A 473295-nucleotide genomic window follows, 5' to 3' on the forward strand; every position below is an offset into this window, starting at 1 on the left:
CCAGAAGCTGGGACTGGGCCATAGGGGATGGATCACCTGATAACTGCCCTGTTCTGTCCATTCCTGCAGAAGCATCTGGCCCCAGCCACTATAGGAAGACAAGATACTGGACTAGGTGGCCACCACTGGTCTGACCCAGGTTGGCCATTCTTATGCCCTTATGTACAGCTCCCAAGTGATAGTTTAATTGGGCCAAATTCACAGCTACTGTAATCAGAGCAACTTCATTGATTTGAATAACATTGCTCCTGCTTATGACAGATCTGAATTAGGCTCATTGTATTCTTCTCTTTAATGATAATAGGATGATGAACTACGGGCCACTAAAGGGCCTAACCCTTTTTCATATACTTAGGTATCTCAGGAGCTAAATCAATAATTTATGCTTAGAAACTTGACATCCATCATGAGTAGTGGAACACAGGCAGGGAGACAGGATCTGAGCTTCCTCCTTCTCCAAACTACTCCTGGCACTTTACCTCCAGCAGTGCCAGCATGATTGAGGGTCACTCAACACACCACCCACAGAGGTCTAACATATGGCCTAAGCAGTAACCACGCTCTTCCCAGCAAAGAAGCATGGCCTGCAGACACTACAGATCCCAGCACCCCACGCAACACTTCACATTGCCCACAGCAGACTGCCACACTGCATGCTGGGATTTGCGGTCCTCTCGGTGGGCCACAGGCACTTCACTTTCAGAGAGCAAGTTGCTGCTCCGCTTGATGCGAGTTATGCACACCCTTAGCGATCCCAGCAAGATGGCAGCGTGTCCATCAACAGGACAAAGGGTGGGCACCCCTTTGCGTGTGCCACAGCACATCCTTCAGGGGATCACAGTGACGCTCTGAAAGAAGGAATGGGGCACCAGCCCTTTAATTATTGGGCTACCTGTAAAAGGAAGGAGGGAGCCTTTTGACAGCTCATCCAAACAGGGCACAAATGGGGTGTTCAATCCCCTCCCCAAGTTTACAGCGAACCACACAGTTCTGGATGTGCGTGCACAGCGACGTACACAGACACACTGGGCCAGGCATTCACCATTCACTGGGACCTGACCACACCCAGCCAGAGCTCCCGACCTGTCAACACGTGCACACCCATATACTGTGCGCCCCCACCCTAGTACTGCAGAGACACCCCTCCTCCTCTCCCCGCTACCCTTCCTACGTCCTACCCCCTCTCCTCCGACCCCCCCATCCCCCTCCCGGCGCTTTCCCGCGTTTTTGTTGCCTTCTGTTCGCAGGCAGTAGCTACAGTGCCAACGTTCTCCCCCGAATCGATCCCGGCGCCTTCCTATTGGCCGTTGCAGGCTCCTCCTGTGCTGTGATTGGCTACCTGCCACGTGCTGGCGGTGTTGCCGGGCCGTGGCGGCACGCGGCAGCAGTGCAGCATTGCGAGCTGGCTGGAGGCGCCGCGGGCGCACCGCACCAGGAGTCGGGCGGCGGGTACGAGCAGTGGCCGTGGTTGGGAATGCGCAGACTATAGAGCCGCTCGGGCCGGCGGGATGCTCCGCAGAGACGCCTGAGGCCTCCACCCAATTCCCTCCCGGGACAGTCTGTAATTGAAGAGAGCTGGAGAGAAAAGGGGAGCAGAGCCGAGAAGGGGGACGGAGCTTAGGGAAGGGGGGGGAGGGCAGCAGCCATAGGAAAAAGAGCGAGCCATAGGAAGAGGTGCAGAGCCCAGGAAAAATGGGGTCAGAGCTAATAGAAACGAGGGAAAGGACAGGGCCTGTGCATACAATGGGGCAGTATCCCAGAAAGGCAGGACGGAGGCCCCAGGAGGGGAACCAGAGAGAGAGCTACGAAGTGGTTGTTGAACGGTTCCTAGCGAGTCTTTCGCTAGCCATTTATATGACGGAAAGTAATCTTAGGAGCAGACTTCAAAAAATCCCTCCTGGATTCTTTAAAATGTCTCTTTCTGTGGGGATCTGAAGGACGAATTCGGGCTTTTTATAGCAATGGCAGTTCTGTTTGATCTGATTTTTTTCTCTCAGTTGTGGAACTTCTGGAACCATTCGTGTTCATGAATAATTAATAATCTTTCCCCTTGCCTGGTCCATAATAACAAAGGTGTCAGCAAGATTCTAATCAGGGTTTTTACCCCAAGATTTCAGGGAAGGGTGAGGGCAAGCCTGCTTCCCCTAAGTGAGTGGAAATTTTAAAATGACAATATATATAATTTGTTTTTGTTATTATTTTAAATTAAGGTAAAAGATGGAAGGAGGTTTTCAGGAACAGAACATGGAGGGGTATGAAAATGTGGTGTAGTTGGTACCTTAAAAGCCTGCTCAGAAAGGATGCTAATTATGGCTCCATTCTGGCAGTACATAGGGAGGGAAAACTTCCAATGACTTCCAATAGTGTAGTAGTTTTACCCCTGTAAAGATTGTGGGATTGAGCCATATTGAATTACCTAGTTTATGTTTCCAGGGTAATTGCAGCAAGCCTTTTCAGACTTGTTTCTGGAGGATATAAGTTATGTCTTCAGTATGCTTATTTCTGTGCCTAAATACATGTGTAAAAGTCATTGATAGTATCTAGAAAAGAAAAGAAAAACTGAGTATTTGATATTCATTACATATCAATTTTTATTTATCTGGCTTTTGCTATGATTGACATATTCAGTACACCAGAAATAATAAATGGCTACATTAAAGCATGGGTACCACTCCATAGTATAATACAAAACCAATATATGATATATTTATTTAATAAATAAACCAATAATTACCTTAAATATAATTTCCTAGTTGTCAGTACTCTTTGCGACCACCTTAATGCAATGTTCTATGTTTCCAGCATAGTGTCTGATCCAACTCTCACTGGAATCAATGAGTGTCTTTCCAATGATTTCAATGTCAATTGGATTGGGCCTTTAAAAAGCAGATGACACCATAAAGAAAAGTAATTTCTGCTTCTGTTTAATATCATTTCTGTATGTCTTTTCCTTCTTTCTTCACTACTAGCATTTAACTGGAAAGGATATTTAGGTGACTTAAAAGGTCTGCTTCTGTTGCTTATTCCCCACCCTCATCTAACATCATAATTTACTGTGATTGACTGAGAAAATGATTATGATGTCACAAAGAACTATGTCTTCTAGTGATTTCAGTGGGAATTGAGAGCACTCAGCATATTGCAAAATGGAGCCATCATTGCAGGGCAAGAAATTACTCTGCCTGCCTGCCTTAGTTTAGTATTTAGTTTCAAGCTACACTGGTACAACTGGCCCACCATTAGTGGTAGATCAAGTTTTACTACATATTGATAGTTTGCTTTCATAGGGAGAAGAGAAAACGATTTAACATTCCCTTCATGACCTCCTGCTGGAAATGAGCTGGATAGTTCTGCTTCAGCACTCTCAACTTTACTTGTTCATCTGCCCAGCGCACAAACTGTAGAATTGCTCTATTTTTAAATGCTATTTATTTATTTATTAGTAAAACTTAATGTTCCATTGCAGCTTTTGATGGAGACATCTGGAGACTGTAGCAGCCCATATGTCAGAGTGACTTCTGGGTTCCTGACACATCTGCAAGATTTGGAGCCCCACGTGGTAAGAAGACGCTTATCTCAGGCACGGCACCGGGCTACACTGGCAGGACTCTTCAACAACCTGCGGGAAACTGTTTATTCGCAGTCAGACAATTCAGCATCAAAGGTATGAAGGAGAAACTCTATTTGTTTATGTATATATATTTGCAAAGGCAAAGTTTAGTTAATCAGGTTCATAGTTCTGATCACAGTATCTTTTGGGGTTCATGTATGTGTGTAATTTTATCAAGTGCAACTTTCCCTAAGTCTCTTCTATTTGTACAAATAGTGTCTTCAGAACAAGAAAACCAAGTGCCTTCTATTGTAACTGCCATGGGTTTATCATGTAACTTGTCTCCACTTTGTAGATTTTGAGCTTTTTCATAATAGCAGTGTTTTGGAAGCTAGTCAAGAAATACCATGTTAAATTGCATCCTTGACATGCAGCTGTGAAATCAGAACTAGTGGGTTGTGCTTAGAAAGAGTTATAGGGGCAAAGGTTCATTCAACCTCATGAGTTAACTTATATGGGGCGGGGGGGGGGGGAGAGAACTGGGAAAATAGGTAAAAATAAAAAATCAAACAGTACAATTTCCTGTGTTTTACTAGTTTTAGAAAATGTTTAGGCAAAATATACTATATAATAAAAGGTAAAATGGCACTGATTTGGCATCAAAATGCTGCCAAAGAGGAAAGATGTTTTTGTGCTCAAGGCACAGGAAAGGGTATCAGGAGTCTTGGGTTCTGTTCCTAGTTCTGCCACTGAATCACTTTGATAAATCATTTTGGATTTGTGTGCTTCAGTGTCCTTGCCTGTAAAATGGGGAAAGTAATACATGTTTCAGAGGGGTATGTCTTTGTAAAGAACTTTGAAATCCTTGGATGGAACATGCTTGAGAGATGCAAAGTATTGTTATTTAGGGGCTTCATCTGTTCGGACTCTTTAACTGTAACATAGTGTGAGGCAGGAGCTCTGCATATTAAATTCTCGTGGAGATGCATCTGAAGCTAAAAATCTTCCTGGTCTCAGAAGCTAAATCCCAAACATGATTCTTTGTTTTGTCTAACAAGACTTTACCTTTCATTTACTGTTGCTTGGAATGGAGGATTTCTGGATCTCTTTTAGAACTTTGATGAGTCCTGTTGTTTTTTCCCAGCTTTACACTGCTACCTTTGAAAGTATCACAGCCCAGCCGTGATCCTTTTGGGTCAAGGAAGACTGGATTTCTTCAAGAGCCTGTGCACTGAGGAAGTTCTTTCCTAATCTTTGTCAGTTAGTGATTGGTTTATGCCCTGAAGCATTGGATTTTTATTGCGCACAAACAAAAATCTCTCTGAACTAATTATGGACGTTCTGATTAACCATAAAAAAGGATTAAACATTCTTGTATCCTCTGTGTGTTTAGTCACAGGTGGGCAAATTCTGCTCTTATTTGTACTGGTGTAAGCCTGGAATAATTTAATTGAAAGCATTTAAGTTACTCCAGTTTTACATCAGTGTAACGGAGCAGAATCTGGCTAAAATGGTCTCTTCACATTGTTTCCACTGAAATGATCAGGAAAAATTTATGCCTACAGTCAGAAAACATCCAAGAAAATGCCATGAGGCCTAAAATAGAATATGTTTTTATTATATTATTATTAAATATAGCACCATTAATGTATATGATGTTTTACAGACATGCCTCAAAGAGCACACAGTCCAAAAAGGAAGGAAGTCCAAAAAGGAATTGCTGACTATAGCAAATGGTCAGGGTAAACCCTAAACCTGTGTGTGAATAGATACAACGTGTAAATTAAAATATTCATTTGTATTTGCCCTGATTCTTAGTTTCTTCCCTTTTTTCACATGCATCAGTGCAGTGGACCACTTTTATTGTTTTTAGAGGGACATTGAGCTAGCTGGTCAGCCAAAAGGAAAAGTGTAAAAGACACTGAAAGCATGTTAAAATGTCATCCAATCAGAACACAGAGAGATTGATTTTGTTTTTGTATTTAGTGTCAGGTTTTGCGTAAGGCTAAGAATTATATCCAAGAGCTGGAGCAAACCTTGGATACCTTGCTGAAGATGAAAGGTACTGTATGGAAATATTTGCCTGAAACAGTTTCCCTGGACCTGCCTTTCATTTACTTGTTAATTAGGGACAGCTAGCCAGGTGGCTGAGCCAGTATTAAAGGCAAGATTATGCCTTTAGACATAGCACTAAGCAAGAGATAGTGCATAAACTGTATCATTCCAAGAATAGACCCAGAAAGCACTATGCTTAAAAAATGTCCCTCTGACTCTCAGTTTCTTCCCTCCTTCCCCCTTGATCCAATGAGTGGGGTTGGGGCTGGCAGGAATAGTACTTGTTGCTCGCCTACATCAGCAGCAAATTAAGGCTGCTCCCCCCCTTTCGTCTCTCCATTCTTTGCTGGCTCATCTGCACTGGTCAGGGGATTGGGGAGCTGTGCCTACTTCTCACCCACATATTCCAGGGGCCAGTAGCAGCATAGAGTGCCTTCTTACTTCTGTGCACCCAAAATCCAGCTAATTAACAAAAGAGTTAAAGGGAGGTTCTTCCTCCCTTACCTTCCCTGCATAGGTGCGTAGTTCAACTCACAATCTGGCCCTCAGTGTACAGTTTCTTGATTCACAAGCAAAGTTGTGATCCAAGTTTGGACTGGAGGGCACTGGGAGAATCTATTATGGGGTAAAGGTAGAGCAGGAGGGGGACAGAAATCCTATTCAGGGTTTCCTCACAAAAATGTAGGAAGTGAGAAGTTTTAGCTAAGAAGTTACTCCAAGGGAAATGAATAGAACAGGTAATGGTGGGTTTTTGGTATTTTGCTTCTTGGGTCCTCCACATATACTTTTTCATGAAACTATCCCAGCGCTCTGAAACAAACACTTTTTTTTCTTCTGGGTGAAGATAGCTCCCTTCAGTCTCTGTCGCACCCTTTAATGAGCTGGAGCAGTTGCTGTTGAGTGGTGTGAGGTACTCCCTCTGCTGGGGCAGAATATGCTGATTCTACAGTGTTTTCAGCCCCATTTCCTTATCTCCTCACCTGACTGAGGATCTGGGAACCAGCACTAATGTGCAGTCACTGTGTTCAGTGGTAGAAATTTGAATTCTGTGCTGATGATTTAAAGCCATTAACATATTTTTAATGTTTTAAGTGGTGTCAGAAAGAATCCCCAAAGCCTGAAATATCAATACTTAAAAGAAAGAAAATAACCACAAAATACTGTATTGATGAGCAGTCACATGGACTTTTGTTCACTGGCTGCTATTACTGAAAACCAAAGTTATCAGCTCACTGACAAGGCCAACATTATGAAGATAGCTTTGATTCTACATCCTGCACAACCAGTGCTCATAAACTGCTGATACAGCTGGTCATGTTATAGGAAGGGCAGAGTGTCCCATCCAGTATTATTTTTGTCTAATCAAAAACTCTGTGTGACACTTAAGTCAAATTGTCACAATTTTTTTATTTGGTTTTGATTTGGACTGATGGTGAGTGAAACGCCAAATGCTCCAGTCTGTAACAGTTATCTTTTTGCTGACAACAGAGTCCTTTAATCTAGAGGATGGGAACCCGTCCAGCTTGGAGGAAGTCAAGGAGGAATATGTCAAGATGTACTTCAGCAATCACAGGTAAGGACTCACACAGATGAAGAAATGATAATACTTTGCATTTGCATCCATTGAAGCATCTCAAAGAACTTTGCAAATACTACAAAGCAGTGGCTCTCTGTCCCTGTGAGGGAAGGAAGTACACAGATTGAAAGATGAAGAGGTTTTACCTGGCAGGCTGAAAAAAAAAAAATTAAAATTGGACCCATGTAAGCTCTGAGCACGTTGTTGATCTCATTCCCAGTCAGTGTGTGTATTTGCCTTTCTCTCCTGGTGCAGATCATCTCCACTGAGAGGCTTTCATTAGCACTGCAAAGCAAAAGAAAAAAGTGACCTGCTCCGAAAGAAACGCTGAGGCTGAGTGGTCCTCGCAGGGACCATTTTAAGTTGGGAAGTCATGCATTTGTCTTGTGTTTTCTTTCCAGTACTGCATCCCCTTCAGATGCCATGAGTGAGAGTGACTCCACAGTCTGGTATTTGATTCAAGAATATGAAAAAAACTCAATGGAAGAGGACGGGAAGCCAAGACTTATCCAGTCCCCGGCTACTTCATCTCCTGATCTGATGGAGTTTGAACGGTAGGAGTATAAGTGTGTAGTATTTTAGTAGTCTTCATGTGAGACAACCCATTCAGTCACTGCCTATCATATAGCTTTCCTGGGGTCTGATTTTGGGTCCCAGGATCTCCAGGCCAGCAGAGGCATCAATCTCAATCCCTGTTGGCAGGGAAACTGAGCCTCTTCCGTTACCCTCACATATTTCCCTCACTCCTGGTTGGCACTATGAGCCTGAATACTGGCAGGCTCCATTCAAGTTATGTCTAGCTCTCCTCAGCCACTGGGCAGCTCCCCACTTCACAGGCCTTTGAGGCCTCTGAGGGTTCCCCATTCTCAGGAAAAAGGTGTGCTGTTCTTTCAAGCCCATCAAGTGTTCTAGAGTATCTGATATGCAGCCACTGACATATGTTTGAATGCTACAATAAGGTACAGTATGCATCATGATAGTAATAGCTTTAAAAGGGTTAGTTAGGGTTAGGACTGTATGTATTCACCCAGTATATTCATCCAGATATAAATTCCTGAGTGGATTCTTGCCTCTGCCCACATGTTGCTCCCATTAATACCATTGCTGAGTTATACATACCCACCAAAAGGGGAATATATCTGAGGAACATAGGAATTGTCAGAATGGATCAGACCCAAGGTCCATCTAATCCAATATCTTGTCCCTGATATTGGCCAATATGAAGCCAGATGCTTCAGAGGAAAGCATAAGAACCTCGCAGAAGGCAGGTGGGATAATCTGCCCCCAGATTGGGCTCATTTTGGTCTTTAATAGTTACAAATTGGCCTATGCCCTGAAGTATAAAGGTTAATATCCCTTCCAAAATGTTAGAATTAATTATGATAATTCTGGGTATTCTTGTTATCCATATAAGTGTTTGTTCTTTTTTGAATCTTTAACCTTCTGCAATCCAGTCTCACTGTCGTGTTGTATTGGGCTTTTTCTAAGATTTTGTAAGATTTCCTGTTGTTGCTGATAATTGTTTCATAAAAATGGGAATGCAGTTGTGCCAGCAGATGGCACAAGTCTGTTGCTTTCATGCTATTATCCTTTATTCCTTCTGTAAGAATCAGAAAAAACGGTGTTTGTAGGCAGGTGGTGTGTACAGTACCTTGAAATATGCTGTGTAAAGATTTTTGGGGAGAGTAAAGCACAGCCCATTCCCAACCCTTCACAACAATTCATTAGCTCCACATGGGTTCCCCTCTCCTCTCCCTCACTGACACATGCAGAGCAAGACTTTTGCAGCAGTATGTGGAATCTGTGGCATTTACCTTGAAGTTTCGTGGCAGATTATAATTGCTGTGTATTGAACCCTTCTTGTGGGATCTCTCCTATGTGACACACATAGCAGTGATCTGTCCAGTAGGAACAACCTCACCCCTTTAGTAACATGATACTGTAGCCACATTTTCCATCCAACACTAAGAATCACAGCCTTTTTGAAGGACTGTGTGTCCATCATCTAAACTGGTCATTCAGGGCTGGTAGCAGCACAAAGTACTGTTCCCTCCAAAATGCTATCAATTCTTGCCAGCCTCTAAAGATATTGGAGGCCCATGATTCAAACTTAGGTTTTTAACACAGCTGCCTGATCCTAGTTCATCCACTCTTCAGGATTTACACCAGCCTGTTGTTGTTAGTGTAGGCTGTGTGCGTGTGTCCCTCGTGTAGGTACTGTCTTAGCTCTGCAGGTAGCCGAGATAGCGTTCACGATTGAATGAATCGACACGACCACGGATTAGCTGAGCAACGGAGGCACCCAGGCTAGGTTTACTGCAGTTGAAGCACAATGAGAAGCGACCTATAGCGTATCTACCAGTACACTTGAAATACAAGTGCTCCGTTACAATGGACTCGACACAACTTAACAGCGGGACTTTCTGTTATCCCCTAGGCCAGATGACATCCTTCCCTCTGACACCCTCTTTCACTGTTACAGACAATTTTGTTCTGCCCCCTTCGACGTAGTTAGTTGCCACCCTCTTGATGTAGTCTAATACCACCCCTCACCTTGTACTGGATGGTTCGGGCAAAACAACTCTATTTGTCATCTTATCAGACATTTCTATCCATCAAAGTGTCATTTCAGGAGGTCAGATGGCCCTTGCTATCTCTTTGGTGTTAGGCTGTCTTGGTACTTTCTGCACCTGCTGTATATTTTTAGTAATGTTTTGATATTAGTAATATTTTGGAAATATGTGTGTTTGTAGTATCAGCTTTTTCTCTGTGCCAGTTTCAGTGGGGTCTGTTCATGGCTTTTTCCACTTCGGCTTTATGTCTTAGCCTGTTCTGCTAGGTTGCAGGCCTCAAGCTCTCACTTCTTACTGCACAGCCATTCATTACCAGTCAAGATCAGGACCCCATTGTGTTAGTCACTGGACAAAGACATAGTGAGGGACAGTTCCTCCCACTTAAATCACACAATAATAGCAAAGGGTGGATGGGAAATGGAGGCACAGAAAGGTAATTGAGCTGTGTGATATACAGCTAGCTTCTGTGCCCTTTGAACCCCAGCAGCAGCTACTTGTAAGTGCTTCGGCTCAACTATCCTTGTATAAATTGTGAAAATAATATAAAAAACCTGCTTGAAACCAGGGTGGATTGATTTAAATCAAGGCGATTTAAATCACCAAGAGAAAATAATTGATTTAAATCAAGTTTCCCACTGATACTTCTTCACATATTTCTTAAACAATGATGGAAATCCGATCACTAACACATGTTAATTTCCAACTCAGTACAGCATTTTACAACATCCAGGAGGGTATACTTTGTGTAATTTTTAAGATAACTTGATTTTTATTAATTTGGGAAATAGTACATAATACTCATTACCTGTGTCAAGCTGCAGATGCAGCAGTACATTATGAATGGTAAGAATTAAATCATACACACTAACACAATAGCACTTATATTTTATTAAACTAAATCTTAAATGTTACATAAACGTTTCACATTTGCAATTGTAGCAGTCTCCTGAGTTGATGCCTGTCCTTAAACTTTTTTTTTTTTATTTTTCAAATTTTATTAACTCTAACAGACAAGTCATCACAACACTAAACATACAATGTCCTTAAAACTTCTACAAGTAGCTCTCATCTTCCCCACTCCCACTGTCACATTTATTCATAGACTGAAACAGAAATATGAGTTTTCCTGCTTTTTCAGCTCCCAGTCGATTTCTTAGCTTTGAGTGAAGAATACCAAACGATGAAAATATTCTCTCTGTGCCTGAATTAAAACAGGGAATAGATTTATGGCATCGCCATTATGGTCTGTGGCCATGATGCTCCAAAATAAGGGGTGTGTATTATGTAATATAAAATAAGAAAATGACACCCAGTGGCAACTGGCAACTCTAGATTTCTCTTACTGCAGCTTCTGTACCATATACTTCGGTGATTGATTCTAAACCTAGTTGACTAATTAAACAAACCATAAGGATTAGCTAAACTAAACTTTTTTTTCTAGCAACATCCAACATAGCAAACAGCTTGGGAATTTACTTGTTAAATCACACTTATACTAAAAGGCATAGAGATAGTCTTGAAGAATGATGCATTACAAAGTGAATTATTTAAGTTACTAACCTGTTGATCCACATTGTTCTTCAGACATATCCACATATTCATCCACATCATTTTCTCCCAAAAAGCAGTTTTCATTATGATGTTTCATTCTTGCAACAAGGCCCTGCATCTCCTTCTTGCACTGCTTACACTTGACACATTTTCCTTCTTAACCCAGGGAATGAATTTCTTCAAAATATTTCCAGATGGGGTCTCTCTTACACCCAGAAGCCATGACAGTTTTTCTGTGGCAAAAGTATGGGGGAACATAAGAAGCTGTATGTGTACTGAATAATGTCTTCCCTTTTTCTTTCCAGTCCACTTCGCTGTTCCTTTCTATTCTGCCTCCATCCTTTGTCTCTCTGTCTTTAAGACAGTGTCTTAACTAACTCCTCTGCCTTGCTTGTCCTAGCTCCACCACCACATAAGCACAGAACAACAACAATCCTATCCAGCCTATGTCTTTCTTTGCACGTGACTTTAGTCTGCAGAGAAACTGAAACAGAAACTGAAAGCCCAGAACTTTCAAGAAGCAAGAGCTGGTAGTTAAAATGGACAGATTAGAGCCATTAATTCATTTTTATAAGACTGTAAGTGTAAGTTTAGTATGTTTGTGATTTAATTGTAACTGTTATTTTTTAAATGAGAGAGAAATTTAGTATTTTATTGATGACTTTTTTTAAAAAATAAAAAAAAATTCGATTTAAAGTTAAAAAAATCTGATTTTTTTTTAAATCATTGATTTTTATCCACTCTGCTTGAAACATATTACAATATTGTAAGAGAGTCTGGATGGTTCCATGTCCAGGGTTGTTTGAGCAGAGACATTGTGATTTAGTGGCTAGGGCCCTGCAGTGAGAATCAGAAGACCTGGATTATATTCCTAGCTCTGCCACTGGTCTGCCGTGTGACCTTGGGCAAGTCACTTCACCTCTTTGTGCCAGTGTCTCCCCGCCCACCATTCACATACCTCATCGATTTAGACAAATGATTTTGGTGCAAAGACTGTCCCCTGTGGGGTGTGGATGCATCCATACATACGTTAACAGTGCCTAGCACAATTAAGCCTTGATGTTGGTTGGGACTTCTGGTCACTACTGTCAGGAACCGGGGTGTGGGCGGTCAGGCCTCGTGATTGGAGCAGGAGTCAGGAGCCAGGAAACAGAACCAAGGGTCAGAGCCAGAGTCAGAAGCTGGATGCCTGAGCCAAGGGTTGAGCCAGAGCCAGAAATTGGAGCAGAGCATCAGAACCAGGGTACCCGGAGTCAGGGAAGGCAGGAGCAGAGCTGGGTCCGAGGCAGGAGCAAGGCAGGGCAAAGAAACAGGGACCAGGAACAAGGTGAGGATGCAGGAACAAGGCAGTGTCTGCCTCAGCAGCAGGTCAGGGATCTACCTTGTTGCACAGACAGCTTTCTGGAACTCTCTTTATGCTTTAATAGTGTGCCTCAACCAATCAGAGGTCATGGGGTGCTGCCAACTGAGTTTCCATAGGCAGCACTACCTATGGTGCCTAGTCTCCCAAGGTTTGCAATGTGTTGATAGTGGCTCTGCCATGGCTGCGGGGTAGCAGCATGAAAGCACTGGTCATCGGGTGCCCTTCAGACCTGTATTCTAGCTCGCTGGATCCTTATATTGTTGTGTAATTTGTGTCTTGCCTAATGGGATCGACCTGTGCAGCACTGGCAAAAAAAATAAGTCAATGTAAGAAAAAACCTTTTTGCTGTTTGGGTGCTGGCTGTTTATACTGATGGTTCAAACTGAAACTAAACCGGGCTCTGCTTTGTTCTGACCGAAGTGAAGCACACAGACTGGGAACAGGGAAGAAACAAAAGCAGTGCTAGTGAATGGAAATCACCAGCAATTGTGTGTGAATGACCCCAACACACGTAAAGACACTAAAAGACAAGAGAAAGAAAGGGGGGAAAAAAGAGGGGCAGCAATGGCTACACTTACAGGGCCCCTGGGACCTTTTGATGAGACTCTAGAGCAGTGGTTCTTAACCTTTCCAAACTACTGTACCCCTGAAGCCTGAGTCCCACCCCCACGGGGCTGAGGCATGTAACTTAGTTTCATGGCGCCCCTGTGGCTCCAGGCAATTGCCTTTCTTGCCACCCCCAATACCAGCTCTGCACTTGCGACCCCTCTAAAACCCCAGGTTAAGAAACACTGCTCTAGAGGAATGGAACTGATATACTGAGCGTTTTCAGCTTTTTGTTATTGCAAATGAAATTACAGATGCAAAGAAGGTGCCCATTTTCTTAAGTGTTGTAGGAGCTAAAACCTATACTTTATTTCGCAGCTTTGTGCACCCTGATAAGCCAGAGACAAAATCTTACAGGGACATTATGAAAATCCTGGAGGCACATTTTTCTCCAAAACCATTAGTAATTGCAGAGAGATTTAGGTTCCACAAAAGGAATCAAGAAGAAGGTGAAACAATTGTGCAATTTGTAGCGTCTCTGAAGAAGCTTACTGAGCGCTGTGTATTTAATGGTGTGTTAAATGACACTCTACCTGATAGGTTAGTGTGTGGCCTGCATAATGAAGCAATATAGAAACGCCTGTTGATAGAGGCCAAACTCACCTGGCAGAAGGCCATTGAAATCGCAATCTCTATGGAGCTGGCTGCAAAGGAAGCTCAACAGCTCAGTGCATCGACCAGAGTGCATAAGGTGTCACAAGAACCTACCCACAAGACAGTGGGGAACCAGGAATGTTACTGCTGTGGAAAGCTGGGTCACCATGCATCAGAATGCTGGTGTAAAGACCAAGTGTGTCGACAGTGTGGCAAAAAGGGACACATTGAGCAGCCTGCAAACAAAAGAAAGAAGAGTCAAACAGAACAGGCAAACCGGAGAAAAAGAAGCCTGCTCTCTGGCAGACCAAAAAAGAAAATCTGCACACGGTAGAGCAGACTCAGGATGATTAAAGTGACACCCAATCAGAAGAAGTGCCATTCCATCTCTTGTCCATGACAGTTGGCTCACATGAATACTGAGTAACCCTGCTGTTGGAAGGTAAACCTGTACACATGGAATTGGATACCAGTGCAGTAGTTTCGCTGGTCTCAGACACTGTGTATAAGGAGAAGCTAAAGCATCTCCGGCTTAAGTGACAGAAATTATTCTGAAGACGTACACTGGAGAAGCTGTGCATGTTGGGCACTACAGATGTTAAGGTGGAATTCAATGGACAGACTGGTAAATTGCCACTGTTTGTGTTGGAAAGCAATTACTCAGCCTTAATGGGAAGGTCATGGCTTAGGAAGATCCAGCTGAACTGGGCAGAAGTGCACAGGATGGCTAAAGAAGAAACAGGTCTGACAGCTGTACTAAAACATGCTGCTGTTTTTGGAGAGGACCTGGGAAGTATGAAGGGAATCACTGTGAAATTGAACATTAAGCCTGACGGCCAACCAACATGTCTGAAAGCCAGAACTGTCAGACCAAAAGTTGAAGTGGACCTGGAGCACCTGGTCAAAAATGGAATTCTGGTACCAGTTACCCACAGCCAATGGGCAACCCCTATCGTTCCAATACTGAAGAAAGATGTCTCCATTCGGAAGTTTGGGGATTTTAAGGTCACTGTTAACCTTGTTTTGTGTGCAGAGCAATACCTTCTTCCCCGCATCGATGACCTCTTCTCTGGCTTGGCTGGTGGACAAATGTTCAGCAAGATTGATCTGAGTCAGGCATATTTATACTTCATGTCAATGAGAAGTCCCAAGAACTGTTAACTATTGTGACACATAAAGGGCTGCACCGATACTGTCACTTGCCCTTTGGAATATGGACCAGATCTTGAGTGGATTGCCAGGAATCCAGTGCTATCTTGATGACATCCTGGTCACTGACCAGAATGAGGAGGATCGCCTTAAGAACTTGGAGGCTGTCCTACAAAGACTGGAAGAGTATGGCCTACAAGTACGCAAAGACAAATGTGAATTCTTCCAACCCTCTGTTGACTATTTGGGACATATTGTAGATGCTACAGGCCTTTGTAAGGCTCCTGCAAAAGTCAAGGCTATTGTGGAAGCTCCACCTCCTCAAAACGTAAGCTAACTTCACTCTTTTTTAGGGCTATTGAACTATTATGGAAAGTTTATTCCACAGTTAGCAACACTGCTAAAACTATTACATGAACTCCTTGGCCAGAACCAGGTCTGGAAGTGGATTGAAGCCTGTGATGTTTCATCTAACAAGGGTAAATGGGCATTGCTAAATTTAGAGGTTCTGATCCGTCCTTACCTCTACAGTTGGCCAGCGATGCCTCCCCTTATGGAGTGGGAGCAGTCGTGTCACATATTATGCCTTCGGGAGAGGAGAGACCTATTGCTTTTGCCTCACACACCTTAAGCAAAGCAGAAACTCACTATGCCAAAATCAAACGTGAAGCACTGGGAATCGTTTTTGGAATTCAGAAATTTCACCAGTACCTGTTTGAACGGAAGTTCACACTTCTCACCAGCCATAGACTTCTAACATCAATTTTTGGACCACACACAGTCAATTCCACCATTGACTGCTAGTCGTATGGAACAATGGGCATTGTTGCTTTCCGCACACACATATGAGATCAAATATGAGAAATCACTCTGCACTGCAGCACAGATGGTCTCTCAAGGCTGCCTTTACCAGTTAAACATCAAGACATTGGCCAGAAAAAATCTTCTGTTTTGAACAGGTAGAGAACATACCCATCACTGCTACTCAAGTAAAGAAGGCAACTCGTGTTGACCCAGTACTGCCCCAAGTTATGGACCTAGTGATGAATGGAACATCTCTACGGGACTCTCAGGTCTCACCTAACCTTCTTCCCTACGTGTCCAGGCGGATGGAGTCATCAATCCATTCTGGTTGCTTGTTGTGGGGGATATATGTCATTATTCCACCACTACTGATCACAGATGTTAGAACAGCTACATTCCGGTCAGTGTGGAATAGTGCGCATGAAAGAAATTGCACGAAGCTACTTTTGGTGGCCTGGCCTGGACAGTGCCATTGAAGAGAAGGCAAGAGCTTGTATTTCAAGTCAGAGTGTAAGGAATGCACCTCAGCTGGCACCCGTACACCCATGGGACTGGCCTGAAAACCCGTGGCAGCTTATTCACATTGATTTTACTGGCTCATTTGAAGGAAGAGTGTTCCTGGTTGTTGTAGACGCCCACTCTAAATGGCCAGAAGTATCTGTAATGCCATCCACTACTGCTGAAAGTACTATCCAGAAACTGCGTGAAATCTTTAGTCATTTCGGTCTGCCAGAACAACTTGTGAGCAACAATGGACTGCAGTTAGTCTCTCAGGAGTTTGAAAATTTTATGAAAGCAAATGGGATACATCACATCACTGTAGCACTGTATCATCCATCCACCAGTGGATTAGCTGAAAGGTTTGTGCATACCATGAAACAAGCTTTAAGATCTGCAAGGGGACATTTGTCCATTCAAAAGTGTCTGGACACCTTTTTACTATCCTACAGAAACACACCTCATGCTACGACCAAAGCGTCCCCAGCCTTTCTAATGATGGGACGACAGCTGCGCACTTGCTTTGATCTGCGGAAAGCTGCCAAATCACAACAAGTTGTGCAACTCAACAGCAAAACCAAGTAATCAGACATGCACACAGAGCAAAAAACCCAACCTTTAGTCCTGGACAGCCTGTCCTAGGTCGGAACTATGCTTCTGAAGCTAAATGGGTCCCTGCTACAGTCATCTGCCAAACAGGACCTGTTTCCTACACTGCCTAGACTGCAAATGATCTCACCTGGAGGCAGGATCTAGATCAGTTGTTGCCAGGTCATACATGTCCCAAGGACACATCTCCAGTTGAGCTGCCTGCCCTCACCATTACAGGTGAGATATCATCGAGTCAAGAGTCACCCGTTCCTGACTCCTCTTCTGCAGCAGATACAGCCCCCCTCCCCTGTTCAAGCAGATACAACATCCTCACTTGTTCAAGCTACGAGTCCTGAGCCCATTGTTAGACCCGCAGCAATAACACCTTCCTGTGCAAGAACACCAGAAGTCCATCATAATCACCTAGAGAGAGAAGACCTCCTCAATGGCTGGATCTTTAGCTAGGGCAAACCCACGTTACGGGGTTTAGCCAGGAAATGAGGCAGTCTACCCCCATTCCCTAGTTTAGTGATTGTTCTGTTAAATAGGCATTTTCATTAAGGGCGGAGGAATATGTTGTGTATTTTATGTCTTGCCTAATTGCCTAGGTTGCTGTAGCAACAGAGTTTAGCTTGTTGCCATAGCAATAGTTAGACTATTAGGGGATAGCTCAGCTAGTCCTGACTGGTTTTAGTGTTAGTTCAATAAAGACACTTCCTGTGTTGCATCTCTCTGTGATCCTGTGCTGGTTTCTCTCTCGGAATACAAGCAATTAAAAGGATTAAACATACCCCAGTAGCACCCCTAAAGGGTGGGGGGAGTGATATAAGTTATCATTGGGCCAGGCTTGTCTGGGTGGTTCCTGTGAAAGCTCTGTCCCAGTTCAGGTGTATGAACATCACTAGCAGATTCTCAGGACCACTCTTTGGGGCCACAGCCTCCCCAGTCTTTGAGGTACTACAGTCTGCCCTGTTTCAGTTTGGAATCCACTATGGCATGGACTTCACATTCTTTGTGGTCTTGAACTGGAACCAGCGGGGGTGGTGGCTGCACCCAGTTGAGGAACGAGTTTCCTGTGTATGGCTTTAGGAGGGAAACATGAAAGATAGGATGCATCTTGAGAGACCTGGGGTAAGCTGAGCTTGAAAGTAACAGGATTGATTTTCTGACAGTTTAGGCAAGGACCGAAGAATTTATAGTCTAGTTTGTGAGATGGCCTGTGGAGGTGGAGCTTTTTGGTGGCTAACTAAACCTTTTTGATCACTGAAAAGGTCGGTCCTGCCTGTCTTCAGCAGTCTGCATACTGTTTGTAGGCTTCTTAGCATTCTCTAGGTGGCCCCTTACCTCTTCCTGAATATGGTGAATCTGCCAAACCAAGTCAGCCACTCCTGAGTTCGGGGAGCAATCAGTAGCTCAGGGTGGAATTGGGGGGGAAACCTGCAATTAGCAAAAAGGGGTTCTGCCCAGTGGAGGTGTATTCAGCATTATTATACATAAATTCAGCGCAAAGCAGGGGGGTGGACCAGTCATCTTGGTGATAGTTAGTGAAACGTAGATACTGCTCTAATATTCTAATACTACTTTAACTGCTCTGTCTGGCCATCCATCTGGGAGTGATTCGCTGAGGAAGCGTAGGCATGGATATCTAGTAACTGGAGATCTTGCACCAGGCACCCTCAATCTGATATGATGTGGTCAGGAAGCCTGTGGAGGCAGATGACATGCACTGCTAGGAGCTGAGTGGTCATCTTGGCTGAAGGCAAATGGTCACAGGAGATGAAATGTGCCATCTTGGTCAATTGTTCCACACCTGTCAATACCGCCATTTAGCCATTGGATTCAGGGAGTTCTTTAATGAAATCAATGGTGACAGTGACCCAAAGGCCCCCAAAGGGGGCACAAGTGTGCCAAGTGGCTTAGTGCATGCTACCTTGTTAAGGGCACACAGGTGGCAGGAGTCGACATAAGCTTGAGCTTCAGCCCGCATTCGGGGACACCAGTAGAAGTTGGAGGCTTGACTGTGGGTTTTGAGGCACCCAAAATGGCCCGCTAGGAAGCTATCATGACACAGTTGCAGGACCTCCAACCAGGGACGTCCCAGCAGAATGTACATGCGACCATCAACAAATATTATTCCGTCCCATGTTAAATATCACCTCTTGGTCCTGGTTCCCAACTGTTCTAGGGGGTCCATCACCTCTTTGGCTAGTGGGTCATTCCATGAGGCTGATTGAATTGCAATACTTAGCTCTTGATGTTCTGTCGTGTTAAGAAAATCGCAAGATTTGAGGAGATATGGTTGTTCCAGACTATTTCTCTCTTCTCCTTGGTAATATTCTCCCTTGCGCAACCATTCTCGGTTCCTGGATGTAGGTAATCATAAAATCAAAATGGGAGAAGAATAAAGCCCACCTCAGTGGTCATTGCTTCAATGTCCTGGCCTTGCATAAGTACTTGAAGTATTTGTGATCTGAGTATATTTGCACCAGGTGTTGGGCCCCCTCAAGGTAATGGTGCCACTCCTCAAATGCGATCTGGTTCATGAGCAATTCTTTATCGAGAGATTGGGTCAGAGGTGCATTTCTTTAATTAGCACATGGGCCGTGCTGTCGCAACCTCTCCAGTACATACCTCATTTGTGTTGCTCATGATTTTCTGAAAAGACAAGTATGGCACTGAGGTAGATGACTACATACTGATCCAGAATGTCCCTAACTACATCATTAGCAAAGGTTGAAAGGTTGCGAATGGTGTTAGTTAGTCAAATGACATCTTCAAATATTCAGGTCCGGAAGGGAGTCTTGCACTTGTCCACCACTCAGATGCTCACTAGGTTGTAGGCTCCATCCCCGCAGGTCCATTCTGGTGAACATCTGTGTGGATCACATGCGATCCAATAGTTCTGAGATCAGGGGAAGGGGATACTAGATCCGTATCGTTATCTGGTTCAACACCCACTAGTCCATACAGAGGCATGAGGTCCCGTCCCTTTTCCTTCATGAAAAGGACCAGGGCCCTAGGGGGATATCAAGTGATGAATAAAGGCCTTAACTAGTTTTCTTGTATGTACACAGAGGGCTGCCAGTTCCATTTCAGTTATTGCATAAATCCGGCCATAGGGTTCCTTCATCTTGGGCTGCTGGTCAATGGGGCAGTCATAATCCCAGGGTGGAGATAGTGTGTCTGCAGTTCTTTTTTTCAAAAATGTCAGCATGACCTTGATATTCGTCAGGAATGGGAGTGAGGACGAGGGGGTTGAACCAGAGAGTGGTCCCCACTCACCAGTTTCTGCAATCTGGGGTTTACTTGAGGGTGGGATTGACACTGTTTGGGAGCAGTCTCCTAGATCTGTTGACTCTTTGCTGATGACATGTAGGCGGGGGAAGCTTTCCATTCCCACCATAAAACGTGGGGGTCATGCTGTGCTAGCCAGGTGCCCCCAAGAATCGGGAAAATGCGAGGAACGAATCACACTGAACTGCATCACCTCTCAGTGGCCCTGGATTATGGCTTCAGGGGCATGTTCTCCTGAATCCCCCAGAATAAGAGGGTCCCATCCATAGTTTCTGTCTGACCTGTAAGAGTTAGCAGGTTTTGGCTCAGGTTGAGGGCAAGATGACAACATAACTTCTCTCATTTCCTCTCTCCGTTCACATAGCCAATTGTCAGTACAGATGGATAGCTTGATTAAAGCATCCATGCTTGCAGGAGTTTCCATTTAGGCTAGCTCATCCTTGACCTCCTCACTTAGTCCTAATAGAAATTGGTGCTGTTGGCCTGCCTCGTTCCACACAGTGTCTGCTGTAAGCCATTAAAAGTGGGCAGCGTATGAGGCAGCTGGCCCCTGTCCCTGGTGGAGTTTCCAGGAGTGTAGTCCTGATTATTTAAGTGCAGGTACTCTGCCCTCCTCCTTCCCCCTGCTGTTGTGACTCCTCCTAACCCATTTCTGTATAAAATGGCTGTGACCTGTCCGTGCCTAGGGTAGCCACCTGAAAATGCTAAGGTCAGGGCAGGCTGCAAAAGAAGAGCTGATTCTCCCAGCACTGGTGGGTGACACTGAAGTCAGACTTCCCAACCAGCCACAAACAATGCTTCTGATTCCCCACACTGGTTATCAAGAAGCTAAAATAAAAATATACACAGCCCCCTTTACTGCATTTCAGTCTCTGGCTCCCAATCAGCCACTAGGTCCAATAAAGAGATGTTATTCAAAGCTCTATGCTCTTTACCAAAAAGGTTCTCCTGACCCAAAGGGTCATCCACATTACCAGATCAATATAAGTCTTACCCAAAATACCACGCTGCCAGACAATCCTTTAGTAACTGAAACTGTTTATTACAAAAGAAAAGAAACAAACTATAGGAAAAGTGTTAAATAATTAAAGCAGTCACATACATACAAATGATTGGAAAGTCCATATACATCAGGTTTCCAATAGAAATGTGGCGTTTGCTTATATAGCCCCAATACCTGGATGGGTCTCAGTCCTTTGATTCACTGCTTCAGTTATAGATGAATTGATCCAGAGGAAGGAAGACTAAATAGTCTATATGCAGAGTTTGTTCAAATTCTCCCATGAGAATTAGCAGAGTGATTCTAGGCTGGTGCTGGGATCTCAGTCTTGTGATCCAAACTTTCCCTGACAAACTTGGACAGATTTGAGATTAAAGGATCAGTCCACTAGAGTCTTTTATAGATCCATGCAGGCTGACCGGTACTTTCTTGACAGCAGGTATCTCCTTGAACAATCAGTTACTTGAGACTCTGAAGTACCATCTCCTATGTCCTGAGCACACCGGTAACCAATAAAATTAGCACAGGGTAATTGGCCATTTACAACCATTCACAGGTATTCACTACTTAAACTTCAAAGAGAAATATAAACAATAGTATTATTACATTCAAAATTCCATCTAAATGTTCATATGTTCTTTTTGAATTCCTAATCAATAGAATAGTGACAGACAGGAAAGCAGTTTATCTACATTGCTAACCTCTAACAAGAGATACGTAACTAACATCAAATAACTACCAACAGTACACTTGCACACCAAAGCTCTAGTCTACTTATAAGGAATGACCCTCACTATCTTTGTATTTTTCTATAATATGTCTTAAAGGTCAGAGTTAGGCCCTGCAACTTGCAAAGTTGCTTTGACTGTTTCGGGCCTAGCATCACAATGGCATCCTGCATGCGGCGTGACTTTGCACATACAGTGCGTGTGAGGTCAAAAGTGCAGAAACACCGATCCTGCTCATTCCCACCACACTGACTTACTGGCAGCTTCAGCTGACCACGTGCGACCAGAAAATTGCAGAAAAAAGCCCGAAGAAAGAAGTTCCAGCCCGTCAGTGTTGGGCTAATTTGCTCAACCACAGCAGAGGCCTCAGTGCTTCACCAGTCAATGAACTGATTAGGTCCAAGTCTGGAGCACAAGAAGTAGATGGCAGTGGTTAGGAAATCCCTTGAATTTTTGACAGTTTCCGTCCAAGCATTCAGGTAGGGGCACCACAGAGCCCTGTTCGGGTGGCGGGACCACCATTTGCACCCAGAGTGCAGCATTCTCCTCTTGCAAGTGGGCCACTTGTTTGCAAATGGCTTGGTTTTCTGTCTAAAGTTGTATCATCCAAGCCCACAGAGCATGGACCTTGGTCTGGAGATGGATGACCCACTCCTGCAGACCTAGGGTGTTCTAGGCATCTGGAAGCCTACCCCCTCCATGCTACTAGTGGAGTGTCATCCACAGAGCTGTGAGAGGTATTTTGTGCAATCTGTTAGGAACCAGGATGTGGGCAGTAAAGCCTAGTGGTTGGAGCAGGAGTCGGGAAATGAAACTGAGGGTTAGAACCAGAATCAGAGCCAGGAATCAGAGCCAAGAGTCAGAATTGGGGTACCTGGAGTCAGGGAAGGCAGGAGCAGAGCTGGGTCCAAGGCAGGAACAAGTCTGGTACAGGGCAAGGAAACAGGGACCAGGAACAAGGCAAAGATACAAGAACAAGGCAGAGGCTGTCTCAGCAGAAAGTCAAGTCTGCCTTTTACACAAATGACTTCCTGGAACTTCCTTCGTGCTTAAATATTGTGCCTGGACCAATCAGAAGTCTCAAGGGGTACTGCCAATTGGGTCTTCCCTGGGTGGCACTTCCTGTGGTGCCTAGTCTCCCAAGGTTTACAGTGCCTTGACTATGATTCTGCCATGGCTGCCTGGTGGCAGCCTGGAAGTGTTGGTCACCTAAAGACGTAGGTTCTAGTCCACCGGATTCTTACAATTATTGCAATACAAACACATAATGATATATAGCCTTTTCTTTCTATAACACTCATTCAAATCCAGCTCAGGTGAACAGTCGCTGAAAGTTGCAACCAACAGGTGGCTGTTCAGTGCTTATGTTTCTCTAATTTATCAAGACATCTACACCGAGTTCATCACCATGGCATCTGTCTCATCAATGTGCCTACATGAAATGAGTTTGGTGATGTTATTTCCAAACAACCACCCTGTTAGTTAGCCATTATATTGGCAGTCTAAGCAAAAACATCAAGGATTGAAAGGACATGGAAACTGAACTCCATTTGAGCCCAATAAAACTTAATAGCAATGACTGCTGCATAAACTATCCTTTGTATTACTTTGAACATAAGCCTTTCATCTGAGAGCTCTAAGCATTCTATAAACCTTAAGTTAGAGCTTGGTCTATATTTGAAAGTTAATGTGTAGCATGTCAATTTGAAGCACAATAGCTTTTCTTGATTAACTGCATGTGTGGACACACTTACTCTGGAACAAGAATGCCTTGTCCCTGTTTATGGTAACCCACTTTGAAAGTGGGTAATGCTAAACAGTAACAAGGCACTTTTGTTTCAGAATAGGAGTGTCCAAACATAGAGTTAATCAGGAATGGTTGATCAGAAATAATTCTAGTGTAGAAAACTGTTCCTAAGCTTTGCAGCTCCCTTTTGAGGTAGGTATTATTATCCCCATTTTACACTGACCAAATGGAGGTCCCAAAGAGGAAGAAGGATTGTGTAGGAGAAAAGATTATGGTTCAGACACTGGACTAAAACTCAGGAGCATTGGATTCAACTTTCAGCTTCATCACAACTTTCAGCTTCCTGTGTGACCTTGCACAAGTCACAGTATGACTGCTGCATTATGATACAGTCTTTATTTGCATGATACTTATTACTCTTTCCACAGGACACCTACCTCATTCAGTACACAGGATGGACGGTGCTCAGCTAATGAGCAGCTGTTCAGTATTTTGCTTTCTCCTTGTTCAATGTGTGAATTCTATTTACTGCACACTATTCAAACCCTGCTTTGCAGACAGAATTATAAATTTCTTTGTGGGTTTTTCTATGGAACTCATCACTATAGCGTCCAAGTGCTTCACAAACATTAATACATTTATTTTCAGAATTCCTTCTGAGATGAGGAGTATTATCTCCATTTTATAGAGCTAAGTATCTGAGGCAAAGAGAGATTAATGTCAAAAGTAGCCACCAATTTTGGGTGCCCAATTTGAGATACATAGATCAATTATTTTTCAGACTGTTCATGTTCAGCATTATATGGGACTTTTAGCACAGCTCCCATTGACTTCAGTCGCATCTGTGAGTGCTCAACACTTCTGAAAATCAAACCCCAGGGCAACAGATTTGGCACCCATAAAATGAAGAACACCCAATTAGTGCCTACCTGTGAAAAGTTCAGATTAGATGACTTGCCCGGCATCACATAGGAACTCTCTGGCAAAGGCAAAGATAGAATCTAATTCACCGGAGCAAAATTCAACTGTTTTAAACGTGAAACTGTTCTTTCTCTTCCTGTAGTCTTACGCCTCATTCACTACATGCCTTCCAATATCTGCAGCAAAGGATTCAGGGGTCCTACAAACAACAGTTTTCTTCACTATTCCACCCTGACTCATCCCCAGAACAGGTCCATCCTGTGCATTGAACAAGGCGGGGTCCTGTGGAAAAAATAGTATGTGATCATGTAATTAAAAAATGTTTCATAATGCAAACGCACAGGAGGGGTGAGGTAAGAATGCACAGACAACCTTAATTTTGGCATTTCCAGCTTTTCAGTGTTTGACTTTACAACCTTAATAATTTTTTTAAAAACATCTTTATATGTAATTTTCTAGATTTTTAAAAAAGCATACTGAAAAAACTGAAATTCCATCACATGGCATCATATTGACTCCCACATGGGTCATCAGCAGGGTTGGAACTTTTGCATCCACTGCATTAGCCTTAAAAGAATAACTGATAGCAGTAGTAGGTTGTCATCCTGTTGTGAACCACCACCAGGAGGATGAGAGAGACATGCTTTGTCAGTGGGTTTCACCGATACTTGCTGTCAGCAGAGGAATGGTGGAAACTCAGGAATCTTGACTTCCATTCCAAGCTCCAGAGGTGAGCATGTCCTAGTGAGCACAGATTCTTCTGCCCATTCACCCCAAGTGTAACCTCATCCCTCAAATCTGTTTTTATCCCTGTCCTATCACTTCCAGACCTCTGGCTTATCACACCAGCCCCATTCTTACCTAGCCAGTCTCCGCTATTCAGGCTTCCCATTGCTGTTTTAGTCTCCTTGCCCAGCAAGTCCTAGGATCACTTCTCCATGCTCCCCATCCCAGTTTCCCTGCACTCTCAGTCCCATTCTTATTTCTTCCCCGCTCCCAGTTCAGCCCTTCTGGTTCCTCATCCAATCTGTCTCTCACCCCCACTCTGGCCTCCAGTCACTCCTACCATCAGCCATATTCCCTATCTGTACCTGACCTCCCAGATTCAGTGTAATCTTCCCTGCCCTGATTTCTTGTCCCAGTCTCTTTGACCAACCAGTGCCAGTCCTCCCACCACTGTCTGGCTCCTGGTCCAATCTGTCTCCCCTCTCCTTCCTACACTCCACTGGTCTTCAGTTCCAGTCTCCTATCCCAGCCAGTCCTAGTCTCCCTCTTGCTCCTCTGATATCAGTCCCCTCCATCACCTACTGGCTCCCATTCTCCTCCCCCATATTCTTCCCCAGTTCCCAGTCTCCTTGTCTAGCCAGCTGCAATCTCCTTTCCCAGCAAATCCTAGTTTCCCCCCATCCCACCAACCTTCAGTCCCAGTTCCCTCTCCCTTGCTCTTTCTCCCAGTGTTCTCCTCCTGCTCCTCTCGCAGGGCCAGCTCTTGTCCCTTCTGCATGGGAATAAAGTTGTTTCCTCCTCCACACTGCTTAAGCCACCAGGGATGTCATCAGTGAGCACACAAGAAAGACAGGCTTCCTGCTGTCAGTTCTAGTGCTCAGACTTGGGCACAGCAGAGCCTACAGCAGCCGTGGACTGCAACTGCAGGGAAAATCCTGCTCAACCCCAAGTGGGAGTATGCCCAGTCTGGATGGCATCTTCAGGGAATTGAACTGCTAACATCTAAGGACTTGTACACACTAGTACTCACTTCGGTATAACTTAAGTTGCTCAGGGGTGTGAAAAAGCCATCCCCTGAGCCAAGTAAATTACACCTGCCCTAACCACCAGTGTGGACAGCACTATGTTGGTGGAAGAAGCTCTCCCACCAACACAGCTACCACTGCTCGGGGAGGTGGAGTAATTATGCTGGTGGAAGAACTGTCTCCTGTCAGCGTAGAGCGTGTGCACTAGCAGCGCTACAGCAGTGCAGCTAGATGAGAACAGCTGCGCCATTGTAACAATTCTAGTGTAGATTAGCCTTAAGTCTCTACTGAGACTGAGGGTATGTCTATACTGATGGTGGCAAAGTCGCCGCCGTCAGATCGACCTTTCTGGATCGATAGAGTGGTCATGAAGACTTGCTCCATTCATCCAGAAGGCGAACTACCTCAAGTGGCACAGCGCTGCGTCAACAGGAACACAGTTTCCATCAGCGCAGTGCAGTGAAGACACTGCGCAGAAAGGAAGCACAGCAGTCGACGGGAGTTACGAAAACTACTCTGCGTAGTTTGCGTAACTCCCGTCGACTGCCACCGAATTGCCAGATAAGTGTAGACCAGGGCTCATAATTTAGCCAAATTTGGGCATATTTTTGTAGAGATGGCAAAGGCCATACCTTGCCAAATTTCACGTCCCTGCTCCAAAGGAAAGGGCACTAGAGTGTTTTAAAGAAAAAGGTTGCCAGAATTTTTTAACATGGCCAAAACAAAGTATTTTTTCCCTAGCCTTGTTCTTGGAAACAGCTGAGTTGTTTTGGCTGAAATTTTCTGAAACAATTCAGCCTGAGGCAAACACACAGCATGAAAAATTTCAGCCCAGACAGTTTGGCAAAGAAAGCAGCAACTGAAAACAGAGTCTTATAATAGTAAATGTTGGGCAACCTTAATAACAAGTGGTGCTTCTAGCCCCACCTGTATTAGCAACAATAATTATGCCAAGTCCCACAGTGAGTCAGCAGCATTGGTTGGAATAGAATCTAAGACTTATTTTTATTTCCCAGTCCCTTGCTGGTCTAGCCACTAGACTGCTCCACCATAAGCTGTTTTTAAGAGATGCTCCCTTCCTCTTATTACAGGTACCTGTATTTTTATAAACAGACAGTGGACCTGCTGGTTGAGAATGGGATTGTGTGCATTGAAGAGGTCACTCTTCCTGTGGTCTCCACAGCTGTTTCCCACTTATGGCAGGATCTGCCAGAGGAAAGGAGAGATAGCGTCTTGCAGTACTGTAGTCAGAGACAGAATTTACTCCCAGATCCCAAGACAGCCTGCCCCGAAACTGCGTGCACTGAAGGCAGTGTGAGGAACAGCAGAGCTAATAGTCAGGAAGCCAGTGGATCACTGGTATCTACGCCAGAGGAGGTAGGTGATAATTACAACTCGGCTTCCTGCCTCAGAAGTTCCAAACATCAGAAAAGTCACTAGCTACACTGAGCGTGCATCTCTTAAAGGGGAACACACCTTAATTAAACCTTTCCATAAGCAGCAGAATACACAAGTAAATATCATTAGTGGCACGGCAGTAAATGTTTACATTGAATTCTCTCTTGTTCCTTAGCCAGATCTGTAACATTGCTGTACTGTGGCTGCTAGTTTCTCAAGTTTGCTAAGATATCCCCAAGTGCCCTGGGCTTATAATGGCAGTAGCACTGCTGATCTGCACTGAAGTGAGGAATCTGTCTGGAGGGAATGGTTAAGTTTGCTCTAATTTATGAGAGAGGGAAAGGGGCATTACAGTACAGGGCAACTGCACCTCTGTGGTCTAACAAGGACACGTACTGTAGTCTCCCAGCTCCTCAGCTGTCACGTCTCTTGGTTAGAGACTCACATCTCTCTCCCTTCTGACCAGGGTTTTTCCACACTGCACAGTTCTCTGCCTACACTGTGTTATTCCCACCAAGCCAGACTGCCTACAAACAGGCCAGCATTGGTGCTTTGCTTTCTCTTCAGAGACCATAAACAGTATAATGTCCCGCTGTTATAAGTTACCACACATTTCTCTGCAAAAACGTTGACTCTTAAGGCGAAAGAGTTAAAGAGAAAACATTAAAAAAAAAAAAAACAGTTCCTATATTCATGCTACAAGCTTACTAGTCTTACTCAGTAGGCCAACGTCCTTCCAGCCATTCCCAGGAAGGTTTGGGGACGCCCTTGGACAGAAGGTCCTGTCCCATTGTTGGATCAGAAACCAGGCACTGAGTCAGCAGCCAAAAGTCCTTTCTTTATTGGCCTCTGGAGAATCCAGTTTGAACCAATGCATGCAGGCCTCTCCAGGTGGTGGTACCTGTCAGTAGGTGTTACAACTTGAGTGAATTTGCCTAATCACCCTGCTGTTTTAGTTCCTGAAGGGCTGTGCTCACCCTCCCCTATGGAATTACATACAATCCCTGGTCCAATATGATACATAAAATTAATCCCAGAGATATTGCAGGAAATGGCCATATCCGTCACAGGAGGCGTGAGGACACAGGTGGTGTACAGCTACCTTACCCCCATGAATCCCATTTGGAGCACAGCTATGCTGGACACAAGGATCAGCTCCCAGATCTTCAAGGTTTTCTTTATAATAGCATTTTATAACAGTGGGAAACAAAAGTGGACTTAACTTTCATAAGTCAGACCCCTCCCCGCCTCCAGTGAGAGTCAATTTTGCAACTGAAACTGCCAGTCCAGTGCATGGAGGGGTGTTTTCAGCAGAGCTGGAAAGTCAGTGACCAAGTGGTATCTAGAATTTCTTAAAGACAGTAAGCAGAAGGTAATTGATGGTAAACATTTGTTGAAATGGTGTTTCTGTGAGTGCTCAGCTACTCAAAGAAAGGTTGGGTACGTTTTAGTACTGTTTACCTTTGATACACATGTGCATTGCGGCAATAAGTCCGCTCAGTCAGAAGGAAATTAGGCCATTCATATAATTGGCCTACTTACAAATTGGTATTGGAGGGTTACATATGCATTAGTTTCTGGCACCAGGAGTAACAATGGGTGGGTGAATGAGCTCATGGAATTCTACAATGCAGTACTGGAATTTGTAGCAACTCAGCCTTCATTGCAAGCTGGAGCACACAGCTGACTGAGATTCTGTGGGCACTGACTGATACAGCTGGGTACATCCGTGACAGCTAGCAAAACAGACTGGGAAGCACTTGTATAATCCCCGCTTTTCATTGAGCGATTTGTACACCATTGGCCTAAATCCAATTCCAGGAAACTGACAGTCCTGATAGAACTGATGGACCTTCTGCCCCATTGTATAGTAATGAAAGTAATTTATTTCTGCCTTTACAGTACATTATTGGTCCACTCTAGCAATAAGCACACCTGTCTAAGGGGAAAGAAAGACTTCCTAGATTTTAAAGACTTAATTATCGAAAACTGTCATAGACTGGGTAACATTGTGAAGTGGCTGACTGTTTTGACATCTAAAATGTTTTCTTTGATAGATACTGTTTGAAGATGCATTTGATGTTGCTGCTGGTTTCCTTGACAGAAATGAGACTCAAGCAATGTCAAGTCCGGGGTAATTATAAACACACCCAGTCTGCTAGCCAGCACCCTCGTCCTTTGATGCACATTAATAAAGCAGCTTCCATATTTATGTCCTCATCCCTTAGGTCTGTTAAAGACAACAGTGTGCAGGTAACATGCTCATGCCATTTGTTAAGGTGTAAGAATGGGTAAGCTTGCAATCAATAGACATTTTACACTGGAATGGAAAGCACCCTCCATGTTATCTCCAGAATGCCCAATTAGTACTAGACATGGGATCGTCTTGATTTTCTTCACCAGCATTGGTGGCCTTCCCGCTGTCATAATATAGGATTCCTAAAGCTGTCTGTTGTTCCCCTCACAAGATCTGGACAGGCCAGGAGGTGTTCTCTGGATAAGTTAGCTAATTTTGAACTGTGTTCTCCTTCAGTGAAACAAAAAAAGTCTTTTTTGACATAGTCATCTTCATCCTTTTTTAGTATTCCAATGCAATAACAAATAGCTTACAGAGCAGAAATGTAGTTTGACCTGAATAGTGACATCAGAGAAAGGAAAGATCTATTACATCATCAAGTCCTTCCCTGTGCAAGGGCTGTGTGTAGTCCGTCAAGAGGGGACGTGTCAGACAGTAAAAGTGGCACCACTCTTTATCTCAGCCAATAGCCCTAGTGAGGGCAAGGATTGTTTTTCTTAATAAAAAATCCATGTGATGACTCATCACTGAAGTGTTTTCACTGCAGGTGGTGTCTTGTGTGGGATTTTCTCTCCTTGCAAGTTGTAATTTTAGTAAAGTAATTGTCCAGAAGTTCAGAAGGTTCTTTAACATGTGAGGCATGATTCACACTTAAATTAAGACTACACTTCACACTGCCTGTGTAGTGTAAATGAGAATAAATTTCTTTAGATTGTTAACCAAAACAAACTCAAATGTATAATAAAATTGAATTAAACATGTACCAGCTAAACAAGTAATTTTTGTAATTAAGTAATGCTTGTTTTTTTAAAAAAATAGAGGAAGCATTCAGGCACAGTGAGTTAGTGCCTTCTTTACACATGTCCCCTAGCCAGTTCATACTTGAGGGCAGTTGGGTCTTTTTTTATCAGCCTGTGGTTTCAAGCAACGCAGGCCTGGAATAAAAAAGGAGTACTGTGTGCATTGGCAGAGCTCTGTGGTAGCCCAGGAGAACATGGCGGCCTGAAAGTCAGGTTCAAGATTGGCAGAGCTTGCCAGGGAAGTTGCCCAGCACATACCCACAGTGTAGCTGTTGTTAGTTGACATTCTCAGTCAACTTTAATGACCACATAAAGCTGTCTGATTCACGCAAAAATGTAGCAAGAAATAAAAGGCCTTAATTTGAATAAGGTGATACTATAAAAACATGCAAGCTGCCATATAAATATGACCATCGCTTTGTATTATAATTAGTGTACATTTTTCTCCTGGAACAATATGATCACATCTGCCGCATCTCTTTGAATTTCTTTGCTTTTGTTAATTGTTTCTTGTATCACATTTCTATATTTGTATAATTTATTCTTCTTCAAGTGCTTGCTCATGTCAATTCCATGTTAGGTGTGTGTGCGCCCACGTGCACGGCTAGTGGAGATTTTTTGCCTTAGTAGTATCCGTAGGGCCAGCTATGGCACCCTTTGGAGCCCCGTGCTCATGCGCTAGTATATGAGGCACTGCTGGCCCTGCATCCTCTCAATTCCTTCTTCCCACCCTTGACAGTTACTGGAACTCCCTCTCTTGCATTTGCAAGTGCTTCATAGTTGCCTTATAACTGTAAATTAGTTTTTTGTAGATAGTTAATAGTTAGAACATTAGGTATTAGTGGTCCCTCTAGGGACATTTGTCTTGGGATGGTGCATGCCCCGTTCTCCAGGTTTCAAGCCTTGTTCTGTCTGCCACAAGCCCTCTCTGCTCAATGATTAATAGTTTGTTTAAAGTGTTTAGGGGAGATGCACAGAAGGGATAAATGCAAGCTCTGTAAGGGCCTCAGACCATGGACTAAGAAAGATAAGGGCATTTGCCTGAAAGCCCTATTGATGGAGGTGGCACTTAGACTGGCCTCAGAACCATCCCACTCTAACTCAGTGCTAAGTACGTCGGCATTGGTGCAGAGCACACCACCGGTACCAGGTCCTTCTCAGCACCGTTCGACTTCTCCTATTCCAAAGAAACAGCAGAAGAACAGTGCGCAGACAGCGGTCCTTTCCCCGCACCCAAAAAGTACAAGAAGGCAGGGTTGGACAAAGGACCTTGTTGGGCCAATTGTCTGAATTGGAGCGGCAGGAACCGACTTCTCCACCTAGGGTTTCAAGCCTGTTGAGGGAATCACCTCCGACTTGTGGGAGTGGAAGGAGGCCCTTCCAGCTAGTGGTGCCATCAATGCCGGAGGCCTTTGAGGTGGCCAGGGACCTTATGGTCCTACCGGTGCCTCCCACTTCACGGGATCTTCCCTCAACACTGGCGTCAATGAGAGCTCCTGCCTCTGGGGGAAAACCCCCGATGGGGCCACCACAGTGGATGCTCAATAGGCGCCACTCTCCTGAAGCCCAGTACTGATTTCCTCCCGGGTGACACTGTTCCCCAGTACCACACTGTAGCCAGGTGGAAGCACTGTCTGCTCCACGTTGATCCCCAAGGGGAGATCCAGCCTCCTCAGACTCGGAAGGGGAACCTAGCCCCCAACCCTGAGAGCACCGACCATCAGGGGCTCACGTTTTTGGTACGGGTCCCATGGTGGCAGGCTGGCCCCAGGGTCAATGACCGATCCAGTGGCCATACTGGAATCTGTGGGGGATCCCCGTGGCACCAGGACCTTACTCGTACCAGTAATCTGGGAAGCAATCTGCAGCTCCGACTGCCCCAGTGCAGGGAGAAGATTCAGCTTCCAACCCTGGCACCGAACCACAGGACCTGGTGAGAGTGACAGCCCCCCTACAAGAGGAGGAAATGCCACCCCATCCCTTGGCACTACCATTATCCTCATGTCCTCAGAAGAGGTGGTTGCCGGCCCAGCCCCCGCAATCCTGCCAGATGACTTTCAGGCCCACCAGGAGCTCCTTAAAAGGGTTGCCTCCAATTTGGGCCTTCGATGTGCTGGCTGCCGAGGTGCCAGCCAGGGTCATGTTATCAGTGCACGAAGGAGTGCTTAAGGTAGTCAAGGCCCTATGGCAGACCTCATCCTCCCTGCCACCAACATCAAAGAGGGCTGAAAAGAAATATTACATCCCAGCCAAGGGATTCGAATATCTCTTTTCCCACCTGTCCCCGAGGTCCCTGGTGGTGGTGGAACAAGCGAGATAGGCAGGGCCAGGCTCAACCCCTAAGGATAAAGACTCAAAGAAGCTGGATCTGTTTGGAAGAAAGATTTATTCTACAGCCAGTTTTCAATTCAGAGTCTCCAATCAGCAAGCATTGCTGGGGAGATATAATATCTGGGACTCCTTGGCAAAGTTTAAGGATTTGTTGCCACAAGAGTCCAGACAGGAGTTCACCTCTATCTTAGAGGAGGGCAAGGCTGTAGCCAGAGCCTCCCTGCAAATGGCGTTAGATATAGCAGATTCAGCAGCAAGGTTGATGGCCTCTGCAGTGTCCATGCAAAGATATTCCTGGCTGCTGTCCTCAGGGTTGTCCCAGGAGGTGCAGTAATCGATACAGGATCTTCCATTTGAGGGCAACACCCTTTTTTCAGAACAGACTGATGCTAGGCTCCACGGCCTTAAAGACTCTAGGGCCATTTTATGCTCACTAGGCCTATACACCCTGTAGGCCTCTAGGAAACAATTCTATCCTCTGCCACAAAAGCCTAGTTTCCCGAGCCCTCCACAGTATGGCTCCTATAGGAGGGAAGAGAACAACAGAGGTTTCCCGACCTCCTCCACAGCTCAGCCAGGCCTCTCACGCCAGCCAAGTGGGCAACATCAGCCATTTTGAGTGTGTGCCTGAGGACGGTGCCCCAGTCTCACCTCAGAATCCATTCCCCCTTTTATTTCTGAACCTCCTGTCGCCCTTCCTCTCTGAATGGGCCCAGATTACATTGGACCATTGGGTCCTCAACACCATATCAAATGACTACACCCTGCAGTTTTCCTCAATCCCCCCACTCTAGCCCCCTTCCCTGTCCCTCTTCAGGGACCCTTCTCATGAGCAACTTCTCATTCTGGAGGTGGAAACTCTCCTGCAGGTGGGGGCCATTCAGGAAGTCCCTCAAGACATGAAGGGAAAAGGGTTTACTCCCGTTACTTTCTTATCCCGAAAGCAGAAGGGGGCCTCAGACCTATCCTGGACTTTCACCGCCTCAACAAGTATCTCAAGAGGTTGAAGTTCCGCATGGTCTCCCTAGCCTCCATCATCCCTTCTTTGGATCCAAGGGACTGGTACGTCACCCTCAACTTAAGAGATGCATATTTCCACATCTAATTTTTCCCGGCCATAGGAGATTCCTTCCGTTCAGGGTGAACCAAGGTCAGTATCAATTTACAGCACTACCCTTTGGCCTTTCACCCACCCCAAGGGTCTTCACAAAGTGCATGGCAGTAGTGGCCACTTACCTGAGACGTCAGAGAATACAGATCTATCTTATCTGGACATACGGCTGATCAAGGGCAGGTCGCAGGCTCAAGTCCACCACAGCCTTGATCTGGTAAGGACCACCTGCCAGCGTCTGGCCCTGCTCATAAACAAGCAGAAATCAACTCTATCTTCAATCCAGTGAATAGAGTTTATCGGTGCAGTCCTCAACTCCCCCCAAGCCAGGGCCTTCTTCCCGGAGCCTCGGTTCCGAGCCATGACAAGACTCATCATGCACATTCGAGTCTACTCTCTCAAAACCACCCGGATATGTCTCAAGCTGCTTGGACACATGGCAGCCTGTATTTACATGGTACCACACATCTATGCCTCAGACCTCTACAGCCTCTAACCTCAGTATGCACCCAAAGCAAACATACTTTGGACCATGTGGCCACAACCCTGCTGCACGGCCTGTCATCCTGAATTGGTGGACAAACCTGCATTCAGTGATGGAGTGAATGCCCTTTGAAGGGTTATCCCCCTCGGTGACACTTATCTCTGATGCCTTGGATGTAGGGTGGGGAGCCCATCTCAACAACCTCAGCACACAAGGGATCTGGTCACCGGAGGATCGCTGCCTCCATTTAAATGTCAGAGAGCTCAAGGCAATACATCTGGTTTGCCAGGCATTCCTTTCCTGTGTGAGAGGCAGTGTAGTCCAAATTCTAATGGACAATACCACCACGATATTCTACATCAACAAGAACTATGTCAACCCTGTGTCAAGAAACTCTCTGTTTGTGGGTCTTCTGTGTGCAGAATGACGTTCATATTGTGGCTTCACGTCTCTCGGACATCAGAAACATGCTAGAAGACCTTCTCAACAGGTCGTTTTCATCTCACCACAAGTGGTCACTCCACTCAGAAGTTGACAGTATGATCTTCTAGAAGTGGGGGACTACCCAATTGGACCTTTTCACATCCAGGCAGAACTGGAAGTGCCACCAGTTCTGCTCAATTCGCAGGCTCAACAAGGGATTCCTGTCTGATGCCTTCCTTCTACCATGGGCAGGAGCGCTCATGTACACCTTCCCACCTATACTACTGATCCACAGGGTCCTGATAAAGATCAAGTGCTACAAGGCGAACATGATCCTAGTAGCTCCCGCGTGGCCACAACAACACTGGTTCGGCACATTACTGGAGCTATCAATAGCTCCCCTGCTGGAATTACCAGCCAGACCTCCTTTCCTGAACTATGGCCAGATCTCCTTTCCCAGAACAATGGCCATCTTCTACACCTGGGCCTACCGTCTCTGCACCTGACAGTATGGCAGCTGCATAGCTAAATGTAGATGAACGGGCTTGCTCAACTCAGGTTCAGCAGGTGCTGATGGACAGCAGAAAGCCCTCCACCACAACGACATATCTGGCCTAATGAAAGAGATTCTCCTGTTGGGCTTTGAACCAGAATCTCTCTCCTTACCAAGTTTCGATCCAGTTCATATTGGACTGCTTGTTGTATCTGAAACATCAAGGTCTAGCTCTCTCGGCATTGAAGGTTCACCTGGCGGTCATTTCGGCTTTCCACCCTCCAATCCAAGATAAATCAGTTTTTTTCCATTACATAACAATCAGGTTCCTTAAAGGCCTGGATATCCTTTACCCTCAAGTCAGGGATCCTATATATCCTGGGGACCTAAACTTAATTCAATCAAGACTCATGAGTCCCCCCCTTCGAACCTTTGGCTACCTGTTCTCTGTTGCTCCTCTCCTGGAAGGTCTCCTTCCTCGTGGTGATGACCTCAGCAAGAAGGGTTTCCGAGATTAGAGCGCTCACTTCAGAACCACCGTACACAGTGTTTTATAAAGACAAAGTCCAGCTGCGATCCCACCCAGCCTTCTCACCAAAGGTAGTGTCACAGTTTCACAACAACCAGGACATATTCCTCCCGGAATTCTTTCCAAAACCACACAGATCTAGTGAGAAATATAGGCTGCACATACTGGATGTTAGATAAGCCTTGGCCTTCTACATCGAACGGACTAAACATTCTGCAAGTCAATGTAGCTCTTTGTTGCGGTGGCAGAAAGGTTGAAAGGCCTGCCAGTCTCCTCCCAGAAGATTTCCTCATGGTTAACCTCTAGCATCAAGTTCTGTTATGAGCAGGCAAAGATGCCTCCACCAGCAATTGTTACAGCCCACTCTATCAAGACTCGGGGATAATTGGCAGCCTTCCTGGCTCAGATGCCAATCCAAAATATCTACAGAGCCACAACCTGGTCATCCATCCATACTTTTGCATCCCATTACGCCATCATCCAGCAGGCCTGGGACAAGGCCAGCTTTGGCAGAGCTGTGCTGCAGACAGCACATCCATGAACTCCAAGCCCATCTCCCGAGATACTACTTGTGAGTTACCTAATATGGAATCGACATGAGGAAGCACTCAAAGAAGAAAAAACGGTTACTAACCTTTCGTAACTCTTGTTCTTTGAGATGTGTTGCTCATGTCTATTCCATGATCTGTCCTCCATTTTCACTGTTGGAGTGACGGCAAGAAGAAACTGAGAGGACGCAGGGCCGGCAGCACCTTATGTACCAGAACATGAGAGCAGGGCTCCAGAGGGTGGCAGAGCCAGCTCTATGGATACTACTGAGGCAAAAAATCTCTGGTAGCCATGCATGCGGGCGCGCACACACCTGGACATGAGCAACACATCTTGAAGAACAACAGTTACAAGAAGTTAGTAACCATATTTTGTGTAATATCTCCCCACTTCCCATTGTTCAGCTGTTTGATTTTCTTTTATTAATCCTGAAAATAATTATTAGGGTTTGTAAATAAATAAAAATGAAAAGAAGCAAGGAGGAGGAGACAGGAAGTTAAATATAATTTCTGTTTTCATTTTCAGCTCAGTGTTTGCAGGCTGCACTTCAGAAAATCCAGAGGATAACCACCGACTATACTTGCAGATCACTGGTTTCTTAAAAGGCCTTTTCTTTGCTAACACACCGTTTCACCAGGTAGGCCTGGCCAAAGTGCTTGCTATAGATGAGGCAGCATATTCCTCTGAATAGTAGATTGGGATTTCCATTTGATGTGTCTTTGCTCATATTTCCCAGAGTCGTCCAAACTGGAATTTATAGCTTCATTGTTTATTTAATTCCTTCCATTCCAAAGATGAATGGACTCACCATTTAGGGGGCAAGGTTCAGCTGTTTTATTTGAGATGCTACAAAATACATGGGGGCCAAATTCAACTCTGGAATAATTTCACTGATATCATTGGAGCTGGCTGGGTGATGGACAGAAAGCCATGCATTTAGTGTGCTGTTTCCTCCCCTCTCTCGTTCCAATATTAGACAGGGACATTGGGTCAGACACTGCGCTGCCAAACTGGCATGGGATGTAGGGGCCCCACAAGGGAGTCCTCAGCGAGTCCTGTTTGCTTGTGGTCAACGTCAGCCATGCCTCTCCGATAGTTGCTGCTACTTCTTCCTAGTTTCTGTCACTTGATCATCCATGACATAAAAGGTGACGAAGGAGGGGAAAGACGAAATAGCTGCAACCAAAATACATATTTTTTTATTGCACATAGCTCGTGGGAGGGTAAAGCAGCATAGCATTTATGTCTGTCTACATCAGGTGGTCACAGTGTGCTCTCCCTTTCCTTGCCTCAACACAGTGCTATTAGAGTGTGAGCAATTTTTGTCATGAGTCCATCTCACTGCACCCAGACTATGGCATGGGGTGGGGGGGCGCGTGGGCGTGGTGAGACATTCAGATCATGGAGAAACAAGCGGTGGGAATTAGAAATGGAGCTAGAGTAAGAAAGACAAAAAGATGTGTAGCATCAGAGGAAGCTATGGATTAACCTGCAGGTAGTTGTCTGAAGCCATTCATAATCCAGCTGACATACCCCTGAAGATAAAACCAAAGTGCCATGCACTTTCATTCCTCATGAATACCAGGTTGTCAGCTAACAGATAATTAGAAGGGAAGTCAAGGAGTAATCACATAATATTGGCTATAAATAGGCAAATTACCAATGGTATCTGATTTAATGTAGATAAGTGCAGCACAGTACACCTACAGAATAATATTACAAGGCAAAATACAGCCTGCAAGATTCTGAGAGCAGCGATGCAGCTCCACACCCCAGCAGCCACAGATTTTCCATGCTGTCCCCTGCATAGCAGCTCCTGCAGGCTCTCCATTAGCTCAAGAAATTGGAAAATGCTGATGGCATAAAACACCCAGGATGGATGATTTAGTGTCCTTATGGTTCATGCATACAACAAAGGTGGGGTAGCAGATACAACTATAATCAGGATGCACGATGTGTAGCTGACTGAATAATAAAATACAACCTATGGTCACCTTTCCCTCTAACTGGGGGACAAGAACAGTACTGGTCAGCTGATGGGTTTTATTGCTGGCCAGTACAAACTAATTAGTGCTGCTTCCAGTCCCCTCTCAAGGAATGTACAAATTAAATAATTTATTACTGTGAATATTCATAAACCCATCATATGCAACTGCTCTTGACAAGTTTCTGGTCTGGTTCCCAGTGCTGCTAAGGTTGGCACCCCACTTGAAAAATTATTTATAAGAGAACCAGGAAGAAGAATGCAAAGAACTATGTACACAGTGCAAAAGAGGAATTTACAAAGAGTAATGGACTAAAACTGAGAATGGGAACATTTAGATTACATGAAAGGAAAATATTTCTAACAGGGAGATCAGTTATGTAATTACATATCTTGTCCAGGGCTACTGATTTGAGGCCATGTTGTAAGAGTTGCTCAACTGCAGATGAGATAAAACATTATTTTAGATCTAGGGTAGAATTTTCAAAATTGTGTTAAGTGAAAGTCAGTGGGTGTTAGGTTCCTAACCTGCTTTGGTGCTTTTGGTAAATTTACTAGAAATCTATGTAGGTGCCTAAATATCTTTCAACATCTAGACCTTAGGAGCCTAAGTCACACTGAAAGTAAGTGGGACTTAGGAACATGAGTGCTTAAGTCACTTTTGACAATAGATCTTAGGCTCCTTTAATAGATCACTTAGGTGCCTTTAAAAATGTTACCCACCAGCCTCAAGAATCTTGCACTGCTGCGGTGGGAAGGACCAGCTGAACTATGAGTGTGTCTACTCTGCAGTGTAAGCTCAGCCTCAAGCCAAACCACCCTTCCATCTGCACATAAGTTTGTCTGACGGGCCAGTAAGTCCTCAGGATCCATGCCCTAAGACCCGTCAAGAGGGATGGGTCCAAGTCCCATCCAAACTTCATCATTTTGCAGCGTGGATGCAGTTTGGACCTGGATCTGCTCTCCCACAAACCCCATGTTCCTAGCCTTTCTATCCCAAGACTAGCCAGTTGTCTCCCAGGAAACAGAAACAGCCCCCTGATTCAAGTTCAGCTGCTCAGCATTTAACCCTTCCATTTTATTCTGATTGCTGAAATACCTCTGCTGCTGAACCGTCTCCTGCATAAGCTATGGCCACTGAACAGAAATCCTTTGTCAAACGCGCAGCTATCTGGTCATGGCACCGCAGTCAGCTTCTGGTAAATCTGTGGTGTGAGGCAAGCGAGATGGTCCACTTCAGTAAGAATACCAGAAATGACTGTGTGTACCAAGAAATAAGTGGACAGCGTTGGGATCCAGCAGACCGATGACCAGTGCAGGGAGCAGATCAGATGGTTGAAGAGTGACTACCAGAAAGCCAGGATGAGAATATGCACCTCTGGGAATGCCCCATCATCCTGTGTCTTTAACAAGAACTTTGATGGGATTCTGCACCCAGCACTGAGCCCCCAGCAGCTCATGATAGCCTGGTCAGGTGGGATGGTAGCTTTCTGACCCCCACATCTAATATAGCACTGGAGGGGAGCCAGCAGGTACCAGATCAAGCTAGTGAAGTGACTGGTGCTCACAGCAGTCCCCGAGGAGGTTTTGCCTCCAGAGCAGATGCTCAGATGTCCTGGGTTCATACTCAGAGGAGCTGTTTGATGACCTCCCAGAGGAGCACCCTGCCGGGGAACTGGCAGCAGAAGCAGAAGAGGCAGAAGTAGCCCTGGAGCCTGGTAAGCACTTGACTCCATGTTTATTGTTGTTAAAATATGAATGGGTGGGATTTCTGGGTTATGATCCAATACAATTTTTATTACGAGTCTCAGGTAGCAGTGTGTATCCATTCAAAATAGAGACTGGGAAGCGCAAACAACAGTTAAACAAGCATTTAAAATTAAATTTTTACTAGGTACTCGCATATTCTTACAGAGATGTGCAGGTATATTAAAAATAAGAACCTTGTATTGCTTTCCCTTTTCGTACATCACACTGTACAAATCGGCCACAACATAGCCTAGCGAGCCACCTGTTAAAACAGTAAAGTGTAGTGCATGGGTGCTGAAATCAGTGTCCAAAAGCGACAGGGAGTGTATGTAGTGGAGAAATTGCTGGGAAAGCCGGGGGGGCTGTCTGTGTAGTTCTTTGAGAGTCCAGGTTCCATGTAGTCTATAGGTAGATGTAGTTAGAGCAGGTTGTGTCATAAGCCCTAAGGTGGCAGTAATCCATGTGGGTGCTAACTCCACACCCTGTTGATTCGCCCCATGAATTTTGACCCAATCTCTGATGCTGATAGCTGCAGACTTTACCCCAGTAGGAACTCCAGATAGATGGTCACATTTCAGGGAAGGGCATATTTTCAGGGTCCTCCTTTATAGGACACTAGCTCAAACCACTCATAAATGTGTTGCTCAGTCACCATAAGCTTGAAAACCTGACTCCCCACCAGCGGAATGGATTAGACTGTCTCCCTGCCATTCAGGACCCTGAATGTGGAATTCCTGAAAGGACTGACAAACCTTAGATAGTAAACTACAGTTTAACTCCGTCCCCCTCCCCCAGGCTATAATAAGCTGCATTTTTTAAACAGAGAGCATTTTTTAATTATACCTTATCATTTTGTGTGCACTCTTTTCCCTCTGCTTAACTGAGTCGTGTCCATGGCGTTTCTGGGAAGCAAAGCATTCCTCTGAAAATACATTGGAGCTGAGTTTTAAAAGGGGATTTATTTTGGCCTTGATATGCTACAGACACTTTTTCTGAGGATGTATAGAACCTTTTTTGAAGTACTGAGACAATAATGTGCTGTTTGATATCTGCTTTCAGGCCCTTCCACCTCTGCAGCCCTGCCACAGTCCAGCAGGCGCCTGGGATTTCGAACCGTCACGAGTGGTGAAAGAGGAAGCATTTCCATGATTAACTTATGGTGGACATCCTGGACAGGGCCCACAAGCAGGCAGAATACCAAAGGGAAAAGGATTCACAGCAAATGGAAAGGCACCAACAGGCTGCAGAGACCAAGGAGAGAATTGCAGCACAGTTTGTGGGACAAGAACGGTGCTTTAGGGAGGAAGATAGAGTACAACTGAAAGACCTGTTCGAGAGGCTGCTTGCTCTACTGGCCGCAAGACTTCAGGCTCCTACCCCACCCACACCACGTCCTGGGTGCCCTCCATGATATCATGTCCTGAAGACCAAGAATGCATTGGATAATACCATGGTTGGGTGGCCCATGCCACCAGGACCGAGTGCTAGTTGGGCAGGACAAGTGTACCCTCAGCAGTCCTCCACATACCTTCAGTCCTCCAGCCCTGTGCAGTGGCACCAAGTGCATGCTAAACATGCTAATAAAAGGGAAAGGAGAGCGGGCAGCCAGGGGACATGCAGAAATTGGGAATTTATTTGTTTGCACTGGTTTCACATTTTTACTGCTTTGCACTGTTCAATGTTTGTGTTATGCACCTTATTTTAATGTCGGGTTTGGTGTTAGTTTATTATTGGTGTTTTAATGGCAGGTGACCTACCTGACAATATTGTTTTTTGGTAATACTGCCCTGTTCACAAATAAACAATTTTATTTTATTTTAAGAAGATGTATTTCCATCACTGTATCACATCATACAATATGTATTTGAAAGAATAAAGACATGATAATGCACAACTGGGAAGCTGTGTTCAAGCACAATTTCTCAGTACATCTGTTCAGATCAATCCACAGTTCATACCTCACAAAGCACCATCTCCTGCCCATACTGAATAAACAGTCATCTCAGCCACAATTAACAATTCATGATAATAACACACACACTCATAGTGGACAGCAACAGCACTTCATTTATGTACATGCTGCTGTACAAATACATCCATAAAGGCACTATTCTCCCTCTTCCATTGGTCCATGCAAGTCCATAATGTGGACTTATAAGGCATCCTTGATTTCTGTTGCCCGAGTGAATCCTGCTGCAGCTGTGGTAGGCGCTCCTGGCTGAGTGTACTAGTACAGCAATCCATTCCTGTCAGAGGTCCACTCAGTGGCAAGTGGCTCACCTTTGGATTCACAAAGATTGTGATGAGCACAGCAAGCCACCACAATGGAGACAGCATTGATGCCACTGTAAATGGTGCCAGACAGAGTTCAAGCTGCCAAACGCACATTCAACGATCATTCTGCAGCTACTGAGAGTGTAATTAAACCTTCTTTTGCCAAGGCCTTTGCGATCAGGATATGGTTTCATTAGCCAAAGCAAAAAGTGGTACGCAGAGTCCCCCTAGAATAACAGTGGGGACAGTTACTTCATTTATGACAATGTCGGTTGGTGGGAATAGTAGCCTGGCTTATCCATGAAGACAGACTCCCAGGCGGTAGAAGACTCCATGCAACATGAACTTTTCCAGTAGCTTACATTGGCGGCTATAAATCAGCCTCTGTGGGCCATAAGGGTGTGCATAACAATGGAATAGTACCCTTTGCATTTATGTACTCCTGTGCTCCTTCAGAAGGGCAACCATGGCCCATCAATGGCTGCAACAGTTTAGAAACACCATTCTCTTAAAACCAGCAGTTACTTGAAGGCCAGAGTTTATGCCCATGACCTGCCTGATCAGAAACCACTGCCACCACTTTACTCATGGTTGATTCTTCTGACACCAAACTGGTTAGCAATGGACCTATAGCAGTCAGGGGTAGCCAGTTTCCAGACGGTTATAATAACCCACTTCTGACACAGCTTGGCCACCACGAAAAAAGGGCTAGAGAGGCGACAACTGGGGCGGGTGCTAGGAAACGTGGGATCGGCTGGTTTGACTTGGGGGTGGGGGGGCTGCATATAGCACTGTGGACATGTCCACACAGGTGTGAGACCCAAGTCAACAGTTGTAAGCCTGGAACCGAGCATCCATACCAAATACCAAGCCTGCAGGCTCATGTCCCTCAGACCCTGGGCTTACATTGCAGAGTAGACATACTCCAAGATTCACTAAGCTCCCAAGAGGCACTCACACCACGAGACTGGCCAGATGAGGGACTCGTCCCTCTCTTACTTTAGGGCTGATCGTGAACTGTTGAAGTCAGTGAGACTTGAAGATACTCAGGGTGGGGATCCACAAAGCTACTTAGTTGCCTTAAGCCCACGTCTAGGCACCACTGCGATCCACAGAACCCTCGATCAGCTGCTGCCTAGCCCTGTAGGCACCTACATGTTTCCCTGAGATATGTACACTACAGCCTCATGCTAGGCACGTGTCTCCTGCTGCCTCACCATGTTGTTTGGACAGTTAGGCTTCAGAGGAATTCACATACTGGGGCCTAAATCACATGCAAGAAGGAACACAGCCTCTTTGGACATCTACCAGATTGCAGCCACAGGAGAGTCACACAAAAGTTTCAGTGAGAGAAGGGGGAAGACGAGGAGGGCATCAACCTCTCTCATAATTGTGTGGATGGGGTACTTACCCTGGCTCTCCGAGTTAGCTCCCACACACACGTACAGTGCAAGTCCCCTTGTCTCCTGAGGGAAGAAGGAAGTTGGTAGCTCCCTGCCTTTCATGCTGGCTTTGTGACTCGCATTCTTAGGTACCTGTCTCTGCCCATTCAATGTATAGAGGCCGAGGCACCTAAGGTGGCTTTGTGGATCACACTGTTGTTCCTGTGAGTAAAAAGCTAGGCAGTGTGATGCTGAGCCTTGCAACACCTAAATACCTTTGTGAATTCCACCCACAGTATCTTGTGGGATGTACTCTGTCCCTCATAGATTAAGGACCTAAGAGGTGACCATGCCCCATTGCACTCACTGACAAAGCTCTAAATGACGTCCGCTGGACCAGAACTGAAGCCTACTTTGTTAGAAATTGGTTGAAACGGGAAGACTTTCTTCAGACAACCAACACACTGAGTGTGGCTGGCACATATCAGTGGCTCACTGTCCCTTTGCTGACGTATGCAGGATTTGCAGATCATCAGGTTTCTAATAACCACAATCAGCTTCTGTCTCCCCCATTACCCTGCTTGTATTTTCTAGGAAGAGGCTCTTCAGTTTGATTATGAGACTGTGATGCTGCGATGCACGGAGACCTTTGATGACGAAGATCTGTAAATACAGGTGCCTCCGTTAACTAAAGCATTACAGTGCATTGCTTGACGCGCCTGGCACATGACGAGATGCTGCCCCCGTTTCAGTGAGATGCTTTAGGGCATGGATGGAGAAACTGTGTTGAAGTGATTTGTTACTGTTTACTGTGCATTCCCTCATCATTGTTTTTGTGCATCAGTTACATAATTTATACTTTAAAAATGTTTTTAGGTTGCAGATATTTATAAAGTTTCAAAGAAAAGAGATTGTGTCTTGCATCTGTTTTTGTTTGGTTGGTTTTTTTTGTTTTGTTAAGTGGACTTTGCATTTAATCAGCAATGTGGTTTTGTCAGAGCTCCTATTTTTACAACCCAAGGAAGGACCAGTTCCAAAAGCAAAAAGTATTATATATATGCAGAAAAATAGTCATATGGTGTATGGGGGGGGGGTGTTTAATTTGCACTGAACTAATATGTCAACTTGACCACTAGTCATGTCTCTAATATGAATGGCATTTAAGGCCAGAAGGGACCATTAGATTATCTAGTCTGACCTCCTCTGTATCACAGGCCATTAAATTGCACCGAGTTACCCTTGTACTGAGCCCAGGTATTGCATTTGACTAAAGTATAATTTGTGTTTGGTTACCAGACATAACTTCCAGAAAGCCATCCCATCTTAATTAGACAACATCAAGAAATGGAGAATCCACCACTTCCTTTGGTAGTTTGTTCAATTGTTACTGCTAAAAAATTGTGCCTCATTTCTAACTTGAATTTTTCTGACATCAGCTTACAGCCCACAGTTCATGTTATGCCATTCTTTGCAAGATAAAAGAACACTTTAGTACCTTGTACTTTCTCCCTATGCTTATACACTATAATCAAGTCACCTTTCAAGCTTCTTTTTGATAAATTAAACAGACTGAGCTCTAAGTATCTCAGGGCAAGGCATTTTTCTCCAGCCTTCTTAATAATTTTTGTGGATGTCTTCTGCGTTCACGCTAATTTTTCAACGGCCTTTTAAAAATATGGACACATCTTTGTTTGGAGGAGTGGGGATGAAGCAGTAAAAAACTCTGCAGCCAGTGATGGTTGAGATAGTAAGCAATCTGATTTAATGATGAGGTGAAAAAACAAAACACAACAAATGAGGACTAGCCAAATGTGCTCAAGCAATCTCCTCTGCTCAATGCATCATTGACACGTTGCTGAAGGCGGAAGATGAGTCTAACCCTTACCTTTGCTGAAGAGGCCTTCTTCAAAAATACTGAAGAAATAATTCTCTGCTGCACTTGTAAAGCACCTTCCAGTCAGAGCTTTCAAAGTGCTTTTCCAACATCTGAATTAATTACCCTCCATTTCATACGTAAACTAAGGCCCAGAACAGTTAGGTGACCTTGCCCACAGTAAGTCTATGGCAGAACTGGAAATAAAGCACAGCAGTGCCAACACCTAGGCCCCTATTCTAAAATTGGTAGTTCGCAAACTGGCCCCCCAGAGAGCACAAGGCACATCATCACATAGAACTGATGTGGTGCCAGAAGAGAGGCCAACAGGTTCACCGGCCAGGGCACCCAGCCATGGAGCGGGAAGGGGTAGAGGCTGCCTTTCTCACAGCACCATGCCCGCAGGGCCAGGTGAGGAGGCACGAGATATGGAGGGGACAGACAGAGTGAAGTACGCAGAGCTGCTGCGGGTGGTCACACAGATGGGTTCAGAAGGGCTAGTGGAGTGGAGACAGCCTGGGGTAGAGGTACAGGAGCTAGTGGGGTGACAACATTGAGCCAGGGACTGGATGGTAGTGGGGGGGTACAGGGACACGGGATGGGGGCAGATGTGCCTGACTGAATGGGAGAGGCCAGGGTCTGCATGGGGGAAGCTCCCCAACTCCCTAATAATACCTCCCCCAAAAAAAAGTTTCTATACTTCTTCCACCCACACTCAGCAACTCTCCAGGTCACTCCCTGGCTCCTTCCCAGCAATTACTTCCCTCTCCCTCAGTTCTTCTCTTACTCCCACCTCCCCCAGGCCTTTGCACTGATTCTAAGGGGTGCGGGAAATACGTTTCTGCATTGTAGTTTAAATGAATTATGACAAAGTTCTGCATTTACATGCCTAGTAAGGAATCCATTTGTCAAAAAACCTTTCCTGAATCTTTTTGTTGTCTGTATTGTTACAGGCATATCTGCTGACTGGATTTTGTAATAAATTACCAAAATAATTGAAACTGGCATGATTATATTATTATTTTAACAAAATATGCAGAATTTTGAAATATTGTGCACAGAATTTTTAATTTTTTTTGGCGTAGAATTCCCCCAGGAGTAAAAGTTGCTTGACAACAGCACCAGGGACCCTAGGCATTGACCTATAGGCCTAGATTCACAAAGGTGCTTCGCCCTAACACTGAGCATTGCACCGCAGAACTTTAGGCGCCTGCAAATGCTCAGGAACACACCGAGTCACAAAGCCCGAGTTAGGTAGCTAGGCTCCCAATAGAATGAATGGGGAGATACAAGTGCCTTAGGCTGCAATTCACAAAAGCCAGCACTGTAGGCAGGGAGCTGCCTAAGCTAGCCAGTGGAAGAGGCCAACCAGAGGGATGTGTCCTAAGCCCCATGGCCGCCCAGAGATAGGTACTTAAGTCTGGGCTGCAGGGTTTAAATCTATTTCTGCTAGCAGTTCATGAACAGGAACCCCTCTCCTGGAGTCAGCTGGATTAGGTGCCTGAATTTCTTGAGGGAATAAGTTAGACACCTACCTTATATCACACTAAATGGCCAGAGGAGGGGGGTAGAAGTGCCCATCCCAACTTTCAGCCCAGTGGCTAGCGCACTCACCTAGCATGTGGGACTCCTGCGTTCAAATCCTCCCTCTCTTCCTCAGGCAGAGAGAGGAGGAGATTGAACCTGGTACTGCCACATTCCAGGCAAATGCTCTAGCTGCTGGGCTGAAAGTTATAAAGGTGGGCACCTCCACCACCATTCTTTGATTTGAATAGGATCTGCTCCAGTAGGTGGCCTCTGAGCACACTTACCAGATCAGGTCCTGTGAATTAGGCAGACAAATGTCTATCTTGCTCCTGTTCATGGATCACACTAGGTTTTAGGCATGAGATGGACATCTGGCTGCCTAAAGGGAAGCAGCAGTGCTCATGCCCAGTGGCACAAACTTAGGCACCTAGGGAATTTTTACCATGGGTGGGTGGGCAGGGGGAGGAGGAAAAAAAAATTTGGTGCTGAGAGAGTTTAGGCACCTGAAGGACTCAGCAGTTTTGTGGACCACAGCAGAGCCAAAGCTGGGACTTAGGCGGCTAAACCCAGACTCAAGCACCTCCGTACCTTTATGAATCCAGGCCATAGTGCCTCTGTGTGTGTGTGTGACACCCCAGACACAAAATATAATGCATGCCGCTGAATACTAAATAAAGCTGAATGGACAAGAACAGCTAGTGCTGTAGTAGTGGACAAGTACTATACCAGGCCATTTATTTTATTTATTTATTTAAGCAAAGCATCTGACATACTATACTGTGTGTGGTACTATATATCATTTGTAAGGTAACACAGCTTTTAAGGTGAAATTTAAACCAAGGAAGGACCTGGGTAAGGCTGTCAACTTTGTGGGAGGAGGCTAGAAACAGTAATGGACACCAGAGAAAAATGAAGAGAAGGTTATTTTGTTTCTCTAACTGAGTGATTATCTACTGAGCATGTGGTGTGTATCTGACAAGCAGGAAGGACAGTCTGTGTCACAAAGAGCCTACAGTCTAAACGGACAGTGCACAGTGCTAACATACAACAATGCACCAGGTAACAAAGTCACTATCACAAACCAGGGAAAGATTTTTAGTTTTTGTCCTTGACATTTTTAAACGTTTTTACAGTGTGTCTCGGTTTGGCTGACTTCACAAGAAATTAGGGGACCAGCTAGCAAGTGTGATAAATCAGGACAAGGAAGGGTGGGTAATAGGAGCATATATAAGACAAAGCCCCAAATATCAGGACTGTCCCTATAAAATCGGGACACTGGTCACCCTACAAGAGATGCAAGGATGAAACTGGGTGGTAGCTTTGCGCTCTTGGTGAAGAAGGGAATTTGGGGCATATGGACAGCAGGGAAGAAGGCAGGAAGAAAAGAGTAGGAAATGCAAACAAAATTGGGAATGAAGGTTACACAGCTGCAAGAGGTTATAACTGGGGCATACGATGGCCATTAGAAATTAAAAACAAGGCAAGAATAATGCATTACAGCTTTGCTACAGATTTACAGTGTGGAGATCTCTCTGTAGATGTGAGAATTAGCGAACAATAAAACACACAGTCTAAAGCACAGTACAGGGCAGCCAGATACATGCAAACACATATCATGGCCTGTGTTATACAGGAGGTCAGACTAGGAACACAATGTTCATTTTTGGCCTTGGAATCTATTTCTACAAGGCCAGTAACAGCCTCTGCCTATAATTCACAGTCATTTACTAAATGCCTGTACAGTGCCTAATAAAATACCCCTTGATAGGCCCCTCAATACCACAATATAAACAATAAACAAGATGGGGGGCAATATGTTTGACAGTGAAGCTGTTGTTTCACAAGCAAGCTAAAACTCTGGTCTAGACCTTAAGAGTTCTGTTTTACTCTGAGGATGCAGATTTCAACTTACAGTAAGTATCAGATACATATATTGAGATTTTGCTGTGAATTGAAATCAATGTTTATGAACCTCGTGTAATATGAATCAATAGGGAGTTTCTTTTGACAGTCTACAACTGGCAGAATTTGAATTTTTTAAAATAATTTTAATAGGTAACATCAATGTTTATTTTTACAACATTTTTTATTTTTATCAATCAGTTTTCACAGTTGCAGGAAATGATGGGGTGTGGCAGACAATTATTTAATGACTGTAGAGTTGAGATTCAAAAAGTTAAAGCTTTATAAACCATTAAAACACAAGTTCTCAACATCACATCAAAATAAACAAAGTAAATATCCTAAAAATCAAACTAATAAATTCTCAAGCTGCGTTTTTCTAACTTTGCCTATCTCTATATTTCAGTTAGCATCAATAGAAATATTTTGTTGTTGGTTTTTTGCGTGTATGGTGAAATTGACATTTACCAACATTTACCAATAAAAGACAAATCCTTCCATCTACAACAATGATTTAGCTGAGGTTAGTCCTGCTTTGAGCAGGGGGTTGGACTAGATGACTTCCTGAGGTCCCTTCCAACCCTAATCTTCTATGATTCTATGAACAAATATGACATCAGAGACTGAAAATGAAAAATTGTCTGATTAAAAATAAAGAAGTCTCCTGAGGTTTTCCTCTTAAGCAAGAGAAGAGATTTTTCAGACAGCACCACATTAAATGCTAATAGGACCAGAAGAAATTCTGCAGCCCTCCAGCATTCAGCACCACAGTTTTCTGCCTCTTCTTGGTTTCTTTTAAATAAGTTATAGGTTATATTTTCATTTGTAGTGCAGTCGTCCCTTAAGGCTCAGTCAGGGATTTGGACCCCTTGTGCTAGATGTCGTACAAACAGAACGACAGGTGGATACACCAGACAGAATGGGGAAGAACAAGTTAACAGTGAGACACTTATGACAGGTGATAAGCAGTGATCACAGCACAGTGTTCACTTGGAACAAAAATCCAACAAAGACTGACTCTTTCATGAACCTCCCGTATCATATTTTCTTTCTATCAGATCTAAATCAAATCTGTAGCAGATTTTTCTTTCACTTCTTATACACTATGCTTTATAGAAGCCGCTCATTTAAATTAATGTTGCCCACTTTATTCCCTACCCTGCACACCTGCTTTCGTAAATGCACATTTTGAAGTCTGGCATTTTCTAGATTTTCAGCTCAATGAATTGTTAAGAAAACAAACAAACACTCAAATCGGCACTCTCCAAAGTTACAGGGAGCCTATATAAACGCTGAATCCTTACAGTACATTTTCCATGTTCTACTTCCACTATACAGTGATCCCAATTTAAACAATGGCAGCACTGTAGGAAAATATCTCACATTAAAGCTTCCAAAGTAACAGTAGATAGACTATCTCATACATCAGTCTGAGACCTGGTCTACACTGGTGGCTTAATTCGAATTAAAGTCCCTTAATTCGAATTAATTACTCCCACGTCTACACATGCACATTGTTAATTCGAATTAAGAAGCTTTTAAAATCAAATTAATAAAACCACCTCTGCAAGTGGATTAGTGCCTGAAGCGCATCAGTTAATTCGCATTAGTGTGAGTGTGGACACAATGGAACTTAATTTGAATTAATGCCCCATTTCAGTACCCTCCCCCAAAGCAGCCCCGGGAAGATTTGAATCTTCATTTCCTGTAGTTGCCAGCGTGGAGAGAATTTTCCCATTGTTCTCAGCATGGCTACTGCAAAGCCCAAACATGCTCCATGGAGCATGGAGCAGACCAGAAGTCTTAGACCTTATCGGGCTGTGGGGTGAGGAGTCAGTTCTGTCTCAGCTACGAGCCAGCAAAAGGAATCTGGACATTTATGGGAAGATATTCCAGGGCATGCTGGAGAAAGGACACCAAAGGGATGCTTATCAATGCAGAGTCAATATCAAGGAACTTAGGCAGTCTTATCAGAAAGCCAGGGAGGCTAACAGCCGCTCTGGGTCCTCTCCCAAAACATGCAGGTTCTATGATGAGGTGCATGCTATTCTTGGGGGCGATCCCACCACTATGCCTCCACACTGCATTGATATCTCTGCTGCGTCTCAGTCCATGAACAATGAGGATGAATCCCTGGAAGAAGAGGAGAGTCTAGAAAGCAGGGAGCATGAGAACGGGGTGTCTGTTCTCCCAGAAACACAGGAGTTATTCTTGACGCCCCAGCAGTCCAGCAGCACACAGGACAGCACAAATGATCCCGTGGAAGGCACATCTGGTGAGTTTTCTTTCTTATTAGCATTGGTGTCCTTGTACATTGAGTGTGGGGGGAGGAGGGGAGAACACGAGAGGGATCTCAGGCGTTTTGTTGCCTGTACTGGGTGATAACCCAGGTCTCAGTTACTGTATGTGTTGATAAACGCTAGGTGTAACATCACTTGTTATAACTTGGGAAATGTTATGTATGTAATCTGTGATCCCTCCCTTGATTTTTCTCTGCAATCAGGGAAGGCAGACTCTCGGCTTCCTGTGTTTTAAGCCTTGTCCTCCCAGACCACCATGCAGGGTTTTAAATCCAAGCCTTGCTTCCCCCCTCCCTGGCACAGCGCAAGCCATGAGTGCCTGTCAAACTTTTTTAAATCCAAGCCTCGCTTTCCCAAAAACCCACATCAAACCACCCGCAGATGATCTCTGTAGGGGCATGTAATACAGGCAGAGAGGGGACATCATCTCCTAGATACATTGTTTCATGGACCACTTTGTTTCATTGGCTACATATTTAAATTGCATCTAGCAAATGATTTAATGTAATATTGGGCGCACTTTATTCTGAATTCTACTTGTTGCAACACTGTTTAATTGAGTCCTTTTTCAAATAGTTACATTTCTATAACTGTTTTCACTAATCTAACTATGTGTCCCCTGTTATTTTTCTTACATTCTGTAGACACCTCTGCTCTAGACCAACCCTTAAGAAATGCAGCGGACAGACTGTCTCAGGTTAGAAAAAGGAAAAAAAAAACCAGAGATGATATGTTTTCAAAGCTCATAACTGCCTCAGCATCAGCAGAGACAGAGCAAAGAGCATGGAGACAGACCTTGACCCAGAGCATGGACAGGGTCATGGAGACTCATAGACAAATGCAGGAGAGTGAGCGCAGCACCACGGCAGAGGTTCTCAAAGTCCTGTGGTACCAGTCAGACATGCTCGGGCGTCTTGGGGCTCTTCATGAGCGGAGGCAGAACACAGTCCCACTGCAGTCCTTCCACAATGCTCCTGAACTGAGAGCTATGCCGCCCTCCACCTCCCCCACCACCACGAGGTCTTGTGGTAGATTGTCCAGGATGTAGCCACTGCTCTCCTCCACCCCAGCAAGCTGCCACCTTACCCCTAGAGACAGTGAATGAACCATCACCCCCCCCCCCAATTCTCCCATGACTTGAATGTAAAGAAATAAAGTTTTGCAGAGTTCAAAAACGTTTTTTAATGAAATGTTATATTGTTCAGGAGGGATTTGTCAGGCACAGATATCAAAGGGGGAGTGGGAGGGGAGGGATCATCAAAGGCAAACAACATACTTGAACAGAAATCAGTCCTGCATCTCATTGCAGAACCTGGTCTTCAAAGCTTCCCTAATGCAAAGTGCTCCATGGTTAGCTCTCCGCGTAGTGCTGGCATCTGGCTGCTCATAATTGGCGGCCAGTCTTTCTGCCTCCACACCCCAACCCTGGGGGAACCTTTCCCCTTTAGCTTCACAGACATTATGAAGAACACAGCAAGCAGATATCACAGAAGGGAGGGACTTCTCACGGGTGTCCAGCCTAGTGAGGAGACACCTCCATCTACCCTTTAAACACCCAAAGACACATTCTACAACCATTCTGCAACTGCTTAACCTCTTATTAAAACACTCCTTGTCACTGTCAAGGTGGCCAGTGTAGGGCTTCATTAGCCAAGGGAGAAAGGGGTAAGCAGGATCCCCCAGGATCACTTATGGGCATTTCCACATCCCCAATATCCACTTTTTGGTCAGGGAAGAAAGTGCCTGCCTGCATCTTACAGAACAGCCCCGAGTTACGAAATACACGAGCATCATACACCTTCCCAGACCACCCCACATTGATGTCTGTGAAATGACCCCCGTGACCCACAAGCCTCTGCAGGACCATGGAAAAGTACCCCTTACAGTTTATGTACTCGGTTGCCAGGTGTGCAGGTGCCAAGATGGGGATGTGAGTCCCATCAATGGCCCTTCCCCCTGCAGTTTGGGAAACCCATCACGGCAAACCCCTCTACTGTGTCCTGCACACTTCCCAAAGTCACTAGTCTTCTTAGCAGAAGGCTATTGATGGCACTACATACTTGAATCATGGCAGCTCCCACTGTAGATTTACCGACTCCAAATTGATTCCCAACAGAGCGGTAACAGTCAGGGGTTGCCAGCTTCCACAGAGCGATAGCGACTCTCTTCTCCACTGTCATGGCTTGTCTCAATTAAATGCCCAGCAAGCCCTTTGCAGTTTGTCCCTTTAAGGGTTTGAAAGATTTCACCACCCACCCCCCTCCCCGCGTGGTGAATGCGTTTTAAATGCCAGCAGTGAGAGGAAATTTTTTGCTACATTGTTTCAGTGGCCAATCATGGAAATTGATACTTTCCTAAGAGTTTATTCACAGTGCTACATGTGGATACATTATATCATGCTTTCCATTAGTGAAATGGAAACATTTGTATGACTGTATTAAATATACTAACTGACTCCGTTGTTATTTTTCTTTCATTCTACAGACACCTCGGTGGATGGAAAAATTATAGGCAAGCAATATACAGGGGGTTTTGGGATGATCATTAAAGGCAAACTGCATACAGGTGGGGGGGTTGGTTTGGTGGAGGGAAAAATCAAAGGCAAGCAATATACAGGGGTTGGTGGGGGGAGCATAAAAGGCAAACAGCTACAGTTCTAAAGTAATCCAGGATAAGCTGTGATGTATTTTTCACGGCATAGTTCAGGTGGCTCCATGTGCCTGCAGCAATAGCGATCGGGGGAGTAAAAAAACAGCATGAAAATCCTTTTCCTGTTTGTTTGGGGGTGTGGGAAGAGGGTGGGGGAAGCAGCGCTGCATCCTGGGACAATGACACTCGTCTCAACAGCCTCTATGGTTAGTTGCACTGTGGGATAGCTTCCCACATTGCACTGCTTTCTAATTCCAATTAAGGCTGGCCAGCGTGGATGCAAGAAACCAGCACAAACACTGTAGTGTGGACAGTCTGCAGCGCTTTCTATAAATCACTTTCTGAAATATAGCTGTTTATGTCCCTCCTTCGTAATCTGTAGTAGTCCCTTCTGTTCCTGTCTTGGGTTCCCCAAACAGTTTTGCCAGTGCACCTCAGTTTTGACCTGCAGCACCCTTGTTATTCCATCCTGATCAAAGGCTTTGAGATGCTCATAGATTTTAAAGCCAGAGAGGATCACTATGATTGTTTAGTATGCCCTAACACAGGCCGTAGGATTTCACTGCATTAATTGATGCTTCAAATTCAATAACTTTTTTTTTTTTTTTTTTAAGTCCAATCTTGATTTTAAAGTTTCCAGTGATGGAGAATCTTCCACAACCCTTGTTCCAAAGATCAGTTACCCTCACTGAATTTGTCTAGCTTCAACTTCTAGCCATTGGTTCATATTATACCTTAGTCTGCTAGACTGAAGAGTCCACTGTTATCAGATTTGTTCCCCATGTAGGCAACTATAGACTGATCAAGACATCCCTTAACCTTCTCCTTCATAAGCTAAATAAATTGAATTCCTTAGGGTTTGCAATATAAAAACATGTTTTCTAATCCTTCAGTTGTTCTTGACAAGTTCCAGAGGGGTAGCCATGTTAGTCTGTTTTCAGCAAAACAATGAGAGTTTCTGTGCCACCTGAAAGACTAACAAATTTATTTGGGCATAAGCTTTTATGGGCAGAAACCCACTTCATCAGATGCATGAAGTGGAAACTACAGTTACGTAGTTATATATACACATACAAGGATGGGTGAGTTACATCACAGTGAGGAGGGCAAGTGTTAACGAGGTAATTCAATCAGGGTGGATGAGTCCCATTCACAACAGTTAATGAGACGGTGTGAATTCCAAAAGAGGGAACATTATTTTTTGTAGTGGGCTAGCTACTCCCAGTCTCTATTCAGACCTAGTCTGATAGTGTCAAATTTGCATACGAGTTCCAGCTCTGCAGTTTCACACTGGAGTTTGTTTTTTAAATTTTTTTTTGTTGAAGTAGGCAACTTTCAAGTCTGTTACTGAGTTTCCAGGGAGATTGAAGTGCTCTCCTACTGGTTTTTTAATGTTACCATAACTCATTCACCTGCACATCTACTAATGTGACATATGCCATCATGTGCCAGCAATGCCTCTCTGCCATGTACATTGGCCAAACTGGACTGTCTCTATGAAAAAGAATAAATGGACACAAATCAAACATCAAGAATGGTAACATCTTGGTACATCTGGATAAATGGAGGCAGAAAGAGGTTAAGTGACTTGCTCAAGGTCACACAAGGAGTCAGTGGTAGAGCTGGGAATAGAAAACAAAAGTTTTGTCACCTATTTTCCTGCTCCAACTTCTAACAATCAGGATGTCTGTAAACACAGATTTCATGGCATGAGCTTCACAAATGAGTTCACCTCCTAATCATGGGCTTATATCCTTGTATCAATATCTATCTCAGGTTCTCTTTCTGAGCTTATTGTGAAATTATTTTCCTGTTTGTGGCTTTTTGGTTTTTCCTTTCTCTTGGATCTAGATAGCCTTTTTGGGCAAAAAGGGAGGGACTGAACCCAAGAGGCAGTGCAGCACTTGGTGCCTATGCCAAATGGAAGACTGTAGACTTCCAAACTACGCATCTCATCAGACTCCTCCTGCTGGGTCTCTTTCCATGCTAAGAGTCCTCGCTCTTCGTGGCTTCCTACCAAAAGAAAATGAGAGGAGAGTTACTGAGGAACGATTAACACAGGCTTAAGCATGTACATAGTGCAGTCCCTAATTACACACAGTTCTGCTTTTGTAACCACTCCGAGCATTATCTCACAGTGCGATACGATATATTGATACTTTACACTTCTTTAGCTCTTCTTAGGTTCAAAGCATTGAACAAACATTAACTAAGGCCTGGTCTACACTAGAGAGTTTTGTTGACAAAAGTCAGCTTTTGTCAACAAAACAGTCCTGGTGTACCAGCGGCATACTGACGGGGTTCTTGGAGGGGCCAAGCCACCACCCCTTCATGATATGCAGGAGGCAGGGGACACAGGAGGCTTTTAGGGGTGCCCCTCAGCACCTTTCTTCCCACGCATCATGAAGGGCCAGCCCAGCGCCTCTCCCCCAGACCAGGGGGTGAGGCTGCCCCATCCAAGTCGGTGCCGGGCTGGAGCGGTGGTTAAGTGCGGGGGGCCGGGCCAGCCCTTCATGATGCATGCGGGTTGGGGGACACAGGAGGCTCTGAGGGGTACCCCTCAGTGCCTCCATCCCTGCCCACACATTGTGAAGGGCCAGGCCAGCCTTCCTCCCCAGGCCAGGGGGTGTGGCTGCTGCGTCCAAGCCGGCATTGGGCTGTGGGGCTGCAGCAGGAGAGGCAGGTGCCGCACGGTGGGTAAGTGTGGGAAGGAGGGGGCAGCGGAGTCAAGCCTGCATTTTCACCCCCTTCCCACCCAAGCCTCACATTTTGTTGGTTGGGGGAGTCATTGTAGTGTGTACACCACATTGGCATACCAAGGGTCTCTGGCACCTGGCGACCAAACCTACATTTACGCCCTCCTCAGGCCTCACACCCCCCCCCCCCACCTCATGCCCTGCATGGGAGTGCAAATGTAGGTTTCACCCCACAGGCATCAGAGACCCTCAGTACGCCACTGTGGTATACACACTACAATGACCGCCCCCACCTGACAAAACTGCCCTGTTTTTTTCAACAAAATAAAAACACCTTGATGAGAGGCATAGAGTTTTTTTCACACAACTTCTATCGAAAAAGCATCAGTGTAGACACTGCTGTATGGTTATGTCACGGTAAATGGCCTCCAGAAATGTCCCACAATGCCAGTCCTGACCACTCTGGACATCTGTTTGCACTCCGCTGCTCTGCAGCCATCCGCCCCTCCCCCTTTACAGTGACGGGAAGTTTTGAAACTTTTATTCCACTTCCTGCTTGGTGATTGTGGAGAATTTGCATCGCATCTTCCCAGCTGACCAAGGCGGCCCCATACAGCAAACACTCTTCTGCTTGGAGCATGCCAGAACTGCTGGACCTGATCAGCATTTGGGGAGAGTCAGCCGTGCAGGCCCAGCTCCCCTAAGCTGAAGGAACTTTGAGAAACCTCCAGTCAGGTTTCTCGTGCCATGGTGGAGCAGGACATGCTGCAGTTCTGAGCAAAAATCAAGAAGCTGCAGCAGAGCTACCGGAAGGCCAGGGAGGCAAACAGTCATTCTGGTGTGGAGCCAATGAGCTGCCTCTTCTACAAAGAGCTGGAAGCCATCCTCAGCGGTGACCCTACATCCACTCCCAAGATGCCCGTAGACACCTCCGTGGCCCTGGGGCCACCAGACTCAACCCAGACAAAGATGTCATCGATGAGGAAGTGGAGCTGGAGGATGACCCAGAGCCGAGGACCAGTTCACTTGGTGAGGTTGGGCGTCAGGAGCTGTTCTCGACCCCAAAAGGCTACAGCCATCCCCAGCCCTTCATCTCAGGCACTCAGGATGCAGGAGAGGGGACTCTGGTAAGTGTTTGGTAGCTGATGCTGCTTGTGTATGGGAGGCATGGGGGTCCTTAGCGTGGCTAAAACATAGAGGTAGTTGAAGGATTAGAAATGCAGAGGAGTAGCTGTGTTTCCATGTGCTTTTCCATTCCTTTGCACACCTAGGCAGAGTGACTGAGAAGCACATTAATGCACGCCGAGATTTCATGGGTATCTTCTGGCGTGACCTCTAGGAAATTTTCTTGGAGGTACTCTCTGATTCTTTGTCTCAGATTCCTCGGCAGAGCAGCTCTGTTTCTTCCCCTGTTGTAGGACACTTTCCTGTACCAAGTAGCAATCACTTGAATGAAGACCAAAGCTGCGCACAGGTATGCGCATAGGGACCTGGTTTGAAGCTACTCACATGGAGGAGATGTATCCTAGCATCCTTGCTGACTCTCAGGAGTGAGATATCAGCTTCTATGGCCCTGCCTGTAGAGAATGGTGGTACAATTTGACATTTTTTCCCTATGTACCTGCATTTATGCCCCAAGTGAGCACCTATCCATCCAGAATCCAGAACCTCGACTTATTTGGATGATCTTGCCCCACCTCCCAAACTCGCCATTCCCAGGCTGATCAAGAAGCTGTACTCTGTGCAGGGGGACAGTGAGAAGGAGGTGTTTCTCACAGTAATGCATCTATAATGTTAGGGCACCCACAATAATGCTTCTGTTCATTGTTTCTTGTTCTTACACAGATGAGATATTCACAGCCAAAGCCTCTACGCCAGCGGACTGCCTCCGGCCGATAAGGAAGCAACCCCAGCTAAGCAAGGAGGTGATGTTCCAGGAATGTCTCGCCATCGCTGCCCCCCCATCCCCCACAGCCACAACAGAACTTAATTCCCTGCACTCTGCCAACTCCCCCAACACATTCCTACCAAATTCCCCGACTGTCCTGCTACCCCTTACATACCACCCCTTCAGGCAGCTATGAGAATGACAGCTGGACTTACCCGCAGCTGTCATAGTTGACACTGTCCCCCACTACTTTCTCCTCTCCAGGATTTTTTTGTGTTGTGAACTGTTTTGTGTTTGATAATAAAAGCAAATTCTGAGAACAAGAAGCACTCTATTTCTGTGTTGCACATGGTATTTTCACCTGCCACTGACACACAGCTGAATCTGGATAGCAGTCATAGAATGGCACAGTGCTGTTTAAAAAAACACCTTATGGACTCTCATTGTCAAAATGGGCCCTCAATGCTTCCCTTTTCCGTATAGCTCTCTGTTGTGCCCCTCTAATACCCCTGGCATCTGGCCGCTCATATGCAGATGCAAGGCAATCTGCCTCTGCGGTCCACCCAGGGGCAAACTTTTCACTCTTAGCTTCACATAAATTATGGAGCACACAGTAGGCGGCTATAACCACAGGAATATTGTCCTCATTTAAGTCCAGCGTGCCATAAAGGCATCTCCAGCGTGCCTTTAACCTGCCAAATGCACGTTCAGTAGTCATTCGGCACTTGCCCAGCCTGCTATTGAAGAGCTCTTTGCTGCTATTCAGGTTGCCTATGTAAGGCTTCATGAGCCACGGCATTAGGGGTAGGCTGGGTCTACTGGGATCACAATAAGTATCTCAACATCCGCCATTTGAATCTTTTGGTCCAGAAAAAAAGTCCCTGCTTGGAGCTTCTGGTACAGGCCAGCGTTCCTGAAGATACGAGCATCATGCACCTTTCCTGACCAACCCACACTGATATCAGTGAAATGCCCACGGTGATCCACAAGCGCCTGCAGTATCATAGCGAAGTACCCCTTTCTATTGATGTACTCTGCCATGAGATGGTCTGGGGCCAAAATTGGGATATGCATGCCATCTATTGCCCCACCAGTTAGGGAATCCCATTGCTGCGAATCCATCCACTATTTCACACTCCTTGCCCAGAGTCACAGTCCTTAGCAGCATGCGATTAATGGCCCTGCACACTTGCGTTAACACAGCTCCAACGGTGGACTTGCCAACTCCAAACTGATTAGCGACTGACCGGTAGCAGTCCGGAATTGCTAGCTTCCACACAGTGATCACCACGCGCTTCTCCACTGAGAGGGCAGCTCTCATTCTGTTGTCCTTGCACTGCTGGGCAGGGGCGAGCTCTGCACACAGTTCCATGAAGGTGGCTTTGTGCATTCAAAAGTTCTGCAGCCAATGCTCATCATCCCAGATCTGCATAATGATGCGATCCCACCACTCAGTTCTTATCTTGCGCACCCAGAAGTGGCCAGACACCATGTGCAGATGCTTCATGAATTCAAACAGTAATGCGGTGCTATTTGTCTGCATGTAACTCAGCAGGTCAGGCTCCTCGGATTCCTGCTCCACTTCGGAGCTCATGATGTCCTGCACGACCAGTCGCGATGTGTTCAGAACGCTGAAAGCAACAGTGGAGAGTAGCGCAGGATCCATCTTCTCAGATAAAGATGGCAGGCGTGCAGTAAACAGCAGGGAGCTGTTGAAAAAATGGCGCAAATTGCTGCCAGCAACGCAATGGATAACAGGGCTGAAACACAATGCATCATGGGACATTGAGCCAGCACCCATGCTGCTCCGCACTCCTCTTCCACTTCCCACAATTCCTAGCGGCAGAAGGTGGTGAGTTGTACAGTGGGATAGCTGCCCACAGTGCACTTCTCTCACTGTCAATACTACAGCACCAAGTGTGGACACATTTTGATGACAAAATAAGTGATGCGTGGACAGGCACGAGCGCTGTATTTAGAGCACTGTTTGATCACTGATGTAACTACCGTCGACAAACCTTTCTAGTGTAGACAAGGCCTAACATACTATTAGAAGATATATCCTGAAGAAAATAGCAGCATTGTAAGCAGGATTCTCAATTGATTATAATTTGGATCTATCACACTCGATGCATGTTGACTACAGTTAAAACAATCTCTTTTAAAATTAGTCTGTGTACACACTTGCTTCCCCCTCCCCCATGCCCTCAATTCCCCCTTTAAGCTTGCTCTAAACAGAAGCCTTTCTGCAATCAGTAAACATTACAGCTTATCTTTCCAGAGCTTTGCCAGGGCTTTGTGTACAGTAGGTATTTTTCCTAACGTCTCCCACCATTTCCAGTGTAAACCCCCTAGTCAGTGTGTGTTACAGATCCCCATCTGTGCTGATGCACAGAGAGTATGAGTGGTTACAGCCTCTTAGCTGTAGAGGTTTGACTCTTTAGCTCAAGCTGTAGCAGCTCATGCTTTTCACTCTGGAGATCCCCGGTGTGTCAGGCAAGATAGCAGCCATCACACCATCCCCAGCTCAGCCTCGGTGATGGTGCACATAAAATTCCAAGTGGCTGTTGGCATTTTAACCACCATCTGAAGAGTTTTAGAGGATATGGCACTTAAATTCCAGCAGCAACTGGGGCCCGGTCTACACTAGCATTCCCACCATTGCTCCCACCAATGGCGCTTACTTGTTGGGAGATTTTACAAAGCAGAGGGCTAGATTGTTACAGCTAATCATACCTGGAATAGTGTTATCAAGGATAAATCCCAGGAATCCACCCACAAACATGCCCGTTGTGAGGAGCACTCGGATCACTTGGTCTAGCTGGGGAATTCCTAAAAGAAAAACAAGTCTTAGTGCGTGACCCAAAGACACACATTTGACCAACAACAGAATCAATGACAATCTGCCACAAGTCACACAGTCGCCAAGGAGAGACAGACAGACAGCTCAACAGAAGAGAGCACCATGCTCCCACTTCCAAGCCAGGATATGGGATTTTGCTACCTTACAATTTAAAATCGCTTCATCCTGCTGACAGTTCCACGTGTACGTTTTTCTTCCATATTACTAACATATATAATGGCCACAGCAGGCAAGGTGATTTACAAATAGATAAAAAGACACTTGTAAGATCTTTGGGGCAGACACATTAACTACAACAGCCACAATGTGTGGGCCCACAGTTCAAGGACAAGCAAGTGTAGAGATTTCACTAAAGTCACCCTAATGTAATTAGCAGGAGGATCTGGTCCTTTGCGTTTCCAAATGCAGTATTTTACTGCAGATAGATAGCCATAAGGATGCTCCAAAGACTATGATTCCAATCAGAATTCAGCCATGATAATCAGCCAGCTCTTCCTCTTACTAAGTGCTCCTCCCACTAGAAAGTTCAAAAAGGAATGGGAGTCATGGATTCTTTCCACTGCAGATTCTGTTTGTTAACAAGTATTCATTTAGCAGTGAGAGATCGCTACATCTTAAAGATTAATTACAATGAAAGTGCTACAGCAGCATATCCAGAAGGCAGGAGTACCAGCCACTAAGCAGCTTCCATGGATTTTACCCATAACATTTGTAGGCTGCATTTCAAGTTACTTCTCTGTATCAGTATTTACTTCAGTTTCATACTTGGGAGGATGGTCCCAATAAACAAGGATGCTCATTTTTACCTGTTTCTAGCACTTCAGAATTTTTGTTTACCCAGTTGGGAATTGCCAGACCCGCAAATATAGAAAATCCAAAGATAAACAGGTTTCTTGAGGAGTTCATGTCCACATACTGTACAGAGAGATAACATGTGTTAATACATACTGCTCAAAACAATAAAAACCTATAAACTGCTTGGTCCTGCTGATTAATTCTTTTTTACACACACACACACACACACACACACACACACACACACTCTCTCTCTCTCTCTCTCTCTCTCTCATTAGGGGCAGAATTTCATATGCTATTGCAGAAACAGCTGTTTAGAGTAGAAATAAAATTAACAAATTTATACAGAAATACACTGATATACACAGAGCCACATAATCAGCTGGCATTCCTTAGTATAGAATAAGAACTGTGTGGCTGGGAGGGACCTTAGGAAGTCATCAAGTCCAGCCCCCTGTGCTGAGGCAGGATAAAGTAAACCTAGGCCATCCCTGACAGGCTTTTGTCTAGTTTGTTAAAAACCTCCAGTGATGGGGACTCCATAACCTTCCTTGATAACCCATTCCAGTGCTTAACTACCCTTATAGTTAAAAAGTTGTTCCTAATATCTAATCTAAATCTCCCTTGCTGCTGATTAAATACATTACTTCTTGTCCTACCTTCAGTGAACATGGAGAAGAATTTACCATTGTCCTCTTTATAACAGTCATTAATGTATTTGAAAGCTGTTATAAGGTTCCCCCTCAATCCTTGTTCCTCAAAACTAAAGAAGCTCAGTTGTGTCATCCTGTCCTCATAGATCAGGTTTTCTAAACCTTTTATCATTTTTGTTGCCTCCAGTTTGTCCACATTGTTCCTAAAGTGTGGCACCCAGAACTGGACACAGTATTCCAGCTCAGGCCTCACCTGTGCCGAGTAGAGCAGAACAGTTACCTCCCTTGTCTTACTACAACACTCCTGTTAATACAGTCCAGAATGATATTAGACCTTTTAGCAACTACTTCACATTGTTGACTCATTCTATTTGTGATCCATTGTAAACCCCAGATCGTTTTCAGCAGTCCTACCACCTAGCCAGTTATTCCTCATTTTGGAGCTGTCCATTTGATTTTTCCTTCCTAAGTGAAGTACTTTGCATTTGTCTTTCTTTAATTTTATCCTGTTGATTTCAGACCAATTCACCAAGGTTTTTTTTGAATTCTGATCCTATCCTCCAAAGTGCTTGCAACCCCACCGAGCCTGATGTCACCTGCAAGTTTTATAAGCAACACTCTCCATTTCATTATGCAAGTCATTAATGAAAATACTAACTAGTATCAGACCCAGGATTGACACCATGGGACCCCGCTAGATACGTCCACCCAGTTCAACAGCGAGCTGTTGGTAACTACTATCATTAATGATATGGAAGATGGGATGGATTGCTCCCTCAGCAAGTTTGCAGATGAAGCTGGGGGGAGTGATAAATATGCTGGTGGGCAGGGATAGGATACAGAGTGATCTAAAGGAATTGGAGGATTAGGCCAAAAAAAATCTGATGTGATCCAACAAGGACAAATGCAGAGTCCTGCACTTAGGACGGAAGAATCCCACGCACTGCTACAGACTAGGGACCAACTAGGTAGGCATCAGTTCTGCAGAAAAGGATCTGGGGGTTACAGTGGACAAGAAGCTGGATATGAGTCAACAGTGTGCCCTTATTGCCAAGAAGGCGAATGGTATGTTGGACTGCATTAGTAGGAGCATTCCCAGCAGAGCAAGTGAAATGATTATTCCCCTCTATTTGACATTGATGAGGCCACATTTGAAATATAGTATCCAGTTTTGGGCCCCCCACTACAGAATGGATGTGGACAAATTGAAGAAAGTCCAGAGGAGGGCAACAAAATGATTAGGGGTCTGAGGCACATGACTATGAGAAGAGGCTGAGGGAACTGGGCTTATTTAATCTGCGGAAGAGAAGAGTGAGGAGACAATTGATAGCAGCCTTTAACTACCTGAAAGGGGGTTCCAGGGAGGATGGAGCTAGGTTGTTCTCAATGGTAGTAGATGACAAAACTAGGAGCAATGGTCTGAAGTTGCAGTGGAGGAGGTCTAGGTTGGATATTAGGAAAACTTTTTCACAAGGAGGGTGGTGAAGCACTGGAATGGGTTACCTAGGGAGGTAGTGGAATCTCCATCCTTAGAGGTATTTAAGATGTGGCTTGACAAAGCCCTGGCTGGGATGATTTAGTTGGGGTTGATCCTGCTTTGAGCAGGGAGTTGGACTAGATGACCTCCTGAGATCCTTTCCAACCCTAATCTTCTATGATTCTATCTTTGAGGACGGTTTTTCAAGCAGTGGTGCACTCACCTTATAGCAATTTTATCTAGAGCATATTTCCAAAATCCTTACTAACATCAAGATATATAATTCCAGTGGAACTAATGGAGTTACCCAGAAAAAAAATAGTTCATGACAGCAGCAGTCCAGGCTTCCCTCCTGCCTATACCAACATGCTTCAACTCAACCAGGAAAGACTGCCTCTGAGGGTGACAGTAGGGATCACCAGGTAGTGTAATCATCCCAAAGTAACTTTGACAGCATGTGCAGCATGATAAGTTAACCATGGGACTCAGTTTCTAGTGACTCCCACCGTAAATTGAGCCTGTCTCATCCTGTCCTGGCCTTTCTGATAAACTGCCAACGTGACTGCTAATTAGTGCAAATTACACCTGTATTTTTTTGTGATGAGGCACTTGTCTCAATAAACAACTGCACTGAATGGGAACCCGACTGTAGACCAAAGTTCTCTCTCAAGAGGATTTGGTCTAGTAAATTAAATCCTTATTTTTAAAGGAAGCCGTTACCTGCAAATTGGAAACTCCCACAGCCGAGATTATTCCAAACATCACCATGAGCAGTCCTCCAATCAGGGGTGTTGGTATGCTGGCAAACACAGCGCCGATCTTCCCAAACACACCTATCACAAGCAACACACAGCCACCAGCAACGATCACTATTCTACTTCCTACCTGTTTCAAGAGGGACAGGACAGGATCACTGTATAAAGTACACAGAGCTGGAGGATGGAAGGTTGTAGAGATTATGTAGTCTGACGACGGCCACATTTACAAATTAGATTAGATTGTTCAATGTCAAGTTAAATTCCAGGACTCAGATACAGTAGCCTGAGAGTTCTTTACTGACATAGCAACCTCATAGGATCTGGTTGGTTCACAAACTGCACAGTAATTGCAGATTTCTAAATAACCATGTATAATTAACACATAACCTGGACTGAAAACAATCATGGATTTACCTTGTTACATGAGATCCTTTATCCTGGAAATACCGTACCATTGTCAGCCACTTTATCATGTAATAATAGTGAACCGTTACTGTTAGTTCTGGGCTGTACACAAAAAATTAATCAAGAAACTACAATGTTAGTGACTTCTGCTGAGGGCTTTGCTATGACACCAATCTAAAAACTCCTGGGGATAATTAGAAGTTATGTTGGAACTGTTTATTTGATTCTTCTGAGTCTAGTTTCACATGAGCACAGAGCGGTGCTTAAGAATTGCTTCCAAACTTGGTGGCCAGCTCTCCTCCCACTGAAGTTAATGACCAAGTTTCCACTGACTTCTAGAAGGGGATGAAGCCTTTGGAGAGCCATGTATGGAAGCTGGAGAGACAGGCTGTTTTGATATCTCTCTTTTAATGACAGATTGAGCGTTTGTTAAGGAAAATGGGTAGATACTTTGGTTTGTCCAGATACACCATACCCTAGATATATTAAGTGAGGAAGCAAGATTTCTCTCACTTTTCACTGAATAAAGCTAGAGAGCTTCCTTTGTCAGGCAGCGTACCAAACACTATGATCAAGAACTAAGAGCTTCTCCTCTCACACAAATCTGGCAAAGTATCTGAATAAGAAAGAAAAACAAACTGGAACAAACATTAAACAGTTGCAAGAGAAGTTAACTGTAAATTTACATAAAGTTATATAAATTACATAAAGTTACATAAATTAAGGGAAAAAGACTATCAAAACACTTGTTGGACCTTCAATTAAAAGTAACGTGTTGCTGCATGAAAAATTTTAGACAACCACACTAAAATGTGCAATGTTCGTGTTTTATGAAGAGGAATTATATAATCCTTGTTGACACAAACCTATTTTAGTAAGGACCAAATAACTATTTATACTAGAAGTGAATCTGGCAGACCAGCCAACCTGTGTATGACCCATAACAACTTAACAGGAGGCATTACAATTGTAATCAAGACAATCAGCTTATGTATGGGTATCAAAGTAAAGTTTATTAGTGTATCAATCACCAACTCATTCACTTTGTATTGATAAGAATCCAAGGGTAGATGCTAAGTGTATTTGTCTGTGTTTACCTATTACTTGTTAGAAGTTTAACGAAATAACCAGATTAGTCTATAGATGTTAATTCCCTTTTAAGTCTTAATTGCCTTAATTATGTATGCAACTGTTTCCAAGTAACCTTAATCAAAGATGTGAGTTCCTGCAAGAAACTAATAATATTATCTATATTGTCTTCATCTTAACTATCTATGCTATAATGAAGTACCGGCTAATTGCCTTATGTGAATGAATGTAACTAGTTTACCTGTGTATGCACAGGAAATAGAAGATTAGATTCAAAGCAAAGATCTGCATAATCCATTCTTTCTCAGGTCAACGGCCTTTCTGTGGCAATTTTTGTGAGGAGGCTTGTCAGCCTGCTAGAAGAGCTACAAAGGAAAGCTTCGGGCTTGATCCTTTCATCTCTAGTCTGCTTAAACTTTGAATAGGGAAAGTTTAAGTTGTAAGACAGAGATCTTCCAACTAATTATTTGGAATACCCTGGAAAATGCATGGAAGGACTCAAACAGACTCTATACCTGGACTGCCTATTGGACTATACCCCTTTAAATTGATTCCAGAAAGACTTTTACAAATCAGCAGCCTCACCAGCTCTGCTATGAAACTGACCTAAAGACTTTACACAGATTTGTATATATATTGATCTTTTAACCATTTGCAACTCTCTTCTTGCTTTTTCCTTTTATTATTAAACTTTTAGTTTTCAGTTACTAAAGGATTGGCATCAGTGTGATTATTGGGTAAGATCGGAGACTCTCATTGACCTAATGATAAGTGTCCAGTCCTTTGGAATTGGTGAACCTCACATATGGTGAACCAGGTTTTCAGTAACCCCTCGCTGTATTAGACTTAGCTGTCTAGATGGGAACCAAGGGCTGGGATGCCTAAAGGGAATTTTATTTGGCTTCTTGTTAACCAGAACAAGTATTGGTATTGCAAAAGCTGTTTTGTTACTGGCTTGGTAAATCTAAGTATAGAATAAACCATGAGTTTTAGGGATTGTCTGCCCTATTTCAGCACTTAGTGTGGCCCATCCAGGCACCCCACTCACACTAGGATTATGGTGAAACCTAATATTTTTAATATACTTTGGTGACAAATCATACTGTGAATGACGCTGACACCAAGGTCAACAATCTACTTCACTGGTACCATGAGTCTGAGTGTTTGATTCCAAAACCTGTAGTTCACAGCCTGTTTCAATAATATCAGGAAAAGAAAAGGAAGACCAATTATCTTGCTTAAGTTAATATTTTAATGGGATGAAAATGTATCTTGTTTGCAAGGTGATTCTGAGGTCTTCATCAAGACTCTGATATGCCATTTATGCTTTGCTAGAAATTATATCTTGTTTCTATATTTATTACTGAAAGATATATTTCCTGTGAAGTGATAAACACATAAAAAACAAAATTCAAAATATGCTTTAAGGGCTGATCCAACTCCCACTGAGGTCAATAGGAGTTTTTCTATGGACTTCATAAATTTTGTATCAGGCTCGTGTGATGAAGTGAAGGTATGTTGGAGTGTTCTATGAGTGTTGTGCGCGCACCTCAGTTTCCCCCATATGTTACTCATGTATTTCAGTGATGGGTCCTGGGTGTGTAATCACTGCAGAGGCCCTGGAGGGTGGAAGGAGGAGTGGTCACTTTGCCTGGGAAGGAGACAAAGGACTGGGAAGGGGCAATGGGATAGGTCTGTGGGTGGCTGGGTGGAAGTCCCCCGTGAAGGGATCAGGGGGAATAGGGCCAGAGAATGGGGGCTCTCCGGATGGTCGCTGCTATAACTTCTAAGTAAGCTGCTAACAAAGTCTTTCTATGCTGTGATCCTGAGAACTATGAAACCCTTCTGACTTCCACACTGGCTGTGTATCGCTTCTGACTGCAAGGCAGGGTGCATGGCCCCTTTGGGGACATGTAGGGCTCCCCAGAGTCCCAGCCAAGGGGAACTCTTAAGGGCAGCTCGCACAGAGTAGGGGTGCTGAACTCGGCAAGACCAGAGTCAGGAGGTGGTTGCACTAGTGTGTGGAGACCCGAGGGGGCAGACTCTGAAGCAGAGTCCTGACTGGCTGCGTCCCAAGTGGTTCCAGAGTACGGTTTCTGGGGAACTCGAAACTAAACTGGTCCTCAAAATTTGTGGAACTGAGTAAACTGACAAGAGATAGGATCCCAAAGGAAGTTTCTACCCTAACTCAGAAGGGCTGACATTACTGCACCGAAGCTAGATAATGGTCATGATGAGAGGGAAAGTGGGCTACTTGATAATATTTTAAGTACATTTGTATACATTTTCAAAGAGGTTCATATCCCATATGTACAATGTAAGCACAAATCACACATTTAATGAATCCTTAGCCAATGCATAGGAAACATCACTGCAGTGACCATCTATTTACAGCGTACACCGGGTTACAGAACAGACTGCTGTCCATGCACGTGCCCACATACCAGCTGTGCTGAAAACAACCAGCCGCTGGTATCTGTGGAAATGATGATTCTTCATGAGGTTTATAAAATACAGTGAAATAAATTAGTCTGTGACTGGCCAACTTTTGCCTCCACTTCCTCTATGCACCCCTGCTGACAACATTACATACATTTGTTTATGAATGATTTAAGAGAGTTCACTACAACCAGAGCTTTCTGGTTGGCTATCAGATGTACCAATCCCATAATTTTCTGAATAGCTCAGAGCTGACCGTTTATATACACAAAATGAGTTTAATTTCACTTTAAGAATGCAGTTTAGTTGTAGCTGTGTCAGTCCCAGGTTATTAGGGAGACAAGGTGGGTGAGGTATAACTTGTATTGGACCAATTTATTTTGGTGAGAGCGATAAGCTTTGTAGCCACACAGAGCTTTTCTTCAGATCAGGGAAAGGTACTCTTAGCATCACAACTAAATGCAAGGGAACAGTAGTGACACTCGAAGTACTTTTCCCAGACCTGAAGAAGAGCTCTGTGTGGCTTGAAAGCTTGTCTCTCTCTCTAACAGAAGTTGGTCCAATAAAAGATATTACCTCACCCACCTTGTCACTCTTTAAGAATGGCAGTAAAACATTCAGAAAACAGTGTAACTTCATAATGATTAAAAATGCTTAACATATGGCCTCACATTTATAGTTATCAAGAAGTGTGCCCCCTGTCATAACCCCGTCATTGCTTAGCTCTAAGATGACATATTTCTTATTTCCATTTTTTTGCTATAACAATTTGGTTGAATTTGGCACTCAGGGAAGGTCCCAGATTGCCAGCTTCACAAAGCGAAGGCCTCTCTTTATGCCCAGAAGGGGTGCAGAGGGGATAAATGCCAGGTATGCATCTCGTGTACAACACCAGTGACGTGCCTTCCCCAAATTGGAGGAACCCCCATCTCTAGGAGTGGAATGATAGTTCAGGTCACAACGGCCCATTTGATCCTTGAGCTCACTGAGGCAGCCTCTGAATGCCAGTTAGAAATAAATGGGGTAGTGTTTTTTGCGACGAAGACATTTGTACTTTTGAGATGGACTGAGATCACTGCAGAGACCCAGCATAAGGCCTGTTGTAAATGTGTGTAATATATTTATAAAAACCATAAGTGTAGCCAGTCTTGGAAAACTATTGCACTTTTCCATACTGGTCACCAAAGCCAGCACTCCATTGCTGTGGGCTGATGGCACTGTAGTAAATCTTACCCGGGTGATTCCCAGAGCGCCAACGTTCTCACTGTAAGAAGTGGTGCCATTCCCTGTTCCCCACGCTCCAGCCAGAAGACAGCCAATTCCCTCAACTCCAATTCCACGGTTGATAGCGTGTTTCGGAGGGGGTGGGGCACCAGATAGTCGGGCACAGGCATAGTAATCACCTACTGACTCCACCATGGAGGAAATCACTCCAGCTATGATGCCAAATATCCCAGCCAAGCTGATTGTTGGAACTCCCCATTGGCCTGCAAATTAAAAGGAAAAAAAGTTGGATAATTGGGGCTAGTTTTGCTGTAAATCCATTAAAGTGAATCACTAGTGACTTTTCTAAGTGTTGGCCTCTGCTTCTGGGCTGGCCCCACCTGAGCTTGCCATTTGGGTCCCTCAATGTCCTCTCATGTCATTCAAGATCATTAAAAGCAAAATCACACACACAAAGCAAAACTGGGAAAAACAATGAGAAGGAATAGTAAATAATTTGCAACATGCTACAACTATACCTGGGTAAGGGAACCGGAACCAGGGTGCTTGAGACAGAACGTCACCTTTGATGTCAGTCCGAGCTAGATAACCATAAACTGCAGGGTCCGAGGGGAAGACATTGGTAACAGTGAGTGCAAAACATACCAGCCAAGTAATGGCAAGACCAAGAAGAACCTATAGGGTTCACATAAGAAAGTGAATTCTGATTAATGGCCAACCTCATTTCCATGATAAAAGTACTCTGCCTTCTGCAGTACAGACAAACAATGCCCCATTGCATTCTGAAAGCGTATTCTCTCCCACTCCATTTGCTCATTCATTCAATAAGATGAAGGGGACATGATAGTCTCCCCCATGCAGTTTTCTGACTGATTTAGAAGCTTCACTGGAGAATCCAATTTTCCCTATTATCCAGACAGTGTTGTTGGAAGTAGCAGTGAATACTGGCAAGTGATTACTAGCCCTGCTTATCATCATCACCTTGGAACAGACTCCCTGTGACATTCTGTGTCTGAAAGCAATACCCCAGAGCTTTCCTAGTATCACTGTCATACAATTATGATATGTTCTGAGCAAAGCATGCCTTGTGTATTATTTTAAAAGCCTTGATCTGCTGGACATTAATATCTTGTTGGATTGTATGTGCTACCATACTATGTGAAGTTATAAAATATTATGGGATATGCTACTAGAATATGTTGAGAGGTGGGAAACTCCCACACCAACAGCTTTTCAGGCACAACAGTGGAGTGGCCAGACAGCGTTGATGGCTCTCCCTCGCCCATACAAAGAAAGAATCCATTAACAGGGACTATTTACAGTGAAGACTTCACAGAGAGAAGCACATAGGCAATGAACAGTCTTTGATCAATAAGAGTGGCAACCCCAGCTCATGAGCATCAATTGTTCCCGCAAGCTGGAACAGACTATAAAAAAAGGGTAGTGACATCATCACTTGTCTTCATTCCCCCACAACTCAATACCTGAAGAAACATCTGAAACACAAAAGACTTTTGAATGGAGGAGGTGGGGGACCCAGGCTGCAAGGCAGTTGTGAAACAAGGAACTGTAAGCCTGCTTGTACCATCAGACAATCTAAGATGTTGCTAATACAAATCCTGTTCAGGAATATAGAATATAGGCTGCATGCTTATTTTTATTTCTTTGGTAACTTTCTAGTCTCTTTATGCTTGACACTTATAATCACTTAAAATCTATTTTTCTGTAGTTAATAAACCTTTTAATGTTTTACCTTAACAAGTGTGTTTTTGAGTCAAGTGTTTAGGTGCTTTCAGCTCAGGTTAACAGGAGCTGGTGCATATTCTCTCCGCATCAGGGGGAGGAGCTTGTATTGAACAAATCTTTATCCGGTGCAAGATGGTATAATCCTGGGGTACACTCCTGTAGTGAAGAGTTTGGGGACTGTGGGGTAATTGGCCTTGCTCTATGGTGGGTACATGAGTTGCTCAGGCAGAGTATTCATGTAACTCAGTTGGGTGTGTGGCGGCACCTGCTGTCATGTTGGGTGATAACTGAGCCAGAGGGGTTGGCTCTTTATCATCAGCAGAAGCATGGTTGGAGGTCAGCCCAAGCTGCAAGGGTAAGGAGGCTCAGTGGTATCCTAGATTCAAGCTGCATCAGGCAGCACTCCATGACACTCCCAGAATCCTTAGCTACACTGAAGGGCATTATGTCATTACTCTGACTTGGAAAAAATATCAGTCTTGTGAGCAAAGTCGTGGAAATGAACTGCTGCTGACTACTGTTTTAGAAAGAAATAGAAGTTCCCTTGGTTTATGGATACAGCAGTCAGGCTCAATTACTGGCAAGAGCTAGTGTCCACAGTATGGTAACCAGATATCCTGAGTCAAGAAGTAGGAGGCACCTATTTTCACTATGTGGGGTAGCAAAAATGGCATGATCTTTGTGCATTTAAATGGCCAGGATTAAAAACACCTGCACTTCCAGGATTTCTACCACAAAAATAGGTTTCTAGCAGATTAAGCCAAATACAAAACATAGTAGGAGACAAACTGTGAAGCTCTTACTCCCAATGGGGAGCAGTTACTCACCCAAGTAGTCTTACTGACTCCAGTGGAAATAAATAGGATTAGGATTATTTGTGTATGTAAACTGAACGTGAACTAGTCCAGTTCTAGTAAAAGTAGATCTGATCACCCAAGACCAAAAAAGGTAAAACTCACTGGGAAGATCTGGAAGAGGTAGACCTTAGAGAAGTGGCACTTCCTGGATCCCTGGCAAGATGGCAGTGGCAAGGGCACATTTTTCAGGTACTGAGAGAACAGAACTATGAAGAAAACGGCCCTAGAATAAAACCAAAAAAAAAAAAGAAGAAAGAATTTGAGCAAAAGAATAACTGCCTCATTTGCTTTCTCACACTCAGAGGACCTGATTTTGAAAAGTTCTGAGTATCTTCAGCTCCAACTGATTTCAAAGCACCTCTGAAAATAAGGCTCTAAGCATGTCTGCACTGGAGCTCAAAGGTGTAAATTCCAGCTCAAGGAGACATCCAGCCATTTGAGCTAACGCACTAAAAATAGATGTATAGTGCTGCAGTGGCATGAGTAGTGGGAGGGGCTAGCTGCCTAAATACCTGCCTAGGGTCTCAGACAGGATCGTACATGAGATGGCCAACCCCCGCTGCATCACCATGGCTACACTTCTATTTTTAGCATGAGTATATCACCTGGAGATGTAACTTACACCTTCCAGTCCTAGTGTAGACATACCCTTAGTGTCATGGGAAGACACTTACAGCTACCAAAGTTGAGGTTGAAACAAGCCTTCCATTATATTTTAAATATAGTTTTGTTGAGTTTTTATTTAATTCTGATTTTCTTGCCTCAAAAACCAAATATAATTACATACAACGAATCACCGAGTATGATGCATCTGCCAGAAGCTTAAACGTGATATTGAATAGAATAGTGGAAGAACAGAGAGATAGGTTGTGTCCAGGCAGGCTATATAGGAAACTATTCTTGGGCCCCACTATTATTCAATTTCACTAGAAGGAAAGGACATTAGTTTCATGATTCAAAGTTTATTTGATGTCAATTTTTTTTTAAATGGTAGAGTGAACGCATACAGCAAGGAGAAAAGGATCAGTAAAGAGAGAAATCATAGGCTTTCAATTTTCCACCACAGGCAGGTATGGCCCAGTTCTGACATGACACCCAGATGATTCAATAATATCTGTGCAAGTTCTTGTTTTGAAAGAAGCAAAGGAATGAAAACCAAGTGCCTGTCTATTCTACCTTGTTATCATTTTTCTTCAGAGAGTGATTTTAGCTTGATTTCCCATTGTTAGGTCTTTATTTGTGACTATTTAATGGGGTTTCCCCTTTGTAGATGTTTCCTGCAGCGTGACCTGCACTGCTAGATTTATGTAGCTAATTCTCCAGTGGGGCATACAACCTTTCAGGCCATAAATTTCCCAATTAGATGAGAATGAACAAAGATATTTATCAAACAGATGCTGAGCAGATAGGACATGCTGGAAGACAAATGAAGACATTTTATTACTGCATGTTAGTTAAACCTTTGAAGAGCCAGGCAGTTTTTTATACCCAAATTTGATGTATGTAAAATTAAGGGATTATTGCACATAGGAAGCAGTGGGGAGTTGATAAACAGTACCTAGCCCCAGAACTGGCACCTATGGCAGTTTTGAGTTATTAAGGTGCTATTAGGGCCTGCAGCTGGGATGCAGCAGCATAGAACTCTGTCCTAGAAAGGGAATAGCCAAAGGAACAGTCATGCAAGCTGTGGCATGGGCTTGGATGATGTTGGAAGGAGAGTCAGTTGAGACAAGCTGTTGGAGAAAGAGGGAAGAAGAAAAATCTAGCTGCTGAGTTAGCAGATGAACTGGAGCTCGGTAGGAGGTGAGGTGATAAAATAAAAGACCAGGAGAATAAAAGTAGGGGACTGGGAAATGAGAAGGAGGAAAAACTAGGAAAGATTTCAAGTTATTAGAAGCAGAAAAAAAATAGAAGTGTGTAAATGAGCAGACACTATTAGAGAAGGGAAGTGGAGGGAAATAAAATCTACAGTTGTACTGGAGAGAGAGAATCCAGGGAAAGAACTGAAAGGAAATATAACTGGTGGAGGAAGGAATTGATCAGAAGCTGTGTTAGATTAAAAAGATCCTGAAAACAGTACACGAGAAGCCCACCCACAAAGGACCAAAAGTAAATGAACACAGAGAATGACTGTTTGAACATCTATTGAAAGAACACAGGTCAAAGACACCTAACGGACAAGTAAGAGCCACTAGGTGAAGAAACCCCCCTTGTGAAAAAAACTCAATGAGAGGGACAGTCACAGAAACATTGAATCTAAGGAGCACTTCAAGCCAAAGAGACGCAAAGGATAGGACAGCAAGAGTGGAACTGGACTTAGAACCAAAGAGAGGAAAAGTGGATTCTTCTCTGAAATGACACGGTATATTGTTCAGTCATTTCTTTTGTTCTCATTAATAATGATGAATTTGGTATTGACTACACAAAGGAAGGAAGAATAGTGTGTACAAGCTCGCAAAGGTTAATGTGTTGGTACCTTATACTGTAGTTTATTAATATAAATAGTCAGTACTTGGTAATATTCTATATTATTTATGTTTCTGCTGCAATCTTTATGTTTTCCCTTATAAAGTTCTAAGCATTTAAAATGATCTCTTTTGTCTTGACTTGCCTCTCCACACAGTTGCCATAGGCTAGTTTAGCCTGGGTCACTGTAATAAATGTAATAATATTCTAAGCATTATGAAGGGCACAGATGTAATGAGATGAAGAGGTTTTCTAAGAGATAAAACGTAGCTAAAACACTTGAGGTAAGGAAAGATATTTAAAGCACATATGGGAACCACTATATCTGTTATCATATAAAGATATGCCACAATACAATCAAAGCTGATGAATCAAAGCATTTAATAACTGGTTAGGCATGAAAGCTCTCACAGACACTCTCTCCCATCACCCAAGTTTCTAAAGCTACAGAAGCCAGCATAGCTGCCCTTTTGTTCATTGACTTCTTTTGTGCACTTGAACCAATGAAAATTGTTGGCAGGTTTATGAACTGTTTGAGAAATGGTATTTTAGGTGAGGCTGGTAGCACTGCCTATTAAGGTTACCCAATACTTCCTATTATAAGGCTGGCGAAGTTTTATAAGCAACTGAAAACAAACTACAATCATTCAGGCTGAAGTTTTCCATGCCGGTTGTCTGACTCAGGGTGCATATGTTTGGAAAATTTCAGCCAAAGCAGATCAGCCATTTCCAAGCACGAGGCTAAGGAAACTAAGTTGTTTTACCCATATTAAAAAGTTTTAAAGACCTTTTCTTTGAACAACTAGCACCCCCATGTTTTGGAGCAGGGACTTGAAATTTGGCCTTTGTGTCAGGGCAGAATATTAAAACATTAAAATTGCAAATTTAAGCACTTAGAAGTTAGGATATGCCAGCAGTAAGGCTACCTGTGCAACCTTTCTTCAGCTCTGTAGTGCATATGCATTACGATACAGCCTACAGTCACATAATCACTGATTGTTTTTCCCATAGGACCCAGCCTCATTCAGTACACAGAATGAACTTGTTCTGGGGATGAATCAGGGCTGTGCAGTAAAGGAGATGGTTTTCTATAGGACCCCCTGCTACAATGGTTGCAGAAGTTGGAAGGCATGTACTATTTGCAGATCTGGGACTGGTGAGGGGGGATGGGGTCTAGACCTGCCCAAAACTAAAGGCCTTCCCTCTCAACTCAGGGGGAGGAGATGCAAAGCCCAAGTTACAAGTGAGTGAGTGGACAAGAAGCTGGGAGGGGGAGAAACAGGAACAGGAGTGAGGTCATAGGTTGAAAATCAGAGAACCAGATGGGACCATTAAGCAGAGAACTCTGGATATCACCCACTGCTCCTCAAAGGCACCTAAGGAATCAGTGAGCACTGCCCAGAGGAACTCGGCCTGGAGACATGACAAGGGAATGGAAATAGGCCCAGGAAGAGGTTGATGAGGAGGTCCTGCAACTTTGTAGGGTGAGCATAGATCAGGAGATATGGGAGAAAGTGCAGCCAGAACCTCAGTCAGAGGTTCTGAGGGAGCTGGAAGAGGGGTTGTAACCTGACAGACAGAAGGGGGCGGGCAGTGCCTGCTTTCTCCACCACATATAGAAAGGGTGGCCTGCCCCTTCTTGTCAGTGTCAGAGGGAGGCCACACCCCCTCTCGGTCACACCTGTGTGGGTGAGCTGAAAACTGGGAATTAGCTCTCTATATAGTCCGTTGGCTGCACCCTCAGACTGGGTGGGCTTCCTTCAGCGCCTTCCTAAACAGTCTCTAGCCTTCAGTTTGGGCGTACCTGTCCTTTCTGCAGCCAGAAGACCCCCTCCTTCACAGGTTCCTCACCCCACGGCAACAGAGGACACCATGGAATGGGTCCAGATGCTGACGAGCTGGGTCAAGAATCAGTGGAAACAATAGGACACTCGGTTTCAGGAGCAGCAGCAGCTCCTATGGCAATTGGGATTGCAGGGCAGAGCCTGGGTCCTGCGACACAAGCCCCCCACTTTGAAAGCAGCACTCTGGCTGATGCAGGACTTCTGGGCTGCCAGAGGCCCCGGTTGTGGCAACAACCAGGATGGACCCCTACAGTGTCAAGGCCCAACAAAGGCCTGCTCATTCGGCGAAGTCTACACTGGAGAGGGCCGCTCCCGTCAATGACCGACCGCAAAAGTGACAATCCCTGTAGACCTTGAGGGGAGGCAACTGTGAGCCCTAGTGGACTCCAGATGTGGACAAACCATGATACCAAGGGTGGCTGGTCTCAATGGGTAACCAAGTCCTAGGGCAAGTTCATCTCCAGTGTGTGCATGGAGACATGAAGACTTACCCCATGGTCCAGGTCTCCCTAATGATCAATGGTGTGACCTGGATGATGGCTGTAATCATTGCTCCAGACTTGCCATACCTGGTGATCCTCAGACAGGACTGGCCAGAATTCCAATAACTGTTAAGAAAATGTGGGCCTCTAGAACCACTCTGCATGGCTAACCTTGGAAAGAGAGCCCCCCGATGATGCCAAAACAGCAGGAGGAACCAAGCCCAGCTAACCCCTCAGCCCAGAGAGAGGTCCCAAACATCCAGGAGGAGGATGTACTAATCTGGGAAGAGGAGACGAACCCATCCTAGACCGGGCCACTGACTTTGGCCATGACCAGAGGGAGGACCCCATGCTGAGCCGAGCTTATGAACAAATGACCTATGTGGATAGTGTGCCCGAGCACTGGCCCTGGTTCGAACTCAGGCAAGATCGACTGTATTGGGTCGATTGTGATGCCCAAACCCGCAAACCTCGGACCCAATTGGTGGTTCCCCAGTGTCATTGCCAGGACATGCTACGCCTCCGCCCATGATGTTCCCACTGCCAGCCACCTTGGGCATGAGAAGACCGTGGCCCGGGTCCTAACCTGATTTTTTTTTGGCCAGGCATCTACTGGGATGTCCAAGACTATTGTGCTTCCTGCCCCGAATGCCAGCTGGAGGCCCCAGCCAGAGTGACGAAGGCCCCACTGGTCCTCTCCCTGTGGTGGGGACCCCCTTCAAGTGAGTTACCATGGACCTGATAGGGTCCCAGGAAAGGAGCACCATGGGGTTCCGCTATGTTTTGGTAGTTATGAACTACGTCACATGTTTCCCTGAGGCAATCCCCCTGAAGAATACCACTGCTCGTACCATTGTAGCAGAACTTTTAAAGATCTTCACCCAGGTGGGTCTACCCTGAGAACTCCTCACTGACCAAGGGGCCAATTTCACTTCCCTAGGAGCCCCCACACCTCGCGTAAGAGTCGGGATCAAGAAGCTCCAAACCTCAGTATATCACCTCCAGACAGATGGACTGATGGTGCAATTTAATAGGACTTTGAAGGGGATGCTAAGGAAATTTCCCCTAGCAGAATTACATTACTGGGACCTCCTGCCTCTGCTATTCACCATCAGAAGGTCCCACAGGCCTCGACCAAATGTCCATCCTTCAAACTGCTGTAAGGGTGCCGATAGTAGTACCGGTCGGCTATTAGCAGCGTTTTATCCCAGACTTTGACTCCGGCTTGAGGGGGATCTTCCAGTAGCCCTTGGTCAGGTCAAGTATTGTGATCAGGCCTCCCCCATGCAGTCCATCAGCTCATCTACCCACTCACGTACACACAAGGATCATGTAAATTAAATACTATCATAATGCACATGAACAATGGGGCTGAATTAAGGTTGCACAGGCAACCTTAATTCTGGTATTTCCTAACTTCTAACTGCTTGACTTTGCAACCATAATAATGTACTTTTACGTGTGCTATATATCTATATATATTATTAATAACTGTGACAGAGGATTTGTACAGTGAAAATGCAACACAAAAGTGACAATTTGTTTACTGATGTGGAATTTTAAAAATCAAATGCTTTTTTGTTTGCTTGTTGTGTGTATGTGTGGTGTGTGTAAAGGCTAGAATCTCCTTAGGCAGGGTCTGTATTACCATCAGTGTCTTACGCAACACTCAGTTTCCTGTCAGCACTTAACTAACAGTGTGTTTAGAATCCAGAGGTCATTTCCCCACCAGCTTGTAATATTTGATCCAATTTCAGATTTAAAACAATTTATTCCATTATGCTGCCCCCAGCTTTGCCAAGGTGAAGTGTTACTTACATGGCTGATATGCCCCAGTGTGAGCCAGCCTCATCTCCTGCAGAGTTGAAGAGAGGCAGTGCAACCAAACTTATGGTTGGGGCAATAGTCAAAGGACCAATGAATCGCATCAGAAATCCAATCAGGCCAGAAAATCCAACAAAGATTTGGAAACAGGAAGCTACCATGATGGCTCCCTGCAGCTGAAAAACAGAGGGAAAGAGAGCAGAGATTTAAAGGGTTTCCTTTTGAGTTGGTCCATTTGAATTAGGTAGGCTCAAAAACATTCTATGGGCCCGATTCAACCTTCACTGAAGTCAGTAGGAGTCTTTCCACTGATTTCAATGGGAGTTGGCTCAAGCCTTATATGGAGGGCAGCACTCACACAATAACGGAGGCCCATTAACTGTCCATCTTCTGCCTTACCTCCCATGATTCTATCTCCCTAATTGCCAGCTGGCCAAGGGGAGCGTGACTGTGAAAAGCCCAAGAGCTGAAAACAGGGACAGGTCAACCTGGCATCCACCCATCCTTTATTAAATACTTTTGAGTACATGTTAGTGTTCATTAAGAAGGGGAAATAATTAAGTAGTGATTACTACCACTGGCATTGAGCAAGGGTCGGATACTGTACAAGCATCCCTAATCCAGCTCTTCCAGCACCTTAGTCCTGGTCAACCATCTCCACCATTCTAGCGTTGGATTTTCACATGCCTGCCAAAGCACCTCATGGGGATCAAGAACAGGCAATCACCTAACCCGTTTCTAGTCAGGCCTTGATCAGGGCCCTGATCCTGCAAACCCTGATTCACATGAGCCAATGGTGGCAGAGTCAGGCCCAGTGACTACATGACAAGCCAGTGCTCGGACCTCCTGAGGACTGGCCAGGGCAACAAAGGGCATCTTCAGATGGACCCAGAAATTAAATGAAGTTTTCTATTTAAAATTTCAAAATGCTGGACGACCTGGAAGTCCCTTCTGCTTCTCTGTGTAGGTAGAAAATATATTCTCAGGCAGACTGGTACAATAAACTCTTTCATTACCAGAATCAATTGGGCCACACCAAAAACATGGTCAGGTAATCAGGAGACAACAGCCGAGGAGCTACAGCACACTGGTAGTTAGATTAGGAGATCTGACTAGTGGGCATGAGGATGGCCAGGTTTCTGTTTTATCTGCATATTGCTTTCCCTTGTGGGATACATTCATCACCACACAACCTGTGTGCACTTGGTAAACATTGTTTAAATACACAACTGTTATATACTCTACATATGAGCTATTAGTTACATTAGCTAATATCACTAAATAGACAAGTGAACAATGAATTACAAGGTACCTTGGCTTGATTGTCTGAGGTGCTGACAGCCTTCAACTCCCACTGGCTTCAGTGAGAGATGAAGTCTTTAGCACCTTGAGGCTCAAACCCCATAATCAGTGGTTTTCAATCTGTTGTCTGTGACCCTGGGGGTCTGCAGTCTATGTCTACGCCCCCATCTGAAATTTTTTAGGGGTCCACACATGAAAAATGGTTGAAAACAACTGCCCGAAGTGAAAAGGCAAGAAAACACAGTTATCCTGTGACTGCACTGTATTTACTTGGATCAACAGTGACAGTAATACCAACGATCTGCACTATACTACAAGCTTTCATCCAGGATTTCTATTTACAAATGTAAGTGCTGTGAAACAGCACTCTAGTAGGTAGGTAAATAGAGGCACAGAGAGATTAAAGCAACTTGCTCAAACAGTGACTAAGTGACAGATCTGAGATAAGATCACAAGTGCCCTGACCCCTCGTCCCCATGCTTGAGCCACCAGACCATACTCTTTGCCTGCTATTCTTGTTTATGAGAATGTGTGTGCTCCGTGTTCTGTTAACATGACCGGTAGCTACAACAGGCCGGATCACATCTCCCAGATCATTACACAGGCAAGGACCTTCCTGGGTGTACTCCTCCCTCTGTGGAGATCTGCATGGAGGAAAATGCTGGGGACTGGGCAAGGTGTATTACTCCCCAGCTAGCCCAATAGAGATTACATAGAAAGCTTAATTCAACTCTAGGCTGTATATCCTTTTCTATGGATCTCCTCATGCTGAAGAAGCCCTGCTACTGAAGGATGGTGTTCTAGGAAGGATGCTGTTCTAGGAAGCCACAACAAGGGAGGAGCACCCCCATATTGGAACTCCACGGGGGAGGGGAGGGAGGGGTTCCCTAGCACAGATGGCTCTGGGGTGGTAATTTACCACACAAACAGCCCTGACATGAAATATGTTCTCCCAGAAAATAAAATATTACCGTATTATTTCCTCAGTCTTCAGGACAAGTTCATGGGCAAAGTCTATAGATCACAGATGTCTGCAGAGTTGAAAGTTAGAACGTAACCTTGTATTCAGTAGTTAAACAGATGTTTCCTCCCCAATACCTTAAGGCCCATTCAGCAGACATTCCTCATGCTTTTATAACTACCCTTCTGGCAGCATCTCTCAGGGATTACCTCTCGTATCCTTGACTGCCAGACCTCGATGAACTCCGGTGAAGTAACATTCACCTGGCTGGCATTCTGCGTCCACGGAGGGCATCTCCAATTAGGGAGGGAGAGCATGGCAAGAGAAGGAGTCAAGAATGCAAAAGTCCCTCCTTGGAGAATAGGCAACCTGGAAACAAGTCAGAGGGCACAGAGTTGAGTTATTTGAACTCTGGGAGCCCCACCTCTGTCAGACAGGACAGGAGCAAGTATTTGGTTAGTAGTACCGTCTTCCTGCAGTGGGATACACAAAAGACGTTTCAGAGTAATTAACTTGGGTGAACAGGGTGGATCAGTAAGCACCTCAGCATGCAGAATGCCAGTGGAAATCCAGAGCTCTCAGCAAAGAACTGACAAAAAAGAGGTGTCTTTAAGCCATTCTGTTATACTAACGTTTTATTTCAAAAGGAGGATTCAACATCTCCTTGTCTTTGGCAATTTCCTTTGGTAATTTCCTTTTCAATACACTGATGTTTCTGTGGACCCTGTCCCCAGCAATACCCAAGAGCTGGTATCTATTTTTACAAAATAGTAGTAGGCCTGAAAGAAGACTCCAGATCCAAACACCCCCAAGCATTGAGAAATGCTGCTTCTGGATTCAAAGTTTGGGTCCTTCATCCCTATTTATCACACAGTTTTTAAGAAGGGAAAACAGTCACCTTAAAGCATGTGTGTGTGTGTCAAATCAGGTCTTTGTTCTACAAGATGGTAAAAGAACAAGGGAAGAGAGAAGAGGAGGGAAGGAATCAAAGCACAGAAAGAGTAACTGACAGACAGAAACTTGTGGCTAAGTATGAAGACCAACTCTGAGAATTAAATAAGGAGCCTGATTCTCCCCAAATAGAATACAAGTAACTCACAGTGAAGCAGTGATATACTGCAGGGGGCTGCCAAGGGTCCCTGGTTAAAATACTGCCATCAAATTGCAAGAACGTTGGGATGATTGCCCTTGATGGAGTCATCCCCTCTGAACGCTGTTAGTGACATCTCCAAAGTGCAGAACGTCCAGAATTGTCTGAAATGGTTTCCAGTGTTTCAACTTTCATCATTTTATTGCGACTCTTGTGATATCTGGGTTTTTTCTTAAAAGCCCAGTTTCTGGGATAAAGAGACTGCCTGAGAAGATCAGCTTTCATTAGTTTCTGACCCACATAGTTGCAGAAAAAAGCATGGAAATGTGAAGCAAGTGAACTCTACAGGCTCAGAAAGGCAGAAAATAAGCAAATGAACCTCAATTTTTTACTTTTATTGTTTTTAAAAAACCTTAGGATTTTGGCAGGGCTGACCCATGATTTTTGAGTGTGTGGGGTTGGCACTATTGGGTTTCCTAAAGGACGATGCCACTATCTCACCCAAGAACTCACTACAAGGTCTTCACTCCCACCTAGCATATAATTACTTCTGCAGCTCCTCAAACCTTCCTCTCTGCAACACCCACACTTCTGTCCATTTAAGGGGTACTTACATGGCCTGCATTTCTGTAGTAACTGAGATCTTCACAATCTTTACTGTATTCATCCTCACAACACCTCTGTGAGGTAGGGAAGTGCTATTATCCCCATTACACACCTGGGGAACTGAGACACAGAAAACATTAAGTGGCCTATTGAAGAAGGCTGGATCTCCTGAGTCCCAGACTATAACTCTAGCCACTGGACCATCCTTTTTTGCTGTATAGTTCTGGCGCACAAAGCTTAGCAGAAGCTAGAAGGGGAGAAGTGTTGTGGTATCTGCACAGGATTGCACCAAAGGCCAATGGAAATTATTTGTACCCTGAAGTGGGAGAGAAAAACTGCATCCTTCGTCTCCCACCTAGCAATGCTAATTTGGACTTCCAGGTTGTCCTAAATACTCCACTTTTATCTCCTCATTATGGTCTTAAAAAAAATTATTGTCCTTTGCCTTCTATAATGCCTTTCAACTCAGGATCCAACATACTTTACAGAGATTAAACAATCTGCATCCTGACACACTACACAAACAGTTTAATCTTTAGGCCTTTACCACCCACGTTAAATTGCCTCCACAGGGACTTCATTTACATGCTAATGGGATACAGGAGCTCTCATTAAATCAGTACTCCCTGTTCTCTTGCCTCCACCCCGAAGCTTTATTATCTTCTTATCTCATAGAGCAAGGCTGTACCTGCATTGAGCTCTTTCTGAAAATCTCCCACTGATGGCTGCAGCATCAGTCCAGGGCCACCAGAGCTAGCTACGATGGAAGCACTAGCCTACAAAGGGTTCAGGGAGTTTTATCGCCATGTCATTATCTAATGCTGCTTAGAGCTGGTCTTGACTATATGGTGATAAAAATGCTGTGTAGCCCTTCTTCCCCCCAGGCATGGCTTAAACCCTCTATTGTCCCTATGCTTGCTATCACCAATATTTGGAGCAACTGCTCCCCTCTTCTTACTTGGATCAGGTCCTGGGTTCTTTTTCTTAGCACATGATGCCTCAAGTGACTCCTGGCTGTGCCAGATCAATGCCCAGAGGCATTGTCCCTTGAGAAATCAATGACCATGCTGCTAGCTGGCCAGGAGTGCCAAGCCCAGTACACTGGGGACAATAAAGTAAATAAATCAAACGTCAAAGGAATGATACACACCAAACAGAGCCATATAACAGGGGCAAGGGAGGAGAGAGAGGAAAATAGGACCTAAGGAAGGAAGGGATTAAAAACGTTAACTAATAATTAGCCAGTGTTGATAACTAAGTCAACTCCCTACATCCTAACACTCACAAACTTTTCCCTCCCTGGCACCTTCCCAAGGTGAATGATAATCCCAGCACGTTCAGCTGTGGCCTCATTGCTGGGTCACTGGCCTGCTTTTAAATAAAAATCACGTTTTTCTTCACCTCTGGCTGGGGGAGGGTCCCCTCTCGACTCCAGTCAGACTCCTCTGTTCTCGGCTGGCTCTCAGTAGCTAGGCAAATCTTTCCCTGGTGAATTCTGGTCACTGCAGTGCTGGAGATGCCTGGTCCATGCAGCTAAAGACTCTAAGCAGTACGAACTCTCAACAGGGAACTGGGAATTTAGCAGGGACTCTCTCTCAGCTTCTGCACAGAAACCTTTTCTTTAAAATCAGGCTGCCCTTTCCACAGTTAATTTGGTGGGGCTATGCAGCCCTGACTTAACACTGGTCCAACGGACTGCTCATCCAGATCATCCCATGCAGAAGCCTCCTTAACTGGTCCCAGCAGGGGTTTCTAGTTCCTTCTCTCCCCACCTTTGACTCCAAGCACTCTGGGAATGGGGTCAGAGGGCTCTGGCAGCCATCTTAGTTGTATCCCATTCAACAGGGCCCCAACAGGGTAAGTCTATGCAGTGCTGTGAGGTGAGCATCAGGAGCTGCTGCTCTCTAGTTTCCCCTTAAGCAACGCAAATGAGGAAAGTGACCTGGATCCAGGGAGCCCTGACGTTGCTCCTTGCTCCCCACCCCTCACAGCCCCCAGGGGTGCGTGGAGGAACAGCATTCAAGGTGGGAGCAAGCAGCAATACCAGGCACTCCATGCTTGCAAGTCTGCTTCCTCAGGTGGGCGCAGGAGGGGTTTGCAAGGGTTAGGCCTGAAGAGGGTACAGTGCAGGGGTTAGGAGTGAAGGGGGAGTGGGGAGCACATGGGGCCCAAACTTAGAGGCTTTCTATGTGAAAGGACATGAATACAAAAAGTTTGAGAACCACTGAAAAAAATTAAGTTTCCCCTAAAAGTAGAGTTAGTATATTGAGCTTCTCAAGCAGACTTGCTCAGCTGCTATACAGAAATCACATCCAAATTGATGAGGCGGGCATAGGTTGTAGAAATGACTTCTGGAGGGACTCCCAACTGGTCTACCACACTCTCTGGATGTGCAGTCATTTGTTGGTCTGTTTGCTCCAGTGGAGGGCACATGGCTTTTACCCCAGGTGCAAGAATAGTCCCCCATTAATCCAGTAGACGAGGTCATAAGTACAGGGAATCAGCCTTATTCAGACCAGGCTGGTACTGAAGACTTAAGAAAAGGTGGACAATGCAAAGAGCCACTGGTGTTCTGTGGTATCAGACTTATTAATAATTAGCACATAGATCAATGGGTTGTTGTCCAAGTATCAGAAACGTGGCTCCACAGAGGTAGTCAGGAAACTTGTCCACTACCACCTACGTCAGTACCTTGAACTCCAGTTTGTGGATAAGATCATTCTTTTATGCCCCTTCTCAGCTACCCCAAGCTACTCCAGCTAGCCTATGTGCGATGTGTATGGCTTCAGGAGATCAGCATTTGCAAGTCCAGGGACCTGTACTTGATCTATTGGAATGCCTCCTCACATCTGGAGTCCCATTAGGGTCCAAAGTGTTCAGACTTCCTCTAGGTTTCTTCTTTTCTAACCCCTTTGATTTACTAAGGGCATACCCCTGTGTTAGTTCATACAGTTGGTCTCACAATCAATAAATAGTTCTTGACAAGCCTATGGAAGTATCTACAGAATCCTAAGGAGGATTGTCGGCTCTGTATGTTGTATGGTCAAGGCCAGGTAGCCAAAACACTTACTTTATTGTATTCCAGGGATATCCCATGTTCAGTCATGGTGCAGCCCATGTATTTGATGGAAATCTGGAAGAACACACACTTGTCCAGGGACAGTTTCAGGTCATGTGCCTGCAGGCAATCCAGGAGCTTCAGCAGATATGTTTCCTGTTCCTCTAAGTTCTTCCCAAATATATGGTCATCTAGATGACTCTCCAGAAGTTAATGGAGAAGATGGTCACAGACATGAACTTCCCAGAAGTTGCAGATGCTCCTCAAATTCTTTGTGGCATCCTGGTGAACTCTGATAGAACCCACTCCAGAGATACAGAGTAGAGAACCATTTGCTTCCCAACAGGCAGTCAAGGTCTTCCTCTACTCATAGCATAATATATTGATACAGAATCATCATCTTGTTTAAGGTTGGATAGCCAATGCACATGTACACTTGACCACTCTTCTTTTTATAATATCTTCCATATCTTCAGGAGGAGGTCTCCTGGACCTCTCCCAAAAGGGTCTATTTTCATTCAAGTGAATGTGGTGTTTGTCTCCCTTGACACAGCCTACATCTCAGTCACGGAGGGAAAACGTGTCAGATCTCTTGGACATCTTCTGACACAAATGCTGTTTCCATTTTTGCTGTGCAAGTGATTGAAAAGTTAAAGACACTCAGTTCTAGGTGTTTAGCCATAGATCACTAGTAGCTGCATCTGTGGTGTCAGCTATGTATATGTAGACTAGAGTCATATTCACAGGTGCAAGAATCTCACTGGAAACCTCATTCTTGGTTTGGCCTATGACTTGATCTACTACTGCAGAAGATACTGGGAATATCCCAGTCTGCATGAACAGACCGCTTGGTATTCCTTCCTCAGGAGAGTCAACTGGGATGACCTAGTTGTTCACTGCTTTTTCACAATGTGCAATGCCTTCTGCAAGACATTCTGATCCAGCTGGGGTATCACTATGGGCTTCTCCCCAGACTTCAATATCTTCCCTAAGGTCCATCGCTGGATTGGAGAACCTCTCAATCCTTCTAGTAGGCATCCCTGATCATGAGGTATATGTACAGCATACAAAATCTTTTTCACCCTTCTTGGGGAATAACCTGGCAAGTTGTCTAAACATGTTGGTGCTGGTGCCAATGAGAATAGGCATGTGGTCATGCCTCTGTGGATACAAGCAAACGAAAGCAAATGAGTCCACTTCATGTTCCTGTCACATGAGGGGAAAACTCCAGCTGAATGGTGATGCACCTGGAGCAAGGGAAGTCAGAACTGCTTAGTCCCCATACTGCTAGGCCTTGAAGTGAGGGGATGGGTGTTTTAGTAACTTGTCATACAGGGCTCTGACAACAGTCACTTGGGATCCACCATCTAACATGGCACAAGTGTGTCCTTCCATCTTTACTGTAACTTCCAAGGCAGGTTCTATCAGGCCTTTAGGCAGGCACTTTCCTGGGGTACTCATTACTTCAGGCAAATTAATTTTACTGGAGAAGTCCTTCAGTTAGGACCTAGTAAATGCCTTCACTGGATCCCTCAGAGGCCTCCCTAGTTTGCATAACTTCATAGGAGCTTCCAAATTGAGTTTTCTATGTTCCATAGTTCAGAGGCTCCAGATGGAATGTACAACAGGCTACATCTTCACAAGTGCTCAGCACCCAGCTGCACCCATTGGGTCATTTATGACCACAGCACCCAATGTGCTGAGCTCTTTTGTAAATCTGGTCCTTAAGCCACACGCACTATGAGGCTTCCTCCATCTACTGAAATGGACTCAGCTTTGACCACAAACTATTTGTCACCACACACGCCTCGCACTGATGCTACCTAATCAAAATATCCAGGCACTGAATTTAGAGTGGGAGATGGAAATCACAGCCATGCTTTTAGTAAGCTGTTTTTGAAGTAAAACATTCCTCTACCTTTCCCAGGGTCAAACTCCTTTCTAACAAGCTGGAGGGGCTTTGGAATGGCAGATCTCTCTGCACTGACCAACACTCATCCCATCTGTCAGGAAATTTTCACAGATTCAGAAGAATCCTTAAAGCCAAATGGTGGCTTCCATTACACGCATCAGGTAACTCCACTGTAGTCAATGGGCTTCCCCCTAAAACAAAAGGCAGAACTGGCCTTGGGCAGCACTTCACATGCATTAGCTAATGTTCACACCAATCCAGTGAACTCAGTAATATTATTGCTATTCTATAGATGGGGAAGTGAGACAGACGGTAGGGCTGAAATTCTCAAAGCCAAAAAAAAAAAAAAAATGGGGGAAGGGGGGTTTTAGGCACATAGAATTTGTGTGGCTCAATTCCTCTAGTCTTCTTTGAAAATATCAGCCTCTAGGATCTCCCCAAAGTGACACAGCAAGTTATGACAGAGCTAGGGTTAGGACTCAGGAGTCCTGGGCATCACTCTTTAAATTTAGAATCTTTTAGGGAACATTTTTAGAGGAATTACCAACTGGGTCTCCCTGTTAGATAGCACCTCTCACATCACATGTGGAGATCTAGATATAAATTTTGCCTGGGATCAGTGGTGTTATAGCCCTATGCAGTAGCTTAGAAAGCATTTTGAGATTAAACTTGCTATATAAATATACACTACTGTCTCCTTCTCTTATAAATTATGTATTTCTGCTTCCATGGTTACTTGCACTCTCTGGGATTAGTTTTTGTTTTTTCTTTTAACAACACTACCAAAAACTCACCAGCAAGTTTTTGTTTAAAGTAGGTCATCCAAGCAGTTATTTATTGTTACTGCACTGAACCTACTTCAGATGTCAGAGAGGTTTTTCAAGGGAGTGGTTTGGTTTGTTAGGGCTTATTTAAAGAAGGCCCAATAGTATCCCTGTTGAATAAATAATAGATTTGTGGCCCCTTATTAAGTGTGTTTGCGCATGTGTACACACCTGGTTCACAGCTAGCACTTGTTTAGGAGCACTGAGAACAAATTATAATGCTGAGGCTATGCTTGATAATTCACCGAGTTCTTTCCAGTGCAGTTTGCAAAACACACATCTGGAGTGTCATGAAAAGAATTGTTATACTGTGCTTATTATTAATTATACAGCACCCAAGCCTGTGCTAGTGACAAATAGGCAAGGTATCTGCCTCAGAGAACTTCTTTGATATGGTCATTTCCATGAATAATTCATAGATGTTGCACACAGCTGACAGATAATTTACTTGTGGCCTAATTCCAATTTTGCTAGTGGAAGGAGCCAAAAGCAGTGAATCCAGGTGAGGGAAAGAAGGCGAATTCACTCTGTTGCCTGCTCACCCTACCCATTTGACCCAATGTCATGGAAGCCCCTCTGTGGATGTCCTACCTGGCTTATGTCCTGCATCCCAGGGAGACTCCTAGTGTAAGTCGTCTCATGCCACAATAATGGCCAGGCCACGCTCAACCCTCACGATCCTTTGCTCATAGAGGAATTATTGCAGAAGGATAGGTCTGGGAATCCTGTGGCCCAATACCTCTCCTAGCATCTCAAGATCTTGCACCTTTGGCAAGGCCATCTGTTTTGCCATTATCATGCTCCTGGAAGGGACAAGGTTTTGGCAAGGCTGAGCTGTGGGGTCCCCTCTGGAGGCTGGTGATTGTCCAGGTAAGTCAGCATCTGCCCCTTGAGTTACATTCCACCACGGGGCAAAACGTGTGCACCACAATCGCCACAAGCACCCACACAACAGGAAGGGAAAACATCTCCCCATGGCAGTCAGGGAAGCATCCTTTTCCGCTCCCCAAAGTATCTTTAGTTTTCTTCCTGATTCTGTCTTCCTCTGTCCCACAGCTCATCCTTCAGGTCTGGACTGAAGCCATTGCTATAGGGTCGCTCTCTGCCATCTCAGCCTCCACGCAGTCTTGTGTGTGCCACGCAGCCCCTACCAGTGAGGAGGAGGACAGGTGCTGACACACCCAACCCCTGCCACCTCTCTGGTAGGCTGTCTAAAAAACATAGGAGAGCAGCTAATACCGTAAGTTCTCCAAAAGCCAGAAATTCTGGCCGGAGCCACTGACTGATGCCCCATCAGTAAATTGCTGGGTAAAGAAATAGCAGCACCCCCATGGAAGAGGGGTCCCACCTCCCTTCTATCCAGGTAGGATAACAATACACCTGCCTCCATGGCTCAGAAGAACCACTTAACATTCTCCAGCAGGATCGATTCCTGAACGCTCACTAACAGTGTGGGGATATTCCAAACAAACACCATTAGACTTATCTCCATCAAGCCTGGTATTCTGTCTCTGATGACGACCAGTGTTTAATGCAACAGATGAAGCTGCAGAAACTCTGTAGTAGGCAGTAATGACATAACCTGCCCACCCACAAGGGAGGTTTGTCTTCCTAAAAATCGGTCATTTAGAGGTCAGTTTATGCTCTAAAACGTGAGGGATTATACCACTTCTAAATATATAATTCTCACTCATGTGAGCTCTAGATGTTCTTATCTTCCATATAAAAGCCACCAGCCCTTAAAACCTTTTCAGCACCAATTGGGAAGGGGATCTGTTGCTGATCTCCCTCCTGACAAAGGTTGAATCACAGCAGAGGAGAGCTGAGGTTGTTACAAGAAGGAGGGAGAAAAATTGTTCTCGTTAACCTCTGAGGATAAGACAAGAGGCAATGGGCTTAAATTGCAGCAAGGGCAGTTAGGAAGTTTTTCCTAATGTCCAACCTAACCGTCAGGGTAGTTAAGCGCTGGAATAAATTGCCTAGAGAGGTTATAGAATCTCCATCATTGGAGATTTTTAAGAGCAGGTTGGACAGACACCTGTCAAGGACGGTCTAGATCAGCGGTTCTCAACCTTTTTTTTCCCTAGTACCACTCGGGTCAGGTACAGTCAGGTCAAGTACCGCTTCACCTGACTGTACCTGGCCCGAGTAGAACTCGGTACATAGGCGGGATCGCGTGGAGGTATCAATGCCCTCCGCCGAAACCCTGCCGCCATTTGACCGTTTTCGGCGGCAGGATGGATGGGACTTTCGGCGGCAGTGGGCTTTCTCGGCGGCGGCAAGGGGGGAGTGCTTGGCGGCAGCGGGGTTTATCGGCGGCAGTGAGGGGGGGATTCGGCGGCGGCAGGGTTTATCGGCAGCGGTGGGGGGGGGATTCGGCGGCGGAATTGGCGGCGAGGTTTGCCTCGTGTACCACCGAGCCGTCTTCCGCGTACCACTGGTGGTACGCGTACCACTGGTTGAGAACCGCTGGTCTAGATAATGCTTGGTCCTGCCTTGAGGGCAGGGGACTGAACTAGATGACCTCTCGAGGTCCCTTCTTGTCCTACGATCTCCCACCCTCTCCTCTCCCAGCAACTCCTGACATACTTGCCCTTCACAGGCAGCTACTACTAAAATGCTGGGAGTTCACTGAAACTTCCAAGTAAGTGATTATCTTCCAGATTAAATGTACCAGGAGGTAGCCCCTTGGTGCAAGAAGACTGTGATTATCTGATTTCTCTTGGAATCAAAAAGGACCTTGTGCTGCTGAAAAGCAGCTAAAGGACTCAGCCTTAAGTAAATTAGGGAGCCTTGCCCAACTGTGAACAAAGGGGACCTCTGTCCCTTCTGTGGTCTTTCTTTAATGCTCCAACACATGGTAATTTGCACAACGGTTTGTTTCTTTTTCCATATTGTGCTGTGTGACAGGGCAATGCTCTATCCTTGTCCTCTAATGACCCAGAAACTGCTCAGACTCACTGTCTTTTAATGTTCAGGCTGTATTTTATTCCAAACCCTACCAGTGCCAGTACAGTGCAACACCACAGTTTTTAATCCCTATGTCTTTCAGTCCCTCTTGACCAGGCCTCTAGGAGGAAAAGAAATTTCCATCTCCTGGGAGCTCTTTCAGTCTGGACTCAGCTAGCCCTGTCCTCCTCCCTGTAACACTGCCTTCCTTGTTTGCTTGCTTTTACCAGGTTAAGTGGCTGAGCGCTAATTAGTGCCTCACCTCCCCAGTCTCTCCTGATTAGCTAATTGCTCAACCAGCCCTCAACTGGGGAAACAAATGGAGGCTACGGTGATCAGAGGGCTGACCCACCTGTCAGGCTTCAGCACTGTCACATACCTCTCCCCATCCTCCCTCACATCAGGCTTTCACCCTGCACCTTCCCCACCTTATAGGAGGTGCTTGCCTCTTTAGATTCCCATTTGCCCCCAGTGTGTGGGCTTGTAAGGTCCCATTTCTGGGTCCCGCCTCCCTCATCCTCCCATTTTGAAGGTGAGGGGATGTCCCCATAACTCAGTCTTCGTCCACTGAACTTGACAGCAGGGCCGTATTATCCATTAGGCACAACAGGCACAGTGCCTAGGGCCTACGAAACTTTCAGGGCCTACGAAAAAAAATTTATATATAATTTTTTATTTTTATTTAAAAAACTATTTGTTAATAGCTTAAAATCAAATTACTCATTTCGGTCGGGGGGCCTACGAAGGCAAGTGTGCCTAGGGCCTACGAAGGTCATAAAATGGCCCTGCTTCATAGCAGGGGTTTCCTGTAGGCCACTCTTTTTAGCCTCTTCCTCCTGGTGCTGAGGAAGGGCACATTACTTTCGCCCCATTCTCCTCCTTCTTTAAGGCCTCCAGTTCTTCCCTTCACCTTTCTTGTGGCATATCTTCCTCGTGGCTGATTTCACTCAATTTAGGGTGGTCTAGTTCTGTTATGGAAGAAGGGCCCAATCAGTACCCACTACTAGTCCCATCCACTTACACCTAGATTTTCCCTTTACTTCTAGGGGTATCGCTGCAATTTTTCAGAGCTTCTCCCCATGAACACATTTTATCTCTACTATCTCCCCCAGGATCTTCACTAAACACTCCTGGATCAATTAACATCCCAAAGCTTTATCCACTCTTCCCCTTTGAGGCCTCCATCCCACTTTTATAGGGACAGTCAGCATTTTCCTATGAATCATGCCCCCCAAGAGTCCCAGTCCAGCTGCGGAATTCTGCAAACCCACATTCCAGTTCTGAGCAGTCCTGTTTTATATGACCAGGCCTTCCACATTGAAAGCACACGGTTCCCCTTTTCCCTGACAGTTCCTTTAGCCTCCTCCCTGATCTTCTCAGAATTTTTCAATTCACTACCCGCCTCTCCACAACTCTGGGCCCATAGGTGGCCAGATTCTTCTTCTGGGAAAGTTGATTTCCAAGAACTCTTCTGAGAGTTTAATGGCAGCCTACAGGGTAGCAGTCTGTTGCTAGTTTAACCAGAGTTCAGGTAACCTCCAGGAGACTCTGGAGAAATTGTTCCAGTCAAGGCCAGTCTTAGGGGAAATGGTATCCTGGGCAAACTTGTATTTTGGCACCACTTAACCCCCGCAGCCTCCCCATTGCTTCCCCCATCATTCCTGGCCCCTGGTACCTCCCCTCCCGCCATTGCCCTGAGCTCTTGTTTGTGGCCGCACACCGCAGGCCCAGCTTGCTCCTTGCCACTTGGCCACATCACCCCCTGATCACAGCACCCTGGGCAGTTGCCTACCCATAAGGCCGGCCCTGGTTCCAGTATCACTTGGTTCATAATTTCCCCAATAGTTGAACTGTCTGGTCTTAGACTGGGCTACATTCTGGCTGTCAGCTTTTGGGCACGTGCCCTGGGTCATACTTCTTCAGTCCACCTAGCAGCCTGAAATTTCTGCCAGGATTTTTTGGTTGAAAGCCCCATCCACTCTAAAGGCAGCTTCACAGCCTGATAGGGCCGGGCCTGCTCCTCACTCAGGGCCACATAGGCCATCAGACCGTCTCCCATGAAATATGGCACCACCTGGAGGGTCCCACTTTCCCTACCACAGCCAACTGCCATGGCTGCTTTCTCACATATTAATGGAAATTCACCAGAATCATCAGTTGGGCCTATCTTGCACTGGGACACTTCCTGTGTATGACTCCTGCTTTCCCCACTGGGACTTACCACCTTCTGGACCAACTGTTATTGCACCTGGATCTGCTCCTGGGTGAACTGCTGTAGGCTCCGCGACTGCTCAGCCTCCCAAGCTATCAGGGATTGTCTCTCAAGTTGGTGGGACTCCTGGGAGGTCTACAACATCCTTTGCAGCTCCTTCTGCTGTGCCCTCACCCACTGCAGGGTCTGCTCCATGTCCAGGTAGTGAGTCTTTGCACCAGCTTCCCCCAGTAAACTTCCAAATGACCACACGCAGAGGGAATCAGGATCCCACGACAACCCCCAATTGCAACAGTGCAATGCTCTGACCCCATCCTTTGATTCCCCAGAAACTACTCAGACCCACTTCCTTTTCGTGTTCAGTCAGTATTGTAATCTAACCACTTCCACCAATACCAGTACAGTGCAACATCTCAGTTTTTAATCCCTATGGTCTTTCAGTCCCTCTTTACCAGAGCCCTAAGAGGCAATGCTAGCTCCCTGTCTTACAAGGCTCTTTCACTCCGCACTCTTTCCACACCTTGTGACACTTCCTTCCCAGTTTTTGTCAGGTTAGCCAGCTGAGAGCTACTTACTTCCTTGCCTCCCCCAGCCTCTTCATCTGATTAGCTAATTGTCCAGTCAGCCAACTCTGGGGACACTAATTGAGGCTTCAGTGATCAGGGTGCTGACCCATCTGTCAGGCCTCAGCACTCTGTTACACCCTGCGATCCCAAGCAGTACACAAATACCCACAAAGAGTACATCTTCATGACAGAATTAAGCACGGCTCTTACTTAGGTGTTGCTTTCAACCCTAGTTAGCTAGCCTTTCTGGAGCTACAGGCTAAAATACAAATGAGGCTTTCAATTGGACAGATAGCCCCCCCATTTTGCCGTGAGGATGCAGGCTAAATCACTCAAGTGCTGCTAGTCTTCCAGTGCCTTCCCACAATTCCCCGTGTGTGCCCAAAAGAACAGACGAGTTCTGCCACAATTCACTGGGAACTCCCATAGAAGTTAGATGACTAAAGCTCTTTGAGGATCTGGGCCACTGTAGCATGGATATGACTTTGTGGTGCAGCTGCTCAGACCAAGACTAGGCTAATGCATGTGCTCAGACTTGGATGCTGATCTCTTGAGATAATTGCAGTGAAATATACCTAAAACTGCACCAGCCCTTTCCTGTGGGTGAAACTCATGCTACTCCACAAAGTGCCTCTGAAGGGATCTTTTCCAAAATGTGATCCTGGTGTAGTCACAAGTGGTGGCCATTAGTCAGCACATTGACCTTGCCTACTCTAGGAAAATGTACTGGCTGTTAACAATGGGTGCTGCTAAACCAGTACAAAAACAGTTTCAATGTAAATAGATGGGACAAAACTGCATCCAGCACCATTTTAGCAACTAGTTGAGGCAAGTCTACTTAAGGCAATATTGACAATGGTTTTATCCCGCCTACACTAGCACTTAAAGCAATGAAGGTGCATCCACTGCTGAGAACACAGACTGAAAGACAGTTCCTTAGCTGGTGGAAACTGGCATATGTCCTCTGAAGTCAGTGACATTACACTGGTTTACAATCTGACACACAAGATTAATTAGTGTAAAAATTCTCCCCCTACCACTTCCCTATACCTCATTCATCCCCAAGACCAACAAAACCATGTTGAAAAGGTGACACAAGCTTGGCCTGGTTTCCATCTCTCCCTTTCAAAGTCTGCTAGTCATTATCTTAAGAGGAAGCTGTTGAGGCTTTCAAGGAGGTTGAATTTTGCCCCTGCAAGGTGCACATCATATCATCCCTCTGCACTACTCCACATCCCCTGGTTTTCTGAGAAATCTTTTAGCAGGCTCATCCCATAACCATGGTGTGATAAGCTTTCCCGGGCTGCAGCCTGGACTGTGGGACCACTGAGCCATCTGTCCCAGCAACATGGGCTCCTTCTCACACTGTGATGCTGTTGGCAAGCTACAAACCTCAAGCAGGTACCGCACTTTCACAGATATCCACAGGCTGGGACACAGCCTGTTTTCCCCAGCCACTCATGAACCAACAATAGACAGGCTTCAGCAAATTCTCCCCAGCTCCATACCCCAGAACTATATCACCTTGCCCTGGTCAGAAGCCTGACCAGTGTAAGTTCATTACCCAGTCTACCCCTCCCTCGATGTGGAGAGGACACACACTAGTCTTTGTAAACTGAGCTGAGATTTCCCAAGTACTTCAACTAAAACACACTGTTTTAGGTAAAATATAAAAACAGATTTATTAACTACAGAAAGATCGATTTTAGGTGATTATAAGTAGCAGGCATAGTGACCAGAGTTGGTTACTTAAGAAACAAAAATAAATTCACCATCTAAGTTCTACAAACTAAACAGGATTTGAATCAAGCAGTGTCTCACCCTGACAGATGATATATGCAGGTTACAGATCCTCAGTACACAGGCTGGGACTGCCTTCCAGCCTAGGACCAACCTTCCGCAATTGAAAGTCTTTGTCCTCCAGGCATGTTTCCAGGTGTTGAGTTGTGGGGGGGAGTAAAGCCAAGTGATCATGTCACTTCCCCTCTTTTAAAGTTTCTTCCAGCTTGCTGGAAAGATCTATGCTTGTGACGTGGGGGTCAACCTGCGACGTTCCGCCCTGCAATCTGGACTAGTGTGCAGCTGTGTCACCCCAGTTCCTCACTCCTGGGCCCTGACTTACTCTGCTTACTCTGCTCTGCTTTGCCATTCCAGAGTCGACCCACGCCCAGCCTTCTGTGAATAATCAGTCGCTGAACAAGTGAAAGAGTGCTTCGAGCCAGTCACTCATGGGACTGAACCCCAGCAAACACCCCCAGTCCTAGATGCAACCCCAGGAACTGCCATCTTACAGCGTTCAGTGCTGCTCACTGCACCCTGCAAGCTCATTACATTTCTCTGTCAATTTATCAAAGAAATGGATATGCCACAGCTCTGTCATTGCAAGTGAAGTCTCTACACACACTCAATCCACGTGTACTGCTTTAGATTAAAAAAAAAGTTTATCGATTACAAGATTTTAAATGATTATAAGCCAGAAAAATATGAATCAAGGTTTGATCACAATTAATTAAAAAATAAATCGAATTCTAAACTAAACTCAACACTTTAGTAACCTTAAAGCCCCAGATAATACTCACCACAGGCTGACTGACTCTCCCCCCAGGTTCAGTGTCCTTGATGTTGCTTTGTAGATGGATTCCAAGGGAGAGCTCCAGAGGAAAAAATGCCTCTGCCTTTAACTTATTTCCTTGTCACCCCCTGGGGTCAGTTGATTGGCCATGTCTGGCAATGGGCATGACTTCCTCCACTTGAGTCAAATAAGAGTCACCTTATCAGGTGCTCAGGCCAGCCTATTGTTCCTGTATGCATGCTGCTGCAAGGCGTGAACCATCACTCAGCTGTGTGTTTGCTTGGATCTATTCAAGCCATGTGAGACACACATTTGGGCATATTACATAGCAGAGTTTCATAACTATGTATGTATGACATTGCTGGAAACATGCTATCATAACAATAATGATCAGTATGTCATGAGCATTCCAAAAAACACCTTACATGACATACTTTGCATCAGACAACACAGTTACACTATAAGGGTGAACATGAATGATACACAAGTCACACCATAAGGGTGTACATGGGGTACAGCATGTCACATCACCCCCATTGGTCAAGCATTCTCCATTTTCTACATGCTCTCTCTGACAAGTTTTCTGGGATGGCTTTTGGGAAAGTGGATTCCCTTTAATGGGCCATCAGCACATCTAGCTACTCCATCATTGTACCTGAAAGGCTGGTTCCGGGTGTTCCCAATCTCACAATATATTTCAGTAACACACACATAGCAAAACTTTGTAACTTCACATCCAATGATAGCACATACAATCCAACAGGATATTAATGTTCAACAGATCAAGACTTTTAAAATGACATCACAAGGGATAGCTTGTACAAAACATATCATAATGATATGACAGTGGTGAATATGGGAGTTCCAGGGTGCTGCTTTGGTGTATAGAGTGCCATTACAGGGTCAATTCTTATTTCCTTTTTGCTGAGTACAGAGAATGTTTATCACTTAATGGTTTGGTCCTAGTGCAGGTATTGAATGGAAGTAAATTTTCCCTGACATTGTTCCACATCTCAGAGCACATTTCTATAACAAACCACTATAGCGGGGCCTATCTTTCCAGCTGCCACTCAGGACACCATTTTATGTACCATTGCCCCGTTGGTCTGTGGTAAAAGGATGCCCCCCTACACTTCTGTGTGCTCTGGAACATGCCCAAACAGCCACAAATCACAAATCACTCTCATTCGTTAATCTACAGCACAATTAACTAGCTGAAGAGCTAGCTAGCAATTGCTAGCTAGCAATTGCAGCTTCCAAATCACTTTCAGAACCTTTGGATAGGTTATATTTCAAGGATTTTGCCTACCTGACTCCAAAGAGGACTTGAAGAAGAGTACAAATTCCTGAGACAAAGAAGATGGTGCTGATCAGGTGACCCTGGGTCAGGGGATCGTGCTGCAGGCAAAGCTCTTTGGACAGGATCAGAGGGATGGCTACAAGACCACCCAGAGCCGTCAGGTAGTGCTAAAAACCACAGAGAAAAGACTGGCATGAAAAAGGACTCAGTAATTGCCCCGTATAACTATTTTACTGTTGAGAGAAGGCTAAAAGCCACTTGTAGATCAGGACTCAAATGACATCAATAACACCAATTCCTGATAACCTTTATTTTCTCTGACAAGTTTTATTTTCTGGTGGGGGATGTTCTAAAGTATCTGTGAGAGTTTTAACAACCCATCCCAACTGTACCTGTTTTTCATGCCCTACTGCCACTTGGAACTCTGTAGAAACAACACTACCCAATTCCCAAGTGGCTGTCAGATGGGAACTGGCAAATTTCAAGAATCTGAGAATAGCTATTTTGAGGGCTCTTTCCCGGAAAAGAAAGACAAGTTACTGGAAGGCAGTATCAGATTGTATTTATGCCAAATGTGAGTTTCAACCCACTCCCACTCTGCTTTGCTCTGTGGCACCATTAACTCACCCAGCCTACATTCTCCCTCATGACACTTCTCATGCTCCCTTAGGCCAGAAGCTAGTACTAAGGGGAAATCAGAGAAGTGGGCATAAAAGGCTACTAAATTATAACTTTCCACTCACCCTGGTGCGAATGTTTTACACTCAGTTTGCATAACTGTAAATAGCTACACAAGGTACAAAAAAGTGGAAAAATCAGGCCCCACTTTTTTAATAAACCCAATATACAAATGTGCGTAAAGACTTTTAATTAGTCATCAATATTAAAAGAATCTTTCAAATCCAATTTTCTTTTCCCTATTAATGCTGATTGTGCAGTTCACTCGGCTTGGGCAATGAAATTAGACTAGTCAACATAGCTTTTGTTCCTAGTCAACATCATTTTCTGGTTCCCATGCACTAGTATGGTGCTGCAATGTTTGGGAGGCTAACACTGCAGAAAATGTTTAAATCCCCCAAAATAACTGTTGCTTTCATTAGAATATTTTTAATGAAAAAAATGATGGAAATATTTCCAGTGATCTAGGGTTTCATAAATCCTTGTTTTTACAAAGCCCAAATGTTGCATCTAAACTAAACTTACAAGATTACTTAAAGAAATGAACAAACACAAATTATTCATCAATGTCCAAACAAAGTCATCACTATCTTAGATTAATCATTTTTAAGTATCTTGATGTAAGCAAGGTCTGAATGGCTCTTCCCTACTTAGCCAGCTGAAAGGGGTGGGGGCACTTTATTTGCATGGGCTCTGTATTTGCATGAGGACAATTAGGTGCTCAGTATGATTGCACACCTAGGTGCTGAGTATGATGGGAAATGGTCAGTCTGGCTGGTCTTGGGTTACAAATCACTTTTGTGTTAACTGCAGGGGTAATGAAATGTCCTCCAATTGTATGAACAAATGACAGCAGATTGTGTTTAGCCTGTTCTGATGAAAGATTCATTCATCTAAACAGAACTCAACAAAGGTGGCATATGGATGCTAGAGCACTGTAAGAGCAAGCAGGGAAGGGTGGGGGTCACCTTGCTAAGGCCACACTAGCCCTGACAAAGGGTTACTCTCAGGCATGGATTGACTATCTCCTCCCACTGTTAAAAGGTAGAAATAATGATTCATCTTGAAGTCTTTTTGTTTTGTTAAAGAGCAAGGACTCTCCACTCTGCTGACAGCTGGATCTGTCTGTCTGACAAGAGCCCCAGGACTCAGAGCAGGGACAGAGCTCCTGTGTCAGCAGGAGCATTTCCCATGGACTGAGAGCTGAAATCACTGGAAGCTGAAATTCACTAGAACTGAGGTTGCTTGGGAAACCCTGAGAGACTGACAGCAGCGAGGGGGCCCACAGGCAGTGGGAGCTAGCAGTGGTCAGGGCCCACAGGCAGCAGGTGCAGCAGAGGGGACCAGCCAAGCCCGTGTGAAGCAGGAGCCAGCAGCAGAGGGGACTGGCTGAGCCCCACAGCTGAGAGGTGGACAGTGCAGCTACGATGGCAGTAGGGTAGAGAAAGCAAGAAGGGAGAAGGGAAGGACTTGCCTCACGTACTCTGGGGTGGGGCTGGTTTGGTCCATTGTGTTCATGAATTCTGTTTGCACTGTTTTCCCAAACCTTCCTTTCATTAAAAGCTTTTCTTTCTACACTCAGACTCTGTGCTTGCGAGAGGGGAGGTATTGCCTTTTGGGGGTGCCCAGGGGATAGTGTGTGATTTCCCAGGTGACTGGGGGGGGCCCAAGCCAGTTTGGTGTTGTATCATTGACAGGAATCCCTAGATCTAGAACCCGGCCCTTTACTGCTGCCAGCTCTGTCTGGCAGAAGGGTTACATTACCAAATGGATTCTGTACTCTATTGGCTTTGCACTGTATCACCCAAGTGGGATTTATTACTTGCACGCAACCATATAAACTGATAAAAAACTGCACGGTTTCTTTTTTTCATGCTACTTCTGATTAGCTTTTATTGTAGTGCAGTTGCAGAGGCGAGGGAGCCTTTCAATATTTTCTATAACTCTGCAACACAGGCACTTTTCAATGGGCTGTTTATTACTGTTCATCCTTAGAGTACAAGCTCTTGGTCTGGGACTGGGACTTCTTGTTTGTACTGCATAAAGCACAGTGTAAATTCCTAACAAAAGAAAGCAATTTGAGCCCATGCACTTATCAGGGATGACTTGACATCACCAACAGCAAACCAGATAGTTTCAGGCGTGGCCAGTAAATATGAGCTATTTTCTAATTCACATTTCACCCGTTAAGTGGGGATACGAACAACTCAATCAACCTCCATCCACCCCACTCCACCATGTTCTTCTGAGTCTCACCTGGATCCCTAGCAGGATACAGAGGTACCAGGGCGGAACATCAGTGACAGAGTACACTAGTGTACTGCAATTCTTGCCCTGGTCTTTCTTCTTTTCCTTTGGGCCCTCGGCATCGAGTTCAGACAAGGCACTGTATTGGTCTCCATCTTCAACCTGTCGAAGCCAGGACAAAACATTCCTCAATTAGAGCCTCATCCAGAGAGGAATTCATCACCTGCAACTCTCACTGACTTTAGTGGGATCTGTGTATGTCTCAGGTTCATCAGGTTCTTAGGCCTTGTGTACATGGGGGAAGGAAGGGAGGGGTAATTTAATTAACACTAACTCCAACATGGGTGGGGGAGAAGGGGAGCATGAGAGGTGCATTTGAAAAACAATAGCTGAGAAAACTGGGTGCGTGTGTGTATGTGACAGAAAGAGAGGATCCAGTGAAACCCTTGCCAGTTTGGGAAGCGCAGTCCTCTGCGTTATCCCCCATTTCTTTTTTTTATCCTTCCCGTCTTACCAGGTCGCATTGTGCACTGACCTACCTTTGTAGCTGAGAAAAGCCACATGCGCTTCCTATCCCACTCCTGTGCTGAGCTGTGGTGGTGGTTTTGTACCACTGCAAGGCACTTTCTTCCTCCTTCTCCCTCCCCCTCCATGGCCAAGCATGCTGTGTGCACAGACAACCCGGCCCACCCAGCTGAAACTCTGCTCCGCCAATTAAGAAACAAGAGGCCCAGTGACATGCTGGCAAGGAAGCCCTTGTTAAAGCTGCACTGCCTTCCAGAAGGGAGGATTGAGGTGACTTCCCTGCCTCACGTCTAGAGTTAAACCGGCCCTGACAAGAGAGAAAGGCTCACTCATGAAATATCCCTGAATACAAGTGGGCATGTGGAGATCTCACCTCCCCTTCCAGCCAGACCTCAGCATGCACAGACTGTGGGGTGCAGTATCTTGCACTCCATGTGAGCTGCTTTCACAGTGGGAGCTGAGACTGTGGGGAGAGGAGGAACAGCAATGGTAGGGCAAGGCCTGGAGAGGGTCTCTATGATCGCAGGCATGAAGGAGCTGGGCAGATGTGTATGAAACAACCCCCTCCCCAGAGAGGCACAGAATCTCCCACTGAAGGGAGCAAATGATACTGTATTGAAGAAACAGGAGCAGAAAATAAACACAACTTTTCAAGTCAAAATAAAAAAGACAAACTATGCATAGACACCGAAATGTACCTGTGACATAGCATTATTTCCATCAAATATCCAGATTTCTGGACCTTCCTTCTCAATAGATGAGCGAGTCCACAGTAAGTGCAAGGCCTCTTTAAAACCACATGGGTTAAAACATACTGGCTAACACATTTTAAAACAGTCTGTTTTTCTCATGTAGACAGGCTGGGAGTATTAAAAAGACCCAGATCCAGCCAGAAGCAAGCTCACTTTCCATAGCTCTCGTTAGGAATAGAAGCTTGTAGCAAAGTAACCAGTATCCTGTGTGTACCATTGCCGGTTCCACAAGAATGCCTGATCCTGCATGGGAACCTTGCATGGGAAGGAGTGAGCATTAGGCACTGCTGAATGAAATCAACCTCTCATTTTGGGAGAAGGAACAATCAGAAGTCTCTGTAACAGGACAACCCCTTGCTTCCTCTGCAGCAGAGGCATGAGCAGGACAACCCTTTGATTTTGTCTTGTTGCCTGCAGCATAAGATTAATTAACCACCAGTTACAATTATTAGCCTTAATGCTGTGAGATCATACAGCCAGTCGACCCCTGTGACTACCTGGAGCCATCTTCATTATTTTGAACAAAAATCTTCTTGAAAGAATAAAAACTGAACTGCTCAAAAAACAAAGAACCCAGTCCATCAGGATGAGGGAGGATTCAATCTCAAGGAAAGTGAGAAACCAGACCTGGACTGTGGCTGGGACATACTGAAAAGGAGCATTTTAATAATAAAAAGAATAATCCTTTGCATTTCTACAGCACCTTCCACATGAGGATCTCAAAGCACTTTACAAATGTTAACACATTTACCTTCATAACCTCCCTGGAAGGGAGCTAAATTTTGTTTTCCGTGCTTTACAGATGGGGAAACTGAGGCATGGAGCAATATCTGATTTGCTGAAAGTCAAACAAAACAGTCTGTGGCAGAGCAGGAAATAGAATCCCAGGTACCTAATTCTTAACCCTTCCTCAGGATATGAGCAATTCTTCTTGATTTTAATGGAAGTACTTTGAAGTTGAGAACAAGGCCTCACATCTCCTTAGGCTATGTTCACACTGCAGCACTAATTCGAATTAGCTTAATTCGAATTACAGAAAGCAATTTATAGAAAGTACTGCAGACTGTCCACACTACAGTGTTTGTGCTGGTTTCTTGCGTCCACACTGGCCAGACTTAATTCGAATTAGAAAGCAGTGCAATGTGGGAAGCTATCCCACAGTGCAACTAACCATAGAGGCTGTTGTGACGAGTGTTATCATCCCAGAATGCAGCGCTGCTTCCCCCACCCCCAAACAAACAGAAAAAGGATTTTCATGCTGTTTTTTACTCCCCAATCACCATTGCTGCAGGCACATGGAGCCAGCTGAACTATGCTCTCATTTTGACCGTGACAAATACATCGCAGCTTATCCTGGATTACTTTAGAACTGTATGCTGTTTGCCTTTTATGCTCCCCCCACCCTCCCCTGTATATTGCTTGCCTTTGATTTGTCCCTTTACCAAACGAAACCCCCCACCTGTATGCTGTTTGCCTTTTATGCTCCCCCTACCACCCCCTGTATATTGCTTGCCTTTGATTTTTCCCTCCACCAAAGCAACCCCCCCACCTGTATGCAGTTTGCCTTTTATGCTCCCACTACCACCCCCTGTATATTGCTTGCCTTTGATTTGATTCTACAGGTGTCTGTAGAATATAAGATAAATAACAACGGAGTCAGTTAGTATATTAATACAGTGATACAAATGTTTCCATTTCACTGATGGAAAGCATGATATAATGTATCCACATGTAGCACTGTGAATAAACTCTTAAAAAAGTATCAATTTCCATGATTGGCCACTGAAACAATGTAGCAAAGAATTTCCACTCACTGCTGGCATTTAAAACGCATTTACCAGAGGGGGTTGGGTGGTGAAATTTTTCAAAGGGACAAACTTTAAAGGGCTAAACTTTCAAAGGGACAAATCTTAAAGGGACAAACTGCAAAGGGCTTGCTGGGAAGTTAAAACACATTCACCATGCGGGGAGAGGGGGGGTGAAATTTTCAAACCCTTAAAGGGACAAACTGCAAAGGGCTTGTTTTGTGTGTGTGTGTGTGTGTGGGGGGGTGATCGCAGCTTGGATTTTAAACCCATTCACCCCAGGAAATGAAGATTTAAATCTTCCTGGGGCTGCTTTGGGGGAGGATACTGAAATGAGTCATCATGGGATACAGTCTGGAGGCCAATTAATTCAAATTAAGTCCCGTTGCGTCCACACTCACACTAATGTGAATTAACTGATGCGCTTCAGGTACTAATCCACTTGCAGAGGTGGTTTTATTAATTCGATTTTAAAGGCTCCTTAATTCGAATTAACAATGTGCAAGTGTAGACGCAGGAATAATTAATTCGAATTAAGGGACTTTAATTCAAATTAAGCCACCAGTGTAGACCAGGCCTTAGTCTCAGTCCTGTGGTTTATCCACAAGACCATCCCTCTTCCTTCTAATGTGTTCTACAGTATTTCCAGCACAGCACAGTTACACAGCTTCTTATAACACCTCACATAGTTTACTCATAAATGCGCTACTCTGCTGGAAATCTGCAGGGCACTGTGCCCAGTTCACCCCCAAATTCTCTGCATCAACTCGTTGTCAATTTACCTCTTTTGAAATAGACCCATTAAAACAATAAACAAAAACAAATCTTTCCCCAGTTTTACCTGCCCTTGTCATCACATAAAACCTCCAATTCACAGACACAGCAACAAGAGGCAGAAAGTTTAATCCCTTTTGAAGCAGATAAGTAAACTATAGTAGAATCAGATCCAGTTCATCTCCCCATCTCTTTTCTCTCTTATTTATAGAATATGAGAAAGGAACTCAAGAGAAGAAAATCAGCCTTAAAATTGTTATTCGTCAAGCAACAGGATTCAGTGAAGAAGATAGCAGACCATATCAGCCTCATCTTTTCAAAGGATCCAGAAAAGATTGTTCAATCTGTCTCTGCTTCTCTTTCTCCTCTCTCCTTTCATTCACTCTCTCTAAAACAACCTCTCTCTCTCTCTCTGTTGCCGCTGCTTCTTTGTCCTCTTTTCTCCTTTGCTCCTATTATCTTTCCTTCTCAGAACTCTCCCAAGTACTATGCAAGCCATACTTTTCTTAAAGCAATACACTCACCAAAAAGCTGGGGTTTTCAAGCCCACTGACATCTTTGGCTGATGAGTTTGTCATTCCTTCCAATTTTCTTCAGTGGCTCACTTTAAAAAGAAAGAATAGAGGAAGGAAATCTTCAAAAATCACTTCATGCTCCAGTAAATAAAATCCTGCACAAACAACTATTCAGAAGCACAGGAAGCCTGACTTCCAGGAGCCCAAACTCAGTCCCAGCCGTTCATGGAAGAAGTACAGTAAAGGAATTTACTTTTATTTGTCCTGTGTAAATCATTCACTGTCTCCAGTTGATTAGAAAATCAGTGCATGGACCAGGCTTGAGAGGCTGCTCTTCCCTGAACATATTGCATCAGATGACAGAAAATCCTCCCTTGCTAGGTAAGGGATAGTGTAAGGCAAAACATTTCCTTGTTGGCACAATTGATGATTCAACTCAGATTAACATCTTTCACCTGGGTTGGGTCCTCTGAAAAAGCTTCTATTGCTCTTTAATAAGCTCAGTTTGCAGACAGCTTCCTTTACTCTGCATGATGAACAGAGTGGAATGTATTATTGTATTTTTCAGTTCAAGTACAGCCCCGTCATCCTGTATGTGAATCGTCTTGCAACATGAAGAGCATGAAGAACAAAGCCATACTGGATCTTATCTCAAATCACAACTAATACCTGAGGAAGATGGAAAAAAAACCATAATTCACTTAGTCAATGGTGCAACTTTTAACATGGATGTGGGCTCCTGACCACTGACATAATTTATGCCTTGAAGCATGAGATTTATTTACCTTCTCCTTAACAAGTGCAACTGATACATATTATTGTTCATAAATTCATTCAGCCTCTTTAAAAGTTAGTATTTAACTCATTTTCTTCCTAAGCTGTGAACTACACAGATTATCCTGTGTATGAAGCAGCACTTCACCTAAATATACTGACCACTTATTTGGAAATGTCTCTTTGCTTTCATATTATGGAGCAGCATTAAAAAAAGAGGTTTTTTCTGATGCAGTGGTGTAGCTACAGATGGGCCATGGCCCACCCACTTTAGAAGCAGGCCCACCCAATCAGATTTTAAGCAATTCATTCCGCATTTTTATCAGCCTCTGTTTCGCTTGTGACACAAGGCTTGTGCCCACCTATGTCAACCAGAGGCCCTGCCAAAAAATGAGTTCTGGCTACATCTCTGGTCTGATGTTGAATATATCCCCTTCATAATCATAAATGTTCAATCATGTCTCCTCTAACTTGTCTCCTTCCCAGGTTAAATAACCTTAGGACAACATATTCAAAATTAGCCATGGATTTTGGGTGTTATGGTCTCACCCTTGGTCTGAATTCGGAAGCTGCTGAGCATCCACACCATCTATTGACTTCAGATAGAGCTGTGGCTACTCAGGACTGCTGAAAACCCAGGCCTCCAAACCTCGAGACACCTGCAATCAGGGGACGCTTGTGAAAAAGTTGGCTGTAATCTTTGCACTCTTAGCAAACGAGACTCTCCCCATATCTCTAACCATATGTGTTGCCCTTTTCTGAAACTTTGCAGTTACAGCTACACCTAGCTTCAGTAGAGGCCACCAAAACCACTCTTGGTGCACCAAGTTTGAGATCCTCAGAGGTGCTTAACTCGCTTTGAGAATCAGGGCCCAAATGACCACTCTTTAATCATTCAAATCCCTCAAACCACATCCTCCATGAGGCCAACCAATGTTAAACTACCCTGAAAAGAGCAGTAGGAATATGGTGGTGGTGGTGGGAGCATGGAAACGACACTGTTTTTGAGACTGGACCATCGCCTGCCTATCCAGTGCAGTGTGTCTAAACCACGTTACCTGCTTCTTGTTTCACACAAGATCAGGTACAATAACAGTGCTTAGTAAATGCTACCAGTGAGGTTGTACCATTGTTAAGTTATGAGACTATGATTAATATTTTTCTTTTTTTTAAATGCATCCAGACTTCCCTAGGTGCTTTTATACATCGTCACACCCTCAGCAGATGCTTTCATTATACCTCTTCATCGACTCCCTAAAAGTAACCTCTGTCCATTCAAAGAAGCAGCCATTTGCTGTGATTCAATATTTCCCACCGCTTAGCATTTTTTCCCCATCCTTCACAAAATGTTACTCCTTCTGTGATTATTCAATATTTTATGAAGGGCGTCATCAAAAAATCTTTGCTCTTTTTGGCTTCACTCCAGCATTTAGTCAGTGACTATTTCAGGAAACCAAAGGCTTGTCACAACAGTGTGTCCAACTGACAGCTGGACTCTGATTAGTCAAATTTCCTCCCCTCCCCCCTTTGATAACATAACTGTGCACATCCACATGATGCAGATACATAACATCCCCAGCTCCATTGCCAAGTCATCTCACATAACACAACTCCAGACATCCATTTTTAAGGAAATTAGAGAGGTTGGGGGGGAGGGGAAGGACTATTTTTTAAACTTTTCTCATTAATTATAATGTCAGCCTGAGACGATTTAAAACTGAGTTATTCCTAACCACTCCTCCTTATTAAAGACCCCAAGTGGTGTCCTGTCCAAATTCCACTCTGGATAATTCCATGCTGGTGAACTAAATGTCCCCTGCAGTTTAGAATGGGTATAGCAGTCATCTACACTTCATGTCCCAAAACGGTACGTGTAGCAAAAAACAGAGTGTGCTAGGCACCCCCCATGTTGTGTAGGAGTCAAGGCAGAAAATACTTTGTCACCATTTGCTTCAGCAGAGAGCATGGGATGTGTAAACTTTGCGAAGCAATTTGGGATCCTTGATGAAAGTGTAGTTATCCTCAATACAGCCGTTCATGGTTCTCTAAGGGCACATTGTAATGACACAAAGCCAGGGTATATATTTTTAAAAAGAGTCCTCACAACATTTGGCATGAATAGACATATATTCATAATTATTTTATTCAATAAAAAGTTTATACATCACACACTTAAACCTTGCCTCTCGTTGTAGGAAATCAAAAAAAACACAAGAGTATTGTGCTGGTCTCTTGGACTCATTTCATGGGAAATGTTTTGTATTTTCTCAGTAGCTCTGGTTGGTTTAGATGAAGAAAGAACTAAATATGCTTCCCTTAGCTAAGCAATTGACCTGAGCTAATAATTCACAATAAATAATGTACCCAATAAATGTAGCCCTATTCTTTTACTTACAGAACTTCTGCAATCAGGATTCCCTCGAACATACTTGAAGTTAGTAAGTAATTTATTATTTTATTTTTAAACTCTATTGTGTGTTCAAAAGTATTTCCTAGCAAAGCTGCCTTGGTCATTTGTGATAGGTCAGAGAAGCCACATGATATTTCCCCTGACTGGATAAGTGCACAAACACTGCCAGTGTACATAGTTTATGGATATTTTCATTTTTATTTCTTCAACTGCTCAAATGTGAGGCTTGACGTTAATTTTAGCAGCAAAGCTCGACTGCCTGAATGGTCACAGAAAGCAAACACAAAAAGGAAATGAGCATGGCCAAAGCAAATCCATTTGAATATTCAAGATTCAGAGCTTTTGTACTGTTTGTCTATTACTACCATTTTTATGCAATAACACCTAGATGTCCCACGTGAGACTGGTTCCCCAATATGCTAGGGGCTTGTAGAACACGTAGTAAAAGACAGTTCCTGTCCACATTACTAGCCTCGTGCTCAGATAGGGGAACTAAGGAATAGAGAGATTAAGTGACTTGCCCAAGGTCACACAAAAAACTCGGTGGTAAGCAGGGAATGAAACCCAGATCTCCCGAGTCCCAATCTAGCACCTTCATAACAAGGTGTGATTAGCCTTTTATAAGAGACATCTATTACATTCAAGACAGTTAACATACCTAAATAATGCCCTACTCTTACTTTTTCCTGTATGCAATTGCTGTAGTTGCCGTGGGGAGATTGCACAGGCTTAAACAGGAGACTCACATAACTGGCTAGGTCCAGCTGCAATACAACAGGTACTGCGTAGGCATCTTCAGCACAAGCCTATAATTCATCTCACTCTTGATCTGCAGTTCTGTTCCCACAACTCTCCTAATGTATCTCCTCTCTCCTGAGCTGCAGGATTACCCCCGCTACCCCAGATCGGAGACGCACACACACTTGTCAGTGTACATCCATCCTCCTTTGTGTTAGCACCAGCTAGTCTGAGCATGGGTATCTCACACATTATTGCCAGTGATGTTGCTCTTGCCCTTCCATGTCTGATCACTAACACCTCCAGCTAATCTGCTGTTTCTCATGCCCATCCAGTTCTTTTAGTCTCCTCCTCAGGTCTGGCTGCTGTTCAGTCCCTTGCTTGTTCGCGTCACTCTGTGCAGTGCATCAAAATCAAATCCAGGCAGCTGGCAGACAACAGAGCACTGAGTTGCCGTTTATCATTCAGTAACGTATACGTACCTAAGCTCCTCAGTCACGCTTCCCTCAGAAGTTCGTGTTCTCGTGCCGTGGAAGAGCAGTGTTTGCTTTCCTTCAAAGGTTGTGTTTTCCGGCATCACGGACAACTGTCCTGCACTGGAACACAAGAACAAATTATGGCTCTACCTTGTGTTGAAAACTGAATAGTATTAGGTAGGTGTGGGCAGAGCTGTCATAAAAACCTATATCAGATTAAAGAGGCGTCTGATTTATTTGCATATGGGATGGGCATATGAAAATGTCTCTCTGGTTACCCCATCTGTCTCAAAAGGGAAGTAGGTTGCTCTACTTTCCTAGGAAAGGTGTGGCTTTGTCAGTCAGGTATAAATTGGATTTTCAGCTGCAGGAGGAGAAGTGCAGCTACCAGAGAATGGGAGCAACATCTATGGGAAAGCAAGGCCTGGAGGGGGAACACTAGCGTGGAGTGTTAAATAGCCATTATACTCATGGGAGGAGCAGAGACTGCAATCTCACCAGCAGATCTGGATTGTTTGTTGTGGAACTGCAGAGCAGGGAGTGGGGATCATGTAGTTGGAAGACCATAGTGGGGCATTTCTGGGAAGGGGCTATTTGTGAAAGGGGCGTGGCATGGAGGTAAAGAGGAGACCCTCAGTGGAAATACTATTAGTTCTGACAGCTGGCAAACACATCAGGTCTGAGAGCTATTGGAATCAACTGCACTGATGGTGCTGGGGTGGTATGCCTAGACTGGCATTCATTTAATCTAGACTCTAGCCCTACAGATTAGCAGAGTAACTATGACTGATGATTGTGGCTGTCCTGTTAATCAACTGAAACACTGGAGGGGAGGTGGTCACAAGTTGTGTTCCAGTTGACTGAGGGACATTACAAGTGATTGAGCTCTCTACTGTAGACAAGGCATAAGTTAGTGCCAAATGCCCTTAGATCAAACCTCACTTCCTCCCTGTCTGAGGAAGAATGAAGGATCCATTCTTTTGGCTTCCTTATGCTCTCGTACACATTCTGGATGTTGGGACGGGGGTATCAATTTCCCCCACCTCTCAGCTCATGCATCACTTCCCCACCTCAGACCTATGCTCCAGGTGACCCTGTGTTTTCCCATCTCACCCCATGAGGTTATGCTTTACTTCCATATCTTTCCTCTCTTTCTAAACACAGAGCCTGATGCAGGCCCTGCCACACTAATGACCATTGCTGGATCTCGGATTCAAGTGGTAAATGACCCTGTGGTGGTGCAAAAGGCCCTACCTGATTTCCAGCAGGCAGGGAGCTAAGTCCCTGAACAGACTTCACACGGATGGTCAAGGGCAACAACAAAACAGGAACCTGGACTGAAGGCCAAATCACAGGGGATGCAGGAAACTCTTCTCCGAAGAGCAGCTATTGGCAGAGCAGAAAATGATGCTTTGAAGATGGCTGCGGTCCCTCTCCACATGCCACAGCATTGGAGCAATGACCCAGGATGAGGATCTGCTGGGTCTGCTGCAGGTTACGTAAGACCATTTGGTTTTATTTTCCTTCTCATGGTGAACATGAGCATGAATCAAATCCTGCAGTTAAGAAACTTGTGGACAGAGTGGCTGATCTCGGATTGCGGCTAAGCCAGCTGATCCCGTTCCCGGTACAGATCCCTTCCTTTCTGGCTTCTCCCTAATGAAACCAACCACACAAGCAGGGCTCTTTACTCACTCTCCACCCCTTCTCCATCTCAGCTGTGGTTGGGTCCCCTCACTGGGATAATCCACACCCACCTTTTACACAGCATAAGTGCCCAACCATTGGTATTGGATCAGGTGACCACAGCTGGAGGTAAGAGGAGGCCCAGCTTTGATGTCACGTCCTCGCAGGAATGGATGTTAATTCTGTAATAAATGGGCCCTTTCTCTCTGTTGAGTCCAGGAATAGCTTGTAAGGACATTAATGAAAGCAAAAATCCATGTCATTATCCACTCAGCATTTTGAACACAAGCTCAATAGAGGTTATTGTGTCCACAGCCTTTAGCTGGGCTGGCTGGCTCTTAGCCCATGTGACAAGACTTATCCCTGCCTGTGCGACACGGGCCGTATTTGTGAAATGTGGTCACTTATCCAGCTCCTTCGTATCAGCAGGTCTCGGGAAAGCAGAGAGGTTTGAATTCCAGCCTTATGCTGGCCTTGTGCCACCTGAGGAAGTGCTAGACTCTGTCCTTCCACAGTGCCTCCTGTTCACTCCAGATACTCAGTCACTGGGGGCCAAGTGTGCTGCAGCTTTGGTGCTCCCATAGAATGTTCTGACTGGATTTGGCGAGGTGTAGTTACTCATGAAAATCAGGGACTGGTAGCGCTAGCTACAACCAGGCAGAGCACAAGTGTGGGGTGAACAAGTTTCCTCAGGCTGCCCCGCCTTTCAGCTGCTGACCTGGAGTTCTTCACCTTCTGCTATGGCGTTCTTCCTGAGAAGAGAGCACAAGAGATGTTGAATTGTGGCATGCTGTGTGATATGGAGCAGGCCCAGCAGGAGGAGAGCACCAAACTCATCTGCATGTGTGACCTGGGCACACCTAAACCCAGATCTCCAGATGCATGAAAGGCCAGCACGTTGAACTATAGACTATTACTATTGACACTGGAGTCCTCCCTAGCAGCCCCAGTCAGGAATCAAGGCTCCACGGTAGTAGGCACTGTGCCCACAGGTAAGAACAAGAGAGCCCTGCCCCAAAGAGCATACAGTCTGAGCATATAACAAAAGAAAACAGATGGAGAAAACCAGCCAGACTGGGGGACGGAGAAGACGACAAAGTAACAGAGAAACAATCATATTTGCTGCAGCAAGCAGCAGTCGTCGCAAGCCTGCTGCCTGGTCATATGGTAAGTTGCAAGCTTGGAGCAAAGCCAAGTCCCAGGTGGAATGGGAGAGTATCACACTGTAGGGGTGCATGTGCAGGGAGTGCACATGGCGACTGTACGCACAGGAGGTATGACCCAGCAGCAGTGTTTTTACAATGCCCAGCATAAAGGGATGCTGATCATGGGCCCTATATTAACCATGATTATTATTTGCTTGCAGTGGTATGCATGCTGTTCCAGGCACTATCCAACGATCCAAGGAGTGTGAATCCCTGCCTTGAGCAGCTCGCAGACTAAGGACAGCCACATGGACAGAAGAGAAGAATAACAGAAAAGATTCTCTACACAGCTCAGCAAGTTTAATTGTGGCAGAAGTGGGTTTCCAAGGAGGTCTAACCAGTAATGGAGAGAGTCAGGGGGTGCTGCAGATGAGCTCAGGTCAGTCGCCACACATTGGGGGTTACGTGGAAGAAGGCAGAAAGGGGATGGAGAGACTGACGAGAAGGCACACAAGGGTGGTACGTTGTCGGAGCCAAAGGGATGAAGGACAACATGAGGACTAGCAAGCAAGAATAAGTAAGGAGTGGCAGCTTTATACAGAACCCGACTGAGATGCAGCTGCTGCCATACTCATAATGGAGGGAGTAAGCACACATAGTGGAGGTATATAAAGGAGTGAGAGAACAGAGCTCTCGAGCTAACCCCAGGATTGCCACAGACTCACTGCATGGCCTCAGGCAAGTCGATCTCTGGACCATAGTTTCCACATCAGCAAAATGGAGATAATACCAACCCACTTCACCGAGGAGCTGGAAGAATTAGATAGTGAAGTGCTTTGGGGATAGAAGGTGCTCTGCAGTGCTAAGTTCTTCCTGCATGCTGGATTCATAAAATAGTAGGACAGAAAGGGACCTTGAGAGGTCTTCTAGTCCAGTCCCCTGCACTCAAGATAGGACTAAGTATTATCTAGACCATCCCTGACAGGTGTTTGTCTCCAATGACAGAGATTCCACAACCTCCCTAGGTAATTTATTTCAGTGTTTAACTACACTGACAATTAGGAAGCTTTTCTTAATTTACAGCCTAAACTGCCCTTGCTGCAATTTAAACCCATTGCTTCTCATCCTATCCTCAGAGGTTAATGAGAACAATTTTTCTCCTTCCCCCCTTGTAACAACCTTTTATGTACTTGAAAACGGTTATCCTGTCCACCCTCAGTCGTCTCTTTTCCAGACTAAACAAACCCAATTTTTTCAATCATCTCTCACAGGTCATGTTTTCTAGCTCTTTAGTCATTTTTGTTGCTCTTCTCTGGACTTTCTCTAATTTGTCCACATCTTTCCCGAAATGTAGGACCCAGGACTGGAGACAATATTCCAGTTGAGGCCTTATCAGGGCAGGGTAGAGTGGAAGAATTACTTCTTGAGTCTTGTGGGGGCAGGTGGAGGCTGGGGTCAGGGTGGTCGTATATTGGTGGGCAGTTGGAGGGAGCAGTCAGAGGGAGGTTGAGGTTGCTTAGCCTTGGGCTGTAGGAAAAGAAGGCATGGTTTTAAGGAAGAATGAAAATAAACAGAAATAAGACTTTCCTTGGACAACTAAAAGTAGATATCACTTATATTAACGTTTTCATTTAGATGTAAACGGCGCAGGGTTAAATTACTGATGAAGGGTAGGAAATTGGTACAATTTTTGTATACCTACTTTAGCTCATTCATTACAGAAAAGAGATTTACTTCTCTTGAGGAAGGTTTTTTTTGTTAAAACAAAATCCAGTTTTCCAGACATCTTTACGTTAGTGACCATGTTACAGTAAAATACATTGCAGCCTTCCATGGCTCTGTACATAGAATCATAGAAGATTAGGGTTGGAAGGGACCTCAGGAGGTCATTTACTCCAACCCCCTGCTCAAAGCAGAACCAACCCCGACTAAGCCATCCCAGCCTGGGCTTTGTCAAGCTGCACTTTAAAAACTTCTAAGGATGGAGCTTCACCACCTCCCTAGGTAATCCATTCCAGTGCTTCACCACCCTCCTAGTGAAAAACATTTTCCTAATATCCAACCTAGACCTCCCCCACTGCAACTTGAGACCATTGCTCCTAGTTCTGTCATCTGCCACCACTGAGAAAAGCCTAGTTCCATCCTCCCTGGAACCCCCTTTCAGGTAGATAAAGGCTGCTGTCAAATCATCCTTCCTTCTTCTCTTCTGCAGACTAAACAAGCCTAGTTCCCTCAGCCTCTCCTCACAAGTCATATGCTCCAGCCCTCTAATCACTTTTGTTGCCCTCCGCTGAACTCTCGCCAACTTGTCCACATCCTTTCTGTAGTGGGGGGCCCAAAACTGGACACAGAACTCCAAATGTGACCTCACCAATGCCAAATAGAGGGGAATAATCACTTTCTTTGATCTGCTGGCTATGCTCCTACTAATGCAGCCCAATATCCCATTAGCCTTCTTGGCAATAAGGGCACACTGTTGACTCGTATCCAGCTTCTTGTCCACTGTAACCCACAGGTCCTTTTCTGCCACACTGCTGCCTAGCCAGTCGGTCCCAGTCTGTAGCAGTGCATGGGATTCTTTGGTCCTAAGTTCAGGCCTCTGCACTTATCCATGTTGAACTGTATCAGATTTCTTTTGACCTAATCCTCTAATTTGTCTAAGTCACTCTGTATCCTATCTCTGCCCTTCAGGGTATCTACCACTCCTCTCAGCTGAGTGTCATTGGAAAACTTGCTGAGGATGCAATCCACCCCATCCTCCAGATCATTAATGAAGACATTGAACAAAACCGGCTCCAGCACCGATCCCTGGGGCTTTCCGTAAGAACAGTGTTATTAAAAGTGAGTCATTATCATGTGGACAGATAATGAATTGCCATGACATTGCACATATTCAGAATTGGAATGAACTTTTGTTATCTGGACAATAAGACTTGGGTCTTTACCACCACTTTGATCATAGTGGATTCTTTGGACTCTCATCTCTGTCCAAGGCAGGTGGGAGGTGTCTCAAAAGTTATCAGGTTTCAGAAAAAGCTGAATCAGTGCCTTTAGTTCCAAGAATCGCTGTCTTTCCCTGCATCTGTAGTTCCTTTTGCTCTTTGATACTCCTTTGAATCTATTGCCCCAATTCTGCAGTGGAGGAGTAGTAGTGAAATGTATTTACAACGGAATTCATAAGAGCTAGTAGCTGCAGAGAAATCATAAGCAAAGGGCATCAAATCCTTTCCTCTGGCCCCCTCCCTCCTGACATTTCATGTATGGTCTGAGACCGAACAGTACCAAGGTACTCCACCTCATGGTAAAGGACACACAATGACAGCCACACATACACCCAGCTGTGAGAGCCTCGTTGATGAATGTGCTTGTGACTTCCCTGTTCCTTCCCTTTTAAAGATGCTTTCTCCTGCATGTATGAAGTTTACCTCAGCATTACATTGGAATGTTTTCATGGGTATGGAATAAAAAATAGCTACTTATGGAAACAATTTATCTTTATCCTCCTCCATCGCACAGTTGGCTGCTGCTAACAATAGCACCAGGCGCGTGAGCATTGTTATAGTCAGTCATTACAAGCTTCATATCATGGTGCAAACAAACCATGCAAGGCTCAGCACATTACAGCAACACACGTTTTGTGACTCGTTAAAATGCAGAGGCCTCCCTCAGCCAAATATTCCTCCCACTGAGTTCCTCTTCTAGTCTTGTGTTCATAACGCACAGCAGAATACTGAGGAGCGGTGCAGGATCCCTGCCTTTGGACAGAGATGGCTGGGGCACAGCTTACCAGGGCAGTTGAAAAGCAGCAGGAAACCTAGAAGCATGGAATGATGGGATTGAGAAACCTGCATCATCTGATGCTCAATCTGCCCCCATGAGGCATTGCAAGACCTTCCCAAAATACTCTGCGGCCAGTTGCACAGTGGGATAGCTACCCACAGTGCATTGCTCTCTGTGTCAATGAAAGATCTGTTCCTGGGGATGCGCGCCACCCACACAAGTTTGGACATGCAACAGCGGTTTAGTTACAGTGGTGGCTGTCTGTCAACGTAACTTAAATCTACTTAACATTGTGATGTAGATGTAGCCTAAGTCATTTTTAACTCGTTCTTTCCCTATTTTAGCCTCTGATACTACGTCAGTTTCACTAGTGTTCACTATGTTAGATATCTTGTCGGTACTAAGTTATTTAGTGGGGAGTGGAGAGGAGGAATAAAACCCTGCTATGCATACACACGTCAACCATGTTTGTTATAATAGAGTCCAGGAAGAATGTTGCTAAGTGGTTTTTTTAAAAATTGTATTTGTGTTGTAGACAGGGCTTAATGTGCCCTGACGACACCTCCAGAACAGGGGACACAAAAATGTAAACAGAGAGAACAGGAGCCAAAGGAGACCCAGTGAAGTGAGGGGAGGATGATGAAACTCCCTGGGCCCAGCATGCTGATGGCAAGAGCAACGCAGACTGTTGCTGAAATATAAGACTACAATGACCGCTTCATCGAAAGAGAGAGAGAGAGAGAGAGAGAAACTACAAGCTGCATCCTGGCTTTGCATTTCTAGAATAGTGATGTTTTATTCCACTTACTATTTATTTTCACTTTACTTTCACTGATGAATAATCCATTTCATTTACAATACATGGAACTGCCATTCGTATTTGGGAACAAGAGCCACTAAACATTCTGAAGGGAAATAACTCCCAGACTCTGCCCTGTGAGAAGACAGCAGTATTCATTTGAGTGCTAGGTCAAATAGGAAGTGTGAAGTACTTCCTTTTGTTTGTTTTAAACCTACTGCCTATTAATTTCATTGGGTGACCCCTAGTTTTTGTGATATGTGAAGGAATAAATAACATTACCTTATTTACTTTCTCCACACCACTCATGATTTTATAGACCTCTATCAGATCCCCACTTAGCTGTCTCTTTTCCAAGCTGAACAGTCCCACTCCTCTTAATCTCTCCTTATATGAAAGCTGTTCCTTACCCCTAATCATTTGTGTTGCCTTTCTCTATACCTTTTCCAATTCTACTATATCTTTTTTGAGATAGGGCAACCAAAACCGCATACGGTATTCAAAGTGTGGGCATACCATGGACTTATATAGTGGCATTATTATATTTACTGTCTTATTATCTATCCCTTTCCTAATGATTCCTAACATTGTTAGCTTTGACTGCTTCTGCACATTGAGCAGATATTTTTAGAGCACTATCCACAATGAGTCTGAGTTCTCTTTCCTGAGTGGTAACAGTTAATGTAGACCCCCATCATTTTGTATGTATAGTTGGGATTATGTTTTCCAATGTGCATTACTTTGCACTTATCAACATTGAATTTCATCTGTCATTTTGTTGCCCAGTCACCCAATTTTGTGAGATCCCTTTGTAACTCCTCACATGCTGCTTAAATATCCTGAGTGATTTTTTATTGTCTGCAAATATTGCCATTTCCCTTTTTACCCCTTTTTCCAGATCATTTATGAATATGTTGAACAGCAGTGGTTCCAGTACAGATCCCTAGGGGACAGCTCTATTTGCCTCTCTTCATTTTGAAAACTGACCATTTATTCCTACCCTTTGTTTCCTCTCTTTTAACCAGTTACTGAGACACAAGAGGATCTTTCCTCTTCTGCCACGATTGCTTATTTTCCGTAAGAGCCTTTGGTGAGGGACCTTGTCAAATGATTTTTAAAGTCCAAGTTCACTATATCCACTGGATCACTGTAGTGCCCATGCTTGTTGCCACCTTCAGAGAATTCTAATAGACGAGTGAGGCATAATTTCTCTTCACAAAAAATGTGTTGACTCCTCCCCCACCCATTGTGTTCATCTTTGTGTCTGATAATTCTGTTCTTTACTGTGGTTTCAACCAATTTGCTTAATAGTGAAGTTAGGCTTACTGGCCTGTAATTGTCAGGATTGCTGCTGGAGCCATTTTTAAAAATTGGTGTCACATTAGCTATCCTCTAGGATCTGGTACTGAGCTGATGCAAATGATATGTTAACATTCCACATTTAGTAGCTCTGCAATTTCATATCTGAGTTTCTTCAGAACTCTTCAGTGAAAACCATCTGGAGCTGGTGACTTATTACTGGTTTACGTTAGCAATTTTTTCCCAAACGTCCTCTATTGACATCTCAATCTGGCACAGTTCCTCAAACATGTGACCTACAAGAAATGGCTTGGATATTGGAACGTCTTTTACATCTTCTGCTGTGGAGAGAGATGAGAAGAATTTATTTAGCTTCTTTGCAATGACCTTGCATTCCTTAAATGTTCCTTTAGCACTGCAATCATCGAGTGGCCTTTACTCTTCTGATAATGACAGATAACTGCATTGAAGATAGCTTGGAAATTGTATTTGTAATTATATATTTGGGGCAAGATCCAAACAATGTCAAAGGAGTGATGCCAGTTTATACCAGCTATAGATCTGGCCAAAGTTTTGTTCAACGTAGCAGCTCAGTTTTAGTTTCTGCATGGGAATTTTGTAATGATTAATATTTTTTTTCATGGTTGAGTTGCAGCTTTCCTATCAGCAATTATCATTTCATTACTATGATTTATTGTTTCTTTTGCAGTACGACATGAGGAATCCAATTAGGGTCCATTGCACTAGACAACGTACAAACAAATAACTCAAAGGTAGTTTCTGCCCCCAGCAAACTCACAATCTTTGTTATGAGCTGGGTGAAACCTTGTAATGGGTTGATCTTAAACCCCATTGAGCTTGATAAGTGTGAACTCACCCTTCAATTAACATAACTGTGAACATAACCTCCACTTGGTGCATGTGAACCCGGCCAGGAGGTTTTGCTGAGCCATTCGTGCATGTATAGGAAGAGAGATCACACAAACTGAGGTCAGACAAGACTAGAGAGAGAGAGAGAGAGAGAGAGAGAGCGCCTGAAGGAGCAGCTAAAAGCATGTGGCTGACCCTCGAAGAAACCCAGGGAGAGGTGCAGGCTGAAAAGACTGAGGATGGTGCTGTGAGCAAAAGAAGCTGTTTCCAACTATTTGATTCGTTCTGCATTCAGAAATACATTATAAAGAATATACAAAGTCCTGTAACAAAACTGAATCAAAGAAATACTCAACTACAGCAAATTTCTACTCCCAATTGGAACATCCACAAGGCCCCAAACTTTGACTAACTGATCTGCTACGTAAGAGGTGCATATATTAAGAAACAGGTGTGGTAGGAGAGTGGATAAATGAAAAATTGAGACAGAGGTATTAGCATAAATGAATATTCACAAATATGTGCAGTGGTGCTGTGGCCAGGTGGGGCACAGGATATTAGAGACAAAGTGGGGGAGGCAATATAGCTCCCCACTTCTACCGGTGAGAGAGACAAGCTCTGTGTAAGCTTGAAGGCTCGTCTCCCTCACCAACACAAGTTGATCCAATAATAGTTATTACCTCACTCACCTGGTCTCTCTAGTACTCAGAAATCTCAGTACTCATCAGGTGGTCACCAGCTAGCCTATACTATTTATAAAGCATTCAATGTGTGCTAGGCAGATATGCAAAAGACACTTGAAGACATTAAGACATCGGGGGGGAAAGACCCAAGGAGAAAAAGAAATACATTGCTTGAGTGGGTCCCATGTTGGTGATCTTGAATGAAGTGTCATTATAAAATCCCTTGTGATTCTGAAGCTCTGTCTAAACTTGAGAGCTTACAGCAGCGCAGCTGTACCAAGACAGCTGTACCACTGTAAGATCTCATGTAGCTGCTGCATGCCGACAGGAGAATCAGAGATGATTAGGATAGAAAGGGACCTCAGTAGGTTATCTACTCCAACCCCCTGCTCAAAGCTAAATCATCCCCAACTAAATCATCGCAGCCAGGGCTTTGTCAAGCCGCACTGTAAAAATCTCTGAGGATGGACATTCCACCAAGTTCCCAGGTAACCCAGTCCAGTGCTTCACCACCCTCCTTGTGGATTTTTTCCCCCTAATATCCAACCTAGACCTCCCCCACTGCAACTTGAGACCATTGCTCCTAGTTCTGTCATCTACTACCACTGAGAACAGCCTAGCTCCATCCTCCATGGAACCCCCTTTCAGGTAGTTAAAGGCAGCTATCAAAACCCCCCTCATTTGTCTTTTCTGCAGACTAAACAAGCCCAGTGCCCTCAGCCTTTCCTCGTATGTCATGTGCTCCAGCCCTCTGATAATTTTTGTTTCCCTCCGCTGGACTCTCTCCAATTTGTCCATACCCTTTCTGTAGTGGGGGCCCCAAAACAGGACACAGTACACCAAATGTGGCCTCACCAGTGTCAAATAGAGAGGAATAATCACTTCCCTCGATCTGCTGGCAATGCTCTTACTAATGCAGCCCAATACGCCATTAAGCCTTCTTGGCAATAAGGGCACACTGTTGACTTATATTCAGTTTCTTCTTCACTGTAACCCACAGGTCCTTTTCTGCAGAACTGCTGCCTAGCCAGTTGATCCCCAGTCTGTAGCTGTGCATGGGATTCTTCTGTCCTAAGTGCAGGACTCTGCACTTGTCCTTGTTGAACCACATCGTGTTTCTTTTGGGCCAATCCTCCAATTTGTCTAGGTCACTCTGTATCCTATTCAGGCCTTCCACGATATCTATCACTACCCCCCAGCTTAGTGTCATCTGCAAACTTGCTGAGGGTACAATCCACCCCATGCTCCAGATCATTAATGAAGATGTAGAACAAAACTGGCCACAGCACTGACCCCTGGGGCACTCCGCTTGCTACCGGCTGCCAACTAGACATCGAGCAGTTGATCACTACCCCTTGAGCCTGATAATCTAGCCAGGTTTCTATCCATCTTATAGTCCATTCATCCGACCCATACTTCTTTAAACTTGCTGATAAGAATACTGTGGAAGACCGTATCAAAAGCTTTGCTAAAGTCAAGGTATATCACGTCCACCGCTTTCCCCATACCCACAGAGCCAGTCATCTCAACATAGAAGGCAATCAGGTTGGTCAGGCATAACTATATGTTTACTGTTCCTGATCACCTTCTTCCCTTCCAAGTGCCTCAAAATGGATTCCTTGAGGACCTACTCCATAATTTTTTCAGGGACTTAAGTGAGGCTGACCGGTCTGTGGTTCCCCGGATCCTCTTCCTTCCCATTTTTGAAGATGGGCACTATATTTGCCTGTTTCCAATCATCCAAGACCTCCCCCAATCACCACAAGTTTTCCAAAGATAATGGCCAATGGCTCTGCAATCATATAAGCCAACTCCCTCAGCACCTTTGGATACATTGCATCCAGCCCCATGGATTTGTGCATGTCCAGCCTTTCTAAATAGTCCTGAACCTGTTCTTTCAGCACTGAGGCCTGCTCACCTCCGCCCTATTCTGTGCAGAGTGTGGGAGAGAGCTCTTCCATCCACATAATTAAACCACCCCCCAACAAGTAGCAGTAGCTGTGGTGGTGGGAGACGCTGTCCAACCAACATAGCACTGTGCACATTACCACTTATGCCGACATAACTTATGTCACTCAAGGGGGTGGAATATTCAAACCCCTGAGTGACATAAGTTTTGCTGACATAAATGGTAGTGTAGATATAGCCTGAGGTAGCATACTCAGCTTTACTGATATTTACAGTATATTAAACCTGAGCTTTGGGGGATGAGGAGAAGAGAGACTCAGGAGGATTCGAGAGGAAAAAAGGACGCCAGTTGAATCCATTCTGTGCACTGGATCAGGATAATCATTTGATGCAGATCTTTGGGATGGTTTTTCACCTCCGTTTACAGGCACTAATTTCAACCGGCGGTGACATAGGGACATCTGAGCTGCTGCTAGAACACCCAGCAAAGTCACAATGACTAAATGGTGAGAGCCAGTCACTGCAAGAGAAGGCTGAAAATAACATTTCCAATTACTTCTCACTTCCTATACAGCTCCTGGTTTTCCTGCAATGGAGGCAGGATTTGATCGTCACTGAACTAACATTGCAGTGGTAAGGGGGAGGCAAAAAACACTGGTTGTTTGCAAGTCTGGTGGCGCAAGGGGCTGACTGGGAGGAAAGGGCTAGGTGAGTAACACTGACTGTGCAGCATTCGCAGCTCTTAGCAGAGAGGTAAGAGCGGCTCAGCACGAGGCTTGTCAGAGTAAAGCAAAGCAGAGGAAATCCTCTGGAGAACAACTCCTTACTTGCTCCTGGAGGCTTAACAAAGTCTTAAGGACCCAGCTCATTCCTTCCCAGTCTGCCCTGGAGAAAAGGAAAGAGAAAACACAGGCAGTTGGGGATCCGGGATAGCGGCAAGGATGCTGTGTTTCCTGACAGCATGAAGGGACAAAGGTCTGGGAAATGTTTAGCCCTTTGCATGCTGGCTTGGAGTTGTCTCCAGAGTGGCTGGAGTGATGCTGTTAATTCCGTGGCCACCTTCGCTGGAACTGGCTTCCTGAGAGACTTCACCAATAGGACCGACATCCATGGCAATCTTTCAGGTACTGTAGTAATCCAGCGTCCATCTGTCTTTCATTCTGCAGAGCAAATGTTGGCAGGGCAGCAAAGGAGTAGTAGGTGAGGGGCTCACATGCCCATATAACTGTTTGGCACGAAAGGCACGAGTGTAACAAATATGAAAGTGTAGAATATTATTGCTGTTATGCATATTTGCTTGCAGAGCCAATATCTGTAAGTGGAAGGAGTCATTCTGCTCATAGAATTTGTATTTTTCATTTACACTCATAGCTCCAAGCACTATGGCAGTAGCCTGGCAGCAGGAGAGATGTGTAATTGTATAGGCAAAATCTCCAGGTGAAGTGAAAGAACGGAACCCTTTAGTTATAGGGGCAATTCCTCTGTGCTACTCTCACTTCTCCCTCCACCTCATGACAACCCTCCCTCCAGTCAAAGAGGTCTGAATGTAGCATCCTCAAGAGATTGTTAATGCTGCTGTGAGCATCAGCCAGACCCACCCAGTCACACCAGCGCACCACAAGGTGCTCTGAACTTCAAGGAGAGGCGCAAGCTGCCTCCCCCCCACTCCCAGCCTGATGAACTCATCTTCTCTTGTTCTAACCCTCACCCTTGTCATCAAGGGCTGAGGCTGGACCCCCCAGGAAAATGAAGTAATGTGAAAAGGGTAAAGATTCAAAGAAAATTAACACTGATCACCAAAAGCTTTAACATACTTTTCTTATGCTGTGGTCACTGCAGAGATTTACTCCCGGGAACAGTGACTGTGCTGCAGCGGAAGCAACACCAAAGTAGAGCTCACTTCTACAGACTAGAATAGACACTCCTCATAATCATTTCACTGTGACTTTGTGCGCCCCGGTCTCTTTGCAGTATACACCTGTTGCCTGCAGTTGTATATTGAGATAGGAAGGTGTTTGGGGCAGGGATGATGTGGGATGCTCACATACCAAGTTGGAGACTTTCCCAAGCCATATGGTTATGGAGTGATATTTGAAGATTTATATGTCTGTCCTTCAAAGTTACACAGCCAGTCAGACCAGCAATCAGACCTTTCCTGCACACTGGCAGAATGAGCTTCGCTGGTGATGTGCATCTACAGTGAGGTCACCAAGTTAGACACAAGAATAAAAAAAGTCCAGTTCTGTATCTCTGTCCTCATATGTGACCTCTCTGTTCCACTTACCTCAGCTGCCCTGATCTTCCCAATTTAGCTAGATCTAGTTTTTTCCATTAATAAAATGGCAGCTCAGTTCCTTGGGATTTCTTGATACAACTCAGTATCATGGGCAGTGGGTACAAGAGGCTTTGGGAAGCTAATCCTCTCCAAACAGCCTCTGGCCCCATGGCCCCGCCCTCACTCCGCCTCTTCCCACCCCTGCTCCACTTCTCCCCTCCGAGGCCCCCCCGGCCTCACTCCACTTCTTCCCACCCCCCACTGTGCCTCTTTCCCCGAGGTCCCCCCCGCCCGTGCTGCTGCTGTTCTTCCCACCCCCACACTGAACTGCCTGCCACTGGCTCCTCTCACCTCCCCCCTCTCCCCCCGAAGGAACATATGAACACTGAAATTGTTACACAGGATCAGACTAGTAGTCTGTCTAGGCCCATTACCTGCTTCTGCCAGTGGATGGATGGTTCACAAGAAGATGTAAAACTCCCCCCCTGGATAACTGCATTAATTGGAGAGCATTTCTTCCTATACATAGCTTGGTCACTACGTCTACCCACCTACATCACTTTCCACAATACATCTCATGTTCCAACTCCTGCTTCTTCGCCTATTCTGTTGACACTATCTTCTACAACATCTAAATTGAGTCTTAACCGCTCCCATTATTTTGGTAGCACCTATAAATGTATTTAGCTTACATAGTATATGTGACCCGTCCGTGCCCAGGGCAGCCACCTGAAAATGCCAAGGTCAGGGCAGGCTGCAAAAGGAGAGCAGATTCTCCCAGCACTGATGGGTGGCACTGAAGCCAGACTTCCCAACCAGCCACAAACTGCACTTTTGAATCCCCACAGAAGCCAGCACTCAAATGCGCACAGCCCCCTTTACTGCATTTCAGCTCCAGGCTCCCAAATCAGCATCAGGTCCAGTAAAGAGACCAGTTATTTAAACTCTATGCTCTTTACTAATAAGGTTCCCTCTGACCCCAAGGGGTCAGCCACAGTACCAGTTCAATATAAGTTTGTATCTTACCTAAAATACCACACTGCCAGCCGACCCTTTAGTAACTAAAACTAAAGGTTTATTGTAAAAAGAAATAAACAAACCATAAGAAAAATGTTAAAGGGTCAAAGCAAATCAAACACATACAAATGATTGAAAGTCCATATACATCAGGTTTCTAGTAGAACTGTGGAGTTTGCAGGCTTGTATAGTCCCCTCTGGCGTACATCCAGTAGCTGGATGGGCCTCAGTCCTTCATTTCACAGCTTCAGTTGCAGATGACTTGATCCAGAGGTAGGTAGGTGGCTGAAGCTCAGGATAAAAGGCAAAATGGTTTCTGGGGTTTGATCTTATATACCCTCTGTCCCTGGCCATGCGGCCTGTGGAAAGTTACAAGAACAAAAATGGAGTCCAGAGTCAAATGGGCCAATCCTGATGACTCTTCAGGTATGCCTGGGGTCCAGAGTCACATGGGCCAATCCTGGTAACTCTTCAGGTATGCCTTTAGTTTCTTCCTGGGCCCCTTGTATCAGTGAGTGTCTTAATGGGCCATCAAGCAGGCTATTGTTCTGCCACCTCTCTGTCTGGGGTGTGTCCCAGCCAGCCCAAATTGACATACAGAAATATCAAATATATTCATAACTTCCATTTCACATATAATACATGAACATCTTTATCTTACTCAGCACAATATATCCCTTCTAACCGTACCTGACATGATATATCTCACATGACTTATTATGATTTTGACATATTGATGTTAATCAGTATAACAAATGCTCTCCCCCTCCCCCATCTACCAAGCATGACAGCATAGCTTTGTCTAATTCACTAATAAAAATACATGGACGTAGCAGTCCTAGTATTACTATTATAGGGCCCTGTGGACCGCCAGTCCTCATCAGCTTCTTGCTGCTTACAAACCATTCATTCTAACCTCTCATTCCCAACCAGGCTAGATCCATCTTAATTGGATGGATACTGCAGCTGAAGCAACACCAAAGTAGAGCTCACTTCTACAGACTAGAATAGACACTCAATCATTTCACGTTTATTACCTCTCCTGTACTGAGCCATCCCACAATCCATCATGTCGAAATTCCTCAAAAGTAAAGCTGAGTGAAAAATGCAGGAAAAATGTTTGCAAAAATGCCATCAGCAAGATTTTGCATTTTTCATTCACAGTTGTTGTCCCTGCAGCCTCTTCCTTCGACTCCTATCCCCCTTCTGCCCACTACTGTCCCTTTGCCCCAGCTCTCCTATCCTCAATGGCTCCTGTCCCTCTTCCTACTTTGCCTTCTCCCCCACTGCTGCCCTTGTGTTCCCCCTCCCCTAACCTCCCAGCTCCTACTGCCTTCTGTGTTCTATTCGGGTTGCTTCCTCCTTCTCCTCTCTCCATGATGCCAGGCCATCAGCAGGGGGAGCACCAGAGTCTCCCTGCTATCACTCCCTGTGCTCACGCAGGGCCATAGCAGCCAGGACTAGCCATTGCAGAGAAAACCTTGGGGCGGAGCATGCTTAGTGGCTCAGTGGATGTGGGGACTGTGCCATCCCAGCTGCACACAGGAGGTGTGAAGGCCTGGAGCATGCTCAATGTAGACTGCATCTTCACAAAAGACACGGTTTCTGCCAAACTCTAAATAAACCTTGGCTAAGCAAGTGCACACCGAGTTTTTGGGCGGCTTCTCAACTTAGCCAAATCTGGGCCAATGTTCACAGGAACACCAAGCGATATTTCTGACCTCCGGCCAAGCCCCTGCCCAATGTCCTGTCTCTGTTCCAAAGCATGTTCCAGAGCGGGGGACAGTCAATTTTTTGTCAAGGTCCAAATTTCTTGGTCAAGGTATAGTCAAGGTCCAGACTCCAGAGAAAAGAATTAAAAACCAACAACTTCAGTGACTAATTAACATATTGAAGAAAGGGAGTTAAAGATACAACCCCTCTTATTGTTCAGTAAGATGTGAGCACGCACAACATACATCTCTGAAGCCCCCCAAGAGGTCCTCCAGTGAAATACTCATTCTGATTTCTTCTAGGGGAAAAGTAGAAAAAAATGGGGGGGAGAGGGGGGATTGGGATGATTTATTTGTTTAAAAGGCCTAAAACAATCAGACATAACCAAAACCCTTTTATTTTTTTAATAAAAACGTTGGCAGGTCCCCTTTGCCCATGTTTTCCCTTCAGTCTAAATGCTTTATGTATTCTTCATGTAACTCAAACCTCCCTCAGCTTTCCTGCCACATTTCCTCCCCCTCAAGCCCTCAGTCTAAGGAGAAGCCCTTTTTAGTCCTAGTTCTGCTCTAAAGGGGGCAGCCCTTCAGAGAGCGGGGATCTCAAGAGGCGCCGTGTGACAGTGGAAGACCTGTTTTCCCAAAGAAAGTCATGAAAAACGGGCTGCCTTCCTTGAGGCACTCATCTGAGAGCAGCCAGAAGTTTGGACAAGACTTACGGGACCAGCTCAACCAGTCCAAGCCCAGGCCATATCTATGCCCAGTGCCAAACAGCCTGCTGGACACGCATTAGTGACAGTGCTGACCGGCAGCTGCAGTTGGATGGGGATTAGAGCTTCTGTGTAATTATCAGCATTTATTTTCTTTGTTTCTCTCCAAAGTTCAGTGCATGGCACTCCTCCCACCACCTTACGGATCCTATTACATTGAGAAGGGCACCGGCCTCTCCTTGGGCTCAGTCATTGTGTACTGGTGCAGAGAGGGGCATCAACTGGTGGGCAGCAGGAAGCTGGCCTGCCTCCTCCGAGACAGCATCTCTTATTGGAGTCACCCAGCACCTCACTGTGAGGGTAAGACGAGGACAAATGAGTCGGTCACTTTACTTCAGATGGCACTGGCTTATCAGTGTTTAGAACTCCTCTATCTTGAGCAACCTCAGTCCACTTCTCCATGGACAAGCCTCTCTGCCCCTCAGATCACTAGTGTCGGGCTGCAACTGCTACTCATTGGATATTCCATTAGGAGTTTCAATAAAACCCAGCACTAGGGAGTTTGAATGGTCTGATCACCACTGGAGGTGTTTGCTCCCGTTTTTGAGGGACCAATGTGTAAAAAGCACGCCAGACTACCACCCCCGCTACACAAGTTCTGTAGAGACAGAGAGAGGACTTTACTTTGTAAGACTAGCAGGTGGCAGCACTCTGACATGCTAAATTCACTGAAAGAAAAAGAAAAATGTCTTAGGCTATGGGCATACAGTGACTCAGCCGTACCAAGCTCTCCCATCCGCTTAATTAATCCACCCCCAACGAGTGATGGCAGCTATATCGGTGGGAGAAGAAACTCTTCCACCGACATAGCAATGTCCACACTAGCGCTTGGATTGGTGCAATTTATGTCACTCCAGAAGGTGGCTTATTCATACCCCCGAGAAACTCATTATAGAAAGATGAGCCATGTGTACACTGCCACTTAAGGAAACTTCTCGGGTTCCAGGATACTCAGAACTAAGCAAGAAGGGTGTGATTACGCATTTCTTTGTGATTATGCAGGGGGAGGACAAAAGCTAAATGTCATTAATACTATTTCCTTTCTCCCAGCATTTGTCTATCTTGTCTATTTAAACTGAGATCTTTGAGGGTAGGACGGTCTCTTACTATGTGCATATACAGCACTCAGTCAAATGGGGTCCTGGTCTCATTTGGGGTGTAAGAGCCTATTGTAATTCAGATAATAAATGGGAGATAGCTAGAGGCATGAATGGCTGGGTGTATGAATTGCTAGGTAGCTGTACAGCTGAGTGAATGACTGGGTGGATAGATTCATACAAATGAGTTCCCAAGGGGTAGCCATGTTAGCCTGTTTTTAGTAAAACAGCGAGAGTCCTGGGGCACCTTAAAGGCTAACAAACTTATTTGGGCATAAGTTTTCATGGGCAGAAACTCACATCTGGGTTTCTGCCCACGAAAGCTTATGCCCAAATAAGCTTGTTAGTCTTTAAGATGCCCCAGGATTCTCGCTGTTTTATTCATAAAAAATATTTATGTAGGGGTTGTTTTATCTTGGGATTGCAGAGCTCTTTCTGCTCCCATGTGCTAGTGTCCACATGCAATTACAGAGGTGCAGCGACTTATGATGTGGTGTATGGGCATGAGTCACATCTACCCTTCTTCAAAACCTGACATTTTGGTGTCGTTGTTTACCTAGAAAGTAATCATGGAGGAAGGAAGTGATAGATAAGCAGATGCTGAGACCCAGTAAAACTCAGTTCACATAATGGTGGCTCAGACAAGTCTCCCCAAGGGCCCAGAAGTTAGGGGCAAGCTCTTTAACTACAAATCAGCCCTCGCAATAGTGGAGAGTTTGTAGCAGTAAAGAAGATATGTAAAAAAGCTGTGGCGGGCAGGGGAGAGATTGCAAGAGGGAAAGTGTGAGGAAGCAGCCTTCCCACTGTCCAGGGCTGTGGTTCCGTGACTGCAATGGCTTGCCTCAACTGGAAAACCCAACCAGTGCCAGGGTAGCAGGAGAGAGAGTTGCTGCCCCAGGTGCTAGAGCCAGCTGGCATTTGCGTGAGACCATGGAAAGAAAGGACGGACAAGAGCCAGCATCACCCTGACAGCCATTCAGTAGAAAGTGCTCTCGAGGGCTACTTACCTACCAGGGATTATCCTCAATCTGTCTGAACGATTGTTATGCCAGTCTCGAAATCCTAGTTCCACGTTTATCTCCACAGTGATCCCAAAGCCTCTTGACAAAGGGTTCCAGGTAGCAGTCATAGCCTCTCTCATCAGTGGCGTGATCATTCTGACCATGTCCATCTCCTTCGCCGTGTGCTGCTTGCGGGACAGAATGCTGAGGACCAGTGCACAGCAGCTGGAGACCAGGGAGGAGTGAGTACCTTTGGGTTTCGGACAGGATACGGTCACATACTATATTGCCAGCGTTGCTAATACCTAGGTGCAGGAGGTCTGATGTGAAGACATCAGAAGTGATGGGGGCAGTGAGGCAGGTAGATTTCAGACTGAAAAAGATTTGGGGGCCATGGTGGTAACTGAAAGATTGGGGGAAGGGGAGGTATATAATCAGCTGCACATGAGTTTCCAGTGTGACTCTGAGGCCAAAAGAGCTAGTGCAACCCTGGGACACAAACAGAAGAATCTTAAGTAGGAGCAGAGAGGTTATTTTTTTCTGTAATTTAGCACAGGTGTGACCCCTGCTGGAATACTGTGTTCCACAATTCAAGACGGAGGTTGATAAACCAGTCAGACAAAGAGCCACATTTACCTTACCCTCCACAGAAAATTAGCGCTGATCCGTCAATTTCAAAGAGCAAAAAGCCTCATGCAAAGAGCCCTGAGCCGCATTTGTATCAGCAAAGAGCCGCATGCGGCTCGTGAGCCGCGGGTTGGTCACCCCTAGACTAGAGAATTAGAAAACCTGCTTTATTGTGATTGAGTTCCTTGAGTTTATCTATTTAGCTTAACAAAGAGATGGCTAAGGGGTGACTTCATTGCATTCTATAAGTATCTACATGGGGAACAAATATTTAACAATGGGCTCTTCCATCTAGCAGAGAAAGGTATGCATGATCCAATGGCTGACAGCTGAAGATAGATCAATTCAAACTGAAAATAAAGGTATACTTTTTTAAAAGTGACAGTAACACTGGAATAATTTACCAAAGGTCGTGGTGGACAGTCCATCACTGACAACTTTTAAATCAAGACTGATGTTCTAAAACAGAGGCTCTAACAATTACTTTGGGGCAGTTCTCTGCCCTGTGTTATACAGGAGGTCAGAGCAGAAAAATCACAATGGTCCCTTCTGGCCTTGGAAACTATGAATAAAATAGATTATGGGGGCAGCACCAGTCCTACCTTTAATGCACTTTTTATTTGCCCTTCAGGGTCAGGCATAAAATAGTTTTTCTCCAAGTCAAATAAATGCAACATCAGCAATGTCCAGATGGTGCCTATCTACAGACTTCGTTGACTAGAGTTCCCTCTGCTGGCTGACTGAACTCTGCATTTGGAAAAGCAGAAAAAAGAGAATAAGTGTAGACTTAACGTCTAAGATGAGAGTTTTCAGTGAAGTTCAGAATGTACATTAACTTCTTACTTCCCAAAACAGCTTATTATTTCAAAACTGAGCTTTACAACTGTATGGATTGTGTTCATTGATTGCAGGGGGAATTAAGGTACAGCATGAGGAGTGATTTAGCTGTACATATGTGGCAAAAAAAAATAATAATACCTGCTATGTATTTTGACCCTTTTCTGTACATTGTGGAAGTCTCTATTAAACACTGGACTGCTTTACTTCTCCAGAATGATTAATCCAGCATATCAAGTACCCACACTTCTCTACAGCAGTTTCAGTTAGATACAGTATTTAACACTCCTCCCCACCCCCAATTAAACTGCAGTGGGGCCAACCACTGAGTGATAAGGGTTAGGACTTTTCCTAGGAGGTGGGTTATTCCTTAATTGTCTAATGGGATTTTCAGGGGGGGGAGGGGGAGGACACGACACGACATGACCCTGTTTTGAAGCGTCTGGTACTAGTCACTATCAGAGATAGGACATTGGATGGCGTTTCACAGTGATTAATATAGTTTAAGAGTCTAAACAGAATAAATTTGAGTTACTTTATCTCCTTAATGACCTATATATAAATATAAAGCATTAGGGAGCAAAAGGGGCCACAGCAAGAATTAACTCATTCATTTCTTGCCGTCTCACTTTACAGTAGAAGTCTGAGTAGGGTTTGGTGCTACTCCCCCTGGTAGCCAGATTCCTGTGTTTGCAGACTGGCTGAAGGAAGTGAGAGGAGCTGAAGGCAGCCCCCTTCTCCCAGTGACCACCTGGACTGTCTCCGCAGTGCTCCTTACCTTATCAGAGCAGAGAGCAAAGGCCCGAAACATAGAGCTGGTTAACATTTTGCAAATGAAAATGGGGCTTTTGTCAAGAAACGTTCTATCAAAACCAACATAGTGTTCTGGGAACAAACAATGTTACAGTTTGCAAAATGTTTCACGTTGAGCAAAGTCATCCTATATTCTCTTTGACCCAAGTTTTCCAGCACTTTGATTAAATGGCTCTGAAAAAATTCAAAGAACTGCGATTGCAATTTGTTTTCTGCAGTTCTCAACCAGTCATACTGAAAAATCTTCAGAACTTTGATTCTCACTGAAACTTGAGGACAATGCAAATTTTCTGCTTCAATAACTCTAGCACCTCAAAAACATTTCACTGTTTTTCTTTTTCACCTTTTAGGCAACAGCACAGCAGGACGTTCCGGGGTGGAAGGCAAGCGGATCTCACTAACAAGGAAATGGAGATGCAACAGGGAGCTTTTGGGAAATTGAAGCATTATCACAGGCTTGATTACCGCATCTCTGCCCTCCGCAGTTCTGTGTACCCTGGGGCACTAGCAGGTCGCAGTAACCAGGGATTTCAAAGGTACTGATGTTACCATTACCCCATTAGGACTGCTCACCCATGGAGGTTACATCCAACAATGTTGGTTGGAAGACACCTTAAGTCAAAGACTGGCTTCTTCATTGGAAGAAGTGTTAATTCCAGATCACTTCCCCCCTTTTGCAGCACACATGCCCCAAAGTCTCTTCATTCCACATCATGGATGGACATAATATTGAGCTTCCCTCCCTCCCCCTTTTTGGATCACATTGGGGTATGAGATCTGCTATTATGCTGTAATGCTAAGCTGCAACAGTCCATGCTGTTCCAGTGCTGGGTTCTGCTAAAGCACCATGGTCCTCATTTGTAGCAACCCTTGTTGCAAGACTTGGCCCCTTCTGTTTAGGAATTTTCCTGATTTACCAGATGTGGTTATTTTGCAGCGTAACTAGAACACCTGCTAGGGATGAATCCAAATCTCATTTTCCTTTTGTCCTACCTAAGCATTGGAAGGTTTCTTTGCAGTGGGAAACAGTTCATTTGTTTACCCACTTCCTCACTTAATGCCTGCTCAGCAATGCAGCAAATTAAATGCACTTTTGCCTGCCGTCTTTTTATAAGGCCGCAACACGCTGCCATCAGCACAGAAATGATCATTCTCCACTCTCCTTAGGTGTGTCTAATAGAATAGAGCAGGATTGGCTAGGTTGGAGCAGAGGGAGAAGGCCTATTAGCAGCATGCCTTGTTCTCACTCTTTTCTCACTTTTGACTCTAACAGGAGTCAGGAGAATTCAGACAAGCCGTCCATGCAAAGCTTATGCTCTGAAATCCACGTCTTCCCACAAGTGGTCCTGCAGCCGGGTGTGACACCATCTGCCTCGATGTACATTCATTTGCCCCAGAAGCCAGGAGATATCTCCCTGGCTATAATGCCTTGTCATGCCAGCTCCCCCAGAGATATACCCACAGCCTACTACAGAGGATATGAAGAACATAAGCCCTTAAACCAGCATTGAGAGAGACAGCTTGCAATTTGAAGCCATCACTCAATTCCTTATTGACACCAATTCCTTGAAAGTCTCTTAAACTCAGCAAGGAGAGTCAAATGAGAGAATCACTTGGACTGGATTTTCAAGTGGTCTGTTGTCAGTCTTTTCCACCTGTGTGCATTTCATGTTGAAAGGATATTTTACCCCACTCTTGTTTTCTTCTGCATCCAAGCTGTTTACATGCTTCTTTTCAAACGTAAGCTCATGTGGGATAAGGGTCTTGATTGGTCCAGTGACAAAGTGCACAGGTGACGTCTCAACTGTTCCAGATTACAATACAGCCTGAGCGCATGTAGCCATTTCATTTCACAACATTCTGACCATCTATTCTGTGAATAAGTTTAACTCTGAAAGAAATTAACATACCCACCTCTGATGGTTCTCAGGGTACCCAGGGCTGTGAGCCATCTTGTCACTGCCCTGCCTCTAGCAAGAAGGAGCCTTACTGGTGCTCAATTGGGTGTCAGCCCTCTCACATCACCAGCCTGTTAGCCATCCACACACTCTCCTCTGGGCAATGCCAGCCCTTACTGTGCCTTGCAGGTTCACAATAGGCATACCTCTGCCCCTGTAGGCACTCTGAAGCATTCCCCCTGTAGTATCCAGCCTCTTATCCACTGAACAACATCAGGCCTGCTGTCCCCAAGGGAACAGTGTACACACAAGCTCGTATGATTCAATTGCAGATCAGCTCCTTGTATAACACCGCAGATCAGCTCCTTGTATAATACCACAGCACAGATATATTTAGTGTGAAAACAGTAAGATCCAAGAGAATAATCAGGAAGGATAATGGGAACAAAAGGGTTGCATAGAAACCAAAACACGATTTCTAGAGACTAAACCTAATAGGCTAACCTCCTGTCTAAAGTTTCTCTCATTCCAAATGTTGGCAGCAATTCCACCAAGCCTGGTTAAGATGCTATTTTCATTAATATAATTGCACTGCCGGATTACTTCCTAGGTGCAGGATAAAGGATGTCTCTTTGCCTTCTACTTATATCCCCAAAGCTCAGGGTCTGTCTTCAGGGCCAGTAGACCCCATCCATCACTTATTTTCCTGAAGCCTGCTTCTTTCCCTGTTGATTTCACATCCCCCTAATAGTGTTTCTATTATGCTGGTTTACAATGCCTAATATACATGCCAACCAAGAGATAGGTCTGGCAGAAAACCTGTTTGTTAGCTTGATACAGACTTCAGGAGCATATATTTGGCGTACATATACAACTCCTTACATGATGTTTGTACATACATTTCACAATATTAACCACAGTGTTCCTGGCTTTCATTTAAGCCCTCCCCATGACATTCTTCGGTGACATAGAATGCATGTACCATGATCAGGATATTCTTGCAACTCCCTGGCCAGTGGGCATTGAGGGATTCATGGGTCACATCATCAATCTCCAAAAGAAAAGTGTGCAGAGAGGAGGATTTTTGGAGATAGAGGTGTAACTGGAAACACTTTGATTCTAGTTTAGGAGTTTAGTTTGGGGTTTATTTTAATATTTATTCTTTACATTTTATCACTTCTACATAGAGAATCAAGGACTGGCATCATATAGTAACAAATGCTTAAAGGTGACTGCAAAAGGAAAATTGTTTTGTTTTTTCATGAAGGATGAAGTGACCTGAAAGGTTTTGAATTCATTTCTCCCACCATTTTTCTTCTTACACTAGAAATTCATGTCACATCATGTCTGCTGGACACAAGGAGGACTGAAGAACCAACAACATTAACATTTTGACTACAGAACCTTTGTTGATTAGTCATTGAAGTTACATAGGTATTAACCAAAACAAAATTATAACCAGTCTGGCTGACGATCCCTTTCCCTTTTAATAGCTCAACTGGCACTTGGATTGTGTGACAGTAGAATCAACGCCTCATTTCTTCAGTTAAGGTGAGCACTAACAACACACTTCTTCAGACATCTAGCAGCTCCTCCAGCAAAGCCAGAGAAGACTAGAGCTGACATAGCTGCTCTTTCCAAGTTTTAAAAATGCAAGGAAAAGAAAAAAAAAGCTTAAGAATGTCTGCCTTTCAGGCGTTTCTTTCACACCATAAAGGAGCAGAAACAGGGCCAAAGCACAAGTTTGCATGTCACCATTTTGAAAAAAAAAAAAAAAGTTTAGATACTTCTAATGAGATTGTATCAACAGCTGTGTTGTAGGAGAAAATAGAAGTCATCCTTCTGAAAGCGTTACTGTTTGCTGGGGAAATGGGTAGACAAGCTGAACATGCACAGGCTGCTGTCTCAACACAGTGACTGAGACACGATCGTTGGACCTGCTTGTGTGAACAGTAATAAGGCCTTTGCCCAAGAGAAGAACCACACTTTCAGAAAGGCATTCTGCTCTCCAGTAGCATGCCTGAAGCGTGTGAAACCGTTCTGTTCTTGGCAGAGGACGGAGAAGCATTCTCTAATCAGAGCTGCCAATATTGAAATAATTCCTAGGCGTGGAGCTAGTGGCATTTTGAGCCCTCAAAGGTATTAGAGGATGTTTGTACCTGGCATCTAAACCACACAGAGACAATGTTAAATAAAAGCATAACAGAAATGGATTTGATGGGAATCAATAACTTCTGCTGTGAAAACTATGCCATGGAATTCCCCAGTCACTTAGATGAAATTTAAGTCAGTCAAAAACACAAAGGGAGGGATGGATTTTCACATGAATTTAATATTTTTATGGCCTTTTTGGAGTCAAAGTTAAAAATGTCAACATTTTCCCACCAGCTCTAATGAGAATACACTCCCTACCAACACATGCCATACACACAATTAGGTTTTTAAATACAAGAGCATCTCTGGGACACGTTCTGAGGCTGGCAGTGTCTCCAGTTCGAAGAGCTGGTCAGAAAAATGGAATTTCCACATTTGTTTTCAGCCAGAATTGGGACAAGGAGTAAAAAAAAAAATTCTCAAACAAGTGGTAAAAATGTTCAGTTCAGAAACTTCCAAACAAAACACTGGAATTTCCAAAACAAAATACTGACATTCAGAAATGAATACTTGTATTTCTAAGCATCAGTTTAAAACCATGTTTTGTTTTCAAGCTACCTTTTCAAATCAAAACAAAAAAATTGATTTTCCCAGAAAATGAAAGAATTTCATTGGAATTGACATTTTCCTACAGAATTCTGATTCCGCTGAAGCCATATTTCTGACAGAAAAAGGTTTGTTGAAAAATGTTGACCAACTCTAGTTCTAAAAAGAGTGCAGCTCAATGAAGGGGAATGAGTCTGTGAACTGCCGTAAGTCGTAGCAAGTTGTCCACAAAACCTGTAGAGAGAAGAAAAACACCTGCTTCAGGTGAGAGGAGACAAGTATGAGAGAACATTTGCCATTTGGGGGTTATTAGCCATAAAGAAAAAGGGTGGGGATGGAATGGGAAAGGACATTTTGGAGCGCAGGGAACGTGGGATTAATCCTTATTAAATTACAGAAGTAAACTGTACTCCATGCAGCGGACATTCCATCACCATCTAAACACACAGTGGGGTTAAAAACTTATTTGGTTTAAGTTACAAAATTTATAACTTTCCATCCACCTGTGATTTCTGCTGGAAACGTTTTGGTCCTAGTTTGTACCATGATGAGAAGCATCTTTAAGATGGCAGCCCAACATGAGAGAACTCCATTTATGTAACAGACTTTCGAACAATAACAGTTGTTTCTAGACTGCTGTGAAATTGTGATGTGCTTGTCACTAATGTTATGGTTCTTCGGCAAATTATATATGAAGATTAGTCACCTCTCACAACCTTGGAGATGCACAATGATTTAAGAAGATTATATTAAAATGTATCACTATGATTCAAAAATAGCTAAAGAGCAGAGGCAGTTTCATCTTCTCTGTGTCTTTGGCTTGCTCTTACATTATCGACTGGATGTAGCTATTTTCTGAGACAAGGAGGAACTTGGTGTTTCATTTCTTCTCTAAACGCTCATTTGGACTCTTCTAACCACACTCACAAATCAGACTGGAGGAAGTGATGTAGTTTACTCAAGCTCCTTCGTAAGTCCCAGAGTAGCTAAAGTATCTGGTAAAGTCACCAGCAATGAAATAGCAAATTGGCAATTGTTAGGCTTCAGAGTTAACAGCAGAGTGGCACTTCTTAGAACTATTGTCTGTGTCTGCAGCATTGGGAAGACAGCAACACATCAGCTCTCTCGCTCAGGTAGTTTTCTTTGCAGAGGGATAGAACTTTAGTTTTCTGAAATAAAAGCCTTAAATTCTACAGGAACAGATGGGCCAGAAGAGAAGTGCTAGGAAGGCACACTGCCATCATGCGACCTTTGCTCCCCCTCTGCCACTGGACAGTGGTCTCATTTCACCTGTATCCTACTCCACATGCGCACACCCACCAACCCACCCTTTCTTGTGAGCTTCTCTCTCACTGCTGTTCCGCAGACTTATCGCTGGAGCTCTGGCTTCCTCTCTCCCATCCTAAAAGCCACTTGAGTGACTCTCGCTTTCCCTTGACTAGAGCTGGAGACTAATAAGTGGCCCTGGGTATACAGTAGGGAGATGTACACTGAAGCAGGTTTGGATGGAATAGGGAAGCTGTAAAATGTCTCATGCTATAAAGGTGGTTGCATGACCAAAAAAGACCATGTGATGGAGATGACCCCAGTTTCTTCCTGTTACAGAAGATTGCGGTCTCCAGGTAATCAGTGTGACCTTTAATATTGGTCAGATTTCCAAAACCTGGAACCCAGAGTCAGTGGTCTAATTTTCAGATGCACCAAGCATCCAACAACTCACAAAGGGTGGCACATTTGAAGAAATAAGGCCACTTACTCAGGTGTCCAAATATGAAATTAAGAGTCTAATTTTAGGCTCCTAGTTTTGAAAAAGCTCAGCTCCCAATGCTAAATGAGAAAAAACCAAAGCCATTGGTTTGAGCACCAGTTGAGATAGAACTGTCCTAATTTAGCACTATTCTCATTCACTGCCTTCTGGACCACTAGTTGGTGTTCGCCAAGAGAGATCAGTCCCCTCTATATGTGTTTGTTTTTAACTGGACAGTGTTGGGCAGGATAATAGTGTCACTGCTGCAGGGGCACAGGGAGACCTGGTGGTTTCAAGAACTAGAAGATTGGGGATTCATCCCCGGGAACCTGCAATGGAAGTGATTTGCTGCACGTCACCGTGACAATATTTGATACCATCTTCCAGTGCCAGCTTTCTAGAGACCCATCTTAAATTTTGCAGTTATGGCAGTAAGTGCAAAGAGCAGAAATGCTCAAAGTCTCATCCTACCCTCACAAACAGTCTTGGAATTGATATGAACGTGACAGATTTATCCATCTCCGAGCACGGAAAAAATAGAAATGCTGGTTTTCCAGGATCCCATAGGCAATGAGCAACAACTCTGATACAGTGATCAGTTAGCTGTTAATACAGGTTGCACCTGTCTGCAGGGCAAGCATTGCCACTTCCTCTCTCCCGTTTTCTAGGTTCACATCTAGAACAGTTACCATTGTATAAATATAGTCTGCTTCCACAGTAACAGCTGCTCCTTGTTCAGGAAGCTTGACACTCAAGATATCAAGATAAGCAGATTGTACTGGGTCTGCCATTGCACCACCAGTGCTTTCTCCTGGGAAGGGAAGGACTTTTCATGCTATACTCAGCCAATTCAGTACATACCCCAGTGGAAGGACTTGTATTGAATGATGAATTCCCTTAACTGGGCAGCTCAATCAATGCTTCTCACTTTCTGAGAAGCATCCTGCTCTGCCCAATTGTTAGGATAAAGATCTTAATAAACCACTCTGGACACCATGGCTCTGCAGGGTCTCCTAATGTCATTAAGTAGCCACTGCTTCGCTAAATAAAAGTTTATGATAGTATAATCTAGGATTGAAATCAAGGAAGGAAGTGGGGTGTATGAAGGGAAGGCACTGACCTGCTAGGCTTCCTCAGCAAATAAGCCGGAGATCTGTTTCACAAGCAATGTTATCGAGGCAGCTGTAACACTGTATGCCCCACCAATACTGTTTGTATGGTTTGGAGAGGCAGAATTAATAGTGTTCAAGTTTTCCTTCTTAGCACCTACCTTGTGTCCCAGGTCCTTGTTTAAAGCAATAGATTTAAATACAAGGAGACTTACCAGTATGTAGCAGGATGACCAACTGCTGTTCTCAACGAGCACAGGATGGATTTCAAAACTTAGCTATGAATGACCACGAAGAGAGTTCGGTTAGGATTTTGTGGGCATGGGGAGTTGTTGCACACATTGTCTTGCACATTTAGATCTGAATGCCCCCCAGAAGTGATCTGTTCAGAGACAGGGGTACTCAATGTGGGGATGCAGCTCAGTAATGCTGGAATATTAAAAGCAATAAACTGCCTAGCAAATATGCAAGTGATTCTCTCCCCCCCCCCCCCCCCAAAAAAAAAAAAAAAAAATCACACTTCTCACAGCCACATTCCTTATGTTAAGAAAATAATTCAACTGGAGTGTGTGAAGGCGAGCGGAGCTCAGGGAAAGTTTTGATTTGAAAACACTGAGTTTGCTAATGACCTGCCATGCTGACCAGCAATGGCTTCTATTATTCCAGTATTGGACCACTCCCTGCCCTCTCCCCCAGTCCTGCCAATACATCTCAATTCCAAATCCTCATACTATTCCAGTTCTAGGTCTCGCCACAGCTGAGGATCAATCACGCTGCAATGTGTGGTGCTCTCAATCAGTGGACCACCCATGAATACTACAGACTAGGATAAGACTAAGGGCAGGTTTACACTACTGCTTAAGTTGATATAACTTGCGTCACACAGAGGTGTGAAAAAGCTGCGTCACTCTGGGGGCAAGTTAGGGCAACCTAAGCGCTGTCCATACCAGTGCAATGTTGGTGTGAGATACTTCCGCCTCTTGCTGAGGTGGAGTAATTATGCCGACGGAAGCACTCTCTCCCCTTGGCGTAGAGTATCTTCACCTGAAGTGCTATAGCCGCGCAGCTGCATTGAGGCAACTGTGTTGCTGTAGTGCTTCTCGTGCGGACTAGCCCTAAGACTTTACACACCTGAGACTTGTGGACCCTCGTGTCCTGAGGCAAGAACTCCAGTCACACTTCATCTTTTCATACGCACATTTCAAATCTTGTTTTCAGGAAAAAAAAATCTGAAATCTGCCCCTTCCTCAGAAAAATAAAGGTCTGGCATGACCGTGGGGGAGGGAGGGGGTGTTGAAGCCAAAGAAAACTCAACGAAAACATGGTCAAATTCTTAGGGCTTTATTGTAAGTTATGTGATAGTTGGTGTTTGTCTTAAAGCCCCAGCTCCAGGAGCCATTTGATTACATGAGAATCTCAGTTTTCATCAATTCCCCCCATCCGCCCCCAACCAAATATTTCTAGCACTTATGGTGGAGGAGAAAAACTTGAAAACATGAACCCTAAGGCCTCAAACTAAAAGGCAAATAAGCCAATTTAAACAAATCTCAGGGTTTTTAAGCCAGTCATGATTTTTGAATGTCTGGGTTGGCAATAGTGCTATGGAGAATATGATTGAAATTGCACTGCTAGAACTCTGCATTTGTAGTGGCAGATATCAGCATGTTTGTCAAGACAGGCCATGGAGAGCGAAGCACGGCTCTAATCACTATGCCCACCCTTCCACCTGACAGTTTTAAATGTAGAGACTATTCAGTTTTATAGCAGCATTACCTCCCTACAGTACCATGAAAAAGGCTGTTAAATAGCTAACTAAATCTGCTGTATTTAGAACTTTTGACTTCACAGAGATGGTGCTGCTAAAATCAGAGTTCTTTGAAGGGAGACACCTTCCTGCACTGACACACCCATGCTAACAAAAGACACCTGTAGTTCTGCAGGTTTATTTGTTTCAGTCCCTGTCCAAATTTATTTTGGGTAGAGACATGCCTCACTATACCTAATTTGTCTGCTGGTCAAGGGTCACATTAGGCTACTCCTGCTCATGAACTATTCCTGGCCTGATTGCTTGAAAGATCTGCAAACGGTATAAGAAGTTAGTAAATAAATAAATAAACATTACAGTAAATGCACACCTTGGAAAATATCATCACATATGCTCAGATATGGACATATGGCCAGAACACAAGTGAAAATGTAATCTGATCTTCCAATAAAAAGGACTGGTACTGAGTTTGATGCAAAAAGAAAACCATATTGGTAACTAGAGCCTCATGAGAACCTAATAAAGCCTCACATAGCATTTCAGATGCAATACACTTGAACAGCATAAAAACCCTGGACTTATCTCCCAGTGAAGGAATCCACCATGGACAGCAGATAAGACAACTAGACAGCAAACTCATTAAGCCCGTCTGATGTATTATCAGTCAATTTGCGGCCTTATCAAGCTGTTAAATCTAGACTTATTTGAGAAAGGTTACAGGTAAATACCGTAAACTGTCAAGCTGGATTCAGTAATATCTTTGTCTTACAATACCCAAAGTTACCAGCTAGGGAGTTTGCTTTTGGGAGCAGGGAGGTGAAGCCTCAGGAAGGAAAGAACGCAGTTAGCATGAAACTTCTGAATGGTAAGTTTCCTCTCACATGGCTAGCACAACCCATGGTGACAGCAGAGGGCAAACAAGCTATTCGGTGAACAGCGAGAGCCTATGCAACGCTCGGCATGAGCATTTGGTATGCAGGATTTGGTTTTAAATGTTCCAAACTCTGGCACTGAATCCAAATACATGGAAATGGTCCAGCTTCATGAGTTGCTACATTAAATAGTAGCAACTAATTGTATCTGTCTTTTAGGGGGTTATTTATAGGGATTTGTAGTCCTTTAATAGAAGTTTGCAAATTTTGCTACTGATATTTTCCCTTAGAACTAACCCACTCTTCATCATGAGCTCAATAGGGGGATTAAATCCAACCTAATTTGTTTCATTTTCATCTGGAATTCACGTGCATGTTTATGAAGGAACTGCTTGCTGGAGAGCAGCAGGGGGCGCTCACATTGATTTCAGTGCATAATACCAATTTTACTTTTCAGTTTTTGTTAAATGAAGCCTTTAATCCAGAGACCATTAAACAACCTGATAGGTTTCAGGCAAGTTATATTTTGGCATGAACATATTTTGAAAAGCATTCTCCTGCGTATCCTGAGCACAAGACTTATTTTCAATAATGACTGTCTAGATTCACCCAGGAACCTCAGCTTAGTTAACAAATCCTTAGTAAGTAAATGCTTCTAGAAAAAGCAGTCACTCTGAAAACTGCATTAAAGGGCAATGCAGGTTTGAGGAGAGAAAGCAGCTGTTCTACAGTCACCATCACTAGAAAACTCATGATTATCAAGATTGGGCTCCCTGGCTTTCCTGGAAGACTTCTTACGATACATCTCGACAGCCTCTGGCAGAAGCCCAAGTCTGTTGACCTGGGCTCCAATTCAGTGTCGCTCACTGTGTAGATGCACCTGTAGATGTAAAGAGCTCTTGCACACCTGCACCCAAGGGGATGGCTTTTCAGTCTTTACACTAAGATGTCACTTTGAAAAATGTTCACTAGGCTGTTGGGAGGCATAGGGATTGAAAAACAGGTTTTTAGCAATAACTAGAACTCCCTGCCGCCCTCAGTTGCTCAGCTTTCAGTGCCACAATGCGATCATTTCACTACCATGCTATTTATCCAGAGTCCCAGGGCACACAAAATTTGAATTTCTGAAGTAAAAACAAGCAAAACAAAGCAGCAAATGAGGCATGAACCCAACACCTTCTTCTCTATAGATCACCTCTAAAAAGAAATATTTATAGACTTATATCACAATCACTTAGTTTTTCCATAGCCTCACACTTAAACATATACACAGCCCTCCACTCCAATACAAGAGGCTCAATAAAGTGTGTTTTGGGTCTCCACTATACAAGACTTTCATTGTAACGAATAGTTTCAGTTTAACACAGATTAGAAGAACCTACTAGGACAGATGGATTTGCTGTCTCCATCACAAAACCCCATGCAGAGTTAAAAACCAAGAAAAATGAACACACAAAGTCATCATCAAGTTTTCTGTTTTATTTAAGATTTTAGTTTTAATTCTGAAGAAAGAGGTACATTTCCTTGTTTTTAGTTTTAGCGTCAGGTTATAACCATGTTTATTTATCTGTTTCTTTTTTCCTGTCTTTTCAATACTGCACAAACGTCCAGAAACTACAGGGTTAAGTAAAAGCTGCAGGCAGAGGAGGTCAAAGGTTGTGCTCCTGATGGTGATCATGTGGCCCCAATGCAGTGCTATCCCAGAGTGCCCTAATCAGGTGAATTTAAAAAAAAGAAAGAGAGATTGACAGAGGAGACAGAAAGACTGAAGTAAATATCACTCGTTTCAGCTGCTTATAATTATATTATGTTATATGCTAGGTATTAAATCTGTGAATACTTTTAAAACATTAAAGTTTACTTTAAATCTAAAGCCAAAATTTAAAAAAAAACTTTCCCTCTCTTTAAACCACTCTTTAGCAACATGCCAGTTACTTCTACAAGTTTTGTCCTTCGACCCACTTTTTGTCACACCTCTTACTGACCGACACAAATTACCCTGTTCTAAAAAAAACAAAAAAAGACATAGCAATTTCCCTGTGTAGTGACACACTGAATGCAAAATAAATGCAAGGCCACTGCTTTCCCTCACATGGTTCAGTCATTTTTTAAAATTAAACGTTTTCATGTTTCTGCAATCGATTCTACATTTTTGCATTACATTTCTCCCCTACTGTAGACTGATCTTTTCTGCTAGGCAGAAATGCTCATTATGTGCAAAAGACATAAAAGACAGATATATTCTTTTTTTAAGCATTGAGACAGCACTTTGATTTCTCTCTCTCTTTTTTTCTCAGAACGTTTAAGGAAATATTTTTAAACAGTGTATTTCAAACACTGGGTCAGCAGAAACTTTATAACAAAAAATACGGTCATGACCCTGTGATCGCATTGCATTTGGGGGTGGGGAAGAAGATTCAATCAGGAACTGGATTCTTCAGAAAGAAAGATATGCGAAGGGAATGGTGGGTGGATGTGGGGAGGAGTCAGGGTGGGGCAATTCCTGCACTTCTAATGTTTTTTCCTCCTCCTTTTCTAATGACGATCCAGCGCTGAGCTCTGTAGTAGATCTGTGGGGGTTTTACTGGGGGGTCTGAAGGCTGTCTGAAAGCCTGGGGGAGGGGAGTGGAAACTGGTAGGGTTTGAAGGCGGGGAGTAGGGGTTCCAACTGGCTCTGTGCAGAGGGATCTGTGTGCTGAAGGGATTACTGTGGTGGGTCTGTGACGGGGCTGCAGTGGGGCCGTCCATCTCTGTGAGGGCCTGAAGAGATTTTAGCCAATGTGGTGGATTGTCATCTTGAAGGGAGTCTAAACTGTTTCCTGTGGAGGCTGGGATCCCTATGAAGAGAAGAAAAAGTGGGAGGAAAACAGGTGAGTCATGGCAGAAACATGTTCAATGTGAAGGAGGTCAGTTTAACCTAACAGATGGCAGTGGTGAGAAAACAATTAATTTGTACAGAAAACATGTTTATTCTGTTTATATATTTCACCCTTCCCACAAAGATGAACATTTTAATCCAAACAGCAGAGTTCCCTTCAGAGCAATTTTTTTTTGGTCATTCAGTCCATATTCTTATGTCAAGCATTTGCCAGGCCCTCTAATCACAGGGCCCAAGTCCCTGTCTATTACCTACCCAAACCCAGTTCTACCAGTACTGCATGCTTTTCTTCCCGCTCTCCCTTCTTGAACCACGATTCAGCCTCTCTAACAGAGATACATAACCAGACAGCCTTATAAAAGAGAGCTTTATAAACAAGTGGAGTACGTTCATTTTTAAATTAGAAAGTCCAGGCACTGAAGGCATTAATGGAAGACCAGCAGTGCACGTATCGGACACGCCATCTAGCAGAACGGACACAGACATGAGCCTACAGTTATGCACTGAGCATCCTGACCACCTGTGAAAGTCCTGGGCATGCATTGGAAAGGGCTAAGTGAGGGTTTATTATACCTATTTATTCCACAAGGATTCCTGACTCCTTGAGGTTTTGTGGATGGAAGCTGGAAGAGACCACCGCATACAGACTTTTTTTTTTTTTTTTCTTTTCAGATGCTGATTAGTTTGTGCCAAATACCCAGCTGATGGTTGCCAGTGGAGCTGAAGGAGTGAGAAATGGTTACCTGTGATGATTGCGGGGTCCATCCAGCTGCCAGGGCTGTCCCAATTCAGGCTGTCGGTGGTGGCAGTGTTGGACGTTGGTACACTGTGGTTGGCGCTGGAGGGGGAAGAAGGATTGGGCAGCCCACCAAAGTTGATGTTAATGTTCGGTAGAAGTGCCCTTAGCCCGTCCTGCCATTCCTTCATATTTAAACTCTCTACAGAACTGCTGTTGTCTGGGAGATTTACCAACAAAAAAAATGAAAGATAAAAAAATAAAAAGCTGAAGTTAGAAACAGATGTCCTTCTTTGGTGGGGGAAGGGGATCTTCTCTCTCTACTATGCATTTAATACAGTTTCCCTATCAAGAAACTGGGGTAGGGATTTTATATGGACTATGAATTAATCAAGATGAGGGGTTGGCACATTTTATTGTTTTACTCTTTTAGTGTAATGGTGCAGGAGAAAGATTTAACTCCTTCCCCACTCATATCACTATTTATTCCATTTAAAGACCTGAATGGTCACGGGCACAATGGCTCCCCCTCCATTATCAGTGGGAGATGACCCACCAGATCTTTTATCAGAGGCCCTGCATTGCACTTCTAATCTACCCAATTCATCTGTATTATGAATAGACAGCAGATGCTAAAGTCTGCCATTGAGTATGCCTTCCAGTATATTAAAGTGAAGAAAGGCTAGGGCTTTGCTATTGAAGTCTAACATGATTAGTCATTTGGAAAAAACACAGAAGGGGGTTGGTTGGATTACAGCTTGCACATTCACAGCACTTTTGCTATTCAAAAGGAAAAGGTAGCAATGCATTCATTAAGTCAGAAAGAATGTATTTTTTTCTCTTTCAGCCCAAGGGCAAAGGAGGAAATTCCTAAAAGGACTTTCAGAATAATTCCCAGCATAGCAATCTGCTCCAACTGAAATAAGACACCAAACAGACAATGCTGAACTCCTTAGCCCTGATGGTTTCAGGGCATCCATTACCAAAGAAGGGCAATGGGATAACTCAGCTATTGGCACTAGAAGATTCTATTCTCTATATGTTCTTATATTGTGTTTAACACTGCAGTATCTGAGCGCCTGATGATTACATTTACTGATCCATGGAACATTACTACAGAAACAGCAGGGGCTGATACCACCAAAAACAGAACAGATTTTGATTTTATACAATGCTTTTCCTGCTCCAGGTACACCAAAGCACTTCACTTCAAGAAGCATGATACTAATGGTGCAGCGACTGTGCCAGCAAATGCAAAAAGCCCTATTGAACAATAATTTACAGTCAGCCAAGATCCCATTTCCTATTTGAGGAAACGTTTGCCAGCACACTGTAGTTGCCTTATTCTTTTAAAAGGGTCACTGATGTCAACTTCCACCTTGACAGCCAGAGAGAGTAAAAGATGTTTGATGCCATATCTGAAGAGGGGCCTCTGACAGCGCAGAAGAAGTACTTATAGGGTAGTGCTACCCCACCAGCAATGGATGAAACAAAGCCCTGGAAGGAAGTTTGAACTGGACCATGAAGCATCTAATTTGTGATTCTTATCCAACGCAATGAAAAGGGAAAGAAGGGGGTACTCTCCCCAAATGCAACCATTCTTCAGTGACATGTGTAAGTTTGAATGCTCAGAGTGACAGACAGATATCCCTAGCAAGTGCCTAGGCCTAAAGGGAGCATGCAGTGTGAGAGTTCTCAAACGTCTCTGATACAGCAAGACTTCTCCAAGACCAAAGTTCTCTTGAGAATAAAGCTTTATACGTCCATATGGAAGGAATTTTTGCTCACTATATGGACAAGTGATTAAACATCTCAAATCGTAATTTGTGATCTAAGCTGAACTTGAACCCATGGCATCAACAGCAAAACTAATTAACATATTAATCCACTACACCCAACCTATATACCATAAGGATACAGCAGGGTATTCCTGACCTTTCACATGTGAAAAAAGATCTCTCTATATGTATGCACATGAGCAAGCATGCCATCCAACATGGCAGCAAGCAGAACCTAGAATATAATAAGAGCGAAGGTCCTTGTGCACAGTAGTCAGACTGAGATATTTTAGTGTGGAAACTAGGAAGAGGACAAGACGTCAAATCACTTCAAAAATAACACCTGAAGAAGGGGAGCAAACAAAACATTAAGTCTCAACCAGTGAGCAAAGATTAGAGACACAAGAGTCAACAAATCAAACAGCAGGAATTATTAATCCAAAAGCCTGCTCACTGATGTTACATGGTTCATGTTATTCAAGTACCCAGAGTGGTTCAAACCTTAAATGTTACAGCAGAAAGGGAGATCAAAGCAGCTTTTTTCCCTCAAACCAGTAATTTTGAAGACTAATTTACTTCAACCTAGTTCACAGAACGGAATACTGCTATTATCAAACAATCTTACAGCATACTCAAAAATACGTGGCAGGTAAGTGACTAATATACCAGGCCCCGTACGATATGCTTGTAGGAAAGGATGGGTTTTCATGGATTTGTTCTGCACTCATTTTGTGTGGAAACCCTGGTGCACAAACTTGTACTTGCTCTCACTGACTTATAAGCTAATCATTCCTCCTATTTTAAATTAGTCTAGTTTTGTGCTCACTTGAATGAAATGACTGATTTTATTCCCGGTAATTCCTTTAGAAGGTTGGACATGTGTTTACCACTTCTTGTTCAGACACCAGATAAGAAAAGTAGTCTACGGTTTCCCAAAATTCTGGCTGAAATGAAAGTTAACTTGTGGCTTGGAAGAGAGTTTGAAAAAAAAAAAAAAAAAAAAAATCAGCTGCATCACAAGTGTTCCCACTGGATTTCTGCCTGTGGACCTCAAATAACGCTGTAAAATTTAAGTTGCTGATTTCAGCTCTCAATACAAAAAGATTCTAATTGACTAACTCGGAAAAATGATTATGGGAGATTCTGAATGGGCATCCACCACCACCTTCAGAGCCACACGTTATGTCAACAGATGAGGACCAAGACAGCTAAGTCTCTCCAGTCAACACAAGCTGAGTGCAGAAGACAAAGTGTTCTCCAATGACTAATTAGGGGTCAAGCACACAGCCTCTGCAACATCTACCAGCCTGAAATGTGCAGAGTGATCTTATGCTCAGATACCTTTCATTCCCTACTTGGCATTAATGTGGCAGCAACCAAGAATGGCACTATAATTTATATAAATTATTTACTGGCAAGTAGTGACACTCAGAAAAGACATGATGCTATCAATGTAAACAACTCAATTTGCAGCAGAAGTCAAAAAAACAAGCAAGATGTCAGGATCTATAAGGAATGGAACAGAAAATACTGAAGATGTTCTAATACCATACTATATAAACAATGGCATAGCTTAACATGAAATACTAAGTTCAATTCTGGTCACCTTGCATGAAATTTTTAAAAAACACACTGCAGCATAAACAGGAGTCCAAAGACAGTTGACAAAAACAATTTGAGGTAAAAGACTTCCATATAGAGAGAGATCGAAAAGATTGGGACTGTTTGGAGAGAAGATATATAAATTAATAAAAAAGCATAAAGAAGTATAAAACTTGGGCACTACTATTTACCCTCATAATACAAGAGCAAAGGGACATTCAATGAAATTGAAAGGCAAGAAATTTAAAAAACTGATGAAAACATTTTTTTTAAAACTCAATTAATTTGCGGCAAAGAGTTCCACAAGGCATTGAGGTCAAGAGCTTAACAGATTTCAGAAAGGACTTGCCATCTATATGGATAATGAGAACATCCACAGTACATTAAAAAAAAAAAACACCCCATCATGTAAAGACAAATCTAAAATGTTATGCTTCAGGGCATAAGCCAACCAACAACTGAAAAGTTTAGGAAGAAGGCAAACTGGCTTTCCCAGCCAACAGGGGTTTCGGGGATAGGGATAGGTTGGTAGGCTACAGCCAGTGGGCTGACCTATGACATCACGCAGCCAATGGGACAGCTCTGCTCAACTGAGACGCTCTCACGGGCAATTCAGGTGCCTGCACCAGGCTCCTGGTTTGGCTGGCTGGGACACAGAGCAATTAATGAAAGTGCCAGGAAAAACAGAAAAGGGCCTCTTACACCACCAGCCGCCAATGAAAAATGCAGTAGGGATTGGAATACTACAGACTTTGATAAGGCCCGATTTTAAATGGATGGGTTGAGTCCTGGGAATGTGATGCTCTGGATCTGAGCATTGAAAACTGAGAGGGTAGATAACGGGCAAGTTGCCCTTCCCCAATGCTCCCAGGACAGATGGCCTTGAGTAATTATTCTGTTAAGGAATTAAAGTTGCAGTCACTTGGTCGAAATTCCAGATGTCTGTGCCTTCCTCACTGGCCACTGCAATGCACAAAGATCCCTTGTGGGCAGGTTAATCAATAGTTTTCCAGTGGGGGTTCTTGCATCTTCTGGAGCTTCAATTAGTGACTAAAGTCATAGTGGGTCAGATAAGTGACAGACAGGACATGCCTCTATTCTTATGCAATACTTCTACAGCACTGTATGGTATGTTTCAGCCCAAATGATAAAAGCTCGGCAAAGTTATAAGCAACTGAAAACCAGGTCTAATATGGAAAGTATTGGGCTGCCTTAACTATAGTCATCACTACCTGCTCCATCTATAACTAAGTTCCTACATGTTATTTAAGAGTGTGGCTCCTGAAACAGATTAACACTGGTCCCATGGCTACTACTAATTTCTTTATAAAGTCAAGTTTTAATCCAAGCTGCATCATAAAACCGACATAATATATAAAAACAAGAGGATAATAAAAAAAAAAATAAAAAAAAACCCAGATGAACCTGGGTCTGTCAAAGAAATTCCCCTACCACCTTCTACCAGATGGGTTGAGGGAAGGGAAGTAGGTGGTGTAATTCTGAATATTTTTAGGCAATTTTTGTTTCAGTTTGTCACCATTAAACTGGTAATGAGAAGACTAATATACTAATCCTTCCTGTCTCCTCATCCTTACACTTCTTTGTTTCTCCTCAGACTCTTTCAGCAACTTAAGCAGTGTGTAGAGCAGGGTGGGAAAATGTGGGAAACTCGTGCCAAGTTTAAACACACCAAGCACATCATGATCTTTGTGGAAAGATTTTCTATTGTGACTTGAAGATAATCTTAGAAACAGGTTTGATAGATCTTTGTTTTGTTCTTAGGGCAATAGATTAATCTCGTAAAGCTACAATGAGAACGCCAACTCCCATTTAAAAGCAAAACGAAAAACAGGCTCAGGTAAAACCAGGCATTTCAGTCATTAAGGTCTATAGTTCCCTCAGTGTACATTATTTCATAATCACTATTCATTTTAATGGAAACATGTGTCCCCACGGAGTGGTGAACAGAATCCACAGTATGGAACTTCTACTGAAAATGTTCAGTTTCCAGTGTGGTGTGGCAGACAAGCATGAAATTCAACAGTTGTATCTAAAAAGCTTTACACATTAGTACCTGTCCTACTTATAATGGATAAATTACTGAAGGTACGTTTAGTGACAGATAAAAAGCTTTCATCAACATAAGTTCAACACATCCCACACTGGTAATAACCAAAAAAGTGTACCACCACTTGATGTCTGATCATTAGTTTGAGTTTCTAATGGACAGGTTGCCACATCACAAAATATCCTGTCACAGTGACAGCTAAAGTAGGCAGTCTTACTGCAGATACTAAGGAAATTAGAGTAGCCTCAACTTTAGAGGTTATCCCTCCAAATCAGGTGGGCAGATGTGCCTGCATGTGTAGAAGGGATGTCCTAGCTTATGCAAAGCCTAGACACTACACTGGTAACATCAGTTTCACTAGATTCCAAAGTATTTATATAGGGCAGATTGTAAACAGTTAGTGCTTTGAAACTCAATTCATCTTATTTTGACAGTTCAATAGTTCGATGCAGCTTCAATGGTGTGTTTTAAGTAAGATACCTCTCCAAACCTAGGACCCTGTAGCAGTTTTGGTTGGAAATTTGAATTACTTTAAGAATAAAATACTTCTATGCATCTTTCCAGTTTAATAAGCCAACCTATTTAGATAGTGGAAAAGGTAGCTGAGAGGAAATTTTCCAAAATTAGACCTATATCAAGTTGTCACCTGAATTTCAACATGTAGATCTATGACCAAATTTTTGCCACAAAAGAACTAATGTTCGCAGTTAGTCAACAGTGAAAAGATAACATTCCTATTAAATAAATATTTAAGGCAGATGTAATCTTTTGCCTTGCCAAACTGAAGTTAGCTATGTCAAGATATTGCAAAAGAACTGGACTGGATGCTGACCTCCATTCTGCCAAAAGACAGAATAAAGAGACACCACAAGACAATGCAGACAAATATGCTCTGTTTTGAAGCTTTTAGGTAATGAATAACCCAAGATTAATTCTACTCTTGCCTTTATATTAAATATGACAAATGACTTCCCATTAAACTCATCTGTTTTAACTATAGTTTCCTTAAAAGTAATTTGTTTTCTGATTTTTTGAACTAATAGTCAATCCTATCATTTGACTGATTATACAGAAGCAGATATATTGTGCCATTTTACTAACCTTGTATGACTAACTCTGACCTTTATAGCATCCTACATTCTATCCCACATGCATGTGACTTTTCCTGTGGGAGTCTAGAACAGATATACTGAAATAGATTATTGTCTAATTTAGATCAAGTTTCCTATCTTATAAGGATAAGAGCCTCATGTGGATTTTCTCTTACATTGCAATACATACTTCAATAATAGTTCTCAAAGTCATATGATACATTTCTTTATGCCAAAAATTAAATATATTCTAGTTCTCATAAAAGGCAAACACTCCTTTAATTTTAGATAAATTGTACAAATCGTAGAGTCCACTAGAGAGCAACAAATATGATTAGTGAGCTGGAGCATGATTTATGAGGAGAGGCTGAGGGAACTAGGCTTGTTTAGTTTGCAGAAGAGAAGAGTGAGAGGGGATTTGATAGCAGACTTCAACTACCTGAAGGGGGATTCTGGGGAGGATGGAGCTAGGCTGTTCTCAGTGGTGGAAGATGACAGAACAAGAACTTTTTCCACGAGGAGGGTGGTGAAGCACTGGAATGGATTACCTACGGAGATGGTGGAATCTCCATCTTTAGAGGTTTTAAGGCCCAGCTTAACGAAGTCCTGGCTGGGATGATTTAGCTGGGGTTGGTCCTGCTTTGAGCAGGGGGTCAGACTAGATGACCTCCTGAGTTCCCAATCCTAATATTCCATGATTATATATCACAATAGCATATAGCGTAGTGATCTTTTTGGGTTACCAAGAGTCAGATATAACAGCACAACACAGCAAGAGGTTGGGAAGTTCAAGTAACCCACCACAGGTGAAATTCTGTGGAACTGGATAAAAAAAACCTATTATACTAGCAATGCCACCAAACTGATCACATTGTATAGCAATACAATAAGTGAAAAAAATGAGATGATTGTTTAGTACAACATTAAAATGGCTTCAATGTATAAAGGCCCTTGTCCAACCTTAGGTACTGCGTGCAGTACTTACTGATCAGGTTTTAAAAAAGGACATTCAATTGCTGCAAAAATTCCAGAATATCACAAGACTAAAATAGGAGATTGCATCCACTCATCACTATGGAGGTGCAGCTCATACAGAATACAGGCAGCCAGTGGCTATTCAGAACAGGATATCTCCTCTTGATATGAGACCTGTTGCAGGCCACATTTCTATGTTAAAAAGATAGGTAGTTGTGGAGCACATAGGTATAAGCCTGTTGGGTTATACAAACTCCATGAAGTAAAAAAACCAGCAGAACTACAATTTTCCAGATTTCTTTCTGCCACACTGATTCAAAGCCAAAGGTCTTATGGAGTTGAACACATAGAGGAAACCACAAACTAATCTTGCTAGGTGCTCTTGGACCAATGATTTGTTCGTGTACTTTCAACCAGTTTCCATGAATTACAGCAGCTTTTTCTAAAACTCATGCTCTTTCCTATACGTTTATACTTATCACACATCTGTGAATTCATATATATTGGGGTGCAAGTCATACCTACACTAGTGTTCCAAAAACAGCGAAAAATTAAGTTAAAAGCCTAATGACAGACAAGCAGCTCAGCAAGCCAGTACTTTTTCTTTGTAGCTACCATGTTGTCCTTCCTTTGACTTCCTCAGGGAGCTGATGGGCAGGATCCCCTGGGAGGCTAATATGAGGGGGAAAGGAGTCCAAGAAAGCTGCCTATATTTTAAAGAAACCTCATTGAGGGCGCAGGAATAAGCCATCCTGGTGTGCAGAAAGAATAGCAAATATAGCTGGTGAGCAGCTTAGCTTAAGTCTTCGGTGAGCTTAAACACAAAAAGGAAGTTTACAAGACATGGAAGCTTGGTCAGATGACCAGGGAGGAGAATAAAAATACTCGAACATGCAGGAGTGAAAATCAAGAAGGTGAAAGCATGGTTGGCGTTGCAGCTAGCAAGGGATGTGAAGGGTAACAAGAAGGTATGTTACAGGTACAGGTATGTTAGCAACAAGAAGGTGGTCAAGGCAAGTGTGGGCCACTTACTGAATGGGGGAGGCAACCTAGTGACAGATGTGGAAAAAGCTGAAGCACTCAATGCTTTTTTTGATACCCCCCCCCCTTTAAAAAAAACAAACAAACCAACAAAAAAACCAGAAAAGGTCAGCTCCCAGACTACTGCACTGGGCAGCACACAATACAGAGGAGGTAAGCAGCCCTCAGTGCTGAAAGAACAGGTTCAGGACTATTTAGAAAGACAGGACATGCACAAGTCCATGGGGCTGGATGCAATGTATCTGAAGGTGCTGAGGGAGTTGGCTGATGTGATTGCAGAGCCATTATCTTTGAAAACTTGTGGCAGTTGGCGAAGGTCCCGGATGATTGGAAAAAGGCAAATATAGTGCACATCTTCAAAAAAGGGAAGGAGGAGGATACAGGGAACTACAGACTGGTCAGCTTAATCTCAGTCCTTGGAAAAATCATGGAGCAGGTCCTCAAGGAATCCATTTTGAGGCACCTGGAACAGAGGAAGGTGATCAAGAACAGTCAGGATCTTCACTAAGGGCAAGTCATGTCTGACCAAGCAGACTGACTTCTATAAGATGACTGGCTCTGTGGATGTGGAGAGAGTGATGGATGTGATGTACTTTGAATGTAGCAAAGCTTTTGATACGTCTCCCACAGTATTCTTATCAGCGAATTAAAGAAGTCTGGATTGGATGAAGGGACTATAAGACGGATAGAAACCTAGCTAGATCATCAGGCTCAACAGGTAGTAATCAATAACTCGATGTCTAGTTGGCAGCTGGTAACAAGTGGGGTGCCGCAGGGATCGTTGCTGGGGCTGGTTTTGTTCAACATCTTCATTGATCTGGAGGATGGGATGGATTGCACCCTCAGCAAGTTTGCAGATGACACTAAAATGGGAGGGATTGGTAGATACCCTGGAGAATAGGGATGAGATAGATTAACCTAGACAAATTAGAGGATTGGGCCAAAAGAAAACTGATGAGGTTCAACAAGGACAAGTGCAGAGTCCTGCACCTAGGATGGAAGAATCCCACATACTGCGAAAGACTGGAGACTGACTGGCTAGGTAGCAGTTCTGCAGAAAAGGACCTGGGGGTTACAGTGGACAAGAAGCTGGATGCGAGTCAACAGTGTGCCCTTATTACCAAGAAGGCTAACGGCTTATTGGGCTGCATTAGTAGGAGCATTGCCAGCAGATCGAGGGAAGTGATTATTACCCTCTATTTGGCACTGGTGAGGTCACATTTGGAGTACTGTGTCCTATTTTGGACCCCCCACTACAGAATGGATGTGAACAAATTGGAGTGTGTCCAGCAGAGGACAAGAAAAACAATTAGGAGGCTGGAGCAGATGACTTATGAGGAGAGGCTGAGGGAACTAGGCTTGTTTAGTCCTCAGAAGAGAAGAATGAGGAGGGATTTGATAGCAGCCTTTAACTACCTGAAAAGAGGTTCCAGGGAGGATGGAGTGAAGCTGTTCTCATTGTTGGTAGATGACAGAACTAGGAGTAATGTTCTGAAGTTGCAGTGGGGGAGGTCTAGGTTGGATATTAGGAAAACCTTTTTCACGAGGCGGGTGGCAAAGCACTGGAATGGGTTACTTAGGAAGGTGATGGAATCTCCATCCTTAGCAGTTTTTAAGGTGCGGCTTGACAAAGCCCTGGCCGCGAAGATTTAGTTGGGGTTAGTTCTGCTTTGAGCAGGGGGTTGGACTAGATGACCTCCTGAGGTCCCTTCCAACCCTCATCTTCTATTATTCTATGATTCAGAATTTAAGCTTTTATTTTAATATGCGTATAGTCCTTATGGTTGCAATCATAACCTTCAAAAATATGAACAAAATCTAAACTGATGCAGTAATGTCCGCCTGGTCTCCAGGCAGCCTGAAACAATGCCACAGAAATGGGAATTATCCCTGTTTATCTAAATGAAGTGTTACAAAGCTTTAATTTAAATTAACTGCGAACATTGTTGTTTTTGATCACAGCATGCAGAAAAGGAGAGAAGTGATTATATATGAAGATCTGCACAATCTGTTATCAACATCCTTTTGCTAGCACAAGGGCACAAAGCTCCTGGTTGTAGGTGGAGCTCTTGAGCGTACCACCATTTAAAAATGTTTCCAGTCTGATCCTTGGGAGCCAAGCTAGCGGGAAACCCGGGATGGCATTCAAGCCTCACCAAGGGGGAGTGAAGCAGACACGCACAATCGTATTTTGAAGATCAACAAAATCCACTGTGAAAGTTCTTATTCTGAAAGCCAAGAGGGTAAAGCTTAAAAGAGTACCATTACTATTTTCTTTCAGTTTGACTACCACCTACATTGACATCGGCAGGTAAAACCTTTAAAAGTCTAAAAATCCTAATGACCAGGACTCAAAGTCAATATGTCTCTTAAATGAAACTATAAATCCATGTTTTTTCTTATCAATGATATAACATTGGAACTCTTAGCATACATCTGTATTGGCAAAAGTCAGATGTTTAAATTCACCTGGTGCAGCTTCACCTGTGGTGGCAACAGCAGCAATTGCGGTGTAGAAAGGGCTCACGTCTTTACAAATGTATATAACAATTACACCCCACAGAATGTACTGTATTTCAGCTATGAGCAGAAGATGGGTGAATGGAAAGCAGGGACTCCCTTCTAATGCACTTGTAAATAGATCATAGGGCAGATGGGAAAGCAGTGGAATTATTATAACACTGCATTGATGTTCTCGTAGAGTGACAGATCACAAATTGTAGATGAGGAACAAGAATGAACTTCAGAATAGGTTCAGACAGATCCTCCCATTTGTTCTCTCTCATATTTTATTTCCTCTAATTTATTTGATTCATGCAACCTTCACATCAGTTTTTGTTTTTGGGAAACAAATGTTCAAGTCTTTTTGAGGAAGTGCTGGAGCTTAGCTCCTATGAGCATTAACTTTTATCCCATGAGTAAAAAAAGATTCTTTGGCATTATGGTCTTTAACTAAGCCTTCAGTGACTGGACAAGACTTAAAAAGGAGCCATCCACCAAATCTATTTTCAAGAGAAGAGTTCCCAGCTCCTCTCCTCCTGTGAACCACAAGGCATATCTGGAGTAAGATATTCAATGGTAGAGTTGTGCATACAAGGAGAAAACACTGGAATGGAGTTCCACAGTGCAGATTTGAGAAGAGATTTTTGCCTGTAGTTTCAGAAGAGTTTTGTAGTAATCTGCTGACAAATCAGTTATATATAAACTAAGAGCTAAATTTGGTGCAATTACAGCCGCAGGCCACTTAATTTAAGCTGTGAGAAAACAGCCTGCACCAACATATGGATGAATATAGCTTATTTGAAAGAGATATATGCCTTCCTACCACAGAGCACACTTGTATCTGTGCCACTGAATTTTTAAAAGTTTATTAAACAACATTTATATATTGTAGCAGCTAGAAACCTCAGTCTGTTTGGGGCCACACTGTACTAAGCCCTGCTACGTGCAAAATGACATCAGTTCAGTATATTTAAAAAAAACTTGAAAAATTCATCCACCACATTGGCATTATATACAAAGAATGTTTACCGGTTGATAGTAACAGAGCATTTTTCATTTTATTCAGAAAGGAAATAAGAGACTAAACTGGTAATTCTCACCATATGCTAGCCTAATGGCCAATATTAGCAATCATGAGCTGAAGAAAGGGAAGCAATGACAACATTGAAATGAGTGAAAATATTGAACTAAGACATATAACCAAACATATATTGGTTAAAAGCGGAGAGGTACATAACTTCCACACACGGGGTGTTCAAAATTGACCTATTCTGGGTGTGTTTAATGCTAATGACTGAGGCAGTCTGAATACAACCTCAACCTTGATTAGGTTATCATAAATCAGTGAAAAAGACTTTCAGACCCTAAAGAGAAACCCATACAAGATTTGTAAAGGATTACTTTATTTTTAACAGATATTTGGAATTTTCTGTGAAGTTAAGTGTAATGATAGGAAGTGCTATATGGAATGTGCTCTGAATGTTATAAAGTTTTTTGTTTTTTTTCCCCAATAAATATCACGTTAAGAAATGTGTGAAATACAGTGGGTAATTTTAAACTACGATCTTCGAACCTGGGATCTTAAAATTCTATGCTCAGAGCTAGGAATAAATTTAATGAAGTGCATGTGTGTGCACTCAAAACCAGTGGAGCCATTCTTGACTTTTCTGTCTTTATAACAAATATATTAGGATGGTTAAGCATTAATGTACAGTTTCAGGTACCTCTATAAAGTTATTCTGTGATCAGGTCAGATGAGAGAAGTAGAAAAGGAAGCTGAAAGGAAAACAAGGCATCTGAAAAGGGAGTCAGTTTGATTATTGAATGTTATCCTCAGATATAGTTGACCTACTTACATAAGCAAAATTTGGAGGAAGGGGGTTGTTTAAAAAGATACCTATGCCTACAAGTAATTGAACTTTGAATACAACTTAGTATCTTTTTCCCCAACACAAGAATCCAGTATTGAGGAAAGGGATCAAATTTGCTTATACTGAAACAAGTCAGATAGAATATAAAGATCTTTGTGTGAAATCAGGTTTACAAATTAAGTTACCTGATTACGGTACCTCTTTTTTAAAAAAAACCCTGCAGATAGCAAAAAGCCATGTTCTATTCAGAAATACTTTCATGGAAACGTGCAGTTGTGCAGAAAGCTCATCAGAGTTTGGCCATCAGCACTTGTTGCCAGTTAGGTTCTAGCTGAAATTTAGGATATTTGTTTTGACCAGAAAAATTTTATAGTAATTTTGGGCTATCAGTAATGAGAAAACATCTTTCTCAGAGATATTGCTGCAGTCAACCTGTTGAAGCGTGCATACTAATAGTCCTCTGGTTTAAAAGGGAAGCAGTGGCAGTGAGTTTTCCATGAGAAGTCTCAACTTTTGACCTCTTCTTAGTCTATCCAAGGTCAAATCTGTCTAAGCCTTGTAGTGTGTGCCAACTGTTCTACTGTTGATATTTGTTTCTTTTAGATTGATTTACAAGGTAAGTTGTACATTTTGGAATTTTACTTTGTGAGTTTTAAAAATGTGCAAGAGGAGCTCCAAAAAACGGAAGTGTTTTTTACCCAAAAAGGAAGTGCAAACTTTCCCCACCACTAGGGATGGGAATTGAGTACAATCTATTTTAATGAAACACCTGGCTCCTCTGGTGTAACTATCATGAAGGATGACGCACTGATAAAGTGGGAAGTTAGTCATATGAACCAACTATCCATTATAAAGTGAAACAGACAGCTAAAAGCCACAAGATATAACCTTTGGTCAAACTGGTGGATCTGAATGCAAACCAACAGCCTATAGAAGGAAGTCAACTCTTACCCAATCCTCTGAGACAGTGGTTCTCAACCAGGGGTATGCATACCCATGAGAGTATGCAGAGGTCTTCCAAGGGGTATATCAACTCATCTAGATATTGGCCTAGTTTTACAACAGGTGCAGAAAAAGCACTAATGACATCAATATTAATAAAAATTTCATACAATTATTTGTTTGCTGTTCTATACACTGAATAGTATAGTAATAGCACAATATTTATATTCCAATTTATTTATTTTATAATTATATGGTAAAAATGAGAAAATAAGCAATTTTTCAATAGTGTGCTGTGACACTTTTGTGTTTTTGTGTTCGATTTTGTAAGCAAGTAGTTTTTAAGTGAAGTGAAACTTAGGGTATTCAAAACTAATCAGAGTTCTGAAAGGGGTACAGTCGAGAAACACTTCTATGAGAAATTCATTTTCACCAGTAAAATATTTATTTCCATCCTAGGTATGTTATTGAGGTTAGAAGTCCTCTGAAGTTGTTGCAGTTAAGGGAGAAAAGGTTGGCTCCTTAAAAGTTCTTGAAACATTTTAAAAGCTTTTCTAATTTCGTAAGTTAAAAACACTCAAAACATTTTGAAAATATGGAACCTCAATGTTACTATTGGTGCTGCTGTACGAGTTAGTTCATCAGGGTAGGAGAGTTCAGTTTGGAAGTTTCCTAAAACTTGCAAATGCCTAAAGGAAAGTCCTATAGATTAGCACACTGATAGTTATACAGTAAACTTGATTAGGAATAGCATCTTTCACAGAACTGTATCTGAAATACAGTAGAGATAAATACAATTACAAAGTTAACAGCAAAGGGAAGAGCTCAAATGAGATTTTAAAACAGGCAGAGAAACAATGAGATTGTTCCAGATGGCAGAAGCTTTGGAGAAAGTTCTTGAACAAACACATGACTTTCTTTTTCAACATTTTGTTACTTAGTAAATGAGTAGAGGGAGCAGATGGAGAGTAGAGACACAACATTGAAGAGGCAGAATGAAACAAGTCTGTGGAGGATTTTTTTTGTTTTTTTTTTGTTTTTTTTTTTAAACACAAGGCAATGTCAGTCCAGGCTCTGAAATTAATAGGGAGCCTGGATATATGCTTAGAGATCTTTTCAATTTACACGTCTTGGAGCATAAACAGGAACCTGAGAAACTCTAGAAGGAGTTACAGTATTCACAAAGCAAGATAAAGATTTCTGCAGAGGTGGCATCAAGGTGGCAACAAGGGTACACAGAAGCAGTGTTATGAAAGTGACAATAGGCAAATTTGTGGATAAAGGGTATATGGGGAGTTCAAAATCAAGTGAATGCCATGGTTATGGGAACTGAAGGCAGCATGAAGTTTAAAATTTGTCCCACAGAAACACTTGACTGACATTTAAGTGAAAGATTAATCCATACGTGTATATGGTGAGATAAAAGACTTGACAAATAGTGGTCATTTAAAGGATATAATATACAAAAACAATTATGAACTAGTACTGAGCTCAATGGAATTCATGTCTAACACTATGGGACAGATAAGACTAAAAAAATCCCAGACAACTGGTTATAAGTGGATTTACCATCTACTATGCATTGTGCTGAACCAGCTGAAACATTTATCAGGATAGAAGTGACAGAGAAGGAGGGAAATAAAGGGCTTAGAACCAAGATCTATGTTTCATTAGGAAGAATCACCAGAGTGGTTTTATAGGAGGAAGGACCACAATGAAAAGAAACCAGATACCTGAACAGTTACAGAGACTATTTAAGAGGACAAAGTCAATCAGTGTCAAGGGCTACACAGAGGGCGAGACAAACTTTTGCTGATGAACACTGAACACACAGACACTACTAGGTAATGGTCATAGTGAAAACTGAATTACAAATAGTTGAGGCTATTGTGCAAAACAGTTTGAACATTGTGTTGCTTTCAATTATTTTGCTGAGAAAGAAGGGTTAAACTGGCCAAGATTTTCAAAACTGAATAGTGATCTTGGGTGCCAATCTGGCACCTTAATTTCAGACAGTGGGTGCTCACTTTCTGAAAATGAGGCCCTTTTAAGATGTCAAGTTGGACACCCAAAATCACTACTCACTTTTGAAAGTTTTGGCCCATATGGTGCTTAGAGGATGTCATGGTCAGAGAAAGGCTTAAGAAAGGGTGGGAGTTGGGAAGGTATTAGGAGAAAAAATAATTGCTGATAAATGGTAGTGGTGCAAGCAATGCTGCTGACACAAGACCAAATGACAAGAAAGAATGCCAAGTAAACAGGTAGTTTTCCTTGAAGTACTATGTCAGAAGGGTGAAAGAAGTGAATGGAGTGAAATGTCTGACAGTATTACAAGTTTGGCCAGTCACATTAAAGGTGGATGCAGATTCTTTGCACAAGGTGAGGTGAACATAACAGCCATACTGGGTCAGACCCAGGGTCCATCTAGCCCAGTACCCTGTCTCCCAACAGTACCCAAGCTAGGTGCTTCAGAGGGAATGAACAGAACAGATAGTCATCAGTTGATCCATCCAGCAGCCCTTTCCCAGGGTGAAAAGATGAAAATATTAAATTGAGTGAGGCACTAGAGAACATGCAAACAGAGTGGTCAGTTGGAGTGAGAGACTTGAAAAGAGAGCTGCTGCTATTAAGTCATATGGTCATGGAGAAACAGACAGGATAGTACTTACTACATTGCTCTTTTCACCATCAAAGCACTTTACAACACACTTGATACATCCCTGCAAGATAGGCAAGTATCCCCATTTTACAGGTGGGAAACTGAAGCAGAATCATCACGTGATTTGCCCAAGACCACAGAGAGTCTGTGTCAGAAGCTATACTAGAATTTAAGAGTTCTTGGCTCCCAGGACTTCACTCAAAACATACCACCACCAATGCCTTGCTCTGTATAGGCTCTAGGGATGTAGAAGGACTCAATCATGAGATACACAAGTGACAAGGTCAGAGGGGTAAAGGCCAATTAGGTAGAAGGATTCCTAACTAAAAGGAGGGCTAGACTTGAGTGTGAAGGCATTCAGTTAGAAAGTCTGAAAATTGCATATCAATGCAGAAGAGAGTCTCTTCTATGATTGAGTACACCACTTCCTCCCATGATCTGAGTCATGGGAATTCAAGGAAGGAGACAGCAGAGGTCAACATCTTAGTAAAACAGTGATGCTAATAGCTCACTGCCTGAAGTGAGGTAGCAGATAAAGAGATTTCATGTTCAGCATAAATCTGATCGATCTGATGAGATTCCACCTGACACAAATGGTGAAAGAAGGCAGACTGATAAATCTTTCAGATGCGGAGTGTTGCATTAAAAAAGAAACACCAAATAAGAATGTGAGACTGATATAATCATCTGCTTTGCCCTCTCTGTTCTAGATAATTCTACTTTAGAGGCCTGAAGCAAACAGGCAAGGATGCACTTTTGTAAGCCATCATCTTGGTTATGTAGTAATAGCAGTGTAGAGAGTTGTGTGGCGTTCAACGTTATTAAAAACTGAAGTGTGAGTGAACTAAATGGGGGTGGGGTGCTTTTTTAAACAGGCTTTATTTTTCTATTTACAAAGTGCTCCTATCTGTCAGGTTGTGTGTATGTACAAGAGATTTGTTATCAAGCTAAACAGCTCTGATGTCAACAAGTGATTTCAACTATAATAATCTACAATTTATACAATCTATTATACAATGTATACAATATAATCTACAATCTATAATTCAACTAATAAGTGATACAACTATATCCAAGCAAAAGTCTGAGACAATTCTGGCACCAGGCCCTGAAGGTGACTGACTATGACCAACATTCCAGAAGCAAGGGCTCTCAAAAGTCTACCTACACATTCTCCAAATCTAGGGGCTTAGCAAAAACTGACCAAGATGATTCAACTGTCATAATAGTATCCAGAAAAGCAGGTATGTCCGTAAGTTTTCTATAGTCATAAATCATACTGTTCTGCAATATATTAACACAAAATTAAAATATGTACAGTAGAATAATGTCTTCCAACCACTTCCATCCCCAGACGAGAAATGTTAATCAGCCTATCTAAATGTGACCATGAAAACCCTTGCAATCAGAAGAAATAATATCTAGAATAGTTAGTCTAGCCAACTGAAAAATATGGATATTAATTTTAGAATCACAGCAAGAGGACCGAGGGAAATGGTTAAATGGTGTTTTAGAGTACATTTGTACTCAGTGAACATTCCAGTTACAAGTATTTATGTATACTAAGCAAGAGTATGGAACCAATTGCCTAATGAAGTATTTAAACGTTTGTAATTAGAAACACAGTGGCCTTATTACCATTTCATTCATGAATCACATATGAATGAGCATAGAGTCTGCTTTGTGTCACTTCATCAGGGAAACGGTTATCAAATGCACTTTTGATTTTTTTCTTAAGGTGTGTCCTATAAACATTTTGATCGTGCAGAGCTACGAGTGTCCCTCCCTCTATGTTACTGGGCATCACAAACAGGTCTTTTGTGGTTATAGGATTGCGAAGTAAAGCAAGTAATTCTGTTATGGACTAAAAGGAGGTAATTTTGGACACCATATAAATTTTAACACAAATAAAATATTAATGAATACCAATGTAAAATGTTTTTAAAGTATTCTCTCCCTTTGTAACCTTAAAAAGGAACTCTAACGGTTAAAACAGAATATTTGAAATAGCCACACTCTATGGCACTAAGTATCTCTTCATGCACAACTATAGCACCAAAGTATCAGCAATTTAATTAGCTAAACCTCCCCAAATATTTTGCAGTGAAATTAGCCAATCACAGGACTGAAGCAAACAGTATGCTGACTTCAAACCATGAAGTTTTGTGAGGCTCTTCTAATCAAGTTTATTTACATATACATATATTAAAAAAATGTTGAAAATGGCTGGGTCAGTAGACAGGCAAGTTAGCTGGATGATGGTTGGAAGGTTCAGATGCGCTCTCTCTTTCTAAACACTAGTCCAGGATTTTTGCTTGGTAAATTTTACTAATCCTGAAAGCATTTATTTCTAACTACTGATCCATGGAAGTATTCAGCTTACCTATAGCCATAGTGTAGACAAGACTCGAGGAGCGTCTTGTATTTTTAGCACCACGTCAGTAAAATGCTGGATGCTGTTGGAGCCCTTTCTTAAATACTACCACTGATGACACAAGTGAGAACTTTTCCCTAGTCACAGTTTCAATGTTTCTTTTTGCCTGACTAAACAGAACTCTATGTATATTACTCAATTCACTTTTTTTTGCACTGCTAAATGAGTTTACCACACATCTCATGCAAGACCCTGTTAGCGTATCAGTTACAGCCCCCTAGTGTCAACACAGCCTTAAAGACCTAGTCTACACAGATTTTAGTATTGGTGCAATTGTCTGTTAGGGCTGTGATTTTACCGATATAGTTATACTAGTACAATCCCCCAGTATGGATGCAGTTATCCACATAAAGGTGCCTTATGCTGTAATCACTTATTCTCCTTCCCATATGGAATGTAAAACTACAACCACACTAAAGGGGTCATACTATTTTAAATATACCAGTAGTGTGCGCGTAGACAAGCCCAAAGAAAGAAAGTTATCACATGAAAAGGTAACAGTAATTTTGTAGAAAAGCCTGAATATCAAAAACCTATCTGAAATGACAGCTCTATCGGAAAAGATGTGTTCTAAAAGGTCAACATGCCATGGGAAAACACAGGAAGAAATGTTAGTGTACTTCCTATCTTTCAGGAATTATTTTATATTTCATTAGCACCTAGGAGCCCCCAGCCATTGACTAGGACCCCAACTGTGCAAGGTGCCATACAAACAGAACAAATCCATAAAATAAAAATCCATAATCCAACAAAATGACCTACTTGTACTTATGTTAATTTTGGATCAGAGAAAAACAGACTAGCCAATGCATCCATACAGAAGACACTCCCCTCTGAAGGAGTTTATCAAAACCACCCTGGATGTAGGTTGCTGGAGAGCAAACGGACTTGCCAGACAACCTGCAATATTTTCTGTAAGAAGTGTTCAAAGCTAGCATGAAGGAACTTTTCATAGATACATTACAGCAGATATTTTATATTTTCTATACTTTCAAAAATAATTTTAAGATTAATTGATTCTAATGGTTACATACTGAGAGAAAACATTGATGTTTAAGGATATTTCTGTCCTTTTAAAACAGATGGTAAAAAGTGTAAGTGTAAGTGACTATATACTAGTCATGGGCACAAAGATCCTTAGGGCCCTTCCTCCAGCCAAGAAGGATACATAAGTCTTGGGCAGCACAAAAAGGGAAAACAGTATGACCAGAAGGCAATTAAATGATGTGATTTTAAGAATGAGCTTGCAAACCCATCTTGACAGAATCAAAAGCCTTATTGCAAAGCAGAGATCATCATATTTGCAACACCAAAGAATATTTTAACCATAATGACTCAAGATATTTAATCTTAATCCTGCTATTGGTCCCTTGAACTAGCAGCTTTTGGACTGGCCCAGGATAAAATACATCAAGTCAAAGAAATCAGAATAATTTTCAGTGTTTGAAAGCGCAAATACATTTGATCTAATTTAGTGACAAGTGAGATCTATTTGCATTCTTAGGTTGTAAGTGTAAATACCTTAATGAATAAGCAAAAAATTAGGAGCCCTCGTTTACCTTAAAGTTTTTTGTTTTTTTTAAACGTAGAGTTAATTGATGACCATTTGTTCCAGGCTACAAATGTTTGTTTTACCTGGAAAGCCTAGGAAAAAGTATGGAAATGCTAGGGTTCTGGCAAGGATTCTGAGGACAAAGTGGAAAGAAGAAATGGCCAAAAATTAGCTTCTGCACTTGAGTAGCAAAAATTTCTGAGTCCACTTGCCTTTAGATTTTCTTAATCATTGCAACATGTTTCTCCAAAACGCCAAAAGAAAATAATAGTGGCAATGTCTCAAGGAGCAGCTTTCTTCAGCCCGTGACTGTAAACAGCTTAGGAGAGCTTCTCTTCCTTAAGTTGCTAGTCATCTTGAATACAAAATTCCATATAAATATTTTTTTCCTGGAAAACACCTGTTGAGGCCAAATTATTAAAGGAGGCTTGGGAGTACAAGATGAGCGCCAAATCCCAGAAGTGAACCAGACCAACGTTCTGGCTATTTAGCCCTCCAGTTGCAATGTTTGTTGCAATATCCCATCAATCCAGCCATGATCCAGAACTGGCCTGCTTTCTCTTGGGACATCAAAGATTGCACATAAAACAATAAAACCATTTGGAGTGCAGAAATCAATAGCATGGAGTGTTAATTATGAAGCTTGTTTTGGTGGTTGCATATGGAACGGAACAATCCAGCCAAGACAGCTGGCAGGTGGCTTTACCCCATACACTCGCAAAGAATTTTTGCACATCTTTTTAAAACTTGGATCGGCACCTGCATGTTGATACTGGAGTTTGATTGGAAATCCAAGGCCTACTCTTCTTTTACGTTTTCATGGAAAGCCGGAGCCTGGCAAGACTGAAGAACTGAAATACCAATCTTATTTGAAATGAAATAATTGGGCATAAGATACTCCACCTTCCTTATAAAGCTCAATGTTACAAGGCTAAACATCCAATTAAACCTTCTGAAAAAATGAAAGGGCCCATTTAAAACAATGTTCCCCAAAAATAATCCCAGGATGACAGTCACAGTAGCATTTTAGCACTGGTAGCTGGCTATCCCCCTCTTCCCACCCTGGCTCAGAGAAGCTGAAGGCATGAATCAGGTGATACATTCATGGCTGCCTTGATTCACCTACCTGATATAGGGATCCCTCCCAGACCTGTGCTGTGTTGTGGTGGGAGATTCAAGTCCAAGAAATTACTATTTGAGGTGGGATTTGCTGTGTGGGTCAAGTGCATGATGCTATTGCGTGGGAAGGCCATCCAAGGATAGCGAGCTGCTTGGCCTGGAAAACTGAAGGAGTTGTAAACTGCTCGGTGCTGTTGAAACTGCGGGAACCTCTGTGGCAAGACTGGAAAGGTGTTACTGAGAGAGTTGGCATTTGAGGGCGCTGCAGGATGCAGGAATCCAGACCCTGACCCTTTGGCGGTTGTAGTGTGCGGGGAAGGGTTCTGAAGAGATGTGGGCGAGAGGGAAGGCTGGTCTTGGACTGACAGTTCCTTCTCAATCAGGTCTGCTAAGGCTTTGCGGGTGATATCGAAGGGATCAAACCCTAAGTCATCCTCTTGCTGTTTGGAGGAGCCAAACCCAAATGCTGCTTGCCAGTCTGTAGAGGAGGATACTGGGATGGTTTCTGTTGGAGAAGAAGAGGGATGACATTTAACATTTGAATTAATCTCACCTCCTTAGTCTTAAGAGAAAATCTTATTGTTGCATAGTTTTCAGATCCAATACTATTAAACGTCAACATTCAGTCGCCTTTCATATTGACACATTTCTGAGACACTGCCCGAAAGACATTTGGTATTTAACAGCCCATCATATCTCACCCCACTACAAATTAATTAGGAATTTGGGGCAATTTAAGACAGTGCATAGAGGACTGATTTCAATGCATGATCCAGCAGAAACAGTCCAACCTGCAAAAAAGAAAGCCCCTACCAAATAAATTTCTTTAAGAGCAAAGAACAGAAATATAGAATGACTAAACAGGTGCTTGCATAGATTGTACTTTGAGTTTATACTAGTAAAAATTTGACTAATGCATTACTCAGTGAAAAAGTGACAAAGTAAAAATCCCTTAGTCTTCTTAAATAAATGTGCTCTTAAATTCTATATTCTGCTTTCAGTTCTAATGTTGTACTTCAGGGCTACTATGTAACAATTTTGTAGGAAGGAGGAAGATTTGGCCTCTTGTATTTCTCAAAAGTAGTATTGACGACTTCTGAGCCACCCTAGAAAATACCTTGCAGAGTATAAACAAAATCAAATGACCCAAATGAGTAAAATATGCACCTTGATATACAAAGAAATTGAAGAAAAAAGCTGTACTGTACATTTTGATAAGTACTTTGAAGCACTGCTGTGAACATGAGTTATGAAAAAACATCCTTGCATATTCATTTCCTTTGTGTGTATAGAATTCATCCTATTGTTTATGTTTTTAAAACACTAAATTCATAATCTCCGTGAACATTGGGAGCTGTCATTCAGTTTTTGGAGAAAGTATAAGACAAGTTGCTGGAGACAAAGATTCTGAGCCAACAAGTCCCCTTCTATAAGGCAGTATTACAAATGATCATTTGCATTGTCTTCCTCTGTTGGGAGAGAGAAGCTGGAATCAACTGCTTAGAGGAGTACCACGCCACTGTATGAGGAGACTGGAGAAATTATGGAAATTGCTCTGCACATCATTTCTCAGAAGACTAGATTCTAAAACTTCCACTTTTGCCTCTAATATGAGAATTGTGGGATGAAAAAGACAGTATGCATGAGGAAAGTAGATCTTCCATATTTAAACTTAAGCGGCAACACAATCCACAAAGCACATCTGACAGCAGTGGAAACCCTTGGAAACAGGATCTATGTTGCCTGGGAGTTCACCTTCCAATGTTGTTTATTCCTTACATGAAGTCAATCTCCAATACCAATAATTTCCTTAGTATTAATTTTGAGGCAAAAAGGCTTATGACTTCTGGTGGGGAGTAAAAGTAAAAAATATATTAACTCAAGCAAAAAGCATTCTGATCTTGAAAGAATGTACTTGGTAATAGATATCTTTCATTTACCAGAGGATGTAAGAGGCAGAATTCTCTAAAGTATCTTGCAGATTCCTATGGAACATCTATGTGCCATTAACCACTGGACACTTGATACCACCACTGGGTATGTGTAATTTCAGTTGATGTACCTGATACAGCACAATACCCCATTCCTGTGAATAGATATTCACAAAAATCATGCAGTGACTGTAGTTGGCCCTAATATCTTTGACACTTTCAGAATGAGTGATTGTGTATTCAAACACTGGTCAAAAATACTTTAAGACTAGACTAGCTTGGATAACCATAAGCAAAAAACTCTAATAACCCCTTCACTAAATATAACTACAAACCAGTGCATGCTAGATCTTCAGATTATAATGCAAATATGGCTTGGGTGTATACCTATATTACTCATACCTCTATGTTGCTCTGTTATTTTAACCACAAAAAAATTTGAATATGCATTCAACACTAAGAGCTGTAATAAACTGTACTTATAGCAATGAATGCCACTGCACTAGAGGCTGTGGTAATTCCAGCAAGCAGTTGGAATGTTGAGAAGAGTTATTTCTTGGTAAGCATTATGTAAACATGAATTCACTTGACTATCAAATGTAATTAAAATGGTCAGAAAAAATTCAAGGGGTAAGTTCTAGGTTTGCAAATTCCGTATTATTTCAGCCATAAATTGCAAAAATAAATGACCCTCCCCCCTCCACCTTAACCAGGCTTTCATACCTGATGTGAAGAGGCTCTGGGGTTCTGGTGCTGTAGGCCAGTCATTGGAAGTCTGCGGAGAGCTGGGGAAAGTGGGGAGTCCGCTTGGGATGGGGTTGGGGTGCCGGAAGTTGTCTGAGAAGAGCGACTGTGACTCTGTTACAGCCCCTTCAAAGGGAGACCGTGCACTGTGATTGGATGAACTGATGGGTATGACTGTATTGGGTTTTGATAAACCAGGTGGTGGTGAAGGTGTGTCACTGTTTGATATCTGGTTGCAAGGGAAAACAAGACAGAATAAATAAAATATGTATATTTAGACTAAAGTTGTTCTTTAGTAAAGCATTTTAAAATTCAGTTTGAAGACTAGAGAAATTCAGATTAAATTAAGATTAGTTCTGTGAACTCACAGTTTAAATGTCAAACAAATGAGCCAGAAGCAGCCCATTTTTGGATCAAAGACATTTAAAATTAGTTGACAGTTATCAAAAGAAACTAACATGTCACACTGATATTCCACAAAACGTGTGTTTTGCGAAATAAAGGTTGTAACTGAGCTTCAAAACAAATACAATTGACATTTACGTAACATTGGCTTTTTGGCCATACCTGCTGTGAGTTGTCACCATTTCCTATACTGAGAGCATCTGAAGGTTTGTCGATAGGGCTGGAGAAAGGGGAGGAAAAATTTCAAGTAAGATATATGCAACCATCAGAATAACCAAAGTGAACATTAGAAGTTGGTTTATTTTGTGGTATAAACTCCTGGAACAGAAACTGCCCCAAACTGATTTCAAGAGATTTGGAAGGAAAGTCCATTTATTGTTTGAGGACTTTCTTAAATCAAAAGTGTTCCAATTTTTTGATTTGCCAAGTTTTAGTTTTTGGCAATAGAGGTGTATTTCATACACTCTATTCTGCTTGTGCATAGTTCTACTGAGCAACCCACGGGAAAGTTTTAAGGCATACAAGAATCCTGCCCTCTAGGCCATTCATAAAACAGGATTCTTGTACTATTGCAGTACTCTATCCATCTGCAATCCCAAAATTGTTATCTTTCAATTCTGCCTGCTCCATCTGTACAAAACAATTCAGTACCATGGGTTTGTTACTGAGATGCACAAAACTTAGTTTCCCCTGCCACCCCACATGTATTTAGTGCTTATAAAAGGTATTAGATTGACTGCCTTGAAGACTGATATCCTTCATCTATTGAGAGAGACACAGACAAGGCAGTGGCAGTTCAAGCTTCCCAGAATGGCTTGTCACTGGTGCTTCAGCTTTGACCTGGACAACTACTAAGGTGAGAGGGAGTTCAGTCTCCAGACTCAGAAAATTTGACAAGAGGCAAGGTCTAAAAACAGAAGAGAAATGCAGAGAAAAATGAAAAACAAAGATAGAGAAGGACATAAGTGCCACCTCAGAATCCTATTTACTAGAAACAACACAAAGCTCTTTGAAACATCACTGCAGCCATTCTAAGAGAGTCTGACAGGTATTTAGCAGACCGGAATGCTCTGAATTCCATGCTAGCCTAGGGCTTCAGTGTAGGTCCAGATGCAAAAGTTCTGTAAATTTAGGCTATGACACATGTACAGCTGATCTATCCCTGCACAGCAAAGGCCTGTACAAGCATCACACTGTACAGACCTAAATGCTTGCCTCTCCGAGAAAGAATGTCAGGAGTAACAAAGAACTTTAGAATATTACATTTTTATAAGAAACCCACAGTTCAATACAGGTCAAATTACAAAAAAACGTATTTGGAGCAAAAGTAATTCCTATTAACGATGAATTATTTTACTTGGGTGCAGCCTTCTGGATCCTAGCCAGTTATCAAAATATTCTGTGGGTGTCAAGTTTGGGTCCTTATTATTGTACAAGGCCACTTGGCTGACTAAGAAACACCATCATTTAAGAGTTAGTTCTAACTTTTAAAACTTAATCAGAGCATAGGACTTGGGTAAAAGCAATTTCTGTGCATAAGCACATTGGTTAAACCTTACATCAAAGATTAGAACTGGGCCTCAAGTACTTAAAAAAATTTAGGAGGACAAAAGTCAAATAGGAACAGATACACCCCTAGGTTTGTTTGGGTTTGGGTTTTTTTTGCCTTCCTCTGCAGAATGGGGCCCGGGTCATTTGCAGGCTTGAACTAGTGTAAATGGTGGATTCTCTGTAAATTGAATTATTTAAATCACAATTTTAGGACTTCAGTAACTCAGCCAGAGGTTATGGGTCTATTACAAGAGTGAGTGGGTGAGATTCTGTGGCCTACAATGTGCAGGAGGTCAGACTACATGATCATGATGGTACCTTCTGACCTTAAAGTCTGAGTCTATATGGAAGATCACTATTCCAAGGTAGTCCACTTAATTATTTCTTGTTCATCTATGAAGCAAAATCAAATTTTTAACTTATCCTGTTCACATTTTGAACAGAGATTTATGACTAGGGCTAATACATATTTACAGCACAAGAATTCTGTTGCAAACTCTTTACTAATGGCTTGTTTACACAGACACATGCAGGAAAATTCATCCCAATTAAATAAAGGTGTGAATTTGAAGTGGTTTAAATATATTGCATTAAACCCATATGAAAACCTTCATTCAGAAGTAAACTGACCTTATTTCACTTTAACTTCAAAGTGAATTAAGCTACGCTAAACCGAATTAAGGCCACTAATTCTGAACAACAGCATCCACACAGGGATTTAATACAGTTTTAACTAATCTGCTTCAAATTCACACCTTCTGTTAATTTAGATTAACATTCCTGTATGTCCTTGTGTAGGAAAATCCTAAATATTTAGTGCTTTTTGGCAGGAAAAAAAAATGTTTACATGGCATTTAATCCTACAAAGAAGTTGACAATAATAGTATTATTGCATCCTGAAGCAAGTACACTATGACTATGACACAGACACTATGAAGCAAGTACACTATTGAGAGGCAAAAACAGATTATATTGTGGATCTATATGAAGGGACTAAGTGTATGAAAAGGTTTTTTACAAGCTATAGTTACAACCCCATCAATAAACTAGACTCATTATCAATTGGTCCCTGTACTCTAATAATTTCACTTATGTACTGCATTCCATGCAGAAAGATCCCAAAACAGCCAATAATATACTTGCCCACCACTGAAATTGAGTCAGAACCGGAGTGAAACATAGCAACTGTTTAGCAGCACACAGCAATAAGTGACTGGAAGTGAAGAACATCAGAATTAACTGAAACTGGAGGGGAAATTTTAGAAGCAGAATTACTTTGTTGGAATTTGCCCAAGACACCTATATTAACACTCCTACTCTTGGGTGAAGTGTCATAGGATTTCTGATCACAAGCGAGGATAACTCCTCTTACATTTCAACCAAAAGGTGGCACCTTCAATAGTGAAATTCCCTTTATCATCATGCTAAGGTTCTGTTTCAATACTGACCCAAACGGAAGAATAGCTACTGAATCAGCACCACCACTTCTGTGATACTCTGGGTTTTCCTTTGTCTTCTCCCATCTAAGATATGGATTAGCCCAACCCAGTTTAGCCCAAGAGATCTAGTGGAATCACAGCCTGTGGTGGTATGATTGCAAGATCTAGCAAAATCTGCCCAACTATGTTTATGATGAAATCCAATATCAACAGTACTACAGAGAAATGCAGAGGCCCCTGAAAGAGGAAAAGCCAGTTAACAGAATGTAGGGAAATGGTCAAATAAGTGGATGAGACTCCTCGACACAAAGGAATTTCAGCTGATTATGATGCCCTGCCATTCATGCTAGTGTACCAAAAAAACCAAAACAGAAAACCCTGAATATTGTGGCTAAGTTTCTAGAACACATCAAGGTTGAAGAGATGAAAGTAAATATTCAGTATTACAACATTTACCTTTTTGGTTATCGTAAGCCAACTTTTCAAAAGTCATCAACTAAAAGCCTCCTAATGCACTACAAGAATTATACTTTTCTTGAAGAACTTTTGAAGTTGTTCATAGATGTGGGGGACTTATCTCTGGCTAGGACATGCCTAGAGTGGGCAGCTGCTACACAAGCTTCTTATGTACCTTCATCCTTACCTGCACCATCACCTATTATCTTAGCCCTGGTATTTTCTGAAACTGCCAATCATGCCGTGTTTTTTTTGACATGGAATAGAGGCTAGGCTGAGCCCAAACTAGTTTCTATGCAGGACCTGATCCAGTTTTGAATCCAGCTCTCCAACCAGAGAGGCCGGAGAATCATCCCTCCACACCAATAAGTGAGAGAGAAAGCAAGCTAGCTAAAGTATAAAAGGCAGCACAATTACCCGAAATCTGAGTCTGGACCATCTGGAGTCATGTGTTCTGGGTCTGTGCCATTTTCTAATATAGGAGGCGTTTTCCTGTGTTCCATTGTTAAACCGTTGGCTGATTTACTTGAACTCTGTAATGATGGCCAGGCATCTTTGTTATTACTGTTGGGTCTGGAAAAAGGCAAGAGTAAAAAAAGAAGAGTTCAAGTTATGAAGAAAGTGTTTTAAAAAAATTTAAATACTGAGGAAATGAATCCTCATGCCAGACAGTCCATAGGAATGGAATTATCTGGGCATATCTTTCAAATAGATTTTAAATGTTGATGGGTAAAAAGGCTCCTCAAGAGAGAAGATTGGAGGAAACAGAGTTCCACCCATTGATTAGATAACTGGATCGCCTACACTGGAGTCCACACTTGTCCAATTGTAAAATATCCATTTAGGCAGCTTCAAGAACCAAAACCCATGGCCTTGCTTTCAGTTAAAGCTTCTTCACTGAATCTCTGAAGTATTTAGCAGTTTTATAAACAGTGATTACTTTTTCTCCTCCCCCCCCCAGAAGATCTTCTACATCCTACCATATCCCGGAGGATTTTCCCAGGCTGGCCTGAGAGCTGAAATTGAATTTGGCTGCCTGCATGATGGTCCACAGCACCATCACCAGACCATCAGGTTAGCCACACCAGCACGCTTTAAAGCAGTCTGTCCAAGTTACTGCCCAGTTCACGTCTTTTAATCTAAAACCTTCATGATTGCCTCTAAAAAACTGAAGTAGAGTTTGCACCATGAAATGTATCTCATCTGGAAGAATGACTTCAGAGAGGGTAGTCAAAGTGGACGTTAGTTACTGCGGCAGGGAATTACATCCCTAAACAATATTTCAGGCAGTTTCTATGTGTCTATTTGTACGTATTTATATAATATGGATGTCATCAGCTAATATCACAATACAAAACCTATTCATTTCTATCCCCCTTCATTTTTTCCTATTGTTCTTACCCACTTTAGAAAACAGCATCCTATTTAAAGCAAGTGACCACATAGTGTGCAAGTGCTTCATCCTAAAAAGGCATACACTAAAAGCTACTGAGTCTTTTTACACACCCTCTTTCTGATTTCTCTTCATAACAGACTTATTGCATGTCCAAGCATTCATTCCACATCTACAGGTGGATTTAATAAGTTCTTAGTTGGGACCAGAAAGATTCCTAGGACTCTTTAGTGATAATATTGCTTCCCAAATTCCTATTCGGGCACAATATTTTATTATAATCCTGGCTATCCCCAGACCTCAGCTGATATTGTAAGATTTACTATTTTGTCTCCATCTACTGTTTTCTCTTTGTGGGTTAATTCCTACATACATCTAAGTTAGGTCAAATCTTTCATTTGTGCATACAACTCATCTTAGTTCTCTACACCTTTGAGAGAAGAAGTTAAATATGGCACCCTATCAGCTCCCTCTCTCCAAGTTGAGAATCAATTATTTATATTACATCTCATCTGATGTCAGGATTAAAACTTTTCTTTTGCTCTTGTACCATTCTATCCTGATGAAAGACTAATTTTCAACCCAGAAATGTTTTAAAGTGCTCATGAAAGCTAAAGGCTGCCAAAGAGCTGTTCTCCATAAATAATCCCTCATCCCATGTGCTAGTGACAAAGATTTTTAGTGTTATAAGGAAGCATCAATCTTTTTGGTCCATTAAAAACAAGTTTGAGGAAAGAGGCAGGGGAGAAAAAAAAAAAAAAAGAAGAGGACCAGAACTGTCTAATCAGCCCATTGATATCAGCACCCTATTTTTCCCTATATTTTAAGTGAATACAACTGTCATTACTTCTACTACATAACTATAGAACGTTGTGCTGGTAGGTACTTTTTACATACACTCTACAGCATTTGCCTTTCACACAAATGAGGGGAATAATCGTGTGAAGAGGGACTTTCAGACTGGAACAAACTTGGAAAAAGAGAACGTTTATACAAAATTTTCTTGCCCAGTAATTATGTTCTCTATTATTACTGCAGGCTTACATTTGAACATATATTTCTCAGAGCTCCATTTCTGCTTGACCCCTCAATGAAATCCTAACACCCGAGAGTTACGAGAATGATTGTTAAATTGTTGATTCAGATGTAGAATCTAACAGGGGAAAGACAGTAGCATATCAAAGAATCAGACGAAATGAGAAGCTCATTATAAGCAGAAAATTGTGAAGGAGTTAGGCCTTTAAATATTAGTCTATAGTTCAATCAGCTCTCAAACTACATAGTCATGTCTGATGACTATTTGAATGGAGACCTCCAACTTCTTCATTCCTGAAAAGACACTGGCAATTCAGATGATGCTGTCCACCATCCCACATCAGTACTGAACCAGTTCCCCACTGCGGTTATACCATTCAGATGAAATAATAAATTGAAGTTCAGTCCACTTGAAATCGTTGAAGTATCTCATGGTATTTTTCACGAGTGCCAGGATGTTAGCCCTGGGACCTGGCCAGATTCGAATGCTCATAATTGCTTTCCAACTACCTGAATTCCTGCAGTAGTTTCAGATGGAACAATTCTTTACTTCCTGTTCTGTATCATCTTGTGCTGGGATCCCATCAGGTTTCAAGTTAAACAGAACTGGTTCAGACCTTGGATGTTAAACCATTAACACCTGAATATTGCACAAGTGGTTATTTTGGTTTACTGGGTTGCACTCTTCCCTCCAAGTTAGTATTGAACCAAAGCCTCAAGGCATGGCAAAAGGTATCAGTGTTTCAGATGAGAAACCTGGAGATCCTGATCGCTTGCAGTCATTAAAGATTATGACACTTCCTGTAAGAGTAGGGAAAGATAGTCCTAGTCTCCTAGTCAGATTCCAACTCTGGTAGACAAACTATCCAAACTCCCCTGGATGTTTCCTTTTGATACAGTTTTCTTCACTTTCTTGCTTAAGCTGTTATGCAGTGTTGTTGCCACAATTAATTTCAGTAGTGGGTGAACAGGTCCACAAAAAAAAAAAACTGATCCTGAATCAAAAGTCCTATAGGAAATGTAAGGCACATTTTAAAAGTTTACCCCCAGTATGAAAGTCCCTTCTTGAATGGAAAATAGTTAATAGTTCCCATTTGTCCATCTTTAATTTAACATGTTTAGCAAACATACAGGCTAATTGTTTTAGCTTTTGATTAGTTTTTTGTATGGTTGTACATTACTGGATGAAAAAACTGTTAGGAGGTGGCTTTTGGAAAGGAGACCACAGCTGAAAAAATATTTAGTAACAAGCAGTAATGGGAAGACAGACGAAAAGAAAGACAGTTATGATTCAAATATTTAACTAAGACCACCATTGTATATTTCACACCATATGCCCTTTTCCCACTCAAAGATAAAGGCAAAGGTGAAAGTTCAACTGCTTCACTTTGAACTTCCCAGATTTTTAGGGTTTGTCTATACTTAAAATGCTGCAGCAATGCAAGGCCGTGCCACAGTAGCGCGTCAGTAAAGATGCTACCTCAGCTGATGGGAGGGGCTCTCCCATTAGCATGGGTTCTCCACCTTCCAAAGAGGTAGCAGTAACTAGATCAACAGGAGAATTCTCCCATTGACCTAACGCTATCTACACCAGGAGCTAGGTCGGTGTAACTGCGTCACTCAGAGAGATGGATTTTTCATACCCCTGAGATACCTAATTTCCTAGTGTAGACCAGGCCTTAGTCTGTGCTCCAATCTTAACATTAAAGCATGTTAAGTATTAACTAAAATGTTAATTAAGTGTTTGGACACTTCAGACATGGTGACAGCAGAGACTACCCTCTTATCACAAAGCAAATGCCACAATAATTATAATTACAAGCATTTGCTGCTTAACAATATTCCCTGAATTGCATTAATGTTATTGCAATAATTACGAAAACATTAAATAAAACCCTTCTGATATCTGCTTCAAAACGATGACAACTTGTTTGGAGTCATTGTGGTACAAGAAAGGGACTCCTTTCATTTATCAAATAAGACTCAGCATATGTTATGACTAGAATGAAGTACTGTATATTCCTACACGTACACATGAGGGAAAATTTGAGATGGAACATTCCATGTCTTCCATCTTAAACAACAAGCATTGGGTAAGATGGGAGAGAAGACAAGGAATTTTAATAGAAATAGTTTTAAAAGGAAAGCGTTGTCAGCCAGTCTAGCATCAGTACTTACACATCATACCTCTGCAGTGCTGTCACTTTGTTCTTGTTCTTGTCAACTGTACCCGTAGACAGCTGGAGGAAGTTGGGGTTTAGTTTGTACAATTCTTGCAGTAGTTTCTGTTCATATTCCTGGTGTTTGCCCGCCTGGGGAAAGAGTTAAAATTTTCAATGCAACCTGAGTTGATGTGCATATTCTCCCCCTATAAAGCATAATATGTGAAATATCTTGGGGCTCAAAGCTAGAAGGCTTTGCTTGGTTCATTAATATGAAGAATGGGCTCCCAATTTTGCAATCAAAAGGCTATTCCTAGGAGTCAAAGGTTCACACTCCCAGATACACTCAACCAGCTGAATTTGCCAAATTGCTCATTTTTAAATGTGAAATTCACTCTCTCTTTTGGTGCCTTTTAAAGCAGAAAATCAATTTACTGCAACCTTCCTAAGACTTATTCTCCAGTTCAAGCAAAAACTTTATTTGGACTGCAGTCCAAATAAAGTAAGTTTCCAAGAAAAATGTGTCGTCTGTATTTTATATTTCCTTAACGTATAGTAAGCTGTCCAGAGTGAAGAAAGACAGTCTCTTCATTTCAAAGAGTTTCTTTGCTGTTGTAAACAATTCTGCAATTCTAGGACTATTTCAAAAGCATCATACAGCTGTCAATAGGGTAAGCAAATGCACTCTGGTTAGTGACACAGGTTGTTCAATACAGAAATGGATTTCTGTATAGCAAAGTCCTGCAGGAAGATGGACACTGCTTTCAGAAACTGGGGAGAGATTTCTAAGCCTGAATTAGCCATGCTGAGCAGAATGGATTTCTGGGTAGGGAAGGGGATGAGATTCTTTCAATTCAGGTCCATCCTTTTGGTATTCCTAGAACATTAGGATGTTTTATTTAAAGTTCACTCAAAATCTAATGCAGAGTAACTTTTTCTATGTTTTATTTTTTGAGAGAAGGCAATTAAGAATGATAGTTGAAATAGGGTTAGATTGAATATTAAAACATTTTGCCTTTTCTCTCTTCTGATAACCAAAGCCTTCCAAATTTGAAGAAAAAATTTTGTAGTAGGTCTTGAGTTAGATTGGTTACAATGTAATATTATATGCAAGTTAAATATATTTCAATTTACAAGACAATTTTCAAATTAAATCTAAAGTTGTAAAATGCTAACAGTTAATTTAAAACTCCCAGTCACTTGTGTGCAGTGACCCTCAACACTATGATAGGCACTTTAGAAACAGAAGCAACAAGACCTCCCTTAAAATTACAGTTACATCATTACACCAGTATCAAGTGTTCATTACACCTTTAATACTGATTTTGTAAATAATGTTATGAAATGGTATGTCTAAGGGCACACCTACACAGTAATGCATACTATGGGGGTGCGATTTCTAAAGCACTCAAGCACATTGCACACTAATTGGTCCATGTAGACCCAGCTGGTGTGCACTAAACATTCCCTAGTGAACTTTAACATAGTACTGTTTCAAACAGTAGTACATTAAAGTGCACTAGGAAACTAAGTTGCACCAGTGCACTTTAGAAATCTCCCCCTCCCCCCAATACACATTGACATCCCGTGTAGTCAGCCCTCAGTTATACCCATCAGGGTAAAAAAATCAAATACAATTAAACTATTAATGACAGTGCCAAGTCATCCCAGAAATACAGTACAGTACTATATTACAACTCAAAAAATAATCTTTAGCCTTACACTTTTAAAACAGAAGTAGTATTGCTTCTCATTTTAAACCATTCTCAAACCTTCATACAAAACCAAAAAGTACCAGGGGAAAAAGCTGTCTTTTGTTTACTTACCTTACTGAGGCTCATTTAAACCAGTACTGATTATTCATCCCACTTCCACTAAGTATCATATTTAAATCAGAGTTAGAGGCCTTATATACCTCTTCAGTAGCACAAGACATTAGAGAAATCTCCAAAGTAAGCGAAGTTAAAAAAAAATTATACTCAGTTCTTAGGACACTAATACATTATTCTGATCCATACTCAAAAGGCATGGTTGCATCATGGACTTCTCAGAGAAGTGCTTTTATATAGGGGTTGGAACCTAGTATTTGGTTAATGCATCCTAACCTACAGATATATTAGGCGCTAATAAATTACCCTCAGAACATCTTAATAGTCTTCCAAATGCTTAGCACCCATTTCGTGAGAGACAGTAGGAAATATATTCTGCTGTTTAAGGTTATATAAAAAACCTCTATCCCATAATTGTCTTACAAACCTTTATCTACCTACTATTCGGAAGCCTCCTTTTGAGCATGTAAAAGCAGCACATTTATTGTAAATTTAGCTTATTTCACACCACCAGAGCCCAATTTGCTCAGTATCTTTTTGAGTAAAAAAAAGATAAAAGTTTTGCCATGAAAATATTCAAAAGCTGGCTACACTACACTTTTATATAAGTCATACAAAGGGGAAAAAAAAAAGAGACATTTATGCCACAGTTTAGGGTTCTCCTTTCTGTGCATCTACCTGCATCTCCTCTTTTGTGAAACTGGCTGCTTCGTCCCCCAGCTCATGTAGATACATACAGTCAGGTTTTGGACACTGCATGTTCTTTAGGAAATAACTGCAGTATTTTGTTGTGCCTAAAGATGCCTGAAGGAGAAAGGAAAGTGAGACTGAGTAGCTGAGGTAAGCACGAAAAGCTAGAAGCCACATTTAACGTACAAACCTCCCTCCTACCCCCTGGTTTAACTGCAGTCAGACGACAATGTACCTTCATAAAAACGAGAGTACATTAAAACAAGTTTTTGATATCTAAATAGGATATCAGTAACATGAGAGACTCATATCCAGGGTCTAGATAATCAGAATGTACTTCAAAATCAATTTTCATCACATCAGAATAGAAGCAAGCAAAATCAAACATGGGTAGAGACTTACTTTTATGTTTATAAAGGTAGGGCCAGAGAAAAAAAATCTCAATTACAAGATGGTATTTTCTGAGTTAATCCCCTATTCACTTCTGGGCCCTCCCACAAAACACTAGGCACAAGAGCTCAAATTCAAGACACCTGAGTTCTATAACCAGCTCTACTGGTTTACATAAATACCGTGTCTAACTGGATGTTTTTATTGAGTAATATACGAACATATGTGAAAGTAACAGATTTTTAGAATCTGAACTAGATGTTAATGTCCTTGCATGTGCAAATCACAGAATGCAAAACAATACTACCTTAAGTGTTCTGCCATCTACCACCACGTTATTAACGCACTGTATGGCTCTGAGAGCATCTTCTGATCGGATGTAGGTTACATATGCACTTGCACTCGGACCCTAGAAAGAAAGAATTCCACACTGTTTAATTCTTTCTGGTTAAATATTAAATTACCTTTTAAAAAAAGTTACTCCTTTTAAAAAAAAGTTATTACTATGTGGCTAAATTCAAGACTACACATTTAACAAGGTTTAAAATTACATGTGTTTTAAATCAAACAATTCATGCACTTGAAATGTAGTAAATGTAAAGGTCTGGAAAAAACAAAGTTTAAGGCTCTCAAAAGTTTGGTAAAATGTTAAAGCTTATAAAAATATGGTTTATTAAAGTACTTTGTAGCTGGAGACGGAAGAATAAGTACCACACTATTATTCCCGAGTGCTTTTCTGAAAACTCTCGTCTTCCAATTCCTTCTCTCTTTTGCTTTCCTACCCTCAACTCCATTACCTTGTAGACACTGAGGACTGCGTGTGCAAAGTCATTTAAAGGTACAATCAATATTACTCTAAGTATTCAGTTGCTGTAGCATTAACTCTCCAACCTCCAGCCCCACAACCTGTCATGATTAGCCTCCACTCAATCAGGAAAAAGTAGCCCAAATTCTTCTTGAACCTGTAACTCGTTATGAAGACTGCCACCACAATACTAGAGCAACAAAAGCCCAAGAGTCTCTACCATGGCTTACCTGTGAGCCTGCATATGATGTGCTGTTGTTGATGACAACTTTATGTATTTTACCAAACTTCCCAAAATATTCTGGTCGTTTCAAAACCTGCAGGAGGAATGAGTAAGTTAAACAGATCCATTGGGAACTTAATAGCAACTCAAATGAAATTGCTTATTAAAAATTTACTCCTTTACTTAGTTTTGTAATTAAGGCCTTTAACTAGTGAAAACGAGACATTTCTACAAAGAGGACAAGTTCATATAGATAAGTTTGTTCTGAAAACTTCATTTAAAAATATTTACATTACCAAAATTAAGACAAAGGAACATTATTACTGCCCCAAAGGGCCAGGATGATAGGCATTCAGCATCTCTTATACGTGCATCTTTTAGCTCCCGTTGGGCCCCAAGACCACCAAAACCTGCAATGGTCACCTGACCCCTACTACAGATGGTTGCCCCCCAGTGTGCACACCATGCAATTATGTAGTAGCTATCCCAGAACTTGACTGGAGCACAAAAGGCTAACATCAGATAGTTCTAATATTTTTAAGGCACTCCAGACATTACAAAATAAATATAAGGAAACAGTCATATTAGTCCTCGTTTTAAAAGGAGACTTAAAAACCCATCTATGGAGAGACTGATGCATTAATAAGACAAAAGGCTTAATCGTGCCTCATGTGTCCCAACCCTCGGTAAATAATCTAGGAAAGCACTAGCCAGATATATCCTGCTTGCCTGCACTGCCTGAAGTGGGCACATCCCTGACCATCCTGGCCAATAGCCATTGATGGACCTATCCTCCATGAACTTATCCAATTCCTTTGGAACCCAGTTATACTTTAGCCTTCAACATTCCTTGGCAATGGATTCCACAGGCTGATGCACACTTTGTGAAGAAGTACTTCCTTCTGCTTGTTTTAAACCTGCTGCCTATTAACATCATTGGATGAACTCTAGTTCTTGTGTTATATGAAGGGGTAAATAACACTTCCTTATTTGTTTTCTCCCCATTTATGATTGTATAGACCTCTATCATAACCCATCTTAGTCATCTCTTTTCCAAGTTGAACAGTCCCAAGTCTTTAATCTCTCCTCATAGGAAAGTTGTTCTATACCCCTAATCATTTGTTGCCATTCTCTGTACCTTTTCCAATTCTATTATATCTTTTTTGAGATGGGGTGACCAGAACTGCATGCAATATTCAATATGTGGGATTATGATGTTTTCTGTTTTAGCTATCCCTTTCCTAATGGTTACTAACATTGTTAACTTTTTTGACTGCCACTGCACATTGTGGATAGTTCTCAGAAAACATATGCTTAACGACTACAAGATTTCTTTCTTGAGCAGTAATAACTAATTTACACCATATCATTTTATATGGAAAACAATCCCAACTATTCAACATGCATTACTTTGCACTTAACATGAAATTTCATCTGCCATTTTGTTGCCCAGTCATCCAGTTTTGTGAGATTCCTTTGTAACTCTTCACAGTCAGTTTTGGACTTAGCCATCTTCAGTAATTTTGTATTGCCTGCAAATTCTATCACCTCATTGTTCACACTCTTTTCCTAATTTATGAATAAGCTGAACAGCACAGGTCCCAGTACAGGTGCTTGAGGGACAGCACTATTTACCTCTTTCCATTATGAAAAGTGAACATCTATTCCCACCTTTTGTTTTCTATTTTTTAACCAGTCTGACCCATGAGAGGACCTTTCCTTTTATCCTATGACTTCTCACTTGCTTAAGAGCCAATGGTGTGAGATCTTGTCAAAGGCTTTCTGCAAATCTAAGACCACTATATCCGTTGGATAACCCTTGTTCACATGCTTGTTGACCCCCTCAAAGAATTCTAATAGATTGATGAGGCATGATTTCCCTTTACAAAATACATGTTGATTCTTTGCCATCCATATGTCCATATATGTCTGATCATTCTGTTCTTTAATAAAATTTCAACCAATTTGCCTGGTACTGAAAGAGGTCCCAGAAGACTGGAAAAAGGCTAACGTACTGCCCATCTCTAAAAATGGGAAAAAAGGAGGAGCTGGGAAAATATGGACCAGTCAGCCTTACCTCGATACCTGGGAAGCTACTAGAGCAATGTATAAAACATTCATTTTGTAAAAATACCTGGAGGATGAAGGGGAGGTCACTAGCAGCCAGCATGTATTTACTAAGAACAAATAATGCCAAACCAGCTTGATTTCTTTCTTTGACAGGGTAACTGATTTGGTGGACAGGGTGAATGTGGATGTGGTCATAACATACCTGGACTTCAGCAAGGCTTTTGACACAGTCCCATATGACTTTGTCATAAGTAAGCTGGAGAAATGCAGGCTTGGTAGAACTACCATTAAGTGGATACATAACTGGTTATATAGCCTCAAACAAAGAGTAATTACTAAAGGTTAAAATTGTGTCACGGTTATTTTCAGTAAAAGTCACTGACAGGTCGTGGGCAATGAAAAACTTCACAGGAGCCCAGTCCAGCAGTTTGAGCTGCATACTAGGGACAAGATTTCGGTCAATGTAGTTCACTGAACTCAAAAAGCATCTACAGTTTCAGGAAGACAAAACTATAATTAGTCACTTTTGGAAGGTTCCATGCAACTGTGAAGGCTAGAAACTTTTTAAAATTAAAGCATAAATATTACAGAATATTATGAAGGGTAAACACCACTAACCAGAAAGTTTTCTACTCATCTTTGGTAAGTGAAGTGATAGTAAGAGATGATAGCCCTACAATTTAGGCAACTCGGTTCTTTTGCCACCCACTAGACCCAACTCAGATCTCCCTTTCTCTCTAAATGCTCTAGATCTTTTCCTTCCAGATAACGCTGCCATAAGAAACTGCAACGAAAGGGAGGGCATGCTGGGAAGTAATATAGCAGTACTTCTACCAATCTGTAGAACAGTAGAGAGATTGCCTGGCCCTATCAGCTAATATCTTTGTACTGAAATAGTTAAGTAGCTACTACTTGCTTCTAGTTGTATGTATTCAACTGCACACCAGCTACAGCAGGCGGCTGAACCAAATGAGGCTAAAAATAGGGGAAAAGTATTTGCCATCTACAGTGGTGCGCTGTAGCTGTGGGTCTAGCACAGGAAAGCTCACCTCTCTGAATCCTTAAACTCATTTTATGCTGAAGAAACCAAACAAATTGTGTTTCTTCAAAAAAAGAAAGGGTTATTCACCTTTTGCAGTAACTCCTGTTCTTCGAGGTGTGTGTCCATGTGGGTGCTCCACTTTAGATATCGTCTTATCCCGCACCCTTGACCAGAGATCTTCTCAGCAGTATTCGCTTGGGTCTCACGGCACCGTTGACGCGTCTTGTAGCATATGCACAACCCGAGCCCCTCAGTTCCTTCTCTACCATAGAGTCCACTGATAGAACTCCGAAGGAGAGGGGAAGAGGGAGGGTAGTGGAGTACCCATAGGGAGACATCTCAAAGAACAGTAGTTACTGAACAAGGTGAGTGGCTCTTTTTTCTCTCCGAGTGATATCCCTGTGGGTGCTCCACTTTAGGTGACTATAGAGCAGTGTCCTGTATTGAAGGAGGGACTTCGGTGTTAATTATTATGTACAGATGACAGTACAGTTAAGCCTAATGAGGCATCTTGGGCAGATGCCTGGTCGATAGCATAGTGTTTTTTAAAAGTATGAGCTGATACCCATGTTGCGGCTTTGCATGTGTCCGTTATAGGAACTTCATTCAGAAAGGCTACGGAAGTGGCTATTGCTCTCGTAGAATGAATTCTGGTCCCTGAGGGAACTTGTAAACTCTTCTGTTCATAACATAATTGAATACATATTGAAATCCATTTGGAGAGTCTTTGGCTTGAGATGGCTTTGTCATTTGAGCATGCTGCTAGAGTTATGAAAAGTTTATTTGATTTCCTAACAGTTTTCGTTCTCTCCAGGTAGAAGACTATGGCCCTTCTGAAGTCCAGAGTATGAAGTGCTACTTCTTGTGGATTGTTATGAGGTTTCAGATAAAAGGTAGGTAGATGGATAGGTTGGTTGACATGGAAGTCCAAAACTACCTTTGGTAAAAATTGTGTGTGTGGCCCAAGGGTGATTTTATCTTTGTGAAATATCATGTAGGGGGGATAAGCCATCAACGCGCTAGTCTCCCCTACACACTGGGTTGATGTAATAGCAATTAGGAATGAAACCTCCATCGACATGTGGAGGAGTGAACATGTTGCTAAAGGCTCTAATAATGGATCTGAGCACTAGAATTAGGTCCCATGATGATATGGGTGCATGAATGACTGGAAATACTCTGTAAACCAGCTAAGAATCTTTTCACCATCAGATGAGAGAATATGGTCATATTGTTTATTTTGTTGTGGAAGACAGGGATTACTGATAGATGAACTTAAGGAACTAATAGATAAACCTGATTACTTTAGTTCTAATATGTATTCAAGAATTATTGGGATAGAAGATGATGTTGCCTCGATTCATCGCCCTTCACATCACAATTGGAACCTGTGCATTTCTGTAGGTAAGTCTTGTCAATTTTCTGCTGTTTATTAATATCTGTCTAACCTGTTCTGAGCACTCTAACTCCTCGGGACATAAACACGCTGTGAGATGAAGCTTTTGTATTTCTGGGTGATAAATTCGACCCGCCTCCTGGTAGAGGAGATCATGTCTCGGGAGAAGCGTAATCTGTTTGCGTATTGACATATTTAGGAGATCCGAGAACCATATTTGTCTCAGCCAAGCTAGTGGTGTCATTATGGCAGTTGCCTTGCTGGTTCTGATTTTGTATAAGGTCTTGTGTATCATAGGTATGGGTGGAAATGTAGTCCCTTGCCTCTGAGTAGGAAAGCATCACCCATCGATCCTAGTCCTATTCCTGCTCTTGAGCAGAAAAGATGACACTTGCAGTTCTGTTTCATGGCAAAAAGATCTATCACTGGATGCCCCCATAGATGAAAAATTTCCCTGAGGACTTCTCATTGTTCAATTTCCACTTGTGATTGCATGTGAACTGTCTGCTTAGATTGTCTGCAATTGTTTTGTTTGCCAGGCAGGTATGCAGCCGATATGTCGATGTTGCGCTCTATACACAAGTTCCATAGCTTCAGTGATTTGCTGCAGAGGGAACGGGATCTTGCTCCTCCCTTGCAGTTTATGTATAACACACAGACTACGCTGTCCATTATTTTTATTGACTTGTTCTTTATTAGTGGTAGAAAGTGGCGGCAGACATTGCGCACTGCTTAAAGTTCTAATATGTTTATGTGAAGGTAAGTTTCTATTTTTGACCATCTGCCCTGAACTGTATGCTCCTGCATGTGTGCTCCCCATCCTAGGAGTGACGTATCTGTAGTAATCATGACTGAGGGTGGGTCTTGGGAAAATTGAATTCCAGTCGTCATGTTCTTCTCAAGTCCTCCATAGAAGGGAATCTTTTACTTCTTTTGGTATTGCCAATAATCTGCCCAGACTGTGTGTCTGGTTTGTATACTGAAGCAAGCCATCCTCAGAGACATCGCATGTAAAGTCGTGCATGTCGTACCACAAATGTAGCTGCAATGTGACCCAGAAGCTGTAGAACAACACGTGCTGTGACAATATGCACGTTCCTTACTAACGATATCAGGTCCGTAATAGCTCTGAATCTCGGCATTGGTAGTGATGCCCTGGCTATTGTTGAATTCAAGTCTGCTCCTATGAGTTCCAGATGTTGAGTCGGATTCAAAATGGACTTTTCGATGTTTATTCTTAGTCCCAGCTTCTGAAATATTTTCGTGGTTCGATTGGTAGCGTCCTGGCTAGGCTTTGGGTAGATGCCTTTATGAGACAATCGTCCAAATATGGGAAGATGGAAACTCCTGGTCTCCTTAAGTGTGCCACCACAACTTCAAGCACTTTGGAAAACACTCTCAGTGCCGTGGAAAGGCCAAATGGTAGAACTCTGTATTGGTAGTGGTTGCCAGAGACCATAAATCTTAGGAAATGCCTGTGTGCTGGGTGGATAGTAATATGAATGTGTGTGTCTTGGAGGTCGAGGGCTGAGAACCAGTCCCCTCTTTGCAGTATCAGTATTATTGTTGTTAGATTGACCATTTTGAATTTTTGCCGCTTCATGAATTTGTTCAATGCCTTGAGGTCTAATATTAGTCTCCATCCCCCACTCTTTTTCTGTACAACCAAATAGTGGGAATAGAATCCTTTCCCTGTGTTCTGACACAGTATGTATTCTACCTTCCCTCTTTGTAGAAGATGGTCTATTTCCTGTAGCAACACTTGCACGAGATGGGTCCCTGAAAAGGGAAAGAGAAGAGAGGTGGGGGGAGGATAGGAATGGGATGGTATGTCCAGACTATTATTTCCAAAACCCATTTGTCTGTTGTTGTGGATGACCAATTGAGATGGAACCATCTTAGGCAAAATTCAAAGTTTTCCTTTAGTGAGACTGGAACTGCATGGTGTTTGGGGTTTCTCAAACCCTCAACCAAGCCTTCAAAACTGTCGTTTGGACGTCACAGGGTGAGAAGTGGTGGATGATTGTTGTGGCTATCTGCATCGTTGTGATCTCCGTTTTCCCCTTTGGGGTTCATACTGCCTATACTGTGCTTGGAAAAGATATCTGCGAGGGTAAGGCTGTAACCTGTATTGTTTCCTTCTCGTTCTAGATGTATATATGCCTAGTGTCCTGAGGGTTGCCTTGGAGTCATTCATAGAATGCAGGACTTTGTCTTGTCGGCAAAAAGCTGTGGTTTTTTTAAGGGAAGGTCCTCTATTTTCATCTGCAGTTCCCTTGGAAGGCCTGTGCAGTGAAGCCAGGAAGCTCTACACATGACAATGGTCATGGTCATTATCCTAGTCCCAGTATCAGCCACATCTAAGGCCGCCTGCAGGGATATTCAAGCTGTGAGTTGTCCCTCAATCAACTTTCTGTATTGGTCTCTGTTGGCCTCTGGGATGTCATTGATGAATTGTGATAATTTTCATAGAGGTTATGATCATAGTTTGATTGTACTGTTGTGTAATTAAAGACCCTCATTAATAAGATGGAAGACAAATATGCTTTTCTGCTTAATAAATCAAGTTGTTTCCAGTCCTTGTCGTGTGGTGTGGATTTATAATTAGCCTGTTTTCCTCTCTAGTTGGCCGCATCTACAGCTAGTGAATTCGGCAGTGGATGAGTAAATAGGAATTCCATCCCCTTGGCTGGAATATAATATTTTCTATAATTCTTCTTGTTGGTGAGAAGAATGGTTGCTGGTGTCATTGGCCAGTTCCATTAAAGCCTCATCTATCAGGAGGGCAATTTTTTAGGAGGTTGCTGTATGCAATATCTTCAGCAGTTTATGGTATGACTGTCACTTCTTCAAGGAGGGATCTCTAAGTCTTGAAAATTGCTTCGTATCATCTACAACAGTCAGCGCAGGGGGAAATCACAGCTTCATCAGGTGAAGATGACGACTCATTTGTGGGAGGAGAGGTATCCTGATCCCCAGTGGAGAGCTCTGCCTGAGTTTCTTTCCCTGCTTCAGCCACTGTAGCTGAAGCTCTCACCAATCTCACTGTACTCACATGGGAGCTAATAGGTCTTTCGTAAGATCTAGAGTGGGAGAAGCAAGCATCCCAGTTATGCCACTGCATGTGGTATGGCATCGGAGGGGCAAACCATGGTGGACCATAATAAAGATATGACTTGTGCCCTCTATGGTAGGCATAGTCACTGGGTTCTAGTGTAGGTCTGGTGGGGGAGGACTTCTCAGATGAAAATTGAGCTTCCTCTGCCTCACTATCATCAGCACTGAGTGCGTGCACCGACGAGAATGCCTCATCATGTGCAAAGCATACTGGAGATGAGGTGTGGATGGTTGTATGTGGTGTTGTTTGCACCTTCTTTTGCCCAACAGTGCCAAGGTCGGTGCCATGGTCCCAATAAGCTCCATTATGGTAGTCAGTGCTGAGACTGGTGCAGTATCAGAAGACAGTGCTGCAATCAGTGTATTGCTACGAGTTGGTGCCTTTTCAGTCACCAGTGCCACGGCCGGGCATATTGTCTATCGCTGGTACTGTGGTCAGTCTCGGTGCCGGCATAGGTGCCGTAATTTCTCTTGGCACTGTACTCTTCTTCGATGCCACTGGACATGGCAGTGCCGTAGTTGCTGTTGACCACTGGTCAGGTGGTTTCTGCATTGTATTTTTATGCGGTGCCATCCCAGAGAACAGCTTTTTTTAAAATCGCTCAACTCCTGGCCAGGACATTTTAGATTCTTGGGTTGCACTGACTGTGCTGTACCTGAGGATCCTTTTGCTTCTTTGGTACTGCGTTTAGGGGACAGCCTCTTCAGTGAATGCTTTCTCTTTGCCACAGGACTAGAATTAGGAGATGAAGCCCTTTTCCTTGGCAAGTGTTCTGTGTCAGGCTTGTCAGGTCCCAGGTCAGATGAGGGTCTGAGGGATTTTTCCCATTAGGATTAACTTCAACCTCAGGTCTCTGCCCTCCTAGCCCTCACTTTAAAATTTTTGCAACGTGTACACTTTTGAGGGACATGGGTTTCACGCTGGCACCGTACACCAAGTGAGTGTGTCTGACACTGGCATGTGCCTCCTGTAGAGAGACTCATCTCTTAAAACCAGGGAAACCTGGCATATCCTATTCTTACAAGCTCCACTACTCAGAGAAATAAAAAAAAATATATTTTTAAACAGGTAACTGACTAAAATAGACTTAACTATGACTAAACTAAACTCTAAAATATCTAACTATGAACAAAGTTTGACTGCTGGTAACGCTCCGTCTTGGACTGTGGATGGTTGAGAAGGAACTGAGGGGCTTGGGTCATGTGTGCATGCTACAAGACACGCCAACAGCACCGCGAGACTGCAGCCGCATGTGGCCTGAGCAAATACTGCTGAGAAGATCTCCGACCAAGAGCGTAGGATGCGATGACACCGAAAGTGGAGCAACCACAGGGACATCACTAAAAGAAGACTTTAGAGCACCTAGTACTACCAGAAAATAAATGAACAGCTCATGAGGTTATGAAGGAGGGAGAAACTTCATCCATGCCCTTAAAGTGAAGAGGACCTAAGTGTCAAGCAGCTATTTCTAAAGAGTTGTTATTTCTGGCATCAGTAAAAATAGACGTACACTTTGCCATCCAAGTGAAGCACAGAACACTACACTTAGGGCTGGTTCATACTTACCATGTGATTCGGCGGCAGTCGATGGGAGTTACGCAAACTACACAGAATAGTTTGCGTAACTGACGTCGACTGCTCTGCTTCCCTTCTGCACGCTGTTCTCACTGCACTGAGCCGACGGGAACAGCATTCCCATCAGCTCAGCGCTACGTTACTTGAGGGGGTGGACTTACTCAGTCGACTTCCTGATCAATTGAGCAGGTCTCACTTACCGCTCAATCAATCAACGAAGATCAATCTGGCGGCAGCAATTTTGCCGCCGTCAGTCTGAACATAGCCTTAAACGTATCTTTAGATATTCTGATTACTGTAATATTTAGGCACAGGGAGATCTGCACAGGCTTACCTCTGGATCCGCTAGGCGCTGTGACAGCCCTACCACGAAGACAAGGTTTTTCTGTACAACCCGAACACTGGCCAGGTGTTTGCGATTCTCTGATATTTTCTGCTTCCTTTCATTTTGCTTCTGTTTCTTTTCATTTTTTATCCTTTGCAGCTCTTCCTGGGAGAGTGGTTTGTACACTGCTGGATCTTCTGGGTATGGCTGAACATAAAAAAATGCCATTAAATGCAACCCAAGTAAGAGACAAAATATTTGAAAACAATTAATCTCAGTGGTTAGATATACAAGGAAAGATAACGGATGTTAAGTGTTACATAGTTTCTGGCTGGCAGCTTTGTGGAGACAGTGTACTCAGCCCCTTAGGGAGCAGGAGGAATCTCATTACTTTCAAATAATCTCCCTACTTGCACTCACCTAGTACTGAAACTGACAAGGATTACATTGACTCTGCTGCTCATTATGTTGGGGAATTCTACAAGCATCAGCAACAGGACAGACAAACCTCCCAAGGAATTTCCATAAGGCAGCACAGTAAGCATGGAAAAGACAGGGCCCTGTGATCCCACATCAAATTTAATTCCCTGATATGTATGATGAATATTTTCAAGTTGACAACATAGAACAAAAGAACCCATTTGGTCATTGTAACCAACCAAAATCTGCACCTCTGCTCTGGGTTTCCAAGAATCCTCTTAGCAAAATTATCTTATTGGAAAGCTATTATATATCTCAGTTCTTTATATGGTTATCTTCCCTTAGTAAAGAGGCAGGATACTACTATAATTACTACACCGAATGATTTAATAGTATTAACATGTTTGCCTAGCAGTTTCAGACAGACTATCTTCATTACAAAAAAAGGCACATCCTTACTTCAAGATAGGGATCTCAATGGAGAAAGGCACTGTAGGTTTTACCTCAATGAAGCTAGTTGAAGTAAATCCAAAGTGGGGATACAGGATTCACCCCAACTAGCTACACAGAGGTTAAAAATTACAGTGCTTCGTTTTTCCTAGGGCTTCAAACAGAGCCATCTTGAGGTTGAACCACCCCTTTTTGCAGTGAAGACATAACTCGGAAAGTATTTCAAAGCTATTACACATCTATCCTCCACACCCTGCTGCTCATCCAGTCACTCCCAGCCAATTCTCAGTCCTGAAAACAAAACTCAATATTATAAAAAAGTATAACTAGTCTTCCTAACAGTTCGAGGCGCAGAGTAACAAACTTTATATAGCACACGATATATATGATGCATCTTAACACAAAAATATTTAAAATTGATGAGCATGAAGAAGTTACTGAAGTGATGCTAAAGACATGACAGGTGCATATAGTTTAAAATGTGAAACTTACATGGAAGTCAGGGAATTTTCTTCCCACACTCTAACATCCAGCAGACTCAACTGACTAGGTGCCTTATAGAGAAATTAATCTTCCCCTGCAGCACAAGATATTGACCAATGCTAGAGGCAGGATACCAGACTAAACATGGCCCTAGACAAATAGCTAATCTGAAGTATCTAACCGGGTATGCAAAGGATAGCGTTTATGCCAAAAATATAGGATATACACTTTTTCATTGTCATGCACAGGAATTTAAAAACCTAAACATCCCATTAGTGTTAAAGAAAAGGTGCATTCAAGTCCCTGCACAGAAACATCATATTGACCTGAACTATCCTTGAGATTAATAACTTGGATTTTTAAGGAAATGTGGCTCAAAAGCAAGATATTGTAGCACCACAACTGAAGAACAAACCCCACGTTACAGTCAATCCTTCATGCACACTTCACTTGAATAACCATTGGACCATGACTGATGACCCAATTTAGAAAAGTCAAGGAGTTATAAGAACGGCTGTGGCTAAGCCTCATGTAAGTTTTTTCTTCAACACACACTAGTAAACTTTTTATAAAGGACACAGAGCACTAAGTTTATATGGCATTTCACAGATCTGGCTCTTTGGGATAAAGAATTTTTTTTTTTCTTTAACAGGTTTTTTGTCTGATTGCATGGAGATTATTAATGGAGACTAAACAAAATTACCTAAAAGTAGATGGAGTGTCTGAGGAGGAACTTGGAGGAAAGAATATTTGGAAAATAACAGGAAGACTTTCAGTTATCGGGGACAGTGAGAGTTGAGGTAGGAAGGTAAGAATGGAAGGAAACCAAGGCTGCATCCACACTAGGTATTTGTGCCACTTAAAACAAACTGTTTGCCCCAATGTAAATGATATGGGTAGTATGTTCATTCTATGCATCTCCTTTTCAGAATGGAATTCCTGAACATTAAATTACCAAGAATCCCAGGTGACCAAGGAGAGAAAGTGGAACAAATTCTAGCAATACACGCAGTAAGTCAGAGGATGAGACCCACAGTGGAAAAAGGCTCTGTTTCAACTCCCCACCCATAATTAAAGTAACCAGCTCCATGAACTACTTCATGCTGAAGTTCAGTAAACAGTGCCATTTTGGGGTCAGAAGCATGGTTACAAATGGTGTGAGGGTTGTTTGATACCTTGGACAAGCAGTTGTAACTGCAGGACTAAGTGAGGAACAGGAAGTTACTCACTTTGTGCAGTAATGATGGTTCTTCAAGATATTTCTCTCTATGGGTGCTCCACTGGGTGTATCTGCATCCCTGTGCCTCTGATCGGATGGAGTGGGCATTTTCTGTTCAGGTAGCAAACAAGTCTACCATTGGGGCTCCCCAGTGATCAAATATGAGATGGAGCATTTTTGGGTTCATTTCCCATTCGTGATTGTGTGAGAACTTGTAGCTGAAACTGTCTGCTGTTATATTCTGTACTCCTGGTAGGTAGGCTGATATGAGAACATTGTGGCGAATGCACCAACTCCATAACTTCAGTGCTTCCGTGCACTGGAAGGACGATCTGGCTGGCACCTCTTGTTGATTTATGTAAAACATTCATGCTATGTTGTCTATCATGATTTTCACATGAGTGTCTGATTAGTGGAAGAAAATGTGCACAAGCATTTCAGACTGCTCTTCATTCTAGGAGGTTGATATGCAGAGTCTACCATTTAAGCACACTTGGGGACAGAGGGTAGCATGAACAGGATTCCCGCACGCATTAATAGGGTCTTTTCACCATTCCAGGAGTGTTTGACCCTGGAGGGCATCAGCAGAGGTTTATCTAGTCTGTCTGTTTGTTATGTAGACAGACCTGAGCCATGCCTGTAGGCACCACATGTGTAGTCTTGCATGAGATATCACAAATGTGCATGCCACCATGTGCCCAAGAAGATGGAGGCACTGTCTGGCTGGTATTTATGGGCTGGCTCAATGAGAATGGTCAGGGTGAAATCTGTATCTCAGGAAGAGTGCTCTCCCTTGTACTGAGTCGAGATCAGACTCTCAAAACTCCAAGCGCTGTATTAGAGTCAAAGTCGACTTTTGTGTGTTGATTTGCAAATCCAATTGCATGAATACATCCATAGTCCTTTGGGTGGCCCAGAGGTCATTTTCAAACAAGCGGGATCTGAGGAGACAGTCTTCCAAGTACAGCTAAATCATGATCCCCAAGGTTTGTAGATGAGCCGCTACTTCAAAGAGGACCTTAGAGAATACTTTGGGTGCGGATGAGAGGCCAAAGGGAAGTACTCTGGACTGGTAATGGTCCTGACCAAAGGTAAACTTGAGGAATTGTCTATGGGATAGTTAGATTGATATATGGAAGTAGGCATCCTGGAGGCTGAGGACCAAGAACCAATCTCCAGGTTCTAGAGATGGGATAATCACTGCTAGTGTGACCATCTTGAATTTTTGTGCCCTCAAGTATTTGTTCAGTGCTCTTAGATCTAGTATGTGTCTCCAACCTCCTTTTCTATTGGGAATCAGGAAATATAAGGGAAAAAAAGCTTTTATCTCTGAAGTCCACAGAAACAAGTTCTATGGCTCCTAGGCATAGCAGGTGATTTATTTCCTGTCTTAATAGTCTCTTGTAAGAAGGATCACTGAAGAGGATGGAGAAGGATGTGAAGTGGATAAAGTATCAGGTGGAAACAATCTGACAGATGGGTCTTGGAGAAGTTAAGTTTTCCCAATTTCGGAGGAAAAGAGTAAAGCAACATCCTAAGTGAAATGAAAGGTCTGTAGGTTGCAGTTGATGTCGTGGGGAGTGGTCTCTCGGGGCCACAACCAAAGCATCAAAACTGATGTTTCAAAATGGAGGGCTAAAATGTTGAGGATTGAGGGGCTGATAGTTTACACCTCTGAATCCTAGGCCTTTCGCTATGGCAACGGATACTCAGGGGGTCGGGATCTATGGGATGACTGAGGGTTAAATTTCCTTTTCTGTCCTGGCATGTAGAGCCCTAGTGAGCATAGTGTGGACCTACCGTCCTTACAAGTATGGAGTGATGCGTCAGTCTTGTCTGCAAAAAGTTTGGAGCCCTCGAAAGGGAGGTCCTCAACCATCATCTGTACCTCCTTTGGCAATCCTATGGGGTGTAATCACGATGCCCGTCACATCACCACTGCTGTCGATACCAAGTGGGCTGCTGTATCCAGAGCATATAGTGCATTCTGGAGTGCCGTTCTCACTATTAGCTGCCCCTTGTGCATGATGGCTTGAAGCTGTTCTTGTGTTCTGACAGGTGGTCAATAGATGCCTTACGTTTAGCATATTTCATGTGGTCGTACTCCGCCATTAAGGCCTGGTAATTTGCAATCCTGAATTGTAAAGTTGCTGAGGAGTATGCCTTGCTATCAAATAAATCAAGTCTTTCCCAGTCTCTGTCATAAGGGGTGGATTTTGTAGGATGCTGTTGGCCATGGAAATTCAGTGTCCACGACAAGGAAGTTAGGTGGAGGATGCGGAAAAAAAAAAAGACTTCTGCATCCTTGGAGGGCGCACAATACATTTTATCAGCCCTTTTACATGTTGGTGTGATAGATGCTGGTGTTTGCCAAATGACCTTAGCAGGATCCAGAAGCAACTCATTAACTGGGAAGACGACTCTCGAGGATATATCTAGCAATTTGTGGTGGGTATCTTTCCCTTTCGAGGGGAATTTGTAGTGTGCATGCCATCCTTTTTGTGAGATTCTGAAATAGTTTAAAATCATCCACCATGGATGGTGGAAGGGGCATCACTACCTTGTCTGGGGATGAGGAGATATTGGTTGGTGGTGTAACCTCTTCTTCTAGTCTGGTCTCCTGCTCTTCAAAAGTTGCCTCTTGAGGTTCTGGATGCAGAGGCTAAAGGAGACAGCCTTATCCATTCTCGGTAGGAGACGTTAGATGCCCAAGAAGTATGGTGCCTGTAAGGGGCCCACAGTTCCCAATATGGCTGCTGGGACAGGAGGAAGGGCATGGGTGGCAGTTTCTATAGGTGGTCATACCAAGAAAGTTGAGGCTCAGACCGAGGGTGTAACTGGGAGGGCCCTGGTTGATGCAGAGATGGGCCATGATGTGAGGGTAGTGAGAGGATATCATCCTGGTCACTATCTGAGTCTTCACTGGATAGCAGTGGAGTTGACAAGGAGACTGGAGTCAAACACACCAGTGTCAATGGTGATTCTGGGGATTGAGATGAGCTCAATACTGGGGGCTCAGCACCAAGCAGCAGGGACTCTGGAGTCTCAGTAACCATGAGATCTCTGAGGGGAAAACTCCTGTGGTAGCACTGTGATCAGTACCATCAGGGTTTGTCAGTGCTAACTCACCAGTACGGAGGAAATAAGCAGAAATCTTTCACAAGATGGACCTGGGGCAGTTGTGAAGGAACTGGGAGTGGTTCGCCCACGCAGCGATCGTTGGCCTCAAGGCACAGCATGAGGTAGGGAGAGCACATATGCGGGCCCAACGGACACTGCTACCAAAATCTCCGATCAGAGGCACAGGGACACAGATACACCTACAACAAAGCACCAATAGGGACACTACTCAAAGGAGTCTTTTGCACCTCTTTGGGAAGCTCCGGACCACCTGCATGAGAGTTCCAGTCTCTGTAGAAAAAAAAGTAGTGTTTGTCCCAAGGAAGATAGCTACCCTGGGTAGCAACTGGTCAATTAGGCATCAGTGGGACTGGAAACTCTTGAATGGTTACTATATAGCAACAGATCAAGTGTTTCAGGGGCACACAATCAAGCTAGCAAACATTTTCAAGACCACTGATGGATTTGAACAGCTGGGCTTTCTGAACTGCAGGAGCTATAGATGAACCCACGTGCATCTGATCAAACCAGGAACAAAATCTTTACAAGATGATGGTGCACAGTTCCTAGATGATTACTGGAGTAGGAGAGGGCAGAGAGGGTGCATGGTACCAGAATTTTTAAAGACAACTTTTCAGGAATGGACAGAGGAGCACTCTTTCCACTCCACAGATTCTCAGCAGCTGCATAACAACTGCTTCTCTCAGTCATGAAGTCATATCCTGATTACACAAGACCAGACAGTGGTACAGTTACAAAGTGTGCGCAGGAAGGTGGTCAAGTATACCTTTTAAAGACTGGAAGCAAAGTGGAAGTACCTACTGGAATACAGGGATGGTACACGGAGAGTGTCATGATATCTGCTTGTATTCTGTCTGATATCGTGAAAACAAAGGTGGTGTTTGACAATGGACAGACGAAGGCACGAGTCTTGCAGCAAAGAATAGAACTGGACAATAAAGATGTGCCACCAAAAGTGTGATAATTATGAACACTGCCTGCATCAGGCATATGAACCAAATCAGAGTAGCTTTGTGCTCATTCTGCCATTGCAGGAATGCAAGGGGATCAATGCTCAATGCGTGAAGGTGGCATAACGAAATATTAGCAGTTTAAGTTAATATCACTGATTCTATAGTTACTAGTGGGTTTGATACTTCTATTAAAACTAATTTCTTCATGGTATTACTGATATTTAGATGCTTTTGGACAGGGGTGGGGTAGTAAAGCAGTGCTGTCTAAGGTAATTCAATTATGCCTGCTGAACTATTAACAGAGATAAATTATGCAAATCAAATTAATTTTACCATACAACATGGAAGCCACCTTCAAAAAAGTAGCCAAGACAAAAAAAAAAAAACAAAAAAAAACCAGCAAGCCAGATTTTTTTTATGGTGAAATGTGGGCTAACTGTGCAAGTTGCTGTTGACCATGCGTGTACTCCATCAAAAGTTCAAGATAAAGAGTTCCCCTGTGAAGTCTCTTTTTTTAATCATGATAGCTCAGTGACGAGCTTTAATCATAGCTCATCACACATTTTTTGTCCTCTTGCATAAATTTCTCTTGGCATTTAAAGTTGCATTTTCCTTCAAACTTAAAATTGTTCCATTCCATTTTTTTTGAATGTTGAAAAACAGATCTAGTTTTTGTTCTTTGCTAAGCACTCTGCTTCTTTGTATTCCCAGATGCATGGTCACATTCCTGTCATGTGATGGATGGGCCAAGCATTTCCCAGTTGTTGCCGTGTTGCAGCAGTTGTCTCTGAAATGAGAAATATGGAGTGGGTAAATAAGCTTATGACAATGAGCCTCTGCCTGTTGCCTCTCCCGTCAGAGTCTTTCCATGCAGCAGAGAAAGGCTTCAGGAGTTGGACGCTACATCGCTAAAAACAGCAATGTAGACAGGGGAGGCACTGCTTGGGCACAGAGAGCCATGTAGGGTATATGCCCTAAAGTTCTGGCATGTATTCTGTTCACCTAAGCAATGCCTCACCATCTACACAGATGTTTATACCAGTGCTGGGGAGGTGTGCAGCAAATGTATTCCACGTTCCGCTGTACAGAGTAGACTTAACCTTAGAATGATCACATGGCATGGCTCAGCTAGCAGCATACTTCTTCCCTTGAAACAATTGATCTATGTATGTGAATGTGGAAAGGTGGTGACAGGATTAAGAGTGGGATTTCTAAAACTAGCAATGTCCAGAGGATGAGGGAATTAGGGGGCTGATGCACATGATGCACCAGGGGAACCAGAAAAGACAGGTGAGAAGAGAGTACTTCTATGTTCACATGATGCTGCATCATCTTCATCCTGTTTCACACCAAATAAGAATATTCATGTGAACCCAGAAAACTGCTTCCAAACCCCAACCATGCAAAAACCTGAGTAAAGAGATTGTATATACCTTGTGTAGAGGTCCCTTCAGTCTCCAAAGGTGTCATCTTCACAAACCCACGATTGCTTTTGCTGCAGCTACCGTCTCTGGACAGACAGATGCTATGGGGATCCTAGCAGAGCTTCTGGCATTTGTGGGTCTTGGTCTGCCCCACTGGTTTCACACGGGGCCACGGGAGGTGGTTCTCTTCTCTATAGGTTCCTCAACAGCCTGGCGTGGGTGCCACGGTCCTGTCCAAAAGCATCTTGTGCTCCAAAGATAGGAGAGTGCCAAAAACATGGTCTGGTTCATCATAAGGGCCAATTTTCCACCCTGCGTCAGAATGGCTGTTGATATCTCCAGCCTTATTATACTGCACCTCCAGTCCTTCTATTTTCTCTCAGCACTATTTTCCTGAGCAAATGATATCCACCTCAGCAAAGCATTTGGACATCCAGTCAGAGCCAGTGTTCCAAATTACAGAAGTCAGCTGTAACAATCTCCTGAACCCAGACATTCACAAGTGCCTGGAAGTCTGCAGAGGAGTACCTGGCAGCATGCACCTACTGTAGCTTCTGAGACATGCTCCAAAGCCAGCTGCAAGCACACAGTAATTACAAAGGAGCAAATATTGGCAAGTACCTCCGTATAATAAGATCTCACGGGCTTGAAGCAATATTTGTACAGGCAAGAAGATTCCAGAAAGCTTGTCCTCAAGCCAGCAGAGTACAGAAAGTAAATCAGACAGACCCCATAAGCTGTGACCAGTACTGTGGGACTGTAGCAGAAGGAATCATCATACCATTGGCATTATTACACCAGAACTTATTGTCCACAATGGCATTGCACTCATGGAGACAGACATGATGACCCATGGACACTGATTAGTCTTCCTTGTAGAAAGTCCAATCCAAAGAGTGGAGCTAGCTTCTGTACAACACTGATTACACCTGAATGTCAATGTGTGGTGCTTTTCAGGCTTGCTAGAGAGTCCAAACAGTGATTAGCATGTCAAATTTCTCTACTGTAGACAAGGCCCAAAGAGGCAGCATGGTAAGATGACTGAAGGTGCATATGGAAGAGTGAGGCAGCAAGTGCACAGATGCAGGTGGAGCAAGGTTACTTAGGGCCTAGAAAGGGAGCTGGAATTGATGCCATAAGAGACAAGATGCCAATGAAGGGATTCAGTGAGGACAGGAACATGCTTAGAACAGAAGAAAAAAAGGGGGACTTCTGTAGCTAGATTTATAAGGAAAAAGCTGAGAAGCAAGGAGACAGGAAAGGACGCTATAATGAACAAAGATATTACCAAGGGTTTCTGAAGATGTGTGTTGGGTGATGAAGGCAGAAGGAAGCAACATGCTTTAGCTCAGACTACATGAGGAGGAAAGAAAAGAGAAACAAGTAAAAAAATTCCAAGGTTGTGATCCTGGGAGACAAGAAGATCAACAGAGCTGAAGATCAGTTTTAGAGCCTTTAACAGGGTATCAGACAACCAAAACGTCAGGTAGCTGGAGTTGTGACTGGAGAGAATGGGTGAAGTCATAAGTATGGCACTCAGAGTATATCTGAGCATTTGGTGACAAAGGTGCAAGAAATTAGACATACCCATCAAGCACTCTCACCAACAGCTAGTGGTTTTTAAAGTTTAGAGTGGGTGTCAATAAATACAAAGAACTAATACCTCTGGCTCAACAGGTACAGCAAAGAAAAAGGTGCTTTTATGAACTCCCACACAGCTCTAATATATCCTAACCCTCACCTGCAGCATAACCTGCTTTTCCAGTCCCCACCATCTGTCCTCAAACAGCCACTGCATTACTGTCCTGATTCCCAGATTTTTTTAGTTCTCCTTTAACAACTCTACTCACACACCTCAGTTCTGACCTGCAACCTCCACTGCTACTCCACTTCTGGATTTATTCAGCAAAGACTACTAGTTGTATAATGGTTTTGATATGTACAGAAGGAATCCAGACAATGAGACATCCACACCTGATCTACACCGTAATTTGAAGCAAGATTCCCTGACGTAAGAGAGTATACTAACCAGTGCAAGACCCTCATGACACATGCAAGGCAAGCAGTTACTCCAGGATATTTACCTTTCTGCAAGCAGGACAAAGTCCATTCTCATCAGTGCGGATACGGTGCCAACAAAAGCGACAAATTTGGTAGCCACAGGTGCAAGGGAAGAAGTTGATATCATCAATCTCCAGGGGCTCCATGCAAAGGGGGCATTCCACAGGATCTTCCTTCACATCAGGGCTGCGAGACATCTTCACGTGTTTGCAGAGCAGCAAAAAGAGTTTATAATAATTTAAGGGAGCAGAAAGGTCAGCACTGAAAATTAAAATGGAGCAACTTGAAGATCTGCAAGAAAAGACGTGTCATTGAGTTAGTATTCAAGTTTATGTTGCAAAACCCATTTAAATAGAACAGACAATGCAAAGGACAGATTTAGACTTTTGGTTGTATCAGTTCAATTCTCCATAGCCTTTCCTCTCTCTCTATCCCCTTAGTGAATAACTGATCTGAGAAAGACTAAGTCGAACTTGGGACTCTCATTCTACTTGAGTCACATGAGCAGTTTGAAAGATGCTATTATTGGCAAGGTGTTTCCCGGTCTAGCAAGGGAAGCATTGCTCTGAATGTTGCTGACCAAGTGCCTTTGCCTGACAAACCCTAGGTTTAAGATTTTGCAGATGAGCACGAATACCTAAAAACAATACATGAAGTACATGTAAATCCTTCTGGATATATTCAGGGAGTGGGTGAAGTCATCTTCTGCAACAGAAGGAAGAATCCTGAACTCAGGCAATACAGTGAAAAATGAACTTTTTTTATAAAATATTTGCACAGAGATTTGGAATCATTTCTACCTCACTGGTTCAAATCCACTCTCAGTAGGTTAAGAAACCTTCTTTAAGCACAGAACTTTAACAAAAAAGCAGTGAAAACTCTTTTCCTCAACCCTGACCTGAAGCGACTGTAGGAGAAAGGAATTCAATTTCCGTCTATTGTTGAGAACAGAAAAGACTGCCCATTAAGTGGTGTTTGATGTGTACATACACCTGTTCACCAAAAGTGATCAACCCACTTTCTGTAGGCTACCAGCCTACTACTTTTTTTCTAGTGGCATCTCTCTAGAGCTATTCATCAGTGCCAAATTCACATGAACACTGGTAGCTTCTGTCAGCATATTATTGCATTTGTTTGATATTTAATACAACAAAGTTTTGGAAATGGCTTCTACTGTAACACCCATTTTCAGTGCTCAACTTGTTTCAAAAGGATAGTTTTTAGAAAAGATTGTCAATAATTGGTCTTTGCTCAAAAGTAAAATTTATAAGCCTAGAGAAAAATCCGTTCATCTGATTGTGTGCACACTAACAGAGGGGAGGGATTAAGTTTTTCCTGCTAAAAGGTCTGTTTCAGGTCTGTGATTAGGGAACAGTTATTTTTACATTTGAAATTTGGCAGGCAGATGTTCTGAACGTATTGTTTGTAAGGATGGGGGGCAGGGCTCAACACTCCTGAGGCTCACTTCCAGTTTATATCTTAAATTCCTAAATGGGTGTCCTTATCTCAGCCAGCCAATGGCAGAAGTCAGGAAGGGATTCCCCCAATGTATGCTGAGAGGTTTTTCCTCCTCTTCCTTCTGAAGTAACAGGGATGGCCATGTCTAGAGATGGGATATTGGGCAGGGTGGACCAAGGCTTTGCTTGGTACCACCTCCTCTCTTAAGTGCTTGGCTGGCTGGTTCTTGCTCACATGATCAGAGTCTAAATGATCACTATACATGGATCACAAAGAAATTTTCCCCCAGGTCAGATTAGCAGTGATTTGGGGGGACGGGGTTCGCCTTCCTCTGCAGTATGTGGGTGTAGGTAACATTTATCATTTTCCTGCCTTTGCGAGGGCCTTGAGCACTGATGCACCTCAGTCCCTCCTGTTCTCTGCCTGTGGCACTTAATCTACTCTACTGTAAACTGCTCTACTTTGGTCTGATTTCCATTATTGGGTTTAGCATGCAGGTGCTGGGTGGTATTGATGTCTTGTGATATACAGGAGGTCAGATTAGATGATCTAGTGGTCTCTTCTGGCCTGAACTTCCATGCCTCTATTTCTCAGGGAGGATTAAGTTTTTGAAGTCCGGTAGGATAGGTTATGGATATTTAAAACTGCATACTCAATTCCAGCAAAATGTCCTGATTTGCTGAAATTAAAACATTATTCTAGTAGGATTTTTGGGCGGTGGGAGAGAAAGGAACAGGACACTCATTTAGAATTTGAGACTGAAACCAATAGTTGTATTTTATCACAGTGGCTGCAAGAACAAAAACCATCTAAGAAAAGTGTGGTTAGCCATAGTAAGAGAATTAGGAGGACTTACTGCCTGTATTAGAGTAAACTATTTGAGGAAAAATAGGCCAAAAGTAAATTTTATTTTTCAGTTCATCATAATTATGTATAGCCTTTAACTCAGCCCACGTCCTAACTCCTGTCTCTCTTCATACTTATGCAAGAAAGTAGTTCCCACTGTCAACAATTCTGTTCCTTTAATAAAAAGTTAGTAAAACTTCAGTGACTATGAGCAGGATTCTTCTAGGGTCTGAGCATGTAAACTGCTTTTTCCACATATGCACACTAATATGCAATTATAGTTACAACCTAACATTATGCATAACCTGGGGCCTCCTGCCCTGTGGGCAGAGCTCAAGTCCCCATAGAATCATTATATCATTTATTTAGTTAAATTTTCCCCAGGTTTTTGGGTTCTGCATCCCAGAGTATAGAGAAGAGGTACCCAAACTATAGGGCACAGCCCCATATGGAGGTGTGGAGGAACATTTGGAGGGGGCACAGCAGGACCCAGGCCAGCCCCCACGGGATGGAGGCAGGCAGGGAGTGCTCCCCGGCCGCATCCCCCACTTTGCAGCCCAACGGGAGGTCTGGGGGTGGGGAGAGGGGAGGAGGAAGGAGGGCATGCAGACAGGGACATGGGAGGTGCGATGTTAAAAGTCTGGGGATCACTGGTATAGAGGAAGCTTAAGATATATGATTGGGAGCACATCTATAGGCCACTCCCTGGATCACCCATCTGAGGAGCAGGTCTGTCAGGTCCTCTCCTCTCTAAATGGGGAGGGTGTCAATGAAGATTTTGAAATCCCTGGTTAATCTGGAGAAGAAGAGAGCCCTCAAGTACATGAAGTCAGGTGCAGTCCTTGTAAATACACACTACTGCTTTTTCTACATGCCCAATATCTTTAGTGCTCACGTAATAAGGTTAAAAGCAGCAGACAAATCAAGGGCACTCTGTTTCTAGTTGGTATGCACCAGTAATACTTTTGCTCTTCCCAGTTCCCCCACCTTTCCCTCGTACTTAATTCCCTAGGAAAGTAAAAAGCAAAAAAAAAAAAAAAAAAGAAAAGAAATGTAGGACATCTAGTTAAGAATCAAATGTAAGAGTTAGGTTTGTATGGCATAATTATTTTATTATAGCAGTACCCAGAATCCTCAGTCAGGTTCAAGGCCCTTCTGTAGGGAGTTCCATACAAAACACACTGAAAAAAAAATGATAGTCCATACCTTGGAATTTGCCCTTATTTTATGCATCTGTATTATGCAGTTTCTCGTTTAAAAGGACACCTTAATACATTGCTACTTAAATGTTTACTAAGCAGATGCATGCAGAATCATGTTAATACTTCAGTTAAAACCTTACATTTTGAATTTCCTGACTCAACATTAAATTTGCAGAAGGTATTAAAACACGGTTATTGCATTTGTATTTAATTTTATTAGTTTTGCTGGAAGTAGACTACCTAAACTGAATAAGTGGTGGAATTTCTATATAGGACGTGCAGGGAGAATTGTACAGATTTTCTTCAGTTTAGATTTGGGTTAGATTTAGTGAGAGATGCTCAAAAACAGGCCAGTAAGCAAACAATATATTCTGATGAACTGTCCACTCATTCCATTGCACGTTTAGCAAATCTAAGACTACTATGTGGCTGAATCAAGCAATGCCAACACTAGTGAAAGTACAATTTCAAAAGGATGCCACTGTATTTAATAATTTTATTGTGACAAGTGAAGTTGCTAGTTGGACCTTCTGCTAAAAAAAACACGTCACCAAATCATGAGAAACGTGACTTATTTGCCAGTGCCTCTAAGACATGCGGACAGGCTCCCTAGCAAAACTGCAAAGTGATTAACATTTATGAGCTGTTTAAGTTCACACTAAGAGTTTAGCAGCTGCTGGTAATAAAGCCAGTAGATTGCTTCATAGTCTGCCATAGTCTGTTTTATATTCCAGCCAAGGGTAAAGAGCAGCTGTGTGCTGTGGTTTTGAAACAAAGAAAAGCAACATTTTTATTTACTCTGAAAAAGGCCATTTAAAGCATCCGATTTAAAGAGATTCCACTGAAGTCTCTCCCCATTCAGGGCCGTTAATATACCAGGACAGTGTGTCATTTCCACATCAGAACAAAGCTAATTTTTCACAATGGAATAGTAAAAGGAAGGCAGAACAAAGCAGCATTAGTGGTCTACTCATATAGAGCCACTAAAATACATAGGGTCAGCAATAAGGTCATATCAGTTGGAGAGCAATTCAGAATATCTGTATGATTGTTTCCATCATCTTGGCTTTCCTACTGTGTAACATCCACTTTAAATCTTGCATTTAATCAAGGGTATCTAGTTTTCAAGATTACGTTCCAAAAGTAAATAAACTAAAATCTTCTCAGAAGGAAAAAAGCCTCAAAGGTACAAAAGGTAAAAAGTTCTGTCAGACAACACTAGACAACCAAATGGTGCTCTGACAGTTCCACTTCTTGTTTCTAGGACAGCCTTGGTGCCAACCTTCTTTTAACACATTACACAAGGATGCAGCACAGCTGGACACCATCCAGCATTGTCCTCCAGATCCTTGGATGTCTGCATGAGAAAATGCAAGTAGGTGAAATATGAAACTAAACAGAACACTGCTTGACAGGGACATCTTCAACTGAAAGTTATACTTACCTGAAAACTGTGTGCATACAATAGCTAAACACTCAAAATCCAAATAACTGAAAGGTAGTGAAAGTTTCTGTTTTCAATTTGTTTACTTGGCTCATTTGACAGGTGCGTCTAGTCACCTTCACTGTTCCAACATAGTCATGCTTGGACGGATTAGACTTTTATTGGTAAAATGATGGTAAAAGTTGATTTCCCCATAAAGACAAACTGACAAAAATTATTTTCATCTATAATAATAAAAATTTAGAGAGGCAAAGTAAAAAATGCTGCTTGGGAACTTAGAGTTTAAGGGCATATTTGCGTATTTTGACATCAGATGTAGACAATTTGTGTTTTAATTATTATAAAGCTAACTTTTTGAATCTCAACATCTGTCACTAAATAATTGTCTCACTGCCCCTATTTCCTGTAACTATGAAAATTTAAATAGATAAAATAAAAATGCTTAAAAAAAACCATCATCAAATTCCGCCAACTCTATATAGAGTCCATTTCTCTCCTGCTGAAAAATCCCTTTTAAGAGCAGAGCAGAAAAAACCTTAAAAAACACTGGAAGAAGAAGAATTCACAGCATGCTACTAAAAGGGTGTTCTATTGGAATTTGGATTTTTACTTATTTATTTTAAGATAGCTAGTTTTTTAGCATTCAAAAGTTGACAGTGGATCAAACCTTTTGTAACCAAACCCAAGACATAGGCTAGTCTTGCATTCTAGGCCAAAAACTGCCAGAACTTCAGCAAAGTGTTTAGTGACCTTCAGGGATTTCCCTACTTGTCTGGAAGGGGTTTGCCCCATTTTGGATTAAGTTAGGATACAGACCCTGCCATTCCTTTCCTCCCAATTTACTTGGGACTGGGGAAAAGGGGGCAGCAGTGGTGTGGTAACTTCCATATTTAAGGTTTTCAAGGGGCAAACATCTCACCAACTCCCCACAGCTCTTTACAGAGCACCCAGATTGTTACCAATCTAGTTGTTTCCTAAAGGGCACGGGCAAGAGGTAGGCTTGTTTCTGCCAACCCCATCCCTTACATTTTCCAGAAGGGGGTAGCACTCTGATTCTGTGACTGCAAGAGTGAACTGATTCCAAACATTCTCCTTCAGAAAGGGGGCTAAATCCCCAGAATATTAGGGACTTTGGGAGGGAATGGAGGGAGAAGGAGAGATAGTGTGCTTGTCTGTTGCACCCACTGGAGCCTTAGCCAATAACTCCACCAAAATGAGGCTGAGGACAGCTGAAGCAAGGGCCTCTAGAAGGGGAAATCCAGGTGAGTTTTGGCTAATGTTTCATTGAATGCTGTAATATACAAGTAACTTGAAGTGAAATAGGTCACAAAAAGTCTATGAATTGAACCTGCAGAAGAGATCAGCTAAAACGCAGGCAAATGGACTAGGAGATTTTTACAAAGCCCTACTATAATATTTTTAAACTCCACTTATGCAGAGACTCAAATATGAGCAGCAGACATCTTTCTTATTTTCTTAAGTAAACACTACATTTATCCTCATCATAGACTGAAAGGTCCATTCCACTGGAAATCCCCATTTTCACTCCATTGTAACTATGAATTCTCATTTATGTCCATAAACTACTATGGGAGAGGCTGATATAGATTCGATTCTCAAAAATAGGAAGGAACTGGTTGACAATTTGAAGATGGAAGGCTGCTTGGGTGAAACTGATCATGGAATGATGAGTTCATGATTTTAAGGAATTGTAGGGGGATAGCAAAATAAAGATAATGGACTTCAAGAAGGCTGACTAGAAAGCTAGACTAGCACACTCATTGAACTGGTATGTAAGAACCCATGGGAAGCAAGTCTATGGGAAAAAATTCAGGAGAGTTGTCAGTTTTTTAAAGAACAAACTATCCCAATGTGTAAGAAAGATAGGATGCATGGTAAGAGGCCACCTTGGCTTAACCAGGGGATCTTCAACAACCTGCAACTCAAAAAAAGAGTTCTACAAAAAGTGGAAACTAAGTCAAATTACAAAGGATGAACATAAACAAAAACACCACAAGATTAAATTAGTGGGGACATAAAAAGGGTGACAAGAAAACATTTTACAAATACATGAGAAACAAAAGGAAGACCTAGTACTGGTAAGCCCATTACTCAAAAAAGAGGGAAAGACAATACCAGAAAGCACAGCAATGGCTGAAGTGTTAAATGCCTTTATTTCATTTTCACCAAAAAAGTTAGCAGAGATTGGACAACTAACACAGTGAACATCAATGTAAATGAGGGAGGATTTTAGGTAAAATAGGAAAAGAACAAGTTAAGAACTAATTAAATAAGTGAGATGTATTTTGTCAGGCCCTTCCAAATTGAAGACATCCTAGAATACTAAGGAACTAGCTGAAGAGATCCCTGAGCCATTAGGGATTATCTTTGAGAACTTGTGAAGGATGGGAGAGACCCCAGAGAACTGGAAAAAGGCAAACGCAGCACCTATCTATAAAAAGGGGAATAAAGACAATTGAGGGAATTATAAAACCAATGAGCTTAACTTTGGTCCCAGAAAGATAATGGAACAAAACAAATAAACAAGCGGGGAGGAGGGACAACGTAACAGTCATCAAGTAACGTAAAAGGTTGTTATAAAACAGGAGGGTGATGCATTGTTCTCTTTACCACTGAGGACAGCACAAGTAAGGGGCTTAAACTGCAGCTAATATGATTTAGGTTAAATATTAGGGGAAACTTCCTAAAAGTAAGGGCAGTTAAACACGGGAACAAGTTACCTAGGGATCCTGTGAAATCTCAGTCAGATGTTTTTAAGAACAGGTTAGACAAACACCTGTCAGGGATGGCCTAGATCAGCAGTTCTCAAACTCTGGGTGGCAATGCCAAAGTGGGCTGCAACTCTGTTTTGATGGGGTCACCAGGGCAGAAAGCCCTGAGTCAGGCTTAAGGTAGGGGATTATAGTTTTTTCTAGTAGGGGGTCATGGTTTGTTTTTTTCAGTTCAAATGGGGTCATCAGCAAAAAAAGTTTCAGAAACACTGGTTTAGATAATACTTAGTCCTGCCTCAGTGCAGGGGACTGGTCTAGAAAATCTACCAAGGTCCCTTCCACTCCTACATTTCTTTGATTCTATGATTGGCCCTGCCAAAAAGATTTTTTTGATGGTAGCAGGGAAGGAAGAATGGCACATGAAGAAAGGAGGAATCCCAAGCTTTTTTATCAGTTTACGCCATAATATTTAATTTTATACATGTTCAAGAACAAATTATACATACCACAAATATTGCAAAATGAAAGCCAATGTTTAACTTCAAATACTATGCTAATTGCCTTTTTTTTTTTTTAAACAACTATGTTTTCCCTTATTTGGGAATCTGGGAACACTCTGGTAACAGTCTTAAGATGCTGAAACTGTACCCAGACAACTCTGGTTTACCACACAGCATTCACAAGTGAATACTGAACAAATTTTCTCTCAATCAGCAGAAATATATCAACATTTGAAACAAGAAGTTTCCTCACGCATCTACTAACCAAAGGCTGATAAATAAAGGCTACAAACAGAATCTGGCTACTCTTCTTTGGTGAGGATCCCAACATGCCTGTTTCTTTTCCTGGTTTTAGGAAAGTGGTACTGATGTCCTCACCAAGGCATTCTCCTTAGGCCTGTTTGAGATGACATCATTGGTATTAACCCTTGCCTCCCAAATGACACACTGTTGGAACTTGTCCTTCCACAACTTAACCCACTACTAGGGAAATCATTAGAGGATCAAACTTCACTTTTGCCTTTCCTGAATACAAACAGAAGCTCCACACACAGTCCAACCTGTTCAGAAGTGAGGGGAAACATCCAATTCTCTCCCCCTGCTGACCATTCCACCAGTTACCCTTAACTTTTGAAACAAAACAGATACTTAATTCTCGACCTCTACTCACTGGAAAGGAGAGGAGATCACCTCTCCCAATCCCCACACCCCTCCTCATATGAAATCAAGGCATTTTGCTGCTGTGGCTCAGTCATAGCGTTCAAGAAGCAGTGATTTACACAACAATTTGGTCACTGACACTGCTAATCAGAAGGTTCTGGGTAGTCGCAATGAAAGTGATCATATCTTTTCAAATGTTATCAGTCAGCAATAATACAGTAACAAGATTCCCTACTGGTGAGCAGGAAGGGGCCTTTCAAGCATCCAGCTTTATTTTCATTTGTTCTGTGAATGAGGCAAGAGAAGGGGTTTAGTTCCTATTTCTTTTCTGCTACCAATCTAGTTAAAATTCAGAGTAAATCATATTGGTAATTGAAAAGTTCACATGATTCCTACCCTAAAATTAGGCAACTTGCTTTTCCCCAATCTTCATTCTGGAAGAACTGATACCTATATTGTGGTCTGCATTAATAACTTGACCACATTACAACCACTGGACAAGTGTCAGAGTAAAAGGAGTGGAGACAGTCCTGTAAGGTTAGCAAGATTTACTGAGAATCAAGTAGGTGACTCAGTATCACCCAGTTCAAGGCAATGTCCGCTTGCAACTCAAACAGGCAAAAATGAAAGCCACAGGATAATCAGCACAATGTCCCCTAAAAGAGTTTTCTATATAAAGCCGAAGAATTAACAGAATGGCCATAAGGCACCTTGCTAGCCAAAACAGAGGTGTCAGATTGGATAACTGCTAAATCAGAGGGGATATAATCACTCTTTACAGACCTAGTGTTCAACAGCACTGTTTTAAGATAGTTATGTGATAAAGGAAAAATTACATACACAGAATTAATCTTCTCCCCTGTGAAGACAGGGGAGTTTCAAAGCTGAAGTTGTCCACCACATTAAGTTTACATATAAATAAATTTGAGATTAAACTGTTATATACAGCTAGATAACAGCAAACACCATACATAATGCACATAATTTGAAATAAACACCTGTTAAGTAATTATATATTCTAAAGGAATTGATTCACTGTGTGCCATAGACAGTATCAAACCTCCATTAATAATCTTTACAGGCTAGAAAACAAAGATTGAACACTTGTCCACAAGCAGCCAAAACTTCAGGCCTCCTTGTCCAACATGGAAATGTGCTTGCCTGAATAATTGGGCTGTTTTATTCTCTCAGTTAAGTAAAATAGTGTTGTGTGCATGCCCAAAGGAATTTCACTGCATTTTGCTTGGTCTGAAACTATACTGCCAGAGTTTCTCATTTTCATTTTCTTGTGTTTGTGTCCAACTTACTTGCTTTTTACATTTAGTTTCACCATCACTTTAAATAAAGTTAAAATGCCTCTCAGCGCCAACAAGATATTGAGACAGAAGTGAAATTACACAATTTAAAATTCAACTTAAGAAATCCAATATCTAAACATCATTACAATTTCCAGCTGGTTTGAAATCTATATCTGATCACACAGTAACACTAGTTTAATCTTCCTCTAGGGCTGCCTGCTGGTAAATGGTCACTGAGATGGTTCCACTAACACGTTTTGTTTCTGATCCCTTTTTCAAACCAGTAAATAATTGTTTGATGGGATGCATCATTATACTTGGCCACTTGTACTCATCTTTATAAAGCCCGAGCATGTATTTTGTTACATGCACATGTGCAGACTCATTTGGATTGATTTCACTGTGGAAGACCCACATGCTACCACTGCAATGCTCTAGGACAGTGGTTTTCAACCTTTTTTCATTTGAGGACCCCTAAAAAGTTTCAAACTAACATGTGGACCCCTTTGGAAATCTTAGATATAGTCTGTGGATCCCCAGGGTCCATGGGCCACAGGCTGAAAAGCTAGGTCAATTACAACTGTATTTCGACCAAGAACCATTTATTCAGAAGGCAGATGGCCTAGTGGTTAACAGTTTTATTAAATGTGCATGTGCAGTAATTTGTTGTGGAGAATACGGTATTTAATTGTAAAGGCAGTCACTTATGTAGGGCACTCAACATCTGTTTGAAGTAGCCCAGCAGACTGTCAGTGTGTACATTACTGTAATTGGCCAATATTTTTTAGTCACTAAGCCACGATGGCAAAGTGCAGATTCTGTGGAAAAAACGCTTACTAACCTTTCCATAACTGTTGTTCTTCAAGATGCGCTGCTCATGTCCATTCCAATATAGATGTCTGAGCTCTGCATGAACCATCATCAGAAGCTTTTCCCTAGTGGTATCGGCCGGGTTGGCTCTAGTGCCTCCTGGGTGGTGCCCTCATGGTTTGGTAGACTGGCAACTGCCAACCCATCGCCCCCTCAGTTCTTTCTTGCCGGCAATTCCGATAGAGGGGAGGTGGGCAGGTTTTGGAATGGACATGACCACCACATTTCGAAGAACAGTTACAGAAAGGTTAGCAACTTTTTTCTTCGAGTGCTTGTTCATGTCCATTCCAATACAGTTGATTCCTACGCCATAAGTTAGGTGGTGGGATTGGAGTTTTGTTGCAACACTGACTGGAGGACCTCTTGGCTAAAGGCTACATTGTTTCTGTTTGCTGCATGATTGCATAGTGTATAGTAAACATATGGATGAATGACCAGGTCACCGCTTTAGAGATGTCCAGAATCAGGACCTGGGCCACAAAAGGCACTGATGAAGCTTGTGACATTGTGAAGTGCACTATTAAATCGAGGAAGCAGTACCTTTGCGAGCTCATAATATGTCCGTATGCAGGATGTGATCCACAAGGAGATCCTCTGAGTAGAGAGTGGGTCACCTTTCATTCTGTCTGCAATAGCCAAGAAAAGTTAGGCGGTCTTTCAAAAAGGTCTGGACCTGTCTATATAGAAGGGCTGTGCACATACGACAGCTAAAGAATGGAGACTCCGCCCCTCTCTGATAGCATGTGGCTTCGGATGGAACACTGGGAGAAATGGGTCCTGACTATTGTGAAAATGCGGGACCACCTTAGGGAGGAAGGATGAATGAGACTGAAGTTGCACTTTGTCCTTAAAAACCGTGTATAACAGTTCGGAGGTGAGGGCCCAAATCTCTGAGACCTTCCTGGCTGAAGTGAGGGCCACCAAGAAGACTACCTTCCATGACAGGTAGAGCAAGGAGTATGTTGCCAATGGCTCAAATGGGGTCCCATAAAGCTTTGACAACACTAGATAGAGGTCCCATGGCAGCAAAGGCTGGCATACCTGGGGGTACAGGTATTCTAGCCCTTTCAAGAATCGTGAGCAAACTGGATTTGAGAATACTGTGCAGTCATTCACCCATGGCTAGAAGGCTGAGATTGCGGCCAGGTGAACCCATATGGATGAAACTTCAAGGCCTTTTTTCTTCAAGTGGAGTAGGTAGTCCAGAATGACAGGCACTTGGTCTCACTTGGTGAGAATCCTTTCTGTGCTGACCATAATGTGAACCTCTTCTACTTCGCCAGATATGCCATTCTGGTTGATTGTTTCCTGCTACTCATAAAGACAGTCTGTACGCTCACCAAAAAGCTATGCTCCACCTCACTCAGCCATGTAGCTTCCATGCCATCAGATGGAGGGACGAGAGATTTGGATGGAGCAAGCGGCCGTGCTCCTGAGAGATCAGGTCCGGGAGCAATGGGAGGCTGATTGGTTTATCCATTGAGAGGTTCAGCAGCATTGGCACGGCCACACCAGGACTATGTGGATCATCCAGGCTTTGTCGCTCCTGACCTTGAGTAATACCTTGTGAATAAGTGCTGTGGGGGGAAAAGCATTGAAGAGCTTCCCCACTCAGGGCAGGAGGAAGGCATCCGAGAAGGAGCCCTGGCTTTGCCTCAGGTATGAGCAGAACTGGGGACATATCTTGTTGAGCTTGGTCACAAACAAGTCCACCAGTAGAAACCCCCACTTCTGGAAAATGTTCAAGACATCTGGGTGAATGGATCACTCATGACGACTGATAAAGGATCTGCTCAAGTGATCCGCCAGTGTATTTGGAGAGCCTAGTAGGTAGAAAGCTTTCAGGTGAACAGATTGGGCTATGCACTACTCCCATAGGCTCAGCACTTCCTGCCATAAGGGGAGGAATGAACACCCCATTTGTTTATGTAGAACATTGCTGTAGTATCGTCTGCAAGTATGGAAATGCATTTTCCTCACAAGTTGGGTCGAAATGCTTGGCAGGCTAGGTGTATTGCTCGTAACTCCCTGAGGTTGATATGCAGGGACAGTTCCTCCACTGACCACTGGCCTTGAGTTTTGAGGGGCCCCAAATGAGCTCCCTGGCCCATGTCAGAGGCATCAATGACCAGCAACATCGACGGGGTGGGACTCACAAAGGGTACACCCTCGCGCACCGTGACTGAGTCCAGCCACCACTGGAAAGAGCAAATCACCATGGGCAGGATAGTCAGTGTATGACCGCTTGGTATGTACACCAACACCAACTATGACTGAAGAGGTCTCACTCTGAGACTAGCATGTTGCACCATATAGGGTACAAGAGGCCATGTGACCCAGGAGCTTCAGGCAGATTCTTGCTGTGGTGGTAGGAAAGATTCTCTGGCTGTTCACAAGAGCTTCAATGGCTCTGAAATAACTCTGGAAGTGAGGCCCTGGTTTGTGTTGAATCAAGTACTGTTCCTATAAACTCCTCTGAGTGGGTGCAAATGTCAACTTTTGCTCATTTATCAGGAGAACAAGATTCCAGAAAGTGGACCGAGTGAGCTTCACATGCTCTTCCACCAAGTCCTTGGACTGGCCCCTGATAAGCCAATTGTCCAGATATGGATATATTTGTACTCCCACTTTCCTGAGGAAAGCCACCACCACTGCCATGAACTTCACAAAAACCCTTGGAGCCGCCCACAGGCTAAAAGGTAGCACGGTGAATTGATAACAATCAAGGCCTATTATGAATCATAAGTATTTCCTGGTCTCTTTGGAAGATGCCTGTGTGAAAGCATGTGTCCTTCAAGTCGAGTCCCCTGGATCCAAGGAAGAGATAATCTATGATGGAGACCCTGTGGAACTTCAGTTTTTTCATGAACTTGTGAGGTTCTGCAGGTCTAGTATAGGCCTGAGATCCCTTTGGGCTTTGGGATCAGGAAGTAGAGTGAATAAAAGCCGGGGTCTCTTAGATCCCACCATTTGCTGGACTTCATAGGGCAGGCCTAAGGACTGAAGCCAGGAGCTTTCTCTCATTACCACCGCTGTGGCCTTAGCATGAGCTGCCGCATCCGCTGCGTCCAAGGCTGCTTGAAGGGACACCTTGGATAGCCTTCCCTTCATCAGTTAGGGCAGCAAACGCTGATCTAGACTCCAACAGTAAGAATTCTTCAAATTCTGATATGGCCACCCAAGAATTGAAATCATAATGACTAAAAAGGGCCTGGTGATTAGAAATCCTCAATTGGAAACTCCCTATGGAGTATATTTTTTTTCCCTAATAAGTCCAATTTCTTGACATCTTTGGCGTTGGAGGATGGCCCCTGTTGCCCTTGCCTCTCTCATTCATTAGCTGCAGCCACAACCAGGAATCCTGGTAAAAGGTGGATGTATGGGTATTCATACCTTTTCAGGAGTATGAAATATTTTATTTCAACAGGCTTTGCTGTGGGTTGGAGAGATGTGGGTGTTTGCCACAAGGCCTTTATGGGCTGTGAAATCACCTCATTCAGAGTAGGGCCACCTTTGCAGGACCAAAAGGAGGTTAGTATGTCCACCAAAGCCAGGGTTGACTCGTCTATCTCCTCCACTTGTAGGCTGAGGTTCTGAGCCTTTCTATACAAGAGCTCTTGGCAAGCCTTGTAATTGTCCTGCACCAGCTCTGTGGACGTGCCCGCCATTCCCTTGTCTGGAGAAAAGGAGGAGATGGTTTTCCAACCCTCTCAAAGAGCACTGACTGGGGCGGCATCTGTCTTTGGGGAGGTGGCCATAATGGTGAAATGGACCCCTGGGAACAAAGCACGTTTCCGGTCCGCCCAACCACAACTCCTTTGGGACACAGGATTCTGCTTGCGAATTGGAGCCCAAAGACTCTCTGGCGACCAGGAGGGTGCCATATCCCATGTGTTGGTGCCGCAATGGTGACCAGCATTGTGAGGAAGGGCTGTGCTGGGACCAGCCCCGGGACCACAACCATGACTGCTGTCAGTGTTGAGCCCCTGGAAGCCTCATGAGATGAGGGCAGTGCCTCGCCATTATTGTTGGCTTGCCCAGGACCGGGACTTGTGTCCGTGTGGCAGGGTCCTGTGGTGCCTGAACCATCCCCAGCAGGCCACGACATGGGGGAGATGGAGGTGCTGGGAGGGTTAGCAAACTCCTTGCCGCCTTATATGCCTCTAGCATTGATAGGGCTGCCAGGGTTGAGTCTACACCATGGCTCACCCTTGATGGGGAGTCTATGCACACCAGACTCAATGGTTCCTCGTCTTAGGCCAGACTCAATGGTGTTGGCTGGGAAATGACCGGCAGTGAGTGGTCCGAGTGGATCTCACTCGTTCTGCAGTGTCCTTCGTCTGGGAGCGCCTCCTATCAAACATTTTTGTTTCCTGCTTGGGCACGGACAATGGGGAGCGGTGCCCACCAGGGCAGACTTCCTCTGTGCCGGGAGGTAGTCTGTGCCAGGGATCCCAGGCAGCGTTGAGGTTCTCTGATAGAAACCAGCACACTCCTGGCCGAGGAGATATTCGGTGCAAAGTCTAGTTGCCATTCTGAAGCGGGGCAAAGTGCCACTTCCATTAGAAGAATTTTCGGTCTGCTATCCCTCCTCCTCTTCTTGGTCCTTGGTCTTAAGTTTTTGCAGATTCAGCACTTCACAGGAACATGTCCTTCACCACAACACTTCAGGCAACTGTCACTCACCAGTATCTTCTTCGGGCAAATCGCACATTGCTTAAAGCCTTGGAACCAAGGCATGCCCTGGGCCATGTGGGTTAAACCCTCAGAGCAGGGATTATAACTACTCTATCGAACGTCACCTAATCAACTATTAACACTATTCACAATCGATTTATAGAAAACATCCACTAAGGAGAATCACTTGTGGAGCAAGGAAACAACAGTGTTCCAGCAACCGTCACGGACAGAAAGAAGGAACTGAGGGAGGCAGCAGGACGGCAGTTGCCTATATACTGTACCAGGAGGGTACTACTCTAAGGGGCATCAGATTCGACCCAGCCAATACCACTAGGGAAAAGCTTCCAGTGACAGTGTATGTGATGCGCACACACTTGTATTGGAATAGGCAAGCAGTCTAAAAAAAAAATGGTGGTCACTGTGGCCTGGTGAATTTGGCATCCATATGTTCAGCAGCAGCTTCAAACATCTGGTTTTTCTGTACCTTTGACTCTAAAAATTCAAAAATGTATACCTGCTCAAGAGTGCCATCTCTAATAAGCTTTTAGACATAAAGGCCAGTCTTTCTATCTAAGGGATAGTCTTTCATTGCTCTGAGTTCCAACATAGCCCTTTTTTGGCTTGTGCAATGCCTCTAACAAGAGATCCTTTCCTTGAAGAGAGAAAAACTTCAGTCCTAACAGCAGTTAAGGTCATGAAATGATGTGCACACAAGTTTGCTTGCCTTAAGATCATCACTAAGTCAAGCAGCAGCAGCCTCTAAATTCCATTTGTATAGTGTACATGTTTTAAATGGCTCACAGCCAAGTAACTTTTTGCTATTACCACAATGCTCTGGCCAGACCAGCAACCCAACATACACAACAGATATCTACAATATAGTTTACCATTGCCTCAAATACATCAGTAAGATGGACCATCTGAATTCAGGACCAATCAGTTTTGAATTAGATTCTTTTCCCTTGATCATTGAAATTCCTAAAGTTGTTCTTATTCCACACAACACCAAGAGTGCTCCAGATTCCATGTATATTATGGAAGTACAAAGTTTCTCTTCTTACACAAACCTCATGTACAATGATTCTATCAGCTACAGCCCAGTAAGTGGAATCTTCTGTAAGCACAATAAAATGTAGCTATCTGTACACATTTAAGGTATTTCCCTCAGATTATGCAACTGCCTCCATAAAGTCTCACTTTGTGAATACTACCATTTGATCAAAGATTAAGATCATTTTTGACTCAAGTTGGAGTATTTCCAAATATCTCAAATGCAAGTCATGTGCAGCGACTAAATGGTGTAAAGAAAGATGGAAAATATATGGATCTCATGTTACACTTAGTGGAGCAATTAAGCAATAGGAACTTTGAAAGTGATATTTTCTATTTCTATGCATTTCACATGAACAGTCCTCATGTACATGAAAGGTATCAGTTCTAAATGTCTTATACTTGACTATCATTAGGCAGCTGATGACCTGAAACCACTGCCCAACATACTAGCCAAAATTGTGTCTTTATACTCCCCCACCTGCCTGTATCCATCTGTTTCTTCTCTTATAGAGAAGTTCTTTGGGGCATGAAGTGTCTTGTTCTGTGTTTGTATAGCATGTAGCACAATGGAGTCTTGGTCCATGTCTAGGACTCATGTTTACAAAGCCCATAGCAATGAGCCACCCAGCCCAGGTCAACAAACTCAGGCTAGCCAGGCTTGCACTAGTGCTCTAAAAATAGCTGTGTAGACCACACTGAGTTTTCCACTCAGGCTCTGAAGCCCCATCCCCTCAGTCTTCAGAGCTTAAGTTGCAACCTTGAAGCGCTGTCTACACAGCAGTTTTTACAGCATGAATACAAGTTAGCTAGCCTAACTCTATCAATCCAGGCTGGAAGGCTCACTGCCACAGGTTGTGTGGACATACCTTTAGGTGCTACAATACCTATAGGAGAGCTACCCTTATCAGAAAGTTTCTCATGCTTTCTATAATTAATTAAAAAACATTTCATCTTTCTGACATGAGGCTCATGAACATGTTGCTTTCAATGAATTCTGGAAAGTAAATTTTACATCTAAATTTCTCTTACCACACCTGTTTTATGCTTATTTGACCCAGAACCCTCAGTGTTCTTGGTTGATTCAGGTGTTTATTAATTATTATTAATTATTATTATTATTAAAGAACCCCAGCAAGGTGTTCCCCACATTTCAATAAAAACCCAAAACAAGTCTGTGCGCATATCATTGGGTTTTTTGTTTTTTTTTTTTAAATTGTGTTTAAAATCAGTAAGGACTAATTTTCAAATTAAGCTTTGCTGCTGATCACCACCATCCTATTTTGCAATTACCAGACTAAGTGCTAGAGAAAGGCCACCTCCCTCCTAAAAATATTACATCATGTTTTGCTGAAAGAGTCAATAATCAAACTGAAGTTTATTTTACTGCATCGCCAACTGTCTGGTCTGAAAACCTCAACATTTGTTAGCCTGTCGAAGGATGGTCTTTGAACTACTAGTTAAAAGTCCAGAGCAATCTCTCTCCTCCCCAAAGACCACTGATCAAAGTGCTATGCACTTCTCTAGAAAACCTCTAACAAAATTGATCTTGAATCAATTGACAGTGGTGCAAACTCCAATTATAGACAACCATTTATATTCTGCTTAAAATTGGTGTGCTTAATTCAATACTTCAGCAACAAAAGCAAGGTTAAAACTGTTTAAGTGAATCTTCTTTAGGTGTTTGCAAAGATTTAGAGAGGCTTAAAATCTAATTAAATTGGCAGAGTTTTTCTTATATAGATAAGCCCCAGTACATTCCAACTGAATGACTCAAGACATGTTCAGCAGTCCTCTCTCTCCTTTTCCCAAGGGATTACATGTGTGGCTTACACCAACAAGGCTCCTTGCCTCTGACTAGCAGCTCAGATCATTCTCTTCTCCCCAGCCACTCAGTTCAGCTCTTTATTCCTCTCCCACTCCCTCCTCTGACAGGCATCTCAATGCTGCTGAGTCCGATACCACTCAGCACATTCCAGTCTTACTCCAAAGTCCTCATCCAGCAGATAGGAAACCCAACTTGTGTGTGTTCCAGGCTTCCACATATTAGGGTTTTCATTCAGCCTGCTTCCTTCTTTCAGTGAAGGGGAGATGTGTGAACATGCAATTGTAAGAATATCATTCTATACACTAATTTTATCTCTAGATAAATACTTTTAATGTAGCCAATATTTCTACTTTCAATTCTAGACCGCAGTCGGTTCTGAAGAGATCTATATTTTGTAAAGACAGCTAACCAAGAAATTCACAAAGTGAAGTACTTCACCTTATGTAGAGATGTCAGACTGTAAAATTTTAATATAAATTGGCATTTTGGAGCTACCTACCGGCAGCCATCATCTTAACCAATAAACAGTTTGACAGTGGGACTTTCGTTTACTCTCTGAATCTAGTTGCCATAAAACAAATCTTACAGTTGGGATAATTCCAGATACCCAAGCACAAGGAGTCACTTCATCACTGAAATGCACTGTAGCATGGAATATAGCATAACTACGAGTGTTATTAGAAAGTAGTATTTAAACAACCATGTAACAAAAATTACTTAAGTTAAATTCAATTTTTACAGAAGGTAATAGTTTGATAAATTTTAAGTTAAGAATTTTAATTTTCATGACACTGCAATGAGCAGGATTGGCACAGTGGTCTTAGAAGTCACACAAAACTACTCAGTCCTATTGCAGCCCATAAATAGCATAGCAAAGGAAATGCTGTTTTAGAATCCAATCATATGTATTACATAGATTCCCATGTTAGTTCCTGGGGGTCTCTGTTCTACACTGAATGAAACTGGAGAATCTTCAATTCCAGAAAAATTTCCTCAACCTGCTCACCATAGATATTTTTAGCATCAAATTAGATAACTGTCTTCCTCTAAAATATAAGTATCTTGTGTTACATACCACCGAGTCAATCATAGCACACTGTACCTTCTGCATATGGTGCAATTAACAAAAACAATATATTAAATAAAGTGCATTACATAACAGAAGTTTTTCATTTAGTTACATGAAGCTGAAAGTATTCATATCTCAAGTAGCTTAATAGACCTTGATTCTATGTTCTGTTCTTAGGACAATGACAGCTAATGTACTACATAAATCCTTTAGAAGTCATGTAGTGGGTGCTGTCCCTAGCACAAGATTAGAGAGTTGTGTTTGCTGAAGTCCCAGAAACATTCGACTCCCTCTGGAAAGCAACATCCATTGCCCAGAGTCAAGAAGGAGCCTTCCCATAGCAAGTGGGTGGGTGAATGAGCTAAGGCAGAGGTTCCTGAATTGGCCTGTAAAGAATTTGCGGGTAAATCCATTGGAAGCTAGCTGGTCACAGGGTTCTGGCTCCTCCTTCCACTTGCTAACTGCATTAAATCAACTAAACAAAATACTTTAACTGTAGTTTCCATAGGGATGTTACAAAATCATGAAAGGTGAAGGAGAATATTAAAATGTAGTCCACATTAAGAGGGAAATCAGGAAACTCTGGTCTAAGGCATTAATTTTTGCAGAATCTAAGCTTTTAAAGGAAGTTTCTAGTCTTTATGTAGTACTAAACAACCTTCCAAAGGTGAGCCATTGCAGAGACAGCTGCCCTAATGCTTCTGTTGCTGTAAATTTTTCTAAGCAACAAGCAGCTGTGACAAAAAACACCAGGTCACTTTCAATACTGCTTTTCCGAATCCTATGGACATTGGTGAAACGGAGAATTGAATCAGCTTAAACACTAATGCTGAACTTCAAAAGCAGGACAAGGGGATGAAGATAGTAAAAGGGGAAAGTAGACCCAACCAATGGAGCCAGGGATGAGGATGCACATAAATGTATTGGAGAGCCCCGTAGTTCCATTTTGCAGCATCCAGGAGTCAGGAAGGGTAAAATGAGATATATCAAACTCCATCAGTCAAGAGTTTCTGGGGTAAGGAATGCATTGTTTATCAGTCTTGCAAGGCCACTTCTTGATACTCCAAAATGTAAGATGCCCAAGAAAAAAACAGAACTTCCCTGAAAAGTTATATGCTTGTTTGCTTACATTAGAAATTCTGGTCCTGTTTAGGTTTGAAGACTATGGTGACTGGAGCTGGGCAAATAACGGGGGTTTGGGGTTTTTTGTTGTTGTTGTTTGTTTTTGTTTGTTTGTTTGTAGGCAATTTTTTAAAAAATTTTGGTCAAGCTGAATCTGAAACTTCAAAAAAGTCAGCAAATCAAAAGAGTTCATTTGGGGTCAAACAAAGCACATTCTCTGATCCCAAAAAATTTTGTTAAAGAACTAGATTCACAAGATAGCCAAGGAGGAGGTGCCACCCTTGTAACTTTTAGCCTGGTGGTTAGGGCACTCACCCAGGATTGGAAGTCATGGGTTTAGTTCCTCCAAATCTCTGCTCCACAGCAGGCAGAGGAACTTTGAGACTTTTTTGGGGAGGTGGAAGACCAATCTCTCCTCTTGACACTGTTCCCCTTTTTATAAATTAAACATTCAGTGGTGCAAGGATCAGAACTTGGATCTCCCACCTACAGGTAAGTGTCCTAACCAATAAGCTAGAGTCACACACAGTCTCAATAACTATTCAAGTTTTTCATACATCTTCAACAGGCAATAGAACACTGCTCCAGAATTTTTTGGGACGTGGGAGATCGAAGTTCAAATTCCCTGCTCCACATCAGACAAAAGGGGGAACTGAACCTGGGTCTCCCACATCCTAGGTGAGCACCCTAACCACTGGGCTAAAAGGTAGAAGGGGGTACTATCACCACCATCTCCTTGAGCTTCATTTTGTGAATGGCAAGATCCCCTTCTGAATCTAACTCAAGAAGTTTTCTGACAAATTACTAGACAAATTTGCAACTAGTTTCCAAAACTACACTTCAGTAAATAAACTATTCATCCAAAGTCTCACCCAGCTGTAATAGCTAAGTCACTAAAGAAAAGTGTGAAACCTAAGCAATTAAGAGGGGAAGAGAGACTTCAGTGTACAGTTTAAAAATCTTGGGTTTTGTTTAAGATCCATTTAACTTCAAATGACAAAGTCTTCCTTTATTCAAAGCTTTGATTCAACATTATCTCCTCTTCAATTAAGACACCACAATATTTATTGTGAGCACCAAGTCCGCCGAAGGTTTCTCTAGGAAAACCAGGGAAAATCATATTGGAAATATCTGATACTTCCAAGGTAAAATAAGCGAGAAAGAAAAATTAAAACCTTTCAGACCTTTATACACCATATAGCATCCAAAACAAAAGTGCTGTTTAAAAACAGCAACAGATACAAAATGTGTTAACACACGAATTCAGTTTTATTAAGAAACCAAATCCTTTCCCCCATATTCACCTTGTCAACCAGTTAAACTAGTTGGCTGTGCAGGGTATGTGGAAAAATATATAGGCTGTTAAATCAAGGAGGAGCAAGTCTCAAAGAGGAGCAACTTTCATTGAAAAGCCCTTTCACCACCTCATTTCTGTTTAAATGGAGGTATGGTTCCAAGTTGAGTGCTTCTGTTGATCTCAAGCCATCAGACTGCAAAGCACTTAGGTCTTTTAAAAACTAAAACCAATAATTTGACAGTGGGATGTGTTTACACTCTCTGAATACTGCAACTGGAATTCCCATAAAACAAAATCTTACAGTTGGGATTATGCCACAGATTTTAGGCATTCCTCAGCAGCCTTCAGCTCCACCTGGAAACTTATTGGCAGCCAGTACAGACCATTGACACTGGTGTAGAGCATTCTATAGGACATGCTACTTAATAAAGGAGGCAGACATTTGGCACTAGATTCAGCATCCTTATCTCAATGCATAGCCCCTACACATGACATTACTGTAATCCAATCTCAGCTATCTGAAGAATCAGGAACACTGCCTTACTTCAAACTAAGAAAGTTCTCTGCAATCAGGGCAAGAAATATTTTAAATAAAAGCTTAAATTTTACTTTGATTATGGGTAGGCCACACACAAGAAAAAGATTCCTATTCACTCAGATTTTCACTTGGCAGCAGCGATTATGAGCACCAAAAATATATGGTTAATTTAACAAAAGTATCACATTTAATATCTATCATACAGAACAGTGTTTCTCAACCTTTTAAGCAGCAAGTACCCCCTAACTTCTGAAAATTTTAATAAGTACCCCAACACTCAATTTTCCACTCTGAGAAATACATTCTTTTCCCCCTTCACCGCAGGATGACTGTATATCTCGTAAAGCAGGAAAGTTCTGAGTTCTGCAATGCTGTGCGGCTGTGGCAGATCACAAAAACTCCTTCTGTTTCTCCCCGCCTTCCTCCATATAGGAGCAAAGGTCAACGGCAGCCAACCACTAGGGCCTCACGGCGGGGTCACGTGGTGTTCTCCTCACACAGGCAGGAACTTGTGAGATATGAGCAGGCAGTAGCAGCCCACCAGAGTGGATAGCAGCGCTCCCCATGGTCTTCCCTAGGGGGATGCGGGCTTGGAGCAAATCACACTGTGTGGGCCCCTCTTAACATTTTTATACTGGTAAAATCTGGAGCTGTCATAGTTGTCAAATTCACTGCTCAGCTACAGCAGTGAAATTGACAAGTAAGCCTGTGGGAAGAGCCAGCTGGAGGACTGGGCAAGCCGCTGGGCTCTCCGCTTGGCTTTCTGGGCACCAGGTTTTGAGCCGGGGAGGGGAGCTGCCACCTGGGCAAGTTGCAGGCAGCTGCCGCCTGGCTGCCAGCCAGGGAGGTGGGTGACTGCCACTTGCTTCAAACTGGGGCAGAGGAGGCTTCTGTACAGGCTGGGACCCAGGGATGTGGGCAGGTGGCAGGCAGCTGCTGCCCATCTTCAAGCCAGAGCACAGGAGGCTCTCTCTCGGCTCAGAGCTGGGGCATGGGTGGCAGCCACCCGGTTATGAGCCCAACTGCCGCCAGGCTCCCCGGGCAGGACACAGGTGGCTGCCGCCTGGCTTCCCCAGAAGTCGGCAGCTGCTGCCCATCTCCTTTCACTGGGTTTCTCACCGGATACCCTCTTCCTGTGTCTCGCATACCCCCAGGGGTATGCGTACCACGGATTGAGAAACTATGATATATACACACACAAAAACAGTAGCCAGACACACACACACAAGCTTAGTAAGTTTTACAAAAACAGGTTTCTAAAAAGTGTGTTGAAATATTATCAGGGTGGACCCAAAACCAGTGATTTTCAATGAAAAAATTAATCAAAATGAATTGGAAGTCAGATTTTAAATTAAATACTTTTTTAAAAATAAACCCATTTAAAATTAAATTTCAAGTTAGGATAACTTTTAAGGCCTACATCTAACAAAATAATTCTAATTAAATAAAAATAGGATTTAGCCATAGTTTTAAAGAAAGTCAAAGTACTGAACTGGTGGTGAAAGTTATGGGCTAAGCACATGCAACCAGAATGCTGAAGTGCTAACCCAGCTTTTGACAGCAGTAGCCTCTTCTGCAGTGGCAGAGAGAATGTTTTCTTCGTTTCAGTTTAATCAACTACTTTAGTTAAATCCGCTGAAAAAGCAAGAAAACTTGTTTTCTTCTAATCTATGAATAAGAACTAGGTGAGAGGATGAGATCTACTAGTTTTAAAATCTTAATAGGCATGCTGATCAGAAACAATCAATTAGCTAATGTTTCCTTTGTTTATTAAGTCAGTTTTGAATGCAAAATATATTTTGATAAATTTAAGGTAGTTTTGCTTAACTAATACAAAACAGTTAAATATGATTTTTTTGCACTTTTTAATTGAATTCCAGTTTACATCCAAATAGAGCTTGACAAATCCAGAGTAAAAAACCAAAAATCTAATAATGTCATTCGCCATTTTATAAACACAAATTTTTAAAAAGTAAAAATTAATAAGTTAAGCTATATAAAACTCTTTAAATAAATGTGTTGAGTCTTTCAATTAACAAGTAGTACCACATTTAGTGCAAAGGCAATATTTAGCTGCAAACCAACATGTTTTAATGGTTACAAGTCAGTGAGCATCAATTTTTGTTTTGTTAGGAAAACAGTTGAAAAGTTAAAATGCAAAAAACATGATTAAAATCCATTATTTAAAATAAAGGCTTCCTGCTTGCGGACTTAAATCATTGTTAAAATCAGCGATTTAAATCAATTCATCCTGAATATCAGGGCTTCACATTGCTAGTAATTAAGTATACCTTGGTAGGTTAGTCATCTCAAAGATGAAAAATATGAATGAACATTGTTTATTAGCTACGTCACACTAAGAAAAAAAGCTTAATAGCAAAGCAGAAGTGGACAAGCAAAGAAAATTAGAATTTATAGCAGGGGTTCTCAAACTGGGGGGTCATGATCCCTCAGAGGGTCGTGAGATTATTATGAGGGGGTCACAAGCGCTCAGCCCTCCGTGCATGCTGGTAAGGATGGCATGGGGGCATCATCACAGCCTGAAATATTTTCAAAGGGGGTGCCAACAAAAAAAGTTTGAGAACTCCTGATTTTTAAGCTTAAGGACCTTGTGGGATTCTAACATCTTTCACTATTATTAACTGAAATGAGAGCTGACCCAGATAGAAAGATAAGACCGACCATGTCTCTCAAAGTCCCAGTTTCAGAAACTTGGTTTTCCTAGTTTCCATTTTTTTTTTTTTTTTCTCAAACAGATTTTGTCCACACTAGCCTTTTTTCCTTATAACTTCCAGCCATTGCTATAAACAGCACAGCTCCACCAGTAGTAATACTTGTACAGACAAGATACTGGCAGTCATTAGCATCTTTGGCTAAACCTACTTTAAAGCAAGCTAGATGACTGACTATAACGTTAGCCATTGCATTCCCACTCTTGCTAATACCGGTGGTGGGAACAGTGCAAAGCATAAGGAAAAAAGGTTAACACAGACATGGCCACAGAGATCCTTCACATGTTCCCATGAATCAACTGTGATAATGTGATGCTCGACTGAACAACATGCTAATATCAAGCATGCAACACTGAAGCCTTGCATATGCCAAGAAACTTACCTATTGCTAACAGATGTCACATGCAGTTGAATCAGTGCAAGAATGATTTCCTCACAAACATGGACAGGATCAAATCCAAGGTCAAATCACATAGTACGAATATAATGAGAATACTGTCCACACTTGCAGTTAAAGCACTCAGAACCAATCCGGTTGTACTGGTTGCTGATATCCACTGTCAACAAATGTGTACGTTTCCTGATGTACACATGGATTCTGTGACTGTCATTTCATCCATTTTTAGTGCTACTCTTGGACAATTCCTCAACCAAGATGTCAGGGACACTGCTACTCTTTTATACTCTAAATCAAACCAACAACTCATATGGCCCACCATGACATCCCCTTCCATTTTTTCACCTAGTATTGCAAAAGGTATCAAATTAATGTTGCTCTCTTATAAAAGAGACTTTGAGGTATGATGGCAGGATAAGACATTATAAAAAACATTTTGTTAGGAATTAAATTCTTTTAAAAAAGCCACACAGATTTGAAAGAGCTTAATACACAAAAGGCTTTCAAGCCATCTTAAAATGCATATAGATAATATGGAGGAAAAGACCTTTCATTAGCACATTGATCAGAAAGATAATGTCACTATGAAGTTCCAAAAAGTGAATGGTATGTTACAAACAAAATATTTAGAATGAAATCCTGCTGTTCTGGTTTAACTTTTAAAAGCCCAGTAGCATCTATAGAAGCACACACTACAAAATTACTATTAAAAGGTAATTACAGTAGAACTTCAATTATCTGAATGGCACATCAATGCAGTGTAATGTTCTGCTAGTGATTTCAAATAAGTGAAGCCTGGTGAGGTTCTGAAGTGGGAGGGATCTCCCTGGGTCCCTAAAACTCTTCAGTAGAGAGTCACCAGCAGCTTCCTCCTCCAAACACATGCCCCTTCCCTCTCAGCAGTTGCCTCTTCTAGCAGCTCTACTGATCTGGAGATTATTGGAGAAGTCAACCAGCAATCTAATGAAGAGAACTAGCCAGCATGGTCAAGTCTATATCAAGTGTCATATTTAGATAATTGGGGGTTCTACTGTACATCCATTTCCCTGTTTACATTTTTATATATTAGCTTATAATAGCAGTAAAGCCTTTCAGAGTGGACATTTCCTTGTGTTAATTGGCTAGGTCAAGTCCCCCAGCAAGTGTCCTCCCCCCACTTGTTGGCATTTTCATTTCACATCTCAGACTGCTCCTCAGACAACTGAATGACTGTTGCCAGATCATTTATAATTTATACTTCCTATAGTCTAGAAGTGTAAAGTGAAAATGACAGACTACTAGTCTTGTCACTAGAGACAGAGATCAAACTACACAACACACAGTCAAGAAACCCCACAAGAGTATACACACCTCAGAGGAACATTATTTGGCAAACTAGTCTACCTGACCACTTAATATGGGCAATTCTGAGTTAAAGGCTACTTACCCAATAGTGCACCTTTTATTAAGTTGCTAAAATAACATGATGTAATACTTGAAGTAATTATGGGGGATTATATTTATATTATAAATTCAGGCTATAAATACATAAAACCGTACACAGCTAAAAGGATATTGAAATACAAAACATTGTATCCATTCAGTTACATGATCTGAATACACCAAATACACCTACTCATTTGTCAGGTGCTTCATATAATTCTTGGGCATAATCTTGTGGAATAATAGTCCACAAAAATTGGATCAGATGTGTCACATCGTGTATATTGGATTTTTCTAAAATCTATTACCATATTCCCTAGTTTCCTCACAAATCCTCATATTAAGAATCAATTACTATGCCACTACAAATCAGTTATCTATCTAATCTTCCACAGTGCCAGATGTTACAGGAAAAAATATAAACAAGCATAATACATCTAACAATGCACTGCACATTAGGGGATATTTCTTGACCTTGCATATAAACTCATTGCTGCCCTGTAGGATTGGTAGTCCTTGACATTTTAATCATCGCATATCTGCTGAAGCTAAATGTCTAGCCTTTTTAAAAAATATTTTACAAAGCTATCTGACTTTGGACCACTCCTTCAAGAGCCTCATCTAAAGGATACAGACAATGCCTGCTATAATAGGATGGACAAGCCCCTTTAAAACACTTACTGCTTCTGACCGTCCATCATATTGTAAGTCCCCTCCCCGAGCATGAACATCTACCCTGCAATTTTATAGCTCCACAAACTGAGCCCCACAAGCCTGAGTCAGCTGACATGGGCCACCCACAGATGTTTAATTGCTGTGCACAAGTACACTTATTGCCCCCGGGAAGTAAAGCCACTTAGATTGTTACTACTATATGTAAGCAGCTTCACCTGACAATGGGGCCCATGTACTATCTGAAGTGCGTGGAATTTCTCTGAAACTTGTGATGTGTCAGCATGGGGATGTGGTACTGCTCTACCTGTTCAAGACAAATAATCTCAGAATCCTCAGGATGACAATTCAAATATTCAGATGTTTTGTCTTCATGCATTAGCCAGGAGGGACTAAAACCAAACATCTGGGCTTACAGAGAAGAATACTTTTTACCAATTTTAAGTTTGGCTTAAGTGTATTGCCTATTGCCTTATTCTTGTATTACAGAGTAGGATCAACAAATGAGCATGTTGTTTGGCCTTTCTTACAGAGCAGACAGACCATTAGCATAGCTCCTCTTACACTGCTTCTCAGTCTTATCTTCATCTTTCTAGTCTCTCCTACAGCAAGCCCTGCTCCTATACCTCTCTACTGCCCTTCTGTGAGCTTTTAAATTTCTACTACTGTATTAACCACGATAAGACAGACAAAATCTTACTGTATTAAAGACAAAGGCATATCAACTTATATAACATTTTCCATCCCCTTATAGGTTAATTTATTTGCCTTTTAGAATGTTACTGCAAAGTGAATAAACAAAGATCCTTCATAACATGTTGCAACTAATGCAAAACCTTAGGTTATTTTTTTTTATAGAGTGCATCATCTGTGCTTGTCTACATTGAATTTTATCTGCTATGTTCCTCCATACACTTAAAGACTCTTCTGGAATTTTACAATTTTTCCTACTTTTGGTTAAACAAATAATGGCGTCATCAGAAAGCCACCTCTATTCAGCCCTCTTCCAGAAAGCATACAATAGCAATCTTAATCTCCACTATTAACCAATTTTTACATTAAGAACAGGCCATTTATTCTTAATGCTTTCTCCCCCCAAGAATTTTAAATGCATGACTGATCTTTACCTCATCAGTTACTACACTTGTGAAGAACTACTAAAATGTCTGAAATTAAATCCAGTTTTTTCCTTCATACGTTAGAATTCTCATGTTAGAGGCACAATTCTTACAAAAGCTGTACTGACTGATCTTTATATGATTCTTAAACGAAACACTTAGCTAAGGTGTAGCCAAGGCTGTGCACTGCAACCACTGGTACAGACCTTACATTAGCTTTCAATATAAGAATTAAAAGCCAAATGCTCAAAATCCAGGAAGTTCAGAGTTAAGGCCAGATCTGCCTATGAATTTCCATAATTTGAAAAAAGTTACTATCTTTCATAACCTTTGTTCTTCGAGATTTGTTCACGTCCATTCCATGTTAGGTGTATGCGTGCCACACGCACTGTGCCAGAAATTTCTCTCTGCGTTGTGCGCATATACACTAATATAAGGGGCACTGGTACAACCCCCCCTCAGCTCCTTCTTGCCAGAAACAATGGCAGAGGGGTAGATGGGTGAGTCATGGAATGGACATGAGCAACACATCTAAGTACAACTGTTACAGAAGGTTAGTAACCATTTTTTCTCAAAGTGCTTGCTCATCTCCATTCCATGTTAGATGAGTCACAAGCAGTTCCTCTGGGGATGGGCTAGGAGTTCATGCACGTGCTGACTGCAACTGAACTATATTGAAGCTAGCATCGTCACAAGCCTGTTGACTGATGGTGTAATGAGATGCGAAAGTATGGACTGACGACCATGTCACGGCCCTCCAGATGTCCTGGATTGGTATCTGTGCTAGAAACGCTGCTGACGACACCTGCACTCTTGTGGAATGAGCTGTCACAATAGCCGGAGACAGGACCTTTTGCCTGCTCATAGCAAACTCAGATGCAGACAGTGATCGAGGACGAGATTCTCTGGGATGACACCAGGAGTCCTTTCATCCTGTCAGCCACAGCAACGAAAAGCTGTGTAGACTTGTGGAAGTGCTTAGTCCTTTCAATGTAGAAGGCCAGGGCTTGTCTAACATCTGAAGCGTATAGGCGGCTTTCCTCATAAGCAGAAAAATATCTTGATGTGGAACTGCACCACCACCCATGGTAGAAAGGTTGGGTGAAGGTACAACTGGACCTTGTCCTTGTAGAACACTGTGTAAGGGGGTTCTGAAGTCAGAGCCTTGATTTCAGAGACTTTTCTGGCCAAAGCAATCGCCACAAAAAAAGGCAACCTTTCACAAAAGGAGTAGCAGAGCGCAAGATGCTAGAAGCTCAAAGGGCCCTCCCCCCATGAGCCTTGACAGGGCCAGGTTGAGGTCCCATGGAGGAATCAAGTCGCGGACCAGTGATTAGAGCCTTTCTAAACCCTTTGAGGAACCTGATGGTCATCTCATGGGAGAAGACTGATTTGCCCTGGATCGAAGGATGGAAGGCTCTGGTCTGCGTAGAGTTAAGCATTGCCCCAATGAATTCTATTCTTTGCTCCAAGCCCAATGTCGAGTTATCAACAGATGGAGCACCTGAAAGGTAGCTCAAACTATGTCAGTGCTGTGTTGGACCTGTGTTCGAGTGTCCTTTGATCAGCCAATCATTGAGATACAAGTAAAACCTGTATGCCTTGATGTCTGAGGTAGCCCATGACTACCACCATACACTTCATGAAAACGCTTGGAGTCGCTGACAGACCAAAGGGAAGTACAGTAAACTGGTAGTGCCAGTGACTCACCACAAATCTGAGGAATCTCCTGTGTCCATGGAAGATGGAGATATGAAAACATGCGTCCTTTAAATCAAGGGTGCGTACCAGTCTCCTGGATCCAGGGAGGGAATGTAGGGCAAGGAGCCCCTGCAAAACCTCAGCTTCTTGAGATATATTTGTTGAGATGACAGGTCCAGGATGGGCCAGAGGCTCCCTTTGGGATAAGGAAGTACTGAAAGTAGAACCCCTTCCCTCTCAAGTCTTGGGAAACTTCCTTTATGGCCCCGACGTACAGGAGGCTTTGCATCTCCTAATCAAGAAGTTGCTTGTGAAAGGAGTCCCTGAAGAGTGACAGCGATGGGGGTAAAAGGGAGGATAGAAACAAACTGAAGGGTGTTCCTCACCGCTATGGTACTGAGCACCCATTGGTCTGATGATATGAGGGACCATGTAGGGTAGAAGGGCAAAAGACTGTCTAAAAACAAAAGGGGGGGGGGGGAGTGGATGCTAGATAGGAGCTGGTAGGTCGTCCTTGGGCATGCCTTCATATGGTCTGCCTATTACCACCGTGATAGCGGCTCAAGCCCAACCAGGATACTGACCTGGAAGGCTGTGCCTGAAAGCACTTATAACCGTTTCCCTTTTGTTTGTAGGGTTTGTGCCTGGCTGGCCCCGAGAATCTAGGAGTGTGCTGGGGACTAATATGTTTCCTAGGAGCCGGTGGTGTGTACAACACCAAGAAGCACAGGATAGCCCTTGAATCTTTCAGGTCATGCAGTTTGGCGTCAGTTTGTTTGGAAAACAGAGAGGCCACTTCAAAGGAGAGGTCCTGAACTGATTGCTGGACTTCCTGGGAGAGACCCAATGACTGCAGCCACGAGGAATGCCTCATTGTGATGGCTGATGCCATATTTCTGGCCGCTGAGTTGTTTGTGTCCAAGGCTGAAGGGAGGCCCTGGCCAGCAACTTGCCCTCCTCCATGATGGCCACCGATTCCTGCCTCGTCTCTTAAGGCAGGGAGCCTTTCAACTTGGCTGTGGAGTACCAGATAAAGTTGTATCTCCCCAGCAATGATTGCTGGTTAGAGATATGATGTTGAAGGACTGTCAAATAAACCTTCTAGGCAAACAAATCCAGCCTCTTAGCAGCCTTATTTTTAGGGGTGGTGCTCATCTGCCCATGCCTGTCCCCATTCACTTGCGGCCAAAACCACCACAGGGACCCCAGAGGGTGCTGGGAGTACATGCAGTCAAACCCCTTGGATGGAACACAATACTTTTTCTCTGATATTTTTGAAGTGTGGGTCAGAAAAGACAGGGTTTGCCACAGAGCCTTGCCTAATTTTAGTACCCCTTCATGTACCAGCAAGGCCACCTTAGAGGGGGCTGCTGCGGCCAAGATGTTGAACAGAGAGTGAGTTCTTTGAGCTCCTCAGCCTCTGGCCCCAGGTTTGTGGCAACCAGCTTAAGGAGCTCTTGGTGAGCCCTAAAGTCATGCGGTGGCAGTGGATTAGCCAGACCCACACCCATGTCATCCAGGGAGAATGAGGCGGCGGCTAGCACCTGGGGAGGGGCAACTTCTCCCTCTGCAACCAGGTTGGCTGCTGTTGGTGCTACTGCTGGAGTTTTGACCTCTGGATTGGAGGACGAATCAGGGTCCAATGCCAGCTCACCTTTCCAACACCATCAAAAATGAGCGAGAGTGGGGACCAGGTATTAGGGGGAAACCCCTAATGGCTCCAGACTGCCAGGGTATTGGCCACTATTGTGGTGGCCATGTTCCCAACCTGGTAGGATAAATATCCATAGTGTGAAGGAGAGACCATTGGCTCTGTGTCTTTATCTGCTTGTTCGGTGTCTTCCTCCAAATTCCCATTTCTAGCTCTTCAGTTAGCTGGAGTGAGGTAAGAAAGTGAATATACTAGCTACTTTGGTTACTGCTTTCTGGATGGAGAGCAAAATGGTATAAGTTTGTATATAATTTTTATTCCTTACACCTTAAACAGGGGACAGAAAAGTACAGCAATGACTAATTTTTGGACAAAAGCTTCTGCTAAAATGATCAGTGAAATAGTTAATATTGACATTTTAAATTAAGCTTCATTTCAATAGGATATTAACTGAATGGAACTAACTGATACTTCATATTGTGACGCCCTATACATACTGACTGTACTGCATCTAGTCTCCATCTCTCTTTAAATCAAAATTCTGCCGAGTTTAAACGCATCATGGGGGCTTTTCAGAAGTTTTCAGTGCCCTGACAGATACGGAGAAGCAGAAGGGTATACATTTCTCCCTTTATGTAATCTGGCAGTCAAAGGTAACTGTGAGAGAAAAGGTTCTTATGACTTCAGCCCCTGCAAGGCTATTGGCTTTTAACTTTCTATAAGAACCATACTCTAGCCTCTTTGCATATCATACACCATCTCTGGATACTGAAGCACTGCAACTCAGGGTATATCTACACTATAGAGAGTATACTGGCACAGCTACGTCACCGTAGCTAAACTGGCATAACCCTGTAGAGTAGATGCAACCTACATGGAGTGAGGGTTTATCCTCACTGGTGTACGAAGCATTCTTCCATCAACATAGATGCATTACACCAGGGGGTTAGGTCAGTTTAATACCATATCCCTGAGAGCAGTAGCTTCTCACCCCACCCCGAAACACTCTGATATAACATGACACCTGGTAGCTGAACTGTGTGACTTTGTCTGACCCACAACTACTTCCGATTTGGAGCCAATCTATACCTTCAAGTCAGTGGCACAGCTATGGGCACCCACGTGGCCCCACAGTATGCCAACATTTTTATGGCTGACCTAGAACGCTTCCTCAACACTCGTCCCCAAGCACCTCTCCTTTACCTACGCTACACTGATGACATTTTCATCATCTGGACCCACGGGAAAGAGTCCTTCGAAGAATTCCACCGGGATTTCAATAATTTCCACCCCACTATCAACCTCAGCCTGGACCAGTCCACACAAGAAATCCACTTCCTGGACACTACAATAGAAATAAAGGATGGTCACATTATACCCTATACCAAAGACCAACTGACCGCAATATCTTCATGCCTCCAGCTTCCACCCTGGACACATTACACAATCCATTGTCTACAGCCAAGCCTTAAAATACAACCAGATTTGCTCCAATCCCTCAGACAGAGAAACACCTGCAGGTTCTCCATAACACATTCTTAAAATTACAATACCCACCTGGAGAGGTGAAGAAACAAATTGACAGAGCCAGACAGGTACCCAGAAGTCACCTACTACAGGACAGACCCAACAAAGAAAACAGACCACCAATGGCCATCACCTACAGCCCCCAACTAAAAATCTCTCCAACACATCATTAAGGATCTACAACCTATCCTAGCAGATGATCCTTCACTTGCTCTAGCTGTGGGAGGAAGACCTATTCTTGCTTACAGACAGCCCCCCAACCTGAAGCAAATACTCACCAGCAACCATACACCATACAACACTAACCCAGGAACATACCCCTGCAACAAACCCCGTTTCCAGCTCTGCCCACACATCATCGACTCTAGTGACACCATCACAGGCCCTAACCACATCAGCCACACCATAAGAAGCTCATTCACCTGCACATCTACTAATGTAATATATGCCATCATGAGCCAGCAATGCCTCTCTACCATGTACATTGGCCAAACTGGACAATCACTACGCAAAAGAATAAATGGACACAAATCAGACATAAAAAATGATAACATCCAAAAACCCAATCGGAGAGCACTTCAATCTCCCAGGACACTCTGTAACTGACTTGAAAGTTGCTATACTTCTACAAAAACACTTCAAAAACAGACTTCAAAGAGAAACTGCAGAGTTGGAACTCATCTGCAAACTTGACAATCAAACTGGGTCTGAAAAGGGACTTGGAATGGTTCTCATTACAAGAAGTAATTGTCACTGTTCACACATTCTCACCTCCTAATTAATGGTTGTGAATAGGCCTCAACTACTCTAACTAAATGGACTTTGCTTATACATAACTTCCCTATTGCTGTTCCTTAACCTTAGAAATCAGATTGGAGGTATATATGTGCATCTATTCCTTACATCTGACAAAGTGGGTTACAGCCCACGAAAGCTTATGCCTGCAGAAATTAAATTTGTTAGTCTTTAAAGTGCTACAGAACTCTCGTTGTTTTGACATAACTATGTTGATCTAATGTTTAAGGGTCAATCAGACCTCAGGGTCCTCATCCCTCAGGAGAGAACACTGTCCTACCATCTACCTCAGTTAAATGCGAATTCTGGGAGGAAGTCTGGAGAGCTGCAGGCTCTGCTTGATTCACTCATTACCTTGTAAATGGAAATTATGTACATTCCCAACTAAGTATCTAACATCTGGATGTTTGTTGGTTGGCTGGAAGCTGACAATTCACATAAATTCCTGAAATTACAAGTGAATCCCTGATCCTATAAACCACTGGAAAAGGATACAAGGAAACTAAGCTGCTTTACTTTCTCTGAAGTGTTGTAAATACACAATAGGAAAGAGACATTTCAGTTGTAAAGGGAAAGTGTGCAGCATGCTCGTTTTCAACCTCTTCCCTCCAAACTTTGTTCTTAAAGTCTACTCCTGCCTCCCACCTTACTAGAGTAGTTTTTTGTACATTTATATCCTAATATGTATTTATGTTGTCCTGCCACAAAGTATACATCTTCCCTCTTATGTACATTGCTGATCCATAAATTAGCTATTCTCTGTAGTTATTTGAACTTTATGTAAAGGTAATCTGCAAATATTTTAGAGAGAAAACTCAGCAACTTCCATTAAAGCTAAATAGCCAGGTTAAAAGGGTAATAAAACCAAACAAACTTAAGTTTCTAATTAATCCAACACCCCATTCTTTTTATAGGAAAAAGTCTGTTTTATTCATTTTTTCTGAATCAAGTGTCTCTAAATTCAACCCAGCATAGATAAATAAGCTTGGTTGTGCACGTTTGTATTTCACACTTGTACAGAGCTGACTTCTTATTCTAAGAACATACTCTTAAGAGCAGCTTACCAAATCAAGAATGAATCTGCAGATATTGACAAATAACTTGCTCTCAATTTTCAGACTCTAAATACAGAATGTGTACCTCATATAGCACTTTTCACATTACATGAAACAGAGGAAGGAAACCAGTTTTAGTTTCAAACCTAAAACTGGACACAGTGGTCAGTATATCCAGGTTTTTCAAGTGCAGGTCATTGACACATCCAGTATAATTACATTTGTCCATTTGTCCTGTTATTTGTTGATTTCTGGACACCAGGTTTTTTCATGGCCTGGATATTTTGCAAAAGGAAGTTTCAAACCCAGTTCAGTCAATTCTGGCTCAATAACCACGTGACAGAGCTCTAACTTTTTTTCTCCCTATACCAGGCCAGGAAAAGCATTTGAACTAGTTTAAACCACACAATCCTTAGTTCCTTCCTTTTGCAATCCTCATTCCCTCCAAGAAATGACTGAAATGTTCACCCAATATAAAGTTATGCAAATAGGATTGCATTCAGTTTAAGATGACTTTTGAAAACAATCTATTCAAGTTGTCTTGTATATTTTTTAGTTGAATGCAATAAATATCTGTTCAGTGCAAGTGACTCTTGCTGACCAGAATATAGTTAATACAAAATAAAAATACAAAATATATGAAGGGAAAAGAGTGTTTACTTACCTCTTCTCTCTCCCGATTCCTCCCTTCCTCCAAAATTAAGCAATTCATCTTGGTTTTAGTGTGCATACCCAGTATAATTAAATGGCAAAGTACAAGATTCAGGCTTTTGGTGCAAGTGATGCTGTGACAGAATAAATTACAAACTTCGGCAGATCAGATGTAAAATGCCATTGTCACTGTTGCCTTAAATTCCTACCCAATTCTGTTAAGGTGACGCTAAGGTTGGGTGGACGAAAAAAAAAATCAAACTCTAGTTACCTTATTCATTCATTAATTTTTGACAAACTAGAATGAGTTTTATTCATAATGATACAGTAATTGGGCACCAAAAGTCTTTTACAAGTCCTGATCAGCTAATCATAATAAAGGCAATCATTTCCCCACAACACCTCATTAGGGGCCTAATCCTGCAAGACATAGATGGCACTCAGCATGTCACTGGTTTAAATTCTATCAATCCACATGCTAGCCAGTTAACTAGGTATCTTAGGCACAGATACAGCACATCCACATACAAAGTTCTTAGACCCCGCTCGTTGACCTGCGTGGCACTTACATGAGAAGAATGAAGGCTAAAGCATCAAACTTACTGTCAGACATGTATGGGACTATAAAATAACTGTCTCTTATCAATGAGTGGGGAAGGATAGGATCCATTGCCTAAGATCCCTAAAGATGATAACTCTTTGGCAAGTATACTGACGATATAATGATGGGAAAAGAGATTGGAGTGAAGCCTGGGGCAGAGAGCCAAAAGTTGCTTGAGAAAGGGAGACAATCTTTCATAAATTAAGTTTTCTCCAGTGCTGAAGCTGCACATGGAAGAGCACGAAGATAACGAAAGTGATGAGAAATGTGAAAGAAAGGAAAAGATGAAGGTCAAAGAGAGGAGAGAAAAAAAGACAGATAGAATGGTTATGGTCCTAAAGGTGTCCTGTATCATTCTCCTATCTACTAGCTGAGAGATGAATGCAAAAATTAGTTTACATTCTAGCCTTTATCTTTGTGCATAATTCATTACCATCAGTAAAAATTGTGCTGTGCAATTCAACTTCTCACATTAGATTAACATCCCTGTCCTAAATGTCCCAACATTGGTTATAAACAAGGGATAAATATACCTACTGAAGATATCTTTTAAGCATCCGTAAAAAGGTGCATAGTTTAGCAAATCTTCATGAAGTTATCTATGGATTTCTCATTTATTTAAAAAAAAAACAAAAAAAATTTCCTTAAGTTCCTCTGCAGTTGGTTTCAAAGTCACCATAGATATTCTAATGCCTGAAAAATTAAACTTCTTTGATCACCTCTGGCAAACAAACATTTATCACTGGTGAGATGGGATGGGGAAAAAACCAAAATAATTTTTGGAAAAAAGTTATCATTCAACATGAAGTTAAGTTTCTAGATCTAATACCTATGAGGATGACCTTCCAGACATTAACCTATACAGCAGTCTGTCTGCAGACAAAACAAACGCTAATATTTCTGCTGCTGCTCAGCTTTTATAAGCATCAGCAATGAAGGTAGCAAACCCCTAGTCCATTACACTCCCGACATTCATTGTTTCACTCCCAAGATTAATCATCATGCAGGAAGCAATGTAGCTGATTTCTGCATACCTGCCATGAGATTGAAGGAAAAGCAGAATAGCAAAGATTCCTCCACCCCCACTCCAAACAAGATACTCTGTGTAGTTGGAAGAGAAACCTCAGTCTCCCTTCCAGTGGCTCCAAGGGTAGTGAGGGGACTGCTAATTTACACAACTACTAGCCTGAAACAGATATACAAAAGAAAGTTTCCAATCATGGTCCAGAAACAGCACCCTTATAAAAATCCCAGCACCATCACCAGAAGATGGGTATGTGACTGGGCTTCTTACCACAACACTGACCCTGGAATTTAATTGCAGGATCCTCCAGTCATCTTTCAAATCAATCTCTGGCTGCCAGGTGTCTGGTAAATTTTTCAAGCCCTGAATTATTCTAGGTTCAAGGTGAGAACCTACTGTTTAAATTAAAACAAAGCCAAAATGCAGCTAGTTACAGAACTTGGCAGGGTTCTCCATAGATAAGTCCAGTTCAGTGCCAGTGTTGGTCAATGACTGCATGACTGGTAACTTCATAAGCACTTCTGAAGCTGGGTGCCAGCAGTTAACCAGGAAACAGGTATGTAAATCATGCAAGTTTATGGTCTCCCATAGTAATGCATTGGGAAATTCTGATTAAGAGCTGAAAAATATTTCCTGATGTTTGATTTAATATGCAAGTCTCCTCAGTAGTTTGTGATACCATGGTAAAGTTCAAAATGACCTATCAGACATTCAAAAATGTTTATTGAGGATCTTGCATTTGCAGAGGAGCCACATCTCTTGCTCACTGCTTTTGTATTAGCAACTCTGATACTGAGGAATTTCTACAATTTCTGATGAATTGCATGGTAGACTGCTAATTCTCTGTCGCAAGCCCTTAAGAGCTTCCTATGGAAGCCTATGGAAAAACCAAAGCCACTTTAAGGCTCAGACTACAAGCTGTTAGCATATTTCTAGCTAAAATTCAGCTCACTAGAGAAGGTAAATTTTAGTGGCCAGCATCAACTGGATAACATCTTGAATTTAATTAAGCTTAATAGAACCAAACACTATTAAAGCACGTAAAACAGATGCCGCAACTAACATTTTAAGCTGTGGTGTTGAAGTTGCATCACAAAGCACAGTGCAAGCTAGTAATGTGCATCATTAGTTTGACTCCCAAACATGAAGGAGCATTTATATAAGTTGCAAGTGCTGTGATCCCATTAAATGTAAAGATGTCTCATGATGCCTGTAAAACAATTTAACATCCTCACTCTGGTCTTCACAGATCAATCACTTATGATTACACTCTTAACCACCATTTTATTTTCAGTGCAGCATTCCATCCTTTTGTTACTTGCATTCCAGTCAAACCCTTTTGCAATACTAGCTCTTGAAAGCAGTGTTAGCTACTCCAAAACGGTCTTTTGTAAAAATGAGATATAGAAAGTAATTTACAGGAGAATTATTTGCAAAGCTAATTCTAGAAGAGACTATGACTAATGTACTTGCTGATTTTAAACAGCCAAGTGCCCCATGTTAATCAAAGTAATTGAAATATTAGATATGCAAATCAGCCTAAATCAACTCAGCAGCTGCACTCAATAAGAACAATAATCTACTCAAAATCATTGTTTTAATGTTTAGAATTCCCATCCTCTTGGCATGTGGAAGCATACTAATAGGAATCAGGATGGGTTATAGGATATAACATTTGCATTTATTTTTATATTCATGTTTATCACATGCAGTGACTACAAGGCAAAAAGCATTACCTGTTCCATTTCCCTATGAAAAAGACAGTGAACTTGACAACTTCTCATCCTAACTTTATGAAAATATCCATTTTTCAAAATCAGACAAAATTGTAGAGGTCTCATTTGTTCTCCCACTTCGACATACAAAATTTCAAACTAATGGGGTCAAACAAGCCTTACCAGCTTTGTGCAGGATGCGACGCAATTAAGTGACTATGTAGTTAAGGTTTAGGAACCTCACTTGCAAGGTGTTGAACACTAACAGTGTACTTTAAAGGGTAACCAGGAAGCCCTTGTTGTTCTAACGCCAGAATAAAAGGAGATTTGGTGTGGTTTTACTGCCTCTACTAGAGCCATGCCCCTTAGAATACTGCTAAATTATCCTTGCCAGAGATTTAATTCTGGGCCTTTAAAACAAATGTTGCCATCTCAAAAGCAAGCAAATTTGCTCTTTTGAATAGGACACTTAAAATACTTCTGGGTATAACCAGAACCCCCCAGTTGTAAGACTAATTCTTGAGAAACCAAATACATTTTTCTTGCTTTAGAAACACAGGTTCCTGGGGCTTTTGCTAGGGTAAAGGAGGAAGAAGCCCTTTGATCACATTAGTAGCATGTCACTACCGAAGACTATTAACTCTCAGAGAATTGGCACTAACTGAACTAGAACCTCATATTTAAACCCTCACTAGCTTTTAACTGTAAAAATTATTTTGCTCCTATGCCAACAACCAGAGGTCTCACCTGAATTTTGTTGTGATTTTTTAGGTGTTTTTTTTTTTTTTTTTTTTTTGGGGGGGGGGGGGGGGAAGGAAAGAGGGGTAAGTTTGAGGTAAACCAAATGTCTTAAAGGAAAAGAATTAGATCAAGAATGTTTTTACTTTTAAAATTACTCATCTTGAATGTCACCTCAAAACAACTTGGTCTAGGTACTTGAGAATGACTATCTCCTGAAGTATTTTAGGATGGCTGAGCAATTAATTGACATTCTCCAAGACTCTAAAGAGATCATCAAGCAGAGCTTATATGAATGACTTTAGTTGTTAGACTTTAAGATAGCAGTGTTTCCTTAAGTTAAATGTGTTTTTTTTTTTTTTTTACAAAATAAATGTTATTTCCTTGAGAAGGCTACTTTGAAAAGATTGCTATTGTTGAGAGCTGGTCTGATTTCCTAGGGCTGAAAGTCTGTCACTGATTTTGCTTAAAGTTAACAGAATAATTCATATTCCTTCCCATCCCATCTTCAGACCCCAGCATTATCATCTTAAGTTTTTCCTTGTAGCTAATATCTTTACCAACATCCCCTTCCAGGACAGCTAGATACCCCCTTCCATGCACTTGGATTCAACAGCTCCCCAAAACCGTCAAAGAGAAACTCCGCACCAGCAACTGAACTATCACATCCTCCTTCTTATTCCTCAATAGAGAAATGGAATGGATTTTGCTATGGTTTTCACCTAAACCCCTGCAATGAGGAAAAGATTGGGGGGGAGGGGGAGAAGAGAGGTAGTGTAGACTCTACATACACCAAAGGGAAACAGATTCTTCACTCACACTCCCCTTGCAGCATGAGCACTTTTTTTATTTCCCACCTTTCTTTGAGCCTTGTAACTTTGACCATCACTTGGTAAAAAAGGAATCTTGGTAAAAAAGGAATACCTCTCAACCTAACACAGAACAAAGGACACTGGAGATTCAGAACCTGTTATACATGCATATGGCACCTCCAGTCTAGACTACATCAATGCAATGTATCTATATATGAAGCCATCAGCACTCAGAAAACTCCAGTCAGTACCGAAGGTTGTAGCACATCTACGCTACACGGGCTACTGCAAGCACATCAAACTTGTCCTCTGTTATTTACAGTGGCTTCCCATACCACAGAATCAAGTTCAAGGTCTCTGCTCTTATCTTCAAAGAGCTCAGTGGTATGGGTCATCTAAAGCTGTGCAATTAGGTACAGGATTGATAATTCTATTCAAGCACAACAGAACTTTCTACCACAAAGTAAATTCATTTACCTGTGCAATAGAGATCTTTCTAGAGGGTCAGTCCCAGACTGTGGAATGAACTTCCACAACAGTTAAGGACCATCAGAAACCTCATCACCTGTTACTCTAAGTGCATTGGCACACTGCCTCAACCCTGTGTTCTGCAAAAGAAACTTTGTTCACAGGTTTTCAAAAAAAATCCCTACCAAAACAAAACACTACACCACACACATCATACTCCCTGGGGAGGAGATTGGGGGGAGAACCGTACCACATATGATAGATGCTAGCCATGTCATTTAATGTACCACTGGAAGGCAGACATACTACAATAAGGATGGTATTAGAACCTACACAGAACACTCACACATACAATGGAAAGAGTAAAGCAGCAGTCATTATCCAGCACAGACAGATGGGAAAGGTCACAGGCACCATTAGTTCTTCAGAGACATCGAGTCTGGGCAGGGGCAAAGGGAAACAGAACTCAAGATTGTAGAGGAGGATTGCTTTAGAAGACCAAAGAAAGGATATGAGCCTATTTAGAGAAATACTACCTTGGAGGGAGATCACTCATGACCAACCTAACCCTCTTTCCTATTAGTTTCCCAGGTGATACCTGAACTCAAAAGGTTCCCTCCACATGTGTTCCTCCTATTCAATCCAAATGAAATTTTCAGGGCCAGGCTCCATCTCTCCCTCTTCAGGTACAACTGCAAAGTTCACAAATTCTGGCATTCAAACCAAACCAGTGGGGTTCAGGAAGAGGATAAAGTTCATAGTGATGCTTTCATACAAAACTTTTTTTTAAAGAGTTTCAACACAAAAAGCAAAGCTACTGTTAAGATTTTTTTTTTTTTTTTTTTAAACAAACAATGTGGATATATTTGAAGCTCAAGAAATTCAGATTTGAGATTCTGCAGATGACTGCCTGGCACCTCCCCATCCTCCACTCACTATTTCTCTGATGGAGCTACTAATATCAGTATGAACAAGTTTAATCATTTTTCATATAATTGACTATAAATTAAAATTTAACTACTTCCACTCAAGTGCCTTACTGTTTTGATGATTGTTCTACTCTGGCATTGATTGTCAGTTTGTGAAAAGTGAGCAGCGTAAAAGTTCACATAAGACTTGCTCTAGAGGGTGTGATCTTCAATACATATTCCCCATCTGGCTGACAAACTGTGGTCTAGTGAAATAAGTGTAAATATGGTAAAGGGACTCGACATATATGGGAATATGATTTAGAGTGTGTTCAGGGTGAATGAACTGTCATTTTTCTATGAGAAAGTGTGAGGAGATGGCTACTCCCCTGAGGGGAAGGGGAAGTGACACTTGGAGGAGAAGAGGGGGATAACTGAGGGACAGAGGCAGGCACGGGGAAAATTGAGAGAAAGAAAGTCTCTGAATAACCTGAGAGAAACAGGGCAAGGGGGAGAGGGCAGAAGGAGGGGAACTAGGACTGAGAGAAACCAAGAGTAAGCAGAGAGAGAGACTGACCAGGACAGACATACAGAAGAGGTTCCCCCTTTAAGTTAAAGCTGGCTGGTTGAGTCAGTCCATGTTTGATGCGTGTTCCTGAGAATCTGTTCCTGTTTGCTCCTGAGCATCATCTCCAGTCACCTCCTATCACTGATTCACATGGCCCTGGAAATCCAGAATAGGAGTCCCAAAAGTCCTTCAGATCTTGTGGGTCTGGTCTAATGTGCATCCCCGCAAACAAGCACCACTGGAGTTGAGTGCATCTCTTCAGGAAACTCACAAGAGGCACCTGAGTCTCAAAGACTAATTTTGCCTTTAGATAATACCCAGTGAAAGATCTGGGGTAAAGGGAACCTTGAACTAAAATATCCTCAAAAACAACCACCTATAAGGTAAATCGCCTGTACATACAGAGATAGAGATATTTCTTATTTAGGAGGTTTTATTTAGTTAAGTACACTTAGAAGTTATAATTTGTTTTTAATCATTATACTTTATTATATATATATTCTCCATCTATTTAATGTTATTGTAGGTTGGTGGAATCCAGTTCCATTTGCTCTGGTTTAAATAAAATCCCTGTTATGTTGGGGATCTGGTGGGGAGGCGGGGTGTTTTGGACACCAGTTGTATCAATTTGTCTACCATTAAATAACCTTTTAACCTCCCACTTCTGACCTGCTGAGTAAATTATACCACCGCAGCAATGGACCATTACTAAATCTTGGTCTGTGGTTTTGGGACAGGGTGACCCTCGGATGTACGTCAAATTCTAACACAATAACCCTACTCAGAGGTCATTTTACATAAATATAGGATTTGACTTCAGGACTTCTAATGTTAACTGTGCCAATGATTCGCTGTGTCGGTTTTCCCATCTGTAAAATATGGATAAATCCCCCCAAATGATGCTGAGGATTCATTAGCTAGTATTTGTAAAGCACTTTGAAGAGAATAAGCATTAAGTATTACTGTGGACAATAGATGAAGTAGCCCTCTGGCTCAATGGAATACTAGGAAGGCAGGCAGTTTCTGTGCTGTGTAGAAAGATTTCATGGAGTACTGCTTCTTGTGACCAACACGTTAAACTGGAAAAGGGGTTTGTGGCCAATATGAGATTGACGGGGTCTCTATCTGCAATACAGCACCATGAGGTATGAAAAGGTTTGTGGTTACTAATGGAAGCGACAAGAGAATTGGTGACTGTGATTAAGGGGGTCTCAGATGGCTAAATATTGTATGAACATTAATACAGGATCCAAGTTAAAGTTGTCTACAGAACTTTAACATGGCTGCACTTATAGCAACCTTTGTAGTGAGGGAAGACAAGGATGACTAAGTTGCAAATCTTCTTTATTTTAAAGATGCTGTTGCAAATTTTAGATGTGTATGGCTCTCAGCTGCATCCTCCTTCCCAATTTTAGAAGGATGTACCACCCAGATAGATCTCTAGATTACATGATGGGGAGAGGTAACCAACAGCTACTTGGAGGAAAGTTACTCTTGCAGCTGCTACAATTTCCAAAGACCCACAGGTATAAGATTCAACATAGTATGTATTGGGCACAGAAGGAGCCTCCTCTGCCAGTAGGACACAAATTTTGAGGATTTTAGCCGCATAGGTATCGCTCACCATCCCTACTGTCCTTTGGCATTATGGATCTTTGAAACAACAGGTGCCAGAGTCTCCCTGCCTTTTTTCAGGCAATCACCATTACCATAATTGTAAGGAATGAGGCCAATTATGTAGAAGTTTACCTATGCTTCTATCTGTCACTAGGAAGAATATGGCTTGTCAACAGCCCTAAACAAAAAATTCACCAATGTGGTTTATTTTTTAAAAACAAAGGGGTAGAGGGCAAAATGAAAAAACGTTTCAGTGAAATAGTTTGTTTTTTGCAATAATAATGCTTGTTTTAATTTAAGTGACATCTTAACTACAGCATGTTTTTCCTAGAAATACACTGCTATCCATAAGACTTTATGTCGTACGACACTGCACGCAACCAGAACTCATCTCCCATGCAGATTTCTTTGCTTCCCCACACACACACAAAAAGACTGATGGGGAAGCAAAAGGAAGCCACAAGAGCGGCCACACACCCCTCCCCAGCAGCACAGGCGCATCGTTTCAGGAGCCCAGAGCAGCTGGTGGAGAGGTATATCACTGCAGGGGGAGGGAGAGAGAACAGGGCTGGGGACACCCCAGCTGATGCCGGGTCAGACCCCTTCCCCATCCACCTAACCCATGTGCATCTGGACCCTCCTTCCCTCCACACCCAGAACCACCACCAACAAGCCTCCCATCCCGCTGAGCCTCACCCACTGCATCTATAGCCCCTCCACCTAGCCCCATCCCCCCACACCTGGCCCCCCCAAACCCACCCCAGCTACTCCCAGCTGGACTTGGAGTGGGGAAAGAGTGCACTTCCCATGCACAGAGCAGCCAGAACCTGGTCAGACCCTGCCCAAAAATCTCCCCTGGCTCCACCCCTGCCTCCCACCCTTCTTGTCCCCACTGCTCCTCACTGGGGGGAGGGGGATCACTGTACAGGGAGGTGCTCCCATGTTCACCCAAACCCTGTGCATTTGGACCTCCCTTTCCCCACCCCTCCCCCCAACACCTGGACCCCCCACTGAGCTCCTCCCCCCTGCATCCGACAAAATTTGTACAATTTTTAATTTTCTCGGGGAAAATTCCCTCAGGAGTACTGAATGATAGGTGTACAAACTAATTGGTCTAGATTAGACCACAGAACTCTTCACCATACACTTCTAAAGGTCACATTATGGAAGTATGGTCCCAAAGTTAAGTCTGAGTTTCATATATAATGCAGGGATATTCAACCACTTCGTTACACATGAATACAATATAGTGTCCCAAAAATTACAGCACTTACTCTGACTACAGAATGAATTTACTATTGGTAAATAAATTGGTTAAAGAGGTAAAAACCAACTAAAATTAGTCCTTTAAAATTAGCACATGGGGTCAGCTGATTGCTCCCAATGATCTTAATACAACAGACTCCAATTTCCCTTAGAGTTAAGGCTCACTGAAAACTTGTTCATAGGCTATACTAGAGCCTTTTGTAGAATTAATAGTCGTTTTCCCATTACTTTCCCTGGAAACAATGGGAGGCATACACCATTTTGAAAGGGGGTGCAGTAACTGAGGGATGCTATGGCCTCAGTCTCACTAAGAATAATGGGAGAAAGGTAATGGACACAGTGGGTAGTTCTTTGAGTGTGTTTAAGATTTTACGCACCAGCCTCTGCTGACACAAACTTTATTATGAAGTTGTACCAGATTGTACCAAATCTACTTAGAGTGTAGGAGAGAAAAACCGAAGGTGCACTCTCCTGCAGTGATACTGAAGGGGGGACCTGAATGTGTCTTTAAAAATCAATGTACTCTTATCTGGGACTACAAACACTAAAATGCCTTAATGGTTATTGCATGGCATCACTACAGGGTAATTAGGGTTGTTCAGGTGCCCCTAACTATGCATATTTGGATTTTTTAAATTTAACCTTAATACTGAATTTCTTGATCTTAAACATTGTTTTTGGATTATAGCATAAAATACATTAAAGGGATTTTGCAATCTTACTGCCATGTACTCTCAAATTTACCTTAATGTCATTTTGTCTGGAAATATATACAGACTTATGCTAACTGATGCAAAAAGTATTAAGGCTAGTAATTTACTGCCCTCCCTGAAATCTGATGATATGGAGGCTAAAAGGTTATACTGTAATTTAAAGGAAAAAAACTGTCTTTCAAAGCAGGCTCTGTGAAAATCTCACATAACCCCATAGGTTGGCAATTAACTGTGCTGGCTGGCTATAAGGGAGTTATGATGAGGGACCTCTCACTGAGGACAGTAAAGGAACTTTCGGAAAAGCAGGGGAAATTTCTTAGAAGATTAAACTTTACAAGTTCGGGTTTTTTTAAATTAACATTAAATTCTTATTTTTAGAAAGGGAAAGGCTAATAAGATTTCATACTTGCTTTCAACAAAGCCCTTGGATTTGAAAAGATGCTAAGTGCAATTCAACATAATGAAAAAAGCTCTCTTAGTTTAAGCACAAAACCAAGTAGTTTCACATTTTGCAACAAATCAGTCTGATGTTGCAGTTACCAACTTTGAAGTTTTTTACTGAAAAAATATATTTTAAGGCTAAGCAGTGGACAATCTGTCTCACTTGTTATTCATACATACCATACACAGAAGGGACTACTATAGTCGATAGTATAGACCATATGCCAGGCCACTACTATTTCCTGAGGCATTATAAATTAGCACCTATCATGAAGTGTAAATAAAAAGAAATGTAATCTCAACCAGAAACAAAACAATCATTGCCACAATTTGTGATTAGTACACATACCTCCGTTCCAGCCTTGAGGTGCAGAAGTTATATGCTGTTGAGCCAGGACTCAAATACCCTCTCAGACTTGCTCTAGTCACTAAGAGCAGGAAACATATATGCAGTACCATGGACAGGGTATGGCAAAGAAAGACAGTTACCGTCCCACCACTTCTATGCATTTCATTTTGGATTTCAATTGCTGCATTTTTTTAAAACTCCTGGACTGACTGTTCTACAAACTGAACTCTTCTAACCACAGATCAGATGCAACAATGGTAATGCAGATTTCTCCACACCACATTACTGTGTTTAAGCCTTTACTTCAAGAAATACCTCTAAGGAAGAGAAGGCATTTTTAGTCTGTCTCGGTTCAATAAGCAGCTTCTAGGCTAAAGCTACCAATCCATTTCATACTTGCTAGGGCTGGTAATCCATTTCATACAGATCAGACAATAGGCAACAGAACTTCCAAATGTCTACTGAAACAAGAAGATTCATACTAACAAAGTATGATTTCAGTTTGGTGTGGGGTACCCACAATCCCATATCTTCCTCACACAATTCACTAGAAGAACAGTCTTACAGAATGTCACCACCAGATCATACCAGAGCTAATGGTTTTCGCTCGGAGCACTTCCCCAGAGGTAAAGAAAGGAGAAAAGCACTATACTGAAACAGTTCCCAGACTTTTCCAAAATGGCTGGGTTAAGTGGTACAGGTTGGATGTGAAGATCTACAGTGGATTGGTTAAACTTTCAATTCATATCTTTGAGTTGTGGGTCAGTTTTGGTTCTCATAGCAAAGAATAGTTAGACCGTACGCTGGTGATTTTCAACATAAATGAGAATTAATGAGAAAATCAAGTGTGATGCTTTTTAAGAGAAAGCTTCTATATTAAATCTGAAATTCTACTAACCGTTAGGACACTAACTCCACGAGCAAGCAAAAAAAAGATATTAACTTTAGCAAAATAAAGTGAAGAACTAACAAAATGCAAGTAAGAAGTACGATTTAAATTTTATGGTCCATTTAAATAAAAATGATTTAAATAAAAACAAATAAAAACACTGTACAACCTTAGTTACAACATTCAAGTCACAGCATACCTCACTTTTGGTATTTTTGGATTCATGTTTCAGAGGTACAAATCTAGAAGTCTTAACATCCACATTATAATCCTTGACAAAAATCAGTGGCAGCCTTCTAAGATGGATAGCCTGAGGAAAAAGCCTACACTTCCCACATTAGTAATTATGGTATAATATTTGCAAGGGAAGTGAGAGTTAAGGAACTTACGAAGCCTACATAAACAGAGACAAAGACAAAGGCTGATAAAAGCACAAGTTGAAGACTTTAAAGTAGTTTAAGTCCTACCCTGAGGACGTATGCTCATACAAGACCTTAAGGAGAGGTGAAGACGAAGTTAGAATTCTTCAAGTTACAACAAAACAAGACATAGCTGTTTGTGTCTAGACAAGTCAAATTAAAAAAAAAAAAACCAATGGACTAGATATGGGAAAGTGAATTTTACCATGGTCTTATCATTCATGTCTGTCTTTTCACATAAAAAAACCAGAAGAGCAACATTTTTAGGAAGGCTTTTTAAACTTGGATCAAGATTACATCACTATATAGTCACATATTTATAAGTGCTGAATGAGGGAATCTTGCACTTAATACCACTGTGGTAGCAGAAGCAGGTAAATCTTGCAAAGATTGCAGGATGCTTAGCAGCTTCCCTGTGCACCTGCTGGAAACCCAGAAAAGTGTGATCCTCTTATGCAAGATTCACTCAAAACTGTAAAAGATACAGGATGATGGGGATTTCTGTGATCGCACACCAAACATCAGCCTCTGCTTCCTCTATGCCAGGAAATACAAATGTGTTGCTATACAAAGAAGTTGGAAGCATTGTCAAGGAAATACATTTAGCTACTACAAGGGGAAAGGAGTGCATCACTATTTGGCACAAACACTTATAACATCTGAGATGCTGCATTTGCCAGATTCTAGAGACCACCACATTCAAGACATTGTCGTGGATTTAAAGGTTGAGAGAGGGAGGATCACATGAGAACTGATAAAAGGAAAAAAACCTAAAAGTTATCTGAGAACTGTTAGGGGACCAAAATTCCTATGCAAGTGTTTTTCTTTTAAGTCACCTTTTACAAGGATCAGAGATGGCAGCATTCTAGGAAAGTGCTAAAAAGCAAAGCATCAAATCAAATATTTTTTACAATCTAAAAGAGTCACATGTTCACTACCCACCATCACCCCAATTGTCCAGCTACACCTGATTAGGTCTATTTGGGTAGGTGAATCTTTTGAGACCTTTCTTGCACGACAAAAAACTCTTAAGTTATCACCTTGAGCTAGTTATCAGTTAGCCTACGAACTCACAAATGTATACTGCAAGGAAAAAACAAAAAAACTTAGTCTGAAAAGAAAGTTAACTGCAAACATACTGGCTCAGCCAATATTTAAAGCCTGGATCCTTCAATCATTTTCTACTTAGTACAAAACAGTTCTTCCATTTTTACTGCCCTCATTGCAGCTGACTGAAATTCCTTCAGATAGAAAAAAAATATACAAGCCAAAATGCATATGACAGATGTTAAGCATTCTTCTCTTGACCCAACCTTTTGCAACCCCACATAAGTCTAAAATCAAAGGAGTAGATGCTAAGAAAGCCTCAAAATATTTCTACTGGTGCCAAATCAGACTGAAAGGAAAGTCACATCTGAAATACAGAGTACATAACAGAATTAATTGTCTCAATTCACTTGCACTGTTCCCCTCTCCCTCCACCACATATACACTGGCAACCTTGTCTCTAGCAGTATCTGATCCCATTATAAATCTCAATGAGCTGGTGTTGTCAAATGCTAAACCAACTTTCAGTGAAGTTATCTTCCACCATTCTCCCAATCAAGACATTTTAAGTATAGTGGAAGCTATGTTAACTGATCACTCAAGGACTGATAAAAAGTTGGGTCTTTTAATATAGAAGACTAATAAGGAAAGCTGAAAGGAATCCCACAAACTAAATGACACTTGATCCCAAAACTTATTTTGTTGTTTACAAGTCACTCAATATACCAACATTTAATTTTATAAAAATAAAATACAAATACTTCATGAAGAGGGGCTGTTTCTAGCATACAACAGGTTACTTGTTGCAGCCAATGATCTGTCCATTAGTTACCATCAGCACAGGTGAAATAAAAATGTAATTTTTATTACATTTAACTGCTTTCTGGTGGTTCAGTGTAAAAAATGTACAGTTAGGGAAAATGTGAAAAGATTATACACAATGTGCACTTTACAGACAATGAAGTCAAAAGCCGTTGAGCCATTTTCCCCCAAAAAAGGTACTGTTGTATTTGGAATCCATTCTAGGCTGTTTCTGATCATAGAAAGATGTTCTCTTAAAACTAATATCTGATAGTATTATCTAGGAATCTTTGGGTGCTCACCTACAGCAGGGGGTCTCCAGGAAGTTTCACTGTTACATATTTATATAACAGTAGTACCTAGAGGTCCCAATCATACTTAGGATCCCAGTGTGCTAGCCACAGTACAAATAGATAGATAGTAGGACAGATCTGCCCTAGGGCACAGTTAGCTGGCTTCAAGTCACGCAGTTTTTAAGTGACAAATCTTTAAAAATCTTGCTGTCGGTAATCCTCGTTATAGTTATAAGCTGTTCACATACAGTTCTAGTATTAATTCCTACTCAGCTACTACCCATATAGGAAAGTAACTGTAAGCTACTTTTTTGTAAATGAAAACTTCCACAGATTATTGTAAATGTTGACTGATTAAATTTCCCAACTTCTGTCTTTCATATTTTAAAAGAATAAAGTTTAAACTACACAAAAAGATTGAACTAGAATTTATGTGCAACTGTAAACTCTGTAATTCTCTATCATTTAATTTCCAGAGACATAATCTGCTGACCTGAAGCCAGTTTGCTACTAGTGATGAAGCCATACATATAAAAAGTTTCAACTTAATATATGCTTTGCCAGCTGACTGCTGAAAGTTTCTTTACTGCTGCTTTCAAGGACAAAAATGAGCTATCATTTGAAAACACATTTCCTCGGTTATAAATGCCCTGATCCTTATGTCTTATCAAAAGTTGGAAGTAAAGTTTTGTAAAAGGAAGGGGTTCCAACAGAGGGAGGACATCAATAGAAAATTTACAAAAAATTGGTTGCTTTATAGAAAAACAGATGCACAACAGAAGTGAGACTGAGTCACTAGCCAAGTCGGATTTGTTTTATTAGGCTTATTTCTTATTTACGCTAAGAATTTATACAATTCTGGCAGCATAAAGGAGCCTTAGTGTAAATGAGATTCAAGCCCATAATATTAATACAATAGGAAAAACAAATGTAAACAGATCTGAACTACAAGGCAAATTGACCTATAACACTAATTTTGACCTATAGTTTTCTTACTAGTTTAAGAACTGCCAGAAGATTATGTCAGTATGAGTAGGTGCTGAAAACTAATGCCAGGTCAACACTACAGCCCTATAATTGGTAGAACTATGTTGCTCAGAGGTGTGAAAAATCCACACCCTTGAACGACGCAGTTATACTGACCTAACCCCGCCATGTAGACCAATCTAAATCAATGGAAGAGCTTCTCCCATCGGCATAGTAGTGCTGTACATGAAGACAAGCCTTCAGTCTACATTTTATTCCAAGCACCATTGATGATGAAGTAGGATATAAACAAATGAGGGGAGAAGGCAGGTTTCTGATTGGTAACATATTTGAGAGTCTCAGGTAACCTTCTACTCATCACAACGAAGCTTCAGGTCTTATACTGTAGCATGGCCTGTCAGTTCATTCTTTTTCATTTGTTGCACTGAATAGAAAAATAGACCTTTGAATACTCTTTACAGACATTTAGTTGTTACTGTTGAATTCCCTCCTCACCTCATTTTTTTTTTTTGTTATTGTTCTAAATTGTACTGCAAACCACAAAACCTGAGTGACAGCCACAACACACCTCCATTTTTCTACCTCTAGCATTTTATTATACTAAAACCCACCCACATTGAACTTTCTAATGCAAACTTTTTAAGGTACCCCTATTTCAACACATTACGCTTTCACATTCCAGTCCTCAAGTTCTGTTTAATATTTTGTAAAGCAAAGCAGCTCTCCAAAAGCAAGAAGGTAAGCAACTAACACTAATAGGCCAGATTCTAATAATGGGAAAAAAACCAAAACACCTTCATGGGAAGCACAGTATTTTATACCTTCAGTAGTCTTGACCTACTGACCATCTTATCTAAAATTAATATACACCACGCATGCAGAACTCAAGTTTAAATCTATACTGACAAAAGCAAAGTTTAAATCTGCAACTCTTACTAGAAAAACTGCCTTCAACTGCTGCTTACCTGGTCAATTAGATTTTTTTTTTTTTTTGCAGCCAAGTTTCCTCAACAACAGTAAGTGACCACCTTATCACTTCTACAGTGCGCCAAGATGGGCTACTGCTGAAGAACCTTCTCATGCAGCAGTCACTGTTTTCCACTACAGATGATTAAACCACTGCTTTCCTTTTCTGGTTATGAGTTTAATACAGAAGAGCATACAGTATGATAAATTGGTTAGGAGTATTCTTACACTGAGAAGTCTAATTGCCACTTATCTCACTCCCTCTAATGAACATTCGTGAACAAATAATATCTTGGACCACTGAAAAGCTATGCAAAATTAGGTTACAGGCCATCTTACTGTAACATCCTGAAGTGTGCAGAACCAACTATTAGGAAGAAAGCGCTTCTTGGATGCTCACTAAATTACTCATTTCCAATGCTGCCTCAAGATGACCACCACTTTTTGGTCATTACTGTAATGTTGCTCGCATTTTTGTTCAGGATTGGATAAGTTTACTCACCAGTTTTCTACTTGCCACTATCTGGCAAGTGAGGTGCTTAGCCACCAATTTCTTGCAGACTTACTCATCAACATGTAATCTTTAGTTTTAAAAATAATTAGATTTTAACACTTAGTTGCAAAGTAAATCTAAGTGGCAATCAAATGCAAGTAGTGTTGTTTTCCTGCATCTGGACAGTCAACCTCAAACTTTACAAGTGTAAATGTTAAGGCCAGGATGTTTCTAGGCATTTCCCTGGAGTGGGAGAAAGGATATTACTCTTCCTCACACCCACCAAAAAAACCTCACCACAGTACAATTGTGGAGCCTCTTTATAGCCAGTAGTTTAGCTCGCTGGCAGGAGCCGCCTTCCCATTGTTTGTATCCCTGTGTGGAGAGGCATAGCAGCAGTCCTCACCCCAAATCTTTTTTATGCAGCAGTACATGGAAAATCCCCACAAGAGTGCCCCAAATTTTACACTCCCTCTTGCACAGCAGGACCACAGAACCCAATACAATACCCACCACACTGCTGAGGGAACAAGATTTCTCCAAGAAGTGTGACCAATGGGCATGTCTACAGTGCTGCTGTGGCAAGCATCGATGCAGTCGATGGGAGAGTGCTCCTCCGTCAACTGAATTAGTCCACCTCCCAGAAAGTAGCATCAATGGAAGACACTCTCCCATCGATGTAGCAGCGTGATGATGCTGTGCTGCGTAGACATACGTATGTTGACATGAGATACACTAGTTACATAACATAACTAGGGTCTCTCTCGTTAACCCAGTGTGACAGTGTAGACCAGGCCAGAGTCTCCACTCATCTCAGTAGTATTTACTCAAGCTTCTGCATCATCTACATTTTATCTTTGAACTGTAAAAAGCTCTAAAATTGTTTCAGACATTATTGCCCCTTTCTACTATCACCCCAACCCCGGTTCCCCGTTTGATAACTGACAGCAGGTAGATTAAGTCTTCTGCCTAGTGCAGTGGTCCTCAAATTTTTGACATGGCACGCCTCCACCCCTTGCCCCTGTCTGTTCCCCCCCCTTCCCCCCCCCGGAGCTGGGGTGGGCAGCAGGACCACTGCCAAGGGATGAAACTGGGGCAGGAGCCGCAGCCAGGCTGGGACTGCTGCTGGGGGGGAGGGGAGGGGAGGGGAGAGAGGGAGAAGCGAAACCACAGCCAGGGCTGAAGCCAAGGACCCTGGGACAGTGGCTGGGTGCAGAACCATGGCCGGAGCGGGTCTGGGGCCAAGGCTGGGGGCAGAGGCAGGGACCAAGGCTGGGTCTGGGAGTGCTGCAGCAGCAGCTGGGAGTGGAAGGGGGGGGGGGGGGGCAGAGTCAGAGCAGAGCAGCACTGGATGCAGCGCTCCCTCCGTGGGGGCTGGCCCCAGCCCACCGCACCTCCGCAAACTTTCCTCCGCACCCCCCGGGGGACATACCCCACAGTTTGGGGACCTCTGGTCTAGTGATATAATCATTAGTTTGCCAAATGTTTATATACTTAACAGATTATGGAAGTAACTCTAAAAGATGACAACCAAGAAAAAAAAAGCACTATGTTTATATATATCTTATGGATTGTGTGGGAGAGAGATGGGGAGAAGTGTCATTCTCCCAGCTTTTAAATGCCTGTATAAATTTGGATATAGGCTTCCTAACCTTCCAAGTCAACAAACACTATTTTGCAATTCCAGAATATTTCAAGTAATCTAGCCTTTTCCAGTATAAGATGCACGTGTGTTGTTAGCAAGTACTTACAGGCTTGGTTTGGGTGAAGAAATTCTGAGAAAAATTATATAGTGCATTTTAGTTATAATGTTCCCAGGACACCAGAAAGATCTCTAATGGAATTTCATTCTTCTGCTAGGACTACCCATCTCTGTGAACCACTACTGATCCTCTGACCACAGTTTGGGAATCTCTGAGCCCTGACTCTTCTTGCAATTTCCAGCTGAGAGAAAAAGGACAGATAGTGAAGGAGATATATTGAACTGAATAGCAAAGATAGTGTCATTAACTTTCTCAAAAAAGAGCACTGCATACTAAAGACTGCTAAAAATATATTTATACTTTCCTACTACTTTACAAAGAAAGCAACTGCTGAAGTTGTCACAAAGACATTATGCAATTGCAAGTGGGATGAAAGGTGGCCCATATATAGTCTATTAAGATTTTGTTGACCCTTGTAGAAGTTTGAGAACCCCTGATACAGTGGCCTTGCCAAGCAATTCTGTTTGTTTGCACCAAATGGCAAGGTACAGTTTATGCCTCAGCTTACAAATGGATGGATTTGGTTGTCTAAGGCCTAAAATACATTTTATAATCAGACAATTTGAAGTTATTTGTGTTTACACAATGTCATCCATTTGAAATCAATTCCAAATTAAAAAAACTAGAGCACTAAGCCTGACAAGCATCTACAATATTTTCTGTAATAAAAAACTAAGCTAGCCATGAATACATCACCTAAAAACTTGTAATGGGAAATTAAAAGGAAAACATGCAAGCTAGAACAACTGTGCGTTTTAGTCAGTGCCCCTTACCATACAAAAACAATCCTCTCCCAGAATGAACTTTCCTTGCCTGTCAGCCAAGTTTGACTGCCAAATGTTTCTAAACACATACATGTGTTAGTCTTGTTTATGGAATGGAAAGAGTCTATTACAGGATCATAAAAACCCTAAGGTGTAATACACTTGACTCCATCTGACTTCTAGACTGTGCACTCGTTTGGAGGCAGGAGGTATCAGTGATGCTACTGAGAAACTAAAAGTATACTTGAGATGTATATTTGGAGTATTCATAGGCCACGTGAACTCCATCCAACATCTCAAGTACATTGCTTGTTTGCTCCCCCCTTCCTTTTCATAGCCTGGGTTTCCAGATAGAAACGGGGAGGGGGAAAGAATTTGTTTCTTCCACAGATTTGCCTTTCAGTACTACTTGTTTATTTTTTACTCAATGCCTGTGATAATGCTCACGAGTGTAATGTCGAAATATCTGTTCACTGAAGTCCAGACATTTTAAAATGAAAATAGAATGTAATACAGGCAGTACTGTAGATAAGCACAGTAAGCTAGAAATAAGCACAGAGACAGTAAACATGTGATATGCCAACATAACTTTTACAACTTTTTGGTAAAACTAAGCCAACCTTTTTCAGGACTTGCACATGCAGCTTCTGACTTAGAGTGTCAGTTCCACTTACATTAACGTGTAACATACCCCCAACATAGTATTCCTCACCCTCCTAACAACTCCATATTTGATACTGTCCCAAGCACATAGGCCTAAGCCATACAAATCCCCTGAGCTATAGCAGTGAAGCCTTCTAGGATGACTATCCAGTGCACATCCCCTCCTTTTATTGTGTGCACATGAAAGCACGAGCAGCTCACTTTGGAATTAGCAGGTAGAGCATATGGCAATCCATGGAAGCACGATATGAGCCCTTATAGCCTTGTCATTTCCTTCTCCTAACCCACCCTATGAAAAGGTTTCTAGGACTAAGTATGTTTTAGAAGCCCTGGAAAGTTAAATACAGATTTGCAAAGAGACAAATCTCAGAAGGTTAAATGAACTATCCAAAATAATGGGAAAAGAGGCGGCTGCCATTTACCATCTGTCTCCCACAAAAGTGAGATCCAGAACAAATGGAGCCCAGTTTTGGGGAGGGGAAGGAGGAAGAGAGGAAATTTCCACCAAGCCATAAGAGAATCACACTGAAACAGATAACCCAAGCCAGTGCGGCCTCCCCCAGAGACAGGAGGCGTCGCGTGGGGTGGGGGTGAGACGCTCCCGGGCACAGCCCCCTCCTCTCCCACGTCCCACTCCCGCAGCCCCTCCGTGCCGAGCCCGGCCCCAGGCTCACGCAGCGGGCTGTCCCTGCCACCCCCTCGCCCTACCCCGCCAGCAGGCAGAAAACGGGCGCCCCGCGCTATCGGCCGGGCAGGGGCGGCCCCCGCGCCCCAGACAGCGGGGTCCCGCCGCCCGCGGGGGCTGAGCCAGGGGAAGGGGTGGGCTGAGGCCTGCGCGGTCCCAGCGAAGCCTCCGCTCTCTCGTAAGCAGGCAGCCCGGCTCCCCCCGGCCCCTGCTCGCGCACTCACCCGCCTTCCTCGTCCCTCCCAGCCCGTAGTCTCCCCTGCTTCACGGCGGCCGGCCGGCTGACAGCGGGGGCAGCAGCGCTCTCGGGCGGGACCTGTAGTAGCGCCGGGCCTGGCGGGAGGGGGCTGAGCGGCTCCTCCGACGCGACCTTTATGTGAGAGACGGGTAATCTCCGGGCTCCGTGCGCTCCGCCGCCAGGCCGGCCACCATCTTACATTAGGGAGACTGCCCTGGACGCCGCCGCCAACGCGCCTGCGCACCAGCCGTCAGGGGGCGGGGAGGGGAGACGTGTCGCCAAGGAGGCGGCCGCCCGGGGCATGATGGGACTTGTAGTCTGGCTGGGCTAGGGAGGGACGGCTGGAGAGAGGCTGGTGATGAGCAGCTTTGAGCGGGCTGGGTAAACCGCCCCTGCCAGCTGCGGATATGGGGCTAGGGCTGTAAGGCTCTCCCTCTAGCTTCCGTCTGGGGCCTCGGCCTCACCCCTCCTCTCCGGGCCGGCACCCCCCGACTCACCATGCACCGCATCCCCATCTCCTTCCCCAACGTAACCCCTCTACCCTGCATCGCCATGTGCCCTGCCAGTGCCGCCTTCTGCGGCACCATGCTGCCCTGTCGCTGTCTGCTGCCCCCCCATCCAAGCTCCAGCCTTACCTTTAAGCTACCGTGGGTATTGACCCGCTCTAGTTCCCAGCTTTACTTCCCTGGGAACCTGCCATGGGCTTTGACCTGCTCCACTTCCCAGCCTCACCCTCACTTTTCCCTGCCAGGGCGAGGGTTTGCACCAAACCTGAAAACTGTGTGACCTAACCACATTTACTCAGAGGACACAGGAGGAACATTTCTGCAAAATCAGCTGAAAAAGTCAACACACCATTTTCCTGTTACAGCTCATTTAAAAGTTACACTGATTTAAACTGTTGACTAACTTTGCTTTGTCTTCCCCTAATTCAAAACTAGTTGGTTATTACCCCTTTAGACTTTCTGTATACTTAAATCTCTATTAAAAATTCACAGAACCAGGTATAACTAGGATGTTAAGGAAAGCTATGAAAAATTCTTAGTGTGAATAGGGTTGAGCCTGAGCCCATTGATCCTGGGGCCAGTTTTGTTCATCATTAATGATCTGAATGATGGGATCAATTGCACTCTCAGCATGTTCACGGATGACACTAAGCTGAGGGGAGTGATAGACATGCTGGGGGGTAGGGATAGGATACAAAGTGACTTAGACAAATTGAGGATTGGGCCAAAAGAAATCTGATGAAGTTCAACAAGGACAAGTGCAAAGACCTGCACTTGGGATAGAAGAATCCCATGCACTGCTACAGACTGGGGACCGACTAGCTAAGCTGCAATTCTGCAGAAAAGGACCTGGGGGTTACAGTGGACAAGAAGCTGGAAATGAGTCAACAATGTACCCTTATTGCCAAGAAGACTAACAGCATATAGGGTTGCATTAGTAGGAGCATTGATAGCAAATTGAGGAAGTGATTATTCCCCTCTATTTGGCATTGGTGAGGCCACATCCAGAGTACTGTGTCCAGTTTTGGGTCCCCCACTACAGAAAGGATGTGGACAAATTGGAGAGAGTCCCGCAGAGGGCAACGAAAATGATTAGGGGGCTGAGGTACATGACTATGAGGGGAGGCTGAGGGAACCGGGCTTATTTAATCTGCGGAAGAGAAGAGTGAGGGGACAATTGATAGCAGCCTTTAACTACCTGAAAGGGGGTTCCAGGGAGGATGGAGCTAGGTTGTTCTCAATGGTAGTAGATGATGGAACAAGGAGCAATGGTCTGAAGTTGCGGTGGGGGAGATCTAGATTGGATATTAGGAAAATAATTTTCACTCGGAGGGTGGTGAAGCACTGGAATGGGTTACCTAGAAAGGTGATGAAATCTCCATCCTTAGAGGTTTTTAAGGTGTGGCTTGACAAAGCCCAGGCTGGGATGATTTATTTGGGGTTGGTTCTGCTTTGAGCAGGGGGTTGGACTAGATGACCTCCTGAGGTCCCTTCCAACCCTAATCTTCTATGATTCTATGATCTGCCTCTGAATCTGCAAAATTTGATTTCCTGTTCCACCAGTCAATTTGCCAGTCACCCCCACTGTCTTCAGTGGACCTCATCCAGTGTCCTGGCCTTGGACTTTGATACTGCTCCACTTCCTGTCGCTGCCCCAGTTGTCTTGCCTGGCATATTCAGCATCTGTTTAAACCTCCTCCCCTTTTTTGCTGAGCATGCGTGTGTGCGCGGACTTCATTATCATATGGGAATAATCATTTACATATTATTGCTCCTTTTCTGAACAGTAGCATTTTTGTAGGGCCTTCCATATCAGTTTCTCATTTGGAAAAGAAATTGGTGATGTTGAGTGGGGTATTTTCTTGGTGTCATTTATTTAACCACAAAATGTACTTGGGTCCTATTTTCTTGAGCAGGGGTAGCAACAAACTGCACACTATCTTTCATGCAGAAACCTCAGGTAAAATACCTCGGCCCTGTGTCCAGAGACAGCTGATTTGTGCTTTTGTCTCTTGCTAAGGCCACACACAAATATCCCACTTTTTATAAACAGTCTCCTCTTCTTATCACAGTCCCTAAATTTTAAATCTGGGAAAACCATAATCCAAGGCAATTCACTGGGACCACATGACCTGGAAAGGTGGTTTGGATCTCGCTCAGTCTCACAGTGAAAGGCCACCTCCAGTTCACCCAGCTGCAAAATCTACTGGGTTAGGGCAATCAAAGGCGGTTGAACATGATGCTGACCACATTACGCCCTTGTGTACCATTGGCTGTGAAACTGATGTGCCTTAACCACTAGAGCCCAAGGAGCCATTGGCTTGGAGGAACTTAGACCTGACGTGGAAAGGTGAGCCTTCAAACCTACCCTCCTTTTCCATAGCTGCTCTATAACAAAAAGGAACCTCAGCACTTCAACTAACAAAGGAGAGTATTTTAACCAATACCCTTAATGCTATGGCATCCTTGGCTCTTTCTACGGGGAGTTTCATCCCATGTGCTTATACATCAGTGATCCCTACCAGGCAAGCTATTAGCACTTTTGCCATAAAAATATATACAGGAGGATTTTAGGTATGGACCTATACATTTGGGCCTTGGCAGATGAAGAGGTATGTTCATCACAACACATTACCCTTAAGGCTTGGTATACATACAGTTGTTTTACCTGTATAACTATTTTGGTTAGGGATGTGATTCATAGGTGGGAGGTTGACTCTATTCTATTATTTTACTGGAGGGTGGAGTGCATGGTAAGAGCCTGATATTTGGGGGACTGAAAGTGGTCTCCCCCCTGAAATTTGGAGTCTGAAAGCGGGGTCTCAGTATACTGTGTTTTCCACAGGGTGAAGAATATAGCAAGGGTGGGTGCTAGCTGTGAACATAGCAGCATAATGTTCCCCAGAAGAGCTGTTTGTATCTGCTTCATTTCCAGCAGCCTTTCCTTGTACTTTTCTAGGTCCGGATACTCCCTGAGAGCCTCTTGGACTGCTACAGGAATCTTTCCCTCTGTTCTGCTTTCTTGACCCTCTCCTAAGATACACTCAAGTTCAATGAACATGTTTTCCCTCATCTTCTTTCCCTGCTCAGATTTTTAAAAAGCTTGTCAGCTGATAAAGGCCCTGGCCATAAAGGTTGTGGTGTTTCAGGTGCTAGGGGAACAGAGAAACAGCACAAGTGGCTATTGTCCCAATACCAGTTTCTATCAACAACGATAAAAAGTTTATTTTCTCTCAGTTTTGCACTGCCATTGCCATCTGTTTTTCCAAGTATGAGGCAGATTTGGAGATGGTAAGACATTTTCCACCATACTCCTTTCTATAGAATCTCTGTATCAATGCTATGTCAGTGTTGGGGAGGCAGCAGGGTACAGATTAGTAATTGCATGTGTATGTCTGCAGGCCATACTTACAATGGAGGATGTTACCCTGAGCCATGTTCCCAAGAGGCAGGGCAGGGTCTTATTCAAAAAGGCAGTGGGCAAACAAATTCATGCAGCAGTACTATTTACCAGGATGGTGTCCCTCTATCTTGTACAGGAGTGGAAGGGAAAAACCACCTGTCTTAGAACTTAAGTATGGCCATACGAGGGCAGACCAATGGTGCATCTAGCCCAGTATCCTCTCTTCCAACAGTTGCCAGTGCCACCTGCTTCAGAGGGAATGAACAGAACAGACAATTATGGTGTGATCCATCCCCACCTGTCCTCCAGTCCCAGTTTCTGACACTCAAAGGTGTAGGACACCCAAAACATGGGATTGCATCCCTGATCATCTTGGCTTATAACCATTGATGAACCTGTTCTCCATGAACTTATCTAATTCCATTTTTGAACCCCATTATAGTTTTGGCCTTCGCAGCATCCCCTGACAAAGAGTTCCACAGGCTGACCGAGTTGTCTGAAGAAATACTTTCTTTTGTTTGTTTTATACCTACTTCCTGTTAATTTCTTGTGTAATGTGAAGGAGTAAATAACACTTCCTTATTCTCTTTCCACACCATTCATGATTTTTTAGACCTCTGTCATATCCCCTCTTTGTCATCTCTTTTCTAAGATGAACAGTCCCCGTTATTTCAATCTCTCTCATATGGAAGCTGTTCTATACCCCTAATCATTTTTGTTGCTCTTCTCTGTATCTTTCCCAATTCTAACTGAACTACATGCACTATTCAAGGTATGAGCATGGGATGGATTTATATAGTGGCATTATGATATTTACTGGCTTATCTAGCCCTTTCCTAGTAGTTTCTAACATTGTTAGCTTTTTTGATTGCCACTGCACAATAGACAGATGTTTTCAGAGAACTATCCACAATGAGTCCAAGATCTCTTTCTTTTAAGTGGTAACAGTAAATTTAGACTCAATCATTTTATATGTACAGTTGGTAGAAAACTGGCCAAACGTAACATCCAGATAGCAGCCCTGAGTGAAACTCATCTAGCTGAAGAAGGACAACTTACTGAAAAAGGAGCCAGCTATATCTTCTTCTGGAGTGGCCATAGTAAAGAAGAGTGATGTGAAGCTGGTGCTGGGTTTGCCATCTAAACACAGCTAGACAGCAAGCTTATGAATTTGCCAAAGGGTGTAAAAGAGACTCATGCTAATGAGACTCCCACTGTTTGGGCAAAGTTGTACAACCATCATCAGCATCTATGACCAACCCAGATGTGATCAAGGACAAATTTTATAAAGACCTGGGGTCCCTTATTGCAGAAGTGCCAAAGGCAGACAAGCTCATCATCCTTGGTGAGTTCAATGGTAGAGTTGGTGCAGATTACATGGCTAGGTGTGATTGGAAAAAATGGCCTCAGGAAATGCAACAGCAACAGGCTCCTCCTGTTGAGGAAATGTTCTGAACAGGACCTCCTCATCACCAATAGTCTTCTGCCCGTCAATCCCTAACAAGACGTCTTGGATGCATCCATGCTCCAAACACTGGCATCTCATTGACTGTCATCATCAGGAGAAAAGATAGACAGGATATTAGAGTGACAAAGGCCATGAGAAGTGCAGAATGCTGGACTGATCATAAGCTTTTGGTCTCCAATCTGAATATATCTTAGTAGTAGATGACCGCAAGGTAAAAAAGCACCCAAAAAGCTTAATATCTCCAAATTGAAACAGGAGAATGTGAAACAAGCTTTTGTTGAAGAACTGTGCAACCAACTTGTAACAATTGATGCAAACTCTAACAACATCGAGGAAAACTGGGCATCCTTTAGAGACTCTGTGCTCAACTGCATCCAATACCCTGGGTTCCATCAAACATGAACATCAAGATTGGTTTGATGAAAATGATACTGATATAGGGAGACTATTGAATGAGAAACATCGGCTCCATAAGGCCTGCTTAAGAGACAGCACTTCAACATCTAAGAAGGCAGCCTTCAACAACATCAAGACGACTGTACAATGCAATCTTAGAGAGATGCAAAACTCATGGCTGAGCAACAAGGTAGATGCGATTCAGTCCTATGAAGACAGGAATGATCTGAAGAACTTCTATGATGCTCTGAGGACAATCTATGGACCACACTGATCAGGAACATCTCCAATACTGAGTGCAGATGGCACCACAGTGCTCACAGATAAAGAAAAGATACTGCAAAGATGGGCAGAACACTTTAACAACATCCTCAATCAACTATCATCTATTAGCGAGGAGGCAATTGATTGACTGCCTGAGTTTGATATCAACATATCTCTTGCTGATTCCCCAGTGCTGACTGAAACTGTGAAAGTGATTGACCTGCTATCAAATGGTAAAGCACCTGGAGCAGATGCACTACCAACAGAAGTCTATAAGGCTGAAGGCTTGAACATGGCTTTGAAACTGACTGAACTTTCCTGTCAACGTGGACTCAAGAAAATATATCCCAGGAATACAAGGATATATCCATCGTTCACTTTTACAAGTGGAAAGATAACAAACAATCCTGCAACAACTATCGGGACATCTCCTTGTTGTCAATAGTCAGCAAAATTCTCATCAGAATTCTGTTGAATCGTCTTGTGCAACACATTGAACAAGGGTTCCTGTCTGAGAATCAGTGTGGCTTCAGGAAAGATTGTGGGACCATGGACGACATGATGTTTGCCAGCTCATCAACTTCAGCAGAAATGCATAGAACAGAAATCCAACCTGTGTATGACTGTCATTGACCTGACAAAAGCATGATACAGTCAGTCGGGAAGGCCTTTGGAAGATCATGGCAAAATTCAGTTGCCTAGAGAAATTCATCTCAATGGTTCGGCAATTCCATGATGGCATGCTCGCTCGCATTATGGATGATGGTGAGTCATCTGAACTATTCCCAGTCACCAATGGGGTCAAGCAGGGCTGTGTGTTGGGCCACAACCCTCTACAGTATGATGTTCTCTGCCACGCTTACAGATGCCTTTTGTGACTGTGACACAAGGATTGGCATCAGATATTGGACTGATTACAATCTTTTCAAACTGAGCAAACTACAGGCAAAGATGAAGGTACCGGAAGTGACTGTTTGTGATCTTCCGTTTGCTGATGACTGTTCCTTGAATGCCAAATCTGAGTCTGACATGCAGCAGAGTATGGACTATTTTTCTTCACCTTGTGACAGATTTGGTCTCACAATCAATATCAAGACGACAGACGTGATGTACCAACCTGCACCAGGAAAGCCTTATGTAGAGCCTACCATCACAGCGAATGGCAGAGCAAAAGCACCAGCTGTGTAAATCTCATTACAGCAGCCTGTCCACTGTTAATCAAGTAACCCATAGTGGCATCTCTTGTTCAGTGTGCCACAGATATTTCAAAGCTCAAATTGGCCTGATCATCCACTCACGTTCACAGAAACCAAACCAACTAGTGATATCATGGTCATCTGTGAACTCAAAGGACGAACAGCATAGTTGGGATTATGTTTTCCAATGTGCATTACTTTGCATTTATCAGCATTGAATTTAATCTGCCATTTTGTTGCACAGTCACCCCGTTTAGGGAGATGCCTTTTCACAGTCAGCTTTGGACTTACCTATCTTGAGTAATTTTGTATTGTCTGAAAACTTTGCCACCTCACTGTTCAACCCTGTTTCCAGATCATTTATGAATATGTTGAACAGCACAAGTTCTAATACAGATCCTTGGGGAACTCTGCTATTTACCTCTTTCCATTATGAAAACTGACAATTTATTCCTTCCCTTTGCTTCCTATCTTTTAATCAGTTACAAACCCATGAGAGGACCTTCCCCTCTTATCTCCTGATTGCTTTCTTTGCTTAAGAGCCTTTGGTGTAGGAACTTGTCAAAGGGTTTCTGAAAGTCCAAGTATGCTATATCAACTGGATCACCTTTGTCCACAGGCTTGTTGACCCCCTCAAAGAATTCTAATATATGTGAAATTATGCCTTATCATTCACAAAAGCGGTGTTGACTCTTCCCCAACATATGGTATTCATCTATGTGTCTGATAATTCTGTTCTTTACTATAGTTTCAGCCAATTTGCCTGATACTGAATTTAGGCTTACTTGCCAGGCTCACCTCTGGAGCCTTTAAAAATTAGCATTACATTAGCTATCCTCCACTCATCTGGTACAGAGTCAGATTTAATCAATAGGTCACATACCACAGTTAGTCGTTCTGCAATTTCATATTTGAGTTCCATTCAAACTTTTGAGTAAATACCACTGGGTTTTTGTGTCCCCAGGAAGCAGGGCTGGCTCTAGGAGGGTGCACAGGGTGGAACCAACTTCCCAGGGGAACTAAACTGCTGCACTCAGACTTTTTTGTTTTGTGTTTCTTTTTGTTGCTCAGCTGCTCAGGAGGGGTTTTCCGTTCTGGCTGGCAAAATGGCTGAGGCTGTTCCTGCCCCAAGAATGCTGCATTACTTTGTAATGTGCATGCCAAAAATGGAGCACTATCTTTCCCTTAAATGCTCTTTATAATGCCTGCAGATCAGCACAAAGTGCACTACAAAATAAACAGGCTTTTGAAGTAATTTGTTTGAACCCAAGGGGTTAACAAAACTGAGGGTCTGATGAAAAATAGCCATGACTAATCTCTCTGCCTAATCTTGGCAGTTTACTTCAAAGTGTAAAGGTAGCTCAAAGCTCAGGGCACCGATCAAACACTGAGTCAAAGTGCTTTTCCTATGGCTTTTTCCTCTTTCTGTATCTCCTGTTACAATAAACATGCCTGCCATACAATGTGTTTGATTTTTAACCTCTGTGGCACTGTGGTTGACCAGGGAGGGAGGGAGAATTGAGAGACACAGGAAGGAGTTTAGAGGGGCACAACATTTGGCCCATAGATGTGGGATGCCATTTTGAGCATGCTCATGGGGGGAGAACCAAACAGGTGAAAAAAGTCTCATAGCTCACATCCAGCCAAAATGGTGCACCGGCACCCAGAACAAAGTTGCTTAAATCCCCTTATACAGTTGTAATACAGCACATAACAATACTAGTAGTGCTCCCTTCTACAGCATTTTCAGGCTGTCGCTCTGCCTGGGTTTCGGAGAGAATCTCCAGCACCTGGATCTCTGGCTTAGAGTGTGGTGTGCTGAAAGGATGTTGGCTGTCTGGAAGAATCTCCACCTGCTTGAAGTTCAGGGTCACTTGGGTGCCTTCCAAGGCCCTCCTTCCCAAACTATCCAGAACCCCATGCCAGGCATCAGTAATGGCCTCCATTGCAAAAATCCAGTCTAGCTCCTGATAGTACAGGTAGGTAGTGGGACAATTACTGGAGGGCCTGTTCTTGTGCCTTGTATTCCTATAGTACTGCTGGAGCTCCTTTTGATACAGTACTAGTCCATGTCCCAGGAGTACCTTTTCACCTGTATTTGCTCTTCCAGCTTCTTGTACATTTTGGCATCCTGGTGACTACTGTTTGGATGGACCTGGACATGCTTCTTTTTCCAGTGGGCAAGGAAATCCAGGATCTCCTGAGGGGTCCACTCAGAAGCACAGGGTATGGCTGCAATAATGGGTGATTCTGGATGTGTGAAAATGTCATAAGTCAGCATCACAAAGGGGTGCATCTGGGTGCAACCCAGTCCAGATAAGAAGCAATGCAGTGTGGGATAGCAGTGGGAGAACTGCCAAAAAGCGGAATAGTTAATCCAAAATATGACAGCTGCTGCATGCAGCCACTTAAACACATTCCGCAAAAATTCATTACTCAGAGTATTTCACTTCCACAGTGGAATAATTAATATAGTCTAAAAAGCCAGATAATTCGGGGCAGGCGGGAGGAAGGAGGGAATTGTGTTTGGATACAGTGCATTTTATCTGGAAAAAGTTAAAGTTATTCCAAAAATCTTTGCCAGTTAGACAAGGCCTAAGCAGAATATTGGTTATTGATTTTTATGAGTAATCAGCTTTTTAAAAGAGTGTAACATACACTATAAGAAGAAAGCATTGTGTATTATTTTGTTAAGTACATTATTATTATAGTCAAAGAAATTATTTTTTCCCTTCCATTGCCCCTTTCTGGCATTCAACAGCATTTAATACTTCCTCCAGATTGCCAATTTAGTAGCTGTGTTGTAAAAATGCTTCAGATGTAAGGGATCTACTGAGACTAAATAAAAAGTGCATGACTTGGGAAAATGCAATACTTTGCCCAGTGTATTGATTCCTTTGACACTGTGGAAATATAACACTTAGTTAAAGGAGAATTTCCATTAACCCTAAGTATCAAGGCTTATGTCATCCATGGGCCAGGTATGACACAATCATACATGTAAAGAAGGTCTGACATTGCATTCACTAACGGTCAGTGGTGCATGTACACACTAGCAAATACATCATTCCACACAAGCTCCAGCTGTAATTTGCTGTTTTCCAGGCCTAATCTTCCCTTTGTTAGAGAAATGTTAGCTAACTGATTTATGCTTTATAAAACCTGATGTTTGAGTGACAGCCTGACATTAGACAGACTGAATAGGTAAAATAATAAATTAAATAGAAAGCCAACGTGTTTGTTAATCAGGAATATAAGGGTGTTCCTACAGAGTTGGAAGAAACCTATTACAATGACAAATTAGAGAGCCTAGGAATAATAAGATCAGTCTTGCATATAGACAGAGCCTTAATCAAAACTCCACAGCATACAAATTTGATTGTTGTACAAAAGGACCGGGGCTTTATATTCTGATACAGAACATGTCCTCGTTTTTACAGCCTGTGTTTGACATGTTGACAGACTGAAGGTTATGCTATGTGCTGTTTTCCGCTCTGTTCTCTTGCTACATTTTAAGGTCCCTTGAGTGCCATTTGGCATTACAGGGGCAGATTGAGTGCCACTGAAGGTGTTGGTAGGGCATATATTCAGAGGGGAACAGATGCCAGCCTGGTACATAACCACCAGGGATTTAAAAGTGCCTGCTTTGCCTTTTTATTTTAGGGGAGGGTTTCAAAATGTGTTAAACAAGGAATCTAATGGAATATGTGTTTTTTCTCTACAGAAGTTTAAAATATTTGTTATGTTATGTGATAAATAATAGAACAGTGCTACAGGATCAGTTGTAAGTTTGAAACGTTGAATAGATCTAATTAATATAACTCTAATTTGGATAAAAAAATTGACAAAAAACCCTCAGTTCCTAGCCTTAAATAGCCAATTTTAAAGTCAACCAGTGGAGGCTGTGTTTTACTAGAGTTTATAAAATGTTTTTTATTTGCATGCTGCATTTTGATTGTGGCAGTAGATCATATCTTATGAACAAAAATGGAATTACTTGTGGAAAGTTTCTATACAGTTCTAATAAATAAACTAAATAAAAGTTTCAGCTGTAAATAAGACCCATTTTCACAATAGCGCCACTAAAGTTGAAGTTCTCATCAGCTCTTCCATGATACTGTGTCGCACTTTTCTGAGGTGTTTATAACTGGTTTGTGTGATGCTGACAGACCAGGTGCCAGCTCATGTCAAGGTCCCTAGGCCTCAACTGAACACTGACCAATATGTAGCTGGAAACCAGTCTGGTTCACCTGTGTGTTAGTATTGTTAAAATAGATGTTAAGTTTATAAGAATGTGTTTAGGCTTTATAAAATGCTTGTAAGTTGCTGCTTGCATTAATCTCATTTATAATATCTGTATCCCATGTTATAAGGTAATATTTAAATGTTTGCTCTGTAACTGTAAAAGTATTTACTCTAAAACTGTAAACCACCAGTCAGGAGAGAAGCATTACCAAGTGTGAAATATTAATTTGCCAGAGGAGGTGTTATCTCCTGCCCAACAAAACAAGACCCATAAACACCAGACAAATCATTGTGGAACATCAGAGGACAACAGACTTTGTTGACTACTCCCCTCCCCCCCCAACTCTCCTCCTGCACCCACGAAGAAGAGAGGTATATGTGAACTTGTCCCATCAGCTTGAACTCTGGGAAAAGGAAATAAAAAGATGTGACAAGAAAAAACTATCTTTATGCTGCTTGGACTCTGAGGGGCATGGATTACTAAGTATAGACAAAAGATCCCCAGTGCTTGTCCTGTGTTAGCCATAAAGGACATATAGAGCTTGCTTATAAGAAACTTCGACCACCTTTTGGAACCTAGGACTGAAGCTCATTTGTGTGTTTGTAGTTACCTATTTCTTTTTCTTAGTTAATAAATCTTTAAATAATTGATTATGGGATTAGCTACACGTATTGTGTTTGGTGTGAGAGCTAAGGTGGTGTTGCCCTGGGGTGAGTGACTGCTCCTATAGGACTGGGAGCAAGCGGAATATTGTTGTGTTTTTCAGTGTATGGGACCATATATCACAAAGGCAAGTTTGCCTGAGTGGCAAGGTAGACTGGACTACCCAAAGGGACTGTCTGTGACTCCCTGTTAAGGTTGTTATAATGCTTAAGGAGTTCACACAATGCTTGGTTGGTGAAATCTAAGTATGGAACTCACAACTAGTTTGGGATTTGTGCCTTGGTTTGTAGTAGTCTGCCCTGCAGGTGGTACTGTCACTCTTGAGCCACTCTAACCAGCTTGACAGCTTGCACAAACTCACTTTGGGCCACACCTAGGAAATGTAGTGTACAACAGGGTGTTTTTGCAATAAGTTTCTATTCTGAGATTCTTTTCAATTATACAAATGCCCTCATAATTAGTAAATGAATGTAACATATTTGCTATAATATCTATAGGCCAAAATTTTTCAATGTAGATGCCTAATTGATGCATATTAATCCATCTTTTAGGCACCTAATTTTTTTTAAAAAATTTTAAATGTGCTTATCATCTGCAGCTTCTAGTGATATCAGTGAGAACTCAGCACCTCTGAAAGTTATTCCATTTATACAAGTTCCCTACCCCTGCATTTATGTGCTGAACTTTAGACACCCACATCAGAAATTTTTTTCTGTAATGTCTAAGTACTAGGATACAAACAACCTGTAATCTACAAAACTATTCATAGTTCAGCAGGCTTAATTTTGTGTGTTCAGATACATTTTAGAAAGACATCCAGTTAAAAAGATTACATTGAGCAGAATGGTAGGCAATTAAAAAACATGCTGAGATAATTAAGTATTAAGAGTTTACAATACAGCAAGATACACAAGGTGATGTGTGCCAGCAGGTTCTGTTACAGGGTGAGTGAACAGCTCTGGTCTCCTTCAGAGAAAACCAATTCATGTGAGATCCTGGCAGTCAGTTCCTCCCCCATGGAAAGAAGACGATCAATAAAATCATAGGGGAAAGCTGTTAATGAAGCTGTCCCACTCAGGTAACAGATGGATTGCAATGAGAGATCACTGGGACTCTGCTCCTTCTGCAGCAATCAGGACTGTGGAAGAAGATGGACTGCTGGTGGTCTGTTTTTCCACTTGCACGCTCTGGAGTTAGGAGTCTACTGACCAGTCTTTCTTTCTTCATGGGCATACCTTTCCTCACTATGGGTCTGATTCAAAGCCATGAAAATCATTGGAAAGAGCCTCAGGCCCTGTGTTGTTAGGATGAAAGGTGTGTTCTTTACTATGAGTTAGCTAACTCATAGTAACATGAGATAAAATCCTAGTGAAGGAAGCAAGGCTGGTTAGTAGATTCCTGATCTCCAAACAGTGCAAGTGAAGAAGCAGGCCACCAGCAGCTCACCTTCAGTAGCAGGGAGCATGGGTTATGCCTCAATCTGCTAACACGTGAAAACTACAAATTGAGTTGCGTTCCCTAGGATTTATCTTGAGGTCATTACCATGTGGTGAGAAAATGCCTTTTTTTTTTTTTTTTTTTTTTTTTTTAAACTAATGGAGACATTCCCTCATTAGTTTCCTTGGCTTTCCCATTCACCGTTTTATTAGGTTTTCAGATACTATTGCATCAGGAGCAGCATAAAAACCTTATGTAGATTGCTGCATGGACCTTTTTATTTTCACAAAAGGTGGAATACCATCACACAGGACAGTTCTTGATGAGTCATAATATATAAATAGAACCATTGAGGGGTCAGCAATGCTCTGTTGTACTACTGCACAACAGAGAAATAGAAGGTTTAATTCAGGATTTATTGTGCATGGATTTAAAATTGATGTAAGTGAAGACAATAAAAAAGGTTATATTATGGGTAATTTCTCTAGGAAAGCTCATTTGTAATACTGTATCTAGTTTGAGTAGGAACTTTCAATTTGGATGACTGAAGCACAAAGAGAAGATGTAACTGGCCCAAGCAGGGGTACCTTTGGGTTACTGGAGCTTTATTTTCCACTGATATATCTTGAATTGACATTTACCATTCTGATTTGGTAGCATTTACACCCTCTTTTCAAAGGTGTAACTGACTCCACCAGCTGCAACGTAGTGACAAATCCAATGGCGAAAAACTGTGGTGACACAAAGTTAAGGTTGTGTGGTGGTAGGTTGTCCCTTTTGCAGAACACTGAGTTGAGCAAAACTCAAACTTCTGAAAACCAGGAAATGCGGAGTTAAGTTCGTCCATATAAATTTAACACTGCCCTCTTTCAACAATGCCACAGTAATACACAACTTTATACTGCCAACCCCACAGTTGCTGAAATGTATAAACTCCTTTTATAAACCACTCCCTCTCATCCACTTAACACTATTAAAGGACAAAAAAAAAAAAAAAAAAAAAGTTCATGCTGTCATAGTTGAGGTCAACTGCATGTGTATTTCTCAGTGATTCAACAAGGGCACCGCTTTCAGGCTTCCAGCTCCCCAGCCCCTGCCTCTCTTGGGTGAAAACACACACCTCTTTCTGACCATGGCATTCGTGGGCTGGAGAGTTTCCTGCCTTCACTGTGTCATTCCCATCACAGACAGGTTGCCCTAGGACACCTAGTTGCTTTCTCTCCAGACAGATAACAGTGCTACAGATAAAAATTGGCACACAGTTTTCTAAGCAAGCCTACTTTATTGTTAAGGTACAAAGTATTACAGAGAAAACATTAAAAAAATAATAAAAGAACCTACACACATGCTAATAAGCTTACCAGAGTTCATCCCAACTCTCACATGGGCGCTGGCAAGTGCAATCTTTTAATATCTTACCTTAGGGGAATCCTAGTGGTCACAAGCTCAGAGCTTCAGCTCAAAACAAGCACCCTCATAACATGTTCAATTTCCTTTTCATACAGTTCAGGTATCTTTGAACTGGAGTTTCCAGAAGTAGGTAGTTTGTAGACAAAGGGTGTCTTTCCCTAGGGCGTAACTTCAAAAGGCTGCCTTTGGAGAGGGAGAATCTGCATTCCCCTCACCTCAAGGTATTTCCTAAGGAAATCCACTTAACCCATATTGTTCCAAATAGTCCTTTGAACTTCCTCATACCTTCCAGAGATTACACTGATCTTGTCTTCTGCTAAAGAAGTTCTATACAACCTCACAATAGTACATAAACATTTCCATTGGTTAAACAATGAACTCCACAGGTGTTAACCCTAATTCGTAAGGTTTAATGTCAATCGGTAAAGTTTATCTCAACTCCACAAGGTTTATTCAGGCTATTATAGGACATTGTCAATCTGTGACTCACGTCACCCTCCTTCTATTCCCCTGGTGCTGGCAGCAGCCAGTGGGAATGATTTGAATACACCCCAGGTTCAGTCAGCATGTGTTGTGTACTTACACTAGATGGTGAAGGCAGTAGTTGTATCTTTACCCAGCAGGCTCATTTGTGATATGAGAATGTGTGTGGATTACTTTGAGGTGTGACAAAACTGTAATTATGATCTAGAAGGTTTATGTTTTGCCACCAAAACACCCCTTGTGGCAGGGCTTGTGAAGGAGGGCTAAGAAGACAGCTTGAGACTGTCTTGCTCAGTGCTCGCACCAGGGGAATTCTCCCCTAGCTGATCCAGGGCCTTTAGAACCTTTTTATACCACGCCAGCCCTTTTACCTGCCACCACAGGGCTGAAGCTGGTCTGAGGATTTTTCCCACAGCACCTAAAGTGAACTGTTAATGCTCCATAAAGGGTCAAAGGCAGGGTATTTTTAAGCAGGAGATTTTACTAACAGAATTAAAGCTTTAAGACTTAAAACTGAAAAAAAGCTGTCAAGAGAAAGTACTATGTTTCCTGGTCACTGATTGACAGAGACATTAATAGAATTGAGGTTCAAAAGAAGAATGTTGCCCCTGTTAAAAATCACAGGCCAGATCAACAGCAGCTATTGAAATAAAAGCACTAAAAGTGAGCCATGACTATTTTACTGGGAGATAAATAGGAGCTATAGAGGGCTAATGGCTGAAGTGCAGTGGGCTGGAGGTAAAGCTTAATGTGACACATAAGAGCACTGATAAGAGCCTAAACTTTTATCTCCTGGCTCCAGCAACCTGACATGGCTTAAGGTTACAAAAAAGATGAGTACCCCTGTTAAATGACAGAGGTCAGTATCCACTAACTCTAATAGCAACTGTTATAGAAGTTACCACAGATGTATTCTTTAACATGGTGTTTCATGGGGAGGCAGGTGAATGTGAATCAGGAGCGTTACCATTGGAGAAGGTGTGTTATTCTAGAGAACTGGTTCTCAAACTTGTTTGGGGGGGGGGGGGGGGTGTTTTTTTGGTGCTATACAGAATGAAATGTTAGAAAACCAAATAGTGGGGGATTGGGTTTTTGGGAGGATCCTTCTGTTATAAGGTTGTTCATGGAATGAAAACCTTGGAAAAGCTCCAGAATAGAGCTCAGAGCATTGTAAACAAAGCACTGTAACCCAGATAAAGGCATATTGAAGTCTTGTTACAAAGAAGTCTCAGCCCTCTTTGTTCCTCCAGTGTGGCTGCTGGTTTTGAGTGGGGATAATACAAGCCTCATCCTCAGTATCGTACAATGAATGAGTAACTCAAGATTCTCCCAGTTCCTACTCCACCCTGACCTTTAGACTGAACAGCCTTGCTGTACATTAAATAATGCTGAAACTAACAAAAAAGCTATGAAATTATGTAATTAATGAGGTGATGAAGTCATCTAGGGATGAAACACAGTGACATGTACTGAGTGCAAGAAGAGTCACATCAGGGAAGTATTGATTGTGTTCTGTAAAGAGAACAAAAGATTTATCATCTTATATCTATTGAAGTCATATTCACGAGCTGCAGCTACCACAATATTAAAAGACAACTGGCGTGATGTCTCCATGCAGACAGGCCACAATTTAAGTGAGTCACTATTTGATGTGAGTTTTCTTACCTCTGAAACTTGCTTCTCAAGCTAGTGTTTTAGACACAAATTTGTATCTATTGTTTTCTTCAATGAAAGGTAGCAAGATAGCCTCCCAAGTAAGTTTCATCCTCCTTTATGCTTCCCCTCAGTTTTACTCTCAATGATTAATTATTTATTTGGGTTGCAGAAGAGCCTAGAAGTCCCAGTCAGTGAGTGGCAATCCATTGTGCTTGTCACTTTACAGACATACATTTGTGATTAATTTTTTAATTTTATTTGAGAAAAAAAATACAAAGTGGTAAATGACTTGCACTTTGAATATGGTAACAAGTACCAAACATTTCATGGGATAACCAATAAAATTATAGCAATCATGCAACATTACAATTTAACAAAACCAGGCAATGCAAAAATCAGACAATATTACACAGACAGAACATATTAGGATAGGGGTAATAAAAAAAATGAAAAAAAGGCATGCAAATAGCAAAAAAAAAAAAAAAAAAAAAAAAAAAGGGAAGGAGGAACTGGTGGGGGATTGGGAAGAGGTAGGGAAAAAGCAGAGAGGTCAGGTGGAATGGAAGACTGGTATTATTTGAGCCATCACAGCATTCATTAGCTAAATGTGCCAAGAAACAGGGTCCAAATTTCTTCAAATTAATATAATTGCTATCTATGTCAATGAGCTATTCTTTCTTTCACTGCTAATTCAGGCATATAAATTGAACACTGAGAATTTCATCTAGTTTAATGACTGGTGCTCATTTTATTTTAGAGTTCAGTTTAGTCATCAATTGTTTTTCAGCCCAGATTTTGAAGGCAGAGATTTAGCTTCCCTGGACCAGCCTGATTTAGGATAGGAAAGTTCTCTAGTAGTAAGGAAGGTCACAACCATGTATTTTGACCCCCTAAGTAATATTGTTCAGAGGAGATATGAGTTACAAATGCACAGCAGCTCAGAAACCTGAACTTAAGAAAAATGTTTTTCCCTACTCCACTAATAAGCAGTTTAGCAACTGAGTGAGCATGAACCATAAACTTCAGCTTTCATCACCCAAGTACACCATATAGTTGTCTTCTGTCGTAGGAAGCTCAGGGCCCTCCTAAATAATGACTTGAGTGCAAAATTCTTTGAGGCAGTTTATTTCAAGCCGCTCGGAGAAGTGTCAGTCACCCTAAGGCTCCTGAGGACTTCTGCCTTACAGACTCACATCATTAAGTTTTATACAGTATTCAGACAAAGAGAACAAAGAAAAAGATGATGTATTGCAGTACATTTCCATTAGCTCAACCTTTTCTACACTAAGATATACTAAGAAATTCCTCCATATTGCTAATTGGACAGGGCCCCTGATTCCCATAACAACTATCTTTTGAAGCTAGCTAGCAATGGCCTATCATCTACTGACAGCTGCAAAAACCTGCAACATCTGCAAAATGTACCTGTTTCAAGGCTGAGAAAGCTACTAAAAATCCAAGATGGAATCTTTAGCATACAAGATGGAGTCTTAAAAGCTTAATACAAAATAGAATATATAACTAGGTATAAAAGTAGAATACAAAAAAAAGTAAAGTATATAAAACTGTTCCTTCCACACTTCCCAACATCCAAGGTGTCCTCATTAGGAATTATTGAGTCTGTAGTCTCAACAATTGCCCCATTGTAGCTGAGATTGTGTGAAAAGATGAGAAGCAGACACACGTGACAAGGAAAGAAGGAAATGTGACAGATGTGTGGTTTGCAATTCAATGCTTTGTTAACTGGAGTATGTAGTGCTGTTAACTGAAGTCAGACAGTGGAGCAGACTCCGTCAACGAATAGAGTTGTCTCATCAGTGACTGGATTCAGTGCTTGTGTGCCCTTCAAATTACTGCTGCCAAGGCATGAACAAAGACCTTTGTGGCCCATAGACAGCCTCAGGGGAACCAAATGGAGTCTCCCTGTAGCCAAGACAGTTGGTGCTAACCATCTGAGCAGAAAGCTGCTCCTTCCATTTACAGTTTCCAACCCTCATACTGCTTCTGCTGCCTGTTCAAACAAGGCTTTGGTTCAAATTTCCAACTGGAATAAGAATACAGGTAGACCACCAAAGAAACTCACACCTTGCAAAATAATGAATGATGTAGCAATATAATTTGTGAAGTATTTAAAATGTGGCTTTCCCTAAAATGTGATTGAGATGGTATTGTGGGGTTCATATTCATTGAGTCACCTATTCCCATCGCAAATGTGCTTAGTTTTCAAGCATTAGATTGCCAGCTCTGCCAATTTAGCATGGGCTCTGACTATCAAAATGGGTTTTTTCTTCATCTCGTTTCATCACCAGTAATAGAGATCATGTAGATTACCTTGTGACCACAGATGATTTTGCATCCCATTACCCTCTGATTATGCCCTCAATGACACCTGTGTAATCCCATTACCTTTATGTGGGTTCACATGCATTTCACCAAATTCATAATCTGGAGACTCTAGGATTGCATAAGTGTAACTGAGGGCATGATTTAGTCTGCAGGGGCTATTTAATGGATGCAAAATGACATGCAAGATGGAAAGAACCCAATTCAACTGTCCTAACCAAGACTGAGTTTGTGGGGCTGTCAGTTAGCAAAAAACTGCTACAGTCTGCAAATTAGATATGGAAATTACTGAATGCAATGAATACCAATAAAGCAGTTGACGTGCTGACACTGATATTTATTATACTAAACATAGATTCTAAGGCCAGAAGGAACCATTGTCATACTCTAGTCTGACCTCCATAGAGGCCAGAGAACTTCCCAAATAATTCGTGGAGCATCTCTTTTAGAGAAACATACAATCTTGATTTAAAAATGGTCAGCGATGGAGAATCCCAAATGACTGTTGGTAAATAGTTCTAATGGTTAATTACTCTCACCATTAAAAATCTACACCTTATTTCCATCCTGAATTTATCTCTTTAATTTACAACCATTGGATTGTGTTTACCTTTCTCTGCTAGATTGAACAATTCATTATTAAATATTTGTTCCCATGTAGATACTTATAGACTAATAAAATCATCCCTTAACCTTCTCTTTAAGCTAAATAGATTGAGCTCCTTGAGTCTATTATAAAGTATGTTTTCTAATCCTTTAATCATTCTCATGGCTCTTCTCTGAACCCTCTCCAATTTATCAACATCCTTTTTGAATTGTGAGCACCAGAACTGGACACAGTATTCCAGCAGCAGTCGCACCAGTGCCAAATACAGAGATAAAATAACCACTTTACTCCTATTCAAGATTCCCCTGTTTATGCATCCCAGGATCACAGCTCTTTTGGCTGCACCATCACATGGGGATCTTATGTTCAACTGTTTATGCCCCACAACCCCCATATCTTTTTAAGAGCCACTGCTTCCTAGGATAGAGTCCCCCATCCTGTAAGTAGGGCCTACATTATTTCTAGATGTGTACATGTACATTTAGCCACATTAAAATGCAATATTGTTTGCTTATGCCCAGTTTACCAAACCATCCAGATTTCTCTGAATCAGTGACCTATCCTCTTCATTATTTATCATTATTTATTTTTGTGTCATCTGCAAGCTTTCAGTGATGATTTTGTTTTCTTCCAGGTCATTAATGAAAATGCTAAATTGCGTAGAACTGAAACTCGATCCTTGCACACCTAGTCAATGACAAGTCCCCATGTACAATCACAGTTTGACTGTGTCCATTTAATGTGTACCATGTTAGTATTATGTTGTTCTAGTTTTTTAACCAAATTGTCATGTGGTACCAAGGCAAACACCTTGCAGAAATTTAAGTATATTTATGTCAACACTATTACTTGATATCTGTTTTTAATGAGATTAAAAGTTTGGTTGATAAAGGTTAGTTTGCTAGGATATATTTTTCATAAACTCATGTTGATTTGAATTAATTATATTGCCCTCCTTTAGTTCTTTATTCATCAAGTCTCATATCAGCTGCTCCATTATCTTGCCCAGGATCTGGGTCAGGCTAGCAGATCTATAATTATTATAATGTAGATATCCTTCTTAATAAGTATACTTAATAGCTACAGAAAAACAAGGAAATGGGAATGTAAGGATCGGCTCAGTTTGAACTCTTTTCTTTAAAGAGCGTGAATTATTCATCGAGCCTGTAGAAGAAATCAATTAGTTCTCCATTTATAAAAGTTTCTACTCTCTGCTTCCAATTTTAGTTCCAAGAGGATTGTGGCATTATTTGATACAGGGATATTTGTGGTTTAACATTTAACATGTGGTTTAACATTATAAAAATTCTTATAGAGAATTCTTTCCTTCTGCAACACTCAAACCAACTTTAGAATGCAGATCAAGTGGACAAAACAAAAGCACTTCCCACTGCTTGCAATGCACTACTCTTTTCAAATCACTTCACCAGTTTCAAGTCTCTGCACAATTCTCACTTGTCTACATTTACTCTCCTTTTTCTACTTCACCTCACTCCTGTACTCCCTTATCCTCTCCTCCTCCTATTCTTGGTCCTGTAACATCTTCAAAGTTGACCCCGCTGCCTGGTGAATTCCCCCATTTTCCTTGTGCCAAGCTTCCTCCTATTCCCACTTCAAATCCACTTGAACACTACTTTCCTCCTTTAAACTCTTTTCAGATGGGTCCATACATATGCCTACTTATATTTGAGAAAGACAAGGTGGGTGAGGTAAAATCTTTTATTGGACCTATTTTGGTTGGACAGTAAAAGTTTTTGAGCTACACAGAGCTCTTTTTCACATCTGGGGAAGGAAATAAAGAGTGTTAAATATAAGTTGGAACACATTGTAGGAGGAATCACACCATAAGGGGCTCATTCATCTGCATATCCACTAATGTTATATATGCCCCTCTGCCATGTACATTGGCCAAACTGGACTATCACTACACACAAGGATAACTGGACACAAATCAGACATAAAAAATAATAACATCCATAAACCAGTGGGAGAACACTTTAATTCCCCAGTGCATTCTGTCTCTGACCTGAAAGTTGCTGTACTTCTCCAAAAAAACTCCAAAAACAGACTTAAAAGAGAAACTGCTGAATTAGAAATGATCTGCAAACTTGACACATTCAAACTGGGTTTAAACAGAGACTTGGAATGGCTCTCTCACTACGGAAGGTAAATTACTTTGCTCACACATTCTCACCTCCTACTCAATGTTCGTCATTAGGTCTTAAGTACCGGACTCCACCTCCCCATTGTTCTCAATGCACCTGGATACCTATAAGATACCTCTGTGTTACCTATTTTCTATATTACTGCATCTGAAGAGGAGAGCTAAGTCTCTTGAAAGCTTATGTCTACAAATATTAAATTTGTTAGTCTTTAAAGTGCCACAGAACTCTCATTGTCTTAGTTGAGAGATTGTTATGCATAGGGTATTTGAAGTGGGCAATTAAAGATCAGGCATTGGGATGCGTTACAAATAGTTGTAATGAGCCATAAAACTAGTGTCCATGGTTTTTGGTGTATAGCAGAGTTATGAATGTAAGTTTTCAAGCTTGTCTTTTGAAGGTGTTGTGCAGGTTTCTTTTGAGGACGAGTATTGAAAATCAGATAGGGACTGGTCATTCTGTGAAAAGTGTTCACCCATGAAGTGTTTGTCTTTTTATCATTTTTCTGTGTGAGTTTGAGAGCATAGTGATTGTCTGGTTCCAGCCACATAGTTGTTGGGATATTTGATGCACTGGATGAGGTATATCATATGTTGTGACATGCACGTGTAGGACCCGGGACCCATGAATCTTGAAAGGTGTGTTGTGGTGGGTATTGATCATTGTAGCTGGTTGAAGGCCAGAAGAGGAGGTTTCAGGATGTGGTCCCCATCTAGGATGGGTTGTAATTGTTTGATAATATCTCGTATGGGTTTCAATGTGGGTCAGCCAAGAACCAATGCTTGAGGGACCCTACTGGAAGCATACCCTTTTGATGACAATTCCCCATTTATAGCTACAGTTTGAGACCTATCACTTAGCCAGTTTTTAATCCATTTAGTGTGCCATGTTAATATTATATTGTTCTAATTTTAATCAAAATGTTGTGTGGTACAAAAGTCTAAGTATATTATGTCAACACTGTTACCTTTATCAACTAAACTTGTAATCTCATCAAAAAAGATATCAAGCTACTTTTCCATAAACCCATGTTGATTTGCATTTATTACATTAGCCTCCTTTAATTCTTTATTAATAAAGTCCCATATCAGACTCGAAAGGATTGGGGTCTACCTTATAGCACCCTCTTCCAGCTGGGCCCAGGCATGTTCCAGCTGCTCCTGCTCCCTCCCAGAGGAAATTCTGCCTGGGGCCTTCTCACAGACTCCAGGGAGGGTAGTTTCCAGCCAGACTAATTGCTGTGGATTTTATTTCAAGTCTTCTTAAAAAAAAGAAAATAAAACACAGGACTAAAGCTTCAAAGCCTCTCCCTTCAGAGTCTGTAGAGATTAAGTTCCTTATCCAAGTCTATCTCTCACCCCATGAGTTTATCAACCCAAAAGTTCCTGGTTCTCACCTCAGAGTCTTTGTGATACTAGCACTTTCCTTTCTGTCCATCTGTTTCTTGAAGCCATTCCTTCCAGCAGTTGCACCAGCCTCTGACAGGTATTGCAGCTCCCTTTCCATTTTCTCCTCTTCCTTTTATGAGGATCAACCAAATAAGTTTGAAGATTTTTTCTCAGTTGCAGCAGGTGGGCTAATTAGCCAACCAGCCAGATGCAGGCCTTTGATCCAGGGGAATGGTATCCCTTATACCTTCACTCAGATGCTCAATTATCTTGCCTAGGATTAATGTCAGGTTAATAGGCCTATAATTACCTGGGTCATCCCATTTACTTGTACCTTGACCTCCTGCTTCATTCTCCCTTTTGTCTGTTTCACCCACCTATTACCTCTTGTGACATACTAAGATTGGAAACTCCTTGGAGCATGGACTGTCTTCTTATTTACATATATACAGTGCCTAGCACAACGGGACCTGGAGGATCTAGGCACAACTACAATACAAATTACTAATAGTAATATGGAACTCCACATTGCCATTTTTAAAGTAACTTTTTATGGTAAAATCCCAGTTTGGGTGGTAACAATGAGATATTAACTATGTTTTCTTTCATCAGTTACCGGCTGATAAATTGTCACAATCATCAGATTATTATTGCAACCTAGACCCACCCCATTTCCTTTTCAAAGCTAAAATCAGAAGTTATTTCTGAAGGGGGAGCAAAACCTATTCTTAACCCCATTCCAGGGAGCAAAGATTAAAAAGATTGACAGACCAGTAGGCCACCCAGAAGGAATTATTTAACTAAAAATCCATTTCCCACACAAAAATCAAGATGCATCATCTGACCAATAATAGTAATTTCATTTGACCCCTCTAGCATAAATGATGATCAGAGAGATCCAGTCTTTGAGAATAAAAGATTATTGATATTATTTATCAAGCAAATAAATAATTATTTGAAAGATATTATTAGTATAATAATTGCTAATTGTTGTAACCATGGTAAGAGGGTCAACAGATGTCACTGTTCACTCCCACACCGATTCTGAGGCAGGTATTTAGGAAATGCTGAGATCTTTCAGCCCATTTTCTGTCTTGGAGTAGGCAGAGACCATGTCCTTACATAGTTGAAAGAAATCATGCTAGCAACAACCTAGCATGGGTTTCCCTGACTAGGAAATATCTAATATAGGAAGCCAGACAGAGAGAAGTTGGTTTTTGAAAACCTAAATAGCTAAAGGTCTTGTCTAAACTAGGAATCAGAGGTGTGATTAACACCTTCTAAAATCCTAGTAATCACATAGCAATTGTAATTGCTAAACTGATAAATTGAAGTCTAATCTCCTCCCTAGGCTACGGCACAGGTAATGTCATCACTGCAAAAAAGATGTATTTTTTCATCTACACTAGAAAATTAGGTAGGCACAAGCATAACTATGTTGGTTGGAGTGTGAAAAATCCACCCCCTGAATGGTATAATTAAGCTGATCCAACTCCCTGTGTAGACAGCACTAGGTTGATAGAAGAATTCTTCTGTCAGCCTAGCTACTGCCTCTCAAAGAGGTAGATTACATACACCGATGGGAGAATCCTTCCCATTGGCATAGGTTGTGTATACACTGAAGTGCTACAGTGGCACAGCTGCAGTGTTTTAAGTGTAGACAAGCCTTAACTCATATTAAATCCTCCTAGAGATAAGGCAATGTAGTGTTTACCTTATTGTAGCACTATACCTCCCTCTGAGATAGTTACATTGAGATAAAAAGTACCTGTCACTTGCCTCCACTAAGATTTTACATTGAGACAGCTGATGTATAAAACACAGCTTTTTTTCAGTGAAGACATAGCCACAGTCAGCAAACATGGTTTCAGATATGTTAGCCTGCAGCTTAACAAGTGGTAAAAGGGCTTTTCATGTAACCGAGTTAACACAATTGAAAAATATACCCTTTTTTAGGTCTAGACAGGGCCACAAACTCTATCAGCATAACCACCCAATTGTTCAGCAGTCCAGACCTACTGTGAAATATATCAGTTTTTTACAGATGAGTAAACTGAGACTTGGTCTACACCTAAAAGTTATGTCGACACACCCCTGAGTGCCATAGATATGCCAACCTAATCACCAGTGTAGATGCAGCTATGGCGATGGAAGAAATTCATGTCAGCTTAGTTACAGTTGTTCAAAGAGGTGGCATTCCTACAGAGGCAGAAAAACCCCTTCTGTCTTCTACACATCGGGATTATGCTGGCACAGCTACACCAATGTTGCTTTGCTGATATGTAGAGTAGACACATCTGAGACACAGTGTAAGAGCTGGGACAGGACTAAGAAATTCTTCTGTTCTTATCAGTAGTCAACACTGCATCCCTTTCAATATTTCAATATTTGGGATGCACAAGCTCATTTAACAAATTAAAGAATGTACTGTACTTACATAAAGGAACATCTCTTTTACAAGGCATCTTTGCCTATTACAGTGCAGAAATGGAGTGACAATTAAAAGGCAACTCATCAAGCTGCAGGTGAAAACAAGGACACTATAGGTTTAGCTTAGGAAAGAAGTGATGGTAAATCGATAAAGATACTAAAATATCCCCATTGTTATATATGTGTGGGTTAGTGGGCAACCATGATGTCTATGTATATTATTATTTATTTGTATTATAGTAGGTAGCGCCTAGAATGCCAGTCAAAGATCAGGGTCCCCCTTTGCTAATAATTTTCATTATTAGGAATAATTATTTCTATTTACAGTATATAGCACCTTTCATATGATGATCTGATATATCACAACAAAATATGTAATACTCAGTAAAAGCCACAGACTGACTGTTTTCCTTGTTTTGTGTCTAAACTCTATCTGAGAATATCATTAAAACACATTGCGTCAAATCCATCTCTGGTCATACTCCATTGGCTAAACCATTGGGCCCCCCAAGCCAGCAGGATCAATGAGTCTTAGGTTATGTCTACACTATGGGGACTATGTTGGCATAGATAGGCCGGCATAACTTCCTAGTGTAAGTGAAGTCTACACTGACAGAAGGAATTTTGCTATTGGTGTAGGAGCACCACCTTCCCAAATGACTAGCTACATTGATAGGTGTATTCTTCCCTCACCATAGGTGCATCTACACTGGAGTTTTTGTTGGCATAACTATGTCAATCATGGTGTGTATTTTTTTCACAACCATAACATATGTAGCTATGATATAACTTGTAAGTGTAGTCCAAGACATATTCCACCTTTCTTTGATTCTGGATGAACAATGGGATCATAAATTACAAGATAACAAATAAAGTAGGAATAACCAAAGGATCATTGTCTAAGAGCTTGTCTACAACAAAAGTTGTACTAAGTTAACTATATTGGTATAGTTAAAGCAGTACAATCTCCCTAGTGTGGACTATATCAGTTTAGATAAAGCAGTATAATCTCCCTAGTTTGAACACTACAAAGGTGCTTCTACCAATATAACTTTTTCCCATATGTGAAAGGGAATAAACTATACTACTCTTAGGCACCATTGTACCAATATAACTGCATTCACCCTAAGAGGTATACTGATATAACTATTTTGGTAAAAAAATCACACCCACACACAAAGTTGAACTGGTATAAAAACTGTGTAGACTAGGCCAAAATGTATGCTCTTCCCACCAGATTCATTCACCCAAGGACCTCCTCCCCTAAGCATTTTTCATTGTATTTTGTTGTTATTGTTATATAGACTATTGGCAGAGCAAGTCGATGAACTATCTGGAAGTTTTAAATGTTAGATACGTGGGGGTTACACAGGATCTCCTCTTCCAATGGGATTTTTTTTTAAAATGCATGCAATCTGGAAACATCTTAATGCCAAAAGAAATGTTTCCTAATTTTGCTTTCTCCTTTATCTTTTTTCTTTCAGTTTCCATCCCCTCCCTTGCACCATTTTTTCCTTCCTGAGGTCAAACAATTTGAGTCTCCTGTTACCTCTGTCATTTCTTGACCTATGATTGACAAATGGCCGGGATCAGAATAAGGAAGAATTTAGGGAAATACAATTCCTTTCATTACAATAAACAAATTAGTTCAATGTAAGCAATGGTCAAAAGAAAAGATATCCCTTTCTCAAATATTTACCTTTCAAGCTCTGTGAGAGGAATTCTTTCTGGCAGGATGGGTTTTCCCTTTCTTGCTTTCTTTTTCTTTCTTTCCATTTCTCCTCTTTCTGCTTTGACTAATCTTCACTGTAATTCCCTTTCTTCTGGTTTTTCTCTTTTCCTCAGTTGTCTCTCCCTAATTCATCCTGACTCTTTAATGTCTCTGCTTTCTCTGTATTGTCTCTTCTCATCTCTTTCCTCTCCTATCCTGTTGTCTTTCTCCCTTCATCAGTATTCACTGTCTGCTCTTCATGGATATAACTTGTAGGACATGGTTTTGCAACAAGAGAAACATAACTTTAATAAAATTCAAGTGTGAAAATTTTAGACTATAGGCCATTGACATGAATGTGTCTCCTGAAGGCATCTCATGTCTCTATGGGAATATGCTGTAGAAAAGTTAAAATCACTAAAGTGGATGATAGAGCTTTGCAGGAGATATTATTTCAAAGCAGCAGGGCAGTACGCAGTCTGCAGAGATGGGAGATTTGTCAGATATTAGTACACCTTCCTTAGCTCTAGATATGTGTCCAAGTATCTTTTGTGCACTTTCCTCTTCATTTCTTTCCTCAACTTTCTTTTGAGAACCTGATCTTGTCACAGTTTAAATGTTCCTTGCCCCATGTTGAATTCCACTGGGGTGGCTAGGTTTGGAAACCCTAATCCATAATCAAAGACTACAAGACATATGATTCAAATCCAATACACCTGCTTGTAGAATTGGTCAAAAACTTTAGGATTTTTTTATAATTAAAAATTGGTTTTATTTTTTGGTAAATTACTTTTTATTTCAGAACAAAGGCCATTTTTCATCAAAAATGCTTTTTGAAAATATTTGTTTCTTTCAAAATTTTCCATTTTTTAATGGACAATTGCAGAAATTGAAGATATTCAGTTTTTGAAAACTGAAAATGTGTTTATTGGTTTATGGTCTTTGGTTGAAAAATTGGGAAATTTTCTACTGTCTTGATGTGATAATGAAATGAATGCAATCACACACTTTGCTTAGGGCATATATTTCAGATATATTTTCCCACAGTGATGACTCTAAGGAGAGGGACATAATGGAAGGCACTTTCTTCATCAGGACCTGAAAAAGAAAGAGAGGAAAAAAATTGAGAGGGATAAAACTGATACATCTTATTTTCATTATGTAAGATGGGAGTTATGAAACATAAAATCTGATTATAGAGACAAGATGGGTGAATAAATATCTTTTACTTGACCAATTTCACACCTGAAGAAGAGCTCTGTGTAAGCTTGAAAGCTTATCTCTCTCATCAGCAGAAGTTGGTCTAAAAAAATATATATATATATATATATATATATATATATATATATATATATATTACCTCCCCCATATTGTCTCTCTAATATCTTGGGACCAACATGGTTACAACACTGCATGCATAGAATCTGATTGGCTCACATATGCATGCATAGGAATAAAAATGTGGTCGCTTTTGGAGGGGCACTTTCTATACCCCCTGGGGCCTGTGGAGCTGGCTCTTCCCCTCTCCTGCCATGGCCTGGGGGCTGGAGGAACTGTCATCTCCTGCCCTGGCTTGGGGGAAGAGGAGCTCACTTTCCCCACCCTGGCCCTGAAGAATTCTGTGCCCCCGCTGATTGGGGGGTTGGGGGGTGCCCTTGCGTGTCCCCCTTTGAGCATGCTCCTGTTGGCTCATAAAGATTCCAGTTGTGACTGTGATATTGTGAACACTTATACATGTGCCTATTTTTATTATTGTGAGTAATCCATTGAAAATGTTTTAATAAAAGTAGAAAACACATTAATACAAAGAAACCATTAATATGAAATATATAATAAGGAAATAAGCACATTATCACTTCCAAATGGCAAGTACTTCTCCTAGAAAGACTATAATTGCTATAGAACTCACTTCACAGACTATAATATAAACTATAATTGCACACTGTTAATATTTGTTTTTATTACAGGTGTGTCATTTTTGTAAACATGTTTCTGTTGGCTTCCAGTAGCCAAACTGAGAGTCAAGAGACATGAGTTCGGACATTGATTTATTATGTAATGTTGTGTAAATCACTCAACTTTCTTGTTGAGTTGTCTTACTTAGGAAAATGTTTTGAGATAATTGCATGAAAAGTGCAAACTTTTATTCTTACATTTATTAATTATTTATTAATATACTTCTCAGTTAAAAAAAACTTTTCTGAGAAAATTATAAATGGTCAAAAATGATGTAAAGTAGGAAAGGTTGGTCACTGCGATTACTGAAATCGGTTATATTAATATAACTTTTGGAAATTCTAGTTTTTTAAAGGAAATTGCGTATATATTTATGTTTTAAACAGGACAGTAAAATAACACTTTTTTCCCTCATTCTCACTTCAAGAGTGGGTGAGCAGAGTTTGTTCCTGCTGTGGTAATTTTTCACATGAATTTTTCTAGGTTGTGCTAACATAGTAGTGGGGGTCATTAGTAATGTGGTCTTGTAATGACCAAAATAAAGGTTACTTATCTATCTATCTAAGCTATCCTGTTTCACCCTAGGTAAAGAGTGTGGGACAGATGGGATACCTGGAAATTTTAGTTGAGTCGTTTGCATAGCTACACAATCCAGAAATGAACTACAATTCCCAGCATGCATTGCGCTCCTCCCATGAAGACCCCAACTTTCCAAAGGCAGCCATGCCTGTTTCAAAGAGACTCAATACCTGAGAGGAGTGTATAGTTTATAAATATATTAAGGACCTTCCCACTAAGGGTTTGTGGGAGCCGCGTCCCCTGTGGGCAGCGAGGAGAGCGATATTTCTAGGCAGGCAGCACCAAGGGCGCCCCCTAGGTCTTCCTGGGCCTCTCTCTGCGGCGGCCGCGCGCCGGGTGTTAGTTGACTTCCAAGATGGCGGCGCTGTTGGCGGTAAATTCAGGTAAAATGAGCCCGAGCGCGAGGCGGGTTATAGCGGGTCGCGCGGCCTCGTGCGAGAGGAACGCCCGGGAGCCGCGCTGGCCCCTCCCCCAGCCCTCGCGGGGCGAGGAGCCGCCTGAGCCGGGAGTGGAGGAGGCGGCGGCGGCGCGGTCTCCTGTCCCTGTCCCGCGAGGGGCCCTGGGCTCTGGCCCGGGCTCGACAGGGGAGCAGGAGGACCCGGTTATTTCTGCCCCCGCCCGCCTCCCAGAGCCTGGCCGCGTGCCTGGGTCCGGCGGCGGCTGCCGGGCGCCGTGTCTCCCGCTGGTAACGAACGGGCGCCAGCGGCCCTCCCCCGCCCCCGAAGCAGCCAAATGAATGCGCGCCTGGGGCTCCTTGTTCTTTGCCCTTTGGTTGCCGAGCCCCTAGGGGCGGGCGGTCCCCGCCTCCGCCCCCATCCCCGCAGTTCTCTTTGACCACCAGGGCTGGAAACGCACCTCTAGCATGGAAAAGAAAATCCTGAGTCTCACATGATCACAGGAGTCCAGGAGCTGGCGCTCTAAGAAAAACACCAAATGTGTCATGAGTCAACAAAACCTGTGACAACAGTTGGGCTGTGGCTGGGGAGCTGAGAGACCCTGTGGCCTGTCCTGCCGACCCATGGTGCCTTGTTTCCTTCTACTTCCCCAAGTCTGCTGAATGCATCTGACATTTCTTGGCTTGCCCTTGGATTGCAAACTGCTTGGTGCAGGGACTCTTTTTGTTCTTTTGCACAGTGCTTGGTGCAGTTGTGTTCTGGTTCAGGACTTAGGGCTCCGAGGCTCTACAGTAATACAAATAATAAATAATTAAATGATGAGAGTTGGTAGCCCAGATAATATGAGGAAGATAAGGTTTTGGGGGGCAGAACCCCCTGTTCCCTGGTTCCCTTGAGGGTGTTCATGCCTTGCCTAATGAGTGCTAGGAGTTTCCCTCCAGCTCCTGTATTACCAACATCTGACTTCTAATGTTTTAGGCCTGGTCTATACTTACGGGGAAACTTGGCGGCAGTCGGCGGGAGTTATGCAAGCTACGCAGAGTAGTTTGCGTAACTTAGGTCAACTTCCTAAATCGTCTTCTGTGCGCTGTCTCCACTGTGCTAAGCCGACAGGAAATGTGTACCCTTCGATGCAGCGCTACACTTTTTGGGGAGGTGGTTTTATTGAATCAACTTCCGGATCGATTGAGCAGGTCTTAACTTCCGCTCAAGCGATCTGGATCAATCAATCAATCTGATAGTGGCAAAGACATACCCTTAGAAACAGCCCCACTTGTAAATTGGAAATAGCTGAACCAGATTTAGGCCCCAATCATAGAAACACTTGAAGCCAGTGGGAATACTCCCATACTTAAAATGAAGCATATGCATGTTTTGAGGATCGAGGCTGTAGCATGTGGCTTATTCTCCATGAGGAAGAATCTTTGCTGTGGCTTGAAATAAGCCACTAAAATATCCATGAGATTATGGGAGAGGATGGTGGGGGTACAGCAGAATCCAGAGGCAGTCTTTGTAATTGAGTGCTGCATGCACATGAACACATGTGCACACACACACCTCCATTCTCAGTCCAGCTGGTGGGAAGGACAAGCTGTAATTCCCACCAGGGTACTGTTGTTGGACCCTGCTCACAGAATCCATGCTCAGCTAATAATAAATGGTGGAAATGTGCTCTGCCATTTCCTGTGTCTCATCTTCTAAATGCTGTAGAGTGGTTTTTTGTTCCTCTCCTCTTTTTTGAGTTCCCCAGTATCTTTCCCATTTTCACAAATGTCAGTGTCTTCCTCCAGCTATCACAGAGTGAAACTGACATGATTCAGCTCTATTTGCTGCTATTTCCAAGACAGTTTAGAAACAGTGAAATAGATCAGAATTGTCAGTTTCACTCTGCTACAACTTTCAGGGGCTGGCTAGAGTAACTTGCTAGTTGGACTTAAACTAAATTGATATAGGCCTAGTGTAAATTGACTTATGAACATGTATATAGAGATTACGTCGGTTTAACTAAAGCTATGTCTTCACTGCAAAAAAGTGTAACTATCTCAGGCCTTGTCTACATATAATTACACACGGCTCTCCTAGGGTTGGTGTCCTCACCAGAAGCACTTCCACTGTCCTGAGGGGCAGTGTGGGGAGCTGAGAGCCCCAACTCATGTGCTCTCAATGGGCTGCCCTCCACTCCCCGGTCCCAGCCGGGAGCCCGGGACAGCTGCACTGGGACTTTTCTCCTCCATGGTCCCATCCAAGAGTTGGCGGAAGCTGTTCCCTGCTCTCTGCCAGAATGGCAGCCATGTCAATTTCATGGCTCAGCCTGTGGGTGGGGAACAGGTGGAGAAACTCCCTGACTTCTGGCCCCCGCTTCCAGCCAGGACTGGAAACCAGCCGCTCTAGCTTCTTAGCAGTGAGAGCGGGGTGAGAAGTCCAGGCTGCTGCAAGCCAGGGCGGCTGGTTCATGATCCCAGCTGGGAGCAGGGTTAAAAGTCAGGGACCCTCTCCTCTGCTCCTCACCTGGGCAGCCATGTCAATTACATGGCTGAGCCCTGAAATTGACATGGCTGCTAGTGCCAGCTGGGACCGGGAACCAGCTGCTGGGACTTGCAGCAGCCCATGGCTTGCCCCATCCCGGCTTGCAGCCGGGAGCCAGGCTTGCAGCTGCCTGCAGCTTGCCCAGTCCCAGCTCAAAGCCGCCCATGGCTTGCCTGCTGCTAGCCGGGCTTGTAGCTGCCCGTGGCTTGCCCAGTCCTGGCTCACAGCTGGGAGCCGGGCTCCAGCTGCTAGCACTTGCAGCAGCCACCTCAACCCCTTCACAAATGTAAGGGGACGCAGTGTCTACATTGACACTGCATCGCCCTAGCTATGCCGGCAAAAGCCCTACACTTCTTGTCGAGGTGGTTTTATTTTGTCGAAAAAACTGAGCAGTTTTGTTGGTGGGGAGGCGATTGCAGTGTATACACCAGCACTGTTTTGCCAACAAAAGCTGACTTTTGTCGACAAAACTTTCTAGTGTAGACCAGGCCTCAGTGTAAACTCATGGTAGAGACAAGGCATGGCTACTTCATTCCTTGAATAGTTAGTCAAGGCAACCGCAGGTTGCCAATATAGAGTTGACCTCTACTAGTAACACTGAGTTTAAAAACTACCCATGCCTTGCTTCCAGCACAAGTTTACACTTGAGATAGTAATACGTTTTTGCAGTGAAAACAAAGACTAAACCAGTTTTAGTTAAAATACTTCAAATTTTGTGTGTAGACAAGGCCTTAGATTGAAAGCTCTTTGGGGCAGAGATAATCTTTGTGTTATATGTGTTGTGCGGTACCTAGCATAGTAGGCTCCTGATCCTTGATCTGGTGGTCTCTACGCATACTGCAATACAAATAATAATACAGTCGGAACTCTTGGTGTGGTTTGTTTTGGGAAGAATTTGGAAGTTGTTGCAGGAATACCAGTGATATTCAGCAAACAAAACTTTGGCATTTCTGTGCTAGATTGTGGCTGATAATTTGCAAAGTTTTTTGGTCAACCATCAGAATACTAAATTATAGTCTATAGGTAGGAATTATTTACCACATATACCTCCATACTGTTGCCAGTTTTACTGTATAGATTGAAGAATCGTTCTGCATTATAGTATCAGTGTTTGAATATTAAGGTTGCTGTTGATAGATAGTGTCGGATTCTGTTTTTGTGCATGTGCTGATGAAAGAAAGTAAGTAAACTTCTAGTGTAAACTTCCCAAATTCCTCCCTGTGCAAAGAAATTTTGATTCAGAATAATATCATTTCTAATGTGGAAGAGAGATCACTCACCCTCAGTGCTAATTTCAAATTTAGTATTTCCATGCAAAACCTGTGCCAATGGTGACAAGAGAGGGAGGAGAGTTGTATTATAAATTAGGGTCTGAGATTTGGCCTAAATAACAATTGGTAACACCGTAGCTTCCAAAATAAGGGAAAAGCATCTCAGTATACTAAGTTAATGCTGCTTCATTAATCTTTTTGTATTGTAAAACAAATTCATATCTGTATAACTGACATTTTTATTGCTGTAGTATGTATCCTAGTTTTAAGGATCTATGTATAAAATATCAAATAGCCAGAATTTACACTTCTGTCAGATGTTCATCAGTGTAATGTTTTATTCGGTATTCTTTGTTTTTGTTTACTGTATTTCTCATTCTCTTGTCATTATGTATTGTTGCAGCAACAAACGTGGGAAAAACGCTCATTAATTATAGTATGATCCGGTGAATCCAAATCACCTTTTAAACTATATTTCTGTTAAAATCAGAAAAGGATCATTACATTTGAAAGATGTGATTTTAAAAACTTAATAGCTTAACAAAATGTTTTGCATAGACAGATCTAAAGATAAACCAAGTATGACAGAGCATTGTTCATGTATAGTTTCTGATATTGTTGATTTTGTTCCATTTTGCTCGGTTGTATCAACAGCTGAAAGCAGGAAGCTTGCCTCGCCTCACCTGATTCTGGTACAGAGTCCACTCTTCAACCCTTACTTATCCCAGTTGATAGGATGCAGGATCATGCCTATATTTGAAACAAATATGTCTGTGTAAAGCAAAATATGGTTCCAGAATTTATCAGCTGCCACCTTCATCTCTACTCCATCTCCCTGTCCCCTTCCCATCCAATCCAAGGAGATTTTCACCTTCCAAAATAAGAAAAGCATTTTCTCTATTCAGTGGCATATTCTCATTTTGGATGTAAAATATTTGTGTGCATAACTTTCTGTGTTTTCATGTTGAGACTATACAATAAATCTAAATAATTGTCTGTTTCTAGTATGTACTGTGTGGAGAAATAATCTTTCCTCTACTCTTCCCACTTTCAATATGATTTTTTTTCCAAACTTTTCTTTTTAGCTGCCAGTTTGTGGGGCCCATACAAAGACATCTGGCAAACAGTAGTAAATGCTATCTGGAAAAGGCAACCTGAAGCCATCCATCTCTTGGACCAGGTTTTAAAGAAACACAAACCTGACTTTATCTCACTGTACAGAAATCCGGTAATTAACAAACTTTTCCCCTTTTAGATGGGTTGGGGAGAGACCAGTGTGCTTTGTTTGTCTTGACTTTTTTTTTAAGATTATAATCCTTCGAGGTAGGGGGGGCTATCTTATGTTCTGTGGTTATCCAGTGCCTAGCAAAATGGGGTCCCAATTCTGGTTGGGACCTTTAGTGCTAAAAGAATAAAAATAACTTGAAAGTTTCTTATTATGTATCTGGCTTCTTTTGCAATTGAATAATTAAATAATATGATGTTGAGCATAATGTTTCTTCATTGGTCTTCAAGACAGACTGTTTTCAGAGGAATAATTTATGTATCCATCACGATACCCACTGCTTGGTCAATCAAGAGCTGATGGGTTTTTCTAGTTGATCCATGCTTCTGAGATGGAGCACATAATTATTGCTTGTGTTTTCCATGATTATGTTGCAGTTACTTAAGCATGCCAGCAGGCAAAAAAGGTGAGCATCTGAAAACAAAAAGGATACAGGATGCTCCTGCTGAAGATTGTGGGATGAGGTGGAAAAACCTATTTAGCACTTAACTTATGGAGATATCTATTTAGAAATAACATTACAGTAACGAAAAAATACCTTTCCTGCAACTTTTACAGTAGAAGCTTTCACGTTTATTTATAAGACTGGTAGGTTGAAAGCTTTAAAATCACATATAGGATCTTGTTTTTCTACATTTTAGCAGTTGACCCACATCCAAAAAAGGAATAATGTGTTATTTGTAAAGCAACTTATTTTAACAGTTTCTCATCAACATTCATAATGTCTTTCATCAAGGTTAGATCAGTTTCTGATGGGAAAATTCCTGTTGGGAATGTATCAAAATCTACTTTAAGAGCTTAAATAATTCTAAGTAAAGTAAGCTCCTGCACTGATGACATAAGACTGTTTTTGGTATAGCCTCACAAGAAGCCCTGTTCTATGTTACACTGTGAAGTAACTTTGAGGACATCTTTACTATTTGCATGTAGAAGATATAGGCAGTGCTTGTGCTGGAAACCTAACATGTCAGAGTCATATTTGTAAAGAGAATTAATGTGACAAGCTTTGTTTGCTCTTTGATCAGCTCTGACAGAAATGAATAATTGTTCAGCATCTTGCCGTTTTGGGAACTTTAATTACTTATTTCTCTTATAGCCAAAGAATGTTCAACAGCATGAGAAGATTCAGAAAGCAAGTACTGACGGGGTTGCCATCCAGGGTCAGCAGGGTACCAGACTTTTGCCAGAGCAACTCATCAGAGAAGCCTTTATCCTAAGTGACCTCTTTGATATTGGAGAGCTGGCGGCTGTTGAACTCCTTCTAGCTGGTAAGGAGGCACTGAACTGTGGGGACAATAGTTTCATTGAACACTAAATACATCCTGAGAGTTGGGGAAATGCAATTCTTACAGGCTTCTTATTGGAATTATTATTTTACTTGGAGCTAAGCACATGCATAAATGGTCTGTTGGATCAGGGCTTCAACATCTAACTATGATGTTCATAAAGCTGTAAAATTATTACCGATACTGTAATGCAGTAGAAAATAATATTCTGAATCTATTAAATAATTATTTTATTCAGCCATTGTCAAAGGGGAAATAATTTGTAGGGAGCTGACAATCAAGATTTACTTTGAACAAGTAAGATATCACAAAAGTTCACTGAATTCAAGAAATAAATGTAGCTGGTTATGAATTTCTCCATAAAACAATGTGGTGGTGATTAATTTTGTGAAATGTATATTAGTTGTACAATGAACTTGTAGCTGTACTGTGTGCCATGACATAGAAACTGATAATCAGGATATGAATAATATGATTGCAAGTAGTCCACATTACCTGGCAGGCAGAAAAGTGATGATGTTTGTGGATTCTCTGTAACTTGAATTCTTTAAATGGTGATTTGAGGACTTCAGTAACTCAGCCAGAGGCGATGGGTCTATTACAGGAGTGGGTGGGTGAGGTTCTGTGGCCTGCAAAGTGCAGGAGATCATGGTGGTCCCTTCTGACCTTAAGGTCTATGAAACTGTTTTTTTAAAAGAAAAGATATTCCATTAGGACTCATTATCAGCTACTTCGTCACATCTGATATAAGAGTTTTGAATGTCTATTTTTATTAATTGTGGAGATGACCTTGGTGCTAAATGTTGGTCACCTGTGAAAGGCCACCAGGAAGTCCTGAAGCAAGTTAAACAAAATTGGAAATTAAGGTTTTCTGTCTGAATGAGCACTGAAAAACTGACTTTTAAGTAGTTAAATTGTTATTGACTTTAATTGTGCAGTTTGTGAGGGTAAGCTAAAGATTTGTATGCAAATATAATTTGGATTTAGAGTTTTGTTATAGGCTTGTTGTACTTCTCTTTTTTAAAAATAAGATGATATTTCTTCTACTAGTCTAATTTGGGTTTTAACAGTAGAAGCCCAAAACATCTGAGACCTCTTGGTAGGATCTGGAGTACATTGAATGATGAGGCATAAAACACAACTGTGTACTTGGAATTTTGAATATAGTAGTTCATTGGATTTGTAATTTAAATATAGTTACAAATACAAAGATGTGATTGATTATGTGAGGTTTTTTTGGTGGTTCTATATTTTTCATTCTCTAGGAGAGCACCAGCAACCTCATTTTCCTGGCCTTACGAGAGGTTTAGTGGCTGTTCTTTTATACTGGGATGGAAAGAGATGCATTGCCAATTCACTGCGAGCCCTCATCCAGTCACGGCGGGGCAAGACATGGACATTGGAACTCAGGTTTGTCTTGTTTACATTTGGGGAGCTGGATACAAGGCACGCTAAAGAGCTCTCTCTGTTGGCCACTGATGGCTTCTAGGCTGGTTAGTTTTTTGGAATGTAAGAATTTTCAGATTTGTTCACTATAACTTGATGGTGTTGCTTTCATGTCTTTTCAGCACAACATTCGTCCGTATCTTAAATACATTTTAATTGGTTACCTGGGACTCCCCTTTTCTTCTGCTTCTGTATACCTCTTCAACTTCTGTCTCTGTGTTGTTGTCAAGAAATGCTATATGCCACTCCCTGCAGAGCCAGTTAATGCTGCTCCAAGCACTGACAAGCAGTAGTCACTCAAGCATGATATGAAGTACTTGTGTCCACTACAGAGACCGAGTTCTCTGCCTTTGCAAGGCTCCTAGCCATTAAAATCTGGGAAGCAGGGAACTTATTTTTATTTAAATGCAAATTTTACTGTAGGAATTAATATTATGTGCATTTGAGACACTCTTGGTGAAATACAAAACAAACAAACAAAACCAGTATACAGTAGAAGCATACCTTGGCTGAACTCAATGGAAAGAGATTATACAAATATGGTTTGTATTGAGTTGGGTTGTAGTGTGATAACAAATACCCTAGTATAATAGTGATGATCAATTTATGAATAGCTTCCTGGAGCAGTGGGGTTATGGAGATTGCCCAGTAGAATGGATTATTGAGGAAGAGAAGTCCTTGATGCCTGTGAATGTTAGCATTAAATTATTTACAGTGAAGGTAATGAAGGAATTAGAAAGATGCAAACCAAAAATGCATCTTATGGGTGGTTGCATGATGAATATGGTATACAAGGAAGAGAAGCATGTTGTGCTTGGATATATTTCTTCTAGTATGTCTATTCCAGCAGTGGTTCCCTGCTCTGAAGTGGAGGCTCAGAACCTTTTGCCACTGTAGAAAACGTTCCAACTCAGTGTTCATTGCTTTGCTGGGAGTTAATGCCTAACTAAAGAAACACAGAGGATGAGGCCAGAATCCTTCACAAAGTAATAACAATGTAGTTGGAATTTTCTTTAGGTAGCATACATTGTTCAGGGTATCTCTGATCCTGTGTGGTTGGCAGCACAGTATTGCCTAGGGTAGCATCTACTCATCAGTCTTTCTAATTATTTGTTTAATAAACTCTTTTCTAGTGGCTTGATGGGAATCAGTCTGGCCAAAGGGAAAAGGCTGTAAAAGTGTTCTTTTCTGGAATCTCGTCTATCCATTTGTATACTGACAGGAAGGGCAGATTGTTTTATTTAGTTACTTCATTTTTAGACATTCACTGTTTGAGATGATTGCATTAGTACAGATATATGCTTAGGCAGTGATTTATGTTGTAACCCCCCTAGAGTATACCATTTAAATTGTCCCAGCTCACTTGAGTCGGGAAGCCCTTTGAGTTTCCCATGGGACAGAGTCCAGAAGTACTTAGTTTTCATATTCAAATAGAACACCTTTCTGGTCAAACAGTGTTACGCTTCAGCTGAACTCTACTGAGTTGCCTCTTGATTAAAAAATAGTGAATGAGATGGTGAATGAAATCTTCCTGAAGTGTGAGAAATCTGAATTTGATCTGTTCATCACAAGTATGAACAGGAAACTGTCTATAATCTGTATATGAGATGGACAGTAAGAAAGTCATCTCCTTTGATAGTAAATGCCTCATCCCTCTCCTTTTTTGAGTTCTGTTGCAGAATCCAATTCTTTGAGTGCTTGCTCATGTCCATTCCACTATAGGTGTGTGCATGCCTCTGTGCGCAGTTACCGGAACTTTTTTCCCCTTAGCAGATCCTGTATGGCCGGGTCCAGCACCCCCTGGAGCCCCTGCGCACATACTGCGGTATATGAAGCGCCGCCGGCCCTATGCCCCCTCAGTTCCTTCTTTCCTCCTGTGACGGTTGCTGGGAACTGTCTGTGCTTGCATTGCAAGTGCTTAATTCCCCTCGTTTTGAATTTTAAGCATGGTTGTTTGCGTTAATTAGTTAGATAGCTTAAGTAACTGTTATTAGTGGTACTTAGAGACTTAGGATAGTCCCGGCTGGGACTTTGCTGGATGTGGGGTTTGCCCTGGTCACCGAGCTTCAAACCGTGTCCCTCCTGTGGGAAGGCTTTCCCGCTAAGTGACCCCCATGACAGTTGCCTGAAGTGCTTGGGGGAAGCCCATCATAAGGAGAAGTGCAAGATCAGCAAGGCTTTCAATCCTTGGACTCAGAATAGAGAAATCCACCTGAAAGCTTTGCTTATGGAGGCAGCACTTCTGCTGGCTCCGAGCAAACCCGTTCCGCCTCGGTACCTAGTGTGGCATCGGTACAGACTGCACCGTCGGCACCGACCCTGACTCGGCACCGTGCCACATCCCCAGTGCAGGAGAAGAGACGGAAGCAGCACTCGGAGTGCGGACACTCCCCCGCACCATCTAAGCAGGCGGGGTTGAGCTCCGAGGTCGGACCATGGAGACCCGCTCTCAGGAGCCAGCGTCTCAGCCAGGGAGCCACCCCTGACTCTTGGGAGTGCGGGAGTCCCTCGGCACCTACCGGCTTCGTCGACACCGGATGCCTTTCAGGCAGCAAGAGCCTTGCTGGCCTTGCCTCTGCCACCTCTGCCCCTACCTCCACTGAGAGAGAAGGGACTGGTGTTACAGGGGAAGCCCACATGGGGACCCCTGAATGGATCAGGAGATCCCTGGTACAGGGAGGAAGATATCCAGCAGGCTGGTTATCTAGAGTGGAGCAGTGCCGCTCCCCGAGAAGTCATTCCAGGTTGTGGTCGCCGGACCGACCTGTATCGAGGCAGGGAGCGAAGTCACCCTCCCGACACTGGTCTCAATCCCCGGCACCGGGAGAAGTCCTCCCGCTGCACCCCTCTAATCCTCCTCCTTCTCACTGGATGAAGCACTCTCCCAGGGCCACTCTGCACCCTGGTGATTTTAGGGTGCACCAGGAGCTGCTCAAGAGGGTGGCCTCTGACTTGGGGCTGAAGGTGAGAGAGCTAAAGAATCGTCAGACAGCCTTTTTAATGTTGTAGAGGCGGCTGTCCCAGCGCAGGTAGCCCTCCCTGTCTACAAAGGGGTGCCAAGATAGTGAAGGCCTTGTGGCAAACCCCCTCCTCTGTAGCCCCGATATCTAAAGGGGCTGAGAAAAAGCATTATGTCCCAGCCAAGGGGTTTGAATACTTGTTCACCCACCCCTGCCCTGGGTCCCTGGTGGTGGATGCTGCCAACCACAGGGATAGGCAGGGGCAGCCGGGCTGTACATCAAAAGACAAGGACAATTAAAAGCTAGACTTGGTGGGAGAAAAATTTATTCAACGGCAAGCCCGCAGTTAGGATTGCCAACCAGCAGGCTCTCCTGGGCAGGTATAATTTTAACCCTTGGGGTCTCACTGAGGCGCTTCACTGAGGCTCTGCCCCAGGACCAGGTGCTGGATTTTAATACCATTGTGGAAGAGGGTACCCCAGTGGTTAGAGCAGCGCTCCAGGCATCCTCAGATGCTGCTGATTTGGTGGGCAGAGCCATAGCCTCCGCCATCTGCATGCTCAGAGGTTTGTGGCTTCAATCCTCCAGGCTGTCCCAAGAGGTCCAACAGTCCATCCAAGACCTTCCCTTTGATGGGTTGGGCTTGTCTTCGGATCAGATGGATGCGAAGTTGTATGGTCTGAAGGACTCAAGGGCCATGCTCTGTTTCCTGGGCCTTTACACGCCATGCACCTCTAGGCATCAGGCACGTCCCCCAGGGACAGTAGCAGCAGAGGTATCAGCCACGGCCGTTCACGACCTATGGACAACGGGACAGAAATAGGGGGTCTCGGAGACGCCATCCACTCCCGAGTTCCTCCTCAGCAAGGGTCACTTAGGCGGTCGGGCAATCAAAGAGGGTCTTTTGATGGTGTGCCCAAGGATGACGCCCCAGCCTGTATCCTAGATCCCTCCTGCCCTTTTTAAACCACTTAGTTCCCTTCCGGTCTGAGTGGGCCAAAATTACTTCAAACCGCTAGGTCCTTAGCATAGTTTCGGCGGGCTATGCCCTCTAGTTTGTTTCTTCCCTTCCCAACAACCTTCTCCCTCCATGCCTCTTCAGGGACCCCTCTCAAGAGCAGCTCCTCATTCAAGAGGTAGAGACCCTCCTCAGTCTGGGAGCAGTGGAAAAGGTCACTCAGGGCATGGTGGGAAGAGGGTTCTACTCGAAGTACTTCCTCATTCCCAAAGAAAAAAGGGGGTGTAAGGCCCATATTAGATTTGCATCATCTCAACAAATACCTCAAGAGATTCAAGTTTCGCCTGGTCTCCCTAGCTTCCATAATCTCTTCCCTGGATACGGGAGATTGGTATGCTGCCTTCGATCTCAAGGACGCATAATTTCGTATCTCTATTCTCCCCAGCCACAGGTGCTTCCTTCGCTTCATAGTGGCCAGCTTCCACTACCAGTTTACAGCTTTACCCTTTGCCTGTCCTCGGCCCCTAGCGGTGTTTGCCAGATGCATGGTGGTGGTGGCTGCAAACCTGAGGAAAAAGGGGGTACAAATTTTCCCCTACGTGGATGATTGGATAATCCGAGACAGGTCCAGGTCCCAAGTTCAGAGTAGTGTGAGCCTAACATGTGACGCTTGCTGCTGGCTGGGCCTGCTGGTAAACAAATAAAAGTTCATGTTAACTCTGGTGCAGCGTATAGAATTCATCGGCGCAATCCTGGTCGCTTCCCAGGCCAGGCCTTCCTGCCCCAGCCGTGCTTTGAGGCAGTGTTCTCCATTATTGCCCACCTGCATCAATGCCTATAACAACAGCCAGACCTTGCCTACAGCTGTTAGGTCACATGGCGTTCTGCACCTGTGTGATGAGGCTGGCTCACCTGAAGCTCAGGCCTCTTCAATCATGGCTGACCTCGGTGTACCTTGGGGACCGGGTGATCATAGTCCCTTCCCCCAAGCCCTTAGCCTCCTTAGACTGATGGAGGATCCCTCAGGCAGTGTTAAGGGGCATTCCGTTCGAGGAGCTAGTTCCCTTGGTTACCCTGATATCGGACGTCTTGGACATAGGGTGGGATGCCCATATCAGTGCCGACCTCGGCACACAAGGGGTCTGGTCGATGGAGGAAAGGTGCCTGCACATCAATGTGAAAGAACTGCGAGCCATTCACTGGGCATGCAGAGTGTTTCTCTGCTTTATTGCGGGCAAGGCGGTACAGGTGCTGACAGACAATACAGCGGCCATGTACTATATCAACAGGCAGTGGGAGCCCGTTCGTCAGCCTTACGCAGGGAAGCTATCTGTCTGTGGGACTTTGCGGTGAAACACGATTTTCACATGATGGCCTGTCACCTCCCGGGGGTGAGGAGCGACGAGGCGGACTGCCTCAGTGGGTCGTTCTTAGCCTGCCATGATTGGTCGCTACACCCAGAGGTGGCGTCTATGATCTTCCGGAGATGGGGCTCTCCCTGGGTGGACCTGTTCGCATCAGCATGGAACAAGAAGTGTCTGCAGTTCTGCTCTCTCTCTGGTCGAGAGGCTGGGTCGATCGCCAACGCCTTCCTCCTGCAGCGGTCAGGGAGCTTCATGTTCACATTCCTGCCCGTTCCCTTCCTGCACAGAGTCCTGCTAAAGATCAAGAGGGACAAAGCGGACTCCATCTTGATCGCTCCAGCCTGGCCACACCAACATGGATTCAGCATGCTGCTGGACCTTTCGATCGCCCCGCCTCTAGAGCCTCAAAGACGGCACGATCTCAGGTCCCAGGATCATGGTCGCCTGCTGCGTCCGGACCTGGACTCTCTAAACCTCACGGCGTGGAGGCTTTGTGGTTGAGTGACGTTGAGTGAGCTTGTTCAGCTCAAGTCCAACGAGTCCTGCTGTGTAGCAGGAAGCCCTCATCGCAGGTCATGTACCGGGCTAAGTGGAAGCGGTTTTACCTGCTGGGTGGAGTCCCAAGGTATCCTGCCCACTCTCTCGCCAATACAGGCGATCCTGAAGTACTTGCTACAGCTAAAGCTCCAGGGACTGGCTGTGGTCTCTCTGAAGGTCTACCTAGCAGCTGAATCAGCCTTCCAGCAGCCACTGAAGGGCAGATCGCTTTCTCCCACCTGATGATGATTAGGTTCTTGAAAGGGGTGGAGAAGTTCTATCCACAGGTCTGTGACCCGGTACCTCCCTGGGATCGCAACCTAGTCCTCTCATGACTCATGGGGCCCCCCTTTGAACCCATGGCTTCATGCCTCCTGCTCCTGCTTTCCTGGAAGGTGGCCTTCTTGGTGGCCATTACCTCGGCAAGGAGGGTCTCCGAGATTAGGGCACTGACCTCGGAGCCCCACATACTGTGTTCTATAAAGATAAGGTTCAGTTGAGGCTGCACCCAGCCTTCCTGCCCAAGGTGGTTTCCCAATTTCATTGTAACCAAGATATTTTCCTCCCTGTGTTTTTCCCAAACCACACGATTTGGCGGAGGAGAGAAGGTGGCACTCGCTAGATGTATGATGGGCCCTGGCGTTTTACATTGAGCGCACGGGACCGTTCTGGAGATCGATGCAGCTCTTCGTTGCAGTGGCCGACCGGATGAAAGACTCACCTGTCTCCTCCCAGCACATCTCCTCATGGATAACCTCCTGCATCAAGTTTTGCTACGAGCAGGCAAAGGTGCCGTTTCTAGGAACCATCACAGCGCACTCCACCGGAGCTCAAGCCTTGTCTACAGCCTTCCTAGCAAGAATGCCAGTGCAGGACATCTGCAGAGCAGCCACCTGGTCGTCATTACTTACCTTCATGTCCCACTACGCCATTGTCCAACAGGCGCAGGAATACGCGAGCTTTGGCAGAGCACTGTTGCAGGCAGCTTATCGGTAACTCTGGCCCACCTCCAAGATATTGCTTGTTAGTCACCTATAATGGAATGGACATGAGCAAGCACTCAAAGAAGAAAACAATGTTACTCACCAGTAACTGATGTTCTTTGAGACGTGTTGCTCATGTCCATTCCACAACCCACTCCCCGTCCCTACTGCTGGACATGAGCAATACATCTTGAAGAACAGCAGTTACTGGTATGTAACCTTGTTTTCCTCAGATATTACTTCTAAGCTGTAGTTATAATACGCTATAATCAATATTGTCTGAAAAAATTGCAATCGCACCGATATATATGTTAAGATTATTCAGAATGTTAATGTCTTCACCTTTATCCTACTGTTTTCCATACTCTCATTGTGTACTTGTCGCCTACTGTTCTGGTTTTAAACTTGGATTTCAAGCTCTCCTGGAGAAAAAATTTGACTTTTCTGTGAAATGCCTAGTATATCTGTGGTGCTGTACAAATAACAATAATAATTCGACCACCCCATCTCTCTACTTCTCATTGTTATAAATGCTTTTAGACAATGAACCATATTTAGTGCTGTTCAAGTGTTTTCAAAATGCTCCATTGGTGTCACTGTGGTTGTGCTTGCTTATACCAGAGCTGAATTTGAGTTAATTATCTTCCTAATAACCAAAATAAATGTTCAATAAGATTTTGTTTCATCACAAAAGAATTAGATTACAATTTCATATGTATTTTAAACTTTGTAAATTGGAATGTATACAAGTACTTTTGCACTGTGTAGGTTGTGTTGCTTATTAATGCTTTTATCTTTTGGCAAAAATCTTGCTAGAAATTGCATGAGCTCAAAAGTTAATATCCATTCATCCTAACACTTTGCGAGAACTCTGCTTACTCTGCTTACTCTTTAGTCAGTCTCTGTGCATAATTTTTGTTTTTCTCTCAGACATGAAATAATTGTGCTGTGTTTATGTTCATCACATTTCTTCTGTGATCAGGAATAGCATTATTTGTTATTTCAGTTGCTAAAATGTTGTGCCTCTTCATTATAGCACAGAGTTGGTGTCCATGACAACACGTTTTACAGATGAGCTGATGGAACAGGGTTTGACTCAGAAGATCCTAACTCTGGTATCTCATATTGATGTGAACAATGAGTTTGAGAAACTACAGAGGGAGCGAGGTCTAGGCAGTGAGAAACATCGCAAAGAGGTAGGAGAAGCACTCTGCCAAATTACTGCAAAGTTTAAAATGTGGTTATAATCCCCTGCAGAATATTTTGTTTTAAATTTAGGAGTCTTCTCTGGAATAAAATCTCAGTGGTAGTTTATTCATTTCTTTTAAAGTTAAACTCCGTTTTCAGATCATTGTCTCCTCAGTTGCTGCTTCTTCCACTTACTGATTGAGGGCAGGGTTCAGGACCTTCTGGAGATCAGATGTTGTGCAGAAATGGATCAACCAGACTGTGTTCCAGTTGTTAGTTTGGGACACTACATCAAGTAAAAGAGAGGATTGAGTTTGAGGAAGCAGCAGCTTGCTCTTCTCCTAGTGCCTGTAGTTGTGTTTATAGGGGGAAAGGAGCCAACGAAGGCTGTATGCTGCAGCTTTCAGGAGAAAAAACCAAAATGTTGGCGTCTGATAGTAGTTTCATACAGGAACTGCTCAAATAAATCTAAAGCTCTCTCTCCGACAGCTGCCCCACTGCTGGTACTCTTGTCATCTCCTTCCCTTCATTGTGATTCTGGTTTCTTTCTTTCCTTCCTTCTGATCTGCTGGTGGGTTGTAGTGGCCATCTTTCTCCCCTGTCTCCAAAATTACTCATGAGATATTTTTATTTTCCTCCTCTCTGCTTTCTGCATCTTCTGTCGTTGGATGAGGTATTGTGAATAACTTCTCTTCCCCAGTATAGTAGGTGGGTTTCTGCATGTCTTTCCTGCTTGAGTTCCCCTACCCTTTACCAGAGCAACCCCTCTCTGCTGTCAGCAAAGAAGAAGCAAGGACAACAGAGGGGCAAATTAAATACAAAGATATAGTATACAATCTAAAACACAAAATAATTTTGGTTTTACTTTATGCACTACAAATAAAAAAAAATGGAGGAATTAAAAATGGAGAACTAAATTTCAAAAATAAATAAAACAGGACAAAACAGAGTCCAGTCATTTAAATATATTTTGTCTAATCTAGTTGTGTTAAAATAAATACGGCAAGAAACACCTCTAATTAACAGTAAACACTGCAAAGTACTAAAAAATAGAGTGCTCCTTTCTGCACCCTTTAAAGTTAGTGTGTGTGTGTAGCCACTGTCTACAATGGGAAGTGGACCAGACCCAAACTTTAACATTACAATTTTGGTTTCTGTGCCTATTGCTCATAGTGACAGTCTTTCTGAAAAATATAATAATATATGGTCCTGGCAGTTTGGGGGCCTAAAGCAAGGAGCTAGTCTCTCAACTATTTTAGTCCTGCTCCAGGAATCATGTAACGAACAATGATATTTATATTACATTTTTGTATGTGAATGTTAAATCAATATTAGAAAATTTTATTTCACACCCTTGCTTCCTTCCATATGTACCTTTACAGGTGATACTTCAGAATATTCTATGTATTAATTAATATTGATATTATTCTCAACTATAATATGCATATATGCACAAATCCAGTAGAATATTGAAAGATAAGTTAGTTGATTAGATATTCAGTTCATTAATAAAAAATATGTACAAGAAAAATGGGACATTGACAGATGGATAGATTTAACATTTTACCAAAAATAGTGAGCATGTGTCAAGTACAGTTTAGAAACTTTGAAAATTCAGCTAAATGAAATCTGATTTTCACAGGGTCACCCAAAGGCACCACATCAATGGTGTAGGGAGAATAATCTAGCCCAGTATCCTGTCTTCCCACAGTGGCCAGTGCCAGATGCTTCCGAGGGGATGAATAGAACAGGGCAACTATAGAGTGATCCATCCTCTGTTGTCCAGTCCCAGCTTCTGGTAGTCAGAGGTTTAGGGACACCCAAAGCAAAGAGTTGCAGCCCTGACCATCTTGGCTAATAGTCATTGATGGACCTATCCTCCATGAAATTATCTAATTCTTTTTTGAACTCCGTTATAGTTTTGGACTTCACAACATCCCCTGGCAACAGGTTCCACAGGTTGACTCTGCATTGTGTGAAACACTTCCTTATGTTTGTTTTAAACTTGCTTCCTATTAATTTTATTGGCTGACCCCTAATTCTTGTGTTGTGAAAGAGTAAATAACACTTCCTTATTCACTTTGTCCACCCCATTCATGATTTTTTAGACCAATATCATATTCCTCCCTTAGTTGTCTCTTTTCTAAGATGAACAGACCCAGTCTTTTTTATCTCTTTTTATATGGAAGCTGTTTCATATCCCATATCATTATTGTTGCCCTTCTCTGTACTTTTCCAATTCTAATATATCTTTTTTTGATGGGGTGACCAGAACTGGACACAGTCTTCAACGTGTGGGCGTACCACAGATTTATATAATGGCATTATGATATTTTCTGTCTTATTATCTATTCCTTTCCTAATGTTTCTTAATATTCTGTTAGCTCTTTTTGACTGTCATTGCACATTAAGCAGATTTTTTCTGAGAATTACTCATGATGGACTCCAAGATCTCTTTCTTGAGTGGTAACAGCTAATATAGACTCCATCATATTTTGTATGTATTGTTGGGATAATTTTTTCCAATGTGCATTACTTTACATTTATCAGCATTGAATTTTGTCTGCCATTTTGTTGCACAGTCACCCAGTTTAGAGAGATCCCTTTGTAAATTTTCACAGTCAACTCTGGACTTAACCATCTGGAGTAACTTCATATTATCTGTGTATTTTGCCACATCATTGTTTACCCCTTTTTCCAGATCATTTATGACTATATTGATCAGCACTGATTCCAGCAAAGATCCTTGGAGGACCTGCTATTTAATTCTCTGCATTGTGAAAACTCATTTATTCCTACCCATTGTTTTTTATCTTTTAACCAGTTTCTGATCAATGAAAGGACCTTCCTTCTTATCCCCTGACTGCTTACTTTGTTTAAAAGCCTTTGGTGAGGGGCCTTTGTCAAAGGCTTTTTGAAAGATTAAGTTCACTATATCCACTGAATCACCCCCATCTGGATGCTTGTTGACACCCTCAGAGAATTCTAATAGATTAGTGCGACATGATTTTCCTTCACAAAAGCCATGTTTGACTCTTGCCTAGCTAACATATTGTATTCATCTATGTGTCTGAAAATTCTCTCCTTTACTGTAGTTTCAACGAATTTACCTGGTACTGAAGTTAGGCTTACCAGCCTGTAATTGCCAGAATTGCTTCTGGAGCCTTTTTAAAAAAAATTGGCTTTACATTATCTATCTGCCAGTCATCTAGTACAGAGTTGATTTAAGTGATAGATTACATATCACAGTTATTAGTTCTGCAATTTCCTATTTGAGTTCCTTCAGAACTCTTGGGTGTATACCATCTGGTCCTGGTGATGTCTTACTGTTTAGTTTATCAATTTATTCCAAGACCACCTCTTGACACCTCAATCTGAGAAAATTCCTCAGGTTTGTCACCTATAAAGAGTGGCCAATAAAGACCAATGCAAAGACTTCATATAGCTTTTTTCCACAACGGCCTTGTTTTCTTTTAGCACCTCAATTGTCCAGTGGCCACACTGATTTTCTTCTTGCTTTGAAATTACAAAAACTAAACAAATTAACTTTTTAAAAGTATCTTTTGCTAGTTGCTCTTTCAAATTCTTTTTGGCCTGCCTAATTATATTTTTACACTTGATTTTCAAGAGTTTATGCTCCTTTCTATTTTCCTCAGTAGGATTTTATCACTTTTTATGTGCTTTTGATGTAACTTTCAGGAAAAACAAACAAACTGATACCAGTCTGGGAGCAAGTGTATCAAATTTCAGTCCAACAAATACATTTTTGGAAAATAATAGGAAACTGAAAATCATGCCCTTAACATAGAAATACTTGAGCAACCTTCATGTAGGCTATGCTGCTTGCTCCATCTATAATATGTTAAAAATTGATTTATGATAAATAGCAACCATTTTACATATTTCGCATAAGTGAACAATCTTATTTGTTAGTTTCATGTCAGAATAAATTAAGGTATTGACTTTGTGAGGTGTGTCTTTAGTTTGAGATCTTACCAAGGCTTTGAATGCTAATATAGGTTTAGAACATGCTTAGGAAATGCCTGTATGTGCTGTACAGGGAAAAAATGGGTTATATATCTTGTTCCATACTTTAATGGAGATCCTGAAAAAGTACACAGATTCGGACTCTGAGGGTTATTCTGTCTATATGCATATGTAAATACCATTCATGTTAATAGGGATGGCATGTATATATTAATCCTAATTGACTCCCTCAGGGAGCTGATAAGCAGGATCCCTTGAGAGGCTAATATGGGAAGGAAAGGAGTCCAAGAGAGCTGGCTGTATTTTAAAGAAACCTTGTTGAGGATACAGGAACAAACCATCCTGATGTGCAGAAAAGAATAGCAAATATGGCAGGCAACCAGCTTGGCTCAACAAAGACATCTTTGGTGAGCTTAAACACAAAAAGGAAGCTTACAGGAAGTGGAAGCTTGGTCAGATGACTAGAAAGGAGTATAAAAATACTGCTCAAGCATGCAGGAGTGAAATCAGGAAGGCCAAAGCACAGTTGGAGTTGCAGCTAGCCAGGGATATAAAGGGTAATGAGAAGGGTTTCTACAGATATGATAGCAACAAGAAGGTGGTCAGGGAAAGTGGGGCCCTTTACAGAATGGGAGAGACAACCTAGTGACAGATGATGTGGAGAAAGCTGAAGAACTCAATGCTTTTTTTGCCTCTGTCTTTACAGACAAGGTTAGCTCCCAGACTACTGCTCTGGGCAGCACAGAATGGGGAGGAGGTGAGCAGCCCTCAGTGCTGAAAGAACAGGTTCAGCACTATTTAGAAAGGCTGGACATACACAAGTCCATGGGGCCAGATGCAATGCATCTGAGGGTGCTGAGGGAGTTGGCTGATGTGATTGCAGGGCCATTGGCCATTATATTTGAAAACCCATGATGATCAGGGGAGCTCCTGGATGATTGAAAAAAGACAAATATAGTGCCCATCTTCAAAAAAAGGAAGGAGGAGGAATCAGGGAACTACAGACCAGTCAACCACATCTCAGTCCCCAAAAAAAAAATCATGGAGCATTTTGAGGCACTTGGAAAAGAGGAAGGTGATCAGGAACAGTCAGCATGGATTCACCAAGGGCAAGTCATGCCTGACCAACCTGATTGCCTTCTATGATGAGATGACTGACTGTGCATGTGGGGAAAGCAGTGGATATGATATACCTTGACTTCAGCAAAGCTTTTGGTACGGTCTCCCACAGTATTCTTACCAGCAAGTTAAAGAAGTATGGGTTGAATGAATGGACAATAAGATGGATAGAAAGCTGGCTAGATCATCGGGCTCAAGGGGTAATGATCAACGGCTCAATATCTAGTTGGCAGCCAGTAACAAGCGGAGTGCCCCAAGGGTCAGTGCTGGAGCCGGTTTTGTTCAACATCTTCATTAATGATCTGGAGGATGGGGTGGATTGCACCTTCAGCAAGTTCACGGATGACACTAAGTTGGGGGGAGTGGTAGAACGCTGGAGGGTAGGGATAGGATAAAATGTGACCTAGACAAATTGGAGGATTGGGCCAAAAGAAATCTGATCAGGTTCAACAAGGAAAAATGCTTGACAGTCCTGCACTTAGGATGGAAGAATTCCATGCACTGCTATAGACTGGGGACTGACTGGCTAACCTAGTAGTTCTGCAGAAAAGGACCTGTGGGTTACAGTGGAGAAGAACCTGGATATGAGTCAACAGTGTGCCCTTACTGCCAAGAAGGCTAATGGCATATTGGGCTGCATTAGTAGGAGCATTGCCAGCAGATTGAGGGAAGTGATTATTCCCCTCTTTTTAGCACTGGTGATGCCACATTTGGAATATTGTGTTCAGGTTTGGGCTCCCCACTACAGAAAGAATGTGGACAAATTGGAGAGAGTTCAGTGAAGGGCAACAAAAATGGTTAGGGAGCTGGAGCACATGACTTATGAGGAGAGGCAGAGGGAACTAGGTTTGTTTAGTCTGCAGAAGAGAAGGATGAGGGGGGATTTGATAGCAGCCTTTAACTACCTGAAAGGGGGTTCCAGGGAGGATGGAACTAGGCTGTTCTCAGTGGTAGATGACAGAACAAGAGCAATGGTCTCAAGTTGTAGTGAGGGAGGTCTAAGTTGGATATTAGGAAAAACTTTTTTGCTAGGAGGGTGGTGAAGCACCGGAATGGGTTACCTAGGGAGGTGGTGGAATCTCCATTCTAAGTGGGGGGTTTTGAGCAGGGGGTTGGACTAGATGATCTCCTGAGGTCCCTTCCATCCCTAATCTATGATTCAACCATGTTTTAAACAACAGCAATTCTACAAATTAATTTGGGATTCCAAATAAGCTTGTATAATTGGTCCTAGTAATACTGACTTACTAAGCAAGACAAATTATGAACAATTTGAAGATAATTGTATGAAAATAACTATGAATTTTGAATTTTTTTTTACTAGGTTTCTGATCTTATCAAAGAGTGCCGACAGTCATTGGCTGAAAGCTTGTTTGTCTGGACCTGCCAGTCTCCACTGAGCAGGGATGATACTTTAATCCTTATTAGTTATCTGGAGAAAGTGACAGTTGAAGCTGATGGCTCCTTGGACTGTGTGAACTTGTCCCTCCTCATGGCTCTTCTTTATTGCTTTGATGTCAGTTTTCTAGAACAGAGCACAGAGGATCGGGAAGGTAATGGTGGAGTTTTCTTAAGCTGTGGATATAGGTACTTTATTATTTCACAAAATGTATTAGTGATAGTAACATTTTAATCATTATTTACTACAGTAAGGCATCATAATTCAGTGGAGTATACATTTTGAGTAGAAAATTTCTTGATATAGTGAAAATACTTCAGTGGATAAAGGTTGACTTGAAACCTACTTACTGTACTGTACTGTACTTGATACTAGCTGCAAAAAACTGGGTTTAGTTATGTGGTTATAGATGAGGGCCTGGTCTGAGTATGGGGTTGGAGTTTTAATCCTGAATCGTCTTGAGTTGTAATTCTGACTTTTTACGCTGATTTTCTCTGTGGCTTTGATTGTCAATTAAATTATTTATATTTCAATTTCCTCATGTAAAATGGGGCTGAGAATATCCTCACAGAGATGTTGAAACTTAATTCATTCATGTTTAAAGAATTTTGAAGATGAGCAACTATAATATTCCAAGATTCATTATGCTGTTTACATTATACCTTGATATATATGCACAAAATGGTGCAGTTACAGTTGACATGCAACTTTTCTGACTTGTTCATGTAAATTTTCACCTCTTAACAGTGCAGGACAGTAACTTTTTGGAATTTCTCTCCTTTTTTAAATAAGGGAGGAGCAGGTGAGTAAGTAATTGCACATTAACACATTTATTTGAACGTGCAGTGGGACAGTCCATTTTTTTTTGGCTGGGGAAGGTGTGAGATCGGTGTTAAAGTTCTTATTCCCTTTTAGATTGATGGAGTCTAACTTCCAGAGCTTTTTACAAGGCCTATTGATTTATGCGGGCTTCTGCTTGAGGAAGGGAGATTGACAAAGTTGAGTTTTGGTTTTGAAAGGGAGTCATTTAGGTTGACTTTGTCATTGGTGGTGGTCTTGTTTCAAGATTTTGTACATGCATCCAGAGACTGTGGTGGCTGCTTTTTTATTACATAGAAAAAGTAGTAGTATAAAATATATGGTGAGTCATGAAATCTATATATGAATGTATATAGTACATTGTTTGGGCTTCAGACCATTTGAAAGAATCAACTGATCAGTTTAAAGAGATACAAAAAGTGACAATTGTTTAATAGCTAACTGGAGAAGGAAGCTACTTTTGTTCTCCAAGGCTATGTTTTTCAAGAATTGTTCATATTTGTTTTAATGGAAATGAGAATTTACTGTTTCACTTTTTAATATAATGATGAGTCACATTGTTTTTCCAGATTTGATGCACCAGCTACCGCTGTTAACAGAGAGACATTACATAGCAACAATCCACACTCGCCTTCAGGACTCTCAATCATGGAAATTACCAGGGCTGCAAGCTACTGTTAGATTAGCGTGGGCGCTAGCATTGCGAGGAATATCTCAACTGTCTGATGTGGCAGGTAAATTGATCCAAAGTGGAACTGTGATAACTAAGTCTTCAGGGCCCCTAAATACTACAGGTCAGAGCAGCTGTTACCTTTTGGGGGAATGGTAATTGCCTTCTATCACAGAGCTGTGTCACTGATAACTTGTTAAAGCGCTTTCTGTAATTGAGAGTTTGACTGAGAATTATATTAGTCTGAAATATACACAGGCTTAGAAAATTTTACTGTTTCATGATATAAGCACCATAAAATCTCTTCATTTAAATAATAAATTAATATTGTGCTGAAAAAATGTGTGAAATTTCATTTAATACTATAGAAATTGGTGCCCTAAATGCTACTAACTCTACCATTAAAGAACAAAAATAGATTCCAATTTGTGTTATAGTCTTTATGAGTTAAAGGCTCAGTTCCATTGTAGCTGGGCATTGTAACACACGTTGTATGCTGAAAGGATTTTTGAGAACAGTGGATAGTTTTCTTCCAAAAGATGTGGACTTCTGAAGTACTGTAGTGGATCAGAATTAGATCAGTTCCTGAATATCCTTTCTGTGAAGTTAAATCATAATTAAACTTCACAGTACTAAGGGTCTTTAAAGGATAGTTTTTGATTGTTATAAATAATGCGGGTCTACAACCTTGCATAACTGGATTTGGTCACGCTTATTCAGAGAATTGATAAGTGAATATGCACTTCTTTCTTCTCTGATCAGAGTTCAAATACAGGATATCACACTGTATTGGCATAACCTTTACAGTTCACTGTTTTTTGGCCATCCAAAAGCCTTAGTTGGCATACATTTATGTTGATTTGCAAGTAAGCCAGGAATTTGGAAACATGCGTACTTCGGTAAATGAAATAATTGCATTCTTTCTTTCTCTCCTCCTTTTTCATTCTTTCTAGCTCTTGCAGAATTCACTGAGGCAGATGAGGCAATGGCAGAGCTAGCAATTGCTGATGATGTCTTCCTGTTTCTTACTGAATCTGTGGTGGCGTCTGAAAACTTCTACCAGGAAGAATTTTACATCCGCAAAATTCATAACCTTGTCACAGACTTTCTTGCGCTCATGCCGATGAAAGTAAGTTACATATATGTGTGGACTGGCAGTTGATGAGCATTTTGGATATATAATCCGAATTTCATGTACAGGACAAGATAGCAATTTTGGATAATATGGAGATCCAGATAAGGGATCTATCACCATGGTCTTGAAATGCGAGGATTCAGAAAACTGGGAATTAATTACGTATTTGATTTCTGGAATGAATATAGTTTGCAGTTTAGTTTCCAAATACTGAGACTCTAAAAATTAAAGTTTACATGAGTATAGTGAAATTTTAAAAGCAAACTGTTCATTTGGTAGTATTTATAATTTTTAATAAATGCCAGTATTTTGTATAGACAGCATTGCAGCTAAAGTCATTTGTGAATGGAAAAGATCAGTGATCCCACCATACTGTGTCAGTGCTTTTTAATTTTTTGCCAGGAATGAACTTTGCATATATGTACTGAAGGGGTGCTATCCTTCCTTGCAGCAGAATACTGTTCCTCTGGAAATCACAAGTTGATTTACCAAGAATTGAAACACTTCTGCTGTAAAAATGAAAAGGATGTGCTTGTAGCAGTGTGAGCTATTTCATTTGTACAAGAGCTTATATTCGTGCATTGAAAGCAAGAGCTCTGGGAAAGGATTGTGTGTTTTTTAATAATTCGTAGACGCTTTATTGAGCATCCATTTGAGTTGCCAAATGATGACTGCACAGTTGTCATTTTTATTCTTTTTTTATGTGCATACCTTAGAGATATCTTTTTGTTCATTTTAGGTTGGGGAAAAAGTCACTCCTTGAGCTTTAACAAACTTTTTGAGTGCACATATAAACATATTGTAGACTGTTTAATTTAAATTCTAATTGTTTAAAATTAATTGTTTATCATGTTAATTGCTGAACTGATTTAAAGCCTTTTCTTAATCCACAGAGCAGGTAGAATACTGGCAATGTCAATGCAAGCATCCTGTGTACACAGCTTTACCCAGTGTGCCTTAGTCCATTTCTTTAGGGACCACATACAAACATTTAGAGGAGAGTATCATGCTGTTACAAGCTATGCTTTTCTGCTACGGCTGCAAACAAAGGTGATGTGTCTGATGCAAACATATCCCTTAGGAAACAGGCTCATTTCATGTAATCCATCGAATATGACAGTATAGTAATCTTTCCATTAGCTACACACCTGGGCTGGATTAAAGCGAAGACAAGAGGTGAGAAGGAATTCTATTTAGGAACAGAATATTGCCACACAGGATCAGAACAGTAGTCTGTCCCTCTATTCTGGTATCCTATTTCTTTTGGTGGCCAGTAACAGTTGCTTCAGTGGAAAAAACCTTGTAGCAAATGTTGAAGAATACTTGCTTGTAAAAGAATCCTTTCCAATCCCCATTAGCTAATGGTTGGTTTATTGAAGTTATTCTTAATCTTTTTTTTGAATCTTGCTAAACTCTTGTCCTCAGTGATATATTTTGTGAGAGAGTTCTGCAGGTTAATTATGCATTGTGCAGAAAACATTTTTTTTCCAGTTTGAAATGTGTTGCCTTTGAATTTAATTGGATGTTCCTTGTTTTGGGAGTTGTCAAATAGGATGGATACATTTACATGATCTATACTATTCATTGTTCTGTGCACTACTGACACATGCTACTTAATTATCTCCTTTTTTAATTAAGTAATAATGTCTACAATCTCACTTTGTAGGGAAGTGAGTCTCTTTATGCCTCTGATTAATTTTTATTCACTCATCTCTGAACTCTTAGACTTCTGTTATCCTTTTCTGAGAACTATTCTATTAGATGAGGGTAGATTTTGTGTGTGTGTGTGTGTGTGTGTGAGTGTGAGTGTGAGAGAGAGATAAATCATATATAAATTTTCTATCTCTTTATTTTTGAACATCCTAATATTTTGTTTACTTTTTTTGACTGCTGCTGCACAGTGAACAGGTGTTCTTCTTGGTCTGTCCATGATGCCACATGGGTCTCTTTTCTTAGTTGAAGTTAATTTAGAATTCAAAATCTATTAGTATTTGAGAGAACATATATTATCTTTCACTTACCTACCTGACTTTCATCTGCTATTGTATTGCCTGTTCACCTTGCTTTGGCTAGATTCCTCTAAAGTTCTTCAGTCGTCTTAGTTTTGACTAACTTAAATTTTGTGCCATCAGCAGATATGTTGTCTTGCCTCACACCCTTATTCAGATCATTAAAAAATATATTAAAGACCAAAAATCTTACTTCAGGCTGTTGGGGCACTCCACCTTTTACCATATTGAAAATTGATCACTTATTTCTGCTCTTTTGCTTTTTCTCTTTTAGCCTTTTTTTTAATCCATGACAAAATTTCTCATCTCATGACTACTTAGTTTCTGTGGTAGTCTCTTCTGAGGCACTTTGTCAAAGGCTTTTTGAAATTCAAAGCAAATTATGTCAACTGTTTTTCTTTTATCCAATAATTTGTTGACACAGTCAGAGAATTCTAGTAGATTAGAGAGGCACAATTTTCCATTCCAGAAGTTGTGCTTTTTTCTTTCCTCCATCATATTACATTCATTGATGCATTTTAACACTTTAATTATAGCAAACAATTTTCTTGATACTGAAGCAAGGCTGACTGGTATGTAATTCCCTAAGTTGCTCCAAGAACTCTAAAAAAGGTAAAGAAGACATTTGCTACCATTCATTATAGTAGCTGATTCCTTGAGGAATGCAGTTCTTCTTAATTCTGGTCATACAAGGGTGTATTCTATAATGCTTTTTGTGTTTCCTCTCTCTACACTCCATACACAAACATACTATTATAATTAATTTAAAATTTTGATTTTTGGAACAGAAATCCATTTAACCTATCAAGCTTTCCAAATGGAAAATGTTAGAGGATGTAGCTTTGGGACCTGATCCAAATCACATTGAAGTCAATGGAGAAACTCCCATTGACTTTGATCAGGCTCTTGTTGCAAATGCTAGGTGTCTTGAGAGAAAGGAAGTGGTTAAATATTTCTCTTTTGACCACTGGCTCCACAGAAATTATTGGTGGTTCTTCGACTATTTGGCCACATGGATCCCACTATCGGTGCATATGCTCCCCAAGCACACAAGATGGAATTCTTTTGCTCAGCAGTGTCTATTGGAATTGTTCCTGCACCTTAAATGTCCTCATGCCCCTTCACTTGAGGCCCTAAAGGATGGGGCAGACCCAACCATCTCTCAGTTTTTTCACCAATACAGAATCCTAGAGGAGTAAGTCTCCATAGTAGCAGGGAAGGAGGGATCTATGTGGGTATAACATCGTGATTATCATATTATTGGTTATCAGTCATTTGATTTATAACTTGAAACTGCTGAGAATTTCTTTCTATTATTGGATGATATGGTAAATACTTAAACAGAAAATTAAAATAAAACCCTGCTATTTGACCAATGAATTTCAATCTATTACAATAGCATTTTTGTATTGTGTTAAAATAAGTTTTATAAAAATAGGCAAGACTGTTTCTATTTGTAATCTTTAAGCTAATTTTTTTGTTTGCTAAAAATAGATCAACTTTCTTCTCCACTTCATAAATTGTGTAGGTAAAACAGCTGAGAAACCGTGCAGATGAAGATGCTCGTATGATCCACATGAGTATGCAGATGGGTAATGAGCCACCCCTTTCCCTTCGTCGGGATCTGGAACATCTTATGCTTTTAGTAAGCCCTGCTTTTTAATTACGTTGATAAAAAGGGATTTTCTGGGTGGTTTTCCTATTGAAAACTTCTGATACCTTAACAGTAAAACACATTATTTGAATGATAAGGTACTGCTTGGGGCATACCTTACCTATTTTTATTTGTAAATGGAAAATTTCATTTTTTGGTTGAATTAGATATAGACATTTTTATTAGCAGGTCATGTAGTTGCATGAATTTGCTGATCTGACTTCCCCTTGCTAATAAATGTTAATTTATTTTTGTTCAGTATATAAATATTGCACCATTTGTTGCATTTATAGTAATGTAGTACGACAGTGAAGATACCCAAATATGTTTTGATATAATATGATTGTACATACATTGTACAGTATGTTAAATGTAAAAACCCCCCTGTATTAATACAACTTTAAAATTAAATTCTGAGTTTACAAACCTCAAAACTATGATTCCCCCCTAACAGTATTTAGCCACCTTTGTGTTTATGTAGTGTTTTGTGTTTCTGCATCATCCTAGCAAAATTCTACCAACTCACCTTGGGTGAATAAAATATAATTAATTTTTGTATGATCATTAGTCATTATGGTAAAGGGTGAATGTATAGATTTTTGCATCTGGTTTTGTAATTTTTCATGACAGTTTTGCAAGTCTGGTGTTGAGATATTAAGTGCAAGAAGACCAAGTTACAGCTGATGTGGGGATTATAACTAAATTTCATGCGTTTCATTAGTGTAAAATTTCAGCCATAATGTTGCATTTTTACAGAGGGGACTTTTTCCATTTTATTTCTTTGTTTTAAAAGAAATAAAGTTGGTCTTGTGTATTTATTTCAATTTGTGATTGTTAAAGTTAGATAACATATTCAAATATTGTATGTGTATAGTGTACATTTTTTCAGTCATGGTTAAGAAATAAATATTACAATAAAAAAAAGTGAAGTATACTAATTCCTCCTCAAATACAGCAAATATGTCAACTTTGAAATTTTAACCATTTTAAAGCTTGAGACACATTAAAAATATTTTTTATCCACAAAAATGTATTAGACAATTTTATAGACCACTAAAAAGGGGGTTTAAAATAAGAATAGTCAGAACTTGTCATAGCTCTGATACAAAGCTATAACAAACCTATAAATTGAAGAACTTGAAACAGAAATTATTCTGAAGGAAATTTGAGCAATAACAGAACAGTTAAAAGCTTTTAATCCCAACACTGGCTCATTTATTTTAAGCTAATTGCAGCACAGATACCTAAATGCTCATTTAAAGGAAATACCAGTGTGTTGATATCATGGTTTTGTAGATAACAAGAATACCATTGAAATTTACAAATAAAATGTATTATTAAAAAATCTGGAAATTTCAGTTTTTCTGTAGCTATGGATTGTTCTGACATTACTGCATAGAAGCTGCCATTTTCAGGAAATGAATACTAAAAAAAATTATATATAAACCATGAGATTATGTTTCTTCCTGTATTTCCAGGTTGTGCTGAACTAGTGTTCATTGTTAAAATCTTGGCCTTTTTATTTGCGTTGACCTTTTTTTATCTCTAGAAACTTTTTTTCTGTCCCCCTATAGATTGCTGAGTTATACAAGAAGGATCCCTTTAATCTGGAACTTGCCCTCGAGTATTGGTGTCCTTCAGAACCTCTCCAAAGCTCCACCATTATGGGATCTTATCTTGGAGTAGCCCATCAGCGACCTCCTCAGCGCCAAGTTAGCCAAATTCAACTTTTTTCCTCCATTTTTTTCAGTGAAATACTTTTTTTTTTTTTTTAAACTTGTGTCATTTACCCTAGTGTCATAGTATTTAAAAGCTGCAGCCTGGGGCAGCAATAGTTCCTTGAATCGAGAGAAGTAAAGATGTTTTTTGAGGAACTGGTAGAGCTACTCTCATATGGTCTTAAGAATCTATTATCCATTGCCAAGATATGATAGACCCACCCTGTGTTGTACAGGCACCACTGTCGTGATAAAGGGATCCTTTGCCAGTTGTCCTTGGCTGTAGATTGTTCCCTGGGGTGTCAGTGGGTATTAATGGAAAAAAATCTAACCTCTTTCAAAACTCTTGTTTATGCCTAAAATACTTTAATTTTAGACTTCTACACAAGCAGCTACATTTGCTCAGTGAGCACTAATAATAATAATACTTTGCACTTACATTGTACCTTCTGACTTAGTATATCAAAGTGTTTTATTGATATTCTCAGAGAAAAAATTCTGTTAAGATGCAGTTAAGTTATTTTAAGGGTAGAAAATATTATAAGGATGTTGTAATTATCTAAACCCCAAGGATATAAGGTTAAGATTAAAAGCAATCTAAATATATTAAGATAAGAAATGCACAGTGAAGTCATCCAAACAACGTTAGCTGTGCCCTGTAGTAACATGTGATTAACTTGCAGTTATTTAGTTTTTGTGGTCTCAGATTAGATTGATTTTTAAAGACATAAGATTTTTTTTGTCATCTTTTTCCCTTTTGCACATCACTGCAGGTAATCTTATGAAAGACTCTTGCACCATTTTTGCTTAACATTGTTCCTTTGCAGTAATCTGAGTATTTTGTGTATCCCTTTTCTCTTCAAAATGTGGGTATTTTCTGTTCAGTGAAACAGAACAGGCACTTCAGAAGTGTATTTATTTTGGCATTATGGTTGGGATTTTGTGTTTTTTGTTTTCAGTCCAAACCAGAATATACCTTATGATTTTAGTGTCTATTGTCACCCCAAAATAAACTTAGGTTTCTTTTTAAACACTTACCTTTTTTGTTCCAGGTTGTCTTGTCAAAATTTGTTAGACAAATGGGAGACCTACTCCCCTCCACAATTTACATCCCATATTTGAAAATGCTTCGGGGATTGGCCAGTGGACCCCAGTGTGCCCATTATTGTTTCAGTTTGCTGAAGGTCAATGGCAGCACTCATGGTAAGAAAGGTGTTTGACAATAGGGCTCAGCTCCCAACTCCTTTTCTAGGTAAAGGAGACAAGAATGAAGACCTAGGTGAGATTAATTGCAGCTCAGTAAGTAATAAACTACTATTAGTCTGACATCTTTAGTGCAGAGGTAAAACTCATTTTCACTTTAAATTGTAGTCTGCATAAGGATACTGGTTTTTGTATGTTAATTAAATATTTGAGTGTCCTGATAAGGAATTCGGCCACTCCCATAATATGTTTAACAGAAAACTATACAATATTTTAAAATCTATGAGAGTTACAGTACATCAGCTTTGCTCAGTATAGCATGCTGAAGAGTCACTTCTTAGCATAAAATAGCCAAGCTGTGTATTTGAAAATACATTTTTAAATTATGGCTGGCATTTCTGAGCTTGCTTTTAGAGGCATTTTGAGAAAGTGCCATCATTTGTGACACAGGTAATAGAAGAGACTAGTTTCTGTCTGATTTTCGTACTAGCTTGTCAGGAGTAAAAAATTAATAGACTAACATTGTCTTTATACATTCAGCAATACAAAGGTTCTGATTCATAAACCTATATGATAGCATGATTAAAACAGTAAACTTATTTTACACCTGATTATCATATTAGTAATGTCATAGCTCTTCAAAAAGACCACAAGAGCACAAAGCTCACCAGGGGTTTATCATAAACTTTATTTTCCTCTCTGGCTCACTTTGAATCTCAACTGAAAGTTGAGATCACTGATTATCTCTTCAATTCTGGTGTGCCATTGCAGGGTTCAGAGGGTTACGGTGAAGGTAGAGGGAGGAGATTTACATATGCCAACCGGTACTCTTTTTTCCCCTCAGCTCTCAGAGCAGAGACCATCTCTTTTTGAATACTTGGAAAGCAACTAGCATGTTGTGGGCATAAATATAAATAACAATAAAAGCATATAACCTCTCATACATAGTGAGAAGAATTTCTTATAACTCTAGCTTCCAGAATAATGTGCTGAGTACAAGTTAGGGCAGTTTTTAAAAAAGTTTGATATCCCCTTTGCCACCCTGTAAAAGAGCAAAATTATTTTACAATCGGTTTAAACATTTTTCTTTACTAGCTGAAAACATCCAAGGAACAGGTGGCAGCCCTGTCTCCTGGGAGCATTTCTTCCGCTCCTTGATGCTGTATCATGAGCACTTAAGGAAGGACTTGCCAAGTGCAGACAGTGTCCAATACCGTCACCTCCCTCTCCGAGGAATCACCCAGAAAGAACAAGATGGATTGATTGCCTTTTTACAGCTCACAACTACTATAGTGAAGTGGGTAGGTAACCCTTATCTTTGTTGTCTCTGTAATACATTCCTGTATCTCTTGCAAGATGACATTTGAACTGACTTGCAGATTTGAGTTTGCACATAACTCAGTAATGGTGACCTATGCCACATTTACGCAAAATGGCATGCAGAGCAGAGTCAGCTAGCAGTTGCTGTGATTTGATTTCTGGACTTCAGAAGTATGGATGATAGAAGGAATGACTGATTTGGGCAAGTCCATGATAAAGCAGGAAGGGGCAGGATCAGTTACTGGTACTATAAATGTTGCTGATTTTCAACTTTCATGGCTCTCTTCCTTCCCTGTTGTACATTTCTTTCACAGCTGAGACAAGTTTAAAAGAAATCTAGTCAGAGCTGAAGAATTCTGAGCTTTTACATTTAATAATTTGAGAGGAGAAGCTAGAAGAAGTAAACTAAATTAAAAGGGAGAAAATGGCAAGGGAAACCGACTACCAATGAAACTTACCTCCAGGCTAGATTTAAACGGCTACCAGACCTATACATGAAAAGGCACCTAGAGTTAAAGTGGTGGGAACCCCAAACAATGGTTATGAGAATAATGCTGCAGTGCAGGCTACACATAGGTGGTACAATTCTAGTTCCATTACTCAATACCCACCTGAGGAGAGGGTAATTCTGTGCTAAGTATTCTTAGAATTATCTAGTTATTCTAGAAGAACTGTACAGCTGAATATTTTAGCAAGCGGTCTCACACATGCTTTAACTAATCCTACACAACTTTTAGACATTAACAGGTTTAATTTCAACTTACAGTGAATGTTAAAAAATAGATAATAGAAGCATGTAATAGAAATAATGACAGAGCCCTCATCCATCATGGTGTGAAGGGGCTGTTGAAGTATGAGCACTTGATTTCTCTAGGGACAATGGTGTAAGTGTGAGTGTGTTCCTGCTAGTACATACTTTGGAGTTACAGAAGAGACTTGAGCTTCCACTATGTTGTATATGAGTTTCCAGCATATATATGCACAATTCCTTTAGTACACGTTGAAATAAGAAAAAAGAGGGAGAAATACTTGGTAATTGTTTGTTTTCAATTATTTTAAAAAATAAGCTTTTTAGTCAAAAAATGTTTTAATCAATTAAAAATTATGCTTTAAGTTGGGTGGTCTTCTGTTCTTCCCATCTCTTAAGTATGTTGGGCTAGAAAATGGCATTACCATTGCTTAGACTTTGAAACATTTGAGTTAGATGTTGCAAAACTTCAAGATCTTTCAAAGTGACGATGTGTGCTTTTTCCCCCCTCCCCCGCTGTCCTTGTTTGGTGTTTAATTGTACAGAGTGAGAATTCTCGTTTGGCCCTCTGTGAGCACCCCCAATGGACTCCAGTGGTAATAATTTTGGGACTCCTGCAATGTAGCATTCCTCCCATTTTGAAAGCAGAATTATTAGAGACTCTTACTGCCTTTGGGAAATCTCCTGAGATTGCTGCTTCACTCTGGCAATCACTGGAATATGCACAGGTATTTTAGAATTTTGTATACTGCTTAGAACTGTAGTATCTGAGTCCTGGCTGAATTGTAATGTATTTTAAAATTACATTCTTAAATGTCTTAAATCTTAGCAGTAATATGATGCACTTTTCCTAAATATTCTTTTAGACCTGGTCTACACTTAACTGGAGATTCGGCGGCAGTCGACAGGAGTTACGCAGAGTAGCTTGCGTAACTCATGCCGACTGCTCTGCTTTCCTTCTGCGCGCTGTCTACACTGCGCTGTTCCCGTCGACGCAGCGCTATGCTACTTGAGGGGGTAGTTTACCAGCGTCGACTTCCTGATCAATTGAGCGGGTTTACACTGACCGCTCAATTGATCCAGAAAGATCGATCTGGCGGTGGTGAATTTGTCACCGCCGTCAGTATAGACATGGCCTTAATCACTTATTTCTATTGCTGAATATCAAATTCACATTTTCTTACTGTAGAAAGGACCAGTGCACTGATAACAGTGGTTTTTTCTTACTGTTCAAGGAAAGGGAGTGGGAAGAAACAGATCCTTCTTTTCCGCTTGCTCACATATTCTAGGAAACATAAAGATCTGTGAATGCCTAAGTAATGCTACTATAAGAGATCACAATATAGCGTTTTACTTCACTGGACAGTATAGGAGTGACATCAGTGCACTGGAAAGAGTTCTGTCCAGTCCTTAGCTGAAATGAACAAGCAACATGGTGTAGCCCTTTGAGAGTTTGGGGGTAAAAGTAGATGTGACTGATTTGTACAGCTCTCAGAGATGTGCGTCTATTGTTCTATCAGCAGATAAGAGATTTTTTTAAAAATAAACTCCTGTTCTCTCTGCAAGAAGAGGTAATTAGGGAATACAATAAGCATTTTTAATACAATGTCAACCTCAGCCATTTCTGTCAGTAGCTATATAGAAATACATTGTTTTCCCTTTTTAAGATACTACAGACTGTAAGAGCTCCAGGTCAGAGGCAAGCAACTGGCATCGAGGTAAGTGTTCTTTTCCTCTAAGAAGCCACTCTGATTTATATACAGTTGAGTGCAAGGGAGAAATTGTAGAGGCTCTGCCTGCCATTAAGTCTTGGAATAAAATCCCTCTTTCCTTACATCTCAGTTATTCCAGTACCTGCTCATGGCTCCTAGAAGTTTGTTTTATCTTGCTTTGTGAATCTAGTAGAGTTCTTAAAATTTGTTTTGACATGCCTAGCCACTTTCTACTATATATGGAATAGATGTCTATGCCCTTCTCTACTCACCACTTGCTTGTTATGTACACTTATTGCTAGGATTTATAGACTGCATATTGTTCACTGCATTTCATTTTTTCTGTATTATTGCTCAGTTTTAACTCACATGAAATCTATGCGATTTAGCTTGAAATAGGAGTAAGTATTCTCTCTCTCTCGCTTATTTTCAGATATTTCCTCCCCCCTTCTAAACAAAACATTGTTTCTAAACAAAACATATGTAAAGGTTACATTCTAATCAGATACTCAATATATATCATTAGAGTGGGGCAGTAGTACTACTATAGTTAAGGTTGAAACTAGATTACTGTTTAACAGCTGGCTTTTTTAAGTGCTCTAAAATCCATATGCGTACTTGCATTACCTTGAAAATTGCTGTGCCTTATGGGGGTGTGGAGTAAAGTTAATAGTCCAAATACAAGGTGGTTTGAGCAAAGGGTTCCTGTGATACAGGCACCCTCCCCCCAAAAATAAATACAACATAAATTTGTTTTGCAATTTTTAAGTTCTTATAATTTTTTTTTGCACCCATCTGGGATTCCTAATTATAGTCTTGATCCTCCCCAAATTGATCTTACCCACTCAGAATTAATATTATCTAGTGTCTAGCACTCATTTTTCTCTCGGGAAAACAACATTTAAAAAGTTATTCGGCTTTAAAGTTGGATTTATAGCGTGGCTTGAGCCAAACTGACAAGCCTGTCCCAGACCCGAAGAAGAGCTCTGTGTGGCTCGAAAGCTTGTCTTTCTCACCAGAAGAAGTTGGTCCACTAAAAGATATTACCTCACTCACTTAGTCTCTCTAAAGCCAGAGAAAGTCATTTGTGCGTGTATAGCTGGACTAGGACTCTGTTGCAAGGCAGAGTATAGGCAGGCTGATGGTAGAGTAAGTGGGTGGCTAAAGGTGATGTGTTGTGGCTATTCAGCCAAGTAGTACCCACATATATTCAGTTTGAATCCTGCCCTTGGCAGCTTACTGAGAACGTGTGTTGTACTCATTAGTTGCTCTGTCTGCATTCTGCAGAGGCTCCTTCTGGAAGTTTTGTCCCAATAGCAAAGCTTATGACTTAAGAGCCAATATTTGAGTGTAGTCTAAAATCCACATGCATATTCATATTTTACATTAGAAGGTCTGTCAGGGAAATGGCTTTAATTAAACAGAAGGAAGATGGAAGACTAATAAGTATCAGCATTAGGATGATGTGATCATGCTGTATGCTTCTCATACTTGTCCTGAGAAATGAGACTGAGTGAGATGAAAGAAAAGCAAGTAGCTGCAATTCCTATGTCAACATGATCAAAGGGGTTACTGAGCATCAGCAAATGCACTTGTAAGAGAGAGCCCTATTCTTAGGACTGGCATAAGGTCGACATAGAATCCTGTCACCACATTAGTCAATCAGTCAAAAGCTAGCTTATGTTTATTATGAAAAATAAACATAGAAGACAAATTTCAACTTTATGCAATATTCATATGATTGACAGACACAAACCAAAGGTTCATGCCTATCAGTTTAATCTCTCAAAGTATTGTCATTTTTGTTTTTAAAGAAAAAGGAGGGGCCTGAAGGAAATGTCAGACGCTAGAAAAAAATTAGTCATTTGGCCCTTTTAAAAACCATCACATCAAACAGTATTTTTTGCCTCACTTGTTACTATAGAAAAATCAAGCATGGAACAAACTACAATAAACTTTTAAGACTGATATACTCATGCAGAAAGAGAGCGTTTCTAGATCTTTTTCACTCCAGTTAAAATGGAAATCCTGGTTCAGCCTTAACAGGGGGTGGCATTGCCACCCCACCATAATATTGTTGGATTATGTTATTGCTAGTGGTAGAGTTAGTGGTGCAGAATTGGAGTCATTTGGTCAAGGGATCCCTCAGATACTGCCTCCCTCCAGTAAGTCTTGTTTTAATATTCAAATTGCTCTAAAACCCCTAGGTGTAACAAGATTGTTTTAAATTGATATTCCACAGCACTGAGAGAGGGGAGAGTACACACATTGAGATGAATGGGTTCACATCTCTCAGACCTGTTGAGTCAGGCTTCATTCATAGGCTAATTTGATTAATCTGAGCATTCATTCTTCCTGTGCTGCAGAGAGTAGTGCAGAGCCTGTTCCCTCTACATTAGCCCCAGAAGAAAGGTAAAAAATATGAGGCTCCCCTCCATGCTGCCTCTAGCTAGTAGATATGCTCCCTACAGCTCCTCTGTCACAACCTTCCTTGCTTCCCATTGCGCCTCCAACCCTACTGGGAGCATACAGGGGTCAGGAGGAAGGCAGTACCAGTAGCTGAGAGGCAGTGAGGTGTTTCCAGGCTTTGTCACACCCCAACTGGCATCCCTCAGTCGTGCCCCCACACTACCATCACTTCCTCAAAAATCCAGGAAAATTCACTGCCCAAAATTCACTTAATGTTCAGGTTGACTGGTGGTGCCTTGTACCCTGCCAGAACGCAGTCATTCCTCATGTTTGCTTATCAGCCCAGACTGATCCATCTTTACGATATATCCCCAATGGCCATTGCCACCTCCAGAGGGCAGAGTAGAGGTTGTCGGCTGGGCCAGTTGTGTATCGTAACTCTGAATTTGCTGGTTTTCAGAGGTTTATGTATAGGTGCATTTAACATCTTAGAAGGATATGAGACACTGCCAGTCAACCTTAATTCTGCATATACACCAATTTTAAGCAGTGAATGTATTATAAAGTATAATATGTCCTCTTTTTCCCACATAATTTTTAAAACACCAAAAGGCCAAGACACTTGAAAGCTGATGGCAGCTTAGAATATGTTTTAGGCTACACTCCTAAAATGTGGTGTATTTAAGAGGACTTCTGTGCCTGTGCAGAGCCCCACTGAAGTGGAGGGGCCATGGTGCTTGAGACAACACGTAGGCATCATATTGTAGAATCAGGGCCTATCTTGTTCGGGGTTTTTTGTATTGGGTAGTGGCAAAGGAAATGGTATTGCTATTAAAAAGAATGGTAGATAAAGCAACAATTGCGTTTATAGGAGTAAGAGCTAGCATCACCTTATTATGCTAATTGCTTTTCAAATAATGAAGTGTCAAAGTAGGTAAGTTGTTAAATTTAAAAAAAATTGGGCCCATCGTGCTTTTCCTGTGCACTCTTCCCACTGAAATCTATGAGAATGAATTTCAGTCATTTCAGTCATTCAATCAACATTCCCTTCCCTTCTGTGTGCTGAGTTTCAGCCTTATCATTTTGAGTGTATTTTGGTTTTAATTACAAATCTGCTGAGGTTGGGGCCTGGTCTGCACTTACTGGCAAATTCGGCAGCAGTCAACGGGAGATACACAAACTACTACGTATCTTCCGTCGACTTCCTAAAGTCCGTTCTGTGCACCGTCTCCACTATGCTGCGCCAATGGGAAATGCGTTCCCGTTGACGCAGAGTTACTCTTTTTCAGGGGGTGGATTTATTAAATCAACTTCCGGATCGATTGGGTGGGTCTTCACTTCCGCTCAGTTGATCCGGAAGAATCGATCTGACAGCAGCAAATTTGCTGCTATCAGTGAAGACATACCTGGAATCTTATTACTGTTGTCTGTTTCTCTAGGGATATTTCTTAAGTTGGGTCCTTGATGGGTTTTTTTTTCCTCTTGGTAAGGTTGAACTGAATGAGGTTGAATCTCGGTGTGAGGAGTATCCATTAACCCGTGCCTTCTGTCAGCTCATCAGCACGCTGGTGGAAAGTTCATTCCCTTCTAACTTAGGGGCAGGACTGCGTCCACCAGGCTTTGACCCCTATCTGCAGTTCCTCAGAGACACTGTATTTCTCCGATTTCGCACCAGAGCTTACCGGAGAGCTGCTGAAAAGGTAATTTTTAATTGTGAAGATAGTTCTTTTGGGATATGTCGATTTGCATCTGAGTTCCATCCTGGTAAAATGAATTGACATAGCAAATGCACTTTAGTTCCTGGCTTTAGAAGAGCTGTGATGTGCAAGTTTGATGCAGCACTGATAGCCCTGAGCAGTAAGTCCATGGATTCTTTAAACCAAATCTATAGCCAAATGACACCCTTCACTCCTGAAAAGCAGGTTGTGGAGAGATTTGCAGTATATATCTTCGTTGTTCAAGACTCACTTGGTTATCATTAGGGGGCTAGAACACTGAGCTTCTTGATTCTAACACATTCAATAGACAAAGTGATCGCCTTTCAACAGCCAGCAAGGAGACACCGAAATTTGCCACTGATGTGTTCACGTGCACCTTCCACGTTCAAAATCTGGATCACAGAGTGGAGACTAGAAAGAGCATTTTTAACACTACTGTTTGCATTGTCAAAAGCAGGCTAAAATTAGTAAAAAGTAGGGGTGAGAGTTGTATTGGGTATCCATACTCCTCTGGTATGATAAGAACTCTATTCCTGATGGCAAAATGTCTCCAGCCACCTGAGAAATACATGGAGTTAGCATATCTGCAGTTGTTAAATTCTGATATTTTATAAATGGTTTTGTTACTATTATTTGTACCAGTTTGTCTAATGATTGCTAAACCTAAGCATATTTCACATGCCTGATTAGAACCTGCATCCACTAGTTAGAGTTCTCCTTTCTTCATGAGCATTTCACAAGATTATTTAACCAAATAGTGTTAACATAGTATTTTAACTTCTTGAAGCATGGAGTTTGAGATCCCCGATATGATTCTTTTTGCTGAAAATGGATTTTCATTAAAAGAGTGACCCATGCAGTGCAAACAATCAAGTTTAGTAGCATATTTAATTCTTTTATACATTTCAGAATACTTTTGCATGTAATTTTAAATATATATAAAATAAACTATAGTTAAGTTTGCAGATGTTCTTTTTTAGTTAAAAAAGCATACTGATAGTATTTTAAATTCTCTGACTTAGCAATTTCCTAGTGCTGTGGGATTGTACTTTTAAAAGCAGACACATTTTTCTTTGTCTTACCCAGTTCATTGTTGCATTGCTTCACTTTCCCATCTAGTTATATTTTTGTCATCCTGACTTCGTATTACAGTATTCATAATATCCTGTGTGTGGTTTTTATGTTCTTTTTTGTTTGATTTTTTTTTGTTTTCTGTGATTGTCCACAGTGGGAGGTAGCTGAGGTGGTTCTGGAGGTTTTTTACAAGCTGCTGAGAGACTATGAACCTCAACTTGAAGACTTTGCGGACCAATATGTGGAGTTACAAGGTTACCTTATTCATTCATTTGCTGTCAAACAAGATTATTATTTTTACTCTGTTTCATTACCTCTGTGTTGTGATTTTATCACATTTTACAAGCAAGTTGGTTCAATGCTTAGATAGGAAATACCCAAGGAACTCCAATGTGCTGCTTTTTCAGTAGACTGCGCTCTTTTCTGAATTAGTAATAAATCAATGCCCCAGCATGAGACTAGGGTGCAATGTGCTACTTACTGAAGGTGCTGTCTTTAAGATGAGATATAAAACTGACATCTTGCACATTTGTGGTTCTTAAAGATCTCATAGCATACGCGGAATATTAGGAGCATCCTGGCCAAAATTGAGTTAGGAAGTTATATTTTGCTGACCAGAACTTGGCCTGCAATTTCATTTAGATACTGTAGTATGAATATTCTATATTGTTAAACAGCTGCTTTCTTTTACCATGGATGGTGCGTGAAGTGATTTTTGCATATGTATAATTTGTGAAGCACTTCACATTCCTTCAGAAAGGAAGTATAATATAAGACATTTGAGCACTTCTTTGTTGTATATTTTCTACTCCCTTGCCCCCACATATCATAGCAGAAAGCATCCTGACATACACCAATAAATCACTAGGTACCAGGACCCAAGGAGGCAAGTGAACTATCAAGATTGGTAGAAAGGCACCAGCCCACCCATTTACCTTTTCTTCCTTGCATACTAGCATCCAGATTCCTCTAGTTTTGAGTCTTTTGGTTTTCTTCTAGCTCTTTCTCTATAGAAGGTACAAGAAAAGAATGAAGACAAAATTGAGAAAGGCAGTAGGGAAGAGAATGGGCTTCTTAGCTGTAGAAGGAAGAGGGCCTCAGGGTAAGGCTTACCCTGTGCATCAAAGCTCTAAACCAATGTTACAGTCTCAGTTCTTGTCCTTCGCTGACTCCAATGAGTCGGTGCTGTTTCCTTTGTATCGCAGACTTGCTATGGCATGATCCTGTCCTTTTGTGAGAGATGATCTTTTCTTCTAGTTCAATGACTTGTTCTCACAGCTGGGGTGTGGGCCTGATTGAGAAGAGGAGCTTATAGTCCTTAAGGTAGCCACATATTTGAAGGTGGGAGTTGGTGGAAATGCCAACCATGAACTTACGGGTCTGGGCTTTAAACCTTTGTCTTGTCTCCATGACATGGCAGCCAGATTGGGGAAATTGTAGTTGCTTCACCTTTTAGGACTGGATCTCAATTTATTAATTACCGGCTATATGGGCAGTCATCAGTCAGTTGCCTACATTCTTCTATCATTTACCAGTATCCAGTTGGCAACTGGTTTGAGGGGAACCTCTGCCATAGGACATAATCACTGCTAATTCTTGAGAGGAATGTATTATATTTATTGTGACTTTGCATAAGATTTTCTAGTAACTATAATTATCTCATTAAAAAGCAGTGTTTAACATTTCTTTTTTACTTTGGGATTTGAAGTATCTTATTTTTGGGCCTGAATTTCTGTTTCTTTGGCCTATATCTAAAATGTCCATTGTAACTCCATAGCCAGTTAGGGATGCATACTTGATATATTCTGTAGTCAGTTTTCTATTGATGTTACTGAATAGTGAAGGTTATCTCGTTTAGAATTGATTCATTCTAGGAAGTTAAGATCAGTACTTGCTGAACTCTGGTTTAATGAGGGGTACTACTCTTCCAAGGCCAAGTAAGATGGCACTTGCTGCATTATGGTGAGTTTGAGGCTCATGTTGAGTTTATTCACCTTAATTTTGGTTTCTTGGTGTCTTGTACTGCACATTTTTTAATGTGAAGTTTCCTCTTAAAGCTTCTCACCAAGCAATGCTTGTTAATTTGCAGTACACTCAGAGAGCCTTTAGAAACAGTGCTGAAGTGGAGAGCTAGGCAGAAATATATCTTACTAGTAAGTTTGGCACAGTCTGGAAGACCTCTAGATCACACAGTACAAAGGATCCTTTTAGCTCCAGTGTTTGTGTCCTGTACCATCTTCCTTTCTCTTGTTTAGGAGGATAATAAACTGGGAGTGTTAATCTAGACTTATTTGCAAAGCTTTTTCTTTTGTCTTCTGATTTTGTTTTCTGATGGCATTTTAGTTTCAGACCAATGATCGTTTTCTTCCATGCTCTAGTTCATTGCAGCAGATATTTATAATATGTATATCAAACTTTCAGTGCATCGTCAGTTTTCTTTTTTCCACACATTAGGTCTTCAGAAGAATCTTCATGCAAATTTGTTGCTGTGATCTAAAAAGGTTCTGAAGGACCCTTCATAGGGAATCATAGGTGATTCTAAAGAGATTATGGCTCAACTGTGGCTTGGGCATCCTTTACAGATTTAATTAAAGGTTGGATGTTCCCCCTGGTGAAAACTAAAATTCTGCTTTTAGGTTTCAAAGGCTACCTTGTGGCAATCACCACCACTGTTCTTTCCTAGCTTTTGTGAGCTGCTGTCTGCTTTAATGGCTTTTGGCTGGAGAGTGCTCCAAGGAATTTTCTTGTGATATCTTGCATTGCATTGAGGTGTTTGCCATACCAACTATTATTGAGATGTTTTCTGGTATGGAATAGAGTAAAAGGATATCTCTGACAAAAAGAATTACTAGTAAGTAATTTTACCTATTTTTATTCTTTTTTAGGAGAAGAAATAACAGCACATAAACCACCTGGATTCAGTCTGATGTATCATTTGTTGAATGAGTCACCAATGTTGGAACTCTCCCTTAGTCTGCTGGAAGAAGGGGTTAAACAGCTTGATACTTATGCCCCCTTTCCTGGTATGTGCCATTAGTTTAATTTAAAGGTATTAGTGAAGAGTTTACTAACCTCAATGTGATGCTGATATTTCTATATATATATTATCTGTTCAGCTCTTTTGTTTCTCAAATATATAAAGTTATGTTTTGAGGGAAGTTAATTGAAAACAAGTTATCAGATCTCAAGGAACTTTCCTGACAGAGTATTTTGATAAATGAGTTGTTTGAATATTACCTTTTTGTAGCGGTTCCAGGAATTGTGGCTTGCTTTGTAACTGTTGTGTATGTTTGCTTTTTTTGCTCATGTACTGTAGGGAAGACACACTTGGAGAAAGCAGTGCAATACTGCCTTGCACTTCTTAATCTGACCCTACAGAAGGAGAACCTTTTTATGGACCTCTTACGTGAGAGCCATCTTTCTCTGATTGTCACACCTCTGGAACAGCTGCTGCAAGGAATCAACCCTCGCACTAAAAAGGCAGACAATGTGGTGAATATTGCCAGGTAGGCACACATTCCTTTGGAGGGCCAGGCATTTTAGCTGTGTTGGAAAGTGAAGAGAAGCCATTGTGGCCCTGATTCTTCAGTTGGATCCACACAGCAGATCCTTCTGCTTGCTTAGAGCCTCCCTGAAGTCAGTGAATTCTGCTCAGCCTGAAGGGTCCACCTGCATACATCTGATTGCAAGAGTGGGGCCCATTTTTGTATCTTCTTCTTTGAAATTTCTGTTCTGAGGAATTTTTCTAAGTTACACATAATTTCTGTGAAATTCAGAACTTTTAAATTCATTGCTCACCTGCGTATAACCTTTATTTCTCCAAGCTGGACTTTTCATGATAGCCATAGATTGAGCCAGTTAAAAATTCCTTTGGCCCAATCTGCCACCCGAGCTTTTTGCAGCACTGCTGGTCAATTATTCCCATTAAAGGGACACTGTCAACTTGATTTTCAAACAGAGAGCTATGCAGTTTCAAGTACCACACTTGCCATTGAATCCCTCTGCCAATGTTGGTGGTTTACATGACCTTTTACTATAGACAATACAAACAAATGGAAAACTGACTGCATAGGAGAAACAGTGAAATCATTAAACACAAAGTCCTATAAAAACAAAGTGTGTAACTAGTTTTTTCTCTAATCTTTTTGTTATCATAATCTCAGATGTTACGTATAACAATAGTAAGTATACAGTTTTCAGATAGAAGTCTTTCAGACCCATTGCTCTTTGTCCACCTGTTTCCTGAGGGTGTGTCCAGTTGCCTTCTTTCTTTTATATTGTCCCCTTTTAAAATGGATATAGTGTAAAAGAAACAGCAGAAAAAATTCTGGAAGTGATCTTTCTCCCCTGGTCAGTCTTTATTACTGGTGGTGAGAGTGTTTAGCTGCTGTGTCCGTCTGTAGACAAAAATCTCAATCTGTAATTTTAAAAGTTTGCTATATATACTGGATTATTCATATTTGATTTTAAATTGTTTCAGTTTACAAATGTTCTTTTTCTCTGGATAGTATTCTTTTGGAACTCTGGAATGACCAACAATTTAATTACAAATATTCTTGCAATTTTTTAAAGGTATCTTTATCATGGCAACAGCAATCCTGAACTGGCTTTTGAAAGTGCCAAGATCCTCTGTTGCATTTCTTGTAACTCCAACATACAGATAAAGCTAGTAGGAGATTTCACACACGATCAGGTAACTGCCATTCTATTTGAATTTGGGGAAAGAAAGTATTGATGGGAAAACAGAACTTGTACTACTTTAAAAAACCAAAACCCTAGATCATATGTGGTAAGGCTACATAGTGCCTTGTCTCTACAAAAGAACATATTATTTTTCCATAGCACCATGACGGTTGGTTACTTATTCATAGCATTAGGTTTTTAATGAAACAATCACTATGATGAGAAAATGACAGTTTTGTATGACATACTAACCCTTTTTTTGGTTAGACTGTCCTTCCTAGGGGTTGTTAATGTAGTGTATTTTTAAGACAATATAGTTCAAAATATTATTTGTCATGTGGCTTTACACTTGACCGATACTTAGAACAACTTAGACCGCAGTAACTAATGCTCATCAGTTTGATCACATTTTTGTCAGTGAAATTTACACCAGTGTGTGAAACTATAAAATTTCACTTTTAAAAATCATCTTGTATTTAAAGCAATGTTTTTCTTCACCAAACTTCTTTCTGTTTTTCATTCCCAACCTTCTATTTCTGAATCCAGAGTATAAGCCAGAAGCTGATGGCTGGGTTTGTGGAGTGTTTGGACAATGAAGATGCGGAGGAATTAATTAATCCAGAAGATGGTGTGAATGGTCAGTTTTTATTTACATGATTATCTTTTGTGTAGATTCATATTGCTGAAAGTGAGTTAAGGAAATACATGCAAGTACAGCTTCCAAACTACTGAGCAAGTAAATTGACTTGACCAAGACTGTTTTAGTTTTGGCACAACAGTTGCACAGAACACCCCATAGTTCTTCATTTATTTTAAATTAGGAAAAATTGTAAGAACAACCTGTTCAAAAATTGAACCAGTTTTTAAGAGAAAATATTATAAATTGCTCTGGACAAATTGTGTAGTGTTATATTCAATAGTAATTTGGAATTAATTCCTTGAAATTCCTAGTGTGATCTGAGTTTTACCCTTAGCTTCCTTTTGATTAGTTTGTATCTTGTGACTAGGGAAGGCAATGCAGTACTTACATTATCTTCATTTCAGTTTTCATCTGACCTTTTTTCACTTTCTAATAAGAACTGGAATCTGAAAAGAAGCAGTCTCGGATCCACCATGAAACAAAAATCCACATCCTGAACCTTCTCATCACCTCTCTTGAGTGCAGTCCACCCAATTTGGCCCTGTACCTTTTGGGGTATGAACTGAAGAAACCTGTCAGCACCACGAATCTGCAAGACCCAGGTATGTGGATGAAAAGGAGATATTGCGTTTAACTACCTTTTTTTTTTTGTTGAGACAATGTATTGGAAAGTTCATTGGGAGAAATCCTGATTCCTCATTCATGGCATCGAGGGGAATGGCCTTAATCTTCAAGCATTGGAACAAAAAAGTATATTGATACTAAATACAAAGTGTAAGCTACCACAGGACACATTCTTTTACACAGAATGTAAAAGACGGGGATGTACAGAATCTAACCTGGTTTGAACCAGTTATATCAGTTAGGAGTTGGCTTTTCTTTCTTCAAGTTAATCTATGGAAGAAGAAAGTGGATTTTTGCCTTGTAAGACGTGTAAAGTGTTTTTGTGCATCGGGCTGGATTTTCTTTTGGCTTTTTTCTTTTTAAAACCTTTAGAAGCGTCAGGAATGGCAAGTCTCTGGTGTTCTTTGATTTTGCTGGAAAACTGGGTGGGGGTTTGTCTGAATTTGTTAGCTTCCTCAGCTCTTAATTGAAAGGGTTGGAAGGTATATTTATTAAACAGACTTTTTCTTCCACCTCTTTTATAGAATGTTTTAGATAAATAATGTTAGTGAAAACAACTAAAAACCTGTTTGGAGTGATATGCAATAGGAGAATGGCTATCAAATTCAAAAGTAAGATCTACACAATGGTAATTAGGCCTATACTTTTGTATGGCACTGAATACTGGGCACTGAGGAAGAGGCAGGAGCAGATCTTGAATACAGTGAAAATGAAAAGGTTAAGATAGATGATTGGAATTACAAGGATGAACCATGTTCAAAATGAATGCATTAGGGGAAATGTGGTGGTGCCAATTATAGAAAAGTTGAGGGAATCCAGAGTTAGGTGGTTTGGGCATGTGAAAAGAATATATAGGAAACAGAGTGTTACCCTAGACTTCTAAGTTTAAGAGTTGGAAGACCCAAAACTAGATAGAGAGATGTCATACAAAAGTATTTGATTAGCTGTGGAGTTTCCAAGGAACTGCTTGAAGACAATCTGGAATGGAGAAGGACTCAAAGAGCCAACCCCATGGAGATGGGACAAAGCCTAGAAGAAGAAATAAATAACCTGTTTTAAACATTCTGAACAAAACAGAATACTCCTCCTAATCAGCTTTCAATTGCTTGATGTTGAATATAATCCCAGTAAATTTCCAGTTGTCCATAATCTTCCTGGAAAAGTGGGGTAAATAGAACCTGAATTTATAATGTGAAAAAACAAAATCTAAAAAATAAATAATTCAGGCTGTGTTTATGCACCAAAAAGACATATAAAAGGACACACGTCATTCCCCGCCTCCCCACTTACGGATTACTTTTATTTGCTGACAGAGGTTTGGCAGTTTCAAAATATAATATCTTAACAATAATTTCTCAACAGTTATGTAAACTAGTTGCTCTTCTCCACGTGTAGTCTTACCAGGAAAGGTAGAGGCACTTGATATAAGAAGTTTGACTGTCTGTGCTCACCTAAGTGCAAAGTATTTTTACATCATTGAGACATTAGTAGATCTTCAATGTATTATGACATTCCACAAGTATTTATATGTTTGACTTTCTAAAACTCATTTAGCATTGAAATCAAGGATGGAGATTTCAGTCCAGGTGGACATTATATTTTTGGTTTAATGAATTTAAATAAATTGTGTTGAATCTGACTCTAGCATGAAAAATGATTTTGTGTATGTGTTTCTTTGATAGATAGAGGTATTTCAAGAATGATTTTTCAAGAGGATACCTTGAATGTATTTAGGATCTTTAGATTTGTTTTATTGTAGTTCTCTCTGGTAGGAAGTGATAGATATGCATATCTGTGTGCAGCAGTTAAACAAAACATTTCACATTGGGATGATTATGGTGCTTTGCTCTGAAGACTTATGTTGTCATGTGAAACTCTTGCAGGAATTAATTTTTTATATCTCACCACAGACTGTTTATTACTCTTTAGATACTGTTCATGATTTTATAAATAGAGTGGTTATCATGACATAGATCAACAACTATGATTAGTGATGATTCCTCCCCATCCTATTCTTCAACCAGATTCTGAAACACTATAGACATGGAACTTGCTCTGTTCATCATTTGAAGGAGATAGTGATTAAAAAAAGTGTGAAAAGAAAGGGCTCTACTTTTACATTGAATCATTTTTTCTTTGTTAGTGTGCAAGTTTAACTATGTAAATTTCACAATATAATCAATGGAAGATGAGTATTAATCTCTCCTTTCAATGGAGTATTGACCAATAAATGCAAAGCTTGCTAGAGAAAGCAGGAATCCCAAATTGTTATGCAGTTTACCAAAATTATTAAAAACTTTATTAATAGAATTCATTGTTGTTTCTAATAGAACTGAAGAAAAAGGGTCTTAAATTGTTTGACATATATGAGACACTTTGTCCCCTCCTTTCACCAATGCAAAAGTCTCTCAAATACTTTGACTTCTAATAAGGTGCAATTCCCATTTCTGTTTAAATTACTATGCTAAAATTTCTGACAGATTTTGTGATGCTGGTACATGGAGCAGAGCAGTGGGTGCAGTGTAAGGTCTGTGTGAGGGATCTAGTTTCCATAATGGTATATATATACATTATGCATGTTAATGATATTTATGAAAGTCAACCAATGCTAAAAAATAATAATTAATCCTTTGTTTTAAGGTGTCTTGGGTTGCCCACGGACTTGCCTTCATGCTATTTTGAATATACTGGAGAAAGGTACTGAAGCAAGGACAGGCCCTACAGCAGTGCAAGAATCTCCCCATCTTGCAGAACTGTGTTACCAGGTATACAGAATATTTCCTGTTGGTAGAAGCTGAAACAGGATTTACCGCTTCTAGTAATGAGCACAGGGGTGATTATGATTTGATACAGTTTTGTTCCAAAATGCTTCTGCTAGATTTTTTACATGCTAGAACTTTTACTCCTTTCCCATCACTATGTAAAAATGTATTACTGCACATTTGCAGTAAAAGGAATCTGCAAGCACGTCAAAGTTAGTAAATGGATTCTCTTTATAAAGCAATCTTTGCTTTGTGTTTCTCTTACTAACGTCTGGCTGGTTAATGAAACAGTGTGTGTTAATTCTATTTTTGTATCATCAATTGTTTGCCTAGAGAATAAAAATAATGAATAATCCTTACTTGTAAAGAACTCACAACATCTTGTGTGGAGTGTTTTTTCCCCTTAACTTTGCAGCAATGACAAATAATTGTATTCTAAATAGAATGTATGCATGAACTAGGTACCTTGCATATGCAATTAAATCAGATAAAAATATAAAATTAAGTCAAGTATTATGCTATAAAATCCTTTTGAAATAAAAATGACTTCAAATGGAATTCATTCAAATTGCTTCTAAAGTCAGGAAGGAAGACATGCCACAGAAAGAGAGAGAAATGGAGTATATTTCCTTCCCTTCATGGATCCAATGATCGAGAAGCCTCCATACCTTCCATGTTAAGAGGAGAGGATGTTGCTTATATGGTGCCATAGCATGTGTGAATAGAAGCTAATCATCTGTCTGTTCATTCTAATCCTTCAGTGTAGTGACAATCTGGTGTTTGATATAAGTGATTTATTAAGCCTAATAGTAGGCCAATGGGGTGTTTGTTTTAAACAGAAATACAGTACTAGTTAATTCATATATTTTTGTGCAAATCTTATTTTTCTTTTGACTTGGTGTCTTTCAAATTTGGAATAAAAATTAATATCTTACTTCTGTTCCAATTTTCAGGTGATTTATCAGTTGTGTGCATGCTCAGATACGTCAGGTCCAACTATGAGATATTTGAGAACCAGCCAGGATTTCTTATTCTCTCAGTTGCAGCATTTGCCATTTTCTGTCAAAGGTAAAAAAAAAAAATTATTTAAAAGAAAAAGTCATATTAATTTAAAATTAAGTTTAAACTTTGGCTGGGAGGAGTCAAGGTTCTAGGTGAGTTCTTCCCCCATCAGATTGAATTGATTTAATCCAACCTGTCTGCGGATTTGTTCATTTAGCAAAGTAATCTTGGTTTTGTTAGTCTGAAGTCCAAACTGTAGTTGTGAAGCTGTTGTATACCATCATATCAAATTTGCAGACTGAGTAGGCATGGGTGAGAGGGGACATGGAAAAGAGAGACACTTTTCAAGATAGTTCATTTTCATGAAAATATTTTATTGTGTTTTGTAATGCATCCCTATTTACTTTGTGAATCCCAAAAAAGTCTAGAGTATTCATAAATTTCACTTCCATTACAAATTTGTTAGATCCTGCTATGTAATCTTACATTTTGAAAAATGGGGAATGCTTTGGGATCCATGTAGAGCCAAGGAAGTGAAGAATTGTTGGTTGCATTGTGCCATTTATAAATGTTATGTTATGAAAAGTTATGAAGGGCTTCCTTGTTATGAATAATTGTTTGAGATTATTTCTAATGCTGGCATTAAAATTTGAATGATTAATAGGTGCATTTTAATGTTTCTAACAGATATTTCTCAGATGTAATAATGAGAATAAGTTTAAAAACTAATTGGATGTATCAAAGGCTTGTCTAGGTGATGCAGTGGATTAATTTACTTATTAGTCTTTTACTATTTGTTAGTAAATGTGTATATATTGCCATGACTTTGGATGATCCTTCACAGAGATTAAAAAACAATGTCTACCTCAAAGATTTTACAGTCCTAAATTATATAAACCTAGACCATGAAGATTTCTGGAGACGATAGTTCAGGCCTGGTCAGGTTTGACTGAGGTCAGCATGTAGAGTAGAGGCACTACATGTGTAGCTATATGCTACAGTGAAAGGCTCCAGAGGCATGGACGCTATGAGGAAAGGCTCCAACAGCTTCTCCCTACTTCAGCCTTTCTCTGCTGCCCCCCTCTGCTGGAGCCTTTCCCTGCTGCTAGAGCACTTCACACTGCAAGGGGAAAAGCCTCTGGCAACCAGAAGACAGTGGGACACTATAGATGTGGGAGGCACTGCTTGGGCATATAGAAATACCCTGTAGCATATTTATCTATGGGATTCAGGCATGTAGGGTGCTCTGCTATACTCCTACACTACTCATCTAAGCCGTGCCTTATCATCTACACTACTGTTTATACCCATGCTAGCTGGGCATGCAGTGTCTACGGTATATGCTGCTGTAAGTGTAGACTTAGGCTGAGTATATTCTATCTCAACTGAGTGCCTAGTTGATGTTAATCTAAATCATAAAGACACCGTAATTGATCAGAATTGATCCTCTTTGCCTGGGAAAGGCAGACGACTGTGCAATGGCAGATTAGTGCTACAAGTTAAGAGTGAGATTAGTTCTCAGAACTCTTTTTGCATACACGTATGACCACTGCACAGCACACTGCAATTATTCCTGACTTTGGACAGTTCTATCAGTTCTTAGCTTTCATTAGCAAGCAGTAAGGAAACAATTTAGTCAGATGCAATTCAGCTGAAAATCAATTCTCTCACATGCATCCTCCATAAAACCCCACCCCCAAATTTTTTTTTCTTGTAATGCAGAGCAGTATTTTTATTCAGCTGTGTGATTTCTTTTCATACCTCTTTTACCTAGAACATGAGATTTCAGCACTAAACCAGATGTCTTGGCTGATAAAGACTGCATCTATAGAACTGCGTGTAACATCACTGAACCGCCAGCGTTCCCACACACAGAGACTCTTGCATCTCCTGCTTGATGATATGCCTGTAAAACCATACCTAGGTAAAATGGGGTATGGTTTGGGAGAGAATAGAGAAACCAAGACTTGAAATAGTGAGAAGTCCTCTTTACTTAGATCAGCCTCCTCTTTTATATAGACATTTTAGTTCTTGTCTAACATTTAAAAGCCTTTCTGGTATTTGGTTTGGTGTTGGCACTGCAGTTGAGGGATATGGACTGCATGGTATGGAATACAGGATTACACTCTTTCTCCCTTTTATTCTTTTCGTTTGGCTGTTGGTTTATTTGAAACATCTCTGTTCATTCTTCTGTATCAGTCTAGACACTTAGTTTTAGGGGCCAGCAGATAGAATCAGTATGGATTTTTGGTAAAATCATGTACTTTATAGAAGTAGGTTGGTGGCTTACTGTCCTTGGTTGTTTCTATCTTCCAGCAGGTGAAGAATCTTCTTTGCTGGCTGGTTTAGATAAGATTGTCAGCCAGACTGAAAGTCACAGTTTCATTCTTTCACAGGTCTCTTGCAGCAGAGTCGAGTCACAAGTTTATTTCTGGCTTTGACATACCATTATGATACGATATTGCACCAGGACACTACTCATTTATGTAATGTTGCAACTCAAAGACACAGATGTCACTATATTATATATTTACTTTGTCCTGCAAGACAAATGTAAAAAAGGTGACAGCAGAAAGCTTCACATGAATAAAATAAATGGCATAGGTGAAGAGATGCACAGAAAGGGCCACAATCAAAGAAAATTTCTCCCCCATCCACTTTCATGTGTCTCAACCCTGACCTGTTTTTTGTGAGGTGGATGTCTGATTATTAAGAACTGGATTGAGACCACCTATTCATTTTACATTGGCCATCGAACATTTACATTGTGTTTTAACCCTTCAAAGTACTCTACAGACATTACCTCTCTAACCTGGATGAAATCATTAGCTACCAGCCATCAGACAATAACTGTTTTCACTTTCTACCATTCTGGTCTGGTTTTGAACCAGTGACCTATAAGTGAGATATTGACCAGTTGCAGTCATATCATGTGCCCTTTCAGACTTGGTCAAATTGTTTACATATTTTCTCCATCTTAGTTTTCTGACTGATTGTATTTCAATACCCTCAGTTGATGGTGAAGGAGGGATGGAAGATGAAAGTCGATCAATCAGTGCGTTTCTTCACATTGACACTGCCTCCAAAGGTAAATGCTCTGGAGCTTCATTATTTCTTAAGGATTTTCTACTCATGAACAGGAAGGGCTGTCTCTAGAAGATCTACTTCAGCATGAAATGTGGCAGATGTATTCAGAACACTATTATCTAGCATGAAATAATGGATTTTAGAAATCAAGTGACAGTTTTATAATGAGGGAAAAATACAGGAAGGGGAGAAGAGGTAAAAGTAATGCACAAAGGAGGAGGCAGCAGTCTATAAGTGAACTGGCGCAGTAACCATTTTGGATGGTATCATTAAGTTTCTGTGACTGAAAATATTTGCATTTGTGTTTAAAAAAAATTTAAAACATAAATGACTAAAGTTGGACTCTTAAATCCAGGGCAGGCACCCAAAAGGTGTTGCAAGTTCTTGGCATCTCTAAAAACCAGTCTGTTTTTATTTAGGAGCTGAATTAACACCTGAAAATTTTGGCCTATGTGCATATATAAAATGAGAAATAACAAGTAGAAATGAGTTGTTAGTCTAAGTCATAAAAGACAAAAAGCCATTCTGTTAACATCAATTCATAGCCTTAGCTTCTCAGAAAGCTCTTACTGTGAGGCCTGTTTAAGTGAAGAATTGTGTTTACAAAAGTCAGTTAAGGTCCCAATAGTTCCTTGGTTTCTCTGAATAGGATATTAGTTCATTTTCTTCCACAGTACGCAGGAAGATCTTAAGTATCCTGGACTCAATTGACTTCAGTCAGGAAATCCCTGAACCTTTGCAACTGGATTTTTTTGATCGTGCTCAGATTGAACAGGTCATTGCGAACTGTGAGCACAAGAATGCACGTGGACAAGTTATCTGCAACGTCAAGGTAAACAATGTTTGGAGAGTGCTGTCTCAAGATATGCAAGCTGTCTAAAACTTGATTTGGTAATTTAAAAAAAATGGCTGGTAGGATTGGGGTTCTGCCTTTACTGGTCATTGTACACACTAATAGTATGTCTGGCCCCCTTGTTGGGATTTACTGTCCCAACAGGGTTCAGACTGTCAACACTTTCAATTGAAAATATCTTTATTAGTTCAAAGGCTGATCAGCCCAGTAGCGTGTTAAAGCATGCAACAATTGGCAGTTAATTTATTATCCATCCCTCCCTAAGTACTAGGAGCTGCGATCAATTACAGTAGGGCAGGGAGCAGAAATCACCGCATCTTCCAAGTATTCTGCAGTCTTGGCTGCTTATGGACCTTCTGAGCAGCTTTACTTACTATTGTTGTTACCCTTTCCTATAGAGCAGAAAGTTGCAAAGCACTCAGAATTTATTTTAACTGGATCTTGTTTACTACCCTTGCGTCTTCTACTTCTTCATTAGGTCAAACACAGGTCAAACAAGTTTTGCCTAGGAACTACTTACATCACTACAATTGCCTTGTTATTATATTAAGCACCATTAGGTTTACCTCCTTTTACAGACTCAGACCTCTTATTCCTTCACCCCACTTCTCCATAAGAGAGTTCAGCCATTCCAGTATGTGAACATGCACTTATTTTGACTATTTTTAGTTGGATGTTTCGTTGTGTAAGCTAGTTAAACTAAAACTGATTTTCTTTTTATGTCCATGTCTTGCATAAGAGTTATTGATCTTCCATCTGTATTATATTGATGATGGATGCTGTCAGTAGAGGTTTTTGTGCTCTGCCGTGTTTTGCCATTCTAAATTCCCTCTCCCCCCGAATTTTATGAATAAAGTGACTTAAATTGTCACTTATTTATATACATATGTATTGGAGTAGCATGCAAAGATTGCAGTAAGCATCATGGCTCCTTTGTGATGGTTGCTGTATGAACATATAGGAATACACAATCCCTGCCTTGAAGACTTTATAGTCTGTAAGACAAAGAACATATAAGCAAAGTGATATGGGTGATGGTAGGAACTTAGTTATATTGGTACCAGGTTATTCCATGTCTTTTAAAATATAATTGTTTTTAAAATCTTTAGGTTTTTGTTTTGGAGTGGGAAGAGGGAAGGGATTGTGGGAGTAAAAGAGGGGGTGGATAAAGGAAGAGGAAAACTGTTGGGGAAAGGGGAGAGAGAAGTGAAGAGAGGAGGGAGTGAAGTTCAATGGGTAGAGAAAGTGAAGTTGGGCAGTTGAAGGGCTGCAGTAATAGGAGAGGGGTGGGATAAGTGGGGATATGCAAAATCAAGAAAATTGTCTGCAGCTGTCTCCTAAGCTGACTCCACTATGCTTATGTGTTACAAATTTTTCCAAACAAGCAGGGAAGTTCACAATCTAGACACAGCAGTATTTAGGCATACTGTAGCCCCCTTTCATTCAATTAGTTTGATTTTGTTCTTGTTCTTTCAATTCCAGTATCTTCACAGAGTTCTGGTTGCAGAAGTTAATGCCCTTCCAGGAATGGCAGCCATAGGACAGAGACCTTTACTCATGGACGTAAGTCTAGTTAAAATAACTGAGAGCATGTCTTGGTAGAGAGTTAGTATACAGCAAACTGGGGTGTAAATCTACAGCTCACTAGATTGCTGTGCTCTAAGTGTCTGTGTGGAACCTGCTACCAGGCACTAAAAGTTCCCTAGTGTGCTTTAACCTACTGCTGTTTGAAATGGGAGAAGGTCAAAGGACATTAGGGAACTTTTAATGCCTGGTAGCACGGTCCATACCTAGAGCCCTGCAAATCCATGTATATCCACTTTATATTCACAGGTGTCTGCATCCACGGACCATTTTTGCAGATTGCGGAAGGAAGCAGATCCAAATTTTATATCTAAAGCCCTGCAAATTTGCAGATATCTGCTTTAGATCCACAGATCATTTTTGCGCATTGTGGATTAAATGCGGATATAAATTTTGTATTTGTACAGGGCTCTATCCATACAGCCAGTTAGTGCATGGCACTCTAGAGCACTGTAGATTTACACCCTGCTTGCTGTGCACTAATTCTCCTTCTAGAAAATTCCCTTGTCTCATTGAATTGAATGAATAATCCCATTGCTTTTTGTGATAAACTAAAGATATTTAAGTGCTTTATTTTTTCAAAGATTGTGATAAAAAAGTAAGACAAGGCATCTTTCAGTCTGTTGTCATTTTCTTGTGTTATATAATCTAACTAAAATTTCCTTTTCTTGGGAGTCCAGGAGATCAACACAATTCTGCAGTATGTGGTGGAGCGGAACAAGCTGCTGCAGTGTCTCCATGCAAAGCGGCATGCACTGGAGTCTTGGAGACAGCTGGCGGAAATTATACTGACTGCCTGCCCACAAGACCTCATACAGGCTGAAGACAGACAGCTGATTATTCGGGACCTCTTACAAGATGTGCATGACAAAGTAATGCTCTTTTGAAACCAACCATCTCTTTTAACTGTGGTGGTACTTGATTTTGCATTAAAGGGAAACTTCCATCTTTTTATTATATTACAAAATACCTATTGGGCTACAAAACATATTGCAAAACACCTACTGTTCACATTCAAGTTTTCCTCTGTCACTATCATTTTGCTAGCAAAAATCGCATGCATTATGAAGAGAGGGAATGCTTTGTATCGTTCATTAACAATCACGATGACTGTAGTACAACATGTTGACAAATGCCAAAGAGGTTCCAGTCTGATCGTGAAAGCTGGAAAGACAGTGACTGTGGTGGGAATATGATAAAAAGAAAAATAATGTTTTGAGAAAGGAGAATCCTCAGGGATGTAGCGGATCACCGGCAGGGAAAAACAAACACCTCAGATGTTAATTTAGTCCATTTGGATGTTTAGTTGCATATTCCATTGTTGGTTTCTTGGGGAGAAAAAAAAAGTGTCACATGCAAGTGCAAAAATTTGATGTTACAGTAGAGAGGGACTTTTAAAAATGTAGTGGACTTTTGGGACCTAAGATCTCTTGGGGTGTTTTACCACTGAATTATTGCAGTAATTTGAGACAAGATGGACAACTAGCCAATCCCATTACTATCTATCCAGGACAAAGTCTGATGAGGAATATTGTGATTGTCAGATCACTGAAGCATTACAATTTTATTTTTGATTTTCTTGTGCAGATCTAATTTCTGACGTGTCATACACAATCATTTTATTAGGTGTCCTATTGAGAAACGTATAGCAGAATTTTAGAAAATTCTTTATTTTCAATTTTGTCAGGGTAAAAATACAAATTGTCTGATTTTTATTACAGTTTTCACTTGGGTTATTTTAGTACAAATTATTTTAAAGAAAAATTGTATAGATCTTTTTTTTTTTAATTCCCAATATGTTTGTTTCAATAATGTAATCATAAGTGTGGCCTCCCATGGCCAAAGCACAGTGAATTCCCAGAGTTTTTGGAGATCAAGAGCTAAACCATCTGCCTCTTTGAAATGTGCATATTATCGATCCTGTTAAGAGCGATTTTTTTTGCTAAAGGTTTTATTAACTTTGGCAAATAAATAATTTTACCAGTTCGTAAAGATAACAAAGAAATAATCGTGCCAAATCATTTTATATGGATAAAAAGTCAAGTTAGGAAAAGAACTTTGGTTGCAAAGGATAACTGAGAAGGTAATTTTACCACTTAAATGGTCAAATGAAACAAGACCAGTGAAGTACTGACTTGGTCACTTTCCTGAAGAATTCTTGTAGCTGCTCTCAGATGGGTGCCAAGTTTTTCTAAATTCTGTCGTTTAACTTTTTGTCATGGATTTTTTTTTAGATATCAAAATGTAACAGGGTTGAATTGTTCTTTCTCTAACTTGTTTGTTTGTTTATATGTTAAATATTTAAAATCAACCTTTAATACATCCACTGCGCTCTTCTCCCTTTTGTTTCTCCGCCCAAATCCGAATGTCATTATGTTTGTAGTTAAGGGGACTGAGAACCAAAAGATGAATAGTCTGGTCCAAAATCATTATATGATTACACTTTCTGGGAAAAAAAACCAAAAAACAGTGTTCAGGTATTGATTTATTTTGTATAGAAAATCTTCTATTTCTAATTTCATGAAATAAAAATGTCAAATAATGTAACATTAAGATGTGTTCCTTTTCTTTTCAGAAATTGTGTGAGTGTGGACAGCTGAATAAGTGAACTAGTATTTCCTGAAATCATACATGTGCTCTTTTTTCCCCTTCCTCTTAAGATCCTGGATGATGATGCAGCTCAGGAGTTAATGCCAGTTGTGGCAGGGGCTGTGTTTACCCTTACTGCCCATCTGAGCCAGTCTGTGCGCACTGAGCAAAAGCGGCCGCTTGCAGTCCCTGTACCTGGACATTCCCAGTATGTCTTGATGCTGGATGGTTCTTTCACCCCATCACCTGGTTCAGAGGGCATGTCTGTGGGTTTCGCTTCCATTGGTGACTCTTCTCTCCATATCATCTTAAAAAAACTACTAGATTTCATTTTGAAAACAGGTATGCCGTTAGTGCAGTTGTTTTATGCTTTTATCTATGGGTGGATTCTAACAAGCCAAGACTGAATAAATGCACTGTGAAGCCCCCCTTAGGTCATTGCATTGAACTTCTTTATTCCACTAACACATGCACCTTTCAAAGTTACCTTTTTAGACATCTTGCAAGTTGTTATTCTAAGGAGACAGTTGCTTAGCATGTTGTCCTCAAAATCCAAACCATTGAGGTAGAGGGGTCTGTGGTACGTATGTATATAAGGGAGTTGAATGTTGCAGTGGTTATACCTTATGGGACAAGACCTTGCTTTGCTAAACTCATTCTCATAACCCTGGATTGGTGTACCAATGACAAGGCTCTTACATAAGAGAACATAATTTTTCATTTGTTTTACTACTGTCATCACTAATATTGTGGAGCTAAATTAAGTGGGGGCACAGATGATTGTAATAGAATAATGATTTGACTTATGCCAATTTGTTCCCTGTTACAAATAACTATTTCCTCTGAGCAGGTGGTGGATTCCAACGAGTGAGAACGCACCTGTATGGATCACTGCTTTATTACTTACAGATTGCCCAAAGACCAGATGAACCAGATACCTTAGAAGCAGGTAGAATACAATTGTGTTTTGAGAAAGACAAGACCAGTTGGATATCAAACCCTGTGCTATTTGTTATCCCACTATGTTAGAATTAAGTCAGGATAGAGTATTGTCAAAAGCCATTTCTAAGTGTTTATTCAAAATGTGTTATGTGCCATGAGTTTAGGATTTCCTGACATTAAGGACTAAGATATGTGATCTGTTATTCAGTGTCCATTTAACAAGGAGGAAACCATAATTAAAAATCCGTTAAAGGGCTCAGGACCAGTTAGAAATTATTAAATTTGTTAAATTGTTGTAAGCTGTTGGAAAACATTCTTTGCACTCCTGCCTGTGCACTCTCTCTTGATGTTTCATTTGGAACTACAGGAACCTTTTGATGCTCTTTGGCTCTGTTACTATTCTAGCTGAAGATGACTGGAAAGGAACTAATTTTCAAAGCTAATCGAGACTGCTTCTTAAGCAACTAGCAGGGCTAGTGGTGCAAGCCACACCTTTTCTGTCTAAGGGCTGAATTCTTTGCCTCTTCAGCCTTTCTAGCCACTGCTGTATCTCAGAGCAAGGGATCAGGATCAGAAATCAAACCTGGATCTCATGCATGTCGTTCAGACTACCATTACTATATTATTGTTGGGAACTGCAGTGATGGAAGTATCAGTAAAATTATTACAATTCCTTTACAGTTTATTGGTTGCTTTGGACATAACATGTTTCCACTGATGCATCTTGTTTGCTTCTCTTAAGATTGATTGCTTTGTTCTCAGTAGAATTTTGTTAGGTTCAGCTCAAAAAGTTTGCACGTGTATGTATTTTATCCTACAGTAAGTTTTTTCTGAACAGACCGTCTGAGAGAGGAAGGTGTACATGCATGTTTTACCTCCTCCACTTGGATGTTCTGGCCAGAATAACTGATTTTAGGATAGAATATATTTGTATAGGAACCTTTTCACTTAAAAAATAAAAAACACAACCCACTTACTGAGATTATGCATAGATTGTGACTGCGTTAATGTCCTGAAAGAAGTGGCTGCTGTTTAGCTGAATCTAGGATAGATGTATACAAATCACTTCATCCTCCTGCATCTCTCTTAATTCTATTTTTCTCACTTTTTATAGGCAAGAAAACAATGTGGGAACGTCTGACAGCTCCAGAAGATGCATTCTGTAAACTGCAGCGAGAAAACATGGCAATTATTGAAAGCTATGGTGCTGCCCTCATGGAAGTGGTCTGCAGAGATGCCTGTGATGGTCATGAGATAGGCCGGGTAAATGAATCTATTCCCTTGTAACCCAAAGTGTTTTATTAAAGGGATGCTTTTCAACTATTTAGGTGAATTTTTGGGTTTTTTTGTTTTTTTTTACAATCATAATTTGGTGAGTATTACAAATATCTACGGAAATAAAAAAAAAATCACTTGACAATTTACTGTAGATATATTTTTTAAAAAACACTATTTTGGTGTGCACCATTGAAAAGCAATGTGTGAATTCACCCTGCTAGCTGTGCAGAAGCAGGGCCATTGTTAATTCTGTTGCAGAGGACAAAGTACAGGATAGGGAGCTAGGACTGATACCGATCTACTGTTTGTTCTTGGGCAAATCTCTTAATTTCCTTGTGTTTACTTCCTCACTTGTAAAATGTGAATAAAATCCTCACAGGGAAATCATTTTCAAAAACTGTGTTTAAAGATGATGTCAAGTATTTCACTGGACTAATTATGATTTATACCATCATATTTTCAGTTTTTTTAAACATTTATTTTTCTTCTCTTGCTTTATGAAAGATCCACCCAAACAGGGAAAGGAGTGAAATTGACGAGACAGGTGGTTTTGTTAAATGCACAAGTAAACAAACTGAAGAGAGAGAATGTCTTGTTACAAATAGTAAATAGAGTAGATTAAAAAAAACAAATAAAAATACTATTTTCAAGTAGATAAGTGTCCCTGTAATGTTTGTAAGTATTTTGAAGATGTTCTAAATAGTATTAGTTTTGTTAGATTGAGCAATAAACAACAAAGGGAGTCAAGTTAGCTTTCTCTATACTAAAACCACAGGAACTAAATGATGCAATAGCTTCCAAATAAAAGATAGTTTAGTGTGGCGGAAAAATATATATTCAGTGTTGTTAAAAGGTTCTTATAAACAATGAACCAAAATAAGATCTGAATTTCAGTGTATAAACATGTTGCCTGTCTCGAGGCATGTATTGGAAACCTCAGCATTCTGGCTAATTTATTTAATTATTTTTCGTTTATTATTTTTAGATGCTGGCATTGGCTTTACTTGATCGCATTGTCTCAGTAGACAAGCAGCAGCAGTGGCTATTGTATCTATCCAACAGTGGCTACCTAAAGGTTCTTGTGGATAGCCTAGCAGATGATGACCTCACTCTTCAGAGCTTACTCTCGCCACAGCCTCCTTTACTTAAAGCTCTTTATACCTATGAGTCCAAAATGGTAAGAACTCACCAGTGACTGTTTTCTTCACGAACAAAAGTTGTTTTCCTGAGCTTTACATTCTTGAGAAGTTACATGTCCCGTTAACAGATTACACATTAAAAACTGCATGAGCCATTCTGTTTCATCACTCATTGTGCTCAATATATTGTATTTGCAACAATAGCAAAAGTTCTTCTGCGTATAGTAGACATATTTTGGGATAGTGTAGAGAGCAAGGAGGGCAAGAACGTTAATACAAATGGAGTCTTACCTTAAGTTTGCATGGCTTTTTTTCCCCTCTTCTATACTCTAGGCATTCTTGACCAGAGTGGCTAAAATCCAACAGGGGGCATTAGAGTTGCTGAGATCTGGAGTGATCGTGAGACTTGCACAGTGTCAGGTTTATGACATGCGACCAGAGACAGATCATCAGGGGTAGGTGTCCACAAAGTTTATCTTTTAACTGAGTGCTAGACCATAAAACCCATTCTTGGTGGAGACAAAAATCACTGACTTTTGTAGGCTTTAATCCTTGTCATAAATGTTTACTCTGTTAATTTTTCAGTAGTTAAATTTAAGCTGACTTCTGTTGACATGGAAAATCCCAGTTTATGAGGCATAAAGGGATAAACTATGGTACTTTCCAGCTTGTTCCAGGATACCAAACCCTCTAGCTTATCTGATTCTGTAGAAAGTAGTCCATTATTTTTTAAAACATAAATTAGGTTCTGCTTGTTTAGAACTGCAGTTGCTGAAATCTACAGCAGCGAAAATTAATGTTGTTTAAACCATTTTTCTATATATCGTAGGCTTAATTTTGAGGGATTGTAGTTGGTTTGAAGGGTGTGTTTAGAGCCCATATATGATGCTTTCTCTTCTCCTTCCTCCCTGTAGTAACACGCTGAACATATAGTAGTGAAGTAAATTTAATTTCCATGTCGCTTCATGATGTATGTAATTATATGTGACACAGCAGCTCCATGGAGTTGTACAGTGTTGTTACATTAATTAATTAGAGTAACCTAGATATGCCTAACTTTTGTGGTAGAAGGTTTGTGTCTCTAATTTTTTTAAGGTACTGGCAACCAGGAGCAGGAGCTCAGATGACCAGTGTCTGTTGGAGTGATGCAATGTGCAACTTTTGGTTGTGAGGTGGTTGGAGGAGGAAAAGGAATAACTTGTGTGTTTAGGGAAAAATCACCTTGAGTAATTTCTAACCCTAATATTCACTTTAGCTTTCCAAGGCAATATTTGCAACAAAAAGAACTAGAAACTTAAAAAAAAAAAAAAAAAAAAAAAAAAAGAGCTTCAGTAAACACTGAGGACTAAATATATTAGTTGGAATATACAAGCTCTGTTGGAACCTGAAACGGGTTTTTTAGAAGCCACTTGTTTTCATTGGGGACAGCTCAGGAAAACAAATCTGGTGTTTCTAGACCAAGTCTGTCTGATTAACCTGGATATTTTCAAAGAAACATTTTCTTCTAGCTAGAGAGAGTGCCTGGGAAACTTCAGACAGAAAGCAGCTTTCTAAGGAAGTAAGAAGGGCTGTGTGTGAAATTTACCTTATACTGGAAAGCTAAACCCTTAACTAAGGATCTATGATTGAGTTTTGAGAGGTTTCCCAGCCCTTTAGGGTACTTGTAAGCTGTCTGTTTTTGTAGCCTCCAGTTTCCATCAACTATTGATACCTTGCATCTTAAATCTCTTCAGAATGTTTGGAATGAGAGATCCCCCTATCTTCATTCCTGCCCCTGTGGAGCGCTATCGCCAGATTCTTCTCCCAGCCCTCCAGCTCTGCCAGGTGATCCTCACATCTAGCATGGCACAACATCTGCAGGCAGCAGGACAGGTAAACTGAGAGGCCAAGAATTATCTTCTAGTGTTTGACATTTGCTGATGATATTGTTTGTAGACCACATTATATATAATATTTGTTCTGTCAGTAACATTTTTTTTATAATGTTGAGAACCATAACCCATATGAGAAATTGCACTAAAGTTCTTATAGTAATAATTCTGATTTTATTTATTAGATTACTATTAAATTTTTCTCCGCTCATATTTTCCTTCCTCCTTTCTGTGGTTCAGGTTTTGCAGTTTCTCATATCCCATTCAGATACTATCCAGGCAATCCTGCGATGTCAAGATGTCAGTGCAGGATCACTCCAGGAACTAGCCTTTCTGACAGGAATAATCAGCAAAGCAGCTCTGCCTGGTAGGGATATATCTTAGATTGCAGAAACTCCAGTTTTGTTACACTTGTCAGACTGAGGCTTGGTCTGCACTACAGAGTTAAGTCAATCTAAGCTATCTTACATCGACCTAATTATGTCAGTGTATACACTACTTCCTTGGTCCCCCTGATGTAAGTGCCCTACTACACCGATATCATAACTTCACCTCCATGAGAGGCAGAGGGCTTATGTTGGTGTAGTTAGTGTGACCCAGTATCTGTATAGACACTGCGGGTTACTTACATGGGCTGTTGGCTGGCCGCCTTGTCAATTTCAGGATTCCATGCTGGAGCAGTCAAATTGACAAGAAAGCCACTCAAAGCTTGGGCTCTCAGCCCCCTTTTTCCCCCCACTTCCTCTCTTAAGTCAGTGGAAGTACTTCTGGTAAGTACGCACACCTCCAACAGAAGAAGGGCAGTGGGGACATGAACCACTGCGGTAATTACTGTGGTGGCTGTAAGTCGACCTAACATAGATTGACTTAAGTTTGTAGTGTAGACATGCCGTTAATCACATTCGCTTGATTCTTACTGATATACTGTCAAAGGAATAAGATGCACCATGGAAAACCGGTTAAAAATTGTATCTTAGAATGTGTGGCTTTGGAAAGAGACATGGGAAATAATTGTTTTTGAGCCAAAGAATGGTAGGTTGTCAGGGGATTTGGAATCCACATCCATATGTTGATGTAGACTTGACTTGCCTGCTGCATTTGCTTAATAATACCTAATACTTATACAATGCTTTCAGGCTGCAAAGTGCCCTACTAATATTCGTCTTCACAATGTAACTGGGAGATAAGTACAAGGGAATTGTTCAGGCAGCCCTCTTTACAACCGAGGAAACTGAGGCACGGTAAATTATCTGCCTAAAATAATCTAGTTCATTTTCTATTTGGTAATATTTAATGTTTCCTACATTTTGAATTTATAAAAAGGGTTTTTTTTTTTTGGTTTTTTTTTTTTTTGGGGGGGGGGGGAGGGGGGGGTAATGTGGGTTAGTGCATTAACTACTACTCTCTGGGGATCTGCCTTCATGAAAGTATATGTTCACTATTGTGTTGGGTTTGGTGATCTGCTCTAGACTCTTGTGGACATAGTTGTGCTCCTTCCAAATTCACCATGCTATATTTTGTCATGAATGGCAATGTTTTCTCAAGAGAGGCCTATAACTAGAATAATATGGGTCATATAGTGCTTTAGGTCATGACTGAAGTGCCAAGACTTCATGTGCCAAGATTTTGTTTTTTTCATAAGTGCTAAAATTCACCCCAAAACTTTATTTTAAAAAAATGCATATAGTACTACTAAATAAATGATGTAATTACATAATCATATATCCCCCCCAGTAGCTACAGCTAGATCAGATCACATTTTTCGCAAAAATGTTTGTGCAAAAGTTTTGTCAAAATTTAATTTGGATGGAGATTTTCTGACCAGCTGTATTGGCTAAATGTAAAATATTAAACCATAAGTGTTTGTTTTTAATTTAAAAAACCCCATGTATTTTATCTTCTCATGTCTGTTTTGCTAGGTGTGTTAGGTGAATTCGACATCGATATTAATGAAGGGACGCAGATGGAGTTACAAGGGCATATAGGACGATTTCAGGTAGCTGAGTTTTATGTTTTAGTCCCATATTTGTTTAGAATTTCATATTTAAATGAGAACTTCATCCTAATTTTGTACCAGTTCTCATGAACTGTTATTCTCTAACCAAGAACTGGGAATCTTCTATGCCTCTCCTTCCCTCCCACCCCCCAATGCCGCCCCCCCCCCCAAAAAAAAAAAAAAAAAAAAAAAAAAAAAAAAAGGAATTGTCGCTTTTGGCAAAAGAAAAGATAGGTTAGAGACTTTCATTTTACAGTTGAGCCTGCAGAGATCTATAGGATTCATCTGCTAGCTGTGAAGAAGGGGCTAGAATTTGAGGCCAACACCAAAATGAAGTAATTCAATAGTATTTCACTACCACTTTTGCCACAAGGACATCCTCAGCTCCTTTGTTGATGTGTCTGACACACCCAATGTCTTATTTCTTCCCTTGCTCCTTTTAAGGAGAAACCTGATATACAGTGCAGGGCAGTAGGTCTTGATTAGCGTTCATAACGACAGTCCCTTGTCCAGGGTTGACGCCCTAGTTTCTACTTTGAAGCCTTACTGTTGTACTGGTTTCTCCCACTAGTAGGAACTACTTCTTTCTAACCTAATTGTATAAAGAGGCCGCCACACCAAATACTTTTGATTGGGAGAGCAAGATATGTGTTCTCTTGAACTCCTGATCATTGCTGCTCCATAGATGAGCCAAAAGTGGGCCTTGCAAGCAGTAAGTAGCTGCTGTAGTACTGGTGGACCGAGTGCTCAACTTGTGCATCCCTAAGTGTGAGTCCCCATGGGAAACCAAAGGAAGGATTCCTGTTTTGTGCAATTTAATTTCTTCATTCATTTAAAAATTGGGTGGTCTGAATTATATGATTGTAACAAATTGAGTGAAAAGACAGCAAGTTCTGAATTCTAGCCCACACACCGCTGTGTTCATCAAATAAGAGAGGAAGATTTAATTATTTTTCCCCTTTACACCTCCCTCTCTCCAAAAGTATCTAGCAATAAATATTTCTAAGGTGTATTTTAATAATTGCCGTGTGGAACTGGTTCAGTGTTTGAGGTATATTTGATGCTCATAATAGCCATGTTTAAACTAAGAACACCACCATCCTGGTCGATAGTTATTAGTGCCATCCTATCAGACCATGCAATATACAATGTATTTGACTTGGAATTGGTTTGTTTGCTTCAAATTTACATGGTTTAGTATCTTTTTATCTAATCTTAGTTTTAGAATTTTAAAATGATTGGTGCTCATCCCAGTCCAGAGTTGCCTATTATTATCTAAACCAATATGGTTTGGTAACATTGGGCCTTTTTCAGGAAACTGAAAACATGAGAAGGGTTTGAAGACATTTATCTCTAGTGTGTTTTAGAGGACATATTGGGTATAGTCTAACTACATTGGACATTTCCAAACTGGTAATTTTTCAAAATTGAAGATTGGGTCCCACTGGTTTAAAGGGTCGCCTTTAAAAGTACCATTTGCTTTCAGGTTGATTTAAGGACAGACAAAAAGTAAACTTTTATATTCTTTGTGATTTAAACATTTTAAGATAAATGTGTAAGGTAAAAATTTAGCTTACAAAATTACTCCCATGTGATGTGAAGTGCTTATTTTATATTACTGCTCCTTGTGTTATTGATAGAATGGATAATAAAGGTTAATGAAATCTTTAGGATTATTATGAATGCAAATGTATCATTTGCAAATTTGTAAATGTAAATATCAAAGAAAACTTATAACTCTTTAGCTGAGACTCTAACCAAAGTTTGTTTTCTGTCACAGCGCCAGTGCTTAGGACTTCTAAATCGGTTTGGAGGTTCAGACAGACTCCGTCAGTTTAAACTGCAAGATGATAATGCTGAGGGAGACAGAGTGAGCAAGAGGGATGAGATTGAGTTGGCCATGCAACAGGTGAGGAAATTGGGGGACAGAGTTACATCTTCACAGCACAGCTAAAATACTCAGTCGAGAATTGTGAGATACTTGACATGGCTGATTTGAAGCCATTTTTAGTCGTCATACTAATGTATTCAGTTTGAAGAGTTCTGAAAATAGTAATAATTGTCTACCCAGTTTTTATCAGTCTTACCTGTATTGACTTGTGATGATTCTTCCTTTGTAGATCTGTGCAAATGTAATGGAATACTGCCAGTCACTTATGTTACAGTGTGCCCCCACCTTTCAGCACACTGTTTGTCTGTTCACTCCTAGTCTGTCAGAGTCAACCAACCGAGATGGACCTCGTCAAGGTAGTCTTGTGGTTTACTTGTTTTGTATGTATCCGAGACTGAATTGTGAATGTTGGACTGATAGCTGGTAATGCACCTCATTCATGATGTGTGCAACATGTCTTTTCTAGCTTATTGAAGATGTTAATTGTGCCAATTTACAACAAATTGGGGATGGAGATTGTGTGAGATTGACTGGTGAAAATCTAGTGCATTAAAACAATACACCACCAACTCCAACAGGGCAAATTAAGTTTATCTTGGAAGTAAATATTTTGCAGTGCTATTAGAAAGACATGGTGGTGTGTTATCTCTAAGTTGCCATTGTGATACAAATGCCTGATCCAATCAGTGACTTTTATTTTCCATTTGATTGTCTTATATATGTAAGAACATGTTTTTCAAGAATTCTTCTCTTCCCCTGTGATGGAACTACCATCTTAAAAGCTGCAGAATTACTATAAAAATCAGCTTTTAGAGAACTTTGAGGCCTGAGTTAGTTCAGTGAAAAATTATAGGTCACATGTTTACTACTGAGAGTGATCTGTGCTGGAAAGTCTGAGTGATAAATGGGCTGGATTTAGGTAAAATCATTTGTTTTCTATCCCTTCAGCATCCCAGAATGATTTTCAGAGGAAACTCAGAATTCTGGGGTTTAATAACCCTGAGCTGTTGTGCAAATCATGGAAATAATCTTTTTTGTGGCTAAAGTGTAGCCCCCAGTGCTCCTATTATGGCTTGGAATAATGATCTGCACCACAGTTGAAATTTCCCTTTGCATAGCACTAGGGCACACAACATTTAGCTCTTTTTGTTGCCACTGATTATCAGGGAGGGAAATTGGATGTGAGTTCTGCACAAAGCAGAAATTATAGGGTTTCATCACAAAAGGACATGTGGGGAATTGAATGCTAACATCTGTCTGTTTGTCTGCTGTGTGTCAGCAAGAGATGAAATCACCCAGATTTGTCCTAGGGTCTCATCTGTAATAAATGGGGCTCATACATCCAAAATAAAGTTTACTTATCCCTCACTATGTGGTGATGAACAGTAGAGGATAAACTGCATGGCTATGGAGCTTTAGAAAAGTTGTTTTAACTTTGATGGTGATCTCCCCTAGATACACAAGCACCAGTGGTCCCATATTGGCGCCTGCCTGGCTTGGACATCATTGTCTATCTGCTGAAACAGAATGCTAATGATTTCTTCAGTTATTATGATAGCCATCGTCAGAGTGTTAACAAGCTACAGAATGTGGAACAGCTCCCACCAGATGAGATAAAAGAGGTAACAGGTTCTACAAATTCTCTAGGCTTTATCCTGAACAATCAGTAGTATCTCATGGCATATCTGTTGCCTGTAAATAAACTAAATGTAGAAACAGCTGTAGTACTGAGCCTGAAATACCTTAGATAGATAGTTGAGCTTTAACAATCTTATACTTGTCGCTTTTTACTATTGGGGAAAGGGCAGTGTTGGAATTGACAAAGTGGGAACTAAATGGCCATGGAAGTGATCATTTATATTAAGATAAGAAAAATTTCAAGTTTCATGGATGGTACTGAGCGGATATTTACTGTGAATTATACTAGAAACCGGTACCCTTAAAGGTCAGCATGACATATACTTTATGAGACTGGTCACCACTGATGTCTCTTGTCTTGCCAGCCAGACAAAATAAGTAGATATTAAACAGGTGTGACTCTCCCATCAGTCTCTGCAGCGATGATTGGGTTACAGGGGGAAGGATAATTGAGCTGAAGATAAGTAACTATTGTTCCATCAGAATGAAGCGATAAAATGATTTTGATCCTGAAGGAACACTAGACTTTGCCAGAAAAGAGTGGGGTAGGACTTGGTTTCTTTGTTTTGGGAATAAGGAGGGAGAAGGAGAGAGAGAACTTCTTCTCCAGGAGAAAAAAGTATTTGTGTGCTTGCTCATGTCCATTCCATGCTAGGTGTGTGCACACCACATCATCAGCACAGTTGCTAGAGATTTTTCCCTCAATGGTATTCATAAGACCGGTGCTAGGAACCTCTGAGGCCGCATGTGTATGAGCCGGTATAAGGGATGCTGCCAGCTACATGACCTTTCAGTTCCTTCTTACCGCCCATGATGTGATCTTTCTTGCTCTCGCAAGGCTTCTTTCCCAATGGTGTGGATTTTTGTAGATATTGTACAGTTATTGTAGTGAGTGTGTATAGTTTTTAGTTAGTGTTAGGGTATATAATAGTGTGAATAGTTGTCCCTGTTATCAAGGGAATGTCACGCCAGGGGCTGGCCATGCCCTGATCCCCAGGCTTCAAGCTGTGTCCCTCTTGTGGCAAGCCCATGCCAGTGAGTGACCCGCACTCTAGCTATTTAAAGTGCCTTGGGGAAAACTCACATTAAAGAGAAGTGCCAGATCTGCAGGGGCTTCAGACCACGTACTCAAAAAGACAGAGACGTTTGTCTGAGGGCCTTACTCATGGAGGCAGACCTCAGACCAGTCTCAGAACTGAGCCGCTCTGAATCGGCACTGAGCACTTCAGCTTCCATGTGAAGCGCTCTACTGGCACCATGCTCTTCCTGGCACCATTTTCTCTCATTGGTGCCAAGGAAGAAGCATAAGAAACAGTGCTCCAAGAGAGGGTGCTCTCTGGTGCCGAAGAAGGACAAGCATAGAGTGTTGGCTGGAGTAATGCGACTCATGCCTGGCCATCATGGTACCATCCAGATAAAAACCCTCCATGGTCCCGTTGTGGCAGTCTGTTGTATTGTTACATTTAAGTTCCATCTAAATGTTAATATCTTCCTTTGATTTTTGATTAACAGAATATAGTGACAGTCAGGAACTATTTGGTTACATCGATAATCAATGGCAAGAATATAGGTAATTACAAACCTATATCTAGTTCCAAACTCTTAACAATGCAAGATTTAACCTCAGAGTCTTAGCTATTTACAATGAATGGCTCTAATTACCATTTTAATACCTTGAAACATCCTCAAAGGTTGATTTTTGGGTTATTTCAGCCTGCTAGGCTCAACCTTTCCTGGCCCAATGTCACAGAGGCTAAGAGATTGGAGGCAAGGTTTATTCAACAGGCAGCCTCCAGTTACCTATCTCTAACCAGCAGGCTCTGCTTGGGAGGTATGATTTTAACCTGTGGGACTCAATGGCCAAATTTGGGGACTCCCTGCCTCAGTAGTTGAGGAGGGAGTTCATGGCCATCTTGGAGGAAGGCAAGATGGTGGCCAGGACTTCCCTTCAGGCAGCTCTGGATGCGACTGACTCAGCAGCCAGGACTATGGCATCAACAGTCACCATGAGGCGCTATTCGAGGCTCCAGTCATCGGGTCTCTCTCATGGAGTGCAGCAGTCTATCCAGACTTCCCCTTCAAGGGGCCCTCTTTGTTCTTCAAACAGTTGTACTCTAAGCTTAACAGCCTCAAAGAGTGGAGGTCTGTGTTGCACTCCTTGGGCCTTTGCACACCCCCGGCCTCCAGGAAGCATTTTAGGCCACAGCAGTTTTCCAGATTCCTGGTGCATCCCAGACGGGAGCCCTACAGAAGAAAGGGAAAGACCTATAAATGATGCCAGCCCCTATCTTCTGCCTCAGCCTCCCAGTTGGGCTCACATAGATACCTTTTGAAGGTATGCCTGAGGATAGCATACCAGTCCCGACTCTGGATCCATTCCCCCTTTTGTTTTTGGTCTGTCACCCTTCAGCCCAGCGTGGTCGTTTATAACTTAGTACCATTAGCAGTCGGTTATATCTTGCAGTTTTCATGCACCCTCCTTGCACCTCCATCCCTCTTCAGGGACCATTCTCACAAACAGCTTCTTGTACAGGAGGCGCAAGCCCTCCTGTGAGTGGGGGCCATAGAGGAGATTCCTTGAGACTTGAGAGGAAAAGGGTTTTACTTCCAATACTTCCTAATTCCAAAGGCCAAAGGGAGTCTTCGGCCCATCCTGGACCTGTGTCGTCTCAACAAATACAGCAAGAAGCTGAGTTTCCACATGGTCTCCCTGGTTTCCATCATTCCCTCCCTGGATCCAGGAGACTGGTACGCTGCTCTCGGTTTAAAGGAGGCCTATTTCCACATCTCTATCTTCCTCGGGCACAGGAGACTCCTCAGGTTCATAGTCAGGGTCAACGCCACTACCAGTTCACTGCACTTCCCTTTGGCTTATCAGCAATCCCACAGGTCTTCATGAAGTGTATGGCAGTGGTAGCAGCCTTCCTCAGATGTCGAGGCATGCAAGTCTTACCTGTACCTCGACAACTGGCTGATCAAAGGTCACTCGCAGGCTCAGGTCCAGCGCAGCATCGGTAAAGTACAAACCACCTCCCAAGCACTGGGTCTGTTGATAAATGAGCAAAAGTCAACTCTGGTCCCAGTATAGAGATTAGAGTTCATCGGGAAAGTGCTTGACTTGATCCAGACCAAGGCCTACTTAGTTCAGAATCTGGCCTTCGGTATGTCGGACCTAATCTCCAAGGTTATGACCTACCCACTAGTGACTGCTCGGGTTTGCCTCATTCTGTTGGATCATATAGTGGCATGTACTACATGGTGCAGCATGCAAGGCTGTGCCTCAGACCTCTACTCATGTGGCTAGCATCAGTCTACTTCCCGAGCAGACACTACTTGGACTCGGTATTCACAATTCCATCACAGTCCTCACTTTGCTAACTTGATGGAGAGACCCAGGTTCAGTAATGAAAGAGGTACCCTTTGCCTCCCCACATCTATTGGTAACCTTTGTTTCAGATGCGTCAGACCTGGTGTGTGGAGCCCACCTCGATAGTCTCAGGACTCAGGGCTTCTGGTCCTGGGAATAACTCTCACTGTATATAAATGTCAGGGAACTCAGAGTGGTATGCATGGCTTTTCAGGCCTTCCTTCCTCAGATCTCAGGCAAGATGGTGCAGGTCTTGATGGACAACATTGCCTTGGTGTTTTACATCAACAAGCAGGGAGGGGTTCAATCTTCAGCCTTGTGCCAGGAGGCCTTCCAACTGGGACTTCTGCGTGAAGCATACCATCCACCTTGAAGCATCACATCTCCCTGGAGCCTGAAATGTACTGGCGGATCACCTCAGTAGATCCTTTTCCCCTCACCACAAGTGGTTTCTTCACCCGGAGGTTGTCAGTGTTATCTTCCAGAAGTGGAGGTCTCCCCAGGTGGACCTGTTCACCACCAGACAGAACAGAAAATGCTATCAATTCTGTTTGCTACGTGCGCACAGCAGGCGCTCCCTCTCTAATGCCTTCCTGCTCTCGTGGCCAGACCACTTTACACATTCTTGCCGATCCCCTTGGTTCACAAGATCCTCCTAAAGGTCCAAAATGGGACAAGGCAAAAGTTCTTCTTCGAGTGCTTGCTCATGTCCATTCAACTATAGGTGTGTGCACGCCTCCGTGCATGGTTACCTGGAACTTTTTTCCCCTTAGCAGATCCCATAGGGCCAGCTCCGGTGCCCCCTGGAGCCCTGCGCACATGCCGTGGTATATGAGGTGCTGCTGGCCGTACACCCCCTCAGTTCCTTCTTTCCGCCTGTGACGGTTTTTGGAACTAGCCTTGCTCTCAGCAAGTACTATTCCCCTTGTTTGGACTTGTTTGTTATTCTAAGTTAGTTTTAGTTAGTTAAGTAGTGGTTAAGTGTTGTTAAGAGTAGTTAGAGATAAGGCAAGTCCCTGCGGGGACTTCAAGCGGCCTGGCTATGCCCCGGTCGCCGGGATTCAAGCCATGTGCCTCCTGCGGGAAGGCCTTCCTGCTCAGTGACCTCCATGACCGCTGCCTTAAGTGCTTGGGGGAAGCACACAGAAAAGAGAAGTGTAAGATCTGCAGGGCTTTTAAACGGAGGACTCAAAAGGAGCAACACATCCGGTTGTAAGCCCTGTTGATGGAGGCAGCGCTCCACCACCAGCACCAGCCTCGACTTGGCACCGCGCAACATCGCTGGCACCGAAGAGGAAGAAGCAGCATGCGGAGCGCAGACACTCCCCTGGGCCATCGGTACAGGCAGGGTCGAGTACGGAGATGCACTGGCCCCGGCCCGTTGAGTCTTCTCCAGTGCCTGAATGTCCGGTCCTGGAGCCTCCCCTGACTCCTGGGAGTGGAGAGTGCCCCTGCCAACGCCGTCGACACCGGAGGCTTTTCAGGTGGCAAGAGCCTTGTTGGCCATGCCTATGCCACCTCCGCCCTCCCCTCCGCCGAGGGAGAAGGGGCCGGGGTCATGGGGGAAATCTGCGTTGGGTCCCCCTGAATGGTGGTGGAGATCCACAGTATGGGGAGGAAGATCTCCCACCAGACGGTCTCCGAGGGTAGAGCAGAGCTGCTCCCCCAGAAGTTGCTCCATGTCGGCGTCATCAAGCCAACCTGCTCCGGCACAGGACGTGGAGTCTCCCTCTCGGCACCGACATTGATCTGGCATGCCAGGAGGTGGCACCGGTCAAGGTGTGCCAGGTGGCGCTTGGACAGCTCCCGTTCCAGATCCCTGGCACTGAGGAGTTCGCCCGTAGCTAGATGGCGCAGAACCGTTCGCTATTGGAGGACCCGGCACTGAGGAGTTCGACCACACCGAGGTGGCGCAGAACCCGGTTGCCATCGGAGGACCCAGCACTGCGTAGTCCACGACGCGGAACCCGGTTGCCGGAGTTTGGAGCAGCGCCGACCTCAGTCATCGAAAGTGTCTGCAGGGCCTCAAGGCAAGAGGCAGCAGAAATCATCGGTACCGAGACGACGCTCTGGTATCTCTAGCTCTTTGGAGTGCACCTCTGTTCGTCGACACCACTCGCAGCGACGTAGGCAGTCCTCATCGTCCTCCAGGTCAGAGGTGTCGAGAAGGCAGTCCCCAGCACGGAAGGGTGCCCGGGACCGAGGATATACACAGCACTGCCGGTCCAGTGACTCGGGGTCTCCCGGGGGGACAGTCGTCGAGAGAGCCGACGCCCCCACAAAGCGTCACAGCCTGTGGCGCAGTCAGCCCCGGGTTGGCCCCAGAGTCAATGGCCGCAACAATGGCCTTATTGGGCCCCATGGGGTATCCAGATGGGGTTGGGGCTCCAATCCATTATGTCATCGGGGGTGCAGTCCATGCCTCAGGCACAGGAGAAGGCCCATAGACACCACTCCTCGGACGAGGAGTCAGACCCCATGGAAAGACCCTCAATGGGTGCAACTCTTTGCCAGGTGGGGTGCACCCGCAGGACGCGCCTAGGCAGTCCTCTTCCTCCTCACTGGATGAGGCAGTCTCCCAGGACCACTCAGTGCCACTGGAGGATTTCAGGGTGTATCAGGAGCTGCTCAAGAGGGTGGCCTCCAACTTGGGGCTGGAGGTGAAGGAGTAAGAAGAGGCCGAAGATAGCCTCTTTAATGTGCTGGCAGTGGCTGTCTCGTAGAGAGTGGCCCTCCCAGTCCACTAAAGGGTCCTTAAGATTGTAAAGGCCCTGTGGCAAACCCCTTCCTCGGTCGCCCCACGTCAAAGGTGGCTGAGAAAAATATTATGTCCCGGCTGAAAGGTTTGAATATTTGTTCACTCGTGCCGCACTGGGAACCCTGGTGGTAGATGCGGCTAATCAGCGAGACAGGCAAGGTCAGCCAGGGTCCACTCCCAAGAACAAAGACAAAGACAAGAACAAAGAAGCTGTTGTTTGGGAGAAAGGTTTATTCTATGGAAAGCCTGCAGTTCAGGATTGCCAACCATCAGGCCCTCCTGGGCAGATATAATTTCAACTTGTGGGACTCCCTTAGGCGGTTTGTGGAGGCCCTGCCCCAGGACCAGGTCGCAGACTTTAGCACCATTGTGGAGGAAGGAACTATGGTAGCTAGGGCAGCGCTCCAGACATCCTGTGACGCTGCTGACTTGGCGGGCAGGGCCATAGCCTCTGCCATCTGTATGAGAAAGTGCTTGTGGCTGCAATCCTTGGGCCTGTCCCAGGAGGTGCAGCAGTCTATTCAGGACCTCTCCTTTGATGGGTCGGCCCTATTCTCCGACCAGACCGATGAGAAACTGCACGGTCTGAAGGACTCCCGGGCCACGCTTCGCTCCCTGGGCTTGTACATCCCCCAGTTTTCCAGGTGTCAGTTCCGGCCCCAGGTGCAGCAGCAGCCAAGGCCTTCGCCAAGGCCTTTTCAACCCTCTATGAATAGGTATAAAAATAGGGAGTTTAGAAGGAGAAATCAGACCCCCCAGCTCGTCCTTAGCTCCCCAGCAGGGGCCCCCAGGAGATTGGGTAACCAGAAGAGACAATTTTGATGGTACGCCCGAGGGTGGCGCCCCAACTGCTCTCCTAGATCCGCCCTGCCCCTTCCTAAACAGGTTAAGACCTTTCTATCCCAAATGGGCAAAGATCACTTTGGACCGTTGGATTCCTTGGGATAGTCTCAGGGAGCTATGCCCTACAGTTTACGTCTACCCCCCTCCCCCCCAACAACCCTCCCCGTCCATCCCTATTCAGGGACCCCTCTCACGAGCAACTCCTCTTGCAGGAGGTGGACACCCTCCTCAACATAGGAGCGGTGGCAATGGTCCCTCAAGGCAGAAGGGGGAAGGGGTTCTATTCGAGGTACTGAGACCCATATTAGATCTGGGTCGTCTAAACAAATATGTCATACGACTCAGGTTTTTCATGGTCTCCCTAGCCTCCATAATCCCTTCCCTGGATCCAGGAGACTGGTATGCCGCCCTCGACCTCAAGGATGCATACTTTCATGTGTCTATCCTCCCCAGCCACAGGCGTTTTCTCCGTTTCATGGTGGCTGGCTCTCACTACCAGTTTACAGCCCTACCCTTTGGCCTCTCTTCGGCTCCAAGGGTGTTCACCAAGTACATGGCGGTAGTGGCTGCCCACCTGAGACGAAAGGGTGTGCAAATTTTTCCTTACCTAGACGATTGGCTGATCAGGGTCAGGTCCAGGTCCCAAGTGCAGGAGAGCGTGACCCTCGCTTGCTCCACGTGCAACAGGCTGGGACTGCTCCTGAACGAGCAGAAGTCCACACTAACCCTAGTGCAACGTATAGAATTCATTGGGGCCACCCTGGACACTTCCTAGGCCAGAGCCTTCCTGCCTCATCCACGTTTCGAGGCAATGGTCTCTATCATCTCCCAGCTGCACCGATGCCCCACGACAACAGCCAGGCACTGCCTACAGCTGTTAGGCCACATGGAGGCCTGCACGTACGTAGTGAGACTAGCTCGCCTGAGGCTCAGACCGCTTCAGGCATGACTGGCCTCAGTATATGTGCCGAACAGACACCATTGGACTGGGTGGTCACAGTTCTCCCGCCTGTCTTAGTCTCCTAAACTAGTGGCAGACTCCAAGGGAAGTGATGAAGGGCATTCCATTCAGGGAACTGGTCCCATCGGTCTCCCTAATTTCTGATGCTTCGGATGCCAACCTAGGCACTCAGGGGCTCTGGTCGGGGGAGGAGAGGCGCCTGCACATCAACGTGAAGAAGCTCAGGGCCATTTGCCTAGCGTACAAGATATTCCTCCGATTCCTGACAGGCAGAGTGGTGCAGGTGCTGACGGACAACACCGCAGCCATGTTTTACATAAACAGGCGGGGGGAGCACTCTCCTCAGCCCTCTGCGATGAAGCTATGCATCTGTGGGACTTTGCCCTGAAGCACGATTTCCACTTGACTGCCTCTCACCTCCCGGGAATGAGGAATGACAAGGCGGATCGCCTCAGCAGGTCATTTCTACTCCGCCACGACTGGTCGTTGCAACCCAGAGGTGGTAGCTATGATCCTCCAGGAATGGGGTGTTCCTCAACTGGATCTATTCGCGTTGGCCTGGAACACAAAGTGTCCAAGGTTTTGCTTGCTCCGGGGTCGCGAGACTGGGTCGATTCTGACGTGTTCCTCATGGACTGGACAGGGGCCCTCATGTATGCGCTCCCGCCCATTCCACTCCTATCCAAGGTCCTGCTGAAAATAAAGAGGGACAGGGCGAACGTTTTACTCATCGCTCCAGCCTGGTCAAGACAGCAGTGGTTCAGCATGCTGTTGGTCCTTTCTATTGCCCCACCCCTGGAACTTCCGAGGTGGCACAACCTTCTATCCCAGGACCATGGTCGCCTGTTGCACCCGGACCTGGACTCCCTGCACCTCACGGCCTTGAGGCTCTGTGTCTGACAGAGGGAGAGAGAGCCTACTAGGTGCCGGTCCAGCAAGTCCTGCTTAGCAGCAGGAAACCTTCCACACAGGTCGTGTATCGGGCTAAGTGGAGGCAATTTACCTGTTGGGCAGAGTCCTGGGGTATTCCATCTAATCTCTCGCCTATACAGGCGATCCTGGAGTACCTGCTCCAGCTAAAGCTCCAGGGTCTGGCGCTGGCCTCTTTGAAGGTTCACCTGGGGCCATTTCAGCCTTTCATCAGTTGCTAGAGAGGAGATTGCTGTTCTCCCATCCCATGTCGGTCAGGTTCCTCAGGGGGTGGAGAGGCTTTATCCGCAGCTCCGTGACCTGGTGCCTCCCTGGAATCTCAACCTGGTCCTCTTGAGACTCATTGGGCACCCCTTCGAACCCATGGCTTCTTGCCTTCTTCTCCTGCTTTCATGGAAGGTAGCCTTTCTGGTGGCCATTACCTCAGCCAGGAGGGTCTCCGAGATTAGAGCCTTGACTCCAGTTTCCTGTTTCCACCCAGCGCATCTCCTCGTGGACTACATCATGCATCAAGTTCTGCTACGAGCAGGCCAAGGTGCCGCTTCCGGGAACCATCACAGTGCACTCAACCAGAGCTCAAACCTCATCTACAGCCTTCCGGGAGAGAGCGCCCCTGCAGGACATCTGCAAAGCTGCCACCTGGTCATCGGTGCATACCTTCACGTCCCACTGTGCCATCATACAACAGACGAGAGAGGACGTGGGATTTGACAGAGCTGTGCTGAGGGCAGCTCACCAGTAACTCCTAACCGCCTCCAAAGGTATTGCTTGTTAGTCACCTATAGTGGAATGGACATGAGCAAGCACTTGAAGAAGAAAACAGGGTTACTTACCAGTAACTGTTGTTATTCGAGATGTGTTGCTCATGTCCATTCCACGACCCACCCCCAGTCCCTGCTGCCGGAGTTGGCAGAAGGAAGGGACTGAGGGGGTGCAGGGCCGGCTGCACCTCATATACCGCGGCATGTGTGTGGGGATCCTGGGGGCACCAGTGCCGGCCCTATGGGATCTGCTAAGGGGAAAAAAGTTCCAGGTAACCGTGCACAGAGGCGTGCACACACCTATAGTGGAATGGACATGAGCAACACATCTCGAAGAATATCAGTTACTGGTAAGTAACCTTGTTTTATACTGATTGCTCTGACGTGGCCATGCCAGCAATGGTTCAGGATGCTTCTGGAACTCTCAGTGGCAGCTCCAATCATGTTCCCACCCTGCCTGGACTTGATTTCACAAGACCACAGCTGGTTGTTTCATCCAAACCGAACCTCTCTGCACCTGACGATATGGTTGCTGCGTGGCTGAACCCTGAAGAGCAGGCCTACTTGGCACAGGTCTGGCAACTCTTACCTGGTAGAAGAAAGCCTTCCACCAGGGTTACCTACGTGGCCAAATGGAAACGATGCACTTGTTGGGCCTCCGAATGGTATCTCTCTCCAACCTGGTATTCTCTACAGTCTATCTTGGACTACCTGCTCCACCTAAAACATCAAGGTTTGGCTATTTTGTTTGTTAAGGTTCACTTGGCAGCCAACTCAACCTTCTGCCCTCCTATGCAGGGCAGATTAGTGTTCTCCCACAAGATGATGGTCAGGTTTCTCAAGGACCTGGAAGGACTTTTCCCTCAGGTTCGTGACCTGATTCCCCCATGGGACTTGAACCTGATCCTGTCTAGGCTTACGAGCCACTAGCATCTTGTTCCATACGGCTTCTTTCTTGGAAGGTCACCTTCCTAGTGGCGATCCCCTCGGCTGGAAGGATCTCCCAAGATCAATGCTCTGATGTCGGAACACCCTATATGGTGTTCTTGAAGGACAAAGTCCAGCTGTGCCCCTATCTGGCCTGCCTACCAAAGGTGGTGTTGCAATTCTTCTTGTCTTTTTTCTGAATCCTCACAAGCCTGCTGAGGAACATCGGATGCATACCTTAGATAGGCTCTCACCTTCTATATTGATAGGACCATGCCCTTCCGCAAGTCAATGCAACTCTTTGTAGCAGTAGCGGAAAGGATGAGAGGACTACCTGTGTCATCCCAAAGAATCTCATCCTGGATAACCGCCTGTATCCAAGCTTGCTACAAGCAGACAAAGGTTCCTTCTCCGGCCATCATGACTGCTTATTCCACAAGAGTTCAGGCTTCGTCAGCAGCATTCCTTGTGCAAGTACCAATCCAGGATATCTGCAGAGCCACAACATGGTTGTCGGGTCATATCTTTGTGTCCCACTATACCATCACCCAGCAGGCCCGTGACGATGCCAGTTTTGGGAGAGCTGTGTTGCAGTCAGCACGTCCATGAACTCTGAGCCCTCTAAGGGTGCTGCTTGTGAGTCACTTGGCATGGAATGGACATGAGCAAGCTTTTGAAGAAGGAAAAACGGTTACTAAACTTTCATAACTGTTGTTCTTGCTTATGTGTATTCCATGACTCACCCTCCTACCGCTCTGTTGGAGTTACCGTCAAAAAGGAACTGAGAGGGTGTGGAACTGGCGGGGCACCCCTTATACCAATGCATACGTGCGGTTCCAGGGGGCACTAGGGCCAGTCCTACAGATAACATTGAGGGAATAATCTTGGGCAATTGTGTATGCAGCTCACAAACACTTAGCATGGAATGGACATGAGCAACACATCTCGAAGAACAACAGCTATACAAGGTTAGTAACCGTTTTTTCTACAAGGTCTTTATAGGTATTTCCTTGATTTTTAACAATTTGTTCTCGTTTGCTTTATGCGTATTTTCTTCTTGCCATAGTTGTGTCAGTCAGTGATGCCAGCTGGAGTGGACAAAATTTCTACTGCTCAAAAGTATGTTTTGGCAAGACGGCGTCTAGTGAAGCTCATAAACAATCGGGCCAAGTTGCTTTCCCTCTGTTCCTGTATCCTTTTTGAATTATGACATCTCTAGAGGTGACATTCCAGAAAAATTGAAAAAGTTGGCTGAGAAATAGGAACAGTTATTGCCTAGCCATCAGTTGGGTTTTAGACCACTTTAAATAATGCCAATCTCAGGAAAGAAAGTATGAGAGATTAATAATTAAATCAGTTGACATGAGGGACTTGTTCCTCTAGCCTCAGCATTTAAACATTTATTTTCCGGTTGGTAGCAGCTCTGAAAGAAAGTCAGTAGTAGCATAGTGTCTCCTCCACAGAAGTCAATAACAAATGAAGTTCATTGACATGATTAGTGTGGTGATTCTTCTCCATTGTGATGAAGTGGAAATATAGCTTACCAACAAAGCCCTTACAGCTGGAAGTAGGTAACCGTAAGAAGAATCGAGAGTGTAGGTCCACTAAGCATGATGTCAGGATCTACAAGCCATGTGGGTAACTTGGAACTACTGTTATGGAAAAAATGGAGGGCAGTTGTAACTTGGGGCTGCCCATCAGAGCCATTTTATTCCCCATGATATAGAGGCCTTGGTCCCCAGTCTTGCAAATATATGCTTAACTTTACCCATATGCGGTAGGCCCATGAAATCACTACTTTCACATATACAAAGTTAAACTTGCATGTAGCTCTGTGCAGGATCAGAGCTCTTTTTTGAAATCTCTAATAGGGCATCAGTCTAAAACCAGCATGAATGAACATTAGTCTCCTTCACTAGACATGTCTTACAGATATCATAGAAACATGCCTCTTTATTCTTTGGCGTCATCTGGAATACTATCTGTTGCATTGCACCCCTACTGATTCCCAAGATTCACTTCTGGCCTCCAGGACTTCATTTAAGAGCAGAAGACTACAAGGTAACCTTCCTCAAACTTCAAGGTGCTGTTGCATTAGTTTATAAATTAAATATAGAAGTATTTGGCCACGTCAAGGAATTGAACACTAAAATTTAGGTTTTCTAAAACAGATTTTTACAAAATGTTATAATGTTTTATTAATTTGCATGTAATAGAATGTTTTTGTTTGGATTTAAACATACCCCATGCAGTATTTGCAGCCCAAATATTCCAGCATTGTAGTAGTCCATGAGAAATAAAAAGAGAGTTTGTCTAGAAAAAAAGAAAAACTGACTAATCTTGTTTCTGTTGTTCAAACTGAGTGAAATTCAAAAAGTAAACAAATGTAAAGGGTAAAAAATAAATTGTATATTTTAAAAATGTTTTAAAATGTAATAATTGAAGGTGATATTAAGAATAGATGTACAACATGTTTTCTAAAAGTATATTTAACTTGATACACTAAGTATTAATTCACCAGTGGATTTGGTGAGGATGGAAGAGATACAGGGAAGGAAAGATAATATGGGGAGGATAGTGTTGCTGACCATGCTATGTTGTGTGATCCAGGGCTACTTGAAGTTACTACGCTAATGGTTGAGAGAGAATTCACAAATAGGTCAAGAAAGATCAGTGGCGATTTCCCTTTCATACCTTATATACAAAATTGACATTTGGTGTGTTTAAGCTTGCTTCATACCTGCATATAGATAATATGATGTTCACTAGCAGGTGGAATGAAGAATTTAAATTTGTGGATTTTATTCCTAGATTCATTCAGTTCAGAGCCTAACTTGGATTTCAGAAGTGGGAAGAATAGGGTGAGCCAAAATGACATCGATCAGGTGAGATGCAGCAGATAAAAATCTTCTTAATAACAGCATATCTGTTGATGTGCTGCTAACATGCAGCTATTCTCAACAGTCTGTTTATAGTTTTCATGTTTAGTAGCGATACCCTCCTGGCTAAATGCTTAGTTGTAGTACAAATGGGGTGTAACAGAAATTTTCAAAAGGTATTTGGCAGTGATAAAGTTAGCAGTTGTACTGCTATGTATGTATTTTTGATGCATGCACAGAGCTATATTAATGTGCAAAATCTAGAACATGTCAAATGAAATACCAAAGGCCAAATTACTGAAAAAATATTTTTTCTTTACTTTTATCAACCAGACTAATAAGCTGCAGCTGTTTAATAATTTGCTTCTGAAATAAGAAATTGTCAGTTCTTGAAAGATAGCTAGTTTATGTATTGAAGACAAGGTTTCTGGTTTTCCGTGATGCTGCAGCTGTTCATTTTCAGTCAGCTGCAGATGGACCCATAGTAAAAGAAAGACAGGGTAGTGGAAATGGAGTTGACTATGAAGTAGCGAAAAAATTGCCACTACTTTTGTAGTACCTAAAATAATTTGTGCTGTTTGGATGTATGGCCAGCAAAAACAGCACAGGTTTTTACTAATGACCCTATTCTCAGAATTATACAAACATAAATTCTTGATATTCATGCTCAAACAAGAAATAAAAACTTTTAGTTTCAGTCATGATTAACGGTATACAGAGTTGTAAAATAAAGTGCATACACTTTTGTGACTGTGTATCCAGCCACTCAAGAGAATATATACAATAGCATCCTACAATGTCTAGAATTTAACTTATTTTTGTAATAGCTTCTTCCATTAGTAATAACAAAAAATGTTACTTAATACATGGATTTTTATTATATAGCTTGGAATATATATTGAGAATTTTATCGATAAGGGCAACTCTCTACTACGACTCCTTAATTTCAAAAGTCAAGTTGTGTAACACCAAGGCTCTGATTCTCCAAATGTGTGTGCTTAGATTGAAGCACACAAGTAGTCTTTTTAAAATCAAAGCATATACCTGTATTTAAAAAGTTAAATACTTAACCAGAAAACCCTCCAAAGAAATCTTTTCCAATATATGATTTAGATTAAGAAACACAAAGATCTATTTAATATTTGCCAAACTAGACCCTTCCCCGCCCCCAGTATTTACATTCTTCTAAGAGGGCATGTGGGGTGTGTAGGGATGATTGGTGGTGATTAATGGTGAAAAGACCTGTAAAGAGAGGAACTAGACACTATTGCTCATTTCTCCAAATCTCTTCTTTTCCTCAGCTTCAGATTGAAGCCACCAACAGTTTTGGTGAATCTCTGCAGAAGAAGCTCCTTGATATTGAAGGGTTATACTCTAAAGTCCGGTCACGTTATACTTTCATTCAAGCACTTGTCAGACGTATCCGTGGTCTACTAAGGATATCAAGGACCTAAAGGACTCTTCATCACGCTGCTTGCCTCTGCAAGTAACGAACTAGGACAAACTGCCTTACTCAGATTTTATAGAACCAACCTTTTCTAAATTATGGTCAAAATATTTTGCTACTTTTTTTCCCCTTATCACTAATGAATCCATTTTGTGTATTCTTTCTTGCCTACTCCCATCCGCACAGAAAAAAATAAAGGATTTTGTTAAATGTGCGTTATGGTCACTGTAAGAGAATAGACAGAAAACACTGGAGAAACAATGGAAAATGTAACAAGAATCACAAGCTTTTTATTTGGAAAATCTACACACATCCATGTGATGATTTGAAAGAAATGCAAAACTGGCCAGGCCCCATTTATGGTGTTCTCACTGATGCTGCCTCCACACTGTGGACCACACACTTAATGGAAATGCAGATATTTTGCCCCAATTCTTGAGGACAAGATGTGTGTCCCCTTCTCAAAATGGATTGCTTGGTGGAAGGCCATTGTTCCATCCAATGGCTAGCCTCCTCTTGTTCCCTTCCAACAGACATAAATGCAAATACCTCCATTTGTATGATTCTAGGTGCTGAGGAAATGGTGAGGTACATGGGGGAAGACTGACCCATGCTGGTGAAATGTGATTGGAAGATCTGAGTTCTGTTCACTTTGCTTCTCATATCTGGTCTGGTCTGGGTCTTATGCCTCCTTTTGGGTACATTCCTATTTGCTAGTGTGCCAGGCATTGGGGCTAAAGATGCATAAGGGACAGAATGAAATTTGTGACAAAGGAGGAAACACACTTGAACATTGGGTTTGGCCAATAAAAGGGGAAAAAAAGAGATGCCAAAATCTTCTTTTACATATAGAAGAGTAGTAAATAAATTGATTCTGTGATGTACATTTACATTGGAACTCTTTAATGCTTTTCATGTATTGTCTTTAACCCAAACTCTTCTTATTTGCAGGTGAGTTTTATCTTTTCTGAATTTCCTACTATTTTCTATTATTCACAATTAATAATTGCTTGCTTTGTCATCAAATTGTTTTGTACAGTAGATTGGTATGTTTCTCTGGCTGGGATTATTTTATGGTCCAGTCTTTCAATTAGTGGTTTTGAAAGAATAGTGTTAGATACAAATTGTTTATTCTTTAATGAAGTCTTGGTGATTCTCAACCAATTTCTCTTCTCTTCCCCATACACACACCCTCATACTTTTTTCATTTTGTGGGGATAGCAAGTGAACAGAACTCCCTATGGTGAGAATGCAAGAATATAATTCTGGAAATCTGATGGCTTCATGTATTTTACTGCATCTTGGAAAGCTGTGGTATGGTAGCTGGCTGGTATTTGTCCAGTACTTCAAGAACAGATTAATGGAATTATTTTATTTTTGCCAAAAATAATTCTCCATTGGGTCAGGATGCCTGAATGCGAAGGAAATTAAGTTGACCTCCTCTCTACTACACCAACATGAATGGTAGTTCTGTTACTTTTCACATTCTGGTTTATTCTTTGGATAATAAACTTTGTAATAATCTGTTTTTATTTTTACCATGGGTTTTTTTATAAAATTGGCCAAGGAGCTATAGCATGCATTAATTGAAAGCATTCCTCTTTTTGTTCTCTCTCTCAATTTAAAAAAAAACCAGAGGCATGCATCCACTTTTCCTGTTTTATATCTGACCATGCTGCACTTTCTTAACAATCCTGTTAAGAATATTAATAACATTAATGTATCCAATCAACTGTAATTATAATATTTAGATTAGAAACCTTTTAGGTCAGGGAATTTTATCTTCATAAATATCTGTATAGTATGTAGCACACTGTTAGTGCTGTACTAATATATAGTAGCTTTTTTTTTTTTTTTGGCTACAAGCCTACCAAACTGCCCATTCATAGTGATTTTCAGGAATGACCTAAATGAAAAAGAGGAACAATTCATTTTAGCCTGTGTCCATTGTTATTTAATTAAATTTGTAATTCTTCCATGTTGACACAACTCAGACTTCTTGGAAAAAGATGTCACTTTTTAAAACCCACGCAGGGGCAGAAAAGCAGTGGGTTTTGTTTTACTTTTGGTTTAAAATGTGCTTTAATTGTGTCCTGTTGTTAAAAAAAAAAGAATAATATGAATAGCTGTGAAGAATACATGGCTTGTAATTATATAACACCTAAGCTTTTTTATGACATTTATTAAGATGTAAAAGTATTGTTCATATACCACAGTGCAATAAACATTTCAGTGTAATTAACTGGAATTCTTGCTGCTACTAAATAAGGGTAATAACTAAGCAGTAAGTGCTATTACTTAATAACCTCATTTAATATTAATTAGTGAAGATTTTGATATTGAATGGCTCAATGTTCCTTAAGAATGATTAAATGAGGGGCTATGGCTATAGTACATGTTTAAGTGGGTTGCACTATATTCTTTATATAATTTCATTCTTGTAAAGGGTTATTTGTTGAATAAGTCCCTTTTTCCCATTTTTTATACTGTAATAGGATGATGAAAGTCCTCTGGAAAATAATATTTTTAGAGCTTCCTTTTGGTTTTGTACAGTTATTGTACCTTACTGTTCTGGATCTGCTACCTAACTGGCGCACACTTCTACACAGAGCACTTTCTTAGAGTGGCTATGTCTTCACTGACAACAAATTCGCCGCCGTCAGATCAACTTCTCTGGATCGACTGAGCGGTCAGTGAAGACCCGCTCAGTTGATCCAGTAATGGACGTATTAAGACCACCTTCTCAAGTGGCCGTAGCAGTGTCTACGGGAACGTGGTTCCTGTCGGCGAAGTGCAGTGAAGATGGCACACAGAACAGAAGCAGAGAAGTTGACAAGAGTTATGAAAGTTTTTTGCATAGCTTGTGTAATTCCGGTTGACTGCTGCCAATTCTCCGAGGTAAGTGAAGACATGCCTGGTATGTACACACTGACTGTGGCAAATTCGCCACCTTCAGCTTGATCTATCCAGATCAGTTGAGTATCAGTGAAGACCTGCTCAATTAATCCGGAAGTCAATTCAATTAAACCACCTCAAAAGGCATAGCTGCTGCATTGATGGGAATGCATTACCCGTGGCAGCAGTGGAGACGGTGCACAGAAGAGAATTTAGTAAGGCGATGTGAGTTACGCAAGCTGCTCTAGAAAATCCCTCCCAAGATTTGTTGAAAGCCTTTGACCAAGTTTCGAGTGGGTCCTTTGCTGCTTCAAGTTGTGTCTTTCGATCCTTTTGTCCCCTTGTTCTATTCGTCTGACACAGGATAAAGAAGGGAAGGGGCTCATATGTTTCTAAGGTAGCGCTGACCCTGCTCCTGGCTAAAAGGTGGGGGGCTGACTGGGTTGCCAAGCTCTATTGAGTGTGGCTGTTCTCTAAGTGACCAGCGCCCAACGTTGGATGTGCTGCGCCCTGCCCCATGCATCGCTCCTTCCCTCGGGCAGGGGCCAGCTGCGACTCCTTGAGCTCCCGCGCGCCTGCTCCCCCGGCGGCGGGAGCAGAGGCGCGTGAGGAGGAATGCCGGGAGCCCCGCCCCGTTTCGAACCGAGTCATCACTCATCTCTTCGGCAGGCAGGCACTACTTCGCTCCACCCACTGCCCTGCGGCGGCTGTAGCGCCCGATTCCGCGGCAGCACATTCGTTGCTGCTTCGTGTTGAGGTAGAGAGAAGCCCCGACGGGGCGCTTCCCTGCCCCGTTGGACTACGGAACCATGCGCGCGGAGCCCCCTGCACCCGTCACCGCCGGGGCTGCGCGGCCCCGCCCGGCTCCGACGGCCTAAATCCCGGCTACGTGCCGAAAGTGGGAGGCTGGAGGCGGTGCCTCATTTACTCATCGCGGCAGAAGCGGCCGACGTGGAAGCTGCTGGTAGCGGGCGGCGAGCGGCCTTGCGCAGCGACGAGCCGAGCGGGCCGGCGGCAGCAGCAGCGACACCATGGGTGAGGGCCGGGCCGGGGGCTGCGGGGAAGGGTCTGGCCGCCGCGCGGGCCGGGGGCACCCAGCTCCGGGAGGCCAGGAACAGCCGCTTCCCCCTCCCCACGGGGGAGCCGCACCCGGGGCTGCCTCTCCTCGAGAGGCGGGTGCGAAGCCCCTGAGCAGCAGCCCGGGCTGGCGGCCCCGCGCCCCTGGGGGAGGCTGGGCTGTAGGCGGCAGAGGGCCGGTGAGTCCGCGCGCGGGCGGCGAGCGCTGGGCTGGGCTGGGCTGGGCTGGCCGAGCTGAGACTCGGAGACTCTGATGGGCGATGGGGCGGCGCTGCTCGGGCCGGTGCCCTGGCAGTTGGAGGCATTGCCGCTACTTCCAGGCGCGGGACCTGGAGAGTGTCGGGTGAGAGGAGACCAGGCTTCCCGCCCGTCATCCCCCGAGCGCCGGAGGACAAATGCCGTTTCAGCGTCTTTGGAGTTTTTACAAAGGTCTTTGGAAGAACAGATGTAAGGAAACTACAAAGCTAAAGCGAGGACAGGGGCTGCACCGGCATCTGGAAGTTTGTCAGCGAGGCCCAGTGAGTGGGGCACTGGACTGGGACTCGGAGACTTGGGTTCAGTTCCCAGCTCTACCTCCAGTGTGCAGGGTGACTGGCCAAGTCGGTGCCTTACCTGTGCCTCCATTTCCCCATCTGTAAAAACGGGGATAAAAATACAGACCTCCTTTGTAAAGCACTTAGATATATGCATGCAATATAAGCGCTAGGCATTATCTCTGTCTAGTCCCAGTGCTGCAGTCTCTTCTGATTTCTCAACTTGATCTTATGTCTTCTCCTAAACCATACTTGTGATATTACCATTTACCTAATGCATTACAGTATCTATTTGAAGGAAAACAGAATTAAATGCAGTTTTGTATGTTCTGCTCTACATAGCTAAACACCAGGAATGTTCTTCAAAGTGCTGATGACTTTATTAGAGCCAGTTTTGGAGCTAGTATCAACTCAGTATTTAATATCATGGGTGTAAAAATACAAAGAAAATCTGAGCTGGACTGAGGTAGAATCTGGTAGGATTTATGCAGGTGCTACTGTTTCTAATTAGTGAATGCTGTTGCTCTGGTTGTGAAGCAGTTTCCAATCAACCTTGCTTTTCTCAAATCACTGAGTGGGTGTGTTTCTAGTGGGGTCCTCCAGGGATGGGCTCTTGGCCCTGTGCTATTTAATGTAATCAGCGACCTGGAAGAAAATATAAAATCATCCTTGATGAAGTTTTCAGATGATACACAAATTAGGGGAGTGGTTAAATAATAAAAAGGATAGGTCACTATACAGAGTGATCTGGATCACTTGGTAAACTGGGCCCAAGCACTTAGTGTGCATTTTAATACAGCTAATACAGCTAAATACAAATGTACACATCTAGGAACAAAGAATGGGAGCGTATCCTGGGAAACCGTGACTCTGAAGATTTGGGGGTTCTGGTGGATAATCAGCTAACCATGAGTTCGCAGTGTAGCATTGTGGCCAAAAGGGCTAGTGTGATCCTGAGATGTAAACAGGAATCTCAAAGAGGAGTGGACAGGTTATTTTACCTCTGCTTTTGGCATGGGTGTGACCGCTGCTGGAATACTGTGTCTTTCTCTGCATTTGGTATTGGTGTGACCACTGATGGAATATTGTGTCTAGATCTGGTGCCCACAATTCAAGAAGGATGTTGATAAGTTGGAGAGGATTGAGGGAAGAGCCACAAGAACGATTAAAGGGTTAGAAAATATGCCTTGTAGTGAGAGACTCAATCTATTTAGCTTAACCTTTTCTTCATTAAGTGATGATTTGATTACAGTCTATAAGTACTTGCATGGGGAACAAATATTGATACAATCTTCAATCTAGCAGAAAAAAGTATAGCAGAACCGGGTTATTGTGGATGCTCCATCACTGACCATTTTTAAATCCAATTTGGATGTTTTTGCTGCAAGTATGCTCTAGTAATTATTTTGGGAAAGTTCTATGGCCTGTGGTGTACAGGAGGTCAGATTAAGTGATACCAGTGGGCCCTTCTGACCTAGGAGTCTACAAAGTCATTTTGGGCTAGACATTTAAGCAGAATCAACTGGAAATTTAATTACACTTTAAATTTAGTTTTAAAGCTGTTTCAGTTATCCCAGCCTGCCCCTTTTATTTTCCTACCATTTTGTTTATGTGGTTGTCAAAACACAAAAGGGGAAACTGGCTTATACTACTTCTCATCACTTCCTCTTTTAGTAATCTTAGATATTATAAATATAGTGGGTAAAATTTTCAAATAGAATAATGACTTTTAGTTGGTGTGGTACATAAACGGAGACCATTTAGAATATTGTGTTTAATTCTGGTCTCTCTATAGCTCCAAGAGATTACCCATCAGTCTTGTGGAGGTCTAATAGGCTAAAGTTATACCAACCCTTCTGTAAGGGTTGGGGGCCTTTGTTAAACAGAAGATACTGTCCATCTGCTAGATCAAGAAGAAAAGCCCCAAGTCATTTTAAACTTAGGCTATTTATCCAAAAGTCCTTTCTTTGTTGGTCTCTGGAGAATCCTGTTTGAACTAGTATGTTCCTGGGAGATGATGCCTTGGGGGGATTACAAACTGGGTGATTTGCCTTAGTCACCACCTGCTGTTCCCTGTTGGTGGAGGAGCTGTGGTAGCCCTCCCCCATGGAATACACAATCATACATAAATCCTTCATTTAAAACAATGAACCCCCAAAATATTTTAATTTATAGTTCAATAAAGTCTCCAAAGGATATGGCAGGAAGTTGCCATATCGGTCAGTCTTTCCCCTACTAGTCTAAAATGCTAATGAATTGTGCTCCTGTTTGCTTAGTGCCCAGTGAATGTACAAGCAGCGTCTGGTCATAGGTACTACATTTCCTTAATGTGCATCTGAATGACATGTTGGGACAAACCCTATTTAAGTAAGAAAATGTTTCAGACCTGCTCCTCCTACAGCATTGGATTAAGACAGTTATCTTGTAGATATACTAGTTCTATATCTAGCAGCAAACAGTCTGCTTGTCAATTGGATGTGCAATACCAATTAAGGATGTTACACATGAGAAGATTGACACAAAGTTAACTGGACTGAACTAACAGCTCACTTCAAAAATAGTTTTTATTATTTTATGTAATAAAACTGGACTTGGGTGGTGGATTTCTTGGTCCTCCAAGAGTGCCTATTCTAATTGTAACTGTTTGATGTAAAGTTTCTCATTTATTTAAGTTGGAGGTGTCGATTAGGTCAAATTTTGAACCTAAGCCATCTCTCTAAAGTTCTGAATTTAAACTAAGGACTGACTAGAATGGATTTAAAAATTTATCTCCAAAAGGAAGTCAGATAATTAACATCTCCACTAGTCTGCAGTATTGTACTATCTCCCTCTACAGTGGAAATGAAGACAGTTGAAGCTGTTGCTTAGCAATCTGTCTGTTCAGCCACCCTCTTCCTATTCCTGTCCCAGCCCATGTGTGCACTTCTGCAGGTGGGTTAGACACTTGTTTGGATACATTTGTCTGTGTAGTTTCATAATCTATAACATTAAAGTCACAGCTACACTTAAAACACTGCAGCAGCACAACTACACCGCTTTATTGTTTCAGTGAAGATGCTACGGTGCCGACAGGAGAGCGTCTTTCGTCAGTGTAGTTAAGCCACTTCTACGAGAGGCAGAGAGCTTCTCCCATTGACATAACACTGTGTACACCAGGGTTTACATCAGTATAACTGCTTTACTAGGGTGTGGATTTTTCACACCACTGTGCAATGTAGTTATACTGATGTAAGTTTATAGTGTAGGCCTGGCCTCAGTTAGCATATGTCAGACTATACAGCATGTACCTTATTAAACCAATAAATGTACATATGGATGGGTCATACTGAAGGGGAACTTAATTTCCTTTCTAACATCAGGCTTTGAAGATTCCTGTGTCATTTAATGCAACAGAAACATAGAAGGTAATAAGAAAAAGGAATTGGTTCACCATGTGCCAGTAGATAAGGCAGAGGAGAAGCATATGTTAGCAGAAAAGCTTGCTTCTGTCACCTGATCTTGTTGAGGTCATACTTTTGGAGAACAGGAAGGGCTAGGTATGGTTGAGCAGGCAAGTGTGTAACTAATCAACAGCTTGAGCTGTTTTCAGTTTCACTGAAGGGAACAATCCAGTACTTGAGATTAATGGATATTTTTAAAGCAGATATACATAGAATTATAGAAGTATAGGACTGGAAGGGACCTTGAGAGGTCTTTTTGTCCAATTCTCTGCACTCAAGGCAGGACTATTATCTAGACCAATGGTTCTCAACCTGTTTACCATTGTGGACCACATATGTAGCGCTCTGTGTTACATGGGCCTTATCCACACAATATATATACTGCCTGTATAGCCCTGAGGATGTCACATGGGCCACAGCTGTAGGCTGACTGGGCCACAAGTGGCCTGTGGGTTGAGAACCAGATCTAGACTATCATTGACAAGTTTGTCTAACAATCTGCTCTTAAAAATCTCCAATGATGGAGATGCCAAAACCTCCCTAGGCAATTTATTTCAGTTATTAACTACCCTGACAGGAAACTTTTCCTAATGTCCAACCTAAACTGGCCTTGCTACAGTTTAAGCCTATTGCTTCTTGTCCTATCCTCAGCAGGTGGAGAACAATTTTTCTCCCTCCTCCTTGTAACAACCTTTTATGTACTTAAACTGTTATTTTATCCCCCCCTCAGTCTTCTCTTTTCCAGAGTAAACAAACCTGATTTTTTCACTCTTCCTTCATAGGTCATGTTTTCTAGACCTTTTAATTGTTTGTTGCTGTTCTCTGAACTTTCTCCAATTTGTCCATATCTTTCCTGAAATATGGCTCCAGGAACTGGACACACTATTACAGTTGAGGCCTAATCAGCGTGGAGCAGAAAGTGAGGTGTGGTTTTTTTTTTTTGGGTTACATTGTAGACTCATATTTAGCTTGTGATGAACTGACCCCCAGATCCCTTTCCCTAGTACTCTTTCTTAGGCAGTCATTTCCCATTTTGTATGTGCAACTGATTGTTCCTTCCTAAGTGGAGTACTTTGTATTTGTCCTTATTGAATTTTATCCTATTTACTTCAGACCGTTTCTCCAGTTTGTCCAGATCATTTTGAATTTTAATTCTATCCTCCAAAGCACTTACAATCCCTCCCTGCTTTGTACTGTCCACCAACGTTAAAAGTGTACTCTCTGCCATTCTCTAAATAATTGATGAAGCTATTGAACAGAACTGGACCCAGAATTGATCCTTGCAAGATCCTACTCAATATGCTCTTCCAGTTTGACTGTGAACCACTGATAACTACTCTCTGGGAATGGTTTTCCAATCCGTTATGCACCCACCTTATAGTAACTTCATCTAGGTTGTATTTCCCTAGTTTGTTTAAGAGAAGGTCATTATCAAAAGCCTTATTAAAGTCAAGGTATACCACATCTACCACTTTTTCCCCCCATCCACAAGGTTTGTTACCCTGTCAAAGAAAAAGCTATTAGGTTGGTTTGACATAATTCGTTTTTGACAAATCTATGCTGATTGTTACTTATTTTCTAGGTGTTGCAAATTGATTGCTTAATTATTTGCTCCATTATTTTTCCAGGTACTTCCTGCTCTTCAGTAGGACACGTTAAATCTGTCTGACTTCTTAGTGTTGAAGCTACTGCAACGTGGTACTGAAAATTCTTTCTTCTGTTTTTTAGGTGGCTTTTTTTCCACTATCTTTTCCAGTTTGTTTGGCACACGAGAGATGAGAATCTTAATCCTGGGACTAGATGGGGCAGGAAAAACAACAATTCTGTACAGGTTACAAGTTGGTGAAGTTGTTACCACCATTCCCAGTAAGTGCTTCTCTAAAGAATAATTGATCCAGTGCAGATCTAACATGTAGACTTTGTCAATGAAGTGTGCACATATATAAAGTTTACAGATTAACTCTAATGATCAACTAGTCTTTAGAAGTTGCTGGAACCTCATGTATCGTTTGGGTGTCTTCCCATATGCAGTTATTATAGTGTGCTGTAAAAGTACTGGGAAAGTTAGTTTTCAATGCTGCTAACTACATACTAAGACTGTGTCTACATTACCGCCTATATTGGCAATACATCGTTCAGAGGTGTGACTGTTCCATGCTCATGAGTCATTGTGAGTGCACAATGCTATGATGGTGGGAGAACTTCTCCTGCTGACTTAGGTTATGCCGCTTGTGTGGGGTGGGGTTTTTTAATGTAGATGGGAGCGTGATGTCCCATTGGCATAGAGCTTCTTCACTAGATGTGCTGCAGCAGTATCACTGTATAACCTAAAAGCATTTAGCCACACACTTGAATTTTGTTACCATGAGTTTGGTAGGTTCCTATTAGGGTTTTAATTCACATTAATTATGGCAGTCCAGCAAAGTCAGGGTCTCAAATGTATCTTTCACATGAATACTATGGAGGCTCAGTGATTAGATACACATCAAACTCTGGACAGGAAAGACCAAATCAGTAAATTCATTTTTGCTCTTTGTTCTCATTCTCACAGGGAAACCAGGAGTCTCTGGGATTAAGGTTTTGTTAACACTCATGTTTCAAACAACCATATATATACTTCACAAATGTTTGGAAGTTGCTTTTATGTCTTTTAAAATACTGCATTTTGTCTTTCAGTCAAAGTATAGTGCATTAATTTGATGGTCAAAAAAGCAGCCAGTACTACAATCTCTGGAGAAGCATGGACTTAACTAGCTGTGTAGGATGTGTATTACAGATTCTAATTTGTTAGAATTCATTATACTCCTCTTTTGCTGGAATGTCTTCCCTGAGAGCAGCCCTGAAGTAATCTCTCTCTATATATTTCAGCAATTGGTTTCAATGTTGAGACAGTAACCTACAAGAATCTAAAGTTTCAAGTCTGGGACTTGGGAGGACAGACAAGTATCAGGTAAGAAATTTCACCTTACTAAGACTGATATGGCGCAGCCAACTGGAATGAACACTGGGGCCTGATATTCATAAGTGTTGACTACAAAGAACTTTGGTGGGAATCTTGGGTACTCTGTACTTCTGAACATCAAGCCCATAAATTTGATTTTAGAAGTGTTTGAATTAACATGAGGGGATAGTGGTTGTATGGAACGTTCTTTGGTTTGGCTAAATACATTCAACTTTACAGTCCAATTTTCAGATACACAATGCCATTGGAAACTATCAGCATGCAAATAAATGTTAAATTTATTTAAAAACCGTATATCCTTATCTACTAATTTATGCAGTAGTGAGCATGGAAACTAGTTATGCTTAGCTTCAGTTCTATATCTTTTTGAAAATATTTTAGCATGTTAGGTTAATGTTAAAGGAATTTGTTACCTATTCATAATTTTATTGTAGGTCCTGCATGAAAATTTTAATGAGTAATATGTAGCACAACTGTCACTAAGAGTTGGGAATGTGGTCACTTCTTGCAGTAGATATCCTCTTATGAAATCTCATTTGCCATGTTTCTTTCAAAAATAGATTTTTACAAACTTTAGTTGCTGAATGTAAATTTCACTTTGATCCTGCATAAAATACTTCAGTAGGCACAATTCTTCTAAAATGAAGATTAACTGGGAACATAGTCTGTTTGAAGAATCAAATCAATGGGATCATATTTTTGCTTGCCTAATATTTTTGCCTTAATAGCAAACTCCATGGCAGTTGCTTTTCATACACCTAGTTTTGTGAAACTTTATTTAAAGCTTAATTGAGTTATCATTGTTAAAGAGAGGTCTTAGAACCACTTAACTGAAATCTGTGTTGCACTGCCCCTCAAAACTATGAACTTAACTGTAGCACATCTGTCCCCCAATAAATAGTTGTCCCCAAGTTGTTTTATCCCCTTACCTCTTTTCAAGTCTCCCTTCATGTTTGAGCAGTAGTGTTTGGACTGGTCTGCTCCTTTCCTCCCTTTTTAAGATACCAGTTGCTCTGTAGGCCACTTACTCTTCCCCAAGCAAGTGGATTTTCAAGCACTGGCCACATCACATTGTTACAAATGCCATTGTGTTAGGTTTCCTTTCACTTAGTAAAATTAAACTTAACTTTATATAAACTAAACTAGCCTGTTCTTCTCTAGGCCATATTGGCGGTGTTACTATTCAAATACAGATGCAGTCATTTATGTAGTAGACAGCTGTGACCGAGACAGAATTGGCATTTCAAAATCAGAACTTGTTGCTATGTTGGAGGTAAGAAAACAAGGACACTGTTTAGATAATTAATACTAATTGCAAATCTTTCCTCTTAAAGCAAATCTAAAACAAATCAGTCCAATCAGAGTTTGTTATGGCAGATAATCAAGTTGTCTTCAATCCTTAGGAAATAGCTTATTACAAAGCTTTTGCTTGCAGAATATTTGCACTTTGTTTAATGCTTTTGTCAGTCTTCCGTTTTTTCATGGCATCTGGTCAGTTCAGATAAGCCTTTGTGTGGGCAGCAGGCTGAACATAATCTGTTTACTAGCATAGCTTCTTAGTGCTTTGTCATTGTGCAGGGCCCAATTCTGCCAGCCTTCAACTGATTAATCTCACTGATTTTAATAGGATTACTTACAAAGTTTAGTAGTATCTTACTATGCAAGGATGGCAGAATTGGTCCTTCAGTAATTGAATTTAAACTTCGAATACCTTTATTGACCCACTGAATGATGATGATCTATACTTGGATTTAAAACACTCTGTAAAACAGTATTTGAAACTACTTCCTAAGTGAAACTGACCAGGAGCACAGAGAACTGGCATCAAACTTTAATTTAGGTTTACCAGTAAGCCAGGATTTCCTAGAGCATATAAATCAAGACTGAAAGCCAATGTTGTCTGTACATAAACAAAGCTGCAGTTTGCCTTAAATTCCCTTGAGGTTGGGAAGAATACTTGCATGCATTTCTTTTTTTAGGAAGAAGAGCTGAAAAAAGCCATTTTAGTGGTGTTTGCAAACAAACAGGACATGGAGCAGGCTATGACTCCCACAGAAATGGCAAACTCACTGGGCCTACCAGCTTTGAAGGACAGAAAGTGGCAGATTTTCAAAACCTCTGCAACCAAAGGCACTGGGCTAGATGAGGCAATGGAATGGTAAGTAACTCAAGTCTTGATAACTAATAATGCTGTTACAATGTGCCTCAAAAGGCATGTGAACATTTGATGTTTTGGGGGCTAATTTTAACCTTTTCCAAATGAACAAAGTAAGAGCCCAAAGGCTACATGATTATTCTTGTGCCCCATGCACAATCTTTCAGTATATTTGAAATGGGAATCCTCACTAAATAGTTACTTCATTTTTCCTTAGGTTGGTGGAGGCCTTGAAGAGCAGGCAGTAAAACTTGCCTAATGATGATCAAATACATCCAGCATCCCACTTTCTACAGTCAAGCAAGTTAATGCCACACTGTAAATAGGACTGATGGAATTGACACTTGTAAAGGGGGCTGCCTTGTCTTGATATGTAAACACTGAATGTCTGTCTGTCATATTAAAATACTCCTCCTCCTGTGTTAAGATATGTTCTTGTTAATTTATATGAAAGATTTAATTGAAAATAGACTGAGCATGGTTGGAATAAATCTTGTTACTTTGAATTTTAGTGGCTTCACCTATTCTAGTCATGTAAACACTAATAAATATCTAAACTGTCACCTGTTGTGAGCTCCTTTAAGCAGAGTGCTGTCTGTTAGAAATTCAGCTGTAGTGTTCACTCATAGCCCCCTTTTCAATTTGTGAGTGGAAAAGCCCAGGGGTATGAGGAGGATGGGCTAGTTTTGAAATAAGTATCTAGGAGTTCAGCTCTTGAAGCTCAGCTGCATGACACATCTAACACCCTTCCAGCTTTGAAGTCAGGGCAGGGTTTTTTGTATTTTATGGTAATGAGTTGTTTGAAGAAAGCTCAGCCTGAAGAAGATCACCTTTCAGAAGTGATAAACTCCCTTAAGCTGTATATGCTAGGTCAGAGTTTCTCAATTAAATTTGGCTGTGGAACCCTTTTTAACTTCTGCAGGGCCATGCGATACCCTCCGCTGAAAAATCCCCTTTTCGGCGGTGCGGTTTCAATTTTTTGCAGAACCCCAGGGTTCTGCGGAACACCAATTGAGAAACACTGCCTCAGTATTTAATGTGATTTCCATACAACAGTAATGTTCATTACCCTGCCATAAACAAACTGCTGCTGTTTCCCCTAATCTCTGCACCACTTCAAGTTGGTGGTGGGTGACACAGTAGCTTCCTACCCTTCTACACAAAGTTCAAACTTCACCCCTCTGTTAGCAGTACCTTGCACTTCTCTTGCTGGTCACGTTCCAAAGTTAACAGTTTAGTCAATGTTGCTGTAAGTACCATGTTTAACTTACAGTGTAGTAAGCAGCTGCCTTCTATTGCTCTTAAGTGGAGCATGCTGGTAGGAAAATTGAAAACTACTGAAGAATAGCATTAACAGCACATCGGCGGGGGGGGGGAGCCATGTTAGTCTGTATACAGCAAAAATGAGAGTTCTGTGGCACTTTAAAGACTAATTGAGCTGAGTCTCATGAAATGATAACACTAAGCTGGGGGGAGTGGTAGATACCCTGCAAGGTAGGGATAGGATACAGAGTGACCTAAACAAACTGGAGGATTGGGCCAAAAGAAATCTAATGAGGTTCAACAAAGAAAAGTGCAGAGTCCTCCACTTAGGAAGGAAGAATCCCATGCACAGCTATAGACTGGGGACCAACGAGCTGGGCAGTAGCTCTGCAGAAAAGGACCTGGGGGTAACAGTAGATAAAAAGCTGGATATGAGTCAGCAGTGTGCCCTGGCTGTCAAGAAGGCTAATAGCATATTGGGCTGCATTAGGAGGGGCATTGCCAGCAGGTCACGGGAAGTGATTATTCCCCTCTATTCAGCACTGGTGAGGCCGCATTTAGAATATTGTGTCCAGTTTTGGGCCCCCCACTACAAAAAGGATGTGGACAAGCTGGAGAGAGTCCAGTGGAGGGCAACAAAAATGATTAGGGGGCTGGAGCACAAGACTTATGAGGAGAGGCTGAGGGAACTGGGCTTGTTTAGTCTGCAAAAGAGAAGAATGAGGGGGATAGTGGCCTTTAACTACCTGAAAGGGGGTTCCAGGGAGGATGGGGCTAGGCTGTTCTCGGTGGTGGCAGATGACAGAACAAGGAGCAACAGTCTCAAGTTGCAGTGGGGGAGGTCTAGGTTGGACATTAGGAAAAAGTTTTTCACTAGGAGGGTGGTGAAGGACTGGAATGGGTTACCTAGGGAGGTGGTGGAATCTCCATCTTTAGAGGTTTTTAAGCTGAGGCTTGACAGCCCTGGCTGGGATGATATAGCTGAGGTTAGTCCTGCTTTGAGCAGGGGGTTGGACTAGATGACCTCCTGAGGTCCCTTCCAACTCTAATATTCTATGAAAGCTTATGCCTACAAAAATTAAATTTGTTAGTCTTTAAAGTGCCACAAAACTCTCATTGTATTAACAGCAGAGTTATTCATCCTTAACCCATAGAATATTAAAGGACTTGTACAGCTTTTCATTTTAGATTTGATGTGCTCAGCACATCTGAAAGATCAGGCCCTAGACCTTTAATCACATCTTTCATAAAATGGGAAGGAATCATCACTATGCTTTCAAGCACATTTAATTAGAAAAATGCAATGTCTTAGTATATTTACTAATGTACAGCGTCAACCTGACCTGTTGCATTCTTCGCATGAAAGGAGAGCAAACAGCTTGATGGTTTTACATAAGATCCTCAGTGACAGAGAATCAGTGCAGACTTAATCTTTAAAATTAATTACAAATAAATACATCAATTATGTAAAAGGAAATATTTAGGCACCGAATTCAGTCAGGCTCCCGCATCAGCAATGAAAAATGTAGTCCTCTACACAGCATTAGGTGCTGGAAAACAATTCAGTGCTTTGCGTACCTCAGAAAGTTAAAGGAATCCTCTCAGCCAGCCAGTACTAGACAAGCAGGCCACCTACACACCACCATACAGTTGTTTCCCCGCAAGTTTCATTCTACCATTGCTAAGTCTTTTAGCCCATGGCTCCTTGATTTCTTGGCTTTGTAGCCAGGGCGCAGGAATTCTATTTTTCTCTTTCGTGCTTCTATTTTATTCTTGTGTTTCTTCAGCTTCTTCCTAGCAGCAATGTCAGGGTTTGCTACAGTCTAAGAAAAAGCAGAAATTCATTTTTGCTTTTCAAGAATATGGTAGTGTTTAAAAGGACAGTATCAGCTTTAATTAAAAAAAAAAATCCTCATCCCTCATCCCGCACCCCTTGTCTTGATTTTTAGTACTGTTTTCTACTGAAAGGACAATCAAAGTTGAGAATAAAGTCTTACCTGCAATGCTCTCTGTTTTTTCCTGACAGCCCTCTTCTGACTGGCCTGTTTCTGCACAGAAGCAAAGGCAAGTGAAAAGGTCTCCAGGCCAACTAATTTCTTGAGCAGCTCTATGATTTCCTGGGATAGGTTCTTCAGTGTTGGATCTAGTAAAATAAACAGAAGAGATGACTTCCCAAGTCCGCACTCTAAAACAGTCTACTTAAAGGGCTCTGTTCGTACATTACTGATTTCTCTTCTGTATAAACACAAACTCTTAAAAGCACAGCATCTGACTCCGATGCTTATTTTTCCCTGGCCAAATCTGCATGCAACATTGGAATTTACCCACAGGCAGCATATTTTCTGTAGAAATGAACTGTACAGTGCACACATGCGCCTGAACACTGCTTAAACAGGAGTCGCGCTAATGAGCATACACAAGCAAGAAACATTTCATATACTTCAAGGGCGTGTACGCCTACCTGCCTCCAGCTCTCAGCACTTCATGCATGGGGCAAGCTGGCCTATTCTCAACTCCTCATCTTAGCTCTGTGTGCCATGCACCAAGCTTGCCTTTTCTGTTCCCGCCCCCTCGTGCAGTGTGCCTGCCACATGCATGTCCTCCGCACTGTGCTAAGGTCTGCATACCCACTCTCAGTCCCTTGTGCTTGTAGTATCTTATCTGTAGCTCCAGCAAATACTCTGCTGATGCTCAGCACATAGCTTACAGCACTGCAAAACCAGAGGGGTTTGCAGAGCCCCCGTTGGAATATCAAATTTCAAGCCAATCAAGCTCTGCGTGTGTATTTTAGAGCACTCCAAAAATTAAAAGCAGGTTGGTTATCTTTGAGGAAACTGGATCTCAAAAACTCAATGCCATGAACTGCACACAGGACCTCGACGCTCTGCTCCACAGAATCAGAGTGAAGTCTAACAGGACTGCTAACTCTTACAACTGGTTGGTGGATGTCTACAGATCCCACTTCCCAACACTTCTGGCCAGAGCCCTTCCCGGTCTCATTGCCCCTGTAAGGCATCCATTTCCCCCACCCCAATAGTGGGAAGGGAGTTGAGAAACAGATGCCTGGAAGGCCCGTAGAATGAGCAGTTGGCCTGGAGGACTTGGGCAGTGTGTGTATCTTGGGAATGCTTAAATGAAATAACCCTAAATTTGCACTACCAACACTGGCCCTAGAACAGCTTACCAGTTTTCAGGATCTACACAGAAACTGCAGCACAATCTTAACGAGACAGGTACCTCCTGCTGCCCTGTAATCCCCACAGCCAAATCTCTCATCCAAGGTCCTCCTCATCTTCATCATCACCAATGACTCACTCTGGCCTCCCTGACACCGATGCTGTACCCCTCCAGTCAATGCACGACACACCCTCTTGGTCACCTTCTTTGTCTGTCAGACTGATTATACCACCTAGCTCCCCTTCCTCCACATCATCTTCAAGCTTCATGTTCTCACCTTCAAAGGCCTGCATTACTGCCTCTCCTCAGCTGCCCATGTCTCTTTTGGCATCACCACTTTCCCCTTCTAAATCGCCTCTGCTCCCCCACTGAAGCACTATCCATAGTTGCTGGTATGCTGATATTTTTTTTAATTAACTACCATTCCCTGAATGAAGTGTGAGGAGACAATGTGAATGACAGTGTTTAGACTGGGCTGTCTGCCCGAACAGCACAAAGCAGAACAGACTTTGCCAATCCCTGATAAGGAAATGGCTCTGTTACCTTGCTCTGCATAGGTGCTACTCAGTTCTCTGTGCAGAGGGGTGATGATTGTTGGAAGATATGGCTTGATCCTGTCTTTCCCAAGATCCACTGCTACCGCTCCAAGGAATTTAAAGATACAGGTCCTCTGAAAATACAGACATGCCAGATATGAGAGAAATTCTGTTGGATTTTTTTTCTCCTTCCAATGAGCTGCATGGCAGCAGACAGGTGGAGGAACGTAAAGCTTGTGACTCTTGCTATGGGACAGAGGGTGTGTTCTGGTGCTTCATGGGAGTGGGGAATGGGTGTGAGAGAGATGGACGGAGGAGCCTAGCACTCAAGGCACAGGAGGAAAAAGGAAGGTGGAACTTTTCCCTGCAAGCATTTGTTCCAGGACACATGGCTCCCAGCGTAAAGAACTAACATTTGTGGAGCATCCAGACTGGCCAATTCACTCAAATTAAAAAAAACACTAATGTAGAGAGGGTGAAGGCTTTGGAATGAAAGGAGCAGAGGTGGGGAAAGAAGGCAGGGCAGAGAAACAGGCTGGGATTCTCTGGAGCAGCAAGCCCCATCATCTCCCAGTAATCAGAAATTTATTCCTCCTTAGCTAGCACCTCCAGCACTTACCTCCCAGCATGCACTCCAAGCTTGTTCCCTAGGGGCTAAAGGCCACCATGTGTAGGCTTTCCCAGCATGCCACTCCCAATGCTGTCAAATGGAGGGAGGGACAATACAGTTCTTACCTTCACAGGGTTTTTAGGGGAATATGCTGCTTCACGCTTTGCCATCAGAGAGAGTCTTTTCATGACCCACAACAATGTGGCTGGTCGGCTTTTCTCTTCCGCTTCGTCATCCTCCTTCTCTTCCTGAGCAGAGGCTGCCTTTTCACCTTCGTCTTCAGAAGCATCCTGCCCTTCCATTTCACCATCCTCTGAATCCGGGACCAGAAGGTAGAGCACTCTGGCCACAAACAACAAGTTCTTTATAACCTTCAACATTGAAAAGAAAAACCAAGTGAGATGCCAGTATGAACCCTGGCTCGTGAAGGAGGCAGGCGAGATTCACGGAGACTGCTGCATGCCGCAAAGCAAGTTGTGCACTTAGAATGTGGACCTTTAACTTTGGGCCCAATCAAAAGTCCACTGAAGCCCAGGGGAGTTTTTCATGTGCTTTGGGATCAGGACCTTTGAGAGGAAAATGTATTAAGACCAAATAGTTCAGAACGATGCCATAGCACATACCAGAGAGTTAGGGTGCCACGGGAGCTGGTGGGGATGCTATGGTCATGCCCACATCCTTCCCTTGGAGATGGCTAGCATCCATAATAGTGCTCGGAGGGAGCAGGCACTATGTCTAACCAGCCCGTGCAGAGCCTGCAGTGGGAGTGCTCCTTGTGCCCGGCCCCCCCGGGACAGAATATGGCTCCCAGAGGGTGGATCTCAGCCAGTTCCATCCGAAATCAGAACTCCTGCTCAGCAATATAACCCGTGCTGAGTGCAGAAGGGTCGGCTCATGGCAAACAGCCAGGCTTTGATTCTCCACAATGTCTGAGCTGCAGGGGGGAGTGAGGTGAGGTGGCTACAGGGAAGCTGGTTGCGGCTCCATGATTCTGAGCTGCCCAGGCCACCATGGGAGGGCTGCACAGGACACCAGCGGAAGCTCTCAGGAACCTTATGCCAATGGAGGATCTGGTATCGCAGAGCCCCACTCCAGCACACAGCCTCCACTCCCTGGTAGGCCTTCCTCTGCCTCTTATGCTAGGTGCGACAGGGCAGCTAGGGTAAGTAGTGGCAGCGCCACTGCTGGCAGATTTACATCCACAGAAAGTTCCCCTGCACAGGCAGGATTTTCCACTAGGCAGTTTGCATAAGCACTGATCTCAGCTGACCAGAGAATCTGGTCCCTGGGCTATCCTTTAACAACGCATTTTCACTTCAACTTTCACCTTTTCTATGGCACATGCCATATGCTCCACTTTCTAGCCAAAAGCACTCACACTCTCTGCAGGCATAGTAGAATATTCCAGAGTTTGGTCTATACTCCCAGTAATTTGAAACCTATTCAGTCTCGTACCTGCTCTCCCAGAGACTGATCCAGGTACTTGGACTGCAGCTGGTGGCAGAACGCTAAAGCAAGTTCCTTCATCTGTGGAGAGAAAAGGAAGTTGGAATTCTTTACACAACAGGGCACATGCAGGATGATGATGTAGCCCAAGGGGTTATTTTTCCGACCTACAGAGACAGCTCCTGGGGGCTAAAGGGAGGCCCAAACACTTTGCTAATCATAACTTCAGAGGGGGGCTGGAGTTCTTGCTCAGTGACACTGGTCTTCACAAGAAATATGGGGAGCCTTTTTGCTGATGAGGGCGAGACCCAAGGGAAGCACTCTGCCTGCCTAAGGAAGAGCCAGCCAACAAACAATCAGCACAGAGCAGTGGAGAGCATCAGAACGTTAAAGATAAATCAAGAGACCACCAACTAGTGCTACTTTGCATTGCTACAACCAGAAACCCCAGCAAGGTGACAGGCACGGTCTCAGGAGGGGGGAAAAGAATTAGCAGAAATATCATTGCCTTTTTGTCCAGCTCATCTGTGAAGAACGTGGTCGCTGATGGCTCCAATACAGTCTTTTTGCTCTTTCCTGCCTTGCTCTCATTCCATTTGCTAACAAGTTCTTCTGGTTTGTAAGAAGCAAACAATAAGCCAAAAATCTGAGCAGCAGTCAGCCACACCCAGCTGTGAGGGTACCACAAATGGGATTGAACATGACCTTCAGGAAGAGGGGAAAGAAAAAGCTTTTTAACCAACATAACCCTTTCCATACGAGAGGGAAAAGTACCCACTGCATGTGCCCCGCATATAGTTATGGGGCCTGTAGTCATCACTGCTCATTCTACAGCCAGGAGCGGAGTACTGTAAACGGTGCTGATTTGTTTAGAGTTTGTCTGCAGACTTCTGGGCCATCAGCAATTCCAAACCAGCCCAGGTTGGCAGCGACCAAAAGCTGTGCCATCTGTGAAGCCTCTGCCAAATAAACCCCACCCGTAAATAAAAACAATGCTTCAGTAGACTACACTACAGCGATGCTTCCATGCATGACAGCCTACATTAGTCTAAGTGCCATGGTTTGGACCACTGCTGTTGAGTGTTTTTTTATTTTCTTTTTAAATAAGAGGTGCTGTTCAGTGACTTCTCCTGTGAGCTGTGCTGAAGGTGTCAGTCTGGTTCTCCGTGGACAGATGACTACGTTCGAAAACCCATCACCACTGGTAACCATACAGATAAGTTCAGCAAAGACAAAAATGATTGCCATAGCAAGGAGAGTGAGTAGCCCTCTCTTCCCTAGTGCTAGTATCTCCAGCTACACATTAAGAAACAACAGCAGCGCAGCATGGGGAAGTCTCTGCCAATGCTGCATCTGTTCCATGGATGAATTCAGGATTTTCATTATCATCCATCTGACACCTGCTGGGATTTCTAAAAAGGCACTTGGAAGCCTGTTGTTCTTTAAAGATCCTTTGCAGACATCAAGAGAAGCATTTAAAAAAAACACTCCACCACCACACGCCCAAAAGAGTAATCTTAACATTTCAGTGCATCACGTATAGCCAATTCAATTTAATCAATTTAATAAAATGGTTTTGAGATGCAACCTTCCAAACAAGCACTCTGTTTAAGAGCTGCTATACCACGTGCCACCAGTTCACTGGCTGCTATTTATGATCTCATTGAGAGAACCATTTTTCTCAGAGAATGCAGAGCTTAATCTAAAGAGATGTAATTACAGCCAAACGGGCACCAATTTGCAGCCAGCCATTGGATTATCCAAAATAGTTTCCAGCAACCAGAACCAAGAGATCGTTTTCACTTATGGTCTAACCTTTTCTACTGGCATCTACTCTTTTACTCACCAGTATCTGCCACATATTATAGATCCCTCTTCAAAGCGCAAATCTTACTGCACAGATCTTTGTCTGGTCGCATTAGGGCAACCACAACTACATAAAGTACCAATAATCTTAGTTCTAATATAGCAGAAAATATTTTTCATACTTACGCCAGATACTGCTCAAAATCTCATTATGTTTGGTTAGCAGAATAATGTTGCATTCCTTGATTAATTTTGTTATCAGAGTAAGAAAACTGAACAACAATCTGTCTGCAGCCTTTTCTTCAGTCTCTTCTGTTATCTAAAAAGAAGTGTAAATCAACAAAGAGACAGTTATGATGGCTTATTCTGTATGTTTAACATCAAATTGATGGCCGAAGTCTTCCACATCAACCCCTATGACTGATTTAAATTTACTATATGAATTTAGTATATGGGAAATGAGTCCATTAAAACTCCTTCACAAAGATTCAGAGTTTCCAAAGAAAGATTGCCATGTCACTTTTATCTCTATTTATGCATATGCAGACCTTTGTACACAAAAACACTATCATTTATAACTAATAATTGAAGTCAAACATAGTTCAAGAAAAGATTTATCGGTAACAGCTGTGAAGCACTTTGTTGTTATGATAACACGATGTAAACTGCATAGGATTAAACTGCCTCCTTTTGATCAGCTCTGCAGGTATCAGCTTGACTGATAATAGTCAGCCTGCTTATGCACATGATCACTGGGGTGTCCATGTAGTGATTACAGCATCAGCAACCATGTCAGAATAATGCCAGCTGCCTCTGTAGTCATCTCACATCACCTGGGTCTTCCTTGAGTTCAGCATTTTGGCATTCCTTATTAATTAAATACATGGCAACTTCTTTATGACCAGCAATTGGTATCTCCTTACACAAGCTGATCAGAACCAATGAAAGCCATGTTATCTGAAGCCAAAACATGTGCACTAAAGAGACATCAAATAAACCAGTGACTGAATTACAGGCAGGGAATTGTATTGAACGCTTTCCTATTTTCTATAGGTTAAACTAAGAATCATACTGATGTATTTCTGATCTTTCATATCCATGTAAACCTCTGGGTTTCTAGGAGTTGATATTTTCAGTTAGAAAAACGCCATCAACTTGTTACTTAGTTGGTTTTTAAATAAATGGATCCTATGAAATGTCAGATACAACATTAGCCTCCTGCCCATTTTTGTGGTTTCACAATCCCCGTTTTGTTTAAATAAGTGTTTCTTCTCTCCTGCTGCTATGGGAAAGCCTCATCCAAACAACGATAGCTGACATGCTACATGTCAAAAGCTGTCAAATGCACAAAGTCAACAAACTGAAAAAAGGGAAGATCAGATGCTTTCTCTTTAATCTCTGTCAGTTCTTATCATCTTACTGTTATTTTATAGTGTCCAAAAGCATGCGGGGCACCTCACAGCAGATACTGTCCCTATCCTGATGCGCTTACAATAGGAATTTTAGATGTGACAATGAGCAAGGGGGACAAAAGTCAGGAGAGGCTGGAGCAAGGAGAACTAATGTTTACAAGAACATGACCATGCGGTCACTCAGCACAGGTGCGTATACACTTTGGTGGTTCTATTAGGCACACACACACAATTCCCACATAGACAGTGACATGTAGTATGAGGAGGTTTTCATTTAGACACAAGTGTGATTTTTCAGTTGATGGTGTCCCTTTAAGAACTTATATATTGGACATGGGTCTCATCAGTCATTCTGATCAGGTAACAGGCCCCCCAAAGAGATTAATCTTTCCTGCTTTTATTCTTCCCCCATTCCCCTTTTCCCACTTATTTATTACAAGTTCCCCAGCTAAACTTGTCTCTCTCCCAAAGTCCCATCCCTGTTCTAATAACCTACATCTTCAAATTTCAGAGGTTCAATTTCTTTTTCGATCAGCGGGAGAACGGCTCCAAGTTGTCTTTCAAACACCACTCCCTCAGCTTCGACGAACAAACCACAGGCCTGGGCAGCTAGCCTCTTGTGTGAGCTCTGCCAACAGAGAGGAGGACAAAGCAATCATTATTTCTTGCTTTAATACGAAGAACCCACCCTCTGTAAATGCAGCTCAGTAAATGAGGCACCGCGGCCCACATTTTGTGGGTGCCTCTGTTCTGCGTACCCAAACTAGGACAACCTTAAAGGAAACGGATTTGCAGAGTGCTGGGCACCAACTCGGGCTTTGAAAATCAGGCCCCTTTGCGGGGTCCCTGGTTGGGAGCCTAAGACATGCAATATCCCTATGTGTGTGTGAAAATGTAGTAGGCTCACATGATTTTCAAACTGAATTTTCAAGAATGCTAATTTTATCAAGTTTCTAAAACTACAGTTTTGAAGCATCTGACAAAGTTGTCCACAGCTTCAGACTATTTGTTTGGTTAGCAGTTACAGATGAAAGAGCTCAAATGTAGATACACTTTGCCTATGATCGTAAAAAGTCAACAGGACTACTCAAATTAGAACCGGGCCCAAAAGGTCTTAAATCTGCTACATCCCAATAACAGAGAGGAGGAACTAAGCAGCAGATGAACAAAAATAGCACCATCAGCCGGTTACTAAACTCAAGTTCAAAGTTAGGGATTTTGCTCAAATTTCACCACCAAAATATTTAGCTTTGGGCAAACATTAAATAAGAAGAACTGTTCAGCCCAAACAGTGAACTTTCAGCAAGCCATGAGCATATAAAACAAGGCTCAAATGGAAATGGTTCTAACACCTTAGCTACAGCAACCACTTCTGTTGCATCTATACAAGAATGCATTTACATAACTTCCTCTCCTTGTCAGCTAGGACTGTGGTGGAGAATGGAGTTTTAACAAGCTATTACTTTAGGACTCTTACCCTTCACAATCTCTTCCCCGCACCTTCCTCTTCCTCTCCCTCTCCCCTTCTCCCCCCACCCAAGTTTAATTAAACACACCACCTAAGAGATTAAACATTTACAAACCCCTCATTTGCTCCAATTCCATCCTGCTAATGAAAAGAGCAATACCTTTTCGCTGTTCCACCACGAGGTGACTAGTGAGAACATCAGATCTCGGTTTGCAGAGTTTATTTTAATGAGCAGAGATTTGCTTGCCATGGCTGCCATTTTCTTGCACTTGGCAGAGTCATCATTTACCATCATCATACAGAGAGGGACAAAGAACAGCCCACAATATTGATGAAGTAATCCCTAAAAGGAAACAAACAATCACCTGGCAATCTCCAGAAGGCTTTCCTCATTTAAAAAAAAAAAAAAAAAAAAGGCTTTTTTGTACATGACACACAAACAGCAGGATTCCTGAGACCCAAGCCTGGGCCCAAATAGAGGTAGTCATACAGAGGAAGGATGATCCAGTTGTTGGAGCACTAGGCTTGGACTTTGGAGACCCGTGCCTGCTGGTCTGCCACAGACCTCTTGTGCAACCTTGGGCAAGCCACTTATTTCATAGAGTTAAAAGCCAGAAGGGACCATCCGATCAACTAGTTTGCCCTCCTGTGTACCACAGCTCATTCATTTTCACCCAAAAACCTCTATATCACAGTTCCCAAACTTTTTGCCAGCATGACTCAATTTTAATGACGACTTTCTTGCTGGGACGCAGACAGTATGGAGGACACCATTTTGAAGAACAAAATGGCATCCTCTGCACAGCATGAACTCGCACACACCATACACAAGAGCTCACGCTGCTCTACAAAATGTCATCCTCCCCACAGTGTCACCTGGCTGGAATGGGAGCCATCTACATATGATAGATGGAAACTCACATTTCATTAGGCATGATCTCTTTCTTCCCATTCCCCCTCCTGCCCATCTGCATTCCTCCCCCAGTCTCCTACATCCCCCGTCTACCCACACAGCCTCCGGTTCAGCCCTGCAGCTGCACTGCCCGGAGTTAGCAGCAGATATGTTTATAAATAAATATAACTAGAGCATTATTTCATTCGTGATATTGCAGATCCCACAATATTAGGCTTCCACCATCATTTTGATTTTAATTAGCTTCCTTTGCACCGTCCACAATTTGGCATACATTACAATTCTGAATTGTAATTAGTACTGCACTAACATTCAACATTTTAACTGTAACATGTAAAAGGCCAAAGTGACTGGACTTGATTTCTAAAGCATTTGCGTTAAGACTTTGATCTGCCAACCAAGTTACTGGATATAGCTGAAAACTAAGCCATATGTTACCTGAGGGAACATTTCAAAGAGGTAAGCAATCATCTCCAATGCAGACTCTCTTCCCGTCTCATAGTCATAACTGGGAGAAAATAATTAACAAGATGGTTAGGTTAGTATCGTCCAAAATTGCTAGAAATTCATTTGCAATGTTTGCAAACATAGAACTGTTTGCAAACATATACACCAAGGATCTTTGGACAAACAGCTATTTATAATCAATGCAAGTTCTGTAGTGGAGACAAACTATTTGTTCAACTTGCTTAACTGAAGGATAACTCATTTGAACTGTGAGAACTAAGAGCCAGCCTTACTCATACAGAGCAGTATCTCTCTACTCAGGTACCCCACTGACACTACTGGAGGAGTAAGGTACTTCTCAGTGGGGGTAAGGATAGCAACTTGGCCCTCTGTGGCAGGTTCTGTTGGCAGAATTCACAGTATTCAAGAGGACCCACTGATGAACGCAGCATCAATGGAGATTGCGTGTACACCCTGCCTGAGTGGGAAGGTGAATGGGATCTTGCAAAAAAACCCAAAAAACTATTTGGGGTTAGAATGACTTGTATTGCCTACCCATGCAAGGGAGGAAGGGGGACAAAGACTTACCCTGCACCCCAGTGCAAGCTGCCTGGGACTTGGGTATGGGCACTTATAGGAATAAGCAACCTCAGTGACTACTTACTCCACCTCCCAGAGCACACATACAAGGAATGGAATGGGCAGAATGTTGGTTCTACTCTGCCACCCCCCACTTAATGGCCAATGCCGCTGAGTCAGCATGGCGGTACTGTAATATGCTGTTGGCACCATGAGTAAATTAGTAACTCCTGAAGCAGGGAGGAAGCAGGGGAGGAATTGTGCCTCAGAAGGCGTGTCTCAAAGCCACACACCCTATTAGGGCTACTCCTAAAGCGGTGCAACGTATGCATCGCCCCATGCCGAGACTGTGCCTGGGGCCACAGTCCAGCCCACTGTCAGTGGCTAATAGTCAAGCAAATTTGCTTTCCCTTGTCCATTCTGGGCCTCTTCAAATTCAGTTAGAACTAAATTCAGGCTACATTTACACTGAGCTGCAATCCAGACTTCGGGGACGTTTGCAGAACGCACCAAAATGTTGTGTTGTAACTGCTCTATGTGGATGCTGCTGGCACCAACTAAAAGGTATTTAAGTCCACGTGGACATAATCCTGCAGAGAGGACCACGTTAAAGCCAATTTGAGTTTCCACACGGGGCAGTTAGCACACAACACTCTGGTGCACTCTGCAATTCACTGCCACAATGCGGACTACGGTGATGTGTATAGAAGGCTGCAGTGCAGCTGACTAACCATTAAGAGCAAACAATTAAAGACATATTTTGGTTATATAAGAGCAAAGAACAGCAACAGGCAAAAACAACTCAGAAATTAGAAAAGATCTGTAGATGCTATATCTATTTGCCATAAATGTTCTTTAGTTTGCTTCTAACAAAGTGAACATTTTACTTTTACAGCTAGGAAAATGAGGTCCCGACACTGCATACCCTCATTCTCATGAACAGCTGTTACTTACATGAGTACCACTGAAATCTGTGGGAATACTTGCATGAGAAAAGATCTGTAACATTGCTCTTTTTTAAAAGCCACACACAATAAGGATTACAAACTCACTTAAGCTGAGCAAATATGAACTCCAAATTGGGTCTCAGCTTGTCACCAAGGGGATAGTCGAGAATGTATTTCAGGTAAATCTGAAAAAAACAAACAAGAAAGAATGACCAGAAACAACGGGATAAACTTGTGAAACCATAATGATGAGAGCAAAGGTTTTCCAACAAACTGTTAACAAGTTACAAGAGACACATCTCCCTTTCACATGTTCGTAAGGCCTCATTCTGCAAAGCACCGAGGCGTCTCAACTGCCACTGGCTTGGATGGAATCTGCAGACACTCAGTGGCTTACAAGATCAGTCCCTTAGATTGACATAGCTATGGCACTCTGGGATGTGAAAAATCCACATTCCTGAGTGCCATCAATATGCCATGTAGATGCAGCAGCTCAACGGAAGGAGGCTTCTGTTGACCTAGCGACTGTCAGTCGAGGAGGTGGAGCTCCTACGGTGACAAAAACCCCCTTCCACTGCTGTAGGATGCATCGACATATAATCGGGTTATGATGGCATAGTTATGGAGCCACAGCTATGCTGCAATGGTCCCCGCAGGATAGACAAGCATTTAGTCTTGATAATAACTACGTAGCTAGCACTTCTGAATCTATGACATCTCTATTAAAAAGGACAGACTCCACAAACCTCAAAATAAGTTCTGTAAAGGTTAAACTAAAACTCACGTTAGTGCTAAGATCATCAGCTGCTTCCATTATAAATCTGCCCCCTTAATAGTAACAGACTCAGTCTAATGCCAGAAGGGACCATTGTGATCATTTCGCCCCACCAACTGCACAACACAGGCCACAGAACGTTACCCGGTAATTCCTGTATCAGCTAAAGCAGATCTTTTAGAAACTCAGCCTGTCTTGATATCAAGACTTCAAGTGACAGAGAACCCATCACATTCCTATGAACATTGTTCTAACGGTTAATTACCCTTACTGTTAAAAAAGGACACCTTAGCATTAGTTTAATCTTTATATGGGAGGTGTTTTAAAGGTTGCAGTAGACATCACGCATGTCACGATACATAAAATAAAGCTATCAAAGTGATCAGCCTGGCTGCTAATTATTTCTGAAGATAATATTTTCATTTATTGAGAGCCTCATTCAGTAGGGCAAACACACGTCTTCTCAGGTGGCAAATTTCTTTGCTGTGTCCTGATGCTCTGATTTCAGAAAGGTTCACGTGCAGATTTTTAAAATATATATATATATATTCCCCCCCCCCCCTTTTTTTTTTTTTTTTTTTTTTTAATTCCTTCTATTTTCAGCCCCACAATCTGGAACCAAGTTCCTGCAATAATGATTGTCATCCATTTGTACCTCTTAAATACCACCCCTTCCTTTTTCAAACACAACCTGGGAGCCCTTCCAGATACTTCAGAGAGCCAACCAGTTTGCTCTAAGAGAAGAATTAGGATTCATCCCACACCTTCTTTAAGATATTTATTTCTTCTTCCCCTCTGCAACTCAGGACCGAGTTCAGCAAAGCATTGATGTATATACTGGTCTTTAAGCATGTGAATAACAACATCCTGGGACTGTTTCTGTTTTTCAGGTTAAGTACATATTTGAGTGTCTAACTGAGTCAGGGCTGTAAAGCCGTTACTTATCAAGCAATAAATATCAGCATAAATGTGAGAGGGAATTCAGAGAAGGGAAACAAAAATAACTGAGAAATTGGGCTAGTTTACCATAGAAAGGAGATGAATAAGAGGGGACAAGTATTTAAAATAATGAATGGTTTAGAGAAGATAGGTTGGAAGCTTCTGCTGTCCCTATCTCATACAACAAGAAAAACGGGGTATGCAGAAAAATTTAAAGGTGAGAAACTCAAAAGGAAATACTTTTTACACAACGTGTAATGAGAGACTCACTGTAACAGGACGTCATCAGGATTGAGAACTTGGAGATTCAAAAAGGGACTCAACATTTATAGTGATAACAAGACTATCTAGGGTTATAAACAAACAAAAAAGCCAGTCTCGAATTATTAGAGATCAAGGTGAGATTGCTGCTGGATTCTTACATCATCCTCTGAAGCGCCCTGGTATTGACCACGATCAGAGACAGGATACTGGACTAGATGGACTTGGAGTCTGATCCTATCTGGCAATTCCTATGATATGAAGCCAGTTTTGGGTTGAGTGCTAGGAGCTGGGCTATTACCCATGCTTCACGTCATCTATAAAAGAGATTCTGCTAACAGAGTTTTATTAAAATAGAGCACAGAGCTAAAAGAAAGAAACCCCTTTCTACTAACCTGCCTGCACTGGACTCGCACTGGCTCACTCTGGCCTGTAATGGCAAACTTGGCAACCTTCTGCATGACGGCATCGATTTCAGGAACAATCAGCTTTCTGGATAAAATAGCCTTAAAAAATGTGTGAAAGTACAACCTGAGTCATTCCCATTCTGCTTGCACAGTGTCAGACACAACGATACAACCCGGTGGCAAAACAAACTTTGGTGTTACTTTAACATCCGCCTTTGAATGTCTTTAAATATGGCCAGAGTAACTCCTTTTAAAGGAGGTGGCCTGCAAAGTCAAGTCTGGTTTTGCTGGAGGACCTGGAGCATGTTCACTGTGAGATCTCACAGCTCAATGGAAGGGATGGGGATTGCCAAGTCTTTAACACAGGCATCATTTATCCAAAATGTTCATTAGTCATTGAAGTTAAGTGTGTTAACAAAATAACTCCAAGAAACAGTTTTAAACTCTACATTGCTTCACTTTTACTCTTACAACTCCTGTGATTTCATCATTTCACTAGTTCTCTGGTCACTGTAAATTTGTTTAACCTAGAAAAAACCTGAATTTCTAATGTTAAGGTCAAGCAGAAAAGCTTCATAGGTTTCTTTATAGCAAGAGCACCTTTAACAGACATTCTGTAATCTTTCATCTGATTGTATTAACAGGTAGAAAACATAAGCAATTTCATTTCTACAGTTCATAAATTGTAAACAAAACACTTGCTCTATAATAATACCTTTAAAAGGCCAAAAGCAGTTGCTTGACGTGAGGAATCATAGATATCTTCTTCAGCATATCCAAGCAATACTTGGAGCTGTTTCTCTGTTATGTGACTGTTCGTATTCCTCACAAGTATAGTTACACACTGTGAATTGAAATCAGATATTGTAACATGAAGAGAATGGCATGTTCCATAAAATCAATTTGCAATTCCATACAGTGATAAAATCAATAACTGCTACATTCAGCAATCCATACTTTTTCTAAAAACCTGAAATCTGTATGAAGCCTGTTTTGATATATGGAACTGGTGTTTTAATACATAAACTTTAACCTTCGAGCACACAGCTAGACTTTCTCAGAAGACGCAAACATTAGCATATTTACAGCTGGCAATTTCAGGACAAAAAGGGTAACTAAGGTTGGAGACCAAAAACACACCAACACATTCAGCAAAACACAGGTCCCTGTAGCTATTCACAGGAACAAAAAGGTTTGCAGAACAGGGGCCAGAATGAGAAAAATTTCTTCCACAATTCTAGTTAGTGTTATTTATCCCATAACTACCCCCAGGATAATGCAACTATAATTCAGGAAAGCATTTTGAAGATACATTTGTCAGAAGGATACAAAATAAAAATTATTGCTTTAATTGCCCTGTTTTCCTATGCTCATTTCAGCTGCAGGTTTCTTAAATCCATTTAATTTAAAAACAAACAAGCGGATTAAACAGAATTGACATCTATCAAGAAAGACAATAGTAATAAAAAGCTGCTTTAGTGAAACAAAATTGTCCAACAAATACTCTTCTGTAAAACACTTTGCTAACACAGAGAGCTGTGTTCAGTAAGGTCACTTTTATTAGGTTTTCAGCGCAAAGAGCAACAGCAAGACAATTTCTTTCCCTCCCTAGCATGCTAATCTATGCAGATGGATAATGAGTTCTGTGCAGGCACAGATTGTAGGGTTGGGAGATCTACAGCTGTATAGTTTTGATTTCATGGAATTAACATTAAACTGTACTTTCTGGTTCCGCTTACTTTGAAACAGTTCACCACCAAATGGAAGTTCTGGCCTCTGGCTGCGCCTGGCTTGGCAAAGTCCTTCAGCAGCAGGAAAAGCTGCTTGGTTAGTTGCTCTGTATTCTTTTCAATAGAAGGCAAAGGGAACTTTAAAATCCAAACTAGAGACTGCAGAGCACCAGTGATCACCTGGGAATAGAAGCAAAAGAACAGCATGTGGTAGTAACAGGATTTAAAGAGCGCTCTTCCCTACCCCCAAGTCTATAATTACTAGCAGGCATGGGTGATTATCTACAAGTGGAAGCTGGAATTAACATGCAAATTGAACTCTCCCAAACCTTTTACCTGACACAGAAATGACGAGCCAACCTGATGGGAAAGGTAACATATAGCGCACACACAATTCTATGGCCAAGATTTTCAGATGTGGCTAGTGATTTTTGGCACCTTGCTTGAGACACCTCTAAGGGGTCTGATTTTCTGAGTGTGGGAGATCAGCATTCTCTGAAAATCAGGCTCCATTAAAGAGTCTCAATTTAGTCTCCTAAAAATCACTAGTCACATGAAAATCTTGGCCCCAGTGTTTGTTGGAAAATTAGTCGAGCCACCAGAGCCAGTGTTCAGTGCCTTCTGTTCTGGTGCAAAGAGTGCCTAGGTCAGACTCTGCGTTCCTAACGCAACAAAATCTGCAGAGGGAGGGGTTTATTTGGCCACTTTGCGAGAAGACAATGCTCACTTGGACACAGTACCGCTGGACTGTCTGGTGACTGGTGAGAAGGCAACAATTAACCTGATGTCTGCCCCATACATTGGCATACACGAGAGAACCTCACGGCTCTCACCTCACTTAGAACCTGCCTGCTACTGAGCACAAAAGGCTGGTACTTTGCTAATAGACCATTCCGCTTCTAAAGCTTTTGGGAAAAAAAAAAAAAGTATGTAAGTGTCCTCTTTGGCCTGATCTTGTGAGAGGGGCTGAGTGACCTCAAACCCCAGGGATTTAGTGTGAGATGAGCAGATCCAGCACTTTGCAACATTAAGCCAATTATGAAACACTGCATAATAATTTTGTCAGACTATACTGCTCAGTCAGCATTGTATAAGGGTGAAGGAAAGGGATGCAGATTGATCCCTTGGCACTGGGAAACCAGGATTTTATACCTATGCACTACAGACGATGTGGGGTGGGTGGGTGTGATAGGGGAGAAATCAAGCTAAGGAATTTGGGAAACCCTGAGGAACCCCAAATTTAGCCACTGAGGGTGGGCGCAAGGCAGCAAAAGAAAACTTTGGGATGCCTGTAAGAGGTTCCCTCCCAAGGCAGGGTAAGCTAATACTGAGGATGGCTGTCTGACAGGCAGGAGAACTTCACTGCAGCAGCATTAAGAGCAGGTTCTGCTTCTGGGGAGTTTCTACAGTCTTAACCAAAACAAAGAGGGGAAGGAAGGAAAGGAAAGGAAAAGTTTAACAGAAGGAGCTGGTTACATATTCTATACAAAGGAAGAAAAGGACCGTTTGTTATTTAGTTTAGGGTTTCCTTTGTAATTATTACTGCAAGTGAAGTCCACTCGCCAAAGTGCCCAGTAATACCACTAGACACGGCCGGCCCTATCTCCATAACAGCCATAGCACAAGATGTGCACAGATAGCGTCAGCTCCCTGCACCGCCTTTCACCTCTGACCCGAAGGGAACTCTCCTCTAGGAGCCACTGGGCAGATCCCGTTTCTTGGCCCACTCAATCCTTGGACTCTGCTGAGACTTCCCAACATGGAGGGAGGCTAGTTACGATGGTGACACAGCGACAATTACTAGAACTGGATCAAGAGCAACAATGTATTTCACCGATATCTAGCAGCACCTACGTGTTAAGAATTGCTCACTGCTGGACTTGGGCTATGTTTGAATCAGCAATTCAAAGGCAAAACATTCAGTATCGCCTGGATTACAAACCTCCCAAGATATCATATCCCCTAACTAATTGTTTACCTTAACATTTAAGCAATCAGGATTGAAAACTGTGCTTGATAGTTCACGGACAATGTAGGGAAGTCTCTGGAATCAGGGGTTAGCCTGTGTTCTAAAATGGAGCTGGGTAGAAGAGGCAAGGGTGTATTGAGTTTAGAAGCCCTACCTTAACATCCGTGGACTGCAGGCAATCTATGAGCAGCTGAACAAAAGGATCCAACATTTCTAAAACATGCTCTTCTGAGGAATTTATTTTGGATCTCTTCAGGCTCATGTGCAGTAGCTACAGTGTTAAAAGCACATTTTGCGTTAATCACAAAAAGAGGACATTACTATGGAACTCGAAGGGGTTAAAAAAAGAATAATCCCAGAACACAATTTCAAGGGACAGAAGAAACCATACAACGACACATTAAGTCTTTAACAAATGAAGAGCTGTCAGCAGCACCCTAGAAGCACCTCACTGAATTTACTGTGGGCAGGCAGACCCCCAGGATCAGGGGTTGTTATTAATACCAGACATGCACAGAGAATTTTTTTTTTTTTAAAAGCAAAGCAGAAAAATTGATCCCACGGCACTTGTTTCATATCTGGGGAGCTCCTTACCCTAAGTCCCGAGTCAACCAAGATATGCATGTTAGTCTTGCTGCTAACAGGTGCTTTCTGCCCTCCTCGAGCTGGGACTGGTGGGAGTAACAGGCAGCTTTCTGGTTGCAGACGAGGATCCAGAGGAGATGGGACTTTCGTTCTGCAAATTATCATGAGGCGAAAGGTACATTTAGATTTGATGCCGCTGGAGACTCTCTGCTGGCAGTGGAGAGAATTTCATTGCCTCTATTGCTGACAACAGACACTGCATGGAGCAAATTAAGGCCCTGGCAGTGAAAGAGTCAATGAAACAAACTAAAGAGCCTTTTTACTTCTATGAGGACCAACAAGTGTGTTTTGCTTAATGTAACATTTCTTCTGTTTTCTCACCTTTAAGTTTATTTATTGGTAAAAACCCTCCTAAACAGGCAAAATCTAATAGAGTTAGCGCAGTGCACATTTAAAATATCTTTTAAAAAACTGTCCAAATTGAAAGGCATTTCATTTTCCAAACCTGATCCACAATAACTGCATCTTTCATTTCATTTATAAACTGCCCTTCCCTGTATCTGAGAAACTTCTAGCTAAAATGAGAAAACAAAACCACTTGAAACAAAAATGTAAGCAGCGAAGCCACTGAAATGAAAGCGTCACAACAGAAGAGCAGCACACAGGGTGAAAGTACAGACTCTTGAGAGAGTCCCATTTCTACCATCACCTAAGCCTTGCATTTTCAGACTTTGGCAGGCCTGTTTTCAGAGGGTCAATATAATGTGTCCATCCAGGGATGAAATGTAAATTGAAAGCTGTGAGCGCAAAAGGGGGAACCCTAATGTGTTTGGGGAGACTCATAGATATTAATAGCCAGAAGGGACCCTCGTGATCATCTGGCCTGACCTCCTGCACATTGCAGGTCACGGAACCTCATGCACGCACAACTGTAATAGATCCATAACCTCTTGCTGAGTTACTGAAGTCCTCAAATCATGGTTTAAAGACTTCACGTTACAGAGAATCCAACATTTACACTAGTTTAAACCTGCAAGTGACATGTGCCCCATGCTGCAGAGGAAAGCGAAAAATCCCCAGGGTCTGCCAGTTTGACCCTGGGGGGAAATTCCAACTCGACCCCAGATATGGCAATAAGTTAGAATCTGAGCACATGGCCAAGATCCACCAGCCAGACATCTGGGAAAGAATTCACTGTAGTAACTGAGCCCTCCACATCTAGTGTCCCATCACTGGCCGTTGGAGATATTTGCTAATAGCAGTTGCAGATTGGCTACATGCCATTGTAGGCAGTCTCATACCATCCCCTCTATAAACTTATCACACTCATTCTTAAAGCCAGTTAGGTTTTTTGCCTCCACTGCTCTCCTTGGAAGACTGTTCCAGAATTTCACTCCTCTGATGGCTAGAAACCTTTGTCTAATTTCAAACCTAAACTTGTTGATGGACAGTTTATATCCATTTGTTCTTGTGTCCACATTGGTGCTTAACTTAAATACCTCCCCTCCCTCCCTGGTATTTATCCCTCTGATGTATTTATAGAGCGCACTCTCTTCCCTCAGCCTTTTGGTTAGGCTAAACAAGCCAAGCTCTGAGTCTCCGCTAAAGAGGTAGGCTTTCCATTCCTCGGATCATCCTAAAAGCCCTTCTCTGCACCTGTTCCAGTTTGAATTCATCTTTCTTAAACATGGGAGACCAGAACTGCACATAATATTCCAGATGAGGTCTCACTAGTGCCTTATATAACAGTAGTAATACTTCCTTGTCTCTACCAGAAATACCTCTCCTGATGCATTCTAGGATTGCATTAACTTTTTTCATGGTCGCATCACACTGGCCTGATTCTCATGGGAGACTTCAATCACCCTGACATCTGCTGGAAGAGCAATACAGCAGAGCACAAACAATCCAGGAAGTTTTTGGAGAGTGTCGCTGACAATTTCCTGGTGCAAGTGCTGGAGCAACCAACTAGGGGCCGTGCTTCTCTTGACCTGCTGCTCACAAACAGGGAAGATTTGGTAGGGGAAGTAGAAGTGGGTGGCAACCTAGGCAGCAGTGACCATGAGATGGTCGAGTTCAGGATCCTGACGAAAGGAAAAAAGGAGCACAGCAGGATACGGACCATGGACTTCAGAAAAGCGGACTTTGACTCCCTCAAGGAACTGATGGACAGGATTCCCTGGGAGGCTAATATGAGGGGGAAAGGAACCCAAGAGAGCTGGCTGTATTTTAAAGAGACCTTATTGAGGGTACAAGAGTAAACCATCCTGATGTGCAGAAAGAATAGCAAATATGGTAGGCGTCCAGCTTGGCTTAACAAAGATGTCCGTGGCGAACTTAAACGCAAAAAAGAAGCTTACAAGAAGTGGAAGCTTGGTCAGATGACTAGGGAGGATTATAAAAACACTGCTCAAACGTGCAGGAATGAAATCAGGAAGGCCAAAGCACAATTGGAGTTGCGGCTAGCAAGGGATGTGAAGGGGAACAAGAAGGGTTTCTACAGGCATGTTGCCAACAAGAGGAAGATTCGGGAAAGTGTGGGCCCCTTAGAGAATGAGGGAGGCGACCTAGTGACGGAGGATGTGGAGAAAGCTGAGGTACTCAATACCTTTTTTGCCTCTGTCTTCACAGACAAGATCAGCTCCCAGACTGCTGTACTGGGTGGCACAGAATGGGAAGGAGGCGAACATCCCGCAGTGCTGAAGGAACAGGTTCAAGACTATTTAGAAGGATTGGACATTCACAAGTCCATGGGGCCGGATGCAATGCACCCGAGGGTGCTGAGGGAGTTGGCTGAGGTGATTTCAGAGCCATTGGCTATTATCTTTGAAAGCTCGTGGCAACAGGGGGAGGTCCCTGAGGACTGGAAAAAAGCAAATATAGTGCCCATCTTCAAAAAAGGGAGGAAAGAGGATCCAGGGAACTACAGACTGGTCAGCCTCACCTCAATCCCTGGAAAAATCATGGAGCAGGTCCTTAAGGAATCCATTTTAAGGCACTTGGAAGAGAGGAAGGTGATCAGGAACAGTCAACACGGATTCACCAAGGGAAAGTCATGCCTGACCAACCTGATTGCTTTCTATAATGAGGTGACTGGCTCTGTGGATGTAGGGAAGGCGGTGGACGTGATATACCTTGACTTTAGCAAAGCTTTTGATACGGTCTCTCACAGTATTCTTATCAGCAAGTTAAAGAAGTATGGGTTGGATGAATGGACTATAAAATGGATAGAGAACTGGCTAGAGCATAGGGCTCAATGAGTAGTGATCAATGGCTCCATGTCTAGCTGGCAACCGGTCACAAGCGGAGTTCCCCAGGGGTCGGTCCTGGGGCCGGTTTTTTTTAATTTAATTTAATTTAATTTATCTTTATTTTTATTTAATTTTTTAATTAATTTTTTTATTATTTAATTTTTTAAATTATTTTTATTTAATTTATCTTTAATTTATCTTTATTAATGATCTGGAGGATGGGGTAGATTGCACCCTCAGCAAGTTTGCGGACGACACTAAGCTCGGGGGAGTGGTAGATACCCTGCAAGGTAGGGATAGGATACAGAGTGACCTAAACAAACTGGAGGATTGGGCCAAAAGAAATCTAATGAGGTTCAACAAAGAAAAGTGCAGAGTCCTCCACTTAGGAAGGAAGAATCCCATGCACAGCTATAGACTGGGGACCGACGAGCTGGGCAGCAGCTCTGCAGAAAAGGACCTGGGGGTAACAGTGGATAAAAAGCTGGATATGAGTCAGCAGTGTGCCCTGGTTGTCAAGAAGGCTAATAGCATATTGGGCTGCATTAGGAGGGGCATTGCCAGCAGGTCACGGGAAGTGATTATTCCCCTCTATTCGGCATTGGTGAGGCCGCATTTAGAATATTGTGTCCAGTTTTGGGCCCCCCACTACAAAAAGGATGTGGACAAGTTGGAGAGAGTCCAGCGGAGGGCAACAAAAATGATTAGGGGCTGGAGCACAGGACTTATGAGGAGAGGCTGAGGGAACTGGGCTTGTTTAGTCTGCAAAAGAGAAGAGTGAGGGGGGATTTGAGAGCGGCCTTTAACTACCTGAAAGGGGGTTCCAGGGAGGATGGGGCTAGGCTGTTCTCGGTGGTGGCAGATGACAGAACAAGGAGCAACGGTCTCAAGTTGCAGGGCGGGAGGTCTAGGTTGGACATTAGGAAAGTTTTTTTACCAGGAGGGTGGTGAAGCACTGGAATGGGTTACCTAGGGAGGTGGTGGAATCTCCATCCTTAGAGGTTTTTAAGCTGAGGCTTGACAAAGCCCTGGTTGGGATGATATAGCTGAGGTTAGTGCTGCTTTGAGCAGGGGGTTGGACTAGATGACCTCCTGAGGTCCCTTCCAACTCTAATAGTCTATGATTCTATGATTAAAGAACATGGGTCCCAAGACTGATCACTTAGGAACTCCACCAGTAACCTCCCTCCAGCTTGACAGTTCACTTTTCAGTATGACCCGTTGTAGTTTCCCCAGAAACCAGGACTCTGAGCCAGCAAAGACAGACCAATGGCAGGAGGACTGTGTAATTTTCTGTAACTTACTTGGCTTTTTCAGTTAGCAGTGGCAGATTTTCGCTGATCAGGCCGTGGCTGAGCATGAGAATGGATTCCGCACCCATTTCCCGATTGAAGATCAACCCTGACATGATGCGACGTAACGTTTCGTGCACCTTGCGGGCCATTTTCAGGCTCATGGTGCTCTCTAAGATCTAGACAGCACAAGAGTCACGTTAAGTTGTAACACAGTAGGGCAGTTCTCTATGGACAGCAGCAGCAGGAAGATACAAGACAGGTACAATCCAAATTACCTCCATCATGAGCAGAATCCTGCCCGCCCACCCTCCTCACAGGGACAGAGATGTCCCACACATTCTCCCCACCCACCTCCACGCTGATCAGAAAATGTCCAGGGTCTAAAAGTACAGTGGGGTTCCAGAGCTCATGAGTGCATGTGGCTCCATTCTTGCCAGTATTCCACATGGGTGGAGGCCCCCCCACACATGGAGAGCCCCACGGATGGGTATTTCCCCATGTCTGGAGTCCCAGTGACTTCATCAGCATTCTAGGCACACACAGGCTTCCACCCAGGTGTCACAGCTTGCAGGACAGGGGCCTTTAGGAGCTCTGGTATAAATAACGTAACCAGAGGCAAATCACATCTGGGAGGTGGGGCAGTAGTGGATACTTTCTTTGCATGGGGTAGGGACATGAGGAGGGAGAAGGAAAGTAAGTGTTACCCTTTGCAACGGATATAAATAGTAAATCCCTATTTTATTCTACAAGGATATGATTTCCAGTGGGGGAAAACGAACAGCCAGATCCAATATGTGCAGTTATGCCACATTACCCCTTGGAGCTCTTAGACCAGGGGTGGGGAACGTCCGGCCCGCGGGCCGTATAAGGCCCACGAAATCATTTGGTCCAGCCCTGGCGGCGGGGGGCAATTCGGCAGCGGCGCGGTTCCGTGGGGGGGGGGGGAGCAATGCCCGCCACCGAAACCCTGCCGCCGTTTGCCCCTTTTCGGCGGCGGACACTCAGCCGTCTTCCGCGTACCACCATCAGGCCCTTCGCAGAAAAAAGGTTCCCCACCCGTCTTAGACTCTTCCTTTCACATGGCGCATTTAACAGATTTCAATGTTGAAGGCAGGGCTCTTACTGAAAGCTCAGGCTGGATTCGCTTACCTCTTTCAATGGAAGAATGAGCTTTGTCACCTGGTCCTTCCCTACGTACTTGGCAAGGATTTCGTAGGAATCATAACTCTTGCTTCTGCGAGCTTCCATGGCCTTAGAGACTATTCCCTTCACTTCCTTTTCCTCAGCAACATCGCCAAACAGCTCCTGATTGAAAATCTTTTGCAATACAGTGGAGAGAAACGAATGAGGATAGCAGATTCACTCGGGACTTTATTCTTGCGGCAACAGCAGAATTTTTTTTTTTTTTTTTTTGCAACCACAATAAAAGAAAAAGTCTGCAAATTCTGCGCAGATCTTGCCCTCCTTCCCCCTTGCAGGCACAAAGGACCCCATACTGCATCAGCAAGATGTGGTGGAAGGGGATAATGGAAACCCATGCAGGTAGCCTGTACACACCTGTTCCTACGGAACATAGCGCATGGGTGTTCTCTGCGGCTCTATGGAGAGACTTCTTGGAGACAAGGTGAATGTGGGAAGGAACATGTAGATGTGCCATGGTATGGCAGGCCAGTTCTTCCCCCACTTTCCCCATAAGGGGTGTGGGAGGGTGCAGAAATCCCACTGGCACCTGTAGCCATGAGGCTGCTGTAGAAGAACATAGTATATGTGTGGCGAGTTCGATATCTGTTCTCCCTGCACCACACACACAGCCAGTGACATGCTAAGAACAGGATATTGCCTGTGGGTAGTACACAATCAGTGTATATTGAAGTCAAACACCCTCTTGTAAGGGTGTCTGACTTCAATTCAAGAATCTTCCCTTGGCACACGACAAGTGTGTTGACTTCCATTTCAATTAACTCCTACCTCAATCATAATGTCTAGACAGGTGTCCAAATCGCCGGCATTAAGCCTGCTGGTCAGGCCTTTCAGTAACAGGTGTACAGTGAAAGTTAGCACATGGACCTAGAGACAAACAAGCAGCATTACATTTATCATCCCCAAACTGAGATTGTCGTCGTTGTTTCTGAAATAATCAGACTTGAAGATTCCCACATCAGAGTTAGCACGTTTCTCAAACAATACACTCAAATACTCTCAATAGGAAAACTATTGAGAACTGCCCCAAAACCTATGCTGGAAAGGATTTACCCATTCACCCAAAACGCTGACATTTCAAAACGAATGAATCACTTTTTCCAACATTTTTATTTTTTACCCATTTCAGCATATCCCGAGATGCCTGCATGGCCAACACCTCATTTCAGATGGTTAGAATGGTACATGAGCACGTCCAGAGCAATAGCAGCACTGCATTGGGCAGATGGTGATACAGACAGATAGCGCTCTTAGAGATTGCTCTCTTCCCACATCCAAGCTGTACTAAGCCAGCACAGTTCATCTGCTAGATTCCAGTAGCAGAAAGCTAGCATTTCCCCACGGGGATAACGCATCTGAAAAGCCGTTCTTATCAGAGGTTACAGTGAGAGGAACGATGACTTTTGGTTAAGGCAGTGGGCTGAGACTCAGGAGATCAGGTTTCTATCCCAGCTCTGTCATACACTCACTACATGACCTTGGGTAAATCATTTAGGGTGAAATCTTGGCCCAACTGAAGTCAGTGGAAAAATTTCAATTGGGTCAGGATTTCATCCTTAACCCTTCTGTAAATTGGGGACCATATCATTTCCTTTCCCAAATTCCTAAACTCTTCCAGGTATGCCTGTACAGTGCCTAGCAAAATGAGGATTGATTCTCAGCTGGGGTCTGTAGCCATTACTGTAACACAAATTGATACTAAGTTATTTTTCAAGAGCACAAAGTAAAGTAAATCCTGGGTCTAATTTCCCCTCTTTGTAGTCTACTCCCAACTATTATAAAAAGCTATAGAAAACAAGAGCAGAATAGCCATGGCATTACCTGGTAGCCATGGACAAGAATTGATTGCATCTCTCTTAAGATGTACTGCAGGTACCGTGCTCCCAAAGCCTCTATGATTTTGGTGAGAGTGTTCCGTGCGATGTCCCGGATTTCCTGTGCCCGATTCCGCAGAAGTGAGCAGACTTTCAGCAGAATGCTGGAACCAGAGATTGACAGCTCAACACATCCACAGACCAGCACAGAACCAAACGCTACAATAACTGCCCTGCTTTCCAGGGCGATTTCATGGGCTTTCTCTGACGGCTTTATACAAGGAACAATTGAGCTACCCTCAAAACCAGGCACTGAGGCCCTCTTGTTTTCATATGGCCTTAAAACCATGTGTATATCATACACAAGTGTATCATCCTCAAATGGTGCTATTGTACAGAGAGGAAAGATGGTTAAAACACAAGACAGAGTCCGGATTCTAACTCCAGCTCTGTCATCTCTTAATCTCTTGGTGCTTCACCCTCCCAGTTCTGATTACTACTTAAGGATTTATCAAGCACGTTTCACATGTAGCGGGGCCTTAGCTAAGGAAAAAGTCAAGGACAAAAGGACATCAACATTAAATCCAAAGACACTGTGAAAATGTATGCTTGTAAAAAAAAAAATTGCAAGGTGTTTTAAGGCCTTTTTTCCCCAGCCTAGCTTTAGCCAGATACAAAAATCTGATTCTTAATGTTGTAGCACAATAAATGTCATTTGGGGAGCGACTGTCCCCATACCTTGGCAGATTAGCTTCCATGACCTCTTGTGGAAGAGACTGCATCACCTTGACCATGGCAAAAGCTAACGGAACCCGAACCACCTCTTCGTCGTTCACCCCCTTGGATTTCACAAGCTTGTGTTCCTCGTCTCTTCTCACCTGTGACGTGGGGCAGACACAAAGCCCTTTTAACACCACACTGGTAACTTGAATGAGCAACTTTTTCAGGAACTCAGTTCTTAACCCCATGAGGAGCAGGCTGATGTGCTCAGCCAGCTGTCCACATTTTGAAGTCTTAAGTAAACTGGACAGTCCAGTAACTGCTGTTTAACAAACATTATTGTATATGTGTCTAATGCCTCATACATTCTGAAGGACACCAGAGCACTTCATAGCCTGTCCATACATTCGCAACCGATCTTTTCAATGCTAACCACACACCTTTGCAGTGAGACACCTGTGTAACTTGGGCAAGATGCTGCCAGTTACTGTTTCTTGAATATGTTCAATCAGACACTCCAGCTCCTCCTTATTTCTCGGAAGGGAAGAAATCGATTTTGTGGCTTTCTGGGTCTCCTCAGATTCCCCGGTGCCTGCCTGTTCACACTGAATCAGTGCAGGATCCCTCAGCTTCTCACTGTCCTCAGGGAGGTTCTTGCTCTTCTCTCCCTCAGCCTCCTTCTCCTCTTCCCCCTCACTCTGCTCCAATTCCATGGCTTCGTTCTCTGCTACTTGTTCAACATCCATGGCATCTGCACCTGTTGGGTGAAATCAAATCACAGCCCATGTGGATGCATCACTGTGAGATGTCCACATGCACACCTTCCAGAAGAGCCAAGTCACTAAAAAGATAACCACAAATGTGAATATGCCACAGAATGACGTTCCTTCATTGTAGCTGCAGCAGGGGCAGGGTGGAGCACACAGCACTCTGTCCAATCTTTGGCCAGCAAAGCAATCCCTGCAAGACTGCTGCTCCAGCTAGTGTAACTTACAGCACGCCTTAGCCCAGTCTAAATTATGCCAGGGCTATTCTGGCCTGTGGAAGCCCCAGGATCAATGTTAATTATGAAGACTGACAAAAGAGTGGATTAGTCAAAAGAGGCCCTCTAATTAGTACATCTTAAAAGCCTGAAGTAGCTAACCTGAGGTATAAAGTGACAGAAAACTTAAGTATCTAGACTATAAGCAATTAGCATGTGAGGTTCCATCATTAGGAATCTGAAAACTCACCTTCATTCTGAACAGTTTCAAGCTGCTTTTCAAGGGTTTCGTGGTCAAAATGAAAAGCTTCTAGCACAGTCACTAACAAGCTGTCAAACAACAGATTAAATAAAAGGTCAGTTCTTTTCATATAAAGAAAAGGATGTACAGACTGACAGGTCAGAAAAACTTGAAGCCACTGTTTTCGGGGGATTTTGTTTCTTCCCCCCCCAAACTAATTTTCAATTACAGAACTCCAACTCAGAGAGCAGCTACTATCCTGTCATAGTGACAATACTAAAATCCTAAAGCCATCCATTAACATGTTGCATCTTTTATTGTAACGTTAACATTAAAATGACAGTGAGCATTGAAAACAAGCATTGCTGTACCTGACAGCCAGTTTTTGATGGATTTGTCCAGTTTGCAAAACGTGTATGAAATGTTTTAAATGGTACATATATGCTGACCAAGAGAGATGCCTGCAAACAGCTCCTACAACTTCAACTGAAGCGGTTATCATATTTTCATGCTGCCAAAACACACACAAAAAAAGGTCACTATTAATATATTTTAAACAAATATATAAAACATATCTAAATCAATGAAACACAGAACTACACAGGGTCCAAGCATAATTTTTTTGGGCCCAGAACAAACTTGTAACACAGGCCCCCTTCCACACACATACCACAATCCCTCATCCCATACATACAATCTCATGAGCCATGAAAAATTTTTCCTCATGGTAATGGGGGGTGCAGCCAGGGCTGGGCCCCCCAGGGCCTCCAAGCCCCGGTAAGTGTACCCTTTTTCCCCCTCATGTGGGGGCCCTGTGACTAGAATAAAAAAAGTCAGTACATTGGGGATTTCTTTTTAACTCTTTCAGATTTTCCCACGTCACTGAAAATGAATCAGATATAAATCAATTTCTTAGTCCATTCTTTGAAGGTGACAATCCTGCAAATACTGATCCACATTTATCTTTGCTCATATGAGTAATCCCATCAAATTCAATGGGAGCAATTGTGTAAAGATAAACACATGTAAGCATTTTCAGCATCAGGGCCTCAGAGGATTTCTCACATTACAAAAATTGAACCGATTCTATTTGCTTGGTGCAATTCCTTGCTGGATCCTTTGGTGCTTACCTCTAGAACACTGAAATCTTTCAGGCAGTATGGAACAGCTCTTAAAAAAAAAAAAGGCTTTGGCTTTCTAAATATCAACCAGACATACTGTTGTGAGTTTATCTAACCCTGGCCCTAAAAGTAGTTTTGTTTAATATATTTTGTACAAGAAATAATATTTTAAACAAGAATGACAAAGCATGATGACATCTAGTCTAAGTTGTCTATTTCCATTACAAAATGGCTCCTGACTTTGGAGGATCTGAGCAAATTCCTTTTTTTATTGTTGTCATACCATCTCTGTCTGTACACACTCCATACCAGGTACACAATGCCTCCTCAAGTAACTAATCTGACAAGCTCTCTGCAATGGAGCTGCTGGGAATTTTGGAGACCGAGGGAATAATTTCCTCCCAAGCCACAATGTAAATTAATTATCCGTATGATGGGAAATTAACAGCATACAAAGCAAGGAAAGTGATAAAGGGACCAAATTCTGTAAGCCATAGGAAGTGCTTAGCATCTTACAGGACTGGATCTAAGCTGCATCCATACCTTCTTAATCCTCCTTCTCCAATGGAAAGAGGCACAGTATTATTATCTAAAAAGCAAAATACTCCACATCTGTCACACATTTAAGGTGACAAGTGCTGTAGGTAGAACAATGTGACAAAGATAGACGCATTAGTATTAAATTAGCTTTATGTTAAAAACCTACCTTAAGCATTTTCTCATCAAAAATAGTAGTAGTTGCATACGGCATGATGTAGTTCTGCAGCGATTTGGAGGACAGAACAATTTTGTCTTCAGTTAGCTGTTTAGCCAATTTCTTTAAGGCTCGAGCTCTTCTGTGGATCTGGGAGAGATTGGCAAGTTAATAACTAGATTTTAATTTAACAGAACATTTGTATTTAATAATTTTTGATGTAGCAATTCTAAGAGTACCCAAAGCCTAAACACAATGAAATAAATACAGTGTGTGACCATTTCTAATGAAGGGTCACATTTTTTCCCCCTCCATCTCTGAACCTTCTCTAGCTTTACTCTTTTATAAATGTCACAATTCAGTGTTTTTATTCACTAATAAATCACAAAATTATGGTAACCCTCAAGGCATCAGACAGCAGAAGGTAACTGATTAAAATGGATGAAAAATTGATAAGAAATTATGTGAGAAAGGAAATTTAGAAAACAGACAACATGTAACTAAGGATGTACCAAATGCTGTCTTTGAACATCTCTTTGAAAATGGAAGGAACGCTCTATTTCACATATTTACTTTAAGCAAAAGGGGGAAATCAAAGCATTCAAATGGGTAAATTTAAAAAAGAATGAAGAGATGCAGCAGATATTAGGAAATTCAAGGCCTGATCCAATGCCCATGGTCTTTAATGAGCATTGGGTCAGGCCCTAAATACATGCTAAAATATTTTCAAAGGCTATTCATCAATTTATTTAATACAGACATACATGGATTGTGTTTCTATAACAAACCCTCTCTAGTGTTATTCATATCGTTAAGAAGGGACAAAGCAAGACTGAGCTACAGTCAGGATGATGTGGCTGCTAAGAAATAAGAACGTTATAATTGCATGGGTAGTAATCTAGGACCTTTTACTAATGAATACTCAAGAGATCACTCCTTTTAGCCAAAAGATAGAGAATATATATGTAGAGAATACAAGACATTGTAACTAAAGTATGAACAATTTTACATAAATACAAACTTTCTTTCGATTTTGAAAAGAGAGCATAGATAACATCTAAATAACTAAGGCTCCTCAGTCCCATTTTCAGAAGTCCTTGTAAACCTAAGTCCCATTTCCTTTCAAAGAGTCTTACATGCCTAAGTCACTTCTGAAAATTTTACTCTTGAGCAAATGCTAATGTTTGACAGTGGAAAAGGTGCACACTGCCTTTTACCTGAATATGTTTCATGTTCTCAAAGAAATCCATCTCAGGATCATGACAGTCAGTTAGCTGGACCAAATCTTGAAACTCTGGGTGCTTTGGAAAAGTTCGAATCAAGCACGAAAGTAACGACGTATAGTCTTGTTGAATGCTCTACAAACAGCAAGTGACCAAAGGTTAGCGTTGATAGGAAATGCAGCAATACCTGGCATAGAACAGCTAATCAAGTCAGTGCTACTTACAAACATGCCTTTTATTATTTGTTTCGGATAGATTTTTTAGTTTAGATTGTTTAGTTTTGTGCAATGTACACAAAAATAAAGAAAAGCCATGCCCCAAAGGGCTACCTAAAGGAAAGCTAAGCCATGCAGGAAAATATAGAAGGGAGGGTTTATGGCTTTTTTAAGATTTAAAACCAAGAGTAATTTTTCTATGCAGCAAACTACTCATGTGTGCCATTACAATGGTAAAGATGGTCAAATGACTCATGGATCCAAATATCATCCGGATAACCAGGGGATAATCATTAAGACCTTACCTAAGTGCTTACCTCAATTTTGCTCTTCAGCCCTTTTCTCAAAGACATCAGGAGAGTGTGCTGGATTATTTCTTTGTATTCATCTTCTGTGTGGTTAATTTCTGTTAGCCGGTGGATAATACTGGTCAAGCACAGGCTGGCACTGTCACTTAAAGACATATCCCCTAACTGAGGTGGTAAAAAGATCATATCACATCAGTCTAGGAACACTACACCACAACAAATGACAAAATCTCCATATTTCACCATGAGCTACAGCTTCAAAACTTGATAGCACCCCCCACTCTTACACCCCCAAACACCTGTTTCAGAGAGCTGTAACAGGGAGAACATGTCTAGGCTGAGTGGTACCATTTGAAATATTATAACAAAGCTCACAATGGATCCACTAACTATACAAAACTTTCTATCCCCTTCCCAAGAGAAGCTATGGGCCGGATCCAATGCCCTTTAAACTCAATGGAAAGGCTCTCACTGGACTTCACTGGGTGTTAGAATGGGCCCCCCGTAGCTGCCACTGAAGGAAACCAGCTTTTCAAGATTCCCGGCATGCCTCTGTGGCTGTGCAGCCCAGATTCATCACAAAGGTCCTTGCTCTGTACCAAAGAGGCACCTTGGGCCAATGTTAGGCTCTTCATATTACTCTTCCTGCACCATGCTTGCATTTCAAAGCATTCACAGAAAACACAGTGTAGACATCTGTACGGAAAAGTCAAATCTTGACTCTTGTGAAAAGGAAACAGTTTTACAGATGCTATTTCTTGGCACCAAAACAAGCCAAAGAACTGGGAAGTAACGTTAATTACACAAACACCATGCTAGACAAAAGAGAAGAAACTTTCCACTAACCTGTATGGTATAGAAGCAGTTATGCATAACTGGAATAAGAAAGTTGACATCCACTGTTTGCATTTCTTTGATCTGAGAAGTGATTGCTTGGAATGCTGACAAGCGAACATCAAAATTGATATCATCGAGATGTCGTTGATCAAAGGCATTCAACTAATAGAGGCAAACAACAAATCATTAATTAAAAAAAGTTTTTAAAAAACAACTCAACACAATGTTGAATAAAAAAGTAAATGAAAAAAAATGTACATACCTTAACTACCTCAGTAATGTACTTCAATTCACTCTCTAGGTCAGATAATGTCTAAAAAAAGCAACGTTAAAAACAAAACAGGTTAAGTCACATGCAGCAAACAAATATTAGAACCTTAGAGCCTCCCCCTGTATGATTTGGAGCAGGATCAGACTCTTAATTTTGACCACTTTAGACAGCAGGTTAAAATATTACAGGAGAAGGCAGTGTGAAGGAGAGTAACTGACATTTTATCATTTTAAATCAGTGCCTCTCCTCCTTGGATTTCAAAGCTGGATACCTGCACATTTCTAATTTCTCAATCTATGCTGTATCTTTCATAGATTTTCTCATGAAAACAAATGTAATGTGTACCATTCAAGGGAAGTGAAAAAACAGCTTGGCTGATTCCTATCAAACTGGAGTGGGGAAGTAAAAATAAAATCAACTTCAGGCAGTCAAAATCCAGCTTTACTCATACATGTACAGGATTCATTATGGATAAGGTGTTCTTTGATTGGTTTAAAATGCAATAGATCTGAATATATTCTCACATCAATCGCAATGCAGCAGACCAAAAAGTATGCTGATAACGGTTTTTCAACTCCGCCAGTGGCTATCAGGTGCAATTATTTTTATTATACTAAATAATTGATGTAGATTAGAGAACTATAAGTCCACATGGAACAACTGCAGATCAAGTTGCTTATTACGGCTCCTTATCTGTCAGAACTAGAAGGTTAAGAAAACTACAAAAAGCATTTAAAATGTAATACCTGAAAAACCAAACAGAGCGTCTGTCGAGAAAGTTTGTTCTGGATAACCGAAAAGAGTTTTGCCAGAGGCTTAAGGAAGCTTGTGGGGTTTAAGCAATGCCTCAACAAGTTCTGCACTGTCACCAGGATGTCAATTTCTGTATCCTAAAAGAAACAGACAGTTGTGCAAGAATGGTAAGAGCGTTGTTAGATCATTTAGTTTTTTGAGAAGCATCTCATGCCACAGTGGGACCTTAAGCTTTTGATTTAATTTACACACATCACAGATATTAAATGAGAATTAGTGACTGGAACCATAAAATCAATTCCCTCATTATATATATTTCCTATAAGCACTTGGAGAAATAACTCTGTGTTTTAATTACCTATTAAGCACACAGTGTGAACAGATATGACTAATCATGACTAGGGTGATTTCTTTTGAATCCTTTCTCAAATGAATGAAAAGTAAGTAGGACTGGTAGAGCAGAGCAGTGAAGTCTTTATTAACCTGCTAGTCAAAGTGCTGCACATAGTTATACAATTTTCCTAACAAAACTTAATACATTTCCTTATAGATTTGTAGATTTTCAGGCCAGAGGGACTATTATGATCATCTAGTCTGACCTCCTGAACAATAAAGGCCATAGAATTTCACCAAGTGATTCCTACATCAAGCTCATAACTGTTAACTGACCTTTGGCATACCTTTAGAAAGGCATCCAAACTTTGTTTTAATGACTTAGGCCCTCAGCCGGATGGCCTGTGGACTTCATTCACTGGGGATGCAGTCTTGCTTTGGAAAACGAGGCTTGGCAAACAAGGAAGTAAGAATCCCAAAACAGAAGGAGCCTGTCAGAATCTTTTGCTTCTTGTTTTTATTAACAATTTGTAAAAGCCTCAGACTTTCTTTGCAACTGCAATCCGCTAGCTGGGCAGGGGATTTATTTATTTTTTTTAAATGAAAGCCTAGATTCTGAAGCACGGCTCTGCAGCAAGGGATGGATTCTGTCTACAGCCATGGAATCATAGAATGCATGGGGCCCTGTGTATAATACTGTTACCTTTATCTCTCCTACCACAATGTATTTATGCACCATTGGTGGATATCTGATGGAATGACAAGTATGTGTTTCTATTGCTCTTCAGTGGCTGCAGCTGATGGATCCCATAAACTCTAATACCGTTGCAATAATAAGTGAGTGTTTCATGGGCTCCTGCTACTTGGGAATAAACTACATCTCAGTGGTGAGAATGGTCGAAGCATTAGAAGCCACATAAGTACTTCTGAAAATCTTCCCTTAACAAAAGAGCGGGCACAACCACCCGAGCTACGTTTCTCTTGCAAGACCACCACCAAGACCGATCCTATTTGAGAAGGCAGCTTAATATGATGGAGTATGGTACCTGGGGAACAGAAGGGGGATTGAACAGAGGGTCTTTCCCGGACAAAAACAGTATTATCATAGCCTTGCATATGGCACTGAAAGTTGCATTCTAGAAATACCCTATAGATTTTATTATAACACTGCTCCGAATGGTTAAGAATGACTGCAATAACTTGCATGTAATAACTAGATTTGTAACTGTATCATACAAATAATCCCACTTACTAAAGAAAATAAATGTGTTTCATAGAAAGAAATAACACTTACCTGCATAATGCTGTTCTGGTGAAGGAAAGGTAGGAGGAGGCTGATGAGTACAGAACTCTGACCCTTGTCCTGTATAAACTTGCTGATCCTAGGTTATTTAAAAAAGATTAATTTGTTAATCTTGTATCCATATACTCACCAATACAAAGGGAAAAGGAATTTAATGGGCTGCAATAAAAGCTATGAAACTTTGGTGCTAGAATAGAAAATGATGCCAGCACGTCCATTCTGAACCTGTATTTTTAGGGGTTACAAGCTTAGGACCTGATGCTGCTGTTGGATCTTTGTGAATGGATCTTTGAACTTATATAGAGCCTCCAACTTGAAAAGGAGTCCGTGTGCATAAGTGCCCATACACTCAAAGGCAGGATTGGGGCCTTGAACATTTATATTAACACCGGGATGCAATTTAATAAGTGAGGAATCAGCTGGAGAAAAGATTTTTTAAAGAGAATATTCAAATAAAAAAAAAAAAAAAAAAAAACTCAGATCAGTCCATTAAAATTGCAAAAGTGTCAAGGCCAAAACTAAAACCTAGCATGTCACTGAGGGCCAAAAATTCTGCCATCAGTCGGGTGGGAGTTTCCATCAGTGGGAATAAGAGGATAGAATATGCATGTCTCCTGTAAAATGGTTGTTAGTATTTTTAATTTTAAAAAGAACAAACAAACTAAACAATGTGGATATGTTAAACTATTTTCCATAATGATTTTTACTCATCATTTTTAATACATTCAAAATAGTGCCCTCAACACAAAATTATAATCAATCAGTCACGGATATGTTATCTGCCTGAATTAAAAAGACCAATGATTCCCTTGGATAAATCTACAGTCTGTTTACAGCGCTCACTGATTTTTCGTCCTCATTTAAAAGTACATTTAAACATGAAGTTTGAGATACAAATAGGTGAAAGGCAAGAAATTCAAAGTCAAGGCTGACATCTACAACCTGAGAGCACAATTTTGAATTTTCTAAGTCTAGGACTAAAGGTCTTGATGCGGCAACTGGATCCACCATGTGCCTGTGTGGATATGAACATTAGTATTTCTACTTTTCTGGAAACACAGTATAACTGTGTCTAAATATGTCTGCCCTATGAATTTTGGATTTGTTTCTTGTTTTGGGAAGAAAATTATAAAGAGCCTGATGTACAAGTTGCTGTATCCATGCAAGCCAGATTGCTGCAGCCACTTTTGACCATTACAGTATTTTTATAGCCTGAAGGGGAACAGGCTCAGATTGCTGGTAGTATTAATATCTGGAGTGCCTGTCACAGGACAGGGTTCCCACACCCTGGATTCTCACCGCAAACAGTGGCAAGTTCAATACCAACTGCTTTACTTACAGTGTGCTACACAAGTACTTGGTCCCCCACAACATAAGGCTTTATCTTTTCCCAAAGCAAGACAAGGGAGTGATCTCACATCTCAGGGTATGTCTAGACTGCAGTGAGACCCCTGTGGCTGGCCCGTGCCAGCTGTCTTGGGTTTGGGCTAAGGGGCTGTTTAACTGAGGTGTAGACGTTTGGACTTGGGCTGCAGCCTAAGCTCTGGGACCCTCCCACTTTTCAGGCTCCTAGAACCTGGGCTCCAGCCTGAGCCCAAATGCCTACATGACAATTAAATAGCCCAGCGAGCCCGAATTAGCTGGCAGGGGCCAGCTGCAGGTTTTTAATTGCAGTGTAGACGTAGACTCTGAAATCCTGGGCTTTACTGACCCCTCCTTCCTGTCTTCCCCATTCCCTTCTTTCTCTCTCTCTTTTAGCTGTCCTCAGCTGAGGAGCTGAATTTTGTTAATTGGTTAATCATCCAATCCTTAACCAATTACCTCCTCGGTATGGCCCATGTAGGACACATGCCAAATGCACTGAGTGGTGAGTCAGCCTTAGGTGACTTGCACTCTGTCACAGGGCCAGTTTCATTTATAGAAGCTTTTAAAATTCAGTCAGCAGTGATGGGAAAGGAACACCACTGACCTGGAAGTTGAATGACATGTAAGCATGTTAGCATGTTTTAAATGGCTTTGAGTTTAAATTAGTTGTGGCGAAGTAACTCATTTTATATTTGCAGTTCATTCTGAGGGATTATTATTTCAAAATTTAATTCTTTTGAACTGTGAGGAATCACTTACTTGGAAAGAATGTTGAGCTCTTTGCTGACTTGTGCTCTAAACTTTTTCTTTTTCATCTTTTCTACATTTAACATGGTTTTGCTGAGATACTGAAGTATTGCAGGAACATGAGGCAGAATTAACCGTGCACCCAAGCTGGGGGACTCTGTAACGGATACAAGGTGGTTACCAGTGTGCCTCTGTGAGCTGGAAGTGATGTGAAAAACCTGAGATGTTAGTTTTATAGCAAAAAGGAGAGATCCAATCCTACACAAACATGGGAACAATGGTGAACCAGGACGCCTGATTTTCAGAAGTTCTGAGCACCCTCCATTTCAACAGAAGTCAGCAGGAGCTGCGAGTGCTCAGTGCCTCTGAAAACCAGCTCTGCAGGAGTTTAAAATTCTACGTGACTGGAGCTAGAACAGAAATATCCCACACAAAAACCTCAAGAGCTCTCATCCTCATTAGCTCAGGGCTGGTTCACACTTACCGCGCGATTCGGCAGCAGTCGACGGGAGTTATGCAAACTACGCAGATGTCGACTGCTCTGCTTCCCTTCTGCGCGCTGTTCTCACTGCGCTGAGCCAACGGGAACAGCATTCCCATCGGCTCAGCGCTACGCTACTTGAGGGGGTGGACTTACTCAGTCGACTTCCTGATCGATTGAGCAGATCTCACTGACGGCTCAATCGATCAAGAAAGATCGATCTGGCGGCGGCGATTTTGCCGCCGTCAGTCTGAACACAGCCTCACTAACAAGTCTGCAAAACAAGGGCTTAGCAAAGGGTGCCAAAGAGTCTCTTGCAGCTTGGTCCAGTGGATAGAGCCCTAGACTGGGGAGTCTAGAGACTAGTCCCAGGTCTGTCAACGATCTGCTGTATGACCTTGTGCAAATCAATTCGCCACCCTGAGCCTCAGTTTCCCCATCTACATCAAGGGGATAACCATGCCTGCCTTTGTCGTGACTCAGAAACACTGAAAAAGAGCTAACTAATGTTAAAGGAAGTGCACAGTGACCTTCTGCCTGTTACTGCTGGCTAAGGGTAAAGGTGATGAGCTGCATGTCTTTATTGCAAAGGAGCACAAACTGAAATGAATTTCAATTATTGTATGGCTGAGTGAATTTATTTTTCAAGAAAAAAAATTAAGTGCGCTTTTGTGCAAACCACTGGTCCAAATTGCCAAGGCTGCCCTCAGGGCTATAACTTAAACCAGGGGAGTGCTCAGACAACAGAACCGCCCATTCCTATGAACAGTCTCCCCCTCCCTTTAACAGAGAATAAACCTTTCTGGATATTGGTGACTAGCACACAAATATGGAACTAGTCTGCAAAGGGATGAATGAACATGCTAAGGGAAGACAAACCTTAGCAGAGAATTTTCCTTCTAAAAAGCATTGCCACAGGCACAGAATATCCCATCAGGATCCAAACCATCCACTCATGCTTAGAGTTGAATTACTCATCATTCTTATTACTATTCATTCATACCTTCTGTTATTTCATCAGTGTCAAACTCTATACAAACACAGTCAGTCACGGTTAAGCTGGAAACTTGGTCTGTGGGTTCAAAATCTGGACTGTTGAGGAGGTTGTCAGCCACATCCATCACAACACTGGCTGTTGCTTCACAGAGACTCTTGGCTGAGAGCAGCGCAAAGACATTCAACAGCATATCATATTCTGGGTGACCTGGTCTCTGCTTGGCCAGCAAAGGGAAATACCTGAGTGACAGACACAGAGCAAGAAAAATTCACAGTTCATTTTTTAAAAATTAAATTAAATTAAAACTTTCACAAACATTTTCTACATAAAGTCATGTACAAAAAGACTGAAGGTAAAGAGTTGTTCTTCCACCTTCTGTGGATAACTATTAAAAAGGAAAAATTCTTATGACCCAAGACCAGTTTTGCACATAAACAGAAAATATATTCTTCATTTCAGACAATGGAAGTCTTGAGGTAAGCACTGAAATACTATGGTGATGGAACCAAATGAGAGAAAGAAAGGGAGTTACAAGTCAGGGGTGAAATCCAGGACCTATTGACTTCAGTAGGTTCAGGATTTCACCCCAGATGTCCAGAGCCCAACACAGATACAAAATTTGTATCTGCATCCGATCCACGATCCACAAAAATGGTTGACAGATATCCACAGATTTTCAGGGCTCTAGATATAACATTTGTGTCCACATCTGATACGCAAAAATGACCCGCAGTGCTCTACAGATGTCTAAAAGCCAACTCCTTGTGACTTGTTTTAGTTATATCTGAGCTGTGTCCAATCATACACATTACTCTGCAAATGAATAGTAAACAGATATCCAACAGACACCACAGAACGTTAACAAACCAACAAGGTTCAAAGTGGAAGGACACAAGATTTTTATTTAAGAGTGGATTGGCTAAAATACAGCTACTACCACTTTCTAGTAAATCATCCCTCTCCCCTCAAAATCTGAGCCAGATGTTGGCTACAAACCTGCCTACCTGTTCATGTGTGGGGAAAATGGCCAGATATTAGGGAGAATAATCTCAAAAAACTGGAAAGATCAGGAGTTGCATTTGGATTGTTATTAGGGAACATTAGAGTTATAGTCTAGGGACAAACAGAGGGGTCTTGACATGACATAGCTATAGTTATTTTATACTGTTTATTCCTTGGAGGGAAAATCAGAGCAAAGACCCCACTCCTGCAAGCACCTTCAGCGTGGAAATAATCCCACTGACAAATCAACTGGTAATGGGACTACTCGTGAGTTTGAAGTTAAGCTCATGCATACATCTCTGCAGGATTGAAGCCCAGGTTTCTACTTACATTTTCAGAAAATATAACTGAAAAATCAAGTCTACCACTTAAAACAGAGTGGCTGGAACTCAGGTATTTGGTTTATTTCCTATTGTACACTTCTTCCCTTCATGCTCAATAATTCTATGTAAAATATTGTTACGCAACAACAAAGTATAGAATTACACTCCTTTAAAAAAAAAAAAAAATGCAAGCACAGCTGCTTGGTCCAGAGATACAGCCCTAGAATGGAGAGCCTGGAAACCTGGATTCTATTCCTGGTGCTCTCACTGACCTGTTGAGAGACCATGTGCAAATCAATTCCCCACTATAAGCCTCAGTTTCCCCATCTGTAACAAGAGGATAACGACATCTTCCTTTGTCATGGCTCTGAGAGCTCAGATGAAAAAGAATTAAACAACATTAAATGAAGTGCACAATTATCTTCTCTAATGGTGAAAACAATTAACCAAAGAAACAATTTACCAAGGTTGTGGTGGATTCTCCATCACTGACAATTTCTAAACCAAGACTGGATGTTTTTCTAAAAGGAATTATTTTGGGGAAGTTGTGTGTGTTATACAAGAGGTCAGACTAAGTGATCACAATGATCCTTTCTGGGCCTTGGAATCTATGAAATTTACATGTTGTCAAAAATACTGTGCTTTGCAGCCATTTTGTACCCAATAACCAACAATTTCGCTGAGCTTGCAAGGAGGAATAATGTGTGGCTATCTTTCTGTGTTGTGTGTTTATTCACAGCAGATACCATGCATTCATCTTGCTTCTCCACAAAGTATAAGTTCACCTGGGATTCTTGCTCCAGATGTGAATGAGTTTGAGTAACGGAGTAGGCGAATACTGGCTCTCAGAAGCGAGCCTGATGATCTAGAAGGCAGAGAGAGGATAAATCACAAAACAAAACAGTGTGACCATGTAGAGCTGTTTAAAACATCAAATATAACAAAAAAACAAGTTTAAAAGAGTTCCCTGTGAACAATAAATTATCTTTTAAAAAAAATCATTTTTTGCTTTCTAACCCCTTCTATATACTGATATCTACTAATGGAGTCTCTTTTGTTCCACCTTAAAAGCTTGAAAACAAAATTCTACCTACCATTTTTTTCCCCGGCTTGGGAGTAATTTTCCCTCCCCTTGAGCTTTGCACACAGCTGCAGCCAAAGTGGCTGTCTCACATTTATATTTCTGTCTGCAGCAGGACCAGCGACATCAGTATGACTGAGAACACCTCTACTACGTTTTGGCTGCTACTGAGCAGCAGGGAGATGGTCCATGGTTTTTTTTTTTTTGGTTTATCACACCAGGATGGTGAGACGGGGGTTTTGGGTTGCTCAGTCTGCTCTGCAGATTAGACTGTGTACAACTGAAATTGAGCCAATGGTGGGGACAGATCAAAGCCTTCAAAAGCTTGTTCAGCTGCCCACAATGGTTGGGTGGCCCACTGCTCTATGCAAACCAACATTTTTCTGAACATACCAGAAAAAGGAATCTTTAATGCAATCCTATGGGAAGTCTGCTACACTGACTACTAATGCAGAGTCCCCACAATAGATTTTTATGCAGTTAACATAAGGAAACTCCAATTCCAAGCACCAAAGAATTAGAATTCTCCCTCCTCCTGTGTCATCTGATAAGCCTCATGGTTTCACAGCCTTTAAAATAATGCACAAAATCAAATGATTCTTCTGCAAATAATATCTCCAAGAGGATCAACGGCAGAAATCCCCCTAGAGGGAGCTACTGGATTATTTTTGGAGCCAGTATCCTATCATATAGTGCTGGTCTTCAGAAGTATGTCTACACTGCAATTAGACACTCGCAGCTGGCCCATGCCATCTGACATGATCTCACAGGGCTCTGGGATAAGGAGCTGATTAACTGCAGTGTAGACATTCAGGGTTGGCCAGAGCTCTAAGATCCTCCCACCTCGCAGAGTCCAAAAGCCCAGGCTCCAGTCCAAATCCAAATGTCTACATCGCCGTTAAACAGTTCCTTAGCCCAAACTGCACGAGCCCAATTCAGCTAGCACGGGCCAGCTGTGGGTTTTTAATTGTAGTGTAAACATACCATGGGATATACTATGTCCCTCAGGAAATGAATATTATTTTTTTAAACCAGTGATCATTGCTATTTAAGAAATTATATAGCGTGGTCAAATGTACACAGTGCTTTCCAAACACACTGCTTTGAGACACTCTTTGGACCCCTGATGCTGCAAAGCACTTACTCACATGCTGAATTTAAGCATGTGCTTTGACTTCTATAGGACTTTGCTGAACTGGAGTCATAGTTTCCCAATGCTGGGGATAGCTGGGGGCATAGAAAGAGACAGCTGAAAGGCTACAAGCAACAGTAAAGCAAAATTCTCTTCTACCCAGCCAATTGAGGTGCAAGGTTATGTGCTTTGCGTAAAGCTAGTTCATCTGTCATTTGGCTACATGTAAGGTGCCATACTGGTAGATGCAAGAAATACGGAAGGAATAAATAAGCAAAATGAACAAAAATGGATGAAGGGGGCAGATTATAGGTTAAGACTGACAGTGGAACAAGAACAGCTAGCCTACCAAGGTACTATCTGATACTATTTAGATGTTCTTTCAAGTGTAAATACTCAGACCTCTTAGATTAGACAGATTAGGCATATAACAGATACCAGCTGTACAATTTTGTTCCCCAAGAAGTGTCAGAGCAAACAGACTGCTTCAATTGTTAAAGAACAGAGACACTGGTTTAACTTTATTCAGATTAACCTGTAAGTACTTCTGATTATGGCTTGAATGTAGAAGCATCCTCAGCATTAATGAGATGCTTGGCCCTCTTATTAAGAGCCAAGATCAGCTCTTCACACACCATACAAGTAAACAAAATCTAGAGATTTCTAGGCAGCAAATATTACATATTAGATAACTCAGAATAAATGTACCATTCTGTCAACATTACCTGGGGCCATATCACTGCCTCAAAAATGGCATCAATCTCGTCCACTGTAAAGCTGTAGGTCTCAAAATCAGAAAAAAACTCAACTACAAGTTTGATCCCAAGACGCCTCAAATTTTTCAGTGGGTTAATGAACCTTAGCTGGATCTGCAAAAAATAAAGACAAAAATACCTAGTCTTGCTGAAATGTACCTGTTATGTACAACAAGCTAGTTACACGGCAATGAAATACTGTATTTAATCAGTCGTGGCTATGAATGAGTCTTGCTTGAACTGTTGCACTGTCTTCTCCCGTTTGCTACCGGGAACAAGTTGCCTTTATTTTAGAAAGATGGATTTTAATTTTCTGACTAAGGTCCCAATCCTACACAGAGTCACAATGCTTAAATGGGACTCTGTACAGGCACGAGAGACCCCTCATACACAGTTCGCTGAAGGCCAGAGGCCAAAGACACTGCAAGCTGGTATTACAGCTCTTAGCACTGCTCTAAGCAGATCTACATACTCCACCCTCTATATTCAAACAGTACCACTTCACATGCCTTCAAGAGTACGACCAGAATAGAGCAGTGGCATTTGGGCTTTCCTCAGTTAGCAGCCAAATAAATAACTTAGCACTATAAAGAGCAATTATATGAATTCAAAGAAATGTGGACCCCACTTCTAGATACCTTTGAATAAAAAACGTTGATATGGCTCAAGGAATGCCAGCCCTCCGTTCCTCCTCACCCTTCCTCTTTTTCCCACCCATTCCCTCTTATTTTATTACTTTTATGTTATGTCTATGTAGTGCTGTCTGGTCTTGCAGCTTTGACAAATTTTAAAATCGTGTAATTGCATAATTCTATTGGAGCTCACGCACACCCTTTTTGTACTTTTCTTTGTCTGTTTCTGTATGAAAATATATTTAAAAATATAACCCAAAAAAAGGGCACAACCAAAACCAGCGGCCAAAGGTCAATTTCCTCTTAGAACATGAAAACGTACTTGGAGGAGGGACAGGAATCCAGCAAAGAGAGTGAGCACACTCCTTTCCACAAAGAAGGAAGAGGGCTACAATATAGTCATAAGCAGTCTGCTACCCAGGTACTTAACATTAAAGACGTTACACATTCTATAGCTTTCCTTGGGGAAGATATTCAACACTGAGATAAATCATGCTAATCATGCACCTGTTTATAATATTACAGCCTCTTCTGCTAGCATCCTCTGGGTACAGCAACGCTTATGAGGGCATGTGGAGTACAGACACCGCATGCCTCCCTGGCATGGGTATAAACAGCCGGGCAGGCGGTGAGGCGTACAGACACACCAGAACCCTGAGTACATACATGGCTCTCTGCATGCTCACACAGTGCCTCCTCTGGCTACAGTGCTATTTTTAGCAGTGTAGTGTCCCACTGCTTCCCGCTGCCAGAGCCTTTCACAGTGGCATGTAGCTACACGTATCTTACATGCCATAAAGTGTAGACAACGCTTCTAGGTAATACTCTCAAAAGCTCCTAAGTGACTTAGGAACTACTATTTCTTCCCCTTACCGAGTGACCCAGGGTTGGGTCACCATGCAAACATCCACCATCTTTGTCTGTCAGCGGAAGCACTAAGATATATCAGCTTAACATCTTCTTTGATGCAATCCACCCATCACTTCCTTGGGGTCTCTCTCCTACCATCCTCTCCTGCCATACTATCTTCCCCAACTCCTCTTCATTCATTCTCCGTATGTCTTAACCAGGGAAGTCTCACTTCCTGGATTTTGTCAGCCACATCATGGATTGTGACTTCCATCCTAATGCTTTAAAATCACCGTCCGTCTCTTCATGTGACTCTTTTTATTGCACGAAGACATCTCATCTCGAACACCTGGAGGCACTGAACCTGTCATCACTTCACTGTCCAGGCTTTTGCACTACAGAGCATTGCGGGGCACATCACTGTTACATACAATTGGGCTTTCAATCCCAGTGACATACACAATACCTGACATGTTATTCCACTCTCCTCCAGAACTCCCCAGTCTGGACTGTGTCTTGCATTCAAGTTCACCATCTTCCATAACTCAGCCATCTGGATCCCTGAACTGCTCAGTCTGGTTTAGTCATACCCCATTAATCTCTATATTCAGTTCCCCTGTGGCACCCCCTACTGATCCACATTACCTCAGTCTTAGTCATATTCATTTTCATCCCATGCCAGTTTATCTTGCCCTACCTCTGATTTACTATTTACTCTAGATATGTGAACTGCATATAGCAGTGTCTCACCTTTCCCATCGAGAGCTTCCTTCAACATGATACACAGCAGCAGACTAAGTGTCCCAGGTGCAATCAGACTTTCACATCAAAGGGGCTTGTCATTCCAAAATATGTTCAGATCGCTGTTTTAGGCGATATTAAATCCTTAGACACTCCGTTTTTCCTCACACTGGTGTGAGCATCCCTCTGTCCACTTTATAACTAGGACTATAACAGCCCAGAAGCTATCCTGTTGGTACTCTAACTCCTTCTCTATCATTTGCTGAATTACAAACATAGCTTGTCCTTTCCTAAAGCTGAACTTTTCTTGTCTGAGGAGGGATTCTAGCATTCTCCTAATCATAGCAACCAAGTTGTGTTCCAGGACCTTCATTCTATGAAACAGTAACTTTATCCCTCAAATATTTCCATATTCATGGATGCTCCCCTAACTATGTACTGGGATCAAGATAGACTTGGATCTTTGGATCTTGTCTTTCCATATGATTTTAGCCACTCTGCTCATCCATTTTATGCCTCTCTTGCACAGGACTTTCACCACCTCCGCTGTCACTTCATCGGTCCAGCCACTCTACCATTCTTAGAATCATAGAATATTAGAGTTGGAAGGGACCTCAGGAGGTCATCTAGTCCAACCCCCTGTTCAAAGCAGGACTAACCTCAGCTATATCATCCCAGCCAGGGCTTTGTCAAGCCGCAGCTTAAAAACCTCTGAAGATGGAGATTCCACCACCCTCCTAGGTAACCCATTCCAGTGCTTCACCACCCTCCTAGTGAAAAACTTTTTCCTAATGTCCAACCTAGACCTCCCCAACTGCAACTTGAGACCGTTGCTCCTTGTTCTGTCATCTGCCACCACCGAGAACAGCCTAGCCCCATCCTCCCTGGAACCCCCTTTCAGGTAGTTAAAGGCTGCTATCAAATCCTCCCTCATTCTTCTCTTTTGCAGACTAAACAAGCGCAGTTTCCTTAGCCTCTCCTCATAAGTCCTGTGCTCCAGCCCCCTAATCATTTTTGTTGCCCTCCACTGTACTCTCTCCAATTTGTCTACATCCTTTTTGTAGTGGGGGGCCCAAAACTGGACACAATACTCTAAATGCAGCCTTACCAATGCCGAATAGAGGGGAATAATCACTTCCTGCGACCTGCTGGCAATGCTCCTCCTAATGCAGCCCAATATGCTTCATTATCTGGACTGCATTTCTCACCTCTTCCTCCACTGTGGCAGACTCAGGCACCACATTAGGATCACATATTGGCAGCTGTCTCTCAAAGTATTGTTTCCACCTCACATTTACTTGTTCAGCTGTTATTAGCAGTCTCCCCTGGTCATTATTTACAAATGGTGTTGCAATCCTCCTTCCCTTTGCATTTGATTTTTGCGATGCTATAGACCTTTTTGCCAGACAGATGTGGTTAACAAGCTCAGCACACAGGTCATGGCTCTCTCTGCAGCCTTCTTTACTGCCTGCTTGGCAGCTCACTTTGCTTCTTTGTATTCACTTTCATTTACACTCAATAGACTAGTATCTTTTCCTTTACGCACCGTTTTATTATTCCAGACTGCTACCAACCCAACCTCTCTCTTTCCCTTGATTTCCCCCTGTACTATCCACAAACCTCTTCTGCTGCTGCAATCCTCGCTCATTTGAGGTTGTTCTACTCTTCTCTCAGCCAACACCAAATCTGTTTCCAGACACTTATCCTGTATTGCTTGTAGAAACCTCTCTGGTCTCCTTCCCCTTAACTTCCCATGCTTTAATCTTGTTTCTTTTGGGCTTAGTTCCCTCCTTGTCCCAACTGCAATCTTTATCAAAAGGAGGCATTATTTTTGCTACTAAAATTAGAATGAAAGCAATAATTTTTACACCAAATAAACTGAATCTGATTCCCCATCTACTGAAGAGAGAGGAAGGAGACAGGCCTGTTCTCAAGGGGGCATGCTTCTATCCAGACATGGACAGATTCCATACTGAACCTGAACAGTAGGAAACAGTAAAAGTGTAACTGAGCTCAGAATTCTAAAAGTAGATATTTAACTCTTTGGGCAATATCATCCTGCAATAAATGACTCTCAAACCCATAGGAATTTCTTGTAATAATTATCCAAGGAAAACAGATTGCTCACATCCTTCTCTGAACTCTTAACACCTCACTAGCTAATGAAGTGTTAAATTAAGTTTAACAAGTGATTGCATAGCACCACAAATACTTCTCTAAGAGTTACTCAGTCACAACTGATGGTGTGAGACAACATTTGAATAACTTGAAAGTACAAAAACAATTACTCCAGAGACAAATCAAACTTTAAAAAAAAAATCCCTTCTTTCCTGATTTGATGTTTGTGTGCACATGTAATGCACTGTTGTAAATCAGAATATGGACTGTAGCTATCCTAAAATTATCCCTTCTCTTGTTGCTGGCTACTGCTACAAAACTTAGAGCGGCATGAGGGGAACTATGATCTTAAGGCCAAAAAATAAAAATAATCACAGCCCAGTTCTAATCACAGATCCTTATAGATGGATCTTGAAGTAATTAAAGCATCCACATACACGTAATAGAATTTGTCCCCACTCCAGAATCTTGTCAATTATCCATTCTGAGTCATTACAGAACAACTCTTTTAGACACAATTCTAAATCTCCCTGATGATTACTAACTATGGAGTTTACTTGTTGTTTACTTGCTAGTGGATAAAGTTCAAAGAGGGATCACACACACTGCACATAAACAGACAGAATTTTTCTTTACCTGTTTGAATTCAAGTCTAGAAAATACTTTAGCTGCCCCAAACAAACGCCTAGTTAGGGTGCACTTTGGCTTGCTTCTGAAGAGCACTAATGAAATGCCATATTTTAAAAAAAATTCATGTATTTGACATTCAAATTCTTGTTTGTATGAATTGTTACACACAACATTTTAAAATGCATATTTTATTAAATAAATTCAACACTGTGACTGGCTGAAATACCTACAATTTAACAGCACGGGTTTACTCTTTCTATATAAACACTGCAGCATTTTAAGACCAATGCTGCTGGCCTATGCTTTTATGCATCTTTCAATTGTTCACTGGTTTCTAAAGCTTCCTATTCCTTATTGGTACTATGCTTATTTTGTAAATCTGAACCAAAAGAATTGAGAAAAAAATATATACACACACTGTATCACATTTCTTACCTTCTCTCTTTGTTGAAGGATGTGGGATACTGTTGCTGTCATACAAAGTAAAATCTGTAAAATCTCAGGTAAGTACTGAATGATCAGATGGCCCATGTTTTTCAGTACAATCTCAAGGCTGTTGAACAGACTGTGCTGGCGGCCTAGAGGCAGGACTTTAGATAAATTCAGTTCTGAGATTGTTTGGAGTACTGCAATCTGGCATGGTCCTACAAAAGGGCGAAGGACAATGAAAATATCTCTTTACTTTGGTAAGTAAGGACCCGATTTCAATGGGACAAATGTCAATGTCTGAGCTATGTCTCAATGTGAGAAAGGGTGGCAAAATCTGACCCTAAACTACAAGTTTTTTATATGTTCCCAATTCAGTTTCTTATGTAAAATTAAACAGCCCCAGCTGTGTATCGTGGTTCTTATATGGCCCTCATTGCTATAGTATCAGAGTGCCTCACAATCCATGTATGCAATTATCCTCATAATACCCCATGGTACTATGCTCACCAGCCCATCAGAGAGGAAAGACAGCACAGTAGTTAGGTGCTAGCCTGGTGTTCTGGGTTCAATTCCCGGCTCTGCCACAGACCTCCTGGGTGACCTTGGGTAAGTCACTCAGTCTCTCTGTGCCTCAGTTCTGTAATAGCCATACACGAAGAATAGTACATTGTACAGCAGGGAAGGGAAACTGTGGCCAATAACTCAGGAGAAATGTCTAAAAAAAAAGTGCCAGGAGTGCTTTAATTTATCCGAGCCCCCATTACCACATCATCTAAGCCCCTCACAGACTTTAATGTATTTACCCTCCCTACACCCGGGAGGTAGGGAAGAACTATTATTCCCAATTTCTAATGGCATAAGCATACCAGCGCTGAAGTGCTTCACAGGTTCAAAGAGCAGATCCAGGAACATTCCAATCTCTTCAGGCAGCGAGCCAGCAAGGAACCTCAGAACAATTGACATACGAGTGCCCGCCGCAGCTCTGCCCTGAGTTTTGCTCCCAGTTTTGTTTCTCATCCGTCCATACAGAATTCTTCAAAAGCCAAAAAGAAATAGCATCGGTGAGTCCTCCACTACCTGCCCGTTTCTGAAGCGTTGCAGGAGCCGTCTGGCTGGTTCACCACCTTTATTTAGCAAGTATAACCTGAACTACATGGCTTGACTAAAGCTCCCCCAATTCTTATTTCTACTGCTGCTTGGCATCCAAAAATACTACCAGAAAAGGCATGCTCTTGCTCCCACAAAAGTCACTGGAAATTTTGCTAGTGATCTGAATGGGAGCAAGGCTCAAGTATGAATTAGCACAGCATCATGCTACCATGAAGACAGAGTTATAGCTGAGGAAACATTTCCATTGTAGGTCATTATTATAATGTATTTACCGAATAAATGTAATACCCTGAGGGTGAAAATATCTCAGATTTCTTCTGAAGCATTTAAAATGAACTTTTTTTTAGAAAATATGAGCTTAACTTTGCATTCAACCACACTGCACACACCTGAAGGTATTAAAGGGAATACCATGTACAGTAATGAACGAGGAAGCTGAGTCATAGTTGCTGTGAGAGCTCTAAGTTTGTATTATCTGTTTAAAATATCAACCAGAGGTTGCATTATGTTTCTTTTATAGTCATCGTTTTATTTTAATATGCAGAGTCTATACAGTGTTTCACTCACACACCTCATGAGAACAGGAACAAGATCTGGTCGGTGTTGCATTTTAACTACAGTGTTCTCCTCGGATATGCTGAAATGGACTATTTCTTCTTTAAAGCTCTTATCTTCCAGTAACCTTTGCAAGTTCTCCCTGCAAGTATTAAACACAGCTATTTTAAAAAAAAAAAAAAAAAAAAAGATCTCTGTGCTATTTATTAAAGGACCACATCCTTACTCCTTTAACAAAAGGGTATGTAAATCAAGTAGTTCAACTTCATTACACAGACCAATACTTTTCTTTCAAGGTTCTGTAAAGGCTATCCAAGTGGGCCCAATAGTGTTGTGCTGTAAATTTTACCTAATGGTTATAAAGAACAACTACAAAAATTCTTTACTGAAAAGAACACAGTTGGCCACCACATACCATGGTAGGTCTGGATGAGGGAAAAGGTTTGTTTTGTTTTGTTTCATTTTTAGAAAGAGTTAGAATCTGATAGATAGAAATATTTCTATTTTTCCATTTCTGAAAACCCGTGCTACATCCCTATTCCTTCTCTAAAACAAAACAACAATTCCTCATCTCAGATAAAAATGAGAGTTCTGTGGCACTTTAAAGACTAACAAATTTAATTTTTGTAGGCATAAGCTTCCGTGAGACTCAGCTCACTTGGTCAGATGCAGAGGTAGAATGATACAGTAAATGATACAAGATATATCTATGTTTCCTATTTACTGTATCATTCTACCTCTGCATCTGACCAAGTGAGCTGAGTCTCACGAAAGCTTATGCCTACAAAAATTAAATTTGTTAGTCTTTAAAGTGCCACAGAAATCTTGTTGTTTTTGCTGTATACAGACTAACACAGCTACCCCTCTGGAACTCTTCTCAGATACCTGCTTTTCAAGACTAGTCCAGGTTACTTTCTGTAACTGTATCTAGATCTCAGTTACAATGGCATGAAGGTGACAAACTCTTTTTTTTTAATCTTTATTGTCTACAAAAGCTTTTCCTTTTTTAATTTAAATATAAATAGGAGAAGCTTTTTTAACTCTGTCCATTTCCAAATTCAGATTCGAGCCAGGAAAATTAATTTTTTCTTGAGTTAAGAAAGTTGTGGCTATTTCTCTTAGAAGTGGATCATGCCAAGTATGATCATAAATACATTTTTGATGTGATACACAGTGATTCATCAATTTGAATGTTGGAAGAATTTTAAAGCTCTTACTTGTATGGCAGTAGGTGCGGATGCTTGTAAGTCATGATGCAGTCAAGGGCTACTTTTTGCACATTCTGGTCTTGATGGGACAACAGCTGAGGGTAACATTTTACAAGAAAAGAAAATCAGAAGAAAACCCAAATGACATATACTTCTTACATCACTATAACAAAATGATTTACTGAAGGGAGAATTCAGCCAGTGCCCCTTTAAGACACAACTAAAATATACTGCATTACAACAGTAATTATCTTTCAGTCAGAAGGACCCTTTGACTTGGTGTTCAGATAAGCCAGGAACAGATTTGTTTATTACGCAATAAAAAAATTAAGTATTATTACCTGATTGTACAACTCATTTAATTTTGGTTCCAGATACAGCGCACGTGGATTTGAAAACTTGGAGAAAACTTGCAAGTGGGCTATTAGCTGCCTAAAACAAAACAAAACAAAACAAAATACCCTTTTTATAATGAAACAGACATACACACTGTGTTGTTATCAACAGGTAGGAGAATAACAACAAGATTCTGAGTTTCTGAACTTCAGTGGGGCCACATTTACTAACAGGCTCAAATAGCAATGGAAGGACTTATGCCAGTGTAAAAAGTGGTAAGAGTAAACTGGACTTGGGGACAAGACCACATCATCCGAGAACAGCCACATCTCCACTTGCTGGGCAAAGAGAGAGGTGAGGGGGTCAAAAGACCTTGGCAAAGTGGCAAAAGTGGGCAGGCATAGTAAAAAAAAAAAAAGGGGGGGGGGGGAGGGACACGAGATCCAGAACAGCAAAAATCCATGCTGATTTAGCAGTTCCCTGCAGAGGTTCACATCAAAAAATTTCTGCTGAATCGGCCATGTGATTGAATTTCCTCCACCCTGTCTAAACCGAGCAAAGGGAAGTGCTACGCTCCAAAGCAAGTACGATGATCTCCCCTGAATGATAATCATGATGGAGTTGTGCACTCTACAGGTCACCAGGCACGCTCCTTCAATCTAGCCTCTCGGGTCATGCCTAGCTCTTCTTTTTTCATCATTTTCAGGGAGAGGTTTGTAATATACATTTTGTGAGAGCCTAAACTACAATGGTGAAAATCTGAAAGTATAATGAGGAGTCCAGGGTCAAGAGAAAAAGTGTTCACTAAAGAATTCATTAACAACTAACCAGTAAATCTTTTACGCTTTAGTTATTGCTACTAGCATTTTAAAAGTTTCCATGTAGGAACAAGAACATTTTGAAGCAGAAGTTCAAATCTGGTGACAATCAGATTTTTGTAATTATTCCTAATTTACAGAAATGAACTACTCAGATTAGGGAACAGAACAAAATAACAGAACAGATAGGACATCTGCAACTAAGCCAGAATACAGACTAGAATTCATTGCATCTTAATGTGCAAGAAGACATTTTTAAAGTTCTCTGTTGCTACTCATGTCATTCTCAAACAGGCAAAAATAGTTGATGTGAATCACCTGAAATGAATGGGCAGACAGCAGCAGGGTAAAAAGCCCGTAGTCAAGAAGTTTCAAAATTGTGTTTCAAGAAACAAGCCATACACAATTTACACACAAAATAACTTGATATTGTGGAACAATGTCACAATAGCATATATTTCTAGTAAGAAATACCAAAAAACTCTGAAATCCGTAACTGGGTGCCCACAATGACTTTCAAAAGTGCTGAGCATCCATCAGCTCCCATTGACATTAAAAGAGAAGCAGACACACATGCAAAGAGGCAACAGTGATTTTTTTCTCCCAACACTAACTCTGGGATCCCAACTGGGTTGCCAACCCCCCAGGATTGTCCTGGAGTCTCCAGGAAATAAAGATTAATCTTTAATTAAAGATTATGTCACGTGCTGAAACCTCCAGGAATATGTCCAACCAAATTCAACAATCCTAGATCCTGTGCAATATTTGCTTTAAATTATGAAAAGCTATGGCCTATTACCCATATTACAGTAGTGCCCGGAGGTGCCAGCCAGGACCCCCATATTGGTGTTAGGTATTGCATGGGGACAGGGTCCCCTCCCCAAAGAGCTCACGCAACCTCATGAAAGACTGAAACAAATGAAGGAAGGGGAAAGGGATGCACATAAGCACAGAGATCAACACAGAGTGAGTCACCCCATTCCGTGAAACCTTTTCAAACATCAAATGGTTAATGTTTTAATTTCACTTGCTCCTTGCCTAACCAAACTAAGCAAAACTCACTTTGCCGCAGCTCTTCTTGTTTTCTTTTTTTGCAACCCTTCAACCACCGGTTCTTCTACTCCCTCCAACTCCTCCTCCTGGCTAGCTTGGTGTATTTCTGTGGGTTTTTCTGCTTCTTCTATGGCACCACTGTTTTTCTTTCTAAGATCCTGGGTTGGAGCCACCAGAGAATCTGCTGGGTAATATTCATTGCTATATTCAGAATAAATACATAAACAGATAAATAAATTCGAGTATCTGCTGGCACGAGGTTTATTTGAAGCTGTTCACAACTGAAAGTTCCAGTTATCAATAGAGTTGTGCTTTGTGACACTGGACAGTTAAAGATCCCCAAAAGAAATTCATTTCAGCATGCAGATGGGCATTTATTTTACTGCGAATGGCGGAGATATTTAAGGAAGTGAGCAAATGTAAAAGAAAAAAAAATAAAAGGACTAACAAAATCAGAAGAATGTGGTCAGAAAAAGACAACAAGGTGAACCATTATAGATTTCTAAATAGAATGGGCAAGTTTTTTTAAAAGTTGGCGGGGCTATGAGAAAATGAAAGTTAGGAAGTGTAGGAATTGATGCTACATGGTGGAAGCCCTCTCACTTGAAAACAATTAAAACTAGTCTGGACAATGCACTAGGAAACACACCATAAAGAAGAGTCAAGGGCTGGCAGGGGACTAAAGTGAGGGCCTGACTCAAAGCCCATTGGAGTAAACAGAGACACTCACTGATTTCAGTGGGCACCGGACCAGGCTCTAGATACTCTAAAAGGTATCATCCCATCTCTGGTCTTTTATAACTGAGTAAAAATACATGCTTTCTTTTACCAAATAAGGGAGACAAGGAAGAGCCTCATCTTCAAGTCTATTTCCAAGATACTTTACTTACTCGGAAATGACACCCTCCCCATAGCAGTAGCTAGGCTGTGTCACCAGAACTCATTAGTAAACTGAGGCTCAACAGCAGCAACCGACAGTCAGAAAATAAAAGCAAGCGCTCTCTAGTGTGAGCCATGTTTAACCAAAAGGATGGACCAACTTCAATATAAAATCAGACCTTCCTATGATTGAGGGTCTCAGGAAATAAAATCCATTGAAAAAGAAAATCACCCATCAGTTGTCTTATAGGGACTCTAGTAACTCTGTCTTCATTTGTGACATTACCAAGCAATGTCTCATCACTGAACATGGTCACTTACCTAATGAATCTCAAGAGAAGTGGGGAAAGCTCCCTCGATCTGGGCTCCACTCTGTCGGGAAACTTGGCCAATGCCTTCCAAAGCAGAAACCGGAAATTTGAGTAATCCATCCGCTCGTTGCAATCCGTTCTAAACCTGAGCTGCTCGAGATACAGGCGTCCCACATTTCCTTCTGGGATCTTCTCATTCTCTGTACCTGCAGTGCCTTCCTGAGCTTCACTCAGCTCATCTTGCAGCTCCCTCTCTATAGAGGAAACAAAACGAGGTCCTCATTACTTCAAGAAAACTTCAGGGTTGATTCAATAATTGCTGGTAGTGGGGTCAGTGCTCTGGGATAAATACCAGTAACAATTAGCATTAACGTTTGACATCGATCTAGCAAATTCTGCTTAATATTGATCTGAACCTGCAACACTGGTGGGATGTCAGAACTTCAGCCCCAATTCATCAAGGAGCCTAACTTTAAGTACGTGTAGCCCCAATGAATGGCTGTCCTTGTGACATACAGTGAAATCCAGTATTCACATTCGAGAGCAGGGTCAAAGAAGACAGATACATTTGGAAGAAATTCTACTGATTCCATGTTGAACAGGGTGAGGAAAGAAGATTTTCTATAGACATTACTGAAAATCCTCCCAGACTCCTATTGTCCCTGATCATCATGAGTAGAGCCAGTCTAGGCATAAACCATGCACTCTCTGGTGCCCCATATGTTCAGAGGACTCTGCAACCCATGGATTCTCCCTGTTTACCTCATGGCAAGTTGGATAAGAGCAAGAGGCAATAATTTTGACAGATCTCCCCTCTCTCCCTCTGGAAATGAAGACAGAAGGGGAGGGGAAAAACTCAGGTCCCGATTTTTCCCTTTTTGCTAGTTTGGAGCACACAAGAGCATAAAGGCAGTGCTGTTCGTGAACCACGCACATCTTAACTAAGTTAGTGTCTAAATGTCTACAAAGCGCAACTTACCAGCATAGGCAGCAGCTTTCTCCAAGTGCTCATAATAGACTTTCCAGAACTGTTTATTCTCCATTTCATTTGCATGAGATCTAACAATAAACAAGACAGTAGTTAAGTAAAAAATAGCACGGGACATAACCAGGTTAACTGCTAATATGTTCAAAGACTTGGTGTCCAGCCCTAGTCAGCAAGTATGGAGCAAAGACATTTGCTGTGTGCGGCTATATATAATGTTTCTTTGCCTTCCTCTGAAGATCCCAAAAGTTAATTGTTATCATAATAGCCTGGTTATATCTTGCGAATACAAATGGACCTTTGTTACAGATGTTTTCAAGTCTGTCAGTATTGCCTATGCAATAACATAGCACTTGACCAAAACAAAGAGTCAGCGAGGATTCATCCACTGAAGACGTAGTTTAACATTTTCATTATCTCACTAATTTGATGGAGAAATGCCACATTATATTTAGATCACAGAATGTACAGAGAAAAAGCTAAGCAGTCAAAAGCCAGGCAAATTCACACCAAAAGCTGACACTCCAACCTTAAAGCTCAATCCAGTGGCCACCCAAATTAATGGGCAGCTCTTTCACAGTCTTCAGTGGGTTTTGAATCAGGCCCTTAGTGAGGGCAGGAAAGAGAGAGAGACTTATTTATTATTCATATAATACCTAAAACATGATGGCCAAAACAGCATGAGATAAGGAGTGGACTATCTTGGATGTGAGTCTGTTATCTTTGTATTGCAATCACTGATGTTATTTAACAATCGTTTTGCCTGTGAGTTCTCTTTAATATTTATGCATCACAAAAACAAGTTAAAAAGTAAATGTCTCTAAAGAGCAAGATTTACTTGAGAGATTAGAGGCATTTCTGTGTTATCTCATGTAAACGTATTTCTTACTTGTGTGTATGTGCATTTATTTTTAGGGATGTGACATTTTTATTTAGGTTTTTTTAAAGGTACAGGAGCAGGTACGACAATACAAATGAGGCTCCCACCATCCACTAGCACATACTTACGCTATGAGTTCAACAACAGGATCCCAGAGAGGGCTGAAATTAATATAGAGCATTCCCAGCAAATACTGAAGAGGCACCTATAGTAACACACAAGAAAACTTTGTTTGAAAATGCGAACGATGACATTTAAAATAGGTATAAAAACAGCTTCACTGATTGATGAACTGCAAGAAAAAGAGCAATAAAGTCAAAATTAAAATATCTCAGAATCAACATCAATAATTAAGACATTTATATTATTGCTTGTACTCTGGTAGCACTAAGGCTACATCGTGCTAGGTACTGTACAAACGTTTAAACAAAGAGGATTCCCTGCCCTGAAGAGCTTACATTGCGTTAGACCCAGGGACCACATCAGGATTGGGCTCCCCATTGAGCTAAGTGCCAAACAGACAGACAGACATACACACACACTCCCCAAGGAGTTTACAACTCAAGGAAAGTTATAAAAGCACTTAAACAGCAGTAGTAATAAGTTAATATTTAGCTAGAACAGGAAAAATCCTGCCTGTAGCAGCATTGGTGGTGTGAAGCCCACACCCACTTACCAACAGGGTCAGATTCAGCAACCATAGATAGACATCCCTGCAATCTAAAAGACCTCAATCCCACAATGAGCTCCAATTAGGCAGAGCTCCACTGAGGTCCAACCACACAGAGCTCATTGGAAGGTCAGGGGATAAACTGCTAACAGCTCACCCTAGCCCTTAGCATCACTTCCATCCGTTTTCTGCTGAATACTCTTTACAGTAGTTTTTGGAAGGTTTAAATACCATCATTTTTCTTCTGTTTCTGCCCTTACTAGTTATTGAGGCATATATAGTTTAGTCCAGTGGTTCTTAACCTTTCCAAACTACTGTACCCCTGAAGCCTGAGTCCCACTCCCAAGGGGCTGAGGCATGTAACTTAGTTTCATGGCGCCCCTGTGGCTCCAGGCAATTGCCTTTCTTGCCACCCCCAATACCAGCTCTGCACTTGCGACCCCTCTAAAACCCCAGGTTAAGAAACACTGGTTTAGTCAGTTTAAGATTAAAAACAACAACAAGACATAAGTCTTCATGGCACATGCTGATCACCTACTAGAGCCAAAGATATTTACCAATGTGGGGGAATACTGTACATGGAAATGCATGATGGCATCTTATATTTTCCCCTGAAACATTAAGCACCAATCATTGGTGGAGAAAGGATACTGGACTAGAGGGGCAGGAGAGACCATTGCTCAGGTGGGACATTCAAAAGCACCCAAGTTGTCATCTTATTTTGTATGGCTTAAAAACAGCAATGTCAGATGTCCAAGCTTAGACTGGCAATCCAATTGATTGCTTCCAATGTTGTGGAGCAGACAGCAGAGATACCACTCAGATACGATGGTTTGGGGCACTGATTGATGAGGTGTTCTATAGTTTGAAGTCTGTTTCGGCAGTCACAAACAGAACCGTGTCTCAGGGTTTGTCTACACTTACAGCGCTGCAGCTCTTAGTGAAGACGCTACCTATTTCGACAGGAGAGCGTCTCCTGCTGGTGTAGGTTCTCCACCTCCTGAGAGGTGGTAGCTTTGTTGATGGGAGAAGCCCACCCATTAACATATGCTGTCTACACTAGGGGTCAAGTTGGTATAACTATGTCACTCAGAGGTGTGGATTTCCTACACCCGAGCGACATAGTTATACCAACATAAGTTTGTAGTGTAGACCAGGGCTCCGTCCCCACACATGGAGAGGGCAGGCACGTATACCATACAAAGTACAGATGCAGTCTAAAGTGGACCATATTTTCCCTGGGAGCAAAAAGCCACATGGTTCTTTGGTTGGGTGCTTGATGAGGTGTTTGTTTGGGATGTTGATGTCTTTACACCTTGCTCACCATTCATCATCGAGGGGAAAACCCTATGTCTTTGAGCTCTAGCACTGCAAGCCAAGAGAGTCCCAGTGACCAGCAATGAGTGTTGTGCTCCTAACTCAACCATGATGGCTAGTTTGTTCCCAGCCGGCATTTACTGAAGCCTTCACAAGTCAATGAAAACGCTTTGATGAAGTAAAAGGCAAAATTTTCTTGCCTTAGTAAAAAGGAAACAATCCAATGTACCTTTTGGCAATCACTTCTCACCTCATGTAAAGGTCCATCCAGGACTGCAGACTGCACCACATCATGCCTCAGTTTCCTTAAATGAAGAAGTTTTTCTCTATAATCATTCACACTGGCTGGCACGAGTTCAGCTTGAAGTAATATGGCAAACACAGACTGAAGCTCTCCTGTTCCATCATCCTGAACAAACCAGTAAAATGCCTTTTGTTAGAGCAGTGGTTCCCAACCTTTTTGGCTTGAGGCCCACAAATATGATTTTTATAACCCTGAAGGGCCACCAGTCTCCTCCAGCAGCCCCTCTTCTCCCCCACTGCAGCCAGTGGGAAGGAGTTCAGCGAGGAGGGTCCCTAGGCAGCGGCTCCCTTCTGCAACCAGGGAGACAGAAGATCAATGATTCCCTTCCTCTGACTCCAGCAGGGAATCAGCGCCTAGGGACCCAGGCAGAGTGCTATGCTCTCTGCTAGAGCCAGGGGAGGAGAGCGCTGATCTCCCATCCAGCTGGCTAAGCAGGGAAACTGCGCTCTCCCTTGGTCCCTAGGCAGCAGTTCCCTTTTGCAGCAGCCAAGGGAATGGACGATCAGTGCTCCCCTCCCTCCGACTCCCAGCAGGGACCCAGCACCTAGGGACCCAGGCGGAGGTGCTTTGCCATGCTCCCTGCTATAGCCAGGGGGAGTGCAGCGCTGATCTCCCATCCCGTTGGCTGCAGCAAGGAGCCTGCACCATTTTTCAGCCCCGTGGCAATGTGCTGCAGTTGGGTCCTTAGGCAGCAGCAGCAACTCCCTTTTGCAGCCAGCAGGAGGGAAGCATGGGCCATTTTGAAAGCCCCCCCATGGGCCACTTCCGGCCTGCAGGCCATGGGTTGGGAACCACTGTGTTATAGGGATCCTCTCTGGACAATTGTTTTATCATAATTTACTACATAAAGGCAGAGCTTCAGCTGCCATGAACTGGCACAGCTCCAATGAACTCGAGGGAGCTACAGAGATTCCACCAGCTGAGAATCGGGCCCATAAAGTTACAGTCTGAATAAATGAACACGAATAAAGGGAGCCCACTTTAGCTAAAGAACAGAAACTAGTTGTGGAAATGGCTAATAAAGTCCGTGTCCCGGAAAGCGCTTACATTAAAAATAACATACCCGTGTGTTTGAAATGTTAAAGCAGCAATTGTAACACTACCTTGGTTGATGTAGGAAGCTGAATCTCAAAATGATTTAAAATCCTTATGGTCAAGAGTCGAACCTATTAAAAGTGAAAGCATGTTTTAGAAGTGTACTGCAAACAATGAAAGGCCATTGAAAATGGGCACAATCTTAAAGAGATGAAAGGCATTTGTTCTTACGCATAATTACACGTTGTGCCTTTAGGCCTCCCTTATTTAGCTTATTTCAAACACAAGGACAACTTGCCACTTGTTAAGAATTAATTTTTTCATTAAACCAAATCAGCTTGCACATTGGAAACCATTAGAAAAGAAGATTACCTTGGATATGCTGGAGGCAATATTGCTTTTCAATTTATCAAATAAGTCCACTAAGTTATCATGGGAAAGAGGATCCTGGCAACCACACAATGCCAACCTTGTATAATAGAGATCAGCCAGTAGCAAGGCCGATGGGTCTGAAGGGAAGGTGCTAAAACAAAACATTATACAAGGTGAACCACAAACAAATCTGAACAAAATTCTCACATGGAGAACCCGCTGCTCCCCAACTAATTCAAGATTCTGCTAGCACGTTACACATTGGTAAGCAGGTAGTGTCAGAGGCTGTGTTTACAGTCGTAAGGCCTAAGTTACGCAGGGCAAAATTACATGTGTGAGGGTCTTCCATTTCCTTCTCAGCCTATAACTGGACCTGCAGCACTGTGGTGTGTGCATGCAGAGACCCTGAATGAGCAAGGACCTGTGCAGGGATGCTGGAAGGATAAAATCCATTAATGATTGTCAAGCACTCAGATACAAAATGTGACGGGGGCCCATATAATTTGTAGACCAGGAAATGCTGCAAGTCCCACTTGTTTTCTCTAGCTGGACTGAGAGATCATACATATCTTAAACATCTTTTTAGCTGCTCGGTTATTAGGTACGTTAATTATTAGTTGAAGGGGGTTAATGGAGTAGTCAGGTTTTATAAGTGTTTATTAAAACGTGGAGCTCAAAAGTGAGGTACTCCATTTACCTGAGGGACTGTACAAAATAACATCGAAAATCAATATCTATTGGGGGGGATGATATCCAACTAATACTGTAGGTGACTTTTCAAGTCCACAACAAGAATTATAAACATATTATGAATATATATAAATATATTTATGTTTAGCTGAGACTATTTTCACTTTACTTTTTTTGTAAGTAAAACAAAACATAAGAGCCCCAACCGCAATCCTGCAAGTTAAAAACAGCATGGATTGCTGCATTCACAAATTCAACAGCAAGAAAGGTTCATCTGCAGCTTTCAAACAGAGGTTCAATTCAGATGAGCAGATTGTTATTATGGAGCTAGGGCTATAAAGTGTATACCATACAGTACAGTAAATTAGCAGTGTCTGACAACATCCCTACTCCAGATGGCTAAAAACCTGAAGAAACATGCTGGTGTAAGACTACAGGACAAACAAAGCAAGCATTTTTGTTTTGCTTAATAGCCCTTAAATAAAGGCAAAGTTATCTCTTCACTATATTAAGTGGAACACCAGAGAGTCAGAAGAGTTTACTTACGTCACCAAGTTCTTCACACGTTCCACAGGTAACAAATGGAGAATTTCAGAAGATTCTGCTAAACTAAGCAGAGTGCTCACAGCTTGGCAGGCCACAAACAAGCCTCCTGGAAGCAGAGGAAATGGGAACAAACTTGTATATTCATTCACTCACATTGAATTCCTGATTGTAAAGTGCTCTGGGATCCTCAATGAGAGGAGCCACAGAACTGTACAGGATTATAACATAATTTCACACACTATGGCCAACAAATAATATTTTTATTTCTAACTGCAAATAACTCAACATTTATCACCACCCAGGACAGAAGTTTAGAGAAGAATTCTCCTCTGATCGTCAGAGCAGATCTCAATTCTGAAATGCTGTTGTCCCTGAACGTGCAGAATGCCCAGTTCGTGTCTGTCTATGTGAAGTCTGGGCACATAGGGAGAGCAGAGAACTGAAATTAAGCACCTGTGGATGTCAGAGAATTTTGCTAAAAAACGGTGCTTGGGAAACCAGGAAGAGTTGCCAAATGCATTACGGAAAGGGAGGGAGGGGACACAAGAATTGCACAAGCATTCAGATATCCTTGCACCTTGGAAATACAGAGTGGGATTTGCAAACCATCTACATGATTTAGAGGCTCAATTCCTCTAAATCTGGGCTTTTATTTACCACAGATAACTCTGAAAGTGGTTTCCTTTCTGCACGTACACCCTTCTTTAGGATTAGAGAGTTTTTCTACCTCTCACAGGTCCACTCATCATAATCAACCCCAAACTGCAGCCAAAATCCTCCCAGCCAAAAATGAGGAAGCAGTTCCTGTCAATGCCACTCCTAAACTGGCCAAAGAGTTCACTCCATTTCTTCTTCCCATGCAGAAGAGTCATCGTCCTTGTGCAAGGGACAGTAAGAGAGATTTACGATGGCACAAAGGAAAGTTAAGCACCCAGCTCCCACTGAAAATGAATGGGAGCTGGGGCATCTAAGTCCTCCATGGGCCTTAGAATATCTCCCCCACTTTGATTTGCTTTAATTCCCCAGCCACCTGTGGGTTCTTTCTTACTTTTAGTCTGTGCAGAGAATTCCCTACTGAAATAAATGGGGAGCTTTCTATTTAAAAACAGAAACTGATGGCAGAATCAGGTTTTACAGATCTGTTTTTGAAAGTTTGTTGGTTTTTTTCCTTAAAGTAATTACAATAGATTAAAACAGCTGGATACCACATAGAAAAAAAGGGGTAGGAAGTTTAGGGGCCGTTACTGACACAGACTAATATTAGAGAAGAAAATCAGAACGTAGTATACTACTTTGGATATTTCTCTGAAGATTGTTAGCAATTATGATGGATTAATAGCCAATAAGGATAACCATCTCTTATATAGTGCTTTTCATCCACAGAGCTCAAAGTGCTTTACTAAGGGAAGTTTGCATACTTCTTTATGAAGCTGAACTTTTAAAATCACTCAGTTATAATTTTGATGCATATTTCCAATTAAATCATAAGATTTCTCTGGGCGATGGGTATAGAGAGGGCTACCAATTTGTTAATACATGAAGCTGTACACATAGGCAAGATACTCAGATTTAGAATTACTGTTAAGACCCAGGATATAGATAGGAAAATTCCAGATGCGGAGCCAAAGATTCTGAACACTGCCAAAGAACGCATGTAAAAACTATCACTATCTTTTTGCTATAAACTTGACTTTGATAACCCAGCTTGGCTTAATTTCCATTTCGTTTACTCCCACTTGCTTCCTTTTTCTTCACAATCCATCTCTCACATTCCATCTTTCTAAGCATCTTGGTTAGTCTCACGTTTTGAGTCTATATTTTTGTGGGCTCCTTGTCCAATCACATATCCCTAGCATGATATTTACTTCACACATTACTATAAATTACATTTGGTATATTATTTCCTGCATGTTATTTTTTCCATCTTGGCTTTCATGTTTCATTGTGCTGCTTATTAAATCAGGATACAATGCAGCTATTCATTATTATGTCCTGTGTCTCTAATATAATATCCACGTTATGTCTTTTTATGTGCCAATAAAAACTTAATGAACAAGAGATGACTATAACTGACCTTTGCGGAGGCTTCCTCTGTCAATAGCCATGAAGAGAAATTCTATAAAACTTATAACTGATGGCAGGACTTTTTCCTTGTCTATTGGTCTGCCAAAAACAAAGGTACAAATGTTTATCTCATTGCTAAAGTCAGACACCAGATAACAGTGGGTTCTCTCTCACGTTTATCTTATATTAAATATAGAATTCAAACAAGTTGATTATTAGTAAACAGTTTTGCTAAGTCAATTTCAACCTAAATCACAGCACCAATGACTACTATTTAAGTCTTTCTTCCATGAAACGTCATTGCACTGGCTGAGCATGCTGTCTAGGGACTGAAACAACAAAATTCTAAGGGCTGTTTCATGCCAGCAAATGTTATCTACTGAAAAGGAAGGCAGAAGACCTGCATTCTGTTACCAGCTTTGCCACAGACCTTCTGGGCAACCTTGGGCAAGCCACATCACTTCTGTGTGCCTCAGTTTCCCCATCGGTACAATGGGGGTAATGATACTTACCCTTTTCTTTGTAAAGCACTTTGAGGTCCTACACATGAAAGCCATTATACATGAGCTAAATAGCATTATTATCAGATACCAGACAATAGTAACACAGAATGGCTAGCATCCTCACCTAATATGAGGAAGGACAACAAGAGCAGCCCAAGGATGTGAAAGATCAGTAACATCTTTGTTTTCTGGTAACTGGATTAGAGAGAGAATATGATCCAACACTGGCATTTGTTTCCTTTCTCCATTTTTCTTACTCCTCTGTTGTCTTGTATTGTATCTAAAAATAAAATCAAGTTTAATTGGTAACCCACAGTTTAACAACATCAGTTGTACCTTTCTCCCCATGACATGTAAAATTAAATTGGCTCCTTTTAAGAAAAGGCTAAGCTTGACATTGACTTGGACAATACACTTTTTGATGGCATTTTTCACTATCTCCACAGCACAAAGTACCACACTAATGTGGAAGGCACTGGAAATGGTCCATAAAAGGTTATACGCATTATTCAGAGTTCCAGCAGAATTGGGGGCTTGCTCCTGTTCTGTGAACATTGTAATTCCACTGATTTTCAAGTATAAAAGAATAGTGTCTTTTTTGATGCTACTTTTGTGTTCAGTAAAGGGGCTCTTTCACATTTCCAACCCAGCTGTCAAACCAGCTCTACTGCAAGTGGTTCCCAAGCAAACTGATCCAGCTCCTAGAAAATAAATCAACTTTCCTCCAATACAACTGCAAGCACATCTGAATTTGCAATGGGTTGCAAATCCATCCAATTCCCAAAATGAAGTTAGTCATAAGGGAAGTTTTCCTTTTGATACCTAAGGGCCTCCCCATTTTCCCCGATTAGAGAGCAGTATGTAGCTGTAGCTGCATTATCCCAGGTGCAGAGCTGGGACTGAATTGTGACTATCTCCACCTCGCTCCATGGGGGGGGGGGGAAGTGACTGCACCAGCCTGTTTCCTGGCGAAAATTTCTTCCCCCATGTTGCTGGCTCAGCTGTGCTGTTTAGTGCATTGGGTTGGGGAGGGCTGGAACCTTTGTTTCTTCCCACTCCTCATCAATCTGCACCAGATGAAGAAGCAGTGTTGTGACACAGAGGGTGATGCTTCCCGCTACACCGTTTGGCCATCCATGGTATGGGCACCCCATGCATGGGAGCAAGAGCACACTCGTAACTAAGTGCTTAATAATCACAAAGGCCAATGGAGAAAGAGTTCACTTGCACAACAGAGAAGAACGCATTTTTATGAAACCAGTATTATTTCACTGAAGCTTCATGGATATAGAGGAATGAAGAATAATGTCCCTCTCCCCCCACAGGCAAAGATCAGTACTCCCCTGCAGATTTATTATGAGAAATGATGAATTGTACAAAAACAGCTCTAGAACGGAAGAATCCTGCTTACACTTGATTACCATCTAAATGGAAATGTACTTTAAAAAAAAACAGACTGTAGGAAAACATGGAATTCATCCTAGCAGAACTATTTACTGTGACTGCTGAAGCTGTTCCTTCATAATCATTTCTGGATATTTATATTGCAGTATCACCCAGAGTTCCAGATCGGGATGGGGACCTGCCTGTGCTGAACAAAATATTTAGGAAAACATGGTCCCTACGCCGAAAAAGCTCAAAGTTTAAAAGACTAAGTGATATACGAAAGTCAGGCTGGGGCGAGAGATATAACAAACACATACAATTTGATTTGCTTTTCCTTGGTCTCTTGCCCCTGATGTCCATATCCTCAGGAGCAAAGAACACTAGGAAGAAAAAATATTTCTATGTTGTTTTGAGATGAGACAAATCTATACCCAGGACAAATGATTCACCCCTCTCTCTGACAGAAATGTAGTAAGTAATTTAAATGTCCAGTGCTGCAGAGATTATTTTATGTCCTCAAAGGAAGAGTGAACACTAGGTGAAGTGGCAGTTCTGACGCCATTCCCAGTATGCTTGACAACACTATGTTCGAAAGCTTTCCAAAGAGAGCTCCAAGGTAAGTGTCTGTTAGGTGTGATGAAACTTACCCTATAGATGGTTCTGTAAAAACAAGGGGATACTTTTCAAAAGCCATTGAGCCAATAGTAGGCGGTTCTGCTTTCTCCAGAATGAGTTTAGCCAAAATTGCCATGGCCTCATCCCTAGCTAGAGCATCATCTCCAGAGAAGCAGTCTTCAACATACTCTAGAAAGCATGGAAGAAAAAGCTGAAAGGAAAAAGAGATCAAGATTAACACGCCCCTCCAATTCGGATCAAGCAAATCAGGAATCTGAGACACCAGCGCCAGGGAAGCCAAACTCTGTGGGATGAACCATCAGCATACCAAGGTTTCCTCCAGTTCTGGTGCCTCCGGTCACCCAGACACTGAGCATCAGTACCAGAAAGCCCTTGAGAAACCAATGATTTGACACAAAGACACTGGCCTGTTCCAACTCCAGCTTCCCCACAGAGCTCAGGATCCCCAAGCTCAGCCCCCAGACCCTGAAAAGAATTTTGTTCCCCCCGACTTCATGCCCCTCCTCAGAGCCTGGTCCACCATGCTCAGGCCCCACCCACCTGACATCCCTGGTTCTCTATTTCAGCCTTCGCAACTGCCCCACAGAAATTCCTCTTCCCCACCCCCTCCATAAAAATCCCAATCCCACGTCTTCCCACTCGTTCCCCTCCCAGCACCGTCCATTTTCCTCCAGGAATGCAAAGACCTGCTGCCCCTTCAAGCTCCATTCACTGCTTCTGTTTCTTTATCATGGTACCAAAGACCAGACCTCAGCTGAGGAAATTGGCTAGCAGTTTTTGGAGGAGCTTGTTATGGTAGGAAACCTTTTATCCTCCCCATTTATTCTCTATTGCACATTCAAAAAGGGGACTGCCTTAAACCGAGAGCCTCTCTATATACTCCTTGCAATTTCCCCATCGCTCTGGGTTGTGCTGTGTGTGTAAAAAGGATCTGGAAAGAGGTGAGACAGACACTCCAGATAGAAATCACCAGACTACTGATACCTCCACTGAGACATATCCCCTGTTAACTAATCTACCATGAAAGTCACAAATACCATAGACAAGTTATTGGAGAGAGCGGGGGAGGGGAGACTGAAAATGTGCATCCACCATGGGTGTTTAGCTCCTGTCGAATGCAAAGCTGCAAAACAACCCTAACTAGAGACCACTAGCATCTCCTTAACTCCCGTACTATGCCTGCCCCTTCAATGACCCAGCAGGAATCCCCTGATGAAATTCTATGATCTGTATCTGGGGGCGTTCAAATTAGATCATTACAATGGTCACTTCTGGCTCTTAAAATCTATGAACTTGTAAAGAAAACACATTTTTGCGTTGCCATTTTCATTGTTCTATTGATATCGACTAACAGCCTCTTTCATTCCCATCAGGTCACATCGAAGACCCAGAAGACGGATAGTCCAAATGTATGTCAAATTAAAACAACAGAAACGACTCATCATAGGAAATGGAAACATATATTATGAATTTGCCAACTGTAATGGTATTTCTCTGTTCAGCAGTTAAAAACAACTCTCCATCAGACTCAGTCCCATTCACGCTCCCCCAGAAACAACTCCTGCATTACTCATCTGACTACCAAATAAAGAAATGAATTGAAACTTCACCTACCCGCTCAAACTGTTTCATTGAAAACACTGTTTTGGAGAAATCCAAAAGGAGGTGCCTTTCAAACCCACTTCCAAATACCTGTCAAATGAAAACGAAAGGTTAGTAGGGGCACATAAGCAACACACACTTTATTTGTTCATGATGGGAGTCAGGACATAAGGGCTATGTATGTTCCTTCAGCGCACAGTTAGTGCTTCTTAGTGTTGAAGGGAGCTACATATAATACCTACCCCGTCCCCCTTTCTGACCCTACTAACGCTTACACACGGGTAACTCAATGTACATAAATAGTTCCATTGAGTTTAATGGGATTACTCACATACACAGAGTAATGTGCAGAACTTGACACGCCTGCCAGGGTTGATAAGCAGAGAATTAATCCTACTAAGCCAGAGACCAACACCAAAGACCAGACAGGCTCAATAATTGCTCCAGCCTTACTACATTATTGTGAAAGAATTTTTTTGTTTCATCTTATGTAAGAAATACAAGGGCGGTATCGCCATTGCTTAGTTTAATTCTGCAAATCTATTTTTCCTATAGCACAACTAGTTGGCCATATTAATTACTTTACAAATATGTACAGTAACACATGAAAACTGAAAGTCCAAAGTAAATATTATCATCTCACATACACCACAATCAACAAAACAGATTAAAAATAAGCAAACACTAGCAAGGCTGCATTGTGTTTGAAGGCCAGTCAGCAGTCCAACAGCATCAGCAATGGTGTTAAAATATACCTGTAACTTGCTTTAGAAAATACTGCCATGCTTGGCAAAGGGCCTGAGACAGAGGTCACTGAGGTCAAAGGACACTCTACTGGACAGGTTAGCAGGCTGGGAGTCAGGAGACCTGGGTTCTAATCCCAGCTATACCAGTGACCTGCTGTGCAACCTTGGACAGATCACTTCACCTCTGTTTCCTTTCCTGTTCTTTGTCTACTTAGACTGTAAAGTGTCTAGAACAGAGACTGTTGCTCATAGGGTCTTTGTACAGGGTCTGGCACAAAGGGGCTTCAATCCCAGTTGGTGCCTCTCAGCACTACTGTCATACAAATAAATAACAGACTTGGGCTTTGGATCAGTCCCTAAATTTACCAGATGCATTGACTGGGGCAGGGAGTGGCTTGTACCTCATCTGTACCAAAAGGATGAGAGTAGCCATGTGTAACGCATTTCCTAGTACACTCCATATAAGGACTGTGTGTGGCAATCAACTCGTTCTAGAAAGACTGGTCTGCAGTCCTTCTGTTGCAAAATGCACTTCGTTACCTTCTCAACGGTGTCCTTAGTCACAGTATCTGGCAGGAAAACATTCTCAGAAAGCAGCAAAACAGAAATCGCTTTAAGCAGGGTCTTACAGCAAGATGCTGAGAGATCAGGCGTTTGTGACATTTTTGTTAATGTCTGCAGAACGAGAGAGAGGGAGAGAGAAAGGCAATGTCACACGCATCGCCTTCTGGGACAATGACTCCCCGCAGCCATGCCACAGGGGATGAGAACCCTTGTGGGAGCACGCCTTCACAGTTTCTCAGGCTGCTGCCTTCTCCACAGCAGCATAGCTCCTCCAGGAACCACGTCTCCACATGGGCCCCCCACAGCAGCAGCAGTTTTCCATGAGCACTTCTCCCCCTCCCTCGCTCTCAGTGGAGGATTCACTTAGAGAAGGACATTCATAAGATCACGATGACAGGGTCAGCATTATAGTACACAGGGAAATTCCCATGGATTTACTGGGGTGACTCCCAAAAGTTGCCAAATTGACTTGGGCAAACCTCAGCACACCCGCACAATCAGAGGGAGTAGGCAAGCATGCTGCAATTGCTCTGGTTTCCCACCCTCCACCTCTGTGCTCGGTAGCCAAAAGGATAATCTGACCCACCTTACAGACTGCTTCAGGTTGAGAGATTTTGGACCCATCTGCATGTTCCACTAGAATCAAATATACTTGCAATATCCTCTCAATCTGTTCTGAGCTTTCGCAGCAGCTGGCCTTAGTTATTTTCTCCTGCAGTTCTAACACTGATTCCTGCAAAAGACATTTCACATGAATGATCAGATCCAGTTGCAGATAACACTAAACAGAAGCAATTCTGGTAACTTCATGTTTCACCAGCCTGATAAACTATTGCTAGCTTTCGTATTCTGATCCAACAAATTAACCTTTCCCGGGAAGGAAAGATATAGCCAAATGGTTCCCATAATCCAATAATTAACATCTCACCTTTCTTGGACGGCAAAACAAATGCCTTGAAAGGTGAAGTGCTCCTTCACAGAAGGTTTACAGATTGCATAGCAAAGAAAACAGGAGAAAAAACAAATACTTGTGCTTTAGCTACATGTGAATGCTTGGAACCAGATTCTGATTACAACTGATCTCAGTAACTCCACTGACTCCTGAGGTGAAATCTTGGCCCTATTGAACAGTGGGAGTTTTGAAATTGATTTCATCCTTCTTGTATACTAGTGTGAGATCAGAATCTGAACCAGGGAATGCAAAAGAAGTAATTACATAAAACTACTCCTAATAGTGGAAGGCGAAGAATTGCTATTATAGTGGTTGGAGTGGGAAGAAAGGATGAGAAGGATTTTCACTGGCAGATAAAACCATGACAGGGAAGCAATAGTTACCTTTCCCAAATCCCAACCCAAACCACACAGCATAACTGCACCAGTTCAACCACCATAGAGCCCTCTGTACCCACAGAGGAAAGGCCAGGCTTTCCTCTTTACTGCAACATTTATTTTAATGTTTCCACTGCAGAAAAAAAACACACCCCACACCTTTCCTTTAACACACACAAAATGTTATTCTTGGGAGGAAGATCATCTTTTTTTCAGCTTCTCAGCAATGAAAACTTACTTCCAAACATGTGAATAGAACCTCTAAATGCTCCTTGTAGATATGCATTGCAGCTGATTTTACCATATGTTTGAAAGCTTCTCCAACAATAATCCATGGGAGTTTAGCTTCAATCTCTGTAACAGGTCCCAGCTTTAGCAGAATTAACTTGATAGCCTGTGGAAGGAAAAGGCCAGTCTTCATGCTTAGAAAAGAGATTTAGAAACTCTAAAATCCTTTAGCCTTAGAATTTTTTTTTAAATGTCGATGTGATGCTTTACTAAAGCATTACAGGGATTTGGATCCTCTATCAAATTGTCTTTTTTTTCCCCCAATACTGTAGAGATATCATTAGTATTACCTTATAATAAACAGCACAATTTACATCCAATATCCACTGAAGCAAACAGAAAGACACCTATTGCCTTCATAGACTGTGAGATCAGGCTCTAATATAGTGACGTCCTGTATTAGGTATTTTAAAACTTTGTAATTTTCCACTTGGTTTATATGCTCAGGATGTTTACCTTCTCAGCACAGGAGTGAAACATGTTCCTAACCCCCTTGCACATCTCAAAGAGTAATTGTCCCACACCTTCCACTTTTTCTGGGTGCTCTCCCAGGTCAAGAAACATTAAATTGAAGAGTTCATTTTTATCAGAAACCTACAAAACAAAATTCACAGAACAAAAGTTATCTTCAGTTCAAACTTATCAAATGGAAAGAAATCATTTAATGACTCCTGGCAGTGCCATCTTGCTCCCCTACTCCACCCTCCAACAATTCAAAACTTGTTCTCTCTTCAATAACATCTGTAAATTGAATGGAGAGGAAGATTCAGATCCCCAGCTGGTGTCATTCAGTGTAGTTCCACTAACAACGCTCATTCAAATCAATGGGATTTAAACTCACGCTGAAGTGCTTTGATGAACAAGGGATGGGATTGCTCACATGCTTAATGTTAAGCATGTGCTAAGTGCTTTGCTGAATTGGGACCATAAGGAGATGTCACACTGAATAAATGGTAGTAAACTAGTCATTGGAACACTAAGGTCGTCTACACTTACCTGGCAATTTGGCGGCAGTCAACGAGAGTTATGCAAGCTACGCAGATTAGACTGCTGTGCTTCCTTTCTGCGCGGTGTCTCCACGGAACTGCGCTGACAGGAACTGCGTTCCCGTCAACACAGCATTACGCCACTTGAGGGGGTGGTTTTACTGCGTCAACTTCTGGATCGATTGAGCGGGTCTTCACTGACCGCTCAGTCAATCCAGACAGGTCAATCTGATGGCAGCGACTTTGCCACCTTCAGTGTAGATGTACCCTAAAAAAAGGGCTGGGCCATTTTAAATCAGAATTCAGTAATTAAGAGCTCTATCTGATGCTGCAACCAGACAGGGGAACGCGGCTTGAACTTCTACCCAAGACTTTCAAAATCCTAAATTTTTGGGTGCCCAAATTGAGGCTCCTTAAGGGGGCCTGAATTTTAAGGATTAAGGATCAGCAATTTCTGAAAAATCAAGCTCCATTCAGGTGCATCCAAAATTCAAGGCACCCAAATTCTCCAGTCATTTTAGAGATTTTTGGCTTCTACACATATTGGCTTACTCAATGCCAAATGGCTATAAATTCTATTCCCTACCCCCATCAAAATGATGGCAGTTTACTTTTGATTAATTTGGCTAGAAAAGTTATGTACTTAGATTTTTCATGCTCAAATGAAGCTCCACAGAAATTGTAAATAATGCACCAAAAAGTTTCAATCCATTATTTTAAAAATGCACTGACCCAACATGTAGTGTAAAAACTAAGGGTCCAATCCTGCAAGGTCCCACTGAGCTTTCTCCTTATAGGGAATTCTCTAGAAAATGTTGGTAAGGTGACCATGAGCGCTTCAGCTTCACTGCTCTTAAAAAAAATCATCCATACTACATATATAGGCAGGGCCTGATCCTGTCAGATGATGAACAGTCCCTCAGTTCCCACTGCACTACATATAAAGCCTCCTATAAAACTTTTGTCACTGCACAAACAAAAAACAAACAAACCTCTGAGTGGAGAGAATGCTAGTTTGTATTTTATTAGCCCCTTTATTCTCTAGAGGGCCCCCATCATCATTACACATGACAGCTGTGTTCAGTATTTGTTAGTTTGAAGCCGCGGGCCACTGTGGAAAGTTTTTAGCGTCATGTTGATAACACATCACCTACCTTCCTCATTAGAAAGGTGAAGCTTTCTGCAGCAAAGTTTCTGATGTGTGGTTTGCTGTGCGCCAACAAGGTACTGTATAAACTACAAATACAACAGGCAATTAAAACCATTCAACTCACACTGAACCAGAGAGTGCTTTGCCAACAATTACTTTGTTAAAAAGACAATTAATTCTGATGAGTAAGAGGGGCATTTATTTACATAAAAATATAATCTAGTAACTGTAGACCGATAAAGCTTACCTATATATATTGGTCATATCCTTCACCATCAGTCTCCAGAGGTATTTGTAAAGGTAGGAAAGAGAGGTAAACACCCATTCTAGCAGTTCTGTGTCCTGGGTATCCAATAACATGGTGATGGTCAAAAAAAAGTCTTGAAAGTGAGGGTAGAAGTCTGTCTGGAGATCTCGAGCCAGCTGTACCACTAGGCTAGATTTCAAACAACGAATGCCAATGTTAGTATGTTTAAATCCAAACACCTAAACAAGCTATAGCTCACTGCTCCATTGTGCAATCACATTGCAAAGGTGCATGGCTCTCGTGGGAGTACAGTATGCAGGTGCTTTGGAAGGAAAGCTGTTCCCATATCTTATGGGAACACCACACATTATGTTATCTTGAATGAAAGGAGTTTTTAAACTGTAAACACACCAACCAAGCCACCCCCAAAGAATTTTATGTTTAGGTGACATTAAAAATGAGGCTCAAACCAAGAGCAGCCATGAACATATCAGTGACATGAAATGAGCTCACACCAACATGCTTCTTGGCCTGTTGTAGAGATTTGTTTGGTTATAATCTAGTAGTATTTTTTAAAGTAAATCTCAGAATTAGCATGCTATTATAAAAGACACAGGCATATCACTGGTATGGATCTCTCAGTACCCATGCATGCAATGCAATTCTTTCCCCAGTGATAACAAGGACATGTATACAATGTTTTGACATGATTCACACACTTTTCACCCTACATCAACACAAAGGCACTGAGTTTATTTTTACAGTGTGTACTTACTCCAAAAGGGGCTGATAAGCAAGACAGTTTTTGACTTGCAGATGCGTCTTCAAGCTATGCACTATGGCATCCTGATAATACACCAGCTGGTTGAATGACTGGCATTTGTTGGCCACTTCTTTGTAGAATTTCACTGTGCAAAAAGCAAAGGAACACTTAAGAACTGTGTTCTAGTTACTGGTAAATAAAGTATTTTAAAGAGAACACCACTCCTCTAGAACCCAATCCAAAACCCACTGAAGTTGATGAAAAGACTCCCATTGATTTCAATGAGCTTTGAATCAAGACCCCAATCCTTCTGGGTTAGGATATATGTATTCAAGGTAAACAAATTCCACCTTGTAAAGCATGATCACATTATGCAAGCAAAGAGGTCAAATTAATTTAAAACAGTTTACTATAAAGAGATACCAAAGTGCTGTGTGAGGTTCAGTTCTCTCCATTTCTGCAGTCCTTCATAAAAGTAGGTTTCAACCTCCTGTTAGAAATCAAGATCATGCATGAGCCAAACAATCTTAAATGAAAACTATACTTTCAATGTAAAAATGAGATGATAGGCTGAATAGATGACGCACGATCAAATGCCTCAAGTATTCATTTGAGAGAGATTTAAAGAAATGTTGATGACTTCACTTCAAAACAGCATCCGTTACTAAAACAGTTTAATACTTAAAATATATGGCAAGATAATGCAAAGTGCAAAGCCTTATAAGCTCTTGAATGTTTTATTATCAGAGAGTATCTTTAAAAAGTAATGTTGATGTGCGCAAAACATACTTCCAGATTTTACTGTAATTTCACAGTATACTCCCTAATGAAATCCATGATCCTGTAAAGACTTGCTTAAATGCAAACACTCTGAGTTAGTCCCATTAAAATCAATGTGGCTATCCACAATGCACATTGAGCATGTGTGTATGTCGTTGTGGGATCGGGACCTCACTTGATCAACTGTTTTTGTTCCCTTACCAACAAATCTGAAACACTGACTTTCAATGAGACTTAGGCTCCTAAATGCTTAAGTCACTTTTGAAAATGGGACTTAGCCGTCCAAATGGAGGAATGCCTAAATACCTTCTAAAAATCTGAATCTTGGTGAATATACATTTCTAAAGTGCTCCGGAGAATCTTGGTCAAAAGATGTTATAGAATTGTGAAATTATTATATTGTTCTCACCTCAGCATAGCTCCCAGTCCTGTCAATCCGATGAATAATATCGATATTAACATTGCCTAAGCGTTCAGAGAAGGTGAGAAACTGTAAAACAAAAACTAAAGTCAATTACTTCCTTTGCTCTGTTTATTTCAGAATGATCTCTTTTAAATTAGTCTCAACAATATACACTGTATAACTGAAGACATTGCTTTTAAATGAAACACTGTCATATAGTGTAGGCCAGGGCTCCCCAGACTACGGCCCGCGGGCCGCATCCAGCCCAACGACACATTTTGACTGGCCCGCTCCCCCTTCTTGGCCCTGCCCCTCTCTCACGTGGGCCCAGCGACGCCCTGGCCAAAGCAGCACCACTCCAGCCCCAAGCAGCACCGGGCGGCGGCCGCTCTGCCTCCCAGATGTACCCCTCTCCCACGTGGGCTCAGCGCACTGCTCCTGGCCCCAAGCAGTGCCCCACAGCAGCTGCTCCCTCCTCCTGGCCCCACCGCTTCCCCTCCCGCCTCTCTCCCTGTGGGTCCAGCCGCTCCAGCCCACCATAAGAGCAAGACTGAGTGGTATGGCCCTCGCAGCTGAAAGTTTGGGGACACCTGCTGTAGGCTAAAAATTCAGGTTGTGCAAATAAAACTGCACTATATATAAACATAATTTTGAGTTTTTATGTCAATGAAATCAGTCTTTTTGTTTAACTGGGGGAGCGGACAGAAATATCTGCCTGTGGTGTTTACAGCCAAACACCACAGCTCTTGTTAATGCAGAACAAAACAAACAAACAAGACCTAAAGCAGACACTTGAGTTTCATTTTCTAAGTGGGGTGAAGTATACTTAAGTAAACTAAGAGCATAAATGGAGGATGGAGGGGGAAGGTAAATATTAGAGTTTTTAAATGATTACAGTTTTCAGTGCTACAGTGATAGCTTTTCTAACACATCACAGAGAGCTTGATCCTCCTTTGAGTAGTGTCCATGCTGAGCCCCATTATCTTCAGTGGATGGGTAGAGCTAGAGACAGAAGGGGAAGCAAGAGGAGTGTGTGTGTGTGTGTGTGTGTGTGTGTGTGTGTGTGTACGCACGTGCACATGCAAGCGCCAATCCATTTGCATGATCACAATGGAAGATGCACTGTGTGAATAATCAAAGGTCTTATAAGTAACACAAGAACTTTTTAAACAAATCTGAAACACTGACTTTCTTCAGTTCTCAGAACACTGCTGATGTACAGGTGTCTATAAAAATATTAATGACTGCCCAGAACACTAGTTATATTTCAGTATATGGAGTCTTTCCAAAACAAAGAATTACAGGAAATATTTTGCAGGTTTTAAATAGATACTATCTGGATTTAAAAAAAAAAAAATTCGGACTGATTAGTTAATAACATGCCCTGAATTCTTTTCTTTCTTTCTTTTTTTTGTAAATGCCTTTCTAAAATATTTTATTGAGGTTTTTCTCCTCCCTGTAAATGTGTTTCTAGGCTCTTTTCAGCAAGGAAGGCAGACTGACTGATTTGGGAAACAGTGAAAATGACTTCATGCAAAATATTGTCAAACACATAAAGTAAGCAAACTAGAAAATTAAAAGAACTTTTTTTTCTATCCCCTTTCAGTTATAGCAATGTTAAATATTACTTGTAACTATAGCAGGTACAAAACATTCAGACAAAAATGTAATAATCCAGTTAATGCTGTCTATTTAAACATGTTACAATCATGTAGTATCCTTTTTGGGATATTCACATTACAGGGATTATTAGGACTATTGCATATTATTGCATATTGCAAAAAACCTCAGCAAAATAAGTTTGACTACATCAATGCAGAAAAAGTATCTGAAAGGTTTCCTAGAGCCAAATCATCGCCTACAGCAGAAAAACATACAGGAGAGAAAAAATGTATAGACTATTTTACAAGTGCTAATCTGTTGGAGACCTATGTTGTCTAGGCATAATGCTCTCATCATGCAGATAATCTAAAATCCTGAAGGAAATCTTTGAGACTCATAACATCAGAGCAAAGAGACAGGGAATCCCTCCATCTGAATCCAGGCAGCATTCCCTAGAGTCTTGTCACTATACACTCTATGCTCTTCCCAACCCTGTACTTTTACTCTCACCCTTACAAAGGGAACAAAATCAAGCACTTGTAATTTTGAGGTGACAGGGCCTCCAGTAAATCCGGTGGAAATTTCCCTGGGGGTTTGCCAAAGGATTTTATCTCCAGCCACACCTCCACCTCCCCTCTTACACTCACATCAGTTCTGCTCCACAACATTGGGTGCCCAAGCATAGATGTGCTGCTTGCTGCCTTGGGCATCATGTCATCTACCCCTGATCAAAACATAGCTAAACGATACCATGCTGATAACACAAAAGCTCCCAGCAGTCACCTCTGCACTACGGCCCCCAATAATACCTCTGGAGCCAAACTGATATTGACAATGGTAAGAATGTTTTACAAAAATTTCCCTAGCATAGATGAATGTGCAGATACCCAGTAACACGTGGCACATCTATGCTAGTGGTACTCAAGTTTCCCTAGTATAGACAAAACTGGGCCCTCATGGAGAAGTAACATGAACTCAGAGACAAGGAGGAAACTACTGCTTTGGCTCTCCCGTCCTCTAACCAAAGCAGGATTTTTTTCTTTTGATTTCCTCCAACTCCACACACAGTGTGGGGAACGGAGAGGAGGAATTCTGATAAGGTAGTGAATGGTGGACGGTCAAATGAAATGAAACTCATTCTAACGAGAAATACAAAGAGAGATCGGGGTAACCTCTGGAATCTGAACAGCCAATTATTGGAACAGCGCAATTAGATGATCAACTCTTCACTGCCAGGACTGCCTCTTCAGGCCAGGGCCCAGCACATCATGGGCCTCCCAACAATAAAGAACAAGCCCAGGCCAGCAGTGGCTGGCTGGGAACGGCTTGAGGATGAGGAGGGGGGCACCCCCGTTTTGAGGCAAAGAGGGACATTCCCAGCAATGCACGTGCTCCTGTGTAAACACGGGGGGAGAGGTTCGTGTCTCCAGGAGGCCCGTGCTCGGGCAGCGCCCCCCAGCCCCGGGGCCAGCTCGTTAACCCGCCTCCCCCACGGGCCGGGGGGCGGGCAGGGGGCCGGAGCGGTGTCCGATGACCAGGCGTCTCCCCGTGGCTCTGCCGAGGGCCGGCTCCGCCGGGGGCTCGGGCAGGGCCAGAGGCGCCGCACTCACCCTGTACGTGTTCTCGGACTTGTGCGAGGAGGATTTGGGCTTCATGGCCCCCAGCGGGCGGGCTCGGGGCGCGGCAGCCGGGGCTTCCTCCGCGGGGCGCCGGGACGGGACCCTCACACACGTGCGCGGCCCTAGCTGCTGGGGGCCGCCATCTTGGCTGAGCGACGCAGGGGCGGGGGGGGCTGGGGGAGGGAGGGGGAAGGAGGGGGGGACGCTGCAGGGTAGCGGCGGCGGCGTGGGAGGGGCGGAGACGCTCCTCCCGAGCCGGCGCTGCTGCGGTGTGACAGGTTCGGGGCGGGGATGGGGAGCCGCCGCTCGGAGGGCGGCGCGCCGGCCGGCCGGCCGCAGGGAGGCTGCCCTGCCCTGCCTGTACCGCGCCGAAGTTGCTTCGCTGGCCAAAGGAGACGGAGAGTCCTGCCTGCCCCAGCCAGGAGCCCTGCCTTCACCCGGAGCCGCTGGTGGCTGCGCTGGGGCAGGAGGATACAGCGCCAAGCACATTTGGCAAGACCAGATGCGGCAGGAGTTGAACTGGGCCTGAGACAGGCTAACCCCAGGTCGAAGCCAGCTTGAAAAAAAGACCTGTGTCGTGTGCCAGGCTCCCTCTGGCTCTGCCCCTCCCCGTTCAGCTCCACTGCCTGCCCCTGAGTGCTCCTGGCTTTCCCAAACTCCATCGGCCTCACGCCCGACATCTCTGTTGCTGCTGCAAGTTTCTTTATTGCATATTGACCAGTCGTGGTAATTTCTCCCTGCTGCTGCTGCTGCTTGCTAACTCTCTTGAGTAACCGGGGCACTGGAGATGTGTATATTTATTTGGCCACCTCTGCACTACAACAGCACAGCCACATGGCACTGCGGCTGTCACCACAGCACAGATATTTCCTACATCAAAAGAAGGGTTTTGTCCATTGCTATATTAATCCAGCTCTCTGAGAGGCAGTAGCTAGATCAACAGAAAAAGAATTCTGTTGGTCTAGTTGCATCTACACTGGGGGGTGGGGGTTATGTAGACCTAGCTACAGTACTTAGGGTATGCACGTTTTTCACAGCCCTCAGCAATGGGTCAATTAAATGTTTTAAATGTACACCAGACCTTAGGAAGACAAATACAGCCTAGGCTTATGCTTGGTTGTTACAAAAGGACATCTTTGCAATCAATAAGAGCTAGAAACTTGGGGGGGAGGAGGACGGTTGTTTGGTTTTAAATAAAAATTTAAGCTCTTGAGAGAGCTTCTTATTCATCCTGGGCAGGTGGATTTTTCAAGCCCTGAATATGTATACATCACTACTATATAATAAGTATTAGTGGGATAGTTGTTAAGCACACCTAGCGTATTTCCTTTGTACAGTGTTAATGACGATAAACTAGTTTAAAGTTATGTTTATTTCCATCTGTTTTAGGTCCTTAGATGACCCTTATAGTTATAGTATCTGAATACCTCACAATCTTTAACATATTTATCCTCACAGCACCCCTGTGAAGTAGGGAGGTGCTGTTATCCTCATTTTACAGATGAGGAACTGAGGTACAGAAGTGACTTACTCGAGGTCACAGAGGAAGCCTGTGGTGGAGCAGGAACTTAACAGAGGTCTCTCAAATCCTAAGGCTAGTGCCCAAGCCACTGGACCTCTCTATACAAGTATCTTCATGTTTGATAATCTGAAATAATATAATGGCTCTGCTAAAAGTAGTTATCAAATGAAAGCAGGTGTTTCAGTGTAAGACTCCTGTACACATATGTATACCATATTTGACATGTTATTGTCCTATTTGTATAATAGTATTTATATTGCATTTTTGCTTCCCACTAAAGCGCAGAGAAGAGTTATGGATGACAGTGCTGAAACACCCATAATATATGGCAGCCTGCAACCAAACCAGAAATGTACAACAATACAACACTGATGCTCTGAATATTGCATTCCCCCTACACACACTTCCCATGTGAAACCTTTCCTAGATCTAGATACCTGGGATGTTAACTTAGGCTGCACTTGTACACTGTACCATGCTAATAAACTTATGGAAATTGCTGAGATACATGTGCTAAAATTTAAAACACCCCCACTCTCCCAAAACCTGACAAAAAACCCCACAACACACACACTGAGGAAGGCAATTGGGTCCTGTGGCTAGCACTAAGGACGCTGTTCTAGTCCCAGCTTGGACTTTGGCTTGTGTAAATTTGTACAAGTCACTTCACCTCTCTGTACCTCAGTTTCCTTATCCTCCCTCTCCAATTGGGAGGAAAGATGGTGCAATGGTTAGATTATAAGCCTAGGATTTGCGAGACAGGGGTTCTATTCTCACATGCTTGTAGTGTGCCTCAGATCCCAGTATGTAAAATGGGGCTTACTATCATGTTTGTTACAGTAATGACTAAGATTACATTTACATTATAACTAGGGGTGTGATTCCCCTGCCTGTGTGCACCTACTCACGCTAGCTCTCATCAAGCTTCCATGAGTAGAAATTGCAGTGTAGCCAACATAGTGGCAACAGAAGCACCGCTTAGCTATGCTGAGTGTCCATACTCATCGGCTTTAGACAGGCTAAGCCATGTCTCTGCAGCCGCTACTGCAGCTACACTGCTATTTAGACTTGCGCTCTCTCAGTGAGAGCTAGAGTGAATGTGTGTACACAAGCAGGGGAATCTCATCCCTAGTTTGTCGTGTAGCTGTACCGTATGGGTCAACCAAAAATGGGGCCCCGTTGTGCTAGGGTGCACTGTCTTAACGAGAGTCCCTGCCTCAGCGAGCTTACAGTCTAAATGTCCTCTTGGAAGAATAAAGACATTAAGAAGAGCTCAGATACTGTGATAATACTGTGCCATATATATAGAACCCTCACCATCCTTAGCCTAAGAAGAAGTCCCCCTGCCCTGCTAGGCCCACTCTCAATAAGTTAACTTATGATGCACCTGGAGTGATTACACTTAGCTCAGGCTTGTGGAAACCATAATAGGTTTCCTCAGACCCTATGAGGAGAACTCATGTAGCTGGTATAATGTGGAGTATGATTTGCCAGGATGACAAATTCTTAGCTGGGGAGAGGATGTAAGCAGGGTCTGAATGAGCCCTCCCCCACCAAGCTCGGTGCCGGGGGGAGGAAGGGGGACAGGTGTCAGGACCAAAGGTCTGCATGAGCACACCCACACTGCTCAGATGCTCAGCATGATGGGACTGCATATGATCCCTTTGGCTGGTGTTGGGTTACAAATCGCTCTAGTGTTAAACGCAGGGGTAACAAGATGTTGTTCCCCTTACTGTATGAGGAAAGGGCAGCAGAGCTGTGCTTAGCCAGTCCTGATTGAAGGGTCACATTGTCATCTGAACCGAACTGGCTAGGATGCCAGAGCCCTGTGAAGGTTGATGGGGGTGGGGATAGGTGTCCCTGCCTAGAGGTGTGGGCTCTGCGGAAGAGCCCTAGGCCTGGCTTACCCTCCCACTCCCATTGTTCAAAGATAGAGCTCATTAAGATTCTGTTAGGAGTCTTCTGTTAAGTGCTTGTTAGCTGAAATGGTATACTGTGGGACAGTGCTCCTGGCTAGCTTCAGCGCTGAGCTTCACCCACTAATTGCTGACAGTCACTGAGAGCTGGGGGAAACCTCATGAGACTGACCTGCAGAGGTCATAGTGGAGAAGCAGGTGATAGCAAAAGGTGAGAGAGAGTGGTTGGAGAATGGTGACTAGTGGGTGACTGGTGGAGTGGCCTGTGGAGCAACAAGTGGAGGGCAGCCAGCAGAGTGGTGAGCAGTGGGCGGTGACAGCTGGTGGGACACGCAGGGTGCCTTCTCCCCCTCTCCCTCACCTCAGTGGGAAGTGAATTTGCTCAGATGCGCCCCTGAACTCTGTGTCACC

At 42.2% G+C, this 473295-nt stretch overlaps 6 protein-coding genes and 1 long non-coding RNA gene across 16 annotated transcripts; 3 read left to right on the forward strand and 4 right to left on the reverse strand.

The window, feature by feature from the left end:
• Positions 1–2030: 2030 nt before the first annotated feature.
• Positions 2031–45056, forward strand: STRA8 (stimulated by retinoic acid 8). The gene is made up of 9 exons (XM_067559085.1): positions 2031–2148; positions 3467–3664; positions 5537–5612; positions 7094–7178; positions 7583–7735; positions 27443–27728; positions 29807–29883; positions 37291–37402; positions 44749–45056. The coding sequence occupies exons 2-9, from the start codon at positions 3473–3475 to the stop codon at positions 44821–44823; spliced, it is 1056 nt and encodes a 351-aa protein (XP_067415186.1). The 5' UTR covers positions 2031–2148; positions 3467–3472; the 3' UTR covers positions 44824–45056.
• An 11096-nt stretch (positions 45057–56152) lies between these two features.
• Positions 56153–106622, reverse strand: LOC137160517 (solute carrier family 23 member 1-like). Its single transcript, XM_067559087.1, has 12 exons — positions 106569–106622; positions 102198–102350; positions 99273–99430; positions 82384–82543; positions 79906–80087; positions 73398–73518; positions 71211–71367; positions 70702–70955; positions 65498–65662; positions 62659–62767; positions 61726–61821; positions 56153–56418 (listed from the first exon to the last, which is right to left on the reverse strand). The coding sequence occupies exons 1-12, from the start codon at positions 106620–106622 to the stop codon at positions 56153–56155; spliced, it is 1875 nt and encodes a 624-aa protein (XP_067415188.1).
• A 38206-nt stretch (positions 106623–144828) lies between these two features.
• CNOT4 (CCR4-NOT transcription complex subunit 4) lies at positions 144829–284537 on the reverse strand. 9 transcript variants are annotated; one of them, XM_067559707.1, is made up of 13 exons: positions 284522–284537; positions 203366–203633; positions 193201–193398; positions 183673–183759; positions 182945–183046; positions 182236–182361; positions 179745–179878; positions 175556–175711; positions 171855–171912; positions 171267–171516; positions 168620–169117; positions 146986–147198; positions 144829–146201 (listed from the first exon to the last, which is right to left on the reverse strand). In XM_067559707.1, the coding sequence occupies exons 2-13, from the start codon at positions 203537–203539 to the stop codon at positions 145900–145902; spliced, it is 2298 nt and encodes a 765-aa protein (XP_067415808.1). In that variant the 5' UTR covers positions 203540–203633; positions 284522–284537; the 3' UTR covers positions 144829–145899. The 9 variants fall into 9 exon arrangements, with proteins under 9 accessions (XP_067415808.1, XP_067415807.1, XP_067415809.1 ...); XM_067559706.1 differs by lacking the exon at positions 284522–284537 and adding an exon at positions 261521–261630; XM_067559708.1 differs by lacking the exon at positions 284522–284537 and adding an exon at positions 260872–261115 and having other exon boundaries at positions 179754–179878.
• A 5142-nt stretch (positions 284538–289679) lies between these two features.
• On the reverse strand, positions 289680–291290 carry LOC137160518 (uncharacterized). Its single transcript, XR_010921901.1, has 3 exons — positions 291223–291290; positions 289900–289957; positions 289680–289752 (listed from the first exon to the last, which is right to left on the reverse strand). It is a non-coding gene; the product is annotated as an uncharacterized lncRNA (long non-coding RNA).
• Positions 291291–291544: 254 nt separating this feature from the next.
• On the forward strand, positions 291545–378069 carry NUP205 (nucleoporin 205). Of its 2 annotated transcripts, XM_067559714.1 has the most exons (43): positions 291545–291572; positions 296467–296609; positions 297763–297934; positions 299218–299362; positions 307237–307396; positions 313819–314047; positions 315282–315446; positions 316336–316511; positions 320055–320171; positions 321755–321892; positions 322951–323101; positions 324197–324402; positions 325715–325897; positions 326837–326887; positions 330781–330990; positions 332237–332336; positions 334968–335105; positions 335399–335588; positions 336655–336775; positions 337312–337402; positions 337843–338007; positions 340670–340794; positions 341745–341859; positions 343568–343717; positions 344807–344881; positions 345555–345712; positions 347216–347296; positions 347998–348189; positions 349978–350248; positions 350757–350855; positions 351963–352111; positions 353112–353303; positions 353599–353720; positions 354999–355137; positions 355377–355503; positions 357056–357132; positions 358913–359041; positions 359253–359379; positions 360479–360645; positions 372275–372398; positions 373141–373269; positions 374020–374093; positions 375389–378069. In XM_067559714.1, the coding sequence occupies exons 1-43, from the start codon at positions 291545–291547 to the stop codon at positions 375539–375541; spliced, it is 6054 nt and encodes a 2017-aa protein (XP_067415815.1). In that variant the 3' UTR covers positions 375542–378069. The 2 variants fall into 2 exon arrangements, with proteins under 2 accessions (XP_067415815.1, XP_067415816.1); XM_067559715.1 differs by lacking the exons at positions 291545–291572; positions 296467–296609; positions 297763–297934; positions 299218–299362; positions 307237–307396 and having other exon boundaries at positions 313916–314081.
• A 1072-nt stretch (positions 378070–379141) lies between these two features.
• ARL1 (ADP ribosylation factor like GTPase 1) lies at positions 379142–389159 on the forward strand. Its single transcript, XM_067559717.1, has 6 exons — positions 379142–379464; positions 385208–385345; positions 386348–386429; positions 387603–387714; positions 388421–388599; positions 388814–389159. The coding sequence occupies exons 1-6, from the start codon at positions 379461–379463 to the stop codon at positions 388842–388844; spliced, it is 546 nt and encodes a 181-aa protein (XP_067415818.1). The 5' UTR covers positions 379142–379460; the 3' UTR covers positions 388845–389159.
• Positions 389160–391128: 1969 nt separating this feature from the next.
• UTP20 (UTP20 small subunit processome component) lies at positions 391129–469570 on the reverse strand. The gene is made up of 62 exons (XM_067559718.1): positions 469438–469570; positions 466232–466312; positions 465466–465532; positions 465055–465187; positions 464280–464468; positions 464037–464118; positions 462353–462490; positions 461847–462002; positions 460866–461012; positions 460256–460390; positions 458982–459059; positions 457379–457557; positions 455470–455625; positions 454853–454941; positions 452779–452884; positions 451543–451693; positions 451239–451301; positions 450082–450240; positions 447973–448049; positions 446959–447038; positions 445990–446233; positions 444799–444990; positions 442924–443014; positions 442592–442677; positions 441391–441516; positions 440576–440742; positions 439716–439924; positions 434281–434424; positions 432128–432207; positions 430024–430256; positions 428552–428696; positions 426419–426506; positions 424785–424928; positions 424030–424080; positions 423777–423929; positions 422940–423095; positions 422402–422542; positions 421197–421334; positions 419741–419880; positions 419379–419458; positions 418587–418903; positions 418165–418304; positions 417434–417590; positions 416381–416479; positions 415562–415729; positions 414422–414588; positions 409876–410017; positions 409436–409552; positions 407322–407492; positions 406298–406426; positions 405571–405681; positions 403306–403385; positions 401666–401735; positions 400475–400657; positions 399343–399474; positions 397621–397753; positions 396137–396333; positions 395638–395709; positions 394308–394553; positions 393580–393706; positions 391857–392002; positions 391129–391682 (listed from the first exon to the last, which is right to left on the reverse strand). Exons 1-62 carry the CDS (start codon positions 469480–469482, stop codon positions 391527–391529), a joined length of 8379 nt encoding a protein of 2792 aa, XP_067415819.1. The 5' UTR covers positions 469483–469570; the 3' UTR covers positions 391129–391526.
• Positions 469571–473295: the final 3725 nt, after the last annotated feature.

This window comes from Emydura macquarii, unplaced genomic scaffold (genome assembly GCF_026122565.2).
Source record: "Emydura macquarii macquarii isolate MOO-44397 ecotype Brisbane River unplaced genomic scaffold, CSIRO-AGI_Emac_v2 contig_2205, whole genome shotgun sequence".
NCBI lineage: Eukaryota > Metazoa > Chordata > Testudines > Chelidae > Emydura > Emydura macquarii.

What these genes read in the sequence shown, in the direction of transcription:
- CNOT4 (XM_067559707.1), bottom strand. Translation starts at nt 203,539, where the DNA reads ATGTCTCGCAGCCCTGATGTGAAGGAAGATCCTGTGGAATGCCCCCTT. An exon ending in CCAGAGCCTCTTCACATCAG is followed by an intron (nt 169,118 to 171,266) that starts GTATGAAAGCCT and finishes CTTCTCCAACAG; the next exon opens with AAACCATCCCAGTATCCTCC. An exon ending in GGACCCCGCAATCATCACAG is followed by an intron (nt 146,202 to 146,985) that starts GTAACCATTTCT and finishes TTCTCTTCATAG; the next exon opens with GGATCCCAGCCTCCACAGGA.
- LOC137160517 (XM_067559087.1), bottom strand. Translation starts at nt 106,622, where the DNA reads ATGACAAACTCATCAGCCAAAGATGTCAGTGGGCTTGAAAACCCCAGC. An exon ending in TTGAAAACCCCAGCTTTTTG is followed by an intron (nt 102,351 to 106,568) that starts GTGAGTGTATTG and finishes TGGCTTCGACAG; the next exon opens with GTTGAAGATGGAGACCAATA. An exon ending in GCGCTCTGGGAATCACCCGG is followed by an intron (nt 65,663 to 70,701) that starts GTAAGATTTACT and finishes CTCTTGAAACAG; the next exon opens with GTAGGAAGTAGAATAGTGAT.
- UTP20 (XM_067559718.1), bottom strand. Translation starts at nt 469,482, where the DNA reads ATGAAGCCCAAATCCTCCTCGCACAAGTCCGAGAACACGTACAGG. An exon ending in GATATGACCAATATATATAG is followed by an intron (nt 464,119 to 464,279) that starts GTAAGCTTTATC and finishes TTGTATTTGTAG; the next exon opens with TTTATACAGTACCTTGTTGG. An exon ending in ATCTGGAGCAAGAATCCCAG is followed by an intron (nt 430,257 to 432,127) that starts GTGAACTTATAC and finishes TCTGTCACTCAG; the next exon opens with GTATTTCCCTTTGCTGGCCA.
- ARL1 (XM_067559717.1), top strand. An exon ending in AACTTGTTGCTATGTTGGAG is followed by an intron (nt 387,715 to 388,420) that starts GTAAGAAAACAA and finishes TTCTTTTTTTAG; the next exon opens with GAAGAAGAGCTGAAAAAAGC. An exon ending in CTAGATGAGGCAATGGAATG is followed by an intron (nt 388,600 to 388,813) that starts GTAAGTAACTCA and finishes ATTTTTCCTTAG; the next exon opens with GTTGGTGGAGGCCTTGAAGA.
- NUP205 (XM_067559714.1), top strand. Translation starts at nt 291,545, where the DNA reads ATGGCGGCGCTGTTGGCGGTAAATTCAG. An exon ending in TGTTGAACTCCTTCTAGCTG is followed by an intron (nt 297,935 to 299,217) that starts GTAAGGAGGCAC and finishes TTCATTCTCTAG; the next exon opens with GAGAGCACCAGCAACCTCAT. An exon ending in ACATGGACATTGGAACTCAG is followed by an intron (nt 299,363 to 307,236) that starts GTTTGTCTTGTT and finishes TCTTCATTATAG; the next exon opens with CACAGAGTTGGTGTCCATGA.
- STRA8 (XM_067559085.1), top strand. Translation starts at nt 3,473, where the DNA reads ATGGAGACATCTGGAGACTGTAGCAGCCCATATGTCAGAGTGACTTCT. An exon ending in GATCTGATGGAGTTTGAACG is followed by an intron (nt 7,736 to 27,442) that starts GTAGGAGTATAA and finishes CTCTTATTACAG; the next exon opens with GTACCTGTATTTTTATAAAC. An exon ending in TGGTATCTACGCCAGAGGAG is followed by an intron (nt 27,729 to 29,806) that starts GTAGGTGATAAT and finishes TTTCTTTGATAG; the next exon opens with ATACTGTTTGAAGATGCATT.